This window comes from Bos javanicus, chromosome 10 (assembly GCF_032452875.1).
Source record: "Bos javanicus breed banteng chromosome 10, ARS-OSU_banteng_1.0, whole genome shotgun sequence".
NCBI classification, from domain to species: domain Eukaryota; kingdom Metazoa; phylum Chordata; class Mammalia; order Artiodactyla; family Bovidae; genus Bos; species Bos javanicus.
In genome coordinates, this window is record NC_083877.1 from 50958700 (window position 1) to 51535415 (window position 576716).

The window sequence follows — 576716 nt, forward strand, 5'->3', positions numbered from 1 at the left end:
TTTACTTTCATACAGCTTTCAAAAGGTAAGTGTTAATTGTTTTGGGGACTAGACAGAGGTGGTTGCACCAGGCATGAGTGTATACTGTACACTTTAATACATGAATCACATACTTGCAAATGCTTGATTTTATTTTCATGAATTTTACCTCAATTTTTTAAAAAGTGTGCAATGAATACCTGCTATGTGCAAAGCACATACTCTGTGCCTCTATCTTATTTTATTTATGAAAATATAGCCACAATGTGGGCTTCCCTGGTGGTGCCTCAGATGTAAAGAATCTGCCTGCAATGAGGGAGACCCAGGTTTGATCCCTGGGTCGGGAAGATCCCCTGGAGAAGCTACAAAGAATTTTCTTTTCCTTTCTTGGTCAAGAACATCAAATTAAAGCAGAGGTGGATGATACATGGATGGATGGATAGATAGATGGATAAGTAGAAGATAGACAGACAAGACACAGACAAATGATCAGGGTTTCGTGGTTTAGGGAGTCTATCCCCAAGGAAAGAGCTTAAAGACCTCAATATTTTTTCCCCAGGCAGGACCAAAGGCTCCAGATGTTAGCCACGAGGGATAGTCAAGCATCAAAGTCCAAGAAGGGCACATTTGCAAACAAGGATTTAGATTGATGTTTTGGATAAGAGCTAAAATTCAGGAGGGGATCCTGCAAGGAAAGGAGACTTGGGAGAAGTCTCAAGCAGCACCAGGGAGAGCTCCCAGCCAGTAGGCATTTCTGCCTAAAGAACAAGCTACCCATTTTCCTTCAGAAACTCAGGTCTTCCTCAGCTTGTTCTGCTTTCAGTACAGGGCTATTCTTAAATGGGAAGGAAATCCACAGAAGAGGGAATATGTAAGTATGACTGATTTACTTTGCTGTATAGCAGAAAGTGACACAGCAGTGTAAAACAGCTATACTCCTTTTTTTTTTAAATGGCAATTAAAAAAAAAGAAAAAACTGGGCCATCTAAAACTTAAGGACCTTTCTGACCTCCAATCATAGGGACCACATCTGCTTGCGCACAAGAAACTTCAGTCAAGCTTTCAAGGACCTGCCTCTCCACAGAGACCTAACTCTATTTAGACATGGCTACCCAAAGTGGGTCTGTGCACCAGGAGCACCAGCACCATTTCTGTGTTATAATGGAAATCCACATGCCTATGAAACTGAATCTGCATCTTAACAATATTCCCAGTTGACTCACATGTATCTCAAACACTGAGAAGCATTTGTCTGGCAACATGACTACATCAGAATCAGATTCTTGAAGACCTTTGTTTTTTTCCCTGGATAAGAAACAGTGGTTCAAGAGGCAGGAACCCTGGTCATTGGAACCACTGGAAAAAAATCTAGAATTTTGTGTTCAAAAAGAATCCTACTGATGTCTTAAAATTTGGAATTTATAAGAAATATCTATTTGATTATATAACAACTCATATAAACAACCAGGAAGACATGTGATTAAAAGGAAGAAACAAATGGGAAAATTCTCTCTAGGCTGATATTCAGCAGGCAAATATGCGACAGATATTCAGTACGAAACATGTTTATTTTTCCATTAAACTCAGCTGTACTAATTTAAGAGACTCTCCAAAAATATCAGTTGCTATTTAGCCTCCCTTGGTTAAGAGTTGTTTAGTTTTTCTATAGACAATGGAGTTGATTCTCATCACCACAGAAGGGAGAACAGAGTGTCATAAAGTCACAGAAGGATGTCCCCACTTACACACGGTCACAGTGCTATGACTAGGGGACACTGTGACTAAAGGCATGTTCTGGTCATATAAACTTAGAGGGATATGAAGGGGATTGCCAGAATCAGAATCAGAAGTTGTATAAAGTGATGCGTTTACTGCTTGTGTTTGCTTTTTGCATTTCAGTTTCCCAGCAGGAGCATTTTTGTCCTGTTTCTTAGATGCCAGTCCCCAAGGAGTGATTCTCCATTTTTATCTTGCAATGGATTTTCTAGGTCATCATTTCAGGGAAATTCTCTGTGAATCAATCAAATATGCACCAGGCACTTGCTCTGAGTCCAGTTCCAGGCTGAGGAGTGTGAAGGGGTGAGGGGAAGGGAATTGGGCAGTGAGACCCAAAGTGTATTTAAGTTCCACGATTCCTAGCCTTGACAGGTTTCTTGTCTTGCTGGCCTGAATTAAAATTAAAAAGATACACACACACACACACACACACACACACAATGATACAAACAACAACAACAAAAAAATAGAAACCATTGGGAAGAAATGAAAGAGAGTAAAACAGTGCCTCTATCACCAGTTCCATCCACAACTGGGTGTTGTTTTCACTTTGGCTCCATCCCTTCATTCTTTCTGGAGTTATTTCTCCACTGATCTCCAGTAGCATATTGGGCACCTAACGTGGGGAGTTCTTTTTCAGTATGCTATCATTTTGCCTTTTCATACTGTTCATGGGGTTCTCAAGGCAAGAATACTGACGTAGTTTACCATTCCCTTCTCCAGTGGACCACATTCTGTCAGACCTCTCCACCATGACCTGCCCAACATGGCATGGCTTAGTTTCATTGAATTAGACAAAGCTGTGATAGAAGCAAGGTCCGATGCTATAAAGAGCAATATTGCATAGGAACCTGGAATGTTAGGTCCATGAATCAAGGCAAATTGGAAGTGGTCAAACAGGAGATGGCAAGAGTGAACGTCGACATTCTAGGAATCAGAGAACTCAAATGGACTGGAATGGGTGAATTTAACTCAGATGACCATTATATCTACTACTGTGGGCAGGAATCCCTTAGAAGAAATGGAGTAGCCATCATGGCAAACAAAAGAGTCCAAAATGCAGTACTTGGATGCAATCTCAAAAACGACAGAATGATCTCTGTTCGTTTCCAAGGCAAACCATTCAATATCACAGTAATCCAAGTCTATGCCCCAACCAGTAACGCTGAAGAAGCTGAAGTTGAATGGTTCTATGAAGACCTATAAGGCCTTTTAGAACTAACACCCAAAAAAGATGTCCTTTTCATTATAGGCAACTGGAATGCAAAAGTAGGAAGTCAAGAAACACCTGGAGTAACAGGCAAATTTGGCCTTGGAATATGGAATGAAGCAGGGCAAAGGCTAATAAGAGTTTTGGCAAGAGAATGCACTGGTCATAGCAAACACCCTCTTCCAACAACACAAGAGAAGACTCTACACATGGACATCACCAGATGGTCAACACCAAAATCAGATTGATTATATTCTTTGCAGCCAAAAATGGAGAATCTCTATACAGTCAGCAAAAACAAGACCAGGGGCTGACTCTGGCTCAGATCATGAATTCCTTATTTCCAAATTCAGACTTAAATTGAAGAAAGTAGGGAAAACCACTAGACCATTCAGGTATGACCTAAATCAAATCCCTTATGATTATACAGTGGAAGTGAGAAATAGATTTAAGGGACTAAATCTGATAGATAGAGTGCCTGATGAACTATTGACAGAGGTTCATGACATTGTACAGGAGACAGGGATCAAGACAATCCCCATGGGAAAAAAATGCAAAAAACCAAATGGCTGGCTGAAGAGGCCTTACAAATAGCTGTGGAAAGAAGAGAAGCGAAAGCAAAGGAGAAAAGGAAAGATATAAGCATCTGAATGCAGAGTTCCAAAGAATAGCAAGAAGAGATAAGAAAGCCTTCCTCAGCGATCAATGCAAAGAAATAGAGAAAAACAACAGAATGGGAAAGACGAGAAATCTGTTCGTGACTTCCCTGGTGGCTCAGATGGTAAAGCGTCTACCTACAATGAGGGAGACCCGGGTTCAATCCCTGGGTCAGGAAGATCTCCTGGAGAAGGGAATGGCAACTCACTCCAGTATTCTTGCCTGGAAAATCCCATGGACGGAGGAAACTGGTAGGCTACAGTCCATGGGGTCGCCAAGAGTCGGACATGACTGAGCGGCTTCACTTTCAAGAGATCTCTTCAAGAAAATTAGAGATACGAAGGGAACATTTCATGCAAAGATGGCTCGATAAAAGACAGAAATGTTATGGACCTAACAGAAGCAGAAGATGTTAAGAACAGGTGGCAAGAATACACAGAAGAACTGTACAAAGATCTTCATGACCCAGATAATCATGATGGTGTGATTACTCACCTAGAGTCAGACATCCTGGAATGTGAAGTCAAGTGGGCCTTAGAAAGCATCACTACGAACAAAGCTAGTGGAGGTGATGGAATTCCAGTGGAGCTATTTCAAATCCTGAAAGATGATGTTGTGAAAGTGCTGCACTCAATAGTCCAGCAAATTTGGAAAACTCAGCAGTGGCCACAGGACTGGAAAAGGTCAGTTTTCATTCCAATCCCAAAGAAAGGCAATGCCAAAGAATGCTCAAAGTACCACACAATTGCACTCATCTCACACGCTAGTAAAGTAATGCTCAAATGCTCCAAGCCAGGCTTTAGCAATATGTGAACCGTGAACTTCCAGATGTTCAAGCTGGTTTTAGAAAAGGCAGAAGAACCAGAGATCAAATTGCCAACATCCACTGGATCATCAAAAAAGCAAGAGTTCCAGAAAAAACGTCTATTTCTGCTTTATTGACTATGCCAAAGCCTTTGACTGTGTGGATCACCACAAACTGTGGAAAATTCTGAAAGAGATGGGAATACCAGACCACCTGACCTGCCTCTTGAGAAACCTATATGCAGGTCAGGAAGCAACAGTTAGAACTGGACATGGAACAACAGACTGGTTCCAAATAGGAAAAGGAGTGCGTCAAGGCTGTATATTGTCACCCTGCTTATATAACTTATATGCAGAGTACATCATGAGAAATGCTGGGCTGGAAGAAGGACAAACTGGAATCAAGATTGCCGGGAGAAATATCAATAACTTCAGATATGCAGATGACACCACCCTTATGGCAGAAAGTGAAGAGGAACTCAAAAGCCTCTTGATGAAGGTGAAAGAGGAGAGTGAAAAAGTTGTCTTAAAGCTAACATTCAGGAAATGAAGATCATGGCATCTGGTCCCATCACTTCATGGGAAATAGATGGGGAAACAGTGGAAACAGTGTCAGACTTTATTTTGGGGGGCTTCAAAATCACTGCAGATGGTGATTGCAGCCATGAAATTAAAAGACGCTTACTCCTTGGAAGGAAAGTTATGACCAACCTAGATAGCATATTCAAAAGCAGAGACATTTCTTTGCCAACAACGGTCCGTCTAGTCAAGGCTATGGTTTTTCCAGCGGTCATGTATGGATGTGAGATTTTGACTGTGAAGAAAGCTGAGCACCGAAGAATTGATGTTTTTGAACTGTGGTGTTGGAGAAGACTCTTGAGAGTCCCTTGGACTGCAAGGAGATCCAACCAGTCCATTCTAAAGGAGATCAGTCCTGGATGTTCTTTGGAAGGACTGATGCTAAAGCTGAAACTCCAGTACTTTGGCCACCTCTTGCAAAGAGTTGACTCATTGGAAAAGACTCTGATGTTGGAGGGATTGGGGGCAGGAGGAGAAGGGGACGACAAAGGATGAGATGGCTGGATGGCATCACGGACTGATGGACATGAGTTTGGGTGACCCCCGGGAGTTGGTGATGGATAGGGAGGCCTGGCGTGCTGCAATTCATGGGGTCACAGAGTCGGACACCACTGAGCGACTGAACTGAACTGAACTGAATACAGTGCTAAATTATATGGTTCACCCTTTGAGTGCTAGAGAAGGTCAGAAAAGATGGAGTTCTTTTTCTGAAAAGGGGAAAGGAAAGCTTAAAATGGGCTGCATGAATGCATGGCATTTTAAGTGTATAGAAGTGGGATTAGAGCACTTAGTTTCTAGAGAGAAAAATGGAAAGTAAAAATGAGCTATTTAATATCTCTCCATGCGCCTTTTCACTTCCCTAAATGGGAAAAAAAATTAATAGTATTCGTTTTGATTGATTTGTAGGTTTTTATGTGAATTAAATGAGATTATGCTTATAAATGTTTTACATTCAAATAGTTAATCAAACAGATGAAATGACTTCAGTAACTAAATTGTCAGTAGTGATTTGAAACCAGAATATCAATTTCTCATGACTAACTAGAGAAAAAGTAACCCAAAGACTTGTATCAGTCTTCTACATAAGGTTTTTTCCTGAAGTCAGTCTATCTAGAAATCGAATTACAAATCAAAAGGAGAGTGATGATCCTGATAATACTGACCACCATTTACTGTGTCCCATTGTCCTGGGCTCTTTGTCCTCATGACCTTGCTGATTCTTCACAGCGGTTCTGTGAGGAGGAAGTGTCAGCACTACTCCGCACTGGCCAAGCTTCACAGCTTGTAAGTGATGGTCCAGTGGTTAAGGCTCTGCACTCCCAAGGCAGGGGAACTGGGTTCAATTCCTGGTCATTGAACTAGATTCCACGTGCCACAACTAAGAGTTCATATGCCACAACTAAAGCCTGGCACAGCCAAATAAGTAAATAAACTAATTTTGGGAGGAATCATTGCAAGAAATGGGCTTTCCTGGTAGCTCTGCTGGTGAATCCACCTGCAATGCAGGAGACCCTAGATCAATTCCTGGGTCAGGAAGATCCCCTAGAGAAGGGATAGCTACCCACTCAAGTATTCTTGGGCTTCCCTGGTGGCTCAGCTGGTAAAGAACCTGCCTGCAAGGCAGGAGACGTGGATTTGATCCCAGGGTTGGGAAGATCCCCTGGAGAAGGAAACGGTTACTGACTCCAGCATTCTGACCTGGAGAATTCCATGGACTGTTTATTCCATGGGGTCGCAAAGAGCTGGACATAACTGAGTGACTTTCATCATATTTCATAGAGGAAGAAACATTATTTATTAAAGTTTTCCCTACCTTGCCTCTTATTAGCATAAACAACATTTGGAGGGAAAAATAGCTGAAAAAGTGAAGTGGTCCTTATACCAATCTTGAGAAGCACTTTTACAACTTAAGAGCTATCAATCAGACTACATTCTAACAACCTGTTTCAGCTTTCTTAACTCACTCTTGGCAAGACTAGATTCCAGAGAGATCACAGAACTACTGTGCTTATCCCTGTGAAGTAGAGAATATTGTTTTCTAAGAGAAAACATTAAGCTACAGCTCATGAGTTTGATGGATTGTGAAAATCAGTTTGGGTAAGTTACCAAGCACCTTTTTCCTGCATCAGGTAGGTTTTCTGTTGCCACTGTTCACTGCCTCACCTCTGCAACTAGTCCATCAGCCCAGTCTTAGAACTACCTCCCAGCTCGTATTGTGTCCTCAATGTACCATGAAGCTTATACTAGAATGTTCATGTGGTTCCCTAGAAGAGAAAGGCTCAATGCCTTCCTGGTAAAGCAGAATGAGTTTTTGGCTTTTTTTTTTCCCTATAGCTATGTTGATCCCAGAGTAAATCTAACACTTAGAACTTGAGGAGATGATATTTAGAAAACCAAGTAAATATGAAAGGGGAGATGAGGGAATTCCCTAGTGGTCCATCAGTCGGGACTCCAAGCTTCCACTGCAGCAGGCACAGGTGTGGTTCCTGGGTCGGGGGACTAAGAGCCTGCATGCTGCACTGCTTGGCCAAAAAAAAAGTGGAGAGGGAGAAGACAAGTTGAGATGGCAATGGAGCCACTGACTCGGCATCCACAGACTCTGGGGGGTGGGAAACTACTGAATCAAGAAGCTGGAGATCTCAGCATTCATCCGTTTGGAAATGCAGAGAGCTCCACCTATGTTTTTAACCTATAAAGTCTCCAGTTCTGATTTTTCTTTAAGTTATTTCCCAAGATTCTTCAGGGTAATGACAGAAGCTGCTCTAGCTGCTTCACTACACACTCCCCACCCCACGCCCCATCAACTCTTTCAGTGGTTCTGGGCATATCACTCGGGAAGACACACATGCAGAAGTCTAGGACAGTGGTTTACAGACTCTTCAACTGCTTACAAAGGATTTTGAAAAACTACAAACCCCCACATACATTTTAAAGTTGACATCTCAAAATTTTCACCATAAATTCAAATAGTTGCAAAAGATGTAATTTCTGGCACAATAACATTTTAGAACTGGTATGGACCTAATTAACATGCATTAATTCACAGGCTTATGAGTTAGATGTCGGTACTAATATTATTCCCATTTTAATGTGTGGAAGCTAAGGAACAGTTTTTCCAAGATAGCAAGTGGTAGAACCAAGATTCAAACATAGGCCCGTACTTAAAAGAAGATCAGTTCCAGTTTTTTAAGGAATCTCCACACTGTTCTCCATAGTGGCTGTACTAGTTTGCATTCCCACCAACAGTGTAAGAGGGTTCCCTTTTCTCCACACCCTCTCCAGCATTTATTGCTTGTAGACTTTTGGATCGCAGCCATTCTGACTGGTGTGAAATGGTACCTCACAGTGGTTTTGATTTGCATTTCTCTGATAATGAGTGATGTTGAGCATCTTTTCATGTGTTTGTTAGCCCTCTGTATGTCTTCTTTGGAGAAATGTCTATTTAGTTCTTTGGCCCATTTTTTGATTGGGTCATTTATTTTTCTGGAGTTGAGCTGTAGGAGTTGCTTGTATATTTTTGAGATTAGTTGTTTGTCAGTTGCTTCATTTGCTATTATTTTCTCCCATTCTGAAGGCTGTCTTTTCACTTTGCTAATAGTTTCCTTTGATGTGCAGAAGTTTTTAAGGTTAATTAGGTCCCATTTGTTTATTTTTGCTTTTATTTCCAATATTCCGGGAGGTGGGTCATAGAGGATCCTGCTGTGATAGTACAGCCACTATGGAGAACAGTGTGGAGATTCCTTAAAAAACTGGAAATAGAACTGCCTTATGATCCAGCAATCCCACTGCTGGGCATACACACTGAGGAAACCAGAAGGGAAAGAGACACGTGTACCCCAATGTTCATCGCAGCACTGTTTATAATAGCCAGGACATGGAAGCAACCTAGATGTCCATCAGCAGATGAATGGATAATTAAGCTATGGTACGTATACACAATGGAGTATTACTCAGCCATTAAAAAGAATACATTTGAATCAGTTCTAATGAGGTGGATGAAACTGGAGCCTATTATACAGAGTGAAGTAAGCCAGAAGGAAAAACACCAATTCAGTATACAAACGCATATATATGGAATTTAGAAAGATGGTAACAATAACCCTGTGTACGAGACAGCAAAAGAGACACTGATGTATAGAACAGTCTTATGGACTCTGTGGGAGAGGGAGAAGGTGGGAAGATTTGGGAGAATGGCACTGAAACATGTGAAATGTCATGTATGAAACGAGATGCCAGTCCAGGTTCGATGCACGATGCTGGATGCTTGGGGCTGGTGCACTGGGACGACCCAGAGGGATGGTATGGGGAGGGAGGAGGGAGGAGGGTTCAGGATGGGGAACACACGTATACCTGTGGCGGATTCATTTTGATACTTGGCAAAACTAATACAATTATGTAAAGTTTAAAAAAAAAAAAAAAAAGATCAGTTCATTTCATCCATGTAGGGGAGATAAGACTTAATATGTAATATATATGATACCACAAAGCAAATAATTTCTAAACACTTCCTTCTCTGTATGACAAAATTATTTTCTGTAATAAGCATTTCCTTTATTCTTTCGTTTTTAAAGTGATTAAAAATGAATTTTTAATTTATATTACTACAGTTCAATATTTTTTGCAGTAACTAAAATTTGTACTTAAGAAACAAAAATATTACACTTTACAATTCTCACTCTGTGTAACTAACTTTAAAACTTTAAATGTAAAATCTCAAGGTGGACATGGACAAAGACAGAAATGAGGTAACTCAAGGTTATGTTTTCAGTGAATAGGTCTTATACATATTTTGTCAAATTTATATTTAGTATGTTTGATATATTATAAATGGAATTTTAAAATTTCAATATTCAGTCATTTGTTGCTAGTACATAGAAATAATATTTTAATTTTAAAGTAAAATTTAGAAATAATACTATGCATACATTTTAAGTGTACAGTATAATGAGTTTTGACATATTATACACCCAAGTAACCACTACCATGGTCAAGATGCAGAATATTTTCATCACCAAAGGTCTTCCTTGTGCCCTTTTCTGGTCATCACAAGTCACATCTTCAGCCCTACGCAGTCATTGATCTTCCTGTCACCTGGAGATTTTGCTTCCTAGAGTTTCATATAAGCAATCACACAATAATGTCTAATTTTGTATCTGGCTCCTTTTGTTCAGTGTAATGTTTCTGCTATTCATCCATGTTGTTTTGTAGTTCCTTATTGTTGCTGTATAGTATTGCACTGTATGGATGTACTATAATTTTTTATGCATCCACCTATTGATGAAAATTTGAGTTGAGATTTTGGCTACTATGAATAAAACTGGTATGAATATTTGTGTACAATTCTCTGTGCACGTTTTCATTTCTCTGGAGTAAATATGTAGAAGTGGAATTGGTGGGAACATATATATTTGTTGTTGTTTGGTCACTAAGTTGTGTCCAATTCTTTTGCAACTCCACAGACTGCAGCCCATGAGGTTCCTCTGTGCATGAGATTTTCAAGGCAAGAAAGCTGGAATGGGATGCCAATTCCTTCTCCAGGGATATAATATTTACACTTTTATTACATAAGGCATGCCTCATTTTATCATGCTTCATAGATACTGCTTTTTTACAGGTTAAAGGTTCGTGGCAACTGTGCATTGAGCAAGTCTGTTGCTGCTATTTTTCCAACAGCATTTGCTTACTTTGTCTCCATCACATTTTGGTAATTCTTACAATATTTCAGACTTTTTCATTATTATATTTGTTATGGTTATCTGTGATGAACGATCTTTGATGTTGCTGTTGCTAAGTCACTTCAGTTGTGTCTGACTCTGTGCGACCCCATAGATGGCAGCCCACCAGGCTCCTCTGTCCCTGGGATTCTCCAGGCAAGAACACTGGAGTGGGTTGCCATTTCCTTCTCCAATGCATGAAAGTGAAAAGTGAAATTGATGTTGCTACTACAACTCAATGAAGGCTCAGATGGTGGTTAGGACTTTGCAGCAGTTAAATATTTTTATTTCTTTGTTTAAAAGATCAGCAGGAACTTAATCATTAAGTAAAGTTTGATATTTAACATGATACAAGGCTTTGAAAAAAATGGACTTTATTACTTTAGTACATAAGACAATAAAACGAAAATAACATCATTTATTGAGTTGGACAGAAAGTTCACTTTTTTCCATTAAGATGGCTCCAATAGCACTCAGTTGTCTTTAACTTCATTTGAAACAATTTTGTTAGATTGTATTGTGACAGCTGTCATATCTGTGCATTGTTTAAAAAGCTTATCAAAATTGGTGATTTTTGTGTAGCCATTTTAATATAGAAGATGGAAGGAAAAAGTAACATTTTGGGCATATTATACTTTATTACTTCAAGAAAGGAAAAAACACAACTGAAATGCAAAAAAAGATTTGCGTGGTGTATGGCAAAGGTGCTGTGACTGATTGCATGTGTCAAAAGTGGTTTGCGAAGTTTCATGCTAGAGATTCCTCGCTGGACGATGCTCCACAGCTGGGTAGACAAGTTGAAGTTGATGGTGATCAAACTGAGACATTAATTGAGAACAATCAACATTATACCACACAAGAGATAGCCACCATACTCAAAATATCCCAATCAAGCATTAAAAGTCATTTGTACCAGCTTGGTTATGTGAATCGTTTTGATGTTTGGGTTCCATTTAAGTTAAGCAAAACAAAATAAGCGTTGACTGTATTCCCACATGTAATTCTCCACTGAAATGTTAACAAAAATGTCCCATTTTTAAAACAAACTGTGATAAGTAATGAAGAGTGGATACTGTACAATAATTTGGAACAGAAGACATCATGGGGCAAGTGAAATGAACCAACCACAGCAAAGGCCATTCTTCATCCAAAGAAGGTGATGTGTATATAGAAGGATTGGAATGGAGTCTTCTATTATGAGCTCCTTCTGGAAAACCAAATGATTAATTCCAACAAGTCTTGCTCTCAGTTAGACCAAGTGAAAGCATGAAAAGCATCTGGAATTAGTCAACAGAAAATGCACAGTCTTCCATCAGGGTAACAGGAGACTGCATGTTTCTTTGATGACCTGGCAAAAACTTATAGCTTGGCTGGGAAGTTCTGATTCCTCCATCATCCTCACCAAACACTGCACCTTTGGATTTCCATTTATTTTAGTCTTTACAAAATTCTCTTAATGTAAAAAAATTTCAATTCCCTGGAAGACTATAAAAGACACCTGCAATAGTTCTTTGCTCAATAAGACTACAAATGTTTATAAAAATGTGCAGATGGGGCAACTGGCTGACTAGGGCATTTGGTGCTAACTACCCGCAGTTTGGCCAATTTTGCTGACCCCTGTGTACCATCCTTCATCAAGGACATCTCAGACAAAACAGCAACACTGCCCTGAGCTCCTTCACTTATGATGGTGGCAATGCCATAAACTCTATGAGCTCCCCTACTGCCCAAATGGCTCCTCAGGGGGTCAAGGGATCTGGAGGGGTCGTGACATCTGGCAAGGAACTAAGAGCAAAGGAGGCCAATTCTCTTTGAGGCAGAACATACCCTTCGGCCCAGGTTTGGCTCCACCCTGCATCAAGGAGGCCTCAGTAGCAGTGCCAGGCTTGTGCCATGCTGCTTCCATAGGCTCAAGGCATAATTGGCAGATGGGTACAGACGGTCACAGGCTTGGGGTCTGTGAGAGCCAGTATTTCCAGGATATCCCAGTATGTGACCAGCAATTTCTGCTCTAATGATATATAGCATGGATCTGAGGTTAGTCTGTTGGTAATTTATGGTCATCATAGGTGGTCCAGAGACTCCAGGGTGCATGTAGGGAGCTGTCAAAGCCCCTACAGTAAATGAGTCTCTAAAAGCACTGACGGAAGTGCCCTTGATTTTAGTTTGGACAGATTTTAGGGACTTTTGTTGAAGGGAGCCCCATTTAAGATGGCCTGATTTATAAATAGTGGCATCAGTGAGATTAAGTAAAATTTGTAATTAAGTAATACATTGTCTTTAGAGCTCTCTAAAGGGACTAAAAGATGTTGGACTTGTGTGTCCTTAATGAATCTATCAAGTGAAACTCCTGAAAGGAGGACCTCATCAATGTGTTTAATACTGATGCTCCTGGGGAAAGGTGAATGCAGTTAAGATGTTGTTTGAAAAGATTTTGTATGATGGCAAAGATGTTGAGAGACCTCATGGGTAGCCTAGTAAAGGTGTATTATGTTCCTTCAAAGGTGAAGGTGAATTGTGGTTGAGAAGCTGTGTAAAAAGGCACCAAATAGAACATGCTAGTCAAATCTTTAGTAGCTAAATTACCAGTCTCTGGATGGCTGCTATTGCTACTGCTGCTAAGTCGCTTCAGTCATGTCTGACTGTGCGACCCCATAGACAGCAGCCCATCAGGCTCCCCCGTCCCTGGGACTGTCCAGGCAAGAACACTGGAGTGGGTTGCCATTTCCTTCTCCAAAGCATGAAAGTGAAAAGTGAAAGTGAAGTTGCTCAGTCGTGTCCGACTCTTAGTGACCCCATGGACTGCAGCCTACCAGGCTTCGCCCATGGGATTTTCCAGGCAAGAGTACTGGAGTGTGTTGCCATTGCCTTCTCACTCTGGATGGCATTAGTAATTTAAGTAATATTCAGTACTGGGTATGCAGGCCTTAATGGATGGGATCACAAGAATTAAGACTGCTGTAAGCCACTCTGAGACATCATGATTTTTTCTAGGTTTAAGAACAAGGAAAAACTGGGCTGTCAAATGGAGAATCAGTGGGAATAAAAACTCATTCATCACTTAGGTCTAATAAGACCAAATTAGACTTTTATTTAGCTTTTTTTACTCAGCATACTTAGAGATTCATTCACATTGTTGCATGTATCAATGGTTCATTCCTTTATGGTGATGAGCAGTGCTTCATTGTATGGATGAATGACATTGTTTATGCATTCAGCTGGTAATGGGCATCTGGGTTTTTAATTTTATGCTCTTTCAAATGAAGTTATTCTGAATATCGGTGTACAAATCTTTATGTGCACATATGCTTTCACTTCTCTTTGTTAAGAGTGAAATAGGTAGGTTGCATGGTAGGTATATTTTTAATGTTTTAAGAAACTGCCGAACTTTTTTCCAATGTGATACCGTTTTATATTCATACAAGCAGTCTAAGAGTTCTAATTGTTTCACATCTTTATGAACACTTGGTATTATCAGTCTATTTAATTTGACCCATTCTAGTGGGTGTGTAGTTGTATCTCATTATGATTTAACTTGAAATTTCTTATGACTAAAGATGTTGAGTCTCTTTATGTACTTACTTGCCATCTGTTTATTTTCTTTTGTGAAGTGTCTATTCAAACTTTTGCCAACGTAAAAAATTTTTTTGCCTTCTCTTGAGTTGTAGAAGTTTATGTATTAATCCAAGTCTTTGACAGTATATGCTTTGAAAATATTTTCTTTCAGTATTTCACTTGCTTTTTCTTAAGTAACCCTAGCAAACGTTTTAAATTTTGATGAAGTCTAATTTATTTACAATGATGTCTACAGACTAAGAGATTAAATATTAAGATGTCACTGCTTCAGAAATTATTCTATGGATTCAATACAATACAAATAAAAATTCTATAGAGCTTTTTTTTGTAGAAATTGGCAGATTGATTTTAAATGATTTTTAAAATTATATAAAAATGCAACTATATAGAATCTATAAAGGTCAGAACAACCTGAAAATGGCAGAGAAAAATTCAATTACACCTGCTACCTGATTTCAAGACTTTTTGTATAGCCAAATCAAGATGTTATGATATTTAAATAAAGATAGAATAATAGATTAATGGGATCAATAAAATAAAACTTCAAACATTCATGGTTAATGATTTTGACAAAGGTACCAATACAAGAAAATGGGGAAAGGATAATCTTTTCCACAAGAAAGGCTGAAATAATGGAATGGTTGTATGCAAAAAATAACTTGATTTTTACTTCACATCACATAGAAAAATTAACTTGAGGGAAGTCAGCCTCATGGCAGTGTGAGTTGTTCCCTTTTTCCTTCCCTTTTGAAGTGAAGTTGCTCAGTCGTGTGTGACTTCTACAATCCCATGGACTATAGCTTATCAGGCTCCTCTGTCCATGGAATTTTCCAGGCAAGAGTACTGCAGTGGGTTGCCATTTCCTTCTCCAGGGGATCTTCCTGACTCAAGGATTAAACCCAAGTCTCCCACACAGCAGGCAGACGCTTCACCCTCTAAACCACAAATTGGATATCCATGAAAAAAAACCACTGCATAGCAGGACATCTGAGAGATCCATCCATGTGTGTGCATGAAAGTGAGTGGACTGGAATAGAGGGGAGGCCGCAGAGTGAGGGAAGTGGTGGTGGAGCCAGCAGTGGCAGAGGTGGTTATGGCAGAGAAGGTAGAAGTTGGTTCACTGGGGACCAGAGGAGGAGGAGGTTGAAGGCAGTGAGTGGGTGAGTGGCTCTAGTGACTAGCTGCTCTCACCAAAGAGAGATCACAGCAAAAAAGAAAAAAAAGAGAAATCACAGTGACTAGAGGGAGTGGGTATGGGAGGGAACTGCACTGGTAATTTAATAGGGATTACACTGAATCTATAGATTGTCTTGAGTAGTATATTCATTTGACAATACTGATTCTTCCAATCCAAGAACTTGGTATATCTTTCCATCTCTTTGTGTTATCTTTGATTTCTTTCATCAGTGTCTTACAGTTTTCAGAGTACAGGTCTTTAGCCTCCTTAGGTAGGTTATTTTTACTATTTTTGATGCAATGGAAAATGGGATTGTTGCCTTAATTTCTGTTTCTGATCTTTTATTGTTAGTGAATAGAAATGGAAGGAATTTCTGTGTATTAATTTTGTATCCTGCAACTTTACTGAACTCATTGATGAGCTCTAGTACTTTTCTGGTAGTGTCTTTAAGATTTCCTAAAAACAGTTAGTTTTACTTCTTTTTTCGGTTTGGATTAATTTCTTTTTCTTCTCTGAATGTTGTGGCTAGGACTTCCAAAACTATGTTGGGTAAAAGTAGAGAGAGGACATCCTTGCCTTGTTTCTGATTTTAGAGGAAATGCTTTGAGCTTTTTACCATTGAATATGTTAGCTGTTGGTTTGTCATATATGTCCGTTATTGTGTTAAGGTAGGTTACACTTTCCAGTGAGTTTTTATTATAAATGATAGTGAATTTTATCAAAAGCTTTATCTGTATCTATTGAGCTTGAGCTTTTTCTGGTGAAAAATCAGCTGATAACCTTATCAAGAGTCCCTTTGATGTTATTTGTTGCTTTTCTATTGTTGCTTTTAATATTTTTTTAAAAATTTTGTCAATTTGATTGATATGTATCTCAGCATATAAATAAAATCTCAGAGCTAGAGTGATAATGTAACTATATACTAAGCAACTAAATTATAAATGGCATTAAAATTTACCCTGAAGTTGGAAATTCAGATTATCATTAGCAAATACAGATTATCATTAGCAGAAAAGTTTGACTGCACAGAGACCATAATAAATGAACTGGTTGCAGACTCATATCAAAATCCTATCAGAAAGTGACAAGTGACAATTAAATTATATCTGGTAGGCAGGCTTTATAGTGGCAACTGAGTTGATGTACTTCAACTGTACAGCTGCATCTGGTGACAGGCAGATGATGATCCTGACTTGAAATCAGATCCAACAATTATTTTAGTCCATGCATGGCCCTCCCATTATTCTGTTTGCCACTTCAGTCTGTGCCTCTTTCCTGCACTGCATACTTGTCTCAGCCACAGTACTGCTAAGTCCAAAAGCTGTGCGAGTGTGTTAGTCACTCAGTCGTCTCTGACTCTTTGCAACCCCATGGATTGTAGCCCACCAGGCTCCTCTGTCCATGGAATTCTCCAGGCAACGATACTGGAGTAGGTTGCCATGACCTTCCCAACCCAGGGAGCAAACCCAGGTCCTCTGTACTGCAGGCAGATTCTTTACCATTTGAGCTACCTGGGAAATCGAAGCCCACAAGCTAACCCTAGCCAAAATGAATGAAAAACTAATGTTGCTGAAGAGCTTCTTTGAAAAGGTGGAAAGACCCAATGATGAGACAGCAGAAGACTCTAAGACTGCCAACAAAAAGAAAGCTACATTTAAAAGAAAATACTAAGAGTCCTACTTAAATTATGGGCTCACTGCAACAGGTGATTCACTTCTCCAAGTCTGCTTTGTATAATCTGTGGTGACCAGCTATTGAACAAAGCCATGAAACCTTTAAAACTGCTTCACCACATGGAGACCAAGCACTCTCCATCAAAAGACAAGCCCTTGCAGTTTTCCAAAAGAAAAAAAACTGTGAACACAAAGAATGGAAGCAATTATTGAAGGCCACCACTTCATCAAATGTGTCTGCCAAAAGCATCCTTCTTAGTGGCTAACCGCATTGGTAAAGCTAAGAAGCCCTTTACTATTGAAGAGTTGATCCTGCCTGCTGCTAAGGACATTTGTTATGAATTTTTAGAAGAGGTTGCAGTTGAAACGGTGGCACATGTTCCTCTTTTGGCCAGCACAGTAACTAGACAAACTGATAAAATAGCAGAGGATATTGAGGCACAATAGTTAGAAAGACTAATGAGTCACTGTGGTGTGCAATCCAGGTTGATGAGTGTCTCAATGTTGACAAGGAGGCAACAAGGCTGGTTTTTGTGTGATCTATTTTCAGAAGGATGTGCATGAGAATAGGTGTGTGCACTTCTGTTGCCAACCAACATCACAGTTGTAGAACTATTCTAGTCTTTGAATGATTACATATCAGGAAAATTGAACTGGTCATTTTGTATCGGTATATGCACAGATGGAGCGGCTGCCATGACTGGATGGCTTTCTGGTTTCACTACTTCAGAATGTGAATCTACACACTGTGTCATCCACAGAGAAATGCTAGCAAGCTGAAAAATGTCACCTGAATGTAACAGTGTTTTTCAGGATGTGATTAAAATTGTCAACCATATGAAAGTACATGCCTTTAACCCATGTCTGTTTGCACAGCTCTAAAAGGAGATGGACACATACATCTCTTATACACAGCAGTGAGATGGCTTTCTAAAGGTAGATCACTGGCCAGAGTTTTTGAGTTACGAGAGCCTCTCCAGAGATTTCTTCTAGAAAACCAGTTACCACTGACAGCACATTTCAGTGACATAAAATAGGTCACAAAACCTGCTTACTTGTGTGACATATTCAACCTGCTCAACAAACTCAATCTGTCACTTTAGGGGAGAGCAACAACTTTTTTCAAGGTACATTCAAAGCCAAACTGGAACTGTGGAGGAGACAAATGAACATTGGGATTTTTGACATTTCAAACATTACCAGAGATTTAGAAAGAGACTGAGCCAGGGCCTTCTTTCTCCCAGCTGGTGCATGATCACCCATCTCAGCTTTCAAAAGAGTTTGAGCATTACTTTCCAACTACAAAAGACCCCCAAACTGGGAAAGACTGGATCTGTGGCCCATTTTTTATTAAGCCAGGTGAATCAACTTTGTGCTAGAAGAGGATCCACTGCTTGAGAATGCAAATGACCGTGGCCTTAAAATTACATTTGTGACAACTTCAGCTCTCCATACATTTTGGATTAAAGTCAAGGCGGAATATCCTGATATTGCCACAAAAGCACTGAAAATCCTTCCATTTCCGCACATCCCATCTTTATAAAGCAGGGTTTTCTGTAGTGACAGTGACCAAATGAGATTACAGAGTAGACTGGACATAAGCAATATAATTTAGGTGTCACTGTCTCCCATCACTCCCACAGGGAACTGTCTAGTTGCAGAAAAACAAGCTCAGGGCTCCCACTGATTCTGCATTATGGTGATTTGTATAATTATTTCATTGTATATCACAGTGTAATAATAGAAATAAAGTACACAATAAATGTAATGTGCTTTAATCATCTGGCAACCATCCTCCCCCACACTGGACCATGAAAAGCCTGTACTCCATGAAATTGGTCCCTGGTGCCAAAAAGATTTAGGACCTCTGTAACACATGACACCAATAAAATGAAAGGTAAAAATCACCTGCTCATCTCAATAGATGCAGAAAAAGCATTTGATAAAAGCATTTTATCATTTTATGATACTGCATACTGGATATAGAAGGAACATGCCTCAACATAATAAAGGCCATATACAACAAACCCACAGCTAATTTAAACAGAATGGAGAGAAAGTGAAAATGTTTCCCTAAGATCAGGAATAAGCCAAAGATGCCCAGTTTCATCACACCTTTTCAATACAGTTCTGGAAATCCTCACTAGAGCAACTAGTCAAGATAAAGAAATAAAAGGCATCCAAATCAGAAAGAAAGAAGTTAAAATGTCATATAGAATTATGATCCTATATATAGAAAATCTCAAGAATTCAAAATTCCCAACTAATTCAAAAATCTTGGAATTAGTCAATAATTTCAGTAAAGTGGCAGGATATATAAATCAATATACAGTGCAGCACTGATATATAGTAATGAGCATGGCTGCCTTGCTATGCTAAATATCAACATACAAAATCAATGAAGTATTTGAGGAAGAAATGAACTTATCTCATTTAAAATGGCATCAAAACCAGTAAAGTACTTAGGAATAAATTTAACCAAGTAAGTGAAATATCTGTATAATGAAAACTATAAAACTTCACAGAAAAAAAACCACAAAACTTCACAGAAATTGAAGAAGACAAACAAATGAAATGATAACCCATGCTTACAGATTGGAAGAATTAATACTGTTAAAATGGCCATACTACTCAAAGCCATTCACAGATTCAATGCATTACCCACCAATATGCCAATGACATTCTTCACAGAAACAGGAAAACAATCCTAACACCCTGATTAACCAAAGCAATCCAGAGAAAAAAGAACAAGGTGGAGGTATTCCCCTTCCAGATTTCAAACTATACTACAAAACCATAGTAAGCAACACAGTATGGTACTGGCACAAAAAGAGACACATTGGAAAAGATTTAAAAAAAAAAAGTTTAAAAAAAAAGAGTTGGTCCAAGTATGTTAAGAGGTAACAATCCTAGGTAAATGTGAATTAATGTTAATTCCCCATTTTCCCACTTATTTTAAGTTTATAAGAAGTAGCTTAATGAGATGAATATACATAGCAGAAATACTTTTGGGTCTAAATATCAAAGTTTATTGAAATAAAATATAATCTATAATAAAAAATACTAATAGTGTTACCACTGGTTACAGATTTAAGTGTATTAACAAAAATCTAGCATTTTAATCCAAAAATGACACTATCTTTGTGGTACAATAACAAACATGAAATTAAAAGTTGAATAATACTGAATAATTCCTTCAGAAATATTTTATACTTTCTCATCTTTGTTCAATATGCCCCTTATAGGAGTATCCTCCAAAAGTGAAACTTCTGAAACTTAAGACTTAGTTTTTAAATTCAAATAGTTTAGCATAATTAGCATATAAAACAATAATTTTCTTAAAAATTCAGTTCAACCCTAAGCTGGGGAGATGCTTTTAGGTGTTTTCATTCAAAAACTGTATTTCAATGCTCTTTTCTATCAACCTCTAGGGCTGCTATTATTCTACAAATGGAATTCAAGCTGGTCATAAAGTAAAACTGATAAATTATTTCAGAAGCAGAAAGGGCATTAAGATAGTAAAGGAAAGAAGGAGAAAAAAATAGGCACTCATACACAGTCTATGTATTTAAACTTTTTGAGAACTCTATTTCAGTTGGCCAGTCTTGGCCTGGTACAGAGATCTATCATAGCAACCTCCGGACCCAAATAGCTGGACAATAAAGTGGAAGAAGAAGAAAACCTTTTTTCTTGTTGTATTTCAAGATCACTTTCTCTGTGGTCGTTACACCATTTCACTTGCTAGGCCCCCAAATACGTGCGACATTCCAATTATTCTGCACAATTCAAGGAAAAAAGACACACGCACTAACTTTAGGAAATGACTTTCAGGGTACCTCTGAAGTTTCACAAGTGATGATTATCCCTTTTGCTGATTGTTGGGTAGCAAGCACACATCAATCTCCGATCATATTATCCTATTTGTAATGTGCAGATCTGTGAAAATAATAGTTATCATTTTATTAAGAAAATAGCATTTTAACAAAAACCACTGGAAGCTTTTCAAATTCTCATCTTTAAAAATCTGCAAAGCTCTAGGATATCCTATATACCCTGGGAAAAAATGGCTATTTCATTCAACTACCATGTAAAAAACAACAAAAACAGACAAAATTGAGAAACATATAGGACAGATTAAATGCCAATCTTAGTCTTAAAACGCATTTCATTAGTTAGAACTGTTCTGCAGGGTATTTCAGTTATAATGCTCATTTGGACAGGTCTTTGATTTGAGAATTTAAATAGGTATTTCAGTTTCCTGAATTCTTATTTAAAGCTATAAGTACATTAGCGCTGAAGAAGCCAGGATCACCTTCAGAAAAATTTTGCTTTGTCTACCATCTAATCTAGGAGGTGCCTCTGCCTGTCAGGATATTGCAGTGAGGATAGATACAAAATCCTTAAAGTTAATTGTGACAAATTATTAAGTGGTTTGAAGGAATTCTTAGAATTAATATCAGACTAAGTAGAGACATTGTAACATAGTACTACAACTTTTTGATCTTTAAATCTACAGTGGTTTAAAGCTTAGGTTTTATGTTTCTGCCATGGTATTTTAACACCTTTTCTGGGACAGTCCTATGCTGTAAAAAAATTTTTATAGGTAGACAAGTCTAAATCTCACTCTTTCTCAGGTCAACAGTATAAAGCTAAGCTTGAGGGAACAGTTGAACACTTTTGCCCTGCATTATGAGTTGAATTTTTTTTTTGAGATCAGAAAAGGAAAGTTAGACATTAGAATCCATCATGTAAAATACATATATGCATATCACAATTTACTAAACTCTAATTTCTAACAGTAGAAACAATGGGATTAAGAAAGAGACATGCATGAGCTAAAATTTAGATAAATCTTCAAAATAAATTAACAGGGTCCTGCAATTTGTCCCTTTAGACTGCATTATCTCTGTATTACAGTATATTTTATTCAAGAAGCCTTTGATTATAATTTTAGTTTTAAAGTGTCACTCCAAAAGAGTAACCACAATTTTTCATGTTTTCTCAAGAGTGTCGGACATCTGTAAAAATGACACTCAATAACTAGAGGACCTAAGAACTGAACTCTGGTTCCAGTTAGTTCTTTTACTATTTTTGGTTACTTTCTAATAGAAATTTAACTGTATATTATCAAATAACATTTTATAGTTAAAAAAAAATAAATAATCCTAAAAAGGACAGCACATAAGAGATCTAAATGAATTTCATCCAGCAAAAAAGTTTACATATATGTATCAGTAATCTGATCCCACTGTACTTTATTCCATGAAGGAACAGAATCTAAATATTTAGATATATTAAAGATACTGGAAAAAATAGATTTTCAATCCTTTTATACTCCTAAGTACTCTTGGTTTTGATTCTGTAGCCCTACAGAACACAAAAGCAACTGTAAAATTCTACATTTGTGGAAGAGGGAATTCCCTGGCATCCAGTGGTTAAGATTCAGCACTTCCACTGCAGGGGGCACGGGTGTGATCCCTGGTTTGGGAATTAAGATCCCACATACTGTGCAGTGCAGCAAAACAAAACACACACTTGGGGAGGAGATGATACCATACTTAAACACAAGACGACTCTCCACACTTTAACAGCATTCAGAAAAAGACTGGCTGTAGAAATATTGCCATTGGGGAAAAAAATCTACATATTCAAGAGCAAAAGATGTGTAATATTTATAATTATTTCAATAATACCCTGTGCTTATACTATGCCCTATATTCGAAGGTGCAAAGCACTAAAAACGAGCACTCTTTAGATACTTAAACTGAGGCACAGTAAATTTGCTGAAGGCAGGATAAAAGCCAGGTTTTCAGACAAAATGCTTCAGAATTTCACATTTCCCATTCCTTAAAATACAAATTATATGCTATCTTTAATGCCATCTTATTTTAGTCAAATTTTAGTAAATTTATTATTAGGGTTTAAGTTGTATGTCCAAATATTTTGTGATAGGTAAAAGCCTTTCCATCATGTTTTACTATAACTTCATTTAATAGGAAAGTTAAATGAAATGCCATCAATTTGCTTTTTTAAAAAAAACAAATGATTTGTTTTAGGACAGCTCTAGAAATTCTTGCCTTGATTTTTGTCCAGTAGAATTTTATAAGTATCTGCTTGAAAGGCCAACATTAATATAGTTCTCTTCTTAAATATATATTTGACTTCTAGTCCTCTTTCCTCTTGAGATGTTTTGCTCAGTGAACTGAGCTGGTTATTCATTGAAAACAAAACGTTACGGTTTTGTGAAAGTATAAAATGGTTAATGTTGGATTCAATCAATCTGATAGTAAACTGCTTGTTAATTAAGCTAAGATCAAGAAGTATGGGGAAGAATTCAAAACATAATGTGGGATAAGTAGTCAAATACTAGAGACGTAAGACAGAAAATATATTCCAAAGCCTAATTCTAATACTTAAATCTATGTCTCATTCAACTACTTACTGGACACCTTGAAACATGAAGTAAGTTACTTTACCTATGCACACTGAACTAGCATTTTACAGGAAGCAGCCAAATCCCAGTTTTAACTGTCTCAAATAGCTTGGTATGTGTATGCTTACAATGATGATTCTTAAATTTGAGGAACGTTCCCAGATTCCCTTGAGAATCTATTAGAAGTCATAGATCCTTGCTTCAGAAACACACACACACACACACACACAAAACAATTTTTAAGTGTTGATAACACTGTAAATCACAGCACTGTTGATTCAATGGGATTGGTATGAGAACATTTTCGATTCAATGGGATTGGCATGAGAAAATTTTCATACTGTTAATAAAGACTGATCACTAACATTAAGGAATAGTCTTTGAAAGTACGAGAAAGTTCAATGACCATATCCATTCATTCATCTGCCTCTTTTGCTAGCTCTAATGGTGACTGGTTGATGCAAATGTGCCTCTAATCTAGCCTATAAATCTTAAAAACAAAAATGTTTAAGTTCTAATTTCTGCTAGTCTTATACATGTAACAATTTTCAAGCATTACAAAATACTGTGAAGGAAAGACTAATACACCACTATCAAATTCCAATATACCCCAACCAACAATGAAACGTCTGAATATGTAATTTGTTGACTTGAGCAAAATAAAAACATAATTGCTCTAAATTCTTTTTTACTTTCAAGGATGCAAAACCAGATCTCTAAGAAATTTTTTTAACAGAACATTTAATTTTCCCCCACAGTATTCAAAGTAAACATTTTATCATTATTACTCTTGGTATACCAAACTGAATTCCAGGAATGTAAGAAAGCCCAACTGGGAAATATTACATAGAAAAAGGCTGAATTAACAAACACATTATATTTCTTACTTATTTCTTATAAGTATACATTGACATTTACTTATCTGATAGCAGTACTGCTGGTTTTGAGTAAATTTTTTTTCCTTCAATGGGAATGCAGAATGGCAGTGTTGTCTTTGGAATAAATTAAGAAGACAGTAACAACTAACAGAGGAATAACTTCTACACATATGTTTTTCAAGGGCAATGAATAGTTAAGAATATAATTATGGAAAAGTATGCCTCAAATACATTTTTAAAAATTTCTCAGGATTTATTGTTTTGTTTCCTAATAAAATATAATGCACCGACACTGTGTTTCCTCCTTTAACCAACAGAGTGATATGAAGAATAAACTTGGCCTAAAACTCAACTTGTTTGAGCTAACAGAGAACTGTGTAGCACATCTTATATCTGATTACTTGAGCAATATTTGCATATTTTGGGTAACGGTCAAGAGGCTCACCAAATATTTTGTATGAAAGTTTTATAAGCCAAATAGGTTCTCTGATGACTTATCATGCTAGCATGTGAAATTTGAAGGAATAACAAATGGTATAACATAAAGAAACATGCGATACAGGCAGACACAAAAGATACAGCTTGACCCTGAATATTTCTTAGAATAACTTCATCCATAAATAAGACTTTACTTTTTATATATAGATTTATCCTACAACTGGTCTTGGATCACAGAGAATGTGAAGGACATAGCTTAAGAAATCAAGACGACGGGTTTTTTTGTAGTCTTTCGTCCCCCCAGACCACAAAAAGCATTCTCTAAGTGGATGCTCAGGTTAAATTAAGATGCTCTTGAACAGACAAATTTACTGAGGCTTAGAATGTAAATCATGTAACTACTTACAGCAGCAATAGTCTTTTCAAAAATGACTAAAACAAACTTTTAAATATAAAGCATATAAAAAGGACTATCAAGGATAGTTTTCCAAACTATAGAAATACAGGAAAATATGTGTTGCCTCATAATAAAGTTCAATAAATATTCTTTCTGAATCCTAGAAACACTATAAGATGTTATAGGTTATTTGGTTCTTATAAGTTAGAAAAATCTGATTGTTTCTACACAAATTCCTCCAAATTCTTATCTATCATCAAACAGATTTTTAATAATGCTTTTCTACTAGACTCAGAGATTATCTCTGTCTAACATCCCTTCAGAAATGTGCTTTTTTTTGATTTAATAAGTATACTTAATTTTCTACAAAATAAACATGATTTAAATTTTAAGGTTCAAGGTAATTATAGAAAAAGGTAGACACTGAACTATCTCTTTTTGTACATCCCTATATGTACAAGGGCTAGCATCCACTGTGGTTTCCTCTTTATACTCACTTGTCACACTGAATAAATAGTAACTGTGGTCCAAGTAACCTATATTAAAGATTTTAAAACTCCTCAAAATTTTACAACACTACAAAGTTATTAAGATCTGATTTTGATGAGTATTAGTGTTACATAATTTTGCTACTGGAAAAGAAATACAAATCTTTATTTTTTTTCCTATCTAAATTAAATCCAAGTTCCATTATCAGTTTCTCAAGGTATATCTAAAATGTACATTCCTAAACAAAGGTAAAGCTGTTCAAGGGCTGAACTAGTCCAATATACAACTGAGGGTTATTTATTCTTATTATTTTTGTCTTTTTTTTTCTTTTTAAATCTATATTAAACCCCTGGTTTCTCATGGATCAGATCATAATTTAACATTGTAAAAATTAATTTCAGAAACTATTGTGCTAATATTTAGATTTGAGGAAGGAATCAGACAAAATCAATTATCTCTATTCATTGTTAGAACAGAAGATGAAATAGCTTACTAACTGATATGAGTTATGAATGTCACTATGACACAAAATTTGCTGTTATTTACTTATTTGGCTACAAGTGCATTATTTTTCATGAATAACAACACAGCATTTCCAACTTGTAACATGAAACTCCAGCTCATAAAGAGTGTACTCTGTGATTTTTAAAAGTCTGATTGTAATTAAGTAACAACCTTTCCCCTGATAAACATGAACAAAATCCATTGGTAAATCAGGCACAGACGGTATTTATCGGTTTTTCTTCCTTTCCTCCTATGGTTGTTTTTGAAGACATACAGATGGCTCCAACAGAACCCACACTTGTTATAAAATGACACAACTATTTTTCTCCTTTTCCTTTTCTTTATCTTTTTCTCGTGGTTCCTTTCGTTTACGTTCACTGTTTCCAGATTGTCTGCCACTTGACGGAGAAGCTTGCACTGGCTGGCTTTGCTTTAAGGAAAATAAACAGGAAGAAATTATCACAATTTTTCTAAGATGCTTAAGCAGAGTTACCTAAAAAGAAAAACCATGAGAGTGAAAGGAATCATTAATGGAAAAATGACTGCTGCTGCTAAGTCGCTTCAGTCACGTCCAACTCTGTGCAACCCCATAGACGGCAGCCCACCAGGCTCCCCTGTCCCTGGGATTCTCCACACAAGAATACTGGAGTGGGTTGCCATTTCCTCCTCCAATGTATGAAAGTGAAAAGTGAAAGTGAGGTCACTCAGTTGTGTCCGACTCCTAGCGACCCTATGGACTACAGCCCACCAGGCTCCTCCGTCCATGGGATTTTCCAGGCAAGAGTACTGGAGTGGGGTGCCATTGCCTTCTCCAGGAAAAAAGGCTACTGGTATATAAATTTTTAATGTTATATGGTACCTGCATAATTGCCTCTATCATTCAGAATAGATATAATTAATGTATCCATTATTGTAAGTAAATAAACAATAAATAACATGTAGCATTATACTGCCTGAAGACTCAAATTGAAGACAATTTATGTTAAAGTTTGGGAAAGTTAAAGAAAGTGACACCTTTTAGGCAAACTATAGTAGTTATCCAAGATTTTATTACACATACTATAACAAACAGATTTTAAAAGGAGGGAAAAAGAACCTGAGGACTCGGTGTGAAATGTGTATTCTGTGAAATGAGAGAACTTCAGTGAAAAGCTAACCATAACATGGTAGGTTTCAACTTTTAAGCTTGGAGTTATCAGTATTTGAGCTAGAAATAGAAATGTTATACCTATGTTAATAGAGACCTCTATATTTAAAGTTTCATCATAACTTAAAAGACATCATGCTTCCTAGTACACCTAAATCAAAGGAACAGTTATAACATGGTACTGTTAAACATAAAAGAAGGAGAATATTTTTCTCATTTAATGAGATTTAACTAATAGAAACACCCTAGTCACATTTCCAGTGCTTACAACATTTAACTGGGAAAAGGGAAAAGTGGAAAGGTGCTAATAACCTTTGTTGAATACTCAGCACATGTTAGACACTGGATTAAGTGCTAACATTATTTGCTGTTAACCACAAACCTAAGAGTTAAGTATTATCTTCTACTTTACAAATAGGGAAAACGAGGCTAAGAGAGGTAGAGGACTTTGTCCATGGTGTACCTAGTAAGGGGAGACAGAAGCAGAAAATGCAAATCCACATTTATCTGGCTCCAAAGTCCACATTCTTTCCAGCAGTACCTCATACTGCCTTCTAATTGATAGGAAAGATTTGTTCAAATTGGTTTATATTGTATGAAGCTATTAAGAATTTAATTTAGAAAATCTTGCCATCAAAACCTCAGAAAAAAATTAATTTAACTAAATTAGAAATATATTAAGATAATCACAAACTTAGGACTGTGTCATAAAACCCATGGATGCTAAAATGCTAACAGAGTCAATACCTAACTTAAAAGTTTTAATCTCAGCACACATTTCTTTATTGCTAAAATGATCCGTATATTTAAGAGTCAGAACACTAGTCTTTACCGGGGCCTGTGTAGAAGCAGAAGCAGAAGCAGAAGCAGAAGCAGAAGCAGCAGCTGCTGCAGCTTGTTCCTGTTCCTGGTAATATTGAGAAGCTCGTCGATCCTCTTCTTCTTGGAGTTTCTTTGCTAGTTCCAAATCACTGATTCCTTCAGGTATTTGTTCCCAATTGATCTCTTGGCTCTGCTGTTCTTGTTGTAAAGATAAAGCCATAAGATAGTCCTAAGAAATTAAATGACAACCATCTTTAGCTGTGAGATTTTACCCAAGAACTGATGTGTATAAATACAGAGATTATATCTACAAATCTATGAAAATGGATTTTTAAAAACATACTAGATGTTAAATATAAAAATAAAAGTTTACTATTTCTGTTTGAGAAATAGTGTAATTTCAGCAATACTGCCATTGTTACCAATATTTTAAAAATTCATTCAAAATTCTCTCTAGCAGCAGTATATAAGGCATTCAAGAAAGTTTATAAAAGAGAGAAGCACATGTCTATAGAAAATTGATACAAAATAAAAAAGCATAAATAGGAAAGTTAAGATTACCATATCATCATCACAGAGTCAACTACTGTTAACAATTAATATATAATTCATCTTGGTTTTCTCTATATTCACATACGGATTCAAACACATCTTCCAATTCCTGAAACTATCATAATCTGTTTTCTTTTCTATTTAATGTCATAAGAGTCTTCTGTTTTAAAAAAATCATAAACACAGACCCAAATTATTAAATAGTCTTCCAAAGACAATTTTTAAAGCCAACGTAGCTATCCATCAAACAATCATATTCAATTACTTGATCATGCTCTTCCTCCTCCTATACACATACTCAGATTATTTCCTATGAGATAAAGTGATGCATCTTTGGTCAAAAGTTATCAGATCAGATCAGTCGCTGAGTCATGTCTGACTCTTTGCGACCCCATGAATCGCAGCACGCCAGGCCTCCCCGTCCATCACCAACTCCCAGAGTTCACTGAGACTCACGTCCATCGAGTCAGTGATGCCATCCAGCCATCTCATCCTCTGTCGTCCCCTTCTCCTCTTGCCCCCAATCCCTCCCAGCATCAGAGTCTTTTCCAATGAGTCAACTCTTCGCATGAGGTGGCCAAAGTACTGGAGTTTCAGCTTTAGCATCAGTCCTTCCAAAGAAATCCCAGGGCTGATCTCCTTCAGAATGGACTGGTTGGATCTCCTTGCAGTCCAAGGGACTCTCAAGAGTCTTCTCCAACACCACAGTTCAAAAGCATCAATTCTTCGGCGCTCATCCTTCTTCACAGTCCAACTCTCACATCCATACATGACCACAGGAAAAACATAGCCTTGACTAAACAAACCTTTGTTGGCAAAGTAATGTCTCTGCTTTTGAATATGCTATCTAGGTTGGTCATAACTTTCCTTCCAAGGAGTAAGCGTCTTTTAATTTCAAAAGTTATCCACTTTTATTACAAATTAGTGCTGAATGAAACTTGACTATTCTGTGCACCTCCCCCAGCACACTCTCAAGGTAAGAGAATTATAAATAATCACAGAAGGTATGTAAAAGGTTGTTGCCTGTGAACACCTTATACTATCGATCATCTTAGAGGCATCAAGAAATTGTCCTTCAAATTTTTCTCCTCGATTCTTCAAACTCCACTCTTTGCCAAGTCTTTGATACTTTAAAAATTATTCACTTATTTGGCTGCACTGGGTCCTAGTTGTGGCAAGGGAGATCTTTAGTTGACGCACATGGGATCTTTGATCTGACATGCAGGATCATTTTTCAGTTGTGGCATGTGAACTCTTAGTAGCAGCATGTGTGATCTAGTCCCCTAAGCAGGGATTGAACCTGGGCCCCCTGCCTTGGGACCGTGAAATCTTAGCCACTGGACCATCAGCAAAGACTCCCTTCTTTGTTACTTTGCAAACAATATCATACGTATATTCTCAAGATCTTATGACTAGATTACTGTGGCAATCTACTGCTTTACTACAATCCTTCTGTGCCAATATTTTTTATATACAGTGGTTTAAAAATCTTGTATATTTCTCTTAAATGCCCCTGTATACCTTCTGGAGGAAAATGAGTATGGATTACTATGGCTGTCAAAGCAAAGTTGAGAGTCCTAGAAAGATTAGCATTTGTTTGAATCAAGTATTCTTTTGTCCATTCACAGCTTGCTATTCAAACTGCCATTACAGAACTTATATATTAGTTGGTAAAACACCTGCCTCCCCAACTGACTGCCAAATCTCTGAGAACAGGACAGAATGATTTATCTTTGTGTCCCCAGGACCTAGTTACAGTGTTCAATACAACTGCTCAGTGAATACTGGCTAAATGAACACAGTCTCTATGCACTTAAATTGTTATCAGCAAAACATGTGCCAACTGTTTAACATAATCATATTTCCGCCTAAGTTAAAGAAAATGTCACATCACTCTTAGACTTCTAGTAATAAACACAATTGTGGCTCTAAGCCTACCCACCAACAAGCAAAAATTTCACCTATCTCAGTTCTAAATAAGAATTCTACCAGCAGTGCAGCTCCCGCTGTAAAAGTGTCTGTCCTCCTTACCTTGGATTCTAAGGCTTAGAACAGCCCCTACTCTTTACCCAGCGCATGCAATCTTGAAGACTCCCTCTGTTCTTTTTTCTGACTAACCAAAATAGATCTCAAATATGTACTCATCTCTTCATCTCTACCACTAAAGCTAAGCAAATTGCTACTTTGCTTATACCAGTGTCCTTCCTATGCATTTGCCACATAGCAGGTTTTTAAAAAGGTAAAGCAGTACTTCCTTCGGCAGCATATATACTAAAATTGGAATGACACAGAGAAGAATAACATGGCCCCTATGCAAGGATGACATATAAATTTGTGAAGCATTCCATATTTTTTACAGAAGTAGAAATCTACTGTTGTACATATGAAACATATAATGTTATAAACTAATGTTACCTCACTTTAAAAAAAGATAAAGTAAAAAAAAAAAATAATAAAAAAAGATAAAGTAGATCATTGTCACTTCCATGTTTAATATCTGGCATATCTTCCCTCCTACAATTAGAATAATATTCAAACTCTTTACCATGACCTTCACAGTTAAATATAATCAGACCTTCGAACCAAAGTGTACAATTAATGTAGAATAATCATTTCCCTATTTAGGAAGTAATAGAATTTCACAAGTATTGATATATTAATTAACAAATCTTTAGTTCAAAATTCTGAATAACTAAATTCATATTTGAAAGGAATGAGCATTTATCAATAAAACTATATGAAGATAAAACATATTTACCTGATCTATCTGATCTTGTTGTCCTCTGTATACAGTTTCAGGATCTGAAGGAGGCCGCAGATGAAATTCTGAGTCACAGAAATTTCCATCACCATCAACATTGTGTAGGCTTTCCCAAACAACTTTTTCTTCAGTGAGAAATCCTTGGTCTGTTACCAACAAATATAGTAGACCCTTAATAAGAAATAAGAAAAAGGACTGTTGATTAAAACTAGTTTAAAAAATTTATAATTTAAAAGAAATTCTATAATCTGTTTAAAATATAATTATTCCTACTAATTTCCTGTTATGTCATCCTACTGTATGACATAATAAATAGTAGACGAAGTAGATAACTTTCTCACTGAGTTATATCCACTTGACTTTGAATATAGTTTGTAATTGCTACACCATAGTATAATGAGAATTAGGAGCTCTTGGCGTCTCAACTAATTCATAACTTATAAACAGCCCCTTGGGGTTTTTTAATCTCCTTTCACAAAATACAAAAATACTAGACAATAAGTCCGTAAAAAATACATCAAATAACAAGACATAGTACAAAAAATTATATAATATTGCGTATTTCTTAAAAAATATTAAGCCTATATCATTAATCCAATCCATATCAATTTGCTGCTCTTAATTTATACACCAATGGTATTTTGTACTTTTCTTATTGTAGCACCGAATCATGCTATGCAATGATTATGTTTTCCTCCTTGTTCTCCAGACTATATAGTCTATCTCTTGGCCTACTGTAGGCTGTATCATAAAGCTGGAGTCTAATATTTATTGAATCAATGTATTCATAATGTATTTATAGTCATTATCATAGAATTTAGCATTGATTTCTAACTGTTCATATGCATCAGTTCTAATTCCAATCATATGTAAAGGGTCCCTAGTATAATGCTTGTAAGCAATTTTTTCTTCAGATTTGCCAAGGACAAGACTTTCAATTACTTAGAATTCCCACTGGTTAATATAGTGTTTATAATTGCACAAGAATCATACTTTTCAAGTTTTCACTTATACACAATCTTAATAATTAATAATAAGAAATTCCTTTAAAGACTTGTGGTACAAGTAGCAAAATTACTGAATAAATTCTGAAGCTTTAAAAAAAAACTAAGTAGTTACTCTTGAACATTTACTATGTGTCCAGCACTGTGAGACACAGCTCTTCCTAGAGTACAGTCTTTCCTATTGTCTAGTAGCAGTTACATTCAAGAATCAGCTGTAGACATTGATTAATTTATAAGGTCACTGAAATGTCTACAGCAACATGAAAAGTATTTATAAAGAAAAGCATTTTGGTATAAAGTTTAAAGATACTATTTTAAGCAAAAATTAAGTCCAGGATCATTTTTTTAAAAATCAGGTATGTTCCAATTTATCAAATACTGAGTGCCTGCTATATACTCAGCACTATGCTAAGTGATTGAGGATTCATATCATGGATAGTAATGATCCCACCTTACTCTGGTATTAGCTTCTCCTTTTCTGTGATTCCACAGAATTCTGGACTTAACACTATTACAGCACTTCATACACTGAATTATCATTGTCTGTTTACTTACTTATCTCTACTAATACATTTCAAGCTTGACCTAACATATTTTTAATACCCAGTTGGGGTCTACCTTGTTCTAGGAAAATTTAAGAGCAAAAACTTAATTTTCCACGGAACAAGTCTGACCTTTTGTTTAATACTTATCACAATGCATTTCAACATATTATACAATATATAAGTTTTACAATTTATTCTATGTAGGTCGTATATTATTAGATTGGCTGTTTGTTGGGAAGGAACTATAATCTTATCAATAATTTTTCTCCAAATGACTCTTTAGGAAAGGTAAATTCTAGGAGGGTTTTTATGAAAGCTATTACTATCCATAGCACATGAATATTTAAAAGTTTTAATTAAAAGGGTAGTCATTTCTTGCATATCTAACCTATCTTCTTATGGACACCAGCCTCAATTTATTCCTCTTTTAGATGTTGACATTTATCAAAAAAGTCTATAATTGGTCCACTGACAATAATGCTGGTTATTACTTAACAGTTCCTTGACATAACTGCAGTGTAAAATAGCAAAGCATGTATCCATGCTGTACTGAATACTTTAGGTTCATTTGTTCCTGACAGTCTACAATTAGATCACCACTAAGACTATTTCTTGGGAATTCCCTGGCCGTCCAGTGGTTAGGAAGCAATGTTTCACTATTGTGGCCTGAGTTCAATCCCTGGTTTGGGAACTAAGATCCTGCAAACCATGTGCTGTGGCTAAAAAGGAAAAAAAAATTTCTTGCTTTTGTATTCCAGCACTGCTGTTATATTGTCTAGCCAAAGTTTGCTTCCCTAACCTTAAATCTTTTTCCTAATCTCACTCACCAGTCTCTAAAATATTAAATTCATCAAAAAATACAAAATACATATATTATTAAATTCATAGATTAATATATAAAATGTACATTTTATTATGTGAAAATATATTATTTTTTTTTAATGGGCAATTTTAACTATTAAAGACTCAACAAAAATCTATTCTATGTAAAATACTCTAATAATTTCATACAGAGTATATATTATTTGTATTAACAATATACATAAAGCCATCACATTTTGTAAATTGGCAAAACAGAAGAAAATCTAATAATACTGTAATACAAAAGTTAAGTAATTCCAGCCTTTAAAGTACAGAGGAAAGCACTGCTAGTCCTGGTTAACTAGGTTGGATTTGAATTACTTAAAGCCTGGTCTCTCAGATGTAAAGTGGGAATAATAATATCCACTCCTCACAGGGGAGTTGTGAAAATTAAATGAGATAATGATATGGGTACCAGAAAACATAAAAATCTTTTCTACAAATCACAGTAAAAATAAGCCCCATTAATGGAATAATACACTTACAGATACTTTTGACTGACTACCAATTTATTATAGACTGGTAGTTTATTATTATTATAGGTCCCTAGTTATAGATACCATTTATCTACACAGTGTTGAGAAAATATTCTATCCAGATATTAAATTTATTTTTTGTTGAAAGTATATCTAGAATTCCATGGAGTGAACTGTGTTTCTACTCTAGGTGTTCTAAAGAGTTTACAGAAGCAGGAAGATACAAAATAAAGTGATCATTAAATACAAATGCAAATGGCCCTAAAAATCTCAGGGTCCTTCAAAAGTGAAATGTTAGAAACCTTCCTTTTCCTATTCAGTAAATGATCTTGCCTTCCACGTTATAGAAAGTAGAAGTAACTTTGAAACAGTAACTTTCTCTATTTCCTGCCATCAAATCTATAAACCTACCTATAGCCATTGTTGTTATTTGTTGTTCAGTCGCTCAGTCGTATCTGACTCTTTGCAAACCCATGAACTACAGCACCATAGACTTCCCTGTCCTTCACTATCTCCCAGAGTTCACTCAAACTCAAGTGCATTAAGTTGGTGATGCCATCCAGCCATCTCATCCTCTGTCACCCCCTTCTCTTCCTGCCTTCAATTTTTCCCAGCTTCAGGGTCTTTTCCAGTGCATCAGCTCTTCGCATTCAGGTGGCCAAATATTGGAGCTTCAACTTCAGCATCAGTGCTTCCAATGAATATTCAGGGTTGATTTCCTTTAGGATTGACTGATTTGATCTTGTAGTCTAAGGGACTCTCAAAAGTCTTCTCCAGCACCATAGGATCAATTCTTCAGTGTGCAGCCTTCTTTACAGTTCAACTCTCACATGTATATGTGACTACTTTGACTATATGGACCTTTGTAGGCAAAGCGATGTCACTGCTTTTCTTCCAAGGAGCAAGTCTTTTAATTTCATGGCTGCAGTCATCATCCACAGTGAATCTGGAGCCCAGGAAAATAAAATGTCACTGTTTCCATTGTTTCCCCATCTACTTGCCATGAAGTGATGGGACTGGATGCCATGATCTTAAGTTTTCTGAATGTTGAGTTTTAACCCAGCTTTTTCACTCTCATCTTTCACCCTCATCAAGAGGCTTTTTAGCTCTTCACTTTCTGTCACTAGGGTGGTAACACCTGCATATCTGATGTTGTTGATATTTCTTCCAGCAATCTTGATTCCAGCTTATGAGTCAACCAGCCTGACATTTTGCATGATGTACTTTGTATATAAGTTAAATAAGCAGGGTGACAATATACAACCTTGACATACTTCTTTCCCAGTTTTGGACAGTTGTTCCATGTAAGGTTCTAACTGTTGCTTTCTGTCCTGCATACAGGTTCTCAGGAGACAGGTAAGGTGGTCTGGTATTCCCACCTCTTTAAGAATTTTTCATTTTTTTGTGTGATCCACACAGTCAAAGGCTTTAGTATAGTCAATGAAGCAGAAGTAGATGTATTTTTGGAATTCCTTTGCTTTCTCTATGATCCAATGAATGCTGGCACTTTGATCCCTCAAAGAATGTCCAAACTACCATACAACTGCACTCATGTCATATGCTAGCAAGGCAATGCTCAAAATCCTTCAAGCTAGGCTTTAGCAGTATATGAACCGAGAACTTCCAAATATACAAGCTGGATTTAGAAAAGGCAGAGGAACCTATAGTCATACTCACAGTCTATTCTTTCCCTTCTTTATGATGAAGAGGTCTCTTTTTAAATCAGAAGTCAATCCCTTTCACCTATGAAAATGTCTATCCTTTCTCATCTTCCTTATCTATTTATCTGTTGATGTACACTTACGCTGCTTCATGTCTTGGCTATTATAAATAGTGCTGCTTTGAACACAGGGGTGCATGTACCTTTTTCAACTAGGGTTTTCGTCTTTTCTGGATACACACCCAGGAGTGGAATTGTTGGATCATATGGTAATTCTATTCTTAGTTTTTTGAGGGATCTTCATACTGTTTTCCATAGTAGCTACACCAATTTACTTTCCCACCCACAGTTTACCCTTTTCTCCACACCCTCTCTAGCATTTATTATTTGTAAACTTTTTGATGATGGCCATTCTGACCAGTGTGAGTAATATCTCATTGTGGTTTTCATTTGCACTTCCCTAATAATTAGCAGTTTTGAGCATCTTTTCATATGCCTGTTGGCCATGTCTTTGTGGAGAAATGTCTATTTAGGTCTTCTGCTAATTTTTGATTGGGCTATTTTTTTTTAATTGAGTTGTATGAGTTCTCTGTATATTTTGGAAATTAACCCCTTATATGACACAACATCTGCAAATGTTTTCTCGCATTCAGTGGGTTGCCTTTTAGTTGTTGACTTCCTACACTGTGCAAAAGCTTTTAAATTTGATTAGGTTCCATTTGTTTATCTTTGCTTTTATTTCTTTTGTCTTGGGAGACTGATCTAAGAAAATACTGCTGTGATATATCAAAGAATGTTTTGCCTATGTGTTCTTCTAGGTAATGGCCTCGTAGAATGAATTTGGTAATGTTCCCTCCTCTTCAGTCTTCTGGAATAGTTTGAGAAAGATTAAGTTCTTTGTATGTTTGGTGGAATTCTTCAGTAAAACTATCTAGTCTGGGCTTCTGGGGAGTTTTTTGGTGTTGTCATTGTTTAAAAAAAAATTTTTTTTTTAAACAGATTCTGTTTTACTTCTAGTGATCAGTCTGTTCAAAATATGTTTCTTCTTACTCAGTTTTAGCAAGCAGTAGGTTTATAAAAACTTGTCCATTTTTTCAAGGTTGTCCCAATTTGGTGGCGACATGTCTAACATTTAAGTCTTTAAGTCATTTTGAGTTTATTTTTGTATATGGTATGAGGGAATGTTCTAACTTCATTGATTTACATGCCATCTGTCCGACCTTCCCAACACTGCTTCCTAAAAAAACTGCCTTTTCTCCATTGTCTATTCTTTTTTCCTTTGTTGAAGATTAATTGGCCATAGGTGTGTGAGTTTATTCGTGGGTTCTTTATCTTGTCCATATCTGGATCCATATATCTGTTTTTGTGCCAATTCGATGCTTCCCCCCGCCCCCCATGCTTTTTGATGACTGTAGCTTTGTGGTATTCTAAAGTCTGGGAGGATTATGCCTACAGTTCTTCTTTTTCTTCAGTGTTGCTTTGGCAATTCTGAGTCTTTTGTGGTCCTAAAGAAATTTTAGGAATGTTTGTTCTAATTCTGCAGAAAATGTCATGGGTTATTTGAAAGGGATTGCATTAAATCTGTAGATTGCCTTGGGTAGTATGTCCATTTCAATAATATGAATTCTTCCATCCAAGAGCACAGGATATCTTTCCATTTCTTTGAATTGGCTTCAATTTGCTTTACCAATGTTTTATAGTTCTCAGTATACAGGTCTTTCACTTTCTTGGTTAGGTTTATTTCTAGGTTTGTTTGTTTGGAGGGGTTTCTCCATAAAATTTTGAACAGGACTTTTAAAAAAATATTTCTGATACTTGTTGGTTTAAAGAAATTCAACACATTTCTGTATATTAATATGGTATCCTACTACCTTAGTGAACTTATTTATTAGATCTAATAGTTTTTGTGTGGAGGCTTCAGGGTTTTCTGTATAAAGAATCATGTCATCTGCATAGGATGACAGTTTTACCTCTTTCCTTCCAATTTGGATACCATTTATTTACTTTTCTTATCTGTTTGCTGTGGCTAGAACTTCCAATACTATGTTGAATGGAAGTGATGAGAGCAGGCAGCCTTGCTTTGTTCCTGAATTCAGCAGGAAGGTTTTCAGCTTTTCACCATTGAGTACTATATTGGCTATGGGTTTGTCAAAAATGGCTTTTATCATGTTGAGATATGTTTCCTCTATACTCACTTTGTTGAGATTTAAAAAAAAATAATTTTATTTACTTATTTTTGGCTGTGCTAGATCTTTGTTGCTACGCAGGTTTTTCTCCAGCTGTGGCAAGCAGGGGCTACTGTTTGCTACAGTGCATGGGCTTCTCTTGTGGTGCACAGGCTCTAGCGCACACAGGCTCAGTAGCTGTGGTATGTGGGCTTGGCAGTTGTGGTTCCCAGGTTCTAGAGGACAGGCTCAACAGTTCTGTTGCCTGGGCTTAGCTGTTCCACAGCAAGTGGGATCTTCCCAGATCAGGGATCGAACCTATATTTCCTACATAGGCAGGCAGATTTTTTACCACTGAGCCACCAGGTAAGCTCCTAGTGATAGTTTTTATCATAAATGTGTGTTGAATTTTATCAAATGCTTTCTCTGCACCTATTTAGATGATCAGGTGGCTGTCATCTCGATTGATTTGCATATCTTGAACCATCCTTGCAATTCTGGAATGAATACAACTTGATCATGGTATATGATCCTTTTTATGTATAGTTGGATACAGTTTGCTAATATTTCATTGAGAATTTCTGCAACTATATTCATCAAAAATACTGGCCTGTAATTTTCTTTTTTTGTGGTATCTTCGTCTGGTTTTGCTATCAGGGGTGGTTTCACAATATGACTTTGGTAGTGTTTCTTCCTCTTCAATATTTTGGAATACTTTGAGAGGGATAAGTTTTTCTTTGTATGTTTGGTAGAATTCTCCAGTAAAGCCATCTGGTCCTGGACTTTTGTTTGCCAGTTTTTGGTTTGGGGGTTTGTTTGTTTATTTGATTACAGATTCTATTTCATTTCTAGTGATCATTCTTTTCAAATTACCTGTTTCATTTTGACTCAGTTTTGACAAACTTGTTTACAGAAACTTATCCATTTTTTTTCCTTGGAGAAGGCAATGGCACCCCACTCCAGTACTCTTGCCTGGGAAATCCCACGGACGGAGGAGCCTGGTAGGCTGCAGTCCATGGGGTCATGAAGAGTCAGACACAACTGAGCGACTTCACTTTCACTTTTCACTTTCCTGCATTGGAGAAGGAAATGGCAACCCACTCCAGTGTTCCTGCCTGGAGAACCCCAGGGATGGGGGAGCCTGGTGGCTGCCATCTATGGGGTCACACAGAGTTGGACACGACTGAAGTGACTTAGCAGCAGCAGCAGCATCCATTTTTTTCTAGGTTTGCTGGCATATATTCACAGAATTTATGAGTTTTTAAAATTTCTACAATATTGGATGTTATTTTTCCTCCTTCATTTCTTATTTTATTTTGGTCCTCTCTCTTTTCTTCTTGGTGAGCCTGGCTAGAGGTGTCAATTTTGCTGTTTATACTTTCAAACAATCAGCTCTTGGTTTCACTGATTTTATTTCTATTTTTTAAAATTTCTGTTTTATTTCCTCTTTGATCACTATTATTTTATTCCTTCTGCTGACTTCAGATTTTATTTGTTCTTCTTTTTCTTCTCTTAGGTGGAAGGTTCAATAGTCTGATATTTTTCTTGTTTTTGAGGAAGCCTGTATTACTATAAAATTCCTTCTTAGAACTGCTTTTGCTGCATCGCATAGATTTTGTAAGTTGTTTTCATTGTCATTTGTCTCAAGGTGTTTTGTAATTTCCTTTTTGATTTCATTGTTACTCACTGGTTTTTTAGTAGCGTATTGTTTAGCCTCCATGTAATTTTTTCCCCTCATTTTTCTTCCTTTGGCTGATTTTTAGTTTCACACCATTGTGGTCAGAAAAAATGCTTGAAATAATTTCTATCCATCTTAATCACTAAATCTGGTTGACTATATCTCCTAAATGTCTATGGAATCTGTCTACTCTCTATTTCTTTACAATCTTAGTTTAAGTTATTACAATCTCTTACTTGCCTTCCTACAATAGTCTCCTAACTAAATAACATGTCCACTCTTGCCTTGAAGTCCAAAGTATCTCAACACATTATTGACCAGGGGATTTTTGCAGAAACTAATGCCTATGGCATTAATAGGTTTTCAGTCAATAATGTGTTAATGTTATATAAGGGGCAGGTGTATCACCACTTCTGATATACTGTTCAGCCATGAAATAAGGTTCACTGAGAAAACTTAGAAGTAGAGAAATAGCAGGATGCACACATTCCCTCAGCTACCATTATCTCACAGAAATGCATACTCAATCCAGAAACAGACCTAATGTACAATGAGTTCTAGGAGAGGGACACTTTCTCCAACCACATAGGAAAACTGCAAATACCTAGATGACATTTAAAGGACCTATAGGTCGGGGGTATGGCCTTGATTTAAAAAAAAAAAAAAAAGGTAACATCTAAAGTTCAATTTTGGGAAGTTGTAAAACAATCACCAACAACACCAGAGACCTTGTTTTCTCAACTGAACTATCTCACCCCTGCTAATAAGCAAAAGGAAAAAAGAGAGAGAGAAAAAACAAAAGGAATCATTAGGCCATTAGGAGACCAAGGTCTACTTCTCCTTTTCTTTTTGGATGCCATCACCGACTTGATGGACATGAGTTTGAGCAAGCTCTGGGAGTTGGTGATGGACAAGGAAGCCTAGTGAGCTGCAGTCCATGGCGTCGGCAAAGAGTCAGACATGACTGAGCAACTGAACTGAACTGTGGCTTATAGGATCTTAGTTCCCCAACCAGGGATTGAATCCAGGCCCTGGCAGTGAAAGTGCCAAGTCCCAACCACTGGACCACCAGGGAATTCCCTATTTTTCCTTTTAACTGAGAACTCTATAAGATCTGGTATCTATTTCTTGAGCCTTACATCATGCCTCCTATTTTCTATGCTTTAGTCTTTGGCATAGGCCTTCTTTGAATTCCTTACAAAGTTAGGTTATTTCCCTCCTCAGGGCATTGCACACATGCTCTACCTGCTTAGTTAACTGCAACCCCCCTTTTTCCTGACATTCTCAAATAGGTTATAAGTCTAATAAAAGTACTCACAGCATGTTGTATGCAGCCTTTACAGAGTAAATCTCAGTAGAAATGATAACTACTTGTGCAATTATTTAACGTGCTTCCCTTGCCAAATCAGGAGCTGCCTTGCTCAGGCTGCAGTCCTGGTACTTAGCTGAGCACTCAGTCATAATCATGACCAATAGATATTTGATTAAATGAATTAACAAAATGTGGACTTGAAGAGATAAGGTAAAATAAAGCAAGATGACCTAGCAGTATTTATTATGTAGCAATAATTCTGATTTTGTAGTTCTTTGGCCTTGGATTTCTGAGGAATATGGATAAATCTGGGTCCATACCTATCACATATCTAGCTTAAATAAGACAATAATACAAATAAACCCTTGCTATAACAAACAGCAGAGTAAGAAAGCTAGGACTATACAAGCTATTCCTATATAAGCAAACAAATAATTATTTTATACTGCTTTTTACAGTTCACTGATTAATGTGTTGAAGGAAACATGAAGTCAGATTCTTGACTTCAATAAGCCTGCATGCCTCAACTACTGAGGCTGCATGCCACAACTACTGAGCCCATGCACTACAACTACTGAAGCCTGAGCACCTAGAGCTTATGGTCTGCAACAAGAGAAACCACTGCAATGAGAAGCCCATGACCACAAGGAAGAGTAGCCACCACTCGCTACAACTAAAGAAAGCCCATGGGCAGCAATGAAGACCCAGCACAACCAAAAATAAACTTTTAAAACTTAAAAAAAAATTCACCTGGAAAGCATTTTTAAAAATACTCAACCATCTATGGGGTCGCACAGAGTCGGACATGACTGAAGCGACTTAGCAGCAGCTGCAGCACCAAGTCCCACCTCTACAGATTCTGATTTAATTGAGATCATGCTGAGATCTGGGCATTGGGACTTTTTTTTAAGAGTTCCCTTAAAACTGTATCCTAGGCAGTTCTAGTATACAGTCTGGGTTGAGAACCACTGGTTTAAGGAGAAAAGAAGTAGCTTACCGAAGAGTTAGTATTTGAAATGCTTCTTAAACAATAGGTGAAAACTGGATAGGCAAAAACGGGTGAGAATGGGGGCTTCCTTGGTGGTTCAGTTGTAAAGAATCAACCTGTAAATGCAGGGCCATGGATTTGATCCGTGGTTTGGGAAGATCCTACATGCTGTGGAGCAACTTAAGCCCATGCACCACAACTACTGAGATGGCGCTCTGGAGCCTGTGCTCAGCAGCAAGAGAAGGCACTGCCATGAGAAGCCTGAGCACCACAACCAGAGAGTAGCCCCTGCTCGCTGTAACTAAAGAAGGCCCATGTGCAGCAACAAAGACTCAGGACAGCTAAAATAGAAATAAACAAAGTACTGAATCTTTAAAAAATCAATAAATCTTCTAAAGAAAAGAGGGGTGAGAATGTAAACAAAGGGATTAACGAGTAAGAAATGGCAATAAAAGTGCATAAATGGGAAAACATAAAGTGTATAAGGGGATGAAGGGTTATTAATGAGTAGACAGATCATTATGGCTGAAGCAAAGTGTTGGCACAAGGGGACAGTAGAAAATATCTTGCATTTTTATCCTCTAGGAACTGTGTTCTACTGAACATTTTTGCTATATTATTGACATGATCAGAGCAATATTCGGCACAGAAGTCTAGAGATAAGTTGATAAACTCCTGAATTAAGTGGCAGCTCTAAAAATGGAACAGCTGAAGAGATAACAAGAGGGATGAATCAGTAAGTTTTTTTTGGCAAAGCCATAAATGGCACAATAAAAAGAATTTAAAGTCACACTGATAACTATAATAATAGAAAACACTATCATGCAAACAAATCTTGATTCTTTCCTCTAAAGTCCTTTAGATCTCAAATGTAAATATCCATCATCAGCAGTCATCCTAGTTCTATCTCTAGGGTTTATCTTCTTTTTCCTTAGAAAGAAAATACATACATTTTAATGCAATAATCTGTGCAAAGGGAATTGAGACCTACATAAATACAAAAAACTGATTTCCACTCTAAAGAATTAATAATTACCTTGTAATTTGATGGTTAAAGAATATCATGCTAATTTTTTTTTTTTTATTTTGAAGCAGATCATAAGACACCTCTAAATCAAGCTCCTTTAGTTCAGAATAACAATAGCTATTTCTATATCATACCTTGTATTTGGTCATGGTGCTAAAATGATTATTCCGAAAGAAAACACAAAGTTCTCCTTCCTGAACCGTTGAAGTTAGTTCACATAATCCATGGTATGTCAGTTGATTGGCTGTGTTATTTAGAAACTGCTCAGCTACAAAGCCTAGGAACCAATGCATAATATTAAATGGAAGAATAATTTCAAAATTTAAAAGTTTTTCTATTTACACTGTGTTCCAAGTATGAAGAAAGGCCAATGAAAATAAGACTTTTCTATTATAGCATGATGGTGCCAAACTGGAGATTCTTCTTTCTTATTCTGCTATGGAAGATGTATCTGACATTTCCAGGCTAAAGAAATAATTATCTGAAATTCTTTTTATTAATAAATGCATTTACTTATACCACACCTACTTTTGCAAAGAATTTCAATAAAAGAAAGAGACACAATAAAATTAAAACCCAATATAACAAATGAGAAGGCAAGGGTTAGCAATTTAAAAAGTGGGTAGGAGCAAAAGTTGTGTGTTAACAACCACTTCCCCAAAGGACAGGTGTTTAGAAATTAAAAGCAGCTTCAAGAAATTGAGTTGCTTAAGATTTTGACAAAGATTTCAGATAATTTTCAATTCACAAACTGTTCAATTCTTGCCTTAAAACTAAAAGTAGGCATAAAACCTAACAGAAAACAGTGGGGTAACCAATGACATTTTTATCCTATTCTTCAACATATGCCACTCATTATATAGATATATTAAGATCAGAAATAGAAATAATCTCTTTTCTTTTCAAACATAATGAAATACAAAGAAGCTTTCTGGGGTTTAGTTTAAAAGATATGTATGTACAGTTGATCCTCATTATTCACATGGGTTCATATCTGCAAATTTGTCTATCTAAAATTTATAACTCCAAAAATAAATACTTATTGCATCCCTAAGTATGTACAAAATATCAAAAAAATTGAGTTACCCAATATGCACATTCCCCACTGAAGACAAAATAAGCAACACTATGCCTTCTTGTTTCAGCTCTCATACTGTGAAGAAGTGTCATTTTCATGTTCTATTTAATGCCACACTTTTCACATTTTGTGAAATTTTTGTGCTTTTTGGGGTGATTTTTAATGTGTAAAATGGTTCCTAAGTATAATGTTGAAGTTAGTGTTCCTAAGCACACAAAGGTTGTGATGTGCCTTATGAAGACAATACATATTTTTTACAGCTTCGGTCAGGCAAGAGTTACAAGGCTGTTGGCTATGAGTTTAATGTTTATGAGTCAACAGAGGTGTCTCTAAACAGAAACACACACAAAAAACAAGGTTATCTCTTGACAAGCTGATGAAAATGTGACCAGAAGCTCACAGCTACCTAATCTTCTGTTTTGTTTGAGAGTAGTGGTTTGGTATTGGCTAATTCAGTGTTCACAGCAACTTTACAGGACATAACTTTCAGTAATAATGAAAGTCAATTGTATAAATATTTTAAAAGCCTGTATTTCTCTCTTTCCTTCTTTTTCTTCCTTTCTTCTTTGCTCCCTTTCTTTAAAAAGGAATGGAGAAAAAAAAAATGCTCTAAAAAGTTTTATAAGTGAGCAGGGAAGTGCAGATACTGGGAGTAAAGATGAATCTGTGTTAAGAAACTGACACCTCAACAAAAAATTGAAAAAAAAGTTGGTAGAAACTTGGTAGGGCCAGAGGCAGCTGTATAATATAGGTTTATTCCACTCCCTTATCATCCCTTACTTTTATTTACTTTTTAGAATTTTGAGTTAAGTTTTATTTGGGGCAAAATGAGGACTGCAGCCCAAGAGACAGCACCTCAGATAGCTCTGAGTGACTGGTCCAAAGAGCTAGTGGAGGAAGGTAATAATATTTTGGTGAAGGGGGAGTTCAATGCAATCAAGCACTCATTTTACAAAAGGTTTTCTGCTAGTCACAAGGAGCTGATGTCACCATGAAGGGATTTAGTGCTTTTCTAGATATGAGGAGATGCAAAGATTGGGATCATGAAATCATTCCTGAAAATATCTTACTATCTGAAGACCTGTTACACCAGTTTCCCTGGAGCACAGAGTGCCTCACTCTCCACAATGAATTCCCTTCAGGGAGTGTCAAAGGTCAGCAGCTGCAGCAGCACAGACAGATGGCAAATGCCCTTGTTGTTGTTCTTCACTTGCTGGCAAATGCTCTCAGCAAGTGCCAATTTGTAGTTGACAGGCAAGTGTCAATTTATAGTTGACAGGGCCCGTCCCTCATTTTCAGCGTCAAACCATAGCACTTCCAGCTACAAACCAGTTGTAAAAAGTAATCAATATACCATGCTATTCCAAGGAATTGGTAAGGTAGGAGGGGAAGTGCAAAAAGTTATACAGAAAGCCACAGCCAAAGGAAACTTATAGCACATCTGCAACTTCTTGGGTTTTATACATTTAGAAATAAGATTCCCCTTAATTATTATCATTACTTTGCTAAGTACTAAGTTACTGAGTGAAACGTATTAGTCATATACTAAAGCACTTACTATTATCTAACATTTATAATGCAAGTATATATCTCTGAGAAGTACCATTGCTGTTAGAATATCCATGTAATTAAACACTTCTTTCAGAAAGATGTTTCTAAATGTCCCTTCCATTACCACACTCACACAACATCCTCTCTATAAAACCATTTCAAAAAGATACAAAAATTCAGTGGAGCTATAGCACAACATTACTTTCATATATGAAATTCCAAAATTTAACCCTAGAATAGTCTTTCTCAGCTATTTGTTTCTAGCGATCAGGACATGGATTTAGAGAGAAGAAGCAATTTGCTTAAGGACATAAAACTAGTTATGGCAAGGTGAAGACTGGAACTTAACTGGTATTAAGTTAAAAAATTTACTGCATTATAAATGCAAATTTATTGCATTATAAATGTAAACTGAACTTTATTTCTCCCTGAACCACAGAGCATAGCTTAATTTAGATTTAGATAAATGTTTCCTAATTCTTCTACCAACTTATAAACAGTGACATATTCAAAAGCTTAATCTAGTTTTAACTTTTCATAGCTAAACAAATTATGGAGTTTCAAAGCATAATATCAGCGATTATTTATTAATTACAAATGGCAAAAGGCATCTTTTCAATAAAAAAATCTGGTAAATATCACCTTAATTAAATTTGAACATCACCAACAATGGGATAGTCAGACATGATGTGCCACTCGATTTGAGGCACTAGGAAAGACACAATGTCACCTATGTGGTAACCCCACTGAAAATATTTAACACAAGTCTACTTAGGAGGAAACAATCAAATGAATCAAAATTGAGGACTATTTTATAAAACAATTAGGCTGGATTATAAAGAAAATTAAATACCACAAAAGACCAAAAAGAAAAATAGATAGAGATCTGTTCTAAATTACAGGAGACTAAGTTGGTATGATAATTAAATGATACCTGATTGAAGCCTATATTGAAAAATCTTAAAAGTTATAAGGGGCATTATTGGGATAACTGGGGAATTTTGAAAATAAATAGTAAGTTAGATACTGGTAGTGTATCAATGCTAAATTTCCTGAGATAACTGTATTGTGATTACAGAGGAACATTCTCTGTTCTTAGAAGACAAATACTGGGGAGCTAATGGATAGTTTTATAATATTTGCAATTAATTATTACATGATTTAGGAAAGAAATTGTGTGTGTGTGTGAATACAGAAAGAAAGTAAAACTTGAATATATTAGTAATTTGTGAATTTAGATGAAACATATATATGTATGTACATATGCACATATTCATTGTGCTCTTCCAACTTCATGGGTTGGAGTTTTTTCAAAATGAAAGAGAAAGAAAAACAAAAGGAAATCAATATTATTTAATCAAAAATAATATGAACTCAAACTATAACCTTCAGTGTTTATGGCACATAATAAGGGCTCAATAGGTACTTGGCTAAGTGAATATGCTAGAAAAATTTCCTTTAAGCTTTTTTTTTTTTTTTTTAATCTAGAAACAGTTGTTAAAGAAATTATTCCTGAGAGAGCACCTGGAATTAATGACAAACTCTGTGGAGTTTGGCAGCTAGTACTGAGTTAGTTTTTTCCTTGCTGATTTTTGCTGCCATGCTACAACCCATCATTATAACTTGAATCAAAAAAATATTAACATCCAAAAGAGGCAGCAAATAACAAATATTCTATGTACACGAAAAGTTCTGAACTTTTACTTACGAGATACTGCTATCAGAAGAAAACAAATATTTTCCAAAAGAAGTTGAAAGAATGTCTAATTCTATTTGACCAATCACTAAATAATATTTCTTTTTCATCAAAAAAGAATGATAGTAAAAGCATTTCTTGTATTCTGCATCTTATGGAAATGAAACTTTTGAATTAAAAAAAAATAAGCAGTTACCATCTAAGGCCCAAGTTCACTAATTTTTAATACAGGATTAGAAATAATAAAACATTTTGGGATAATTTATGATTCAGAAGGAAAGTTACAGTTGTAAGGCTAAATAGAAAAAGAAAGCAGACTTCTTCAGCTGAATAACATACCCAAGAAAATATGGTGAAGAAAATGGAAAAAAGCTAACTGCTACATTAAATAAGTAAAAAGGTCCATCGTGGTCTTTCATTTCATTACTGATGTTATAGTGCCTTTATACATGCAGCCATTGGGATTGAATACTTATTTCAATCAGACTACATATTTGTAATTTCTTATAAACAAAAAACTAGTTGAGCTTTTTAATTGTACTGAATTCCATATACAATTTTTCTTTGAAATGGAAATCTGATAAGCACAATTTCACCATTACAAAATTTATATATCAAGGAATTAATCAGGTTGGTATATATTACCTGGAAATTCTGTACTGCTAAAGAGGAAGATTCCTTCTTATTTTTACCAAGATGTTCTTCTCAAGTTATCAATATTATACAAATTAGCTACCTTTTTCAATATCCCAGAAATCAATGCTAGAGAAATAATAATATTGAATAGTTGTAAAACCACTTTAGTGATGAAGGACTGTTTTTCAGTTGCTGTTCATTCTGCAAGTGTAATAAGTGGTACCCATGTTACAGTGCAGCCTCATTTGGTGAAAATGCCATTAATAGTGTTTCCTATAGTTTCTTACCTCATAAATATATTCATCCAAATATTACTTATTGGCTATCATTGTATCTGTTAACACTTTCTAGATCCAATTGTTCTCTCAATTATTATTGAATAACATACTGAAAGTTACTGAGAAAGTAGGAATCCACAGAGAGATAATTTCTTTGTAGCCTGCTTTCTAAGAATATTTACAGAGCATGGATAAAGAATGGAATCTTCTAGTGAGTGGAATTTTGTTAACTAAGGGAAGACATTTTTTGTGACAACTTTTCTTGCTCCTCTCTCCCCTAAAATTTAAACTTTGCTGCCTTAGGCTGTAGTGAAAGAGGTGTCACACAAATCAATCATCAATATCCCTGAATATTTATGCCTAGATAATTTAGCAATAATTAGTTGGGTTCTTATTAACCAATATAGTTTGAGATTCACTTACATATCTTCTTTCATATGTTGTTAGGTACTCTTGTAGTCACTTGGCTTTAATTTTTTAACATGTAGTGATTATAATAGATTTTTATTATACTTCATGTGAAAGAACTGTGTCTGAGACAGAAAGATGAAGCTTATCACCTACTTTTCACTATTTCTCTTTCTTCTGTTAATCCTTCAACCCGAGAATAGGAGACTTAGTATTTGTGTATATTTATGAAAAACTGAAGTGGGTGTTGGGGAAATTATACCAAATGCTATGGTTCCTGACAGCATTTTGGTTTCAAATCTGCTCTTCCCTTCAATGACTGGAACACAGTTTTTAAAAAAGAAAAAAGAAATCACTTCTATATTGATGAATTTAACAATACTTACTTTTAGTTAAGAATTAGGAAAACTGATGATCAAAAGTGTACTCTGATCCAGAACAGAACTTTAACATACTATATTGTACTGAAATATAAGGCAGAGCTCTACCAAAATGAACATGAGTACCATAACACACATCTCACTCAGTCAACTAAAGTGTTCAGGATGAATTATAAAGTTCCCTCAGTACTCCCAAATATTAACCCTTTTTTAAAAGAGCAATTATCAGTAACCCCTGGCAATTGGCCATATCAAAGATAGCCAAGTGATTCCAAAGACTTTTATTAGAATCCAGGCCTGATTTTACAAGGCAAGTAAAAAGCGTTCTAGAAAAAACCTTTCACTGGCACCTTTATGAATAATTACTTCTCTTTTTTAAATAATTACTTCTTTTAATTCCCACAGGTAGCATCACTTTTATTTTTAGAAGTTGTATTTAAGACATTTAAAAGATATTAAATTATAAGACAAGTTATTCTGCCAAGAATAAATCAGGTATTAGCAGCACTCACCCACCTTCACTAACCAGCTCACTATTTTCTGACTGCTTACAAGAGATGATCTTCTCCACTAGCTGGTTGTAGCTGCAGTTACCAACAGCTTTTACAATGTCATCAATCTAGAAAACAAATGACTGTCTCACTAATCATGATAAAGTTATTATAAAAACAGTTACAAAAAAACTTACATCACTCTTGAGAGTTTTATTCTAATACAATACTAAATTAAAAAATATTACTGATGAAAAAAAATCATCACTAAAATCAACACCCAACAGTTTTCAAATTTGTTTATAGCTCACTATAGCATAGTATGAAAAATACTGCTTAGCTATATTTCAATTATGCAAAAAATTATAAAATGGAATTATTATATACAACTTTATTTCTAAAGATTGTAAAGATGTATTTAAGTGATTAAAATTTTAAAAGTAATCTATTTCAGGAAGAGAATTAAGAAAATCTCATTTTTTTTAATTGAAAAAACAAATGTTTTGTATTTAAAGCAAGGCAAATCTAAAAGATGTTAATTTATGGGTTAATAAGGCTTTCCCATTTTATTACTTAGTTCCTAGCAAAGTATACTGGAGATACAAGTAAACATAACTAATGTTACTTCCTTAAAGGAAAGTTAATATACATTCTTAAGGGAAAATATTTGCCTCATGATTCTTATTTTGTCTGTGAAGGTACAGCAGAAAAATAAATTCAAAGTTTTAAAGTACAGAACAATAAAACTGGGCATTGCTACTCTCCTTCCATTATACTTTGCTCTGACTACTGAAGAAAAACAGATTTCTGCTGTCTAAACAACTTACTTTGATTTCACTCCCATTCCTAAAATATATTTGTAAGTTATTTACATGTACTTAATTAATATATTAACATAAATTTATATAATGAAATAAAAAATAACAGGGGCAATATTTTCTTTCCATATCCAAATGATCTTCTTGAATATCACCAAGAACCGACAGATTTGCACAAGTAACAGTAAGAATAGTGGTTTTTAAACAGAGAGTGTTTTAAAAAGTTAAAAGATTACGAGACTCAAGTTGTTTTTCAAGTATCTAAGTTTTCATTCCACTGCTGTATCTAAGTTTTCATTCCTTTGCTGTATAGCAAAGTTTGAGAACAACTTCTTTAGGCTATAATTTATTTCCTCTATTTCTGCAAAATTTAAGGGTGGTAAAAGCCTCTTAATCATGCAAGTGTACTAATGGTTGGCTGAAGATAAGTTAATTGAATAAGTTAAAGCAGAGAACTGTGGAAAATGTTATATACATATCTTAAACATCTCACGTTAACTTAAAACACAACTGTATTCACTTGTCAACCTTCTGACGCAGAGCCAAAATAAGGCTGTTTCTTTGAAAGTGGATCTTTTGGCTATGATTCTATATAAACAACACAAGAATATGCCTTCCAGTTTTAATTTATTTAAAATGAAAACCTAGGCCCTTAAGAAGCAGTTTGAGAGTATAATCTCTTTAGATTTTCATTATTTTTTGGAACATCTTTACTAATTACAGCAAATATCTTTAGTATTCAACTTCATTAAGTCTTTCCAAAGTACTGAATTTTCAATCCTAAGAAATCCACAAAAATACACCTAGAATAATACATGATCAATATATAAAAATCAGTTGTACTTCTATAGACTAGTGATGAACAATACAAAGATTTCAACTTTTCATAGGCAGAATCTCTACATTAATTAGTATTTTATCAATTAACTCATTTGGATGTCTTTTATGTACTACTATGTACCAGGTGCTATTAGAGAAACTGAAGACTAAGCAGTGAATAAAATAGATGGTTTAGCAAATATATAATATACTAAGTAATCGTATATAGTGATAAGAAGCTGTTCTTTGTTTTCATTGTACTATAGCATTCCATAGTATGAATATAACAGTTATTCATTCATCTTTTGATGGATATTCAAGTTGCTTTCAGTTTGGGGTGATGACAAATAACACTGCTATGAACGTTCTTTGTACATTTATCCTGTTTCACAAATCTAGATTTTCTCTAGCAAATTTGCCTTGTCAAATTCCCGAGTCTTATCCTCAACTTTACTAGATAACTCCCAACTGCTTTCCAAAGGAGGTAGTCAGTTTATATTATCATTAGCATGCAATGAAAATTCTCTATATTGCATATCTTCTCCAACATTTAGTATTGTCAGACTTCTAAATGTTAGTCATTCTGATGTGTGTATTTTGATTTTAATTTGCATTTCCCTGATGACTAGTTCATATGTTCACTGGTCATTTGGGTATCCATTTTTTGAAGTGTTTCTTCAAGCCTGTTTTGAAGAATTTTAGCTTTGCTAGTCTTCTTTATTATATATTTTCTATTTTAATACTTTTGCTCTTAAGATAGATATATAGCTCATTAATTTTCAGTCTTTTACTATTCCTTAATATATGACTTTTAGGGCTTTAAAAACTGTTTTAGCTAAATCTCACAAATTTTGATAAAGATTTAGCTGCTGTGTAGTTTAAAATACACTTTGTTTCATTATGAGTTTTTGACTCAAACAGTCTCTACTGATTTTCTCTACTGATTTCTAGATTAATTACATTGTGGTCAGAGACTATTTTACATTTTGTTTATTTTAAATCCTTATAAATTTGTTGAAACTTGGCTTTATAACAGCATTAGGTCAAGTTTTATAAATTTCATTAGTACATAAAAAGAATGGATAGTCAGGTTCATAGAAAACAAGGAAAGGCTGAGAAAGCAGCATAGACAAGGGGAGACTATGAAGATACAATGATTAAAATGCAATATAATACCCTGGATTGGATTCTGGAACATAAAAAAAATTAGTGAAAAAATTAGTGAAATGTGAGAACTGTAATATAGTTAATAGTAATGTATCAACATGAAATCTCTACATTTTGACACATGTATTATGGTCATGTAAGAGTAGGAGAAATTGGGTGAAGAATGTATGGGAATTCTGAATACTATCTTTTCAACTTTCCTGTAAACCTAGAATTAGTCAAAAATAAAAAGTTCATTAATTCTTTGAAAAGAATATATGTTTATTAGGTTATCTTTTCTGCTTTTATCAATTATAGTAAAAAGTATTGTAAAAGCTTCCAGTATGACAAATTTATTTCTTCTTATTAAATTCTGCTTTATGTACTTGGAGCTTATGTTATTAGTTGTATACAAATTCTGTTTTCCATTGTTAAAAACTGACCTTTACTCTCTGTGGCGATTCCCACTGAGTTCAAGGAATAGTCAATCAGAGTATTTATTTTCCAGGTGTCTCCAGACACATACACATTTGAAATGATTATATCTTCTTAGCAAATTAAACATTCTGTCAATAGTAATACTTTTTGACTCAAAAGTCTATTCTTTCTGATATTACTATCGGTACATCAGTTTTCTTTAGATTAGCAATGTATGGCATCTCTTTTATCTCTTTTTTATTTGCAATTATTCTGTGTAACTTCAGACTATTTTATATATGTCTCTTGTAACAGCAAATATATATATTTTAACCTCACCTCAGAATCATTGACTTTTAACTAGAGCATTTAGTCCTATTGATATTACAATTATTCATATATTTGAATATATTAAATCTACCGTTCTCTCTTTCCCATCAGCTCTACATTTCTTTACCTCTCCTTTCTTCTTTTTGGATTAAACTTCCCCCTTTTACTAATGCAGAAGTTACGTACTATGTTTTCTATTCTTTTCATGGTTACTCTAAAGGAGCATTATCCATCAGCACATGCTGTAATAATGGAAATATTCTAAATCTTTGTTGCCCAGTAAGAAATCCACTAGTCACAGGTGGCTACTGAGCAATTTAAAGTGTGTCTAGAGAAACTTAGGAAGTAAATATTTAATTAAATTTAACTAGCCATATTTGGCTACCATATTGGACAGAGAAGTTATAAGAACTATAATATCGACCCTTATCATATCAAACTTAGAACTTAATATTCTCTTCTTGATCAATTAATTCTAGGCCTTTAGAAAACTTTACCCTTCTCCCAGCTTATATTATTATTTTTGCATATGCTAATGTTTTTAAACTGTAAAAGATGATATTATTTAATATAATCAACAATGATTTTAATTTATCATGTTATTTTCTCTCCACTCACTCTTCTATCTGGGATAACTTTCTCTCTTTTCAAAATCCTTGTTCAGAATTTCCATAAATAATGGTCTACTGGCAGGAAACTATCTTAATTCAATTAATCAAAAAATGACTTTAGGGACTTCCCCGGTGGTTCAGTGGCTAAGAATGCAACTCAACACAAGGGAGCCCAGGTTAGATCCCTGGTCAGGGAACTAGATCCCATGTGCTGCAATTAAGAGTTCGCATGATGCAACTAAAGATCCCACATCTAAGACTTGGCACAGACAAATAAATAAATAATTTTTTTTTTAAAAAGATGAAGCCAATCTTAAAAATGATTTTATTTCTCTCCATTCTTGAGAGATAATTTTTCTGGGAACAGGAAATAGGCTAGCATTTGCCTTCTTTCAGCACACTGAATGTATGATTTTCACTATCATCTGGCTTCCAATGTTGCATTTAAAGAATTAATTATCAGTAATGGAGAAATACCTTCTCAGTGGCTGAATTAGTGTCCATCTGGGGCAGTGACCGAGAGCGCCAAGCTGCGACTGCGCAGGAGCGACTGAGACAAGCTACCCCACGCCCAAGGTCAGGGGCAGCGGCTGAGAGGAGATACCCCTTGTCCAAGGTAAGGAGCAGCAGCTGCGCTTTGCTGGAGCAGCCGTGAAGAGATACCCCACATCCAAGGTAAGAAAAACCCAAGTTAAGAGGTTAGGTGTTGCGAGAGGGCATTAGAGGGCAGACACTGAAACCATAATCACAGAAAACTAGCCAATCTGATCACACGGACCACAGCCTGTCTAACTCAATGAAACTAAGCCATGCCGTGTGGGGCCACCCAAGACAGTCGGGTCATGGTGGAGAGGTCTGACATAATGTGGTCCACTGGAGAAGGGAATGGCAAACCACTTCAGTATTCTTGCCTTGAGAACCCCATGAACAGTATGAGAAGGCAGAAAGATAGGACACTGAAAGATGAACTCCCCAGGTTGGCAGGTGTCAATATGCTACTGGAGATCAATGGAGAAATAACTCCAGAAAGAAGGAAGGGATGGAGCCAAAGCAAAAACAATACCCAGCTGTGGCTGTGACTGGTGATAGAAGCAAGGTCCGATGCTGTAAAGAGCAATATTGCATAGGAACCTAGAATGTTAGGTCCATGAACCAAGGCAAATTGCAAGTGGTCAAACAGGAGACAGCAAGAGTGAACATCGACATTCTAGGAATCAGGGGACTAAAATGGACTGGAATGGGTGAATTTAACTCAGATGACCATTATATCTACTACTGTGGGCAGGAATCCCTTAGAAGAAATAGAGTAGCCATCATGGTCAACAAAAGAGTCTGAAATGCAGTACCTGGATGCAATCTCAAAAACAACAGAACGATCTCTTTTCGTTTCCAAGGCAAACCATTAATATCACAGTGATCCAAGCCTATGCCCCAACCAGTAATGCTGAAGAAGCTGCACAGTTCTATGAAGACCTACAAGACCTTTTAGAACTAACACCCAAAAAAGATGTCCTTTTCATTACAAGGGACTGGAATGCAAAAGTAGGAAGTCAAGAAACACCTGGAGTAAAAGGCAAATTTGGCCTTGGAGTACGGAATGAAGCAGGGCAAACAAAGGCTAACAGAGTTTTGCCAAGAGAATGCACTGGTCATAGCAAACACCCTCTTCCAACAACACAAGAGAAGACTCTACACATAGACATCACCAGATGGTCAACACCAAAATCAGACTGATTATATTCTTTGCAGCCAAAGATGGAGAAGCTCTATACAGTCAACAAAAACAAGACCAGGAGCTGACTGTGGCTCAGATCATGAACTCCTTATTGCCAAATTCAGACTGAAATTGAAGAAAATGGAGAAAACCACTAGACCAGTCAGGTATGACCTAAATCAAATCCCTTATGATTATACAGTGGAAGTGAGAAATAGATTTAAGGGCCTAGATCTGATAGACAGAGTGCCTGATGAACTATGGACGAAGGTTCATGACATTGTACAGGAGACAGGGATCAAGACCATCCCCATGGAAAAGAAATGCAAAAAAGCAAAATGGCTGTCTGAGGAGGCCTTGCAAATAGCAGTGAAAAGAAGAGAAGCGAAAAGCAAAGGAGAAAAGGAAAGATATTTCCATTCGAATGCAGAGTTCCAAAGAATAGCAAGGAGAGATAAGAAAGCCTTCCTCAGCGATCAATGCAAAGAAATAGAGGAAAACAACAGAATGGGAAAGACTAGAGATCTCTTCAAGAAAATTAAATATACCAAGGGAACATTTCAGGCAAAGATGGGATCGATAAAGGACAGAAATGGTATGGACCTAACAGAAGCAGAAGATATTAAGAACAGGTGGCAAGAATACACAGAAGAACTATAGAAAATAGAGCTTCATGACCCAGATAATCATGATGGTGTGATCACTCACCTAGAGCCAGACATCCTGGAATGTGAAGTCAAGTGGGCCTTAGGAAGCATCACCACGAACAAAGCTAGTGGAGGTGACGGAATTTCAGTTGAGCTATTTCAAATCCTGAAAGATGATGCTGTGAAAGTGATGCACTCAATATGCCAGCAAATTTGGAAAACTCAGCAGTGGCCACAGGACTGGAAAAGGTCAGTTTTCATTCCAATCCCAAAGAAAGGCAATGCCAAAGAATGCTCAAACTACTGCACAATTGCACTCATCTCACACGCTAGTAAAGTAGTACTCAAAATTCTCCAAGCCAGGCTTCAGCAATACATGAACCGTGAACTTCCAGATGTTCAAGCTGTTTTCAGAAAAGGCAGAGGAACCAGAGATGAAATTGCCAACATCCGCTGGATCATGGAAAAAGCCAGAGAGTTCCAGAAAAACATCTATTTCTGCTTTATTGACTATGCCAAAGCCTTTGACTGTGTGGATCACAAGAAACTGTGGAAAATTCTGAAAGAGATGGGAATACCAGACCACCTGACCTCCTGACAGGAAGCACCAGTTAGAACTGGACATGGAACAACAGACTGGTTCCAAATAGGAAAAGGAGTACATCAAGGCTGTATACTGTCACCCTGCTTATTTAACTTATATGCAGAGTACATCATGAGAAATGCTGGGCTGGAGGAAACATAAGCTGGAATCAAGATTTCCAGGAGAAATATCAATAACCTCAGATATGCAGATGACACCACCCTTATGGCAGAAAGTGAAGAGGAACTAAAAAGCCTCTTGATGCAAGTGAAAGTGGAGAGTGAAAAAGTTGGCTTAAAGCTCAACATTCAGAAAATGAAGATCATGGCATCTGGTCCCAACACTCCATGGGAAATAGACGGGGAAACAGTGAAAGACTTTGTTTTGGGGGGCTTCAAAATCACTGCAGATGGTGATTACAGCCATGAAATTAAAAGACGCTTACTCCTTGGAAGGAGGGTTATGACCAACCAAAAAATAGAGACATTACTTTGCCAACAAAGGTCCACCTAGTCAAGGCTATGGTTTTTCAGTGGTCATGTATGGATGTGAGAATTGGACTGTGAAGAAAGCTGAATGCCGAAGAATTGATGCTTTTGAACTGTGGTGTTGGAAAAGACTCTTGAGAGTCCCTTGGACTGCAAGGAGGTCCAACCAGTCCATCCTAAAGGAGATCAGTCCTGGATGTTCTTTGGAAGGCCTGATGCTAAAGCTGAAACTCCAGTACTTTGGCTACCTCATGCAAAGAGTTGACTCATTGGAAAAGACCCTGATGCTGGGAGGGATTGGGGGCAGGAGGAGAAGGGGACGACAGAGGACGAGTAGGCTGGATGGCATCACCAACTCGATGCAGATGAGTTTGGGTAAACTCCGGGAGCTGGTGATGGACAGGGAAGCCTGGCGTGCTCAATTTATGCGGTCAAAAAGAGTCGGACACGGCTGAGCGACTGAACTGAACCATCCAGAGAATCACATTTATTGCAAGATAATTATTTGCAGTACACATATTCAAAGAATAGAAAGAATCAGCCAGTGCGAAGAGATATTTCACAGAAGCCTATGGATTTTAAGCTTTTACCTTGTTCTTTTTTCTTTCTCAGCATTAGAATCCTTCAGTCATGAAACAAGTAAGTAAAAATAGATAAAAAGCACAGCTTTGTGCAGACCAGAAAAATCTGATGAACAATTTGTATCCTACATTAGAGTATACTTTTCTTTGAGCATATGAATTCAACTGTTTGCCAGACAATATGCAGCTATACAGTCAGAGGGATGATTTGAATCCAGTTGATTAAGTTCCTTAGGCCATAAGTTCATTTTTGTCAAGAATCTAGGCTACCTGGCACTGCCATTTGCCAGGACATGATTTACCTTGGAGGATTCAGATGCTGGACATGTTTAGACTTTTCAGTGATGTTCTCAAGAGTCAGAGTGCCAAAATAAATAAACAGATGTCTACTTACAGCAAGCCTTTCACTGCTCAGAAATACCAGTTATCTTTACCAAAGGACAGGGATGAAGAAACACTACCAAATCTTTGCTATATGATCTCTCTGTCTCTGTAGGTAGTACAAGCATGAATGTTTCATCAGTTAATATTTACTGAGAATCTACTATGTGCCAGGCACTGTTCTTAACAATAAGAGCCTAGCCTTCACAAAACATACACTCTACTGGGAGATGACAGTCAATCAAGTAAATAAACAGTTCTAGATAATGACTTGGGAAAAGGAGGGTGACTAACTTCAACAAGGGAAGGCCTCTCTAACAAGATGATATTTGATCTAAGACCTGGATAATGAGACCAGAAATGGAAAGATCTGGGAGAACAATGTGTTAGGGCAGGAAAACAGTGTTCCACAGTGGGCAATCAGCTAGTACAAAAACCTGAGCTAGAAACGACTCTGTATATCTCAAAAATAGCAAGGCAGCTGGTGTTGTTGGAGGCCAGTAAAGAGGTGAGAGAATTATATAAGAGGCGAAGTTGGACATGAGGCAGAGTTTAGATTATGCAGTGTATCATAAAAATTCTAATAAAGATTTTATATCTTATATAAAGAATGAAATAATGCCATCTGCAGCAACATGGATGAACCCAGAGATTGCCATATTAAGTGAAGTAAGTCAGATAGAGAAAGATATATGATATCACTTATACATGGAATCTAAAAAAAATGGTGCAAATTGACTTATTTACAAAACAGAAAGAGAGTCACAGATGTAGGAAACAAACTCATGATTACCAGGGCTGGAAGGGGAAGGAGGGACAAATTGGGAGACTGAGAGACTGACATATGTACACTACTTTATATAAATAAATTAGTAATAAGGGCCTGCTGTATAGTATAAAGAACTCTATTCAGTACTCTATAATGGCCTATATGGGAAAAGAATCTAACAAGGGGCAGATATACGTATAACTGACTACACGTCCCTGTAAACCTGAAACTAACACAAGACTGTAAATCAACTATACTCTAATAAAAATTGAAAAAAAAAAAAAAGATTTTGTATCTTATTCTAGTTACAATGGAGGCTTCTGATGAAAGGAGTAGGGTGCAGGGATAAAGGGTAGGGTTTATTTCACAAAGATCATTCTGAGTGCCAAGACAATTCACTGTGGGGAAGAATAATCTTTTCAACAAATGAGACTGAGACAACTGAACATCCACATGCAAAAGAATAATGTTGGATTCCTTCCCCAAACCACATACACAAATCAACTCAAAATGTATCAAACTCCTAAATGTAAGCACTAAAAGTATATACTTTATACTTACATACTTTATATATTATAAATACAGAAAAAACTCTTACAACCCAGTAACAAAAAGACAAATAGCCCAATTAAAAATGGCCAAGAGACTTGCAGATATTTCTCTAAAGATATACAAATGGCTAATAAGCACATGGAAAGATAATCAACAACATTAATCATTAGAGAAATGCAAACAAATCCACAAGTGAGATACAATTTACATCTACTAGGATGGCTATAATCAAAAACATAGACAATAACAGGTGTTGCTGAGGATGTGCACTCAGCTCTGTAGCTGGCCTCTAACTCCATGAAATTATAGTCAGAAGTCTTGAGCAGATTTAGCAGTCTAGAGGACTGTGCTCTTAACCTCACAATGTGGCTAATTCCATGTAAAAACACAAAAATAGAAATATCAGAAAATGTAAACCTAGATTCCTTTGCCAAATTAATAAATTTTTACTATATTTGTGTTCATATAATTTAAGATTTTGTACTTACCTGAGGGTCCACTAACCATCCATGATACAAAGGAATATCAAGAAGATCAAATACTATGCATTCTGGTGTATATTCAAACACTCGAACACCAGTGAATTTTACATTTACATCCAAGCCTGTCTGTAGTTTGTGCAACACTGCCATAGCATCACTCATATTCTGAAAATAGAAAGGGGAAGAGAAAAAAATGAGAAAAACAATGACAAAAAAAGATATTTAAATACAGGCACATTTACTATAAATTTTCCACTTTATCCAATTTATTCATCTTTTCCATTTTTATTATGAAGTACCTACTATGTTTAAGGGGCTTCCCTGGTGGCTCAGATGGTAAAGAGTCTGCCCACAGTGTGGGAGACCCAGGTTTGATTGCTGGTTTGACTATGCCAAAGCCTTTGACTGTGGATCACAACAAACTGTGAAAATTTCTTAGAGAGATGAGAATACCAGACCACCTTACCTGCCTCCTGAGAAACCTGTATGCAGGTCAAGAAGAAACAGTTAGACATGGACATGGAATAACAGATTGATTCCAAATTGGCAAAGGAATACGTCAAGGATGTATATTGCCATCCTGTTTAACTCACGTGCAGAGTACATCATGTGAAATGCAGGGCTGGATGAAGCACAAGCTGGAATCAAGATTTCCAGGAGAAATATCAATAACCTCAAATATGCAGATGACACCACCCTCATGGCAGAAAGTGAAGAAGAACTAGCCTCTTGACGAAAGTGAAAGAGGAGAGGGAAAAAGTTGGCTTAAAACTCAACATTCAAAAAACTAAGATTATGAGTTCACAGCAAATAGATGGGAAACAATGTCAACAGTGAGAGACTTTATTTCTTTGGGCTTCAAAATCACTGCAGATGGTGACTGCAGCCATGAAATTAAAAGACGCTTGCTCCTTGGAAGAAAAGCTACGACCAACCCAGACAGCATATTAAAAAGCAGAGACATTGCTTTGCCGACAAAGGTCTGTGTAGCCAAAGCTATGGTTTTTCCAGTAGTCATGTATGGATGTGAGAGTTGGACTATAAAGAAAAGTTGAGAGCTGAAGAATTGATGCTTTTGAACTGTGGTGTTGGAGAAGACTCTTGAGAGTCCCTTGGACTGCAAGGAGATCAAACCTGTCCATCCTAAAGGAAATCAGTCCTGAATATTCATTGGAAGGACGGATGCTGAAGCTGAAACTCCAATACTTTGGTCCCCTGATGTGAAGAGCTGACTCATTTGAAAAGCCCCTAATTCTGGGAAAGATTGAAGGCAGGAGGAGAAGAGGACAACAGAGGAGGAGATGGTTGGATAGTATCACCAACTGGATGGACAAGAGTTTGAGTAAGGTCCGGAAGTTGGTGATGGACAGGGAAGCCTGGCATGCTGCAGTCCGTGGGTTGCAAAGAGTTGGACAGGACTGAGCGATTGCACTGAACTATGTTACAGGCATTAAATATGAGTTCTAAAGATAAAACAGTGGATAAAACAAAGTTCTTAATCTCATGGAACTAACAGTCTACTACTGAGAGAAAAATACATAAATTATAATATAAAGTTAAGTATTAGTAAGAAGAATTGGATAGGATAAAGATATACAGAGTGAGAGGGGAGAGGGATCTATGTTTAGACCAGGAAGTTCAAAGACAAAAGTTTCTAGTCAAAGAGAAAGGCCTCTCCTATTTCCAGGTATATTCCTAAAAGAATCAAAAGCATCATCTTAAAGAGATAGGTGTACACCTATATTCACTGCAGCAGTATTCACAAAAGCCAAGAGGTGCATGTAGCTCAAATGTCCATTAGGCAGAAAAATGGATAAAGGAAACATGTTTTATTTATATATACACACACACACACACACACAATGGAATAAAGAAGCAAATTTTATTACATGTTACAACATGGATGAAACTTGAGGACATTATGCTGAGTGAAATAAGCCACACAGAACAAATATTATGTGACTCCACTTAGATGAGATATCTAGAGTAGTCAAAATTATGGAAATAGAAAGTAAAATGGTAGTTGTCAGGGGCTGGAGGGAGATCTGGGGAATTGTTCAATTATTACAGAATTTTAGTTTTACAAGATGAAACTATTTTAGAGATCTGTTACACAAGAATATAAATACAGTTAACATTACACTTAATGGTTAAGAGAAAAAAAATGGTTAAGAGAGTAAATTTTATGTTTTTTTAACCACAATTTAAACAAAAGAAAGAAAAAGAAATCAGCTATCAAGCCATGAACAGACATGGAAAAAATTTAAATGTACATTACAAAGTGAAAGAAGCCAATATGAAGTGTATTGTATGATTCCACATGACACAAAACAATGGGAAAAGGCAAAACGATGGAGACAGTAAAAAGATCAGTGGAAGAGGGAGGGACGCAGTGGCAAAGCACTGAGGATTTTTAGGGCAGAGAAACTATTCTGTATGATACTATAATGGTGATACACGTCATTATATATTTGTCAAAACCCAAAGAATGTATGGGAAGATCCCCTGGAGAACGGAACAGCTACCCACTCCAGTATTCTGGCCTGGAGAATTCCATGGACTATATAGTCCACTGGGGATGTAAAGAGTCGGACATGATTGAGACACTTTCAAAGAATGTATAAACACCAAGAGTGAACCCTAATGTAAACTATGGACTTTGGGTAATAATTCTGTATCAGTGTAAACAGTGGGAGGTGAAGTCTATGAAAAAAAGGCTCAATCACAAAGGCTTATTGGTCAAATCAGAGTCATTCTGTCCACACCAGGTTTCTCATTAAACATGGTCATGTAAGTGTGTAATGAAGACTATTTTAAAACATGTTTTTCTTTTGAACTGTGGTGTTGGAGAAGACTCTTGATGGTCCCTTGGACTGCAAGGAGATCCAACCAGTCCATTCGGAAGGAGATCAGCCCTGGGATTTCTTTGGAAGGAATGATGCTAAAGCTGAAACTCCAGTACTTTGGCCACTTCATGTGAAGAGTTGCTGCTACTGCTGCTAAGTCGCTTCAGTCGTTTCCGACTCTGTGCGACCCCATAGACGGCAGCCCACAAGGCTCCCCCGTCCCTGGGATTCTCCAGGCAAGAACACTGGAGTGGGTTGCCATTTCCTTCTCCAATGCAGGAAAGTGAAAAGTGAAAGTGAAGTTGCTGAGTCTTGTACGACTCTTAGCGACCCCACGGGCTGCGGCCCACCAGGCTCCTCCATCCATGGGATTTTCCAGGCAAGAGTGCTGGAGTGGGGTGCCATCATTGGAAAAGACTCTGATGCTGGGAGGGATTGGGGGCAGGAGGAGAAGGGGACAACAGAGGATGAGATGGCTGGATGGCATCACTGACTCGATGGACGTGAGTCTGGGTGAACTCCAGGAGCTGGTGATGGACAAGGAGGCCTGGTGTGCTGTGATTCATGGGGTCACAAAGAGTCGGACACGACTGAGCGGCTGAACTGAACTGAACTGAACTGAAACATTTTAATATATTAAATATGGACAGAAGTATAGAGGGTATATTTGATGGAACAAATAAAATTCAATATAGAAAATTTGATAAAATTTTATTAGATCTATACTGTTAATCAGATACTGTGCTACATACTAAAGATATAAAATAGGCTATAGACTATAGCCTACTGGAGGGCTTATAGTAGAATGGCTGAACATGAAATAAACCCTTTTATATTACAATTAGGGACTCTCTGAAATCTGGAAAGGACAAATTTAGGTCATAAGAAAAGTTTTACCAGTTAACTTACAAAATTCTATCATAAGAGACAACACAGACTAAAAACAGAAATTAATCAAATGTTTTAAATTTATGAGTGAGGAATTTACAACAGGATAGCACTATCATAGAGTTTTTGGGTTTTTTCTAACAATTGTAATACCCTGAAACACTTATTTTCTCAGTCTTCCCTAAAGTTGAACCTTTGAAAACAATCAACTCACATTTTTTTCCTTTCTGTGTTTTAAAACTTTGCCTAAAGCCATAACAATGATGAATGTGGGAAAATATGAATGAATATGAGCCACTGTAGGACTGCAGTTTTACTACTACTGATTTTTTCTGCTATTTGTTAAATTCTTGGTTGCCAATCACCCAATTTTCTTCAAGGGGGAGTATAATTTCAAGTTTACACCTATATATATCTTCTACATTTAAAATAGATTATATAATATTAAAATCACTAAATTAATATAACTAATAATCTCCATAAAGAATAAAACTGATATAAATAAATCTATAAACAAAGAGTTTGAAAGAGTATTTTGCCATTTTGTTCCTAAATTCATATTATGATAATTAACATAAAATATAAATTAGGGAAGGGTGCTGATAAAAGGATCACTACTTCTTTAAAGCCAATAGTTCAACTGCTTCTTAGAATTTTTCTTAAACGTACTGTTAATGTGGTGAAATTTTAAATTTAAACATAAGATATATTTAAAAAATATATTTGCAGTCATATAAAAATCTGTCATAAACACACAGTATTTTGTTTATATTGCAACTTCTGGTAAGGATTTTAAATCAGGAAGACTGAAGTTCTGCACTGGTCTTTTAAAATTTAGGCTTGAACATTTCTGCTCACACAAAATTATACAAAAAGATTATTGTTACATCATACCTGTGGAGCATTAAATACCAGCTTAGACTCAATTTTATCAGCTTGGCACTAACCCTGATGCTGGGAAAGATTGAGGGCGGGAGGAAAAGGGGACGACAGAGGATAAGATGGTTGGATGGCATCACTGACTCAATGGACATGGGTTTAGGTGGACTCCGGGAGGTGGCAATGGACAGGGAGGCCTGGTGTGCTGTGGTTCACGGAGTCGCAAAGAGTTGGACACAAATGAGCAACTGAACTGAACTGAACTGAACGTACTATTCTCAAAATGAATGGTAATTCAATCACAATACCTTATAGTTTTAGAACTTATTTTAAACACGGTACTTTTTGTCTGACATGTTGATAAGAAATCCAAGTGGCTGTCAGTGTTTGTTTCAACTTTGAAACAAAACTTCCAGTCATTTTTCAAGAGTCCAGATCATCTCAATGGAAGCACATCCTGAGACTGCAAGACAAGACTTGAAACAAAGTGCTGGTATTATTTGCAAATACTTTGCACTCAAGATTTTCTCAAGTCTGTGCAACAGAAATGAACTAAATTTTGAGGTTGATATGAAACTGCAACTATGATCTGTAATTTCTAATTTCAAGTTTTTGTATTAATTACAATAGCCTTACCGATTTCAATAAGAACTGATACAAACTTGATAAATGATACAAGTTTAACCATATCACTTTACACTTATAAAATATTCACTGGCTTTATAAATTGAAGGTTAACATAAGATTTCATTTGAAAACAAGTTTCTACTGTGAAAAATGTTTGGAAATCCTTGCTTTAAGTAACGAATTCCAATAGAACTGAAATGACTTAGTATACCTATTTGGCTTTAACTACAGATTTCCTGGAGGAGAGCATGGCACCCCACCCCAGTATTCTTGCCTGGAGAATCCCATGGGCAGAGAAGCCTGGCAGGTTATAGTCCATGGGGTTGCACAGAGTAGGATACAACTGAGGCGACTTAACACACACACAGATTTCCTACCTTACACAGTGATTCAATGTAACATACTAGCTTTTCGATCTTATTAGAACTAGATTATCTAACATTCAAATTCAAGAAATTTTGCAATATTGAAATGAGTTTTCTTTTTGCTATCTGGACACTGGTGAAAGTATGTAATAAGGGTTACTTTGAAAGTAAACTTATATAAAGGTTCCAGTGATATGTTTCTTCCCTAGCTGATACGTCTTCCACTGTAAGAACCTGTGTTCTTCTTGCCTTCTACTGTCAAACAAAGGAATCATACTGAAGAAAATGAAGCTCTGCTTGCTTACTTCCAGCTCCAGTAATTTTGAGCCTAGTGGTCCCCTCATGTATTACAGAATAGTATCTCCAAAGAACATGCCAAACAACTTAAACACAGTCAAACAAAAGTTCCAATGATATGTTTCTTCCCTGGCTGATACTTCTTCCACTGCAAGAACCTGTGTTCTTCTTGCCTTCTTTTGTCAAACAAAGGAAGAATACTGAAGAAAATGAAGCTCTTCTTGCTTTCTTCCAGCTCCAATAATTTTGAGCCCAGTGGTCCCCACCTATATTACAGAATAGTATCTCAAAAGAATGTGCCAAACAATGCAAACACACTGAAACTATGAAATAGAAGATTTAGTCCTAATGGCATACTCTAGACATCATTTGCTGAATGATTTCCAAAATATAACTTAATTGTAAAATATAAACAAATGAGGGAAGATGCATCAATAACAAATTCACTTGAAAGTCAATTTTTTCAAGGAAAATACTAGGTCATGATTCTTCATAGGTGTGTAGAATGGTGTCCATATTTCTTTCTTCATGTTATATGGTTTAGTCACCAAGTCGTGTTCAACTTTTGTGACCCCATGGACTGTATATAGGTTCATATAAAAGAGAGATCAGCAAAGTATGGCCTGTGGGTCAAACATGGCTATGGGCTGAAAATGGTTTTTACATTTTTAAAAGTGCGTAAAAAAAAAAGAAAACAAAGAATATGCCTGAAAAGCCATTGATAGTGACCAATGAATATATGCATAAGGGCAAATTACCTATTTTAATATAACAAAAATTGGGTTGTTACCTGCTCATAGTTTAAACGCTGAATTTCAGAAATTTCTTTTGGCTTTGTATCAAGCATGTAATCTCCTGTAAAAAGAAATTGTAAAGTTGCCTTTTAAAAATATCACTTTTTTTCTAATTATAAAGGTAATGTATTTAAATTATAAACTGTAACAATAAGTAACATAAAAAAGAGCCCCCACCCAATTCTATTCAGAGAAAATTATCAGAGAAAATCAATGTTAACTGTTAGCTAAGATCTTACATTTTTCTCAGTGTACATCCTATGTTTTGAATTTATTTTTCTTCCTTCATGAGCATCTTTCCACATCACTACAATAAAACTCTAAAAGGCTTTACAAAGTTTCACGGATATCAGCAATAGAATTGTTACCCCAGTACCTTTCCAAGAATGGGTGTTATCAGTCTTCTGAATGTTGTTTTTCTTAGAAGTAAACAAAAACTTTTTTGCATTTAAGAAATTGATATATTAGTGATTACTAGTAGGGAGAGGGAAAGGAGAAAGGCAAGAAAGTGGTATGGAATTGAGATACAAAGTACTATGTATAAAATAGATAAGCAACAAGGATATATTGTATAGCACAGGGAATTATAGCCACTATTGTATAATTTTAAGTGGAGTATAATCTGTAAAGATACCAAATCACTAGGCTGTACATCTGAAACTGTTGTAAACCAACTATTCACCCCTCCAAATTGATATCTTTTTATATATGTATTTTTATTTGGTATCACCTTTTTAATATATAAATGACTTTTAGTATACGTGACACTTTTTAAATATATGTAGCATCATTTTAATATATGCAGTACCTTTTGATCTATGTTTTGCTTTTTAAAATATATATTAGTTATATATACTTTTCTTCAAATTGCCTGCTTATACGCCAAAATCACTGCAGATGGTGCAGCCATGAAATTAAAAGACGCTTACTCCTTGGAAGGAAAGTTATGACCAACCTAGATAGCATATTCAAAAGCAGAGACATTACTTTGCCAACAAAGGTCTGTCTAGTCAAGGCTATGGTTTTTCCAGTAGTCATGTATGGATGTGAGAGTTGGGCTGTGAAGAAAGCTGAGCGCCAAAAAGTTGATGCTTTTGAACTGTGGTGTTGGAGAAGACTCTTGAGAGTCCCTTGGACTGCAAGGAGATCCAACCAGTCCATGCTGAAGGAGATCAGCCCTGGGATTTCTTTGGAAGGAATGATGCTAAAGCTGAAACTCCAGTACTCTGGCCACCTCATGTGAAGAGTTGACTCATTGGAAAAGACTCTGATGCTGGGAAGGATTGGGGGCAGGAGGAGAAGGGGACAACAGAGGATGAGATGGCTGGATGGCATCAGCAACTCGATGGACGTGAGTCCAGTGAACTCTGGGAGTTGGTGATGGACAGGGAGGCCTGGTGTGTTGCAATTCATGGGGCTGCAAAGAGTCGGACATGACTAAGCGACCGAACTGAACTGAACTGTTGAATTATAAAAGCTCTTTTTCAATTAGAGAAATGAGAACATTTCCTGTTAAATGTGTGGTACATTATTTTTTTCCCCATATTGGCTTCTGACTTTATGATGGTGCTTTTTTGCCTATTTTTCACTGCATAGAAATATTTAATTTTAATATAGTCACAGTCTTCTATTACAGCTTCTGAGCTTGACGTTATGTTTAGAAAGATTTTCACCTCTTCAGAGTATACGAACATTCACATATACTTTCTTCATGTAATTTTATGTGTTTTTTTTTTATGTTTAAGTCTTTATGTTATCTGGAATTAATTTTTATATAAACAGTGATATAACCAGCTTCTCAGCCTCCCAAACCACTAACAAGTTGATAAATTGCTTTTATATAACTTTTATTTTCAAATTCAAAATAAACTTCCAAAGACTGTAGCCAGTACTCTTTCAATCTCTCCAATTTTGATAATCAAAGAATTCCTATAAACATCAATATATTATTATCTGTGGGTTTATTTAAAATTTTAAGACAGCAAAATCTAATAACAATTTTATTGCACCATAGGTAAAGGAACTCCAAAAATACTAAATTCATTCATTCACAGAAATATATAAGCAAGTATATTTAACAAATATTTTTGAAACCTTACTATAACTGGCACACTATATTTACATGTTGAAATTTTAATATAGCACTTAACTGAAAACTACATTGAGTAAATTTTATACATTATTTACGCAAATAATTGAGACCATATTTGCTATACTTTGATCCTATATTTCATGTAAGTTCTGTAATTATCCTGATAAAACACTGTAGTGTGTGTTTTTCTAACATTTTAGCAGGGTCAGGATGCAGAATATTATATAATTCAATACTAAATGACCCTAGGTATGCTATCATAGATTAAAGCTTATGTGTTAAGAGTATAATAATCATTGGGAAAGACTCAGATAAGCAACTTCTCTTTTCCTGAGGTCAGAAAAGATTTTGACAAGAAAAGAATGGCCTCACTAAGGGAGGCAGCCTCTTTGATGGACCCTACTGCCTGGTATTCATACCTCTGTATAATCCCCTTCCCTTGACTGTGGACTGGACTCACTTCCAGTGAATAAAATACAACAGAATTAATAAAATGTCACTTACAAAATTAGAAAAGAAAATACTGTGTCTTTCATTATGGTGCTCTCTCACTTGCTCACTCTGAAAAATGCCACGTGTCATGTTCTGAGCTGCCTTATGGGAGAGGCCATGGCAAGCAACTGAAGGAGGCCTCTGGCCACAGTCAGTGAGAAACTGAGGACCTCAGTCCAACGACCTGTGAGGAACTGAATCCTGTCAACAACCAAGTAAGTAAGCTTAGAAGGAGATCCTCCTCAGCTGGGCCTGGAGATAAGACTGCAGCCCCAACTGACACACTGACTGCAACTGTGTAAGAGACCTTAAACGAGAGTCACTCAGCCAGTCAGATTCCTGACCCACAGGTCAAAATTCCCATTCCCCATGGTTCTTCATCTGGGTACAGGAAAGTCTTCAATGTTTTCTTTTATTATATTTCTACTAGTGCTTGCTTATTTATGCAAAATGTCTCTGGTTCCTCCAGAGAACTTCAGTCATCTCAAGAGAACAAAATCCAAATAGCTTAGACAACTAAACAGTTAGTTCTGGCAGAAATGGCCTTGAATAAATTTTATTTTTGGCAAGGCAGAGTTTCCAGAAGCTCTCGTCTCACATCACTCTTGCTCACTTCTCCCCCACCTCCCATTAGGATCATATTACTTTCATGCTATTCCTAGTAGATGAGTACCCTCATCCAGCCTCACCCAGGACTTCCAAACCTCTTCACCTACCCCAGATCTAAACATTTCTTCATCAATTTTTCTTTTCCCTATAATTTAAAAAAATCTCTATGTCCTGCTTCTTTAGGACTTTTTAAAACATAGCAGTTGGATAAATTTAAAATACCAAGATGTACTAATTATTTTCTTTCCAAGAAAAATACCATGTTAACATTTTCTCAGTGGAGTACATTTGTGCAGTTACACTGACTGTATTGTTGACAACTCCAAACAATGTGTCCATAGTACGTGATCAGTAAATATTTGCTGGGTAAGAAAAAAGAAAAAGGAAGATAGAAACAAGTAGTACAAATTTAAAATACACACCTGAGTGGTAGAAAGGGAGAAGAGATACACTTTTGAGAATACTAGCCTTTCAGCATTTAAAAAATAATACTAGAAGGTACCCAGGTAGAGAGCACGTATTATTTAACCTTTCTGAGCTTTGGTTACCTCATCTATAAAATCCAGAGGTACTATAATTTATGATGCTTTTATTGCTACTTCAGTCTTATCTTTTCCTACGTCCATTCATATGCCTTCTGCTTCTGCTCACGGGTCTCTGCCATTACAACTGCATTCTTTAGCTACGGGAACCAACAGCAAAAGAGCTTATTTTGTCCCAGAAGACAGAATAGAAAAAGGCAAGTAGACTGATGGTAATAACAGCAGGAACAGGTTAGGTAAACAATATCAGTCTACCGTAGCACAGAGAGCAGAGCCAGGATGAAATAAGAAGCTGTGGAGACGTATCACAGTTTAGGTTAGCACTGTCCAATAGAAATATAATGTAAGCCATATGCAACCTCAAATTTTTAGTAGCCATATTTTTAAAAAGTAAAAAGAAATAGGTAAAAAATTTTTTAAAATATTTATTTGGCTGTGCCGGGTTTTAGTTGTAGCACTTGAGATCTTTGATCTTTGTTGTGGCATACAGGATCTTTAGTTGTGGCATGTGGGATCTAATTCCCTGACCAGGAATCGAACCATGGCCCCCTACATTGGGAGTGCAGAGTCTTAGTCAGTGAGCCACCAGGAAGTCCCAGAATTAGGTAAAAGTAATTTTAATAATATATTTAGTGCAGTATATTAAAAATATTATCATTTAAACACATAATCATTATAAAAATTACTGATATGTTATATTCTTTTTTGAGCTAAATCTTTGAAATCCAGTATATATTTTACACTTACAGAAAATCTCAGTTCACTCTGGCAATATTTCAAGTGCTCAAAAGCCACCTGTGGCCAGTGGCTACTATGCCAGGTGGTGTAGGTTTAGGTGATTCTAGTCATGATATGAGAACAAAGAAAGTAGGACGGATAGTGGTTGGATATGGAAGAAATGGATAGGAAACTGGGCTCAAAAATACATGTTTTCTATATATATTAGGCATTCAAAAATCTATTGATATTTGACCACATCTGAGTTGCTATTACTATTTCCTAATCGGTCTCAACCAGACAATCCTAAAAACTACACTTAACATGTTGTTTACTCCTCTTGAACTAAAATACATGAAGCAGCCTACCATAGTAAACTTCTCTGCCTGGCTTCCAAAACTCCTCAGTTTAGCTGTAGCCTACTAATCCAATCTCCAATCCAACTTTCTGTAACATGCAGAGTTACCAGCCACAGTCAAATTGTACTCAAATCACCCTTCTTCCAAATATGTCTTACAGAGGTTTCCCTGGTGGCTCAGTGGTAAAGAATTTGCCTGCCAATGTGGGAGACAGGGGTTCGAGCCCTGATTTGGGAAGTTGCCATGCCTCAAAACTACTAAGCCTGTGCTACTGAGCCCATGTGTCACAACTACTGAAGCCTGCATGCCCCAGAGCTTATGCCCCACAAGGGAAGCCACTGCAATGAGAAGCCCACTCACTACAGCTAGAGAATAGCTTCCACTCACCACAACTAGAGAAAACCCTGCACAGCAACAAAGACACACACAGCCCCACCCCAAAAAATAAATAAAATTAAGGGAAAAAAAATGCCTTCCATTTTTTTACCTTGAGCTTGAGCTTAAAATAGTTTACACCTAGCCCTAAAACGATCTTCCTCCTTTTTCACAAGGGATCTAAGTATACCACCTTCTTTACAAGGATTCTAAGTATACCATAAAACCAAGATAAGTCACATGTTCTCTACTAAACCTTTTCCTACTTTTCACCTACTTCTCATACCGATCCATAGACAAACTTCTCAGAAGTTATCTGCATTTGAGTCTTCACTTACTTATCTCTTAGATGCTCCTCAACTCACTATTTCATTTCCATCCCGTCACTCTATTGACATTGTTTCTGTGAAGGTTACAATAACTTCCATGTTGCCAAATTATGTAGAGAATATTCTCCAGTATTCAATACTCTCTTATTCTCCCTCCTAGCACTCTTCTCTTCTTGGCTTCACTGAATCACCCTCTTCTGGCTTTTCTCCTTTCTTAGTGGCTACTTCTTCCCTTACCATTCTGTCCTCTAACCTATATATTTCAGTAGGGGTGATGCTGCCCCCACAAGAGGGCAAAAACTGATTCTGGGAGGGTAGGGGCAAAAATATCTTAGATATTATAAGCGCTTGTGGCCTTCAAAGGGCCATAGAGCACGAAGAGACACACAGTATGTCTGTGGTATTAAAATTTCCTGGAGTGATTAGGACAAAGATGTCTTCAAAGGCTTATGGGGACAATACTGAAAAAAAAGGTTGAGAAACACTGTTCTACCCAATTTGGGCATGCTGGGAAACTTCAGGAGACAATCCTGCACCCACTTCTCTCTTTATTCTTTCTCTCTTAATGATCTCATGTTTCCACAGATTTAAATATAATCTTTAGACTTGTGTGTGCTCATTCACTCAGTTATGTCCAACACTTTGCGACCCCATGGACTGTAGCCTACTAGGCTCTGTCATGAAATCTTCCAGGCAATAATACTGGAGTGGGTTGCCATTTCCTTCTCCAGGGGATCTTCCCATCCATGACTTCTAAATTCCTATTTTGAATTTCAACGTCTTCTGGAACTCATGGTCTCTCAACAAAGCTACTAAATGTTTTTTCTTAATGTTTCCTTCGCCTTCTGCCTAAATGAAATTTGGCTCTGCCTTGATGACACTGCAGTCCTTTTAAGTGATAGCTCCTTTCTCGCTTATACGTCTTTACCAGTGAGTCTGCTGGTAGCAGATATCTACTTGTTCCTTACGATCATTCTTTCCCCCCATCCTCCCTAAAACTGTTTTAAAATCTATGCCATGATATACTACTACCCATTATTCACCCACCTGGTTATAGTTCTCTACAAACTTTTAGGTCAATCTCTCTCATTCCTAGCTCACTATCTCTCTCTGATACAAATCCTGCTGTAATTTTTGATAATTTTAATGCTCATAGAGATGACCCACCTAATATTCTGGCCTTTCTGTTCCTTGATCTCTTTTCCAACAAAAATCATATATTCCACCTTATGTCAGAAACTCATTCCCTATGATCATACAATTTTGTTACTACCAGGTTCCAAAAATTCTTTGATTGTATTAGGGCCTACAATCCACTAAATCCTGTCACATTTTTCTTCAATGTATTTATATCCGCATCTCCTCTTCATGTAACTTAAATATTATGGCTCATTATTATATCACAGGTATATCTACACATAACTTCAATTCCCTAGACTCTCTTCAACATACTCACTTGGCAGAAACCCAGCTCTGGTTAAACCCTGCTCCTCCACTATTCAGGCCTATACTCATGCAGCAGAATGTGACTACAGAAATCATACCACCAATGCTGGCTGGTCTCACTAACCCCAGGGTAAAACTCAGGAATCATATTGCATCTCCTCATTCACTCTCCCACATATCTAAGCAACTATTTTATTATACCTTCCTTCTCATCTTCAATAACTCCTCCTTCATTCTCACTCTCAGCTGATGACCTGATTACCCATTTATTGAGAAAATAAAAGTACTTAAAAGACCTTCTACAAGCTACCATACCCACATCTACCCATCTACCTATATCTTAAAAAAAATTTTTGTATTTATTTATTTTTGGCTGCGCTGAGTCTTTGCTGCTGCCTGTGGGCTTTCTTTAGTTGCAGTAAGCGAGGGCTACTCTCCAGTTGCAGTGTGTGGGCTTCTCATTGTGATGGCTTTTCTTGTTGTAGAGCTCAGGCCCTAGAGCATTCAGGCTTCAGTAGCTGTGGTGTAGGAAGGTCAATAGTTGTGGCACACATGCTCTGTGGCATGTGGGATCCTCCCAGGCCATGGAACAAACCCATGTCCCCTGCATTGGCAGGCATATTCTTAACCACTAGACCACTAAGGAATTCCAACCTGCACCTATTTTTAACAGTCTATCTTCTCTTCTATTGCTAAGGATGAACTACCTGTATACCTAAGACTAATTCTTCATTTATCTAAAGTGTATTTTTCAATTCCTTTCCTCCAACTTTCTCTTGTTAAAACCAGCTTTATTGAAACATAACTCACATACCATAAAATTAACCCATTTAATGTGTACAGTTCAATGTTTTTGAACTATATTAACAGGATTGTGAAATTATCATCATGATCTAATTTTGGAACATTTTGGCTCCCCCAAAAGAAGTTCTATACCCTTTAGCAGTCAATCTCTATTTCCCCCCTATATTCCCCAGTCCTAAGCAACCATGAAGCCTACTTTCTGTCTCTAAATTTGCCTATTCTGAACATTTCATATAAATGGAATCACATAATAAGTGGTCTTTCATGACTTGGCTTCTTTGACTTAGCACAACATCTTTAAGGTTTATATTTAAGAATACATCAGTACATTTCCTTTTATGGCTGAATAATGTTTCATTATATGGATATACCATAGTTGGTTTATTCATCAGTTGATGGCTATCTGGATTGTTTCCAATTTTTTGGCATATATGAGTAATGCTGCTATGAATGTTCCTATACAAGTTTTTGTATGGACATATGTCTTTATTCCTCTTGGGGGAAGCTATAGGGTTATATGGTAATTCTATATTAGCTATTTAAGGAACTAACAAACTGTTTTCCACAGTGGCTGCATTATGTTCCATTCCTATTGGTTATGTCTTAGGACTTCTGATTTTCTCTTGTGCCTACTCCAGTCAGGTTTTCATCCTGTGGACTTACTGAAGTTACCAAGTACCTCTGTATGGCTTCAATCAGTGGTTAATTTTTAGTCTTAACCCTGCAAGGCCTATTAGCAACATTTGACTCAGATAGTCTCTCATTCTTTACTGAAACTCTTCATTTAGATTCTAGGAAATCAGTCTCCAGTTTTTCTTCTACATAGCTGAGTTTCTATATATTCTTCCTCTTCTCCAGCTTCTAATCACTGGCATGTCCCAGATTCAGTCCACTGATGTCTTCTCTGTCTACGGATATATTATTTGTGACTCAGTGTAATGATCCTTTATATGATAGTTACTGTTCCCAAATGGGTATTTACAGGCTAGATATGCACTGTCCAACACAACAGCCAGTAGTGACATGTGGCTACATTAATTTAAATTAAAATTAAATATTCAATTTTCCTACAATTTAAAATGTAGCTGAATATTCGCTACATCAAGAGCCATATGTGGTTAGTGGCTAAGAAAATGGACAGCACAGATAAAGAACATTTCCATCAACACACAAAAGTTCACTGTACAGTGCTGATCTAGACCTGTCTTCTAGGCTCTAGATTTATATATCCCACTGCCTCCCTGATATCTCCACTGGAAAGTCAATCAGATCAGATCAGATCAGTTGCTCAGTCGTGTCCAACTCTTTGCGACCTCATGAATTGCAGCATGCCAGGCCTCCCTGTCCATCACCAACTCCCAGAGTTCACTGAGACTCACGTCCATCGAGTCAGTGATGCCATCCAGCCATCTCATCCTCTGTCGTCCCCTTCTCCTCCTGCCCCCAATCCCTCCCAGCATCACAGTCTTTTCCAATGAGTCAACTCTTCGCATGAGGTGGCCAAAGTACTGGAGTTTCAGCTTTAGCGTCATTCCTCCCAAAGAAATCCCAGGGCTGATCTCCTTCAGAATGGACTGGTTGGATCTCCTTGCAGTCCAAGGGACTCTCAAGAGTCTTCTCCAACACCACAGTTCAAAAGCATCAGTTCTTCGGCACTCAGCCTTCTTCACAGTCCAACTCTCACATCCATACATGACTACTGGAAAAACCACAGCCTTGACTAGACGAACCTTTGTTGGCAAAGTAATGTCTCTGCTTTTGAATATGCTATCTAGGTTGGTCATAACTTTCCTTCCAAGGAGTAATAAACATCCCCAAACCAAAATCCTGATATTCTTCCGTAAACATATTCCTTCCATTTGTTCCCGTTTCAGTTGATGTTAATGCCATCCTTCCAGTTGTTCAAGCCAAAAATCACTGGGTAACTCCTGACTTCACTCTAACTCCACATTCAACTAATCAGCAAATTCTGTCTGTTCTATACTCAGAATCTGACCATATTTTATAATCTCACTTCTGTTACCCTGTTTGAAGCCAGAGAATTCTTGTTAAAGAATCTTAAAGTCAGATCATGTCAGTCCTCGGTTCAAAATACTTTAATGGCTTCTCAGATCACCCACAGCAAAAGTCAAAGTTGCTATAAAGGCCTAGGATACTCCATATGATATGATTCCATTGTCTCTAACCTCATCTCCTGACACTTTCCCTTTGCAGTCCTGGGCAGTCCTTCTGGCTGTTCCTCAAAAACACTAAGCATATTTCAGCCTTTTTCTATGAAATATAATTTAGAAATCACAAAGTTTAAGAATCACCAAGCTAGAGTAAAAAGAGGTATAAACAGAAACTTTATTTTCAGATATCTAGATAGTGAAGTAATCTACACTTAATGATGAGGTTCCCTAGCCAGTGAATAAGATTAAATTATATTAATTATATAAGTAAAAAGGTCTTCCAAAAGCTGTAATCTCAATTATTTCACTAAACTTACATCTCACAAAAAAATCAGTTAGCTAGTTGTCTGGAAGAGCACAGACAAACTAATCAGCTAATAAGATCTTTTTAATAGAAATTTAATTACTAAAAATAAGAATATGGATTAAGATTTCTCATTTGGTAACAGTGCAAATATATAACTTCTTATTTGTTAAGTTGTAAAAGACCTCAGTGTAATAAATAACTACCTGCTCTGTAAACAAGTTCTACTGAATGCAGCTGATCTGCAAACTGTGTATTACGCTCTGTTTTAAAATAAGAAGCTTGCATAAGAATGCAACTCAATATGCTGCTTCCTTCATCAAGAAAAACTCGCTATAAAAATATTTCAGATGGACTAAACAGTGTGCTTCCTAAAGTAAATGTTTTATATGCTAGTACAACCCTCTATTTCACTGCAGACTGGTCTAACATTTTATTGACTGGCATAGGTTCGTGAACCATATTTTGGGTAGCACTGCTCTAAATCACTTCCTGGATTTTAATTCAAGTCTATTCAATATTTTTAAACACTCTCTACATGCAGTGTTAAGAGTTTCTGTGCCATTTCCCATTCTGTAATTTATTGGAATTAATATATACCTTGTTGTTTTCTAGATGTCACTAGTCTCTTTATTTACATTAAAAAATTTTAACGCTGGTTAGAAAGAAGTCTGTAACATCCAAGAACAGAAACACACTAATAAAATTATTTAGTTACGAGATTAAAAATAGCTTCAAAAAGGTGAAATTTGGTAATAATATTAGCTTTGAAAACTTTGTTTTATCTTGAAAGAGATATAAAAATCATTCACTTTTCAACACTAACCTAAATATTCCATCAGCTGTTCAGCAGTTATGATTTCCATCATCGGTGGAAGTTTCACCTGAAAAACAAAGTATTTTTTCTATAAAATCAAATGTTTTAGGTAATTAAAGTGTTTCTTCAGTCAGAAACACAAGTATGTATCTATATTATATGTATCTACTATATGTATACCATACTCACTTTAACTAATCTTTAATACAACAATAGCTTTGTTGTATTAAAGATTAGTTTAACACAATCCTATCACCATAAAATTCAAGATCTCACAGTCACTGAGAAATCTGTTTTCAAAAACAAGCGCTATGCCTTTCATCACCCATCCTGATTGTCATTAGGCACATGCAACAGTGTCCTGCGTGACAGAAAATGTGGTTAAAGGGCAGGAAGTGGCACCAAACATGTTTTCACAGATCACCCATGAAGCAATTTTTCTGAAGACAGGCTGGAACACAGCTCAATATCCCATCACTTCAGTCTACCTTGACCATTTTTTATTGTTGTCGTTGAATAGCTAAAATGAATACAGTATAAAGGACTGGTCATAAACCGAAGTATTCATACTATATGAGCCCATCTGTAAAATTTTAAAAAACAGGCAAAACAAACTACACTATTTAGAGCTGCACATGTACTAAAAAAAGAAAATGGATACTATAAAAATCAGGACTGTAGTTAACCCTAGGAATAAGGGAAGGGGTTATAGTTAGAATGAGACATACAAGAGGCTTCTGGGGTGCTGGCAATGCTTTATATTTTGACTTGCATGGTAGTTCCACTGTTTGGTTTATAATTAGTCTGTTAAACTGGACATCTCTGTTTTATGTATTTTCTGTGCTACATGTCACGATAAAAAGTTTAAAAGTAGATATATATGTTATAGTCACATCTAAATTTCAAAAGTTAATTCAGCTGCAACAAAGTCTAAATTTTTCAAATGAATTATCAGCTGAGTTATACAGATATTACAGCCAATGATTGTAAATATTTTAGCTGATTTACTAAAAAGGATACTCCTTGGTATATTTATAGAAGAAAAATAAATACTATAGGATGCAAACTCAAAGTAATTAACATATCAATGATAGAATAGCAGCATAATTCAAAAATCTTCAAGAATTAATATTTTAGCAATTATTTTCTGTTCAACCAAGGAAATCATTTAAATCAGCAATTCCTCCAACAAGTGTTGAGGAAAGTGCTCTGAGTATTTATGTTATCAAATGTAGTAACAGTATGTGACACCTCTACCTCTTTGTTTGCTTTTAAGTCTTAAAAAAAATCCTTGTAAAACAGGATGGTTTTAGACCCTCTGAAAGCATACCTGACAGTTGAAACGGATGAGTTAGTCACCCGGGGGCTTTATCACTCAGTGAAAACCAACAGATGTCATGGAGGTTTTGATCATTCTAAATAATTTTTATTTTCTAGGACATTTAGAAAAATTTTAATAAACTTTTTTTTTTTTTTGGCTGCACCATGTGGCATGTGGGATCTTAGTTCTCTGACCAGGGATTGAACCAATGCCCCCTATAGAGGAAGTACAGAGTCTTAACCACTGGACTGCCAAGGAAGTCCCAGAAACTGTAATAGACTTTTTTTGGAGCAGTTTTAGGTTTACAGAAAAGCTGAGCAGAAAGTACTGAGAGTTCCCATAAATATTATTTTTTAAGTTGAAATTCATTGTCAAGTTAAAGTCCCCTGCTTTTCTAAATAAAGTTTTATTGGGTGTCACTCTCATTTGTTTATGTACTGTCTCTGGCTGCTTTGCACTATAATAGCAAAGTTGAATCTTTGCAGCAGAGACCAGGTACAGCCCATAAAGCCTAAAAATATTTACTATTTGGTCCTTTACAGGAGGCCTTCCCAGGTGGCACTAGTGGTAGAGAACTGGCCTGCCAATACAGCAGATGTAAGAGACGTGGTTCCGATCCCTGAGTCAGGAAAATCCCCTGGAGGAGGGCATGGCAGCCCACTCCAGTATTCTTGCTGGAGAATCCCATGGACAGAGGAGCCTGGCAAGCTACAGTCCATAGGGTCGCACAGAAGTTGGACACAACTGAAGCAACTTAGCACGCACGTACCTTTACAGGAAAAGTATGCAGAATACTGCTTTAGATGATTTTAACTGCTTTTAGGTAATATTTCATCAAGGTGTTTCAGTACCACTTTGAAGGTCTGATATTTAAACTAGTAGTTTACATACACTGTGAATATTTACATTCTGAATAATTGTCAGACCAATCTGAAAGTCCCATTTACACCTAACAATGCTTTTTGAAAAAAATAAGACCTATACATTCTTTTATTCCAGACAAATCCAGTACAGAAACAGATTCACTAGAGGGCTTCCCTGGTGGTCCAGTGGTGAAGAGTCTACCTGCCAATGCAAGGGACACGGCGGGTTCAATCCCTGGTCTGGAAAGATCCCATATGCTGTGGAGCACACAGGCCTGTGAGCCACAACTATTGAGCCTGTGCTCCAGAGCCTGCAAGCCACAACTACTGAAGCCCACACACTCCAGAGCCTGTGCTCTGCAGTAAGAGAAGCCACCATAATGAGAAGACTGTGTACCACAACTAGAGAATGCCCCTGCAGAGCAACAAAGACCCAGAATAGCCAAAAGTAAAATAAATATATATATTTTACTAGAAAATCCCATAAACAAACAGCTTATCCTCTTTTGGTCAATGTAGTGATCTTACTATAAAATTGTCAAAATAAAAAAGCAAAGTACTAACAAGTGTATGTATTTGGGAAATACATTCTATAATCCTAGATTTCTGCAAATAGATGATTTCAGGTTTTAGTCTTGCAATTTCCAAATAATAACAACGGCCTACCACATCTTGCTTCAAGTATTTGAAACAGGAAATGACAATCTTTATATAGATTTTAGACGTGCGACAACAAATATGTAAATATTTTAACTGACTATTCCCAGGTATACTCAGTAGTATATTCAGTTCCTGAATCTTAGCCAGCTAAAAATCCTGGATGTTCACTAAAGCTAGAGATTAAAGAGTACAACAGTGAAGAAATACTTGCTTCCCACCAATACTTAGGAACCATCAACAGATTTTAATTTTTTTTAACCACAAAAGGATCTTCCTGCAAGCTCCTTCTCTTTTTGCTTCCCTCTACCACCATCACCACAAAAGCAAATGCCAAAGATTTTGTTAATGATCCTAAGACTTTCTTTCCATTGTCTCTTTAGAGTTTATTAAAGGAAAAAAAACACACACACAAAAACATGTTATGGGAAAGCTAGCCAAGAATACAGGGGGGGAAAAAAAATCAATGAAACTAAGAACTAGTTCTTTGAGAAGATATAACAAAACTGATAAACCTTTAGCCAGACTCATCAAGAAAAAAAGAGAGGAGGCCCAAATCAATAAAAATAAAAATGAAAAAGAAGGTACAATTATCACCACAGAAATACAAATCATAAGAGAGTACCACCAACAATTATGCTTCTGAGGTGGCACTAGCGGTAAAGAACCTGCCTGCCCATGCAGGAGACACAAGAGACACAAGTTCAATCCCTGGGTCAGGAAGATCCCCTGGAGGAGGAAATGGCAACCCACTACAGTATTCTTGCCTGGAAAATTCCATGGACAGAGGAGACTGGTGGGCTGTAGTCCCTAGGGTCACAAACAGTCAGCCACGACTGAAGTGACTAAGCACACACCAACAATTATACTCCAATAAAACAGACAACCTTAGAAGAAATGCACAAATTTCTGGAAATGTATAATGTCTCAAGACTGAACCAGGAAAAAAAATAAAATATGAACAGATTAATTACCTGTAATGAAACTGAATCAGTAATTTAAAAAACTCCCAACAAATAAAAGTCCAAGATCAGGCTCCCTAGTAGCTCAGTGGTCAAGAATCTGCCTGCAAATGCAGGAGACACAGGTTCTGTCCTTGATCCAGGAAGATCCCACATGTCACAGAGCAGTTATGCCCGTGTGCCTCAATTATTGAGCCTAAGCTGTAGAGCCTGGGAGCCACAACTACTGAGCCTACATGACATAACTATTGTGAGCCCAAGCGCTCACAGTTGTGAGCCTGTGCTTCACAAGAAAAGCCACTCCAATGAGAAGCCAGCACACTGCAACTACAAAGTAGCCCTCGCTCTCCAAAACTGGAGAAAAGCCCACACAACAGCGAAGACCCAACAAAACAAAACAAAAAAAACCTATTGATTAGGTAGGACATTGGTCAACCATGCATCGGTAGCAAACAATTGTGTGTGTGTTGTCTGTTGTTTTACAGCTTTGTTTCCAAGCCTATTGATGTTTAGTACAATAATAATTATTAAAAAAATAGGATGAATTCTAACAAACATTTAGAAAAGAGTTAATACCTATTCTTTTCAAACTATTTCAAATATCGCACACAAAAAAATGCTTCTGAACTCATTCTACGAGGCAAGTTATCACTTTGATACCAAAACCAAAGATATCACACAAAAATGAAAATTATAGGTCAATATCACTGATGAACATAGATGCAAAAATCCTTAGCAAAATATCAGCAAACCGAATTCAACAATACATAAAAAGGATTACACACCATGATCAAGTGGAATTTATCCCAGGGATGCAAGGATGGTTCAGTTCAATATCTGCAAATCAATCAATGTGATACATCACATTAACAAACTGATGAATAAAAATTGTATGTTCATCTCAACAGATGCACAAAAAACTTTTGACAAAATTCAGTATTAATTTATGATAAAAGTTCTCAACAAATTGGGTATAGAGAAAACACACCTCAACATAATAAAGACCACTTATGACAAGTCCACAGCTAACATCATCTCAGTGGTGAAAAGCACTTCACCATTTCTTCTCAGATCAGGAAGAAGACAAGGATGCTCCCTCACACATTTTTTTTTGGCTGCACCATGTGGCTCTGGGACCTTAGTTTCCCAGCCAGGGATTGAACCTGTGTCCCCTACAGTGGAAGTACAAAGTTCTAACCTCTGGACCTCCAGGGAATTTCTGTCACTTTTATTCAACATAGTATTGGAGGTCCTAATCATAGCAACCATGCCAGAAAAAGAAATAAAAGGAATCCAAATTGGAAAAGAGGAAGTAAAACTATCAATGTTTGCAGATGACATGCTATACACAGAAAATCCTAAAAACACCAAGAAACCACCAGAACTCATCAATGAGTTTGATAAAATTGCAGGATACAAAATTAATATACAGACTTCCAAAAACAGTAACACTTTCAATGAGGTTTTATATAAAACATCATCTGAAATATATTTTAAATGAAGAATTGACAGAACTTTATGACCAATGAAAAGTGGAGGATAATGGGAAAAGAAAAATTAACTCTAAAGTTGACTCTAAGGTTTAGGAAACTCCAAAAATTAAGATCCCTACACCTATTGAAAACAAAAAATTTGGTAAGTTTGTAGAAGAAATGATATCTGCTTCATAACTGTGAAATTTAGTTTGACATTCAAACAGAAAGTTGAGATGGAACTCAGGAGACAAAGATTTTTTATTTGTCCATGAATTATTTGATTCCTATGCTGCAGTCTATTTTTCATTACTTATGGTAAAATGGATCACTAAATAATACATAAATAATACAATTTCTTGGAAATTCCCTGGTGATCAGTGGTGAGGGCGCCACACTTCCAGGACAGGGAGGCACAGGTCAGATCCCTGGTTGGGAAACTAAGATCCTACAAGCCATGCAGCGTGGCTAAAAAAAAAAATTTTTTTTCTCAGTTCAAGTTTCACTGATTTTGAATATGCAGTAAATCATATAGTATTGATGAGTTTTTAAGTTCAAATTGTAAAATAATTATACTGTAAGTACTGTTAACTGGAATCAAAGAGAAGAATGTAGGTTTTTTTCAAAATAAGAGCTAAAAAACTTAAGGATCCTTTCAACATGCTTTTAATTCTGGTTCCAGCAAATAAACATGTATTACAAGCTACTGTAAATCATGTTTTACATTCTAATTTCTTATAGGTAATATTCATTTATTATTAAAAATAATTACTGTACTTAAAAATACTAAATATTTAACTTTCTACTTGCCATCAGTATTTCAAATCAGGAACTTTTAATAAGAGACAAGCTTCAACTTCTAGCAATTTGCAACACTTTTACCACAGATGTTTATCATAACTCAAACCCCACAACATCAAGGCCTATTTAAAAATGCTTAACATCAGAAATTATAGATGCATCCATATGTATTAGATTTTCAAGAATGTCCTATTTAATATGCAATTCAAAGGATTATAAAACAGTGAAGAATGTTGTTCCAGAGAATTTTCCCAGTAAAAGATTCATGAGTAAAAGAAGACATCTTTAGTTCAAATTTCACTGGACTTATACTTAAGCAGCTCAGCAAGCTTACCAATGCTGAAAAACCTACTAAAGAAAAAGTAACAGTGAAATTTTTATATTAATTGCTTGCAAGATAGATGAGAATAGGATAAGGTAAGAGACCAGTTAGAAGGTACAGAAGATGGAAAGTAGCTTGAATTAGGAGAGTAGCAGGACAGAGAAAACTTACTAATTTTTGAAAATATTAAAGAATACAGTCAATAAACTTTCACGGTTAAGGCAAGCTCACTCACCACAGAACTCAAGAAAGGCTCTGAAATTGGAAGTGACAGAGAATTCACAGGACATGGGATAAAACATATGGGGCTGAAAACAGAACAAATCTGTGCAAAGAGTAGATCCCTAGGATTTGTTCTAAGGAATCATGATTCATGATGTCTGTTTCTGCTTCTCTGACTTTATCACTAGCTCTTCTTCCACCCTGGTTTGTTCCAGGCCTATTGTCCACCAGGTGTTATCTTTAACTTTCCAACCAAATATCTGAACTAAGAGCTCAGGTTCTGGAGTGGGTATCAACTTACCTTGGGTGAGTTATTTGAACTTTATGTACCTCAATTTTCTATGTATGTAAAATAGGAACAATAACTACACAAGGATCTTATGATGTGGTTGAGAAAATTAAAACAGAAAATGCATACAATACATATAAAATACTTAGCAGAGTATCTGGACATAAAAATAATTGCGTACTTAGGGTTATTATGATACTACCTGTGTGCAAATGCTACCTGGGACTCAACATCAACAAGGACGGAAGGAAAATGGGAAAGTTTTCCACTGAAGGACTACTCATAGCAAAGGGACAAGAAAAAATGAGGACATCACTAACAGGACAACCACCACAGGGAGTATTCATAATATCATCTGCCCATTTCCACTTTATTTCACAAATCCAGAGATATTACACCAACCCTAATTTTTAGGACTGACTGGAAATGAAAACTTCAGAAGTGCTGCTTGCATCTTTTGTGTAAACAAACTCCACCACTGTGTGAAGTTTTTATCTTTCCTTAAAGGATCTATATTTAAGAACAAATAGGGTGGGCAGAGGCTAAAATGCAATCTTTGGCTCACCATCTGTTTTTCCATTTTTATAAGTAATAACTTGGCCAAGAGGAGCTACCCCAAGTCCGAGGTCAGGGGCAGCAGCCAGGAGGAGCTACCCACGCCCAAGGTCAGGGGCAGCAGCCGGGAGGAGCTACCCAACATCCAAGGTAAGAGAAACCCAAGTAAGAGGCAGGCACTGAGAGAGGGCATCAGAGGGCAGACAGACTGAAACCACAATCACAGACAACTAGCCAATATGATCACATGGACCATAGCCTTGTCTAACACAATGAAACGAAGCCATACTGTGTGGGGCCACTCAGGACAGACGGGTCATGGTGGAGAGGTCTGACAGAATGTGGTCCACTGAAGAAGGGAATGGTAAACCACTTCAGTATTCTTGCCTTGAGAACCCCATGAACAGTATAAAAGGCAAAAAGATAGGACACTGAAAGATGAACTCCCCAGGTTGGTAGGTGCCCAATATGCCACTGGACATCAGTGGAGAAATAACTCCAGAAAGAAGGAAGGGATGGAGCCAAAGCAAAAACAACACCCAGCTGTGGATGGGACTGGTGATAGAAGCAAGGTTCAGTATTGCATAGGAACCTGGAATGTGAGGTCCATGAATCAAGGCAAATTGGAAGTGGTCAAATAGGAGATGACAAGAGTGAACATCAATATTCTAGGAATCAGCAAACTAAGATGGACTGGAATGGGTGAATTTAACTCAGATGACCATTATATTTACTACTGTGGGCAGGACGGAGAAGGCAATGGCACCCCACTTCAGTACTCTTGCCTGGAAAATCCCATGGACGGAGGAGCCTGGTAGGCTGCAGTCCATGGGGTTGCTAAGAGTCGGACATGACTGAGCGACTTCACTTTCACTTTTCACTTTCCTGCACTGGAGAAGGAAATGGCAACCCACTCCAGTATTCTTGCCTGGAGAATCCCAGGGACAGAGGAGCCTGGTGGGCTGCCGTCTATGGGGTCGCACAGAGTTGGACACGACTGAAGTGACTTAGCAGCAGCAGCACCAGTGGGCAGGAATCCCTTAGAAGAAATGGAGTAGCCATGATAGTCAACAAGAGAGTCCGAAATGCAGTACTTGGATGCAATCTCAAAAAACGACAGAATGATCTCTGTTTGTTTTCAAGGCAAACCATTCAATATAATAGTAATCCAAGTCTATGCCCCAACCAGTAACACTGAAGAAGCTGAAGTTGAACAGTTCTATGAAGACCTACAAGACCTTTTAGAACTAACACCCAAAAAAGATGTCCTTTCATTACAGGGGACTGGAATGCAAAAGTAGGAAGTCAAGAAACACCTGGAGTAACAGGCAAATTTGGCCATGGAGTAAGAATGAAGCAGGGCAAAGGCTAATAGAGTTCTGCCAAGAGAACACACTGATCATAGCAAACACCCTCTTCCAATAACACAAGAGAAGACTCTACATATGGACACCACCAGATAGTCAACACCAAAATCAGATTGACTATATTCTTTGCAGCCAAAGATAGAGAAGCTCTATACAGTCAGCTAAAACAAGACCAGGAGCCGACTGTGGCTCAGATCATGAACTCCTTATTGCCAAATTCAGACTGAAATTGAAGAAAATGGAGAAAACCACTAGACCATTCAGGTATGACCTAAATCAAATCCCTTATGACTATACAGTGGAAGTGAGAAATAGATTTAAGGGACTAGATCTGATAGACAGAGTGCCTGATGAACTATGGACGGAAGTTTGTGACATTGTACAGGAGACAGGAATCAAGACCATCCCCAAGAAAAAGAAATGCAAAAAAGCAAAATGGCTGTCTGAGGAGGCCTTTCAAATAGCTGTGAAAAGAAGGGAAGCGAAAAGCAAAGGGGAAAAGGAAAGATATACCTATTTGAATGTGGAGTTCCAAAGAATAGCAAGGAGAGACAAGAAGGCCTTCCTCAGCGATCAATGCAAAGAAATAGAGGAAAACAATAGAATGGGAAAGACTAGAGATTTCTTCAAGAAAATTAGAGATACCAAGGGAACATTTCATGCAAAGATGGCTCAATAAAGGACAGAAATAGTATGGACTTAACAGAAGCAGAAGATATTAAGAAGAGGTGGCAAGAATACACAGAACTGTCAAAAACATCTTCACGACCCAGATAATCACGATGGTGCGATCACTCACCTAGAGCCAGACATTCTGGAATGTGAAGTCAAGTGGGCCTTAGGAAGCATGACTATGAGAAAAGCTAGTGGAGGTGATGGAATTCTAGATGAGCTATTTCAAATCCTGAAAGATGATGTTGTGAAAGTACTGCACTCAATAAGCCAGCAAATTTGGAAAACTCAGCAGTGGCCATAGGACTGGAAAAGGTCAGTTTTCATTCCAATCCCAAAGAATCCTCAAACTACCGCACAATTGCACTCATCTCACATGCTAGTAATGCTTAAAATTCTCCAAGCCAGGCTTCAGCCATATGTGAACCATGAACTTATAGACGTTCAAGCCAGTTTCAGAAAAGGCAGAGGAACCAGAGATCAAATTGCCAACATCCGCTGGATCATGGAAAAAGCAAGAGAGTTTCAGAAAAACATCTATTTCTGCTTTACTGACTATGCCAAAGTCTTTGACTCTGTGGATCACAATAAACTGTGGAAAATTCTGCAAGAGACTGGAATACCAGACTACCTGACCTGCCTCCTGAGAAATCTGTATGCAGGTCAGAAAGCAAGAGTAAGTACTGGACATGGAACAACAGACTGGTTCCAAATAGGAAAAGGAGTACGTCAAGGCTGTATATTGTCACCCTACTTATTTTACTTATATGCAGAGTACATTATGAGAAACTCTGGGCTGGATGAAGCACAAGCTGGCATCAAGATTGCCAGGAGAAATATCAATAACCTCAGATATGCAGATGACACCACTCTTATGGCAGAAAGTGAAGAACTAAAGAGCCTCTTGATGAAAGTGAAAGAGGAGAGGGGAAAAGTTGGCTTAAAGCTCAACATTCAGAAAACTAAGATTATGGCATCTGGTCCCATCACTTCATGGCAAATAGATGGGGAAAGAGTGGAAACAGTGGCTGACTTCATTTTTCTGGGCTCCAAAATCACTGCAGATGGTTATTGCAGCATGAAATTAAAAGATGCTTACCCCTTGGAAGAAAAGTTATGACCAACCTAGACAGCATATTAAAAAGCAGAGACATTACTTTGCCAACAAAGGTCCGTCTAGTCAAGGCTATGGTTTTTCTTTTTTTTTTTTTTACCAACCTAAATATAAAAACGTGGTAATTATAACAAGAATACTTTGACAGTTTTTACTGGGAGGGTATTTATATCTTTTTTTTTTTTTTTTTTTAGGTAGTCTTTATTTTTTTTATTTTTTTTTTATTTTTTAAAGGCTATGGTTTTTCCAGTAGTCATGTATGGATGTGAGAGTTGGACTATAAAGAAAGCTAAGTCCGAAGAATTGATGCTTTTGAACTGTGGTGTTGGAGAAGACTCTTGAGAGTCCCTTGGACTGCGAGGAACTCCAACCAGTCCTTCCTAAAGGAGATCAGTCCTGGGTGTTCATTTGAAGGACTGATGTTGAAGCTGAAACTCCAATAATTTGGCCACCTGATGCAAAGAGCTGACTCATTGGAAAAGACCCTGATGTTGGGAAAGATTGACAGCATGAAGAGAAGGGGACGACAGAGGATAAGATGACTGGATGGCATCATGGACTCAATGGACATGGGTTTGGGTGGACTCCGGGAATTGGTGATGGACAGGGAGGCCTGGCGTGCTGCAGTTCATGGGGTGGCAAAGAGTTGGACACGACTGAGCGACTCAACTGAACTGAACACTTGGAAATTCTCAAAAGAGCTTTGTACCTTCTTTAGGAAAAGTGGAATATGAGAATATTTGTGTGGCTACAATATTCCTATAAGTCAGGAAGTAATAAAGAGAAAATAAAACCTAGTCAAAAGCAAGAAAAGGGTCCAAGAAAAGAAAAGTCACCAGGAGAGAAGGAGAACTAGAGCAAAAGCTTTCTGGGAAGAAGCACAGCCTCTGCAGGTGATAATGAGACAGAGGATATGTCCATTTGAACTTCACTGAATTTTCTGCCAATGGCCTTCTGCTCATTTTGCTATTGCGTTGCTCATCTTTTTCTTTCTAATTTATTTATTTTTGAATATTTATTTATTTGGCAGATTGTGGGATCTAGTTCCCTGACCAGGGATGTAACCTGTACCCACTGCATTGAAAGCATGGAGTGTTAGTTACTGGGGCACCAAGGAAGTTCCTTTTCTAATTTATGGGTTCTTTGTAAACTGAGAAATTAGCCCTTAGACACATACAGTAGTCTCGCAGATAATTCCCTCAGTTTGTAGTGTGTGTTTTGAATTAGTTCCTGGTGAAGTTTTTTGGGCGAAGGGGTATATTTTTGTCTATTTTTTAACCTTAAGCTCTTTTCTTTTTTTACTGAATCAAATATATCAATTCTTCTTTTACAGTTTTTAGATTTAATGTCTAAACCTAGAAGCAACCCGCCTAATATAAACAAACTTAAGAATCCTGGTGTTCCTCCCTTGATGTGGAGTGGGAGATCACTTCAGCTCCTGCTAAGCAAAAAGAAAAGAATTTTCCACCCAAAAGGGCTAGGCAGGAGAGAATATGTGCACATCTTAAATACAAGATATTGAAGCACATCTTAAATCAGAATAGTGCATTTAGTCTTCCACTAACATGTTACATACCAATTAGGTATTACAATACTATATGTCCTCTACTGCAAGTACAGTATAAGTTACATATACATATATGTCTATATGGACTTCCCTTGTGGCTCAGCTGGTAAAGAATCCACCTGTAATGCAGGAGACCTGGGTTTGATCCCTGGGTTGGGAAGATTCTCTGGAGACGGGAAAGGCTATCCACTCCAGTATTCTGGCATGGAGAATTCCATGGACAGTATAGTCCATGGGGTCGCAAAGAGTCAGACACGACTGAGTGATTTTCACTTCACTTATGTCTATATATATATATATATATACACACACATACATATATATTTGAGTATGTGGGCCTTAAACCTATATTCTTTCTATAAGAAAACAAAAGTGTGACAAAGGAGGGACTCCCTCTGTTATTAAACATGTCTCATGATATAAAAATATTAATGCAGAAGCTTTTAAAAATGTTTTATAATGCAAAAGTTAAATCATATGCAAAAGTAGAAAAAAATAACAGCATAATGACAAATACCCATCACTCAGATTCAACATTTATAGTATAGGCCAGTATCATAAGAAAGTAAATTTTACATTTCTTCTGACTTGTTGATTTTTATAAACATAACTGATTCATTGGGTCATAGTCCTCAAGTAAACCTATAAATGGCATTGTTTTTGATAGATAAAATGAAAGACTAAAGAAAAATTATTTAAAAACAACCAAAACCAGTCTCTTTTAAAGAAGCAAATGAAAATATTTGTTCTAAGACATAAATTTGAGTCAATTTACCTGGTGTCAGTTAAGAGAATTAGAAAATTTGAGCTCAAATTAAATTAATGAACAGATTTCCTTCTTTCCTGATTTACTGGATTATCAAAGCTCAACTATTTTACAGATTATTAATGATCATCTATTTTCCATCAGTCCTAAACCAACACGTCTAATTAAAACTCCAACATTTCCAAATCAGTACTTATCATGTTTGATAATTTTACCTGTCATCTCTCACTCAGAAACATGGTACTTCCTTCCTCTGAATCACTCAAATCCTCCTAATGTATTCAGTTTATTGATTTCTTTCTTTCTTTTTTTTAAAGTTTCCCAACCAGGGACAGAACCTGTGCCCTCTGCAGTGGAAGTGAAGAGCCCTAACCACTGGACTGCTAGAGAATTCCCTAGCAGAAAAATTAAAAAATTGATTTTTCTCATTGCTTCATTCTCCCCCCAAAAAGATGATCAACTCTTTTACTTTCAACCCTTAACTCCACTGACTCACAATGAATCAACCCTTGAAAAACCCAATACTTGATAATCCTAAACAGCCATTCTTCCCCCTCTTGTTTCCAGAGATAAGAGAACTAATGGGGGGAGGAGCAAAACTGACATACTAGAAGTTTTCAGAGTACGCCAATTTAGCCAGGGCCACTTACAACTTTCTACTTATGCCTCAATTCCTAGGCATAATTTCCAATGAGATGAGAACTTCTTTAAAATACAACATAATATTCTCACAAAATCACACTTTGAAGCTTTGCAACCTCTCCTCTTAATTACTGGCAAGTTCAATAGTTACTACTGATGAGATCAACTGTTACTTTGCCAAAACTGAGAATGAGGCCTCAATTTTCACTTTTCTCTCCATTTTAATTAACATAACCTTGCTTTGTATCTTCTTTCCATTACTTCAGGGCAAAAAAAAAAAAAAAAAGATTGTTGTTCTTTTCCTCTGAAGAGAATTTTACCACCTCTGAGGATTCCACAATATCCTAACTTTGTAATGCCCTATTCTCAAACCTGTCCTTTTTGGCAACAATCTTTCCTACTTCACCAGTTCCTTAACGCTGTTGCATTTGACAATAAGTCACTTAAAAAAAAAAAAAAAATTAAGAGTCTCTCTCCCAGACAACTGTTATGACATTGTCCCATTTCTAGTTCTCATCTACATCTCAAATTGGGCCTATACTGGTTTCTTTTATACTCTTTCATCTTTACTGCTTACATTCCCTTCTCCCCACCGCCTTTATTTATTTATTTGTCTGTGCTGGGTCTTCACTGAGGCATGCAGGACCTTTAGTTGCAGCATGCAGTATGTTTAGTTGCGACATTCAAACTCTTAGTTGCAACATGTGGGATCTAATTCTCTGACCGGTGATGGAACTCGGGCTCCTCTGCACTGGGAGTGCAGAGTCTTAGACACTGGACAACCAGGGAAGTCCCTCCCCGAATAGCTGAGAACTACTGTTCACCATTTACTATGGAGAATTAATTTATTCTCATAGATACCATACTTAAATCTATGCAATAATTCTCCAACTCAATTTTTCCCATAATTTTGACCTCTTTTCTGAGGCCCATTCTATTCTTCTGAAGGTATAATAAACATTTATATTTTTATGACTTACTGTTAGTAAGACAATTCCAATCTGACACAACCAAACGTTGCATCAACTTTCCCATCAAAAGCACATTCTCTATCTTTTGAATGATCCAAGCAATTCTCTATTACTCAAATTGGAAAAAGTATCACATCCTTAATTTCCTATATCCAGTTAGTAGTCAATTCATCATTTAGGCTGTGTGGCACTATCCTCTTAAAAGAAAAGGGGTAAAGAATTCCCCATCCAAAAGAGTTAATCTCATCAATTCCTGTTGCTACACTCACTACAGTCTGACTTCTAGTTTAATCTCAAATGAAAAGATCTCTTTCATTATGTCATTCCTTTATCCAATAATTCATAATAGCTTCCTATTATCAACTATATATAAAGTCTAAACAAGCCTAGTGATGGGTCCTCTGAAATCTGACAATTACCTTCATACACTGAAAGAAAGTTAAGTCACTCAGTCATGCCCGACTCTTTGTGACCAAGGACTCTAGCCCACCAGGCTCCTCTGTCCATGGAATTCTCCAGGCAAGAATACTGGAGTGGATTGCCATTTCCTTCTCCAGGGGATCTTCCCAACCCAGGGATGGAACCCAGATCTCCCGCATAGCAGGCAGACTCTTTACTGACTGAGCCACCAGGGAAAACTTTCATACTCTAATTACTATTTTTCTCTACAACTGCATTTCTCAAACTTTTTGGTCTCAAGACCCTCTTCAGTCCTAAAAAATCACTGAGGATCCTAAAAAGCTCTAGTTTAAATGGATTCTATCAACATTTACTATACTAAAAATAAAAATTGAGAAAAATTTTAAACACAAGAATGCAGAGCACACATTCCATTAACCGTCAGGGCAAGGATGTCATCACACATCATACAGCTTGGAAAATTCTATTAACACTGAAAGAATGATAGTGTAAAAGGCAAAAAACAACTAAGTACTATTCTGAACAGTACTGACCTCAGAAACCCTGGATCACTTTTAGGACACTGCTCTATCCAACCTTGCTTCTCTTAATACATCTCCTTATCACTGATGATTACTAAGTAATTTTTGTGTGCATCAATAACCTTAAGGTAGAAAGAAAAAAAAGGTAAGAACCAAAGACTTATAAAATAATCTTAACGCTCTTTAACATGCTTTCTCATTCAGAGTCTGACCTAACATCAATTTTATTTCCTGCTACTGCCATTTCCTTCTCCTCCTCCGCCGCAGTCCAACCAAGGTTAGAATCCCCAAATAGAACAAACCTTTTTCTGCTTCAGCATCTTTGAATATACTACTCCCTTGGCCTGAAAGGAATTTCGTTTACTCACCCATCAGACCCAGTACATAGGTTACCTCTTCTATGAAGCTCTCCCTTGACACATTCCACTCTCACTTACACTTTTCTCTGTAATTCCATAGCATAATTCCACACTGCACTGGGGTTATGGTTTATATGTCTGTCTCTGAATCAATACTAAGCTACATGAGGGCACTCTTGCATCTTACTCATCTCTGTATTCTATTATCTCACACAAAGTGGGAACCCAAACGTTACGGTCATTCACTTGAAGCTGTCTTTCAAAGACCAATCCAATGCTCATCTATCCTCAAATATGTGAGACCACAGCACTTGCTCTTTCCTTTGAGCTTCTGCAGGACTATGCAGAAACTAGGAAGTGAGAAAAGCCTAAAGGAAACAGTTACTCCTTCAGACAGATTGGAGACTTTGGCTTATAGGATGAAATCTAACTTCTTAGTCTAGCATTCAAGGTCCTTCATCAAGTGGCTCTTCACCTTTTCAATCTTATTTTCTATTATCTTGCAATATGAACTTTCCACTCCTGTCATCCAAAACACATACACACATGTATTATTCATTCTGTTTTCATTCGTTTTTGTTTATATCCTTCCCTCTCTCAGGATTCCCATTTTTCTGTTATTTTAAATCCTACTTTTTCCTTAAAAGCTTCCTTCAAGATATAAAAATTTCATGAAGCTCTCTGGAACTACACCAGACTAAAGGAAAATTTCCCCTCTTGGGATGTCTAATGCATTTCAATCTGCTTCCTATAACCTAGTATTTACAGTATATTGTCTTGCATTGTTCTTTAGTAATTTCAAGGAGTCAATGCTGCAGTTCCAAATAGCTCAACAGCTCTTCAAGAGCAAGCAATCTCCACAAAAAACATTTGAGTGCCATTATGCACTTGATAGTGGTAAGATTTCTAATCTTATTTCTTTTGCATTATCCCTTGCTAGACAGGAAGATGAGGGACTTTCATAAACACTATTCCCTTTACTTGATTTTCTTTCTAACTGGTCACAATAATCCAGGTTATTTTTTTCTAGGGAACATTTTATCTATAGATACAGCTCTCAATTTGACAGTAAAATATGTGCTCTAAAATGCATCTTCTCAGCACTCTAAAACTGCAAGCTTAAATAAGACACTTCATGTACAGGTAACTCACTCCTGAGTCCTCAGTACAGTTACTTTTGAAGGGTCCTTTCCTCTTTTGCTCCTTTATCTTGAATATGTCTTTTCTTATTTGTTATTATAATTTTAGCTCTCTTAACACATTCTGTGTGGTTATGGGTAATAATGCTAGACTATTTAACAAGAGTCAAAGAAATGAGGCAAATAAAAACCATCCATAAAATAAAAACAATCTTTGAAAACCAAGAAATTATGGTAATTAGGTCTCAGACCATTACTTTTCCATAAATGGAATTTGTCTAGGGGGCCACATCTTCCCTATTACCACGTCCTTAAGTATCCACACCCAAATGGAGCATAAACATAACCATCAAAACTTGCTCCCTGATATAATGGATTGATGATAACTTCTGAAGATGATTTTGTCCAGTTCTTCACGCTTTTGCATATAGGATAAAGTCAGTAAGAAGGAATAACAGAAAAATATAGTTAAAAAATAATCAAAAGATTTAGGATGCTCTAAGACCTGGCTGTTTTCAAGTGCATCAGGCACAGCTGTTGAAAGCGACAAGAGAGATCTTAGGTTGCCCGCAGTTCTTTCTGACATACACATGAGAATATTCCTTAAACAAGACAATCTCAGAGTGAGTTTCGTGTAGGAAGAAACGGGGATTATTGATGAATGAGGAAAGAAAGGAAGAAGATATCAGCTGACAATGCAGCAACTCTCTCACCCCTCTTTTACCCCTCCCCAAAAGCTGTAGGAAATAGAAGCTGCGGAATGTACCTTCCAGGCCAGAAGCAAAACATTGAGGATGGCCAGTAAAGGGCAGGGGCCATTCTCATTCTGGGTGATGATAGGTGTGTTCTCTTCCTTCCACTGGATCCACTTGATATGATAGACAGACTGTCCCGGGAAGCGTTCCTTGGAGGCCGCCAGCACCTGGGCTTCCTCCTCCTCCACCTCCTCTCCACACAGGGGCACAGCCCCGGGCAACACCGCCGCGCCCTCCTCCTCCTCGGGGACCCTGTTCTCAGCTCCTTCCTCACTATTAAACTCGGAGCTACTGGGGAAAGAATGTAGGTTAGAGAACGACTCCAGGGAGTCCAGGCTCGGCGATTCCCCAGGAGGGCTCGGGTCGCTGCAACTGCTGCTGAGGCCGCCGCCGCTGCTGGGCTCCGAAGAGCCCGCGGCCGCCGACTCTTCCTGGCAGGTGCCGGCGGGATCCGGCCGGGCGCCCCCATCTCCCGCTGGACCCAGCCCATGGTCAGCTCCGGCCTCGGCTGTCTCCGGGGAGGCGGTCACCTTGTGCTGTCCTCTTACAGGCTCCTTCTGGGCAGCAGGACTCTCCAAATCGCTCTCCTTCAAGTCCAACCTCGGAAGCGAGCTGCAGGGTACCAGAACCTGAGGAGAGCGGGCGGGAGAAGCCGAGTCCGAGAGGCTCCTCCCGCCGGCCGCCGCCCCCTGCCCCTTCCCGCCGCTGCTCTCCGCCGCCCATACTCCAGGACCATCCCCAGCGGCGAGCCTGGTCTCTTGTTGCCCTTCCTGCGGAGAACCTGTCCCTGGCGCTGGCCCGGCGGCCACTCCGTGTTCTAGCGGTTGCAGGCTCTCGGGGCCGCTCTCCATACCCAGCCGCCCGCCCCTCGCTCTAAAGAGACCACGGCGGGATCTCCTCAGACAGCGCCTCAGACGCCATGACAGCGGCACTGGCAGCTACAGCGCCCTTGCGCGGCCTCGGCCAGGCACGTCACAGGGGAGGGCTCCGGGAGCGCGCGCGCGCGCCGCCGCGCTGTCCGTGGGCCCTGGGCGTGCCTGCGCGTGCCTGCGCGCCGCCGGGTGAAAGGGACACTCACAGCGACCGCCCACGGGGCTCCGCCTCGCCGGCGCGCCCGCGCGCTCTGGCCAGCGCGGGGCGTGGAGGGCGTGGCTAGGAGGGCGTGGCCAGGAGAAAAACATCCTCTCATTTTGTGGCCGGAAGTTGAACTCTGGGGCAGCTAGACCGCGCGCGGCTTCTTTAAAGGCCAGCGGGGAGGCGGTCAGCTCGGGTGTGACCATTAAGACCTGAGTCGTGTGTGGTTCAGCCTGGGGCTGACAGATGGGGAATTGGCAGCAGCTGTAGTATTTGGAAAAGAACTCGTCCCTGAAAAGCTCAGATTTGTTTCCCCAGCTTGTAATATGGAAAATTGAAGGAATTTCTTACGAAATGTAAGTTTTAAAGGCTGGGATCCACTCAAGGTGCACTACACTGCACAATTTCCAGTCTTTCTCGGTTTTGGCTGAGAAACACCCTCCTCCTCATCAGCTACTGGGGAAAACGTTCGCTCTACATGAGGCGTCAGTGCGGTTGTGGATATTGGCCTGCGCGGCAAAAAAAAAAAAAAAAAGTGGGTGATTTGGGCCAATCATAATAAATTAACTTGTGCTTGCATTAGCCAAGTCTTTGCGGTTTTAACTTGGCCTCATTTTGCATGGAGTGGGAAGTGCCTGTGTCAGAAAAAGTCAATTTTCTATTGAGTCTACTCCTCTTAAGGACATTCAGTTTTCAGAGAGGGGAAAGTAGGCTGGTGCTACTCTGATCTGTGATCTGTTCCTGACAGGGGCTTTTTTCTTTTTTTGCCTTTCAACATTCTTTAGGTAATGGGGATCCGAAAATGTCAAGACATATCTTCCTTCCTAGTCAGATGTATCAGTTCCTGATATCTAACAGAATGTGGTCTTTCTGTATCTCTTGATTAGAGAGGATAGACAAAGTTACTAAGCAGTGCTTCATTCACTCATTTAACATATTTCAGTACCCATTACATTGCTGAATTCTGTGGCACTAGGGATGCCTGGTAAATAAGAAGGGCTCACATCTTCTTGCTGTTTACTATCTACTGTTTTTTCTTATTGCTACGTTTTTGATATTTGCTTGGGAAATACTATTTCCTGCAGAAATGATGTTCCTTCCACCTTTTTTATAGTGGCATAATATTATGATACTTATCCAACTCTTGCCAAAGAGGAAAATTAGAGGAGATAATAGAAAGCCCATTACTTCATGGGAAATAGATGGGGAAACAGTAGAAACAGTGTCAGACTTTATTTTGGGGGGCTCCAAAATCACTGCAGATGGTGATTGCAGCCATGAAATTAAAAGACGCTTACTCCTTGGAAGGAAAGTTATGACCAACCTAGACAGCATATTCAAAAGCAGAGACATTACTTTGCCAACAAAGGTCCGTCTAGTCAAGACTATGGTTTTTCCAGTCATGTATGGATGTGAGAGTTGGATTGTGAAAAAAGCTGAGCACCGAAGAATTGATGCTTTTAAACTGTGGTGTTGGAGAAGACTCCTGAGAGTCCCTTGGACTGCAAGGAGATCCAGCCAGTCCATTCTAAAGGAGATCAGTCCTGGGTGTTCTTTGGAAGGACTGATGCTAAAGCTGAAACTCCAGTACTTTGGCCACCTCATGCGAAGAGTTGACTCATTGGAAAAGACTCTGATGCTGGGAGGGATTGGGGGCAGGAGGAGAAGGGAACGACAGAAGGTGAGATGGCATCACCGACTCGATGGACGTGAGTTTGAGTGAACTCTGGGAGTTGGTAATGGACAGGGAGGCCTGGCGTGCTGCAATTCACGGGGTCGCAAAAAGTCGGACATGACTGAGCGACTGAACTGAACTGAACTGAATAGAAAGCTTCTTTAGAATATTGAATTTAGGAGTTTTGTGTGTTTTTGGTCTCCATGTCAGTCCATAAGCAATAAATACTATCGTTCAAATTAGAATCTTTCCCTGAAAAAGAATTGCAAATGTTAACAGATTAAGATATATGTTGCTGGATTAAGCACTTTACAGTATTTAAGATCATTAAGTACAAGTGAGAATATTACAGATTTCGGGAAATTCAGAAGTTAGCATGCTGCCTTGATTATAAAAAGGATATTTATAAAAGTGTATTACATGAAAAAATTAAATGGATGAATCATTTTTACAGGCCAGAAACCACAGTAGAGCTAAAAATCTTGAAAGTGCATCTCAAATAATGACCATTCACCATTTTTCAAAAATGCTACTTAAACCTTCTTGCTCTTGTAGTTTTTATTAGTATATGTTTCAAATGTTCACATGCATAGTTTAATAGCTTATCTATAATAAAAACAGAATCAGTTTTTATTCATAGCAATTATATAAATCAAGATGACCAAATATATATATTTATTTAAGTTTGTGAAAATGTGCATAGTATTTTCTAAGAGAGGTGGCGAGTAGCATCTAGGGAGAATTGTCAGAAGATACTAAACTGGAAAATATCCCATTCTTTTTTGCTTATTTGCATCTCTAGTTAAAATGGATCATTTAAAAAACAAACTGGTTATTAATCCATAATTTTTTATTTTTTTTTCAGGGTTACAGATGTAATAGCCTTAAAAGTCAAATGTTGTTGTTATTTAGTTATTTTAGTCTTTAAGTCCTGTCCCACATTTTATGACCCCATGGGCTGTTTTATAGCCCACCAGGTTCCTCTGTCCATGGTATTTCCCAGCAAGAATACTGGTGGTGTCATTTCCTTCTCTAGAGGATCCTCCCAACTCCGGGGTGGAACCCACATCTCCTACATTGGTGGGCAGGTTCTTTATCATTGAGCCACCAGGGAAACCCAAAAGTCAGATAGTTTATGTAAAAAATCAGTTACTGCTCTATCCCTCCACACTGATGGAGTCCCGTTCAACTCCTAGATGTCTTTAGCTCCTTATCCCCATATTTCTGAGTAACATGATTACACTCTGATGTCTTCATTTAAAAGTTGTAGATATTGTTTATTGATTTAGTCCTATAAAGATGAGGATTTAGGTTTTTTTTTTCATACCATTTTTTCCTCCTTTTGCTCCAACCTCCCAATTTTTTTCAAAACTTTGATCAAAGTACTCAAAATGTAAAGCATTAGATTTATTCACCGCAAAATCAGGTATTTTACTGTGACTCTACTTTTTTTGCTAAAGTTTTGTTTTCCCTGGAATTAACAATTGCCTTATCATTTTGTTGCTTGGCTTTAAAACTCTTCAGTTCAGTTCAGTTCAGTCAGTCAGTCGTGTCCAACTCTTTGCGACCCCATGAATCGCAGCACACCAGGCCTCCCTGTCCATCACCAACTCCGGAGTTCACTCAGACTCACGTCCATCGAGTCAGTGATGCCATCCAGCCATCTCATCCTCTGTCATCCCCTTCTCCTCCTGCCCCCAATCCCTCCCAGCATCAGAGTCTTTTCCAGTGAGTCAACTCTTATCTCCAGTAGCATATTGGGCACCTAATGTCCTGGGGAGTTCCTCTTTCAGTATCCTATCATTTTGCCTTTTCATACTGTTCATGGGATTCTCAAGGCAAGAATACTGAAATGGTTTGCCATTCCCTCCTCCAGTGGACCACATTCTGTCAGATCTCTCCACCATGACCCGCCCGTCTTGGGTTGCCCCACGGGCATGGCTTAGTTTCATTGAGTTAGACAAAGCTGTGGTCCTAGTGTGATTAGATTGACTAGTTTTCTGTGATTATGGTTTCAGTGTGTCTGCCCTCTGATGCCCTCTTGCAACACCTACCGTCTTACTTGGGCTTACCACTAACTCAGCCAGACTTACCAGTACTGTCAACCATATCATGTTATTTCTCAGACCCATTTTAATCTTGTGTACATCTCTCCTGAACACTCACTTCTGCTCTGATCTGGACTTGTTGTTTTATAGGCCTGCTGAGCAGCTGTCATCCTGGGATTTCTTTTTTCTGTTGTTTTAGGAATTGCTTCTTCCTCTCTTCTATGTTGAGTCCTTTCTTTCTTGGATCTCCTGTCTTCCTGTTTCCTTGATTTGGTGGAATATATTCTCAGTTTCCTGAGAAAGAGTGCATAAGAAGCATATTTTTGTAGGTCATATTTGTCTGAAAATAGCTAGACCTTTATTCTACCTTTATATCATATAGTTTGGCTGGAATATAAAACTCAGCATTGGAGATACTTTTTATTCATTTTAGTTGTTGAGAAACTGTCTTCTAGCTTCCAGGTGATTATAGAGTAGTCTGATACTATTAGATTCTGAAACCTCTGTATATAATCTATTTCTTCTCTCTGACGTTTATTTGATCTCTTTCTTCTTGGTGTTCCACCATTTCAGTATTTGATATACCTCTGGGTGGGTCTTGCTTTATTCATTGCACTGGGTATTTGGTGATCACATTCAATGTAGAGACACATCCTTTAGGTCTGGGAAATGTCTTTTTCCTTTTTTTTATAAATCTTATCTTTTCTCTAATTGTATTTATCTTTTTGTTCTGCTTTCTAAGAGATTTACTCAAATTTATCTTTCAATTCTTTTTGATCCATTACTTATTGACACTATTGTATATTTAATGTCTAAGAGCTCCTTCTAGTTCATGTCTTAGAATACTGATCATAATTTTTAATATATCCTTTATATTTTTCAAAGGATGTTTGAACCATATGCTATAAAATAGTATCATTTAGTTAGTATGGAGTTATTGGTAGTGCCAGAGAGTGTGAGATATAGGGATATAGTGCCAGAGAGTGTGAGATATAGTGTAAAACATTGGTTTTATTCTTTAGGAGAGCAAAATCTACTTTGAGAAGTAAGACATTCACGTGAATTGGTCATTAAGAATACAAGTTAATTAATAGTTAATACTGAAGGAGTGGTATAAGCAGTAACTTAAAAAGATTCAGATAAGAAAAAACATCTTGTAGTGTGAGATAATGAAGGAGTAATTAAACTACACTCTCCTGATTAAAATCACAGGCTGATTATTACTTCAGCCTTAAGAAATCTAAAAAATATATCTCTTACTCTCAAAATAATAGTTTTTTTCTTTTTAAATTAATTTTCATTGGAGTATAATTGCTTTACAATATTGTGTTAATATCTGCTATACAGCAAAGTGAATCAGCTATACATATACATATATCCTGTCTTTTTTGGATTTCCTTCCCTATTAAGTCACCACAGAGCACTGAGTAGAGTTTCCCTGTGCTATGCAGTAGTTTCTTATTATTTATCTATTTTATACATAGTAGTATAAATATATCAATCTCAATCTCCCAATTAATCTCACCTCTCTTCCTTTCCCCCTTGGTATCCATATGTTTGTTCTCCACGTCTGTGTCTTTATTCCTGCTTGGGAAATAAATTCATCTTTATCATCAGAATGATAATTCTTTTAAAATTATCTGTTTTTCATAGTTAGATTATGGCTTTTCTAGCTACCATAACAGAAAAAATTGATGCTATATCTGGCTTTTACCCACATTTATTTACTATTATTTCATCTGTCAAGTCTTGCTGATATTGTATACCCCTTTACTAGTTCATTTATGTATAGCCACTTTCTTACTGAGTCCTTATCATTTTTCTACTAGAATCTAGCAGCATTTTAGTTATTCCCCAGTCTATGATTGTGTCTTCCTCACCTTATCCTGCATAAACCTATCAGAGCTATAGTTTAAACATCTTGGTTTTATTTTGTGGATTCTACTAAAAATAATGCAGTGGTTCTTTATTGTTAGTTGAGTCAAAATTGGCTATGATTACTGCACAGGTACAAGACATGTATACCTTTGCTCCTCTTAGCATTTTACACAAGACAGAGTGATAAAATTCTGAGTTAAATTCAAGGGTTTCCATGTAATTCAAATTGCCCTGGCTCTGGCCCTCAAGTGACTATGCAGAAATTCCAGCCTCCTGTAAAGTACATCCCCTATTTAATTATTTCTGAGAGCCCCCATGAGGAGTCCCACACCTGTTCAGAAACAAATCCAATCCTATGATATTCTACCAGGTGCTGCTTCTACTACATGCTGTTTCACCAGATGCTAGTCTGTTCTGGTGGTGTTAAAGATGCATGATGGTGACCGGAGGGAAGTGACCTTCTTTTCCCTTTTATTGTAGCTCTAATGTGCTACAGCATTAATAAAACTTCTCTCAATTTTACTTATGTAGACTTTTTAAAAAGTGGGACCTAAATATGAGTCCAGATAGGTTTCACCAGGAGTGAATTAAAGGAATATAGTCCATCACCTTCAATTCAGAATCCTTGTTCCCTTGGTATTACACCAGATGTTAAGGTTTGTTTTTGTTTTTTTTTTTTAATTCCCTACACACCAGCTCCTTCTTGGTGTACAATTCTAGCCCACTTCCCTTGCCTAGTGCACCTTGTTCCTCTGTGATCAAAACTCTTCTGTCTCATGAGAAAGGGGCTTTGGAAGTGGCTCTGTTCATCTAGTTCATTTTTTTTTAATTGAATCAAGTCTATCTCCTGGTCTCCCTGATGGCTCAGCAGTAAAGAACCTGTCTGCAATGCAGGAGATACAGAAGACACAGGTTGGATCCCAGGGTTCCAGAGCCCCTGGAAAAGAAATAGGCAACCCACTCCAGTATTCTTGCCTGGGAAATCCCATGAACAGAGGAGTTGGGCAGGTACAGCCCATAGGGTTGCAGAGTCCGACATAACTGAGCGACTGAGCGTGCATGCACACATATCTCATGCCTTAGGACTTCTCTCCTCAAACTTCTACCCTGTCAACCCAACAATTTACCTGATCTCTCTCAATTCTAATATGATTGTTCCCAAAATCTGGTTTGGGGATTAGCAGTATCAACATCACTTGGATTCCTGTTCAGTCCAGTTCAGTCACTCAGTCGTACCCGACTCTTTGCAACCCCATGAATCGCAGCACGCCAGGCCTCCCTACAATCACCAACTCCTGGAGTTCACCCAAACCCATGTCCATCGAGTCAGTGATGCGATCCAACCATCGCATCCTCTCTCGTCCCCTTCTCCTCCTGCCCCTAATCTTTCCCAGCATCAGGGTCTTTTCCAATGAGTCAGCTCTTCACATCAGGTGGCCAAAATATTGGAGTTTCAGCTTCAACATCAGTCCTGCCAATGAACGCCCAGGACTGATCTGCTTTAGGATGGAGTGGTTCGATCTCCTTGCAGTCCAAGGGACTCTCAATAGTCTTCTCCAACACCACAGTTCAAAAGCATCAACTCTTTGGCGCTCAGTTTTCTTTATACTCCAACTATAGTCCAAAAACCATAGCCTTGGCTATGGTCCAAAAACCATAGCCTTTGGCTATAGTTCAAAAACCATAGCCTTGACTAGACAGACATTTGTTGACAAAGTAATGTCTCTGCTTTTCAATAAGCTGTCCAACTTGGTCATAACAGTCCTTCCAAGGAGTGTCTCTTAATTTCATGGCTGCAGTCACCATTTGCAGTGATTTTGGAGCCCGCACAAAAATAAAGTCAGCCACTGTTTCCATTGATTCCCCATCTATTTGCCATGAAGTGATGGGACCAGATGCCATAATCTTAGTTTTCTGAATATTGAGCCTTAAACCAACTTTTTCACTCTCCTCTTTCACTTTCATCAAGAGGCTTTTTAGTTCTTCACTTTCTGCCGTAAGGGTGGTATCATCTGCGTATCTGAGTTTATTGATATTTCTCCCGGCAATCTTGATTCCAGCTTGTGCTTCATCTAGCCCAGCGTTTCTCATGATGTACTCTGAATATAAGTTAAATAATCAGGGTGACAATATACAGCCTTGATGTACTCCTTTTCCTATTTGGAACCAGTCTGTTGTTCCACGTCCAGTTCTAACTGTTGCTTCCTGACCTGCATACAGGTTTCTCAAGAGGCAGGTCAGGTGGTCTGGTATTCCCATCTCTTTCAGAATTTTCCACAGTTTATTGTGATCCACACAGTCAAAGGCTTTGGCATAGTCAATAAAGCTGAAATAGATGTTTTTCTGGAAATTTCTTGCTTTTTCCATGATCCAGCAGATGTTGGCAATTTGATCTCTGTCTAAAAACAGCTTGAACATCTGGAAGTTCACAGTTCACTTATTGCTGAAGCCAGGCTTGGAGAATTTTAAGCATTACTTTACTAGTGTGTGAGATGAGTGCAATTGTGCGGTAGTTTGAGCATTCTTTGGCATTGCCTTTCTTTGGGATTGGAATGAAAACTGACCTTTTCCAGTCCTGTGGCCACTGCTGAGTTTTCCAAATTTGCTGGCATATTGAGTGCAGCACTTTCACAGCATCATCTTTCAGAATTTGAAATAGCTCAACTGGAATTCCGTCACCTCTACTAGCTTTGTTTGTAGTGATGCTTTCTAAGGCCCACTTGACTTCACATTCCAGGATGTCTGGCTCTAGGTCAGTGATCACACCATCATGATTATCTGGGTCGTGAAGATCTTTTTTGTACAGTTCTTCTGTGTATTCTTGCTAACTCTTCTTAATATCTTCTGCTTCTGTTAGGTCCCTACCGTTTCTGTCCTTTATTGTGCCCATCTTTGCATAAAATGTTCCCTTGGTATCTCTAATTTTCTTGAAGAGATCTCTAGTCTTTCCCATTCTATTGTTTTCCTCTATTTCTTTGCATTGATCGCTGAGGAAGACTTTCTTATCTCTGCTTGGTATTCTTTGGAACTCTACATTCAAATGGGTATATCTTTCCTTTTCCCCTTTGCTTTTTGCTTCCCTTCTTTTCACAGCTATTTGTAAGGCCTCCCCAGACAGCCATTTTGCTTTTTTGCATTTCTCTTTCTTGGGGATGGTCTTGATCCCTGTCTCCTGTACAATGTCACGAACTTCCATCCATAGTTCATCAGGCACTCTATCAGATCTAGTCCCTTAAGTCTATTTTTCACTTCCACTGTATAGTCATAAGGGATTTGATTTAGGTCATACCTGAATGGTCTAGTGGTTTTCTCCACTTTCTTCAATTTCAGTTTGAATTTGGCAATAAGGAGTTCATGATCTGAGCTACAGTCAGCTCCTGATCTTGTTTTTGCTGGTATAGAGCTTCTTGTTAAAAATGCAAATTCTCAGACTTCCCTGGTGGTTCAGTGGTTAAGAAGCTACCTGCCAATACAGGGGACATGGTTTCCATCCCTGGTGGTCTGGGAAGAGTCCACATGCCATGGAGCAACTAAGCCCATGTGCTGCGACTGCTGAGCCCTGTTGCTGGAGCCTATGCTCCACAACAGGAGAAGCCACCACAGTGAGAAGCCTGTGCCACTGCAAACTAGAGAGTAGCCCCTGCACTCCGCACCTACAGAAAAGTCTGCATGCAGCAACAAAGACTCAGCACAGCCAAAAATAATAAATAAAAAAATTTTTTAAATAAATTCTCTATTTCCCCCCAGATTATAGAATCAAGGTGTAGACACCAGCAACAAGAGGTCAGTTTTAACAAGATCTCCAGGTGATTCTGGTACATGATAAAGTTTGAGAATTACTGTTGTAGCATTAGTGGGAGCCTCCCCTCCTCCTCCCTACTGCTAATAAATAAATCTCAGCAAGACAAAAATTTTCTAAGTTCATCTTCTACAGCCAGTGTTATTTTTTATTATTCTCCCAGAACTCCACACTGCTCTAAAGTTAATTTTTTGGCCATTTTTCTATATACTCTCCCTTGAGATATGTATGTAATCCCAGTTTCAAAATGCTCTTTTGCTCTTGTCTTTCCTCCATTTTTCATGTTAGTATCAGTCTGTTACCCAGGCTTAAAACATTCAAATAGTTTTTAGTTTTCTCATGATCAAGTCCTATTTTTTTTTAACATAAATGCTTAAAGAAATAATTAACTCTGCCTTTTTTCTTTAGTACAAACCCAAAGCATATTCATTTTCCAAAAATTAGAAAACAAGCAAAAAGAGGAAAATAAAAAACACCCTTCATTGAATTATGTGGAATGAAATGTTAGAAATAACACTAGTGATACTTTATTGTACATCTATTCTTCCCAAACTTTTCTAGGAGTCTGAACACGTACATATTTTTGTAAACAAGAATTAGACTATTCTAGGCCAGGGGTGGCGGCCAGGAGGAGCAACCCCACGCCCGAGGCCAGGAGCAGCAGCCGGGAGGACCAACCCCACGTCCAAGGAGCAGTGGCTGTGCGGGCGCAGGAGGGCCTAGAGGAGCTATCCCACGTTGAAGGTCAGGAAGGGTGGCGGTGAGGAGACACCCCTCGTCCAAGGTAAGGAGCAGGGGCCGCGCTTTGCTGGAGCAGCCGTGAAGAGATATCCCACACCCAAGGTAAGAGAAACCAAAGTAAGACGGTAGGTGTTGCAAGAGGGCATCAGAGGGCAGACATACTGAAACCATACTCACAGAAAACTAGTCAATCTAATCACACTAGGATCACAGCCTTGTCTAATTCAATGAAACTAAGCCATGCCCGTGGGGCAACCCAAGACGGGCAGGTCATGGTGGAGAGATCTGACAGAATGTGGTACATGGGAGAAGAAAATGGCAAACCACTTCAGTATTCTTGCCTTGAGAACCCCATGAACAGTATGAAAAGGCAAAATGATAGGATACTGAATGAGGAACTCCCCAGGTCAGTAGGTGCCCAATATGCTATGGAGATCAGTGGAGAAGTAACTCCAGAGAGAATGAAGGGATGGAGCCAAAGCAAAAAAAATACCAACTGTGGATGTGACTGGTGATAGAAGCAAGGTCCAATGCTGTAAAGAACAATATTGCATAGGAACCTGGAATGTTAGGTCCATGAATCAAGGCAAATTGGTCAAACAAGAGATGGCAAGAGTGAATGTCAACATACTAGGAATCAGCAAACTAAAATGGACTGGAATGGGTGAATTTAACTCAGATGACCATTATATCTACTACTGCGGGCAGGAATCCCTCAGAAGAAATAGAGTAGCCATCATGGTCAACAAAAGAGTCCAAAATGAAGTACTTGGATGCAATCTCAAAAACGACAGAATGATCTCTGTTTGTTTCCAAGGCAAAGCATTCAATATCACGGTAATCCAAGTCTATGCCCCAACCAGTAACGCTGAAGAAGCTGAAGTTGAACGGTTCTACGAAGACCTACAAGACCTTTTAGAACTAACACCCCAAAAAGATGTCCTTTTCATTATAGGGGACTGGAATGCAAAAGTAGGAAGTCAAGAAACACCTGGAGTAACAGGCAAATTTGGCCTTGGAATACGGAATGAAGCAGGGCAAAGACTAATAGAGTTTTGCCAAGAAAATGCACTGGTCATAACAAACACCCTCTTCCAACAACACAAAAGAACACTCTACACATGGACATCACCAGATGGCCAACACCGAAATCAGATTGATTATATTCTTTGCAGCCAAAGATGGAGAAGCTCTATACAGTCAACAAAAACAAGACCAGAGGCTGACTGTGGCTCAGATCATGAACTCCTTATTGCCAAATTCAGACTGAAATTGAAGAAAGTAAGGAAAACCATTAGACCATTCAGGTATGACCTAAATCAAATCCCTTATGACTATACAGTGGACGTGAGAAATAGATTTAAGGGCCTAGATCTGATAGATAGAGTGCCTGATGAACTATGGACTGAGGTTTATGACATTGTACAGGAGACAGGGATTAAGACAATCCCCAAGAAAAAGAAATGCAAAAAAGCTAAATGGCTGTCTGGGGAGGCCTTACAAATAGCTGTGAAAAGAAGAGAAGCGAAAAGCAAAGAAGAAAAGGAAAGATATAAGCATCTGAATGAAGAGTTCCAAAGAATAGCAAGAAGAGATAAGAAAGCCTTCCTCAGGGATCAATGCAAAGAAATAGAGGAAAACAACAGAATGGGAAAGACTAGAGATCTCTTGGAGAAGGCAATGGCACTCCACTCCAGTACTCTTGCCTGGAAAATCCCATGGATGGAGGAGCCTGGTAGGCTGCAGTCCATGGGGTCGCTAAGAGTTGGGCACGACTTCACTTTCACTTTCACTTTTCACTTTTATGCATTGGAGAAGGAAATGGCAACCCACTCCAGTATTCTTGCCTGGAGAATCCCAGGGACAGAGGAGCCTAGTGGGCTGCTATCTATGGGGTCGCACAGAGTCAGACACGACTGAAACGACTTAGCAGCAGCAGCAGCAGAGATCTCACCAAGAAAATTAGAGATACCAAGAGAACATTTCATGCAAAGATGGGCTCGATAAAGGACAGAAATGGTATGGACCTAACAGAAGCAAAAGATATTAAGAACAGGTGGCAAGAAAACACAGAAGAACTGTACAAAAAGATCTTCACAACCCAGATAATCACGATGGTGTGATCACTGACCTAGAGCCAGACATCCTGGAATGTGAAGTCAAGTGGGCCTTAGAAAGCATCACTACAAACAAAGCTAGTGGAGTAGATGGAATTCCAGTTGAGCTATTTCAAATCCTGAAAGATGATGCTGTGAAAGTACTGCACTCAATATGCCAGCCAATTTGGAAACTCAGCAGTGGCCACAGGACTGGAAAAGGTCAGTTTTCATTCCAATCCCAAAGAAAGGCAATGCCAAAGAATGCTCAAACTACCGCACAATTGCACTCATCTCACATGCTAGTAAGGTAATGCTCAAAATTCTCCAAGCCTGGCTTCAGCAATAAGTGAACTGTGAACTTCCAGATGTTCAAGCTGGTTTTAGAAAAGGCAGAGGAACCAGAGATCAAATTGCCAACATCCGCCGGCTCATGGAAAAAGCAAGAGAGTTCCAGAAAAACATCTATTTCTGCTTTACTGACTATGCCAAAGCCTTTGACTGTGTGGATCACAATAAACTGTGGAAAATTCTGAAAGAGATGGGAATACCAGACTACCTTATTGCCTCTTGAGAAATCTGTATGCAGGTCAGGAAGCAAGAGTTAGAACTGGACATGGAACAACAGACTGGTTCCAAATAGGAAAAGGAGTACATCAAGGCTGTATACTGTCACCCTGCTTATCTAACTTATATGCAGAGTACATCATGAGAAATGCTGGACTGGAAGAAACACAAGCTGGAATCAAGATTTCCAGGAGAAATATCAATCACCTCAGATATGCAGATGACACCACTGTTATGGGAGAAAGTGAAGAGGAACTCATAAGCCTCTTGATGAAAGTGAAAGTGGAGAGTGAAAAAGTTGGCTTAAGGCTCAATATTCAGAAAACTAAGATCATGGCATCTGGTCCCATCACTTCATGGGAAATAGATGGGGAAACAGTGGAAACAGTGTCAGACTTTATTTTTTGGGGCTCCAAAATCACTGCAGATGGTGACTACAGCCATGAAATTAAAAGACGCTTACTCCTTGGAAGGAAAGTTATGACCAACCTAGACAGCATATTCAAAAGCAGAGACATTACTTTGCCAACAAAGGTCTGTCTAGTCAAGGCTATGGTTTTTCCAGTGGTCATGTATGGATGTGAGAGATGGACTGTGAAGAAGGCTGAGCGCTGAAGAATTGATTCTTTTGAACTGTGGTGTTGGAGAAGACTCTTGAGAGTCCCTTGGACTGCAAGGAGATCCAACCAGTCCATTCTGAAGGAGATCAGCCCTGGGATTTCTTTGGAAGGAATGATGCTAAAGCTGAAACTCCAGTACTTTGGCCACCTCATGTGAAGAGTTGACTCACTGGAAAAGACCCTGATGCTGGGGGGGATTGGGGGCAGGAGGAGAAGTGGATGACAGAGGATGAGATGGCTGGATGGCATCAGTGACTCGATGGATGTGAGTCTGAATGAACTCTGGGAGTTGGTGATGGACAGGGAGGCCTGGTGTGCTGTGATTCATGGGGTCGCAAAGAGTCAGACATGACTGAGCGACTGAACTGAACTGAACTGAAGTGAAACATTTGTTTCAGTTATCAATATATCATAAACCTCTTTATGCATTAATATCCAGTCATCAGCAACATTCCTAGTGACTTAATAAAATCCTAATATATGGCTGAACAATACCTGTTTCTTAGATATTTAGATCATTTTCATTGTTTATTATGAACTTCACTGCGATCAATGTCCTTGGAATTGAATCTCTATAACTGTACATATAATTAAATCCATCAGATAAATTGCTAGAAGTGGAAGTCAAGTCAGGATATGACTGTTTCTTCAGTGTTTTATTCAAGCTTTGCTTTCCATTCTCTCTGCTGTCCTAGGTTACTGAGTGTGTTGGAATAAACTTGCTAACTGATTTCACTATGATTTCTTTTCCTTTGAGTACATTATGTATATTGCTAGATAAGCAGTGCTTTTGTTATTTCCTCCTACTGCTGAAAAACCTTTAAAGGCACTTCCTTAACTACTAAATATCATGAGTTGGCCTGATAGTAAAAGCTTTCCTTAATCTGTCCTCATTCTTTTTAACCACCATTATCAGGTTTCCAAGAGAACCTCGTATTTTACATTCACCCTATCCCTCATTATATTTATTTGGAACAGTGATTGTCAAAGGTCAGTGTGATTAACTCTTAGGTGAAAAGCCTATTGAAATGTGTGTTTCTGGGCTCCACCCCTAGAAGTTTCATTCAACAGAACTGGAGAAAACTTAGGAATCTGCAATTTTGACAGGCAGTCTAGGTGACTCTAATGCTGTTGTGCCACTGGTCATATATTGAGACATGCTCATCTGAAACAATATCAGATAATAACCATTTGCATTATTGAGATGTATAGTTAATATGTTAACAAACAAATAGTAAGAATTAAGACTCATTTGCTTATAATTACAAACAAAACCTGTGATTATTTATTCAATATTTACAATCTGGCATTGTGGGGCACAGAAGAGATATTAAGCATGAGCACGCAGAAGCAGCCTTATGTGATGAACAGTGTGATGTTCAGAGAAAGTGTGATGAGCAGACTGCAAGAACTGGGACAAGAACCTGATTTTACCGTTGACTAATTTTATAAACTTGGGTAGGTCAATTTACTTCTCCTAACTTCAGTTTTCACCTTTTGTAAAAGAAAAAAATAAAAGCATGTGATAAATAATAGCATGAATGATTTTGCTAGATGCTTTTGTAAACAAAATGGGAACAGAGAGTAAAGCTCTTCAAAGATATTATTGCTGTTATTGCCCTCAAACTGGTTACAATCTGCTTAGGAAGACAAAGCATAAGCATCTACAAAGAGAAATAGAAATGGGACACCTAAGGCAGTGCATAAGGGCTACTATAAGGTATTTCCCAGAAAGATGAGAATTAAAAAACCAAATAAGTATAAAATAAATCAGTTTAGCTATTTGTCATAGTTCCCTTAGAAAAAGGAATACTTTCCAAGTTGTAAAGAAGCAAAAGTAAGCTCTGGAAATTAAATCTGAATAGGTGTAAAAAGTTGTAGCCTAATCAGTTACAACTGAAGAAAGCAACTAGTAATAACAGAAAGGGAGATGGTAGTCTTTATGGAATCTAGAGAAGATCCCAAAACATAAGGGTTTGCCACGATAGGCTTTAATCACCGTCTAAGGAGACGGGGTGGGGAGAGGGCATGGTGTGTGGGGGGGGCACCTGAATAGGTGCATGGCCTGGTACTGGTCTAGTACCTTGATAGATTCTTATGTAGCACAGTCAGTTGGATAGTTGGATGAACAAATCAGTAAAATCATTCTATTAATTTCTTCTGTACTGATACCTTGTTTACTAGGACTTAGCCTCTGAAGCTTTGAAGATTACAAAAGAGAATGTATTATTGATTTAACATGAACATCTATGTTGTAAAAACAATAAGGTGACATTTTGATCAAGATGTAAGTCCCTTGAAGTTTAGTTCCTATGAATTAGTCTTTGTTGGCTGATCAATTCAGAGTGCAGTGAGAAAAATCAAGCTTCTTGAACTTCAAAGCTAAGAAGTAGATCTGGATCATGGCAGTGATAATAAGAATGAATTCATCCAGTAATTCAAAAGACTAGACTACAAGATTTGGAGTCAAACATACTTGATTTAGAACCCTGGTCTGCCCCTGCTTCCTCATTTATAAAATGGGATATTACCTACTTCACAGCATTGTTGGAAAGAGTAAATGGGATCGTGTTTGGGAATTGCTTACCTTGGTGCCTGGCACTACATCAAGAATATTGTCTGGGTGGTCTGGAAATCCCCAAAGCAGGAACAGAACAAATTTTGGTTGCATGAATAACCTATAATTATCATTGTCATCCTGTAAAGTTTTCTGAGTGCCCTCTGCTCCACCCCAAAGCCTCTTCATCAATAAAGTAACACATGATTAATTGCAGATGAAGGATATAAGTAATAGGTGTTTTGTATTAAATGTGATTGAGATCAGGGGCCCCAAGATTCTAGGAAAACACTTCAGAACTATTTGGAACTTGGTCTAATTTTTAAAACAAGTATCAGAAGGTAAAATACTGAAAGGGATAATACAGACTACAGGCACATTAGGCCAGCCCCGTCCAAGGAGGGCTGCCTCTACTCAGTCTCAGCCAACTGATGCTTTGCAGGAACTTCAGTCTGCTTAACCTTTCAGCTTTCACAGAAAATCTGGCGTCTAGGCTTTAACATGAACATTCCTAACTGTTGAAGAATGACATATAATTAAGAAAAAAAGTATTTTCAACTACAAATCAAACTGAACTTGTCTGTGAGTCTAATTTGGTTTATGAGCTACCAGGTTGTCATCAGCACTTTAAAGCCTATGTATGAAATACATGTTAAAATGTGACCTGAGGCATATTAAACATTTTAAGAATTTATTTGAACAAAAATTGATTTGAATCAGGAAGCATTCAATCTAGCAGATAGAAAGGTACTGTAAAAAATGAAAGACTTTTATAGGCAGAAGGGAGTGAAAACAAGGAAGTTATATTAGGCAAAAGAGCATGTTATTATCGCAAAGCTACTTTCCTTTAGGGGACAATAAGAGACAGACCCAATATACAGTTAGGTATATTACCTATCAGGTGCTGATCAGGTGATTCCTGATTGACTGGTTTAAGTTTCTGTGTCTGAGAGAACTGAAACTATTAAATCTTAGTTTGGTGACAAGAGGCCTAGTATAAGTAACTCCATTTTGGGCCCATTGCCTTTCTTTCTTTTTTAAATATACTGTAGGGGCAGGGAGGAAACAAGAGACGGAAAATGTAGAAGGGAGAAGGTTGCCGATATCGTGGCATTCCCACATGCAGCTTGACAGGGTGGAGTAGAAGCTGTATTGTAAGGAGACGAGAGAAAAGTTTGGACAATTGAGTTTTTTGGAGCATCTTGAATGTTAGAATAAGATACCATGATTTTAGACAGTGAGGGGAGTAATCACTCCTAGGTTTTGAACATATTAGTGAAATTGATTCTATTCTGGCATTAAGAGTCAATAAACATTTGTTGGATATATATTTGCTTAACTCTCTGAGGTTCTGTTTTCAAAACCCCTATAACATGTGATTCATTACTATCCTTAGGAATTAAGGAAGATTTAAAATAAATAAACAAATACAGTACCATTTGATACAAATACATTAGAATTATGGACATGGTATACTTAATTTTTTTTTTTTTTTTTTAGCCCCTTGACTCTCCCTGTATGTTTTCTCAGCATGCTGTGCGTGGAGCAGGTTGGGTTTGAATGTCATGGTTATTGAGCAAATGATTTTAAATTTTCTCTAGTGGTAAAGTCAGTGAAAATGTTACAAAGGAGAAACCTGAGCTATATGTTTAACAATATTTACTCCTTTACATTTGAAAGGAAAGTGATATTTATAACACTCTTCTAAATGCCTTAAGTTGTAAATACCATTTTCCACTGTTCTCTTTTCCTCAAAAGCGGATTTTCATTTTTATTTTATTATTTTTATTTGACTTTGCCAGATCTTAGTCAGAGCATGTGGCATCTAGTTCCCCAACCAGGGATCAAACCCGGGCCCTTTGCATTGGGAGCTCAGAGTTTTAGCCACTGGACCACCAAGGAAGTCCCCAAATGGATTTTACAAGTGTTTTTCTTCTCTGACCCATCTTTTATACAGAAAGCAAAATCCTGACCCAAAAAAGTGTCATAAAATGAATTATTGAAATTCCTTATGGAGGAAATAAAATGTGCAAAGATACTGAAGAGGGAAGTGATATGTGTGTCTGAGAAGACAACTGCAGTTGAACAGCAGCGTATTGTAGTGATTAGAGCACATGCTTTGGAGTCAGATTTAACTTTGGGTGCTGACTCTGCCAGGTACCAGCATTGAGATTTTGGTGATTTAAGTTCTTTAAGCTTCCATTTCCTTACTAATAACGAGCTACTGCACTTAGTCGCTCAGTAGTGTCTGATTCTTTGCGACCCCATTACCCGTAGCCTGCCAAGCTCCTCTGTCCATGGGTATTCTCCAGACAAGAATACTGGAGTGGGTTGCCATGCCCTCCTCCAGGGGGTCTTTCCAACCCAGGGATTGCACCCTGGTCTCCCACATTGCAGGCGGATTCTTTACCATCTGAGCCACCAGGGAAGCCCAACAACCAGCTACTACTATTACTCTGATTTTTGTCCTTGCTACTTTTAGAAGATAAAGTAGGAAAAGAGCCATGAAAGATGAATCTGTCACGGAAAGCAATGGCTAGATCATAAAGGCCTTGCATTTTATCCTGGAGATAAAAGGATATATTTTCAAAAAGGTCACTCTGGCAGCAGTGGTGTCAAAAAGTCAGGGAATAGGTGATATGAACTGGGGAGACCAGAGCTTGGGCTGTGGGAGTAGAAATAGGTGGAAGGGGTGGAATTTCATACAGTGGAGAATAGAGATGACTTGATTGTCTGCTGGAATGGGAGAGAAGTTTAGGTAATTGCATGGATGATGTTGCCTTAATCCAAATAGGGAATTTAGAAGGAAAAAAAAAAAACAGTTTGGGTAGGTTGATGTAGGGGTTTGTTCACTTTGGGACATGCTGAATTTGGTGTGGCCATGTAACGTCAGGAAGGAATTGGCTAGTACATGTTAGATATGTAAAAAACACCTAAGATTTTACAATGCTTGCTCTAATGCCTTGCAATATTCTCAATGGCTTACCTCTATTAATTTATTTAACTCCCTACCTTCAAAGGTAGGTATTACTACTCCTACTATTCCTAATGTAAACATTAGGAAATTAGGGTACAGATGCCTCAACTTATTCAAGGTTGCCGTACTGGCGAACGATGCAACTAGGTTACATCGGGCTGGTACATAGGGCTGGTGCTTGGGGCACAGGTGTAGGAAAAGTGCTGACTATGTGCTAGGTTGGAGAAGGCTTGGCACCCCACTCCAGCACTCTTGCCTGGAAAATCCCATGGACAGAGGAGCCTGGTGGGCCGCAGTCCATAGGGTCGCTAAGAGTCGGACACGACTGAAAGACTTCCCTTTCACTTTTCACTTTCATGCATTGGAGAAGGAAATGGCAACCCACTCCAGTGTTTTTGCCTGAAGAATGCCAGGGATGGGAGAGCCTCGTGGGCTGCCGTCTATGGGGTCACACAGAGTCGGACATGACTGAAGCGACTTAGCTTAGCATGTGCTAGGTAGTGGGATAGGATTCAGAACAATACAGATCCAGGCTTTGTTTTCATGGAGTTTACAGCCTAGTGAGTCATAGACATTGGAGGTAGTAAAAAATAGTCATGCACATGAAGAATGAGAAAATATGAAAGCCAAAGATAAAATCCTGAGGAACATCAATATAATATCTAAAGGATAAAGAGAAGAAGAAACCCTAGGGAAGATATGCAGAAAAGTGAAAGGGAAAGTGTTAGTTGCTCAGTTGTGTCCAACTCTTTGCAACCTCATGGACTGTAGCCCACAAGGCTCCTCTGTTCATGGAATTCTCCAGGAAAGAGTACTGGAGTGGGTAGCCATTCCCTTTTCTGGATAGCCATTCTTTTCTCCAAGGGATCTTCCTGACCCAGGGATCAAACCTGGGTCTCCTGCATTGCAGGCAGATTCTTTACTGTCTGAGCCACCAGGGAAGCCAAGAGATGCAGAAGTCACAGTTAAAAGTAAGGAGGAAAATCAGGGGTGAGCACGGCCTTGGGAAACATTGGAAGGGGGAATTTTGAGGAGAGAATGTTAATTGACCAAAAAGCCTAGTTAGATGAGTTAAAGTGTGTAGTGGCATTGGTAACTAACAGATCTTTGATGGCCCCAGCAAGGGTAGCTTCCTGGGGCTGATGGGGATGGAAGCAAACTGTAGTGGATTGAGGTGAAATTTGAAAGCAGGACCAGAAGTGAGAGAGACTGGAGTGAGATGGGTTAAAAGTCCAGTAAACGAGAGAAAATGTGTGAATTGGAGTGACAGTAGTAGGTAGGGAAGGATTTAAGGCACAAGAAAAACATTTTTAGGGACGAATTAATAGTTGAATTAATAGAATTAATAGCCTGGTGGGCTGCCGTCTATGGGGTCACACAGAGTCGGACACAACCGAAGCGACTTAGCAGCAGCAATAGATGGTGACTGGTTATGAGTAGACAAGGGAAGAAGAGTCAGATAATTTCATTCCCCATCCCAGGCTACTGAGAGTGTTGGTGCCATTATCAGAGATAAGTTAAACATACTTAGTTTGTCATGACAGTGAGACATGCAGCATGCATGTCTTTAGTTGGAGTTGGAAAATTTTAAATGTAATTGTTGGGCAAGCCCGCAAGATGGCGGCGGCTGGAGCGGGCCGTCTGAGGCGGGCGGCGTCGGCCCTGTTGCTCCGGGGGCCCCGCGCCTGCCCGCCCGGGAGCTCTCAGCTCCCGCTCGGCTCTGTCACAAAAAGGTTGTTGATCATTATGAAAATCCCCGAAACGTGGGGTCCCTTGACAAGACATCTAAAAATGTTGGGACTGGATTGGTGGGGGCTCCAGCGTGTGGTGATGTCATGAAATTACAGATTCAAGTGGATGAAAAGGGGAAGATCGTGGATGCCAGGTTTAAAACATTTGGCTGTGGTTCTGCCAACGCCTCCAGCTCGTTAGCCACCGAATGGGTAAAGGGGAAGACGGTGGAGGAAGCCTTGACCATCAAAAACACAGACATCGCCAAGGAGCTGTGCCTCCCGCCTGTGAAACTCCACTGCTCCATGCTGGCTGAAGACGCCATCAAGGCCGCCCTGGCTGATTACAAACTGAAACAAGAACCCAAAACAGGAGAGGCCGAGAAGAAATGAGCGCCTGGTGATGGATGCCTCAAAGGGCCCACAGGCTGCCAGCGCCCCCACCCACGCAGTCACATGGGTGTTCAGAAGCCCTCGCACTACAATAAAAGCGCTCTGAGATCACACAACCTTTGCTGCTCACGTTGCGAATCTAACTCAAGCAAAATACACAGCCTAGTTGTTCTGAACCCTGGGGTTTCCTGCAGCTCACTTTCATCGCCTTAACCTCGTGTGTGTCTATACCTCGCGTGTGTCTATTTCGATTTATGTGTATGACCCCAAAACTGAAATTAGCGAAGTCTCAGGTTTGGGTAGTCGTGAAGTGCACAATATCTAATTCTACCTGAATCTTTTGGGGGAAGATTACCAATAGAAAGCCTTGGTAAGATTATTTGGTAGGACCAAATAAAGTACACGTATTGTACATAAAACAGATTTTGCATCTATATAATAAAGCAATGTTGTAAGACGGAAAAAAAAAATGTAATTGTTGAAATGTTTGCTAGGATTGGCTTTAAGTTGTGCAAGCAGCATTTTCCGGCGGTATTACTTATGTAATATACTGTGTACAGCCATGTACTTCCTAGCTGAATTCCTCATTATTAAAATTTGGGATAACTTTCATTTATACTGATAGTATCAAAGCTGGATGTTGTCATTAAGGAAATAATACTGTTAATCACTGCTTTTGAATGGAAGAACCATGATACTTATTTTTATTTAAACACTTACATAGTAATAGCCAGACACTATTATAATCACTTTACAAATGTTAAATAATTTAAACTTAATCATTCTCATAAAAAAAAAGAAAAGTTGAGGTTAGAAAAGGTAGTAAGTTAAATGTCAAATAAAACAGTGGTTCAAACTTGTAACATTGAATCCCTTTCATTATGATACTGATATGTGATCAATTTGTTTTTAAGTGAAAAGAAATACAATCTTAAACATAATTCTTGATGACCACCTTGATAATACAAAACGTATTTTTACCCAGTTGAAATTAAAAAGAAAACACCATTTACCTCTACCACTGAAATTAACTATAAAAGTTGCTGCACAACTAAACATGCCACAAGATAGTATAACAGCTAAAAAATCAAAACATTTGCAGACAGCACCACCAGAAGAAAATACAAGCACAGGTATATGCAATGTAATATTTCCATGTAACTCATCTTTCCTAAGATTGGATCTTTTAAGAAAAAGAAAAAAAAATCATGAGATTCTGCCATAATGGGCACTATTGATGATATTAGAACTTCTGACCGTATTTTTGAGCTTACTGATGTTGGAGCAAAACTAGAGTAATTCATTTTTCAAAATGAGAATTAAAAAAGCACGTGGTAATAAGTCGAAAAAACCTACAGTAAAAAGTAGGAATTCCAAATTATTATTAGTATTAATATCTATCTTTTCTAATTCAGCCTACTGAAGCAGGATGCTAAAGATGAGGACTAATTTGTTGCTTAATCCATAGTCCTGTCTGACTCTTTGTGACCCCACAGACACAGGCTCCTCTGTCCAAGGATTTCTCAGGCAAGTGGGTTGCCATTTCTTCCTCTAGGGGATCTTCCTGACCCAGGATTGAACCCATGTCTCCTGCTTGGCAGGATTCTTTACCACTGAGTCATCCAGGAAGCCTGAAGACTTCAGTTCAGTTCAGATGCTGAGTCATGTCCGATTCTTTGCGACCCCATGGACTGCAGCACGCCAGCATGCTGCTGATGCCATGATGCCATCTAACCATCTTATCCTCTGTCACCCCCTTCTCCTTCCGCCTTCAATCTTTCCCAGCATCAGGTGGCCAAAGTATTGGAGTTTCAGCTTCAGCATCAGTCCTTCCAATGAACATTCAGGACTGATTTCCTTTATGAATGAGTGGCTTGATCTCCTTGCAGTCCAAGGGACTCTCAAGAGTCTTCTCCAACACCACAGTTCAAAAGCATCAATTCTTCAGTGCTCAGCTTTTTTTATAGTCCAACTCTCCAAATATGACTACTGGAAAAACCATAGCTTTGGCTACACAGACCTTTGTTAGCAAAGTAATGTCTCTGCTTTTCAATATGCTGTCTAGGTTGGTCATAATTTTTCTTCCAAGGAGCAAGGGTCTTTTAATTTCATGGTTGCAGTCACCATCTGCAGTGATTTTGGAAGCCCCCCAAAATAAAATTTCTCCCTGTTTCCATTGTTTTCCCATCTATTTGCCATAAAGTGATGGGACCAGATGCCATGATCTTAGTTTTCTGAATGTTGAGTTTTAAGCCAACTTTTTCACTCTCCTCTTTCACTTTCATCAAGAGGCTTTTTAGTTCTTCTTCACTTTCTGCCCTAAGGGTGGGGTCATCTGCATATCTGAGGTGATTGATATTTCTCCCGGAAATCTTGATTCCAGCTTGTGCTTAATCCAGCCCGGCATTTCACATGATGTACTTTCCATATAAGTTAAATTAGCTGGATGACAATATACAGCCTTGACCTACTCCTTTCTCAATTTGCAACCAGTCTGTTGTTCCATGTCCAGTTCTAACTGTTGCCTCTTGACCTGCATACAGATTTCTCAAGAGGCAGGTCAGGTGGTCTGGTATTCCCATATCTTTCAGAATTTTCCAGTTTGTGGTGCTCTACACAGTCAAAGGTTTTGGTGCAGTCAATAAAGCAGAAGTAGATATTTTTCTGGAACTCTCTTACTTTTTCTATGATCCAATAGATTTTGGCAGTTTGATCTCTGGTTCCTCTGCCTTTTCTAAATCCAGCTTGAATATCTGGAAGTTCACGGTTCACGTACTGTTGAAACCTGGCTTGGAGAATTTTGAGCATTACTTTGCTAGCGTGTGAGATGAGTGCAACTGTGTGGTAGTTTGAGCATTCTTTGGCATTGCCTTTCTTTGGGATTGGAATGAAAACTGACTTTTTCCAGTCTTGTGGCCACTGCTGAGTTTTCCAAATTTGCTGGCATATTGAGTGCAGCACTTTTGGAGCATCATCTTTTAAGATTTGAAATAGCTCAACTGGAATTCCATCACCTCCACATGCTTTGTTTGTAGTGATGCTTCCTAAGGCCCATTTGATTACGCATTCCAGGCTGGCTATAGGTGAGTGATCACACCATCGTGATTATCTGGGTTATGAAGATCTTTTTTGTATAGTTCTTCTGTGTATTCTCACCACCTTTTCCTAATATCTTCTGCTTTTGTTAGGTCCAAACCATTTCTGTCCTTTATTGAGCCCATCTTTGCATGAAATGTTCCCTTGGTGTCTCTAACTTTCTTGAACAGATCTCTAGTCTTTCCCATTTTATTGTTTTCCTCTTATTTCTTTGCATTGATAACTGAGGAAGGCTTTCTTATCTCTCCTTGCTATTCTTTGGAACTCTGCATTCAAATGGATATATCTTCGGATAACCAACATACCACATGTAAACTGTATGCATGTTTTTCATGTAATAACACATGATTTGATACACTTAAGTACTGCAAAATGATTACCAGTATTAGATTCCCAGCACTTATTCATCTTATAACTGAAGTTCGTACCCTTTGAACAATATCTCCAGATTTCCCCCACCTCCCAGACCCTGGTAACCACCATTTTACTCTCTGCTTCTTTTAGTTTGGGTTTTTTAGATTCCACATATAAATAAGACCACACCGTATTTGTCTTTCTGTTTGATTTATTTCACTTAGCATAATGCCTTCCAGATTAATCCCCGATGGCAAGATTTCCTTCTTTCTCATTGCTGAATTAATATGCCATTTTATCTATATACCACATTGTGTTTAGCCATTCATCCATACAGGGACACTATTGTGAATAATGTTGTAATGAATATGTGAGTGTAGATTTCTCTTCAAGACCTTGATTTCACTTCCTTTGGTTTTATACCCCAAAGTGGGTGTTGCTGGGCCCTATGGTAGTTCTATTTTTAATTTTTTGAGGAACATCTGTGCTGTTTTCTGTAATACTTACACCAATTTACATTCCAACCAAAAATGCACAAGAGTTTCCCTATTTCCATATCCTTGCCAACAAGTTTGTCTTGTCTTTCTATATATATATATATATGTATATATTTATTTATTTATTTTTGGCTGTGCTGTGTCTTCACTGCTTTCTGCAGGCTTTCTCTTGTAGTGTGCAGGGGCTACTCCTCCTTGCCATGCACTGGCTTCAATAGTTGGAGCACGAGGGCTCAGTAGTTGTGATGTGGGGACTCCATGGGCTTCAGTAGTTGTAGCACACAGGTTCATTAGTTCTAGCTCCTGGGCCCTAGAGTGCTCAGTAGCTGTGGCGCAGGGGTTTAGTTGCTCCAGGGCATGTGGAATCTTCCCAGATGCGGGACTGAACCTGTGACCTCTGCATAGGCAGGCAGATTCTTATCCACCGAAGTCCACATATCTCTTATCTTTTTGAGGATAACCATTCTAACAGTGTGGGCCTTATTTCACCGTGGTTTTGATTTGCATTTCCCTGATGATTAGTGGTATTGAGCATCTTTTCAAGCACCTATTGGTCATTTGGATGTTTTCTTTGAAAAAGCACTAAATTCCTCTGCACATTTTTAAATTGGATTGTCTGCTTTGTAGCCTCTGAGTTGTAAGAGTTCCTTGTATATTTTAATTATTAACCCCTTGTAAGAGAAACAATTTGAAGTGTTTTCTCTCATTCCAAACACTGCCTTTTCATTTTGATTCTTCTGCCAAGGGTTTTTAGTTTGATGTGGGCCCACTTATTTACTTTTGTTTCTGTTGTTTGTGCTTTGGCATCACATCCAAAAAAATCATTTCCAAGACCAACATCAAGTTTTCCCTGTTTCCTTCTAGGTCTTACGGTTTCAGGTTTTATGTTTAAGTCTTTAGTCCATGGAATACAAGTTTAAAAAATCAAAGTGAGTTACTGTGAGCTCAAATAGGAGCTTCAAAGAAGTTGGGGTGAAGGAGACTCCAGAGTTCTCTTCAGAGAATGAACAGAAAGTGGTAACTAGGACATTTTTCAGGCTAGATTCGGTACCTGTGGTTGAGGCTGCACGCTTTTAGAATGGCCAAGGCCTGGTCTGTGACAGTTTTACAGAATTCAGAAAAATAGGACTTAGGCTGTATGTTTCTGCTGCTTGAAGGGCTTTACATTGAGGTTCTGAGCTTTGTCGGCTGTCTCCAAAGTAATAACTGTTTATTGGGACTTTGCTTCTTTTGCAGGGTGGGGGAGGCTTTGCTTTTGTTTACTTGGTAGAAGTTGTGCACCCAGGGAGGCAAAAAAAGAAGTAACGAAAATCCCCATTCCCTGTGAAGTTAAAACGAGGACAGCGGCCCCTTAACATCCCTCACCTTGCCTCTTCTGCTCAAGACACAGGTCTGAGCAGCACCAAGAGTAAACCCTGTACGGTCCACAGAGTTGCGCTCCAGTCCGGGGGCGGAACCCCAGGAAACCCCGCCTCCCAAGCCCAATCCCAGCTCTCCGCCGGCGGACAGGAAGCGGCGGCGGGCCTAGCAGCCCGGGAACCGGCCCCAGTGCGCATGCGCGCGCCCCTGGGGCGCCTGGGGGAGGGGGAGGGGCGGGAGGAAGGGGTGCGGCTCCGCCTGCCCGTTGGGCGCCGGCTGGTCACGTGGTAAGGAAGGAGGCGGAGGTCCCGGGCTCGGGGGAGGGAGGTAGAGAAGAGGGAAGGAGCGAGGGAAGGAAAGCGGGGAAGGGAGGAAGGAAACGAACGAGGGGGAGGGAGGTCCCTGTTTTGGAGGTGCTGGAAGCTTTGCCGGCTCTTGAAGTGGGGCGAGAGGGAGGTGCTTCGCCGTTTCTCCTGCCCGGGGAGGTCCCGGCTTCCCGTGGAGGCTCCGGACCAAGCCCCTTCAGCTTCTCCCTCCGGTTCGATGTGCTGCTGTTAACCCGTGAGGAGGCGGCGGCGGCGGCGGCAGCGGAAGATGGTGTTGCTGAGAGTGTTAATTCTGCTCCTCTCCTGGGTTGCGGGGCTGGGAGGTGAGGCACGACCCCCAGTGCCGGGGGCGCCGTGAGCTCAGCGGACCGCGCGGCGGCAGCGGCGGCCGGGCCGAGCGGAGCCCAGTCGCGCCGTGCGGCGGGTGCGTCAGTCAGCCCGGCCGGCCGGCGGCGCCACTCGGGCGCGCAGTGCTCCCCACTCCCTATTGTCCCCCGCGCCCCGACCGCGTTCCCTTCCGTGGCGGGCCGAGGACGCTCTGAATCTCCGGCGAGGCCTTTCCCGCCCCCTGCCGCCCCAGCAGCAGGGGAGGCTGGGGTCGCCTGCCAGAGAAGCAAAGTCGGGAGATCCGGTGGCCAAGCGAGAGCCGTGGAGCTCAGGCCGGTTGGCACCATCCAGCGGGCTCGCCGGGCGCCGGGGCGGGCAGCTGCCGCGGGGCCGGTGATCACCCTCCTTACCCTTTTGCCCCAGCCCCTTGCCCGTGGCGAATTCCGGAGTCCCCTCCGCAGCGAAGAACCACCGCGGAGGCTCGTGGGAAGTTGCGATTGTATTGTTCCTTTACCGGGCGCGGCGATCCAGACCGACCCGGTTCTGCGGAGAGGCCGCCCGAGGAGGGGTAACAGTGGTCTCCTGCTGGTGTGAGCCGGGCGGCTTTGGCTCTCCAAAGTGCCCCGCCTCTGTCCGACTGTTCCGAGATTAGCAGGAGGGTGTGTTTCTGTTCTGTGAAAACATTCTGTTGCCCTGGGGAAAGGGTTTCGTGGAGAGAAAGCTAAGTCGTTTCGGGATGTTCTTTGATCTGTAGGCTGCTTTGCGTCTTTTAGAGAGACGGTCCCTCGGTGACCTAACTTGAAGAGTTTTCTTAAACTCTCAGGTGGAATAGACATATAGTGTAATTAATGGATTGTCAAAACAGTGGCAATCCTCCACCTCCCCTCCCCACGTTGGAGTTAAAGTGTGCTAAAGCGTATAATTTCTTGATGACTCCGGTTTTGAAGACGTTTTTTGTTTCCAGTTTATCCGAGGACCAACTGCATCATTTTATTCTTGTGTGAAGTGCTTTATTTTTGGTTAACTTTTTCACTTCCCACCGGAGTATACATAAAGACTTTAAAGTATGTTTGAAAGAATTGGATTGAAATTTTTTCCGGAATGTTTTGGATGAGTATAGACTCATTTGATGATTTAGAAAATGTCTGAATGTTTCATGTAGTGGATTGTTTTTGTTCTTTTCTCTGACTTAGGACTGCATAGCCTAGCATATTTTTGTTCCGTCTTCTACTTAGTCTGAAGATACTTTGTAGGTAGATTTCTGTTGCAGTTTGTAGTGTTCATTTGCGAGAGAAACATTTTAGATTAGGAGCTTCTGGTAGATGTTTAGTTTGAAATATCTGTGCTGGATAACCTCTAAAAGGGCCTTTGTTTTTATATTTGTATTTATGTTCTGAATGTGACTTCCAGCAAATTTCTGTTTTCACTTTTTGTTAGATGCTGATTTCTTTGAGGTAGTAAAAAGTAAGGCATCCACGTGAGGCAGATTAAACTACTGATTAGTAGTATGTAAAATGTCCTTTGTTTTTAAAGAGTGAAACAGTAAGAGTAGACACTGGTCTCTTCTGATGGTTGAAGAAGAAGTATAAATTGACAGTGTAATCTTTGCGGGCTAAGACCTTTTTTAAACAAAGATTTTCTAAATTCAGAACTCTGGAGTCATTTTTAAAGTATCATTTTGCATTAAACATTGGTTAAAAGGCTGCTTAATTTTTGATGTTTGTTTTAAGCAGAATTTTTTCAGAAAACCACTAAGAAATCTTTCATTTTAAAATTAACATCAAGATTGTAGTTATGGGGTACCTGGAGATATTTGTAATGTATTTTTATCCACACATCTGCGCTGTTTATGGTCGTTTGTAAGAAGTTTATGTAAGGATGATATGAGAATAGAATGCATTCAGACTCTCCTATGAGAGAATGAATATTTTGTGTAGATTAGGACAAGCTATAGTGGAAATATGAATTTAACTTTAAAGTATAAGTCGTTTTAGATACTTAATAATCGTTTTTAGTTGCTTCCCCTGTGATTTGTCAATCCTGTTTTGCATTAGTTTTTTCCTTGCTCTTAGTGTGATGGTTGGGAAGCTAGAAAAGAGAATGTGTTTAGAATCTTGAAACTAAACTTTCCCAATGCTGTCCATTTCTCACAATGTCCACCTGTGTTCTGTTTGTAGGAAGATACCATGAATTTTCTAGAGCTTAGTATCTATATAGACATGTACTCAAATATATGAATAAAATGCTTTATTATATGCAACCGCATTAGAAATTTATTAGAACTATTCTGATTATATATAGCCCAAAGAACTTTTATGTATATGTGAATTGTACTTTTTAACACAAATATGTTGGTGAGTTGATTTTTTTTTTTTCTCTTTAAAAAAATTGGTGTGTTTGAGAGGTCCAAAGGTATTTCAGCTGTACCAGTAAATTCAATCCCCTGTTTTTGTTTAATGAAATCATACTTTAAATGAACTCTTAGAGTATGACTTTTTTTTTTTTTTTTGACTGTGGTGTCTGGGCTGGTGGGTATTGTAGTTTCCTAACCAGGGATCAAAACCAAGCTGAGAACAAAATTCCCGGCATGTTTCTTATATTAAAAAGTCTGGTGTAAATGCTTTGCTTTGTAGCATGCTTCTTAAAGAAATAAATTTTATGGAAGTTTGGCCAAAAGTATAAAAGTTTAAGCTTAAATTATTTCTCACTTCTACCAGCAAGTCAGGGTCTATGAAGTTAATAAAATGGACAGACTTTTGGTCTTTATCTTTAAGGAGCTGTGACTCTTTATCTTTTTAATGTTGGTATTGATAATCCAGCTAGCTGTACCATCTTGAGAAGACCCATTTCAGGCCATTAGTTAGCAGTATCTTTTCTGTGTGTATAAGGACCTCTTTGAGTAGCAAAGAACTGGGCATGGCAAGCACCCCTCTCTTTTCTGATCTCATTTTTATAACTTGTTTAACATCTTCCAGGGTGTTTATTACCTAGTATCTTTTAAATTATCTTACAGACTTGCAGGGTGGAGCAGGCAGAGTAAGGGACATTTTTGTAATGTCTTCTGTATTTCTGATACTGTGTTAAAAGTTTCACTTTCCAACTTGTATGAGAGAGTGGTGACATTCTACATTTAAAGAAACAGACTTGAAGAAATATTTTTTCTGACATTGTCCACCTGCTCAGTGGTGAATTAGACTGTCAAACCCAAGCCGGTTTGACCTAAACCTGGACTTTTTACCTATTGCCCCCTCATGCCTTTTTGAAAGCAGTTTTCACATGTTAGTTCAAAGGTGTTCTCTGGACTGAATCACCTTAGAGATGTGTTTTGTTTGATTTGCAGTGTCTTCAAGTTTCAACTACTGATGGGCTTTGAAAAATTAGGAAACTTATTAAAAATTTTTTTTCTTGGTTTTGGTTAAAATTTACTGACTGTGCTGGGTCTTAATTGCAGCGTGTGGGATCCATAGTTGCAGCATATGGGATCTAGTTCCCTGAGTAGGGATCAAACCCAGGCCTCCTGCACTGGGACATGGAGTCTTAGCCCCTGGACCATCAGGGAAGTCCCAAATTGGGAAATTTCTGAGTGAAGTTTATGGATTTCTGTATTTTGGGAGGAAGACTTGAAAATCCTGTTAACTGTTCAGAAATATTCCTATTGTCTGGAGCAGAGCAGTAGCCATTCCCCTCTTTAAACTGGACTTGGGAATCAGCGTGGTTCCCCTCAATCTGGCTGGCTGTATGTACGCTTAGCCTGCTGCACTCATTTTTGTTACTTGCGTCAGTCCTTGTAGATATGTTATTTGCGTCTTTGCCTCAGTTTCATCTTGCAAACATGACAGCACCATTTATTTATTTGGTTGTGCTGTGTGAAATGTGGGATCTTAGTTCCCCAACTAGGGATCAAACCCATGCTGCTTGCAGTCCCGACAGCAACCATAAAATTATTTTTTTTGAATTGGGACCTCTTATTCAATTTTTATTATATTGTTTATAATATTAACTTTTCTATGGTCCTAGAAATTTGTTAATAAACACTGTGGCATACATAATACTTTTTATCTGGCATTAGGGTATTAGATATTTTAAAAAATTCTTGTGTGCATAATAGTAACAATTGGAAGGTCTTAAATAATGATAGTTACAATTTTTCCACATCTCTTTATCTCAGTGAGGAAATAAGAAACCACATCTTTTTATGCTGGGATAAGGCTCAGAAAAAAATCGGTTGAGAGTTCTGTAGATAACTTAGATGTTTTTTCTTTTAAGAATTGGTTATAAACATAAACTCTGTTTTTGAAATTGAGAAAATGAAACTGAGTAATAAATTCAAGAATAAACTCCATTTTTTTTTTTTTAAACTTTGTTGAGAGATCACAAGTTTGGCCTTGAGACTATTTCCTGAATGACAAGTTTCTGGGACCAGACTTTTTAAATATTTTGTGCTTTTGATGAAAGTTTTTATAAAATAATAAAGTTTTATAAAGTTGTTATAAAACATATTTACTGTGCCCCTTTTAAAGGGGCTGAATTTAATCTTAAATGATTGAGATTTAGTATAAGAACAGCTTACTGTTTTGGGCTAAACTTAGTTTGGCCGTCAATTATTTTACAAGGGAAAGGGGGCAACGTTAAGACGAAAAATACCATTTAGAGTTGTGAAGGTAGTAACACTGCCATGTAGCTGTGTGAAGGCTTTGCCTTAGGACTAGTTGGGACAGTTCTGTCCTAGCTAGGTTGCAGAAACAGCAGTACTGAGAACAGTTCTCAGGAAGTGTAGACTCCCTTTGATACTGGGTGATTCCATTCTGAAGCTACTATAGTTCCAACTAAACAATGTGAGAACATGTACAGTAAGAACATTGTTGTTTTAGTCATCAGTGTTTATTGTGTGTCTGTGGCTAGTAGGAGTCATGAAGGCACAGTCTTGAGAGAGAAAAGAGGTAAAAAGTATTGAGCTTGCCAGAGTAGACATAAATGTCAAGATATAAAAATAATAGTTCCAATTATGTATTGTAGTTGAAATGAGGATTTATTAAGCTGGAGGGACATCAACCAGTTGAAGAGAGCTTTTTGAGATAGAAGAAAATACCGTAAGGTGTAGTAAGATACATGTAGGTTTACTTGCCTGGAATGGAGAGTTTAGGGTAGGAAATAAGGAGAAATGCTAACTGGGCTATGATGACTAGAACTCTCATTTTTCATATAATAGGCCATGGTAACTATGGGGTATTGTGGAATTTTGGTTGGTTGAGCCAACAAAGGTCCATCTAGTCAAAGCTATGGTTTTTCCAGTAGTCATGTATGGATGTGAGAGTTGGACTATAAAGAATGCTGAGAGCCAGAGAACTGATGGTTTTGAACTGTGGTATTGGAGAAGACTCTTGAGAGTCCCTTGGACTTCAAGGAGATCCAATCAGTCAATTATAAAGGAAATCAGTCCTGAATGTTCATTGGAAGGACTGACGCTGAAGCTGAAACTCCAATACTTTGGCCACCTGATAGGAAAAACTGACTCACTGGAAAAGACCCGAGGCTGGGAAAGATTGAAGGCAGGAGGAGAAGGGGACGATAGAGGATGAGATGGTTGGATGGTATCACTGACTTGATGGACATGAGTTTGTGCAAGCTCTGGGAGTTGGTGATGGACAGAGAAGCCTGGTGTGCTGCAGTCCATGGCGTCGCAAAGAGTCGGACACGACTGAACAACTGAACTGAACTGAGCAGTTGGGATATGATACAGTAAGGAATAAATTAGCTACTTGGTGATTGAGTCCTGGATTGGGGTAGTGATTGTAGAAATAAAGAAGAGTACATGAGAAATCTTATGGAAGAATAACTGGTAAAACTTGGCAGATGTTTAATGTAAAGATACCACAGTTTATTGAGGGCTCACTCTGTGTTGAATTTGGACCTTAGAGGCTATTGTATTGGAGAGTGTAGTTTTATAAAGCTTTGAGGACCTCAGACTTTGTAGTTCAAAGTGTCTAAGATTTTGAATCTAGATTGAAGGTTCAAAGTTGGAATGTGTGTTAGAGTTGAATTTTGTCTGACTTGTATGCTAATACTTTTGTTGCTAAGTCACTTCAGTTGTATCTGACTCTTTGAGACCCCGTGGACTGTAGCCCACCAGCCTCCTCTGTCCACGGGATTCTCCAGGCAAGAATAGTGGCATGTGTTGCCATTTCCTTCTCCAGGGGATCTTCCCAGCCCAAGGATGGAATCTGTGTCTTTTGCTGCTCCTGCATTGCAGGTGGATTCTTTACTACTGAGCTGCCAGGGAAGCAATACTTTTGTTGAATGTTAGCTAAAACTTTGCACAGTCCTTCAACAATTTGTGGCTAGTCACTTAGGAAGCAGGCTTCCCTGGTGGCACCGTGGTAAAGAATCTTCCTGCAGTGTAGGAGATTTGGGCTTGATCCCTGGGTCAGGAAGATCCCCTGGAGAGGGAAATGGCATTCCTTCTCTGCATTCATTGCAGTATTCTGGTCTGAGAAATCCTATGGCCAGAGGAGCCTGGCGGGCTACAGTCCTTGGGGTCACATGAGTAGCACATGACTTAGCAATTAAAAACAAAAACTTAGGAAGCATTGTTCCTGATAGTTGAGAGATAGAAGTTTGGTGAATTTGAGGTAGACGGATAAGTTAGATTTAAAGATACATAAATTGGAATTAGACTCTTCAGTTCAAGAATATGCTTGATACTTTGGATTATATGTGAATTGTGAAATTCCTATTTCAGACACAAATTGGGGAAAATAATGTGATTTCTGTACTTGAGCCAAATGTACAAATATGATTTATGGAGCAGAATTTTCTTTCCATTTATCTTTGTTTGCATTAATGATTGAAAGGGATATACACATACACACACACATATATGTATTTAACAGCTTTGAACTTTGGATTTAGTTTTCAAAAGAATACAGGTAGAACCCTATACTTTTTAATTGGGTGGAATATAATTTGCTTCTTTTCCTAAGAATTGAGTGGGATAAATTTGTAAAATTGCTGAAGAGATTGTAAAGTGCTGTGCAGATATTATTAAAAATATGTTTCCAAGCCTAATTTCATTTGGAGTCTGTTAGTTACAGAATATAGTTAAATAAATGTATTTATAGAAGTTGAAATACTAGAACATCATTACCACACATTAGGAAATAGAATTTAAGAAATCCTTAATTTCCTCTTGAACACAATTCTGTCACTTAATCATTGAATCTTTTAAAATGTCTGTTGTGAATTTACATCATAGTATTTATGTGGTATTGTAGCTTTGAAAAATTAATGTGTAGTTAAAATGTACCTGCAAAGCAGACACCAAAATATCTGTAAGTCTAGAGATAGATAGTTTTGGTTGTTGCAACTTGAGGGATGCTTACTAGTAACTAGTGGGTAGAGGCCAGAGATACTGTGAAACATCTTAACAATTCATAGGACGGCGGCACCCCCCTCCCCCCACCCCGCCCCTGTCCAACACGGAATTATCTGGCCAAAATGTCAGAAGGGCTGAGGTTGAGAAACCCTGCTCTGTCTAGCACAAGTTTTCCACCATTGTCATCATCCTTTTTTGTTGTTATTTCTGATAGCTTGCTATCTTAATTGATTACAAGTCACTTCAGTTCAGTTCAGTCCCTCAGTTGTGTCCGACTCTTTGCGACTCCATGAATAGCAGCACGCCAGGCCTCCCTGTCCATCACCAACTCCCGGAGTTCACTCAGACTCACGTCCATCGAGTCACTGATGCCATCCAGCCATCACATCCTCTGTTGTCCCCTTCTCCTGCCCCCAATCCCTCCCAGCATCAGAGTCTTTTCCAATAAGTCAGCTCTTTGCATGAGGTGGCCAAAGTACCGGAGTTTCAGCTTTAGCATCATTCCTTCCAAAGAAATCCCAGGGCTGATCTCCTTCAGAATGGACTGGTTGGATCTCCTTGCAGTCCAAGGGACTCTCAAGAGTCTTCTCCAACACCACAGTTCAAAAGCATCAATTCTTCAGTGCTCAGCCTTCTTCACAGTCCAACTCTCACATCCATACATGACCACAGGAAAAACCATAGCCTTGACTAGATGGACCTTTGTTGGCAAAGTAATGTCTCTGCTTTTGAATATGCTATCTAGGTTGGTCATAACTTTCCTTCCAAGGAGTAAGCGTCTTTTAATTTTATGGCTGCAGTCACCATCTGCAGTGATTTTGGAGCCCCAAAGAATAAAGTCTGACACTGTTTCCCCATCTATTTCCCATGAAGTGATGGGACCAGATGCCATGATCTTCGTTTTCTGAATGTTGAGCTTTAAGCCAACTTTTTCACTCTCCACTTTCACTTTCATCAAGAGGCTTAATGAGTTCCTCTTCACTTTCTGCCATAAGGGTGGTGTCATCTGCATATCTGAGGTTATTGATCTTTCTCCCGGCAATCTTGATTCCAGCTTGTGTTTCTTCCTGTCCAGTGTTTCTCATGATGTACTCTGCATATAAGTTAAATAAGCAGGGTGACAATATACAGCCTTGACGAACTCCTTTTCCTATTTGGAACCAGTCTGTTGTTCCATGTCCAGTTCTACCTGTTGCTTCCTGACCTGCATACACATTTCTCAAGAGGCAGGTCAGGTGGTCTGGTATTCCCATCTCTTTCAGAATTTTCCACAGTTTATTGTGATCCACACAGTCAAAGGCTTTGGCATAGTCAATAAAGCAGAAATAGATGTTTTTCTGGAACTCTTTTGCTTTTTCCATGATCCAGCGGATGTTGGCAATCACTTAAGCATCCCATATTCTTATCCTATTGAAGCCTTCCTCTTGGAGTGCTCTATGCACTGCAGTTAGAAAAAAAATTTTTCCCAGTATTGCCCATTCTTCCTTCAGCTTTGAGTTTATATTTGATTGTTAATTTATAAGAGTGATTAAATGACTGATACCCCATAAAGATTATCTAAAAACCAAACCAATTTCTTGTTAACCTAGAAAAGCCATGGATTAGCTGGGTTTAGTTTCTGTGGCGAAAGATACTTTGACCAGCAGTTTACTCTGCAAATCTCTCTTCAGAATTAGTTCTACTCAGCTTTAACTTTTCACAATTTATTTTCTTCAGAATTTTAACTCATAGTAAGTCCTCAAAAACCTTTATGTCTTTTTCGTAACTCCATCCTTCCCTACCATTATTGTCATTGGTAACATCTTTGGCTGAATTGTTTTATTTACACATCAGATTTCCTGGAAGGAGGCAGAGGCAGATGGTTTGGGGTATAATATGGGGGAAGAGCGAGGTAATGAGAGTAGGTTTAGGATAACGTGTGAAGTGTGGGGTAGATGTGTATCAACTTAGGGTGGTAGCTGAAGCCATTTTGTGTGTGTGTGGTGGGCTGAAAGTCATTGTGTGTGTGTGTGTGTGTGTGTGTGTGTGGTGGGCCAAAAGTCATAGTCTCTTGTCTGTACTTATGTTTGCATTTACTTAATATGGTGTAAAGGTGTTTCAAATCACCATAGAAATCTAAATTATGTACACATTTCCATTTTTGAAATTTTAAGTTGTATTTCATAAGTGGTTGAAATTTAATACATTTGTTAGGTTTTAGCTATTGATATTTTATATTTTGTGGTTGATTTACTTTAAAATTTATAGTTGATGATTTCACTTTGAGCCATCTAGCTTTACTATTTTTAATTCTTAGAGACTAGCCTATCTGAAAAAGTGGGTATATTGTAATATGCTTACAATTCAGACATACTCTCCTGTCTTGAGCTTTCACTTGTAACTCTTAGGTGTGGATATTTGTAGAAAATGATTTGAGTGGTTTCTAATGAAGATTAAATAGGTACTGTGGCTTAAGTTTGAAGTCACATTGTAGAAGTAATTTTTCTAAGACTGTAGTAAAGAAACTTAAGTATATTTCTGAAATATAGGACCTTATAGTTCTTGAAGTCTACCTTTGTCATACAAGAGAACAGCTTGTTAATGGTATTTAGTGCTTCAAGATGAGAGTGACTGTATATCAAGTGTTAAGAAGCATTGGTCAACATAGTGTGATGCCTAAGACACAGCTGATGACTCAAGTTCCTTAGGAAGGAAGTACACTTGATAGTTGGGGAAAAGTGCTCTTGGTGCCTAATTTTAAAATTACACAAATGAAAAGTCTGTAGAAAACAACTTGATTACAAGTAATTTTTCTGATGAATGGAAGTGTGCCAGCCTTAGCTTATTCTTACACATCCTCTCATTTATTGTAATTGAGTTTTTCTGTAAATAAATAAAGGGAGATGTGTAATGTCAAAAGATTTTTGCAGATTTTCTTCCTCCATTCTTAGCATTGTCAACTTTGTTTGATAAAGGTAGGAAAAAAATTAAAATCTGTTTCCTTATATAATATTGCTATCCCACACAAAGATGATACCCACCATCAGTAAGATATACTCTGATTATTTTTTCCTTCTGACATTATTGAAATTTTCATTCTGTTTTTTTTTCCTCTCTGTTCTCATATTTAATTTGATTAGAACAGAAGATTGTAGGTTTTGGACTCAGGAGTTGGGAAGGAAGCTTTTGTTTGCAACCATTCCTGCCTACCTGTGGAATAAGGAAAATAATCATAGTGGTTAGCATTTATGGCATACTTATTTTATTCCAGGTATGATTTTAGGGAATTTTTTGTATTAACTCAGTCTTCACAACATTGACATAAGATTCTGTTGTTCTTATTTCATAAAAGAGGGAACAGGATCAGGGAGGGTAATTTATTCAAGGTCACAAAGCCCTATAGCTACTAATTGTGGAAGTCAGGACTTGAATATAGTCAGTCTGGCTCCAGAATTCATACTCTTAAAAACTTTACTGCCTCTAAAAAGACACATGCTTTAAAAAGTATAATGAGGTTGTCAGATTTTGCCTTTGTACGAAGATTGGATTATTTTACCATCGGCGTGTAACTTAGGCTCTTTATGTTTAGTATTTGAGTCATTTGACTTTTGGTCAGTCAAGTTCTTTAAAAGTTTTTTTTTTTTTTTTTGCCATTAGAAAATATTTACAATTAAGATGAGAGAAGCACCTCAGAGAACATTTTATGCACAGTACCATTTCAGTTTGTCACAGATAAATTTATATATGTATTCCTGTTTTAAGAGGTTGAGGACAGATATTAAATCTCTGGATGATGAGATATAGGTTATATCTTTTTTTATTTTTAACTTTTTTGGACATGTACAGCCTACTATATTTCTTTTTATTTATTTAGTTTTGGTTGCTCTGGGTCCTTGTTGCTGTATGTGGGCTTTCTCTAGTTACGGGAGCAGGGGACTACTCTGTGGTTGGGTTGGCACTGGCTTATTGTGGCGGCTTCTCTGTTGCAGAGCACATGCTCAAGGTGCCTGGGCTTCAGGAGTTGCAGCATGCAGGCTCAGGAGTTGCGCCTTGCTGGCTCTTGGGTACCCGGGCATCCCTAGTTGTGGGACAGGGGCTCATTAGCCTTGGCTCGTGGGCCCTAGAATGCAGACTTGGTAGTTGTGATGCATGGACTAGTTGCTCTGAGGCATGTGAAATCTCCCTGGACCAGTGATTGAACCTGTGTGCCCTGCATTGGCAGGCAGACTCTTACCTACTGCACCACCAGGGAAGTCCCCATCTTTTACAGAAGTATCTATTACAAAACTTTTCTGATACAGAGAAAAACATTTTTTAAAGTCGAATTACCTTTAGTAAATACCAGAATCCTGGTGACTTTGAGAACACTTATAGGAAATAAAATACTGTTTTCTGTAAAAAGGAAGTGAGGTCCTTGAGCTTTCCAGTGTGGTGAGGAGACCAAGTTACATTTTTTCTACTTTGATCCTGCTGGTCATTTTTTCTGCCATTCGTGTATGTAGGTAGTTTTTTGGTGTTGCTTTTTACTTTTTACCCAGTTTTTCTTAAAACTTAGTTATATGTTTTGTTTGTCTTATAGGTCCAGTCCCATTATTCTTCCACCAGTTTTACACAGAGGCATTTGCTTGATATACTGCTAATTTCCCCCTAACTTTTAGTCTTAAAAACATGTATGTTTTCTGAAGGATTGGAAGTATTTATAGGCCAGCTAACATTAAGATTACTAATGATTATCTTTTGCCACATTGCTGTACCACTCTTAATATATACATTCTTTTTTTTTGTTGTTGTTCTGAACCCCTAAAATAAGTTGGTGCCCTTAAATACTTCAGTATGCATCTAATAAGGTTGAGGACATTACCTTTAAATAACTGAGAAAATTGTTTTCTATTTTTTAAGTGTTCAAATTTTCCATGGAGGTTGTAGGTACTAGGTACCAAGGAAATGTAGTATATGCTTTGTGAAGGCCAGATTTCTGGCAACCACAGCTAAGGACTAGAAAGTAAAACAGTGTTAGTCTGCTTTTCTATTTAGTAAAAAAAAAAGGTTAACAGTAGAGATAGAAGACAGAATAACTGCACTTCAGGATGGGGCTATTATGTAGAAACAATGGTACAATAACATAATAGCCTAGAGGTTATCACATTGTTATGACCTCTTAGGCTGAAGATGTTAATAAGGAGGAACCTGGCTCAAGAACATGTTAGAGGCAGAAAAGAAAAATCAGTACTGATTCAAAAGGAAAGGTATTTGGCACCTAGGTAAACTTCAGTTGTTTAGGAATTTTCCTCAGTGGAACCTTTCATTTTCATTTGATGTTAGATTACAAACATCTTACTGTACTCTAGGTTTGATGTCTGGTAACAGATTTGTTTCTCCATTGTTAAGGACTTTACATGATGAGAACATCTTCAGTGAGTATTCCATTTATCTGAAGGGAGAACAGGAGTTAAAGATTGCCATCTGTTGAGTCCTTCCTTTTACCTTTACTCATTCACGTTGCCCCGCTTGGGTAATATTTCAGAGTGATAAAAGAACGTCTAGTTCCGTATTCATGGACAACTGAACATTAGTATTTTTTTTCATTGTTCATCGTTGTTTTGTTTTTTTTTTTTACTCCTAGACTTTGTAGGCTATGATTCCTTTTGTACAGATCTATTTCATGTGAATAAAGGATTTAAATTAGAGGAAGAATAATAGTCTTTTATGGGCCACAAATCACATATTAATTTAAATGGCAGTAGACCTTTGGAAGAAGTAGTTTCTGTGTTGGTACTTACTGGTTGTGGTTAAATAACCCCTGCAGGAGGGAAATGGCAACCCGGTCCAGTATTGTCTGAAAAACCCCATGGACAGAGAAGCTTGGTGGGCTACAATCCATGGGGTCACAGAGAGTCAGACATGACTGAGCAACTAAGCACAGCAGCACACAGCATGATGGTGACCCCATATTTGTGTCTCTAGCCCAGGACTCTCCCTTGAATTCTGGACTCCATTATCCCAGCTATGTCTCCAGTTAGATGTCTGGTGGGCATCTGGAGTTAAACATGTCTGAAATCAGACCTCTGATTCCTCTTACCCAGTCTTTTTTCCTGTAGAATTTCCCATCTCAGTAGATGGGAGCGCTGTTCTTCAGTTGCTCAAGCCAAAAACTGAGTTATCCTTGATGCATTGTTTTCTGTTATACCCTGCTTGCAAATCCTGTCAGTTCCTCCTTTAAAGAATATGCAGATTTTGACAACTTCTCATTAGCTCCACTGCTGCTGCCCTGATTGATACAAGTAAACATCCATTTCACTTTAATTACTGTAAAACCTGCTAACTCTTCTTCCTGTTCTCTTGTTCTCTCAGCATAGCAGTCATTGTGATCCTGTTCAGAAGCTGCTTTGGCCAAAATCATCCATTGGTACTTTGTATACTTTAAAATGGTTAAAATGGTGAGTTTTATGTTATGTGAATTGTACCTCAACAAAAAAATAGCAAGATGAATAAAAAATAAAAAACTCCATTCAGTGGCTTACTATTTTAAGTAAAAGCCAGTGTCCTTTTAGTGGCTCTTAAGGCCCCACATCGTGTACATGTATGCTTATCCTGCCCGCACCCCACCTCCCCAAGTGCTTCCCCATTGTTTATTTTTGCTCCTACCACACAGAGCTCTTAAAAACAATGCCAAGCTTGCTCCTGTCTCAGGGATTTTGTATTTGCCAGTCCTTTTACATGGACCAGTTTTCCCCCTAGATTGCTATAGTGTCAACCCTGTTTCTTTTTTATTTTTTTAAAAACTTATTTATTTTTAATTGAAGGATAATTACTTTACAACATTGTATTGGTTTCTGCCATATGTCAGCACAAATCAGCTGGAGGTATACATATGTCCCCTTTTTATTTTTTAAGTGAAAAAAAGTTACATGGTGGTGAAATACACATAAAATTTACCAGCTTAACCATTTTTAACTGTTCAGTAGTGTTTAAGTACATTCACATTGTTATGCTTTGCTCTCTTTCTGTTGTGTTTGCTTAGATATTATGAAGTCTTTTGATTATCTCATATTAAAAAAAAACCCTTACTTGGCATTCTCTATCCACTCACCCTGTGGTAACAGTCTTAGAGCCATCTGATGTTACTTACTTGTTCACAGGGAACTCTCTTGATATCCCGTGACAAACCATAATGGAAAATAACATGAAAAGATATATATATATAACTGAGCCATTTTGCTGTACAGAACAAATTAACACAACATTGTAAATCAAATATACTTCAAAAAAATGAGAAAAATTTATAAACCAAAAAATTAAATTATTACTTGTTATACTGTCTGCTGTCCTTCTCTAGAATAAAGATTCATAAGGTCGATAACTTTGTTTTGTTCACTTCTGTTTTCCCAGCATCTAAAAACAATGCCCTTAGAGTATATAGTGCAGATAGTAAGTGCCCTATACATGTGTTGAGTGAATAAATGAATGTTTACTGAACTAAATAATTTCATTTTTTTAATGAACTACATGAGAATTCCAAGTTTTCTAAGAGTATGTCTGGAAAAAAAAAAACCAAACCTTCCAAAGCTTATAATTAATCTTTTTATTTTAATTGACTTTAAAATGGAATGAAAATACCATTTTTGTTATTGTATTGGTTTTGCTCATTATTTTTATATCCCCAGTTAATTAAAGAAATTAGTAGGTTGAATGGGTTATATTTTCCTTCTAAAAACCAAATTGCTTTTTCTCAACTACTTTGTGTTTCTGTTAATATTTAAAAATATTTATTAAAACACTTGGCACTTGTCATTCACTGCAAAAATTATCCTAAAAGGGGAAATGTAGAATCTCTTCATGGTTATCTGATTTTACTCAATAAAACTTGTAAACTTTGTTATGTTACTAAGATGAAACTTTAAAAAAACCCTTTTCATTTTAGGGTAAGTTTAGGAGTCACAGAATATTAGAGCAAGACGGAAGTTTTGTAGTCTTGGGTTGCTTACTTAACCTCTTTGTGCCTCATTTTAAGATTAATTATACTTACCCTACAAAGTTGTTATTAAGGTGAAATGAGGTAATACATGTTCATTAATTTAGCCATTATTTACTGAATTCTTACCTATTACGTACTGTACATTATTCTAAATCTCATTATATATATTAGATAATTGAATCCATATAACAACACTATTAGCTACAGGTATTATTACTATTTCATCTATTTTACAGGCAAGGGAAATGAGGCACAGAGTTAGGTAACTTGTCCAAGATCACTCAACTAATAAGTGGCATAGTTGGGATTTTAACTCATGGTATTTAGTTATAAATAAAGATAATGTTTGCTGAACTGTTGAAATATGAAGTAAGATGTTGACCGTGTACGTCTGTGGTTATTGATAAACTTAGTTGCAAAAAGGAATACTGTGTGAAAGTTTGTAAAGTCATGCAAAATAGAGGTGAAAGCTGCATGGATAGTTGCAGAGACAAATATCTGAAATGTACTCATAGCGTCAATAGAAGATTTGAAAAAAAAACTCTTTGTGACTCCATGGAATTGAACAGGCCAGAATACTGGAGTGGGTAGCCTTTCCCTTCTCCAGGGGATCTTCCCAACCTAGGGATCAAACCCAGGTCTCCCACACTTCAGGTGGATTTTTTACCAGCTGAGCCACAAGGGAAGCCCAAGAATACTGGAGTGGGAAGCCTATCCCTTCTCCAGGGGATCTTCCCGGCAGGAATCGAACCGGGTCTTTTACATTGCAGGCGGATTCTTTACCAACTGAGCTATCGGGAGCCCATGAATAAAGATAATTTTTGCTAAACTGTGCTAAACTTTTGAAACATGGAGTAAGATATGTTGACCACATACTTCTGTGGTTATTGATAAACTTAGTTGCAAAAAGGAATGCTGTGTGACAGTTTATAAAGTCATGCAAAATACTGATGAAAGCTGCATGGATGATTGCAGAAACAAATACATGAAATGCACCCATAGATTTGAAAAAACACTTAACTAATGAATAGATTTATAATAATTTTATTTTTTAACCGATAGCACTTTGCAAATACTCAACCTGTTAGAAATTCTGATACTTCTTGGTTGAGTATCATAGGGTCACATTTTCTGTTGGTTGATTTATGGCGCTCTCAGCAGCAAAATACCGGCTGCTCTTTTGATAAATACAAGTGAAAGTGGAAATTTCTGTGAAACATTGAGTGTATCCATTAATTCTTACAGCAAACATTTACTGAGCGCCTGTTTTCTTCCTTACTCTGATCTAGATAATGAGGGTACATCATTGATGTACTCGGTCAGGTTTCCTGTGTAGTATTTGCAGGGAACACAGAATCTTGGATTCTTATTTGTGTCTGATGTCTCTTGATTCATGATTTCTCTTGGTTCACACTTGGTATTAGAGAAGCAATGATTTTTTTTTTTCTTTTAAATTAATTAATTTTAATTGGAGGCTAATTATAATGGAACTTCTGGTGGTAGAGGGATATGTCAGTACAAAATAATATCAGGAAAGATAGAACAGGATATTAGAATGAGTATGATTGGGACTTATGCTTTTAGATAGGGTAATCAGAGAAAGCTTCTGAAGAAATTGTGTGGATACCTGAATGAAGTGTGGTAGCCAAGATACTGGCTGTGGGGGAAGATATTCCAGGCAGAGGGACGATCAGGAGACGAATGTGACTATAGCTCACAGAGAAAGGGGAGAGTGGTAGAAGATAAGTCTGATACGGAAGTGGAGTAGGGGAATACTGCTCCTTATGAGATCATGGTCAACCTTGTGAGCCATGGTTAGGACTTTTTAAATTTTTAAATTATAAATTGAGATGAAGGCCATGGAGGGGGAACCAAGGGTGAGGCGTGGAAGATTTTGAGCAGAAGTGTGATATGATGCAACTTTACTTGAACATTGTTACTCTGACTGCTGTGTGAAAGATAGACTGTAGTGGGGCAGGAGTGGAAGCTAAGGGGCCAGGTATTTGTTATGATTTCTGTCTAGAACCTTTTGAACCTCGCCACATTTTCAGCCTTACGAGTACCACCTCCCTAATTTAGATTCCCCAGCCTTTCATTTGCAACTAGGACACAGACATGTAAACTAGTCTTCTGAACTAGGCTCTTCTGGTCAGAAGCATCACTGGAGACCTGGATTCTGAACTGAGCAGACAGATATGCCTGCAAAGTTTTGCCAGTAATGTGCATCTCTCAGACGATATGACAGATTTTTCCTTAGTTGTTTTAAGGTTGTGTTTCTGGTACAGACCTGGCATTGGAGTGGCAGGGCAGTATTGGTGTTTTTCACAAGATACTTTTGGAGTAATTATGGTGTGTACTGCTGCTGTTGGGGATACCTGGGTAGTTCTGAGGAAGATAAAAATGGGGAAGGGTTCCAGTATTACTGTCAAGTAGAATATTGCTTCGGGTAATGGAATACTGTATGAGAAGTATGGGAATTGATTAAGATCACAATAGGAAATGTGTTCTTGGTCAGGTTTCCTGTGTAGTATTTGCAGGGAACACAGAATCTTGGATTCTTATTTGTGTCTGATGTCTCTTGATTCATGATTTCTCTTGGTTCACACTTGGTATTAGAGAAGCAATGATTTTTTTTTCTTTTAAATTAATTAATTTTAATTGGAGGCTAATTACAATATTGTGGTTTTTGCCATACATCAACATGAATCAGCCACAGGTTTACATGTATCCCCCCATCTTGAACCCTTCTCCCACCTCCCTCCCCACCTCATCCCTCTGGGTTGTCCCAGAGCCCGGCTTTGAGTGCCCTGCTTCGTGCATCAGACGTGCACTGGTCATTTATTTTACATATGGTAATATACATGTTTCAATGCTCTTCTCTCAAATCATCCTGCCCTTTGCTTCTCTCACAGAGCTCAAAAGTTTGTTCTTTACATCTTGTGTCTCTTTCGCTGTCTTGCATATAGGGTCATCATTGCTGCTGCTAAGTCGCTCATTTCAGAATCCAGGTCTCCAGTGATGCTTCTGACCAGAAGAGCCTAGTTCAGAAGACTAGTTTACATGTCTGTGTCCTAGTTGCAAATGAAAGGCTGGGAATCAGACCCCATAGACGGCAGCCCACTAGGCTCCTCTGTCCCTGGGAGGGTCATCATTATGTCTTTCTAAATTCCATATGTATGTGTTAATATACTGTATGGTGTTTCTCTTTCTGACTTACTTAACTCTGTATAATAGGCTCCAGTTTCATCCACCTCATTGGAACTGAACTCAAATGTGTTCTTTTTTATAGCTGAGTAATATTCCATTGTGTATATGTAGCATAGCTTCCTTATCCATTCATCTGCCAATGGACATCTAGGTTGCTTCCATGTCCTAGCTATTGTGAACAGTGCTGTGATGAACAGTGGGGTACATGTGTCTCTTTCAATTCTGGTTTCCTTGGTGTGTATGCCCAGCAGTGGGATTATTGGGTCTCTCAGCTGAAAGAACCTGCCTGCAATGTGGGAGACCTTGGTTTGATCCCTGGGTTGGGAAGTTCCCCTGGAGAAGGGAAAGACTACCCACTCCAGTATTCTTGACTGGAGAATTCCATGGACTGTATAGTCCATGGGGGTCACAAAGAATCAGACATAACTGAGTGACTTTCACTTCCACTTTTCACTTTTTTATGGCAGTTCTATTTCCAGTTTTTTAACTGTTCTCCATAGTGTTCTCCACACTGTTCTCCATAGTGGCTGTATTAGTTTGCATCCCCATGAACAGTGTAAGAGGGTTCCCTTTTCTCCACACGCTCTCCAGTATTTATTGTTTGTAGACTTTTTGATAGCAGCCATTCTGACTGGGTGTGAGATGGTACCTCATTGTGATTTTGATTTGCATTTCTCTGATAATGAGTGATGTTGAACATCTTTTCATGTGTTTATTAACCATCTGTATGTCTTCTTTGGAGAAATGTCTGTCTGGTTCTTTGGCCCACTTTTTGATTGAGTCATTTATTTTTCTGGTATTGATCTGCATGAGCTGCTTGTGTATTTTGGAGATTAATTATTGTCAGTTGTTTCATTTGCGCTTATTTCCTCCCATTATGAAGGCTGCCTTTTCACCTTGCTTATAGTTTCCTTTGTTGTGCAAAAGCTTTTAAGTTTAATTAGGTCCCATTTGTTTATTTTTATTTCCGTTACTCTGGGAGGTGGGTCACAGAGGATCTTGCTGTGATTTATGTCAGAGAGTGTTCTGCCTGTGTTTTCCTCTAAGAGTTTTATAGTTTCTGGTCTTGAATTTAGTTCTTTAGCCCATTTTGAGTTTAGTTTTGTGTGTGGTATTAGAAAGTGTTCTAGTTTCATTCTTTTACAGGTGGTTGACCAGTTTTCCCAGGATCACTTGTTAAAGAGATTGTCTTTTTTCCATTATATATTTTTGCCTCCTTTTGTCAAAAATAAGATGTCCATAGGTGTGTGGATTTATCTCTGCTCTTTCTGTTTTGTTCCATTGACCTATATTTCTGTCTTTTGCCAGTACCATACTGTCTTGATGACTGTAGCTTTGTAGTATAGTCTGAAGTCAGGCAGGTTGATTCCTCCAGTTCCATTCTTCTTTCTCAAGATTGAAGCAGTGATTTTTAAATATATATTTATTTATTTGGCTGCGTTGAGTCTTAGTTGCAGCCAGCAGGATCTTTTATCTTCATTGCAGGATCTCTGGTTACAGCATGTGGCATCTGGTTCCCTGACCAGGGATTGAACCCGGGCTCCCTGCATTGGGAGCACTGAGTGTTAGCCACTGGACCACCAGGGAAGTCCTTAGAAGCAATGATTTTTAGTATTAGGGCATTTATATTTATAGGTTCCTGGAACCTGGGAGAGTCTAGCATGTAACAAGGATAAGGAATAGAGTAGCTGATTAGGAATTGTAGTAGACAAGTAGGCAGCTTGGAACTAGGGAATCAGGAAAATCTGTAACAAAGGGAAGATGAGATACGATGATGAGTAGGTCAGAAGCCTGGGTCTGTTCAGATACAGTTGAGGAGATGGGTGATTATTTAAGTGCATCAGTAAGATTTAGTGATAGAGTTGCATTCTGTTCCTACTTCTTGAATTTTTTGACTGGTTGTTAAAGTATAAGAACAAATCTCAGTTGAGTAGGTTGAGACTCTGCATGTGGAAACAGGCAATTTTGTGGTGTCTGACTGAGCTAAGTAGTGCAAGGGTAGGAGATTGGCATGGGCTCCTGTGGAGTAAATTGTGCCAATTTCAATCACTAGCTGTGGAAATCAAGGGTATACATACATATATATATATATTTTTTTTTTTTTTGTCTATAAAAAGCACATTCTTTTCTGATATTTCATTACTCATTTTTGTGCATCTTAGAGGTAGGTATCAGTTTAGGTTTTTAAAGTTCCCTGCCATGTACTGTTATTTTGGTAATTTTTTTTCTTTTCAGTTTTTTGTAGTCCCATCAGAAATGTGAATGGTAACTTACCTTGTTTATGATGAGAGTAATACAATTATTGTAGAATGTTATGAAGTCATTGAAACCAAACTGACATTAGATTTGTTACATAGCTCTCAGACCTCTGTTTTCTTTAAAATGGGCTAGTAGGTCCGTGTATAGGTTTGTGTTTAATCTCTCAGTCATGTCTGACTCTTTGCAACCCCATGGACTGTAGTCCGCCAGACTCCTTTGTCTGTTGGGATTCTCTAGGCAAGAATACTGGAGTGGGTTGCCATGCCCTTCTCCAGGGGATCTCTCCAATCCCAGGATCGAACCTAGGCCTTCCGCATTGCAGGCAGATTCTTTACTGTCTGAGCCACCAGGGAAATCCCGTGGGTCTGTTGGGTGTATTAAATGAAAAGCTGTAGAGCAACTACTAGACTTGGCAAGATAGCAAGTGCTTGATAGCAAGATAGGAAGTTTTAGTTATCATTACATCTAATTTATAAACATTGTTTAATCAACTTAAGCTTATCTAGTCAGGATATATGTGAGTGTGTATATATATATATATTTGTACGTAGTAAACTATCAGTGTCCATTTAAAAAATTGAATACTTTCTACAAATAAAATAGATATATGTATGCCCCTTGCTTCCAACTAAAGCATGGTTCCTCTGCACTGCCCGCACCTCTGCCCATCCGTACTGCACACGCCCCGTGCTCACTTAGGAACCAGGCTGTTGCCCCCTTTTGTGCTTGGCTGCCCCCTCAAGCCAGATGCTCCCTGGGTTCTACAACTTCTGTCCAGCTGACCAGCCTTCATGGAGACACTAGGGAGCGGGAGGAGGAGAGGGAGCCCCTGGAGGTGTCCTGGGAGGGACAGATCTGCCCTCACCCTGTCCCCCCAGTTCACCCCACAGGACCAGCCTCATGCCACATCCTCCTGTGCTGGCAGTCCTGGTTACCCAGCAGGAGATTCCCGCACCTGGACAAGGGTGGCCTCCTCTCCCCACGCTGAGCCCCCAACCCTTTGCAGGAGCCATCTCTGTCTGAGGGTTTGTGGGGTGGGTGGGCTCTGGCAGGACCCTCACCATGAGGTGGACCAAGGACACTGCTGCGGGATGGCTGCTGGGAGATGGCCCGAGACTGACCTGGCACAGAGCAGGAGGGTCTACTCAGCAGTGACCACTTCCACTGCTCCAGAGAGTCCCGGCTGTGTGCGGGGCCGTGCACACTCCACCACCTGGGGCTGGGTGTGGCCAGGAAGTGCTGCTCAGAGCCAGGGCACCGGCTGCTCCTCTGGTCCTGCTCTCCCTTCACCTCCAAGCCACCACCTTTCCTCTTCCCTCCAACACGATGGAGACTCCGAAGCATTCTTCTCTCTGCTGTGCCAAAGCTGGTCAGAGAGGGAGAGGAGGGACAGGAGTGAGGGGCAGTACAAGGCCAAGGGGCCAGCTCACCTGACCCGTCACAGGGACAAATCTGATTTATTTATTTTGGTTAAAAAAAGTAACAAGGACAACTTTGCATTGCATTTGGCTTGACCCATAAAAACTGAGTTCTCTTTGGAAAAAAAAAAACAAACAGTTTTTTGGATTTATAAACAAAAGTTTATAGTTTTGGATTTTTTAATTTTTCCATTTAAAACTGAAAATGTGAAGCTTTTTTTTTTTTTTAAAGCAATGTCTTTTAGCCTAGTTTTCATGTGAATTTTAAAATACTGCATTTCTAAAATAGGAATGGGAAGAAACAATCTTAGCATAGTATTATGAATGTATTATATAATGAAAAGTAAAGGCTAAAGTCAGGAACAAAGTAAAAATGCTCTCACTGTTATTCAGTGTGGTTTCATAGTCTTAGCTAGTGTAGTAAGTTTAATAAAAAAGAATTATAAATAGATGAATAAAAAATTTAAATATGAAAAGCAGAAGCAAAGTACCAACTATAAACATACATATATACCATATATATAAACACATGCCTTTATTCATATTTGCATGTAAATATTAACGAGGGGGGGCAGTGCTCATGAATCCCCTAGGGAGGCACATGGATCTCAGGGTTAGAAATCCTATTGTAGAGGAGGGGAAAAGATGATTATAACCAATCACAGTAATAAAGCTGAGTGCTTAAGTAACTTTCTGTAGATTTGGTACCTGTTTTGCAGTGCTCTACTTGTTCAGCTCTGCCATTGAAAAGCAGTGATAGAAAATACATAAATGAATGAACATAGAGCTATTTTGAGAAAACAGGTGACCAGTTCAAATTGACCTTTGGGCTTATAGTTTGTCTACCCCTGTATTATATTATTTGGGAGCTTTTTCTAATCAGTACATTACCTGTCACATCAGGTAAAGTATTTCTTGCTTAAATGATAGAACCGGTTGTACCTGGCCCTAATGATATACTGTCAAAGGCTTAGGTTAAAGCAAGCACATAGAAAAAGAAGGATATAGCTGCTGGTAGAAGTTAGGGTATTTCTGTATAGAGAAAAGCTGCAGAGCTTCTCAAACTTCCATATGCATACAGATCATTCTGGGGATCAGGTACATCTGGGTAGAACCCGAGTCACTTGGGGATCAGTAGATCTGAGACAAGCCCAAGATTTTGTATTGCTAACAGTTCCCTAGGAGATAACCCAGGCAGCTGATTCCTGAATCACAGTATGAATAGCAAGGTATTATGTGTGACAAAAATGCAAAATACTGTACACAGAAGAAGATTTAGTTCTGTAAGGACAAACATTCACAAACACAAATTTCCAATCTCAGTGGTAACAGTCTGATGAGTAGTAGGCTTCCAGGTTTTCTTTTAGCTTGTTAGCTTAAATGTTTAATTGGACCTTTTGTACTGCCAAGAAATTCTTCAAAATGGTCTAGTAGCTACTTCTCGGCTGATACTTTTCCTTGATATTTGGCTTCCCCCAGTGTTCTTTTCGTACTTGGGATCACCGATTGTCATTTAATCTTTTATTTCCCACATCTTTTACTACTTATGTCTGTCATATTAACAAAAATATAGTTACTTGTGAATAATGAGTCATTGTAGGATGCTTCATAGCTTCTTGAAGGTCAGTAGAATGTTCATTGTATTTTTTTCTCAAAGGGGAGGATTAATAAGTTGGACTATTTTGAATTGTTTTAGATTCTGGATTTTTTTTTTTTTTAAAGTTTCTAACCTTGGGAAAAAGTAAAAGGCCAAATACCCAACATGCCTGCCACTTCGACTCACTGTTTTTCTTTTAAAAAATTGTAATTAGCTTGATTTTATATTTTATGAGGTATAATTTCCATAAATAAAATTCAGCAATTAATTTTGAGAAAGGTATATAGTGGTATATAACCACTGCCATAATAATAATTTAGAACTTTTACATCAACCAATAAGGTTCCCTTGTGTTCTTTGCAGTCAATTCAAAATGTTTCTCATTTCCCTTTTGATTTCTTCTTTGATCCATGGGCTATTTAGAAATGTGTTAAGTTCCCAATATTGGGGACTTTTTCCAAATATTATCTGCTACTGATTTAATTGCACCAGGGTAGGTTTTCTAGAAGTTTTACTTTCGTTTTAGGTTTGAAGAGTTCATTAACAAAAGAAACCACTCGTTACACATATAAACAATTTCAGTTTTTTTCTAGAAGATTATTTAACTTAATTTCTACTTTCAGTCATTAAGAGAAAAGAAATGGGCTTCCCTGGTGGCTTAGATGGTAAAGAATCTGGCTGCAATGCAGGAGACCTGGGTTTGATCCCTGGGTTGGGAAGATCCCTTGGAGAAGGGAATGGCTACCCACTCCAGTATTCTTGCCTGAAGAATTCCATGGTCAGAGGCTACAGTCCATGGGGTCACAAAGAGTCAGACATGACTGAGCAAATAACACTTTCACTTTTTCCAAAAGAAAAGGAAAAGAAACAATAGAAGTAATAGTATATACATCACCAAAATGGATCCTCATTCAGACTTGAATAATGCTGGGAAGTCCCTCATTAAAAGCAATGTGGAGTCCCAATTGGGAAGGGGTCCTGGGCTGTATGCTCACCCCATGGGTGAGGCTTCAAATTGCTGTTTCAGTGGCTCCTTATAATCACAAGCCGCAAACTGCTTTCATTAATGGTTTGCGCGCAAAAATCCTTCTCTGGTTTTTACTTTACCCTTTTTACAATGATGTTTACTTCACCTTGTGAGTCATAGGCTTTCTTTAGACCCAAGGGGGTTGGCCAGACCTCCAGGGGCTCAAGAATTCTAAGACCTACTCTTTTTCTTATCTAAAGTGCTACCTGACTTGCTGTGCTTGCAGACTGGGATGGTATCTGGGCAATGTCCAGGCAGGTTAAAAGCAAGTCAGAGGCCTGTTCTCTTGCTTCTGAAGCCTGAACAAGACTTCCTTCATTTTAATTTCACTAACAGAGTCAGAAAACATGATCTATGATCTCAGCCTTTAAAAATTTATGGAAATACACTTCGTGGCCTAGAATTGAGGTCTGTTTTGGTAAATACACCATGTGCCTGTGAAAATACATACTCTATGATTGGGTGGACTATTTTATAAAATGTTAATTGAGTCAAATTGCTTGATAGTGTTCAGTCCTTATTTTTGTCTACTTGTTCAGCGAGGAGTGTTGTGATTTCCAGGTATAATTACAAATTTGTCTTTCAGTTCTGTTAGCTTTTTGTTCACATAGGTTTAAGCTATTATGTGAAGCAGATTTAGAACTGAAATGTCTTTTTTTAATCCGTTTCTCTCCTTTTTTGGGTTTGTTTTGAAGTTTACTTTGACAGTGCTATAGCCACTCTAGCTTTCTTGGATTAGGGTTTGGATGGTATAATTTTCCCATTTTTTAGTTAACTCATCTGTACCTTTCTTGAAAAATAAGAAAGTGACTTTCTATCTTTTAATTTTGTTTAAATCATTAACTTTTAATGTAATTATTGATATGATTGAGTTTAAAACTACCATCTTACTGTTTGTTTTCTGTTCCATTTGTTCATAAGCCCTTTTTTTAGCCCTTCGTTGTCTATGTTTTTTGGGATTAATTTGCTTTAAAAAATGATTTAATCTTAACTCTGTTATTGGCTTATGTAATGTACCTGCTTAGTTATGTATTTTTAGAGGTTGTTCCTAGGGTGTACAGTATACACCTGTAACTTGTCCTTGTGTACCTTTGGATAAAATACCACTTCTTTTACAGTGTTCTTTCATTTTTCCTCTCCTGCATTGTGCTGTATTATCATACATTTTAATTCTATGTGTGTCATAACTGCCATAGCACATTGTGTGTTTTTTAAACACAATCATTTAACTTTGAAAGAGGTTAAAGAATGAGAAAAGAAATCTTTTTTATTTTCTCATATAGTTATTGTTCTTGGCACTCTTCTTTGTGTCAACACAGGTTTCCAGCTGGTATATTCCTTCTGCCTGAAAACTTCTTTGACATATCTTGCAATGCAGGTCTACTGGCAGTAAATTTTCAGCTTTGATGTCTGAAAAAGGGTTCATTTCACCTTTTTCCCCCTTCATCTTCATTTATGAGATATGTTTCACTGGGTATGGAATCTTAGGTTGAGAATTTTATTTTGGTAGTATTTCAAACATGCTGATGAGTTACCTTCTGAGTTATGTAGTCATGCTATCATTTGTACATTCTTTCTTCTATATGTAGTGTGTCTCTTTCTCTAGTTCCTTTTGTCCTAACCCACCAGCTGATTTTAAGGTTTCTTTTGTCTTTAGTTTTTAACTATTAGCCCATGATAACTATTTCAATTTCTTTGTATGTTAATTCTGTCATCTTTATAGTTTCTGTTGCTAATGTCTGACTTCTTCATCCAACAGTATGAGAAAAAGGTGTTTTCCTGAGTCTTACTGGATGCAGTTCATTTTTGATTTTTACTTTTTTTGTGTTTGATTTTGTCTTGCCTTTAAACATGGTCAGATTTTGTTGTTATACAGTTAAACTACTTGGAATCAGTTGAGTTCTTTGGAGGAAGTGCTTTAAAATTTGTTAGGGTGGATCCCAAACAGCCTTTAGTCTATGGCTAATTTTGCCCTGTGAATAAGATGATGTTTTCCTGAGGGCTGTACCCAGTGCTCCGTATATTACAGGTCTTTGTTCTCTGGATGGTGGGAATATGAACACTTCCCAGCCCTAACTATATAAACTTTCAAGATTGTTCTGCTTACTTTTTTTGTGGTTTATTTTTCTGGTCTCGGATAGTTGATTCTCACATGATCAGATACAAATTTGCCAAACATGTTAGGGGAACCCTTCTTTAGATCTCTGAGCTCCCTTTCTGTTAGCTTCCTCTTTGGCACTCTGGCCCACGAATTCTAAATGCCTGGCCTCTCTATCAGCACGTTCTGTTTGGTTCCTGTACTCTGCATATTGACTTTAAACTGCTTCCAGGTAGTTAAGTTGGGCCAATTGTAGATCTTACCTCATTTGTTTATCCTCCCATGTATTTCATCAGGTTTTCTGAATGTTTATGGTGGTAGGTTAGATTTAGTTCTTCTTCATGATAGTCAGAAGTGGAAACTGATAGCAATTTACATCCTTTTTCTGTCTCATTGGGAATCACTTCACTGAAAATTATGCATGTCATTTTACTCCTAAGTACTTCAAAATACATCTCCCCAAATTCAGATTATTTTCCTACTATATAACCACAGTGTTTTTGTACATGAAGAAAATTAACAAGAATTCCTTAATATCATGTAAGTCTGGTTGATTGTGGTTTGTTCCAGATCGTTTCCAGATGTTTTTGTTTCCTTCTCAATTGGGTTTTTTCTCTTTTGCTTTTTCTGTTTTTATTGTTGTTTTTTTTTCATACGTTTTGCCATGTTTGTGGTTGTGAGGCTCTTCTTTGTTCTTTTGTTTTTCCTATGATATAATGTGGGTAAGTTCTTTTTTATTTGTCTCTGAGACCAGTGTATTTTTTTTCTTTAAGTCATAGTTTGAGGGGCTCATTATTTTCTGTTTTACCTACTTTTCTGCAGATCAGGAATCATGATCATATACAATCTGTCTGACAATTCCAGGGTTCTGTTCTCTTGAAAATTTTCAGTATCTTAATAATTGAGATAAAACATAATTTCACAGCGTTTAATTGGGAAAGTTAAAAATGCTACCCAGGTACATACAATTCTGATTTGCAGAAAAGTAGGTAAAACAGAAGAGAGAATTTCTTTAAAAAGTGAATTTTGCAGCTAGGGTCAGCATTAGGAGTTCAGTGTGCTGTGCTTTTCCACTTTCTCATTAAGAGTATTCTGTTTATTTCCTTGGCTGCTTGTTTGAAAGATTATACCATTAGGTTATATACCCTGTGTTCTATTAGTTCACTGACACTCTTGATAATAGGAAAAAAAAACAATAAAGCCTCTGATATGCAGCATTTCTAACTTCAGTAGTATAAGTATGAGCCACCAACATGTCATTGAACAGAGTTGGGAGGAGAATTGAGCCTATATCAGTCAGCTTTAACACACACTTGATTATATCCTTTTCGTATTTGGTTTTAGTTCTTGAGGATTTTCTCTTAGTGTGGGAGGGCTGCTTTATATATATATATATATATATATATATATATATGTATGTATGTATGTATGTATGTTTTCCCTCATGGTTCCCCCATTTTCATTAAGTATTAGAAGGAGAAATAAGATAATACAGTTTCATTCAATACGTTCCTTTGTTAACTATGCCTAAATACCATTATTTATGTGGGATCTTAGTTCTCCAACCAGAGATTGAACCCAGGCCTTGGCAGTGAAAGTGTCAGAGTCCTAACCCCTGGCATGCCAGGGAATTCTCTCATTTAGTACATTGTTTTCAATAACTTAAAGTATTACCATGATCATATCATAAATACTGATAGTTAGGCATAGTTAACAAAGGAACATAGGTCTGATAATGAAGTGGACTTGTTAACTGTATGTACCTGGGTAGCATTTTTAACTTTCCCAATTAAATGCTGTGAAATCATATTTTATCTCAGTTATAAAGATTCTGAAAATCATTACTTAGGTCCTTTTCAAGCGCAAGTAAACATTATGTTGCTTTATAAAATTCCTGTGTGTGTGGGATAGAGAAAAGATGACTTCCTTTAATGTCTCCCTGAAGTATTCTATTCATGCAAATAATTGAGCCTTTATGACATGTGCTTCCCTAGAATAGCCACAGTTACTGTTTTAAGTTATTAAAAGTGGCAAAATACTTTATCTGCACTGTGATCTAAAAAGTCAACTTTTTGGTGCTAAGAAAAGAGTGGGAGAAGTAACTTTACAAAGCTAAGATTGTACTGTGGCTACTCAGTCCACTTAAAAGAAATATAACTTAGTGATCCTACTTTGATTTTTTGAAAAATATAATTTATTTTTTGTTGCACTGGGTCTTCGTTGCTGTACATGGGCTTTTCTCTAGTTGTGGTGAGCAGGTACTACTCTTAGTTGTGGTACACAGGCTACTCGTTGGCAGTGGCTTCTCTTGTAATTGTGGCATATGGGCTTAGTTACTCGGGGGCACGTGGAATCATCCTGGACCAGAGATCGAACCTCTGTCCCCTGCATTGGCAGGCAGATTCTTACTGTACCACCAGGGACGTTCCCCTACTTTGATTTTTAAAATGGAAGAAACTACCCTAAAGTTCTCTTAGTAAAACTTCCCCATTGTCGATTTTTTTTCTTGATGTTTTCTCTTATGTGGGTTGTTTTTAAAAATCCGTGTATAAATGTAAAGATATTTTATAGGAATATGGAACATACATTGATACAATGTATGATTCTGTTATTTAGTCCTGATTTTTAAAAGTTCCATACCAGGAGGCTTATTTTCTCTTATACCTTGGCTTCATTATATTTTCTTTGCTAGTTGTAAGGTAGCTTTGAATTCTAGTTTTGGACTACATTTCGGTCACCTCTCTTGAGAACAGTGCATTCTAAAGTATGGTGAAGTGACTCAGTAGTTTCATGCTACCCTTTCTGCTAAGCAGTTTACTTGCATTTAAGGTATTCACTGTTGCCTTTATTTTACAGATTAAAACAAAACAAAAAAACTCCCTGGGGTTTAAAAAAGTTAAATAGTTACCGGATCATGTAGTCATGGTGAGGAAATGTCAGAATTCAAACCTAGTTCTGTCTTTATTCCTGAATCTGTGGCCTCAATTTGTGTAAATAGGTCTCAAAGACAAGTGTGAAAGGAGGAGGAAATGGAAGGGGAGGAGAGGGAAGAGATGGTGATAACTGTGAATAATTTATTGAGCCTTTATTGTATGGTAGGGACTTTGCTCAGAGAAGGCAATGGCATCCCACTCCAGTACTCTTGCCTGGAAAATCCCATGGATGGAGGAGCCTGGTAGGCTGCAGTCCATGGGGTCGCTAGAGTCGGACATGACTGAGCGACTTCACTGTCACTTTTCACTTTCATGCATTGGAGAAGGAAATGGCAACCCACTCCAGTGTTCTTGCCTGGAGAATCCCAGGGACGGGGGAGCCGGTGGGCTGCCATCTCAGGGGTCGCACAGAGTCGGACACGACTGAAGAGACTTAGCAGGGACTTTGCTAATTGCCACATGTGGCTTAAATCATTTGATCATTGTAACAGCCTTAAAAGCAAGGTATTCTGCTGCTGCTGCTGCTGCTGCTGCTGCTAAGTCGCTTCAGTCGTGTCTGACTCTGTGCAACCCCATAGATGGCAGCCCACCAGGCTCCCCCGTCCCTGGGACTCTCCAGGCAAGAATACTGGAGTTGGTTGCCATTTCCTTCTCCAATGCAGGAAAGTGAAAAGTGAGAGGGAAGTCGTTTAGTCGTGTCCGACTCTTAGCGACCCCATGGACTGCAGCCTACTAGGCTCCTCCGTCCATGGGATTTTCCAAGTAAGAGTACTGGAGTGGGGTGCCATTGCCTTCTCCACAAGGTATTCTACTTCTGTCTATTTTAAGGATGGGAAAATGAAGCTGAGTTTTCCATTTGATCAGGAAAACAAGCTAATAAACGAAAGTAATGGGATTCAAACCCAGGTAATTTTTTTATCCTAACAAAGTATTATGTACCATAAAATTTATAATCTTAAGCATTTCTAGTGTACGGTTCAGTAGTATTAAGTATAGTTACCTTGTTATGCCGTCTCCAGAACTTAAACCCAGATGATTTAAGAGCTTGTATCTTTAACCATGAAGTGACTAGCAGCTGATTGTGTAAGCAGAAAATTTAGTGATGAAACATTTAGGCTTTATGCAATCCATTAGGTGAGAAACAATCATTTTTAAGACACTGATATCCAGGTGGTGAATGACATGATCCCCAAAAGAGGGGAAACAAATGAAGTGAGACCTTTGATTGTTTCAGCTTTCTGCATGGAATGAATTTCCATCTATAAGAGGGAACCTAGGTGGAGACCAGCAAACTTAGAGTTGTGGAGATGGAATTGGACCAAAGCAGCTTGTTTGCAGACAGAATATCACAGTGAAGGGTGCTGCATAGGGAGAGAATCCTTGAGATCTGCAGAGGGTTCCTCTGGAGTGTTTGGTAGAGTATATTTGATCAGTGTATATATGTGGGGAAACTGCCTGAGGCCAGGGAAAGAAACCATGCCCCATGCTCACATGGTGCCGGAAATAGTGCTTGTTCGTACCCGCCAAACTGGAGAAATGCATGATCTGTGGAGCATTGGATAGAGTACTCAAATATGTCTTGCCCCAGTAGTAGGGGAAATTAGCCCTACATTGAACACTGCTGCAGACTCATGTAACAAATCTTAAAGGGAAGACCCAAAAGGATCAAACTGTTTCCAAATACCTTTTAATTTGTCCTATTAACAAAGCCTAAGAATATTTATAAGAATACAAAAAGTGTTCCAGCCACTGCAAGGGGAAATTCACAGCATCTACCATCCATTCAGTGCAAGATTATGAGACATGCAATGAAGCAGGGAAACACATTCTCTAACGAAAAGAATAAGCAATCAATTGGAACCAACCCATAACTGTGGTGGGCATTAAAATTAGCAGACAAGAACATTAAGAGACTTGTTATAACTATTTGATATGTTAAAAAAGTTAAGTAGAGACATAAAAGATATAAAACAGATGCAAATCTAACTTGTACAGATGAAAACTAACAATGTTTTAGATGGAAAGCATACCGGATGGCATTAACAACAGATTAGACATAGAGAATATTACTGAACTGAAAGACAGCATTAGAAGCTGTTCAAAATGAAACAGAAGAATTTTTGATAAATATGAGAATACACATCAGTGGGCTCTGGGAAGAATTTGGTGACCTTAATATACTAATAATTGGATTCCTTGGGTATGTGGGGGTGGGGAGAGTGAAAAAAATTTTGAAGAAATAGTAGTTGAAAAATTATAAACCTACAGGTCCAAGAAGTTTACTGAAACTAAAGCTTAGTAAGTATGAAGAAACCAGAGCACATCATAATTAAATTGTTCAAAACCAACGTTAAAGAGGAACATCTTAAAAGCACTAGGGAGGGAAAAAACATTACCTTCAGAGGAGCAATGGTAAGGATGACAGATTTCTTATCAGAAGGAATACAGGTGAAAAGATAGTGGAGCAACATTCAAAAAATACATTAAAAAAACCCAAACCTGTCAGCCTGAAATTCTATGCCCAGTAAAAATATCTTTCAAAAATAAAGACGAAATAAAGATTTTGAGACATCCAATATCTGGAAAAGCTTCACCAGCAGAAGAAATGTTAGAGGGAGTTATCCAGGTAGAAGAAAAATGATACTAGATGAAAATACGGATTCACACCAAGGAATGAAGAACCCTGGAAATGAGAAGTAGAGATTTTTTTCTTGTTATTTAAATCTCTTCAAAAGATAATTGTCTCTTTAAACCAAAACATTAACAGTGTATTGTGGACTTCATCAGATATAAGTAAATAAAGTATGTGATGACAGTAGGAGGAGAGGAATGAAAATACAGTAATGTCAGGTTTTTATACCTGAAGTGCTATAAGATCATTAGAAGGTATAGTAAGTTAAAGATGTTTGCTTAAAGCAACCACTAAAATAACCAGAGAGTTTTGGTAATAAGCTAGTGAAGAAATAAAAAGAGAATCATAAAAAAATAATTAATCCTGAGAAAGGAGAAGGAAGCAAAGAACAGATGGGACAAACATAAATAGCAATATGATAGACTTAAACTTAACCACATTAGTAACTACTTTAAATGTAAATGATCTAAACACCCTAATTAAAAGATTGGACAAAAAAGCAAGACCCAACTCTATGCTGCCTACAGTGAACTTGCATTAAATACATAGGCACAAATAGGCTAAAAGGAAAAGAATGGAAGAGAAAGAGACCATGCTAATCAAACAACAAAAAATACTGGGAGTGGCTATATTAATACCAGACAAAGTAGATTTTAGAACATAGACTATTACAAAGAATAAAGAAGATCATCTGAAAATGATAAAGGAGTGAATTAATCCAGAAGGCACAAAATCATTAACATTTATGTACATAATAAAGTGAAAGTGATGTTGCTCAGTCGTGTCCGACTCTTTGCGACACCATGGACACCAGGCTCCTCCGTCTGTGGGATTTTTCTAGGCAAGAGTACTGGAGTGGGTTGCCATTTCCTTCTCCAGGGAATCTTCCTGACCCAGGGATCGAACCCAGGTCTCCCGCATTGTAGACAGACACTCTACTGTCTGAGGCACTGGGGAAGTCCTATGCACGTAATAATAGAACTTCAAAAATCAGTTAAGCAAAGAACTGCCAGGAGAAATAGAAAAAGCCGTAATCATAGATTTCAGTGCCTTTCTGTTAGTAATAGAACAGGTAGGTAGAAAATCATTAAGGATATAGAAGATTAAACAACACTGTAAACCAACTGACCTGGTTGTTGTTTATGTAACACTGTACTCAATATGTGCAGAGGTTGACGTTTCTGGAATACTCATCCGTTAACAGTAGAATATACATTCTTTTCAGCTGTGCATGAAACATGTGCAAGGATAGACCCACATTCTTGGTCATAAAATAAATCTCTGTATTTAAAAGGATTGTCATACAAAGTATGTTCTCTGGGTAGAGTAGAATTAAATTAGAGGTCAGTAACAGAAAGATAACTGAAAAATTCCTCATATTTATTAATAGAATCTAAATAACAGGCTTCTAAATAGCATATGAATTGTAGAAGAAATTAAAAAGGAAACAAGAAAGTATATTGAAGAGAATGAAAATGGTAACACAGCATAACAGAATCTGTGGGATGCTGCTAAACAGTATTAAGGGGACACTTACAGCACCTGGGTAGTAAGTAGAATAACTGAATACAGAAGTCTTAAATCATTGTTGTTCAGTTGCTCAGTCATGTCCGGCTCTTTGAGACCCCATGGACTGCAGCACACCAGGCTTCCCTGTCCTTCACTATCTCCTGGAGCTTGCTCAGACTCATGTCCATTGAGTCGGTGATGCCATCCAACCATCTTGTCCTCTGTCGTCCCCTTCTCCTCCTGCATTCAGTCTTTTCAAGCATCAGGGTCTTTTCTCATGAGTCAACTCTTCCCATCAGGTGGCCAAAGAATTGGAGCTTCAGCTTGAGAATCAGTCCTTCCAATGAATGAATATTCAGGACTGATTTCCTTTAAGATGGACTGGTTTGACCTCTTTGCAGTCCAGTGGACTCTCAAGAGTCTTCTCTAACACTACAGCTCAAAAGCATCAATTGTTTGGCACTCAGCCTTCTTTATGGTCCAACTCTCACATCCATACATGACTACTGGAAAAACCATAACTTTGACTCGACAGACCTTTGTTGGCATAGTAATGTCTCTGCCTTTTAATACGCTGTCTAGGTTTGTCATAGCTTTTCTTTCAAAGAGCAAGCGTCTTAATTTCATGGTTGCAGTCATCATCTGCAGTGATTTTGGAGCCCCCAAAAATAAAGTCTGTCACTGTTTGCGTTGTTTCCCCATCTATTTGCCATGACGTGATAGGACCAGATGCCATGATCTTCGTTTTTTGAATGTTGAGTTTTAAGCCAGCTTTTTCACTCTCTCTCACTTTAATCAAGAGGCTCTTTAGTTCCTCTTTGCTTTCTGCCATAAGGGTGGTGTCATCTGCATATCTGAGGTTATTGATGTTTCTCTCTGCAATCTTTATTCCAGCCTGTGCTTCATCCAGCCCGGCATTTCGCATGATGTACTCTGCATGTAAGTTAAATAAGCAGGGTGACAGTATAGGGTCTTGACATATTCCTTTCCCAATTTGGAACCAGTCTGTTGTTCCATGCCCAGTTCTACTGTTGTTACTTCTTGACCTGCATACAGTTTTCGCAGGAGGCAGGTCAGGTGGTGTGGTATTCCCATCTCTTGAAGAATTTTCCACAGTGTTGTGATCCCCACAGTCAAAGGCTTTAGCATAGTCCATGAAACAGAAGTAGATGTTTTTCTGGAATTCTTTTGTGTTTTCAATGATCCAGCGGATGTTAGCAATTTGATCTCTGGTTCCTCTGCCTTTTCGAAATCCAGTTTGAACATCTGGAAGTTCTCGGTTCACAGGCTGTTGAAGACTAGCTTGAAGAATTTTGAGCATTGCTTTGCTAGTGTGTGAGATGAGTGTAACTGTGAAGTAGTTTGAACATTCTTTGGCATTGCCTTTCTTTGGGATGGGAGTGAAAACTTAAATCAATGGTCTTCACTGAAAAAAAATAGAGCGATTTTACTTAAAGTAAGTGGAAGGAAAGAAATAGAGATCAAGTTGAAAATTAAAAAATAGGAAGCAGAAAAATAAGGAAAATAAAAGGAAATAAAAGTTGGTTCTTGAGAAGATCAGTCAAATCAATAATTCTCTAGCTATCTTGATTAGGACCCAAAGAGAGAAGATATAGATTACTGATATCTGGAATGAGGGAGGTAACATTACTATAGATTCAGAAGATATTAAAAAGCATAATAAGGGAATATTATGAACAGCTTTATTTCCATAACTTAAAAACTTAGGTGAAATGGACAAATTCTTAGCAAAGGGTCAGTCAAGGAATGGATAACCAGAATAGCTGTTTATGTATAAAGTTGATGTCATTAATAACCTTTCACAAAGAAAACTCCAGGCTAAGATGGCTTCACTGGTGAATTCTATCAAACATTTAAGGAGGAAATAATACCAGTTCCACATAAATTTGTCCAGAAAATTGAAGAAGAGGTAATACTTTCAAAATGTTTTTTTATATTGATACTAATACTTGACAAAGACAGTCCAAGAAAACTACAGACTAGTGTCTCTCATGAACATACATAATAAAAATTCTAAACAAAATTTATCAAATCTAACAATATTATAAAACACAATATACTGTAGTCAAATTGGATTTATTTTGGTAATGCAAGGGTGGTTTAACATTAGAAAATCAACAGTTTTTTAAAAAATTGAAGTATAACTGATTTACAATGTTTTGTTAATTTTAGCTGTACAGCATAGTGATTCAATTATACGTATATATATGCAGTCTTTTTAAAAAATTCTTTCCCATGTTTATCATAGGATATTGAGTAGAGTTCCTTATACTATACAGCAGGACCTTGTTTATCTCAGTATATAATGGTTGGCCTCTGCTCCCCTCAGCGCCCACTTAATCCTTTCCCTTCCCTCCCCACCCTTGCAGTCTCAAGTCTGTTCTCTGTGTCTGTGAGTTTGTCCACATGTAAGTGGTATCATATGGTATTTGTCTTTCTTTTTCTGACTTAACTTCACCTACTATGATATTCTATAGTTCTATCCATGTTGCTCCAAATGGCATTATTTTACTCTCTTTTATAGCTAAGTCACATTCCATTGTATATACGTACCACAGCTTTATTCATTTATCTGTTGAGGGACGTTTAAGTTGTTTCCATGTCCGTGTTCACTGTTGTGAATAGTGCTGCTGTGAATATAGGTGCACATGTATATTCCTGAATTATAGTTTTGAACAGATACGTGTCCAGGAGTAAGATTGCTGGATCATATGGAAATTCTAGTTTTAGTTTTTGAGGAATCTCCATACTATTCTCCGTATCTGCTGCATCAGCTAACATTCCTACCAACAGTGTAGGCGAGTTCCCTCTTCTTTAGCATTTGTTATTTGTAGACCTTAAAATTTTTTTTATATATTATTTGTTTTTGGTTTCACTTGGTATTCTCTGCCTCATGTGGGTTTTTTCTAGTGGTGGGAAAGTGGGGGCTGCCCTTTGTTGTGATACCAGGGCTTCTCATTGCTGTGACTTGTCTTGTTAGCACAGGCTCAAAGATATGCGGGCTCAGTAGCTGTGTTACACAGGCTCAGGGGCCCTAGACACAGGCTCAGTAGTTGTGTTACACAGGCTTAGTTGCTCTGCAGCATGTGGAGTCTTCCCAGACCGAGGATCAAAGTTGTGTCCCCTGCATTGGCAGGCAGATTCTTTACCTGCTGAGCCATCAGGGAAGTCCCAATAATTAGTGATGTTGAACATCTTTCCATGTGTCTGTTGGCCATCTGTACGTCTTTGGAGCAATGTCTGTTTAGTTCTTCTGCCCATGAGAATAAGTCAGTTTGATTTCACATATTAATAAACTAAAAAGAAAAAAACAGTCATCTTTTAAAAAAATTATTTACTTATTTTTATTGCAATATAGTTGATTTACAAGGTTGTGTTAGTTTCAGGTGTATGTCAAAGTGATTCATTTATTCATAAATATATGTATATATATTTCAAATTCTTTTCCCATATAGGAATAGTTCCTAGTGCTATAGAGTAGGTCTTTATTGATTATCTATTGTAAGCATCTTAATAGATGTAGACAAAGATCAACATCTCTTCCTGAGTATAAAACTTCCTCAGCTTGATTAAGGACATCCTAGACAAACCTATGGCTAACATCAAACCTTGTGTGTGGTTAAAATTCCCATTATAATAAGCTTTTAGGGACTTTTCTGGTGATCCAGTGGTTAAGACTCTGCTTCCACTTGCAGGAAGCACGGGGTTGATCCCTGGTCAGGAAACTAGGATCCCATATGCTGTATAATGTGACCACAAACAAACAAACAAAAATTAACAACTGTTTATGAAAATAAAGTATTAAGATTGGTGAAACAGTTGTTTAACACAGAATAATTGTGAAATCATTTTAGAATTAGAATAAACCATAAGAAGATATTAATTCAAACTGTTTATTTTTTGTAGGTCAGTATGGAAATCCTTTAAATAAATACATTAGACATTATGAAGGATTATCATATGATGTGGATTCATTACACCAAAAACACCAGCGTGCCAAAAGAGCAGTATCACATGAGGACCAGTTTTTACGGCTAGATTTTCATGCTCATGGAAGGTAAGTAAATTTATTGCTGATTATGTCTGAAGTTCCAGTGTATTCAATGTATGTTAAGAGAGGAAATTTATACCTTTCATTTTCCTTCTCTAATGGAAAGGTCCCCATTTGTAAATTCAACCTACACTGGAATTTGGTGTGTACATTAGAAACGGTTTTCTTTTAAAACAGATTGGCCTTTTATATTGTTAAGGAAACAATCACATTTAAATGTTTTTAAGTTCATGAATCAGATCCTCAGTTGTATTATTAGAGGATATGTCTTTAAAGAAGAGTCTGTGTTTGTGATTTCCAACTATTTTTTATGTGTTTTATGGCCTATATGTCTATTCCGTGGTGCCAACAGTGAAGGTAGCTGGTTGTAGGCCATTGAATGTCATTTAATTTCTCATTAACTCAATTTTATCAGCTTTAAAATGACAACTTGTAGACAGATGACCTACTGTACTGCTTAATTCTCAGTATCGTTAAGGAATAAAGAGCAAGGGAGCCAAGGGAGAGAGGTAAAAATCACAATTATTTAGTGCTGTTGTGTTCCACGTACAAGGACATAGATGCTTTATATGTATTTTCTTATTTACTCTCTCAACATCCAAACAAGATAAATCGTTTTATATCCAAGGAAACTTAAGACTCAGAGAAAATAGCTTCTTTAAAGTTATGTAGGACAGGGAGGTCTGTGCTGTGATTCACAGGGTTGCAAAGAGTCGGACATGACTGAGCGACTGAACTGAACTGAACTGAACTGAAAGTTATGTAGCACCGGGACTTCCCTGGTCCAGCAACTACAATCCCGTGTGCTGTATAGTGTGGCCAAAAAACAAGTGAATAGCACAGATTTGACCCAGACCTGGCTGACTCAAAACCCTGTATTTTTTTCTTTGACTGCTCAGTCGTGTCCCACTCTGTGCGATCCCATGAACCGCAGCACGCCAGGCCTCTCTGTCCATCACCAACTCCCGGAGTTTACCCAAACTCGTGTCCATCAAGTCAGTGATGCTATCTAACCATCTCATCCTCTCATCCCTTCTCGTCCTGCCTTCAATCTTTCCCAACATCAGGGTCTTTTAAATGAGTCCACTCTTCGCATCAGGTGGCCAAAATATTGGAGTATCAGTTTCAACATCAGTCCTTCCAATGAACACCCACCACTGATCTCCTTTAGGATGGACTGGTTGGATCTCCTTGCAGTGCAAGGGACTCTCAAGAGTCTTCTCCAACACCACATTTCAAATGCATCAATTCTTCGGTGCTCAGCTTTCCTTATAGTCCAACTCTCACATCCATACATGACCACTGGAAAAACCATAGCCTTGACTAGACGGACCTTTGTTGACAAAGTAATGTCTCTGCTTTTTAATATGCTGTCTATATTGATCATAACTTTCCTTCCAAGGAGTAATCGTCTTTTAATTTCATGGCTGCAGTCACCATCTGTAGTGATTTTGGAGCCCCCCAAAATAGAGTCTGAAACTGTTTGCACTGTTGCCCCATGTATTTGCCATGAAGTGATGGGACCGGATGCCATAATCTCAGTTTTCTGAGTATTGAGCCTTAAGCCAACTTTTTCACTCTCCTCTTTCACTTTCATTAACAGGCTCTTTAGTTCTTCATCACTTTCTGCCATAAGGGTGGTGTTATCTGCATATCTGAGGTGATTGATATTTCTCCTGGCAATCTTGATTGCAGCTTGTGCTTCTTCCAGCCCAGTGTTTCTACTGATGTATTCTGCATATAAGTTAAATAAGCAGGGTGACAGTATACAGCCTTGACAGGAGTACCTAAGTACTTTTTGTATCTAAATACAAAATCTTAAAGTATTCTTTGGCAGACACTCTGCTTTGCCCGCTATAATGAATAAACCTGTCCTTTTGTACTTTTTCTACAGGTGTGACCCTGATTTATTATTCACCTCCTAATAGGTTTCCCAGCTTCCATTTCATTTATCCTTAAAACTATTCTAAGTACTGCTACAAGATGACTTTTCCTTAAATGCTTCCTTTTTCATGTCAACTCACTGCTCTAGAGTCTTTAATTAATGATTGTTAGCCAGATTTCCTAGCTTGATTATCAAGATTCTTTGTTCAGTTCACTTCAGTTTAGTTTAGTCACTCAGTTGTGTCCGACTCTTCGTGACCCCATGGACTACAGCATGCCAGGCTTCCCTGTCCATCACCAACTCCTGGAGTTTAACCAGTCTCATCTCCACTGAGTCAGTGATGGCATCCAGCCATCTCATCCTCTGTTATCCCCTTCTCCTCCTGCCTTCAATCTTTCCCATCATCAGGGTCTTTTCAAATGAGTCTGCTCTTCGCATCAGGTGGCCAAAGTATTGGAGTTTCAGGTGCAACATCAATCCTTCCAATGAGCACTAAGGACTGATCTCCTTCAGAATGGACTGGTTGGATCTCCTTGCAGTCCCAGGAACTCTCAAGAGTCTTTTCCAACACCACAGTTCAAAAGCATCAATTCTTCAGCGTTCAGCTTTCTTTATAGTTCAACTCTCACATCCATACATGACTACTGGAAAAACAACTAATAGCCTTGACGAGACAGACCTTAGTTGGCAAAGTAATGTCTCTACTTTTTAATATGCTGTCTAGGTTGGTCATAACTTTCCTTCCTAAAGGAAGGAAACTAAACTAAACTAAACTGAAGTGAACTGAACAAAGAATCTTGATAACCAAGCTAGGAAATCTGGCTAATAATCATTAATTAAAGACTCTAGAGCAGTGAGCTGACATGAAAAAGGAAGCATTTAAGGAAAAGTCATCTTGTAGTAGTACTTAGAATAGTTTTGAGGATAAATGAAATGGAAGCTGGGAAACCTATTAAGAAGTGAATAATAAATCAGGGTCACACCTGTAGAAGGAGTAAGTGTCTTTGAATTTCATGGCTGCAGTCACCATTGCAGTGATTTTGGAGCCTCCCAAAATAAAGTCTTCACTGTTTTCATGGTTTCCCCCTGCATATGCCATGCAGTGATGGCACTGGATGCCATGATCTTAAGTTTTCTGAATGTTCAGCTTTAAGCCAACTTTTTCACTCTCCTCTTTCACTTTCATTGAGAGGCTCCTTAGTTCTTCTTCACTTTCTGCCATAAGGGTGGTGTCATCTGTATATCTGAGGTGATTGATATTTCTCACGGCAATCTTGATTCCAGCTTGTGCTTCTTCCAGCCCAGCGTTTCTCATGATGTATAATCTGCATATAAGTTAAATAAACAGGGTGACAATATACAGCCTTGACATACTCCTTCTCCTGTTTGAAACCAGTCTGTTGTTCCATGTCCAGTTCTAACTCTTGCTTCCTGACCAGCATACAGGTTCCTCAAGAGGCAGGTCAGGTGGTCTGGTATGCCCATCTCTTTCAGAATTTTCCACAGTTTATTGTGATCCACATAGTCAAAGGCTTTGGCATAGTCAATAAAGCAGAAATAGATGTTTTTCTGGAACTCTCTTGCTTTTTCCATGATCCAGCGAATGTTGGCAATTTGGTCTCTGGTTCCTCTGCCTTTTCTAAACCCAGCTTGAACATCTGGAAATTCATGGTTCATGTATTGCTGAAGCCTGGCTTGGGGAATTTTGAGCATTACTTTACTCGCGTGTGAGATGAGTGCAATTGTGCGATAGTTTGAGCATTCTTTGGCATTGCCCTTCTTTGGGATTGGAATGAAAACTGACCCTTTCCAGTCCTTTGGCCACTGCTGAGTTTTCCAGATTTGCTGGCATATTGAGTGCACACTTTGACAGCACCACCTTTCAGGATTTGAAATAGCTCATTTGGAATTCCATCACCTCCACATGCTTTGTTCGTAGTGATGCTTTCTAAGGCCCACTTGACTTCACATTCCAGGATGTCTGGCTCTAGGTGAGTGATCACACCACCGTGATTATCTGGGTCATTAAGATCTTTTTTGTACAGTTCTGTATATTCTTGCCACCTCTTCTCTTAATATCTTCTGCTTGTGTTCAGTCCATACTATTTCTATCCTTTATTGAGCCCATCTTTGCATGAAATGTTCCCTTGGTATCTCTGATTTTCTTGAAGAGATCTCTGGTCTTTGCCATTTTATTATTTTCCTGTACTTCTTTGCACTGATCACTGAGGAAGGCTTTCTTATCTCTCCTTGCTGTTCTTTGGAACTCTGCATTCAGATGGGTGTATCTTGGTATATCTTTCCTTTTCTCCTTCGCTTTTCGATTCTCTTATTTTTACAGCTATTTGTAAGGCCTCCTCAGACAGCCATTTTGCCTTTTTGCATTTCTTTTTCTTGGGGGTGGTCTTGATCCCTGTCTCCTGTATAACGTCACAAACCTCTGTCCATAGTTTATCAGGCACTGTGTCTATTAGATCTGTTCCCTTAAATCTATTTCTCACTTCCACTGTATAATAGTAAGGGATTTGATTTTGGTCATACCTGAATGGTCTAGTGGTTTTCCCTACTTTCTTCAATTTAAGTCTGAATTTGGCAATAAGAAGTTCATGATCTGAGCCACAGTCAACTCCCGGTCTTGTTTTCACTGACTGTATAGAGCTTCTCCATCTTTGGCTGCAAAGAATATAATCAGTCTGATTTTGGTGTTGACTATCTGATGATATCCACGTGTAGAGTCTTCTCTTGTGTTGTCGGAAGAGGGTGCTTGGTATGACCATTGCGTTCTGTTGGCAAAACTCTATTAGCCTTTGCCCCGCTTCATTCTGTACTCCATGGCCAAATTTGCCTGTTACTCCAGGTGTTTCTTGACTTCCTACTTTTGCATTCCAGTCCCCTGTAATGAAAAGGACTTTTTTGGGGGGTGTTAGTTCTAAAAGGTCTTATAGGTCTTCACAGAACTTTTCAACTTCAGCTTCTTCAGCAGTACTGGTCAGGGCATAGACTTGGATTACCGTAATACTGAATGGTTTGCCTTGAAAACGAACAGAGATCATTCTGTCGTTTCAGAGAGTACATCCAAGTTCTGCATTTTGGACTCTTTTGTTGACTATGATGGCTACTCCATTTCATCGAAGGGATTCTTGCCCACAGTAGTAGATATGATGGTCATCTGAGTTAAATTCACCCATTCCAGTCCATTTTAGTTTGCTGATTCCTAAAATGTTGACGTTCTCTCTTGCCATCTCCTGTTTGACTGCTTCCAATTTGCCTTGATTCATGGACCTGACATTCCAGGTTCCTATGCAATGTTGCTCTTTATAGCATCGGACCTTGTTTTCTATCCCCAGTCACATCCACGACTGGGTGTTGTTTTTGCTTTGGCTCTGTCGCTTCATTCTTTCTGGAGTTATTTCTCCACTGATATCCAGTAGCATATTGGGCACCTACCAACCTGGGGAGTTCATCTTTCAGTGTGCTTTTTCATACTGTTCATGGAGCTCTCAAGGCAAGAATTCTGAAGTGGTTTGCCATTCTCTTCTCCAGTGGACCATATTTGTCAGACCTCTCCACCAAGACCCGTCTGTCTTTGTAAATTAATGCAATGATTCTTTGTAAAGTAATTCAACTCAATTCTAAACTTATTTTGTTCTACTTCCCAAAATCAAGTGTCTGTTTCATTCAGAGTGAGCTTCTCATTGCTGAGTATATCATGTATAGGTTTGTTCCCTGTGTTATTTATCTTAAATAAATTCTGATCATCTTTTAATGCACAATTCCAGTTCTGCTTCTCTCAAGCTTTATTTACACCTTACTCTGAACTTCTAAATTACTTATCTGTTCCATTCACATTTGATTTGGTATCTCTTCATGTGTTTATTTTTCTGTAACTGTTTTCTTCCTCACAGGCAAGATACCTGCTACTATTTAGTATGTCCACTATTTGCCCTTATATTACAGGTACTCAAGAAAGATTTTAATGGATAGAAAAATAAGATTATAAGAAATGCTGTGATACTTAAAGTATTTTACAAATGGTAATAAATGGTTTACTTAATTTCCATATTACAAAGCAATGATCATTATAGAAAAAAGGACTTTCAAGTTACATGTCTACTTTGATTTCAAGGAGAAAAAAGTTCATTTTAGGATCTGAGCTTCGAAATAAAAATTTTGATTATGGCAATTCATATAAATTTTTATGAGCCTTAACCTCGGAGAAAATTTTAATTACCCATTCTTATTGGTATCATGAAATAGTAAGTGGTCATTAATCCTTCCTGTTTTTAGTGGCTATCTCAAAATAAATTTAATGCTATATTCTAGGTGCCTTTGGTTTGGATGTCACAGTTCTGTTACATTGCTAGATTTTTATTAGCTCCATGATATATTTCATATTGATATTTGCAAAACCAAATCTTAGATCCTTCTGTTTTTTTTTTAATTTGTGTTAGAGTAACTGAGAGGGAGCGTGCACGTACATGCTGTTATTTAGTTATCCTAATAGAAGCTGCAAGATGAACGTCAGTCATTGCATAAGAATAAAAGTGACACGGTGCTTTACAGATAGAATGCTGTTAGTGTTCACAGAAGAGGGAACTGACTGAGGCAGTCATAAAGAGCCTGGATCCAAGGAACCTCATTGTGTGTATAAGTGGTTATCTTAGGTGCTTTCAACAGACATCTAGTTGATTATATACATGAACTGTATTTTCTACAATAGATACAAATTGAGAAATTTGATTTTTTTGTCTGAATTATTATACTTGTATAGTCACAGTGTCTCAGAGCTTGTGCCCTTAAACATGGTTATTGCTACTACCTTCTAACATACTTTAGTTAAAAATGTGATGACCTGATAGTTTTCTCTTTTTCCTTGAAATAGACCTGTAAAAATGACCTCGATTAGTATACTTACAGATTTTCTACTAAGTCTCTTCTCCTACCCTACCATATGCAGAATGTTAGTTTGGGGTATAAGCAGAGCTTCTTAGGAGTGTGGGTATGTGAGTATGTGTGCATATGTTTCAGTATTTAAGTTATTTTTTGTTCTGTTTGTTTTCATGCCTAGGCACATGAACATACTTCTTTCAACCTGTCTTCCAAGTTTCCTCAAAAAGAAAGGGTGTACCCATGGCTAATTCATGTCAATGTATGGCAAAAACCACTGCAATATTGTAAAGTAATTAGCCTCCAATTAAAATAAATTAATTAAAAAATAAAAAAGAAACTTGTTCAATGTTAAAAAAAAAAAAAAAAGGGTGTACCAAACCCCAGGTTTACAAATATCACTGAAGAAATGTCAAGGTTCTTTAAGCCTAAAGGCCATTTTTGACATGAAATGAAAAAGCTTTTCCCTTTTCTTCCCCCTTGCAGTTTTATTGAGATTTAATTGACATGGGGGCTTCTCTGGTGGCTCAGTGAGAATTTGCTTGCAGTACAGGAGATGTGGGTTTGATCCCTGGGTCAGGAAGATACCCTGGAGGAAGGCATAGCAATCCACTACAGGATTCTTGCCTGGAGAATCAGAGGAGCTTGGTGGGCTATGGTCCACAGGGTTGCAGAGTTGGACATGACTGAAGTGACTGAGCACACACACATGCACTGTATAAATTTAAGGTGTATAGCATAATAGTTTGACTCATATACATCATGAAATTTCAGTTTTTCTTGTGTGTGTGTGTGTATGTATTTTTTGTACTAGATAGAGAAAGGAGGATTGTGGTAATTTGGAGACTGATTGGTGTTCCCCTGTCACCTGACATGTGTTGTCTAGTGATTTCTTTTGAGCCTTAGTTTGCTCATTAGTAAAACCTTGATGTTTGGATGAGATAATGTTTAAGGCTTCTTCTGCTTTAAAATTCTACAAAATAAAAAAAAATAAAATTCTACAAAATATATTAGTAACACCAAAGTAATGAATTAAAAAAAAAAAAAAAAAAAAAAAAGCTCAAACACTATCTAGTCTGTAATAATTGCACTCATCTCACATGCTAGTAAAGTAATGCTCAAAATTCTCTAAGCCAGGCTTCAGCAATACGTGAACCATGAACTTCCAGATGTTCAAGCTGGGTTTAGAAAAGGCAGAAGAACCAGAGATCAAATTGCCAACATCCAGTGAATCATCAAAAAAGCAAGAGAGTTCCAGAAAAACATCTATTTCTGCTTTATTGACTATGCCAAAGCCTTTGACTGTGTGGATCACAATAAACTGTGGAAAATTCTGAAAGAGATGGGAATACCAGACCACCAGACCTGCCTCTTGAGAAATCTGTATCCTGGTCAGGAGGCAAGAGTTAGAACTGGACATGGAACAACAGACTGGTTCCAAACAGGAAAAGGAGTATGTCCAGGCTGTATATTGTCACCCTGCTTATTTAACTTATATGCAGATTATACATCATGAGAAATGCTGGGCTGGAAGAAGCACAAGCTGGAATCAAGATTACCAGGAAAACTATGAATCACCTCAGATGTGCAGATGACATCTCCCTTATGGCAGAAAGTGAAGAAGAACTAAAGAGCCTCTTGATGAAAGTGAAAGAGGAGAGTGAAAAAGTTGGCTTAAAGCTCAACATTCAGAAAAGTAAGATTATGGCATCCGGTCCCATCACTTCATGGCAAATACTTGGGGAAACTGTGGAAACAGTGTCAGACTTTATTATTTTGGGCTCCAAAATCATTGCAGATAGTGATTGCAGCCATGAAATTAAAAGACGCTTACTCCTTGGAAGGAAAGTTATGACCAACCTAGACAGCATATTAAAAAGCAGAGACATTACTTTGCCAACAAAGGTCTGTCTAGTCAAGGCTATGGTTTTTTCTGGTAGTCATGTATGGATGTGAGAATTGGACTATCAAGAAAGCTGAGCGCTGAAGAATTGATGCTTTTGAACTGTGGTATTGGAGAAGAGTCTTGAGAGTCCTTTGGATTGCAAGGAGATCCACCCAGTCCATCCTAAAGGAGATCAGTCCTTAGTGTTCTTTGGAAGGATTGATGTTGAAGCTGAAAGTCCAAATCTTGGGCCACCTGATGCGAGAACTAACTCGTTTGAAAAGACCCTGGTGTTGGGAAAGATTGAAGGCAGGAGGACAAGGGGACGACAGAGGATGAGATGGCTGGATGGCATCACCTACTCAATGGAGATGAGTCTGGTTAAACTCCAGGAGTTGGTGATGGACAGGGAGGCCTGGTCTGCTGCAGTCCATGGGCTTGCAAAGAGCCAGACACGATTGAGCGACTGAACTGAACTGAGTCTGTAATAAACTATTTTTTGGCTCTTTGTTTAATTTTTTAGGTATGTAATCAATAAATCAAAACTTGTTTCTATCTAATATACGTTTTGCATATAAAAGATATCAAAATTTTATCTAATTGTAGTGAACCGTGAACTTCCTGATGTTCAAGCTGGTTTTAGAAAAGGCAGAGGAACCAGACATCAAATTGCCAAAATCTGCTGGATCATAGAAAAAGCAAGAGAGTTCCAGAAAAACATCTATTTCTGCTTTATTGACTATGCCAAAGCCTTTGACTGTGTGGATCACAATAAACTGTGGAAAATTCTTCAAGAGATGGGAATACCAGACCATCTGATCTGCCTCTTGAGAAATGTGTATGTAGGTCAGGAAGCAACAGGTAGAACTGGACGTGGAACAACAGACTGGTTCCAAATAGGAAAAGGAGTTCGTCAAGGCTGTATATTGTCACCCTGTTTATTTAACTTATATGCAGAGTACATCATGAAAAACGCTGGACTGGAAGAAACACAAGCTGGAATTAAGATTGCTGGGAGAAATATCAATAACCTCAGATATGCAGATGACACCACCGTTATGGCAGAAAGTGAAGAGGAACTCAAAAGCCTCTTGATGAAAGTGAAAGTGGAGAGTGAAAAAGTTGGCTTAAAGCTCAACATTCAGAAAATGAAGATCATGGCATCCGGTCCCACCACTTCATGGGAAATAGATGGGGAAACAGTGTCAGACTCTATTTTGGGGGGCTCCAAAATCACTACAGACGGTGACTGCAGCCATGAAATTAAAAGACACTTACTCCTTGGAAGGAAAGTTATGACCAACCTAGATAGCATATTCAAAAGCAGAGACATTCCTTTGCCAGCAAAGGTTCGTCTAGTCAAGGCTATGGTTTTTCCTGTGGTCATGTATGGATGTGAGAGTTGGACTTTGAAGAAGGCTGAGCGCCGAAGAATTGATGCTTTTGAACTGTGGTGTTGGAGAAGACTCTTGAGAGTCCCTTGGACTGCAAGGAGTCCAGGGGAATCCAACCAGTCCAGTCTGAAGGAGATCAGTCCTGAGTGTTCTTTGGAAGGAATGATGCTAAAGCTGAAACTCCCAATACTTTGGCCACCTCATGCGAAGAGTTGAGTCATTGGAAAAGACGCTGATGCTGGGAAGGATTGGGGGCAGGAGGAGAAGGGGACGACAGAGGATGAGATGGCTGGATGGCATCACTGACTCGATGGACGTGAGTCTGAGTGAACTTCGGGAGTTGGTGATGGACAGGGTGGCCTGGTGTGCTGTGATTCATGGGGTTGCAAAGAGTCGGACACGACTGAACGACTGATCTGATCTGATCTGAGTATAATATTTTAGAGTACTTACATAGTCTAAAACCAATAGTTTAAAAAAATAAAAAATAAAACCAATAGTTTTTTCTGGTTTTGACAATATAATTATTCCTGTAGCCTCAATTGTACATTTCCAAGCTGCTAAAAATAAACGGTCTGATACTTCTTTTGAAATTTTCTTTGGAGTTTGGGACTTAGGTTCTCACAACCTCTGATATATAAGGATGTCAAGAATGTGGTCCAGGTAACTTGTAAAAGGCATAGATATTCTTCATGACTGGAGTTGGGTTAGTCAGGTAGCATCTTAGACTTGATTTTTGACATATCATGAGTAGGGTAATAGAAACCCACCACCCTTTTAACTCTGTAGACAAACCAGCACACTTGAAGAGATAAGAATCTAGACAGTAGAAATGGATGCCAACTCAGGAGAAACAGGATAAATTTGAGTTATGTAAAAATGCTGTTGTTATGGATATGGAAAAACAGAATTTTGAAAGGTTTTAAATTTAATCTATTAAAATCTATTCCACTTAAATCTCTTCCAGCAAAATTTGAGCAAGTTAGAGCAAAAGTTTTGAAGGGAAAGTGGTACTTCTTTGGACCTACTTTACATCAGGTGCAGTGCCTTTTGGCACAGACTTCATTTCATACCACTGTGTCTCCGCAGTGGATTTTCTAAGATATCCTATTCTTTATGCTTACACAGATAGTAAAAGCTTAACAAATATATATTTTTAAAATTGTGAAGGCTACACTGGCTACTTGAGTTACTTACTAAAATAAGAGTAGGAAGAGCTTAGTTGTGTTCATGTAATTTTGTGTTGAAGAAGTTAAATTGAGAGCTGATGATTGCTCTGAACTTAGCTTCTTAGATAAGATTTTAACATGAAGCATTTTTATTTTACATGTTTTTAAGCACTAAGTAGGATTTATATAAAAGAGAAGATGAATTTTTTAAAAAACTTAAACTGAGCTTCCTTTCTTTTTGAAAAAGGAATGGAAATAAGAGTGTAAAAGTGTTTTTCTGACTATTTTCAATTCTTTGGAAAGTTAATCTAAAACAGGCTTGTATCTGATAGCATATTGAATGTCAGAGTTTCTAGAGTAGGTGACCTAGACACGTAAATGTCAGAAATTAAGTATACGCCTAGTAGGAAAGCCCATCCATCATTCTTCAATTACAATCCTCAGTTGTAAGTTATATTTCACACTAGAATTTTGGATTTGCAGTGTGCTCTTTTTGTGAAATAAGCTCCCCAACTCAGACTAAATTCAGATTCATAGGCAGCTTTGTTTTTTTCTGTTCTTTAAGTGACTAAGCCCTCTCTAAGTTGTTGTGCTGTCTCTTAAAAGTATAGCAAGGGTTTTGTATGACTAATGTTTATCCGATTTCACTATACCTGATTAATATAACCGTGTTGAATGGATATGTTTAGTTTATTGGTAATATTATGCCTGCTTGGTTGTTTTATTAAGCATCAGTGAAATCTTGTAAGTAATGTAATATTTTAAAACATTAAATAGGTTTTAAAAATCTTTGATAATCACATATACACTTCCTATTTGAAGTAGCTTCTGGACACCAAGATTCCTCACTTGGTTGTATTATAACCTCTTCAACTTTTTTTCTGCTTTTTAGATGGACATGTATTTCTGATACTTGTTCGTAGGGATAAACTTGAATTGTTGTGTGCATCTCTGAAATTTTCTCAAGTCCTAGTCACTTTGTACTGCTAAGTCACTTCAGTCGTGTCCGAGTCTGTGTGACCCCATAGACGGCAGCCCACCAGGCTCCCCCATCCCTGGGATTCTCCAGGCAAGAACACTGGAGTGGGTTGCCATTTCCTTCTCCAATGCATGAAAGTGAAAAGTGAAAGTGAAGTCGCTCAGTCATATCTGAGTCTTAGTGACCCCTTGAACTGCAGCCTACCAGGCTCCTCCATCCATGGGATATTCCAGGCAAGAGTAGTGGAGTGGGGTGCCATTGCCTTCTCCAGTCACTTTGTACTAGTTAGGTTCTAAAATAGTCTGTACTGGGAGAATAATGCTGAAACAACAAATCAAATATAAACACAAAGTCTAGCATATCAGGAATCTTAAATCTTAGACAAATAATTGTGTTATGTGTAGTAGTACTTGTCTTTTTCTTTTTTTAAAACCTAAATCACAAATTCTGTTAAATAGAATTTTGATTCTTGGATTGAATGAACAAATGTATATTTCCTTTATTTTTATTTAAGCTACAAGAGATGTTTCTCTAGTTTTTGTATGCCATAATTTACTAAGTCCACTTGTATATTTTATTTCAATCCTTGCATTGTTTGACGCATTTATTAAGCATCCAGTGTATTTCAGGTGCTTTTGTTTACTTGTACTTTAGTTTTGGTTGTGCTGCACGGCTTGCAGGAACTTAGTTCCCCAGCCAGAGGTTGAACCTGAGCCCCTGGCAGTGGAATTGTGGAGTTCTCACCACTAGATTGCCAGGGAATTCCCTTTCAGGCACTTTTAGTAGCTGCTAGGAATGGAGAAGCTGAACAAGAGAAGTTCTTACTGTTCAGGATTTTATGGACTCAAGAGAAATAGAGGTATTATATTAGGAATAATAGCTGTGGTAAATGTTAAGAATGTTTTAAAAGATTGCTGTGGGAGCATAGGGGAATACCATCTTGTCTGGGGGTCAGGGAAGGCCACTGGTCTTAGAAAATGACTTTAAATGGATCCGGGAAAGATGACAAAGAAGGAGGTGATTAGACAGAGGAAATAGCATGTGTGAAGATACTGAGATGAAGGAATTTCAGTATGGCTGGTTCCTAAGATGTGAGGGAGAATGGTTTCTAATTAGGCTGACGTAAGCAGGAGCCAGATCTTTGAGAGTGTATGTAAGTCATGGTGATAGTTTTTTTACTTAACCGTGGAACATTTTTAATGGTAAGTAACTTTATGAGGTAAAAAAAGTCTGGTCTGGCTGCAGATGAAGAATAGTTTGGAAAGGAGTAACGTTAAAGGGATTAAGACATCCTCATGAGAAGTGGTCATGTATGGATGTGAGAGTTGGATTGTGAAGAAAGGTGAGTGCTGAAGAATTGATGCTTTTGAACTGTGGTGTTGGAGAAGACTCTTGAGAGTCCCTTGGACTGCAAGGAGATCCAACTAGCCCATCCTAAAAGAGATCAGTCCTGGGTGTTCATTGGAAGGAATGATCTGAAGCTGAAACTCCAATACTTTGGCCACCTCATGTGAAGAGTTGACTTATTGGAAAAGACCCTGATGCTGGGAGGGATTGGGGGCAGGAGGAGAAGGGGACGACAGAGAATGAGATGGCTGGATGGCATCACCGACTCGATGGACATGAGTTTGAGTAAGCTCCGGGAGTTGGTAATGGACAGAGAGTTCATCGTTCATGGGATTGTAAAGAGTCGGACACGACTGAGCGACTGAACTGAACATGAGAAGTGGTATCCTGGATTAGGATGGTACTAGAGATGATGAAGGAGAGTGGATAAATGTGAGAGATATTTTGAAGGTAGAATTTATTGGGCATAATTCATACATAGTGAGGTCCTAAGAGGAGTCGAGGATGACTTTTTCTAGTTTGAGCAAATGAGTGATTGCTGGAGCCATTTACTGAGATAGGATACGGGAACAGCTATAAGTTTTGAGGAGAAGTCAGAAGTTCAGTTTTGAACATGTTATGTGACGTTTATGAAGAGGACCCAGTTGCTGAAGTGCTGCTGAATGCCAGTATTTTAAGTTGTAAGTGGAGGAGGGGGTGCAAAAACTGAAGAGTGGTAAGAAAAGTAGGAAACCTGAGAGCATAATACCTAGAAGCCAGGGAAAAGCGTTCAGAGGAAGGGAGTGGTTAATTGCTGCTTTTTGCTTTTGTCTTGCTAAACATTACCAGTATTCCTAGTCCACGTTAATAATCCTTTGAATTTCTCTAGTTTTGTTTGATCTCGCTGATCTAGTTATACAAAGTAATTCAAATTTGGGGACTTCATAGTCATGTATAAGGGTAAAGAAGTAACATTTTTTTGTTTGAATTTCTAATAATTTATGATAATAACCAGGGTATCTTTGGGCATTTTGGTTAAAAGAGCATATTGGGCCAGTATCTTTGAAAAACCATCTCTACTAATTCTGTGGTGATTGAATGCAAGGACGTGGTTAGTTTTTGAGTATAGCTTGGCCAGTTTTTCCCCAAATGTAAGAAATACAAACACATTTTAATTGTCCATAATAAAATTGTTCTGACACGACTCCTCCAGTTTTTTAATGTTTTGCTTTCAGCAGTAGCTTGCTCATATTTATTATTAAACTCAGTGAGCCTTTCACATTGTTTATCTTAGAGACTTCAGAGGTTGCTCTCTCCAACTTGGATGACATTTTGGAGACATGGTCAGTCATTCAGCTTCATTTGTATATATATTTAAGTCCCCAAATAGGAGATTTTAGTCATACTCTCTGTTAATGTTTAAAAATCTGTTTTTTTAAATCCTTTGCTACAAACATACATCTAGTCAAAGCTATGGTTCTTCCAGTAGTCATGTATGAATGTGAGAGTTGGACTATAGAAAAAGCTGAGCGCCAAAGAATTAATGCTTTTGAACTGTGATGGAGAAGATTCTTGAGAGTCCTTTGGACTGCAAGGAGATCCAACCAGTCCATCCTAAAGGAGATCAGTCCTTAGTGTTCTTTGAAAGGATTGATGTTGAAGCTGAAACTCCAATACTTTGGCCACTGGATGAGAAGAACTGACTCCTTGGAAAAGACCCTGATGTTGGGAAAGATTGAAGGCGGAGGAGAAGGAGATGTCAGAGGATGAGATGGCTGGATGGCATCACTGACTAGATGGACGTGAGTTTCAGCAAGCTCCTGGAGTTGGTGATGGACAGGGAGGCCTGGTGTGCTGCAGTCCATGGGGTCACAGAGTCGGACACGAGCATGAGTGGCTGAACTTAGAACTTACTTTCTCTCTTAGGCTTATTCTTATTTCTTGTTTTAACAAACTCCATGATGATAAGATGATGGTGTTGTCTTCTTAAGTTCTTGCTACTTCATCATCAACCAGTTATTCACAGTATATCAGTATTAAATCTCGAGTAGAAGTTCTCATCATTTTCTTTTGGAGGTTGATACTATCAGTAATGCAAAATCAAAAAGTTGTTAAACAGTTTGCTATTGCAGAATGGCAGTAGCTCTTTTTCATCAGAAACTTTATCTTAAGTGGGAGGAGGCTGAGGATAAGAATTCAGTGTAGAACCCACTTACCCAATAAAAGGAGACCTGAACTGCTTGCATGGTTGCAGTTGAATGAGAAGAGCCCACGAGTGGGGCTTGGAGGAGGGGTTTGAATCTTCAGGCCACCCTGGATGTGGAAAGGTAACAAAGGCAGAAAAATGTGTATGGGAGTAGACTCCTTGAGGAGCATGGGGGAGGAGACGGCAAATTTTATCTTTTAAAAGGAGAGATTTGAGATAATGAGAATGTGCAGCAGGACGACAAGTCCCCTTCCTTCCTCTCACTTCCCACAACGGGCACAGGGAATATTGTAGTTTGAAGAAATATATTCATGGAGATGTTTTAGACAGCGTTTGTCACATAAAGAATTAACTTGCTGGCTGCCCAGGTCTTCATTAATTGAACAAAGATGTTCTGTGTGCTATATTCTATTTTCTTACCATATCTCCTCCCCTCCCCGCTCTATATACCACTTCAGCCCAAGTGATTTTTCTCTAACACGCAGTGTGTGTAGTTCTGCTGCTCACAGCTCTTTCCCACCTCCACTCCATAGCCACATGGCTCTTGAGCCTCCATTTCATTCAAATCTCTGCTCAAATGTCATCCATTCAGAGAAATCTTGCCTAGCACCGTTTGTAAAGTAGCACTTTCTTTCCTTCTTCCATTCTCTCCTTTTATTCTGCTTTGTTTTTCATCATAGCACTTACCACTACAAACTTCAGTTTTAGTTTCACGTTTATCTTCCTTGGTAATTCTTAAGGAATCTTATATGTTTATTTTTGCTTATTTGGGGCAATCTGTCTACCTCAGGACCATTAGTAAAGCCTGGAACTGTGTTTTTCAAACTATAGAGCCCTAGAATTTCTGTGGAGGATGCCTCAGGTTTGGCCCAATGGCGTACACCTGGGCTAACTGTTCTTTCCCTTTCTATCAACCTCTTATGTTTTATGCTTTTTCAGGGGGGTGGCTTCTTTAAGATAATTTGAAAAAGGACTTTTCTGTTTCAAAAAGTGTACTGTTTGACTTATAATAATATTTGCTATTAATACTGGCAGCATGTCTTACAAAAATAATTTGGATGCAGACTCTGTCAAGCATCTTTATGAAGAAGAAGGTGAATGTTACAGGGATAGAATACCTAGAAACGTCTATTTTCTAAGGAAGGCCTGTTAAGTCCTGTTTTATTTCTAGGAGTCATTCTCCAGGCCTGTGACAAACCTGTCCTGTTTAGACACAGTAGACCTCTCTGGGACTGCCAGATCACTCTGGCATACTTGGAAGCAAAGCTTTTGCTCTCAGGTTTCTTTCCCCAGTTAACAAGGTACTTCATTAGCTGAGGCTTTTTTGTCCTGTTAGGTTGGTACAAAAGTAATTGCGGTTTTGGACCATGACTTTTAAATCATTGTAACTAGGTTCAAACACATTTTTATTAATCAAAATAAGAACCATTACAATCAACACATTTTTGCCAACGAGAAGTAAGTTTGTTTATTCCTGTAGCGTGAAAATCCACGTCTTGGGATTTGACAATCTCTTGGAAAGCATTTTCTGCTTTCTGCTGTTTGTGGAAGCGTTTTCCCTGCAAAAGTTGTCAAGATGCTTGAAGAAGTGGTAGTGGATTGGTGAGAGATCAGGTGAATATGGTGGATGAGGCAAAACTTTGTAGCCCAATTTGTTCAACTTTTGAGATGTTGGTTGTGTGACGTGTTGGTCGGGCATTGTGGAGAAGAATTGGGCCCTTTCTGCTGACCAGTGCCGGCTGCAGGTGTTGCAGTTTTTGGTGTATCTCATCGATTTGCTGAGCATATTTCTCAGATGTGATGGTTTCATCAGGATTCAGAAAGCTGTAGTGGATCAGACTGGCAGCAGACCACCAGAGACCATGACCTTTTTTTCGTGCAAGTTTAGCTTTTAGAAGTGCTTTGGAGCTTTTGCTTGGTCCAGCTACTGAGCTGGTCATCACTGGTTGTTGTAAACAGTCTACTTTTTGTTGCACATCACAGTCTAATCAAGAAATGGTTTGTCGTTATTGTGTAGAATAAAAAAAGACAACACTTCAAAACTTTTTTGAGTTGCAGTCAGCTCATGTTGGAGAAGGAAATCGCTACCCACTCCAGTATTCTTGCCTGGAAAATCCCATGGACAGAGGAGCCTGGTAGGCTAGTGGGGTTGCAAAGAGTCGGACACGACTGAGCAACTTCACTTTACTCATGAGGCACCCAGTGACCTAGCCTTTTCACCTTTCCAATTTGCTTCAAATGCCAAATGACCATAGGATGGTTGATGTTGAGTTCTTCGGCAATTTCTCATGTAGCTGTAAGAGGATCACCTTCAGTGATGGCTCTCAGTTGGTGCTTGTCAGTTTCTGATGGCTGGCCACTATGTGCTTCATATTTGAGGCTCTAGTCTTCTTTGCAAAACTTCTTGAATCATCACTGCACTGTACGTTCATTAGCAGTTCCTGGGCCAAACGCTTGCTGATATTGCATGAGTTGTCTCTGCTGTTTTACAACCCATTTTGTACTGGATTTAAAAAATCGCTTGAATTTGCTTTTTGTCTAACATTTCTGTAATCTAAAATAAACATAAACAGCAAACAGTGAGTCATTAGCAGAAAAACATGAAGTGAGAAATGCCATTAAAATGATGTATAACATAACCACATTTATTTAAGAATGTATTCCAATATCAAACAGCAAAGTTTCACAATAATGCAAAATCACAATTTTGCACCAGCCCTAATCCTATGACCAGTTCGAGGGATGCATCTTTAACTATTGCTGGTTTCTTCTGAGAGTCAGAGCCATATACTGTCTATAGCCTATAATCATGTGAGGGAAAAGACAACTTCTTTTTACTCTATAATCTTAACTGTTCTAATCTATAGAATGGTACCTCATTAGTATAGAAGGTATATGATCTAGAAACTAACAGAATCATACACTAACATAATTAATTTTGTTGTCCATACTGAAGGTGGTTCTCCTACTTCTAGTACTACTTAGATTCAGAGTGCTTTTTTAAAGCCTCAGAGGGGAAAACCAGCTTTTATTATCACATGGTACAACTGCATTTTCAAAGCATGAAATTTTCAAAGCCAGAGATTTGGAAAATCCGTTTCATGTATTTTTTCAAATGACTGTCATTTGTTAGCTGATTTTGCCTGCCTATAATTTCACTCCATTCTTTATAACTTTACTATATGGCACTGTAGAAAGAATGATAATAGAACTACTGTAATCAGGATGAGATACAAAATACTATTGATCCATACAGTGAACACAGTGGTTAAATCTAAGAGTAGGAAAACATCCCCAGTGCAAATAGTGTTCCTTACACAGAGCATCTTCCACCTCAAAGGAAATCTAAAATTTATCTTTGGTGGCAGTGCAGTATATTATAATAACAAAAAAAGAACTAAACTTACTGAAAGAAGCATAGTAAAAGGGGACAGAGTTTAGCCTTAGTCTTAAGAGTGTCTCAGGCATTAATAATCAAAGGGTACTTTGTATGGTGGTGTACAGTAAAATTTTCAGTAAAATTCAGATAAGGTTATATCTTACTTGGATTTGTTCAGATTTTAAAAGGTAACTTGTTGGTGAAGATTTCTAATATCACATACATTAAGACCACTACAGCACTCAGCAAATATTAACTTGACTGCTTCTATCACATACTTGAGAGGCATTTGTGATACGGTCAAAAGGAAGATGCAGCAACCAAATACTAGAGCTCTAGTCCTAATTCTAGTCTTGTGACCTGAGTCTCATAAAAACATTCATCATGCTTCCCTTGCAAGGTTACTGTGAGAATGAGGTGCAGTAATATGTGTGAAAGTGCTCTGAAACTACTTTATTTTTGTTGTTTAATCACGAAGTTGTGTCTTATTCTTTGTGACCCCATGGACTGTAGCCTGCCAAACTCTTCTGTCCATGGGATTTTCCAAGGCATGAATACTTGAGTGGGTTGCCATTTCTTTGTCCAGGGAATTTTCCCAACCCAGGAATCGAACCCATGTCTTCTGCATTGACAGTTGGATTCTTTACCATTGAGCCACCAAGGAAACCCTGAAACCTACATCAATTTGAGAACAATGTTATAATCTCATCATTATCACAATACTGCTATCTCAACCAGTAGTATCTCAACCAATATTCTAGGGGCTTTTACTACTGGGATGGGTATCTTTGCCCACACAATTTTATTTTATCCCTTAGTTTTTGGGAATACATGATTTTTGAAATTTTATTTTATGTTGGCAAAATAACATGTAACTTAAACGATTTTAACCATTTTTAATGGTTACAATTCAGTGGCGTTAGGTACATTCAAAGTGTTGTCAAACTATCACTGCTGTTCATTTCCAGAGCTTTTTGATTATACCAAACAGAAACTGTGTACCCATTAAACAATAGCTCTGTATTCTGACCTACCAGCCCTTGGTAACCTCTGTTCTACTTTCTGTCCCTAGGAAGTTGCCTATTCTACGTACCTCATAACTGGGGTCATATGATACATGACCTTCTGCATCTGGCTCATTTCACCTAGCATAGTGTTTCCAAGGTTCATCCGTGTTGTATCATGTATCAGAATTCCATTCCTTTTTAAAGCTAAATAATCCACTATATGTTTATTCTACTCATACATACATCTTGAAATCCATATGTTGGTGGACATTAGGGTTGTTTCCATCTTTTGGCTATTATGAATAATGCCATAAACATTGGTGTACATGAGTCCCTGATTTCCGGTCCTTAGGGTGTATACCTAGAAGTAGAATTTCTGGATAATACAGTAGTTCTCTGTTTAACTTTTTGAGGAACCACCAAACTGTTTTCCCAAAATGCAGTGAATTTTTTTTTTAAGGCAGTGTTCACTGTAATTTCTCTTACCCTTGAGTCAAAAGTTTAAGCTCCTGCTTATAATGGTTTTAAGGTATAACAGTTTTGCTAAATAATAAACAAATCCTGAATGACAAACAGATTAAGCTCATGGACTTTTACTGTTTAGTCTGTTTAACGAAGATGCTCTTTTAGAAGTGCTATTTATATAGTAAATTAAAAGTACATAAATGAATATAAATGAATGATTTTCAAATCATTATGATCCTTTAAAAAACAGTGTGTATATTTATACTTGTATATATGATCAAGGATTTCCTGTCTGTTAGTTGATGAAAGCAACTTTATGAAAAGGATGTGGAATAAGAATTCAGGCAGGATTCCTATTTGTTTAGGATTGTTTTTTTAACTGTGGAATTCCCATTTAGAAGATCTTTGGCTTTGTTGATTGCTTGCTACAATGGATTAGAACCTTAAGGTTCTAAGGATATCTTTCCTAGCCTACAGTCATTGTCACAGTACTTGGGAAGCCCTAGGAGATATTTTGTGAGAGTTTTAGGCAAATAGAAGTGAGTGCAGCCTCAAAATAAAAGATTGCCAATATTGACGGGAAATTAAGGAAAAAGGATTATAGTGTTCAAAAACGGTGACATTATTATGAAGCTAATGGATAAAACCCAACTGTTGACCCCTATTCACTTGAAAAATGATTTGATTTTTTTCTTTAAAATCGTCTTTATTGAAGTATAATTTATATTATGTTCATTTCAAGTGTATAGTTTCAGTTCAGTTCAGTCGATCAGTTGTGTGTGACTCTTTGCGACCACATGGACTGCAGCACACTAGGTTCCCTGTCCAGCACCAACTCCCGGAGCTTGCTCAGACTCATGTCCATGGAGTTGGTGATGCCATCCAACCATCTCATCCTGTGTCTTCCCCTTCTCCTCCTGCTTGCAGTCTTTCCCAGCATCAGGGCCTTTTCCAGTGAGTCAGTTCTTCCCATCAGGTGGCCAAAGTATTGGAGTTTCAGCTTCAGCATCAGTCCTTCCAGTGAATATTCAGGACTGATTTCCTTTAGGATGGACTGGTTGGATATCCTTGCAGTCCAAGGGGTCTCAAGAGTCTTCTCCAAAAACCACAACTCAAAAGCATCAATTCTTCAGCGCTCAGCTGTCTTTATCGTTCAATCCTCGCATCCATACATGACTAGACTGACCTTTGTCGGCAAAGTAATGTCACTGCTTTTCAATATGCTGTCTAGGTTGGTCATAGCTTTTTTTCCAAGGAGAAAGTGTCTTTTAATTTCACGACGGCAGTCACCATGGCTGCAGTGATTTTGGAGCGCCCCCCAAAAGAAGTCTCTCACTGTTTTCACCGTTTCCCCATCTGTTTGCCATGAGTGATGTGACCGGATGCCATAATCTTTGTTTTTTGAATGTTGAGTTTTATGCCAGCTTTTTCACTCTCCTCATTCACTTTCATCAAGAGGCTCTTTAGTTCCTCTTTGCTTTCTGCCATTAGGGTTGTGTCATCTGCATATCTGAGGTATTGATATTTCTCCTGGCAATCTTGATTCCAGCTTGTGCTTCATCCAGCCCAGCGTTTCACATGATGTACTCTGCATATAAGTTAAATAAGCAGGGTGAAAATATACAGCCTTGACATACTCCTTTCCCAATTTTGAACCAGTCCGATGTTCCATGTCTGGTTCTATTGTTGCTTCTTGACCTGCATACAGAATTCTCAGGAGGCAGGTAAGATGGTCTGGTATTCCCATTTCTTTAAGAATTTTCCACAGTTTGTTGTGATCTACACAGTCAAAAGCTTTAGCGTAGTCTGTGAAGCAGATGTTTTTCTGGAATTCTCTTGCTTTTTCTGTGATCCAGTGGATATTGGCAATTTGATCTTGGGTTCCCCTGCCTTTTCTGAATCCAGCTTGAACATTTGGAAGTTTTCGGTTCACATACTGTTGAAGCCTAGCTTGGAGAATTTTGAGCATTACTTTGCTAGAGTGTGAGATGAGTGTAATTGTGCGGTAGTTTGAGCATTCTTTGGCATTGCCTTTCTTTGGGATTGGAATGAAAACTGACCTTTTCCAGTCCTGTGGCCACTGCTGAGTTTTCCAAATAGGCTGGCATATTGAGTGCAGCACTTTCACAGCATCATCTTTTAGGATTTGAAACAGCTCAACTGGAATTCCATCACCTCCACTAGCTTTGTTTGTAGTGATGCTTCCTAAGGCCCACTTGACTTAGCATTCCAGGATGTCTGGCCTTAGGTGAATGATCACACCATTGTGATTATCTGGGTCATTAAGATCGTTTTTGTATAGTTGCTCTGTGTATTCTTGCCACCTCTTAATATCTTCTGCTTCTGTTAGGCCCATGCTGTCTCTGTCCTTTATTGTATAGTTTTATCATTTCAAGTATATAGTTTAAGTTTTGATTAATGTATGTACTTGTGAACCACCATTCAAACCAAGGTGTAGAACATTTCCATCAGAGCAAAAAAGTTCCTTCATTCCCATTTGCTCTTAGTCTCTTTCCATCCCAGGTAATCACTGATCTGCTTTCTGACACTATAGATTTTCCCTGTTAAATTACATGTATATGGAATTATACTATGTGCAGTCTTTTGTGTTATAAAAGTACCTATTTTTAGGAATTTAATCATTTTATTAAATATATAATGCTGATATGCAGGTGACACAACCTTGTATATCTCAGATATGCAGATGACGCCAGCCTTATGGCAGAAAGTAAATAAGAATTAAAGAACCTGTTGATGAAAGTGAAAGATGAGAGTGAAAAAGTTGGCTTAAAGCTCAACATTCAAGAAATGAAGATCATGGCATCCGGTCCCGTCACTTCATGGCAAATAGATGGGGACACAATGGAAACAGTGACAGACTTTATTTTTGGGGGCTCCAAAATGACTGCAGATGGTGACTGCAGCCATGAAATTAAAAGACGCTTCCTCCTTGGAAGCAAATCTATCACCAACCTAGACAGCATATTAAAAAGCAGAGACATTGCTGACAAAGGTCTGTATAGTTCAAAGCTATGGTTTTTCCAGCAGTCGTGTTTGGATGTGAGAGTTTGGACCATAAAGAAAGCTGAGTGCTGAAGAATTGATGCTTTTGAAATGTGTTGTTGGAGAAGACTCTTGAGAGTCCCTTGGACCGCAAGGAGATCCAACCAGTTTCTTCGTAAAGGGAATCAGTCTTGAATATTCATTGGAAGGACTGATGCTGAAGCTGAAACTCCAATACTTTGGCCACCTGATGGGAAGAACTGACTCACTGGAAAAAGACCTGATGCTAGGAAAGATTGAAGGCAGGAGGAGAAGGGAATGACAGAGGATGAGATGGTTGGATGGCATCACCAACTCGATGGACATGGGTCTGAGGAAGCTCCAGGAGTTGATGATGGACAGGGAAGCCTGGTGTGCTGCAGTCCATGGGGTTGCAGAGAGTCAGACATGACTAAACAACTGAACTGAACTGACTCATTTTATTGTTGAATAGTTTGCTACTATATGAATAAGCCACAACCTTTTCTCTCTCTACTTGCTGATTGACATTAAGGTTATTTCCAGGTTTTGGCAATTTTGAATAAAACTGCTTTGGACATTTGTGTCCAGTTGTTTGTGTGGACATATATTTTATATTTTCATTTCTCTTGGTGTAGAATTCTGGGTCATAGGGTTTTTGCATGTTTAACTTTATAAATAACAGCCAATTTTCCAAATTGTTCCATTTTTTACCTTCAGCAGCAGTGTGTCACAGTTCAAATTATTTCTTGTCCTATAACATTTGGAGGTTGGCTAATTAAAAACTTTGGTTCATATTCATTAAGTAGAAATTATGTTATATGCACACTTTTATGGCAGTTGTGAAAATTGATTAGTTAGTTGATTATGAAAGTTATGGCAGTTGATTTAGTTCTAAGAGTTTACTAGTGATAGCTAATATGTTATCCTTTACATCTCCTTTGTGCCAAGTACCGTGTTAATGAGTTTATTTTTTCATAGATTATAATCCCTAGTCCTTAAAATGGTTCCAGAGAACAGAATGTGTTATCTTTATTTAGTGGATAGAAATACTGGACTAGTAAATTTAGGCTTAAGATTTTGATTCTGAATTTGATTCTAAAACCTGAGATTTCTTTACTTAATTTTATTTTAGTATTTTGGTCTTTTCTTTTATAGAGGACAGTTAGAATGAGTATGATTTCAGCTATCATGGTTCTTTGTGTTGGAGTCTCCAAACTGAACTGAGAAAGGTCTAAAAAGAACTAAAAGAAGTTGCCCCAGGGAAAAATAAAGGATTTGAAACGTTTTCTGTGTGTGTGTGTATGTATGTATGTATGTATGTGTGTGTGTGTGTCTCTTTCTGTATGTGTCTGTAGGAAAGAGCATGCATAGTTAACTTTTCTGAGAGGAGATGTTAAATATCTAATTAGATGACACTTTCGTATGTATTATCTGAATTGTGGATAAGAGGAGAAAATGGCAAAGCTGTGGAATTACTAGAGAGGAAAGACAGGTAGTGGTGAATAACAGTAATTGAGTCAAGAAGCTTCTTTTTATCTTCAATCATCTTAGCTGCCCTCAGAATGATCTTGTTTCACTATGTAGGAATCAGCCTATAGGCATTTATTTTTTAATATATTCCTAGATGATTACTGATTATTTATTTGTATGTGAGTTTTATCAGTGTTAGGTTAATTTTAGATCAGAATTTTAATAAGAAAATTGGTCAGTTATTTCCCAAATAGACAAGTTTTGTGGAACAGTCCATTTTGCAGATTTTCTTTATTTAAAAAAATAATTGTTTAAATTTGGATCCTTTTAATTTCATTTTTTTCCTTTTCCACCCTCTCTGCAGACATTTCAACCTTCGAATGAAGAGGGATACTTCCCTTTTCAGTGAGGAGTTTAGGGTGGAAACATCAAATGCAGTACTGGATTATGATACTTCTCATATTTACACTGGACATATTTATGGTAAGTTGAACCTTAAAAGAACTCTGATTTTTTTCTACACAAGGAAATTCATGTTGTTTGAAGTGTAGGCAAATATTTCAGAAAGATGGTATAAATCCTGGGCAGATTTGACTGTATCATGAAGAACAGTGGTCTTTGAAGGATGAAGTAATTCTTGGATCAATTTTTACATATGTTTAGTATCGAATTATGTAGTATCTGGCTTTTATTTTATTTTTATTGACAGCAGACATAGTGTATTTATTTTTTTATTTTTATTTTGGTTTTTTTTTGTAATAAATTTTATTTATTATTTTTTTTAATTTTATTTTTTTTTTAACTTTACAATATTGTATTAGTTTTGCCAAATATCGAAATGAATCTGCCACAGGTATACCTGTATTCCCCATCCTGAACCCTCCTCCCTCCTCCCTCCCCATACCCTCCCTCTGGGTTGTCCCAGTGCACCAGCCCCAAGCATCCAGTATCGTGAACCTGGACGTGTCTGGCTTTTAAAAGGTATGAAGTTTTGATTCTCTCATTACTTCCAAACTGCTACATATTTTTAAAAATTTTAATGATTTATATAATTTTTCTGATTTTCCAAGAAAGAAATTAACAGTAACTTAACTGTGTTTTATAAGAGAAGAAGTCTACAATGAAACTGTAAAATGATCTTAACAGCCAAAAATAATGTGCAAAGTCTTTTATAGGAAAGTCCTCTGAAGGCCTTCTGTCCTCAGAATCTATTTGCTTTTTGTTCACAATTCTAACAACTTTCTCTTACTACACCAGATTTAAAAAGATATTAGGGAGATGAGGGCACAGTTACTAGTTCAATGGAAAACTACATTTATCAGCTTAGTAATGAAGGAAGAACAGAACAATTTATGGAAGTTGTAAAAAAGCTAAAAAATCAATGTCTTCTGGGGGAATTATGGACAAAATATCATGGAATTATAACTCTGTACGTTAGTAAATACTCAAGATGATCCTCATTATTAAGAATTATTAAAGTTAACTGAAAGTTAAATTTCATTTCTACACAGTAGAGAGATTTTCCCTCAAATCTTAACTTGAAAAATTAAACACTTTGAGAAAGGTTTCTTTCTTTTTTTTTTTTTATAAGGGTAAATGAGGTTTTTTTGTACTTAAAATTTCTCATTTGTAGATTGGGCACAGTTAATAACTTTAAAGGTTTTTTTACTGTTATAATTGTGTAATAGAAAAGTAAAGTGTTTTTCCATTGATCAAGATTTCTAATGTTACAGTGTTTTAAATTATTTTCTTGATAGTTTATCTTGCAGGATAAGTAACTTAGTAGTCCCCCCCCCCCTCCGCCCACCACCTTTATTTTGCTAGGTGATAGTTGAGAAGCGTATGACAAAATGAGTTTATAGATAAACATCGTATCATTTCAAATGCAAATGTCTTGGACTCAGCTTCAGTCTATGATCAAAGTCAACTAATTAGTGCTAATCTACAGCTTAGAAATTGGGGGGGAAAAAAAAACCCTGATGTTGAGAATTTTTTTTTTTTTAGTTGTGTTTGTGTATATTCATAATAACTTTTAATTGTTAGTATCTGAGAAAGTTATAATACATTATGGTGAATAAAAGAGAAAGTCATACAAAGTCAGAAAATAAAAGCTAGACCTCAGCTTTTAGTAAGAAAATTTTAAATGGTAAATTAAACTTTATAGATCCCTCCTACTTCCCACCTCTTATCATTTGATGTTTTGTGACTGTATTAAAAACCAAAACTACTTTCTTTTTTATTATTTTCTTTCCCTAAAGAAGTATCATTGATGAGACACTCACAAACTTCCAGTATCTTAAAAAGAATTAGTGGTATACTTCTAAAATATTTAACACTCTTCTATTTTGAAAATGTATTTCTAAAACCCAGTTACGCTAAGGAAGCCAAGACGCATGCAGAATACATTAAGTGGGAAAGGACTTTTTTTTTTAATGACAATTAGAGCAGAAATTCAAAATATACTTTAATGTCTTTATTTTGAAAGTATGTATTTTATACTTGTAGTTTAAACAAAGAGCTGTTAAATGTATGAATTTTAACAAAGAGCTGCTTGTCTCTTTCAGAGTTTATTTAGCAGCCATTTATTCGATGACTATTGCATACATGCCAGGCTCTGAGCTAGGTGCTGGGAATTTGATTGTCGGCAAGACAGATGTTCCATATTTCATTGTTTATATATATGTATAAAATATATATTTACTAAGTTCTAGTTGTTCACATTTAGGTTGATATATTTCATGTGAAAATTAATTTCTCTGGTAAATTTATATTTAGGTTTTTTTCAATACATAAGAATGGCTTTTTAAAGGAGAATAAACTTAACATTCATGTGCAATTTGAGTTTGTTAAGAGTTTGTTGCTTTCATTAATAGGTGAAGAAGGAAGTTTTAGCCATGGGTCTGTTATTGATGGAAGATTTGAAGGATTCATTCAGACTCATGGTGGCACATTTTATGTTGAACCAGCAGAGAGATATATTAAAGACCGAACTCTGCCATTTCACTCTGTCATTTATCATGAAGATGATATTAGTAAGTACTTAATTTTGCAAAAGCATATAAATAGTTGAAACTATGTGGAGACAAATGAAATCTGAGCTGTTTTCTTTCCTAAGCTATTAATCAGGATAGAAAATAGGTTCACAACCAAAATCTCAATTAAATGATAGATTTATATAGTGAGACAATATCATTGTCAGTCTGTGCCTCTACTTTGTTGACATGATACAACCAATTGTATTTGAACTATGAGTCAACCAACTCTGATTGAACTGGAAATTCTATATTCTGATGTTATCTAGTCATTTAATGCTGTAACACCTGTATGCGTGTGCGTGTGTATGGCCTACCGAAGCACCATCTTCTTATGTAAATTTCAGTGTGGATATTTGCATAACATTTAAAGAATTAGATGTTTTTGTAATTTCTAAGCCTTTTGAATATTTTTAAGATCTTGAAATGATAACTTGACTTCCACTGGGTAAGACTTCAGATTTATTGTTACAGATTTTATTCTTGACCATAGTCTTTATATGATAGTAATTTGTTGGTAGAGTTCTTTTTCTGTGTTTTAAGAGAGTAGAAAATGTATTTAGACTTGACTTTTTCATTCTAATATTGTCTGTATATCCATAATCATTAAATCATAAGAATGCTGAAATGAAATGACCCAGAAATACATTCCTCTAATTCACATGCCTCTGGAATACTCATATTTTATTTTTGACTGTAATAAGACTAGTATCTCAGTTTTTGCCTATTTCCCTTATTTGTCAGATTCCAAGCTTCATTTTCCTTTATGCATATAGAAATTTGTTGTCAGTAATTTTGTTCTCACCCCTGGTAATGTACGGGAAAGTCTTAATCATGTTGACTTTTTGCTCTATCAGCTTTGACAGTTTCTATACTGAAGTCTGTCATCTCTAATGCTCGATTACTATAGAAATTAAGCACAATTGCTCTAGATGGAACATATTCATGGTTTTACTACTACCTGATAAATCATAAATTTGTTGTTAATGCTGCTTATCCACTTTTTTGCTCATCCCTATTTGATTTCTGTTCCAATTTCCCTTCTTGATATTTCAGATTCTCCTTAAACTCCAGTCTACAGTCTTCCTTCACAAGCTGGAGTATGGATTCCTTTACCTTCCTTTCTTTTTGCCAAAAGGATCATCATCTACGTGATTTATATGATACTTTGTAATTCCTTAGTAATTTAATTGTTTTGCAGGTTTACTTCCCCTGTCAGGGTATGTAAGTTCTTCAGCTATACTTTCTGTTTTTTTTTTCCTCCTTTAACATTTCACATGTCGTTTATATCTGGAGCACTTTTCTTCACTGATACTTAATAAAGTCCTGCAACATTTTCCCTGGAAAGTTTTCTCAAAATCAAACAAGACCTTTGGGGAAATAAAGGAGAGGGAGAGAGTGATTGACACATTTTGAATTCATGGTTTCCTTCTTATCATATTGTAATCAAGCAGTTCTTTGCCTTCTGTTTCCTGTAAGTATCCTCTACCGTGTTTGTTTTGCCGTTTATGTGTGTACTGCTTGTATGTAGCTTAAGCATGTCCTGCTCTTTTTTCAGAATTCTGTTTCTTCTTTATCATATAATTGCATTTTTTCCACTTTGCATCTTTTAGTAATTTTCAGGTATCTCCCTTTATTTCAACCTTTCTTTTTCCCCAAAGGTTATGAGTCAGCTTGGAGAATTGGTGGCAGTGGATGCAACTTAGTGTTCAGTTCCTTTTGGCATTTAACTTTACCATTGATTTCAGTGCTTAATTCTCAATTGTCTTAGTAAATATATATCATGGTAAGGCGATCTTTTCACATTCTGGTTATTATTATATACCAGTAGTGGTATTAGAGCTTAAAAATAGTAATATTTAGAGTGATTTTGTTTGTAACTTTCTCTGGTAAATAGAAATGTTGTGATGTGAAGATGACAATATGGGAAGCATTGCCTTAAACAGAATTTTTAATGCTTGCAGATTTAAACTGTTACTTTCAAAAAACTACTTGAAAATCTGTCAAGTTAGCTATGAAAGGAAAGCATACACTTGCTAACTTTTTAGTTAAATAGTTGCTCTAAGTCTAGATTCTAGACCAAGGTCGATAGACTGTAAAAGGTTCAGATATTAAATATTTTGTCTTTATTGGCCATGTTAGTTCTATTCCAATGAATTCTGCCATTGTAGTATGAAAGCAGAGTAGAAAATATGTGAATGAATGAGAATGACTGTGTTCCAATAAAACTTTAGTTATTGACACTTAAATTTGAATTTCATGAAATTTTACATGACACAAAATATTATTCTTTTAATTTTTCCCCACCGTTTGGAAATGTAAACTCTATCTTTAGCTTTCATGCCAAACAAAAGAGCTCATTTATCTAGTAGGCTTTTGTTTGCCTACCCCTGTTCTAGAGGATGGCTAGATAAATTTACTTTTTCTTTAAGTTAAAATATAGTTGACATACAGCATTATATTAGCTTTAGGTATACAACATAATGATTTGATATTTAAATATATTATGAAATGATCACCATGATAAGCTAGTAACATCGGTCACTATACACAATTATTACAGTATTATTGACTATATTCTCTATGCTATGTATTACTTCCTTATGACTTCCTTATTTTATGACTGGACGTTTGAGCCTCTTAATCTCCTTGATCTATTCACCCAGTCTGCTACTCCTCTTCCCTCTGACAACCACTAGCTTGTTCTCTGTGTCTGTGAGTCTGTTTTTGTTTTGTTTTTTTTCATTCATTTGTTTTGTTTTTTTTTTAGTTTCCATGTGTAAGTGAAATCACATGATATTTGTCTAGATTAAATTTACTTTTACTTGGCCCTTTAACCTCTCAGTGTAGAATACTTAAGGTTCTAATAGTAGTAGAAGTACAAGTAGTTACTGTTCTTTAATGTATACCCAGCACCATATGAAGTTCTTTGCCTGCTTTATTTTAAATCTTCACAATAACCCGATGAGGTATATAGGACACATGTTATCTCTACTTTACAGATGAGGAAACCGAGCATAGAAAATTTTATGTTGCTTGATTGTGGATGTTGTGTTCTTATCCCTGTGTCTTCTGCTTCATTCTTGTAAATGAAGCTGTAAATTCTCACTGTCCTTACGCCAAGGATTTCTGGGTCTTTTCTGAAATCTGTAAGCCTCCTTGAAATCACATATTTGCATTTATTGCTGTTTAGAGCCAAATTCAGAGAAGGTGATGGCACCCTACTCCAGTACTCTTGCCTAGAAAATCCCATGGACAGAGGAGCCTGGTGGGCTGCAGTCCATGGGGTCGCTAAGAGTCGGACACGACTGAGCAACTTGACTTTCACTTTTCATTTTCATGCATTGGAGAAGGAAATGGCAACCCACTCCAGTGTTCTTGCCTGGAGAATCCCAGGGACGGGGAGCCTGGTGGGCTGCCGTCTATGGGGTCATACAGAGTCGGACACGACTGAAGTGACTTAGCAGCAGCAGCAGCAGAGCCAAATTCTTTCCTTATCGTATTTAGCAGTGGATGTTTTATTTCACAACTAATTAAAAGGGAGACCATGTCCCTTTATTATTTAATAATAATGTTATTTTCATATAATTTACTTAAGAGCTAGTAGTTTATTTTTACGACTAAAGTACTATGTGATCGTATAGGTCATTGTCTATAGGCTTGAGTGAATTTGGTGTCCTTATATGTGTTACTTTCAGCAGAAGCAAATTACAGGGGAGGCATGCCAGCTTTGGATAGGAATCCTGACGAGAATTTGGCTACCTTCCTCTTAACACTGTTCTTGCAGCTCTAGGCCTGAATGTATGAAACTACCATGGAATATAATACTGCTGTTCTGGAGAACCTTAGGGAATGGCTTCTGAGGCCATTCCTGTATATAGGAACACTGAGCCAGTTTTCAGTGAAAGTACTTAATAACTTGTAGATGCTTTGATATAATTTACTTAAGTGCCAATAATTTGACATGAAGGTGATAACTACATATAGTTACCAGCTTAAAATTAGCACTTGTTCAATTCTGTGCTTAGGTGGTTAAAAAGCACTCTTCTAGGACATAGAAGTGTGAACAGTTATGACAGGGTAAGAATACAATTTAGTTCTCTACCTCTTGGACCAGTTTATTTCAAAGAAACTGGAAAAAACATTGTCCCATAAACTATACTATCAGATCAGATCAGATCAGTCACTCAGTCGTGTCTGACTCATTGTGACCCCATGAATCGCAGCACGCCAGGCCTCCCTGTCCATCACCAACTCCCAGAGTTCACTCAGACTCACGTTCATCGAGTCAGTGATGCCATCCAGCCATCTCATCTTCTGTCGTCCCCTTCTCCTCCTGCCCCCAATCCCTCCCAGCATCAGAGTCTTTTCCAATGAGTCAACTCTTCACATGAGGTGGCCAAAGTACTGGAGTTTCAGCTTTAGCATCAGTCCTTCCAAAGAACACCCAGGACTGATCTCCTTCAGAATGAACTGGTTGGATCTCCTTGCAGTCCAAGGGACTCTCAAGAGTCTTCTCCAACACCACAGTTCAAAAGCATCAATACTATACCATAAACTATACTGCTAATCTTAATATGAATACTTTTAGGAATGTCTGTATAATTGCTTGGAATTATTTTAAATAATGGTAAATAGTGGATCTTTGTACCCTTTCATGTACTACCTTTCTGGGAGGCAAAGTTCTAAGTAATTTTTCCATGCTGTACTTATAAAGAACTATTTTGCCTCTGAATTAAAGGTATTTTAAGTAAATATTTGACACTGCAGAGTAAGAGTCAAATTCTTTCACTTCAGATTATTGTCATTTGGGTGGAATAGAGAAGCCCAGAGAGCCTGCATTTGCTGTGCCTCATATAGAAGCAGGATGCTTTTACTCTCAGCCTGTGTGCTAGCTGGAACTGTACTAGTAGCTTCATTATCTTGGGTTTCAATGAGAAGACTCCTTATTTCATGTTCTGAATAATTGAGACTGATAAATTTTACTTAGTCATTTCAAGATGAATGACTCCTTCACGTAGAAGTCTCTATTTGTGAAATGTAAGGATACTGGTTTTAATTAACCTTAAAAAAGCAATTTGTTCCATACTGTGCTTTGGAAGTTGTGGACATAAATGAGTTTTCTCATAGGCATTAAGACTTTCAACTCTTTTTGTGTTACTGTTAGTGAGAAGAAGGGACAAGGACTAGAAGAAAAAGAGGGAAGGAAGAATTGAATTGGAAAGTATTGATAATGACTAGCATTTTTCAAATCTGACATTATATATTGATTGATTGTGTTCATCTAGAAGTCACTGGAAATTCTGAGGATTTATCTTGAAATGTTTCGGTCTGTGCTTAAGGTCCAATCTGGAGCTTAGAAATATGCTATGTGTATTGAAGTTGTGACAGAAAGTGGTAGACACTTAGAAAGATTAAGGAATGAAGTGTTCTGATTGATAATTCAGTCGCAGAGTGGCTCAACTGTGATTGGAAGTGCCCATGACTTCAGAACTTCCATAGTCTATACAGGTTTATTGTCAGTCTGTAAACTTGTTTTACTTAGCATTGATCTTAAATATTTAGTTTTATTAAGCACAGTGATAATATTTGAAACAAATATAAAAACTTAGAAGCATTGTTGACTCTTTTTGTTTTTTTCCTGAGTTAATCTCTATGGAAATATAATTTCTTCAAAAAATCCACAGGCACAAATGAAGAAAAGTTGAGAAGGCTGTGAGAAATGATAGCTTTTTGAAAAATATTTAATTAGAAATGTGAGATATTTAATCAGGAACACATTTAAGGGGTTTGATTCTCTTTGCAGAATTTGGAGAAAATAAGCCCAGCACTTTCATATTATTCAATCAGTTTATTTTATGTATGTAAATAAGATTCAAGTTAAAGACATTTTAAATCAAGACATTTTATGATTGGTTAGCATGTATATTTGTATATATATTTATTTAAAAACATAAATAGAAAATATGTTAGCTGCATAATGATCATTTCAGAAACATGGATTATTTAAAAATAAAAAAGCTCTTATATTATAAAACAGCTTTAAAACTCACCTTAGAAAGTAAAATTATATTTGGAAATTTTGTTCTTTTTCTTCTGAGAAATATTACCTCATGATTTTGTTTTGCAGTGTTTTGTTATAGTTTTACAAAAAGATTGAATAAAAAATTTAATTCATTGTACACCTGAATATTACGTTAAGGATGCAGTTTGAATATGTTCTCACTATACTGTTAAGTTACAGCTTTTGAGAGTTTGGAAAAAGTTTGTAGATATTTGATAGTAAGAAGAATAAAAGTTTTAAATTAAGACTTCATAAGCATGTGTGTTTAAAAAATCAGGATTTTCTTTTGGGGGACATTGTTTCTTCTTCATACCTCAATCAGCAAGCTGTTCATGAAAAAGAGTTTTTTGGAATAGACTGGAAGATTGATGTATTGATAGTTCTGAATTTAATGGAATTCTGTAATTTTAGTACTGTTGCAAAAGGCACGAGAATTACTTCTAAACTGTTAAGTTTGAAGATGATGGAAACTGAAGTCTGTGTGCATGTAGGTGCATGCTCCGGAGAAGGCGATGGCACCCGACTCCAGTACTCTTGCCTGGAAAATCCCATGGACGGAGGAGCCTGGTAGGCTGCAGTCCATGGGGTTGCGAAGAGTCAGACACGACTGAGCGACTTGACTTTCACTTTTCATTTTCATGCATTGGAGAAGGAAATGGCAACCCACTCCAGTGTTCTTGCCTGGAGAATCCCAGGGACGGGGGAGCCTGGTGGGCTGCTGTCTATGGGGTCGCACAGAGTCGGACACGACTGAAGTGACTTAGCAGTAACGGCACTAGGTGCATGCTCAGGTGTGTTTAATCCTTTGTGACCCTGTGGACTGTAGCCCACCAGGCTCCTCTGTTCATGGAATTTTCCAGGCAAGAATATTGGAGTAGGTTGCCATTTCCTTCTCCAGGGGTTCTTCCCAACCCAGGGATCAAACCCACATCTCTTGCATCTCCTGCATTGGCAGGTGGGTTCTTTACCACTGTGTCACCTTGGAAGCCCAAAACTGAAGCCTAAAGAGTCTTATTAAACAGCTTGGGCAAGATATTTTCATGGCAAGGATCCATGTATCCTGACTTCCTCCAGTACATTATTAGTTACATTGTAAGTTAGGAGAGACTTGTTTAAAGGGGCTAAAGTCAAAGGACTTTGACAGTAAAGACAATTATTGTGAGGATTAAAAAGATTTCAAAAGCAGAGACATTACTTTGCCAACAAAGGTCCATCTAGTCAAGGCTATGGTTTTTCCATTAGTCATGTATGGATGTGAGAGTTGGACTGTGAAGAAAACTGAATGCTGAAGAATTGATGCTTTTGAACTGTGGTGTTGGAGAAGACTCTTGAGAGTCTCTTGGACTGCAAGGAGATCCAACCAGTCCATTCTGAAGGAGATCAGCCCTGGGATTTCTTTGGAAGGAATGATGCTAAAGCTGAAACTCCAGTACTTTGGCCACCTCATGTGAAGAGTTGACTTATTGGAAAAGACTCTGATGCTGGGAGGGATTGAGGGCAGGAGGAGAAGGGAATGACAGAGAGTGAGATGGCTGGATGGCGTCACCAACTCGATGGACGTGAGTTTGAGTGAACTCCAGGAGTTGGTAATGGACAGGGAGGCCTGGTGTACTGCAGTTCATGGGGTCACAAAGAGTCGGACATGACTGAGTGACTGAACTGAACTGAAGGCTTTATTTTTGGTATCATTGATTTTGCAGAATTGTTGCTATGTTTGCTACTGGAAAATAGAGTAAATTTACATTTCAGGTTCAACTTTTATGAGTGATGATTTATAGAAAAACTAATTGAAGTATCATTAAAAGTGTGTATATGTTTATATTTCACATCTCTTCTAGCACAATTCACTGCTTGATGTTTATGTTTAGTGACCTTGTAAGTGTGTCTAAAGACATTGGTCTAAGACTTGGGCCCTGTAAAGAACTTCTTTACATTGTGATATCATATTCATTATAAAATGTAAAAATTCTGTTCATGGTTTATAAATTTGGAGATTAGATATCTTGGTAAGCAATCTTGTATCTTATATTTATATTCAAATATTAGACTAGGAATTCATTAATGTGGATTTTACTGCTTTCAGCAACTGTAGAGTCTTGGATTTTGTTGGGGAAGAAAAAAATTTCCCTGTGCTCTGTTTATGTTCTTCTAGCTGATGTAAGAATTTTAAAAGAAGAAGAAGAATATCAAATTTAATTATGTACATACAAGGTCTTCATCAGGAAAATGAGACCCCAGAACAACTTAGGCAGTTGAGATTTATATGGCATTTCAGAGGTGGAGAGGCTAAGGGTTTGGTACTTAAAAGGGGAGCAAAAAAAATTACAGGAAGATGGGAGAGCAAATGTTAGGTAAACGGGTGTTTGCTGTGCCACGCAGGGACAGTGGGATCCAGAGAGGACTTTGATCTCTAGGCCCTGCTGAGTTCCTCCTGCCATACCTACTCCATATATTCTGTATATCTCTGTGTTGATAGTGCTCTTCCTAGACCAGGCCCTTTATCTAAATTCTTTCAGGCCATTAAAGGGGAGGTAAAAAGAAAGACTTCTTGAGTATTCCTCTTTCTTAAAAATAATTGGTCTAAAATAATCTGTATGCCAAAGAAAGACATTTTGTAGTATGTTGTAAAACAAATGAACAGGAAATTAACAAGTGATACAGTATGAATAACTAAGTACAGATTTTCTTCAAATTTCACAAAATTTTATGCCAGTGTCCATTATTTGTTTTCATACTTTCTTCAAGACTCTGCATGGTATTTAATTGCATTGATTGGCTTCAGCTGCATGCAACAGATTCTGGTAAATTCTCTTTTCATTTTTATTCTATAAAAATGCCATATGAACCAGCAATCCCATTGCTGGGCATACACACTGAGGAAATCAGAATTGAAAGAGACACGTGTACCTCTGTTCATCGCAGCCCTGTTTATAATAGCCAGGACATGGAAGCAACCTAGATGTCCAGCAGCAGACGAATGGATAAGAAAGCTGTGGTACATATACACAATGGAGTATTACTCAGCCATTAAAAAGAATACATTTGAATCAGTTCTAATGAGGTGGATGAAACTGGAGCCTATTATACAGACTGAAGTAAGCCAGAAAGAAAAACACCAATACAGTATACTAATGCATATATATGGAATTTAGAAAGATGGAATGATAACCCTTTATGGGAGACAACAAAAGAGACACAGATGTATAGAACAGTCTTTTGGACTCTATGGGAGAGGGAGAGGGTGGGATGATTTGGGAGAATGGCATTGAAACATGTATAATATCATATAAGAAACGAATCGCCAGTCCAGGTTCGATGAGGATACAGGATTCTTGGGGCTGGTGCATTGGGGTGACCCAGAGGGATGGTACGGGGAGGGAGGCGGGAAGGGGGGTTCAAGATGGGGAACACGTGTACTTCCGTGGCGGATTCATGTCAATGTATGGCAAAACCAATACAATATTGTAAGGTAATTAGCCTCCAATTAAAATAAATAAATTTATATTAGGATAAAAAAGACAAAAACAAGTATTTTCTAATTTTTCTTGTTATGGCTTCTTAAATACACCCATCATTTAATAGTAGAAATTTAATTTTCAAATACATGGGATTTTGTTTAAAGTATCTTGAATATTAATTTCTCATTTTGGTACTAATTTCTCATTTAGATGCTTTCATCTCTGTAGTCACCCTCTGTGTTTTTTTCAGTCTAACTTTATTGAGGCTTTTGATGGCCAAGTTGGAGTGCTTTCTTCGTAAATGTCACATGCACTTGAAAATATGTGGGTTATTTTCATATCTTTTGATACTGATTTATAACATAATTCCATAGTGATAAGAGAAAGACTGTGTATGATTTCAATACCTTTAGACCATGAAATTTTTGCACCTTGTTTTATGTCCCTCTGTATGTTCCAGTGTCTCCTAGTTTAAAATTAATGGGAACTTGAATATAATTTGTATCCTACTGTTGTGTGAAAATTGTACAAATCTTAATTACATTGAATCGGTTGACAGAGCTTTTCAGGTTTACTATATCCTTCTACTTCTCTATATTCATTCTTTTAATTTTTTAGAGTTTGGTATTGAAATTCCAAATGAAAATCTTAGTTTCTGCACTTAAAAAATAATTGTAATATATAGTGAAACTATATGTAACTTTGTTCTGTATTTTCCAAGTCTCCTATAAATATGTTATCATACTTTCATAACTTAAGCAAATAAAAATTAGAGCTAAAAAATACCAATGAAAGACATTTTTGGGTGTCAAATTTTGCTCCCTTACAGAATCATAGATTTAAAGATGACCTTGTAGATCAACAGTTACAATTGTTTTTGAGTTTAATTCATTTACTTTAAATCACAGAAGTTAGTGAGAGACATGGGAGAAAGCACACAAGTCACTGCGTTAGAGCACCGAGGCATGGCGCGTGTGTGAGAAGGCAGTTTGAGGGGAAAGCAGGACGATGTTGTAGAATAGCTTTGTGACCTTAGGCAGGGAAGGAACCTTCTTTTCCTGGGTCTCATTTTCTTCATGTTATAAAATGAAGGTGTTACATTGTTAACATTCCTTATTTCTTCCAAAATTTGATAATTCCAAACTACTGTTTCTCCAAAGCTGGAAATATTCTTAGCTTTTCTTATTATGCTTCTGCTGCTGCTAAGTCACTTCAGTCATGTCCAACTCTGTGCGACCCCATAAACAGCAGCCCACCAGGCTCCCCTGTCCCTGGGATTCTCCAGGCAAGAACACTGGAGTGGGTTGCCATTTCCTTCTCCGATGTATGAAAGTGAAAAGTGAAGGTGAAGTCTCTTAGTTGTGTCCGACTCTTAGTGACCCCATGGACTGCAGCCTGCAAGGCTCCTCTGCCTGTGGGATTCTCCAGGTGAGAGTACTGGAGTGGGTGCCATCGCCCTCTCTGTTCTGATTATGAAATGACTATATAAAATAGACATTTTTGCTTGTGAATTAATTAGAAGATGAAGTGTGTCAATCACCATTAGCATTTTAGTGAATAGCCTTAACCATTTAAAATTTCATTTATATATCTTATATTTGTTTCTATACCAATAAATACAGCCCTATTTTTTTTGAAGGTGAGGGTAGCCCTACCTTTTTAATGCCTTAATGCCTGCGTAGTATTTAGTTGTTTCATTGATGAATATATTATTTATCAACTCATCAACTAAATGGACAACTAGATTGTTTACTCTTTTTTTATTATTGCAGTGCACATTTTTGTGCATAATTTTTGCCCTCAGCATATTGTATATTGCCAGATGACTTTCTAAGAAAGTTGTACAGATTTATACTTTTCTACCTAGAAACTTAACATTGATGTAATAATGTGCTAATATAGTCTGTAGGCCTATTTCTCTAATTGCTCCACAAAAGTGACATTAAAAAAAACATATATATAGGATGCAGTTGAAGCTTATACGTTGTCTTTGGTTGTCTCGTCTTTCTTTAAACAATTTTATTGAGGAAAAATTGACATAAAATAAACTGTTACTATGTAAAATATACAGTTTGGTAATTTTAAACATATGTATATATCTGTGAAACTGTCACCATAATCAAGAATAGTATACATATTCATTGCCCCCAGTTGCTTCCTTCTCCTCAGCGTAGTCCTTCTTTTCTTCCCATCTCTCTTTCCTCAGGCACCAATCTGTAGGTGAGTTTGCATTATCTAGAATTTTATGTCGGAGAAGGCAATGGCGCCCCACTCCAGTACTCTTGCCTGGAAAATCCCATGGGCAGAGGAGCCTGGTGGGCTGCAGTCCATGGGGTCGCTAGGAGTCGGACATGACTGAGCGACTTCACTTTCACTTTTCACTTTGATGTATTGGAGAAGGAAATGGCAACCCACTCCAATGTTCTTGCCTGGAGAATCCCAGGGATGGGGGAGCCTGGGGGGCTGCCGTCTATGGGGTCGCACAGTCGGATACGACTGAAGCGACTTAGCAGCAGCAGCAGCAGAATTTTATGCAATGCAATTATATACTCCTTAAAACTGGCTTAACTTAACTCTAAAGAGGGGACATTTTGGAAATTTAAGACAAGCCTTGTAGAAACAAAAGAGCAGAACAAATGCTCATGTTACTTATGTATAAATTCTCTCTTGGCCAAACCCACACTCATCCTTCAAAATATAATCCAAGTATAATGTCCTGGAAACCCTTTCTGGCCCCTTAATTCTGGGTATCCTCTCTTTACTTCAATGGATATATTGGTGAGTCCTCTGTATGTTTTGAATTCAGATCATTGGTCATATGATGACCTTTGAGAAGAGGCATGGAAGGAAAATTGCTGTTGGCTGGATGAGTAAATTAAATTCAACCATTATTTAATAAACTGTGGATGATTGCGGAGAGACTTAATGTTTAGCAAGCAGATAATTAAATGGAATTCTTGTTTACATATCTGACACCCCAGCTAGACTGTAAGCTCTTTGATGGTATATATTCTTGTGTCATTTATTCTTGTGTTGCTTATGTTTGATAATAATAGTTTTTCCCTCCCATTATTAGTTTTGTAAATGAATTAATAAAATTAGGAATAACACTTACATTTAATTAGGAAATTTATGTGCATACAGGCCCTAATTTTGAATGTGCCCTATTTTATAGTCAATCTGTAAAGTAGTTAGAGATATAGAACATAATGATAGACAGTGCAGGTAGAATGAAGGTTAAAAGGATGTTGTTGGAGCCAACAATTTACGGATCTTTAGTTAATTGATGACCTTTGAAAAGAGGCATGAAAATCAGCTGCTGACTGAAAAATTAAATTTAACAAGTGTTTATTGATTTGGGAATATACAGGAATGATTGAGACTTCTTTTTAAACCTTCAGGAATAGTCTCAGTTTATAATTGAGAGTCACAATGTGATAAATTTTGTATCAGAAATGTCCTCAAAGCACTGGTATGCACTGGGGGACCCATAGGAATATGTAGGAAGATTCCCAGTGGAGGTGGCATTTAACTTGAACCTTGAAGATAGGGGTAGACTTTTGACTGCTGGAGATAAGAATCTGTGATAATAGGAGAAAGATAAATATTATTCTGGCTAGGACCATATTTATTTTTAGCTGCTGCAGCTCAGGAACTTCAGAAAAGAAACTAGCGTCTTTGGCCTGGAGTGACCTGTTTTCTGTGTGTAGGTTTATAGTGCCAAATCAAATAAATCGAGTTAATGGTCACTTTAAATCAGTATGATACAAGTTTTCATTCCATTTCAGTTTTAAGATTTATAGGTTTAATGATAGATTAGTTTAATAGTTAATATTGTTTGAGTGTCTAATCTGTACAAGACACTTCTAGATATGTTGGATACAGTGATGAACAAGGCAGAGTTTTTGTCCTAATGCCCTCTAGAGTCTGCTGATCAGAATAGTAGAGCAGCACATTTCCTATTGACCTGATTCCCATGACTCCCTTGGCCCCCAGCACCAGCCCATCTTAAAAACTATAGGTGGGAAGGGACATGCCTGGACCAGCTCCAAGTTTCTATTTCCTTGGAGATCAGTGTTGTGAGAGCATGTGGAAAAGGGGACTTTAGCTTACTCTCCTTCCCAGGGACATTCATACTATACCTTTCTTTTCCTGGTCTCGCCACCCTCCCCAAACAGAGACTGGTTGTGAGGGATGGGGAAAGAGGGAAAGGACCTCTGTCCACTAGAATTAGAAGGGGGAAGGATATTTGGGGGCTGCCTGACCCATTCTTCCATTCCTTCAAACTCACCATCTCTCCTTGAAAAGGGGGGGAAAAAAAAGCCTCCTCTTCTTTTTACTGTTTCAGTGAATCCTTGCTGGTTTTTGGCAGCTTTGGGAATAAATGGCATTTTCATGGGAAAGGACCTCACCAATCTACCTTTCAGATACTAGCAAAGCAAGTTTTTGTACAGTAACTGTCTGTGGAGCCACTCTCTTTTAAATTCACTGACTAGCATATAAGTTGGGTTATTTGATTAATTTAGTGATTCATAGTGTATTATTGATAGAGACAGAGTAAAAGGACAAATGATTAGATAGTTGATCCTGCCTAGAGGATTTTAAGTAGAAAAAAGTGAGAGAACCCTATAATTTAATGATTACTCAAGAAAGCAGGTTTGCTTAACGACAAAACCAAGCCAGCTTTCTTAGCAACAAAACCATGCAACAGAAGCATGGGACATGCCCCCAAACAGTAAAACAGTGGTAGGATGAGACCCACATATTGATTGCCCAGTGAGCTCAGTAAGTTAATGGTCCCTGGGACATGCTCTTTGTACACATAAAAAACAATTTGTGGACTTAGCTTGACCATGGAGGGATAAGAAAATTCCCCTGCCCAACCTGGAGGAGAAACTAATGATGGAAAGATGATGTTTACTCAAGAAAGACAAAGTTTTCCACCCCCCTCCACTTTTCCTGACTATGAAACTAGCCCAGTAAGTACTCGGGACGTGGCATTTCTCCCTGCCTGCTTGTAAGCCTCACAAGGGTCCTATTCTAATAAATCACTTCTTATCTATCACTTTGCTCTTACTGAATTCTTCTCTGCACTGAGACATAAAGGACTATGGTATACCAGAGCTCTTCTGAGGCCCTCGAAATGACACTGAACTGTTTCATTATTAGAGAAATTATACCAAGTTTTGATGGTTAGAGTTATCTATAGCTAAGCCTTTGGATTCTGCAGTAAAATTCCTAACCTGGCAGTCACATTGAGGGAGGGATGGCTTGCTGGGAGTAGCGAGGACGTTAAGTCTACTGTAGTTAGTATCTAGGGAGAAGTGGGTGTTTTATGTGTGACTCTGTTGGGGCAGATGATCTGAACTGTAAATATTTCCCCTTCCTGGAGTGGATGATTGAGAGTTAATTAGAGCTATTTCCTGCTTGAGGTGGTATCACAATATATGTATTATTTATATCTGTGCCTCCTACAGCAAAGCAAAAGCAAGAGGTTGGCATGCAAAGGAACTGGAAGAAAGGCCTTAGATTTAAAGCTGATCTTTGTTTTAAATAGGCTGAATATTCTACACCAATGACTCATTCTTTGTGAAAGAATATGCTGTTTGGCCTTTTCAGGGGAACTACAGTGCATCCTATGATTTAGCATCTCAATGAGGGCTTATTCATTAGTCGAACAAAGGCTTTTTCTAGAAATGGGGATTATATTGTCAGTAATTTTAGAGGGAAATGTCATTGTCCATTTTCATAGTTTATGTGGTGACCAGGGAAAATAGGCTCTTTTAGAAGTTTTTAAAGTATATGGGAAACATTTTATACTTGTTTCTTGTTTTTTCTATTGAGAGAGTATTGTGCTGACAGATTTTGAAGCATATATAATACTGTTTTGTGACTTTGGAAACTTTTTTTTTAATCCTAAATATCAGGCTTTCCAAAAGAATGTATATTTAAAATTCATGATAAAATACAATTTACAAAGAAATAAAACACTCTAGTTCTTTTAACACTCAAGTTCTAGTTCTAGTTCTTTCCCCATCACTTCATGGGAAATAGATGGGGAAACAGTGGAAACAGTGTCAGACTTTATTTTTTTGGCCTCCAAAATCACTGCAGATTGTGACTGCAGCCATGAAATTAAAAGACGCTTACTCCTTGGAAGGAAAGTTATGACCAACCTAGATAGCATATTCAAAAGCAGAGACATTCCTTTGCCAACAAAGGTTCGTCTAGTCAAGGCTATGGTTTTTCCAGTGGTCATGTATGGATGTAAGGGTTGACTGTGAAGAAAGCTGAGCACCGAAGAATTGATGCTTTTGAACTGTGGTGTTGGAGAAGACTCTTGAGAGTCCCTTGGACTGCAAGGAGATCCAACCAGTCCATTCTGAAGGAGATCAGCCCTGGGATTTCTTTGGAAGGAATGATGCTAAAGCTGAAACTCCAGGACTTTGGCCACCTCATGTGAAGAGTTGACTCATTGGAAAAGACTCTGATGCTGGGAGGGATTGGGGGCAGGAGGAGAAGGGAACGACAGAGGATGAGATGGCTGGATGGCATCACTGACTCGATGGACGTGAGTCTCGGTGAACTCTGGGAGTTGGTGATGGACAGGGAGGCCTGGCGTGCTGCGGTTCATGGGGTTGCAAAGAGTCGGACACAACTCAGAGACTGAACTGAACTGAAGTTCTTTTAAATGTACTAACTCTTGATGTTTCTAATGTTTTATATTACGGTGTACTAAATATAAATAGTCTTATTTTTTTTCCCTACACATTTATAAATAATAGAGTTTCAATATTTTGACAAAAATTTTTGAAGGTCATGGAACAGTTGTAATTTCCTCCATTGATTATTAAGATCACTTTGCATAGTTTCAGCTTGCTTGGTCAATTTTATTGCCTGTACTGATGTGGTAAGAGCCAACTCATTGGAAAAGACCGTGTTGCTGGGAAAGATTGAGGGCAGGAGGAGAAGGGGGTGGCAGAGGATGAGATGGTTGGATGGCATCACTGACTGAATGGACATGAGTTTGAGCAAACTCAAGGAGATAGTGAAGGACTGGGAAGCCTGTTGTGCCGCAGTCCATGGTGTCACAAAGAGTCGGACACGACTTAGGGACTGAACAACTAATGTGGTAAAGTTAAACAGTGAAATAGGATTGAGAAGGGTCTCTGGAAATGCCATATGATTGCCAGGTGGCATAAAGGAACTGCTTGAAGTTACAGATTATAATTTTTGAATGAGAATAGGTATAGTTACCATTTTCTTCTCCAGCTTCATTCAACTGGAGGGGTACAGGTAGAGAGTTGATTTTTTTTTTTTTTTTTAAAGTAGAGAGTTGAATTTTAACAGGTTTTGTTTGAGAGTTGGGAAGAGGAGGTGGCAAGGGAGTTTAAGGTAAATGAATGGAGTAATTATAATAATGATTGACTCTGGGATTTAAGCTGAATAAAGAGAAAGAGAATATCCAGTAGTGGACAGGATAGTAGCATTGGTGGATTGAAGGGTTTTCGAGATGTTGAAGGATTGCCTAAGTCTAAGGGGGAATGTTCTGAAAAGATGAGTGGTGGAAAGAAAGTAGGATGAGGAAATTGAGATTAAGAAGAGGTTTCGGTAATTAGTGTTGACAGGTTCACAAGTATGACCATGTAAGTGAGAAATCGAGGTAGGAGAAGACCATTGGAGAAAAGGTAGTGTATTTAAGGATCATCAACCTGAATGTTGAAATCACTAAGAATTATGATGGAGTGGTGTCTGAGAGAGTGATGGTGAATTAGGAGCTAAAAATAAGATAATAGAGGGAAGTAGTGATTTGGAGGCTGCAAATACTTACAGTAAATTGAAGTATTTGGTGGTATAGTCTCATGACCATAAAAGCTGAGCCCCAGTGAAAATAGTTCTAATGGGCCCAAGGCAGAAAATGATAGACAGTTGTGAGTCTTTAAGGAAGTGGGGCCAGGGGAATGTCTTCCTATGAACAGGGACAGTTCTGGGGTTTCCCTTGGTATTTGCTGGAATCCTCCTGATAGAGGTGAGGAGTGCTGCAGACTGATTCTCTTGACCCCTGTCATGATGGACCAGAGGAAGTGATTTTGTGCAACATTAAGGACTCCCTTGATTCCAGCCAAATGCAGCCTATTAGGGGTGAGATAGGGGCAGAGCAATCTTACTTTTGAATCCAGGCTATCTTTTTACTGGGGAGTGATAGCCTGCTAGATGGATGGTTGTTCTACTGGCTTCCTGTCAACTCCTGCTGATATATTAGCCTATTGATGGTATGGTATTATACCAGTATTTGCCTGACTTCTGATCATGTGGAGGAGTGGTAGGGAAGAGATTGACTCCAATATCACCTGTATTTACAATGTCACAAATACATATGTGTGTATATTTGTATATGTTTACATATGTAAGTCAACTGTGTATTTTATCAAGTACATGAGATACCCATTAGACAGTAGTTACTCGATTACCTTAATCCTAACAGTCACATGCCTAGCACCAGTACCGGTATATTGATGATGCAGAGTGCCGATGTGCTTAGTATTCAACATTATTAATATCCGGAAGATATATTTTCTTGGGATACTATATATCCTAATAATAGAGAATGCTGACTATATGTAAATCAGACATAAATATTGTTTGTTGACTTCCCTTATCATTGCGTTAAAAATGATGTTACAGTTGTTTAAGATAGGGATATTTTTGTTCCGTTCCTCAGTTTTGTAAGATGTTTAGTTAAATGCTGCTGCTGCTAAGTCACTTCAGTCGTGTCCGACTCTGTGTGACCCCATAGATGGCAGCCACCAGGCTCCCCCATCCCTGGGATTCTCCAGGCAAGAACACTGAAGTGGGTTGCCATTTCCTTCTCCAATACAGGAAAGTGAAAAGTGAAAGTGAAGTCGCTCAGTCATGTCTGACTCTTCGCAACCCCATGGACTGCAGCCTACCAGGCTCCTCCATCCATGAGATTTTCCAGGCAAGAGTACTGGAGTGGGGTGCCATTGCCTTCTCCAAGTTAAATGCTATACACATATAATTTGTTCAAGTGTTGGCGAGGAAATTGTCTCTTCCAAAAGTACTTTGTAGCAGCTCTTTTGTGCCTATGTAGGAAGAGGTTCAAAATGCATTTTATGGTATGCTTTGAATGAAAGGTAAATCCTAATATCTGTCATGATTATGTTATGATATTTGGTATTTCTTAAATTTGAATAAAATCAGGCATATCAACTGATTTCACTATATTTTGAAGTGTGTTAGTTAAACTGAATTATATATGAAAACAAAAAATGTTGTTTTGACATATTTGTTATGTGGGGGACTTATAACTAGATTCCTAATGAACCTCACAGCTTTTTGGTTTCTAAAACTGAAAATCTTGATTGAGTAAATTCTCTCAAAAAACTGTTTGAAAAGTGATAATAGCACTTATTTCTCTAGACATGCAAAATGTTTATTCTGAGTGTTGTAGAGTCTATGTAGGTATCAGTCTTCAACTTAACCATATGACTGATTTTTTTCGGGGGCAAAAGTTGTATCTTGGGATAAGTGAAAACTAGTTTAAGATGAAAATATTCAGGAAATAGTGGTAAATACGAATACTGCTAAACATTTTCTGATATGCTGGGCCAAGAGTATTTTGATATTGACTGTGACAGGAAAACTTTGCTAAATGCCAGTGCAGCTCAGATACAGAATGAGTTCTTCTATTCTGCTTAACAAAACTTTTTACTGTGTATAAGGTAATGCTGCCTGCAGTACCAGACAGTCCCAAATTAAATGACAAAATGCGCTGAAACCTCTTCTCACTATTGTAACAGTTTAATGTGAATATTCATCATCAGTCAGCTTTTTTTCAAGAAATGACTCAGGAATCTAGGCTACTTTAGTTGGTGCCAATTTTACTCTTGCCGTTCTCAGTTTGTCTGTTTCCAGCCATTCAGATTCGCCTGCAGTGCAGGAGACACAGGTTCGATCCCTGGGTTGGGAATGTCCCCTCGAAAAAGAAATGGCTACCCACTCCAGTATTCTTGTCTGGGAAATCCCAGGGATGGAGGAGCCAAGGGGGCTACAGTCTGGGGTCACAAGAGTCAGACACAACTTAATGACTAAACCACCACCTATGGGGTGATACTTTCAGGAACTGTGAATATCCTGTTATTGTACATTTTGACCTAATGGCTTTAGTACCCCTTAATGCTAAGTTGCTTCAGTCATGTCCAACTCTTTGCAACCCCGTGGACTGTAGCCCACCAGGCTCCTCTGTCCATGGGATTTCCCAGGCAAGAATATGGAGTGGGTTGCCATGCCCTCCTCCAGGGATCAAATCCAGGTCTCCTTCATCTCCTGTATTGGCAGGCAGATTCTTTACCACCGGTGCCACCTGGGAATGGGTGATCCTTGCGTATATCAAGGATCTGATAATGCGTATATCAGCTTATGCATATGGAGTTGTAAAATGGTAAATTTTTAAGTCTGTCATTTCTTCCACATTTATTGGTGGGAATTTTACAGCTGTTGCAGTCTTGACCTCTAGTAAAAACTAAAGTTTAAATCAGAGCTACTATATCAGTGTAGATAGGTTGACCATAACCCCTGCCTCCTACCAGCTAGTTTAGATTTATATTGTAATATTTAATTAGTATTTCTTATGGAATAGGTCACTAGTGTCCACTTTAGGTTCTAGATTTACTCAAGAAAGTGTTTTTAATTATAATTTTGTGTATTATAACTATAGCTACTTATAGATGTTTTAGTGCTTCCCCTCTCACCCATGTCTTGGTATTTTATTTTGACAATTCTCTTAATTATGGGTACTAGATTGAGTTATAAAATATGTTCATGAACTAAGGCGAACCTTATAAGGTTCTCTTAATTATGGGTACTAGATTAATTATGGGTACTATAAAATATGTTCATGAACTAAGGCGAACCTTACAAGGTTCTCTTAATTATGGGTAGTAGATAAATTATGGGTACTATAAAACATGTTCATGAACTAAGGCAAACCTTATAAGGTTCTCTTAATTATGGGTACTAGATTGAGTTATAAAATATGTTCATGAACTAAGACGAACCTAACAAGGGAGAAGTATGTGAACTGAGAGAGTGGAATAAACTTTTAAATGACTACACTAAATTGAACAGCTGTCTGTAAATAGAAACAATTCAGTTAAAGCAAAATTAATCACTTTAATTAGAAAGGGAAAACAAATGATGATAAAATAGTTACTGCTCTGTAAAGCATTCACTTGAATTATACATTGAAGAAGTTTAAACTCAGTCTACTTTTACCACGCCATGGAGCACGTTTCTAGATTACTTTCCTTTAAGGCTAGTTGGTATTCATTGAAGGAATTCAAACAGATAAATATTGTATTAGCCTAACTAGTTCAGATTGAAGTAGTTTTATATATTTGCAGAATAAGAAATTTAATGTGTTTGAAGGGAAAGTTATAAATTACAAAATGAAGTAAATTGCAGTCTTAAAATGCTCTATATATCTGAAGTGGGCAAGGTTTGGAAATTTAAACGCAGAATAAAGAACAGTTATTGTTCTTTTTTAGACCTCACAAATCACTCATATGAAAAAAGCCTAGAGACCAGTGATGTTGAAGGAGAACTTTGGAATCTGCCAGACTTTTTAAAAAAGGAAGTTCATTTATTTGGCTGTGCCAGGTCTTAGGTGTGGCATGTGGGATCTTTGGTTGCAGCATGTGAACTCTTAGTTGTGGGTTCTAATTCCCTGACCAGGAATCGAACCTGGACCTCCTGCATTGGGAGCATGGTTTCTTAACCAGTGGACCACCAGGGAAGTCCTCACTTGTCATATTTTAAAATTAGAATACCTAGCATAATGCCTTTCCCATTGGTGCTCAGTAAGCATTTGTGGCTTTCATGAATTATGACGGTTACATTTTTGTTTATAAGATAATTGGTGATATCTTAACATGTGAGAGTAATAGCATTTCTTCTTTGTGTTTTAGAGTATCCCCATAAATATGGTCCACAGGGGGGTTGTGCAGATCATTCAGTGTTTGAAAGAATGAGGAAGTACCAGATGACTGGTGTAGAAGAAGTAACACAGGTAAGATTTTAATACAAGTTTGTGTTTAATAAATGAAAGTGAAGTTGTGCGTGTGTTTCTGCATTTAACATGTATGTTCTAGGATTTCTAAAATATTTATATTATCAGAAAATATTTATATTTCTTAATGCTCAAAGAGGCCAAATAACTTGCTTATAATAAAAAATGTGATGCTGAGGTTTGAATACAGTCTGCATGACCCCCAAATCATAACATGTCCAAAATATTCTCTTACATGATTTATGATAAAATTAAAAATAGTCAATCTGAATATGTGTTTAATATAAATGTCAGTGTTCATATTAGTATGAAAATTAGAGTGACCAACTTCCTCAGGTTTGCCTGGGACATCATTTTACCATTGAAAATCATGGGTCTAAGCAAACTCAGATGGTTAGTTACCCTAATAAAAATCACAGTGCTTTTAACATTTTAATTGTAAGTTTTTCTGCTGTTGACTATTGACCTTTGATTCTTTTTTGATTTTATTTTATTCATAGGTGATAGTTTTGTAGTTATTTAAAACACAAGTTTAAACTTTTTAAAGTTTTGTTTTTATAGTAAAAACATTTATCATGTATTTTAAACATCCTTTCTAAAAGTAGTAGGGTAGATTAACATTTCTTGAGTCACAAATGCAAATTTGTATGTTTTTTAATCTGCAGCATGGCATGAGATTATACCATTTCAAATGGGTCTTTCAAGTCTAAGTGAGATTTTATTCTTATATTCATTGAACAATTTTCTGTTGATCTCCCATATATTAGAATATCTGTGGCAGGTTCTGGAAATATGTGGAAATTAAGATGAAGCAAATTATCCTCACAAAGTTTATGGTTTAACTGGAGACAAAGAAAAATTGAAGGTAGTAAGAAATAAAGAATTAAGTGAAGAGTTAATGCTTGTGGGTGGTATTCTACCCACAAAAAGACTAGTTAACCTAGCCCCGAAAGTGTTTGAGGACAATAATCAGAAACTGAAAGAATAAGGAGAAGTTAGATTGACCATGAAGAGATGGAAAGAGAAGGAACAGTGTATACAAGGCCAGAGAGATAGCCGTACCAGTAAAGAATTCTTAGCTTCAGGCTAGGGGTGAAAAACTAGAGACTGGGAGACTAATTAGAAGTTGTTGCAATTATTCAGTTGAGAAATGATAGTCACTTGTATGGAGGTGTTGGCAATGTTGATAGATAGGCTGAAACCATAGATTGCTAGGTATAATAGAGTTTATCAGTGGCTAGATATAACATTAATATACAAAAGAAGTTTATGTATTTTTTTATATTAGCAGTAGACCATCAAAAATGTAATTCAAGAATGGACATCATTAAAAATAGTGTCAAGAATATCATGTATCAAAGAGTAAATGTAGCAAAGAAAGACCTATATAAGGAAAATTATGAAACTTTGTAAGAAATGTTACAGGTGACTGATTTTATTATGGAGAGATACACTGTATTAATGGAACTGATAGCTAATAGAAAAACATTAATTTTCCTCATATTGCTTTATTCATTCAATGCAGTTCCATGTAAATTACAGCATGATTATTCATAGCACTTGATGGATCATAGCACTTGATGGATCTAAAATGTTTCAAGAAAAAGTGAAGGCTAAGAAGAAATAAGGCCCATCTAAAGATGGTGAACAAGAAAAAGATTTACCCTGGAAGATATTAAGACTTACTAAAATAACAGAGAGAGTACTTTTAGCATAGGAATGAACAGATTGACCAGAGGGATAAAATTAATTGTCCAGATCCATACAGATATGAAACTTTGTTATGTGGTAGAGATAAAATCTCAAAGGAAAAATAGAGACTGTTGAATACATGGAGCCCCCCAAAAATGTTTATCCATTTGGAGAAAAAATGAAGTTGTATCTTTACCTCATACTATAGTTAAAACAAAACTCGGTAAGTACCACATGTCTGAAACAAAAACTTTGAAACTCTTAGTAGCACAAGTGGGTGGAAATTTCCCTTTCCAGTTATGCTAAAGTGACTGGCATCCAACTAGCCATTCTGCAAAAAACAACTGGAAAACCAAAACCAAAAAAAAAAAAAAAAGCCCCAATTATTTTCAAATATTGGCCAACAGTCAATGCAGGATTGACATCCCTGAGAAAGGAGAAATAAATATCTCTGATTTCTATGACTTTTTGACTGGAGGCAAAATTTCAGGAATGGCACAATGAAGGGCGCCTCAAGAAGAGTTCGAAATGCATAGCACTCTTGCAGAGTTGAAGAGATAGGTTAAGGTTCAGAAAGGCTAAGGTATCTGGATTTATGGACATAGTACCTGGGAGGAAGAGGGAGCTAAGCTGATAAGCTCTAGATATCTGCACAGTGGTCACCTTGAATCTTAGCTGGATTCCAACCTATGCACACACACGGTGAGATTCTATGAGAAAACTACCCGAGAAAGAAAAACTCCTGAGAAATCTATAAACTAAACAACTATCAAAAATTGTACTTGGTAGAAGTCCCAGCCCATGCTTGGAATAAGCTAATCTCACCCCAGTCTAAAGGAGTACTCCAGACCTGTACTGACTAAGCTGAAAAACCAAGCTTCAGAAAGATCAAAGTTCTTTTCAAGTAAATTAGCTGCCTGTCTTCTCACTGGAGAAGGGAATGGCAAACCACTTCAGTATTCTTCCCTTGAAAACCACATGAGCAGTATGAAAAGGCAAAAAGATAAGACACTGAAAGATGAACTCCCCAGGTCAGTAGGTGCCCAATATGCTACTGGAGATCAGTGGAGAAATAACTCCAGAAAGAATGAAGCGATGGAGCCAAAGCAAAAACAACACCTAGTTGTGGATGTGACCGGTGATAGAAGCAAAGTCTGATGCTGTAAAGAGCAGTATTGCATAGGAACCTGGAATGTTAGGTCCATGAATCAAGGCAAATTGGAAGTGGTCAAATAGGAGATGGCAAGAGTGAACATCGACATTTTAGGAATCAGCAAACTCAAATGAACTGGAATGGGTGAATTTAACTCAGATGACCATTATATCTACTACTGTGGGCAAGAATCCCTTCGAAGAAATGGAGAAGCCATAATAGTCAACAAGAGAGTCTGAAATGCAGTACTTAGATCCAGTGTCAAAAATGACAGAATGATCTCTTCATTTCCAAGGCAAACCATTCAGTATCATGGTAATCCAAGTCTGTGCCTCGACCAGTAATGCTGAAGAAGCTGAAGTTGAACGGTTCTATGAAGACCTACAAGACCTTCTAGAACTAACAGCCAAAAAAGATGTCCTTTTCATTATAGGGGACTGGAATGCAAAAGTAGGAAGTCAAGAAACACCTGGAATAACAGGCAAATTTGGCCTTGGAATACGGAATGAAGCAGGGCAAAGGCTAATAGAGTTTTGCCAAGAGAACACACTGGTCATAGCAAACACCCTCTTCCAATAACACAAGAGAAGACTCTACACATGGACATCACCAGATGGTCAATACCAAAATCAGATTGATTGTATTCTTTGCAGTCAAAGATGGAGAAATTCTATACAGTCAGCAGAAACAAGACCAAGAGCTGACTGTGGCTCAGATCATGAACACCTTGTTGCCAAATTCAGAGTTAAATTGAAGAAAGTAGAGAAAACCACGAGACCATTCAAGTATGACATAAATCAAATCCCTTACTATTATTCAGTAGAAGTGAGAAATAGATTCAAGGGGTCAGATCTGATAGACAGAGTGGATAGATCTGATAGACAGGTTAGACCTGATAGATAGAAGAACTATGGACAGAGGTTTGTGACATTATACAGGAGACAAGGGAGCAAGACCATCCCCAAGAAAAAGACATGCAAAAAAGTGAAATGGCTGTCTGAGGAGGCCTTAAAAATAGCTGTGAAAAGAAGAGAAGTGAAAAGCAAAGGAGAAAAGGAAAGATATACCCATTTGAATGTGGAGTTCCAAAGAATAGCAAGGAGAGATAAGAAAGCCTTCCTCAGTTATCAGTGCAAAGAAATAGAGGAAAATAATAGAATGGGAAAGACTAGAGATCTCTTCAAGAAAATTAGAGATACCAAGGGAACATTTCATGCAAAGATGGGCTCAATAAAGGACAGAAATGGTATGGACCTAACAGAAGCAGAAGATATTAAGAAGAGGTGGCAAGAATACACAGAAGAACTGTACAAAAAAGAGCCTCACAATAATAAGATCTTCAGATAATCATGATGGTGTGATCACTCAGCTATGGCCAGACATCATGGAATGTGAAGTCAAGTGGGGCTTAGGATGCATCACTATGAACAAAGCTAGTGGAGGTGATGGAATTCCAGTTGAGCTATTTCAAATCCTAGAAGATGATGCTGTGAAAGTGCTGCACTATATATGCCAGCAAATCTGGAAAACTCAGCAGTGGCCACAGGACTGGAAAAGGTCAGTTTTCATTCCAATCCCAAAGAAAGGCAATGTCACAGAATGCTCAGACTACCACACAATTGCACTCATCTCACTCGCTAGTAAAGTAATGCTCAAAATTCTCCAAGCCAGACTTCAGCAGTACGTGAAGCGTGAACTTCCAGATGTTCAAGCTGGTTTTAGAAAAGGCAGAGGAACCAGAGATCAAATTGCCAACATCTGCTGGATCATGGAAGAAGCAAGAGAGTTCCAGAAAAACATCTATTTCTGCTTTATTGACTGTGCCAAATTCTTTGACTGTGTGGATCACCACAAACTGTGGAAAATTCTGAAAGAGATGGGAATATCAGACCACCTGACCTGCCTCTTGAGAAATGTGTATGCAGGTCAGGAAGCAACAGTTAGAACTGGGTGGTCATGGAACAACAAACTAGTTCCAAATCGGGAAAGGAGTATGTTAAGGCTGTATGTTGTCACCCTGCTTATTTAACTTATATTGCAGATTACATCATGAGAAATACTGGGCTAGATGAAGCACAAGCTGGAATCAAGATTGTCAGGAGAAATATATATAACTTCAGATATGCAGATGACACCACCCTTTTGGCAGAAAGTGAAGAAGAACTAAAGAGCCTCTTGATGAAAGTGAAAGAGGAGAGTTAGCTCAACATTCAAAAAATGGCATCTGGTCCCATTGGAGACAGTGAGAGACTTCATTTTTTGGGTTCCAAAATCACTGCAGATGGTGACTGCAGCCATGAAATTAAAAGATTCTTACTCCTTGGAAGCAAAGCTGTGACCACCCTAGACAGCATATTAAAAAGCAGAGACATTACTTTGCCAACAGAGGTCTGTGTAGCCAAAGCTATGGTTTTTCCAGTAGTCATATATGGATGTGAGAGTTGGACTATAAAGAAAGCTGAGTGCCAGAGAATTGATGCTTTTGAACTGTGGTGTTGGAGAAGACACTTGAGGGTCCCTTTGATTGCAGGGAGATCGAACCAATCAATCGTAAAGGAAATCAGTCCTGAATGTTCATTGGAAGGACTGATGTTGAAGCTGAAACTCCAATACTTTGGGCATCTGATGCGAAGATTTAACTCATTGGAGAAAACCTAGATGCAGGGAAAGATTGAAGGTGGAAGGAGAAGGGGAATGCAGAGGATGAGATGGTTGGATGGTACCACAGACTCAATGGACATGACTTTGAGTAAACTCTGGGAGTTGGTGATGGACAGGGAGGCGTGGCGTGCTGCAGTCCATGGTGTTGCAAAGCTTCAGACACAACTGAGAGACTGAACTGAATAGAACGATGCCCAATAGTGCTTGTTAAAAAAGGACGCTGAATGTAGATACTTAGTGATGTAACATTTAGAATGTAAGACGTTCAGAAAACATTGCTGGATGACAAGAAGCTCAAGAAGTTGAAATATGTGATCCATGATCAGGACAAAAAAAACAACCAGGTAGAAACAGACTAGAAATTACAGGCATTACCATACAAGGACTTTAAAATAACTGTTACTAATATATTCAAAAATTACTGAAAACAAAGAGAAGAGAATAGTGATTATAATGAAGGAATCAGGTATAATCCTCCCGTGAGGATTTAGCTAGTAATGAACAAATAGATTTTCAAAGTTATGTGGAAATGTAAAGGACCTAGAACAGGCAAAACAATTTTCAAGAAAGAACAAAAGCCAGAGGACTTATACTACCTGAATTTGAGACTTAACTATAAAGCTGCAGTCATCAAGATGGTATCATCCTGACCTCGGCATAGATTTATTACAGGTTATGGAATGGAATAGAGAGTCCATATCCGAATGGTCTGTTAAATTTCACAAAAGTCCCAAAGTAATTTAAAGGACAGAAGAGTGGTCTCACAAATGAAAGTAAAAGTGAAAGTCACTCAGTTGTATGTGACTCTTTGCAACCCCATGGACTATACAGTCCATGGAATTCTCCAGACAAGAATACTGGAGTGGTAGCCTTTCCCTTCTCCAGGGGATCTTCCCAACCCAGGGATCGAACCCAGGTCCCTGTATTTGCAGGTAGATTTTTTTACCAACTGAGCCACAAAGGAAGCCCAATAATCCTGGAGTGGGTAACCTTTCCCTTCTCCAGCAGATCTTCCTGATCCAGGAATCAAATCGGCGTCCTCTGCATTGCAGGCGGATTCTTTATCTACTGAGCTATCAGGGAAGGTCTGATAAATAGTACTGTAAAAAAAAACAAACAACAACCTCAATTTATACTCTTATGTGCTGTGTGCTCAGGCGCTTCAGTTGCGTCTGACTCTTTGTGACCCTATGGACTGTAGGCCACCAGGCTCCTCTGTCCATGGGATTCTCCAGGCAAGAATACTAGAGTTGGTTGCCGTGCCCTTCTTTAGGGGATCTTACCGACCCGGGGATTGAACTCAAATCTGCCTGTGTCTCCTGCATTGCAGGTGGATTCTTTACCCACTGAGCCACCTGGGAAGCCTGTTTATACCATTATACCTTATACAAAATTGATGATAAATCTGCATAAAGGTAAAACATAAACTTCTAGATTAAAGCGTAGAAATTTTTCCAACTTTGGAATAGAAAACAGTTTCTTAGGACAGAAAAATAGCCTGCCCCCCCAGCCCAAAATTACAAGTTTGACTCTGTTAAATTAAGAACTTCTCAAAAGATATAGTTAAGAAAATGTAAAAAGAAGCCACAGACTGTGAGCAAAATGTCAACAGTACGTGTATCTAACAGAAGGCCTCTCCAGAATATAATAAGAACTCTTAAAGTGAAAGTGAAAGTCATGTCTGATTCTTTGCAACCACATGGACTATACAATCCATGGAATTCTCCAGGCCAGAATACTGGAGTGGGTCCTTTCCCTTCTCCAAGGGATCTTCCCAACCTAGGGATCCAACCCAGGTCTTTTGCATTGCAGGTGGATTCTTTACCATCTGAGCCTCAGAGGAAGCCCAAGAACTCAATTAAAAAGAAATACATAAACCTCAATTAAAAAATGGGCAAAAGCGTTTGAAAAGACACTTGACAAAAGAAGATATTAAAAAATATTTTGTATTTTGAGATAGAGAAACTCTTTAATAAGGAATGAAATCGTTGACTACTAAAAAATTGGTATATTTCACTATATGAAAATTAAGAGTGAAGGACACCTTACAGTGAAGACTATGAACTCTGAGACTATGTTAACAATACATGACATTGACAAAGAATTGTTTTCAAAAATAGAGAAGTAGTCCTCCTGCTTAGAAAAGCTAATAGAAACCAACCTGACTTCAAAATATGAATATTACAAAAATGTGTTTATATATATTTGTATTTGCATATGTGTGTATTTGTTTCAAGGCATTAGAGAATTAACAGGGCTCTGAAAAAGTGTGGGGACAGATCTTTGGGGGAGAAAAAGGACACTTAGGAAAGTGACCCTGACACTTTGGGCTACTTTTTCTCTAGCTATATCTTCCAGTTCCTGAGTAGAAGTCTCCAGGTTCTTGAGGCTAAAGATAAAAATACTGTTTAGGGACTTTATGTTGAGATCGTGAATGAAGGAAGGGCTGCTCTCTAGAAGTGAAAGTGAATCAGAAAGTGTTCTACCTCCCCTCACAGGGGTTAGAGTTTCTCACCACATCTTAATCTCTGACTGAATTAAGGTAATGGAGGATTACTAACACACCGAGCCTCATTGCTTGCCGGAAGTGAAAATATTAATAGATCTTGAAAAAGATATCATTACTTGAAGCCTCAGATTATGTCTATGATTTTCCATGTACATTGTCCAGCCCTGAGTTCAGAATAATCAGCATATTAACAAATGAGACAACATGGTAGAAGAGAGGGAAAAAATTACTTAACTAAACGTTAGTCATTCAGGATTAAATGACAGGGTCTCTCTTGGTGGTCCAGTGGTTAAGACACTAGAAGGAGGATGGTTTTGATCCCTGGTCAAAGATCCCACATGCCTCATGGTATGGCACGACCGAAAAATAAGAAATAGAAATTTAAAAAGAAAGATAAATGACAGGTGTACACCCTCAAAAAGGTATAGCTGAGGTGTCAGACATGTTAACAACCTAAAGGTATCTGAATAATGAAATGATCAGACATAGATAGACTTTAATATATTCAAGTACATAAAGACAAAATTAAAAATTTCAGCAGAAAATTGGAAGTGAACAGAAGAACCTAATGGAAATTCTAGAACTGAAAAATATAATAACAGAAACTAAGAATTTGGTGAACTTAGACCTGGATAGTATGTCATAAGAAAAAAGAGTAAACCATGGAAACAAATGGGTAGAAAACACAGAAATGAGTTTAAGAGACATAGTGATACATCAGAGAGTTCTAAAGTATGTATAATTGATATCTCAGAAGGAGAAAAAATGAGAGTGAAGTAGAGACAGATAGTGGCTGAGAATTTTCCACATATGACAGAGAAAATCAAACAACAAATTTAGTAAACCCTGTTATTAGTTCAGGAAAAATCTTTCATGAAGAAAATAATACTTTACACAGTATTAGAAAAGTCTAAAGACCAAAAGATACACTCTTAAAAACAACCAGTAAAAAGTCCAGTCACCTTCAAAGAAGCAGCAGTAAAAATGACAGCTCGTTTCTCCTTGGAAACAGTTGAAACCAGAAGACAATGGAATGTGCTGAAACAGTAACTGCCATCCTAGAATGATGTACTGAGTGAAAATAGATAAAAGTACAATGAAGACAGTAACTAAGAGAACAAACATGGAGTTGTCAAGGGAGAAGGAAATTATAAAATGTGAGTGTAAATTTGGAATTGTGGCTTAAAATTTGAGTTGAACTCTCAATTACTGTCATTACAGTTCACTTAGCATGGTGCTTTTAGATGTCAGCAAATACTTAAATCTTTAGATTCAACAGCAGTGTTATTTCTTTAAACAAATACTTATTGAGTGTCTGCCATTTGCCTGTGAAGTGTGTGTTGCCAGCTAGCAGTATAGTAAGAAGCAAACACAGAGATAATTTCTTCTTTCCAGAACTCATATTCTAGTGGTTGAAGTCATGGTGGTGGACTGGGGACAGAAGATGAATAACCACATGATTAACTGTGATGGACATGGGTCCAGGGTTCTATGAGGTGTAGTATGGGTGATTTAACCTTTGCTAAGTCTGAAGAAAGAAGTGGACTAGATCAGGGAAGGCAGTATCCCCATGTGCAAAATACTGTGAAGGGATACAGATGACGTGTTGCAGGATTGGAAAGAAGTTCTGTTTAGCTGTAGCAGAGAGAGCTAGAGTTGGGTAGTGTTGTAAGGTCTCTCTGTGAAGTACTGTGGAATGGGACAAAACTGAACAGGTAAACAAAGTCTGTAGTGTTGACTAGGTGGTGCATCTAAAGGGTTTATGATTTTATTCTTAGAGTGATAGGAAGTCATTTGAAATACAGGTGCAGATGGGTAATATTTTCAAAATCGTGTTTTGAAGAGATTGCAGTTTGAAGATCAGATTGAAGATCAGCCATGGACAGAGATGGATTCCCATCACTCTTAGTGCAGTATTCTAGGTAGTAAGTGATGGTGGCTTGGGCTAATGTGATGGACTAGAGGTAATGTGGGCAGATGCCCTAAGTACTTAGATGCTAAATTTGACACAGCTGGGTGATAGATTGGTAGAGGAAGATGTCAAAGTATTATAGACTACTGTAAGACTTGCTTTATGTGTATACACACACACACACACATGATTACATATTAAATGGTATGTTTTGAAAATGTTTCAAAGTTAAAGAATTGTTTGAATAAATAAATCATCTATAAAGTAGAACGTTACGAGACTGAAAGTGCTGTTTAGGAATTTTTAACAGTGAGGAAATAACCTATGGTCTTACATATGAAGTAGAAAATGAAGTTGTTTAAAATGTATATCATTGATTATATAAATTATGATAGTGAAACATGCTAATGATCAGAAATAACTCTTTTGACATATAGACACCTCAAGAAAAACATGCTATTAATGGTCCAGAACTCCTGAGGAAAAAACGTACAACTGTAGCTGAAAAAAATACTTGTCAACTTTATATTCAGACTGATCATCTGTTCTTTAAATATTACGGAACACGAGAAGCTGTGATTGCCCAGGTATCTATAATTTTGCTACTATTTTAGTTTTGATATTCTCATATTGTTTCATTGTACCTGTGTTTTCCTCTAAAAGTTAAAGTTAGTGCATATCTCATTTTGGAAAAGTAAAGAGTATGTATTTTCAGTTGTGATGTGATAAAATATGTAAGATAAGAACACAAATAACTGAAAGACCAGTTAGAATATTTTAGTGTCGTTCAAAAGAGAGATTTAAGACAATGATTTCATGAAGAAGATGATGGCACTGGAGCTTAGCTTTGAAAAGAGGGTCAGATTATCATTTGTGGTCTTAAAGGAGAGAAAGGTAGAAGAATCCTAATAAGAGTATTTAATTTCTATTCTGTATTCTCATTATACTTAACACTCTGTGTGCTGTGTGCTTAGTTGCTCAGTTGTGTCTGAATTTTTACAACCCTGTGGACTGTAGCCCACTAGGCTGCTCTGTCCATGGGGATTCTCCAGGCAAGTATACAGGAGTGGGTTGCCATGCCCTCCTCTGAGGGATCTTCCCCACCCAAGGATAGAACCCAGGTCCTCCCACATTGCAGACAGATTCTTTACTGTCTGAGCCACCAGAGAAGCCCACTCTATAGTTACACTATTATCTGCATTTGTATCTTTTCAACCCTTCAGTTTAGTTCAGTTCAGTCACTCAGTCGTGTCCGACTCTTTGCGACCCCATGGACTGCATGCAGCATGCCAGGCTTCCCTGTCCATCACTAACTCCTGGAATTTACTCAAACTCATGTCCATTGAGTTGTGATGCCATCCAACCATCTCATCCTTTCTCGTCCCCTTCTCCTGCCTTCAATCTTTCCCAGCACCAGGGTCTTTTCAAATGAATCAGCTCTTCACATCAGGTGGCCAAAGTATTGGAGTTTCAGCTTCAGCATCAGTCATTCCAATGAACACCCAGGACTGATTTCCTTTAGGATGGACTGACTGGATCTCCTTGCAGTCCAAGGGACTCTCAACACCACAGTTCAAAAGCATCAATTCTTCGGTGCTCAGCTTTCTTTATAGTCCAACTCTCACATCCATACATGACTACTGGAAAAAGCCTTATTAAAGTATAAATTTTTTGGAGATACTCTTCAAAATACCCTTCATTTTGAAGGTATCCATTGAATTTGATGAATGCATTTTGAGTCTAAGGATTTGAGACTGAGATGGTGGAGGTGTCATTAGTACAAATGGTGAACTTGTTTTGTTGGTGGTAATGAACTTACTTTTAGACATATTTTAAAAACCCATGTACCTGATTGTCCCTTTAGGGTATTGAAAATATAGAATTGGAGCATGGGAGAGGTTAGCCTTGAGCTTTCTGCATGGAATTTAAGGGTTTAAGAGAGAGTTAAAACAAGGAAAGAGAATGAAAGGGAGAGAATGAAATCAAAAGGGAAGGAACTGGGAGATAAAATCTCTTTATAGTGAATAGGATGAGGAGGAGAAACTATGGGCTAAAATGTAATAGTTAAAGAGGTGGGAGATAAAGTAGGATCAATCAAGGAATAAGAAAAGTTTCAAATTAAACACATAGCCAGTAGTGTCATATTTGGAGATATCGAAGAGAATGACTTCAGTGTGTTAATTAACTTGATGGGAGGGATCCTTTCCCAATGTGTATGTTTGTCAAATTGTCATGATGTACACTTTAAATATCTTACGTTTAATTTGTCGATTATACCTCAGTGAAAAAGACCCTGATGCTGGGAAAGTTTGAAGGCAGGAAGAGAAGGGGACGACAGAAGATGAGATGGTTGGATGGCATCACTGATTAAATGGACATGAGTTTGAGCAAGCTTCAGGAGATAGTGAAGGGCAGGGAAGCCTGGCATTGGATGGTTGGATGGCATCACCAACTCAATGGACATGAGTTTGAGCAATATCTGGGAGTTGGTAATGGACAGGGAAGCCTGGTGTGCTGTAGTCCATGGGGTAATAAAGAGTTGGATATGCCTGAGCGACTGAACTGCCTGACTGAACTGAATGCTGAAAAAAAGAAAGAATGATTATAAATATTAGTTGACTTAGTTATCAGAAGATTGTTGACGTGCTTTAAGCAAGCTTTCAGTAAAGTTATGTGGGTGAAAACATTGTGAACAATAAGGAATTGGTTGGCAGGAACAGTTAGGGTTTCAAGAGATGTGAAAAACCAGAAATATGGTGGCTTAAGAATAAGGAAATGGCAACCCACTCCAGTACTCTTGCCTGGAAAATCCCATGGATGGAGAAGCCTGGTAGGCTACAGTCCATGGGGCGCAAAGAGTCAGACATGACTGAGCGACTTCACTTCACAAGAATAATATGGAATATTTGAGTGAAAGGGGGACACACGAGAAGTTGGTCAGAAGAGGAACATGATCCAGTGGAGAAGCAGTGTAAGAAATGAAAAAGAAAAATTGATGTAAGACAATGTTCTTGAAGATCCAGTAAGGATTGGGGTTAAGAATAAAAGAAAGTTACTCCATAAGGAAGAATTACCATTTGAGGAAGATAGAAATGGATAAAGATAGAAAAGTTTGAAGGTTAAAAGAGCAGGAACTCAAGATGAACTCTCAGTAAACTAAGAAATCTAATTAGTCATCTGTGGAGAAGTGTTTGAACCGCCAATGTTTGGGGTGGAGAAAGAACAGAGAGTTGGATAAGGGATCACTAAACCAAGCTGAGTGTAGGTAGCACAGATTTCTAATGGACTTTACCAACAGTGTTATGCTGTTCTTTATCAATGTGTGGCAAACTGGGCTACTTTTTAAATTGGTAATGCTTCTACTTGGCTGTTCTATGTTTATATAATTTCTTTGAAAATAGTTTTGAAACTATATGTGCATGCATATTTTCACATAAGTGGTAGCAGGAGTGCTTTTTGTAAATGAAGATGGGAAGGTTCATATATAGTGATTTAGAAGCCAGAGAGTTAAGTTGGGAGTCAGCTAGGTAAAAAGAGGATCTTTCTGTGTTCTGTCACTCTGCTTGTCTCTCTCAGTTTTAGCAAAATCTGAATGTATATTGTTTATATTTGTATTACTTCTTTCCCTTTCTCCTCCCTCTAAAGTAAATCTCTATAAATTTATAGGGATCTTCTCAGTTTTGTTTACCACTATACCTCCAGCACCTAATACGGTGTCTTTGTTGTTATTTAGTTGCTAAGTCATTTTCCATGCTTTTTCGACCCCATGGGCTATATCCTGCCTGGCTTCTCCATCCATGGGATTTCCCAGGCAAGAATACTGGAATGGGTTGCCATTTCCTTCTCCAGGGCATCTTCCCAACCTAGGGACCAAATCTGTGTCTCCTGTATTGGCAAGTGGGTTCTTTACCACTGAGTCACCAGGGAAGCCCAGTGCCTACTACATAGTAAGTGGTGGACAAAACTTAACAGAATGTGTACCAGTGCAGCAGTGGTAAGACTGAGTCAGAGGATGACTGAGTGCTCTGATACTAACAGGGAGATATTCACAGAATATGTTTGAATTGAGTCTAAGGAGTAAAACCCTAGGTATAAGGCAGCAGCATGTGAAAAGGCATGGAAGTATGACATTGCAGGATGAATTGAGGAAACAAAGTTTTATATGACCGAGGCAAGAGTGCATGTTTGGTTTTGGCCAGAGAAAAGTCGGGAGAGTCATTCAATTTCTCTTCTCAGTTCCAGCTCACTAATCTTTTTCATCCTTTCATCTAGTATATCATATTGACATTTTAAAATTTGAATGTGGTAGAATATGAATAATTCTTGATTTGGAAAATGGAAATTCACAGTTTTTTTCACATTTCAACATTGCCCCTAAAATGTTTTTCTTTTTTAAAAAAAATCAATAGATATCCAGTCATGTTAAAGCAATTGACACAATTTACCAGACAACAGACTTCTCTGGAATCCGTAACATCAGTTTCATGGTGAAACGCATAAGAGTAAGTAAGGAATTTTAATAGTTAACATTAAAAAAGAGAAACAGTAAGGATCATGTTTACGAAATGAAAATGCTTGCTTTTTATTTCATCTTTATGCATTAAATAATTTAAATTGTATTTACTAATACAGGTTATCTTTACTCTTGGGTTGTACATGATCACAGAGGGGATACCCGGACTTATGATTTAAGAATGAAATCTATAGAGCTTTAATCTGGACTGTAGAAGAAGTATGGTATAAAGTACTGTTTTCTGTTTGTCTGATTAACATACTACTTATAAAGTGCTCTAGTAACTAGAGATTCGGTACTTGACATTTTCCCCAGTTTCTGTAGTTCTGTAGATTTTCCTTATAAAGTATATTTTAGAATGTGTCCCATTTGATGCTCCAGTGGAGGGAAGGATAGATACAGTGGTTAAGTAAAATTGGAAGTTGGAGAAACACTTAATTCTATTTCCTCTTGAAATTTAACAGTGCACACTAATGTATTCCAGGTTTTGAAAAATCCTTTGGGAAAGAAATCCATACATTTCTAAGCTCATTTAGGCTTTTTTGTATTAACATCATCTGAGACGCCAAAGAATTGCAGTACACATTTTGAGAAATGCTGATTCTTAGTTTTAATGTTATAAATTGTTAATAAGTAAATACTCAATTATTAACAAAATTGGACTGTTTCAAACATTTTCTAAATATGAATTCTTTCAAAGTATATAGCTTTTAGGAATCTGAGTTTATAAGCTAGATAACCCATGTTTTAAAAGTCATCATTTTACAAAAGTACTTTCCACAGAACTTCTTTATTTTTAATAAAAATTTTAATGGTTTTAAATTTTTTTAAATTATGTATTTATTTATTTTTGGCCTCACTATGCAGCTTGGAGGATTTTAGTTCCCCAACCAGGGATTGAACTCTAGCCCTCTCAGTGAAAGCACTGAGTTTTGACAACTAGATCTCCAGGGAATTTCCCATAGAGAATTCTTTATATTTCTTAAAATATGGTTGACTAGATTATAGTTTTAGAATACATGTGTAATATATTTTTTAAAATAGCTGAAAGTGGTCTTTACTTTTAAAAGTGACATGATTAAATACTACATTGAGTTGTCTTAAGGTGGAATATGGTTTATAGATAGAACTGTAATCAGTTGCTTTCATGTATTTTGAGAGTGATATAAACATTTAAATGAGCAAATAAAAGTGATAAGTGATATAAATATTGCTGTTCAGTAGACAGAGGAATAAAATGCAAAGTAGTGAAAAATAGAGAACACCTTAAGAAGTTTTAGTAAGGTACATTTTTTTGAGTAAAATAATTTGCATTATGAAGAAACACATGTAATATAAAAGGGTAATGTGGCAGTTGGTTGTTTTTCCAGCCTTTAATCAAGATTAAAACTTTAGTTTAAAATCTCATCAGTTGAAGTTTGTGACCCATTAAATAATTTGAAATTTATATTTTATAAGCACATATTTAAATATTCATCATTCCATTTTTAATATAGGTAACTAAAATTTAGATGTAGTTTTTATTTATAGCCGATATTATAGAAATATCAGAATTTCATTTCTGTGTTTTGTGGGGAAAAGCAATATGTAGCATGTCTCTAAGCATGGGCTACTTAACAATACATAGTATTCTTATTTTGGGATTTGTGCGTGTGTGTGTTATATGACCATAACTGATTGTTTTGATTAATTGTTAATGGATAAACCAGATGTTCTCATATCTGTCCTTGGGCAGTTACCCTCAAGGGATTTCTGCCACCCTGTTTGAAAACCCCTTGGTTTTACTGAAAGATGTGGATCATAAAAAGACCTGTAGTTTTCATTTTATTGACTGTAATAGCCTTACCTTATCACTGATATTTTCAGTAGACTGAGATTTGCCTTCTAAGTAATGTTTATTCTCATATATATTCCTTTTTATTCTCTATCAAAAGTCTTATATGTAGTTCTCTTACTTGGAGAAAATCAAATCGTTCTAGGACTTCAAAAGATAGGCAGAGGTCTCTGAAAAGAAATGACTCATAAATAAAAGCTTTTGTTTGGTGAAGTTTGGTATCAGAATTGATTATTCTTCACATTGTATAAGAGAAACCTGCCCCAAGAGTGTAGTAGATAAAGTGTTGAAGTAAACATTCTGGAGGAACTCAGCTTGAAATAGAGACACAAATGGGCAAAGAAAAAAAATTCTTAAACAGGGAAAAAAATTGAACTTGAAGCTAGTTGGGCTTGACTCATGATTTCCTAGGCAAGTAGAACCAGGAATATGATTTGTCTGCTGAATTGACAGTCTTGGATTTAATATCTATTTTATGTTCTGCTAATTAGGTGAAATATAGGGTTTTATATCCTTTACTTATCACCATATGTAGATCAACTGATCAAATGATTAAATTTGAGAAACTGTACTTCCTTATTAGAAATTTTGAAAGCAGAACTTGTTTTTTCATCCCAAGTGTTCAGGAAAGGGGTAAAAATTTGCTCAGAAATGTAAGATACTCAGTTTTAATTCCCCTGCCTTGTCTTTCCATTTTTTTTTTTTCCTTTTTGGTGTCTATGATCAGCTATGGGGTGGAGGAAGTGGGAATAATTGTAGAAGCATTAATTTAGCCCCAACTTCTTTGGGCTATTGTCCAGCTTGGTCAAATTTTTCTAAATCTTCAGATATCCTCATGGCTACTTAAAAAAAAAAATTGATTAAGTAGTGGATACTACTTTTGCTAAAACTCTGCTAACATTAGCTGCTTATTAAAATCATTGTTTTGTGGGTTTTAGATCAACACAACTGCTGATGAGAAGGACCCTACAAATCCATTCCGTTTTCCAAATATTGGTGTGGAGAAGTTTCTGGAGCTGAATTCTGAGCAGAATCATGATGACTACTGTTTGGCCTACGTTTTCACAGATCGAGATTTTGATGATGGTGTCCTTGGTCTGGCGTGGGTTGGAGCACCTTCAGGTAGTCTATCTAAATATGTCTTGATTTACTACTTGGAATGAAAAGCAGTTTCATGATGGATTGAATTTTACAAAGTATAGGAGAAAGTGATGCCCGTATAGTATTTTCATTTGTACAGGTCAAGTTAGGTAGAATTCATAAGCATAAATGTAAATGGAAAAATAGATGAAGCAGCTTTTTATTTTGAAATGAATTACATGAGTACTGACAGGGAGATAGCCTGACATTTGGTATTGTACCTTCAGTGGCTGAAATAAATATTTTTATGGGGAAAAGTGGTACTTATCTCTGAAACTAAAAAGCAGAATGCTAATTGTTCCACAAAAGTTAATGTAATTAATTAATGGGATGGGGGTTGGGGAGAGGTTCTTAGAGTCAACAAGGGAAAATTATGTTCTTGCTTTTGTTCTGCAGTGAGATAAAATGCAGAGAAATCCTGCTCAAGAACAGCAGGTGGGAAGAAAAAGAAAGACTACCTTTACTATCATTATTTTATTTCTAGCCTTTATTTTAACAAAAGTCAAAGAGACTGCCTGAAAAGAGATGAGAGTAGGAGACCCCAGGACCCATAGCTCCATTGGTTGACTGCATGGACCCACATTCTGCTGGTGTCTACCTTAGCCATGAAAGCCACTATCATTGAGAAAGCTGGAATAGGATAATCTCCTTTCTACTGCGGTCCAGTGGGGATCTGTCATTTACGGTATAATAGGTTCAGTAGCCTAGTTTAGAGAAATGCAAATTTATTAAGTAGAAAGAATCCCCGACTCTTTGAATATAAATTTGCCATATAGGATTTGATGAGTAGTCCATCATCTTCTGAGCTGTAAACAGCAGTTTCTCCTTTTGATATATCTTTTTAAAAGAATCAACTTCAGCTTTATATGGGGTAAGACAGGCTCTTCTATTCTTAATTTACTCTTTGATTTTTTATGCATATTTTAACATCTTTAGTACTATAGTTTTCCTCTTATATATTTTGCTCTTTTTTTAAAACCAGCAGTGAATATCCTTTTTACAGGTTCCAAAGCTTTTGTTTCTCTGCCACATTTTGAAGTGTACCCAATCCCTGCTGTCATTAAAATACATGTTTATGTCATAGGCTGCATGTATTATATACTACGGCATTTTTGGATATTTGTCCCTTAAAGTGATCTGTGTTGGTTTTGTGTTACTTGCATTGTCAGCAGATTGTAGGTCTCGCTCTTTCCTGTGATAATTCACGTATTTTATAACTTGTATATGCTGAAATTTCTTTTTCCCTGCTTGGGAAAAAGATTAGTTGGATAATTTTATCACAATGTTTTTAATCCCTTCTCCTTATTCATCAGTAAGTACTATAGAAACTCAAGGATTCATTTGGTTTGTCTTTATATATTGTGGTTAATATGGTGGTTCTTTAACTGTGCTCCATGGACTAGCAGCATCCATATTACCTGGGAACTTGTTAGGAATGTAAATTTATGGGCCTCACTCAGGTCTACTGTATCAGAAATTCCGGGTGGTGTGGAGCCCATCAGTCTTTGTCTGAAGAAGCCCTCCAGGTGATTCTGATGCATTCTAAAGTTTGAAAACCAGCATATTAATATGTTTGCTCACAAAATCTCTCCTGGGCAAATGATTAGAATGGTCTCAGACTAAAAACTTGATGCCATTTTGTATTTTCAACTCCAGACTGTTGTTCATTAAGAATGTAGTGGTTCTGAGAGAGCTTGGTTAAGTTTTTCTGAATATTCAGATATCTGCATGTCTACTTAAAAAAAAAGACTATGTATTTAGAACAGTTTTAAATTTATACAAAAATTGAGCAGATAGTATAGAGTGTTATCTCCCCTACCTTTCTGTTTTATAACAGCTTACATTAGTATGATACATTTGTTACACTTAATGAACCAGTATTACATGGTACATTATTGTTAACATTAATTATTACATTAATGTAATAATAGGTACATTATTGTTAACTAAAATCATCCCATAGTTTATTCAGATTTCTTACTCAGATCAGGTCCTTTTCCCATTCCAGGATCTTGTCCAGGATACAACCATACATCTAATTGTCATTTCTCTTTAGTCTCCTCCTAGCTGTGATGATTTTTCAGACTTTTCTTATTTTTTATAACCTTGACAGTTTTGAGGCGTATTGGTCAGGGATATTGTTGGATGCCCCTCTGTTGTAGTGTGTTTGATGTTTTTCTCATGATTGAACTAGGGTTTGGGGGACAGTTAGTTTTTCTGTCTAGTTTGTGATATCTAGACCACTTAATTTATGAAGTACTGTTTATTTTATTGAAGTGACAGTAGATAGTTCTGGTTTGAGAATGCTAGGCCACATTACTTGTATTTTTGTTGTTGTTTTTCATCTGATGCCTTCTTCCTTTAATCTGTGTTTAAATCCCAACTCCAGCTCTCACAAGCCTTTTTCTAGGAGCTTCTGGGGGAACAGCTAGGCAGAGACGGAAGAATGGCGCCAGAGTGGGAAAGAGAAGGGGTCTTTGTTCCTTTGACACAACTTTTTCTAAAATAGGATACCTGCCCTGATAGCTTTCTTCTTCATTTCCCTTTGTCCTTAGACTACCTGAACTGAGTTTATTTGGTTTGCATTTTGTTTTTATAAGCAACTTTATGTATTTGCTCTTACTAATTAATTCAGTTCCCTTGTGATGTATAGGTGTTATTTCCTCCATTATACAGACGAGGAAAGTTGGATTACAACCCAGTACCACAAAGAACCTAGAATCTGGACCTTTTGGTTCCACGTTTTGTGCATTTGGTAGTTATTTTTCTCGGTATTATTATAATGTAACATCCTACCTTTATCTCTCTAAGACATTTCCAAGAAGCAGTTGAAATGTTTCCTGAATCTAAGTAGAGATAGAATCTGTTTCCTTCTTTCTTAAAAGAGAGGAGTCATGCTCTCATGTATGCCAAGTCGCTTCAGTCGTGTCTGACTAGAATTTAGGCATCGTTTTGGGTAATTGTCATGAGATAAAGAGAAGAGCTCTGCATTGGGAGCTAGTGTACTGGGTCCTTGTCTCTTCTGTCTCTGTAAATTCAGGTATATCATGTTGTTTCAGCTTGTTTACTTTTCATTGTAATTTCTTCTGTCTTTGCCTTTCCTTTGTGACTTAATATTTCTGTATGCAAATCTTAGTAATGCTAGTTTTAGCCTAATTTTTTGCAATAGTATTTTATAGCTGATCTGTTCAGCTTGTGGTCTGTTGCTTTTCTTAACCTTTTTCATTTTTATTTGACCTAATTAATTTCTATGGTATTATTTATTGTATTATTTATTTATTATTGTATTAATTTCATTTAATTCTGCAGCTGTTTTCACTATTCAAATATATAGTAGTGAAAAGAATTTTGTTGTGATACTGTTGTGTTAATTTTCACAGGATAGTTACTCAAATTACTAGCTGTAGTCCTCTTTATTGACTGAGTTAAGGTGGAAAAAACAATGAGGGTTGAAACATTCCAATAATGTTTCTTGTGTTTTAGTCTTTTTTTATGCTACTTTTTATTTGTTTTCTTAAAATTTCTTAATGTGGTTGGGTTCTGCCTTCAGTTTCCTTTTAGTAAGAAAAACAGTTCCTCCTGCCCTAACTCCATAATAAGTAGAAACAGCTCGTAAACTGGGCTAACTTGGAGGCTTCCATGTGAAATCATACAGGACCTAGAAGGGAGTGCTAAAAAGGGAGGAGTCTGGTCTCCAAAACAAAGTTAGTCTTGAATAAGAAACTGCAAAGATTAAACTTCTCTTTTTATAAGCAAAGTTTTGTGTTAAGCAGGTAGTAGCCTTTTATTTAGGAAAAGGCAATGGCACCCCACTCCAGTACTCTTGCCTGGAAAATCCCATGGACGGAGGAGCCTGGTGGGCTGTAGTCCATGGGGTCGCAAAGAGTCGGACACAACTGAGCGACTTCACTTTCACTTTTCACTTTCATGCATTGGAGAAGGAAATGGCAACCCACTCCAGTGTTCTTGCCTGGAGAATCCCAGGGATGGGGGAGCCTGGTGGGCTGCCGTCTATGGGGTTGCACAGAGTCAGACACGACTGAAGCAACTTAGCAGCAGCAGCAGCAGCAGCAGCCTTTTATTTAGAGACTGAAATGTCAGTTCCTTCACAAAGTAAATTCTTTATATTAGATAGCCCTTTGTTGTACTTAATTTGCTACACCCTTCTAACATGATTTTTGAGGGGGTCTTTGTTTTATTAAGGCCATATTCTGCTCATCTGTTACCCACCTTACTGTTATCAATTAACCCAGTGAATATAGTCTCAATTTGCCAGGTCACTGAAGAAGGCGGACTGTGAAATTCATCTGCAGAGCCAATCCTGAACCTTTGAGTATTCCTCTGACCATTTATGAAGAACATTTTGGGGGACATTTCATTTGGTAGAGATCTTCTTTTCTGTTTTTCTAGTTTAGAACCTGTCTGGCAGTATACTAATTTTTGCTTCAGAATTACTGCTCAGATTAATGTTGAATGGTCAGCATGCTACTATTGTTGTAGATGTTTAGGCCTGCTCACATCAAAACTGTATTTATGGATTCTTTCAAGGTATTAAATTTACCCTTGTACGTTTTATAATTTTTTTCTTTTGGGGAATTGTTTTAACAAGTTTAGGACTGATATTCTGTGACTAGCCCTCAGACTATCTTGTAGATAGAAAAATGTTTCTGTTTCTTTGTTGGTCTTTAAGTTATCCATCCATCACTTTTATTCATAATTTGTATTTTTCAGTGATGACTGTATGTAGTAAACTTTTAAATTTACAATGTAAAGCAGTTACTGAACTTGAGTTATGACTTAGCTGTAGGTATTTATAACATCATTAATTGAGTTTCGGGCATATCAAAAATTGTTGCAGTATTTAAAAAGTTAAATCACAACTAATAAAGTTAGACATAGTATTGTATTTCTTTCTGTATAACTGAATTATTCTGACATATGCTGTTAGTCTATAAAAATAGCAAACTTTCCAGATAAGCAATAGTTATTGAAACCAAAAGCAGTTAAATATATTAAACTAGATATGAATTAAAAAGACTATATTTCAGAAGACTATACTCAAATTTATGCATTATCTTTCCTTAAATTAGATAGACCTTAAAAATATAGGAATTGCATTATTGGAGTTTTTAATATGTGCTGTTTACTTTTTTTTTTAACTGATAAAGATTTGCAGTGTGGAATCTTCTGTGCTTAATTCAAGTCTGACAGTACAGCACTGGACCAATTTGCATATGACACATCTTCGATAAGGCAGGATATTAATTTGCTACTTACTTAAAACTATAATATATAGACTGTAATTATTACATACAGAATGCTTATTTATATATTTTCTAGTTTCTAGAATAGTGATACAGTCCTTCGGATTCCAAAAGTAAAAGTAGATTAAGAGAATATATTAAATATTTGTAAGTCATTTGCTGTTATCTTTCTATTCAGTTTCTGTGTAGAAAACATAGTAAATATTAAATATAAAGGTTCTCAATCCTTTGCCCTTTAAAATCTGCATATATGACTTAGTCTTTAAGTTTAGTTTTCTGTGAAAGCACATTATCATTTCAGTTTCTTGAATTGTATCATAACAGTCATTAAATTTATGATATGTTTTCCTGTACTTTCTAATATTAAAAGGAACAAGGCAACAGTTGTAGCGTCTTGCTATTCTTGGATATCTTTTTTTTTTTGAACTTTTGTATTTAGGTATAATCGATTAACAATGTTGTGATAGTTTCAGGTGGACAGCGAAGGGACTCAGCCGTACATATACATGTATCCATTCTCTCCCAAACCCCCCTTCCCATCCAGGCTGCCACATTCAGCCTTCTTATTGGTTATGCATTTGAAATATAGCATATCTTGCACATCTTTTTTTAATTGCTTTCCTATTATATACTTTATCAGAGATTATAAATGTTAGACTTTTAAAAATGTAATTTGTTTGTAACTTTGTGTGTAGAAAGTTAATTTGAAATAATTAGATCATTTATCAGAATATCCTAATCCATTTGATTGCATTTTAATGAAAAAATGCAAATAATCTCTTAAAATGTGAATGTAAACCAAAGTACTTCTCCCTGAAAGTCTTTATTAGTTATTTAAAATACTGTGATTGTCTCAGTGCAGTGTATGTAAAAACAAGGATTTTCTAATTTGCTGATGTTCTTTTTTTTAATTTCTAAAATTAACTGCATTTAGATGTGAAAACACTTTCATGTTGGTATTAAGCTCTGAAGTTTAGGAACTGTAAATGAACAGATGAACTACAAAATGGTTTCATATGTATCATACAAGTGAAAAATGAAGACTAAAATTTGAAAATATCTTCAAGACATGTTGGGAAATCATAATTGAGTTTTTTGAACCTATTTTGGAAAAAAAGTCAAACTTGCCTGAAAGTTGCAAGAGTAGTGTAGTGAACGCCTGATAAATTAATCAGTTAACATGTTGGACACGACTGAGCGACTTCCCTTTGACTTTTCACTTTGACACATTGGAGAAGGAAATGGCAGCCCACTCCAGTGTTCTTGCCTGGAGAATCCCAGGGATGGGGGAGCCTGGTGGGCTGCCGTCTATGGGGTCGCACAGAGTCAGACACGACTGAAGCGACTTAGCAGCAGCAGCAGCATGTTACCACATTTGCTTTTTCTCCCTTCCCACTTTCTGTCCTTCGTTCCTTTTTTCTTTTACCTACTTGACATTTTTTGAGTGTTATTGAGATATAATTGACAAAATTGTAAGATATTTAAAGTGTACAATGTGGTTTGATATTTGTATGCATTGTGAATGCATGATTCCCCCCACCAAGTTTAATACATCCATCACCTCACATATTTACATTTGTGTGTGTGTGTATGGTGTGTGTGTGTGTGTGTGTGAGAATGTTTAACTTCTGTTCTCTTAGCAAATTTAATTTATATAATACCACATTTTCAGCTATAGTCATCATGTGTTACACATTAGATCCTCAGACTTTATTCATCTTACAACTTGAAGTTTGTACCTCTATCAGCCTATTTCCTCCACACCCTAGCCTCCACTACTTTTTTCTTTTTAAAGAGTGTATAGTATGTTGTCTTTTAGGACATGAATCACATACTCCTGTCCATCACTATTATTATTTATAGAAGTTACTTTCTTAGCATCTCCTTGAGAATATTTTGTCAGCTTTCATTTAACTTAAATATAAGTTTTCTTCTTGAAAAATGAAAAAGACCCAGTGTAAATGCTGAAATATTTAAATTTACCAGAATCTTAAATATTTGTTTTGCTAAATTAAGAGGAGTAAAAATTTGGAGACATTTTGGTTATGAAGAGGAACATTTTATAAGGGCTTTGTATTCAATCCTGAGAATTTATTTGTGCCATTAAAATTTTTATTTGCTTGACTTTCTAATCATGGACCAAAGAAACTTTTTAGAACTTGATATATCTATGTACCAAGTTTGGACTCAAAATACATATAAAATGTTTCAAGTTAATATGGCATATATTAGAGAATTATTTGGAGGGGGGAAGATGCTAATTTTAGCCATTTTTTGTTTTGACTTAGGAAGCTCTGGAGGAATATGTGAAAAAAGTAAGCTCTATTCAGATGGTAAGAAGAAGTCTTTAAACACTGGAATTATTACTGTTCAGAACTATGGGTCTCACGTACCCCCCAAAGTCTCTCACATTACGTTTGCTCATGAAGTTGGACATAACTTTGGATCTCCGGTAAGTATTGCCTAATTATTAGGGTTTTTTTTAAGTTGCTGGTCTTTCATGTTGTGTAATTTTTGTTGATACTGTTTACAGTGAAAACAAGTCCACATGAATGCTTAGTTTTTATATGTCAAAACATAGTAATGTACTTGACCATAGTACTGAAAAGGAGGAAAATAGAATGCTTGTAATTAAAATAAGAAAATAAGCACAACAGTGCCAGAAGTATACAAAGGCAGGAATTTTGTCTCTTTCATTCACTCCTGACCTTGGAACAGTGCCTGGTACCAGATTCATTCAAATATTTATTGAGTGAGAATCACTTTTAATTGTTTAAAATTTTCATTGTTTGAATGTTAGCAAATTGTGGATTTTTTGCTTGGTTTCTATTAAAGCATTATTGGGGTTTACTAGATTTGTCTTTCTCTACTTACACTGTTATTTAAAAATCTTTCAGTATTAAAACTTGATAACATGCGTAAAAGTAGAGAAAAGTAGTACAGCAATCTTACGCTCATCATACAGGACAGAGGTCAACAAACATTTACTGTAAAGGGTCTACTAATAAACTAGGTTTATGGGGCAACATTTGCATATTTTTGTGCAATATTTTGCATTTTGCATATTGTGGGGCAACATTGGCATATTTTTCTTTGTTTTGTTATTTTTTACAATCTTTTAAACATGGAAAAACCATTCTTAACTTAGGCCTTATGAAAACAGGCTGTGGGCTGCTATTTGCTGACCTCTGATTCAAATTCAGCGATCATCAAGAGTTTGCCACATTTTTCTGTATTTCCTTTTCTTTCTGAGGTGTTAGAAACAAAGTCATTCACCCTTCCATATTTCAGTGTGCATTTCTTAAAAAAATGAGACATTTTCTTCCATAACCACCATGTGGTTATGATACCTGACAAAATGAATAATTTTTTGGTATTATTTAATACCCTGGGGCTTCCCTGGTGGTTCAGATGGTAAAGAATCTGCCTGCAATGGGAGAGACCTGGGTTTGATCCCTGGGTCAGGAAGATTCCCTGGAGAAGGGAATGTCTACCCTCTTCAGTATTCTTGCTTGGAGAATTCCATGAGCAGAGGAGCCTGGCGGGCTACAAAGAGTTGGACACGACTGAGAGACTAACACTTTTACTTTCACTTTTTCAATATGTAGTCTACTGTATTGATTTTAAAGTGAACTGAAGATTAATATACATGGAACTACAGAATACTGAAAGGTATTCTGTCTTTGTGATTTTGGTGGGGCTTATTAAAATTATAAGTTTGGGAAATTTTCATTTGAAAACTGTATAAATTCACTTTTACTTTATAACTTGTAAAAATGGGAATTTTTGAGTTTAGAAAAAAATTGAATTCTAATAGCTTAAAATTCTCAAGCTCTTACTTAATGTTTCCACAGTTCGTAAAATGTAAGTGTCCTCTCTCTAAGTTGCAAGTCTTTCTTCTTCTAATTCCAATCAGGAATGGATGGATAAAGTATTTAAAATGTGTCTAATCTCTCTACCTCTTGGCTGCTTTTGTGATGTGTTCTTAAAAAAGAGTAATTGAAGTTTTAAAGATGAGCAGGGAACTCTTGCTCATTGTTAACTTGTATTTTCAAGGTCAGTTAAATGTCGTCTACTCTCCTAGTCAACTTCATCCAGGGGAATTTTATTATCTTTCCAACTACTCTTCGGTTTGTTAGTCTAGGACCTCTCAACCTCTCAAAGTCTAATGTGCATACAGATTACTGAGGATCTTACAGTATAGGTTCCGTTTTAGTGGGCCTTTGATGGGGCCTTAGTGTCTGTGTTTCTAAGACTCCCATGTGACGCTGCTGCTGCTGATCTATGGATCACACTTGGAGTAGGATATATAGTATATTCTCTTTGCACTTCCCATCTAATTTGTCTTCTAATTGGTTGCCAGAGAGGTGTTTTTTAACACATTGATGTAATATTACTTATTGTTGAATGTATAAATTGGCTCACATTTTTTTTGCTTCCCTTGTTATCTTTTCCTGTCATACTAGACTACTTCTAGTGATTCTGTCATCCTCAAATACACCTCATTCCTTTGTGTATATTGTTCATGATACTATACATAGAGTACACATAATACTATACTGTAGATAGCAGGTGCTTAGTAAATTTGTTTTCAGTAATTTAATATTGAAATCAGCCAGACAATGAACTCCTGAGCCTGTCTTCTTTGACATTTTTGTCTAAAATTGTCTTTATGTCTTCTGTCATATATCTGTACTATGTCAATGTTATTTTCTGTCTGAGTGGTTCACTGTGTTGCATATATTTATTTATGTGAAAGTCGCTTAGTCCTGTCTCTTTGTGACCCCATGGACTGTAACCCTGCAGGCTCCTTTGTCCATGGAATTCTCCAGGTCAGAATACTGTAGTGGGTAGCCGTTGCCTTCTCCAGGAGATCTTTCCAACCTAGGGATTGAACCCAGGTCTTGCTCATTGCAGGCATATTCTTTACGATCTGAACCACCAGGGAAGCTATCCTAAATGTTCACACACCTGTTGTTAACCAGTTTATAAACATTGTTGGTAATGCAGTCAAGAGGCGAGTTCCTGTCGCCCAGTATGAAAGTCTTAATGTATTTACTCTCAGCAGATTAATCTTTGTCTAGGTATGTGCGTGTTAAGTCACTTCAGTTGTGTCTGACTCTTTGCGACCCTATGGACTGTAGCCCACCAGACTTCTCTGTCTATGGGATTTTCCAGGGAAGAATACTGAAGTGAGTTGCCATTTCCTCCTCCAGGGGATCTTCCCAACCCAGGGATCAAACCCATGTCTCTTATGTCTTCTGCATTGGGCACGCAGGTTCTTTACCACTAGCCTACCTGGAAAGCCCTTGTCTAGATATAGTTCTAGTCATTCTGATCATGTCACTTCTGCTTACAACCCTACATCCAATACCTGTTGATATTGCTAATACAGTTTCCTTAACTTAGTATTTATAGGGTTTTCCATAATTTGGGGCTAAGTATGTTTCCTGTGTTATTTCCTCTTCCCTGTCAAATTAAGTCATTTAAAAAAGTCTACTTCTGCCAGGAAGCCAATTCCTTCCCATCTCTGCCTGTTGAAATCTAGATCCATGTTGCTATATAATGTGAATTAATATGGCCCTTCTGTCAGGCAGTTTGGCAGTATGTATCAACATCTTTAAAGCATTTGACCTTTTAATGCAGTAACTCTACCTTTGGGAACCCAACTAAAAGAAGTAATTGAAGAATGTGTCAAAGATTCCTGTGAATTAAAAATAATAAAGGTATCCATTGCAATTAGACCTTCACTGATTTTTTTCTTCTTTATAAGACAGTGGCCCCTAAAATAGCAAATTGTCTTTCCTTTTCACAGGCTAAAATAACGGTAAGGTCTAGTCTAAAGGAGAGTCCTCAAGCTTCCATTGTTCTTCTGACGAGAAAATTACATCTAATCAGATGACCTGAAAACCTTATTTAACTTCCTGTTTATGTAACTTTATATTCTTTTTGACAGCATGATTCTGGAACAGAGTGCACTCCAGGAGAATCTAAGAATTTAGGACAAAAAGAAAATGGCAACTACATCATGTATGCAAGAGCAACATCTGGGGACAAACTTAACAACAATAAATTCTCACTCTGTAGTATTAGAAATATAAGTCAAGTTCTTGAGAAGAAGAGAAACAACTGTTTTGTTGGTATGTATATTTTCCCAGCATTTTAATATGGGTATTTTCAAACATTCAGAAAACTGGAAAGAATTAAATAGCAAACACCTGTATATCCACCACTACCACCTTTATATTTTACAGTTGTTAGCACTTTAATACATTTGCTTTATCACATAGGGGGCTTCCCTGGTGGCTCAGATGGTAAAGAATCTGTCTGCAATGCAGGAGACCAGGTTTGATCCCTGGGTCGGGAAGATCCCCTAGAGAAGGGAATGGCTACCCACTCCAGTATTCTTGCCTGGAGAATTCCATGTTCAGAGGAGGAGCCAGGCAGGCTATGTAGTCCATGGGGTCGCAAAGAGTTGGACACAACCGAACAACTAGTACTTATCACATATGTATCAATCTATTCATCTCTCAATCCATGTTTTATTGTTATTGTAATTTAAAGTGGATTTGGGATATCAGGATACTTCACTCTAAGCCCTTTAGCCTATATTTTTTACATAAGTGAAATACACAAATCAACTCTACCATTTGATGAGCTTTGACAAATACGTCTGTCTGTGTAACCTAAGCACCTGTCAAGATGTACAACATTTCTGTCACCTGAAAAGGTTCTCTCATATCCTTTCCCCACCAATCTCTGCACCTGTCCCATAATAAATAGATTTATTTCTCCATAGATAAATTTTGCTTGTTTTCATATAAGTGGAATCATAACAGTTTGCATTCTTTTGTGGAAGGCTGCTTTCACCCATCATACTATTTTGAAGTTCATTATTAGTGTTTTGTACCTTTTTTTTTTTTTTTTTGGCTGGGTAGAAGTACATTATATGAATTTATCACAGTTTACTTATCCTCTCTCCTGTTGAATGAACCCCTGGGCTTTTCAGGTTTGGGCTATTATGAATAAAGTTGCTATGAATTTTTTTCTTATTGTGGTAAAATATATATAATATAGAGTTTATATTTAAACTAGTTTTAAGTGTACCATTCATTGGCATTAAGTACATTTACCATTTGTACAACCATCACTGCTTTTCCATTTTCAAACTTTTAAAATCACCCCAAATAGAAATTCTGTAACCGTTAAGCAATTAACTCCTATTTCTCTCTCTCCTCAGTTCCTAGTAACCTCTATTCTATTTCGTGTCTCTGCGACTTTCCCTATTCTAGGAACCTCATATTAGTGGGATTATGCTTTTTTATCTGATGTATTTCACTTAGCATAGTATTTCCAAGATTCACGCAAGCTATAGCATGTATCATAATGACATTCTAATTTTTATGGCAGAATAATACTCTGTTTTAGGGATATACTACATTTTGTCTATCCATTGATCTGTTTTGCCTCTCTTGGGGCATTTAATATGTTCTAAATACCCCTCCTTGTATTACATTTTTGGGGATCCTTCTCCTATTTCATAAGATTTTAAGTTACTTGAGGGTAAACACTGAGGCCTGCTCACATTGCACATAAACGGCACTCTCACAGATATGGCACCAAAGGAGAAAGAACTGAAGAAGTTTTCCAGATAAGCACGGCTTTTTGTTTTTTTAGCTGTATTTTTTGTTTTGACATAAAATTGATATAACACTATGCCCTTTTGTTCTTAATTGAAATTTATATGGAGATAATTTAAGTTCCCATGCAGTTGTAAGAAATAATGGAGATTCCATATTCCTTCACTCAGTTTCCTTCAATGGTAACATCTTGCAAAACTGTGTAGTACAGTGTTGCATACAACAAGGATATTGACATTGATAAACAGTCCACAGATCTTGTTTGGATTTCCCCAGTTTTTCATATTGTCATCTCTGTGTTTAGTTCTATACAGTTTTACCATGTGTAGGTTTATGTGTCCATCACCATAGCCATGATTAAGAACAGTTCCATTGGAACTCCCCTGGTGGCTCAGACAGTAAAAAATCTGCCTGCAATGTAGGCGAGCTGGGTTCAATCCCTGGGTCAGGAACATCCCCTGGAGAAGGGAATGGCTACCCACCCCAGTAATCTTGCCTGGAGAATTCCATGTTCAGAGGAGCCTGGCAGGCTACAGTCCATGGGGTTACGAAGAGTCAGACATGACTGAGTGACTAACACTTTCACTTTGGCCATCTAGTGATTGGGACCACATGCTTCTAATGCAGGGGGCATGGGTTTGATCCCTGGTCGGGGAACTAGGATCCCATATGCCACATGGTGTGGCATTTAAAAAAAAAAAAAAAAGAAAGCAACCTCCTCCTTCCTGCCTCTTTCACCTGCCCCACTAAATCATTCCCTATTTCTAAAATTTTGTCACTTCAAAAATGTTCGATAAATGGAATCATACAATATGTAACTTTTGGGGATTTTTCACTTGATATGATTGCTTAGAAATTAATCCAAATTTTTACCTGTGTCATTAGTTCGTTCCTTTTTATTGCAGGTAGTATGTGTGTACCTCAATTCATTCAACCATTTTTCTGTTAAAGAATATTTGGGTTAACTTCAGCTTTGGGATGTTATGAATAAAGCAGCTATAAACAGGCTTTTCATATGAATATAGGTTTCAGATGCCTCCAAATTGAACTGATGGATCAATATAGCAGTTGTTTGTTTTTATTTACGTTTTTATGTTTTGGCAGAAACTGCCAAACTGTTCAGAAGGCTGTACTATTTTACATTCCCACCAGCAGTGTATGAGTTGTCTAAGTTCTCTCTATCCTTGTCAGCTTTTGGTATTTCTTATTTTATCCACTGTGACATGTGTATAGTGTTAATTCATTGTGGCTTTACTTTGTATTTTTATGATGACTAATGACATTGAATATCATGTGGTTTTTTGCCATCTGTATATCTTCTTTGGTCAAATGTCCATGTTTCTTGGCCACTGAGGGTTTTTTTTTTCTGTTGAGTTTTGAGGGTTCTTATTTAGTTCAGCTGCTAGTCACTTGTCACATATCGGTCTGCATGTATTTTCTTCCTTTCTGTAGCTTGTCTTTTCATCCTCTTCACAGTCTTTCCCAGAGCAAAGCTTAAATTTTAAGAAGATTCAAAGTCAGTTTTTACTTTTATTGATTGACTTTTTCTTATAAAACCTTCATTTTCTTTTGAAAGGGCAGATTAAAATTACATTGATATTATCATTTTTGTTATTTTTATTCTCAGTGGTAGAAGTGACATCTAGATTCTTCATTTGTAAACTAGAGTCTTACAATAACCTTTCTGATTGAAAATGACTTTAAAAATTATGAACATATTTGTCTTTCTCTGTCTGGCTTGACTTAATAAATATGATGATTTCTAGGTCTATCCATGTTGCTGCAAATGGCATTATTTCATTCTTTTTTTATGTCTGAGTAATATTCCTCTGTGTGTGTGTGTGTGTGTGTGTGTGTGTGTGTGTGTACACCACACATTTTCTTTATCCATTCATCTATTCATGAACATTTAGGTTGCTTCTATGTCTTGGCTGTTGTAAATAGTGCTTCTTTGAACATTGGGGTTGCATATATTTTTTCAAATGAGCGTTTTCTCCAGATAGATGCCCAGCAGTGGGATCGCAAGATTATGTGGTTTTAGTTTTTTAAGGAAACTACATACTGTTCTCCAGAGTGGCTGCACCAGTTTACATTTCATCAACAGTGTAGTAAGTTTCTTTTTTCTCCACATCTTCTCCAACATTTAGTATTTGTAGACTTTTAAATAATGACCATTCTGACTGGTGTGAGGTGATACCTCATTGTAATTTTGATTTGCATTTCTCTAATAATTAGAAATGTGTGTGCATGCTCAGTTTCTTTAATCACGTCTGACTCTTTGTGACCTTAAGAAATGTAAGCCACCAGCCTCCTCTGTCCCTGGGATTCTCCAGGCAAGAATACTGGATTGGGTTGCCATGCTTCCTCCAGGGGATCTTCCCCACTCAGGGATCGAACACAAGTCTCCTGCATTTCCCGAATTGAAGGTGGATTCTTTACCCACTGAGCCACCTGGGAAGCCCAATAATTAGCAATATTGAGCATCTTTTCATGTACCTGTTGGCCATCTATATGTCTTCGCTGGAGAAATGTCTATTTAGGTCTTCTGCTTAGTTTTTGATTTGGTTGTTTGTTTGATATTGAGCTGCATGACCTGTTTGTATATTTTAGAAATTAAACCCTTGTTGGTACCATCATTTGCAAATATTTTCTCCCAGTCTGCAGGTTGTCTTTTCATTTTGTTTATGGTTCCCTTTGCTATGCAAAAGATTTTAAAGTTTAATTAGGTCCATTTGTTTGTTTTTGTTTTTATTTCCATTGCTCCAGGAGATGGATCCAAAAAAAAATGCTGCTGTAGTTTATGTCAGAGTGTTCTGCCAATGTTTTCCTTTAGGAGTTTTATAGTATCTGGTCTTATATTTAGATCTTTAATCCATTTTATTTTTGTATATGTGTTATAGAATCTTCTAATTTCTTTCTTTTACATGTAGATGTCCAGTTTTCCCAGCACCACTTATTGAAGAGACCATCTTTTCTCCATTGTATATTCTTGCCTCCTTTGTCATAGATTAATTGACCATAAGTGCATAGGTTTATTTTTGGGCTTTCTATACTGTTCCATTGATCTGTGTGTCTATTTTTGTGCCAGCACCCTCCTATTTTGATTCCTGTACCTTCCTAGTATGGACAAATGTCAGAGAAAGACCAGTATCATATGATACTACTTATATGTGGAATCTAAAAAAAGAATACAAATGAACTTATTTATAAGGTTGAAATAGACTTACAGACATAGAAAACAAACTTAGAGTTACCAAAAGGGATAGCAAGAACAAGTGGTGAGGGGGAGACAAATTAGAGGCTTGAGATTACCATGTATGTACTATATATAAAATAGGTAAACAGCAAGGATCTCCTGTGTAGCACAGGAAGCTGTACTTAATATCTTGTGTTAACATATAATGGAAAAGATTCTGAAAAATAAATACATACACACACACACAGACACACACATATGATCTTCCCTGGTGACTCAGTTGGTAAAGAATCTGCCTGCAACGCAGGAGACTCCAGTACTCTTGCCTGGAGAATTCCATGGACAGAGGAGCCTGGCAGGCTGCAGTCTATGCGGTTACAAAGAGTCCAGCGTGACTGAGCAACTAACACTGTCACTTTTTTTTTTTTTAACACTGTCACTTTTATACCTATATGTATAACTGAATCATTTTGTTGTACACTTGAAACTAACACAATATTGTAAAATAACTACTTCAATTAAAAAAATACCTGAATAAATAAATAATATTTACCATAAGATAGAAAAAATGAGCATATTGCTTTTTAGTATTATGGGAAAGAAATTTGTTTCTTAAATTACAATGAAATATGTACCTGTTACAATTTTTGCATTTTGAGCAACATCTTTTCCCCTGTATTTAAGCCATTAGCAAATAGCTGATTTGATGTATCGTTTCTGTATGAGACACAAATGAATATGTAATGAATATTGCATGTGTGGTTTTCTGACTTTTTCAATTTTTCCTTTTCTCCTAAATTACATGTCACATGAATTGTAAGATGATTATTGCTGAACTTTAGAAAAATCATTACTATTTACTTAATATATATGTGCATGTGCATGCTTCTAGTTTTAGAGAACAAAAGAGATAGTATAAAGTGAAGGAAAGGAGAAATTCCCTGGCGGTCCAATGGTTAAGACTCAGCGCTTTCACTGCTGTGACCCAGGTTTAGTCCCTGGTTGGGGAGCTAAGATCCCCACATGGCCAAAAAAAAAGAGAGAGAGAGGGATGGAGCTTCAGTTAGCCCTAAAATTTCCTTTAATGTTTGATGGGGCCAAGGATAAGAATGAAATTTCTGAATATAAAGCTAAGGTCTCTATAGTAACCTTGTTTTGGGTTCCTGTGCTTGAGGTATGTTCCCTCCCACTTACTCAGCTTTCAGTTTGAAGTCTGTGCTACAACTGTTTCCCACACTGATTTGGTGTAGCAGAAAGAGCACCAGACTTTAGATCTAGGAGACCTTGATTTAGTCTTGTGTTTTGCCCATACTGGGGCATATGGTTTCCAGCAAGTCCCAAACTCTCTAAAAGTTAGTTTTCTTGTCTCTAAAACGAAGACATTTGATTCTTTTCATTTCACTGCAGATGCTGAAGTTCTGTGATTTTTATGTTCTTATTAAGAGTAGCATTCTTGTTCCAATTTTAAACTTCACTAACAAAATCAAAGAACTATAAAAAAAAGACCCGGAAAGTCTTTCTGAAATTACTCACTATGCTTAGACCAGACAGTCTAACCTTAATGAACCAAGATTTGACCCATTAATGTTAGACTCTGTGGAAATACAAAAGATATAAATAATACATGGTTCTTCCCTTAAGGAATTTTGGTCTAGCTGACAATCAAAACTAATGTACATTAAAAAAATTACTAGTTGACTAGGATACAGTCAGCCAAATAGAATGTAGAAAATTCCATAGGACACAATGACCCAATTTCTTTAACAACTAGTAGTGTAAAAACAAGAGAGGAGGGAATCTGTTATCTATTAAAAGAACTTAAGATGCATAAAAAGCAACTATGAGGAGAGGGGTTGGGGAAAGCGTATGTGAAACTTGGTTCAAATGAACTGATGTAAAGGGGTAGTTGAAGCAAATTGAAAATAGATCGGCTATTAGATACTATTAGTTAGTATCTGTTAGTTTTTTTAGAAGTGATAATGGTATTATGGTTAGATTTAAAAAAGAAAAAAACTCTTTATCTGTTAGATTCATCCTGGTAGATGAATTTGTAAGAGCAGATGAATAGGTTAGATGCAGTTGTTTACAGCATATCATTGATAGTTGTTAAAGCTAAGTGATTGGTTCATCGGAGTTCATTGTACTTACTTTTTTCCTACTTCTCTGTATGTTTGAAATTTTCTAACAGAAAAGGTTTACTTTTTTTCTGGTTGATGAAGCACTGACTTACTTTGTAGTTATGTACTATAAATAGTACAGTCATTGTTCAATAAAGCTCAGTGTGGCATGGCCTAAACAGAGTACTGTCACTTCTGGAAGGGACTTTAGAAGGGAGCATTAGGTCAAATTCCCTCACTGCACAAATTGAGAAACTGAAGTGCCCGAATGGGAAGTGACTTTCCTAAGGCCACACTGCTAGTTAGTGACTGAGCCACTGTTGCAATTAGATCTCCTAATTTCCAGATTCTTAGTTTATTCTACTTTTCTTAATCTTCAAAGTTTTCCTTTCTCTTTTTTAAAATGAGGCTTTAAAGAGTTTGTGAATTTGAAATAAAATAAGTGTTGCATACAGTGCTAACTTTGTCTTATTCATTTTCTTCAGAATCTGGCCAACCTATTTGTGGAAATGGGATGGTAGAACAAGGTGAAGAATGTGATTGTGGTTATAGTGACCAGTGTAAAGACGAGTGCTGCTACGATGCAAATCAGCCGGAGGGGAAAAAATGCAAGCTGAAACCTGGAAAGCAGTGCAGGTACCTTGTTAATTCCAGTAATGTTAATGCTCCTATGAAGTCACTTGAATGTAGTTCATGAAAGTTGCTCAGTCATGTCTGGCTCTTTGCGACCCCATGGACTAAACAGTCCATTCTCTAGGCTAGAATACTGGAGTAGGTAGCTGTTCCCCTTCTCCAGTGGGTCTCCCAACCCAGGGATTGAACCCAGGTCTCCCAAATTGCAGGCGGATTCTTCATCAGCTGAGCCACCAGGGAAACCCAAGAATACTGGAGTGGGTAGCCTATCCCTTCTCCAGGGAATCTTCCTGACCCAGGAATTGAAATGGGGTTGCCTACATTGCCAGCTTATTTTTTACCAGCTGAGCTACCAGGGATGCCTGAAAGTAGTTATGTCATATTTAAAACCAGATTAAAAAAGAAGAAACTCTATTAAGAGATGTATGTGGTTTTGGAACTTTGTTATTTGCTTTATTTTTCTGGAATAGGATTATTTAGTGCACCTTTGCTGGCAGATTGAGCTACTTATAATTACAATTTTTGTGGTGGGTGTTAAAGACATGCAAAGGATGCTCAGTTCAGTTCAGTCACTCAGTCGTGTCCGACTCTTTGCCACCCCATGAACTACAGCACACCAGGCCTCCCTGTCCATCACCAACTCCCAGAGTCCACCCAAACCCATGTCCATTGAGTTGGTGATGCCATCCAGGTATCTCACCCTCTGTTGTCCCCCTCTCCTCTGGCCCTCAATCTTTGCCAGCATCAGGGTCTTTTCAAATGAGTCAGCTCTTTGCATCAGGTGCCCAAAGTATTGGAGTTTCAACTTCAACATCAGTTGAATGATGTTTCATTTCCTTCCAAATAAAACCTAGGACTGATCTCCTTTAGGATGGACTGTTTGGACCTCCTTGCAGTCCAAGGGACTCTCAAGAGCCTTCTCCAACACCACAGTTCAAAAGCATCAATTCTTCAGTGCTCAGCTTTCTTTATAGTCCAACTCTCACATCCATACATGATCACTGGAAAAACCATAGCCTTGACTAGATGGATCTTTGTTGACAAAGTAATGTCTCTGCTTTTTATTATGCTGTTTAGGTTGGTCATAACTTTCCTTCCAAGGAGTAAGTGTCTTTTAATTTCGTGGCTGCAGTCACCATCTGCAGGGATTTTAGAGCCCCCCAAATAAAATCTTTCACTGTTTCCATGGTTTCCCCATCTATTTGCCATGAAGTGATGGGATCGGATGCCATGATCTTAGTTTTCTGAATGTTGAGCTTTTAAGCCAACTTTTTCACTCTCCTCTTTCACTTTCATCAAGAGGCTTTTTAGTTCTTCACTTTCTGCCATAAGGATGGTATCATCTGCATATCTGAGGTTATTAGTATTTCTCCCAGCAATCTTGATTCCAGCTTGTGCTTCCTCCAGCCCAGCATTTCTCATGATGTACTCTGCATATAAGTTAAATAAGCAGCTCAGTAAAATACATATTATTTAGTTTATAACATTAAAAATGTGACTTTCATAAGTATTTTTAGTTTTAAATATTTAGGTAATATGGATTCCACACATTCTTGTAACTTAGTGTCATACAATTTATTTCACTCCTCAAATTATTCTGGTAGTGATAAATATAAGCAATAGAATATTATTTGTGCAGTACTTTTAAAATGGATGTTCTGTGTATCCTAATTTGATTTTAATGTGTAAATGTGAGAAAAAATGATAAATTGACTAATGTGTGATGTATCTATGAAAAACTGATGACTTGCCTAGTATTTAACCCATTTTCCATTGTAACCTTTTACTAAAGGCAAATAGAATAAGAATGCTGAATATAGTATGCCTTCATTATAAAAACAAGATTCTTCATCATTTTTCTGTGACTATTAGAATGTTAAAATTTAGTAACCTCTTGTTCCAATAAGAGTTGTATAACAGTAACATACTTAACATTTAAAAGATAATATTTATTATTTAAAAATTAAGACTGTATCTATTGTATAGGAAATGTCCTAGTGAGATTTTCTTTACTCAACTCAGTACTTCTTTTAGTCCAAGTCAAGGTCCCTGTTGTACAGCACATTGTGCATTCAAGTCAAAAACTGAAAAGTGTCGGGATGATTCAGACTGTGCAAAAGAAGGAATATGTAATGGCATCACAGCTCTCTGCCCAGCCTCTGATCCTAAACCGAACTTCACAGACTGTAATAGGCATACGCAAGTGTGCATTAATGGGGTAAGCATTTGATTTGTTTTTCATTTAATTTTATGAAATCTTTTTCAGAATACTTAAAACCTCACAGTTAAAGTAATTCATCTCAGTCCCAGTTTCAGCGTCCGTATCTATTTCCCCACAAAGCTGTGACTGCATTATGTGGCATAAGTGCCTGGTGGCATTCGATTTGTTATTGACTTGTCTTTCAACTTTCTACTGCGTGTGTTTGATACTCTAGAGAAAAATAGTTATGTAACTAGGCATGTAACTTTGTACTGCTTTTAAGTTTTATAAATTAATATTTTAGTACCCTAAATAAAAGGACTCTTGATTATTTCCTCTGCCTTTGAGGCCTTTAAAGCTTTCTTGGCTAAACAATCACTTTCCTCTACATGAGGAGCTTTTGATTTTTCTCTTCTTATAAAGGAGCCATAATAACCAACATAAAGTGGATGTTCATCTAATCACCTCTGTTTGTGTTTTGTCTAGATTTTTGTTACCATTTTTTTAAGATTTACTATCTTATTTGCACTTGCTCTTTTTAAGATGTGTTTATATGGTCCATTTCTGATTCTAATCTGTGCTCCCACCACCTCTTGTATTTTTACTTAATTATTTTAGCATTGGAGGCATCTGTCTGTACTGTGAACAAGAGGTTTGACTGTATAGGGATTAAATAATTGGTCTTTTATTTTTCTTTCAGCAATGTGCAGGTTCTATCTGTGAGAAACATGGCTTGGAGGAGTGTACCTGTGCCAGTTCTGATGGCAAAGATGATAAGGAATTATGCCATGTCTGCTGTATGAAGAAGAGTAAGGCTTTGAAAATGCACGAGTATAAAATCTGTTTGAAAAACCTTATTTTCTCCTAAATGTTAAGTGTTAAACTTTGATATACAGTTGGGACAGATAATTTCCAGCTGAACTGATTCTCTTGAGAAATATTTAAATGTAGTATAGCATTGTGTTTCCAGTTTTGTGGTCCCTACAGTGTTTTTAACATGATGAACTAGACGAAACCTGCCAATGTTTTTGCAATAATTAATATATACACTGTTAGAAGGATTTTAAGCCATTGTAGGCTCTAAGTCAAAAGAGTTGCTGGTTGTTTATGTTGTGATATTTAAGTAAGGGTATTATCCAGTCTAACTAATGAAAGCCTATGTAGCATGTCACAATGATGATTTTAGGCAGTTTCTCCCTTTTTCCCAGCTAGCCCAATAGAGAATCTGATCTTCAGCTTATATTGGGCACTTCTTTTACAGTGGAGCCATCAACTTGTGCCAGTACAGGGTCTGTGCAGTGGAACAAGTACTTCCTTGGTCGAACTATCACCCTGCAACCTGGATCCCCATGCAATGATTTTAGAGGCTACTGTGATGTTTTCATGCGGTGCAGATTAGTAGATGCTGATGGTCCTCTAGCAAGGCTTAAAAAAGCAATTTTCAGTCCAGAGCTCTATGAAAACATAGCTGAATGGATTGTGGTAAGTATAGTTTTTATTTCTAAAGAAACCTTATCTTAAAATGATTTGATCATAATTTTACTTGGTTAGAGGTCACCAGTGTTATTAGAAAATACTTATTTCCTGTTTATACTGGAATTATAGTTGACCCTTGAACAACATGGGTTTGAACTGCATGGGTCCACTGACAAGTGGCTATTTTTCACTAGTAAATAGGATGCTAGTACACAATCTGAAGCTGGTTAAATCTGCAGATATGGAGGAACCATGGATATAAAGAAACTATGGATGTGGTGGACCAACTGTGATTAACCTGTCTCCTTCAAGGGTCAGCTGTACTTTATCTGAAGAATGAGTTTTAAAGTTCAAATAGCCCTGAGCTTTATTGTCTTCTAAAGCAGTGAGAAACACACTTACATGTGTATCATTCATAGATTTGGTTGGGAGGTGATGGGAGTCATTCTGTTGTGCTCTGCTTCCTGGTTCATGTCTTGGATGCGTTACCTCCACCTTTGGGCCATTTGATTAGAGTGTTGTCGTAAAATTTCTTGAAGTTGATTTTGGAAAGCCCTACTTGCATTTTATACTTCTCCCTTGTCTCAGTATGACAGATAGCCAGCTTTGGGTTCTGCCTTGCTGAACAGGAGAGATGAAAAATTTTCTGAAGATGTTTTCTGATGTTTCAGTGTAATTTCTGGATCTTCATCTTGTCCATAATAGGAAATGTTGAACAGGGCAAGATCAGATACAGAGCCTTTTGCAGATTTATTAATGACTATGGATGTTCATTCAACTTAAATCTAGTGAACTATGTTATTTTTAAGCCACATTTCCCCCAGTTGTATAAATGTTGAATTACCTGAAATTTTTGAAAAAGATCACTGAGAATGACTATCTTAAGTCGTTTAAGTATTTCTAAGTGTTTACATTTAGGGAACAGTAGGAAATTTGCAAGTGATGTGTTTGAGAGTGTGCTATGCCTGAACTGAATAAGTCTGCTTTGGAAATTGACTCCTCCCCCTTCCCAAATTATTTTTTACATTTTTAAAAATGAGGATGGCTTAAAAGCACACGCAACAATAGCCCTCTGTCTGGGTTGTCAGTCCTTTTGGGTACTATTGTAGTAAAACTCTACAATAAGACTTTTGGAATTATCTCTAGGATTAAAATGGTGTTTATTATATATAGGAAGAATAATACTTTGCATGTTAGAATATGCGATTTTTAGATGTGTAATGAATGAATAGTGGGAGGACTGTTGAAGTTGGATTTAGGAGACCTAGGTTTTAATCCAGATAATTGGGTCTCCTTAAAACATTGTATGTGACTCATTATTGTACCCCTGTGTTGGGTGTATAGTGTATTCAGAAAGTATCTGTTAAACTAAAGATGCCTTCTGGCTCTGTGCTAAAGTGAACTGAGTATAGGCTTGGGAATTACACAGGATTCAGGTCACCCATCTTACATTTGACAGTTCTGTGATTTCAACTAACTTACATTTCTTGGCTCCCTTACTTATTTCCCTGTTTTCAAATCAAATCCAGTTCCTATTTTCTTTTTTTCTGATTATCTCTAATAAGAAAAAGTTGAGATCTGGTATACTTGTCTACAATGGGAAACAGTATGTTCAAAGAAAAAAAAAAATCTGATAATTGGAATCTCAGGGTTATGTTCTGCTGAGTTTATGTTGTGCCATAAACTCAGGCATATTTTAGGGTTTCTAGACGGTAAATCATATCACCTAGAAATATTTTTTTCATTTTTCTCCATTGTATCTAATTTTGACTCATTTAGAATTTCAAAAACTCATTTATTCCTATTTTAAAATGTTTACTAGAAATGATCTTTTTAGTTGAAGTGTTTTTAAGATCTTTTTTTCATATTTTAGTTTTGAGGATTTTGTGAAATGCTTCTTGCAATGGATTCTAGCAATGTGAAGTCTTTTCTTATGCTGTGGAGCTGATTAATCAGGCACTTTTAGGTTTATGCAAGTTTGCCTTAAGTAAGTATAGAATAGCAATGTTGATATCCACATGCCACCCTTTTGAAGAGCGTGGTCCGTAATACCCGAGCACCATTAGGCTGTTGGTGCATTTGTGGGCATTAATCAGGTCAAACAGTAAGATAAACAACAGCCAGTTTCTTATGAATTATTTGCCATATTTGTGTTATTTGTAGAGTTCAGTTGCATGGCAGAGTTTGTTTTGTTATATTAATAGCTGTGCTTTGGTCTTGCATCATGTATAAGGTATGTCCGTCTAGTTAGTAATGTAGGTTATTAGTTTGCTGTGGTGTAAGAAGCAATGAAAGGAATGATGAGTTAGTTTCACTGACTTTCCTTTCCACTGATACCTGGTGGCTTTTTTGTCTCCTTTCCATGGTATCCTGTGGTGGCATTTTCCCTCTTGAAGGTAGAGTGGGAAGAACCATAACAGTTTAATAGTTTAGGGTATGAGTTACCGCCTGCTACTAGCACCAAAGAAATTATGTTAAAAAGACATTTTCTTTTCTGGGGAAAAGTTGTTCTTGATAGTAACGTTTGAATAAAGTAGGCTGAGTGTCTACTGTGTGTCTGGCCAGGAGATAATGATAAACATCCTTTAGATTTATCAGAGAGTTACCTAGTTCATGAAAAGTTGGAGAAAATTCACCAGGAAATCTGTTAAGACCCTGTATCACTGTCTCTTTTTCTTTAAATAGGTGCATTGGTAATTCTTTTTTGTTTTCTTCCATAATTCACATTTTCTGCACCTTTTGTGTTAGATCTGACATAGAAAACCATCTTTGACCTTGATTTTTTTAGTTTTATTGGTGTGTTTCCCCCACACTTTAAGATAATTGCCTGTTGGTGGCTTTTTTCTTTTTAATTTGTTCAGATTTATCAGAAGTTTATCTTTTCATTATTATTTTTGACAAACATCAAATGTGTTTCTCATTTTTGAATTAATTTCTTATTTTTCTGTAATTTTATGAACCTGAGTATTAAGTATATGGTATTCTTTATGAAAGATTTAGAGCAGTGTTTCCATGTGTTTCACGAAACATTATGCGGTTGGTTGTCAAATGAACCTGGAAAATATTGCATATTATGGTTCCCATCTTGGAGATTTGTGATAATATTGTGAGACATCCTGCAGTAAGAAATCTTTTTAACTTCGTTTTCCACACTTACCTGACTTTTATTCATGTTGTACATGAGAATCATCTAACAACGTAGACCAGTTACATCAGAATCTCTTGGAACAGAGCCTAAGTGTTTGGGTCATTTCAAAGCTCCCAGCACTCAATTTTGATGAGTAGCTGGAATTGAGAACCAATCATTCATGTAGAGCAGAGGTTGGCAAACTATGGCTCATGAGCCAAATTCAGCCCACGGCCTATTTTTATATGGCTCACAAAGTAAGAATGGTTTCACATTTTTAAGTAGTTGAAAAAAATGAGAATAATATTCGTTTGAAAATTACATGAAATTCATATTTCAGTGTCCATAAATAATGATTTATCAGAACATGGCCACACTGATTCAGTTACATATTGCTTATGGCAGCTTTTGCACTTAGAGACTGCATGGCATCACAAAGCCTAAAATATTTGTCTGGTCTTTGATAGGAAATGTTTGCTAAGCCTGATCTAGACTAATGGATGTCAAAAGTGTAGTCCCCTGACCAGCAGCATCAGCATCACCTGGGAACTAGATAAAAATGCAAATATGATCAGGTCCCACCTGGACCCGCTGAGTCAGTAGGTGATGATGCATGCTAAAGTTTGGGAACCATTTTTACAGTCTCTGCAATATAATGACTCCTTTTAAAGAGACTTGTAACAGAAATTTTCTACTTTTCAACACAGCAAATCCTGCTGTGTTGAAAGTGGCAGGTGATTGTGGACCTTTAGAGTCTTTCATTGCCTGATAGAACAGGCCTCAGGGACATCACTATTGAAACCTTAACAACAAAGATGCATTGTTGTCACAGGGCTTATTTAGCATTTGATAAGCAGTCAGTATGCATTTGCTAGATGAATGAATGTCATGATTTATATGGAATAGAAAAATTGTACATATTATTGTAATTTTAAGTTATAAAATTTTCGGATTTTACTCAGTGGTATTTTAACTGCTTGCCCAGGCTGAGTTTAAAATAACAGGAAGATCAGTAGCCAGTTCCCTTCCGCTTGGCAGATTGGTGTGAGGAGTGGTGCATGGGGTTGAAGGATAAAAGAACATTTAGTCAGAGTCTGGACAGTGGCATCTTCTGAAGGATAGAAGGGAAGCTTTCTGCTCATGCAGGATGGCATAATCAGTATCATGACAAGGAACTGTGGGCCCCACATGGTCTTATGACCCACAGGAGGTCTAGAGTGAGTTTGCTGTGAGTGAGCATTGTTAACACTGGAAATGCACTGAGAGGATTCTGTGATTGACTTTTTCTAGAGATCTTAAAAATCAGTTCAGATTATCTTATGTCTGAAGATACTTAATTGTTTGTCTTGCTCTTTCCCCCTCACAGTTTTTTGGATGAAGCCTGTTTTTTTAATTATTATCCTAGAGGTCCTTTTTGTTTATTTAGATTATTAAATACAAAACTATCCTAATTAGAATATAATAAATTAGACTGGTAAATTTTGGCCTCTCATTTTGTCATTTTGACTCCATTTTTCTACTTTGTTTTCTTTTGGCCATATAAGTAGATGTATTGAACATCATCTGTCTGTTTCTTTTATAGGATTATTTTCTCAGACTTGATTTAGTACTTTGTTAGCCTCTAAGCTTTTTTTTTTTTTTTTAACTTTTGGATGTCTTCTCTTTGTCTCTTAAGTTTCACTTAACACCCTTATATCTAGGAAAGACAAGAGCTTGGCTTATAATTTACGCTCATTAAATGCTTATTTAATGAATGACAGTTCTCTTTTATTTTAAACTCCTAACAAGTGGGCAAATCACGATCCCTTTTTTGAAATGAAACACATATTTTGCATTTATTAGCCTTGTTGGTATTCTTTTCCCAGGTTTTATAATACCTATAAAATAGAAAACATGTAATTTAACATTTACTACTTTCTGTGAAAGTGCTGCACTCAATATGCCAGCAAATTTGGAAAACTCAGCAGTGGCCACAGGACTGGAAAAGGTCAGTTTTCATTCCAACCCCAAAGAAAGGCAATGCCAAAGAATGCTCAAACTACCGCACAATTGCACTCATCTCACACGCTAGTAAAGTAATGCTCAAAATTCTCCAAGCCAGGCTTCAGCAATATGTGAACCATGAACTTCCAGATGTTCAAGCTGGTTTTAGAAAAGGCAGAGGAACCAGAGATCAAATTGCCAACATCCGCTGGATCATTTAAAAAGCAAGAGAGTTCCAGAAAAACATCTATTTCTGCTTTATTGACTATGCCAAAGCCTTTGACTGTGTGGATCACAAGAAACTGTGGAAAATTCTGAAAGAGATGGGAATCCCAGACCACCTGACCTGCCTCTTGAGAAACCGACATGCAGGTCAGGAAGCAACAGTTAGAACTGGACATGGAACAACAGACTGGTTCCAAATAGGAAAAGGAGTACATCAAGGCTGTATATTGTCACCCTGTTTATTTAACTTATATGCAGAGTACATCATGAGAAACTCTGGGCTGGAAGAAGCACAAGCTGGAATCAAGATTGCCAGGAGAAATATCAGTAACTTCCGATATGCAGATGACACCACCCTTATGGCAGAGAGTGAAGAGGAACTCAAAAGCCTCTTGATGAAAGTGAAAGTGGAGAGTGAAAAAGTTGGCTTAAAGCTCAACATTCAGAAAACAAAGATCATGGCATCTGGTCCCATCACTTCATGGGAAATAGATGGGGAAACAGTGGAAACAGTGTCAGACTTTATTTTGGGGGGCTCCAAAATCACTGCAGATGGTGACTGCAGCCATGAAATTAAAAGACACTTACTCCTTGGAAGGAAAGTTATGACCAACCTAGATAGCATATTCAAAAGCAGAGACATTACTTTGCCAACAAAGGTTTGTCTAGTCAAGGCTATGGTTTTTCCAGTGGTCATGTATGGATGTGAGAGTTGGACTGTGAAGAAAGCTGAGCGCCGAAGAATTGATGCTTCTGAACTGTGGTGTTGGAGAAGACTCTTGAGAGTCCCTTGGACTGCAAGGAGATCCAACCAGTCCATTCTGAAGGAGATCAGCCCTGGGATTTCTTTGGAAGGAATGATGCTAAAGCTGAAACTCCAGTACTTTGGCCACCTCATGCGAAGAGTTGACTCATTGGAAAAGACTCTGATGCTGGGAGGGGTTGGGGGCAGGAAGAGAAGGGGACGACAGAGGATGAGATGGCTAGATGGCATCACTGACTCGATGGATGTGAGTCTGAGTGAACTCTGGGAGTTGGTGATGGACAGGGAGGCCTGGTGTGCTGCAATTCATGGGGTCGCAAAGAGTTGGACACGACTGAGTGACTAAACTGAACTGAACTGCTTTCTGATAATTCTGTTTTAAAGGAAGCATTTAAAAAATTCACTTTACCAGACGTGGCTATATTTATTAACATTCTCAAATGCACTATTGCTTTGTTTTTTTCTTACTATCTTCTATCCATTGCAATATTCAGTTTCTGAAAAGCTACTATTATTTTCATGAAAACATCTCAAGCTTTGGGCTTTGAAGTATGTAGTTACCTGGAAGATTTTAGAGGAAGACCAGGAACAATGCTAGAGGGGACTGCAAATACTCAGAGACCTAGGTGCCATATTTTTGCAAATGTCTCAAAAATCTCAGCTGGGACTTGGTCCTTTTGACCTTTTTTTCTGTCAAGTTATAACCAGTATTAAATTCAAGCTTCCTCTTTCTACTCTGCTTTTCTTACTGCCATACCACTTGCATTTCTATGTAAGACTATGTAGGTACTGAAAAACTGGTATCAGAAGAGGTACTGAACCACAATTTTTTATGTTCTGTGTTGTAAGAGCCTTTTACATTATTTGTATATGTGGGAAATCTAGATACAATAAATGAGCTGGTAGAAGTGTTCTGAAAAGTCAGTATTTGGAGTAATGATTATTAACACTAACACTAACTAGTGTTAATACCTAGTCCAATGGATACTTTTTGGTAGAGTAGGTACTGAGTTTATAGAATATAAATTCAAAAAGCTCTCAGTCCAGTTTGGGATAGAGAAGGTAAGCACATAGAAACATATTTTCAGTTCTGCATCATTTTCATAGGAAATAAGAGAACCTATTTGGGGAAGGCTTCTTTATGGAGATGATGCCAAAGCTAAGTTCTAAAGGGCTAGTAGAAGTAGAGGGACAGGTAGATGGTTTATGAAGAAGGAGCACCTGAAATAATAACCAGAGTATGAACTATTTTAAATAATTTTTTTTCACTTTTTACCTTTTGAAAAGTCTGATTATCCTTTTTTTTTTAATTGATAGAGTAATACATTGAAAAGTAAGCCTTCTTTTTACCCTTGTGCCTGGTTTTCTCAAGATGAGTTTCTTATATATTTTTCAGAAGCTTTATTTTTATAGGAAAATATAGTTTTAAAAAACAAGCCGCATTATATGTATATTGGGCTGCAGTTCATTGTATGCATAGGTTTTGTTTTTTTCTGTCTCCCACTTATTTATCTTGGAGATCTTTGGTGGGAAGCTTTTGAAGAAAAGTTTTACATAGAGGAGTGACTTAATTCCATGTTTTAAGTAACTGTAACACTGATGACCATGTGGAATGGTTTTCAGCAGTGAAGACTAGAAGGAAGGAAATGTGTTAGAGAATATAATGAATAGCAGGAATGGAAGTTGCGTCTCCTGAAACAGACCTAGCCCACCAGCCTGGAAGTAGTAGGAAGATCCTTGCCTCTTTGTGCTTTGGATTGGATCACATTTAGAAGTGATACTGCCTTTCCAGAGGATATTTGGAAATACACAGTAGTTGTCAGAGCAGCTGGGGGACTCTGATGGCATTTGATGGACGAGAGCCATGTATGCTAGACTTCCTGCATTGCTCAAAATGGTCCTTCCCACAGTGCCCGCATGTCTACACTAAGAAGCACTCATCTGCATGCTGGTCACGGGCATGTTCATTTAAAATGCAGTTGCCTGGGCCCTACACCAGCACATTGAATTGTAAATAATGTTTTCCTGGAACACAACCACACTCACCTGTTTGTTTCTTATCTATGATTGATTTTGTACTACAGTGGCAGATATGAATAGTTTTGACCGAATCATATGGCCCACAAAGCCTAAATATTTATTGTTTGGCCCTTTATAGAAAAAGTTTGCTGACCCTTGGTAGAGACAGGTAGTTCCCAGTCTTGGCCACATAATGGAATCATGTGGGCAGCTTTAACAAAATTGCTGATGTCAGGATCTACCCCCACCCTATCAGAATCTGGGATTTAGTCTGGGTAACTGAGTTTAAAAGCTTTCCAGGTAATTTAATGGGTAGCCAAGGTTGCGGATCTCTGTTATACCATAGGAAGAGTGCTTATAGCAGTACAAGCTGGTGATTTTGGTTCCTAATGTTTTTTACTAGGTCAGAGTGTCAGAGTTGCAGACAGGAAGGGTCGAAGAATGTCTTACTGCATTAAATGCCACATTTCAAAAGCCTCTGGATGCTTGGAATAGGACAAAAGCTATGTGTATAGTTCTGCATGTGACAGTAGGCAGAAATGAAAAGAGGAATGAGCCTGCACTCGAGTTGAAAGACTTAACAACAGGACTTAAACCCTGCCTTTTGATAAATAGCAGGGCCATTATTTGAGGATGAATAAAACAGGAAGAACAACTGGATCCAATGGGAGATTTATTTAACAAGGGAAAGGGTATATTATCCTATAGACTCACAGGGAGGAGCAGTCCTCTGAAAATTATTTTCTATAGAAACCAAAAGAAAAATTTAGGAAACTATGTGGCACTCTCAGGAGGATATTAAAAATGGCTTCTGAAAAGTAGATTGTAAACTCTGGTTCCCAAGCCACATTCGACCCAGCACATGTGTCTTGTATGGTCTACTTGTTGTTTTTAGAAATCTGAATGACTCGTCAGCATTTAAAAACAAATTTCATATAAAAATTCAGATTTGTAGCATCTCTTGAAAGATCAAATCTCTCAGCAGTAAGGCTGAATCTCATCACCCCTTACTCTCTCCTTTTTTGAACACTTCATTCCTAATGACAATTAGGTGATGCCAAGCAGGCAAGGCATACTTGCCTGGTGAGGGGAGCTATCCTGGCACAGGGCAGGGTGCCCTGTGTGCCCTGTGGAGGGGTGACTGGCTTGGGATGTCAGAGTGTAAGTGTTGAGAGGAAATTTGTCTGCTTAGGAAGGGCAGTTCTAAGAGAAACTGGGGCTCCTTGGAGAAATGGCTGATTCCAGGGCTGGGGCAGGGAAAGAACAAGATGGATCTGGAACTGCTCATGCCAGCTTCAGTGCTCAGAGAATGGTCAGGACAGGCCTAAAAGATATAATAATGATAGTAATGGATTATAACCCATTCAGGAAAATAGGAAACCGAGAGGGAATAAACAAATGAACAAATGAATAAATTGTAAGTTTTATAAGGAATAGAATATTTACATAGTTCTAAATTATGTCTATATGAAATACTCATTGACTGCAAAAGAGTAGAGTATCTTTTTGGTAAAGGTTGGCAGTTTACACCTTGATGAAGTGGTCAAGTAAACCATCTTCAGTAATGAGATCAAAGTCATGTGTCACATGATCATAAAGCATCATTTCTGAGATACTCTAACTAAAAGATGTGTGACCTGAATCTAATAATGGAGAAACATCTGAGAAACCCAAATTGAGGGACATTCCAATGCAAAATAACTGATCTGTAATCCTCAAAAGTGTCCAAGTTATATAAACTGGAAAGACTGTGGATTATTTCCAGATTGCAGGAGGCTAAAGAAACACAACTGCTAAAGGCAACATGGGTCTGAATTGGATGGTATTGGGACAAATGGCAAAACTTGAATGAGTCAGTCTGAGGATTTAATGGTACTAATGTAACAATACCAGTTTCCTGATTTTGATGATTATATTGTGATTATCTAGGAAAAACACCCATAGATTGTAGAAACTATGTGTTGAATTGTTCAAGTGTAATAGGACATCATGGAAGCAGCTTACTCTTAGATGGTTCTAGATTTTAAAAACTTCCTTGTATTGTACTTGGAACTTTTCTGTAAGTTTGGGGGTCTTTCAAAATTAATCACATTTATATATATGTATAAATTTATACACATGGCTTTACACACATGGGGAAAGTGGGTGGCTTGGGGTGTTTCGCCACAGCATTCATTTTTCTTTTAGCTTTTATTTCTTTAATTGTGTTGTCACTACTGGATAAAGAAAACAGTCTGGAAGTAGTAGCCTGTTTGTTGTAAGGCCCTAGATCATAGAAACTCTTCTTAAATGTGAGTTTTATTGGCAAAATGAGCAATAACTATGTATGCGTTTTAATAATATAAGGTTCATAGTTTTCTGTTAAACTATTTTGTATGGTGTTTATTATATGCTATCTTAAGACAAAATTTGAATATTTTGAATTGCAAAATAGATTTAGGATTTATTAAGAATGGCAGCATAATTTTTCTATAAATTATGCCAGTAATTTTTGAAGTTTTTTTGTTTGGCAAATTGATCTAATACGATTTAAGTTGGAAGTGAAATTTTAGTACCTTCTCAGAGAGAAACTTTGCCTGCCTCAAGCATGTGTATATACTTCCAGTTTTCATGTTAAAGAAGGCAGTTAACCTTTAAATAAATGAATATATACGTTATATATATATATATATATATATATATATATATATATATAAAATGAAAACTAAGATAGATTGTATAAAAATAATTTAATAATGGTAGTCTGAGACTAGAGTTCCTTATGAAATAGAGAAACAGGAAAGAGGGGCCTCAAAAAAGATAGAATTTCAGTCTTAGCTTTGATGATTAGAAAAATTTATAGGTTAAAGAATATTTTTAAAGTCTAGTAGAATTTAAAGCAAGCTATATATATTCTAAGTCACTGGAGAGTAACTGGAATGAAAATAAGACTGAGTGGTTTCCTCTAGGAAGTGAAATTATGGGTGATTTTTCTTTCCTCCTTTGTACTTTTTTATATTTAAAGAAATTTTTATATATGTGCTTTTATGTGGTAGCTATCAACTCCCAATGAACAAATGTGGTTTAAAAATTAAAATGTAATATATCCTATTATATATTTTATATAATACAAAATATTCTAAAATATTTTATAGTTTTTTCATTGGAAAAATCTTTTTATTTCTAGGCTTACTGGTGGGCAGTATTACTTATGGGAATTGCCCTGATCATGTTAATGGCTGGTTTTATTAAGATATGCAGTGTACACACTCCAAGTAGTAATCCAAAGTTGCCTCCTCCTAAACCTCTTCCAGGTAAGACAGTTTGAACAAGGTATATGTTTTTATTACTCAGAACCATTCAGCAAGTAGAACTGAATTTTAAAGGAGTCTTTAGTAGTTGATTTATAGTACTTTCTCCTTGAGAATGGGATTACTAGATGGATTATTTAGTTGATTTTTAAGTGTTCCCCCCCGCCCCCCCAATCAATGCAGGCTAGCTTATGGCTGCTGATTTAATGCTAATATATCCTTTTTAAAAAAAAAAAAAATAGTAAAATCTTCCCTTTTTGGTTTTATTACGATAGACCACTTTTAAATGATTGGTCTTTCTAATAGCTATGCTTCAGTTATGGGTTTTGTGTTCATGCTCCTGAAATATATTCTGGCATATAAACTTATTTTCCCAAGGGAAAAATACGGATTTCTCTTGTGGGGACGTACAGATTCCAGTCTGTGGGAGAGTCTTAGGGTAGAGGCTTCAGTTACCAAACAACTGTAGTTATTCTCCATCTCTGAAAACAACTCCTAAGGTTTTGTCTCCATCCTTTAGCTCTCAGGGAGCCAGGGCTGGGAGGAGATGAGAGATGGGAAAGACCTTTATATGAGAGACCCTGGAGAAGGGAAAGGCTACCCACTCCAGTATTCTGGCCTGGAGAATTCCATGGACTGTATATAGTCCATGGGGTCACAAAGAGTTGAACATGACTGAGTGACTTTTCATTTCATTTCATGGATTTGGAGAAGGGTAAGAAATCCACTTACCAGATTATTTAGGCCCTGTCTATTTCTCCCTCCCCCTCCCCAGGCTGGGTGTCCCTTCCACCCTTTCTTCAGGACCCTTGGACTCTGTTCTTGTATGTTCAAGGGCAGGCACCGTCCCAGGATTCCCTCTCCTGCCTCCCACTCACTTCGCCTCTTGAAGCCTCTTGCCTCAGGCCAAATCCACTGCCCTACATAAAAGTTGTTTAAAACTAGGGCTTTCTTATAATTTTCCCTCAGTTGTTCTCCTGTATTTCCCTATCTTAAGGTAAGAGACTTCAGTAGTCATGCTGGGACAGTATCTTGGAGGGAAGCAGAAATTTGATTTTGATGTCATTGCTTTTCAAATTACTGCTTTAGCAGTCAGGAACTTTTGTCAATTTCTTAGGGATTTCCAAGGGCCACGTGACACTTTTTAACTACACTACCAGTTCATTTTATTGAATGAGACTACATTATTCTCATTCAATGAAAATTCTTTTACTTAATTTCATTTCAAGAAAATGCCAGCTCTTAACTGCTATTTATTGAACCCTCACAAAAGATGTTGAGCACTTTTACATGAATTATCATATAATCCTCACAACAGACTATATGAGTTAGTTAATTGTCTCTGTTGTACAGACTAATCATCTGAGCTTCAGAGAGGTTAAGTCATTTGCTCAAAGATACCCAGCAGTTTGTTCCTCATGCAGTCTGTCCTCAGAATCCATATTAATCTGATAGTTGTAGCTTTTTAGCAATTGTAATGTGGCTAGTCTCAGTTGAGATGTATTGTAAATATTAAATGCCTACCAAACTCTGGCTTCCCTGGTGGCTCAGACGGTTAAGTGTCAAACTCTGAAGAATTAGTATTTTTAAGATGAAATATTTTATTAATAATTATTAATATTTTGGCTATATTGGGTTAATGAAATGAAAATATTATTGAAATTATTTTACCTGTCTCTTTTATTTTTTACATTATGGCTACCAGAAAATAGAAAATGATGTATGCGGCTCATACTGTATTTGTTTTGGACAGAGCTGGTCTAGAACCTCTTTTTTTATTGAAATGGCAGCTTTGTCTTTAAAAGATTGAAAAGCTCATGATAAACCTCTTTTGCTTTGTTTGTGACCCACAGGCACTTTAAAGAGGAGAAGACCTCCCCAGCCCATTCAACAGCCCCAGCGTCAGAGGCCCCGGGAGAGTTATCAGATGGGACACATGAGACGTTAACTCAGCTTTTGCCTTGGTTCTTCCTAGTGCCTACAATGGGAAAACTTCACTCCAAAGAGAAACCTATTAAATCATCATCCCCAAATGAAACCCTCACAAATAACAGTAGAAGAAAAAAAATGGCAAGAGATCATTTCCTCAGATCAGGTGGAATTACTTAAATTTTAAAGCCTGAAAATTCCAATTTGGGGGTGGGATGTGAAAAAAAAAGAAACCCCATTTTCTTATAGACAGATATTTTTAACCTAATGGCACAAAGTCTTAGAATATTATTATGTGCCCCGTGTTCCCTGTTCTTCGTTGCTGCATTTTCTTCACTTGCAGGCAAACTTGGCTCTCGATAAACTTTTATCACAAATTTAAATATATATATATTTTTTTCAACTGCCAATCAAGGCTAGGAGGCTCGACCACCTCAACATTGGAGACATCACTTGCCAATGTACATACCTTGTTATATGCAGACATGTTATTTCTTACGTACACTGTACTTCTGTGTGCAATTGTAAACAGAAATTGCAATATGGATGTTTCTTTGTATTATAAAATTTTTTCCGCTCTTAATGAAAAATTACTGTTAATTGACATACTCAGGATAACAGAGAATGGTGGTATTCAGTGGTCCAGGATTCTGTCATGCTTTACATGGGCAGTTATGAGAAGAGAATCAGTTTACCTTTTCCTCATGATGGAGTTGGTTCTGATATTCATTTTGTTTTATCAAACGGCTGCTAAGAGCACAGGATTGACGACGCTGAAGAACACAGTTAAGTGTTGTGAAAACTGGACATATGCAGCATACTACTACTTCAGACTTAGTTCTTTATGTAAATGTCTGATTTCTGCTTACTTATTTTAAACTTTCTAATTCAATTCCATTTTTGAATTGATAGGTGAAATTTTTATTCATGTTGGTAGCTGTTAGGTCAATGAAATGATTCTTTTTATTTGCAGCCTCTTATTTGTATGTTAATTATGTTTTGGGTTTTGTCCGATATGGAAAAGAAAAGCTGTGTGTCTGTTTTATCAAGATATTTGAACAGAGTTTTCAGCATATCATGATCATTGGTAACCACTAAAGAGGAGTGATTTGCTCAACTAGTAGTTAAAATTGTAGATAGGCCTTCCGACACTTTTTTTCCCTAAGATATTTTATCAGCAATGAAGGTGAAACAGCACAATGTCCCATTCCAAATTTATTTTTTAAACAGGTGTAAATAATTGGCTTTTTAAAGAAAGAAGTCAAAAGCGTTTAATGTATTAACAGGCTTATTGCTATGCAGGAATGGAAGGGGGCATTACAAAAAAAACTTTAAGCTTGTGACATATTTATTGCTTGTTTTCCAACTACATCATGTTAAATTAGAAGTAAACAGCTATGATTTTCCTGGCTTCACATAGGAGGCAAATTTAGGCAAAGTTGAAATGATTTGTGTTTGGCTTTTTTTTTTTCCTTTTTTTCTTAAGAGTATAAGGTTTACACAATCATTCTCATAATGTGACGCAAGCCAGCAAGGCCAAAAATGCTAGAGAAAATAATGGGATCTCTTCCTTGTAAACTTGTACAGTATGTGGTGACTTTTTTCAAAATACAGCTTTTTGTACATGATTTAGAGACAAATTTTGTACATGAAACCCCAGATAGACTATAAATAATTCTAAACAAACAAGTAGGTAGATATGTATGTAATTGCTTTTAAATCATTTAAATGCCTTTGTTTTTGGACTGTGCAAAGGTTGGAAGTGGGTTTGCATTTCTAAAATGGTGACTTTTACTCCGCCAGAGTTCTTAGTAACTTCTTGAGTGTGCTAGACTTTGAACATGTACATTTTTTGCTTGAAATGTTATCCTGTGGTAGGGTTTTGGCAGGTGTATAACTGCCCTATTTTATTTTGAGTCTAAGTTAAATGTTTTCTGAAAAGAGATACGTGCACTGAACTCTCTCCACTCCAAATCAAGATGTGGTAAAACAAGAGGATCGAGACAAGTGAGATCTAATACTACTGTCAGTTTAATGTCCACTGTGTTTTATACAGTATCTTTTTGTTCACTTTGGAAATTTTTACTAAAAATTGCAAAAAATAAAGTATTGTGCAAAGATGTAAGGTTTTTTGAAACTTGAAATGCATTAATAAATAGACTTGATGAAATCAACTTGAAGGTTTCATACTCTTTGAACTTTGAGAACTATCAAAAGAAGCATCCCGCAAGGCAGCCTTTCCTTCCTAAATGAAAGAGATGGTTAAGCAGAAAGGGAATTGCCTCTTCCCACACAAGTATAGATATCTTTATTCTTAGTTAGGACTCCATGTAAAAATTTTTGTGATTAGATCTCTTTCTATACACAGTGAACATTTGAAAAACATTTAACTAATCTCAACTGCTTTGCATTATTTCTAATCAGTATTCAGAGTGCCTAAACGTGTCTTAGTGGAAGAGCTGAGTCATTTTGGAAACTGTGGTCTTATATATTTTTTCCAAAGTTTTGAATGCTAAATACTTCATTTATTTTAAAAGTTGAGTTTGATGTTAAGTGTATTTTAAAAATTTGAGCCATGTTTTCCTGCTTTGTCAAATTCATAGCACGTAAGAAGACTTGACATTTCAGCCTTCCTAGAAAAAGAATTGTAAGCCTGGAATAGTGCCCTGCACAGAATAATCTACCCCAAACACAACTTATTTTTTTAATATATTGAGGCCAGTTTAAATAAGTAGTATTTGTTAAGTGGGTAAAAACATGCAATACTTTTTACTTTAATTCAGAAACCTCAAAATATGTATTATGTTTAATTATGTTTATTAAACTATCAATATTAACTCGGATGATTACAAGTTTACTGTTTTTACTTACAACTGCATATTTAAATTTTGTTTAGATTAAATCAGCAATGGAATAAATTATTACACTTTCTGGACTAGTGCCCTTTATAGTGTCAGAAAATATACAGTTTGGGGAGGGACTTCTTTATGGGAATGGCAGCTTTATCTGATCAGTCTTGTTTTCTGAGGTGTTTTCAGCAGTTTTTGCTTTGGGTACTTTGTTTTTGTTATATTACAGACTAGTGAAAACTGAAGATTTCTCCAAACCGAGCAAACCACTCTCAAGTTCTTATATTTGTCCCTGTGGTCTGTACATTTTAAGACCTAAGGATTATTATTTCTCCAAAGGTGGGATTAGTGTCCATGGCAGCTGTGCAATTATGGGTTCTTGTTCTTGGAAAGGGTTTTAATTTCCTAAGTATTTATAATCGAAAGTATAAGAGGGTCAATTTAGTAAGTCCATTATAAAACTGGACAGCCCGTCTTCAGGGGTTTAGGAAATGATGTTCCTTATCCAGATGGGGAGGGAGCAGGGAGGAGGGTTCAGGATGGGGAGCACACGTATACCTGTGATGGATTCATTTTGATGTTTGGCAAAACTAATACAATTATGTAAAGTTTAAAAATAAAATAAAATTAAAAACAAAAATAAATAAAGAGTCAAGGTCTCCCAAAACTAGAGAGCGAGTTGGATTTAGCTTTAAAGCAGCTGCCAAGGACAGTTATTCTTCAGAGAAGTCACTAAAGTTGCAAGAAATTGTAGTTTCCTGAAAAGCACTTTTGACTTCTAAGTAGCAAAAAGGATAATCAGTTTGCCTCACAGAACTCAGCTTCAGTTTCAGCATTTCTGGTTTTATGTTCTCATTTAAAAACAGCTTCCATTCAAATCTTTTTCTGTTTATTACCCGTTTAGTTTTTCCACTCTCATTTCTGTATACAAACCTTTATATTTAGGATACAAGTGAACCTTTGTATTCTGCACTACTGTCTTATTTGTGTATGTTAAATGCAAACATGTATGCACTATTTTCAGTAGAAATTTATGTTTTGTAATTGATAAGCTTTTCAGAGTATTTGATCTCTCCTATGAAAAACAATGCAATGCTAGGTAAAAATGGAGGGTAGAGCAAAATACTTATCAGCCTCTGTTTTTTCCTAAAATTTCTGCTAAAATCACAGTGATTGGGGGAAGAAAAGATCATATCCAACAAGGATAAGGAATACTGGAGATAACAAGAACAGCATTTTATAGACTCTGGAAAGCATCTGGAGAAGTAGTGTCTGACTTGGCAGATCCTGGGAAGCCAAATCCTAAACCAGCATCGGAAACATGAGAATAGCCCAGTTTCTATTGTTAACATTTTGGGATACAGTCTTCAACACTTTTCTATGTAGCTTTCTTATTTAACAATAGATTGATATTGTATCTACATAATTTAAATGACTGTAAATATTTCATTCTATGGATGTATTGTACATTTTAAAAAACCTATTGTTTGGACATTGAAGTTTTTAGATTGTTCATTATTTTAAGTAATCCTTTAAGGAAAATTCTAAGGCAAATAATGAAATAAATTCCTAAAAGTGGAATTAAATGTGAGTTAAAGACTTTCTAAAGATTGTTGATAAAAATTATGATGCTGTCTTCCAGATAATATGTACCAAGTTATACTTCTTCCATTAATGTATATTAATTAGCATATTATATAGATAATTTATGAAAATCTGAGAGCCCTCTGGTTAAAAATTCACATGCATGTAGCCATGTGGACTTATTAGAAACAATAGTAGAATACTCCTGCTTAGTTGACTTTGTTAGCTTTGGACAAAACCCAAATGAAAGTCAAAAGTAGTGCCCTGATGTGGTCTCTAAATATCACTTTCTTCAAAGAAACCTGACTTCTTGGATAACTGGCTAATTCCAGGTATAGGGAAAGAAATGTGTATGTAGAGCCGAGAAAAAGCACTGTCATACCAGAAAGCAAGGAAGCTACTAGAGATCTATCAGAAAAGATTCAGGAAGCATCTTGAGGAAATTTTCATTGGCCAAAACTTTTACTCTATGAATTAATAATGATAGTTTACAAAACTATAGTTACCTTTGGAACTTAACTATTCTAGCTAATAAAGAGGAGTGATACAGTATCACCATTTTTATCCCACAATGATTAAGGGACCCAGACAATGATCAGTAGTGACCACTAACCTCACAAAAAAGCAGTCAAATAATTTGTGCCTCCTAATGGAAACACACATACCACTTATGAAGCAGTCCAGCCAAAAGTCAGATCTGATCTTGATCAAGCCTCTGGATCTAACCACCTCTTTACTAGAAATGACACCCATGGCTCAGCAGGTAAAGAATCCACCTACAATGCAGGAAACACAGGAGACTCGGGTTCGATCCCTGGATTGGGAAGCTACCCTGGAGAAGGGCATGGCAACCCACTCCAGTATTCTTGCCTGAAGAATCCCATGGTCAGAGGAGCCTGGCGGGCTGTAGTCCACTGGATCTCAGAGACATGACTGAAGGGACTTAGCATGCATTCATGCAAAGGAACATGTCAAATGATACCACAAAAGATTTAATCAGCAAATCCCGACTGGAAAACTACAAGACAAATGACCCTGTTTCTTCGCCAACTGAATTGCAAGGAAAAAAAGATGGATTAAGAGAGACTGAAGATATTATACCTGCCAGATAGTGTATCTGCCAGTACAATTTGTGGATTTATTTGGATCCTGATTGAAATAATGAAAAATAACACCATTGGGAAAATAGGAAAACTTAACTGGATATTTGATGATTTTAAGGATTTTTGCAGTGATTTTTAGGTGTGAAAATGGTATCACGGTTACATTTTTAAAAGGAGCCCTTTTAGAGATGCATATTGAATACCTAAAAGAGATGATAACGGTGTTTGCTTAAAAAGAGTTGTGAGCTGCAATTGGGTACTATCTGGGAGTAAAGTTGAAAACAATTTTGACTGTGAGTTGATAATTGTTGAACCTGGGTAATGGCTGCTTGGGGATTCATTATAGTGTCTTCTCTACCTGTGTTCCTATTCAAAATTTTCTGTAAAAATTAAAAAAAAAATTTAATGTGGATTATTCTTACAGAAGCTCATTCATTACTGTTTTAGCAACAATTCACGACAATGGCCTATATTCATAATGATTTTTTAAATAATGATTTTAGTGGAATTAAACTTGAACCAGTCAAGCAAGCATAATTAATTATATTCTGCTCCAGTTATGATGAATGATTAATTGATTTCAACTGCTAGGGTGAGTGCTTGAAGCTATCAGTCACTCAGTAATCATAGCAAGCAGGCCATTAGATCCCTCCTTGCTCGCTAGATTTTGTGGGGCTTAATAGCTATTTAAGGAAAATATTTTCTATTAAAACATGTCAAGGAATATGATCAGATTATCCACATTTAACCTGTGTGTCCCATATTAGAATGTGTTAAGTAGTTCAGTACAGTAAGCTGGATTCTAGTCTTTCTCCTTAAAATGATAATCATCCCTGGAGGTGGAAATATATCTTTAAAAAGCTATCTTGAAATTGTTTTCTGTGTAAAGAAATTAGAATAATTTGATCTAGTGTAAGTTGTCTTTATATAAAATGTGTTTCTATTGTATGTGTTCTAGACATCATTTTGAAAAGTGAAACCTATTTGGTAATACTGAACTAATTAAGCAATTTTATTTTTCATTCTCATGTGTATTTTATTCCCTCCCTCCCCGCCTTTTAGACAGTTTTTATTTCTAAACCTCAAAAGGCCTGCTTTTATAAAGTGTCAATGTTATGATTAACTTTTCATTACTTTGGATTTGCGATCGTAGTTTTTATTTTTTGCAGTGCCTATTAGTAGCAACTCTGATTAACTGAATTGACCTATTAACCATTTTTTCTTCTTCTCCCTTGAAACCTTATCAGAAGATGTTTGGAATTCTTTGGCTTATGTGGTCTGCACGTGTTGATTTGTGTGGACTGGTTGCCTCGGTTATTCACTGGATGGATGGATCTGTGTTAAGCTCTTGGTTGCTCCAGCACCTCTGCTGGATGATAGGAAATCAGTAGTGAACTTAACAGTCCCTGCCCTCGAGAAACTTAAGGCTGGTGGGTGAGACAGACACGAATCCTATATCATATGCTCAGTGCTCAGTCGTATCTGACTCTTTGGGACCCCGTGGACTGTAGCCCACCAGCCTCCTCTGTCCATGGGATTTCCCAGGCAAGAATACTGCAGTGGGTAGCTCTTTCCTTCTCCAGGGGATCTTCCTGATCCAGGGATTGAACCCAGGTCTCCTGCATTGCAGATGGATTCTTTACTGTCTGAACCACCGTTTGAGCAATACTCATGTGAATACCTGTCAATATCAACCATGATAAATGCTGTGAGGGGAGGCCTTGCTGGTCCAAGAGCTGGTCATGCAGAGATGGGATTGAGGAAGGAGGTGGGCCTAGTCAGGGAGGACATGGCATGCATCCCCACAAAGTGATGCTCGAGTCCAAATCTGAAGAATGAAGAGGGATTAAATAGGTCAAATAGCGTTTTTATTAATAGTGAATGGTTATATATTGGGCACTGAGAGCTAGTTTTTCTTTCGGGAAAGGTAATATTTTTTGCTCTTGATTGTATCATATGTGAACCCAGCTATTTGGATTCCTTTGTGCATTTTTTTTAAATGATTTTTCATTTTTGTGGAACATATTCATTTACTGAAGAGCTGGCTTGTACTTTGGCAGATGTCTTACTTGGTTACTGTTCTTAAGGATGTTGGCAAAAGTTTGAGAGTTGTAAAAGGCCCTTGGCTTTGCAGACCTTGGTATCTGTATCCTGGCTACCATAAACTGAGAATCAGGACCTCTAACCTCCTGCCATGCTGGGTGAGGTGTCCTTCTTATTTGCTGCATTGTGGCATTCTGTTTGGGGCTTCCCAGGTGGCACAGTGGTAAAGAACTTGCCAGCCAACGCAGGACACGCGGGTTCCATCCCTGGGTTGGGAAGATCCCCTGGAGTAGGAAATGGCAACCCACTCCAGTATTGTTGCTGAGAGAATTCCGTGGACAGAGGAGCCTGGTGGGCTACAGTCCACGGAGTTATGAGTCAGACACGACTGAGCGAGCACACATGCAGGCGCAGCATTCTGTGCATTCTCTGTCATAGCACATATCACATCATGGTATAATCCTGCCCTACCCAAGCCAAGCTCTTAAAAGAATTGTCCATTCCCAGTGGCTACTTCAGTTCCCATTCGCTTATCAACCTGCTGTGTTTTGTCCTCAGCCTCCCAGGGACTGTAATCCAAGTTCTCAGGGAGCTCATAATCTGGTGGAAAGGAAAAATGCCAACAATCATAATGCAATGGTATTTGTGCATAAACTATGAATACAGTGTAGCTAGAAACTCAGAGGAGACGCCTGTGTGAGCCAAGATGATTTCCCAAAGGATATATGCTTGGGCTGAATTTTGAAGTTTTGGTAAAAGTTAGCCCAAACTTACTTTTACTTGTAGATATAATTAAATGCAAGGCAGTTTCTTGACTGTTTCATGCTGTTATACTTTGATGCCAGTGGGAAGCCAGTTTCCTCTGTCTGGATTGCCCTTCTCTCTTGGTTCTTCTATAGTGCTGAATTTTATTGATCGCCATTTTCTTGAACTTGTGTATGGTAAGTATTCAAGAAACATTTGTATTTTAATCAAGGGTGTGTGCTTTGCACAGTAGGCAGTGTGGCTAATTTCATGAAATAATACACAAAAGTTAGTGTCATCACGTTACCCACACCCATACGTGCCTCTGATTCTAAGTCCCTTGGCAGCATGTCTTCCTCCTCTCACCCCCAGAGAGGTTTGCTTTCAAAATCTAATATGCATTTGTATTTTTAGAATATAAAATATACCCACCATGTTTTGCACAAGTGGGAAAAGCACAGCTTAGCTTTGGAGTGTATAAGCAACACATTATAACTCCTGGCACAAGAAATAGATTCCTAAAGCTCAATTTAGAAATTAAATGGGAAGGCCCTAGCTTCTTTGTATGTGTGGACAAGTGTTTTCTTTAGCTAATCATCAATAGTATTTTTTTGTCTGATTATTTCATAATAAAAGGTAGAAGTTAAACATTTTCTTTTCCTGCAGCAAATGTCCAGATCAACATTTTTCTATAAATTTCACAAAATACTAGTTCCATAGGTTTTAAAATAACTATTCAAAAAAATAAGTTGGGAGGGGATGTGGATTCCAGGATCAAATGAAAATGCTGAGCAAAAGTCAAGTGGATTTTTGTTTATTGACTGAGTTTTTAAAAAGTTAGGTTCTTCTAAGTTCATCTAATACTGTATATTAACTCTGATTGTGCTCTCTAAAAGGGTCTTACAGAGTGCTCCCAAACCAGGAAACTCCTGTTCTCCTCTGTCCCCTCCATCCGAGGGTCTAGATTCTGTAGAAGCATTGTGTATTGCTGTGTAGAAGGTGTATGCCTTTGTAAGATCCCCAGCCAGGGACAGGTTCTCTTACCTAAGGAATTCTTACAGGTTTGGAGCTTCACAGCTACTACACTTGTCACCTATGAAGCATGGGTCATAGAGGTTCAGAGGTCAGGCTTTCAGCCTGCTTTTTCAGTCTTACATGCATCTCTGCTTTCTGTGAATGTGGTTACCAACTTTGTTGATCTTGTATCCCAAACTGAAAAATCTTGAGTAAACATTCATAATATGGAAATATTTATAAATAATGCAAATGTTATACTTATGTTTCTATGTTTTAAAATAAGCAAAAATTTAAAGGGATGAGTAAAAGATTAATGGAAGCTACGGTATTTCTTCCCACATTCCAATAGGTCTTTTCGCACACACCTTGGTGTGTACCCAGCCCGCTTTGTAAACCTCTGGCTTTAGAGACAGAATCTACATATCTTCCCAGTCAAGTAGCTTTCATCCTCCCCACATTCCTGGGTTAAGTATGCTTTCCGATGGAACACCAGAGCTGTTGAGGAATGCAGGGCACTCTTGGGTACTCACTTCTGAAAGCCTCCAAGATAAAGTAAACAGTAAATGGAAAAAGCAAGTATTAATAAATATGTGTAGCATGATTTCTTCTGTGTGAAATTTTTGAAGTTTGTAAAGATACATAATTTATGTATAGAAAATGTCTACTTGATACATTGGAAACTGTTAAATTATTTCTGAGCTCTGGAATTAAGGGTCTTGGGAGAGGAAGAGGTTTTATTTTTAACTTTTTTCTTCCATATTATTTGAACTTTTATGAAATATTCTTTTTATAATAAATAATTTAAAAATGACTGCGTATAGTGTGATGTCAAATATAGTGCAATACACTGTCATTGTTGATGGTTGAAGTTGGGTGATTGGAACATTGGCTTCCTTACTATGTTTCTACTTTTATGTATCTTTGAATATTACCATAAATGAAAATTTAAAATTAAAAATAAATGCACTACAGAAAGAGTCTATAGAAATACACCACATAGTAATTGATTGTTCTGGGAATAGGAAGAGAGCTGAGGAATGGAACTTCAGATACCTTCTCCCCATAAGTTCTTATGTTCCATGAGCGTGTGTTGCTTTTAAGGGGTATAAAATACTTGTTTGACTTCCCACATACTTAAGGAATATACAAAATGAATGCACAAGCCATGAGTGTTTAATGGGTAGGGCTCAGCTGTATCATAATAAGATCTTGAGGCTTGTTTTATATTAGGATTCTTGAGCTCGATAGACAATAAACAAAGGTGAAACTCCAAGGCATGGCCAGGCAGCTCTGCACTTCCCCAGCTGCATCAGGGGCGCACAGCTAAGGGTTTGCTGTGAACGATTTGCACTGTGAGCCAGTTCCCAGGCTCTGTAACGTGAAAGACATAGAGTACCTAGTGAGCTCTCATGGTAGGGTCCAAGGGAATTAATACATAAAGGATATTTTCTGTTGCCAGCTGCAATGCTGGGCTGTGTTCATAAACATAGAATCTGTAAGGAGGAAAATGATGGTTCATTAACTGTGTGACTTTAGTTAAAGTTAGTTAAGCTTTAAGTACCTCATCTGTGAAACAAGGATGATAATATTAGCTACCTCGGGGACTGTGATGAGGATTAAATGAGAATGTAAGGCACCTTGCATATGGTGAGCACTCAAATGCCAGCTATCCTTGTTTTCATGTGAAAACCTGCTTACTGAGCTGAGAACATTTAGCTTGTGAGCAAGTGTTCACTGATTAAGTATTTTCTCAAACAGCCACGTGGTTAGGGATGGTTGGTCTTTGGTTGATGCTGTCAACTCTAGCAAGTTTAAGTATGGGCACATAACCCAGTCTGGCCAGGAAGATATGCGGGGATTCTGACTTTCTCTGGTTGTTGTTAAGTCTTAGTGTGCTGCCTGAGGCTGCAGCATCCGACTTGCTATCAGCCTGAGGATGAAGCCAACATCAAGGTTGGTAGAGAGAGGGGGAAAAAAAAACCACTTTATCTTAATGATATTAAAGAGCTGCTGAATCAACCTTCCCCAAAGCCCACGCTATCTTGAGACTTCCTGTTTGTTGAGATTTTTTTTTTAATGTTTTTTATTTAAGCCAGTTTGAGTTAGCTTCTAAAAGCATAATGATAGAAACTGTACCAGAAAATATTTGTGGTAGGAGTGGTGGCATTTATTCAGTGATAGTCATTGAGCCCTTTGAAACGAGAAACAACAAGAGAGGAAGTTCTGACACATGAGGAATGAGGAACAGGAGGTTCTAGAAAGATTAGCAGCCTGAGCGCATTGTGCATTTTTTCTACTTGCAGCTTAACCCACCTGCCTCTCCTGAGCAGAGCAGCTGCTGGGGCCTCCAGGAGGCAGACAGTGCCTGGAATGTTGGTGAGGTGTTACCATCCTGACAGAGGATGTTGGGGGTGGGGGGAGGTCCTTAGGAGTGTACCTGGTCTCCCTGGTTCCTGAGGAGCTGAGCAGGTGAGTGGAGTTGCTTCCAACCCTGAGTTGAAGAGGTGAGAAGACCAGGAAAGGCTTCCTTCTCATGCTTCCCTGGAGGACTGGCAACCTGTCTGCTGCTAAGCTGTGGCCAGGGGAAGTTGAGACTGCTGTTCCTTCCACTACTTTGGGAATGCTCCCACTTAAGATACCCAATACATGGGACAGAGCCCGAAGGAACAAACAAGGGAAAAGAAGCTCCCTTGTGGGGCCCAGCAGCCAGGGAGAAGGATTACAACAGAACCCTCAGAGCAGAAATGGCTATTGGCATAGATACCTTGAACCAAAAGAATAAGAAAACTTGAGACTTAAGTGCAACGCGCACACACGTGCACACACACATGCACACTCTGATTTTCTGAGACCAAAAAAGATTTTGATGTAAAAGTTTCAAGAGATGAAGGAGAAAGTGGTCACGGTTGATGCCTGAATTAGTATCGTGGAAGATAAGAGAAAGACACCTCAAAGCACGGTGCAAAATCACAGATATAAATCAGGAGATGGATAGACACCGAGAAGGGGGTGGAGGATACACTAGAAGAGGCAATCAGTAATATAAGGAGTTTCTTAGCTGATAAGAGATTTGCATCTCACAGAGTTCCAAGAACGATTGATGATAAAAAATACTCCTAGGCATATTATATCTCTGAGCTACAAGAATAGAAAAAAATCTTATGAGTTTCCATAGCAAAGAACAAGTTACTCCTAAAGGAGGAAGAGCCATCCTAGTACTGAACTGCTTATCTACAACATGGAATCTGCCACCAATGAGAGAAAAGGACTCTATGGAAATTGAGTGAACTTTTAGTTCACTCAGTCTTCCAAAATAACTCAAGAAATAAATTACCAGTTTCTTTTACTTAGTGACCAAATAAACTCGGAGTCAAAGTCTCCATAAGAATGATGAAGGGCCAGGAGAATGTAAAATGGTAGAAGTGATTACCGCCCAAATCAAGGTGTATTACTAGCACCTGGATGGACACAGCACCTGCAGAAGCTCAACTCTGACTGAGGCGTGCTGCTGGGCTCTCCTCTCTGTGAAAGCCTGTTCTTTTCCTGAACTGATCACATCACCATCTGCCTTGACAACTCCTCTAAAAACAGTCTGGAACTAAACATAGAGAAGCTCAGCAAGTCTGGGCATTGCAGGTGGGTGGGAAGCAGGGAAATGTTCCAAAGGTCTCCTTTGGGGCGTTGGCTGTGGGACTGGCAGGGGAAGTGGATGTATTCTAAGATTTGGAGTGAAAACGCTGAAAGAATATTTTCATGGGAGAAATTTATGTCTGGTTTTCATATAATGGCAAAGTAAAGTCATTGCTATCTGATTATGAGCAACAGGAAAGGGACCCTAGCAGGAAATATAAGGAAAATTCACAAGACAAGTCTTGTTAACAAGATGGAAAGGGGAAATAATATCAACTTGATCAGTCTGCAAAAATAAATACAATGAAAAGTAGGAAATAAGTAAGCCAATAACTAAAATAAGATAGAGGGGTACAATTATTATGCTAAATTTGAAGGGACTGGTTTTTTCCCACTAAAAGAGACACCTAGATTGAGCTGGAAATATAAATGAACCAGCTATACAACATCTAGAAGGAAAATGTCTAAAACTTTTAAAGAAAAAATTATAAAGAAAGGGATGGACAAAGATACTAAGCAAATATATATATTTTTTTAAAAATAGCAAATTTAAGAGTAGACAAGGAGAAATTTAACATTAAAAGCAACATAAGAGGAATTTTATCTAACCATGTAAAGCACATATGCAGAATTGGCATTAGTTAAGACTATGTGTACCAAACAATATAAATGTAAAGACAACTTGATATAAATTTTGTAGATTTCAAAACATGTTTGTCCTTGACGGGGGACGAGGAGCCATTAAACAAAGAGACCCACACATTGTCAGGGCCAGGATGGGGGGACTGAGGCCCTTGCCTTTGGTGTGCAGTTTAAGGTGGCTCCAAAAACTCAGCTATCAAGAGAAACAATATTTTAGTGCAGTATTTTAAAAAATCAAAATTAATGCAAAAACCTATGATGAATGAAATACCATATTTTATATGAAGACAGGATCACTGATTTTTTGTTGTTGTTGTTCCAAAATGGCATGGTCACGTATAATTTTTCCAGAATTAAAAGATGTTAAGAGTGGGTGGGAATAGGGGGGTGGGGGCCAAAATATTCATTCGAATTTTCCCATAAGATGTTACAGAAAAACCCGGACAAACTTTTTGGCAGCCCAATACATTTGTGTAGGGTGGGATAATCTTTGTTAAATTACTTCTGGGGCAGTACCACCTCAATTGGGACTTCAAGCATGGGAAGAAGCTGGGAGAATAGAAGGGGAAGGCGGAGAAGCAATAGAGAGCTTTGCACCTTTCAGGGAACTGAAAGACGGTCCACGTGCCTAGACCCAGGTTCTCAAAATTAGCGCATATTAGAATCACCAGGAAAGCATTCAGATCTCGCGATACCCAGGCTTTACCCAGACCAAGTTAATAAAAGTCCCTAGCATTGGGGCTGAGAAGTAGGCTCTTTTGGAAGCTTCCGAGGCAGTTCTAACGTGCAGGCTGAGTTGGGACCAGGTGGACCATGATGTACGGAGTGAGGGCGACAAGACTGGAGGGAAAGGGGGAAGCTACCATATTGGTAATTTATTTTGGGCTTTTTTCCGAAGAGCATTGGGAAGTCATTTTAAAGGCTCAGAGCAGGAAAACACACCCTGGTGCTGTAATGAGAATGGATTGAAAAAGGATTGGGTACAGCGAGAAGAGGCAGAAAGTTGTCGCCAACATCAGGTAAGAGTGTCAGCTTGGGTTAGAATGATGGCGGCGGAATCAGGGAGATGTAAACGCAAGAAGTATGGGTAGGGGACTTCCCTGGTGGCCCAGTGGCTAATACTCATGCTCCCAGTGCAGGGGACCCTGGTTCAATGCCTGGTCAGGGAACTAGATCCCACATGCTGCAACTAAGACCTGGCATAGCCAAATAAATATTTAAATTTTTTTTTTTTTAAAGAAGTATGGCAGAATCCATAGGATTTGGTGATTGCTCCATTGTGAAGGGCAAAAGGGGAGGAAGTATTACAGTTGCTCCACTCCCCACCCCCATGTCTGGAATCAGCAACTAGTGGTGTAGTAAATGATACACACTGAGCCATAGGACAGACAGCTTGAGGAGAAGCAGGATTGGGGGGTGCAGGGAGGACACCATGGGCTCAGTTCTGAACCTTTGCAGCTTGTGAGACAGCAGAGGGGGAACCGTTGAGAGTGGCAATTGCATATGCAGGAGTGCCCTCCACTCAGGGGGCACCCCACACTGCAACTCTAATGTGGGAGTGGTTGGCCTGCATGGGTCAAAAATGAAGGCATAGAAGTGGGAAAATGGCCTAAAGAGGGAGAAGCAAGTGAGCAGAGAAGGAGGCCTCGACCCGGAGGAGTGCCAACCTTGCCAGGCTGAATAGAGGGCAAGGACCAGAGAGGAGATGGAGAAGTGGCGGGAAACCAACAGGGCACCAATTCCTGAGGCCCCAGAGAGAGCATCACTCACAGAACGGCTGAGCATTCAGAGGACAGAGACCCCTGTCAGCTGGGCTGAGCTAGGAAGTGACTGGTGAAGTGACTGCCTGGGTGGATAAATAAGACCCAGTTAGGCAGGGAGGAGGACATTCTGGAGGAAAGAAGAGGAAGGAGCCACAAGACAAGGCAGACATGATAAGTGTCGGGAGGGGGAGGTTCCCCCCTCTACTCCTCTTGAGTTCTTACAGCCATGCATGCTAAGTCGTTTCAGACGTGTCTGACTCTGTGCGACCCCATGGACTGTACCCCGCCAGGCTCCTCTGTCCTTAGGATTCTCCAGGCGAGAATACTGGAGTGGGTTGCCATTTTCTTCTCCAGAGGATCTTCCCAATCCAGGGATTGAACTTGCGTCTCTTATATCTCCTGAATTGGCAGGCAAGTTCTTTACCACTATCTACCTGGGAAACCCTTGTGGCTGGACTAATAATGAAGTTGACACAAGACAGATTAACAGGAGAAAAAGAAACATTGAATTCATGCACACGGCAGTCTCATAAAATGGGACCTAAGACGTGGCCAAAGCAGGCAACTTTTATACTTATTAGACAAAGAGACAATGCATTTGTGAGGAATTGACAGGACGAAGAAACTTAGGTTTTGGGTGGTCCATTAGTAAAGAATATAAGCAGAGTTTGGTCTTGGGGTAGTAAATTAAAGAAGTGACAAGCTTTGTTTATACAGGCTTCTCAGACCCAGTTCTTTGTCTCTGGTGATAAGAGTGTCCGTCCTACCTTCAGATCAGAAAGGGCACCTTCACAGGAGAGATTTATTCCCTGCTTTTAGGGAGGTACAAAAGGGTGTCCCTCTTGCACTGGCCATTTCCTAAGTAACTTTAATCCAAAATAACCAGTATGCCATTGTGGCATTTTGGAGGGCAGCCTATCCTGAGCCCCAGTGGAAGGAATGAGGTTTGCTGGGGGCCATTCATCACACAGAGATCACTGGAATTCAAAAAGTTTGTAGTATGAGATAAGGTAAGCAGGTAGCTGGTGACTCTGTGGGTTGACTTTAGTATCCCTCTTTTTTAACATATATTTTCAATGTGGACCATTTTTAAAGTCTTTATTGAATTTGTTACAATACTAATTCAGTTTTATGTTTTGTTTTTTTGGCGGCGAGGCATGTGAGATCTTAGCGCCCCAACCAGGGATCAAACCCAAACCCCCTGCATTGGAAGTTTCAATCTTAACCACTGGACCGCCAGGGAAGTCCCCTCAGGCTTCTTCTTGCCCATCTATTTACCATCCATCTGACCTCCCTCTCATCCAGGCTCTGTGGGAAAGCTGGCCTTGCCCTGGGAAGTCTGACTTCTTGCTTTGCCACCCCAGAGATGTGTAACGACCACCAAAATTTCAGTGTTTGTGGCAACATTATCAAGGTGAATGCTGAGGACAGGCAGCTTTGCTCTGGAGGGCAGCACATGCATTTTAGTGTTGAATGGAATGCTTGTTTCCCTCTCTCTGACTTGGGGCACCTCAAAGAGCCCAGCTGCAGTGTTATTGACGCCCCATTTCTTTCCTTGTGCTTTCTTACAAGTAAAGCACAAACAGGCTTTTGCCTGAAAGGCAAGATGCCAGTGTTATCTTTCCTGAGTGGGCTGATAAATACAGATTCTTTGGAGGAGAGGTGAGTATAATCAGCGAACCAGCCAGCATTTTGCATGTGCAATGAACAGATGTGGCTGCATTATTCAGTTTCCCTATTTGACTTCCCTCCTAAGATGTTCTTCAGAAAATGTGATGTTGATGAACACATCTTCCCGAGTGAAAAGTAATCCATGCCAAGAGGAGTCTCAAATGTTCTTGTGAGCCATTTGTCATGTTGGTTGCTTATTGATTTCTCTGCCCAAAATGTTATGACGTCCTGTGTCACTTCAAGTTTTCCTACAGAAGGTGAAATAATTTCTAATTATATTTTGTGTGAAACTAATTAGTATTGGAAAGTATGCTAGAGAAATGGTTTTAACTCTGCCCTTTATTTTTTCTTTGTATTACGAAATGTGACATTCATACTGATAGTGCATGAAGAAATTCACTAAAGAATGGTGATAAAAATGAACACCTGTGCAACCACCATCCGGAGTGACATGTGCAATGTTGCTGGCACCGGGAACTCCAATGCGCACTTCCTCTTTCCAGATTACTACAATCTTATTCTTGGGCCAGGGGTGTTATTGATTTCACTTAGTATTTTACCACCTATCTTTTTTTTTTTTAAATAAAATTGGTTTTATTTTTTAACTTAATTTAATTAGAAAAACTTATTATTTATTTTTAAATTCTTGGCTGAGCTGGGTCTTTGTTGCTGTGCATGGGCTTTCTCTAGTTGTGGCAAGTGGTGGCTGCTCTCTCTCGTTGCGGTGCTTGGGCTTCTCATGGCAGTGGCTTCCCTTGGCCACTTCCCTCTGGCACAGCACAGGCTCTGGGGTGCATGGGCTCAGCAGTTTCAGCGCGTGGGCTTAGCTGTCCCGCGGCATTTGGGATCTTACTGGACACGGGATCAAATCTCTGTCTCCTGCACTGGCAGGTGGATTCTTAACCACTGAGTCCTTTACCACCTATTTTATCTATCATTATTGGTACACTTTAGCTCTCCTTGTGACATACTACATATATATTTTGTGTGTTTGTGTAAATGCATAAGCCCACAGTGCTTCCTTAAATTCTGCTGCCTCGATGCTTCTCTGGTCTCACTCTAGACTCAGCCTTATCTTGTTATGTGTGTAGCTTTGGGTCATCTTTTTTGCTGCTGTTTAACAACCATTAGTAAGTATATACCACAGTTCATTGCATTGCATGGGTGAATATGTGTACTGTTTCTGGTTGTGATGTTTTCAAGGCTGATAGGAGTATCCTTTGACTTGTACATAGATTCTACAGGGTATATAGCAAAAGAATATATATAAAAAGTGGTGTTTAAATTTTTTTAATTTAATTATTATATTTTTGACTGTGCTGGATCTTCGTTGTTGTGAGCGGGCTTTCTCTAGCTGTGGTGACCAGGATTCTCATTCTGGTGGCTTCTCTTATTGTGGAACATGGGCTTTAGGGTGTGCGGGCTTTAGTAGTTGTGGTTTGTGGGCTCCAGAGCATAGACTCAGTTGTAGTGCATGGACTTAGTTGCTCCAAGGCAACGTCGGGTCTTCCCAGAGCAAGGAAGGCATTGGCAGATGGGTTCTTAACCACTGGACCACCAGGGAAGTCCCAAAAAGGGATATTTAAAGTTTTCTCTGGATAGTCAATGATAAAACATGCTAATCTAATGCAAAGGTTATCTTATTGTAAATTTTAGTATTTCTGACATAATGGAAAACATTGTTCATTTTAGTATCTAATATTTCTAGACACACACAATAGCCTAAAGGGCAGTCAGATGCTTTTGCAGTCAAGAGTAGCATTCGGGACACAGTATACAGCCTTGACCCAGCTGTCCTTCTTGCCCCACATCCTTTAGTTCTGTGGGTCCTTCCAAGAAAAATAAAAGTGAATCATGCAATTGATTTCATCAGAGGCAGACATCTCTTCAGGACTTTTGTCTGCAGGAGTCCTGCTCTGGGGAAGAGCATGCGAATGATGAGCTGTGTAGAGCTGGGGCTATGCCAAGGTCAGGTGAGGCTTTGACGTGCATAGTGAGATTCTCCTCTCTGAATTACGTGAAACACAGATCCAAGTAATTGCCAGATCTAGTATTTCCTTCTCATGCTCTGTGGTGGAATTTGCTGGTCAAAGCATCATTATTTCATTTATTGGGCAGTGTGAGATTTGATATCTAAGTCTTTGAGATAGTCCAAGTTTTCCATTAGCTTTTGTAGCAAGCATTAGTAAAAGAGGAAAATGGTACTTAAATAGTAATTTAATCATTACAGTGACCAACTGCCCAGCTTTTATGGTTATCAGTAGTTTTAGGAGAATTCTACTACTCTCAGTTTGGTTCAGGGAAATAATTGTATGATTTGTTTGATGGAAACTCTTAGTTTAAGTAGAATTTTTTTTCTTTGGGTGAGCTGAATGGTCTTAAAGGGTATGTGCTTTGGGACACACAGCTGTGATTAACTGGAATTTCACTTTATGGAAGTGCTAGTTATATTGTAAAGAAGTACCTTTCCAGCATGCTTCAAAAAACTCATCAGAACAAACTAGCAGGAAATATGGGAAATTTGACTTAATTGTAAAAGACATTTTAAATTAGAACAGTGGATCTCAGATGGCTCTTGAATTTGTACTTATTTGCATATATTACCAATTAGTCAGAAAATTGGGAAATTTCTGGTTACACTAATATTTGAATATAGTTACATAACAGTTTGGAAAATCTCAGTTAATAACAGTGAAATGAGCTCCCTTTTAAATCTAAACCCTATTAAAGCTTTATGCAAGATTCTTTATGTAACTTTGGTTTCCAAACAAAGCAACCATTCCAGATAAGGTATAAAATCATTTATTCTTCACACTGGGTCTTCATTAAAGCTCATCTGATCTTTCGTTTCAGTGTTTCAGAGTTTGCTTCACATCTCACAAAGGTTTTCTCCCGGGCTGGGTGAAGTAGTAGATCATTCATGTTTTCTGAGCAAAATGTCATTCTGCATAGGAAACATCAAACAAACATAGCACTAAGCTTTGGGTGGAGCTTATTGAAATGTTTCATCCTTTGTTAAATACTCAATTCATGTAACATGAACTTTATGCTATTTTTTTAAAAGAAAAAAAAACAAAAACAAAAAAACTAGGTCTTTAAGACCGCAAATATTTTTATAACTTCAGAGAAAAACAAAAGCCAAATCAGTTAAAGCAATCTGTGTAAGGCTTCCAGGAGCTCTTCATGGTGTGATATTTCACTTCTGTAAAGAACTCAAAGTCCTAGGGCAGTCCTGCTTTGTTCTGCCTTATACAGCTCATCAAAGATTTGAGAGTAACAATTGTTTCTTTCACTACATGACCCTGTCTCCAAGGCAAACATTCGCACTTTCTTCAACTGTTCCTCACAGGCAGGCTTCGCTCCCAGCCTTCCTTCTTTGGACACACTCCAGTTTGTCAACAGCCTTCTTAAAGGTACCTGGGCATGAGGCCACTGTCACCAGCATCTGCCTGGCTCAGCAGTGTAAGCCTGCCCTTCCCTTTTATTTGATCTTCCAGCCACAAAGGACATCACCATGGGTTCTGGGTCTCTCTTGGAGACCAACAGCTGATGACTTTGACCATTGGTTTGGCCTGAGATGCTATTTTGTGTTACTGACTTCAATTGAATCTATTTGGGGGGGAAAAATAGCAATAGTCACAGAGAATTGTAGTTTTAGCTTCTTTAAAAAAAAAAATGTATCTAAGGTCAAGTATTTACTAAATCAAACATCTAAAATTAAAAAGTATTGTAATTATGGATGCATTTGAAAAATTCAAATAGTAAAGAAATATATAAAGTTGAGTATTAAAGGTCTTCTCCATCACCTTTCACTAATATGACTCCTCTCCCTGTTTTCATGGTTTGGTTTCTGTCTTTCCAGACCTCTTTCTATGCATTTACACTTATATGGATGTTCATATACAAATATAAAATTTGTTGTATGAATTTTTCTGAAAAAATTTCCTCATTATCAAATAACATACTTGGAGACCTGTTTGTATAAGTATATACACATCTATTTCATTCTCAGATGGGCCTAAAGATGATCATACTAAGTGAAGTAAGTCAGACAGAAAGATAAATACCATATGATATCACTTATATGTGGAATCTAAAATATCATACAAATGAACTTGTTTACAAAACAGAAATAGACTCACAGACATAGAAAACAAACTTATGCTTACCAAAGGGAGAAGTGAAAGGGAAGAATAATTTGGGAATTTGGAATTAACAGATACACACTACTCTACATAAAGTAGATGGACATCAAGGACCTTAGCACAAAGAACTATATTCAATATCTTGTAATAACCCATAATGAAAAAGAATCTGGATAGGTGAATCACTTTGCTGTATACCCGAAATACTATAAATCGACTATATTTCAAAAAAAAAAATCTATTTGATTCTTTCTCACCTGCTATATAACATTCCAGTGTATGGATGTACCACAGTGCATTTAGCCATTTTCCTATTAATGCAGATTTGGATTTTCCCCAATGGGTTAGTATTTACAAATAGTACTGCAACAAACATTTTAGTGCATAGATATCCTTAGTGGATATGTTGAATATTTCCCCAGGGTAGACACCTAGCATAAAATTCTGGGTCAAGATTCTGCATATGTCAAATTTTGATAATATAAGCTCCATGAGACCAGGGGCTTTATCTACTCTGTTTACTACTGTATATCCGGTGCCCATAGCAGTGTCTAGCATAAGATATATGTTCACTAAATGTTAGTTGTTGAATGAAATTCCCCTACAGAAGCTCTGTAATTTATACTTCCACGAATAGTATATGAGAATGCCCGTTTCTCCACCCCTCTACTAACTCTGGATGTTATCTGTGTTTTGACTCCTGCAAAACTAATGGGTCACCAGTGATAATTTCATTGATTTTTGGTCTGCGTTTGTATGATTACTGAGGCAATCAAATATCTTCTCATTTTGTTTAGCCAATCACTTTTCATGTCTTGCTATAGAACCAATCTTCTCTGCTCTCAGTCTTCACCCTACAACAGTCCTCTCACCCCTGACTTTGTGCTTTGGGGGAAGAAAGTCACCTCTCATTCAACTCCTTCCACAGAGGTAAAGAGCAAGTCACTTAACCATTTTTTTTCTCTCTCTTATTGTTAGCAAAGAGATTAAGATAGTGAGGTTTGTTTGCATCCCAGCTCTGGGATTTTAGTTTGTAAAAGGTACTCAGAAATTGGTAGTTGTTATTAGCTGCATGAGGCACATATTATAATTCCCATTCGTTCCTAAAGAACTGAGTCTCAGAGAGGAACAGTTATTGTCTGAGCCGACATAGGTGGAAGCAGTGAAATCAAGATTTGACTTTAGGTCCAGCTGATGCAGAGGTCATTGGATTCTGTCTGCGTATTGTTCTTCTCACTGCCTGTCTCTCTGGGAATCCCTCTTAGCCTCCCTGAAGCCTGCTGCAACATTGACCCACAGAACCAACCTGAACCGTTGTCTTTCTTAGACTTCTAGACCCTGCAATACTAGACTCTCACTATTCAGAGTGTGATCCATGGGCCAGCAGCATCAGCAGCACCTGGGAGCTTGTTAGAAATGTAGACTCTCAGGCTCCATCTCTACCTACTGAAGCAGAGCCTACATTTTAACATGATTCCCAGATGATTCATGTGCACATTAAAGTTTGAGAAACCCTGGGATGAAGCAGATCATTAGTAAAATTAACGCATCTTATTTTCCTAATTAGGTCCTGGAGTTTCTTAATGCCCAAAGCCACAACTCTGACTTTTTTTGGCATTCTTCCCAATGGCATTGGGTACTCCAAAGACCTATAGGAAGCACTGAGTTAAAAACTTAAAAAACTATAGGCCCCAGATCCCTTCCTTCCTTTTCATGATGTACCTCTTATAGCCCTGAGGAAAGCTGTGATGTGCATATATATTCATTTCCAGCTCTACAACACTGCTAGATTAAAGAAAGTCAGATCAATGGGACCATGACTAATGGAGGCGGAGCTGTTAGAAACTGCAGAGGCAACAAATGGGCAATGGATCAGATGAACTAAGTCAGACCTGGGCTCAGACAATTATTAGCAATGTCCCCAAGGTGTGTAACTCCTGTGAGCCTCAGGCTCCTAAAATACTACCTGTTTCAGAGGGTCACTGGGAAGCTTCTGTGAGGTGAATGCTCTGGAGCCCCTAGTTCAAGCCCATGGTGCAGCAAGGCTCTGGAACACTGCTCTCATTCCTCCCTTCTTTCCTTCTGCAGAGCTGTGTGGGTAAGCACCAGGGGAGAAGGCAGCCCTGTGTTTTATACTATCGTTCGGGTCGAGGCACCTAGAACTGTCATGGCGAGCTGCCTCTAAAACTGAGGATTTACTCTCTAGCTGAGAGAATCCGGGGAGGGTTGATGCTCAGAAGCTGAGCTGCTCTAAAGGGCCAACAAGTCATGCAAGAATAGCTAAGCGCTGAAGAGAGAAGCAGTTTAATTTTCTCAAATTGATCATGTGGAGAAATCTGTTGGCTGACTGCAGAGTATGCTTTTAGTAATTGCCAGGATTTTGTATCCCAGGGAGATAAAATCTCGCAGTGCAGTTGTGTGAGGGACTCAGGGGGCATAAATCTGCCATGGGCGGCTGCTAGTAGCGACACCCCAGGGGTAAGGGAGGAGAGCAGTTCAGAGGTGACGGGCGTGCTGCTCTTCAGCTCCACTGGCCACACTCCAGAGAGAAAGCGGGCTGCTCAACAGAGGGCAGTAGGAAAGGAGAGACACATTTCCTGAATAGAGTGGGGAGGAGACAGAAGAGGGTCTGCGGAACTGCAGAACCACAGAAAAGCACGGCAGCCCTGGGAAAATATACCGAGCATCCCTTTGCTCTGCTGAGAGGACTGAGGGAGCCGCTGGACATCCTTTCTTGCCTTAACTCCCTGCCCTCAACCCACCCCTGCCCTCAACCCCCACCGTGGGCCAAGGGAGATATTCAGTCACACAGAACCATACCTCCTGAGGGTAACCCGCTGGTCCACACCAGAATTTCCTAGGGCTCTTATTACCAAATGTGTGGTCCTCCATAGACCACAGCCAGTCAGAAGCTCTTCAGGTGGGTCTGGGAATTCTGCATGTATCATAAGCTTCCCAGCGATCCCTTGGCATTCTAAGATTTGAAAGGTGCCACTTCAGGGTGAGATTTTGAGATTGTGATCTGCTAAAAGCATTTCTCTGGGTAAACAACAAAGAAGAAATGTCAATTCTAGGTCCTTGCTGTTCAAAATGTGGTCCTTGGGCCAGCACATGGTGAAATCTGAAGAGCACTGGGCCAGGGAGTGGTTCTCAGACTCTAGAGGCAGGTAGCTGTTAACTGGGGGCTGGGGGGCACAGAGGAAAGAGGCTAGATGGGAATCAGAGACCTGGGTGTAAATCTTGGTCCTTCCACCTGTGGCTTTGGGAACTCAGGATGGTCATTGCACCTTTTTGAGCATCTGTATGCCATCGTTGGAACATAACAAGGCCCACTTCATAAGATAAATGCAAGTATTAAATTGTGAGAGTACTGACGTAGGTAGATGCTCAACAGATGTTAGGAGGAGGTTGAAAAAGCACTCACCTTTGCTGTGTTTCTCCCACTTTGACTCTGATGCTCTTCAGAGCAAGGCCTGAGTGAAGGGACCCTCTTCCCCAGGGGATGATGGTTTGGACCGTATTCCAGACATTGGACCACACCATGCGGTTTTCCCACTTGAACTTGATCATGATCAGTTCCCCAATATCCACATCCAATGTTATTAGAAAGGAATAGGTTTCATTACTAGTAATTCCTTTGCTCCTTGAAGATACAAAGGAAACCAGACATAGTCAGTTGATTCGTAACGGCAAAGTGATGCTTTCAGGATGGGATTTTCAGGATGTGTTAGATTTGCCTGAATGACTCGTGATGGTCTTTTCTGCTGCATTTCCCAAAGTGGTGGTGGACAGACTATTAATAGAGATAGCAATAGATGTGCCAGGATAAAAAAGGGTTTTCCAGAGCAGTAATACTGGGAAAACCATCTTATTTTCTGTGATAGCATGTTTAAAAGGTTGCAAGTGTTCTGCAGTGATGAATCTAGTTAACTTTGTTTAGCTCAGGCTTCCTAATCTCTAGCTTAATACATCAGGAGAACTGCCTCCAAAAAAGGCAGGTGTCTCTGGGCAATACAGCTCTCTGTAGGTTCTGTAGGTTCATGATCAATACATGAGCACCACACTACAGTCTTCTCTCCAGATCAGTGCTTTTCTTCCTCCCCAACATAAATAGAAACTTCCATTAAGACAACAAGTATAGCAGTAATAGAAAACCATATATAAAAGGGATGTACCAGTTTGGAGCAAAATTTAAACGCAGATCCTTAGGTTTCATTATCAGCTTTACTCACTAATCTCCAAGACATTAAAATGTCCCAATATTGACAGAGCAGTCAGGCACTCTTTCCACTACTTAGAACAATCCCTGCTCCCCCAGGGAGAGATTTGGGATGGTGCAGAGTTAACACTGGATTTAGGGTGAGACAGGTGGCTGGAGGATTCCCTGGCTCAGCTCATCTTAGCTCTTCCTGCAGGAATGTGCAAAGCACCATTTAGGAATCCACCCACCCCACTAGGCTGGGAGCACCCTAAGGATAGGGTCCTCTCTACCTCTAGTGCAGAGCACTGACACATCCTTGCTGAGTGACTGAACCCGTGGGATGATTGGAGGTTCAAAACCAGGGGTGATTTTCAGGAGGCTGAGAACCGTCCCTGGAGCAGATGAAGGCTGATGTCACTTCCCAAGGAGAGCCCATGCTAAGGGTGGAGATGCTGAAATAAAGCGGCCGGTGAAGCTGGCCAGCCTGTGCAGGAGGCGTGAAGCCACTGCCTGTGTTGTGAGCAGGTGTGTAGCAGGGCAAAGGACAGGTGGGGAGGGCTGGCAGTGCAGGCTGACTGAGTGGAAAATTTGCCAAGTTGCATGAGACCAGTTTTATTTCTGGGTTATGGTTTTCGGAACTCACTGGAAAGGTGCTCAGGGCCTTCCTGGGGACAGGAATGTGTCCTGCGCCTGCTCTCAGCATTCCTCCTAGACTGGCCACCTCTGGTTCCCCTTTACATTCGGCCCCTGTCGCTTCGGGCCCATCACAAACACAGGTGGCAGCGACATAAAGTAATGGCTGGGACTGGGCGAGGCCGAGGAGGCGTGACAAGGTGCCGAGCGTGGGCGGATGTCCCGTCAGACAGGGTGTCTGGGACACTCATACTGGGCTGAGAAGGGTGAGCTGTGCCTGGCCTGACCCTTGGAAAGCAGAGTCCATCCAGAGCCTGTGAGAAAACTAAGCCTGTCCTCACCACGGACGGGGCTGTATCTCATACTCACAGAGTGATGGGGATCTTCTGCCTCTCCCCTCTTGTTCCGAGGAATGACACGGTGAAAGTTGGTTCTACAGGGTTCTCAGTTTGGTTGATGAACCGAATCTTGAACTGGTAATGATAAACTGGAGGGGGGTGGGATGGCAACGGAGAGAGAAAGACAACATAAGCAGAAATTTTTAAAATAAAAAATCTTGTATTTTTTAAAATTTAAGAAAGCAGAGAGAAAAGTATGGATGAATAGATAACCCAATTTTGTTTTCTGGGTGGTGGAATTCTGAAAGTTTTTTTATTTTCCTTTTTTTCCTTCTCTGAATTTCTTTAATGTCTAAGAGGACTTATGTTTGTAATATAATAAGTATTATCCAGAAAAAAATAGAAAAAAAGGCAGAATAGGAGTATAGTTGGTATTCTCACTAATTTCTAGATGAAGTTCTGTTATACCATTCCACGTACTTAGCAGGGGTCCCCGTTTATAAATGAAAGGATAGACTGCCTTTGAGGCCGCTGACAAAAGCAAGAGAACACATTGTTGTTTTCACTTTTGCTTGTATTTGATGGTATTAGTTTTAGGGTGGGACAGAGCAACAACCAAGAAATATGCCGTGATGACCACATCTCTGCCTTCTGGGGCTTGGAAACTGGTTTTGTGGGGTTCAACAGCACATTTCCTGATAGAAACAAGACAACCAGTTCTAGTACCTGGGCCTAAAATTGTCCTATCTTTTAAAGTGTCCAGAATGTCCTTCTTCTGTGTTGTTTGGAATAGGGAAATTAATTTTATTCTTCTTTACCTAAACATAGCCTATATTTAGCTAATAAAAGCAAATGACTTACTATCAGACAGGTGTTGTTAAACATTTTGCATGGCATCATCTCAGTTATTCATCATAATGACCCTAGGAGGAGGGTATTGCGATTATCAGCCTCATTTAAAACATTTTATTTATTTTATTTTTGGCTGCACTGGGTCTTTGTTGCTGCACGTGGATGTTCTCTAGTTGCGGGGGTGGGGCCACTCTTTGCTGCAGTGAACGGTTTCTCATTTCGCTGGCTTCTCGTTGAGGAGCACAGTCTAGGTGTACAGGCTCAGGAGTTGTGGGGCATGGGTTTAGTTGCTCTGAGGAATGTGGAATCTTCCTGGAGCAGGGATCAAACCCATGTCCCCTGCATTGCAGGCGGGTGCTTTACCACTGAATATCAGGGAAGTACTATCAGCCTCATTTTATAAAGAACAAAACCAGGGCTAGAGAGGTGAAGTGACCTGCTCAGGGTCCCATAGCAGAGTCTGTGCTCACGGCCTGGAGCAATTGCCTTGCTCAGCCTGCACTGTTACATCAACCAGCTGTGGGGCTGTTTTCAAAATTATCCCACCTCATTTCCAAATAACTGATGGCTGCTTGGACTTCTTTATCTTGCTGTCTCCATATTCTCTAAGTACTTGTGGCTCTTTAGCTTAAACAGGCTTAATGTGGCATGTCAACTTGATTGGTAGGACTGCCTGGGGCCCCATGTTGAGATGGGCTGTGAGACCATGTCTAGGCTCTTAGGAGGACTGCTGTCTGCCCTGGGCAAAGGATAGGGGACATATGATTACTTGTTGTTATTTGCTTTTTCCGTTCTAGATAATGATTAATCTACTAATCCTGATACAGTGCTTGCACATAGTAGTTGCTTAATAAACATGTGTGGGATGCATGAACTGACAATTTGGGAATATCAGGATGTGTATGAACATTAGGAAGATGGAAATCACCCCAGAGAATTCAAAATTGGAGTTCTCAGCTTTGTTGTAGAATTCCTTCTGGAAAGCATAGATCATGGAACTAACCACTTGATTATCCATTCCATGCACCCAGCATGTGGAAATTCACCATCCTCAGGAATCAATCTACTTACTCCCAAATGGTACATTTCCACTGGAGGTTGGTAGCTACACAGACCTGGCAGCAGCGGTGGCTAATGGCACATTGCCAACACATCAGCTGCAGGGTTCTGTGTGCCTGTATTGCTGGGTTTCTGGGTTATTTACACAACTCTAACCTTTGGCATAAGCCCATTTTCCCGTTTGGGTTTTGCAGTGGATTGGCTGCAGTCCTCTGCATAATAGGTGCTCAAATATTCCAGCCTGGAATAAAATAGTTAGATGCTCTCAAGACTGTGAGGCTGTGGGTGAGAAATAAGAGAAGGACTGAGGGACCCCAGGAAGGATCCCTAAACCCTTGAATGACAGTGGTGGAGACAGAGATTCTGGTCTATCATCCCAGAAGCCTCTGGAGAGATCTTATGCTATTTGGGGTCTGCCTAGGGAACTTTGTAACAAGTAAATAGTTGAAGTTGAACAAGTTGAAGTTGAACTTGTAAGTTCAACTTGTAAGTTGAACTGAGACAAAAAGATATGAGACAAGGCCTTGGGGGTGTGGGGTAGACTGTGGACAGGATGACACGAGAGAACTGGTCTCTAGTTAATTCCCAAACAAGGAGGCAGAGAATCTTCCAGAGTATGTAAGGAACTCATAACAACCAGTTTAATATGTATTCATTAGAAATCTACTACCCAGCCCAGTGAATAAAATAGTGTAATTGGCTGTATCCATGGTAATACATTGACTAACATTTATTTTGTTTACCTGCGCCTGGCACTTTGTATTTTTATCTCATTTAATCCTTATGACAGGTGATACTATTATTATTTCATTTAAGAGAAGAGGAAACTGAAGCACAGAGAGGTTAAGTGATTTTTCCAGTATCACACAGCTAGTAAGTAGCATAGCTATGACATAAGTCCAGGCCACCTGACTCCAGAACTCGAACTTTTAAATGTTTATACCCAGGACCAATAGCTTTATATACCCTAAGGAAAATGTTCATGTGTGGAAAGAGGTTGAAGTTCAAAGACATCATAAAGAATTTTTAATTAAAAATAAATTAAAAACACCCTAAATATTCACCAATAGAGAAATGACTATGGGCTAATAATGACAATTATTAGAATTACCATTTAGCTCTTTGTTTTGTTCCAGACACTTAACTATTGTTTCTCAAAATTATTTCATTTCTCTTTTCTACAACTTTGTAAGATGCCTACTTTAACCTCCCTTTGCATCATTTTACAAATGAAGAAGCTGAAGCTCAGGAAATTTGAGTAACTTGTCCATTGTCGTGAACCTATGAACTAGTGAAGCTGCAATTAGACTTTAGTCTGCTGATTTCAAGTTCATATTCCCAAACGTGATTTACTCTTATGAAGTGATTACAAGATATTTTTGGAATGGTTTCAATGCTTATGAAAGAAGTGGGGAAAAAACCCCAACCAGCCATCAGGATACACATGGTACATCTAACATGAGACTAATTCTAATAAAACAGAATGCACAGAAGGAGGGAGATTTGCAAAAATATTAAGTGATTATCTCTGGGGAGGGGAGACAAGTAACTTTTATTACCTTTTTTGTGATTTTCTGCAAGTTCCACATTTTCTGCCATGAGTATGTATTCTAATTAGACTCTTCTTGGAAAAAGAAAAGTTTTTAAAAGTATTAAGAAAGATAACAGAACCAGAAGCTGTGGTCCTGGCCTTAGAGGTGCTTTGCAGCTGGGAAGCAGATCACTTCTGTGACCCTTGTCACCTCCTATCCAGTCTCATGGGCATCAGTGTCCAGGATCTTCTCCCCTTGAGGGCAGTGTTGGGGTCGTGTTAACACTTGAACCTCAGCGATTCACAGCACACATTGGGAATCTAAGGAGTGCTTCTGGGGCTTTTTGTGTGAAAACAAGGCGAACACATGTTACATTAAAGAGCCTAATTGTGAATAGGACTAATCAGAATATTGCTTCCACTTGTTGAGATCCTGCTAAAACATCAGGCTACATACTAAGTGCTTGTTGTTGTTGTTTAGTCGCTAAGTCGTGTCAGACTCTTTGCAACACCCTGGACTGTAACCCACCAGGCTCCTCTGTCCATGGGATTTCCCAGGCAAGAATACTGGAGTGGGTTGCCATTTCCTTCTCCAGGGGATCTTCCCTACCCAGAGATCGAAGCCACATCTCCTGCATTGGCAGGTGGATTCTTTACCGCTGAGCCACCAGGGAAGCCCTATACTAAGTGCTTTGCATACATTATTTTTGTCCTCCAGACTAAATGAGGATAACACGGTAAGACTGCATTTTCTACACCTACCCCTGCTGTCCTGGTCCACTCTCTACCCAGTTCTGGACCCCAGGATGTGACCCCCAGAGCCTCATCTCCTGGCTTCCTTATTGGATGGCTTCTGGTTCACACTGACCCACTGAGGACGCACCAGCAGGAGATCAGGGCAGAGCAGAGAGAGGTCAGGGTATTTCTCTGCTCCCTCCTGCTTTGAAGCCTGACTGTAGTAACTGCTGTCCCTGATGAGCTGCTGTCAGTAGCTTCTCCTCCACAGCTTACATTCTCTTTGGCTATTCCTTCTCTTCGCTTCTCCGAGTACCCTGTTTGTTAGATTTGAGGTGCATAAACATCCCATGTTGCTTTCCTTATTATCACCCACCCTGTCGAAGGAGCTCTGCCTGCTCTCTACTCAGGTGAGTAGAGTCCTGTTTACTGCTGAGACCCAGAGAGGTAGGGTGTCAGTGATCCCGATGAATTACAAATAAGGAAGCAGAGATTTGCGATTCACTGGTGTCTCACTCGGTAAAGAAGCCTCCTGCCAACGCAGGAGATACAGGTTCGATCCTTGTGTCAAGAAGATCCCCTGGAGAAGGAAATGACAACCCACTTTAGTATTCTTGCCTGGGAAATCCCATGGACAGAGGAGCCTGGCTAGTTACAGTCCAGGGCATTGCAGAGAGATGGACATGACTTAGCGACTAATCAACAAGAAAGCAGAGATTTGGAGAGGAGTCCAAGGTGACTCAGATAGTTAGAAGTGGAGCTGACTCTGAACCCAGGTGTCTGTCTGATTCCAAAAGGTCCTTCCCACTGTGTCCTGGGATTCTGGTTCTGGCAAGCTGAATCTTCCCTTTGAAAGCAAACAGCAAACAGCCCTGAAGAAAAGCTGCAGTCTATACCTGCCTCCTGTGAAGCCACCAAAACCAAGTGCCTGCAGGGTCTGATCCACTGACATCCATCCTGGGCTATCACTGTTGCTGCTGCTTCGCAGTTGCTGGTCTGCTAAATGTCCAGCCCCCAGGGCAGGGATAAATGTTTCATGTCCCTGCACTGGAGATGGGTTTTTGTCTTCCTTTGGTCTTAAAATGTGAGTAGGAAGAGACCAATTTCCATATCTGAGATGTCATGGTTCCCACGATTCTGAAGGAAGGGATTGGCTTTGATAATTCCAAAGGTTCTGTTAGCGCTCACATCCTATGGATGAGAATTATCTGTGCCCTGCAGTGTCTCCCTGTGCCCTGCAGATGGTTCAGGCGGTCAGAACCATCAAGGGTGTGTAAATCGTGGAGGTCACAGACGTGCAGAAACACGGGCACCCACGTCTGCAGAAGCATGATGCCCAAACCCATCACACAGTGATAGCACAAGGAATTCCTTTTGCCCTGCACTAGGAAAGCCACTTCTGGGGAGAAATATTGAAATTATTTTTTGTAATATGTAAGATATTTTCATGTTTAGAACTATTTATTTGTTCTTATTTTGGATTTTGTGTTTTTCCTTTAAAAATAAAAAAGACCATTTGCCTTTTATTTCCCACCACACCCCAGGACAATGATGCTGTTCCAACGATTAAGGAAAAAAACATGAATAATTTTTGCTCACTTTACCTTATGGCATGTTTAATAAGGATTTTAAAAAATGATTTCGGGGAAATGCTTTTGATCCTGTGACTGCAGGGAGCACAACGTGTTCCTCAGTGCAGGCAGGAGAAGTTATTTCAGGTCTTAATGGTGCAAAGCATGAAATAGCCCGTTAACCTTGGATGAGATCAGGCAAAGTCCACCTGGGGCAGAGGTATGAGGCCTCTGGAGAGTCTCCTCACCAGATCGCCCCCCTGGGGCTCAGACACCCTAGAAACCCTGGATCCTAGTTTCGTGTGGACCCCACTGATGCCACTTAACAAAAAAATAAGTTCCTTTTTACAAGGTAGCTACTATGGGCACCAGGTCATGGAAATTTATAAAAAAGGAATTTTTTTTTTTTTTTTTTTAATCTCGTGGAAAATATTCTGAATCATTAGATAGTGGCTTTGGGAGATATTATGACTCTCTTTGCAAACATCAGAGAGGTCTTTTTTTTTTTTGGAATGTATAGATTTTTCTCTCATGGAGATGGTAAGAATGAGATCTTGTGTTCTCTTGCAGCACTATGGTCTTGTTCCTAGATCTTATATGCCTCTAACCGGAGAGGGACGCTGAAGAGCATGGAATTGAGATGATGGTCTTAAGCAGGGGATTAATGTAGGAATAGCCAGCACTAGCAGGGGCTGGCTGAATGAACTCAGAACAGGATCAAGGGAAGAAGAGAAATGGGCTTTTTTGTTTTTCTGATTTTAGTTTAAGATAGCATTTTTTTTTTCAATTCATCCATTTTTAATTGAAGAATAATTGCTTTACTATATTGTGTTAGTTTCTGCCATCCATCAACATGAATCAGCCATAGGTATACATATGTCCAGAAGACAAGAGTGCTCTCATCAGCTGGTGCGAATTCTCACTGGCTGGCTGGGCCCAGAGAGCAGGGAGAAAGTACAGGCAGGAGGAGGACGAGGAGGAGAGGCAGGATGATGGACTACTGTGTCTCAGGAATGAGCTGGTAATAATACTGAGTGAACTGGTCTCCGTCCTAATGCTTAGGCCATGTGTGGTGAAAGGAGCGAAGCCCATGGAATGGGGGAGACCTGGGGTCAAACATTATGTTTGACACTGTGCAGGGCTCTGTGGGGCTCCTGGGCACAAGGTCTTTCTGTGTCCCCCATTTCTTTGATTATAGGAAACAGCCTTCATTCAGCCTCCATGAACTTCCCTGAGTTCCAACGGGCAGATTCCAGCAGTTGCTAATTAGGGGAGGGAGGGGATTCGAGACCAGGGAGAAACTAACAGTCAGGGGAAACAACAGTGCAGCCTTGGGGGCAAGGTCCTGTTTCCTCATCAAGGGATACACACCACAGTGTCCTTTACCCATCTTGCAGATACTGGAAACCCACTCCAGGTGGAAGAAGGTATAACAATGGTGTGCTGCCCACAAGCATGTAGACCCCAGAGCAACTGGTTGATGATGCTGACTCCCACTTACGTCACCAGCAGCCCAGCAGAAGAATGTCCACGAGCTGATCATACCCTTTTTGAACAATTACTATAAAACTTCTCACTATCTTGCCCCAGTTGGGACACACAGTTTTGAGGGCATTAGCCAGCTGTGGCCCCCTTTCCCTGGCAAAGCAATAAAGCTCTTCTTTTCTACTTCACCCAAAACTCTGTCTGAGATTCGATTCAGCACCAGTGTACAAGTTTTCAGCATAACATTTGCTCCTTATAAGCTGGGTGGCTTTGGGGAGGTGATTTAGCCTCACTGAATCTCAATTTATCTGTTGGAAAATTAGGCAACATCAGTCTCCCCCCTTCCATCTCCGTCTCTCTCTGTCTGTAAGTTGTTGTGAGGATTAAATGATAAATGAAATAATTGATGCAACACATCCAGCATAGTGCCTGAACCTAGTAAGCTCCCCTGAGTGCTGCTTTCTTCTCTTCCACCCTATTACCACCTCCAGTTGCTGTGAGGATTAAATTAGATAAGGTGCTTGCTAGCAGAACTACATACAGGTTTGTTTCCCGCCTCCTTCTCGTAAAAAAAAAAAAAAGGCTCCCAAACTAGCAAAATTTCCTTCCAAGAGGGTGAGACTGGAAGTGGGCGATAAATTGCCTCGTTTCCCTCGGCGACTGTTTCCCAATTCTCTTTCTGCTCCTGCTGTCCTCTTCCATGTTTACCCGAATTCTGGCTTATGGTTGTAGAAAATAGATCCTTTGATGGTTTTGTCAAAATATCTTGGGAGCCAGAGGAATGAGGACCAAGTTAGTCATCCTTTCTGCAACTACAATCAGGAGGCGATGTTTATCTTGCCCAGCCAGACCCTGCACTGAAATATATAGTACAATTAGATGTCCTTGAAAAATGTGGCTTGTGGATGCTCTGTAACCAGGGATGGGCAAGTTTGTTCCTTTATGAATCTATAAGTACTCATCAAAGGCTGGAGGTGGTCACTGAAATATACTTTGGGAGCCCAAGTCACAATGATCGTGGCATGGTGGCTGAGGAGGGGAGCAGTTATGGGGCCTAGATTAAAGACTTGATGTCAGCACTATCAATAGAACTTTCTAGATGATGGAAACCGTCTATTTCTGTACTCTCTGATATGGCAGCCACATAGTTGAGCATTTGAAAGGCGGCTAGTATGACTGAGGTTTCAAGGTTTTAATTTTAAGTAATTTAAATAGCCACATATGGTTAGTGTAGCATTATATACGGCTTCCCAGGTGGAACAGTGGTAAAGAATCCACCTGTCAATGCAGGAGACATGGGTTCAATCCCTGGGTCGGGAAGATAGCCTCTGGAAATGGGCTACCCGCTCCAATATTCTTGCCTGAGAAATCCCTTGGACAGAGGAGCCTGGTGGGCTACAGACCGTGGGGTCGCACAGAGTTGGACACGACTAAGCATGCACGAGTGCAAGCAATATACAGGCTGCACACCCCAGGAGCAGCGGCTTTCACATGGGTGGGAGTCTCATCTGGGCATAATTTCCAGCTGTACCCAGGGTACCCGATGTGGCCGAAGGGCTCTGCTCCCTGCCAGCAAGTGAAATTAGGCTGAGCAGATTAGGACTGGAAAGGCTGAGGTGGATCTGGGGAGAATTTGGAGGGCCCAGGGGAGGGAAGGGTGTGGTGCAGGCTGCAGCTCATCCCTGGAATCTCTCTGGGGCTGGGGGTTTGGTTCAGGCAGTCTTATCTCACAGTCCCAACACCGTATTTTCACTGGCTATCCCTGGAGCAAGATGAGCGGCTGGTGAGAAAGAGACTCAAGTGCTGCCTCCAGGGGACTCCTCTTCTGTCTTCTTGGGATAGATAGCACCCTGTGCACAGTGTGTGGGAGGGTGTTGGTCTCCTCTGAGCCCCCCTGAAGGAGGGCCTCTGCCTACCCTGGCTCATATTATGCTTGAAGAAGGAGTGATGGCCTGGCACAGTGGTTTTGGCAACTGCTGCGTGAGATAGTGCTGCCCTAATGCGATTCCTTGGTTCTCCTTCATAAGAAAAGGGTTCCTTTGAGTTCATACCAGCCATGTGTGGTGATCAGGCATCTGAACTCCTTGGCAAGGGAAAAGCTCAGCCCGGCTTGTGGCAGCTACTCTTCCCTCCCCTCTTCCTTCTCTTGACTCTCTCACCTCCCGACCCCATATCCATACCCCGAGTAGAAGTCCTCCAGCAGGACCCAGTCCCTCACTTCAGATGCACAGCCCTTCCAGGAAGGTAAAAAATGACCCTGTCTCTTTCCAGCTGATCTCAAGGAGAAAGCAAGACCCTTCCCCACCTCTCCTCCTTCCCTCAACCCCATAGACAGACCATGGGCAGGTTACTGAGATTAAAAACCACTTGACTAATTGTTGGGAGTGCTTAGTCCCTCAGTCGTGTCTGACTCTTTGCGACCCCATGGACTGTAGCCCACCAGGATCTTCTGTCCTTGGGATTTTCCAGGCAAGAATACTGGAGTGGGTTGCCATAGCCTCCTCCAGGGGATGGCCTGGGTCTAAATCCTGTCTCTGCTAAGACTTCCTTTTGTGTCCCTGGGCAAATGATTTTCTCTTATCTGGGCCTTTGTTTCCTTGTCTGGGAAATGTGGAATTGAACAGTTTCTTGAAATGCTAACATTCCGGGATTAGAGTAGATCCAGTGAAATGTGATTATCTGAGAGGCTTAATCACTCCAGGCTGCACTGCCATTTGAAAGAGGAGCTGGTTAACTGAAATGAGTGTCTAATTGGCAGTCTGGAGTGGGGGATCTCCCTGAAGCAGGAGGCCTTCCAAATTCCCTCACCTGCTCCGGGGGTCTCAGGCTCCTCCACCCCTCCAGGAAGGACAGCTGAAGGGACCCTCTGTCCCTCAGGCAAGAAAGATCCTGCCCTCACTCCACGTGCTCTCAGAAGCTATCCACTGCTCAAACGGATTTCTGTCATTCCTGGGCTGCACAGAAGGGCAATCTAGCTGGAGAACTAAAGTTCAGATAAACAAAAGAATCCTGTGCATGGGAGCTTGAACTTTGGAGTGTGGTAATGAAAGGAATGCCAGCCTGGGAGTCAGAGGGACCTGGGTTCTACGCCTCCTTCCAGGCTAACCGAACCTGCGGACCTCACCTGGCTGTTGTGGGCACCATGAGAAGTCTGTGGCTGCACCAAATGTTTTTGTGTAAAACGCTGTGCAAATGCAAAGCGGTGTTGAGGGCGTTCACCTTCTGTAGCTACAGATATGTGCAGAGTAACAATCAAACGGCACTGGGCTCCTCCCAGGGCCGTGAGCCAGTGCTGTGAAAAGTAAGATGCTAAATCACTCCCGAGCTGTTTTAAGGATTAGGCAGAAATGTTAATGGCAACAGATGTCGGCTTGTTCCCTCCAGGAGGATTTAGGTTTCAGTGGAGTATTTCTCTGCTGGCTTCAGCCCAAATCACGGCCACAGCCCTTTTTCTGACCTCCAGTTCAACCTGGCAAGCAGAAGGGGCTCACTTTCTCCCTTGAGGCTGAGAAGCAGAACTTCTTCTAGGGAGGGCCTCAATAAGACAATGATCTCTTGTAAGATAAGCTGATTCAAATTTAGGAAGAAATGGGGAACCACAAATGTAGTCTGGAGCCCAGGTTTTTCCTGGCAGCCATGAGGAGAGATGAAAGCACTGGGTTCTAGCCTGGGTTTGGAGAAGCTTCCAAGGCCCTGTACAATGAGACCTGGTGATCCAGGCCTTCCGGATCTAACATTCTGTTAGCGGAAACACACTGGCTGAAACCACCCATCCTGGTCAGGCACCATAGTCATCACTTGCAAGGGTTATTCTACCACAGGAGGTCCTGGTAAGGAATGTGGAACTAACAAGCCACCACCGACTGGAAGAGTTCTGGAAAGGTCATAAGGAGATACCCCATGTCCTACCACTTTCCAGAATCTTCCTTGCTGGAATTCATTTTGGCTGAGCAATGTGTTAGGTAGGTAGAATAGGGAAAAGGAGTCCAAAATGGCGGTGGCTAAAAGACAAGGAAGGTCCGAGGACCAGAGTGAAGACTTCAGGCAGAACAAACAGAACAAACAGCACTCCTGGCTAAGCCCAATTTGCATAGGGCAGGCCCAGGTGGAGGAAAAAACATGTAAAAGGAGGAGCCAAAGCGCTTTCTCTCGGTCTCTCTCTCTCTCTCTCTCTCTCCGCCCCCCCCACCCCCGCCCCCACTCCCCATGCACTCCTCCACTCTCTTCTCTTCGAGTCTTGGATTCTCCTGCTATCTTCTAAATAAAATAGAGCTGTAACACTGATTTGCCCAAGAGCTGTAGCATGGTTTGTCCAAGACCTAAGAGCTGTGACGCGCCGAGGGCTTTAATGTCCGTCGCTCCACATCTTTGTTGTGACGAGACAAAGAACCGAGGAACATACACTCGCATGACAAATGCATGTGCCACCAGGAAGGACCCTAAGTCAGAGTGATTGGCCAGAGAACCTGGAAACTAATCCCGTCACCTTTAAACCTGAGATGTCGAGCCACATGGAAGAGCAGTCCTCCTGGGTTCCCTTACTCTCCTGCTCTCTGCCCGAGTGCCCCTTCCCAATAAAGTCTCTTGCTTTATCAGCTCAGACAATTCATTTCTGAGTGTTAGAAAAGAGACCATTCTCTGGTCCTGGAAGGGATCCCCCTTCCTGCAACAATGCTAGGGGACCATGAAAATAGATGAAGAGAGCAGCCAACCAAAGGAGTGTTTCAGAAAGTATCAGGCTTTCTCCTCCAGCACTCGTCAGCGAGGAGGCCACATTCTTGGGGAAAGAGAGGCATGTGTCATCATCCCGGTCTGGAATCTGTGCAAACAGCAGATCTGGCAGTAGCTCCAGGAAAAGACTCCAGGGAACTCGTGAACCTTCAGACAAGCGGCTGCATTCTGCCCTTCTGAAGGCCCCCCTGCACTCACCTTTGAATGGGGACTGGGCTCGAGTCACCAGGAAGAGGCTCTTGCTCTTCTTGCTTTGCCGCTCCTGGCGGGTGTGGTAGCCCAGTGTGTTGCAACGACCCTTCTTGCAGCTCAGACACAGGCCTTGGCTGAAGCGGTCCATGTCTCTGCACAGGTAGGCCATGCTCTGCATGTCAGCGTGCAGCAAGGAGTCGATGAAGAGGTGCACTGACCGCTCATGGGCACATTTGACAGTCCGGGTGATGGCTGGAACACAGGGCAAGAAGAACGTTATCATCCCTTAATCTGGAAGATCACCTTGCTTCTCAGTGCAGAGTAGCACCATCTCAGGAAGGAGGATGGGGGTGCTGAGATCAGAGGTCAGCCCACTGACTACAGTGGGTGGCATAGCTGATGGAAAACTGCACAAAAAGTAGACCCTTTGCAGGCACTTACTGTAGGAGCATAATCCCAGGCTCTGAAGGCCTGCTGAGGGCACTCTGTATGTTACAATAGGTGTTTTAATAGGAGCCCTGAGTCACTAAGAAAATACTGAGTTCTTTAAGCAAGTTGTGTGTGTGTGTGTGTGTGTGTGTGTGTGTGTGTGTGTGTGTGTGAATTGCTCAGTCATGCCTGAGTCTTTGGGATCCCATGGACTGTAGCCTGCCAGGCTTCTCTGTCCATGGAATTCTCCAGGCAAGAATACTGGACTGGGTTGCCATTCCCTCCTCCAAGAGTTCTTCCTGACCCAGTGATCCAACCCAGGTCTCCTGCGTTGCAGACAGGTTCTTCACCATCTGAGCTGCCAGGAAAGTTCTCTTTAAGCAATTCTTTTGGAAATGAATTGTAATTCATTTTGGAAATATTTTAGTCGCAAACAGTTAAAAATGCACAACTGCTGATGCTCTAAGGGTGAGTTGGCAGAACAGGCTTGTGTGGAATGCCTCTTTGTATTTATTTAATTAAAAATTATTTTATTTTTGGCCGTGCTGGATCTGCGTTGCTGCACGTAGCCTTTCTCTGGTTTCAGAGAGCGGGGTCTACTTTCTCTTCGTGGCACGCAGGCTTCTCATTGTGGTGGCTTCTCTGACCATGGAGCACAGGATCTAGGGTGTGCTGGTTTCTTCAGCAGTTGTGGTGCACAGGCTCAGTTGCCCCACAGCATGTGGGGTCTTAGTTCCTGGACCAGGGATGGAACTCCTTCTCCCTGCAGCGGAAGCGGGGAATCTTAACCACTGGACTTCCAGGGAAGTCCCTGGAATGCCTCTTTTCTTAATAAAGCTGGCTAAGCCAGTGCCCAAGCACTCTTGGGACTTGGCTACTGGTCTGGTGAGAGCTGAGGCCTCCCCGACCATGTATCAAAGCAGCCACAGCCTGCTCAATGTAACTGAACTGGATGACCAGCATGGGGATTTGGTTTGAGAAGGATGTGCTCCAGTGACCAGGTCTGAATGGACCTAAGCCAAAACAAGTTTAGGAGGTTTCTGTACCAAGGATTTTGACTTTTTTGGGGAGGGGAGGTTGTTTGGGGGTCTCCAAATCTTAATCTTTAGTGTTCTCTAGGAGTGTTGAACCACCACAAGGTATGACAAGAACTTCCTGTGAAAGTGGACCCCAGGTAGCTTAGCCAAATAATTTTCCCCAGGATTAGTCATCTCCGTTCCTGGTCACAAGCGGCTCTATTTGTTGAGCACCCACTATGAGGCAGGTACTACTGAGTACTTTCCCTGAATATTCACCACAGCTCCTCAAGGCAGCTCTTACAAGTGAGAAAACCAAGCTTCAAAGACAGTCTCCAACTCATGCAAGCTCACCTAGCCAGGAGGTGGTGAGGATGGTAAAGCAGTTATCAACTGACCATGTCAACATGTTCACCCCAGAATGGGATCACTTTCAAACATAAGGGTAAAGGAAATGGAGAAAAACCACCCTAAGGTGGGCAAGCTAAATAAATATACTTGGTCCCATCATTCTGAAGTTTAGCACAAAATAGAAAATGGTAGTAATTGGGCAGAGGCGTTCACCAGGTGATCAGCTAATGAACAGCATCTAGGGGTCTGTGTTGACCTTAGGGAGGGCATAGATCTGGGAAGAGGGCTGGCTGATCACCAGGGACTGCTGGTGACCAGAGGGCAGTGATCGGAGAGAGATGTTAAGGAATGATAAGGGGAAATTCCCAGAAAGTTTTTAGGCATGGGCTGGTGAAAGGCTGGGAGTCCAGCCAAGATGAGATAATGTCGAATGCGAAGGTCATTCTGGTACAGGAGACATGAAGGTGGATAAGGAAACACAAGATAGTGTGTGCTTAGCTCAGTTTTCAAATGATTGGGAGAAGGTGGTAAGTGGGGGTGGTCTGGGGGTCTCCAGTTGGCTTAGAGTGAGTTGGCAGGTCTTAATCAGGATATTATTTTATAATAGAGAGAAACTTGGAATACTTATTAAATGTATGGTTTTTGCTCACATTTTTGTTCTTTAATCCAGGGCCTGTTATCAAGGTTCATGTTAATGTTTTGGTTTTAGAGTTTGAGAGAGAAGGGGGAAAACACAACCCAGATAATGCCACAGTCAGTTTCAGCACTGAAACAAAGTCCCAAGGAAGTCACAAGGACCTATTTAGAGCTGAACTTTGAAATAGAAGAATCTTAGTAAAGAATGTCCCCTGGGGTCAGCTGATTAAACCTCATACTTGGGAGACCAAGAAGCCATGGTCTATTAAGTGGGTTAGCATGGGGCCAGAATAGAGGCAGCCCCTTGAATGAGGAAACTTCCAGAGAAAGAGGAATGACCACAGGCAGCAGGGCTCAATTTTCAGACGGGCTGATACCCCAGGAGAGACTTGGCTGGGTATGATGAGTGGAGATGAGAAGTGGGAATTCCTGGATGTGCCCTTAGCTCATCCTCCATGTCTGAGCTCCAGCAACCACTGCCTGTGAAGACTTGGTCTTGCCTGGGGAACAGCACCCTTTCCCACTCACACAAGCCCTCTCTCTGCATGGACTAGGTGACCATTCACTTTGAGCCCCATCCTTGCCAAACTCTTCCCCAAATCTCACAGAATGGATTCCCCTGGATCCAGAGGCCACACCAACTGTGGGGAGTGTAAGCCATCGTAGGCTAGTGCCTCTTTCTCACCATTTAAGCCATGCTTGGCGAAATGTTTGTAGAGCTCTAGGAAGTGGCATCCAGGCTGGTAGGAACCCCCATTGGGGTAGAAGTCATAGTGTGCTATGGGCTGTTTCATGCCCACACTCAGGCCCATGTGCTCCCAGGTAAAGGTGTGAATGGCGTCCACAAAATTGGCATCATCTGGTGAAAGCCGGTCACTGAGGGAGGCTTTTTCAAACAAAGGGCCTGCGGCGTCCAGCCCTAAGAGGAAAGCAATGGGAAGGATCAGATTGGAGCAAGAGGAGGCAGGGAGAAAGGCTCTTTTTAGCTTTCTGATGTTATTGCACATTCATGAGCTAGCAGGAAGAGGAAAATCCTAGGGCATAATCTTTCTCTAGAAAATCTTGTCATGACTTTTTTTGCAGTAAAATTAAAGTAATTCATGGTGCTTAAAATCGGACACAGACTGGTTATTATCTATGGGGAAAAGAGGTTTGCAGGAACTATGCAGTGGTAGAAATGAGGTTATAAGGGAATGCTTGATTTATTTAAGCAAATCAGTTTTAAGTACCTTTCAAGCTACTTTCGAGAGCATCTGTTTGCATACAAAAAACCACTGTGTTATTGCAAGTAGTTCTAACCTACCCATCAAAGAAAGAATTTATTTGCCTGCTTGTTGTCAATAATTTTCCTAAACAAGCTGGCTTTCTCTCTACACTAATGTCATTTCATTGGAATGTTCAGAACAGCCTTGGGACATTACTGTTCTCTGGGGAAAATGTCATGAGCAAACAGGACTGTTCACAGCTCTGTCCTTAAGTGACAGATATGTTTGCACGAGACAAGTGGCAGTCTCTGGCAGACTATAGTTGGGGAGTATTTATGCACTCAAGGAGTTTTGTCTGTCTGTCTTCTTTACCTTTTCTGGAGGACCCTTTGTTGACCTGTATGAGGCCTGGCTTCTATCCTTGGTGGGGATGAAGGAATAGACTGGGGCCATGCCAGTCCCTGCTCTCCAGCCCTCACCTGTAGTCACACATGAAGGCTGTGGTTTATATTTCTTTCTTCATCAGGCTGACTATGAGATGACAACAGAGTAGTTAGCTGTCCTGTCACTTCTGATGTGTGTGGGCCTGGCTAATAATGCCTGATGTGGCCTGTGACACCAGCCAGCGTGGAGAGGGTCCTGGGCCCAGTGCTGCCTCTCTGCAGTTCTGACTTATCCTTCTAGGCCTGGTTTGTCTGTGAAGGGCCTCACTGGCCTTCTGTGATAAGTTCTTATGTCTGTTCACTCCCAGCCTATTGAGGGTTAAATCATGGAGGGCACCACGTACTGATCTATGATCAGGCCTCCCCAGTCACCAATGAGATGGAAAAAAAAAGAAAGGAAAATGAATTCTCATCATGACAGACTGGCTTCATTTAAATGTCTGCCATCATCCTTATCTTTTCTCAATGCTAAAATAAATCTCCTCTTTTATGAAGGAATGGTCACAGTAGATAGCAGTTGCCAAAAGTGTTCTTTCTTGATAAAGTAAAAGGTCACAGCAACTGTATTCATCTTCAATTTCGTTCAGACTGTTTTAAATTGTGAAATATTATTTTAGGCTGCTGGGTCTTGAAGGATGAGTAGGCATTTGGTAGGTAGACTAGGGTTTGGTATTCCAGGCCAAGGGAATAGTGATTGCAAAGGCCCAAAAGGACAAGAGGCCAAGGCGTGTTTGCAGTAGAGTGGAGAAAAATCTAGTGTCCCGAAAGCCTGGAGCCACAACAAGGGACCAGGGTGAGGAGACGTTGGAGAGCCTTGGGGACACTACACCGGGAAGGGCCTTGTCTAGGCCTCCTAAGTTTCACCCTGTAGGAACCAGTGGGCCTCCGAGACTGGGCTGAGGAGTCAGCTCATCAGGCCTGTTCTTCTGAATGTGACTCTGGGTCAGCAGCGGGGAGGGGTGAGGATGGGTGGGGAGGATGAGGTGGGTATCTGGGCAGCCCGCTAGGAAAGGCCTTCTTGTGCGTCATTAGCTCTTCCTAGGTATCTTGCGGTATTTCCAAGCTGGCATAGAGCTTGGGGTTTTTGGTGCTGGGATCCCTCCCCTAATCCAGATGGGCCCCAGCGTAGGATCCACGTGTTTCATTAAAGTAGAAACAGAGGTACAAACTTGGCTGTCACAGGAAATGTAAGGCTGTCATTCATTTTTTTTTTTCTAAATTTATTTTTATGGAGGATAATTGCTTTACAATGTTGTGTTGGTTTCTGTTGTACAGTGAAGTGAATCGGCTATGTGTATACATATATCCCCTCCCTCTTAAGATTCCCTCCCACCCTCACCCCACCCCTCTAGGTCAGCACAGCGCCGAGCTGAGCTCACTGTGCTCCACCGCAGCTTCCCGCTAGCTCTCTATTTCACACGTGGCAGTGTGTGCATGTCAGTGCTACTCTCAGTTCGGCCCACCTTACTCTCCCACTGTGTCCACAAGTCCGTCCATTCTCTATGTCTGCGCCTTTCCTCCTGCCCTGCAAATAGGTTCGTCAGTGCCATTTTTCTAGGTTCCATGTATATGCATTAATATACATATTATTATAGCTGTCATTCTTTAATCGCATTGGGCTTTTAAAACTATAGGTTGGAAAATAAACTCTTTCCTTTACAAAAGTGTACAGAAAGTGTACCTTTTAGGTCCTATTTAGCATGACTGTGAGATGCATTTGTTTGAGGAAAGGCGGTGATTTGCTCTAAATTCTTGGGGAACAGCAGCCTATGACAGCGGTCATGTTTGAAATAAATAGTGCTACAAGTCCTCCTGTGAACTCTAATACAGCTTGAAGGAAGCCGGGGGTGTGTTAATTATGAGCCTGTTGGAAAAGCAGGTCCCTGCTCCACGCCCCGTGCAGTCGTGGAGATTATAGTTGTTAGTTATCAGGCATGGTTACCTGTAATTCTTCCAATCTTGTGCTTTCTGCTCATGTAACTGCCAGCGAATCCTGAGACATGTGCACCCAGGCTGTACCCAATTAGATGAACATGGCTTGGAGAAAATTGAACAGATTCCTGGAAGACAGTGGTGAGATGGTTACAGGAGGGGGAGAGCTGCCTAGATAAAAGCCTTTCGTGGGTCCAGACTGCTCTGGCTCTCTGTTCTTTGTACCACAAGTGAGATGCTTAATTCCTACTCAGGACCCAAACTGTTTTCTCATCTTGCTGACTCTGTCCTGCTTCCACTCAGGCTCAGCTACTTGGGCCCCTGCCTGGTGATGCTACCTCTTGTCTGCCCAGCTTTGTTGTTGTTGTTGAGTCGCTCAGTTGTGTCTGACTCTCTGAGACCCCATGGACTGTAACCCGCCAGGCTCTTCTGTCCATGGGATTCTCCAGGCAAGAATACTGGGGTGGGTTGCCATTTCTTTCTCCAGGGGATCTTTCTGACCCAGGGATGGAGCCTGTGTCTCCTACATTGCACGTGGGTTCTTTACCACTGAGCTACTAGGGAAGCCCCCTGCACGCCTTTACCTGGACATGAATTCCTTGCAGGAGTGATCTCATCCATGCATATGGGAGTTTTATAGTTTACAGGATGTGTTTAGATCCCCTAGCACATACAAAGAGGTGAGCATAAGAGGAATAGATGATTCTACAAGACAGGGCTTCAGGGAGGCATCCGAGAGAGCCCTGGGGTCTGGTCTCTGTCTTGTGCCTTCCTATTCCTGTGAGCTTAGCAGAAGTGGTTGTCCTGTCTCGGCTGCTGTAGGAGACCAGCCTAATTCACTCAGTCTTGGAGGAAGGGAAGGGAAGGGAGAGGAGAGAAGAGAGGTCAGGGCAGGTCTCACCTGCAGCCACTGGAGAAGAGCTGCGATCTCCTGGCCGACGAGGCGAGTGTTGCGGACGGCAGTGGTGTAGTGGTTGTGAGCCAGGGTGACCCATTCTGCCAGCCCCACATTCACTGACTGGGCCAGCTGAGACTTCAGTGCGGCTACCATCTCCCAGACCCAGTCTTCCAGTATGCCGTCCACCTGAGGGGGGGCCCACAGTATCATCAGCCTCCCAGGGAGAGAGGAGGGAGCCCTGGACAAGCTCCCTCTTTTTTCTTGCCCACCTCTTCCCTTCTCCAACTCTGGGCTCATTCTGGGTCTTTCTCTCCAAGAGAAAGGGCTTAGCCTGGGGTTTCTCAGCACCGCTGTCATTTGGCGTCAGATATTTCTTTGTTGTGGGGGCTGTCCTATGCATGGTAGGACATTGAGCAGCATCTCTGCCTCCACCCACGAGATGCCAGCGGTGCCCCATCACTCCTCCACCCCCAAACCCTAGGCTGTGAAAACCAGAAATATCTCTGGACGTTCCAAATGTCCCATGCCTCAAATGAGAACCATTGTCTTAACATTCTCTATTTTAGGACTTTCCAAGCCTTAAAGCAGCGTACATCTTTGTAGATGGGGTACTGAAAGATGGCCTGTGCTTTGAGGGTCGGTGCCAGCCGTACCTCCTCTGGGAGGCCTGTGCAGCTGCAGCTCTGAGTCGCACCTCAATCACTTACTCTGTCTCCACCCACCGTGTTCTGCTTGCTCTGGAGGGACTAGCACCATGAGTGGGAACATAGTAGGAACTCATAACGATCAAGTTGATTGATTCTGGAGAATCATTCTGTGCGTGTACCTGGTTGAGAGCCAGTTTGCAGGACATGCCTGAAGGGTTCACAGAGCAAAGATGTTTGTGTTGGGTCTTGAAGGATAAATAGGAATTCCAGGGAAGAATCAGGTGGGCAGGTAAGTATGGAGGTGGTTGGGGGCAGAGGGGGTGTCTAAGGGTTTCCAGGTAGAGGAAATCATGTGCACAGGTGCACAATCTCAAGGGCAGTGCGGTCTCTTTGGAAAGAGGGGAAAGTCAGGTGTAATCAAGATAAGAAAACAGGGGTGAAGCTGGACAGCAGCACTGATGGTCTGGCTCGTGAGTAAGATGCATTCATTTAATAAATGTCCACCTAGGACTTTCTGTGTGGATGTAGCATCTTGGGTTCAAATCTAGACTCTCCTAGTTACTAGCAGGGTGACCTTGGGCAAGTCATATAACTGGGCAGTGGCCCCATTTCCTTGTCGGGAAAATGGGGATAATAATAGTGTCCTCCTTCCAGGATTGTTGTGAAGATGAGATGAATGAATAGACATCAAGCACCTAGAACAGTGCCCGGAACACAGTGAGGACTCAGTGCGTGGCAGGGACAACAGCTGTTGCTGGTATTATTATTACCAGCAACAGTAGATGTACTTCAGTTTGCACAAGATTTTGAAAACAGAGAACTCATTCTAGTAAAAGGATCACAGTGAGAGGACCCTGCTGTCTTCATGTTTGTAAACAAAATGTTTAGTCAGCCATTAATTCAGTTAACAAAGATTTTTAGAGCACCTAATATATTCAACAGTATGGATCCTGTCCAGCAGCAGATAAGAGAAAGGACACACTTGGCAGAAGGTGCAGCCTATGTTAAGGCCTGAAGGAGAGAAATCACATGGTCTGTGAAGGAGCTGCAAGCAGAGGTGAGGGGGAGGTGGGGAGCGGGTGGTAGGGGCGGGGTCAGAGGGGGCATGCCTGTTCTGCTGCGTGCAACCTGCCTTACTCTGAGGCTCTCAACTCAAGTTCCCACCTCAAGTCAGGCATCAAGTCCACAGCTCTGTTCTGTCCAAAGCTTTGCTCTGCCTGTATTCCCTCCTTCCCAGTTTCGTTTCTTTTCTTCTCTTGTAAGGGAAGGTCCCTTACAACAGGAAAGATAGCATGTTCTTCCCTTACAATGGCTGACCTTCTAATCCCCCCTCATCTACTCTGTTCCCATGGGAAAGCTTTCCATGCCTGATCTTTTCTGTTTGGCTGGGCCACATGGCTTGGGAGATCTCAGTTCCCCGACCAGGGATTGAACCTGGGCCATCACAGTGAAAGTGCCAAGTCCTAACCACTGAACTGTCAGTGAATTCCCTCCATGTCTGATCTTTAGTTCCCTTTAAGATGAGTTTCATCTCAGGGTGCTACCCTCTGGCTCCAATTCCATGCTTTCCTTAAAGGAATAGGGATGGAGCTCTTGGCTCAGCTGGAGAGAGGTTGCTGTGAGCAGGTTGCAGTGTGATGGGGCCCCAGTCAAGCCCATCCGTGACAAAGGTTTGTGGGCTTTGGAGCATGAGGGTTCTGGTTTTGGATTTCTGTCCACTGAGGGCTGTGTGACCATGGTTGCTGCTTGACCCCTCTGTGCTGCAGTTTCCTCATCTAAGCAATGAGACTAACTCAAGTGGTCATGTAGGGAGGTGTGAGGATTAAATGAGCTGACGACTAATGTAAAGGGCCGAGTTCCTATAGGGCATCTGTATTAGGTCTCTTCTCTAGGGGCAGGCAAGCCTTTACCACCCTCACTGCCATCCCTGTGCTGTGGTGGAACCCCTGCCCTTTTCCCCTAGGATGAGTGCTTGTGTGCTAAGTCACTTCAGTCGTGTCTGACTCTTTGTGATCCAAAGGACTGTAGCCCACCAGGCTCCTCCATCCATGGGATTCTCCAGGCAAGAATACTGGAGTGGGTTGCCATGCCCTCCTCCAGGGGATCTTCCCGACCCAGAAATTGAACCCACGTTTCTTATGTCTCCTGCGTTGGCAGGTGTGTTCTTTACCACTAGTGCCACCTGGGAAGCCCTAGGATGGGTCTCCTTTAAATCCTAGGAGGAAGGTGCTGGCAGCCTACAAGAGCCCCTGTGCTTTTCTGGGATGGCAATAGCAGACACCCCACCTTGTGGCTACACCCACATGGCATCATGTGGTTCCCACTACCCCCTGAGGCCAGGTGTAGGGTCTGTTTTGTTCGTGTGGAGGGTATGAGTGAATACATGTTGAAAGACTGGTGGTGGGCAGATGGGCTCATTTTTCTCTCTAAATAGGATGGATGGGGGTCTCAAAAGTAGTTCTCAAAGAGATGGTAGGGAAAGGCTTTCAAGTCATGAAATAGACCCCAAATCTCTGCAGGTTTCACAGTGTGAACCAAGCTTCAAATTGTGGGTGGCCTAGAAACCAGTTAGGCAGAATTTCTTCCTGGAAACATTTGTTTGACTTCAATCATTGCCCACAATATTCTTTTCCCCCTTCTTCCACAGTAATAGAATTTTAGCATCACTGAAAAGCTACACTTTCTCTAAGAGGATACATATCTCAGCCACCTTTCCATCTAGGTATGGCCAATGGATGTAATTGGAAGCATTTCGGAGATGCTTCTGGTAAGCTAACCTTAAAAAACACACTTGTATACCAAAAGCCAGTGGATGAATTGTATGGTTTCAAATAATACCTCAATATAGTTGTTTTTAAACAATCCTACTTTTTGACTTTTTTTGGTGTATACCTTTTACTACCTCGTGCTACCTGGGATGCAGATGTGATAGCTAGTGCTCTAGCTGCTATCTTGGATTATGAGGATGAGGACCAGATGGCACTATAGTGAGCAGGGAATGAGCTGGGTACTTGAGAACTTCATTGACTAAAGCTCTTTATTAGTTTTGGATGACATACATCTGGACTGTTGTATGAAATGGAAAAAAAAAAAACAAAAAACTTCTGTTTTATCTGAACTACTGCCAATTTGGGTTTCTGTTATCTGCAGCTGAATTTAACCCTTACAGATAGAACATCTCATTGGGAGACTGTGTCTTCTGGCTTCCTCTCAACTCTTGGGAAACATGCAGATTCACCTTCATGAACTGTAGTCTCTTATGGGTGCTTGTGTGCTGTGTGACCTCTTTGAGCCACATTTTATTATATGAAATGTGGAGATAATTATACTTCCCTTGCCCTGCTTACTCATGAAATGGAGATAATCAATGAGATAATGCGTGGGGAAGCACTTGGAAAATTAGAATGTACTTTACAAATATTATGCATGGAGTTGTTATCACCAGCTCCCTATCTCTTTATTAAAATTGAACACACTAGGGAGGGGGAAAAAAAAAAAAGTAAAAGCAGAGAGAAGAAAGGCGTGTCAGCAATTCCTACCAACCACCCGTGGACTATCATCACCAGCGGCAGCGAGGAGTTGAAGCCACATTGCTGTAACGTGTCTGAGTGATTGAGCAGAATCTGACAGCCCTTATCGGTTTCTCCTCTAAAGAGCAGAAATTTGGTTCTTGTCTCCTGCGGTGTTTTGTTTGTTTCAGCAGCTCGAGATCTCCTTCCAAATGACTCTGGAAGATAAAATTGGGGACAGTGCTTCACCTGGCATCTGTTCCACCTCTGCCAGTTCTGGGACAGCCCCAGAGTTTCTAAGAGCACTAGGCAACAAGGTTACTCCAAGGTGCTGGAGGTAGGCACGGGCTGCGGCTTTGGGGGCCCCAAGGAGCATTTTATTTCCAGCACAATGGCCATTCCTTTCCTGGGAGATGATGGACAGTGACCTAGGAGGACCCCACACACAGATGGAGAGGTCGGAATCCTCCATCCTGCCATCCCAGTGACCATAAGATCAGCCAGTCAGACCCCAGACTAACTCTAGGTCAGTGGGAAGATGGGAGAAGCAACTGGGACTGAGTTCAGAGAGGATAAGTGTTTCACCCCAAGTCGTGATGCCGATAAGTGGTAGGATTTTGGACCCAGTGTCTCTGACTCCAATTCCCCACATCCCTATGCCAAGGAGACAGCACACAGAGCATCTTAGTTAGATGGCTCTATGCATTCTCTTGTGTGGCTCAACCTGTTCTCACATGTAGTCTTGCATGGACCAGGTAGGGTGGGGGTGGGGAGGACTACGAAGGGAGTGATGAATTGTGCTGAGGGGGAGTGGCATTCAGGGAGGGCTTTTCAGGGGGAGTGATGCTGATGCTGGCCTGGAGAGTTGAATGAGGGCTTGTGTATCTGTATGGGTGGGTGAAAGGAGCTTTCTGAGAGGGAAGAGCTGAGGAAGGGCTCAGAGCCAGGAGACCTTGTGGGTATAAGGAGGCAGAAGAATGGGCAGCCAGAGTTTATTGGGCCCTTGGGACGCTGAGCTTTATGCTCTAATGATAAGATGCTGCTAAAGATTTTTTCAGTAGAAAAGGGTAAATGAATATCCATTTGGAATCTTTCAAAGATTGTGGGAGGGTGAGGTAGGGAGAAAAAGACTGTTTTTAAGATTATACCTTCTGTTGTTTTCCTGAAAGGCCTTCTAGCTTCTCTTTTGGGGGAGCCTCACCCTGACTCTGAGCCACTCTGAGGAGGGTGAGCAGTCTCCCAACATCTGTCAAGACCATGGTGTTGGTCAGAGACACGACCCTGTGATCAGGAGCGGAGTGGGGCCTGAGGGAGGGGCCGTGGTCCCAAGGTGTGGCACCCCAGGAAGGGTGACATCTCTTCTGCCAAGATCAGGAATCAGACCAAGAGCCGGGGAGGATGCTCCCACAGCCCCTACCAGCCGAGGGGCCCTCCCCTGTGGCTGAGGGGTGAACACAAGGCCATACCAGCAGTTTTGGTCAGTGAACTCAGTTCAGCCCGGTTACTGAGAACCCTGATCATTCCTTCTGAGCACAAAGTCATTCAGGCTTCTCAAACAGTAAGTCTTGGGCTTTTGGTTTCCGGGGACAGCAGGACAGAAAGATGATGAGGAGAGGTATTAATGAAACCAATTTTCCTACCCAAAGGTTATTAATTTGAAAGGTTATTAATTCCCAGCAAAGGGCAATGATTTTTCACAATGATGACAGAATGAAATGCATCATATTTTATTAAAAGGAGAAGTGAGGGAGAATCTGCATAACTTCTCTGAGATAATGAAGAAAATTTCTGGCACCGAGAGTGGCTTTCCCAAGCTCACAGACTGTCTGAGCTTGTCCTCATTCATGCAAGCGTAATCCCAGATGGTGCTCCCATCTCTTTGCATGCACTACTCCCCTGGCCTCCACGTCAGAAGCCAGGGTGTCATCTTACACTATTTTAGCAGATATTTAATCAGTCCAAAGCTTCAGGTTCCCAAATATTCCTAGAATCCAGTGCCTTAGCTCAGGCGCACACATGTTTCTTGCTTGGTTTATTGCCACAGCTTCCTAAATGGTCTCTCTCTGGTTAATCTCACCTCCCTCCCTCACACTGCTGCTCAAAGACTCTTTCTAGAACAGAAATGACTATTATACCCGTCAGTGACTTTAAGGTTCTTGGTATTGCAGCCAAGGCCATCACCTGAATGACCACCCTGATCCCTCAAATTCTCCCCTCTCTATGCTCTCCTGCTGCCCCAGACTGCCTGCAGTTCCCCCCTCGCTGTTTCACTTCCCTGCACCTTTGCACTCTCACTTCCCTCTCTGCTATTCCTCTGTGAACTCTGGTCCATCTGTTACAATGGTACTCAAACGTCACCCCCTCCAGGAAGCCTTCTCCTCTAGCCAGAGGTAATTACTGCCTCTTCTGCCAGCACCTTACTGGGCCCCTGATCCTAAGGTCAATTGTTGCGATGCATGCTGTTTTCTCCACCAGGCTGTGAACTCACGGAGGACAAACCTGAGGTGCTCAGTAACTGCTTAGCGTGTGATGTAGTGTTCTGTGGGGTCCAGGTCTCAGATCAAAGGCTATCTCATTCGATTTGTCAGCCATTTATACATTGGGACTCAAGGTAACTAATTTTCTTCTATCCAGTGATTGAATAGCTTTATCTTCCTTCATTTCAGGATAGGTGACTTGAATGCTAAAAGACTATAAAAATAAAATGGGGATAGATATAATACCCATCTAGTGAAGTCATTGCAAGGGTTAAAAAAGGTGGTATTTGTAAAGACCTTAGAATAATGCCTGGCACATGATTAGCACCCATGTAAGGGTATGTTGCTAAAATAAATGTGGCTCAGAGCCTCCAGCATCTTGTATTTTTGATCCATGAAATTCTTTCTATGAAAATTTATCCCAATTGCCCTCGTAGGACCAATTCTGTCTTATGTGTATTTACTCTGGATTTAGCTGGGAGAATCAGCTCTGGCCTCAGTGCCTGGGACTTTAAAGCTATTCAGGAGAGTCCCAGGGAAAAGGAATTGTTAGATGGAAAGGCTCATAAACACCTGGACTGGGCTGGGCTTTCCCTTTCTTCCTTGGGGTTTGGCTCTCTTTCAGCAGGTGTGTGAGTGAGGAAGTTGTATATATATTCATTCATTTAGTTTCTCAGCAAATACTTATTAAGCATATATTATATTCTGCCCTGGGCCCTCTCTAGGTACTAGTTTTTGGCAAGCAGGGCCTGACGTCTTTGTTTCAGGAGTCCCCAGTCCAGTGGGAAAAGCAAGAGTGAGCATCAGCCATCGCTTGTGGTTGCTGTGAGTACGGCAGTGGAAGGACACCTGTGTAGGGGCTCTAGGGAAGATGCCAAGAGAAAATGAGGCATCAGTTGAGTCTGGAAGGATGAAAGATTCTTTTTTCTTTTTTGCTATTCGTTTTTTAAAATTTACTTTTAATTGGAGGATGATTGCTTTACAATGTTGTATTGGCTTCTGCCTTACAACAACTTGAATCAGCTGTAAGTATACATATGTCCCCTTCCCTCTAGGTCATCCCCCACTTCCATCCCATTCCTCTAGGTCATCACAGAGCACTGGGTTGAGCTCCATGTGTCATACAGCAGGTTATCACTGGTTATCTGTTTTACATATGGTAATGCACACACTTCAGCGCTACTCTCTCAATTGGCCGCACCCTTACCTTTCCCCGCATGTCCACAAGCCTGTTCTCTATGTATATTCCTGTCTTATGTGTATTTACTGTATTCCTGCTCTGCAAATAGGTTGGATGAAAGATTCTGTAGGCACTCACATCTAGGAGAAATTGTTGAAGAAAGAGGGGCTCTGTGACCTGAGTATTGAAGGGCTGCTGTGGGGCAGAGTGCCTAGAATTCTTTTGTGCAACTTCAGGAGACAGAAACAGAGTCACTGGGTGGGCATGACATGGAAGGAAAATTCTGCCTTTAAGTGGTTTGTAAAAATTCATAGTTGAAGAAATTAGGACAAAGAGAAAGGTGGCAAAACAACTAACAGAAATGTTAATAGATTAGCAAGCTAAACTGCACACTCTGAGATTGTATAAGACTGCAGAAGACAGGCCACAGATTTTGTTCTGAGCTTCCTATTGGCCAAATCAAAGAGGGAAATAGCAGTTACAGAATTCGTGCTGTCCAGTTGCTCACACTTTCTTGGTCCTGAAGCCTGAGATGGTTTTCCTGCAGGTTGTTGTATAAAGAGGCCACTGCATGAGGCAGGGTCATTGTCTTGAATACCGTTCCTGTGAAATATACAGGAGCAAGCTTTATGTGGTTGACTCTGAGGTGCATAACAATCTTCAATGGAAGCAGCACCCACAGTATGAAAAATAGCATAAGTCACAGTGAGTCTCTGTAAGGCTCTTTGCTCTAACCCAGCAGCAGTCCTGTGACTGAAGGAGGCAAGGGCTACTTCAGGTCACATTTTGGGTGGAAGGAGTAGAGCTTCAGTGCCTGAGCGTCTGAGCTGCCTTGAAAGCAGAATCTGATCAACCCCTTCATAGAACACACAGAATACTGGAGCAACCTCAGGCAAGCCACAGCTTCAAGGATGCATTCAGTTCAGTTCAGTTCAATTGTGTCTGACTCTTTGAGACTTCATGGACTGCAGGATGACAGGCTTACCTGTCCATCACCAACTCCCAGAGCTTGCTCAAACTCATGTCCATCTTGTCGGTGATACCATCCAACCATCTCATCCTCTGTCATCCCCTTCTCCTCCTGCTTTCAATCTTTCCCAGCATCAGGGTCTTTTCTAATGAGTCAGTTCTTCCCATCAGTTGGCCAAAGTATTGGAGTTTCAGCTTCAGCATCAGTCCTTCCAATGAATATTCAGGAATGATTTCCTTTAGGATTGACTGGTTTGATCTCCTTGCAGTCCAAGGGACTCTCAAGAGTCTTCTCCAACACCACAGTTCAAAAGCATCAGTTCTTTGGTGCTCAGCTTTCTTTATAGTCTAACTCTCACATCCATACATACCTACTGGAAAAACCATGGCTTTGACTAGACGGACCTTTGTTGGTCAAGTAATGTCTCTGCTTTTTAATATGCTGTCTAGGTTGGTCATAGCATTTCTTCCAAGAAGCAAGTGTCTTTTAATTTCATGGCTGCAGTCACCATCTGCATGAACTTCCAGATGTTCAAGCTGGTTTTAGAAAAGGCAGAGGAACCAGAGATCAAATTGCCAACATCTGCTGGATCATTGAAAAAGCAAGAGGGGTCCGGAAAAACATCTATTTCTGCTTTATTGACTATGCCAAAGCCTTTGACTGTGTGGATCATAATAAACTGTGGAAAATTCTTCAAGAGATGGGAATACCAGACCACCTGACCTGCCTCTTGAGAAACCTATATGCAGGTCAGGAAGCAACAGTTAGAACTGGACATGGAACAACAGACTGGTTCCAAATAGGAAAAGGAGTACATCAAGGCTGTATATTGTCACCCTGGTTATTTAACTTATGTGCAGAGTACATCATGAGAAATGCTGGGCTGGAAGAAGCACAAGCTGGAATCAAGATTGCTGGGATAAATATCAATAACCTCAGATATGCAGATGACACCACCCTTATGGCAGAAAGTGAAGAGGAACTAAAAAGCCTCTTGATGAAAGTGAAAGAGGAGAGTGAAAAAGTTGGCTTAAAGCTCAACATTCAGAAAACTAAGATCATGGCATCTGGTCCCATCACTTCATGGGAAATAGATGGGGAAACAGTGGAAACAGTGTCAGACTTTATTTTTGGGGCTCCAAAATCACTGAAGATGGTGACTGCAGCCATGAAATTAAAAGACGCTTACTCCTGGGAAGGAGGGTTATGACCAACCTAGATAGCATATTCAAAAGCAGAGACATTCCTTTGCCAACAAAGGTCCATCTAGTCAAGGCTATGGTTTTTCCAGTGGTCATGTATGGATGTGAGAGTTGGACTGTGAAGAAAGCTGAGCACCGAAGAATTGATGCTTTTGAACTGTGGTGTTGGAGAAGACTCTTGAGAGTCCCTTGGACTGCAAGGAGATCCAACCAGTCCATTCTAAAGGAGATCAGTCCAGGGTGTTCTTTGGGAAGAATGATGCTAAAGCTGAAACTCCAGTACTTTGGCCACCTCATGCAAAGAGCTGACTCATTGGAAAAACTCTGATGCTGGGAGGGATTGGGCGCAGGAGGAGAAGGGGATGACAGAGGATGAGATGGCTGGATGGCATAACCGACTCGATAGACGTGAGTCTAAGTGAACTCCGGGAGTTGGTGATGGACAGGGAGGCCTGGCGTTCTGCGATTCATGGGGTCGCAAAGAGTCGGACATGACTGAGTGACTGAACTGAACTGAAAATAAAGTCTGTCACTGTTTCCACTGTTTCCATTGTTTGCCATGAAGTGATGGGACCGGATGCCATGAACTTAGTACTCTGAATGTTGAATTTTAAGCCAACTTTTTCACTCTCCTCTTTCACTTTCATCAAGAGGCTCTTTAATTCTTATTCGCTTTCTGCCATAAGGGTGGTGTCATCTGCATATCTGAGGTTATTGATATTTCTCCTGGCGATCTTGATTCCAGCTTGTGCTTCTCCAGCCCTGCATTTCACGTGATGTAATCCGCTTATAACTAAAATAAGCAGGATGACCATATACAGCCTTGATGTACTCCTTTCCCAATTTGGAACCAGTCTGTTGTTCCATGTCCAGTTCTAACTGTTGCTTCTTGACCTGCATACAGATTTCTCAGGAGGCAGGTTAGGTGGTCTGGTATTACCATCTCTTGAAGAATTTTCCACAGCTTGTGATCCACACAGTCAAATGCTTTGGCATAGTCAATAAAGTAAAATTAGATGTTTTTTCTGGAACTCTCTTGCTTTTTCGATGATCCAGCAGATGTTGGCAATTTGATTTCCGGTTCCTCTGGCTTTTCTAAATCCAGCTTGAACATCTGGAAGTCCATGGTTCATGTACTGCTGAAGCCTGGCTTAGAGAATTTTGAGCATTACTTTGCTAGTGTGTGAGATGAGTGCAATTGTGAGGTAGTTTGAGCATTCTTTGGCATTGCCTTTCTTTGGGATTGGAGTGAAAACTGACCTTTTCCAGTCCTTTGGCCACTGCTGAGTTTTCCAAATTTGCTGGCATATTGAGTGAAGCACTTTCACAGCATCATCTTTCAGGATTTGAAATAACTCAACTGGAATTTCGTCACCTCCACTAGCTTTGTTCATAGTGATGCTTTCCTAAGACCCACTTGACTTGGCATTCCAGGATGTCTGGCTCTAGGTGAGTGATCATGGTTATCTGGGTCATGAAGATCTTTTTTGTATAGTTCTTCTGTGTATTCTTGCCACCTCTTCTTAATAACTTCTGCTTCTTCTAGGTCCATACCATTTCTGTCCTTTACTGTGCTCATCTTTGCATGAAATGTTCCCTTGGTATCTCTGATTTTCTTGAAGAGATCTCTAGTCTTTCCCATTCTATTGTTTTCCTCTATTTCTTTTCATTAATCACTGAGGAAGGCTTTCTTATTTCTCCTTGCCATTCTTGGGAACTCTGCATTCAAATGGGTATATCTTTTCTTTTCTCCTTTGTCTTAACTTCTCTTTTTTTTCTCAGAAAAAGAAATGCAAAAAGGCAAAATGGTTGTCTGATGAGGCCTTACAAATAGCTAAGAAAGGATGCACTACTATGACTCAAACTCAGAAGTATATACCAAAAATCTCTCTCCTGGGCATTGACCTGGAATATAACCAGCTCTTGACTGGGCTTCTTTGCTGAAGACCTTTTGACACTACAGACTGAGTGAGGCCAAACTGGATTTATTTTCGTTCCTTCCAACTCGTTCTTCTTCCTTCCTTTCTACATTTTGTGGTTCATGACACCATCAGTTGTCCATGCTTCTGCTCAAACTAGAAAGTTTAAGAGCTGTTCTGGAATACCTCCTCTGTCCCCTTAGTGATCCATTAGGGTCACCAAATTCAGAGGACACAGTCTCAGGATTATTTTGTCAGGGTTGCTTCCTGACAACCCTCACAGTAGTTTTTGTATTAGTTGTGATATTTTAATAGACTCTTAACGGTTTTTTGTTTTTTTTTTAGTGGAATTAATACATGTTCATTTAGATGAACAATCTGAAAAATGCTGAAATGAATAATCTCCTTACTCAGAAAAACACACAAGTAATATTTGGAGTATTATATTTCCTTTCAACCTTTTCTTATAGAGGTGTTTGTTCCATAGATTTTATTTGGAGTGTCTATAGCTGAGATCATATGATGTGAAAGGTTTTTAAAAATTAATGAATTAATGTTTTGCCTGCACTGGGTCTTCATTGTGGTATGTGGGCTTCTCATTGCAGCAGCCTCTCTTGTTGCAGACTGTGGGCTCTAGGGCAAGAGGGCTTCAGTAGTTGTGGCTACTGGGCCCTGTGTGTGTGGGGTTCAGTCGTCATGGCACACAGGCTTAGTTGCCCTGTGGCATGTGGGATCTTCCCCTACCAGGGATTGAACCCATGCCCCTTGCATTGGCAGGTGGGCCCTTAACCACTGGACTACCAGTGAAGTCCTGTGAATCGTTTTATATCCCTTTTTACACATCATGATAATCTTCTTACAGCACTAAAAATTCTTTAGAAATATGCTTGGCAAGTAGCATTGTTTGTTTCATTATCGTGGGACATTTAGGTTGTTTCCAGTTTACTTTTTTTGTTCCTGTTGCTAACAATGTTCTGATGACCATCTTTATACATAAATCTTTGTCTGAATTTATGAGTATTGTTTTAGTAAAGATTCCCCAATGGAGGGACTTCCCTGTCCTCCCAATGCTGAGATTCTGCACTTACAATGCTGGAGGCTCAGATTCAACCTCTGGTCAGGGACCTAGAGCCCACATGCTACAATTAAGAGTTCGTATGCTGCAGCTGAAGATCCCACATGCTACAACTAAAGATCCAGCATGCTGCAACTAAAACCCGGAGCAGCCGGATAAATTTTAAAAAGGAAAAAAAAAAAAGATTCCCCAGAGTAGAATCATTGGCTTCTTAGGTGTGATCTGATTTATATCTCTTTATATAGGCATATGCATCCAAATTGATATTCAGCACTTTTCAAAGCTAGTATTTATTAAGTGCCTTCTCTGTGCCAGGCACTTTTCCAACAGTCTTATTTGTATGAACTCATTTCAGCCTCACAACTCATCAGTAAATGGTTAGGAAGTTCAGTGATTTCATTATGTTTGAGGAAATTTGTCCTCATTATATTGTATAGGAACTTTTCCTTCTTCAGGCATGTCTTCTGAAATCGTTATTTTCTCGTGTCTTTAGAACAGATAAAGACATACTGGTGATAAGCTGGGGATGAGGTTGTGGTTTTGAGGGGAAGAATGCTAAGGAAGGCAGATAGTCAAAGCCTTCTGAGGGAGTCAGCCCCTGTAACCTGGAAAGCAAGCTGAGGGGCTGGAGAGGCTTGGGGTTGTCTCCCTTGAACAGTGGGTTCCTGGAGCAGCAAAACAGCTTCAGAATCAGTCAGAAGGAGAAGCTGGGTGCAGCCACTACAGTTCTAATATTATTTGTCTTACAGCAAGTGATTTCTCTGTTCCTAAGTCAGCCCCCAGGTTCGAGTGTTCCTAAAATTTCATGTAAGAGTTAATTATTATTATTATTATTTTTTTGGTGGGGGGAAGGACATCATTAGGTGGATGACTGCAGGCAACTGAGCTGGCTTAGGGCAGAACCTACGCTTCTACAGTAAAAAGCCCTGATAGGAGTCAGGATCTGTCTTCTGCTGTGATGCCTGGGCTGGGTGCTTCTGCTCCTTTCCATGTTTGTCGAGCACCTCGTGTATATTGGCTGGTGTTGAGGACACATGTGCATAAGATGGGAGCTGCAAGGATGAATGTGCCCCTCCCCCACCAGAGTTGTTTGTGAAATTTCTTCACATTCATTATTTAAATGGCTAACTCTGTATCTGTGTGTTGTATGTGTGTGTGTGCGTGCGCGCACACGAGATTTCACTTGGTTAACATACTGAATATATTCCCAGGCCTGGGGCTAGTGGGAGGGTTCTCTGGAAGACCTCGACTTCATGATTACCCTGAACATCCTCTGGGCCATATCCTCTGCTTAGGATGGAACAAACCTATGAGATGAACGTAGCCACAGCTCTGTCCGTGGATGCTGTGGTCAGACCTGTGATCTGTACAGGGGCAACACTGACTTCAGAATTTCTAGAACAGCAGCAGGATGGAAAAACCTGAATGAGAATGTTTTCATTGCTGCGCCTTTCCAGATTCAGCTGCTGTTGCTGACCTTTGATGATAAGGAGATTCTGCCCAAGGCTTCTGCTTCTGCCCAGGTGTGAGCAGTGCTTCTCTCATGCCTGCCATCTTGAATTTTGCAATGACCTAAATATCCCACGTTCCCATTTACTTAATATCTTAAAAATATTTCTGTGCCTGGATTTCTCAGTTACTGATATAGTAGTTATAGAGCACAGTACAATTACTAATCTTTGTGGCATCCCTCGGCTAATGTGACACCCTAGCATTACTGCACTGTAATATTGAACCCAAAGGACCCCACATATAAATTGCTCCTATGAGGTACTTGAAATGGCTGGGGTAACTTTCTAGGTCATTAGAATATTGTTTTTTATTTTTTAATTTACTTTTTAAAATTTTATTTTTTTATTGAAGTACAGTTAAATTACAGTGTTGTGTTAATTACTGCTGTACAGCAAAGTGACTCAGTTATACATATATTTTTTTTCATATTCTTTTCCATTATGGTTTATCACAGGATATTGACTCTATTTCCCTGTAGAATATTGTTTTGAACTCAGCAGACATTCCTAAGTTTGTCTCAAATGAATTTATTTTATACTGGGCAGGCCAAAAAGGTTGTTAGAGGTTTTCTGTTACATCATATGGAAAAATCTGAACAAACTTTTGGCCAACTCTATAGCAGGTCTTCAAAAAAGCTTTGAGATCTAGAGCTGCTGAGGTTAAGTTATACCTTTTAGAGGTTGCCATCTTCCCATCCTCTTTTGCATTCCTGTTTCACCTGTTCTTTTTGGCTCTTTGTTTTTGCTTTCTAGTCTTCACCATTCTGTTGTCATGTAAGATGATGAGATGAGGTATGGAAGGAAGACCGTTTTCACAAGTCTGGTGTTTTCTGTTTTCTTTGTCTACTCTGCCTGATCTTGCTGGCTATCCTGTAGTTTCAGACTACAGCTTCTCCTTTTGTGGATTCCAGCAAAGAAAGCAAATAGAGGCTGTGTTTTCTTGCTGAAAAAAATTTTTTTTTTTTTTTTCCCCTTCCAAACTTTCTTCTTAGCCTGTACTTCCTTGGAACTCTGGCTTGAATCAGATTTTTTTTTTTTCTTTCAAGAAATCTGATTATGAAAGAGTATGGCATTCAGAAAATCTGTCCATTTGTACTGGAATCCTCTGGGGGTAATGGGGCTTACTTCCCTAAAGTGGTTCCAAAGTCACGGGTATTTCCCACTCCAGATTGGTTTGAGGTAGGGTAGCCAATTATTCTGTCAAACCAGGATGAGTTGGCCACCTTATTTAGCTCAAGGGCAATTGACTGAAGAGAGAAAAGGCAATAAAAATTACTCTCCCTATTGATGATCATTCTGAGAGTTTCTGTGTAACAGCCTGATCTTTGCTTTTGGGTAACTGGTTCCAAATAGGAAAAGGAGTTCGTTAAGGCTGTATATTGTCACCCAGCTTATTTAACTTATATGCAGAGTACATCACGAGAAACGCTGGGCTGGAAGAAGTACAAGCTGGAATCAAGATTGCTGGAGAAATATCAATAATCTCAGATATGCAGATGACACCACCCTTATGGCAGAAAGTAAAGAGGAACTAAAATGCCTCTTGATGCAAGTGAAAGAGGAGAGTGAAAAAGTTGGCTTAAAGCTCAACATTCAGAAAACTAAGATCATGACATCTGGTGTCATCACTTCATGGGAAATAGATGGGGAAACAGTGGAAACAGTGTCAGACTTTATATTTTTGGGCTCCAAAATCACTGCAGATGGTGACTGCAGTCATGAAATTAAAAGACGCTTACTCCTTGGAAGGAAAGTTATGACCAACCTAGACAGCATATTCAAAAGCCGAGACATTACTTTGCCAACAAAGGTCTGCTTAGTCAAGGCTATGGTTTTTCCGGTGGTCATGCGTGGATGTGAGAGTTGGACTGTGAAGAAGGCTGAGCGCCGAAGAATTGATGCTTCTGAACTGTGGTGTTGGAGAAGACTTTAAAGAGTCCCTTGGACTGCAAGGAGATCCAACCAGTCCATTCTAAAGGAGATCAGCCCTGGGTATTCTTTGGAAGGAATGATGCTAAAGCTGAAACTCCAGTACTTTGGCCACCTCATGTGAAGAGTTGACTCATTGGAAAAGACTCTGATGCTGGAAGGGATTGGGGGCAAGAGGAGAAGGGGACAACAGAGGATGAGATGGCTGGATGGCATCACTGACTCGATGGACATGAGTTTGAGTGAACTCCGGGAGATGGTGATGGACAGGGAGGCCTGGCATGCTGCGATTCATGGGGTCGCAAAGAGTTGGACATGACTGAGTGACTGAACTGAACTGAACTGAACTTATATCCAGGTGAGAAAAGAAGAGAGATTGCTGGCTCATTTCTAATCTGGCCCCATGGATGGAAGAGACCCAAGATGAACCCCATCCTGTACGTGGCTTGTGACTGCACAGAGAGACCTCGTGTTGTGGAGAGATTATGAAGAGTTTAGCAGTCTGGGCTCTGGGCTCAGATGACCCAGCTCTGCTGTTTGCTAGCTGCATGGCCTTGGGTTATTTACTTAACCTTTTTGTACCTCCCTTATAAAATGGGACTAGCAGTAGTCAGTCCTATCTCACGACAGAGGAGCCTGGTGGGCTATAGTCCATGGGGTCACAAGAGTTGGACTCAACTTTTTCAACTTAATGACTAAACCACCACCACCACCACAGAAGTAATCTCCTAGTCCTAATCTCACCCTTAAGGTTATTGTGAGTTATGGATTAAAATATATTGTTTTAAAACAATTTGAAGGAAAGATTTATAGATTTCCTCTCAGTAACCCTAAGGGTTGATGCATGGTCTGTTCTCAGTCACAAGACCACATAAGCAAAGGAAGGATAGATACAGCTTGGAAAATTTACATTGGCTTATTGACAAAGGGGTCAGCTCATTTTTGTGGAGGGGTGTTTTTCAAAGGTAGGAGTATCAACACTTCTACTAGGCCATATTTCAACATAAATAAAATCAGCAGATTATACTTGTTAAAGGTGAATGGCTTTCACCATTATGAATTAGCCTCAAACTTTTGTCCTGGAATGAATCCTAATGCTGAGAAAGGTCTTTGAGAACTTTCTAGACATAGAAAGCTCATAATGTGTGAATTGCCGTGGTGTGTTGATGCCAGTTGTGTGCACCTCTTCTCAACTCTCCATGTTCAGGGACTTAATGTTGGTAGTTTGAAATTGGTCATATGGGAATATTTACACCATGGAAGTTGGCTACTTTTCAAGGTGTGTGTGTGTGTTTGTTTTTGAGAGAACATCAGTTAAAAAACAAGCTCACCACTGGGTGAGATCTTAGTCCACAAAGCTTGAGTGGCAAGCAGCACATTCCTGTATTTTCTTTTGGTCAGCTTAAATGAGGCATTGAATCCCTATCCTGTGTGGTTTGGGTGGAGTCCATTTATCCCAATTTTGGGCAAAGGACCCTCTGAACTAGTAATTTTTTATATCCGGTCCAGCTGCTAAGAAGTCCAGTCCCATTTCACACAGTCCCTTCAGAAATTTCACTTTTGGGGGTTGTACTTTAGGGATAGGAAGCCCTGTGAGGCAGGGGGCACCATGCCACCTCCTCCCTTAAGAGTGTCATGGAATCTCTGGGTGGGTTCTTGCTACCTGGGGACACACCAGCCCTTATCCTCTCCCAGTCAGGGAGTTAAGCATCCTTTCGCTTTCTCATCTTTTGGGGATACTTAGAGTTATCTTTTTGATGAGCTTAGGTTTTTACAAAAGATAAGAACATATATTAGACTCAAGTGGCTCATGTTCTCAGTCCCGAAAATACCTCTAGGAACTTCCCTGACTGTCCAGTGGTTAAGACTCTGAGCTTTCTCTGTAGGGAGCATGGGTTTGATCCCTAATCAGGGATCTAGGATCCCACATACCTCGAGGTATGCCCCCTCCAAAAACGTTAAAAACCTCTAAACTAAGTAATGGTGGTGGTAGGAAAATAAATTCAAAATAATAATATCTCAATAAATTCTAGTATATAAAGATGAGGAAGTTGAGACTCAGAGAGGCAAACTGACCTATTTGAGATTATAAAGCTAGTTAAGGACAAAGAGGAGATTAAATACAGGGCTTCTGCCCCCAGTCCAGCTTCTTCCCACAATAACACTCGTCTTCAGAGGAGACCCAGGTAATCTCTGATAGATTGCCTCTGCTCTGTCTGCTGCTGATGGTCATGCAGGCGATCAAGGTTTGCTGAGTGTTTGTTATGTATCTGGTACTTTCCTAGCCTCCCGCATACTTGCTCTTCCTTTGTACCTGCTCAGGTGTGCCAGTGCTGCATCTACCCTTGTATTCTCAGCTCCACAGGAAGAGTAGACCCGGAATAGCTTTTCCAAACAGACCTTGGGCCAGTAGCTTGAATAGAAAAAGAGAACACAAATCCTTCTCCCTGATTTGGCTTCCCAATGGCATGGCTTTGGTGTTCTATTCATTCATTTCTTCACTTTACTCATTCATTCTATCTACCAACACTTCCGTAGTACCTATTCTGTGCCAGGCATTTTCCCACAAATGAAACTTGCCTTCAGCTAAATTGTTTCTGGAGCAAGTATTGGGTTTTCTTTCCTATTCTTTAAAGATGGTATTTGTTGCACAAAAGTGGTGTAACAGTAGAAAACAAATTTTAAATAATAGACTCACATTCTCACCACCCTAATCGACTGACTTTTTATTTATTTATTTATTTTGACTGACTTTTTATTTTCCCATGTTTGTATTCTATAATCAGAAGCAAATAACATTTTTAATGTAACTGTGCAGATATAACTGCTTTTTGCTTTTTAAAATTTCACGTTATGTAATAAACATCTTTCCATATCCCTACAGTATTCATACTCATTATTTTTAAAGGCTGAGTAATATTTCACCAAGGAAATGCTTTGTAATTTATGTATCCATTTCCCAATCTGAGATGAGCACTGTGTTTTCAGCTTTTCACTTTTGTAACAGAGCTGCAATGAATTTCACACAGAGAGCTTTTCTTTTCAAATAGTTATTCCTATGAGGATGAATTACCTGGTATAGGATTACTTGGCTAAATGGTGGGATCATTTTGCTGACTTGGGAGCTGAAGCAATCTTATAAGTCCCCCACAGGTGTAACTGTAATTATTACCCACCCAGAGAATCCATAAAACCCAGAAGTTCTCATTAAGGTGTGATGGGGTGCTGGAGGAATTGGTAAGGCTGGTAAAAGGTCTATGTATGTGTCTATCACTTACTTTTTGCCAATAACTTGGGATTCTATATTTTATCCCATCCTCATAGCACCTCTGTGAGTAGATGCTATCTCCAATGAAACTTACCTTCTCAGAGAAGATAAGTATCTTGACCAAGGTCACACAGGAAGTAGTTGAGTTGAGCCTCCTTCTGAGAGGGGCCCCTTTATTTATTTGGCTGTGATGGGTCTTAGTTGTATCATGTGGGATCTTTTTCTGTGGTACACAGGCTCTCTGGTCGCAGCACCTGGGCTGTCTATGCGGCACATAGGCTTGGTTGCTCTGCAGCATGTGGGATCTTAGTTCCCTGACCAGGAATTGAACCCATGCATTGCAAGGTGGACTCTAACCACTGGCCCACCAGGGAAGTCCCTGGAGAGTGGCTCTCTTGCACACTAGGAAGTTAAATTACCCACTGGGACAGACCCATTTTGCGAGGGACTCCTTTGCAAGGCCTTTCAGCACCCCATGGGAAGCTTGCCAGCCACGAGGTCCCTGAAATCAGTCTTCACAGTTGCATTCCTATGGTCTAGAGTGTGGCTGTGTTGAATTGTGTTTATGGTGACTCAGAAGAGAGCTCAGAGTCTGACATGAAGCTATTGCACATGAGATAAGCAATTGAACATGTTCTTATTTGGACCTCTCCACCTGTTGTACAGACAGTGTGACTTTAGACACAGAACTACCTCACTTACATTTAACTCCTGTGGACTGTGTATGTTAGCAGATCTCCATAGGTCCTGGTTTCTCATTAACTCATCCTGCTTGACCTTGAGCAAGTCATTTAATTTTCTAGACCTTGGTTTCCTCATCTAGAAAATGAGGACATAGGACCAGCCAGCTCTGAGGTCTCCATGGTGGTACAGTGAGATGTCCTTGGCATTTTGAGTTCAGCTGGACCAGGGTTCTAGACCTGGCTTTTCCCTAAAACCAGTTGGGCCTCAGTTTCCACCTCTGGAAAACCAGAAGGTTGGGAGAAGCTTTCAGGGTCCCTCTGGTTCTGAGTTTGTGACTCCTAAGACTGCCTTACCTCTGACTTTCAGTAAATAAAAGATGCCAGAGTTTTTGAGACCAGAGCTAATCAGGCAAAAAGAAAAGATAAAGTCAGAACAGGGGTGACCTGGGGACACCTGGATCTGTTCTCACAGGAATGCTGGCCTCTCCTGCCCTGGAATCTGAGCCTGACACTTTGCAAAGATAAACACTTGCAGCATGAGGAAAGCATTAAGCATTAACTTGGTCAAACAGCCCCAGAGTTACTCTGTAAGGCAAAAGTAAACCATGGGTGGGGGAATGTGAACTGAAACACATGGGATAGAAAATCCTAAAGACTCCATTAATACTAATAAATGAATTCAGTAGAGTTTCAAGGTACAAAATCATCATACAAAAATCAGTTGCATTTGTACACACTAACAATGAACTATCTGAAAACAAAAGCAAACCAATCTTGTTGTTCAATACAATCCCTATCAAAATACCAAAGGCATTTTTCACAGAAATAAAAAAGGTTCTAGAGCTTATGTTATTGTTGTTCAGTCACTAAGTTGTGTCCAGCTCTTTGCAACCCCATGGACTGCAGCACGCCAGGCTCCTGTCTTCCTCTATCTCCTGGAGTTTGCTCAGATTCATGTCCATTGAGTCACTCATGCGATCTAACCATGTCATCCTCTGTTGCCCCCTTCTCCTTTTGCCTTCAGTATTTCCCAGCATCAGGGTCTTTTCCAGTGAGTCAGCTCTTAGCATCTAAAACTCATATAGAACCACAAAAGAACCTGAATAGCCAAAGCAATCTTGAGAAGGAATAAAGCTTGAGGCGTCATGCATCCTGATTTCAAACTGTATTATAAAACAATGGTAATCAAAACAGTATGGTGTTGGCATAAAGGTAGATACACAGACCAATGAACAGAATTAAAAACCCAGAGATAAACCGACATATATATGCCTTTACTGTTCTCGGGTTCAGGGGCCCTTGACTTCCGCTATTGAACAAGTCAGGCTTTAGGCTCCTTCCCATGAGATCTTCAGTGGTCTGAAAGAGTAAAGGTGGTGCCACAGGGAGCTTCCCAAGTGGGCAGCTTCCTCTCTGTGGTGACTGGGCTCAGCAAATTTCAAACTGCTTGGCATCGTGGGGAGCCCAAATTTGAGGAATTCTATGGAAAAAAGCCTACCTGGAGCATGAAAGCCAGGCAGAGAAGGAAGTTCTGGTACCCAGAGGACTCAGCTGGCTCAGCTTTGGAAGGGGTGGGTGGAGGGGGTTCAAGAGGAAAGCAGTTGCGTCTCAGTCAGGAAGCTTCTTCCAGGGACTCTCCGAGGCCTTTCAGAGAATGACACATCCCCAGCAGCCAGGCCATCTGGGCTGGTGCTCTTGGAGTGCTGGGAGCAAGGATATTTTAGATGTGTCAAAAGTGACGAATGTTGGAAAGTGCCATCGGCATCTCTGGGAACTCGCACTTCACACTGGCAGCTGAGATATGCCAGGCTTTTTGGAAGCAATTGAACTCTGGAGGAAATTGGGAAGTTTTTAAAGCAGGCAGCTTCCGCTTGCCATCTCGGATGTGGGTGGCAAATGAGGTGGGCTCCTCAAGTGGACAGAGAACCATGAAATCAGTGCGGATGGGGCTGGCATGTGTGAGTGCCTGAGGTCTTGGTAGAAAGCAGTGGCATTCAGAGAGGCCAGCAGGAAGGAGCAGAAGCATAAAGAAACAGAAGGGCACAAGCAGAGGCCCGGGGTTGGAGTTGGTAGGGCTCTCTGCCCACAGCACTGGGGCTGCAAGACTGGCCTATGAAGTGCCATCCACCAGGACTGAGCAGGGGCAGCAGCCAGAGCCTGTTGGAGGCTGGAGGTGAGCTTGGGGCCTTTGCCCAGCTCAAGGCTGAAACAAGGCTCCAGTGTGTCTGGATTTGAAAACTTCCCAGGGAATGTGTTACTAGAATTCCGCATCTTCCCTGGAGATAATGCATTCTCAGAGGAGGGTATCTTGCTATTCTGTTTTCAATATGACCTTGTTTTGTATGTAGTGTTACTGGTTCTCTGCATCTGCAGGGAGATGGCTTATCCCAGGCTTTTTGGGGAGCTGAGGGGTGGAGGAAGCTGAGGTGGTGACCACTCAGGACCTTTTCCTGCCAGAAGAAGGAGGGTGGGATCACCCCATAAGGGGCTGCCATCAGGCCTGTAGGGCTAGGCTTAGGCAGGTCCTGAGGAGGAAGGAGAGTAGGGAGGAGATGTCTTGGATGTGCACCACTGGGGTCCTGGGAGTGGTGATGCAGGAAGGGCCCGGCCTATCTATCTTCTGCAGAAGGACAACTGGGGGGTGTGGAAGCAACAGGGATGGACGGGGAAGCTTGTTTCAGCTCTACCTATCCCCAGGTGTTCTCCAGAGAAGACCCAACAACTCTCTTTTCTGATTATTGTCTTCTGCTTTCCCCCACGACTCCCACAACCAGGAGAGAAGGGAGATAGAGTTCACGGTCATCTTTGTCGTCATCATCACCATTATCATCACCATCAATGCTTCAGATCAGATCAGTCACTCAGTCGTGTCCGACTCTTTGCGACCCCATGAATCCCAGCACACCAGGCCTCCCTGTCCATCACCAACTCCCGGAATTCACTGAGACTCACGTCCATTGAGTCGGTGATGCCATCCAGCCATCTCATCCTCTGTCGTCCCCTTCTCCTCCTGCCCCCAATCCCTCCCAGCATCAGAGTCTTTTCCAATGAGTCAACTCTTTGCATGAGGTGGCCAAAGTACTGGAGTTTCAGCTTTAGTATCATTCTTTCCAAAGAAATCCCAGGGCTCATCTTCAGAATGGACTGGTTGGATCTCCTTGCAGTCCAAGGGACTCTCAAGAGTCTTCTCCAACACCACAGTTCAAAAGCATCAATTCTTCGGCGCTCAGCCTTCTTCACAGTCCAATTCTCACATCCATACATGACCACGGGAAAAACCATAGCCTTGACTAGATGAACCTTTGTTGGCAAAGTAATGTCTCGGCTTTTGAATATGCTATCTAGGTTGGTCATAACTTTCCTTCCAAGGAGTAAGTGTCTTTTAATTTCATGGCTGCAGTCACCATCTGTAGTGATTTTGGAGCCCAGAAAAATGAAGTCTGACACTGTTTCCACTGTTTCCCCATCTATTTCCCATGAAGTGGTGGGACCAGATGCCATGATCTTTGTTTTCTGAATGTTGAGCTTTAAGCCAACTTTTTCACTCTCCACTTTCACCTTCATCAAGAGGCTTTTGAGTTCCTCTTCACTTTCTGCCATAAGGGTGGTGTCATCTGCATATCTGAGGTGATTGATATTTCTCCTGGTAATCTTGATTCCAGCTTGTGTTTCTTCCAGTCCAGCGTTTCTCATGATGTACTCTGCATATAAGTTAAATAAACAGGGTGACAATATACAGCCTTAACAAACTCCTTTTCCTATTTGGAACCAGTCTGTTGTTCCATGTCCAGTTCTAACTGTTGCTTCCTGACCTGCATACAAATTTCTCAAGAGGCAGATCAGGTGTTCTGGTATTCCCATCTCTTTTAGAATTTTCCACAGTTTCTTGTGATCCACACAGTCAAAGGCTTTGGCATAGTCAATAAAGCAGAAATAGATGTTTTTCTGGAACTCTCTTGCTTTTTCGATGATCCAGTGGATGTTGGCAATTTGATCTCTGGTTCCTCTGCCTTTTCTAAAACCAGCTTGAACATCAGGAAGTTCACGGTTCACATATTGCTGAAGCCTGGCTTGGAGAATTTTGAGCATTACTTTACTAGCGTGTGACATGAGTGCAATTGTGTGGTAGTTTGAGCATTCTTTGGCATTGCCTTTCTTTGGGGTTGGAATGAAAACTGACCTTTTCCAGTCCTGTGGCCACTGCTTAGACTTCTTATATAACCTGCTCAAGTTGTCGAGGACTGAACTTGACTTTCCACCTCCTACCTCCAACCAGCTTTTGCTCACATCTTCATCCTGCTCCCGTGTGCCCCTTGTTCCAGGCACCTGCTTACCCCCTGAGTCATCTCCCCCTTCTCCCTCCTCTTTTTTCTCCTCCTGTCATCAGTGACTGCAGCTCAGTGCAGCAGTAATCCATGGGCTTCTACCTGGCACTTCCATCCTTCTCTGTCCACACTGTGCTGCCCCAGCTGCTCAGGAGCCCCCAGCAACCCTGCCAGCTCCTACCTCCATGACTTCACTCTCACTGTTCCCTCTGCTGGGAGTTCTCTCTCCCCTTCTTACACTTCAACCCTCACCTTGGAAGGAATGAGAAATGTGGGCCCTTTCTTTGTGCTACCCAGGCCCCTGTGCAGACCTTGAGGAAGGGATTTTTTGTTTTCTTGCTGACTTTTTGACTCGCTTTGAGTAGTACATGCCTTGGGCTTCCCAGGTGGCTCAGTGGAAAAGAACCCACCTGCCAAGCTGGAGATGTGAGTTCCATCCCTGGGTCAGGAAGCTCCCCTAGAGAAAAAAATGGCCACCTACTCCAGTATTCATGTCTGGGAAATCCCATGGACAGAGGAGGCTGATGGGCTACAGTCCCTAGGGTCTTGACAGAGATGGACATGACTTAGCAGCTAAACAACGACAACAGTGCACGCCTTAAGCATCTGTATGCTCTAAGCACCTGTGTTCACAAGGCTGCTACAGAGCTGGGTATTTGCTGAACTGAATTATCTGGATAATTTCAATTTTCTGCTCTTCCTAGGGAAAGATGTGTCACAATCAGCCAACAGTGGGAGAAAGAGGGAGGTAAAGGCAGCGACTCTACACCGTGTCCCTCTAATACTAGTAGTGCCCTTCTGGTGGTTAAGAGCTGTTCAGCTACTAAGACAGTCATCTTCACCTCTGTCTACTCTCTAGGAATGAGCTGGGGAAAAAGGCACTAGTAGAATGACTCACTGGAAAAGACTCTGATGCTGGGAGGGATTGGGGCAGGAGGAGAAGGGGACGACAGAGGATGAGATGGCTGGATGGCATCACCGACTCGATGGACATGGGTTTGGGTGGACTCCAGGAGTTGGTGATGGACAGGGAGGCCTGGCGTGCTGCAATTCATGGGGTCGCAAAGAGTTGGACATGACTGAGCGACTGAACTGAACTGAACTGAGATAAGAAGAAAGTTCCAGACATTCTTTGGCATCATAAATAGTCCTTTGTTCTGTCTTCAACTCAAAGTTCTCCAGATCCCAAATCATCTCTTTCTCTCTCCTCTCCTCTTTTGCCATTCCTCATTTATTTCAAGCCTCACAATTCAGTTTTTAAAAACTGCCTTTGTGAAGCCTGTTCTCATATGGAAATTTGTTGAGATATTAATAGGGGTTGTGGGGGAAAGAGTTCTGTAGTCAAATAAATTTGGGAGATGTGGTATTGAGCAACATCAATCAGGCTTCCTGCTGGCCAGAGACGTTAAGATGCTACTTCCTGTGCATTTAACCTCCAGAAGGGACAAATGGTATGCTGTGATTGACCTCTGAACAGTGTGGGGACTGGGGTGCCAGCACCCTGTGCAGTGAAAACTCTGTCCTGCTATCTCTACCTCAAAAACAAAGGGGGAGATAAATGACTCACCCAGGGGCAGGAAGCTGAAGCAGTTTAGATAGAATCAGGACTCAAATCCTAGATCTTTTGAGTCCATATTGTGATCTCTAATTGAATACAAACTTTCCCCCATACTTAGTTAATTTAAAGATCTGTAAAATAAGTACAGGTACTATATTAATGGGAAAAAATTCACATGTAAGTGGACTTGCACAGTTCAAGCCCATTTAATGCAGATCGGCATTGTTTAAGCATCAACTGTGCTTTGGAGTAGGGGTAAGTCGCTCCTGTCCCCTGCCCCCATACCTTTTTGTTGTGAACGTTTCTGGGACTGATATCTCATGGGACACACCAGAGGAAATTCCATTTGAGAAGTGTTTTCCGTTGTGCCTGTATCCTGTAGAGCCGCACGCACGCTCATCTGTGTCTGGAAGCTGCTCTGGCTTCCCTTGTGGCTCAGCAGTAAAGAATCTGCCTGCAATGCAGGAGACCCAGGTTTGATCCCTGAGTCAGGAAGATCCCTTGGAGAAGGAAATGGCAACCCACTGCAGTATTCTTGCCTGGAAATCCCACGGACAGAGGAATCTGGTGGGCTATAGTCCATGGGGTTGCAAAAGAGTTAGACAGGCTACTCTAGTGAAGGCAAGGGAAATACCTGCCTTGTGATGGTTGTTAACCTGAGGCGCTATGAGGGACATGGCCACGTTCTGGTATCCCTGGTAACTGATGAGCCAACCTGAAGTCAACTCCCCTACAGACGGTAACCTCCTTTTCTTGTGGCTGTTGAGTTGCTAAGTCCTATCTGTCTCTTTTGTAACCCCATGGACTGTAGCCCGCCAGGCTCCTCTATCCATGGGATTTTCCAGGCAGGAGTACTGGAGTGGGTTGCTATTTCCTTCTCCAGGGGATCTTCCTGACCCAGGGATTGAACCCACGTCTCCTGCTTAGCAGGAGGATGGTTTACTGCTGAGTCACCAGGGAAGCCCAGCCTCCTCCTCTCCTGAGTAGCAAACATTGCTGCCTTGTCTTGTCTGTTGTGGGCTGTACACAGTGTAGGTATTGTTCCAGGACCTGCAGGCCTGCGGGGCACAGCCCACAGAAAGATATAACGGTCTTCTCAGACATTGCTTATGGGTTGTGATGCTACAGCGTGAGAACCACACAGCATCTGTTGTAATCATTGCTATGATATTCTCATCACTTAGAGATGACCTCAGAGAAGGCAATGGCACCCCACTCCAGTACTCTTGCCTGGGAAATCCCATGGACGGAGGAGCCTGGTAGGCTACAGTCCATGGGGTTGCGAAGAGTCAGACATGACTGAGCGACTTCACTTTCACTTTCCTGCATTGGAGAAGGAAATGGCAACCCACTCCAGTGTTCTTGACTGGAGAATCCCGGGGGACGGAGGAGCCTGGTGGGCTGCCGTCTATGGGGTCCCACAGAGTCGGACGCGACTGAAGCGACTTAGCAGCAGCAGAGATGAATGCTGTCCTTAATTTTATGGTGTATTCCCTTCCAGCTTTTTCCATGCAGATATGTCATATAGGATTTTACTTATGTGTTTTCTTAAAGTCCAGAGGGTCTGTGAATTAAAATTGTGGAATAAATAGAGAGGAGGACCCTTTAGAAAACCCAGTATTTTACCTGGCTGAGAAATGATTTTAAGAAAAGACCAAATGTAATGGTTTTTAAATTGTGTTCCTAGGATCCTAAGTCCAAGGGCCCTGTGGAGGTACTTTGGGGGCTGCTGTGGGTGGGTGGGAAGGGGATGCAGAATTTGAGGGTAGGTTCCTGATGTCCACCTCTGTTTTAACCCAAACAACACTGCTTTCAGGGTTGTTGTTGTTTTTTTTTTTTTTTGGAAGTCTTGTTTTTAGGAGGACTTCCATGGCTAACATATGTTCATAAACCACAATCACTCACCTAACAGGTTAAAACAAAACAAAAACTGTGGTGCAGAAAGGTTAAAACACATATAAACCACTCATGCATCTGGATAATGGATCCAGCGTCCAAGTTTCCCGACACACCATTTAATGTTCTTTCTACATAGTCTTGTGTTTGTTTTCTATGGACTGAACCACTTTTCAAAGAGAAGAATAAAAGATAGCAAGAGCACATAGTGACAAGGATATTGGGGTAAATCTACCAAGAAACAGCTGGGGGAAAGGTACAGAACAATCCCATCTGCTCCTCATTTCATCTGTTTCATAGCTGTTCTTCTAATGCAAGCCCTTAAAACGTAAAGAAATGGATGATAAGAGCCAGGGCTGCTTCTGCCAAGAATAACTCATAAGGGGACACAGTACAATACCCTTGTCTCCAGCGGAATGAAGTATTTGATCAGAAATGCTGTGTTCTGTAAATATTCAGTCTATTGATGAAGATCTCTGTAGACGGGGGCAGAGCCTAACTACGCCTCCTGAGAGAATTTGGGAGGAGTGAAACAAGACAGAATCATGGCAGATGTGTCTGTCTGTCTTGAAGACCAGGGTGGGGGTACCTACAAAGGAAAGGGATTAATTGAGTTGTCCTGCCTCAACCACATGGACCACTCTGTGTTCAGTGCAGTGATAGGGTGGAAGGAGGTGACAACAGAGGGGCCTAGAAGCACCTCTCCTATTTTTTTCAGTTTATTAGATTTTTTTTAAATTTTGTATTGGAGTATAACCAATTAACATTGTTATGATTTTTTTCAAGTGAACAGCAAAGGGACTCAGACATATGTGTACAACCACTCTCTTCCAAACTCCCCTCCCATCCAGGCTGCAACGTGACATTGAGTGGAGTTAGTTCCATGCAGAAGCACCTCTCCTAATGCTTAGCTTTAGCTGCTGGTTAGAAGTGTGGTCCCTTTAATTATAACGATGCTGATACTCACTGCATACTTCTCGTACCCCACACAGTTTACTGACCTCTCACAAAACCCTCTGAGGTAGGAGAGTCCTCTTCAAACCCGGGCAGTCTGGCTCCAGAGTGGACATTCTTTATGGAGGTGATAAAGCTTGTCTATTTATCTGAAGTATAATTCATGCACAGTTGGGTGCACAAATTTTAAATGTAGACCTGAGTTTCCACCTCTGTTTGCAATCTTGTAGCCACCACCTAGAGCAAGACAGAACATTTCCATTTCCAGATGGTCCTCTGAAATCTGTCTCCAGGTAATAAACACTGCAGACTTAGTCAATCTTCTGACTTCAGTCACCAGAGATTAGTGTTGCCTGTTCTTGTACTTCATGTAAGTGGGTTCATACAGCATGTGCTTTTTTTATGCCTAACTTCACTCACTTAATAATATGTGTTGTTCATCCATGGTGTTGCCTGAACAGAGCCTGCATCATAACTATAATACTATGTCACACTGCCTCTGGTCAGGTTAACTAATTCTGTGTTGCCTCCTGGAAACGTCTCCTTGGAAAGTAGTTTGGGCCACTCAGAATTAGCTGAGCCTCAAGGGGTGGGGAATGAGAACACAAGAGCTTAACTTTAGGGTATGGCCAAGAAAAACTATTAATAACTTTCTGTAAAAGGAAAAAGTATCAGAAACTTTTTGAATAACATTACCCCTAAAGTTTAAAAATGCTTGAATATCATTCAACTGCGCCAAAGTTAATAAACATGAGATGATAAAAAAAAAAAAGAAGAGAACCTTTTAGCTAACTCCCAGGTGCTGAACAATTCTCAGGACCTCACTGCTGGATTCCAGGTCCCAGACTCATTGGATAAGCACAAGTTCCTCTTTTGCTTTTCTGTCTCTCCTTTTACAGAACAAACTTTGTCCCCGACACCCCGTCAGTCAGGTGCACAGCATCCTTAGGCTTCATTTAAGACAGTGCTTTTTGACTGAAGGGTACTATTTTTGGTCTCCCTTTCCCCTCTCCCCTAATGGGGACACTAGATGGTATGGTAGCGTTTAGAGATGTTGTGGGTTGTCAGGAGCAGGAGTGGAGGTGCTACTGCATCTAGTGAGTGGGGGCCAGCAGTGCTGCTAAATATCCTACAGCGCACAGGATCGTGCCCTCCACCCTCACATCTGGAAAGAATTCTCCAGCCCCAAATGTCAGTGGAGCTGCAGTGGAGAAACCCTGGTCTAGGATCCACTCGGAATCTGGAGGTTGCTTCCTAATACAGGGAGAGAGGAAGCAGGGCGTGATGGGAAGAGTTTTTGACCTAGACTTAGAAGACCCTAGAAGTTCAGGGTCTTACTCTGCCGCCAAGTAGCCGCCTGACCTCATTCACCATTGAGCCTCACTTTCCTCATCTTTTGCTGGGAACTGTGCTGCCAGCCTCTCTTGCTTACAGACTTTTTGCAGGATCAGGTGAGAATGTCAATGAAACCACTTTGAAATGCTTACACATTATTATTTTCTTGGACTGTGACAGCAGATCCAGCCTATGGGTGTTTTTGTATCTAAGGTCAGTGCAAGAATATGTTCAGCAGGGTTTCTGTCTTCCTGTGTTCCGTTTCCAGGGTCATAGCCTCATTCTCACATCTGTGTGGGAAAGGAGCTCACACACAAAGGGTGTTTCCTGGAACTGTGGGCAGGGCTTCAAACATCCCTGCTATTCTCTAAGGCTGCAGTTCTCAAACTGGAACATACAGTCTGAAAATTCTCTCTTAAAATCTTGTGAGACTTCCAAAGGGGTTTGCTTCAGAAAAGAAAGGTATTTTTAGGGTTGAATCTTGGATTTGATTTTGTCGTGTGAGAGGCTGAGGGCTATAGGCCCTTCTGGGTGAGGATGTGGAATGTTATGACAATACTGGTTTGATGAAATATTGTTCAGCTGAGTGTGCTATGTCATGTAATGCAGAGAGGGGTACAACTCTCAGAGAGTTAGAGGCAAGAGGCCTGGGGCTTGTGCCAAAGAAATGTTAGGTCTTTATTAAAACATCAGGGAACTTTCCTTTTTTAAGAGGATGAGGTGAGGTAGGGAACGACTCTACTTAAATATGGTGCTGAAGAGAGACTTTAGTGTGGTAATGGATAGTGTGGGGCATGGTATTTTGTAATTGTTAATAACATCAGCAGTCTTGTTAAGAATCTTAATACAGGGTTGAGATTGGTTGAATGGTTTTAAGAGAGCCAGCCCAAATTCTAGTATTCCTAAGTGTATACCAAAGGACTTCTGCTGTCAGCCAAGATGGAATAAGAATTCAGGTCTCAAATCTAGAGCTATAAATATGTATAAATATACAAAACAACGTGTAAGTACAAAGCTCAAATGCATGGCTACGGTGACTGCTCTGGAACATTTCTGCTTGTTTTCAAAAGTTGAGAACTTGACCTGCAGGTTTTCAGGGCAATTTGTACTTTTACATAAAGGTGAGACTGTTCGTGAATTTTCATCTTTGGTTGTTTTCAGTGATATGGGTTAGTGTGTATGACAGGGATATCGTGTTTCTGAAGGAATATAAATTAAAAACTGGTTGACATTCACCAACATTAATATTTTATGCCTATAATATATTTTGGACTCTTAAATATAAAATGACTAAAAACACAGCAATATTGTCACATATGGGTTATATGCTAACTCTGACACATACTTGAGAAAAACAGCTAAATTGTCTTGATTATTAACATGTGTGAAGTGAAAGCCACTCAGTTGTGTCTGACTCTTTGCAACCCCATGGATGGTAGCCTGCCAGACCCCTCTGTCCATGAAATTCTCCAGGCAAGAATGCTGGAGTGGGTTGCCATTCCCTTCTTCAGGGGATCTTCCCAACCCAGGGATCAAACCTGGGTTTCCCTGGATTCTTTACTGTCTGAGCCACCATGGAAACCCAGCATTAATGTATGGTGTGCATTAAAAAGAAAAAGAAAAAAGGATTCAGATTGATTTTCTCACCTTATAACAACTGGGCCAAGTATAATTGAGCAGTTTTCAAATACTTGGTTGTAAGCATGTGACAGAGAGGGGAGATGAATGCAGAGAGCTCAACCATTTTGTAAGATAAAGAGTTTCCATCTCACAGGCCCCTCCCAGTGGAGGGGGAGAGAAAGCTGGGAGGCAATTCCGAGGCAGTTTGAGTTTCAGGAGAAGAGTTCTAGGAGGGGAGAGCTCTAGAGAGCTGCAGAGGGCCTCCCTTTAGTCTTCCGCTGACAGAGATTAGCACAGGCACGTGAGGAATCTATGTGAGGCTGGAAAAGAATGAGCAGAGAGGATCAAGGGGAACGGTCCCCTGGCACTCACAGAGGCTGGGAGGAGTTGTGTTCCACCAGCAGAGGTGAAAAAAACATGTAAACATAAGGCATTGACTAATTATTCACTTCCCAGGTATCACTTCCCGGGATTCCCCTGGTGGCTCAGTGGTTAAGAACTCGCCTTTCAATGCAGGGGACATGGGTTCAATCCCTGGTTGGGGAATTAGGATCCCAAGCTCACAGCTAAGCCTGTGCCACAGTGAAAGATCCCACATGAGGCAATAAAGACCCTGCATGCTGCAACTAAGACCTGACCCAACTCAACCAAATACATAAACAGATAGTAAAATAAATAAATGAATAAAAGGCTACCACTTCCAGAGTAAGGTTAATATGCCCTAGAGGTTCCTCTGGTCCTATCCAATAAAGTTTTAAAGCACTCCCAAAAAGATTACTGTAAAGTAGTTTAACTGCATCCCAGAACAAAGCTAGAGAATATTTAATACAAGAATATCTAGCACTAACAAGGTGAAATTCATATTGTCTTCTCTAAGCTAAAAGTACCAGACATGCAAAGAAGTAGGGAAATACAACCTATAATGAGAAAAACCCAACATTAAAACAGTTGTTGTAACTATGTTTTATATATTCAAGAAGGTGGAAGACGTGTAAACATGGTAAAAAGTGTGGAAGATTTAAAAAAATACAGATTGAACTTCTAGAGATTGAAAATAATGTCTGAAATGAACAATACACTGGGTGGGATTAATAACAGAATAGACATTGCAGAAGGGGAGGTCAGTGGACTTGAGGGCCTAGCTGTAGAAGCTATCCAAAGTGAAAGAGAGAAAACAAGACTGAAAATAAGTGAACAGCACAGTAGGGAGCTCTGAACAGTTTAAGGTGGTCTCACGTTCATGTAGCTGGAGATTCCAATGAAGAAAGAGGGGACAGAAAAAAACGCTTGAAGAAATAATGGCAGAAAAATGCCCAAATTTGATGAAAACTTTAAGCACATAGATGTTAAGAAACAAAACAGAAAAAACCAAACCCACAAAATTGTGCTGAAGCACAGCATAATCAAATTGCTTAAAATCAGGGGTTAAGAGAAAAATCTTGTAATCAGCCAGAGGCCTAACTCAGTGTCAGCAGGAAAGAAAAAGCACTGCCTGCAAATCTATAGACTCGGTAAAAACATAATCGGTAACCAGGACTGGGGACAGGGGGAGGGAGGGGTGAACAGGTGGTGCAAAGAGGATTTAGGGTAGTGAAACTGCTCTGTATGGTACAACAATGGTAGATACATGTCATTAACCTTTTGTTGAAACTCAGAGGACGTAACACACCGAGAATGAACCTTAATGTAGACTGTGGCTCTGGGCGATGGTGTGTCACGTGGGTTCACCAGATGTGATGAGCGTGCTCTTCAGGTGCCGGCTGTTGACCGTGGGGGAAGTTGGGTGTGGGAAAAGGAGGTATGTTGGAACTCTGTACTTCCTGCTCAATTTTGTTGTAACTTGAAAGTGCTCTAAAAAATAAAGTATATCACTTAAAAAAAAAAAAGGCACTGCTCAGTGATTATCAGATGAAGGTTACAGTTTCATGCCCATAGTTGTCAGAGTACATGACGTGATGAAACGGTAACCCGCTCCAGTATTCTTGCCTGGGAAATTTCACAGTGCTGCTTAGCTGGTCCTACAAAAAGAGGTCCAAGTTCCAGAACACATTAAATACATTATTTTCCCTAGAAAACATGTTTCCTCTGCTATATATCCTGAGCTCATGACACTCCCATGCTATGGACTTCAGGCACCCCTGATTCCTACACCTCTTTAACTTCATTTCTAGCCAGTTGATATTTGTTTCCAAGATGTCTCTTCGTTTGCTTTTATTCCTCCAGTTCTAATTTAGGGTCTCAAAACATCTCATAAATTCACTCTTTGACATTGGGGACATCATATTACCTCTCTGGGTCTGAGTTTGCCCCAGTACAAAATATGAGTTTTGGCTAATGATCTCTCAAAGTTCTTTTCACATTTAAAGTCTGGATTTCAGTGCTGTTTTAGGTTATGTATGTACAGACCTCTTCTATTTCACACTAATGAAGCTTGATTCTCATGTGGTTATGCCTAGAGAGGAACAGGTTATAAATTATAAATATGCCCTGCACAGAATATTTGCTAAATAAATAGTTTTAAGCAAAACAAAAACAAAAACAGAAATAAACAAATCCTAATTAGTTATGTTCTGCAGAACAGGACTCGGTCTGTGGTAGGCTAATGACCCTTTCCCAGAGTTGCCCACATCCTGATCTCTGGAACCCGAGTATGTTAACTTATATAGCAAAAGGGGCTTTGCTGATGTGATTAAGTTAAGGATCTTGAGATGAGGATGTGACCCTGGATTATCTAGATGGGCACAAGGTAGCCACGTGGTTTCTTAGGCTGCTGGCTTTGAACATATTGGAAGAGGCCATGAACCAAGGAATGCAGGCAGCCTCTAGAAACTGAAAAAGACAAGGGAATGGATTCTCTTCAGAGCATTTAGAAGCAACACAGCCCCACTGACACCATCATTTTAGGACTTTCAACTTGTCTAGCTGTCAGGTAATAACTTGTGCTAAATATCTTAGGGCATCCCTCGTGGCTCAGATGGTAAAGAATCTGCCTGTCAATGCAGGAGACATGGATTTAGTCTCTGGGTTGGGAAGATCCCCTGGAAAAGGAAACGGCAACCCGCTCCAGTATTCTTGCCCAGGAAATCCCACGGACAGAGGAGTCTGGCAGGCTATAGTCCATCGGATCACAAAAGAATCGGACATGATTTAGTGACAACAGCAAAATATCCTAAGCCATTAAATTTGTAGCAATTTGTTGCAAACACAAAAGGAAAGTAACACACAGTCCTTTCTTCCCCCTTAACTACTCATCTTTATAAGGAGAGACATTTAACTTTTCTGGGTCTCTATTTTACTTTCAGCCAAATTGTGTTAAAACTTTCTCTCCTGTGTGAGGTTAAGGGCAAAATGAAACAACACTTCAGACTACTTGAAATAATAAAAATACTACTTATAATACCAACATTTCTACAACTAGGATACTTGTAATGTTGTATAAATGCTTTATAGACATTATTTCATTCAAACCTCCAAACAGCCTTACGAAACAGAGATCAATATCCTCTTAAAGATGGAAAACTGAGGCTCAGAAAGGTCAAGAAAGCAGCTCCGGGCCACAGCACAGGCCTTCTGTGTCCGGTCTGTTTGACAGCAAACGGGTGCTCTTGCGCATTTGGTTATCCTGGCAATTAAAAATGTTATGTAAATGAGGACCATTACAATGATGATTATTACTATAGCATTCTGTTATTATTCTGTCCACATGCCTCGTTCCTGTAACAACAGCTGATTGCTCCACTCATCATACCCCAGCCTGTCGCCAACTTGTCACAGATGTGATTGAAATGCTACTAATTTAGCATTAGGACTTTCCAGCTGGGCGGAGCTGGCAGAGGCAGAGGAGATGTTTGTTTATCTGAGAGCAAATGGCTTTGAGGTTTGGAAATGGAAATACCCCTCTTTCCACACCCTAGAGAAAGGCGGTTGCATATGGTGAGGCCAGTGCTTGGCCATTTGCGAATGGAGACAGGACACAGGTACTGGCTGCCTCCAGCATCCTTAGACTTCTTGGTTGCACAGGCATGAACTCAAGCGGTTTCCTTGAGGGGGCTGTGGGATTTGAGCCCTCCCTTTTGTAATAAAACGAGTCACAGGCTAATTGCAGTCTGTTTTCCAATCCTCCTGCCCCTTCTTTCATGTACCTATTTCCTCTTCCCTTTTCCTCCTCTTACCTTCGACTTCCTGCCATTGTTCTCAGGTCTGTTTGTTTTTTAAGGGGTTGGCTTGGCTAATGGGAATTAGGGCCAAAGGGGCCAGCTTTTCTTGAGCTGTGCTTCCCAGAATAAAGAAGAACGGTTTGCTTTGAAGGCTGTTGAGAATATTTGGATTAATCACATTCGTTCTAGTGTTTTCCCTTTCTTTTCTGATCATCAAAGAGCTCTGAAAGGTTTGAGCTGGTGCAGAGTTTGTTCTAGTTTGTCCTTGGGAATAAATGTCTGGAACAGGGTTGGTCTAAAAATGTTTTCTGAGGGAAGTCTCCTTAATGGGGCAGGTGGAAAATTCACATCAAGGGAGTATCATCTTTCAAAATGGCTCCTTGTCAGAAAGGGATGTGGAGTTGCAGAGAAACCTGAATCTGCCAAGCTTCCAGTAGATGTACTCCTTGATTCCTGGTGGTGCTGGGTGGAATCTGGGGCTCTGGACTGTGAAAACTGGACTTCTTCAGGGGCAGGAGGCCAAGAAATGTGGAGTGTCCTTTGGGATGAAATGGTCATCAGTTTGGACAAGATGAGTCTTTTGTTTCCGTGTGCTTCTCTGTGTCACCTTTGTTAAGTACGTTTCTCTGGTGACCTTTTTTGGGTTAGTGTATTTTGTTTTGCCTAGTTTAACAGAGGTGGAAGAACTTTGGCCCTGAGGTCTGGAGAATGTTTGCCGAGTGAGCCCCATTGTGGTGGTGGTGGTGGTTTAGTCACTCAGTCGTATGTGACTCTTTGCAGCCCCACCGGCTATAGCATGCCAGGCTTCCCTGTCCTTCACCATCTCCCAGAGTTTTCTCAAACTCAGGTCCATTGAGTCAGTGATGCCATCCAAACATCACATCCTCTGTCGTCCCCTTCTCCTGCCTTCAGTCTTTTCCAGCATCAGGGTCTTTTCCAATGAGTCAGATCTTTGCATCAGGTGGCTGAAGTATTGGAGCTTCAGCTTTAGCATCAGTCCTTCCAGTGAATATTCAGGACTGATCTCCTTTTGGATGGACTGGTTGGATCTCCTTGCAGTCCAAGGGACTTTCAAGAGTCTTCTCCTAGAAAATCTCAGCTGGAAACATGCTAGAATTACATATGAATGTGGATGGTTATTTAATTCATCTTTTGTATCTTTTTCTGTAGTGCAGAGGAAAAAACCCAGGATGGGGAGTCAGGAGTCTTGGATTCTAGTTTTGATTCTTCCAGGCATTAGTTGAGTGACTCTGGGGAGTCTCTTAACTGAGCCCCAGTGGCCTCATCTCTAAAAGACGCATAATAATGATGCCTTCCAGGCATGGTTATTGAGAAGCTGCAGTGAGACGCTGTGTGCCAGCACTTTGTGGGCTAGAGTGTGTCCACTAGGTGACAGCCAGAGGAAGCACCGTCGTCCTCATTGACTTGTCGACAACATCATTGGCAGTGTGGGTTTCAGGACAGCTGCCTGTGGGCCCTCGGACCAGCCTGGTGCAGGTCATCAGAAACTAGACTAAAGGGTGTACATGAGGAAACCCATTTGTCCAACAGGTGCTCTTGGCACAGTCATTTCTGAAGACATTGAGGCTTCTAGTGAGGGGGACATAGTCCCAGGCCTGGCCACAAGACAAGTGGCCTTGTGGCCTTCCCAAATCTGAGCCATCTCCTCAGAACCTCAACTCCCTCATCCATGAAGTGAGTGAGAGTGACAAAGTGTACAGGAGCCTCAATTCGGTAGGATGTGTCTAGATGTCCTGCTGGATCAAGTACGAAGACAGTAGAACAGTGAGAAAGCTATTATTTCTTGAGTGCCAACAATGTACAGGCATTTTATTAGTATCATCTCCCTCCATTCATGATCCATTCACTCACACACACATACACACATACATCCTTTTTCTTCCTCCCTCTCTCCTTTCCTCCTTCTTTTCTTAATTAATTATGTGCTAGGTTAGATACCAGGAATAAACCAGTAAATAAGATGGACACAGTGCTCATGGCCTTACAATAGTTGTTTAGTCACGAAGCTGTGTTTGACTTTTTTGCAACCCCACAAGTTGCACCTGCCATGCTCCTCTGTCCATAGGATTTCCCAGACAAGAATATTGGAGTGTGTTTCCATTTCCTTCTCCAGAGGAGCTTCCCGACCCAGAGATTGAACCCACATCTCCTGCACTGGCAGGTGGATCTCTTACTTCTGAGCCACCAGGGAATCCCATTACAATAGTACTTTATATTAAATAATAACTTTGTAAAGTCTTTAGCACATTGCCTGGCATATGGAGGGTTCAGTTTTTGATTATTTGTATAGTGGTGGTTTAGTGGCTAAGTCATGTCCCATTCTTGCGATCCCATGGACTGTAGCCTGCCAGGCTCCTCTGTCCATAGAATTCTCCAGGCAAGAATACTGGAGTGGGTTGCCATTTCCTTCTCCAGAGGATCTTCCCAACCCAGGAATCAAATCTGGGTCTCCTGCATTGCAGGCAAATTCTTTACTGATTGAGCTATGAGGGAAGCCCAAAAGCCTACAGCACCTGGTATTCCCAGGTGGTCTCCCATCCAAGTACTAACCATGCCTGACCCTGCTTAGCTTCCGAGATCAGCCAAGATCAGACGTGTGCAGGGTGGTATACTTGTAGATTAAATAAGCTAGTAGGAGTTTTTGTACAAGTTGGGACAGTGAGATCCAGGAGAATGTATGGGGCATATATCATTCTCTGTGACAATGCAGCTTGGAAAAAAATGATTTTTCTTAAGAAAGCTGTTCTCTCCCTTTGGAAAAGGCTGCCTGGGGCGCAGGTAAGGTGGGGGTGGGGGACATCCATGGTTCAGAGAGAGGCTCTGGCTCTGCTCCCCACATTATCTCTCACAGCTTGGGTTGGTACTCACACTCTATGGGCACTTGTTTATTCTGCTTTGCTTGTGGGTTACTTGGCTGGGACAAAAACTAGAGATGCCAGCAAGGCCTCTGGTTAGGAAGCTGCAGAAGGTTGTAAGCCAACAGGAGAGTGCCTGTCCTCTGTATGGCAGGTCTGTGCTGTCTGATGAGTGGGGTTGGGTTGGAAGAAAGAGATGATGAAGCGCCCATTCAATAAGGGCTACTGAGAACCAGGTGCTTGGGAAGATAATTCCATTCGGTCCCCGAGAGCCTTGCACAGGCAGCATCAGCACCTAACTCGAGCAGGTGGAGGAGTGGAAGCTCAGAGACTTGTGTGATGTCCCAGTGGCCAGTCTGTGGGAGAAGAGGCCTGTTTGATTCCAGCAGAAGTCTGAGGAGCCAGCTTTCAAGGTGTGGTGCCCCTTGGTCTGAGGGGATGCTATTCCTTGGAATATAGCAGAGTCAGTCTGTTTGGGGATGATGACTGATTTGGTGAATTAGCTGGAAATTAGTTCCTTATTCTTCCCTACACTTTTTTGGGCATTGCACTATTAGTTATCACCAACCACAGAGGCTGGGTCCCTTTATATAAGACATGCCAGTAAGAAGAGTACATGGGGTGGATGGCCCAGTGCAAGCTGTGCATCGGTGAAAACAGTAAACATATAGCTCTGGGCTAATGCTTGGGGAAGAAAAGCCAGTGCACAAACTGAAAAGAGGGTGGAACAGCCAGAATCCTTTAAGGCAGCCGTCGCAGCCTTTTTGGCACCAGGGACCGGTTTCATGGGAGACTGTTTTTTAATGGATGAAGTGGTGGGGAGGATGGTTCAGACGATAAGACGAGCTCTAGGGAGTGGCAGATGAACCTTTGTTGCTTGCCCACTGCTCGTCTCCTACTGTGCAGCCTGATTCCTAACAGGCTGAGGACTGGTACCGGTCCATGGCCTAGGGGTTGGGGTCCCCTGTTTGATGGTGAGATATGATTGAGACTGACACAGTAGGACACAGTCCTTCCTTCCCTCCCTCCCTCTTCCTCTTCCCATAAGGACACATGGCATGCCTACACTGTGCTTGGCACTGGTGGGGCAGCAGAGATGATCTGTCCTGTCGTGGCCATGGTCCTGTCCTCTGGGGCTGATGGTCAGTGGAGAAGGCAGAGAAGGCAGCAGGCCAGCAGCATGAGAAGTGCTCAGTGGAGGGCGTGCAGCGAGGTCTGCGTCCAGGTTCAGCACAGGCAGAGAATGGGGTGGGGGTGGGGTGGGTATAGGTGGAAGCGAGGAAAAGGTGGAAACACATATAGAGGCCTGAAAGTAAGAGAAAAATTTGGAGACAGTGATGGAGAAGAAAATAACCTTCTCTGGCCTCTTCCAGCCTCAATGGGTTTGAGGTGTTGGACTGAAGAGGTGTGTTTTGGGCATATGTGACTGTGGTAACTGGTGCTGTGATGGGCTAGAGAAAGGGGAGGAGAAGGAGTTTGGAGAAATAACAGCTAAGAGGTTCTTAACCATTTTGTTCTGTGAATTCCTTTGGCAGCCTGAAGAAGCCTAGGAACTGATTTCAAATGTAGGACATAAAATACCATGATACACATAGAGTTCCTTTATCTAAGTGGTCATGGCAATGCACCATCCAGATGCTCTTCTGGGAAGGACATGCTGCCCTGGATGCTGGCAGTGTGGTCAGCAACTGGCCTTCAGCTACAGGTCCTTCAGGGTCTGCTTTAGTTGCAGAGAAGAGCCTCACCCAGGTCATCCACATAGCCAGTGATGCAAAGGTGAGAGCAAAAGGCAGGCCTTCTTGGTTACTGGGGGTGATTCTGACAGCCCACTTGACACCCAGAGCTGACTGTGCTGTTGACCAAAGCTTCTGGGTCTCTACTGAGGCTCGACTGCTCCCCTACCTGCTTCTGCTTCTTTCTCTTCCCTTAGTAAGCATGGATCCCAAAGGCCCTCCCTAATAAACCTCTGAACACTGAATTCTGTCTCTTTATCTGCTTCCTGGGGAATACAAATTGCATCATGCATTAAATAAGATCCAGCAGCCAATCTAATAACAACTGTAATTTTGAAGTTGTTGTGAGCATAAATTATATTGGGAAGTATTTGCAACAACCATAATGTGATCTGTTTTGCTTGGTTGCCTATGTTGATAATCAAAAGAAATGTTAAATTCTCCTTAAAGGTTAGTGAAGAGATCATTTTTCCCACTCAATTTCATGAACTTTCCTGAATTCTATCCACAGGTCCCCAGAGAGTTTATGGACTCTATAAAGAATTCCTTATTTAGGGCTTCTCTGGTGCTTCAGTAGTTAAGAATCTGCCTGCTAATGCAGGAGTCATGGGTTCAATCCCTGGTTGGGGAAGATCCCACGTGCTTAGAGCAACTAAGCCCAAGTGCCACAACTACTGAGCCTGTGCTCTAGAACTCTCAAGTCGTAACTACTGAGCCTGTGTGCCCTGGAGCCTGGGCTCTGCAATCAGAGAAGCCACCACGATGAGAAGCCCATGCACTGCAGATAGAGAGTGGCCCCACTCACTGCGACTAGACAAATCCTACACGCAGCAATGAAGACAGTGTCTTTTTTTCCCTTATGGACAAAACAAACAAACAAACCAAATTTCTTATTTGGTTGGAAAAGAAAGAAATGGTAACTATACAGACTGGTCCAAAGGTGCCCACATCCATTTGACTGGAAGGATTTAGCAAATCCAAGCATAGGACTCCCAGTTAGACATGAACTTCAGATAAGTAGTGAACAGTTTTTAGTATAAGTGTGCACCATGCAATATTTGGGACATATTTATACTAAAAATTGTTCATTATCTGAATTTAAATTTATTGGATGTCTCGTATTTTATCTGGCAACCCCAGTTTAACATCTATTTTGGCTCCTTGTGAGGTCTTGTGACGTACTTAAGGATGTGAAAGAGCCTTGAGTTGGGCTTTCGTCTTTGCTCTGAAAGTCACTTGTCCTGGTCCCAGCTTCAGTTTCCTTGTCTGTCAATGGAACTTAGTACCTGCATCATAGAGAGGGTGTGAAGATGATGGAGGACAATGTGTATGAAACTTACTTCAGAAGCTGTAGCGCCTCAGGTGGATGGTGGTTTTTATTGCCGTCTGGAAAAGGATTCTAAGCTCTTGAAAAAGGAACAGCTCTTAAAAGGGAATCCTGGAGGATCAGTCTAAATGTCTAAAAGTAAGCAAACCAATAGAGCAGGCCAATTTGCTATGGGAAATTAGTTTATTTATCAGCATTCTGGTGAATTTGAGGTTTATTTGCTTCTAAATTCTTGTAGGTCTCCTGAACTAAGCCATCTATTGGTTTGAAGGAATTTATGGCATTTCTGCAAAGTGTAGCGTTGTGAAGGACACCAAGAGAAGTGGATAGGAGAATAAAGCACTCAAGCTAAAGAGGCAGAGAAGTGAGATTTGCCTTATCTGAACTGGTTTTTCATTTTTTCCCCTTATGGTTATTTGCTACTGAATTTCTTTGTGGGTGTTTATGCCAATGGGCATTGCCTTTACCAGAAGAATTAGACTATTAGACTCCACATATTTATCAGGGTGAAGTACAATAAATATTTATAGAAGTTCCAAATTATTAGTAGTCCCCCACCCCTTATCCATGAGGGATGCATTCCAAGACCCCAGGGAATGCCTGAAACTGGATAGTTCCAAATCCTATATGTACTGTTTTTTCCCATACTAATGGGCATATATAGTATGGATGTGCTTGACAAAGGGACTATTCATATTGTGGATGGCATGGGGTGGGAGATTTCAACATGCTACTCAAAACAATGTGCACTTTAGAACATATGAACTGTTTCTGGAATTTCCCTTTAATATTTACAGATGATGACTGACCGAAGTTAACTGAAACTGAGGAAAGTGAAACCACAGATAAGTGCGGACCACTGTGGAATGCTTGCTATGTGTTGGGCTGGTTTGTGGCCTTATGATGTTGTCACGGGCTTCTGAGCGGGCCAGAGCTTTGTGTCCAGTGATAAAATTCTCCCAGAACATACAACCTCTTTCCCACCGCAGGGCCTTTGCACTGCTGGTTCCCTTCGCTTAGAATATTCTGCTGGCTCTCTGCACGGCTGGCTTCTCTCGGACTTCAGCTCCTCAGGGAGGCCTTTCCTGCCTGTCTATACAGATTAAGTTGTACTGGTATTCCCTATGGCAGCATCTGGCTTATTGTTTCATAACATTTTCAAGACCTGGAAAAATTTTGTTCTGATTACTTGTTTTTGTTTGCTTTTAATTTTTATTTTCGACTGGACAACAGTTGATTTACCATGTTGTGCCAATCTCTGCTGTACAGCAAAGTGACTCAGGTATATACATATAGACATTCTTTTTTTATATCCTTTTCCATTATGGTTTCTTATAGGATATTGAATACAGTTCCCTGTGCTGTACAGTAGGACTTTGTTATTTATCCATCCTATATATAATAGTTTGCATCTACCAGCCCCAAACTCCCGGTCCATCCCTTTCCTGCCTCCCTCCCCCTTTTGGCAGTGTCACACCTGTTCTCCAGGTCTACAGGTCTGTCTCTGTTTTATACATAGGGTCATTTGTGCCATATTTCAGATTCCAAATGTAAATGCTATTCACATGGTATCTGTCGTTCTGACTTACTTCACTTAGTATGATCATCTCTAGTTATACCCATGTTGCTGAAAATGGCGTTATTTTGTTCTTTTTAATGTCTGAGTAGTATTCCATTGTGTGTGTACCACATCGTCTTTATCCATTCCTCTGTTGATGGACATGCAGGCTGCTTCCATGTCTTGGCTTTAGAAACAGTGCTGCAAGGAACATGGGGGTGCATGAATCCTTTCAGATCATGGTTTTCTACAGATACACGCCCAGGAGTGGAATTGCTGGATCATACACTAGTTCTATTTTTAGTTTTCTAAGGAACTTTCATACCTTTCTCCATACCAGCTATACCAATTTACATTCCCACCAACAGTGTAGGAGGGTTCCTTTTTCTTCATACCCTCTCCAGCTTTTATTATTTGTAGACTTTTCGATGACCATTCTGACTGGTGTGAAATGATATCTCATTGTAGTTTTGATTTGCATTTCTCTAATAATTAGCAATATTAAGCCTCTTTTCATGTGCCTGTTGGCCATCTGTATGTCTTCTTTGGAGAAATATCTATTTAGGTCTTAGGCCCATTTTTTAAAATTGAGTTATTTGAGGTTTTTTTTTTTTATGTTAAGCTGCATGAGCTGTTTGTAAATTTTGGAGATTAATCCCTTGTTGGCATATTGTTTGCAAATATTTTCTCCTGTCCTGTGGGTTGTCTTTTCATTTTGTTTATGACTTACTTTGCTGTGCAAAAGCTTTTAAGTTTATTGCAGTATTTCATTAGGGCTTCCCTGATAGCTCAGTTGGTAAAGAATCTGCCTGCAATGCAGGAGACCCCGGTTTGATTCCTGGGTCGGGAAGATCCACTGCAGAAGGGACAAGCTACCCACTCCAGTATTCTTGGGCTTCCCTTGTGGCTCAGCTGGTAAAGAATCTGCCTGCAATGCGGAGACTTGGGTTCCTTGAATATAACATGCCATGGATAGTATGATTGTTTTATATACCACTAAAAAGGGATAAAGGAAAGCTACAAATTAAACTGTGACATGAATGCCTTAATCACAGTCCTGCCTGGGCCATGCATGACTTGTTCACAGCAGCCTCTTATTGCTTTGAGAGTTCTTTCATCTATTTTGAGGATTTGGCAGTTTCTCCTACTGTCCGTTGCTTTGCTTAGAGTGTGGAGAATCCCCATGTATCAGTACAGCATGACTTCATGTATTGTCATTATAAAACATCTGTTTGTTACCTTATAAGAAATTAGGGGATGGCAGTCATTTCTCCCGTAATAAATATAAAATTTATGCCTTACCACCATCTTGATGCATTTTTGCCTGAAAAATCAAAGCTTAGTCATTTTGAAAACATTTTAACCAGAAATTAAGCTTGGCGCAGGCAGTCTCAACAGTGCACTTAACTCAACTGAAGTGATGATAATACGGGTACATCTGATCAATCTCACAACCATGGCCTGGCCCGTGGCATTTATAAGATAGATTCCAATTTCACAAGTATGTTAAACGTGCAAGAAAGGTGTGCCTTCTTATTGATGAGGTATCTCTTTCCTCTTCCAGGGAACTGAGTTCTTGTCAGTTGTGTCTACCATCCAGTGCCCAGCAGCTAGCACAATGTTGGCATACAGAAGGAATCCAATAAATATGTGTCAAATGAATGGAGGAAGTAATAGGATTCTGTACTTGAACATTTTTGTTAACTGTGAAACTAATTGAAGTCTTATGGAAATAAAATAACATATAAATAGCATTGCTATTTTAAAAAGCTCTTTTATTCTGAATTCATTTAATTACTGATGTCAATTATGAGAAGTGAAATTTTAACTCATGGATGTAAGGGTAGACTCCCATTGATAGAATTCCATTCAATTCAATTTTCGTATTATGAGGTACTTTTGCTTAACACTGTTCAGTTTTCAAACACAGACATGCTAACACTGGGAATAGTGACAGAAGTAATTCTTGATCACTGAGAAGTGTAAGTTGGAGAGGAGAAGAGATTGAGTTGCATTCCTGTAAATGATGTAGCAGAGCACTCAGAATGCATGGAGGGGGCCTGGCTTGTTGAGGACTGGCAAGCCATAGTTTGGCTGTTATGCTTTAGAAAGTTGTAAAAAAAGAACTAGGCCTGTGCCAGTGATGGTGGGAAAATGAATCTTGAAGGATAATGCAGATTTACCTGACACTTGTAGGCTAGCATGCAATCCTTACAGAAACCCTTGGATTAGCTGATATTGCTTCATTTGCAAATGGGGAAACTGAAACTCTAGGAGCAGAACCTGCCCATAACTAGTGGGCAGCTTCTCTAGGATTCTAATCTAAGTCTTCTTGATTCTGCAGTCACTGCTTTCCCAACTACTCTGTGCCAACTCAGAAAGCCTGGGATTTGTGGAATGTCTAATAAGAGTTAATGAACCTTCAGGAATATTTGGGCCAGCATTGGAATTAGAATAGAGAATGTGGCCCATCCTATGGAGACAAGTCAAGGCATTGAATTTGATGGATTCTATTTCATCTGAAGCATTGGAAGTAGACTGGTGTATCTCGCCGATGACACTGGGGAGAACTTGTGGGTTTGGATATAGTAACAAAGAAAACAGTGGCTGAGTTTATTTTTTTGGGCTCCAAAATCACTGCAGATGGTGACTGCAGCCATGAGATTAAAAGATGCTTACTCCTTGGAAGGAAAGTTATGACCAACCTAGACAGCATATTAAAAAGCAGAGACATTACTTTGTCAACAAAGGTCCGTCTAGTCAAGGCTATGGGTTTTCCAGTAGTCATGTCTGGATGTGAGAGTTGGAATATAAAGAAGGTTGACCACTGAAGAATTGATGCTTTTGAACTGTGGTGTTGGAGAAGACTCTTGAGAGTCCCTTGGACTGCAAGGAGATGCAACCAGTCCATCCTAAAGGAGATCAGTCCTGGTGTTTATTGGAAGGACTGATGTTGAAGCTGAAACTCTAGTACTTTGGCCACCTGATGTGAAGAGCTGACTCATTTGAAAAGACCTTGATGCTGGGAAAGATAGAGGGCAGGAGGAGAAGATAGAGAATGAGACAAAGAATGAGATGGTTGGATGGCATCACCGACTCAGTGGACATGAGTTTTGGTGAACTCCGGGAGTTGGTGATGGACAGGGAGGCCTGGCATGCTGCAGTTCATGGGGTTGCAAAGAGTCGGGCATGACTGAGTGACTGAAATGAACTGAACTGAACTGAACAAAGAAAAGATTCCAGTAACGTGTCCCTCACCTTCCCCCATACATCTGCTTTATTGTACTTCAGGTGGCTTGTTTTGTCCTCTAGTCCTCGTCGCATTAGCCTAGAAGAGTTACTGTACCAGGTACGCTCTGATATAGGACTGGAGACAAATGCCCCGGACTGTTGTGCATGAAGGAGCACTGGCTACAACTTGCACCAAGAGAGAGGAAAGAAAGAAGCATAGAATTATGGCGAGAGAAAGTAGCAAGAGCAGAGGGTAAAAATCCCATGTTTTTTTCACCAAGGTCAGGACATGTTGATTGGTTCTTCACACATGGGATTAGACAGGGTGCAAGAAAGAATGGAGAGAAAAAGGCGTCCCAGGAGCTGGGCTAATGAGAACTTCATCAGAAACAGCTTCAGCCTAAGGAACCCCCCTCAGTCCTCAGTTTTGTATTTGGGGATGAAAACAGTTTTGGTCCAGAACAAAGGTGATATGCTCAAACTTTCCCATGTCAACGAATTCGCTAATATAGAGAGTGCCTTTACGACAGGCACAGAGCTAGGAAAAGCATTTTCTATTTCACCAAAGCGTGAGGGTTCAGGATCACCTCACCCCCTTAGTGACCACAGCACAACAGGAAAGCTCTATGAGGCCTGTGTTCAGGTCACTTGCCATTTTGCTCAAGCAGCATATATATATATCAGTACTGACTTTTTGTTTCTTAGATAGTTTTTAAAACCCCAATCAGAGTGAGGAAACTATGGATTTGGTCTTGATATCTCCCATTTGAAAAAAAAAAAAAGAAAGGGATCAATTTTTCCCCTAAATCTTCTGAAAGTCAGTGTCTTTATCCATGAAAAAATAGTAAATAGTAATTTGTAACCTATGTGATGCAAAAGCCAGCCTTAAAAATAGTCCATCTGACTAAGGATTGAAACAGTGGGTACTAGGATAATTGCTTGGGCTGCTTTTCGTTTCTCTTAATCAAAATTACTAGATGATTGAATTCAAGAACATGTTACTGCTTTATGTACTGATATTATATGTGCTAAGTCTCTCAGTCGTGTCTGACTCTTTGTGACTCTATGAACTGTAGCCCACCAGGCTCCTCCGTCCATGGGATTCTCCAGGCAAGAATACTGGAGTGGGTTGCCATACCCTCCTCCAGGGGATCTTCCCAACCCAGGGATCGAACCCAGGTCTCCCTCATTGAAGGTGGATTCTTTACTGTCTGAGCCACCGGGGAAACCCAAGAATACTGGAGTGGTTAGCCTATCCCTTCTCCAGGGGAACTTCCCAACTCAGGAATCGAACCAGGATCTCCTGCATTGCAGGCGGTTTCTTTACCAGCTGAGCTATCTGGGAAGCCAAGGTAAAGACTGTCAGGCAAAGGGGAAAAAAAAAAAAAAAAACAGGAAAGGAACTGGGCTGGACTAATTGCTTTGGGGATGATTGGCTTAATTTTTGGAAATACCTGGTAGAGTCTGGATTTTAAAATTACTAGCAAGTTGCTCTTCCTGCCTTCTAGAATTCCAAAGGCTGAAATTTGTACTAGGGTCTACTCTCTGTTTTAGGGATGACCACTTTAGTGAACTCTTTTGTTTATCCAAGTAAGGTAAGTACTCATACTTTTTGAGGGGAGCAAGGCACCCCTCAAGGTAGATGTGTCACATGACCTGTAGGAAGGTGAAAGATTACATTCCAAGAAAAAGACACTCTCATATTTGTATGTTTTTTAAAATAATTTTATCTATTTATGTATTTTTCACTGTGTTGTATGGGCACGTCGCTGTATGGGCTTTTCTCTTGTTAGGGCGACCTGGGGCAACTCTTTGTTGTGGTGTGTGGGTCTCTCATTGTCATGGCTTCTCTTGTTGCGAAGCATGGGCTCTAGGGTGGGTGCATGAGCTTTAGGAGTTGGCAATTTCCCAGTTCTAGAGCACAGGCTCAATCGTTGTGTCCCACAGGCTTAGTTGCTCTGTGGTGTGTGGGATCTTCCTGGACCAGGGATTAAACTTGTGTCTCCTGCGTTGGCGGGCAGATTCTTTACCCCTGAGTCACCAGGGAAGCTCCCCGTTTGTATGTTTAGTAATGAGCTAAGTCAAATCACTTTGGCTTATTATTGGTTTCCTTTTTGTTAAAAAGAGAGGAAAAAAGAAAATATGTATTTTTCTCTTTTGGTTAGACATCTGAGTGGATAAGAGAAACAGAATTTCAGGTGGCGAATTTCAGATGGCCTAGCCATTGTAAAAACAGTTTTCATTTTTGAACCAGTAAGTACACGTAAATATGCTGATGTGTAGCTGGTTGCCCCTATGCGCCTGTAGTGTCTTCTCTGGGCAGGGTGGAGGCTGGGGGAAGCCAGCAGGGCTTAGGAATCAGGGAACAGAGCCAGATTTGAGCAGAGCACAATTGCAGCCTGTGTTTCCAGGGAGAACACTAGCGCTTTATCGGAGGGGGCCCCTTGGCAGTTGGCATCATCTGGAGAAAGAAAATATTGCCGTCTGCCCACAAGGGTTTCTCAGAAGCTGGGGGTCTGGGTTTGGACTTGTGGGCAGAATTGCCTGGGAATGGAGGGGGACAGGCGGGGGGCCTGGGGCCCCTCTGCGGTACCTTCTCCTCAGCCCCTTCCCTGGGGCTGTCACTCACACAGCTGGCTGAGTGTCTCTTGTGGAAGCGTGCCCTTTTGGTCCTGGCAGGAGAACAGATACCAGGCTGGGTATGCCTTCTATTTCTGGCCTTGAGTGTAGCTGTGGTTTTAAAGATCTACATGGGCAGCAAAACAATGCCCTTGTCTCCAGCGATGCCGCAGGCAGTAGAACCATATCCTTCCTGGATGGTCTGTCCTCTCCTGGGCTAAAGAGAGCCCAGTTGTAAGGCACGGGTGCTGGGGGAAGGAGCCCATCATAGGTGTTTTTGTGAGACTGGAGCAGACAGGTGGTGCAGAGTGGTCCAAGCACAGCCGAGGTAGGGCACACCCCACAAGGGCAGGGGTGGCAGAGGCTGCTGCCCTCCCCTCTGAGGGAGCCCCTCCAGGTTGGCTGGGTAAAGAGGACACTCCAAGCACTTAGATTCCTCTATCAGAGGCACGAGAGAGCCAGGCATCTCCTGCAAGTAGGGAGTTCAGGAGGCCATGTGTGCTGGCTCCGCAGACCTGAAAGTGCATCTGAAGTCCCAGAAATGCAAGTAGATAGTCAATGGTGGAGGTGATTCATTTTGTCCTTGGAATGTATGTTTGAGTGCAAACTGGCTTTAGAAATGGACATTTGAATTGCAACTTGAACTTGTTCCAAGGAGAACCTAAGAGAAAAGGGACTGGAAACCATGTCCCCTGAAGACCAGTTGAAGGGATATTTAGCCAAAGAAGGCGGCTAGGGTAAGGCAGGGTGGAACAGGAAGGAAACAGATCTTGGTATAATAAATGGAGGCACATTCTCACAGCAATTGATTAGATCATTGGAACAGCATATCTTAATACTCATGAACCTCATATGGTTCACTACCCACTGGCCTGACTGTCCAACAAGAATAACTGTTGAGCACTTTCTATGTGCTGAGCCTTGTTCTAAATGCTTTTTTGGTATTAGATCATTTAATCCTCATAATGGACTTCTCAAATGGCTCAATAGTAAAGAATTCATCTGCCAATTCAGAAGACATGGATTTGATCCCTGGCGCAGGAAGTTTCCATGGAGAAGGGAATGGCTACCCACTCCAGTATTCTTCCCTGAGAAATCCCATGGACAGAGGAGCCTGGCAGGCTACAGTCCATGGGGTCACAAAGAGTTGAACATGACTTAGCAACCAAACAACAACAATCCTCACAACAACCCAATGATGTGTATTTACCTTTAAAGATGAGGACACTGAGGCTCACGGATCATTTATAACTTGCCTGGGACCACATGGGCTAGTGAGTGGTGGGGCTGGGACCATGTGTAGCAGAGCCTCCAGTCATTACGTGGGCCTGAATCTGCTCCCACCACCCCTACCCCTGGCCTGGCTCCCAGGTAGCTTGCCAGTAGCATCCCTACCCCTTTGGTTCCTGCCTGTTCATGGATGCTTGGCCTCTTCCAGTGCTGTCACATCAAGTTTCCAATGCCCCCCCAAATTGGAGACCCCTTCCCCGATGGCTCAGTTGGTAAAGAATCTGCCTGCAATGAGGGAGACATTGGGTTCGATCCCTGGATAGGGAAGATCCCCTGGAGAAGGGAATGGCAACCCACTCCAGTATTCTGGCCTGGAGAATCCCACGGACTAGTCCATGGGGTCACAAAGAGTCAGACATGACTGAGTGACTTTCACTTTCACTTTATGATGCCCAGTGTCAGAGAAATTTTCATCCTCTTTGCCTCAGTGGTTACTCCAATTTCTTTGTGACCCAGGTTTTGAAGCCTGACGTGAATGAAAATATTTGACCACATGAGTTTTACTCTTTCTAGGGCTGTGGTTCTTGATGTCCCCAAAGCCACTTAAGAACCAGGAGATTGTTTTTTTTTTTTTTTTTTTTGCCATCAGAAGCACAACAGTCCTTATAAAGCAGAGTACAGCTTGCCCCGCTCTCCTAGGGTGGAGATAATTGGGCGTTTGGGCTTCTGCGCACCAGGTGGTACTTAACGATCTGTTGCCCTTGGAGCGCTGCTCTCTGGTGAAAAGAACACTGGTGTTTGATGGGGGCAAGTTATTTGCATCTCGTTTCTGACAACAGTGGTAGAAATGTTATTTCTTTTGACACATTTGAGATTGCAGGGAGAAGGAAAAAAAGAGAAAGAGAGATCCAAATTTGTCCTTAACGATCAAAAATCTAGAAAAAAAGAGTTGTTGAAAGTGCCAAGGAGACCAGGCTGGCCTGGAGACTCAGGCTGTGCGACAGGACAGTGCAGTCCTTAGACCACGCTCGGCTCTTCCTGAGCCTGTTGAATCCACCCTGACCACCTCAGAGTCCTTTCTACGTGTGTGTGTTGTGATGTTGACCTCCAGAGACAGATTTGTCTAAAACAGGAATTTCTTTGTAGCTTTGGCTTGAAGCATTGCCTGCTTGAAACTCAGAACCCATCTCTTTTCTGAAAGGTCTAAAGGTGGCCACAAGGTAAAAAGAATGTTGTAGAATGGACAGCTGCCCTCACTTCTGCTGCGGGGTTCCTGACAATGGCACATTTATGCTCCTCTGCTTGGAAAGCTCAGTGCGCTGGGTGGGGCAGGAATTACCCAGCTATAGTGGGCACGTTTATGTTGCAGGCCTGGGGTTTCACTGGAGCCAGGATAGAGCTCGTTTATTCCAGTTAGGACACCACAGGGCCCTGCACTCTGACCTGGTATGACAGAAAAAGACTTCAAGCTAGGTTTTGGAGCTCTGTCGTACACAGGGTTTTCTGAGCATTTCTTTTCTTTTTTCCATCTGAAAGTTATGTCCTGTCAGCTCTTAAAACAGATCATGAACTCAGAAGTGTTCCTCTCTGGTTTCCTTATGAAAACGCCCACCTGGTGAGCATGTGTGTGTGTGTGTGTGTGCGTGTATGTGTGCATGTGTGTGCGCATGTGTGTGTGCGTGTGTATGTGTGCATGTGTGTGTGCATGTGTGTATGTGCATGTGTGTGTGTGTGTGTGCATGTGTGTGTGTGTGTGCATGTGTGTGTGTGTGCATGTGTGTGTGTTTGCCCTGGGAGCTGAGTGCTGTGGGCCCCAATGCTTGGAAATCCACAGGCTGAGGAGACCCCCCTCTCTGTAGCTTCTGAAGTATTCTTTCTGCTCAAATGTTCTTGTCGTTCAGTTGATAAGTCCTGTCCAACTCTTTGTGACCCCATGGACTGCAGCACGCCAGGCTCCCATGTCTGTCCTTCACTATCTCCCAGAGTTTGCTCAGATTTGTGTCCACTGAGTTGTTGATGCTATCTAACCCTCTCTCTGCTGCCCGCTTCTTCTGTTGCCTGCTCAGGCGACTTGCTCTCAGATACTTGTTTTGTGGCTTGGTCCCTGACAGGTGTGGGGTCTCATGGAGACACGTGTCAATAGCAGCTCATATGCACTCTGCCCTTGGTTGACACCCAGGGGCTGAGCCCTGCTCTGAAATGAGCAGGTGAATTTGAAACCTGACTTGCTGGTAACAAGACCCGAATGGGGTGCTGTGTGTCTGAATGGCAGGTAAAATAATGGTGAGTGCCTGGACTAGATGCAAAGTTCTGCACATGCAAACTAAGCCCTCACCTCCTGGGCTCCTGACAAAGATACCTACTGGTGTCCCCATATCCCAGTCACCCCAGGGCCATGATATCCCTAAAGTCATATCATAAACCGCTCTGTGATTCCAACTGGCCTCTAACCTTGCCCTCTGCCCTCTTCCTCCAGCCTCTGTATCGACAGCAGGGAAACCCAGTGATGGATTCTGACCAGCGTTTAAGGAACACACTGAGTTCTCTTAGGAAAAAAAAAGTCCTGATTCTATCACTTAACAGGCCATGTGACTCTGGGAAAATTATTAATAGTTAACTTTCTGAGTTTCAGTTCCTTCATTTTTGTTACAGGACTAGCAATGTTGTCCTTATTTAATTGTAAGGATTAAAAGAGATGATCTGTGTATAATATAGGCAATTAATTGTACAAACCTCATAGAGTTGTTATAAAGATAATAGTTAATGTTTACAAAGTGCCTGTGTAAATTATTTATGTTAATATACCATCTTCAATGATGCTTAGCACATATGATGGAAGTGTTTGCTTAAAAAAGAAAAAAGGCCAAGAGAAGTATCTGAGTACCTTTCAGGCTCATTAAATGCTTGCTGAAGGAGGGATTTCCCTGGTGGTCCAGTGGCTAAGGCTCCAGACTCCCAATGCAGGGGGCCTGGGTTCGATCCCTAGTCAGGGAACTAGAGCTTGCATGCTGCAACTGAGAATTCGCATGCTGCAGCTAAAGATCCCATGTGCTACAACCAAGACCTGGCTCAGCCAAATAAATGAATAACTAAATAAATAAATATTAAAAACAATGCTTGCTGAAGGGTTAGGGAAGGTCTCTAGCCTGAGAGTTTCTTGGGGTGGTGGTAACAATATGTTACTAATCTTTAGCCCCCTAAGTCCAATGTGATTGTCTGGCACACTGGGAACACACCAGGAGTTGTTTATGGAGAACATAAATGAATGGATATGCCCTACTCATTTTAAACCTTTTCTTCAGCATTGAAAGTCTTAGTTTTAAAAAAACTTACTTCTGATTTTGGAACATTACACCCTGATGTCCAAACATTCCTTGAAGCTAACTATGTTGACATTTGTGACCCTAAAGCAAGAGTGATGGCAAACTAAAGTTTAATGTGTTTTTTAAAAAGGGAGAAATTTACATGGGATTGAAAACAGAATGTAACTTCAGTGAAGGAGCTAAGTAATGATGCACTACAAACATTTCTTTCTTTGAATGTAATGTATACTACACAAGAGAAACGGGTTCAATCCCTGGAGTAGGGAATGGCAACCCACTCCAGTATTCTTGCCTGGAAAATTCCATGGACAAAGAAACCTGGCAGGCTATAGTCCATGGGGCCGCAAAGAGTCAGACATGACTGAGCGACTGAACACGCACACACAGTGTATATTCAGCACTTACTATGTGCCAGGTAGTGTTCACGTATGCAGATGAGTAAGTCACAAGCCTGTTGTCTAGATGCAAACTGTCTTGTGGGGAGCGTGGTCCTGCATATAAAGAGCGGTGTAGGAGTGCTTTGGAAGAGGTGCAGACAGTACTGTGGACCTTAAGAGGAGGGAAGGGGCCTCCAGTGGGTTCCTCAAGGGGCAGGGGGCATCAGAGGAACAGCAAAGAAAGAGGAAGAAAAGATGTCTTGGTGTGTCAGCCGCTTCTCACTGCAGTCCATGGGCTGTGGTATCATTAAGTCCCATGTAAGCCTCCAACTTACCACCCTTTATTTAATTAGCCAGGCCTTGGGTCTAGCCTCGATCATCTTCAGCTACTGCTTCTCTCTCAGCCCAGACATCCCAAGAATCCTGTTAAATTCTGGCCTGCCTAGGAGTGTGGCCAAGCTGGGATTTTACACCCACCTTCCAACACCAAGATGCATGGCAGATATCTAGTTATTCTTTCCATCCTACCTAAATTCAGGCTGCAGAAAATTTCTGCAGGGTAGAGAGCCAGAGGCGCTAAGATTGCACCATTGTCTGTTCTCAGAATCATAGTGTTAGAACCAGATGACTAAGTTATGTTAAGAAAGAAGTTTGAAAGAGAAAGTGAAAGTGAAAGTTGCTCAGTCGTGATTCTTTGCGACTCCATGGACTGTGCAGTTCGTGGAATTCTCCAGGCCAGAATACTGGAGTGGGTAGCCTTTTCCTTCTTTAGGGGATCTTCCCAACCCAGGGATCAAACCCAGGTCTCCCGCATTGCAGGCAGATTCTTTTCTAGCTGAGCCACAAGGGAAGCCCAAGAAAGAAGTTTGGGGTTTGCTTTTTCTAAAAAATCATGGTAGGGTAATTTCCTCATGAGGAAATTGACTTCTGCAGAGAGGTTACAAAATGGTATGATAAAAACTGGTAGATATATTCAGGACAATTTAATGTACCCCTTCTTCTCGTGCTAGACCTAATCTAACATCACGTACCAGTGTAACCAGCACTGATGCAAGTTTCTGTAAGAGCTAAAGCTATTTAAGTTCCCTTTTCCCTCCTTCCCCTCTCTGTCACCAACTATGATTCCTTTGTTCCCTGACATAGATGTTAAAAATAAATTGAAAAATGTTTCTAAATTCTTTGTCACTTTGGGAGCAGATCTGCCATTACCCCCCAAAAGTACTGGAGTGTAGAATTGGAAAGAAAAACAAACCTTAAGGAATGCAAAATAGTACGAGTGCCTTCCAGGTAATGATTATACTCTGACAGAGTGGAGGCATTGGAATACACGTATGCTGAGCTGCCTCAAGTCTTTTCCAGAAAGTGTAGTTGTAAAGGTGAGAAGACCAGTGAGGGAGCTACTGCAGTGATCCAGGGGGAGATGGTAAAGGTCCTGATGAGGTGTGTTGACTGTAGAGATGTAGGAGAGGAAGATCTATGAGAGACATTTTGAAGTGGAATTAATAGGACTCAGAGACTTACTAAATGAGAGGGTGAAGGATGAAAAAAAAGACTTGAGCAGCATGTTTGATAAGGTTTCTCAATATCCTTGTGCAAAGATGGGAGAAATAAGGACTGGCTGCAAGAACGGTTAGATTGATGGATAACTAACTGGACCAATGTACCCACAGTACCAATGTAGAGATTCATGTGCCTTTGAAGGAAGGGCTCCTGTACTGTGACTCAGGGTTTGATCCTTGCCTTTGTCTTAGCAATTTGTCATTGATTTGGATAATAATATAGAATCTGAGTACATCAAATTTCTGAGGTCAAGAAGCTGGACATGACACCAGAAAAAAATCCAAACATTTTACAAGGTAAGAAAGAGAAAGAGAGAGAGAGGAAAAACTGAAAAGATAAAAGTTAATAGGGTTGCATCTCAAGACTGTATATTGTCACCCTGCTTATACAACTTCTATGCAGAGTACATCATGCAAAATGCCAGGCTGGATGAAGCACAAGCTGGACTCAAGATTGCCGGGAAAAATATCAATAACCTCAGATGCACAGATGACACCACCCTTATGGCACAAGGTACAGAGGAACTAAAGAGCCTCTTGATGAAAGTGAAAGAGGAAAGTTGGCTTAAAACTCAACATTCAGAAAACGAAGATCATGGCATCCAGTCCCATCACTTCATGGCAAATAGATGGGGAAACAATGGAAACAGTAAAAGACTTTTTTTTTTTTTTGGCTCCAAAATTATTGCAGATGGTGATTGCAGCCATGAAATTAAAAGATGCTTACTCCTTGGAAGAAAAGCTATGACCAACCTTGACAGCATATTAAAAAGCAGAGAAATTACTTTACCAACAAAGGTCCGTCTAGTCAAAGCTATAGTTTTCCCAGTGGTCATGTATGGATGTGCGAGTTGGACTATAAACAAAGCTGAATACTGAAGAATTGATGCTTTTGAACTGTGGTGTTGGAGAAGGCTCTTGAGAGTTCCTTGGACTGCAAGGAGATCAAATCCGTCCATCCTGAAGGAGATCAATCCTGAATGTTCATTGGAAGGACTGATGTTGAAGCTGAAACTCCAATACTTTGGCTACCTGATGTGAAAAGGTAGCCATTTGAAAAGACCCTGATGCTGGGAAAGATTGAAGGCAGGAGGAGAAGGGGACGACAGAGGATGAGATGGTTGGATGGCATCACCCACTTGATGGACATGGGTTTGAGCAAGCTCTGGGAGTTGGTGAGGTTCAGGGAAGCCTGGTGTGCTGCAGTCCATGGGGTCGCAAAGAGTCGGATATGACTGAGCGACTGAACTGAACTGAACTTGGATGCTAAACCCAAGCAGGCTAGGATAAGACAGTGAGCAGTGGCCTAGTAATAGCATTTGTGGGAAGATCCATGGGTTTATTTGATTCTGATTTTTTTTTTTTTAATATAGAAAACCTAAATTTATTTGTTAAGCTATCACAAAGACAAAACAATTTTCTGAAATACTTTGAGAACTTCATCCCAATTCTGCTTGTTCTTTTACAGAAACTGACCTGAGAGGCTGGCAATGAAAGGATACAACCTACACAGTTAGAACAGAACAGACTAGATGAAACATGGTGAAAGGAGCAAAGGCTAGGCAGGAGCACTTGTGTTAGTGGTAATACGTGTGGCTGGGCTGTTTCTGAAGAGGCTCCCTAGAGTTAACTGATCTGGGTCCCCAGTTAGTAAAAAGACCTTTATCCCTGTGGAAAGTGCAGAGATTAGGATTTCTCTGAGACCTCTGTTTTTCTTTTTTAAGGAGTTAAGGGTATCCTTAGACCCTAAGGAGTATAGCTTAGATTCAGCCTCTCTTTCCCACACAGTCTACCTACACCTTCAAATGCCAGCGCATTTCCACCACGTAGTCCTGCTAGGTTTTGAGGATGCATATAGTGAAGGTGGGACTCACAGGCCTACTCAGAGGGTACACCTAGACACAATGGTGTGGGGTAAATCATAAACTACAAATACCTTTCTGGTTAAGTTAATTCACCTTTGTTAATAATGGTCATAGTTTCTTGTGCGGGTGACAGCTTCTTGTCTCAGTATACTCTGTCTCAAGAAAGAACTGGTTCAGGTAAGTTTTGGAGAAAGAAAAAGACTTTCATCAACACCCACTCCACAGTGGAAGAGGCACCAAGTTCTCTCCTACAGTTATGAGCAGAATCCTAAAGCAGCATCCATCATTTTCAGTGATCAACATCTGCACCCTCAAACTGTCCAGCAACTGTTGGTGTAGTATCTACCTCCATCCCATCTTCATAATCTCTTATTGAATCTTCTGTCCAGACTCCAGCCATGTTATACTGGCTGCTCACAGACTGAGAAAGCATTCCTTCCAATCTCTCCAGTGTGGCTTGGCCTTCTGCTTTTAAATGGGATAATCCTTCTTCATAGGTATAAAATGTAGGGATGTCCCCCTGCCCTTGTTCATGGGCTTCCACATCATATTCGTCTCCATCGTAATCATCTGAATCTTCATCCTCAGGATCTGGATGCAAAGCCTGGCATTTACACATTGCAATGAACATTGCCTCCAACGCTGATTTATGCCTAGGCACAAATCTAAATTCAGAAATTGGTTCAATGTCATCATCACTATCTTCCTCTTCTTCATTAGCAACCGATTCTTTTGATTCTTCTCCAAATTTGGCATTCACCATAACATACAGATGCTCTCGTGGATAGGCGTTTAGGTCCCTGGATACTGCATGCAAACTAATGGCGGGGTGTTCCAGGGAGAATCCCAATCCAGAGCCATCTAACCAAGACAGGCGGCTTTCAGCGATGTAAAGGGTGCCGGTGCCGAGGCCCTTCCCGTTCAGCACAGCCTCGGTGTCTGGTTGCTGCTGCCGTAGGCCCTCAGCCGACCCAGGTGGCGGGAAACTTCTGAGGAAGCTCATTACTGCGAGGAGCGCTGAGACACTGGCCAGGAGCTGGCTGAGGCACTGCAAACCCTTTGCCGCGTCCCTGATTCTGATTTTTATTTTCAACAGGAGTAAATACTGTACAGAGTCCCCCCACCCCACCCCCAGACCTCACGTGATTGTAGACTGCATTGTTAGACACATGTTTTGGTAAAGGGACACGACAGTGCTTTTGATTCTGTGCTGGTTAGGTGACAAGGAAGCATTGTGTTTGGAGCCACTGGAGCATGTTCAGAGGAAAACCAGCACGATGCTGAAGGGACTAGAGATCTCCCCCTCAACCCACCGCAGCCACTCCGCATTCCCATCATCAACACCACCATCTGCTAGTTCTTACAGCTCATTCTTCATCACACTCTACACAGCAGACATTATCATTCCCATTTACACAGGAGGAACCCGAGGCTCAGGGATTCATGCTATTTGTCCCTGGTTCTACAGTTTGCATGAGGGAAAATTGATACCCAAAATCCATGCTCTTTTTACTCCTCACTGCCTCCCAAACCTCCCATCTAAGGGACTGCTGGGGGATCTGGGGACCCCTAAGTTTTGGTCGGCCCCCTATCCTCACCAAGGATCTGGTCACTTTGTTCCTGTTATACTCTCCTGTCTCTGTTCCAGCTAGATCCTACTTCTGTGTCTTTGTGCCAAATCAGATGTCCCTGATGGATGACTCTGACCTTTCCCTTAGTTGGTAATGGCTGCTGCCTAGAAGACTTTTGGTCAAGTCCTATCTGCAACTTAACTTTATCTCCCAGGACAGTGTTGGCTTGGACAACTTCTGTTACACTTCCTCACTTTGGGCCAGGGCTGTGCAGCTACTGACAGTCCAATCTGTACAACAGGAAGACCACTCTGGGGCCAGGGTGGCTTCTGGGCTGGGCAGCCAGGGCTTGGGCCCAGATGAGAAGTTTCCAGAAGCTCCCTGGAGAGACACAGAGGATCAGGTCCCAGGCCATCAGAGACCCTGGAGCAGAAGAGCAGTTCTGCCTGGGGCAGATCCACAGGGTTTGGCAGCTGGTTGGACATTGGGACTGAAGGAGAAGTAGAAGTTGATGACAACACCCAGTGTGGGGCTCGGGAGACTGGGCAGATGATAACAAAACTAAGAAGTGTGACTTAGGGGTGTGATGGGTCCTACATGCGAGTCTTCGTTTTTGAGCCAACACAACATGAATGTATTCTCAACCCCTTTGGACTCTACCCCCAAATAACCACCTGGTCTCCAGATCATTATTTAGTGACAGGAAACTTAGTTCAGAACTCAGGGGGTGATGAAGAAAGAGTTTATTTAGATGCCACTCAGGAGACTGCCCATATCAAGATCAGTTTGTGTATTTTAATAGTTAGAACTCTCCTTGGAGAAGGCAATGGCACCCCACTCCAGTACTCTTGCCTGGAAAATCCAACGGGCAGAGGAGCCTGGTAGGCTGCAGTCCATGGGGTCACTAAGAGTCGGACACGACTGAGCCACTTCACTTTCACTTTTCACTTTCATGCATTGGAGAAGGAAATGGCAACCCACTCCAGTGTTCTTGCCTGGAGAATCCCAGGGACGGGGAGCCTGGTGGGCTGCCGTCTATAGGGTCACACAGAGTCGGACACGACTGAAGTGACTTAGCAGCAGCAGCAGAACTCTCCTAGGCTGCCCCCAGCACCATCCCTCTCCATCCTTCCCGATGCATCCAGGAGGATGGAGGAGTCCTGTCCTGTGTCCTGCCCTGAAATTTGCATTCCCACACTCCTATTGCTCAGCAAAGCAAGGTGGTGGACAGGCCCTACTCCTGGGAAGACGCTGCTCTTGTTACTCAGCTTTGTACTGTGGGGGCTCGCTAACCCCATCCCTGTAATAACTTACTGAAGTTTCTGTCCCATCCATACAGCACTCCCTTCCAGGGTAGGATAGTGTATACTGTTTCAGTGTAGAAGCTAAAGTAGAGTTTGGGGGGATAGATCTCACCATTGCTCCTGGGCAGAGCTAGTTGGATTTGACTACAAGCCCAGCGCTCCTTCCACAGCATCAGGTGTGCTGTGTGGTCTGGGTCACCAGACGGTGGGGCTCAGCACCAAGTAGGAAGCTGGGTCAGATGAATGATTCTCATCCATGAGATTTCAATGCATGGATATTCTGTGGATTTGTTTTTATACTGTATGCGTATCTGCTTTGTTATAAAAAGGCATAAGCTTTTGTCTCCCTCAAGACCCACTTTTCACTTCTTTAAGGGCAACGTCCTCCCTGTTGAAAATGTACAGATTCAAGTGGTTCTTAAGGTCTAGTCCTCCACCAAGGGGCAGGAGCAGCAGCAGCGCCTGGGAACTTGTGAGAAATGCAGATTCTTGGTCCTACCTGAGACCTACTAAACCAGGTACTCTGGGGTGAGCCCAGCCTCCAGGGGATTCTGCCACACGCTGGAGTTGGAGAACCACTGGGGTAGCTGATAGAGGACACCATCGGTTCTTTTTTGGCTTGATGACAGAGTGATTAAAGCTTACTTGAGGGAAGCACACATCTTCCTTATTTTGTTACATACTGATTCCTAATCAATTGTGATCCTAGGCAGGATCCATTCTTTTCATTCCTCTAGGGCTTCCCAGGTAGCTCAGTTGGTAAAGAATTTGCCTGGAGTGCAGGTGACCTCGGTTCGATCCCTGGGTTGGGAAGATCCCCTGGAGAAAAAATGGCAAACACCCCAGTATTCTTGCCTGGAGAATCCCATGGACAGAGGAGCCTGGTGGGCCACAGTCCATGGGGTCGCAAGAGTCAGACATGCCTGAGTGACTAAACTACCACCAGCCCTTTTTAAACACTGATTATGTGTAAGGCATGCAGGGTTCTGGAGATCACTGTGGGCAGGAAAGAGATTCTATAGGCTCTGAATTGTGGATACCATCTGGGGGGACTCTTTAAGAAAAGGAGCACAAAATCTTTGAAAGGGTCTTGGGCAAGTGAGGGATCTTGAAACCCAAGCTCCGTGGACACCAGGAGTAGAGGACGCAGCAGGTGGTGATAGAGTCACTGGCAGCCAGGCAGGTCTGAGCTACTGCCAGCTGGGGGTGTGTAGGGGGTGAAGTGTGCCAAGCACCTTTGATGGAGTTGGTGTATGTGCAGTTGGGGCAGGGAGTGTGGAGAGCGTCATCCTGATGTGAAACCTGGGGAAAGCCTCCTGTGGTGGTTGGAACCTCATAGGGGTTCCGGAAGAGGTGCATCTATGGACAATAAGGGGAGAATCATAGAGAGAGAGAGGACCACACAAGGACTTTTGATCTGATGGTTTCTGGGTTTTCTCTGGGTTGCTCAGCACCCCTTGATGAGAACACAGAGAAGCACTGTTCTCCCCTGGTTGCCCACGGAGTTTTACTGGCTGCAAAGGGCAGGAGCTGCATTTTGCAAGAAGGTGTCAGAGACCCCTTCCCCTTGCCCAGTAGCCACAGGCTGACATCCCTTCTCTTCCCCACCCATCCTGAGAATTAGTGGCTGCTAACCAATTATCCCACCACAGTGGGTAGGCTGGGGGGAGTGGTGTGTCACTTGCCAGCTCTGACAGGGGAGCCATTTGTCACTTGGTTAGGGGCTGAAGCATTAACTGCGCTTGGATATGTGGATTTACAGCCCACTGGCCTTGGAGGCTTGGCTGTCTTGGAATGAGAGCTGTCTATTCTGTCTTCCTCAGCAGCGTCTGTGACTACTGCAACTTTTCCAGTGGACACCTCTAAGGAACGAGTTATTTTTCAAAAGGGCAGTGCATTTGCACCTCACTGTCTCCATCATACGCATCAATCAGGGCTTTCTTTCACAGAAGGACTATTTCTGGAGCAGGAGTTGCTTCTCCCTTTAATTTACTTTGTTAGTATTAGCCTAAATGATGCTGAAGCATAATTATGAAGGTGTTCAGATTTAGTCCCCTCTGTGGAAAGACATGCAAGAATTGATTTCAAAGAATCAATAATCTTCTGTTTTATGAATAGAGGTCTTGATTTACAGAGTTTGACTTTCTTGCCACCAGAAAAGCCTGATATCTTTTTATGATGTTCTTTCTCATTCTTCCTTTTTCTCTCTCTTCTTCCCTTGTCCTTTCCCCGCTTCTCCTATTCAGTGAGTTTTTACTCCACACCAAGTACTTCATTGGGCTGGAACCAAAGATGACTAAGACAGGATGTCCAACTGTAGGTGGCTGTGTGTAATAAACACAAGTAAAGAGCCTTATGTGGAACTGCTGAGTCCCAGAGAGTGGGTTCTCGGTCTCAGAACTTCAGGCATTTGGACCAGATAGTTCTTTGTTGGGGGGACTGTGCTGTGCCCTGTAGGATGTTGAGCAGCAACCCTGGGCTCTCCTCACTAGATGCCAGTAGCATCTTCTTCCCCAGCTGGGACAACCAGGAATGTCCCCAGACAACGCCAGATGTCCTGGGGTGCAAAGTCACACTAGCTGAGAACCACCATCCTAGCCTGAGCTCCTGATAGGACAGAGCTTGTGTCCTGGCTCTGCTTCAGGGAGCTGTGTGGTCAGAAGACACTCACCTAACCTCTTCAGACTCTTTTCCTTATTTGTAAGATGAGGGCTGGGAAAACATTTCTTCTAAATCCTCTGAGTCTATGAAAAGCTTGAATTTGGCTATTATCACATATTAGATCATATGTTCTGGAAAGCAGCAGAGTTTATGCTTCACCCTATGCTTCAGGTGAGACTAGTGATAAAGAACCCACCTGCTAGTGCAGGAGATGTGAGAGAGACGTGGGTTCGATCCCTGGGTCGGGAAGATCCCCTGGAGGAGGGCATGGCAACCCACTCCAGTATTCTGGCCTGGAGAATCCCATGGACAGAGGAACCTGGCGGGCTACAGTTCACTGGGTTGTGAAGAGTCGGACACAGCTGAAATGACCTAGCACGCACACACTATGGTGTAAGTACCTGGTCTGGAAGCTTGTGATCAATCAACAAATAGTTATGAATTCTGACTGTGTATAGAATAAATAGGGCCGGTGATCAAGAAGTTCAGACTCTTTGTGATGGAAGAAGTCAGCCTTAAGAGAGCCCACCCTTGTCCCCAACAGCCTGTGTTTGTATCCTGGTTCTGCCCCACGCAAGCTGGGTGACTTCAAATAGGTTGCTTGCCTTCTCTGAATCTCAGCTCCTCATCTGTAAAATGGAAATGATGATAGTTACAACCTCAGGGCTGTTGTGAAGCTCAGTGTTGTAGAACAGTGCCTGGCACATAGTGAATGTTCAGTAGGGTTCAGCTATGCTTGTGAAAATGAGGTTGAATTACCAGGTCAGTGCTATAAAGGTTCCATGCCCAGTGCCTGACACTCACAGGTTTTCACAAGAAAAGCCCCCAGAGAGAGAAACAGAACTAGGGGGAATACCTTAGAAGGTTGCATATACTTTGTTTTCAGCGAGGTGCTGTAGGGCAGCTGAGGGATGGGGCCGTTGGAAAAGGCTCAGAAGTGCACAGTGAATACCGTAAGTGGTGGTATCAGCGCTTTGATAAGCAGATCTAAATCACTCAGAGCAGTGAAGTGACCTGCTCAAGGCCACACTTGGACAAGGATCAGAGCCAGGATCAGCACTCTAGCTTCTTGACACCTATCCAGTGTTCTGACCAGCACTGTGGGAGTTGTAGAAAGAGGCATTTCCTAGTGAGGAAGTTCTTAGGGTCCTAAGCCCAGAGTTAAACCAGATCTTGTCTTGAGAGCCCTTGTAACAGAGCAAGGGATTCGGGAGGGGAGGACAGTCAGGTGGGTTTCAGTTGGAACTGTTGACATCAGAGCTGGCTGATTCGGAGCCTGTAATACTCAGAGAGGGCTGGGCTGATGCTTTCTTTCGAACTGCTTATTAAATAGGAAAGCCAGGGTTGCTAAGTAAATGGGACAAAGGGATGACATTTAAATGAAGAGAACAGATCATTTCCAAGCAGGAACCAGCAAGAACCTGGGCGCCTTATTTGAATTCAGGTGAAAGGCTAATTATAAATCAGCTCTAACAGATCATTAAAGGGGTCATGCCCACGCTGTATTTTGTAACACTTCATTATCTGGCGTAGGGTATTGGCAATTTGAAATGCACTGTTTCATACAGGTGAGTCAGGCCTGAGAGCACAACAGAGAAGGGAGCCCCAGAACGGCGTGTCCTTGCTCTTGCTGGTAACAATCACAATACTGTTTGCCTTCTGTTCATGCTACGCTTTAGTCAATGCCCTTTTCTAGCCATTGTTGATGCCTGACAGCTCTATTACCTGCATCTTACAGAAGTGTAAGCCGATGCTGAGTGGGTGCACCTGCTCAGGGCCTGCCATGTGGATTCTTCCAACTGTGGGCCTCACAGTGCCTGGTGCCCTCCTGGGGCAGCCAGCCTCTGAGATGGCCCCAGAGGCCCCTGCCCCCATCCCCACACCTTTGTGTGGCCTCTTCCCACATGCTGCCAGGGTTCATCTGTGTGACGGGAACACAGAGCAGATGTGATGGTGTGTCATTCTCTGGGATTAGATTGTAGAGGACCAAGCCTGCTGTCTTAGAGTTTCTCTTCCTCTCTGTGATCTCTGACTTTGGAGAAAGCCTCCATCCAGTCAGGAGTATGGGAGTTCCCCATGGCAAGGAGCTGCAATCTCTGCTCGACAGCCAGCGGGGAACTGAAGGGCTTGGTGGTGCTTTTCAAACTCCAGTGGAACTTTGAGGTGTCTGCAATTCTTGCTGACTTGCAGCCTCATGAAAGACCCCGAGCCTGAACCCCTCAACTAAGCTGTTCCCAGGTGTCTGATTTGTGATAACGGTGAGATTATAGATTTTGTTTTTATAGATTTATTTATTTTTAATTGAAGGATAATTACTTTACAGAATTGTGTTGGGTTCTGCCAAACATCAACATGAATCAGCCATAGGTATATATATGTTCCCTCCCTCTTGAACCTTCCTCCCACCTTCGTCCCCATTTGTTTTAAGCTGCTAGGCTTGGAAATCATTTGCTACATGGCAGTGGGTAACTTTTACACCTGCTGTGCTAGAAGGTAAGATGATCTCTGCCAGAGCCCCTACCCTCATCTCTCAAAGCCTCCTCTACCCTGGGCTGTTCCAGGGAACAGAATTCCACCATGGATGACAAACCTCCCTTTCAGTTAACCATGGCCATCTTCACAGGCCTTTTACAAGGAAAATACCCCTGGGAGATGAAGTCTCTACTTAAGGAGCATCCTTTTAAAAAATGTTCTATTTTTATAGGGAGTGTAGCCTTATTTTTTTTTTTTTTAATTGAGAAGTACAGGGCCTAATATATGTGTATTGGGCAAGACTCAAATATGGGTCTAGTGTCCATGGAGACTGGAGAAGGCAATGGCACCCCACTCCAGTACTCTTGCCTGGAAAATCTCATGGATGGAGGAACCTGGTAGGCTGCAGTCCATGGGGTCGCTGAGGGTCGGACACGACTGAGTGACTTCACTTTCACTTTTCACTTTCATGCATTGGAGAAGGAAATGGCAACCCACTTCAGTGTTCTTGCCTGGAGAATCCCAGGGATGGGGGAGCCTGGAGGGCTGCCGTCTATGGGGTCGCACAGAGTTGGACACGACTGAAGTGACTCAGCAGCAGCAGCAGCAGTACATGGAGACTTTATTGATTCTCTCTTTCCTTAGTTGATGCCTCCAATTTTATGACATGATTCTAGTGGAAATAAAGCTGAACTTCAAAACAGTTTAACTCCAGGCATTTAGGGCACTGAGAACTTTCTCACTAGGAAATGCTTCTTTCTAGAACTCCCACAGTTGGAGTTCTGGATAGGTGTCAAGAAGCTAGAGTGCTGATCCTGGCTCTGATGACTTGCTATTCACCTGAACTTCCTAATCACATGGGATTCATTTTCCTAAAAAAATCTCTGATGAGTCTGGGGTATGCTTTGGGTCTGATGAGGATGTGGGGTGTCATTGAGGTGAGTAGACATGGATAGAACTTCTCAGCATGAGTTCATTTATGAAATCAGTTTTTGATAACATGAAGTTTCTAGGTGATGGGGAGAATGGAAATACATGAGAAATAAAAGACATTTGGGGGAAAAATAAACTTTGATGTGATGTTTCAGGTCTGCTCAGGGCCTCTCTCCTGCTCTTAGTGAGCTGCTTGGAGGAGAGGCCTTACTCATTAGTCTGACTTAGACATCTGATGGTGGATTTTGATCCTGTCTAAAAGGAATCTTTGGGGATTTCCCTGGTGGTCTGGTGACCAAGGCACTGTGCTCCCAATGCAGGGGTCCTGGGTTTGATCCCTGGTCAGGGAAATAGATCTCTCATGCCATGGCTAGGAGTTCACATGCTGCAACGAGAAAGATGCTGTGTGCCGCAACTAAGACTCATCACAGCCAAGTGAATAAATAAGTATTTCTAAAAAACCCCAAAGGAATATTTGGGTTTAAGAAGAAGATGAAGCTTTAAAACAAAGGAACACAAATAGGGCAATTTCAGGTACTAGGTGAAGGTGGAGCAAGTGACGTTCGTGTGGCTGAGCGATTTCCCAGGTGCTTAGATTGGTCTGGAGAAGTCGGCCACCAGCGGGACCAGCCTGCAGGTTTGGGCGCCCACGTTTATGGAGTTTCGTCTGTCTGAGTGAGAATTCGGACTCTTATGGACTGTGTGGTCTTGGCAAATAGTATAGCCTCTCTGGATTGTCCCTATCTCTAAAATGGGATGGAATGATAGTTCCTACCTTGTATGTGGGGAGTTTAGGCTAAAATAATGTTTGGCACAAACTTGCCACCCTTACTCTTATCTGTAAGAGTAAATGTTAGCTATTATAGCTACATTATATGTTTATATTATAATTGAATATATGATAGTGACACTAATTCTAGTTGTATTAGTTAATTAGAGGAATATTATTATATTATAACTATTTAATAATAATGCCTATAACATCTCCATGGCCATGAGCAGAGAGTAAGCTTAAGTTTCAGTTGTGTCCAATTCTTCGCGACCCCGTGGACTGTAGCCCACCAGGCTCCTCTGTCCATGGGATTCCCCAGGCAAGAATACTGGAGTGGATAGCTATTCCCTTCTCCAGGGATTCTTCCCAACCAACCCATGGATCAAACCCAGGTTTCCTGCATTGCAGGTGGATTCTTTACTGTCTGAGCCAAATGGGGAGCCAGTATTAGTTAGTTATATTACCATATTACAGCTATATAATAATAATAATGCCTCTAACATCTCCATGGCCATGAGCAGAGAGTAAGTTCAAGTTTCATCTGCTTGCCCAACCCTGCCTCCCTGCCCTTCACAAATAGCAGAGCAGATGGACTTGAGCTTCTTGCCAGCACTGAGGGCCAAGTGGGCCACCGGCCATGTGGGTGAGGGTAGCTGTGCTTCCGGGTGGAAGGTTGGGGAGTCTCTCTCTGCTGCTAGAATCTGGGTGGGTCCTCTGGACTTGGCAGGAAGAGTGCCTCTGTGGGGCTGGGAGGGCTGAACAATGGGCGCTCTGTTGCTTGCTGGGACCGTGTCAAGGTATCCAGCTTGGGCAGAGAAGCAGCTACAGAGCTTGGGCTCCAGGCCCCAGGTCGTGGGTGACAGTGTGGGCAGAGAGGGCCCCAGTTTTCAGGCCTGTTGGCACCACCAGCTCTCACTGGGATAAACAGTCCGTGGTGCTCCAACCGTCTTATTAGGACAGTCTGTGGTCAGTCCCAGGATGAGGGGAGGGACAGTGCTGCATGCCTCTGGTCAGGCAAGGGTCAGTTCCCACTCGAGCCTGGTTCTCTGCTTCTGGTCCCTGACGCTGTGCCAGGTGCTGAAAGATGCAGCAGGGCGGGCAGGGCTGTGGAGTCACTGCTGCCTGACGGCGGGTTGCAAAACTGTGATCAGTATTTAGCAGAGATATCCCTTAGTAATTCATCAGGAATTTGTTTTCTGGTGTATGGGGGTGGGGTTGAGAGGGACAGATTAAACATATCCTGGCATTTCATATATTCCAGATAGTCTGCTGGGCACTTCATGTTCATTTTGTCTCTTAAACTTCACAACCAAGGTAATAATGTAATTATTCCCATTTTACAGTCTGGGAAATGGAGGCTCAAAATAGTTGAGAGACTTGCCTAAAGTGAGACTGTTTACTGCCCTGGTCATGTCTGACTCTTTGCAACCCTATGGACTGTAGTCCGCCAGGCTCTTCTGTCCATGAGATTTCCCAGGCAAGAATATTAGAGTGGGTTGCCATTTCCTTCTTCAAGTAGGAAGTGGGTTCAGGATTAGAACCTGAGGCTGTCTGGCTAAACCCCTAGGCAACAACCGCTCTATCGCATTGCTTTGCTGCATTAAGCCACTGTTATTTCTCTTGTTTTGGGGTGGACACTGGCATCTCTTGAAATGCTAGCTTCTGAGCTTCCGCCTTTGGGGTTTTCTTGGGCCATCAGGGTGGGGTTGGGTAGACAAGACGTCTGTCCCCCTGAGGCCTCAGTTGTCAGGAGCTAAGGATTGGGCAGCTCTCTCTTTGGACAGGGCTCCCTTTACCTGTTCTTAAAGGACATTTTTTTCCTTTACCTCCAGATTCTAGGATAAGTTTGAGAAATGACTTCGAGGCTGCTGTGTAGAAATCCAATCCCCTATGAACACCATTCCTTCCTGGATATTTAACGGGGTCACCCTTTGCTTGGCAGGTGAGCTGCGGTCAGGCTTCCACCGGGTATAATTATAATCCTCTATGCTTCCCAGCTCCCGACTCCTGGAGACATGAAGTTTTAACAAGGGCTTCTGCCCTCCCTAATAGCTGTTTGGCAGCCATTTATCAGAGCTAGAAGGCCCTGGGTGATGCCTGTCTTCACTGCCTTCCTCTCCCCATAACTTTGGAGGCAAGTCAGGGCTCCACCCACTCCTGGCTCTGGGGTTCAGAGACTGGAGATTATGATCGGAGAAAGTATTTCTACATATTTCATTGTTGTGTTTTCATTTATATTCATCTAGAGAGTGGCAGATTAGAGGCTGTGAAACTATTGGGGAAAAACAGCTTCTAAAAATACAAGTGCCGCTGGCATGATGGACCAGATTTGGAAAGAGGGCGTCTTGCATTTTCTCCTGAGGTGAGAAGACAACAGGGTAATTATCCAATGAATGGTGCTGGCTCTTAGAGGAGCAGCAGTGCCAAATATCCGTGATGCCCATCCACCCCCTCGGTGACAAAGGGGCATTCAAGAGCCCTGTAAATAATATTTCCAGATTAGCCAGAGGGGATATGCTGTTTCAGAAAATGAACGGCATCAACATCCTTTATTTCTTTTTGGCAGAAATGCTGGTCGTCTTTGTGGATGCGGCCTGGGTGTTTGGGGGCATGGGGCTGGAGGAAGTTGTACAGTGGCTGGGCATCACTGGTGCTGGTGTGTGCCTCTCCTGCGCAGCTCCCTCCCCAGGCAGCTGCCCTGCGTGTTCCCCTGGGCCTGCCGACCTCCCAACCCCACCCAAACTTAAGTCCTGACTGTCACTCACATAGGCCTTAAAGCAAGTTTCCTAAATTCTCTGAGGATCAGTTTCCCAAGTTTTAAAGTGTATTAAGTAATAGCCCTGTCTCACCTATTGGTGTGGGGTAAAAAAAGAATTAAGTATCACAAAGGGCCTGGACATGGTGAGGTTCCAATTCATATAAATTTTCTTCATAGGATGAGTAGGTAGGTCAGAGCTGGCAAAGCTATCTGATAGGGTGCTTGAGTGGATCGCCAGTCATTGAATTTCAGGACATGGGGAAGATATTTTTGGACAGGTGGAAATTTCTGATGTCATTCAAACTCTGGAGATGTTCATCTCTTCATCTTATTTGTAGGGTCAGGTCTGTATTGTCATAAAGTAAAGAAGGCCGGTGGGGATCACAGTTAATGTTTCAGTGGTTTACAGTAAACTTTGAAATGCACACTTTGCTTTGTCAAGTTGCCATTAATACCATGTGCATTTTGCAGATGAGAAAAATAGAAGTCAAGATGAATGCCTTTCTCAAGTGGTAAAACTAAGACTGCTAAATCCCGTTTTTCCTCCCCACAGTAAGATGTGATAGGGAATTCATCCTTGGATTGTCAGAGGATGCTGGGGTGTGGCCTTCCCAGAGAGGGTCCTGGGTATTGCCCAAAGGAATACTTAAGGAGAAGAAGTTTGCTCATCTATATAGTCATTTTGCTCTAAGCTTGGAAAATGAGAGGCCAAAAAAGAAAAAACACCCAGGATTTTTTTCTGTCCTGAAGCTTCTTCCTCCCCTAAGACCTGGTTCCTTTGTGCTGAAGGCCTCAAGCCTGAGCGTCACTGCTCTGACATATTTCAGAGGATGGATCAGATCGAGAGACAGTTTCTAAAGTTGGGAAGGAAATGGGATTAAGTGTTCCCCTCTCCAAGGAGCCCTTGGTGGCTTAGATAGTAAAGAATCTGCCTGCAATGCAGGAGACTTGGGTTTGATCCTTGGGTTGAGAAGATCCCTTTGGAGGAGGGCATGGCAACCCACTTCGATATTCTGTTTAAAAAAAAAAATTTTTTTTTAATTTACTTTTAATTGAAAGATAATTGCTTTGCAGAATTTTATTGTTTTCTGTCAAACATCAATATGAATCAGCTATAGGTATACATATATATATGGCTTCCCTGGTGGCTCAGCTGGTAAAGAATCCACCAACAATGTGGGAGACTTGAGTTCAATCCCTGGGTTGGGAAGATCCCCTGGAGAAGGGAAAGGCTACCCACTCCAGTAATCTGGCCTGGAGAATTCCATGGACTGTATAGTCCATGGGGTTGCAAAGAGTTGGACACGACTGAGTGACTTTCAATTTCTTATATGTATATACCTTATATATGTTGTATACCTTATATATGTTATATACCTTATATATGTTGTATACCTTATATATGTTGTATACCTTATATATCATATATATATATGTACACACCACTCCAATATTCTTGCCTGGAGAATCCCATGGACAGAGGAGCCTGGTGGGCTGCAGTCCATGGGGTCACAAAGAGTTGCACACAACTAAAGTGATTAACACGTTCACTTCCAAGGAGCCTAACTCTGGAAGCAACGCATTCCTACAGGTGGTAAAGATAGGATGGACATGAGAGTGATTACTAGGAACACCTAGTACAGTGCCTGGCACATAGTAGGAGCTTAATAAATAGCTGTAGGATGCATGGCATAGATAAGAAGATGGATACATTTGATCGCAACATGTACTTCATTGGCCAATCAGAGTGTTCCCTCTGAGAACCATCTGATTACTGAGTTGGAGGGAGCCTTAGAAATTAAGACTAAATTAAGTAAGACTATTTTCTTACGTTACTGATGAGGAAACAGACTCTGGGTTTCCTCAGGCAGAGTAACCTGTCCCAGGCCCCAGGCTATTTGAGGATGGAGCGTGGCTTTCCTGACCTCCAGCCTCCCTGCCACACTCTCACGATGCTCTGGACAACAGGATTCATGATGAATCCAGGGTGCACACAAGATTGCCTCAAACCCCATGAATACTTCAGCTGAATTTCCTTAAAATAACTGTTGGGATCAACTTAATGTGTTAAGGGTTCTGGGGGTAGGGTGGGGGAAGAAAATTCTGTTAAACCTGCTGATTGCCCATTTATTTCCATCCCAGCTCTTGAGAAAGTTGCTTCTGAATGATCGTATGTGCTCTGGAAATGCTATAATTAGTCAGCCTGTTTGGGCCACACTGTTCTGAAGCAAGAACCATCAGGTGGGAAATAATTTGACTGATAGTTGAGAAACAAAAGTGTTTTGTTTTAAATGACGATTTTGTTGTTTAGTTGGTGAGCTGTGTCCAACTCTTTGCGACTTCATGGACTGTAGCTCACCAGGCTCTTCTGTCCATGGGATTTCCTAGGCAAGAATACTGGAGTGGGTTGCCATTTCCTTCTCTAGGGGTCTTCCTGACCCAGGGATCGAACCTGAGTCTCCTGCATTGGCAGGCAGATTCTTTACCACTGAGACACAGTTTTAAATAACAGATTTTCCAGAAGTTATTTATTAAGAGACTGTCTTTTGCTTCAGCAACATGGTGGAATACTCAGATTGACTAACCAGTTTTTTAATTTTTAAAAGTTTTAAATGCCCAATAAAAGCAATGCTATCGATCTTACCCTTATTAAAAATAATAGCTATTGCTTACTATTTACTGTCTACTGAGTATTACTATGTCCTAGGCACTCTGCTGAGCATTGCACATGCATTCTTTTCATTTAATCCTCACAGCAAGCCTCGGGGGTACAGGTATTAGGTTTAGCCCCATTTACACAACAGGGTATTGGAATTCTGCGAGATTAAGTCATTCACAACACTCACTCTGAGTCTGTGCTCACATTGTACACTCATTCCACAAACACTGACTGCACACGTCAAGAATAAACAAGGGCTTCCCTGATGACTCAGTGGTAAAGAATCTGCTTGCCAATTCAGGACACACGGGTTTGATCCCTGGTCCAGGAAGATCCTACATGCCACAGAGCAGCAAAGCCCATGTGCCGCAACTGTTGAGCCTGTGCTCTAGAGCCTGGCAGCTGGAACTGTTGAGCCCACAGGCCATAACTAGTGAAGCCCACACACCCGTGATCTGCAACAAAAAAAGCCACTGCAATGAGAGCCTCTGCAACTAGAGAGTAGCCCCTATTCACTGCAACTAGAGAAAAGCCACTCAGCACAGCCAAAAAAATAAAATCAATCAATCAATAATTTTTTAAAAAGCCTGAGCAAGGCACAGAACCTTATCTTGAGAAGTCACGTCTACTTTAAAGGAGGAGACATAACCAATGGATACAAGACAGCTTGGACATTAGTTAGGCTTGCAATAAGCTGACACAATCCAAGCAACCAAGCACGTAACCACCCTGGTTTGCATAGGACTGCCCTGATTTAGTACCAGATGTCCAACAACCTAGGAAATCCCTTAGTCCTGGAGAACCAGGACAGCTGGTTACCCTATGCTCAGCAGAAAAGTAGAAAGGATGCTCTGTGAGACCCAGCCAGAATAGGACCGAGCCCGGCTTCCCTGGTGCCTCAGATGGTAAAGAATGTGCCTGCAACGTGGGAGACCTGAGTTCAATCCCTGGGTCAAGAAGATCCCCTAGAGAAGGGATGGCTACTCGCTCCAGTATTCTTGCCTAGAGAATACTGTGGACAGAGGAGCCTGGGGGCTACAGTCCATGGGGTCACAAAGAGTCAGACAAAACTTAGCGATTAACACTTTCACTCAGGCACATGAAGGGGAGAGAGAGGAGAGGCCAGGCAGAGGGATGGATGCGAGCAAAGCCACAGTGGCCAGAGAAAGCAACATGGATGCAGCAGAGGGTCGGTGTTGAGGGAGCAGGAGAGAAGACACATCTGTGCTTTGTTATGCTGTGGGTTGTCTGTTTATTGGAATTTATTTCTAGGAAGAACAGAAACCCTGGGTATCTGATGCTTGGGAGGCACTTTGCTAGAATTCCGGGGATGGAGAGAAGCGTGATGTTTGGTGCATACCTGCTTTGGGCCCAGTGGTTCTCATCTGGGTTCCTTGCTGTCGCCTCCCCTCACAGCCCTCAGCATGGGGTTCAGAACTTCTCATTGTTCCTCAGGCTCACACCTCTAATCTGTGTGGTGAGAAACCTCAGGGCCCTTGGGAAGAAGAGGCCCCAGGCCCAGCTCACCCTCCCCGCAGTGTCACTGGGAAGGCAGCGCTGGGTGTCTGTGGGATATCCCACCTGCTGCCTGATTAAGCAGCTGACCTGGGGCCTTCTGCAACCCTCAGGAATCTGGAAAATGAGAATGGCAGTGCTTCCTCGCAGGGAGGCTGTGAGGTGCAAGAAGGAGAATGACTGTGTCAGCACCTGGCACAGCGCTCAGCGCCTGTAGGTGTGAGGAGGAGGTGACATTCAAGCCGACTCTCAGCGGGGGAGTTCTCCAGGTGAAGAAGGAGGGAGAGGAGACTCAGAAAACTTGGTTCCTCATGTATGAAGGCATGGAGCCCCGATGCAGCCTGTGGCCTAGGGGAGCGGGGGACAGTGCATGTTGTTGTTGGGTGGGGCCTTCTCCCCAAACTCTACCCTCAGCCTGCCCGTCCCTAGTGCTCCCCGACCCCATGAATACCTAGAATCTTTAAAGCCACCATGGACACTTTCCTCTCTTCATCCCTCATAATCAGTCACCATTTCCTGTTGATGTCACCTCCTAAGTCTCCCTTGAATCCACTTTCACTCACTCCCGTCCCATGGATATCAGCTCTCTCCTCGTCACTGACTCCCCATGGATGTCCTGGCTTCCACTTTTGCTTCCTTCCAGTCCAGTCTACACACCAGCAGATCATGAAAACTGATGCTGGTATTTCCCTGTGTGTGCTTAGTTGCTCAGTCATGTCCGACTCTTTGCCTATACAGTCCATGGAATTCTCCAGTCCAGAATACAGGAGTGGGTAGCCTTTCCATTCCCCAGAGGATCTTCCCAACCCAGGGATTGAACCCAGGTCTCCTGTATTGCAGGTGGACTTTTACCAGCTGAGTCACAAGGGAAGCCCAAGAATACTGGAGTGGATAGCCTATCCCTTCTCCAGCGGATCTTCCCGACCCAGAGAACCGAACTGGGGTCTCCTGAATTGTAGGTGGATTCTTTACCAACTGAGTTATCTGGGAAGCCCAACCAACACTCTTTGATAGGCTCCTAGAATTCTTGGGGAACCCACCATAGACAACCCTTGGCGTGTAGCAAAAGTGCCAGATGGTGTGGTCTGCCCACTTTCTAGCTGCCCCTTGAGCTCCTCTCCTCCTTCCTCTACACTCTCCTGCCATGGTGGGTGGCTCTGCACAGTTCCTAGAACATGTCTTACTCCTTCCCCACGCAGAACCTTGACTTTCAACCCACTTCCTCCCCATTAGCCTAGTTCACTCCTGCTCATCATTCAAGTTTTTGCATATATGTTGCTTCCTCACTGTGCTCTGTAGCATTCTCAGCCGGAGTGTTCCATTTGCATCTGATTTTAGTTAAGAATCTGCATTTGGAGGAGGTGTTTTGAGAGGCAGTGTAACCAAGTGGTAGACTCATGGGCTTGGGAAGCCAGGGAGTGTGGGCTCAGAACCACTGATGCTCACTGGTGTGACCTTGGGCAAATTATTTACCCACCTTAGTTTCCCCATCAGTACAAAGGGATAATAATAGTACCCATCTCAGTGGGTTGTGAGGATTAAACAAGTTAATATTAGAAAAGTCCTTACTAGTGCTATACCTCACCCATATTAGGTCACTGTATAAGTATTTGTTACATAAATAAAATGATTTGCTCCCAGGCATTTTGTTCACACCCCAGGAGTGGCATCTATCGTGTTGTGTTTGGTCAGACCTGCTTCCCTCAGCTGTAAGGTCCTTTTGAGGGCAGGGACTATGGCTTAGGCATTTTCTGTATGCTGATGCCCAGAAAAGTGCTCAGTGCACAGTAGGTTAGCAAGAAATGGTGCAGGAAAGGAATAACATGTGATGAAGGAGGTGAAATGCTAAGAATAGAATCAGATTCCAGAGGCAGGCCAGCATGCTTAACTCTGCCCATGCCCACTAGCATGACGAACCAAAAGGCAGGGTCCAAGGTGAGATGCTCCTAGTTTTAGTGTCCTGCCCTCTAGGGTAGACTCAACACCACCAGTAGATTAACTCAAAATTTCCATAGAGATTTTCTCACTCAGCTCAGTACTAAAGGACAAAGAACACACTGGGCATACATTTTAAAAGACAGACACTAAAACTCAAGGAGTGATCTGGAATGGCTGGGAATGTCACTTTAAAATGCCCTTTTTAAGTATGGAGGGAATTAAGATATTAGATTAACAGATAAATGTCCCAGAGAATAAATTAGAAAATTAGTCAGTTTTTTTGCTTCAATAGCCTCTTTTGCTGAGCTTTAAATTACCAGTACTAAGTAGGGAAAAAAAAAGAGGACTCATTAAAAAAATTGATTTAGGACAACTTGCTAAGAGATATTTTTACCCAATGAGCATGGTATTATCGGAGACAGCTGTGCTCTTTAACTCTCCAAATTTACTTAAAGAATAGATGGAAAACCATCTTTCTACTTTATATGTGTGATTTATTTTGGGGAATGAAATCTGTATGCTGAATGGCGGTACAGCAGTGAGAGAGGCATGGCTGGGGTACCCAGGCTCCCCTCCCACCCCCACTGTGTCTCTAGTAGTGTGTGTGTGTGTGTGTGTGCACGCGCGTGTGTTTTTGTGTTTCTGGGAAACTTCTGCCAGGTGCAATATCTCCTTTTATCCCCAATATCATCAGAGTTACTAAATCACAGCACTAGCCTGTCACCTGCCTATTTGTCAGGTATCACATCAGAGGCCCCTAGAGTTGGGATTTTAGATTAGCTCTTTCTAACTGCTATTTTGAGCCAGTGTGCTCACTCAGTCCCGTCCGACTCTTCACAGTCTGGATTGTAGCCCACCAGGCTCCCCTGGCTATGGAATTTTCCAGGCAAGAATACTGGAGTGGGTTGCCATTTTCTACTCCAGGGGTTCTTTCTGATCCAGGGGTCCCAGGACATCTCTTGCATTGGCAGGTAGATTCTGTACCATGTGGCCGCTGGGCTGTAGAACATCTGTTACACATGGTCCCTTTTTAATCTTTAGTAACCTAGCATTTGAACAAAGCAGTGTGAGATGGTCTAAGCAGTTCATATGCTTTGCAATTCATTTCAGTAATGATAAAAATGAGTTAAAGTTAAAATGTTTACACATATTTAACCCCTTTTTGAAGAAGGTATTTGGTTAGTTAGCTTTGAAACATTTAGTAAATGCTTGTTCTATACCCACATCGTTTGATTTGTAAGTAGGGACATCATAGTTGAGGTTGCAAATCATGCTTACTGCCGGGAGACTCCACCTCAGCCACCGTCTTTCTGAGTGAAGGGCTCCCTTAATACATTCCCTACTTGAGAGTCTAAGGCTGTCCATAGTCTAAGAAAATACCCACCCACTCTGTGCAAGGCTTGGGGTGAGAAGTTATTTGTTGAAGGAGGACCAGTTTGTGGTAGAGTCAGGTCTCAGAAATAGGTTTCCTGACTTCCCTAAACCCTTTCAGAAGTCCCCACACCCCAGGTGAAAAACTGGTGTTGATCATTTGTGTAACATCACACCACAAAGTTTCTAATTCACTGCAGATGTTTGCCACAGAATGTTATCCCAGAGACACAGGATGTATTGGGTTGGCCAAAAAGTTCATTCAGGTTTTCAGTACCATCTTGCAATAAAACCTGAACGAACTTTTTGGCCAACCCAGAACGTGGGGTTTGGTGGGGACAGCCATCGTGCTGTGTTCTCCTGCTGTCCCCAGGGACACTGCCCAGTGTGCGTGGGCCCAAGCAGAGGAGGGGCCGGTGCCCAGAGCTCTAGTGACCACAGTAGCCCCACACACCTGCTTTTCTTGAACTCTTTCTTACTCTTACAAACTAGGAGATAGGTAGGTATTCCTTGTCCACTTTATAGATGAAGCAACGTGGCCAGAGAGGTTTACTGTTGTTGCTTAGTTGCAAAGTCATGTCCAACTCTTTTGTTAGCTCCATGGACTGTAGCCCACCAGGCTCCTCTGTCCTTGGGATTCTCCAGGCAAGAATACTGGAGTGAGTTGCCATTAATTTCTCTAGGGGATCTTCCCAACCCAAGGACTGAATCCAGGTCTCCTGCTTGGCAGGCAGATTCTTTACCATTGAGCCATCTGGGAAGCCCTCTAGAGAGGTTAGGTTAGGTAACTATTGAAGACTCAGGTCTGCATGACTCTGAAGCCTGAGGAAGCTCTTCCCATATAAATAGACACCATACAAATGGACAACACTGTCCAGAAGTTGAGTTGGCTGTGTAGAGAAGAGAGGCACAGAGCCTTAGCTGGAGAGAGAAGATGAGGTTGATGGAAGCTTTCCCCCGTGCATTTTATTACGATTATTTTTAAAGAGAATACCTGTGGCAGATTCATTTTGATATATGGCAAAACCAATACAATATTGTAAAGTTAAATAAAATAAAATAAAAAAAAATAAAGAGAATACCTGCAGTGCATGGGCTACCTCTAAAAGCGGACAAATGAAAAGGTTCCCATTAGGTGCTTCTGAAGTAGAAACCAGGAGGCTAGGTCTAGGATAGGAGGGACATTTTTTTTTTTTACCATATACTTATTTTGTACCTTTTAAAATTTTGTACATGCTAATGTGTTACCTTATTAAAGGTAAATAAAATTTAAATTTAAAAGAGGAGAGAAGAGAAAGATAATGCATGTATTTGCTGAAGAATTTAGCCTGTACAAATGGAATGTGGGACACGGCCATGAATGTACTTCTGCTACTGAGCCCAGTCCTTCTTGCTACCCCTTCTCCCCACCACCATGGCCCCCATCAGCCATTGCTGTCGTTTTGAAGACCCTTTGTGCACACATGCACACATGTCCTCTTTAGCATAAGTTAGATTCTGCTTCTGCTAAGTCGCTTGGTCATGTCCAACTCTGTGCGACCCCAGAGATGGCAGCCCACCAGGCTCCCCCATCCCTGGGATTCTCCAGGCAAGAACACTGGAGTGGGTTGCCATTTCCTTCTCCAATGCATGAAAGAGAAAAGTGAAAGTGAAGCCGCTCAGTCGTGTCTGACTCTTAGCGACCCCATGGACTACAGCCCACCAGGCTCCTCCGTCCATGGGATTTTCCAGGCAAGAGTAGATTGTACATATTGGGTGGTAGTTTGTTTTTTTCACTGACTACTCCACATCATTACATACAGGTTTATTTCATTCATTTCAAAGGCTGCCTGATTCCTCTATGTGGATGTACTAAAATGTATTTATCCAGTTCTCTCTTGATAGATATTTAAATTGTTTCCAGTCTTTGCTCCTATAAGAAACCTAACAGTGAATATTCTTATTATGTCTTTCCACACTTGTGCAGGTCAGTCTGTAAGATAAACATTTAGCGGTGTATGTCAAAAGATCAAAGGATATTTGTGTCTTTGATTTTTTTTTAAGATTTTTTTTTTTTGTGATGTGGACCATTTTAAAGTCCTTATTGAATTCAGTACAATAGTACTCTGTTCCATGCCCTGGTTTTTCCTGATCCTAACTCTCTGACGAGGAATTGAACCTGCACCCGCTGCATTGGAAGGTAAAGTCTTAGCCACTGGACCACCAGGGAAGTCCCATGTCTTTGATTTTTAAAAATGATATGTGCAGCTTAAAATTTGAGAGATACTGTCATATTGTCTTCTGAAAAGGTTGTACAATTACCCTTCCATCACAAGGCATGAGGATGTTGGTTCTTCACACACAGGGAAGGTTTTTGCAAAGAGGAGCAAACTTTCTATGGAAGAGAAGTCTTTAGAGACACAGTGCAAAGGCTGTAAGGGCTGGTTCCACGGCCTCTCCACGGCAGGGGCAGAACCATATCCACAGGGCCTTTGCCCACCTCCATGGGGACGGGCTTTCCCTCCTCAGTCAGTCTATGGATATTTATGGAATATCCACTGTGTGCCATGTACTTGACTAGGACCTGGAGGGATCACCAGAAGTCAGACTCTGGACCTGCCCCTAAGAAACCTGTAATCTAATTGGGCAGCTAAGAAATCCCTTATGAGAAGAGAAGCAGCAGTACAAAAGACTGAAAGCCCAGGTTCTAAGTGAGGCTTATGAACAATAAACGTCTCTGGAGGTGGGGGGAAGTCGGATCACTTTTGGCCTTGGGAAGTCCTCTCAGAGGAAGCAAAATTTATCCTAACCTTGAAGAATGGGTAAGATTTTGCTAGGCCAAAGGGAGAACGTGAGTGTTAGAGGTGGGAAACAGATTCTTAGTTATTACGCAACAGTTAATTGGTGCTGATCACAATGCATGAGATGTAAGAGATGTGGGTTCAATCCCTGGATCAGGAAGATCCCCTGGAGTAGCAAATGGCAACCCACTCCAGTATTCTTGCTTGGAAAGTTCCCACGAACAGAGAAGCCTGGAGGGCTACAATTCACAGGGTCACAGAGAATTGGACACGACTGAGTAACCGAATGCACACACACACACACACATACATGCCAGATACTGTGCAAGACATTAATTAATTTGCTCAAGTAACAAGTCCTGCATGCCTACTGGGAGCCTGGGGAACTTAGATTCTAGGCATTTTCACACTTGTATGCCTCATTTTACAAAGAAGCAAACTGAGGCCCAGGGAGGTTAGATAACTTGCCCAAGGTCACCCAGTTAGTGAGCGGCCAAGCTGGGAGCTTAAAGTTGGTTTCCTGATCCTTATTGTCTGGTCCTTATTATCCCTTGCTAACTGCTAGAAAGCAAAGGTACAGAAGGAAAAATGCACAAAACCCATTTGGGAGATAAAATATAGGTCAGTTTATGAAGGATAATTTAGGTACCAGACCTGAGGTCTATTCCAGTTGCCCAAGCTGCATACCCTTATAACAAAACAATCTGTAAGAAAAGATGACATTTTTGTGGTCTGAAATTTCACAGCTCATGCAAGTGGTGTTTATTTTTTCCTGCAAATTACAATCTGCATTGACATTATTAAGGAAATCACATGGACCCAGCAGAAAATGAAGAATCCAATTGATTATTTTTATTGCTGTAGAAGTCTTTTGTAGGCGGGCTGGGCAGAGACCCAATTTCATTTGCTTGTAATATTGCAAACGCTGCTAATTGCCTGTCTTTAGTAAAGGATAGAGACAAAGGAACAATCAAAGGTATTTATTCGAATTTGGATAAATTAGCTTCCCATTTCAGTGGGCTTCATCTCAGTGCAGAACACCCAAACTCCACGTGTTAATAAATGACAGTCACGACATCACCTTTTGCACTGTTTGTACAGTTGTTTCTGGCAATGCTGTAAAGTACCATTGAATTGATTATTTTCAGGCTGACTTTTTTTCTGCAGAACTTGAACTATTAGTGCATTGCCATTCAATCCAATTTAGTAGTTATGACAGTTGGAATAACTACATTGCATCTTAATGTGTGTGTCTCATGCATAAATCACATTGTTTGCCAAGCAATAATGAACAGAGAAGCTGCTGCTGCTGCTGCTGCTGCTAAGTCACTTCAGTCGTGTTCGACTCTGTGTGACCCCATAGATGGCAGCCCACCAGGGTCCTCCATCCGTGGGATTTTCCAGGCAAGATTACTGGAGTAGGGTGCCAATGCCTTCTCTGGAGAAGCTGCTAGGAGACTGGAAATCAGTGCTAAACAGATAACTGGGTCTTATAGATTGGAAGGTGGAGATTCACTGAACATCTGAGAGTCCAGTAAACTCTGGCTTCATCTCTGGGACACAGAGCCCATCAGAATGTAGGTTATTTTGGTGCTTAATAGATCTTCATTGACATGACATCCTTTCAATGTTTATAAAAGTTGCTTTAGTTTTCCAGTTTGATGCACATTTTCTTATTCATTCATTCATTTTTGCTCAGTACTGTTGGGGGTCTGAAGAATCATGCATTGTCTTTGCCCACTGAGCAATAACCCTGTAAAGGCTACCAAACAAATGCATACTAATTTTAGTAGTGCAAGGTAGAAGTGGTCTGTGGTCTGAAAGCTTTGTTCTTGGGACAGATGGCAGGCAATAGGTTTAGAACCATACTCTGAGGTCAGTTCTTACCAACTATATGATCTTCGGCAGTTTGCATAACCTCTCTAGGTCCTAGTTTTCTCATCTATGAAATGGAGATAAACCACAGCCATGATGGAGTTATTAGAGGAGTCAACTACCTGATGCTTAGCTCAGGAAATGGAAGCTTTTATAATTAGTGTTTATTCTTAGATTTCAGGCATCAATCACCCAAACTTGACAGCAAGGCAGGTGGTGGGGGGGGTTATCAGGGAGGACTTTGTGATGGGTAAGCCTTGGGTCAGCTGAGCTGTTTGGAGGAGATGGGCCTTTTGCAGGCAGGAGCTGAAAACCAGAGCTGGGGCAGGTGGATAGAGTTTGGGTACAGGGTGTGGGTCCCTCTGACATGAGTGGGAGAAGTAAGAGGAGATTGGAGAAGTAGGTGGCTTGTCATGGAGGAATTTATGGACCCCTGCAAACTGGCAGGTTGTTCAAGCTTTCCCCAAGAACCAGGCCAGTCCTCATAAGCTAAGGGGAAGTGAAAATCTGTTGCTTGAGGCCTGGCTTCCCTGGAGATCTAGTATTTTATTCCCAAAATGAAATTCAATCACTGCTTCCCTGGGAAAATCCATAAATTAAGGCAAGGCAGAAAACACAGGCATTTTCTAACTTCTACATCATCCATCTCTGAGACTCTGTGGGAACTTCCAACAGGGGTGGTCAGGGTAGACATAAGTCTTCTACAGGCTTAAAGGGGACGCATTACCAATGATCTTCAAACCTTTTATTTTCCTCATTGTGGAGTTTTGTGCCCTTTAAGATGACATAGAGAATATTTTCCCCCAAATTAATAGATTTCAAAAGCCTGTAAAATGGCTGTGGGCCCCACTCACATCTCCTTTCTCCCAGCCCTTTCCAGCTCTGTCCCCAAGGGCTGGTCCATGTAGATGAACTGCTAAGTGGGATTCTTGGAAACTGGGGGCCCAGCCCCTGAATTAAGGTGGTTGTCTCAGCCCTGCCTCCTTCTTTCACTTCTTTCTTCAGCTATCATGGGCTCATGGGGCCTCAGAAGCACCTTACCCCATTCTAAGATATATCTGGGGAGAGGAAATCCAAGGCAGGTTTTGTTTTAGAAGGTCAGAGATGGCAGATTTCCCTTTCTTCCCTGGAAGAAACTGTACAGACAACCTTCTGGATTCCTTATCCAATGCCTGTGACTTCCGTTGAACGGAAAATATCTTTAAAGGGAAAATGGGACCTCCTTGGTGGTACAGTGGATGGAAGTCTGTCTGCCAATACAGGGGATATGGGTTCGATCCCCAGTCTGGAAAGATTCCACATGTCAAGGAGCAACTAAAGCCCATGCACCACAACTACTGAGCCCACACACTGCAACGACTGAAGCCTGTGCACCTAGAGCTCATGCTCTGCAACAAAAGAAGCCACCACAGTGAGAAGCATGTGCCCCACGATGAAGAGTAGCCCCCATTGGCTCCAATTAGAGAAAGCCCGTGTCATGTGTAGCAACAAAGACCCAGTGCAACCAAAAGAATAACTAAATAAATAAATTGATGATAATAATAATTAAAATGGAAAACCCAAAGGAGCTTGGTGGGGATGCTCTCAGTCAGAGCTTGACGAACACTGGCTGATGCGGAACCCAGCCACCCTGGTGCAGGACTGATTATACTGAGACATCGCTGCTCTTGATCAACACGAGTCAGAATGAGCCCGAAGGCAGTGGCACCCCACTCCAGTGGCACTCCACTCTTGCCTGGAAAATCCCATGGATGGAGGAGCCTGGAAGGCTGCAGTCCATGGGGTCGCTGAGGGTTGGACACAACTGAGCGGCTTCACTTTCACTTTTCACTTTCATGCATTGGAGAAGGAAATGGCAACCCACTCCAGTGTTCTTGCCTGGAGAATCCCAGGGACGGGGGAGCCTGGAGGGCTGCCGTCTATGGGGTCGCACAGAGTCTGACACGACTGAAGTGACTTAGCAGCAGCAGCAGGCAGAACCCTGGGCGCGATGCAAGCCAACAGAAACAGAGAGGCTATGGAGTTCAAGGCCAAATGAACTTTGAGCCAACTGTTACCAGGCAGCAATTATAGAACATTTTACAGCCTCCCAAACTGGGGACACGTGCCATCCATTTGATTCTGACCCAGCCCTGTGAGAAAGGCGGTCTTAGCCTTGTTTCATAGGTGAGGAAGTGAGGCTCAGAGAGGCTTGTTCAAAATGTCACAGAGCTAGCAGCTGGCAGAACTGGTGCTTCAGAGGGTCTAACCCCATGCTCCTCTCCTGGCACCACGCCACCGTCATTTGTTATGCAGCCAGCAGAATGGGGTCCAGACCAGCTGATGGACTGACCCCTGTGTATTCTATTCTTAGTGTGAATCACTGTAATGGCTGGGGCCTCAGTTTACCCAGCTGCCTGAAGGAGGGGACTGATTCCAACTTATTGCCAGCCCAGAAGGAAGGCATAACTACTTGGCACACAAAGAAGAAATCAAGAGGAACCAGTCTACATCGCTTCCTGGGGCTGTGTCTCTTGGAGGATGATATGCAAAATGCGAGATTAGAATAAATAGGATGAAAAAGGGAGCCTCCCAGTACCCCGTGTCTCCCCGGACAGTTCATAGGCTCTGCTCCGAGGGAACCTGTCCTGCTATCTTCCCAAATGAGCCCTAGGGGCTGCCTGGCTCTCAGCTGTACCAGAGACTCGGAGAACCTGGGTGCCAGAGCAGATGGACCTGGGCTGGAAGCCCAAGTTCATCATTTCTGTACTGATCACTTAGCCCAGCTGAGACTCAGGGTCTTCATCTGTGAAATGGGGACATATAAGAATACTATCCTGCTAGGGTTGTTGTGAGAGGTGAGACAACGCATGGACCATGCTTGGCACTCCGTCTGGCATAAGGAGTGTCCCCTGGACTTCCCTGGTGGTCCAGTGGTTAAGAATCTGCCTGCCAAAGCAGTGGACATGGGCTCAATCCCTGGTCTGGGAAGCTTTCACCTGCTGAGGGGCAACTAAGCCCGTATGCCACAACTACTGAGCCCACACTCTAGAGCCCACGAGCCGCGACTACTGAGCCCATATGCCCTAGAGCCTGTGCTCCTCAACAAGAGAAGCCACTGCAGTGAGAAGCCTTGGAACCACAACAAAGAGTAGCCCCCCACTCACCGCAACTAGAGAAAGCCTGTGCATAGCAACAAAGACCCAGACAGCAAACAAACAAACAAACAAAAAACACATAAATAATTTTTAACAATTAAAAGAACTGTCCACTAAATGATATGTCACTTTTATTGCTAACATTTGGTAAGTGCTCACTCTGTGTCAGGCACTGTGCTAACCACTTTCTATAAATTAAGTCACTCCATCCTATTAAACAACATAATACTGGTAAAGAGCTTCACCTAGTTCCTGGCATAAGGAAAGTGCTGACAGTGGTGCCTGTTGTTAACCTAAGGTTTCTTGCAGTTAAACCTGCCCGGGTCTGGGCCTCTGCCCAGGTCCTGGGCTATCTGTTTCATGGGGAGGGAATGTCATGACCTAGCTCATGTGTCCTTCAGTGTCTCCCTTTGTTGTAAATTCATTTATTGCTCATGGCCGAGCACAGAGGCCACCTCCTCACAGGTTTGCGGTTTCCTGATGGAGACAGACAAGTAAATCAGCAGTTGCAGGGTAGTTCCAGGGTGCCTCAGTGGGGGTGAGGGCGAAGCTGTGGTCGTGGGGAACAGGAAGGGGACAGTCACCTCTGATATGAGGTCAGAAAGGGCAGGGAGGAGGTGATAGAGAAAAGACATTGGAATTGGTCTTGAAGGAAGAGCAAGAGTACTCTGGGCAGAGCAAAGGAAAGAGGACGTATTCAGGAAGCTGTGGGCCACTGGAGAGGGGCGGTGAGCAGGCAGGGGAGCGGGTGGAGGGCCGTGGTGACCAGGCTCAGTTGCATTTTCTCTGGAGGCTGTGAGGAGCTGGGAAGAAAATGTGATTAAATCTGCCTGTTTGAAACATCACTGGGATTGCAGAGAAAGGTTGGATGGGAGAGTGGGTGCTGCTGGGGGCCTAGAGCAGGAGTGCAGGGCAGGGGGGTCAGGGTGTGGAGAGCACAGGAATCAGGGAGTGCAGGGCAGGCAGGCTGTGAGACCTGTGGGGAAATGAGGGTTGGTGGACTTTGTGACTGGCTGGATGTGCGGGGAGGGAGAGAGCCACCCAGGGTGACTTCAGAGCTCTGACTTGGGAAGATCTGACAAGGGAGGGTTTAGAAGGGGCTGCGTGAAGGGGCATCTGAGAAACCATTTGTTCCTTCATCAAGGGCAGTTTGGTGGACAGATGGGAGCCTCTCTGCTTTGGCCACTGGGCGGAGGTCCTGAGTCCATGGGGACCTGGACACCCAGCAGCCGGCTCCAGCTGCCCCAGCCTGGGAGTGGTTCGTGTCCTTGACAGGATGAGGACTGTGACACGGAGGGGAGTGGAGGGGCCTCAGGATATTTAGCTTGGGTTGAGGGACTGAAGAAGCCGTTACCCTCACCCTGACCCTTCATGTCTTCACGAAGATGTAGCTCTTTGTGCTCCCGAATGCCAAGCTTCGACATGTGAGAGAGAGCCCAGAGATGCTCAATCTGGGCTCAGCATAAAGGAGACTTGTTTTTTTCACTACAAGATGGTGACAGATCGCCTGTGTCAAGAGAAATACGTGTAGAGTGCTCTTTTCTGCTCCTAGCACAGAGGGTGTGCTCCCTAGTGGTCAGGAGGTGCCTGGAAGAACTGTCCTCACCTCTCCCACCTGAGGTTCCCATGCTCCCCGCCCTGGTGCCTGGAGCTCTCAGTGGAGGAGGGACGGTTGCCTCACCCTGGGCTTCAGGTGAGGGTTGCCCTCCCACTCCAAGACTACACCGCTTTTGGGTGAGTAGATGAATCTGGCGTGGCTACAACACGGTTTTAGCTGACAGTGAGTCAAAAAGGGGACAGCTTTCCTTTTACCCAGATTTGCTTCAATGTGAAACAAGATGCATGCATGCGTGTTCAGTCACTTCAGTCATGTCTGACTCTTTGTGACCCCATGGACTGTAGCCCGTCAGGCTCCTCTGTCCATGGGATTCTCCAGACAAGAATACTAGAGTGGATTGTCATGCCTTCCTCCAGGGGATCTTTCTGACCCAGGGATCGAACCCATGTCTCCTGCATCTCCTGCCTTGCAGGCAGATTCCTTACTGCTGAGACAGTGGGGAAGCCGGTGAGACAAGATAGAGACTGTCAAATGGCCATAGTCAGGCCAACCTGACTTGTCCAGGTTGGAGATAATCAAGACCCTTGATCCTTTGGGAGGCAGCATGGTACACTGGAATGAGCAAGAGATTTGGGGTCAGGGAACCTAGCATGAAAGCCCGTCTTTGTCCCTTATGAGCTCTGTGACCTCAGACAAGTCACCTAACCTCTAAGACTCACATTCCTCCTCCTCTGTGTTCTTTTAAGGAAGGCAAGAGATGATGCAGGCAAAGCCCCTCACTGCACCTGGCATAGAGTAAGGACACAGGAAACTATCACCACATCCATAGCTGAACCAGCTACTGTGAGAAAAATATTAACTGGAACAGTTTCTTCTCCTCCTACCTCCCGGCTGCATCTTCACATGCTGTCCCCAGACATTTCCCCTGGAGTTTTGTCTGTGGGTTGTCATTTTGTCTGCTTGCCTTTCATCCTCCTGAAGCCTTGCTAATCGCACAGGAAGTGGGTGGGTAATGTGCTTCTCTGTTGTTCCACTGGCCTCCCAGTGAGTCGTACTGTTTTGCTTTCCTCACCACGGGGGCTTCTCACACCCTCTAATGACTGTTTTCCCTTCAGAAATGGCATATTTTTAGACAAAAGCATTTCCTGTGGTTCATCTCTGACTGTCTGGCAGATCTCTGATTTCTCATCAGTTTTCTCTGCCTCTCTCTGGTCACATAAAACCCACTCCAGCAGCATGTGTGCAGGAAATGCAGGAACCGCACGCTCCCAGCAGCCTTCTCTGCTCTGAGCTGACACCCAGCATTCAGGGGCTGGGGCCCTAGGCCAGGGCTGGGTTGTCCTTGGTTGAGGCCTTGGGTCTGAGTAGTTGGGACTTTGGTGGATACTTTTTTTAGCTGCTGCCCTGCCCCTCCAGTGGGTTGTCCAGCTCCCCTGTGCCAGTGTTGGAGAGTTGGAGGGTGGTGGTGGTTTCAAAATTACCAGAAACACTCACCCTTATTTGTTGTTGTTTGTTGTTCAATCACTTAGTCATGTCCAACCCTTTGTGACCCCATGGACTGCAGCATGCCAGGCTTCCCTGTCCTTCATCATCTCCTAGAGTTTGCTCAAGCTCATGTCTGTTGAGTCGATGATGCCATCCAACCATCTCACCCTCTGTTGCCCCCTTCTCCTCCTGCCCTCAGTCTTTCCCAGTATCAGGGCCTTTTCCAATGAGTCAGCTCTTCACATCAGGTGGCCAAAGTGTTGGAGCTTCAGCATCAGTCCTTCTGATGAATATTCAGAGTTGATTTCCTTTAGGATTGACTGGTTTGATATCCTTGCAGTCCAAGGGACTCTCAAGAGTCTTCTCTAGCACCACAGTTCAAAAGCATCAATTCTTGGCTCTCAGCCTTCTTTATGGTCCAACTCTCATATCTGTACATGACTACTGGAAAAACCATAGCTTTGACTATACTGACCTTTATCAGCAAAGTGATGTCTCTGCTTTTTAATATGCTGTCTAGGTTTGCCATAGCTTTCCTTCCAAGGAGCAAGTGTCTTTTAATTTCATGGCTGTGGTCACCATCCACACTGATTTTGCAGCCCAAGAAAATAAAATCTGTCACTGCTTCCACTTTTTCCCTATTTGCCATGAAGTGATAAGACTGGATACCATGATCTTAGTTTTTTAAATGCTGAGCTTCAAGCCAGCTTTTTCATTCTCATCAAGAGGCTCTTTAGTTCCTCTTCACTTTCTGTCATTAGAGTGGTATAATCTGCATACCTGAGGTTATTGATATTTCTCCTGGCAATCTTGATTCCAGTTTGTAATTCATCCAGCCTGGCATTTTACATGATGTACTCTACATATAAGTTAAATAAGCAGGGTGACAATATACAGCCTTGTCGTACTCCTTTCCCAATTTTGAATCGATCCACTGTTCAATGTAAGGTTCTAACTGTTGCTTCTTTACCTGCGTACAGGTTTCTCGGGAGGCAGGTAATTTGGTCTGGTATTCCCAACTCTTTAAGAATTTCCCACTGTTGTGATTCACACTGTCAAAGGCTTTAGTGTAGTCAGTGAAGCAGAAATAGATCTTTTCTGGAATTCTCTTGCTTTCTCCATGAAAAAGAGCTTAAGTGCATTGGGCAAATATGGAAAGTTCATAGTCCGTCAGGGATGCTGTGCAAGGCATAAAGGAAGCTAATGAAATGTACACAGCTGGGCCCCTGCCACCAGGGAGCTTCAGCGGGGAGATGGGCAAGAGCAGGAGAAGGGGAGCCCGCAGAGACAGAGGAGGGAAAGGGCTACAGGGAGAGAGCTACCAAGGACATATAGGATTGGGTGAGGTTATGGGGAGGCTGGAGGCCCACCCTTAGGCAACCTGCCTTTCCTAAGCCTCTCTACACAATGAGGATTGGGTAGTCTTCATCTCTGTTTGGTTTAATTCATTCATTTAGTTGAACTTTTGGAGGACTGACTCTAAATACTTCTTTAGTCACTGTTTAACCCACCCCTACATCACTATGACATATGTGCGGCATTCAGATCATTTCTTTGCCCTTCTGTGACCATGACTGATATGGCTAATGGACTGTTAGTCATTCTTCTATACCACGCCTAGTATCATCTTACAATCCTCCATACAGCAGTCATCTCTGATGGAATGGAATTGGTACTTGAACTGAAAGCCATTTGTATCTTTGGCCTAGACTCCTAGACACTGGATATGTGCTGAGGCCTCTGTACATTTCAAAAGTTTATTATTTTCCCCACAAAATGCTGCCATGCTTCAATTCTTTCTGCCTTTCTTTATGGAAGCCCATTTCTCCCCGTTGCTTAGAAGACTAGAGAGTGTTCAGTTCAGTTCAGTTGCTCAGTCGTGTCTGACTCTTTGCGACCCCATGAATCGCAGCACGCCAGGCCTCCCTGTCCATCACCAACTCCCAGAGTTCACTCAGACTCACGTCCATCGAGTCAGTGATGCCACCCAGCCATCTCATCCTCTGTCATCCCCTTCTCCTCCTGCCCCAATCCCTCCCAGCATCAGAGTCTTTTCCAATGAGTCAACTCTTTGAATGAGGTGGCCAAAGTACTGGAGTTTCAGCTTTAGCATCATTCTTCCCAAAGAACACCCTGGACTGATCTCCTTTAGAATGGACTGGTTGGATCTCCTTGCAGTCCAAGGGACTCTCAAGAGTCTTCTCCAACACCACAGTTCAAAAGCATCAATTCTTCGGCACTCAGCCTTCTTCACAGCCCAACTCTCACATCCATATATGACCACAGGAAAAACCATAGCCTTGACTAGATGGGCCTTTGTTGGCAAAGTAATGTCTCTGCTTTTCAATATGCTATCTAGGTTGGTCATAACTTTCCTTCCAAGGAGTAAGCATCTTTTAATTTCATGGCTGCAGTCACCATCTGCAGTGATTTTGGAGCCCCCAAAAATAAAGTCTGACACTGTTTCCACTGTTTCCCCATCTATTTCCCATGAAGTGGTGGGACCGGATGCCATGATCTTTGTTTTCTGAATGTTGAGCTTTAAGCCAACTTTTTCACTCTCCACTTTCACTTTCATCAAGAGGCTTTTGAGTTCCTCTTCACTTTCTGCCATAAGGGTGGTGTCATCTTCATATCTGAGGTTATTGATATTTCTCCCAGCAATCTTGATTCCAGCTTGTGTTTCTTCCAGTCCAGTGTTTCTCATGATGTACTCTGCATATAAGTTAAATAAGCAGGGTGACGATATACAACCTTGATATACTCCTTTTCCTGTTTGGAACCAGTCTGTTGTTCCATGTCCAGTTCTAACTGTTGCTTCCTGACCTGCATACACATTTCTCAAGAGGCAGGTCAGGTGGTCTGGTATTCCCATCTCTTTCAGAATTGTCCACAGTTTATTGTGATCCACACAGTCAAAGAATTTGGCACAGTCAATAAAGCAGAAATAGATGTTTTTCTGGAACTCTCTTCCTTTTTCCATATCCAGAAGATGTTGGCAATTTGATCTCTGGTTCCTTTGCCTTTTCTAAAACCAGCTTGAACATCTGGAAGTTCATGGTTCACATATTGCTGAAGCCTGGCTTGGAGAATTTTGAGCATTACTTTACTAGCGTGTGAGATGAGTGCAATTGTGCGGTAGTTTGAGCAAGTTTGAGCATTCTTTGGCATTGCCTTTCTTTGGGATTGGAATGAAAACTGACCTTTTCCAGTCCTGTGGCCACTGCCGAGTTTTCCAAATTTGCTGGCATATTGAGTGCAGCACTTTCACAGCATTATCTTTCAGGATTTGGAATAGCTCAACTGGAATTCCATCACCTCCACTAGCTTTGTTCGTAGTGATGCTTTCTAAGGCCCACTTGACTTCACATTCCAGGATGTCTGGCTCTAGGTCAGTGATCACACCATTTGTACCTGTGAATACCCTTTATTCTTAAAATCAAAGAACATATTCCTTGAAGATACTGAGGAGGTGGAAAGTCATCTAGCATTTGGGAAAGGTGTTTACTGAGAGGTGATCAAGATATGGGGTCTTTGATATATGCAGGATCCCTCTGTGTAACTGGCATAAACTCCATTATTTGAGTGCTCTCAATCACTTTTGTGATTTAAAAAAGTCCAGAGCAATTTAAAAAATAAAGTCTAGGTAGAAGTGAAGTGAAGTGAAGTCGGTCCGACTCTTTGTGACCCCATGGACTGTAGCTTACAAGGCTCCTCTGTCCATGGGATTTTCCAGGCAAGAGTGCTGGAGTGGATTGCCATTTCTTTCTCCAGGGGATCTTCCTGACCCAGGGATCGAACCCGGGTCTCCAGCATTGCAGGCAGATGCTTTACCGTCTGAGCCACCAGGGAAGCCAGTCTAGGTAGAGGTGAATTTATTCTGCAGCAAATGAAACTTAAAAGAAAAAAAAATTATTTGGCTGTGCTCGGTCTTAGTTGTGGCACGTGGGATCTTTTTTTAGTTGTGACATGCAGGATCTTTAGTTGCCGCAGGTGAATTCTGAATTGCGGCATGTGGGATCTAGTTCCCTGACCAGGCACTGAACCTGGGCCTCCTGCATTGGACACTTCGAGTCTTAGCCATTGGGAAGCCACTCCCCTCCAGGGAAGTCCCAGCAAATGAAGTTCAAGCTTAGGCCCTCACTTACAAGGTGTCTTTTGTACTTTCATGTCTAATTTTATATTTGTAATTTTGTTTTCTTTTTCTTAAAGTGAGCCTCTTCTCCCTATCTCCAACAGTCTGGGGCTTTGTCCTCACACAGCCTGGCTCTGCAATGGGTAGAGAGAAGCTCTTCTCGTTGGTCTGTACCGTGTTCAGTGTCACCAGCTCCTTGATTCTCCTTGGAATGTGCTGGGAACGGAGTATCTGCCTTTTTCCCTATTCTTTGTTTGTTTGTTTGTTTGTTTCTTCTCCAGAAGCCTTATTCATTAATAACTAGAATCCACTTCTATGACAATCACTAGAATTTCACTAGTGGGTGGGTCACTTCTATGGAGGGACTACTGTAAAGACTAGCATCTTTCTCTGCTCTGGGCTGTAAAGATGGTGGCCAGGCCTCCTGCAGTGAGTGATGCAACCCCAAGCTGCTCAGCCTCCCTATCTGAGCCAGGTGGGCAATAGGGCTGGCCCTCTTAGAAAGCAACTGATTTTCAATCCATAGAGTTTTAGAAGAGAAGGCTTTACTATAGCCTTGGGCCCAAGCCAGATGCTCCCGTCCAATGAGAGGGTCAAGATACTGTGCTCTTAGTAACCATGACTGTGTATATGGTTGTGACTCTGGTTGGCCTGGAAATGAGCTTAGAATCCTTAGTACTCCAACATGATCATAAAACAATTTTCTCTGATCCTTTCTAAGTTATTAGAAGAAAAATAGGAACAATGGTGAGTCAATGCTTAATGTTTATCATACCTTGTCATGACCTTTTAGATCAAGCAGGACAGCCCTGGGTGTGGACACGGGCAGCACAGCTGAGATGTACTAAGTCAACACCTCTGTGAATTCTAGCAGCTGTGCAAACAAGTGGGTGCAAGGTGGAGAGCTTGACCAGGCAGAGGAGCCAAGGTTCACAGGAAGGAAAGAAGCCAATTTAATGAAAGTGGATTGTAAAGCACACAAGCCTTAATGTGGCTTTAATGTCCCAAGCCCAGAACAGTTCCATGGAGTCTGTACAGGGCAGCTCTTCTGGGGGTTTTCAATCTAGGCTGAACTCTAACTGCTCTGCAGTGGGCCCTTGTCTCATTTGAAAAGTTCCCTACGTGATGCTAATGTTTGTCCAGATGTGAGAACAACAACACAGTTGAACATCGTCAGTAGGTATCAACCACAAATTCCTGGCGAGCATAATATCACAGAGCTGGGAAGGGTAACTCAGGTTGGGAATCACATTTGGATTTATGGACCACCCATCTCAGGAGTTAGATCAAGAGAGACATTATTATTCCAAAGCAGTGGTTCTCAAATGTGAGTGTGTGTGAGTCCCCTGGAGGCCTTGCTAAAGCTTCTATTACTGAGCCTCATCCTGAGAGTTTCTGGTTCATTAGGTCTGGGACCCCCAAACCAACACATCTGACATGTTCCCAGGTGATGCTGATGCGATGGGTCTGGGGACCACACTTTGGGAATCACTGCTGTAGAGGACACAGGTCTTGGCCCTGAGAGGTGTTGCTGGTGAAGTGGAAAGAGAGTGAGTCTAGGAAGTAGAGGACCTGGATTCAGGTCCTGGCTTTGCTATGACTCGTGCACAGACTGTGTGGCCTAGGGTGAGCATGTGCCCTCTCTGAGCTCAGTGTTTTTGTCCATTATCTGGGGGTATGATGAACTATTTACCTGTTTCCAAGGTTTGAGTGGGATAATCAGGAATACATTTCATTTGGAATTTACCAGGTACTGAATGTTCTCCATGCATGATTTTGATTATTTTTCTCGACATTTCTATGTAGTAGGTCCTCTTATTCTTATAGGCTCAGAGACTGAAGTTTAGGCAGCTTCAGTACCTTGTTAGGAGCGTTGAGTCAGAGGCTGTTCTGGCCAACCTCAGAGTTCAAGCTCTCAACCACTGAGCTATCCTTGACCCTCAGTTGGAAACCCTGTGAGCACTAAGACCTGCCAAGTAGTATCTCGCTGTGGTTTTTCTGAGTGGTGAGCAGGGCTTGATGTAAGGGATACCTGGTGGGCGAATCACTCTGCAACAGTGAGCAAACCCCAATTAATTCAAGTCTGGGCAGATCGGGAGGGGTTCCAAGAGAAAACAACAAAACGCATCAATCACTCAGTAACTCTGTTTGAGAACAGGCCACTCAGTTAAGACATAGGCATTAATTAGGAGGAAAAAAGGAGCAGAACAAACAGCCAGCAGGAAGACCAGAGGCCTCTGTAACAGGCTGACTGAAGCCCAGGAAAGCTGCCTCCTGGAAACCTGGCAGCAGATCACAAAGCCTGACACCAATTCATTAAGTCAAAGCAGCCATCTTGGGGAAAGGGCTCTTTGAAGCAAGAAAAAAATGCTTACGAGAGACATCAGGAAAAGTCATCCAGTGGGACCCAATATGTGCAAATCAGAAACCATGAGCTGAGGTGGCACTCAGGGGAGCTTGCAGAGATAAGGAGCCGTAATCGAAGATTCTGCACCTCGAACCAGGAAGCTCTGGAGAGATGGGTGTCATTGGGTCACTGGGAACAAGACACCATGTTCAGGGCTGGGTGAGTGGGACAGGTGATCCCTGAAGATCATTGCAGCTCTTAGATCCAGGGGTGACCTGGAAGCTGGATCCATGCTTCAAGGGTCTACCAGATTTCTTTCCCCAGGTAAGTTGTTTGGGTAGGAGTACAATGAATGAAAAAAAAAAAAATTGATTATCAGGAAGAATTTGATAAAGTTTCATGCTAAAGTTTATTAGAAGAAAATTTGTTATAACTTTTACACATGGGTAGGAATGTTGTGTCATTTACACATGGAGATTTCCATGGACAGAGTAACCTGGTGGGCTACAATCCCTGGGGTTGCAGAGTAGGGCACGACTGAGCGACTAACACTCTGACTTTTCACAGGAATGTTGTGTAACAAACTTGTTGTTTAGTCACCAAGTCGTGTCCAACTCTTTGTGAAACCCTGGAGTGTAGCCCACCAGGCTCCTCTGTCCATGGGATTTCCCAGGCAAGAATACTGGAATGGGTTGCCGTGTCCTTCTCCAGGGGGTCTTCCTGACCCAGGGATCGGATCTATGTCTCCTTCCTTGCAGGCAGATTCTTTACCTTGGAACGACCAGGGAAACCTAAACTACTTTATGATAAAAAGGAGGTGGGATTATGTGAGGGGTCTGATAAGGCAACAGATGCCTAAAAAGTGCTTTGAAATCTGTAACTGTTATTCATTGGAATAAAGGCATCACAAAAACTCAGATCATTTTCTGAACAAAAAGCTATGAAAAATGACCTTTCTCAGTAATTACAGCAATTATGAGTTTTATTTGATCTGGTAAGAGAAGCAAGAATCCATATGCATCTTAGGAGTTAAGATACTCAGCCTCTGGTAATGATGAAATCGGACCATGTGAATGGGCAGAAAAATAGAAGATGACCTTTGATGTGGACAAGATCATGATGTGTTTAGCAGCAAGTAACCCAAACAACAGAACTGGTTGGCTCTGACCTAATGGGTATTGTAGGGGAGCAAAATTTTCCACCCCCGAAAGTCTGGCAGGCAGATTATTTTGAGCTGAAAACAATCAATGCCCAAAGACTCAGGAAAAAACTTGAACTTTCTCCCTAACTGCCTAAAAGAATGTAGATAGAGGCCTATTCCTGAAACAGAGCTAACTCCAGAGACCTGGCTAAGTGTGATGGGAGAGACTCAGCAGGGCTTACAGACCAGAGTCCGCTCCACCCATTGTCTCTGTGGTGGCCCGGCAAACATGTATTTACCAGACATTTGCTTTTCCATTTTCAAGTGAATTGCCTTCTTGTCCTTTGAAGTCCCAAACCACTAAACCCAACATACATTTTTGTCTTTGATTAAAGACAGTTTTTAAAGTGAGGACTTTAGCTATTTTGGTGAGTTACTGTGTTTTCTTGGGTCTCTATCATGTTCACATTATTAAACTTTCATGTGATTTTCTTCTGTTAATGTTTCTCCTGTCAATTCAATTCTTAGACTAGCCAGAAGAACCTAAAAGGATAGGAAAATTTCTTTCTCCCTGACAGTATAAACCAAAGAAGAATTTTGGTCTTTGCAGCCTATTTGTCTCCTGTGATGAGAGTTTGGTCAAGACAGCTAACACAGTACTTAAAATAACTAGATCCTTAGAACTTAGGAGCCATGGCAAGGATGTAGTTTATTGATTAATTTTATATGTGAGAAACTGAGGTCCAGAGAGCTAAGAGGCTAACCCCATAACTAATGAGAGAATGCATTGTATTTAAGATGGAAAACATTAGTCTTACCTTTCATGAAACTAAGGTATCTGATTAAGGCCACCTTTAAAAGTGTGGGAGATTTCTAGAACATTTTTAGTTTGATGAGATGGAAAGTTGACCAAATGCTCCTACAGAATGCCAGATTGCATTGCTGTAAAAAGACAAATCATTGAGACAGATAGATACCTCATGACTAGTATGATTTTCCAAATAATCTTATATAAATGATTTCTAATAAATCATACAGATAGGACTTCACAGTGAAATCGCAAATGACTTTAAAAAACAAGCATAATGATGACAGCCCAAACATCTGTTGGTTTTGAGAGTAAATCTCCCTATTTTGGAACTGGCATTTAAGCATCAGGAGATGGGGCTTGCTGGAACTTCAGAGGATTACTAGATAAACAACAGAACATCTAACTCCTTGGCCCCTGTGTTAATTAGAAGCAACTGACATCAGGGCTGTGGTTCTCTCTCTAGTTTCACGTGTACTTATATGTACCTGGTTTGACCACAATCACACACAGAGTAGATGCCAGAGGACAGACAGCTTGGCACTCTAGGATGTGTTCTTGGTGATCATTGCCCTCTGTGACTTAACTTCCCGCTTTTGACTCTCGACACTTGTCTGAACCTTCCTGCTGTGGCTGATTTCCCAGGCACATGAATGTCTGACTCAAGCTCTTCATTGGCTCCCTCCAGCTCACTGTATCATCTTTGAACTCCACCATTAGAGATCTGGACTCATACCTAGCTCTGCTCTCAGTTGGACATTTGGTCTTTGACTCCTCTGTCAAACCAGCCCTGCATTCAGTAATTTCCTATTATCTTTATTCAGTCACTTTAATTTCACATTTAAAACTTTTCCCATTTTCTTGTGGAATTTCACAGAATTCTTTCCAAATGTGGTTTTTAAAACCTGAACTCTTCATTAGTACTATGTAAGAGCAGGCTATGTGAGAAGCCAGTGTGAAAACCGTTGGAACAAATAAGTACCAATTGTGCACGTGTGCTAAGTTGTGTCAGTCATGTCCAATTCTTTACAACCCTATAGACTGTAGTCTGCCAAACTCCTCTGTCCATGGGATTCTCCAGGCAAGAATACTAGAGTGGAGGAGCTATGTCCTCCTCCTGGAAATCCACCTGGCCCAGGGATCGAACCTGTGTCTCTTATACCTTTTGCATTGGAGTTGAGTTCTTTACTACTGGTGGCACCTAGTCAATCAGTAAGCATATCCTGCTCCACAGGGCAAAGGGTCGAAGTTAGGGAGGCAGTGAAGTGAGGCAAGTTGACCTCTTCTGACGGGAAGGACAGGAGTGACATGGGCACATGGGGGGCCTATGTGACCAAGAATCTTCCGGTCTCTGAAGTGATGAGATATAGAAACTCCAAAGGTCCAGAGATGTGATAGGGCTGAAATGATAGGGCTTTTATTTACTCTAGAGCAAACCAGTAACAGTACTATTCTTTTATTTGCACTTTAAAGGTAAAGTACAAGAAAGACCCCACTGTTTTGATGCCTGGTGATGTCACTGAAAGTTCTAGGACCAACTCCAAGAAGATTGAAGGTAAGTTAGGAAATTGCATTCTGGGACTTCCTTTGTGGTTCACTGGTTACATGTATTTTCAAGATGGTGGAGAAGAAGGACGTGCACTCATCTTCTGCTATAACACCAAAATTGCAACTAGCTGCTGAACATCCATTGACAGGAGAATGTTGGAACCTACCAAAAAAAGATTCCCCATGTCCAAGGACAGAGGCGAAACAGCAATGAGAGAGTAGGAGGGGTGCAGTCACATTAAAATCAAACCCCATACCCGCCAGAGACCCTGGGAGGGCACAAACACACCCCTGTGTGCACCAGGACCTGGGGCAAAAGAGCAATGCCCCCACAGGAGCCTGAGCCAGACCTGCCTGTGAGTGTCTGAGGGTCTCCTGTGGACACATGGGTTAGTAATGGTCTGCTGTGAGGACAGGGGCATTGGCAGCAGCAGTCCTGAGAGGTGTGGCATATTGGCATAAGTCCTCTTGGAGAAGGTCATCATTAGCCCTACCATAGAGCCTGGAGTGTCACCGACTCAATGGACATGAGTTTGAGCAAAATCCCAGGAGACAGTGAAGGCCAAGGAAGCCTGGCCTGCTAAAACCCATGGGGTCACAAAGAGTCAAATATGACTTAGAAACTGAGCAACAACCGGTGGTTAAGAATCCACCTTCCAGTGCAGAGGAAGTAGTTTGATGCCTGGTCGAGGAACTAAGATCCCATATGCCATGGGGCAACTAAGCCCATGCACCTCAACTACTGAGCCTGAGCTCTAGAGCCCTTGAGCTGCAACTAGAGAAAAGCCCATGGGCTGCAATGAAGATCCCACATAGTGCAACTAAGACCTAATATAGCCAAATAAATAAACAGATAAATGAATAAACATTAAAAAAGAAAGAAAGAAAATTGCATTACTGCTCAAACCTGAGAAGCTCAAAGACTGGCTTAGGCTGTGATAAATAGCAATGAAAGAACAGTGGTTCAGAGGCTTTATGCTCATATGTCTTTAAATCTTAGGCTAAATAAAATGCTTTATTTGTACTGGTTAAGTATTTGCCACTATGTGCTCTTTTACTGAAAGCCATGTTGAGCTCTCGGTGTAGGGGAGAGCAGGCTGGTATTTGGCTCGCTAACCCTATGGATGGGAAGCTGGGGTCTGATGAGCCTGGCTCTGTCACTCAGGTGGCACTGCCCAACCACAGGTGCCCACAGTACTTACACTGCCAGCATCACAGTCCAGGAAATAATTACAACAAAGGACACGGTACTTAAAGACAGAAAGGGACATGTATGCTGCTGCTGCTGCTAAGTTGATTCAGTCATGTCCGACTCTGTGCGACCCACCAGAGTCGGCAGCTCACCAGGCTCCCCCGTCCCTGGGATTCTCTAGGCAAGAACACTAGAGTGGGTTGCCGTTTCCTTCTCCAATGCATAAAAGTGAAAAGTCAAAGTGAAGTCGCTCAGTCGTGTCTGACTCTTAGCGACCTCATGGACTGCAGCCTACCAGGCTCCTCCATCCATGGGATTTTCCAGGCAAGAGTCCTGGAGTGGGGTGCCATTGCCTTCTCTGGGGGACAAGTATATTGGGGGATAAAAGCTTGAGAATGTGGCAACTGTGTGTTCCTCTCATCATGATCTATTTAACACAAAATAGTGCTTTTGGCAATATTTTCCCCCAAAATGAAAGCTTTGGATTTCAAATGGGGTTATTTGCCTTTCATCTGTTTTCTCTACTGTTCTATTTTCTGATCCATTACTTTCATCTTGGAAACCTGTCATTGTATCTCTTGTATCAGTGTAACTTATCATTCAAGAAGCTTTTTCCTCTCTGGGTCAGAGTGTTTAATATCAGGCAATTTAAATGATTTTTTGTGTATTGACCTCAATATTTGAGAGTCATGTAAGAGGTACTGTGAAGTCAAATGTTCAAAAATAATGAGTACTTTTATTTGATGTTTTCTTCCCTCAGATGAGCACAACAATTGAGAATCCTAAGGGGCTGGATGGGAAATTGGAAAAGGTGGTAAGTACTCAAGGCTGGGCTGCTGAGGAAGAGAGCAGGAGAGAGGCTGGAAAGACAGGACTGGATAAGACAAATACATGCTCAATCTCACAGAGAGGAGACCTGAAGCATTTTTCTCTCTTTCCTGTTAAGAGGAGCCTGGCTGGCCCGGGCTGGTTGCAGGGGTTCAGATGGAGGAGACAAGTTGGGACAAGAGGGTTGGTGCTATAGCTGGAAGGTGAGCAGTGGGCAGGACACCGGAGTCAGCCTGGGCTGGCACGTTGTGGATACATCACAGCAAGAAGGGGCTGCAGGGGAGGGGGAGAGCACACAGGAGAGAGCAGAGCAGGTTCTGAAAGCTTGACTTGGTCTGGGTTATAGACTCCTACGGAGGCAAAAATGTTTTTGATGAAGCATCCTTCTAAAGACTTCGATTAACCAATTTAAACATTTATGTAACTTTCCCTTGGAGTAGTAGGAACCCAGAGCATAAATCTTGGTGTCCCACTGAAGGAACTGATCTCCCTGCCATCCAAGTGCTAACCAGACCTGACCCTGCTTAGCTTCCGAGATCAGATCAGATTGGGCACGTTCAGGGTGTTGTGGCTGTAGACAGGACTGATCGCCCAGTCTGCCTGTGAGATGATTGGTCAGAGTGAACAAGACATTAGAAGGAGTGTTATAGCAATGTGAGAGACCAGGAAAGGGGCGTGGCCTTTACTGGGAGAGCTCCTTGCAGGCTAACCACAGCTGGTGCAGTTACATGAAGAGACCCATTCTCAGAGAGTGTTGAGACTTCCCCAAGGTTGTCAGTATTGGAGCTTGAGTTCAAACTCTGGTCTGTGGACTGGAGAGCCACTGTCTTTGCACATGGCCACACTGGCTTAGAGTTACGACCATTGGTCTTGAATCCTGGCTCTGCCAGTTACTATGTGTGAACCTGAGTGAGTTATGTAATCTTTTGAGCCTTGGCTACGTCATCTGATGAATGAAGATCATAGCATTATAGGGAAGATGAAATAAGAATTCATTCATAGGGTTTAGCACAATGAATGCCTGGCATGGTTAAGTGTTCAAAACACATAGCTGACTGTTGATTCTGTGTATAAAATAGATAACTATAAGAACCTACTATAAAGCACAGGGAACTCTACTCAGTGCTCTGTGGTGACCTAAAGGGGAAGGAAATCAAAAAAAGAGAGGATGTATGTATGCATATAGCTGATTCACTTTGCTGTGTAGTGGAAACTAACACAGCATTGTAGAGCATCTATACTCCAATAAAAGTTAATTTAAAAAACAACAGGTTAGCTGCAAGTAGCCCAGTATTCAGAGAAGAGAGAGTGTCAGAAGCCTCCATGGGGGAGGGGAGGCTTGAATCAGACCTGAGCAAGGGGATGAGGCCTGACAGAAATAAGCTCAAAGGAGCAAAATGGGGTGAGCCTACCATGAGTGTGTCATGAAGGAGTAAGGGCAGAAGCGATGGACAGAGGAAACAGTAAGGGAGAAAAAGGTTAGTGTTTGCAGGTTGGTTGGTTGCTTGCTTGCTTGCCTGCTTGCCTGCTTGCCTGCTTTAAACTAACCTTCAGGTCAAATAGTGTAATGAGGCTAGCGGGGATCTGCCTGCCTCCCTAGGAAGACCAGGGAGCCATTGCAAGCCTGATACAAGCCTCTGTGCATCCTGAAAGAAAGGGCAAAGGACGCTGGGAGGTGTGTTCATGTGTATAATAATCAAAGCTGTAAAGGAGTATGGTGTGGGTGGGGGGTGATGTTTCTAGATGAGTTTCTGCCATGCTCTCGGCGGGTTAGAAACTGTAATTATCAACTTCCCTTACTTTTCTGTCTTCTCTCACACACACAGAACAGACTAGCACAGGGCCTGCTTAGACATATATTTAAAAACCAGGTGTCTCAGGGTTGCATGCTCTCGATCTTCCGGCTTTGCTTGTTTGGCTTGTGAGGAGGTGTTGACCCAACATACTTGACACTTTCTGTCCTGACCCAGTGGTGACACCTGCTCAGGCCCCTGGGGGACCTCAGTCTGGAAGTCTGTCCTTTGCTGTCTTCCCTGGTTACCTTGTTGGCAAGCAGTAGAGAGGAACCAGCTCTTTGGAGCCAGGGTCTGGCTTCTGTCCCTCTCCCTGAACTATCTGGTTTTAGGGAGAGCACAGACAGGTTTCTGTGACCCACCGAGTCCCACTGACATGCCCCTTAATACTTCAGAGCCCACTCACGTATATGATTAGTCCTCACCACTCAGGAGGCAGGACAGGGACTAGAGCCCAGTGTTCGGATGGACTAAGCCCCTTTTCCCAGTCATGGAGCACACTGACTCTGGCACTCAAACTCGGGCTCCACCAGCCTTCTTTGCACTGAGCTAGCGGCTGGAGGACCTGGAGTAAATGATGTGGGATTTCCCTCCCATCTCAGTCATCCACAGAAGATGAAAACAAAACAGGCAGACAGGGAGGCCCTTTGCCACAGTGGGTCTCATCTATCCCTGGGGGACAAATGGTCCCTGGTTTCCATCCTCCATAACCCGGGGCTGCTCCAGTGGAGTCCCTGCTGGGAGGGTGGGCTTGGATCAGCTTTGTGGATTCTCTGCAGTGTTCTGGGGGCTACTGAGTGACACAGGAATAACTGAAGAGCTGCACAGGTGCTAGTGAGTACCACGAAGGACTCCACGGACCTGTCTTGGCAGGCAGGACCTGGCAGAGGAGCAAAACTTGGTCCTTGAAGTGGTTCTGTAGGCCCGGTCCCTCTGCCTGGGCCTGCAGAGGCCAGAGCTTAGCCAGTGGGCTCCCTTCAGCCTGCCTGGGAGGGGAGAATAATGTGGGAGACCTCTGAGCCAGGTTGTGCCCCTCTCGCCTAGGAGGGGAAGCCAAGAGCTGCCAGGCAGGTGAGAAAACCCAATTTGCAATTACCGTGCTCCACAGAGCCTTACTTCTAAGGCATGGGCTTGGGTTCATCTGGCCCATTCCTGCACAGCCTGGGCTGTCTCCTCTTGTGCTTAGAATTGATTTGTCTGAGTGGGGACAGAACAGGGAGGGATATTTCTTTCTTTGGGATCTACTCAGGGAAGAAATGTGTACATGTGTGTGTGTGTGTGATTGTGAATGTATATGTATGTGTATATGCATATGTGTGTACGAACCAATAGAATGGATTATAGATGATGTAGAAAGTGGACCAGTGATAACAATTCTTTAAGAGTTTAGGATAAGCTCTTATCCTAACTCAAAAAACCTTTAGGATAAACACGAAATGTCATCTTGTTTTGTGGGATGGGTTGGAGCCAGAAGGACCCCTCTCTTGGACCTAGATGTTTATCTACTTATTCAATCAATTGTGTTAAAACACTCATCAGCATTTATCTAGCACCTACTATATACCATGCACTATGCACAGATGGAGGAGGAAATGGCAAGCCACTCCACAATTCTTGCCTGAAAAACCCCAGGGACAGAGGAGCCTGGCAGGCTACAGTTCATGGGGTCACAAAGAGTCAGACACGACTGAGCAACTGAGCACATACACAGATTAGGGCCTCCCAGGGGGCGCTAGTGATATAGAACCTGTCTGCCAATGCAGGAGACGTACGAGATGCAGTTCAGCCCCTGGGTGGGGAAGATCCCCTGGAGGAGGGCATAGCAACCCGCTCCACAATTCTTGCCTGGAAAATTGCGGGGACAGAGGAGCCTGGCGGGCCACAGTCCATGGGGTCACAAAGAGCTGGACATGACTGAAGCGACTTAGCACAGCACGCATGCACAGATTGGACCAAGATCCAGCCTCTTCCTGTCTTCAAAGTGCTCACACTGTTATAGGGAAGGTGGAAACATTAGCAAATAGGCAAAAAAATAAATAAAATACAGTGTGATACATGCAAGAAATAGGTAAAGAGATGATAGAAGCAAAGAGGAGGAGGAATCTAACTCTAGGGGCAGAAGGATGAGGCTTGGCATGCAGCTTGGATGAGGTGTGGATGTCAGCTGGGTACGAGAGGGGATGCAAGGCCAGCATAGTACTTTCTGGGACTTCCAGGAGCAGGCCTGGGTACTAAGTGGGAGACAGTGGCAGGTAGGTGTGGATGGATGGACAGAGCAGGTGTGAAAGTTTTAAGGAGAAGCAGAATCTGGAATTTAAAGGGAATTTGGACTATGGAGAGGAGGAGGCATCCTAAGAAGGTCAGTCAATGTGAGTGAAGTGCGGAGGCTAAGTTTGAGCGTGGAGGTCTTCGCTTCAGCACACAGGGAGCAGCAGTAACCTCTCTTTTGCAGCAGGGACCACCTCCTTCTCTGCACCTGAGTGTTGCCCCCTTCACTCACATCTGGGTGTCTGCACATCTGTGAAGCAAGTCTTGCTGGCTTGCTTTCTTCCCCTGAAACCAGCCTGTGCACCAGCCCCAAACACAGCTCCCTTACGCATTATGCTGCAGTCACTCCTTTGTTTAAGAGCTTTGATGCTCCCTGTTTCAGAGAAGCACCCATCTGGCCCATTGCCCTTTTACAGATGAGAAAAGCAAGGCCCAAGAGGCTAAATGAGACGGCTGTTCTCCAAGCCTTTTATATAATAGGAGGTGCTCGGTCCTCCTATTCTTTGACTCCTTCCCTCTCTCAGATGGTCCTGTTTCCCCCAGCTCCCTAGTCTGGGACCCTATTATTTCTCAGCTCCGCAGCTTCTCCAGACCCTCCCTGGGAGACACAGAGACAAGATAGAAAATAAATCTGATGTACTCAGCTGTCGGTCACTTTGAGTTTGCAGTTTTCAGTGTCCTTAGAGACAGAAGCCAGGTGTTTGTGGGCCAAGGTCCTGGGAGCTGAATGTCTTCAGCTATTTAGAGCCAGTTAAGTGGTGCTCATTAGGAGTTGGGAAGACTTCCAGAGCAGACTTCTGGGCTTCCCTGGTAGATAAGATGGTAAAGAAACTGCCTGCCATGCAGGAGATGCAAGTTTGATCGCTGGGTCAGGAAGATCCCCTGGAGAAGGGAATGGCAACCCATTCTAGTATTCTTGCCTGGAGAATTCCATGGAGAGAGGATCTTGGGGGGCTACAGAACATGGGGTTGCAAAGAACCAGATATGACTGAGCGACTAACACTTTACTTGAAGTGGTGCTCATTAGGAGTTGGAAAGACTTCTGGGAGCAGGCCTCAAGGGGCTGCACTCAGATATCTATGGGTGAGCTTGGAAGCAGAGAGGCAGGACCTACACGGCTTTGCAGGGGAGTCCTCAGGACGAAACTCTTCTTAGGAAAAAGGGAGAGGCTATGCCTGGCTGTTGTTCTGGTCTTAGAGGAACCTGTCCAGGGCTGCTGGGGACCTATAAAGCAAGGAGAAAGTGTGCTGCTTGCACGGGACCTGTGAGGCCCCACAATAACTCTTTCCCTCACCAGTGAGTAAATGGAGAAGAAATTCAGCCAGTTCAGGCATCCTTGGGAAACGGGTGGGTTTTCCAGTTCCTTCCTGTGACGTCTGTAGACACAGCCAGAACTCAGTGTGCAGAACGCAGGCTGGTTTCCTACCTCGAAATGGGCCAAGCCCAATTTGGGGGAATGTTTATTTGTTTTGTCATAAATACAAAATCTATTTATCTGACTTGAGGGTATATGAAACACCTGTTTGCTGGTGGACTCTCCATGTTTATTTTTTCCATTTTTTAGGAATGGGTGGGACTTCCTGCAGAAACTGCTTTTTTTCCTGAAAACGTGGACCATGCCTGGGACTTGTTATGTCTTTTTATCTTTTATTTGGTTTGATGTGTGCATGTATTTATTGTTAAATCTCTAAAAGAGGCCCTCAAAGGGGAAAAAACAATGAAGCCAGTTCTCTAAAAGCTTTGAGAAGGTGGCTTTACTGAAACTTAGTGAAGGACTGAAATACAACCTCACCAGGAAATACTTGCCTCCTCAGTGGGCATCATCCAAATCTGGGTCCAGGAAGACACTTTCTGTGTCACTTCCTGCTCACTAGGATAGGTCAAAGGTCGGCCTCTAGAGTGTGACAAAGCTTGCCAGTAGTCTTCTTGTGCTAAGAGGGACCTGCCCCACCTCATGTCTACTAGGCCATTAGCTTTTAGTTATCAAAAGCTGTTTTTTTGGGTCAACAAAACAAGAAAATACATATCTCACTTGAAAAATATGAAGCAGTTCCCCCATCCCTCCTTTTAGAACATTTTGCATTCATAGCCAAAGGGAGATTTATAGCCTTTTCAACATTCTATAACCAATTACCTTTCCTCTTAAAAATAATATAGCATGGATGTAAGGATCTGAGTGATGTTACTGATAGCAGGTGTTGGGGTTGAGCAAATGCATAACTTAATCCATCTCCTAAAGTCCAGGCAGATGGTTGACATGGGGCCCCTTTCAGAAGGTGCTGGAACCTCCTTTGTTCCTCATTCTCCTGAGTCACCGGGGTGAAGGACAAGGGACAGGATGGTCCTTTGTGTGTAATTCCTGGGACATCGGTGTGACCCAGATTCTACTGGGAAGAGCTTGGAAACAGGGAATCTTTGGTTTCTGAGTTTTCGCTCTGATGGAAAACTAGTCTAAAAGCTGAAAGCATCTAAAACAGAGGGTTTAAACTAGGTGGAAAAACCTCACATTTGACTTAGTCTTTGGAAGATGTCATCCCAGATGTTGCGACTTGGAGGAAAGAGCCCGGGATGAAGACAACCTCTCTGCTATATGATAACAGCAGCATACACATGGATTAGTGGGTATACTAATACAAAGGACAGTCGGAGTGGTTCTCGTTGTTTTCCTTCATTAGCCTGGGTTATGCTTTAATCGCATCAAGTGGAGGATGTGGTGGTGAGCTTCAGCTGTTGTTTTAACGATAGCAAACATCTGTCTTGCCCAGAGAAGTCCATTTCCAAACTTCAAAGGTCAGTGTTTGAACTTCACATTGACTTAGTTCTTCCTGACAACCCCATTTAAAATTTTATTCTTCTTTTAAGAGGCATGGCATGAGATATACAGGCACAAGTTTTTCTCCAGAATTTTCCCTGTCTCTGTAGTATTAAAAATCTGAAATAGGTGATTATTATTTTTTTTAAAGCTCTCCAGCTACTGGGAACAGCAAGGACTTCTGCCATTTAATTTTTGTTATTATCTAGCTCATGAAAATGTATTTCTTAATCCTCTAGCTATAGATGCTTCTGATCAGAAAAAGCATAAGCTTATAAGTTCCCTGTGCTCTAGTAGCGTATAATTTAAGAGTAACAACATGGCATGTACACAGAGAGATGTGAAGATAATACCCAAAGAACCAGCATCAGTGGAAAGAGGGAGAAATGGGCTTTGGTCCAGGAAGAAGAGGAAAAGGAATTGTGTGAGTTATGGAGGCAGATAGGTGTTTAGGTGCAAGATAAAATCCCCATCTTATGTGCAGTTTGGCAAAATTTATGTGGAAAAAATGACCAAGCCAGTGTGTTAAGACCTTTTGATTACCAAACAAAATTATCTGGCTAGTTTGGTAAGTAAAGATAACAACAATAAGGTGACTGATATCAAAATAACAAGGCCTTAGTCAAAGAAAGGCATTGTGGAGAAGACAGGTCTGATGGTCTTGTCTACCATGTGTAGGGAGGGGATAGTCCAGTGCATTGAGGGGCTCCTCTAGGTTGCGTTGTGTTCAAATATCCTGTGATATTGCTTGTATGTGGAGAAAAATGGTCCATGCGAGCTTATTTGCAAAGCAGAAATAGAGACACATAGAGAACAAATTTTTGGATACCAAGAGAGGAAAGGGAGTGGGATAAATTGGGAGATTGGGATTGACATATGTACACTATTGATACCATGCATAAAATAACTGAGAACCTGAGGACCTACTGTGTAACACAGGGAACTCTACTCAATGCTCTCTGGTGACCTAAATGGGAAGGAAATCTTAAAAAAGAGGGGATATACGTATATGCATAACTGATTTACTTTGAGTACAGCAGAAAGTAACACAGTGTTGTGAAGCAGCTATATTCCAATAAAAATTCAAACAAAACAACACAAAAAACTCTGGGTGCCTTGTAGGCATTCCTGCTATCCATGGATAAGCTTGAGAAAGGATTAGCATTGGCCATGCTCTGAAGCCCATGGCTGCTCAGTGTCTGGTGATGAGCCTCTGGGCTCCTTTGATAGGACTCAGATGCTGAGGAAAGAGGTGTCACGCCTGGGTGTCACCTCTGCTGGAGACTAGTTTCCACCTAGCTCTGTGCCCTTGGGTATGCCACCTGACCTCCTTAGTTTCTGTTTCCTTATTAGTAACGAGAGTTGAACTAGATATTCTTCAGGATCCCTTCTAATTTTCCAATTTTATGAATCTGGTGTACTTAAAAAAAATTTTATCCTTCTTCAGCTGGGAAAACTGTAATGGTGAAGCCCTAAAAAAACAGAGGATCTCTTGTTTTTTTCAATTTGTTCTGCTTTTGTGAGCATGGAGGAGAAAACTTTGCAAACTAGTGCTTGGGGGAGAAAGAGAAAGAAGACATTCCCCTGAGGCTAAGAGGTAGGGGCGGATCCCCTGCGTGGACAGCAGTACTTCAGGCCCAGGGGCCGGGGTGGGGCGGGGTGGGGCGGGGTGGGTGTGGGGGAAGGGGGTAGGGGGAATCCATGGTTGTGATGTTTGTGCTCCTGCGATCTTCCCAGGAGAGGGGGATTGTTCCAGGGCTCTACTGCACCCCTCCCCAGCACCTCCCTCCAGGGACCTCTGGGCTGCCTCAGGGCAAATGTGCCCTCTCCATGCTATGGCTGCAGGTTTATCTCAGTGCTGGAGGGCTGCCTGCTTCTTGTGCTTCATACCTGGAAACCTCATTTTTTCCCCGTGATTATCAAAGCAATACACACCACTTCAGAAGAGTAGGAAGGTACAGAAAAGTGTTAAGAAGCATGAGAACAAAATCAGCTATAATCCTGTCACCCAGAGCTATTTGCATTAAGTGTCTTTTCTTCAAAATTTTTTTCCCCCCTTTACACAAGTGCACAGATTTTGTAGCCTGCTTTTTTTCTGCTCAACCTCATGGCATGTTTCCATGTCATTAAGTGTATTGGGGCCTACTTCATCTCCCAGTGCTGACCCCTCTTCTCTTGGTTGTCCTGACCAGGTCAGGGCATTCCAATCTCTGATCTTTCGCTCATGCAACAGAATGAAACATAGCCACCCTCCATTCATTTTCAGTCCTGTTGTTCTTTGGACTTCCCTGGTGGCTCAGATGGTAAAGCGCCTCTCTACAATGCGGGAGACCCGAGTTCGATCCCTCGGTCGGGAAGATGCCCTGGAGAAGGAAATGGCAATCCACTCCAGTACTATTGCCTGGAAAATCCCTACGGTGCTACATTCTCCATGAAGCCTTCCAGGACACCCTGGAGGGCCCTGAATGTTCCTCCATCCCTGACACCCCCCACCTTCCCTGGGCTCTGGACTGCGCCTCTGGTCCTTCACATTACTCTGGACAGTAACGTCTCTTTTTATGTAAATGCCCCTTAGGCAGTATTGTGATGGGAAATATCTAACAACTGACTCACTGGAAAAAAATTATGCATATATATGTATAATTTGTTATATAATTTATTATCATCAAAGATACTCATTACACAATTTGAAAATAATATAAGATAAAACATCCAATACTCTTTATTGTAAACTTCATATAGTCAATTGATTCTTACAGAACGTTCTTGTCAATTTTTGCTGAGCTTTTGTATTGCTAGCCAACCCATGGTTGCAAATGATGAACATGGATAATTCAGATAGGAGTGTTAGTTGATATTGTCATATACATGGAGTAGGACAAAAATTAAACAATGAAGACCTGTTTCAAACTTCAGGTATTCAACAATGACATAGGCTACTTCTTTGCTATATCAGATACTGTATCAGATAGTTGTTTTAAAATCCTGGAAGAACATTTCCTCAATTTTCAGTGCTATTTACAATTTGAACAATGACAGATACAATATACTTTTAAGTTTAATCTACATAGTTAACATTTTCTCCATGCCTTTCTTAAGTCTAGACCAGGGGCCTGCAATTTATGGCCTGTCAAATCCAGCTCACCACCTGTTTTTATAAATAAAGTTTTATTGGAACACAACCACATTCATTCATTTATTGTCTAAAGCTGTGTTCAAGCTACAATAGCAGAATTGTGTAGTTGAAATAGAGATTGCATTACCTACAAAGGGGAAAATATTTACTACCTGGCCCTAACAGAAAAGGTCTGCTGGCCTTTGCTCTACATAGTCAGCAAAACAATTAACCAAACCCTGATTATGTTCATCTTATTTTTATGTATTTATTTACGTAAAATACATATGTAGTATTTGCCGGTTTTCATGTGTGAATCAGCCATCAAGGCTTCTATTTAGCTACCAGTGCAATGTTACTTGGAGAAGGCAATGGCACCCCACTCCAGTACTCTTGCCTGGAAAATCCCATGGACAGAGGAGCCTGGTAGGCTGCAGTCCATGGGGTTGCTAAGAGTCAGGCATTACAGAGCGACTTCACTTTCACTTTTCACTTTCATGCATTGGAGAAAGAAATGGCAACCCACTCCAGTGTCCTTGCCTGGAGAATCCCAGGGACGGGGGAGCCTGGTGGGCTGCCGTCTATGGGGTCGCACAGAGTCAGACACGACTGAAGCGAGTTAGCAGCAGCAGCAGCAGCAGCAGCAGCAGCAGCAATGTTACTAATGAGTTGAGAAGACGTGCAGTTTAGCACGTCATTATATAATATTTCCATCATAAATGTCAATAACCTTAAGAATGGAGATAATATTAAAATGCAGTAAAATAATTAGGAGTGGAAGAATTTGAGTATTTACTATTGTTCTTTTTTTAGAAAAAATTATTTTCTTGCAGCATAGTTGATATATAATGTTGTGTTTATCTTTACTGTACATCAAAGTGATTCAGCACTACTGTTGTTCTTAACATAATTTAAGGTTTTATGATTTAATATTAAAATAATGGCTGTGCTTAGCAATAATCTCACAGAATTCTTGAAAATAAAATAACTGCTTCTATCGAGGGTAAGGGCTTTGATCTTTGGTGGGGAAATATGATCTGGGTGGCTCCTCACTGAACCTCAGCCCTGGGGGAAGTTGTGCGCAAGACGAGGGCATGTGAGGGTCTCATGTGCACCATGAGTCCTTACTTACGTAAACTGGAATGAAAGGAGCCTCTTGTGTGTGTAGCAGGGGCTCCAACACCATCTGTTGATTAGAAAATTGCCATTCACTCTGCCATTGCAAGGAGTTTAACCGTGAACCTCCACCTACCATGTGAGGAGATGAGTCATTTGGGACAGGGCCATCCAGAAGGACAGATGGTACCCTGACCCTGTATGACCTGGGCTGGGTGTTTGATGAGGCCAGAGCATAGGGTCAGTGCTGTCAGCTCTGCCTAGCTTTTCACTTTAGAAGTACCAGCTTACATCCCCTTCCCCGCCCCCTCCCTAACCCCAGAAACGCTGGAGGGGCTGGCTGACTAAAGCCAGCTAGAGGTTCCCTGGGGTCATGCGGCCTTGCCTGGGAAGACAACGGTTAGGACTCACTGATGTGAAACACTTGTGTTTTTTCTAAGGACGCAGCATGCCCTAAACCCTCCACTGTCAGCTGCTCAGTGGCTTTGAAAGCAAGCTTTTTTCTGCTTAGTTGCTTTGAGTTTGTTTAGAGCTGAAAAACAAGTGTTGCTGAGGCATTTGCGTGAAATAGTAGGGAGACGACAGGTGCCCAGGAGCTGCAGGCCTGGCTCCTCTTCCACTGTTATGACCAGGCATGTGTCACTGGGCCTGTGACTTAACCCCTCAAGCCGGCTTCTTTTAGGTTAAATGCCTCACAGGATCACTGTGTGGTCAACTCAGATAATACCTGTGATCTGTAGCCTGCTAGGCTCCTCTGTCCTTGGAATTCTCCAGGCAAGAATACTGGAATGGGCAGCCATTTCCTTCTCCAGATCTTCCCTACCCAGGGATGGAACACAGGTCTCCTGCATTGCAGGTGGATTCTTTACCATTTGAGCCACCAGGGAAGCCCAATACTTGTGCAAACACGTGGCAAATAGCAAAGAGGACAGTGAACAGGACTTGCACTGCAGCCTTGCTGGAAACACCAGGTGCTAAGTAACTCATATTCTCTAAAGAGAGTCAGCAATTAAGGCCAGATTTCCCCTAACTCTGGGGCTCCCAAGAAGTGGCCCAACTAGCATTCCTGCCCTCCCCTGGCTCCATGTAGGGAGATAGGTGGGAGAAGGGAGGTAGGAGTTTGTGGGAGGATAATTTACTTCTTCCCCTTGCACTGTGACTCTCACCTTAAGATCAAATTGGGGGCATCTATCAGAATCATGTATGGAGGTGACAGCGTGCAGGGCCTTTAGGAGGCAGCAGTAGTCACACTGCTCAGACCAGATGCTTGCTGCGGTGTTGAGACCCTTGGCTCCATTGGTGGTGGACATACAGTGATGGAGAGAGTTTTGGGGTCTCTGTGGGAACACAGAGATCATGCCTGCTTCAGCTATCTGAAGACAGGCAGTTCAGCCAAGGGAGGGAAGCACCTGGAACGTGGTGTGTCTGAGGGGGATCCTCAGCTCGGTTCTTTTCGGCCCTCAGAGGGTAAGTAAGAAGATGCTGGCAGTTTCTGAGGCTCTGTATGGGAGGACAGAGTGGAAGGGGCATGGACCACTGGAGCAGCCAAAGGGGGTCATAGCTGTCCTTGGTGACAGGCCAGCTGGGCTCACACTGTCAGGACCCTCAGAGCCACACACACATCCTCAAAGCCAAGGCCACCAGCAGCAGATGGGCCCAGACTGGACCTGAGTGAGGCCAGAGAGCCAATGAGCACTTAGAATCTCTGTGTCCCCCACTGGTACCTCATTAAGCTTCCCCAGAGAGGGGAAGCCCTGCAAAGGGAGGGGGAGCAACTTCAGCACCAGGCCTGCTCCACCACCCCACCCCATGTTGCCCCAGTGAGAAAAGGAGAGAAAGAATACAACTATCCCCTCCCCAGTGCAAATCCCACTTCCTTGGTGAATCTAGCTCCTAAAGGAAAAAAGGAAGAATGTCAAAAAATTAGATGATGAGATTGAGGCTTTAGAATAAAGTGAGACAAAGGAAAAAAAAAAAAAGACTTAATAATAGAACTGACCAAATGTTAGGAAATCTCAAGATGCTATTAAGGGATGAAAAAGTATGACTTTACATGGTCAAAGGCATGGATGGGAGCAATATAAAACTGTTTCACATTTGTATTCCTCTAAATTCAGACTGAACAATAAATCTGTAACATAAAGCCTTAGTTTTTATTGTAGGTGGTCCCTTTGAACTTGGTGAATTGAATCAAACACATGTATAGAGCATTGATTCTCAAACTTTAGCACACATCAGGATCACCCGACGGCTTGATAAAATAGACAGTTGGCTCCACACCAGTTTCTGACTTAGTAGGTCTGGGGTGAGATTGAGAATTTGCATTTCTAGCAAGGTCCTGGGTGATGTTAATGTTACTACTCTGGGGACTATAATCTGAGAATCACTGTGGTACGGATTAGAGCATCACTTAAGTGTATATTTAACACAGCCTTGAAAATAGGCTCCTGAACTTCTGAAGAAGCCAATACAAATGTTAATTTTATTTATTTCACCCATTTACTTTCCCTGGAGGAAGCAAGGCTTGAAAGTTGCATTAGGGCTCCATTGTATGAAAGAATGAATTGAAAATCCATCGCTCTACAAACAGCTGAGTCTGTGAGGTCATCCAGGATATTCCCCATGTTCACACACCAGCTCTGCCATGGAGATGAGCTGCTACAGCACAACTTTGAGCAGGGGCCCAATGTGCATAGTCAAGGGTGTGTGAGGAACAGAGAAGTTGTTCTGCTTGCCCCTGAGGAAGCAGGAGTCATCTTTGCCTCCCCGAGCATCCTTGTGATTCACAGCCAGTCCTCTGTGGTAAGGCTGACATCTCCCCATCAGAGGACACACCCTCTCATGTGAATGCTGCTCAGTCAGGTTTGAGTAGAGCTGCGGATGTGCATGCTAACTGCTTCAGTCATGTCTGACTCTTTGCAACCCCATGGACTGTAGCCCTCCAGGCTCCTCTGTCCATGGGATCCTCTAGGCAAGAATACTGGAGTGGGCTGCCATGTCCTCCTCCAGGGGAATGTTTCTGACTCAGTGATAGACCCCATGTCTCTTGTGTCTCCTGCATTGGCAGGGGGTTCTTTACCACTACTGCCACCTGGGAAGACGAAGTTATGGGTAGAGCTGATCCCACCCAAAGGGTGGGCATGCTTTCTAAACCACGCCAATTGGCAAGCCCATCCTCCTGGCCATGGTTGTTTATTCAGAGGTGAGTCCCTAGACAAGCAGAGTCCTTTCTGGAATGTCTGCCAGAGGCATGTGATAAATAGTATAATCTCTCTGGAATTTTAAGCTCTAAGGAGTGATGGGGGTTTCCCTGGTGGCTCAGACATAAAGAATCTGCCTGCAAGGCAGGAGACCCAGGTTTGCTCCCTGGGTCAGGAAGATCCCATGGAGAAGGAATGGCAACCCACTCCACTATTCTTGCTTGGAGAATCTCATGGACAGAGGAGCTGGGGGGTGGGGGGGCTACAGTCACATAGAGTCAGACACAACTGAGTGACTAACACTATATGACTAAGGAGTGATGGAACTCTTAAGGGCCATCATGGAGTGGGGGAAAGTGAGGAAAAGAGAGTGAGAAAGAGACAGAATTGATAGATACTGTATTTTTATTATAGGCATAGATCCAACTGTGCTTGAAACTTGTATTTTGGTCATTTCTGTTATGTGAGTAAATAAATTCCCCTTTTTGAGTTAATTTGAGTTGGATCTGTGTTCTTATGACCAAAAGTCCAAACTAATATAGTCAAGAGCTTCTCCATCTTTGTCTGCAAAGGGTATAATCAATCTGATTTCAGTGTTGGCCATCTGTTGATGTCCATGTATAGTCTTCTTTTGTGTTGTTGGAAGAGGGTGTTTGCTATGACCAGTGCATTCTCTTGGCAAAACTCTATTAGCCTTTGCCCTGCTTCGTTCTGTACTCCATGGCCAAATTTGCATTTTACTCCAGGTGTTTCTTGACTTCCTACTTTTGCATACCAATCCCCTATAATGAAAAGGACATCTTTTTTTGGTGTTAGTTCTAAAAGGTCTTGTAGGTCTTCATAGGACCGTTCAACTTCAGCTTTTCAGCATTACTGGTTGGGGCATAGACTTGGATTACTGTGATATTGAATGGTTTGCTTTGGAAACCAACAGAGATCATTCTGTCGTTTTTGAGATTGCATCCAAGTACTGCATTTCGGACTCTTTTGTTGACCATGATGGCTACTCCATTTCTTCTAAAGGATTCTTGCCCACAGTAGTAGATATAATTGTCATCTGAGTTAAATTTACCCATTCCAGTCCATTTTAGTTTGCTGATTCCTAGAATGTCGACGTTCACTCTTGCCATCTCTTCTTTGACCACTTCCGATTTGCCTTGATTCATGGACCTCACATTCCAGGTTCCTATGCAATATTGCTCTTTACAGCATCGGACCTTGCTTCTATCATCAGTCACATCCACAAGTGAGTGGTGTTTTTGCTTTGGCTCCATCCCTTAATTCTTTCTGGAGTTATTTCTCCCTGATCTCCAGTAGTATATTGGGCACCTACTGACCTGGGGAGTTCATCTTTCAGTGTTCTATCTTTTTGCCTTTTCATACTGTTCATGGGGTTCTCAAGGCAATAATACTGAAGTGGTTTGCCATTCCCTTCTCCAGTGGACCATATTGTGTCAGACGTCTCCACCATGACCCATTTGTCTTGGGTGGCCATACATGGCATGGCTTAGTTTCATTGAGTTAGAAAATTGGTATGGACCTACCAGAAGCAGAAGATATTAAGAAGAGGTGGCAAGAATATATAGAACTGTGCAAAAAAGATTTTCACGACCCAGATAATCACGATGGTGTGATCACTCACCTAGAGCCAGACATCCTGGAAAGCGAAGTCAAGTGGGCCTTAGGAAGCATCACTACGAACAAAGCTAGTGGAAGTGATGGAATTCCAGTTGAGCTCTTTCAAATCCTAAAAGATGATGCTGTGAAAGTGCTGCACTCAATATGTCAGCAAATTTGGAAAACTCAGCATGGCCACAGGACTGGAAAAGGTCAGTTTTCATTCCAATCCCAAAGAAAGGCAATGCCAAAGGAATGCTCAAACTACCGCACAATTGCACTCATCTCACACTGTAGTAAAGTAATGCTCAAAATTCTTCAAGCCAGGCTTCAGCAATATGTGAACCATGAACTTCCAGATGTTCAAGCTGGTTTTAGAAAAGGCAGAGGAACCAGAGATCAAATTGCCAACATCTACTGGATCATGGGAAAAGCAAGAGAGTTCCAGAAAAACATCTATTTCTGCTTTATTGACTATGCCAAAACCTTTGACTGTGTGGATCACAATAAACTGTGGAAAATTCTTCAAGAGATGGGAATACCAGACCACCTGACCTGCCTCTTGAGAAATCATATGCAGATCAGGAAGCAAGAGTTAGAACTGGACATGGAACCACAGACGTGTTCCAAATAGGAAAAGGAGTACATCAAGGCTGTATATTGTCACCCTGCTTATTTAACTTATATGCGTAGTACATCATGAGAAACTCTGGGCTGGAAGAAGCACAAGCTGGAATCAAGATTTCTGGGAGAAATATCAATAATCTCAGATATGCAGATGACACCAGCCTTATGGCAGAAAGTGAAGAAGAACTAAAGAGCCTCTTGATGAAAATGAAAGAGGAGAGTGAAAAAGTTGGCTTAAAGCTCAACATTCAGAAAACTAAGATCATGGCATCCGGTCCCATCACTTCATGGGAAATAGATGGGGAAACAATGGAAACAGTGTCAAACTTTATTTCTGGGGGCTCCAAAATCACTGCAGATGGTGACTGCAGCCATGAGATTAAAAGACGCTTACTGATTCATTTTGATATTTGGCAAAACTAATACAATTATGTAAATTTAAAAATAAAAAATATTATAAAAAAAAATAAAATAAAATAAAAGACGCTTACTCCTTGGAAGCAAAGCTGTGACCAACCTAGACAGCCTATTAAAAAGCAGAGACATTACTTTGTCAACAAAGGTTCGTCTAGTCAAGGCTATGGTTTTTCCAGTAGTCATGTATGTATGTGAGAGTTGGACTATAAAGAAAGCTGAGCACAGAGGAATTTATGCTTTTGAAATGTGGTGTTGGAGAAGACTCTTGAGAGTCCCTTGGACTGCAAGGAGATCCAACCAGTCCATCCTAAAGGAGATCAGTCCTGGGTGTTCATTGGAAGGACTGATGTTGAAGCTGAAACTCCAATCCTTTGGCCGCCTGATGTGAAGAGCTGACTCATTGGAAAATGATGCTGGGAAAGATTGAAGGCAGGAGGAGAAGGTGATGACAGGGGATGAGTTGGTTGGATGACATCACCAACTTGATGGACATAAGTTTGAGTAAGGTCCGGGAGTTGGTGATGGACAGGGAAGCCTGGCGTGTTGCAGTCTATGGGGTCTCAAAGAGTTGGATTCGAGTGAGCAACTGAACTGAACTGCAATCTCATTAGAAATGCAAAGTCCTGGGCCCTACCCTTCACCTTCTGAAGCAAGAAGTCTGGAGTGGGGCCCAGAAATCTCTGTTAACAAACCTTCCTGGCATTTCTGATGTTGGCTCATGTTTGAGAACCAATGTCAATATCACTGATCTAAGTGACTCAGTCCTGTATCAGTATCCACACCCTTCCCAGCCACACCAAAGGCCAGAAGTGTTAATGAGGGGACCCCACCTATTGCCCCTCAAGCAGCTCATCGGTAACCTCAGATTGTGTCTAGTGGCTTCAGTCCATAAAATAGGAGCACTTTGTTACTAAGGTGCCTTCTCCCTGTTGTTACACCGGCCTCTGGACTGAAGATGAGTGGGCCCCTCTTGTGTCTGTCCCAGAGCCTCGAATACATTAGAGTATCCATGGGGTTGAGGGTGTGGGGAATGGGGCTTATGCCACCGAGCAAAACATCATGAAGTGGAATAAAAAAGTCTCCAAGGGAAGAAACGAATGCAGCAACCTGAGTGGATTATAAAGCCACAGTCATCTTTCAAAGTGAATAGCAATCAGTCCCGAGGACCTAGGAGGCTTTCAAATAATGGTCAACATGTGTTGATATTGACAGTGACCCATAAATCTCAATTTCTTTGGGAGAAACTGTTGGGCGGCATTTTAACTCCAAGTCATTGAATGAAAAGGAGCAAGATTTACCTCTGCCGTGAATTTGAGTGGAGCATCCTTGGAAATACGACCCAACAGACACGGAGTTAAGCGCTAATTGATGGCCTCCAACATGCTTCATAACACTCCATTACCCAGATGGGGAGTGTGACAGCTGAAATGTGGACCAGCTGAGCCTGGGGTGAGCGGCCGTCTAAGAAGGACAGAGGGCCGTGGGGCTGCCACTGCTGTCTGAGCCGCCTGCAGAGTGACTTATCTCTGCCACCCCTCCATCAGAGCTCACACTGCCCTCACCGGTGTGCTGGGGCACTTTGGACCCTGCCAAGCCCTTTCTCGATGGCCCTTTTACTTTGCTCCTCAGCAGTTTTCTCATTATGTGTGGCCAGTCCAAAGCCTGGTGTTTGTCCTCCAGGGGAGTCAAGAGGCCTTTTTTCAACTCTCCAGTTTCTTGTGACTGAGGGCAAGGCTAATTGGCTCCTATTCTCTGTTCTGCTGTTTAAAGAAGGCATTTTATTTTTTATTATTATTTAAAAATATTTTTTTACATTGGAGTATAGCCAGTTAAAAATATTGTAGTAGTTTCAGGCGCACAAGGAAGGGACTCAGCCATACATATATATGTTTCCATTCTCCATCAAACTCCTCTCCCATCCAGCCTGCCACATAACATTGAGCAGAGTTTCCTGGGCAGTAATACAGTAGGCACTGGTTGGTTATCCATTTCAAATACAGCAGTGTGTACATGTTGATTTCAAACTCCCTAAATGTCTCCTCCCCTAATTCTTCCCCCTAAAGAAGGCAGTGTAGGTACCATTTATTTCCTATTTGTTGGACACTCTGCTAAGTGATTTTGCATATATTATTTCATTTGATCCTTAATAATTGTGATGACTTTTGTAAGCCTCAGTTTCTTCATCTTTAAAATGGGGATGATTTTACATGCGCGCTCACCTCATAGGGTTGCTGGGGAGTGAAGCCCTGGCAGGTGGGGAAGCTGCCCACTCAGTGCTGCCTGTCCCCACCCATGCTGAGTCAGTTACTCTCCTGCACATCCCTGGGCCACACTGCTGTGTGTGGGGGGTGGTCATCTCATCGCCTTGACATCCCCAGCACTCAGCACAGAATCTGGCACAGCTGTGCTCATAAACACGGTAAAATTAGGAAGGAAAGAAGGAAGACTGCAGAGTGAGCTCCAGAAACTCCCAGTCCTGAGCTAAGAAGTTGGGGTTGGGGGACCCCAAGTGGGGACATACCAAGGAGACATTCACCCTGACTTGAGGGTGAAGGGAAGACCGGAAGACCTTTTGTCAGAGAGAAAAGAAATTAAACAGCTTCCAATTTTGAGTCCAGGTGAGGGCAGTGATTTATCCAAAGTTCGGGCCATAAATCATGGCTGAAGTTTACTAGTGTAGGCTGCATTTGATCCACTGCATGAGGAAATATATTACCTGAAACAGTCAGAGACCCAAGGCAAGGCACCCTCGAGGCACCCGCTGGGTCCTAACTCCCCTCTCTGGTGGTCACTTAGTGTCTCTTGCCTGCTGCCACCACACTTTCTTTCCCCAGGGGCTACCAAGGTGTGCTTTAAGGGTAATCCCTGCCCTTCTATCTGAGCACTTAGTGAGAAGTGCATGAAGACCGGATGTGAGAGAGGTGCATGGAAAACACAGGTCTCGTAGTCAGGGAGACCTCAGCTCAGATCTCACAGTATCCTTTCACTGGCTTGGATAAGACAGACTGAACGAACCCCAGTCTCTTCACAAGCAAAATGAGAACAAAAAATATACACTGTATAGATTATAGCTTGTAAGAATTATGGCCTAAACGTAGTAATGAGGCAGATACAGCTGAATTTGAGGCTGCTGCTGCTGCTAAGTCACTTCAGTCATGTCTGACTCTGTGTGACCCCATAGACGGCAGCCCCCGCATCCCTGGGATTCTCCAGGCATGAACATTGGAGTGGGTTGCCATTTCCTTCTCCAATGCATGAAAGTGAAAAGTGAAAGTGAAGTCACTTAGTTGTGTCCGACTCTTTTCGACCCCATGGACTGCAGCCTACCAGGCTCCTCCGTCCATGGGATTTTCCAGGCGAGAGTACTGGAGTGGGGTGCCATCACCTTCTCCAGAATTTGAGGCAAAGAACTGCATTTTGTCTATCTTTGCATTTCTTCCCATTTTCTGGTACAACCAGCGCTGGCACACTGCCTTGTATCTAGTTGTTGTTGTTTAGTCACTAAGTCGTGTCCAACTCTTTGTGACCTCATGGACTGTAGCCCACCAGGCTCCTCTGTCCATGGGATTTCCCAGGCAAGAATACTGGAGTGGGTTGCCATTTCCTTCTCCAGGGGATCTTCCCAACCCAGGGATCGAATCCATGTCTCCAGCTTGGCAGGCAGATTCTTTACCTCTGAACCACCAGGGAAGCTCTTATATCTGAAAGTAGGTGCTGATTTCTAGTTCACCAAGTAACAGAGGAGCTATTTTGTGTTCTTCAGAACGTTGCTTCTCAAAGTGTGTTTTGGGGACCAACCACATTGGAACGACCCAAACACTTGGTAGAAACATAAGATCTTAGAGCCCATCCCAGATGCACTGAAACAGAACATTCATTTTATCAGGCTCCTCAGGTGATTCATATGCACATTAAAGTTTGAGGAACTCTGTTTTAAAGAGAGCCATCTGAAGTTGCCTGCGTGCAAAGTCGCTTCGTTCATGTCTTACTTTTTGCAACCCGATGGACTATAGCTCGCCAGGCTCCTCTGTCCATGGGATTCTCCAGGCAAGAATACTGGCATGGGTTGCCATTTCCTCTTCCAGGGGGTCTTCCCAACCCAGGGATCAAACCCATGCTTCTTACACATCCTGCCTTGGCAGGCAGGTTCTTTACCACTAGTGCCATTTTGGAAGCCCCATCTGAGGCTGAGGGAAGCTTAAAACTCCTGTGAAGTTCGTGAGCATTGTAGGGAATTTATAGGCCAGACAACAACACACCCTCTTCCCACCCTTACTGGCCTGAAAGTGGGTTGCTGGCTCCCTGAAAACCTAAAGGACTTACATCACTTCTGTGAGGTCCATTGTGGGGACACAGTCAGCTTCTCTGTGCATGTGTGTTTTCCAGAGTAGATTGTGGTCTGGAGAGTATTTCCGTATTGCAAATAGATAGCTGCATCATAGCTGTAGAGTACAGCCTCTCCCCACGAGTCCCAAGTGATTTCAGAGTCCCCATGCTTTTAGAGGGGGAAGTAGAGCAAGACCTGAACATCCTGCACCTCTGGGTGTTTTTTCCATTATCACCAGCAGGGATCTGGAATTTGCCAGATGAAATGACTTAAAACTCATTTACTTAAAAAAAAAAAGTGTATGTTGGTTAGTTCTTTGTTGAAGAGGGATTTACTCAATGGTCACTTGTCACATGCCTACTCCATGCCAGCTTCTGTGAGTCCTGGGGATACAATGGTGACTACCTTGTCCCTGCTTTTGAGGCGTTCCTAGTCCAGTAGGCAGAGAGAGATGCGGCAGGTAATGTAAGAACAAGAGAGGTCCACTGGAGGCCTGAGAGACTGGGCTCAAATATACATGTAGGAAAGAAAGAGAACAGAGACTTATAGACGTTCATTTTCATATATATACATACAGCAAGAGATAGAGATAGAAATCAAATGGTTCTGTGTCACACACACATATAAATATGCATAGAGAGAGAATAAATATGCTAACGTGTTAACAGTTATTGAATCTATCTGGAGGGAATACAGTAATTCTTTGTGCTCTCCTTTCAATTTTTTCTATACTGGGATACTTTGGTAATAAAAAGTTGGGGAAGCAATGGGAGTGTTCAGTGAATCAGATGAGTGTTGTAATGGAGGACGACTTAGTAAAGAGTACGTTCTTACAAATGTTGTTTTATGTCCAGTCATGCAGAGTTGCATTACATGGTTTCACATACATAAATGACCCATTTCATCCTCAGAACAGCCCTGTTGGGTCTCTAATACCAACCCCACTCCCTACTGAAAAGCAGAGGCCTAGAGAGACTTCGGTGATTTGCTCGAAGCCACCTGCAGTGAGTGACATAGCCAGGACGGAGATGAGGTTTTTAGACTCCAGATCCACGATCTGTGGTTCACTTCCCCGAAGAGGAGCTTCGGTGTTTATCTTCCCAATCCTGCTCTGTCTTCCGGCTGGGGATCATCCTCTCCTCCTTTGGAGTCTGTGGGGCCTGAAGGGAGAAAGCAGACACCTGGAGAGGATGGCAGCCATCTCTGACTGAGGCCAGTGTGAGTCTAGGCAGTGGCCTGGCTGGGGACAGCTTGCCTGTGTGGGGAAAATCACCTCCCCAAGCCAGAGAGAGGCCAGGGGTCTCACAGAGAGCACCTCCCTTGAGGATGACCCTGCCTCAGTCATGACGACCGAGCCGGAGGGTGAGTTTTATCACTCACCCCCACCAGGAGCCAGATAAACGGCTCCTTCTTGGTCTCCAGCCAGTTATTGCTCCTGTTGCCAGAAACTCTTAATCATGCTGTTGGAAAGGGCCGAGCCCCCTCCCCACAAGCTGCCAGCTGGCTCCTGTACACCTCAGCTAGCCATAGCTTTCTGCACCACCAGTAGCAAAAGCCCCCTGTTTGGGCCTGGTTTGGAGGGTATAGACTTACACTTAATTTTCAGTCTCAGGTATATTTATAAGCTTCTTTTTCTATCCCTGAAGTGCCACCACCCCCCGGGAATTGCTGAAGCTCAAACAGAACAATGATAGCCCCAGGGTTCCCCATGCCTGACCACCATCTGCAAGCCAAAAGATGCCTCAGGAGAAACTAGCCCTGCTGATACCTTGACCTCTGACTTCTAACATCCAGGACCACAAGAAAATAAATTTCTGTTGTTTGAACCACCAGTCTGTGGTCTTGTGTTATGGCAAAGGAACATACTGATGAATTTTGGGGGTGGTAGAGTCCTAACACGAGACCCGCACAGAGCTGGGGTGTGGGTACATCTGTGAGTAGATACAGGCCCAGGGACCACGGGTGGACTTCACTGCTTGGATTGATCATCTGGATGTCTCCAGGGGTGAGTGGATAGGTGGAGCCCCACCCTCCCTTCTGGGTCTTCTCTCCAGCTCTTCCTGCTTTTGAAACAGGAGGGAAGGAGGCAGGGTACACACTTTAAAAGAATGACAGCCCCAGGACAGGACATAAACTGCTTAGAACAAAATAGGTCCAAGATGGTGGACAAGTTAACTTTCACTAGAGTTTGAGTCTCAGTGTTTTCTTGGACTCCAAAATCACTGTGGATGGTGAGTGCACCAGTGAAATTAAGATGCTTGCTCCTTGGAAAAAAAGCTATAACAAACCTAGACAGCATATGAACAGAGACATCACTTTGCCAACAAAGGTCTGTATAGTCAGAGCTATGGTTTTCTCAGTAGTCTTGTACAGATGTGAGAGTTGAACCATAAAGAAGGCTGAGTGCCAAAGAATTGATGCTTTCAAACTGTGGTGCTGGAAAAGACTCTTGAGAGTCCCTTGGACAGCAAGGAGATCCAACCTGTCAATCCTAAAGGAAATAAACACTGAATGTTCATTGAAAGGACTGATGTTGAAGCTGAAGCTCCAGTACTTTGGCCACCTGATGTGAAGAGCCAACTCACTGGAAAAGACGCTGATGCTGGGAAAGATTGAAGGCAGGAGGAGAAGCGGATGACAGAGGATGAGATGGTTGGATGGCATCACCGACTCAATGGACATGAGTTTGAGCAAACTCCAGGAGACAGTGAAGGACGGGGCAGCCTGGAGTGCTGCAGTCCATGGGGTGGCAAAGTGTCAGACACAACTTACCAAGTGAACAACAAAAATATGATCACTGAAACACATCTGCAAGCTAAGTGGCATACTCACCATTGCCCTGACAGTTCTGAGGCCAGTCATCAAAGGTCAAAATGTGGGTGGTGGCCCGATTCCTCGAATCCTTGCCCCTTCCCTGAAATATTAATAGTTGGAATACTCCTCCCACTCATTAGCCTATGAAACTCAGCCTGTAAAAACTAAACATGCCATATTCCAAGGCTGCTCTCATTTTCTGAGACAGTCAAAACTCTGTGGAGTGTGTTTCTCTTCAAATAAATCAACTTCTTATCTATCACTTTGTCACAGAATTCTTTCTGTGATGAGACATCAAGAACCCGAGTTTCATTAATTCCTGAGACCAGGTGTGAGGCTGAGTTCAAGTCCAAATGTGAGTTACATGGTTTCACTTTGAGATCACTTATTGTGATCATAAATCTCAGGGACAGGAGCCCCTCTGTGTGGCTGAAGGAGGTGGCCAGGCCATGGCAACAACATGCCAAGAGGACCTTGTCATGGAACAGTGGCAAGACCTCACAAAAGGAGGCTTCTCAGGTGCTGTTTTGCTGATGTCACCAAGCTCTCTGTGGAGGGTCTGGCTCAGCTTGTGAAAATAACTCTGTTCCTAGAGCATTCTTGGGTGAAGAAAAAAATATTTTAACCTTTTCACAGCATCTTTGGTTGCCTTAAATGGGCCCAGAATTTTCAGGCTTGATGTCATGAGGCCTCTTCTTTTTTTTTTGTCTGCCTGGATTTGGGCTTACCCCTTGTTTCTGAGCTTGACTTTGGGGAACCAGTGGCTGTGATGGAAGCTGAGACACAAGAGGACCAGGACTTTGTCCAGGGGTTGATTTTCTCCTGGGCCTTTGAGAGGTAGACATCACTCACAATGGGTAAGATGAGTGCAAACTTCTAGTTAGAAGGGGCCAGGCCCAGAGAGGCTCAGAGTATCAAAGTGGGAAACCTCTGAAAGCAAATGTACCCCTGTGGGCTCTGAAGGGAGCCAGCATCACCAGAAATAAGCACCAGTGAGAATCCCAGGGATCCTGAAGCTGCGCTTGCTGCTTCGTCCCCCTAAACCACAGTTTCCCCTGTAAAGTAGTGACAGTGATACTTATCTCCAGGAAGGTTGCATGGATAAAGGAAAACAAATAGACAAAGCATTTGGCACATTTAAAAGTTCTCAAAATTAGTAGTTACTATTATTTCATATCGGAGAAGGCAATGGCAACCCATTCCAGTACTCTTGCCTGGAGAATCCCATGGATGGAGGAGCATGGTAGGCTGCAGTCCGTGGGGTCGCTAAGAGTTGGACATGACTGAGCGACTTGACTTTCATGCGTTGGAGAAGGAAATGGCAACTCACTCTAGTATTCTTGCCTGGAGAGGCTTTACCTGGTGGCTCAGAGATAAAGAAATCTGCCTGCAATGTAGGAGACCAGGGTTCGATCCCTGAGTCAGGAAGATCCCCTGGAGAAGGGAATGGCAACCCAGTCCAGTATTTTTGCCTGGAGAATCCCATGGACAGAGGATCCTGGAAGGGTGTGGTCCATAGGGTTGCAAAGAGTCTTTCATGACTGAGCAACTAAGTACATTATTTCATACACCTCGTTTCTACTCAAAACAATGTAAACATCAAATGTATATTTTTTATTGTTGTTACTCAAACCAAAAACAAATGCATGTCTGGACCAGTATAAAACAGCCTTGGGAAAGGAAAGGTCTAATGGTTATTTACTGCTTGGCTTGCTCTTACAGAACTGCACCTTCGTCCCCCTGGTGTTTGGGAATCTTTGAATGGCTCAAGGCAACTGCGTTGCACTAGGGTTAAGGCAGGGTCAGTGTTTCATGTTTAAAGTGGGTAGAACTTTGTGTTCATATTTCTTTCTCTCGTTAATGGTTAAATAGCTGACAGCTGATAAGGTAGGTGTTGAAGGTCTCAGGACACCACGATGGCTCTTGATGAGCCCTGGTGACACTCAGGCTGTCAGTGCTGGAAGGGCCAACACTGGTGAGAGATTGTGGGCTCAGGAGGTGGAGGCAGCCACCCAAGGCTGTTTGGCTAGGGCAGAGGTATCAAGAGATGTCAATGACATTACCTGGGTTACTGGGTAAGTGAGAAAAGAAAACAAACACAACAGCAACAAAAACGAGCCTTGCTGGCAGCCAGACCATGATATTCCCAACTGAACATAGACAGTGCCCTCAACACAGAAGCAACATGCTACAAAAACCCTCTGCATCTGTGTTTGCAGCAGGACAGAAAGGAGGCCACTCGGACTCCAAAAACGTGACCAGACAGTGCCTGCTTCTAGCTAACAAGGAGGGACTGCTGCTCCTGTAGCAATGCCAGTTTTAGCCTCGCCTGCTGGAACGTTGTTACTTAAATTAAGCACTAATGATTTCACAACAATTAATTAGATTAAGATACCGGATAGCTGAATGATCCCCTCCCCTTTGGACAGAGTCCCACTGAGAACGGCTACTACCGTGCCGCACTGGTGGTGCAGTGGTGAGCACAGCTGCCTTCTGGAATTCCCCAGCTTCCCCAGCCTTTCTGTAGTCTCACCCAGCACAAGCCCAGATTTTCTAAGAAGCCCCTCTCAACTCCTCATGTAGGGATGCTCTCGAGTTTTCTGGAGTATGTCTTCCCTAGCTGCAGTAAACCAGATAATCCTAACTTTAATCTGATTCCAAGTGTGTTCCCTGTAGCCTTTGGCTGGTGAATCTTTACATCTGTAAAATGGGCATAATGATACCTGCCCAGGATATTGTGTGAATCAAGTGATACCATGTAGGTAGGAAGAAGATTTTTTTTTAATGAGTATTTCCTTATTTATTTGGCTGCACTGGGTCTTAGTTGAGGCTTGTGGGATCTAGTTTGCTGACCGGGGATTGAACCTGGGTCTCCTGAGTTGGGAGTGTGGAGTCTTAGCCATTGGATCACAAGGGAAGTCCCAGGAGTGAATTTTTAACGTTGAAATTGCTATAGGTCTAAAAACTAGTGTGATGTGGAATTTGCAGATGGTTCTCTTTTGAGACTCAGAAGAAGGTATTATACTTTTTAAATTGTAGGTTCCTATTCAAGGTTCTATGATGTGTACCCGCCTCGGTTTCATTGGTGTAAATCTCTCCTACCATTTAGTGCTTAGGAATAGCAATTAACATGTAAACTTCAGACAGACTTGCCCATGGGTAAGTCTGAGTGTAGGTCGGCCTCAGTCAGGTGAGGTTGCAGAGCCTGTAACTTCTGAGCCCCACCCCTGTCTTTTCCTGCTGATAACATGGCTTTCCATCAGCGAGTGGCTAGAATTTTAGCCAGGCTGTGAAACAGAGCCATCCACCCAGCAGGAAAGGCAGCCAGTGACCGAGTCCCTCCCCTTTCCAAATACCAACTTCAGTGGCAGCCCCACTGCCTCCAGAGCGAGGGCCAAACTCATTAGCGTGCCCTCTGAGGCCCTCACCTCCGACCACTTCATTTGTGCCCTACCCTGAGCTATAGCAACTGTCTGTGTGCACGTACTCAATTTATATTTAAGAATGTGTGTATGCTCAGTCACTTTAGTCACTTCAGTTGTGCTGGACTCTTTATGACCCTATAGACTGTAGCCCGCCAGGCTCCTCTGTCCATGGGATTCTCCAGGCAAGAATACTGGAGTGGGTTGTCATGCCCTTCTCCAGGGGATCTTCCTGACCCAAGGATTGAACCTGCATCTCCTGCCATTACAGGCGGATTCTTTACCTCTGAGCCACCGGGGAAGCCCAGCAAACATCTCAGGGATCCCCAATTTCATTTTATGTTTTCAAGTCTCCAAGACTGGCTAATGCTTTTCCTTCTGCTTGCTATATCCTTCTACTTCTCCTTCAAGGCTCAACTCAAATATCACTTCCTCTATAAAGCCTCCTCTGCTAACCTTTCCTGCCTTGTGATGTTTCCTATCTAATTGTGCACTTATCACACCATGTTGAAATTATACCTCTTCCAATCTCTAATACACACAGTTGTAGGGGACTTCAGATTTCATCAGCTGGGAAGCTCCTTGATGAATGGAAGTGTGCTTTTTCATTTTTGTATCCTCAGGAACACCTTTTTATACAGACCATGGGGCCTGGTACACAGTAGGGGGTTAATAAATGCTGTAGTTTGTTGTTGATCTTGCTATATTTCAGAAGAAGTATGTTGTTTTCACTCTTTTGGTCTCTCTTGGGACAAGGAGGCTGGAACATTTGTCACTGGAAAGTTTTTCGCAGTCACGGAAAGGCCAGTCCTAGTCAACTAGGATTATCACAGACTCTGCCCAACTCATGGTAATGCCCAGCTCATAGGAAAAGAATTTTCTTGATCCTATTTTCAGGCCTGCCAAGGCATGCTTTACTATGTATGGTTAATTCATTATTGCTACTAGTATTTTTCTACCAATTACAACTAAATCTCAACTTGGGAATTTCTTTTTTCAATTAAGAACCACTGCCTTTTCAGCATGATGATATTTTATTCTGGAGGACTAAATTGTCACGAATATTTAATGGTTTTATATTATTTGGAATATGGCTACTCTTGGGCTTCCCTGGTGGCTCAGATGATAAAGAATCTGCCCAGAAGGCGGGAGACTGGGGTTCCATCCCTGGATCGGGAAGATTCCCTGGAGAAGGGAATGGGTATCCACTCCAGTATTCTTGCCGGGAGAATTCCATGGAGAGAGGAGCCTGGCAGGCCACAGTCCATGAGGTCACAAAGAGTTAGACACAGCTGAGCAGCTAACACTCATACTCTCCCTTGAGGAAGGTCAATATTCGGGATCATGAACACTGATAACCCTCCATTTACCCGCCGCAGGATACTGAGAAATGAAAACCAGTTTTGCCCCAGGGTTTGCATTGTTTCTGAGGGAAGAACTTTAAGCCAGGAAGTCAGGAGACCTGGGTTCAAGTCAAGTTACTGTTTTGCCATTAACTGTCTATTTTTGTTTTTCAGTGGTTCTCAATGTGTAGTCCCCAGACCTGAAGCAACACCTGGGACCTTTAGAAATGCAAATTCCTGGATCCACCCCAGGCTCACTGAGTCAGGAACTTGCCAACAAATTTAACAGAATTCATTTATTTTATAAATAAATGAGATTTAATAAAATCATATTTTAATAGACTTCTAGTGCACACTAAAGTTTGCGTCTGACTAGTCAAATCACTTTGCTTTATCATTTTGATATAAATTTTTAAATTATTCAAATAATTCAAGCAAAATAGTAGATACAAACTACAACATTACATAAAATTTGGAAGACAGAAATTTAGGTGTAAACTCAACTGAAGTGTGAACATGTTTGTTCCTTTTCTTTAGTAATTTGTTTTCCTCAAATACACGTGTTTCCATGGAATTGTAATCAGAAGACACACACAATTAGGTATGGTACTTTTGTCCCACTTAGTCTTGGAATGAAAATATTCAGTGTGCCACTTCTGTATCATCATAAGCAGGGGTCCTCAACCTCTGGGCCGCAGACTGGTACCTCCTGTCTGATCAGCGGCGACATTAGATTAGAACAGTGTGCAATAAATGTCTATGCTTGAATCATCCCGAAACCATCTCCTCCCACCCCAGTCCGTGAAAAGCTGTCTTCCACGAAGCTGGTCCCTGGTGACATAAAAGGTTGGGGACCGCTGGTTATAAGAACTATTTTTAGTAGTTCCACAATACGTTTTCTAAAAGCTGTGCCAAAGCGTACCTCGCCAGGACCTGAAGGTGAACTGGCACACATGGAGGAGAAAGTGCTGGGGCAGACAAGGAGGCCTCCCCTTCTCTGTACTTCCTCCCCCCTCCCCCCAGATCCCGCAGAAACATCGAAACTATGAGTGTTTCTGGAAATAGTCATAAGCAGAGAGGAAAGCGACGTCAGTCAGTAGCCTTGAGTTTTCCAGAGGTATCCAGAAACACAGGTTTTCTCTTACCTAAATCCTTTCCTGAAACCCTGAGGCTGCCAAGACGTCGCCACGCTACCTTGTGGCAGCATCCAAGAATGATACCTTCTCTTGAGAAGTACGGCTGCCCCCGGACCTGAATCCAGGTCCTAAGCCAAGTGCCTGAGTGTCAGCAGCTGGGGCACCTGCTGTCTACCTTAACAGAGACACCCCACTCTCTGCAGGACTAGCTGGGCTCTGACCCTGGGGCTAGAGTCTGGCCAGGATCCTCAGCATGTCTGGCAGGGGTTCAGATGTTTTACTTGCTCCTGGCCAGCCCCCTGCCCTAGTGGGCTGGACTGCAATCCCTGGCTGACAGAGCCTCACTCTAAAACGAACACTCTTCTAAGAACCAGCGTACAGCTATGAGAAATGCTGTGCCTCATGTCCTACGTGGACCTGAGGGATGTCAGAGACACCCCAGGCTGAGGTCAAGGTGGTCACGTGCCCTTGGAGAATGTAAGTGGAACTGCTCAGCCGTGTCTTGTGCACCAGGCCTAAAATCGGGCAAGCCTCTGCCCCAGCCCTGCTTCTCCTTCCCCTCCCCCTGCTGAATCATCTGCAGGGACACAGCATGCCTCATAGCAGTGTGGCAGCTGGTATGGAAAATAGGGCAGTGGTGGGAATCTTGTTCACCTGGCCCAGAATTAAATGTGGCTTCAAGTCCTGAGCCCCTTGTGAAAGGCGAGCAGGGTAGGAGATGGCTTGTGGTCCTGTCTACCCAAACTTCTCCTCTCTGGGTACCATGCCCTCAGGAGGGCTCCAGACTGGCTCAGCCACAGGGCAGGAAGTCTGGCAGTGTGGTGGGAGGGGCTCTCGCAGACGGCAGGCAAGATTTCACAAGAGTTCTATGGACTGACTTTCTGCTGATTCTACTTTTCATGCACTCGCCTGGGTGACTTCCATCTCTGGATCCCACCTCGGATGTTACTCGTGAATGACCTCTCCTGCAGTTGTGGAGGCCTGTTAGGAGTTTGCAGGCCCCACTGGGGATGTAATTCTGGGCTTCTCGAGCTTGTGGGGATGGGTGGACGTGGTCTCTCGAGGGACAGCAAATCCAGGACAGATCTAATTGCTGCTAATCAGGTTGTTTTTCAATTTTTTTCTTTTACGTATAAATACTTAAAACACACACGCATACAGATTCCATGGCCTTAAAAGTCTTTATCGATCTTTACATACACTTTTAATCCCTAGTGATATACAAGTATAAGAATTTTTTTTATCGTAGTTGTGATTCAATATATAATTTATTTAGTCCTGTTTTCTCCCCCACTTTATCGCATATAAAATTTCCTCATACTTGTTTTTAAAAGCTACAAGACCAATTGTTATGTAACCTTTTGGAGGTCACCGATCTCTTTGATAATGTGCCACTGTAAGTGCCTAAGTGTTAGCAGTAAGGCTTTTATTTCAGATTCCCATCATTACTGCTCCACAAATTTCCTGGCACTTCCAGTAGTAGGTATTCAACACAATGCTTGTTTAAAGGAGGACTTAGTAATAGCTGGCTGCTCCCTCCTTGATGGTTTATTGTTGGGCATTCAAATTGTTTCTAGTTTTTGACAGTTGTGATGCACTGCTGCTGTCAACTCCTTCCTATAGTTTTTTTCTCCTTCCCAGAAGGCCTGTTTTTGGAAGATGTTTGGGCTTGGAAAACATGTATGCTTTATTGTCTCTGTGCCTTTGCTTATGCACAAGGAAAGCCTCCTCCTTGTTTGTCCAGATTCTATCCTGCAAGACTCTGCTCACACGATGACTCCTCCCAGAAGCCTTTCGTCTACCTGTACTTGGAAGTGAGCGCTGCTTCATCGCTACCTGTGCCTTGACTTAGTTAATTCAGGCTGTTGTAACAAATTACCATAGAGTGGGTGGCTTGTAACCAATAGAAACTTATTTCTCACATTTCTGGAGACCAGAAGTCTGAGATCAGGGTTCCAGCATGTTGGGGTTCTGGTAAAAACCCTTTTCCAGGTTTCCTCATATGGTAGAGAGCCAGTGGGTTCTCTGAGGTCTCTTTTAGAAGGAGCCCATTTACAAGGGCTCCACCCTCACGACTGAATCACCTCCCAAAGTCCCTACCCCCTAAGATGCCATCCTGTTGGGGGTTAGGATCTCAACATATGAATTTTGTGGGGGACACAAACACTCACCCCTTTGTACTCCTCTCCAGTGGTACTCATCACATTTTATGATCCAATTGAAAAAAATTTTATATATACATCTTATCTCCTTTATTAGACTATGTTATACCTTATATATGTGAAACCCAGAACGGATCATTTTAATACCATTTGTTCTATAAGAACTATTTTCAGTTATATGCATGCAAAAATCAGTAATAATCACTATTTTCTTGACTTGTTATTTAGTTTTAAAACAACAATTAAAAAAAAATACATTTCCACTTTAAAGATGCACAAATCCATTACAGATATTTCCTGGAAGAACCCAAATTTTTACTTCCCAAACAAAATATTACACCTCACAGTTCACTGTAAAACCTGTTTTACGTTTTAAACCCAAAAGTCTAAGTGGTCACACAGGATAACAGAATTGAAGTCAGATTCTATTTCTTTGTTTTTGTAATTAGTATGATATCATTTTTAATTTTAAACCTACCATTTCTATTTAAAGGCAAGAACAAGCAATAAATACCATGGAATTTGGGACGTAAGATGACAAAGTTGGGAGGTTACTGAACAATTAGTTGTAATGAGCATACGTCGTGGTCAATGATCATCAGGGATCAACTATGTAACCGGGAGGTCTCTAAATTGACATTAGCAGAGAACATATATTCAAGGAGAAGTGATATAGAACTGTGATCATTTGAAGTTTTTGTATACATTAAGAAAACCCAATAGTAACCATAGCAGTTGTTTACAACTCTGACCAAAAGAACTATTTTGGAGGGGGTGTTAATTTTTACCACCGGCATTATTTAGAATCATGATGATGAGAAGAAGTTTTTATTACTGTCACATTCTCTATGGATGATGGCCCCCTTATTGCCCTCTGGCAGTGCAGGCAGCTCCTGTCTTCCTCAGGAAGGTCCACCTGATTCGTCAGCAAGCTTGTGGGGAGCAGGGGTGGCTGTGCAGTCCACGTTGTACAGTGTCTGCTGCACAAACAAAGCAGTTCTGAGTGAGGGCCTTGGCGGGACCTCTAAGGTTGAACTCCCTTTCTCTATACGTGAGGCCAGTTTTCTTTGTGTAGTCCAGACAAAGTAACATTTCACAACAAATTCAATACAGAAACAGATGAAAAAAGCCCAGCCTTTTCTATCAAGCCAAACATGAAAAAAGTAGCAAAATTTCTTTGTGACCCAGTGTCACTCTTCTGACTCATTTTTCGTTGTTCTTTGGCAAATACCAGATATTCCTCACAGTATCGTGTTTCATATGCTAAATGGGATGAGTTTGTTGTTATTCAAAACATTAAAAAGTATTCTCCATTTTAGTCTCTAATATGGTAAATACTGATAGCTGTGTTTCACATAAAAGAGATCTCTTTGGAATTGTGACTAATTGTTGAGAGTGTAATGGGACCTTTTGGGAAGTTGAGAATTGCTGTACTACAGCACTGTCTTCAATATGGCAGATGCCTATGTACACTTGTTAAATGAGTGAGGGACTGATGGATGGGATGTGCAGGCTGCAGTGGGAATTGCAGGGAGGGGCCAGGCTCCTGAGGCAGTGCTGGTGGATATCACTGGGCGGTGGAGGCTGCCACGGTCTAGGAGCACTGGCTACCATTTAAGCAGTGTTGGCCTCAGGAGTGGGGTCTGGGGATGAGGGTAATGGAGGCTCTGTGTCCTAGGGTCTTCGGGATGCTCACTGTATCTTCTTTCCCTTGGTGTTGGTGGACAGGAATTACCCAATATTCCTCTCCTGGGAGAGGAACTGAGCAGAATGGATTTCTAGGGATCTATGGCTGCTAAACCATGAGGTGAGAGCACAGTGGCCAGAAGCCTATAGCGTTAAGCAGACAGATCCAGTCTAGGGACCTCTTGCTCCTCTTGTGGGATCTCCGGCAAGTTGTTTTTCTGCTGTCTGACTCCACCACAAGGGGAAGGTGGGGTGAAATATTTGTGCAGTGTCTGGCATACACTGGGTGTACAAGACATTAGTGGGTCCATTAGCAATGCCATCAATAAGAAGAAGAAGAAGTAAGCTGGGAGGTCTGGGGTTAAGGAGGAAGGATCCCACGGGAGTTCTTCCTGGTATATCGAAACTTGGTCCTGAATAATTCATTGCCATGGGGGCTGTCCTGTCCACTGTAGCATGATTAGCAACATCCCTGGCTTCTAAGCCCTACTTGCCAATAGCACTGTCTCCGTGGTTCTGACAGCCAAAAACATCACCTGGGGGGCAGTTTGGAAACTATCCTACAAGGCATAGATACTCAACCTTCTAGGGCTCCGTTGTGGGGTGCCTGCTTGCCTGCAGTGCCCCAAGAAGAGAAAGACGTCACACCAGCCTAGTGCACACAGATCTGACTCACTCCCTGCAGAAAAAAATTCTGCCAAGATGTTCTGCTCTCAAGGAAACAAAAGGCTTCCTGTCTCTGATCCTTTTCTCTGAAGAACCTTCCTGCTAATGGAAACTTCCCTCAGCGTTTGGCACGCCGGGACCCTGGGGAAGCAGTAGCTGACCAGCACAGGTTTTGCTGAGGGAAATGTGGCTAATACCCAGCAACCCGGGGGGAGGCTGTCCTGCCTTGCATCCTTAGCCTTGACTCTAATGGCGTCCAACCCCCAAGTCTCTACTGAAACATCTGGTCCGATCAGAAGCAGAACAAATAAACCAAAGGCGGTATATTCATACAGCAGGATGCTACAGTGACCCGAGTGAATGTGTCATACCACATGCAACTGCACGGATGGCTCACCAACATAATGTTGAGTGAAAGAAGCCCGGAACAAAAAGAGCACATATTATATGCAACCATGACCAAAAAGCTCCAGAAAGTCAAAATAATCTGTGTTAAGGTTCCAGGGATGCGTGTGCAAGGGAGGCTTCTGGGATGCTGGCTTAGGTTGTGAAAATTCATTGAGCACTTTATGATATAGGTATTTTTTGAGATATATATTATGCTTTGATAAGAAAAACATTCTGGGCCAAGGGGCAGGAAAGGCCCTTCACCAATATCCTTGTGAACACAGGGAGGAAAAATCATGAACAATTCTGCCTGCACGGCTCTAAGTTATTATTAATATTTTTGGACTCAGTTTTGTAAGTGAGACGATGTATGCCAAATAACTAACCTGGTAGTTGACATATAAAATGCTCAATGAATGGTAATAATTACTACTGCTAATAAGTTGTTAACTGACCTAATATACAAAATAATAATTAAATACAAAGAATAGCCTTTTTTTTCTTAAAGGAGAAAAAAAATGTTCTGGAGTTTTCAGGTATGTCTTTGGGTTTGGAGCTCTCTCCAAGCAGAGTCTTAGAGGAAAGAAAAACCAGTAACCAACACAAAAATAAAGTCCCAAAGCCCTGTCTCATTTGGCCAAAGTGTTCAGTTCACTTCAGATCCATCATTTATTGATCCAATGCACTCTTTAGCCAGGAACCTGTGATCCACCTGCCTAATCAAGTATTTGGATCACCTTGACCATCAACCTATGAATTTCCAGAACAAACAGGTGTGACTGCTTAGTCTCAGAGTAAAACTTTGGCAGAAAAAGTGAGGTTTAGAAAATGTGCAATGATAGCTCCATGTTCAACCTGACTGGAAAGAAGATTCTATAAATTCCTCTCTTCTGAGAAAGCCAGCAATTAGACAACCTCAGCAAGATAGAAGGTTTCATTACAAGCTGTTCTCTTCAACTGCAAATTAGACACCAAATTAACTCTCAGGAAGATCTGAGACTCTTTCAGATTATTTGCCACCAAAGAAGTCTTAGCCTGACTATTTCTTAATCAGATATGAGAGACACTTCATCGCTTTGAGAAGACTTCTACCTAGAGCGGTTTCCTAAAATTTAAATTTCAGAATTTTAGGAAACACCTACAGCTACACGTCCCTATGACCTGTGATGCCGATCATAGAATCACCTAATACACTGTGAAGCAAACTCTATCTGACATAGTCAAAAGGCTTGGATTCACTGCAACGTCCATTTAAAGAAGAAAGTCCATGCCCATCTCTGGAGAAAAGGCAGGCTCTTACCTGGTCCCAGGCTTTGTCCATGGGCACTTGATTGGATCAAGATGCAGTAAAACAAGAAGATAGAGACACACAGGGGATTTTCCATTTCTGTTTCACCTGGGGTCCGAGGTCCTCTTGCTAATTTCTGAAGCTAAAGAGACCAGATTGCCTATTGATACTTTGTTAGGGAAGACTGTCCATTAATAATTAACCTTTTAAACATGTTCTCTAGTGTTCAGACTCTTTTCTTCCTACACCCAACCCCCAAATCTAAATCTGCCTCATACAAAAAAAGAGAATAAGGTTGATTTACAGAAGTATTTTTTATCCTGGTACATTTTGAAAATAAAATATCTTGTCATGTATTCTTGCCTTCCAGGGCCAAGGTCACAGTTCTAAATGCATCGGTTTGAAGTTAATATGTTTGGAAATTCTGTCAAAGGTCAGGGATAGGTGGCTTCCACAGAGTTGCCTAAGTCTCTCTCTGACAGCACTGCAAAGGGGATACAGGCAGTGGTATTTCAAATGCAGACTAAACTCAAAGAGAAAGGAAAGGACTCTGCTATGAGGAGAGCCCCCATGGGGTCTGTTTTCTGTTGAGTTTAGCGAAACTACTGGTCCTGTGGTTAAAGAGTGATGGGCAAAATTTCTATAACTGAAAGGGGCAGAAAACCTCTAATGTCAGTGTAAAAAGGAGTTGGTAAAGAAGCAAAGATGCAGAACTGGATGCTTTTGCTGGGGGCTGCTTTGAAAAATGAGTAAGCACACTCTTTCCTCCTTTGTATTAATGGATGCTCTAACAGTGTAGAGGACTAGGAAGTAAAGCCACTTGGTGAAACCAGACAGGGGAAATGCTACCATGTGATTCTCGTGTAATATTCCTTGGTAAACTTTATTCACTTTTTTCAACTTTAAAAAAAATACCTATCAATGCCAGGCACTGTTCTAGTACTTGGGATAAACAAGTGAACAAAACAGACCAAGATTCCAGTCCTTGTGGTATTTATATACCATTGGAGATGGGAGAAGTCAGATAAGAGACAATAGATATAATACATAAGAGATTTATGTAGATTGGTAGAATACGATCTGAGTGACAGGAGAAGGAAAAGTATGGCTGAGTTAAGGGGGCTGGGGAAGGTAGTGATTTTAAATAGAATGGTTAGGGTGAGCCTTGTTGGAAAGTTGAGTTCTGAGCAAGATTTTGAGGGAGTTGCCCCTGTGGACATGTTGAGGAGGAGAGCGTCAGGTAGTTAGAATAGCCAGTGCAGCCAGTGCAAGGGCCCTGAAGTAGGAGCATGCCTGGAATGTTCCAGGAACAGCAAGGAGGCCGGTGACTAGGGAAACATCATTAAAAGGACTTTGGCTTTTATACTGTGAGACATGGGGACTCACTCTGAGCAGAAGAGTGATATAATTTGTATAATATTTGTAAAAGATCATTCTAGTTTATAAGACTAGGAACAGATTACTAGCAAACTAGGATGCAAGTGGTGAGATCTGCTAGGAGGCTATTACAGTGATCCAGCGAGAGTGATGGCGCCTTAGTTCAGCATGGTCAAAGTGGAATTGGGGAGTGATGGACGGATGGTAGATGTGTTTTGAAGGTAGATGCAACAGGATTTCCTGACTACTGGGGTGAAGAGAAAGAAGAGTTGAAGATGACTTCAAGGGTTTTGGTCTGAGCTGGTGGAACAGTGGTGTTGATATTAGCTGAGATGGGAAAGGCTGTGAGTGGAGCAGAGTTGGTGGTAGAAGATAAAAAATTCAGTTTTGGCTAGGTGGAGTCTGAGATGCCTCTTAGACATCCAAGTTGAAATGTTGGGTAGGTATTTAGCTAACTTGATGATCACTGCCTGGATGAAACAAACTGAGCAGGACTTTCATTTGGTCCTATTAGTTTGGACAGACTGACCCCAGGGCAAAGCTTAAGACTGTGCTGTCTGGTGGCTGCACTTCCTTCTGGAGGTCTATGGCATGGAGACCTTCTAGTTGGATGCATGATTCCTGAGCAGAGGCTTCTGTGCTGGCTTTTTGGCTGGCTCCGTCCTACCTGCACTGTTAAGCAGAATCTGAAGGTTCCACTTTACTAATTTCCCAGAAAGCTGGAACCTAGAACAGCTGACTATCTCCTTGGCTCCTCTCCCCTAGGCCCACCTCATCTCTTGTCTTCTGGGTACTGCTAGGAACCAACTCCACTCCCGACCTCACTCTGCAGATTAACTTACCAAGACACTGGTGAATCCACGTGCCTCCAAGATCCTGGGTCTTCTACCAACTAGCTGTGCACAGTGTTACTTAACCTTCTTGAGTTCCATCTCTTCGTCTGTAAAATAAGAGAACATGAGCCAGAGATAATATTTTGAGATATCAATAATATATTTCTTCCAAACTCTCCCTCACACCCTCCCTCTCACCTAAGAAGAGTAAAGTAGACAGAAGTCTATAATCTTAGTCTTCCTAAAGCTTCAGTTCAGTTCAGTAGCTCAGTTGTGTCTGACTATTTGTGACCCCATGAACCGTAGCACACCAGGCCTCCCTGTCCATCACCAACTCCCAGAGTTTAGCCAAACTCATGTCCATTGAGTTGGTGATGCCATCCCATCATCTCATCCTCTGTCGTCCCCTTCTCCTCCCGCCCTCAATATTTCCCAGCATTAGGGTCTTTTCCAATGAGTCAGCTCTTCACATCAAGTGGCCAAAGTGTTGGAGTTTCAGCTTCAACATCAATCCTTCCAATGAACACCCAGGACTGATCTCTTTTAGGATGGACTGGTTGGATCTCCTTGCAGTCCAAGGGACTTTCAAGAGTCTTCTCCAACACCACAGTTCAAAAGCATCAATTCTTTGGTGCTCAGCTTTCTTTATAGTCCAATTCTCACATACATACATGACTACTGGAAAAACCATAGCTTTGACTAGATGGACCTTTGCTGACAAAGTAATGTCTCTGCTTTTTAATAGGCTGTCTAGGTTTATCATAGTTTTTCTTCCAAGGAGCAAGGGTCTTTTAATTTCATGGCTGCAGTCACCATCTGAAGTGATTTTGGAGCCCCCCAAAATAAAGTCAGCCACTGTTTCCACCGTTTCCCCGTCTATTTGCCATGAAGTGATGGGACCGGATGCCATGATCTTAGTATCCTGAATGTTGAACTTTAAGCCAACTTTTTCACTCTCCTCTTTCACTTTCATCAAGAGGCTCTTTAGTTCTTCTTCACTTTCTGCCATAAGGGTGGTGTCATCTGCATATCTGAGGTTATTGATATTTCTCCCGGCAATCTTGATTCCAGCTTGTGCTTCATACAGCCCAGCATTTCTCGTGATGTGTTCTGCATATAAGTTAAATAAGCCGGGTGACAATATACAGCCTTGACGTACTCCTTTTCCTATTTGGAACCAGTCTGTTCCATGTCTAGTCCTAAAGCTTAGGACCTAGCCTAAGTGAATTCTAAGCAACAAAGGCAAGCAAAAGGCTAAGAATGTTTTAAAGGGATGTGAAGGGAGAAAGAATATTCCTACCTTCCTATCACTAGAGAGAGAGTCTCTTGGACTTTGTAAGTAGATTGGGGAAAGGGAGATTTGTCTAGGGTGCAGAGGGGACAGTACATTGCTTCCAGAAGGTGGTAAGAACTCAAAGAGGAAATGGTGTGAGTTTGTCAGCTGGGGGGCAAAATATACCCCTGTGCCTGGTATAGGTTGGGAGTAGCAGTGAGCTACCAGTGACAACAGGTCATGAAGATGGGGAGGATGGGGGTCATCTGTGTGGACTGATGGGATAGGACCAGGTGCTCACCCCAACTCCAGGCCTTGGTATTGTGTCTGACCTAGAACTGGTGGTAGGTGGGATTGGGGTGAGAAAGAATCCAGGAGGGCTGGAAAAATAGGAGCTTGAAATTACAATTCGGGTGGGTTACAGAAAGCAAAGCTATTTCTTCTACATCAGAATCTGTGGACTGAGAGTCACACCTCTGCAAGCACAGGTATGTCATGAGTATTAGAGATTTATATGTGAAGTGCCCAGCCAAGTGCTGAGTTTATAGTAGTGTGTGTGCTCAGCCGCTCAGCTGTGTCTGACTCTTTGTGACCCCAGGGACTGTAACCTGCCAGGCTCCTCTCTCCATGGGATTTCCCAGACAAGAATACTGGAGTGGGTTGCCATTTCCTTTTCCAGGGAACCTTCTTGACCCAGGGATTGAACCACTGTCTCCTGCCTTGGCGGGCAGATTTTTACTATTGAGCCACCTGGGAAGCCTCAGTTCATAGTAGAGGTTCAATAAATTACAGTGGCTTGTTTGGGAAGCAGTCAAGGCATTGGAATCAGACAGATCTAGGTTCAGGTCCCTGGCCTATTGCTTACTAACTGGGTAACCTGGGGCAAGACATTAGCATTCCAAGATTTCGATTTTTTCATCTGTGTAGTGGGACTAAGCATATTTACTTGATCAGATTAAAGGAGAGGTAAACCCTAGGACTTCCCTGGTGGCTAGACTTCCCTGGATGGTAGAGTGTCTGTCTACAATGCGGGAGACCTGGGTTCGATCCCTGGGTTGGGAAGATCCCCTGGAGAAGGAAATGCAATCCACTCCAGTACTCTTGCCTGGGAAATCCCATGGACAGAGGAGCCTGGTAGGCTACAGTCCATGGGGTCACAAAGAGTCGGACACGACTGAGCGACTTTACTTTCACTTTCAAACCCTAGGCAGTCTTTGCCAAGCAGGAAATAATACATAGCAGCTATTGTTATTTTTATTGTTTTAATAAAGAACATGGGGTGTTCTTTAAACAGTCATGAGGGTGTCCAGGAGGTAGGTACCAGCAAGATCACAGGATTAAAATTTTAGCAGAAAATTAAAAGGGGAGGAAAACAGAAGGGTCTGGATCAGTGGTTCCAAAATATGATTGAGGGTTGGAATCAGAGTTAGCCTGAGAGCTTAGGAAATGGAAAAACTTCAGGCCCCTCCCATGAAAAAGTAAAGAAGAACATCCAGGGCTGGGGCCTGGACCATCTTAATTTTAAACAAGTTCTTCAGATTGTTCTTGCTCACCCAAAGTTTGAGAACCATTGCCTCAGAGTGGTGCTTAAGAGATCTGTTGGGTAGGAAGAAGAAAGTAATAGATCTTTCTAATTTTTCTCATATCACTTATTATAGGCTGAATGCTTTTGTCCCCCACAAATTAGTACATGAAACCTGGCCCCAGGGTGATGGTAGATATACAGGACCTTTGGTAGGTGATGGTCTTGATGGCAGAGCCCTCAGGAATGGGATCACCGCTCACATGAAAGGCATGCCAGGCAGATCCCATGAGCCTTCCTCCGTGTGAGGTTACAGTGTGAAAATATGGCTATCTATGAGGCCCTCATCAGACATCACATCTGCTAGTGCCTTGATCTTGGACTTCCCAGCCTCCAAAGCTGTGAGAAATACATTTCTGTTTTTTATAAACCACCCAGCCTATGGTATTCTATTATAGCAGTCAAATGGACCAACATATCACCTTTGAACATTTTGTTTGTGTAAATATAATGCTTATTATATATTTACACTATATCATTTGTATATAGCACTATGTAATATATTGTTATTGTTTAGTTGCTAAGTTCTGTCCGACTTTTTGTGACCCCATGGACTGTAGCCCTCGACTTCTTTGTCCATGGGATTTCCCAGACAAGAATACTGGAGTGGATTGCCATCTCCTTCTCCAGGGGAATCTTCTTGACCCAGGGATCGAGCCTGGGTTTCCTGCATTGGCAGGTAGATTCTTAATCACTCAGTCACAAGGGAAGCTCATGTAATACATTAGTGCTATATAATTTATAAGCAGATAAATATTCATATACTTGGGAGAGCACCCCAGAAAGCCCAGCAGTCCATGGGAGACCCTTCACTTCCCAAGAGCTGAAAAGGGGAGCAGGCTAGATCCCATGGAGCCTGAAGCCTCCAGAGAGTTATCAGCATTGTGCATAGTGGTAGAGCCCAGCGCTTACTTTGTTTTGCAAGCCTCAGTCTAAAATAATAATGATCTTACAGTTAGATCCCTAAAAGTTGCTCAGTATTTGCTTTCTTTTAATTTGAAGAGCTTCTTGAAGAAATGGAGATTTCAAGAGGATGGGTATTAATGACCTGAATGTAACTTTCCTTTTAGTGTAATGGTGATAAGAAAGTTATTCAGAAGGAAAAATATTTTACATAGATAAAGAGAGCTAGAGGAGGGAGAAACCATGGTATCAGGTAAAAATCTCTAATGAGAGAAGCAGGGTTTTCTATTCTGAATCAGATTTTCTTGCTTTTATCATCAGACACTGGGATACCTGAGAATGGTAGTCTCTTTGTAGAATTAGAGGGAAAAATAATCAAAACAGTAAGTTTTGGATTGGTGCTATTATTTCCCTCACTTCATAGTTGAGATTTAAGAGGTTAAGAACTAGGACAAAACCATACTTTATCAGTGAAAGGCTGACAGCAGGGAAATCAAGACCACCCGAATCCAGGATCACTTTTCTCAACCACAAGCCCTTAATCCCTGGACTTTCTTAGCCCCACACTGAACTTTCTTTCTTCAGCATTATTCCACTTCCAAGATTAAATTTATGAAATCTGTAGGATCATGTCATTGGAAAATGACCACCTCTGTTACACCTGCTCAAGCTTTTATTGATCCAGCTTGATCTGTATGGACATTTTTGTACCATTAGGGATCGAAACTGAGCAGGACCCTGTGGGGCTTCTGGGCATGGAAGACTTTCTGCGTCCCCCATTCCTTATTTGTAGGAAACAGACTTCAGCCTCCATGACCTTCCCTGAGTTCTGAAAGGCAGATTTGAACAGTAATAAAGGAAGGGACTCTTGCCTGGAAAATCCCATTGGCGGAGGAGCCTGGTAGGCTGCAGTCCATGGGGTCACTAAGAGTCGGACACGACTGAGTGTCTTCACTTTCACTTTTCACTTTCATGCATTGGAGAAGGAAATGGCAACCCACTCCAGTGTTCTTGCCTGGAGAATCCCAGGGAGAGGGAGCCTGGTGGGCTGCCGTCTATGGGGTCGCACAGAGTCGGACACGACTGAAGTGACTTGGCAGCAGCAGCAGCAGCAAAGGGAGGGGATGCAAAGACAAGAGAGGGAGCAGCCAGGAAACAATAGTGCAGCCTTGGAGTAGGGTCCTGGTTGCACCTCAGTGGATACATACAACAGTAGCTTTAAGCTCTTTATAGAATTAAAACCTCCAGTGGAAGATTTAGCATTCTTCTTCAGAGAAGATCATCAGGGAAGTCAGATTAAAGGAACCAGAGCAGCTCATCAAGAGATTATCTGAGAGCAGTTTAAAGGAGTGCAGGCTTTACCCACATTCTAATCTTATCAACAGAATCATCCTTGAACTGTGGCTATAAAACTCCTCACCAAAACCTCCAGGGTTGGGGACACACAGTTTTTGAGTGCAGGAGCCCTCTGTGTCCACATTTGCCAGGCAAAACAATAAAGCTATTCTTTCCTACTTCACCCAAAACCCTGTCTCTGAGATTCAATTCAGCAACACAGAGGCCAAGGTTTTGGCATCGGAAATATGACCAAAGCAAGTAGGGGCGGTTCTTTGAATTGGCTTGGAACATGTCCTTGTTTGAAGAGGTTGAACTGGAATCTAACCTTTTCCTTATCTATTTTTTTTTTTTTAAGGCAGGCAAACAAATGAAAGATGAACACAAGATTGCAGATGCTGTTTTAGACTGTTTGAAGTATTTCAAGCATTTCAAGCAGGTGTTTATGCATTCAAGACAATCCTGTTTGCATTGATTAACATTTGAAGATTCACCTCTGCGTGAGGTCTGCCTCTGGCCAGCTCTGTGACCTTGTGCAAATAACGCAACCCCTCTGTACCTCAGTTTTCTCAGTTGTGAAATGAAAGTGTGAGGGTGGATTGTTATCACATGGAATGTGCTTGGTACAATCAGCTCTCATTTGTAACAAATGAGACAAAAAGTACTTCCTCCATTTTACAAGTGAGGAAGCTGAGACCCTGAGAGTCCTTGTCTGAGGTCACACGTCTCTATGTAGATTGGGTCTGAGGACTTCTGGGTCCCTATAAACTCTGATCCTCTCTCATTCCAGAACCTGAACTGAAGAGCTGGGAACAAAGAACTGAGATCTCCTTTTACACTTACTTTTATGTTTCCCACTCTGGGCTGACCCACTTACTCTCTCTATCAGAATTACAGTTACTGGTTTATGGAACAATTAAAGAAAGAAGCACAACAACAAATGAAACCAAAGCTGTCTTTCTTTGTGACTGGATATTCTGGAACCAAGAGTGCACTTTATGATTTTGGTAGTTCCAGTAGAATGGAAAACCCCCCTTTCCTCTGTTTGCATTGTGCTTGGAAGCAAAAGGAAGTAAAGATTTAAGTTGGTTTTGAGCAACTAGGTAGACACGGACCACTGCTGGCTCCTTCAAGTTTGACAAGGGTTTTCTCCCCGTGGGAAAGAGGGTGAGCGTAGAATGAACTCTGTGCCTGCGTCCTGCAGCTGCTTCGGGTGTTGATTGGGCTTGGTGAAGGGTGTCACACTGGGCTCCTAAGGGAGACCAACTGCGAGCTATGAACTGAATTGGCCGATTGCTGTAAACTAAGGGCATAAGTTGGGAAGTTGGGCCATCAGCACAGCAGCTCCCTTTCCCCGGGGTCCCAGTGAAACCATTTATCTTAGATAGGGACTTGAACCCACGTGGCTGGGACTCAGACCAGCCAAAACCCCACTTGGGACTCGAACCCATGTGGCTGGGACACAAACCCAGCCAAAACCTATGGTATTTGGTTTCAGGACTTAATGAAGCTCAGGTTCTTGATGCCTCATCACAGAAAGAATTCAGTGAGAGACAAAGTGATAGGTAAGAAAGGATTTATTCAGATTCAGAGAGAAGCACACTCCACAGACAGAGTGTGGGCCATCACAGAGGGTGAATACAGTCGTGAAATATGGCGTGGTTAGTTTTTATAAGCTGGGTAATTTCATATGCTAATGAGTGGGAGGATTATTCCAACTATTTTGGGGAGGGGGTGGAGATTTCCAGGATTTGGGCTGCTGCCCAGTCCTTGGTCTTTTAACAGTGCCTTGGAACTGTCATGGCGCCTCTGGGTGTGTCATTTCACTTGCTGCTTGAGGATCAAGGGATAGTCTTGTCTGCCATCCTGGGCCCCATTTGATTCTAATCAATTAATGTTGTGTCCTTGGGCTATGTCATTCTTTCAAAAGTTGTGCCCTGCCCCTGGGGTATCTCTTAGGTCCAAATGGCCCAAGCCTCTCTACAGCAGCTCGTACTTGCCCCATGTCACACAACCATTTCACAGAAGTTTTCTGAGCTTAGCAAATGAAGTTCTTGGCTGCAAGAAGTCAGGAACAGTGTTCTGATTCAAGGGCTGCCAATGACTCATCATTTTTCCACATGGTGTCTTACTGTCAAGGTTAGTAATCAATTCCTTGGTAGGTCTAGAAGTCAGGGGTTAATAGTTCAGGGGCCTGGTTCCGCATGCCAGAGTCTCTATGTGATTTCACTGAAACCTCAAAATAACCCTATGATGATGCATGTATGATTATGCCCTTTATACAGAGAGGAAAACTGAGACTTAGGGAGGTTACTCAGTCACCCATATCCACACTCTAGTAAGTTGTGGGATGAAAACTGAATTGTGTTTGTTTAACTTCAAAATACACACAACAAAAAGTAGTTTTGCCAAGAGTAGTAGGAATTGGCTATCAGCTCTGTATGAATCTAAGACTTAAAAAATGGGATTGTGTTGTGCTCTTGCACTTCAGATAAAGACAGATTTATTTATGTCTTTTTGGGGAGGGGGTGGAGATAGTTTATTATCATTATTTTAAAAACAAATGTTTTCAAGCCCTTTCTAAGTGGAGGTAGCCTGAAACAGTCCATGAAACATAGCAGAAGATAGAAATAATGGAGACATTATGGTGGACTTATATAATTTACACAGAGATTAATTTTCCCCAATTGGCAGTAGAGAAAGACCAGCCAAGATGAAGGGACTGGAACCTTTACTCATAAACTTTGGCAAGCACAGAACAAAGTGTTTGACAGGCAATTGTTAGGGTGAGACTATGCTACAAAAGACCTAATTTACACATCATCAATGGTCATCCAGTTATTTTTGAAACCATCTGGGCCAGGTCACGCCTAAGGGTCCTCCAGTACGAAACGATGAGGTGCTTTGACATGCTTTGATAATTCTGTTACGACAAAATTTTTTTAAAAGGTAAAAGCATGACTTTCAGATATAAAATTGAACATATGATAAGTATTTTATTCAACTTATTAATGAGGAAGCTGGTAAGGGTGTTATAACTAGTTCAAAGGAAAAGCTCAGTTCAGTTCAGTTCAGTCACTCAGTCGTGTCCGACTCTTGGCGACCCCATGAATCGCAGCACGCCAGGCTTCCCTGTCCATCACCAACTCCCGGAGTTCATCCAAACCCATGTCCATCGAGTTGGTGATGCCATCCAGCCATCTCATCCTCTGTCTTCCCCTTTTCCTCCCGCCCCCAATCCCTCCCAGCATCAGAGCCTTTATATCTTAAAATTTATGTGGGCAAATAGAAATGCAGCTAGCTTCCAAAGTCAGTTAAACTTCTACAGGACAGCGTTTTGTACTTCTGTTAGTAATGGCACCCCACTCCAGTTCTCTTGCCTGGAAAATCCCACGGACGGAGGAGCCTGGTGGGCTGCAGTCCATGGGGTCACAAAGAGTCGGACACGCCTGAGCGACTTCCCTTTCACTTAGTTTCCTACAATGTACACAGTTGCAGAATGCCTCAAGGGCAATGGATGCTAGAATCAGATAACATAGGAAGGTTGCGCTGGGTGTGGACAATGCATAGTTTTCTACTGAAGCACAGTTTTCTCTTACAATTCCTATGTTAAGAAATGATAGAAGAAATATTTAGCTGCAGAATTTTAAGATAATAGGTTAGTACTCCTTCTGGAGGAAAGGCTATCTCTTATCTCTTTTGATATTTATCTTTTGAGTATCTTTTCTGGACTTCCCTGGTAGCTCTTTTATCTTTTCTGGACTTCCCTGGTGGCTCAGACGGTAAAGCGCCTGTCTACAATGTGGGAGACCCGGGTTCGATCCCTGAGCCAGGAAGATCCCCTGGAGAAGGAAATGGCAATCTACTCCAGTACTATTGTCTGGAAATCCCATGGACAGAGGAGCCTGGTAGGCTACAGTCCATGGGGTCGCAAAGAGTCGGACACGACTGAGCGACTTCACTTTCACTTTCACTTTTCTCTGGTGTCTCAGACAGTAAAGAATCTGCCTGCAATGAAGGAGACCTAGGTTTGATCCCTGGGTGGGGAAGATCCCTTGGAGAAGGAAATGGCGACCAACTCCAGTATCCTTGCCTGGAGAATCCCATGCACAGAGGAGCCTGGCAGGCTACAGTCCATGGAGTTGCAAAGAGTCAGACATGACTGAGCATATTTTGTTATAATAGAGAACTGGATTTCCTTGCTGGCATCTCTACTTTTTTAGTCTCAGTAGCAAGCAAATTATTTAAAATCTTTGTGCCTCAGTTTCCCTACTCTAAAATAGGGACAGTATTGGGGATGAATAAATGGAAATAGTCTGTGAACAGTGCTTAGCACAGTTCCCACCATCCTTATTATTACAGTCTTTCATCATGCTTTTTATTTCTCCTACACTTATATGTTCTTTCCTTTTCTCTTTTTCTGCCCATTTAACTATGATAAAGAATAGGAAAACTATTTATAGTGGTTTTGAAAAACTGTATAGATAGGGTTTATGCTTCTTGGTCTCGATTTTGAAAATTAACTACATAAGTTGTTATGTATGCCTTTAAAAAAACAAAAAACAAAAAGCATTCTCCAAAAAAGTGTTTCCTGAGTGATTTCCACAATCAGTCTTAGAACAGCTAACCCTGAATTTAAATTGAAAAACTCCTTTTCATTTGGCTCCTTTTCTCAGGTTAATGGCCAGAGAAAGCAGGTTCTAGAGTGGGAAAGGCCCCCAGAGGGGTCCTTGCAGGGGTGCCGAGGACAGGACCCACCCCCTGGAGGTTGACTCGTGGGAGTCAGGACTCGGAGCTCTGTGGTTGAGTCTCTCCCTGTCTGACTCTTCAGACCCCAGGGGTCATTTCTGAGGGCCAGAGAGCATAGCATGTCGCAGGCAAAGGAGAAAATCGACCACACAGCTCTGCCCAGAACAGGTGGTGCAAACCTGCCTTTGGGAAGTTTATTTTTTCCCTTGGGTTGGGTAGAGGAGGGACTCTTTTCAAAGCCCTGGATGTCTCTGGGTCAGAATACCTATGTGGATTTGACCCCATTGTCACCAGCAAAGCCATTAACAAGTCCCGAGAAATAAAAACAGAATCTGGGTAACAAAGTCTACTCTTTCTTTTTTTTTTTTTTCTTTTCCTCTGTGCTTAGTCTAGCTTTACTTGCTCAAAGGGGGTCATGTGCAGAGGCCTGGAACCCAGCCCTTCAGACCAGAATCCTTAGTGTGAAATGGCTGTAGTGCCTGACACCTCAGCTCTGGGGTGCGTGCAGAGGTGCTGCACACAGCACTGCAATTCAAGATGGTGGCAGTGGTAGGCCGTGTGCAGAGATGCTGCACCTGGGGAGGTGCGCTGCACACCCTGGGCCAGCCTCGCGAGATCCTTGCTCTCGTGAGCTCCTTGCCCCGCCATTGCTGAGGAGATTCCTAGAAAGCAGCCCCCGCTCAGGCTTGTCTGGGACAGCACGGACTCTGCAGCAGGAGCTCTTACTCCTCTGCCTTTCTTAGCTTCTGAACCAAAGTCAATCTCCTTCCACTGGCTTGAATGACACCTGGCAGGAGAACAATTATGGGCCCAACAGGAAAGTTCCAATGCCATCAGCCCCAATTTCAGCTCTCATGCCCTGAGAAACTGCCAGTTTATTCAGGTGAGGCCCACAGGCGTCCCCCCCTTTCCTTAGCAGCTTGAGATTTGCAGAAAACAAGACTCTCCAGTAAGCGCTTGATATGAGTGAACCAGGTTGGGTTAGGATTTTACCTCTAGGTTAATTTCAAGGAAAGGAGAAGGAAAATACTTCTGGGTCTAAGCTTCCTTTGAATGCATGGCTACTGGAGTGATATCCCCAAGAGAGCCATTTTTCAGTCTACAATTCCACTCCTCTATCATTTAATCTGACTGTCAGGCTGAGTGGAGGGCGGGGATTTTGGGAGAGTGAACCATCATATCGATGCCTTAGGAAACAGTGAAGATTAGATCTCCGAGGTCAGCCGGTGTGTAATTGGAATCTCGGGGCTAGGAGAACACAGTCAGATTTACACAGGGCTTCTTGTCTCTAGGGATTCTTTTATTTTTTTTGCTATCATATCATCTCTGATAGAGCAAAACTGCTTGTTTTAGCTCTTGATAGAAAAGTAACTTCCCTTGTCCATTTTTTTACAGGCGATGTATAAACAGGAAGAAAGTGGAAAGCCTGTCATTATGTGTAGCAGTACCCACTTTTGGTTATATGCCACAGAGAGGGATGTGGATTTGAGGGTAGAAGATCTGGGTTTGAGTCCAGTTCTGCCTTGGGTAAGTTATGACTTTACTACAATGAGAATAATGAAAGCTGTGATTCCAACCTCACAAGGTCGTGAAAATGAAGGATGGTAAATATCTAAACATTCTTAAGCAATAAAAGAACCCACATGAAGTAGAGACCCCAGGCTGGGATGTTGAGAAGGTGAGTGTGTTTGTGGAACATAGAAATTTTAGCAGACTTGGGGGTCCAAGCGGTTCTGCTTCCTGACCTCAGAGCAGGATACTTATGGTTACCACAGGGCAGCTAGCAGCCACCAGCAGAGGGAAAGGTCTGGTTCCTAGCAGGTCAGGACTCTCTTAGAAGGCAAAGAGGGAATGCTGAAATGCCCACTCTAAGTGGTTTATGAGTATTGAAGAGGAAGAACTTTTCCTCTACCCTTCTAGGTTCTTCTGGCTGGTCTAAGAATTAAAATGACATGAAGCAGATTAATAGGAGAAAAATGAAACAAAAGTTTAATAACACTGGAGAGATCCAGGAAAACTGAGTAACTTGCCAAAATGGCCAAAGCTCTTACCTTAAATACCATCTTCAGCTAAAGACATATTAGGATGTTGGGATAGTGGTTTGGGGCTTCAAAGCAGAGGAATGCAATTCACGTGAAGGTTAAAAAAGCAACATTTGTTAAACAGTCATTTACTGGACCATAGAGACAATGGGCACAGAATGGACTCTGATCTCTAGTTCCTGCTGAGCTTTCCCACTAGTGCTAACCCATATTCTTTGCAGAGGTCTCTGGTGTTAGCTCTATTCTGGAAACAGGGCACCTATCTAAATTCTTTTAGGTAGTTAGGGATAAGGTCACAATTTCTTCCTGAGTCTTTTGGGCTTTGATTGTTTTGAGCTCAAAATAATCTGCCTGCCAAAGAGATGTTTTGGAATGGCAAATTTTGCTCCCCAACATGGGCTTCAGAGAGGAAGGCAAAACATGAATGGGCTACCTTGTAAAAATAATTCCTGCAGACTTAGGAGGTGGGGGTCAAGGGCAGCTGAGATCTAGTGGACTGCAGGAGAACTGAGGGCTACTGCAATGCGGGAAGTACTGGGGACCTCACCCCTACTCCTTGGTGAATAAAGCCTGACACACTTAGTTATTAACCAGGTGCGTGCATGCTAAATCGCTTCAGTTGTGACTGACTCTTTGTGGCCCTATGGACTGTAGCCAACCAGGCTCCTCTGTCCATGGGATTTCCCAGGCAAGAATACCGGAGTGGGTTACCATGCCCTCCTCCAGTTATTAACATGGTTCAGTTCAGTTCAGTTCAGTCACTCAGTCATGTCCGACTCTTTGCGACCCCAAGAATCTCAGCACGCTAGGCCTCCCTGTCCATCACCAACTCCCAGAGTCTACTCAGACTCATGTCCATCAAGTTGGTGACGCCATCTAGCCATCTCACCTTCTGTCATCCCCTTCGCCTCCTGCCCCCAATCCCTCCCAGCATCAGGATCTTTTCCAATGAGTCAACTCTTCGCATGAGGTAAGGAATTAATATTGCAATGAAGCTTGCGTTAGTTGTCTCTCTGACTCTCTTTGCTGGCCCCTCCTGTCTTCACTGCCCCTTCCTTAACTGAGTTCTGAGACCCTGAACTGCCTTTATCTACCCCGCCCCCCAACCCATTCCCCAGGAAAATTACTGCTTGGGTCTGCTTTCTCCCTGGAGACCCATGAGGAGAGAGGTTGGGTATACAGGTGAGATCCTCTGAGCAATGCATGTGGATGGAAAAGAGAAGATGTCAAGGGGATAAGGTCTGGGAATTTCAGCATTTAGAAGTCAGGACAGTGAGGAGGGATCTTTCTGCTTTTGCAGAATTATTTCTTAAGAACAAGTTCTTAGTGGTAACATTTCTTGCTAAAGAGTGGGAACAAGAGTCTGTAAATGACTATATGAATTGATTTCTGGACAACTTCACCATCATTGTATATTAGCATTCAACATTTTTTGTTGTTGTTCTTTTAGAATATGTAAATTGTAATCTTCAGAATGCTTTCATTTACATTTCTTTGATTTCTAGTGAGCTCTAACACATTCCCACTGTTTGTCTACTACTTGTATTTCCCTTATGAGAATGGCCCTGTCTTTTACCTATTTGCCTTTTGGAATCTTGACATTTATCTTACAAATTTGAATCAGCTGGCTTTGATAGATCTTAATTCTTTGTAATGTTTGATAAAAATATTTTCCATTTAAAAAAATCTTCAGTAATGCTAATTCTTATAGTGCAATTATTTAAATAGCCTCAAAGCTGAGAAAGTTAAAATTCCCCCAGAGAGGCGGTGGGTGTGTTAGCTGCTTAGTCGTGTCCAAATCTTTGCGACCCCGTGGACCTTAGCCCACCAGGCTCCTCCATCCATGGGATTTCCCAGGCAAGAATACTGAAGTGGGTTGCCATTTCCTTCTCCAAAGAGAGGTGATAAACATTTTTTTTTTTCAATTTTCTGCAAGTTCTATAATTAGATTTTATATTTAAATCTTCAATCAACCAAAGCTTATTTTGGTGAATGTTTTACTTTTAATTACTTTTTCTGTTCTAAAAACCAATAAATGTTGATTATTGAAAAATAAGGACAGTAAGAGCAAAAATAAAAACATGGTGAAAAGGATCCATAATTTCACCATCCAGAGATGGCCACTTTAGACAAATACTGAATGTTTGTGAGTAGCACCTTGAAAATCCTAATATTTTGCTGTGTATGCTTCTTATTTTTATTAAAAAATAGAATACATGTATACCTCTCTACTGCTACTGCTACTGCTAAGTCGCTTCAGTCGTGTCCGACTCTGTGCGACCCCACAGACGGCAGCTCACCAGGCTCGCCCGTCCCTGGGATTCTCCAGGCAAGAACACTGGAGTGGGTTGCCATTTCCTTCTCCAATTCATGAAAGTGAAAAGTGAAAGTGAAGTTGCTCAGTCATGTCCGACTCTTAGCGACCCCATGGACTACAGCTTACCAGGCTCCTCCGTCCATGGGATTTTCCAGGCAAGAGTACTGGAGTGGGGTGCCATTACCTCTCTACCCTAACCTAATTTCATTTTCTCCTGAAAGGCAACTCCATCCTGAATTGGTACCTATAATTCTCATCTTTATTTGTATATGTTTGCAGCATAAGTATATGGTTATAAATATATAACATTATTTTATATGTTTAGAAATTATTATACTATCTATAATTTGTTTTTTCATTTTATTTTTGGGATTTACCTCTACTGATAAAATTGGTGTAAATAGTCTCAATGTATATCACAATTTGTTCATTCTGTTGATGGATATTTGTGTGGTTTAATTTGCGCTTATTTTTTGCTGTTACAAGCAATGTTGCAATGGGCTTTCATCTTCTACAAGTGAACTTCCAGGGTTTACTCTTAGAAGAGTGAAATTGAGGTCTTGTGAGACATGTGTGTCTTCAGTGTTGCTAGATGTTGACCATTTATTCTCCAAAATGGTTGTTCCAATGAATACATCATGAACAAAATTGAATATTTCTCCCAGTTTTCCACATCATCACCAGTACTTGATAGTACTGGATTATTTAATCTCTACCAGTTTGATGGATATAAAATGGTATCTCATTGTTTTAATTTTCATCTTTCTGATTACTGCTAAGGTTGAGCATAGTTTTATATGTGCCGTTGGTCATTCAAATTTCCTCTGCTATACATTGCTTGTTCATATCTTTTATCCATCTTTCTATTAGTTCATTAGTGTTTTTCAGTAAGAAAAATATCTTCTCCCCATTTGCATTATCTTTTCATATTGCTTATGATGCCTTTTGTTGAATAGAATTTTCAACATGAGTTGAATTTTTACATGAGTAAAATTTTCATGTAATCAGATTCATCAGGGTTTTCCTTCAGGAACATTCTGTAGAAGAGGTAAATTCTTACCTTTATACTCTTAGGGTATTTTGGCAAGGCCTAATAATTAAACTGATATAAGATCAAGATTGGTGGGAGAAATATCAATAACCTCAGATATGCAGATGACACCACCCTTATGGCAGAAAGTGAAGAAGAACTAAAGAGCCTCTTGATGAAAGTGAAAGAGGAGAGTGAAAAAGTTGGCTTAAAGCTCAACATTCAGAAAACTAAGATCATAGCATCCAACCCCATCACTTCATGGCAAATAGATGGGGAAACAGTGGAAACAGTGGCTGACTTTATTTTTCTGGGCTCCAAAATCACTACAGATGGTGATTGCAGCCATGAAATTAAAAGACACTTACTCCTTGGAAGGACACTTATGATCAGCCTAGACAGCATATTGAAAAGCAGAGACATTACTTTGTCAACAAAGGTCCGTCTAGTCAAGGCTATGGTTTTTCCAGTGGTCATATATGTATGTGAGAGTTGGACTATAAAAAAAGCTGAGCGCCAAAGAATTGATGCTTTTGAACTGTGGTGTTGGAGAAGACTCTTGAGAGTCCCTTGGACTGCAAGGAGATCCAAGCAGTCCATCCTAAAGGAGATCAGTCTTGGGTGTTTGTTGGAGGGACTGATGTTGAAGCTGAAACTCCAATCCTTTGGCCACCTGATGCGAACAGCTGATTCATTTGAAAAGACCCTGATGCTGGGAAAGATTGAAGGCAGGAGGAGAAGAGGATGACAGAGGATGAGATGGTTGGATGGCATCATGACACAATGGACATGGGTTTGGGTGGACTCCGGGAGTTGGTGATAGACAGGAAGGCATGGCATGCTGTGGTTCATGGGGTCTCAAAGAGTCGTACATGACTGAGCAACTGAACTGAACTGAAGATAGACTAATAAGAGAAAAGTATACAAATTTATCCAAGTATTATGTGACAATGGGAGCCCTTATAAGACCCAAAGAAATTCTGAAACTTACAAGCTTTTATACTGGCTTGAACAAAGAGAGGCAATTGTGGAAAAGTAAATCATATAGAGAGGCTAAAGGCAGATAAAAATTATTTTAACAGGGTCTGTTAGTACAGGATTCTCTTGGTTTTGATTCCCCATTGAAAAATGTTTCTTTTCTCCTGTTACTGGGAAGCCATCTTCCACATGGGGATTTTTATCTCCTATTTTAGGAGGAAAGGGAGTGATAAGAATGCCCTTCTCACAGGATGCTTTCCTAGTGCCTGTAACTTAAAACAATACAAAGGTATTCTGTGATTTGTCACAATTTTTGCATTCCTAGAATTTACTTATTGGTCAGCAAGGGTTCTTGCTACAGCTACAGTCTCTAAATTCAGCTAAAAATGATTTTTCTGCCTATGCTCATTGGGCCTGATGTGATGTTCAGTAAAAGCAGATAAGTGATATGCACAAGACATTCCTGCCTTGCATGCCCTTATTCAGTCAGTTCAGTTCAGTCACTCAGTCGTGTCCGACTCTTTGCGACCCCATGAATTGCAACACACCAGGCCTACCTGTCCATCACCAACTCCTGGAGTTCACTCAGACTCACGTCCATCGAGTCGGTGATGCCATCCAGCCATCTCATCCTCTGTCGTCCCCTTCTCCTCCTGCCCCCAATCCCTCCCAGCATCAGAGTCTCTTCCAACGAGTCAACTCTTTGCATGAGGTGGCCAAAGTACTGGAGTTTCAGCTTTAGCATCATTCCTTCCAAAGAAATCCCAGGGCTGATCTTCTTCAGAATGGACTGGTTGGATCTCCTTGCAGTCCAAGGGACTCTCAAGAGTCTTCTCCAACACCACAGTTCAAAAGCATCAATTCTTCGGCCCTCAGCTTTCTTCACAGTCCAATTCTCACATCCATACATGACCACTGGAAAGACCATAGCCTTGACTAGATGGACCTTTGTTGGCAAAATAATGTCTCTGCTTTTGAATATACTACCTAGGTTGGTCATAATTTTCCTTCAAGGAGTAAGCGTCTTTTAATTTCATGGCTGCAGTCACCATCTGCAGTGATTTTGGAGCCCCCAAAAATAAAGTCTGACACTGCATGCCCTTATTAGACCTAATTTATAATGGTAAATCAGTTCAGTTCAGTCGATCAGTTGAGTCTGACTCTTTGTGACCCCATAGACTGCAGCACTCCCTGTCCATCACCAACTCCCAGAGCTTGCTCAAACCCATGTCCATTGAATCAGTGATGCCATCCAACCATCTCATCCTCTGTCGTCCCCTTCTCCTCCCATCTCTAATCTTTCCCAGCATCAGGGTCTTTTCCAATGAGTCAGTTCTTTGCATCAGGTAGCCAAAGTATTGGAGCTTTAGCTTCAGCGTCAGTCCTTCCAATAAATATTCAGGATTGATTTGCTTTAGGATGGACTGGCTCAAGAGCCCAAGGGACTCTCAGAGGTCTTCTCCAACACCACAGTTCTAAAGTATCAATTCTTTGGTGCTCAGCTTTCTTTATGGTTCAACTCTCACATCCATACATGACTACTGGAAAAACCATAGCTTTGACTAGACAGACCTTTGTCGACAAAGTAATGTCTCTGCTTTTTCATATGCTGTTTAGGTTCATTGCAGCTTTTCTTCCAAGGAGAAATCATCTTTTAATTTCATGGCTGCAGTCACCACCTGCAGTGATTTTGGGCCCTAGAAAATAAAGTCTGTCACGGTTTCCATTGTTTCTCCATCTATTGGTTATGAAGTGATGGGACTGAATGCCACGATCTTAGTTTTTTGTATGTTGAGTTTTAAGCCTGCTTTTTCACTTTCCTCTTTCATTTTCATCAAGAGGCTCTTTAGTTCCTCTTTGCTTTCTGCCTTAAGGGTAGTATCATCTGCGTATCTGAGGTTATTGATATTACTGAGGTAATGCTAAATGACTACATTAATTTCTTCATTCAGTGTGTTCCCATGCATTCATTTATTCACTTATTCAACAACTATTTTTAAAAAATCTGCTATGTGCCTGCTATCCTCCTGAGTCTGCTCCTAATTTTTTCAAACTAGTTGTATTGGAATTGATACTGTGCATATTTACAATCCTAAGCCTGATTTATGTGTGAGTGTGCTTGTGTGATATTTTTCACAAATCCGTGGATGAGGATGATACTTATCTCTTAGAATGAACTAAGTATCAGGTCTTGTTTCTCTGTGATTTGGAAAATCTGTTTGTTGACTCATAGAAATATTATTCAGAATATTTGTTTAGGCCATACTTCTTTTGGTGAATGACATAATTCTTAACAACTTTCTCAATTTCCTTCTCCATCAGTATTTTCATGTTTTTTGTATTGCTAACTTTTTATTTTGTATTTGTATTGTCCATTTAGCTAAACAATTCAAATTGATTATCCTAAGTTGTGACTTCAATGATTTATATTTTTAAATCCATTGTATCAGTTTTTAAATCACCAGTCTTTTAATTTTATTGACTAATACCTTTTATTTATTATATTTACAAGGGTTTTAATATATCTTATACTCTTTTCAGAGAATGAACATTTAAATTTACTTCTACCAATTTTCTATTTTTTAGTTTATAACTGTCATTTTTTTATATTTCCTCTTACGTTGACATTCTTCATAAGATTTTAAATCAAGTGCTTAGTTCATTTATTTCTTATTTCTAAAATAAAATCACATAGATCTATACCGTTCCCTCTGCCTTGGTTTATCCACACTCTTACTTTTAATAGGTGGTGTTTTCAGTTTTTATAGTACTTCAGAAATTATGATCATGTTTTTAATTTTCAAGTTGACCCTGTTGCTCGGGAGAATTTTTGTTTTTGTTGTTAGAAGCTGTCAGCCATGTATTTGTTTATTGTTATTATAAATTTTTGCTTGTATATAATTTTAAACTTACAGAAATGTTGAAAACCAGATTAACTTTTAGCTAGATTCACCATTTGTTTTGATGGAAAGAATTGATGCTTTTGAACTGTGGTGTTGGAGAAGACTCTTGAGAGTCCCTTGGACTGCAAGAAGATCCAACCAGTCTATCCTAAAGGAAATCAGTCCTGAATATTCATTGGAAGGATTGATGCTGAAGCTGAAGCTCCCATACTTTGGCCACCTGATGGGAAGAACTGACTCATTGGAAAAGACTCTGATGCTGGGAAAGATTGAAGGCAGGAGGAGAAGGGGACGACAGAGGATGAGATGGTTGGATGGCATCACTGACTCGACTAATATGAGTTTGAGTAAACTCTGGGAATTGGTGATGACCAGGGAGGCCTGACGTGCTGCAGTCTGTGGGGTCTGCAGAGTCAGACATGACTGAGCAACTGAACTGAGCTGACCGTTTGTTTATATTTTGCTTGTTTCTATTTTGTTCTGATCCCTTTATAATTCTTTCTCTATATATGAATTCTTTTTCTGAACCACTTGAGAATAAGTTGGAGATGTAATATATATACCTAAATACTTCAATGTCTATTTCCTGGGGCAGACATTTTCTCTTATAAAACCAAGGAAATTTAGTGGTTAAGAAAATTGGAAAATTTCATATTGATACAATATGATTTTCTAATTCTGTAGTCCATAATTGTCAGTTATCACAATGTTGTATTTTATATATAGTTATAATAAATAGAATACTATATATAATATAAAATATGAATAATAAATAGAAATAAATGTATATCATCTATATTTGAATTTATAATTTATTTTATTTGCTATATATAATATATATTTTATATATATATATATAGAGAGAGAAGTTGAGAGCTAATAATGAAGATGACAGTGGCAATGACTGAAGTGGCTGTGTACTTACAGAAACTACTCCAGATAGGGCACTTAATATATGAGTATTTATTTTCTTCTTGCAGTATGATCTAAAGAAGTTCGTATTTATTGCTGTCTTATTATGAAGTTAGTAGTTATTCAGGGTAGAAAAATAATGCAAAATAACAACAATCACTCAAATTTCAGAGCCTAGAGATAACCATCATTAGTATTTAGATGTATATATTCGAGACGTGTGCTTTCAATCAACAAAATTTCTGGATTTTTTTCTTGTTAAATAAAATATAAGTACATTAAGATACGGTATCATATTGTGTGATGTATAGTTTTAGTCTTCATGTAAGTCTTAGTATTTTATTATTTTACATCCGTTCCGTTCAGTTCAGTTGCTCAGTCGTGTCCGACTCTTTGCGACCCCATGAATCGCAGCACGCCAGGCCTCCCTGTCCATCACCAACTCCCAGAGTTCACTCAGACTCACGTCCATTTATAGCTAATGTTCATAACAAGTTTGCAAAGTAGAGCCACATTTTCAGATGAAGAGTCCAAAGTTCAGAGAGGTTCAATAAATTGCTTAGGTCACACAGCCGTAAGGGATGGAGTTGTAATCCAAATCCTGCACTCTCTGCCCCCAAGGCTATAGAGTAGATCACTATTTTGCCCAAAACTCCTTTCGTTGATTTTACTTATATCATTAACATTGAGTTTTATTGCATTGTGGGGAGAAAATATATTGATATAATTTTCCTTGTGGCTTCCGTGGTGGCTCAGGGATAAAGAATCTGCCTGCCAATGCAGGAGATGTAGGTTCGATCCCTGATTCAGGAAGATCCCCTGGAGGAGGAAATGCAACCCACTCTAGTATTCTTGCCTGGGGAAATCCCATGGGCAGAGGAGCCCAGCCGGCTACAGTCCATGAGGTTGTAAAAGATTCAGGTGTGACTTAGTGACTAAACAACAATAACAAAAATGTTCTTTATAAATTTTCTCTTGATTTAGTTTTGGGGCCTTATTTGAGAGTTAGTATATATCTACTAATGCCCAATACATTGAAAAAATGTATAGTCTATGTTGTTATTGAGTTTAATATAAGTCTACTTGTTCTGACACATTAATTGTGTAGTATTTATCCGTTCTCTTTGCATTTCTAGCTTTGGTAATCCATGTCTTCACTGTGGGTTTTATATTTTTCATTATAATCAGAAACCTCCTAGCATCCTCCCTCTACCTTTTTGGCATCAGAATCTCTTTTGTATGATATCAACTTTATCAATTGTTTTCTTTTAGTTATATCATTTCCTTGATAATACTTTTTTATTTTTAGTATTCTGCATCTTTTTTGTTATATATCCTCTTTAAACAACGAGTATATTGTTGGGTCTTGTGTTTTAATCCATAGGAATTCTTTTTTTTTTTTTGAGAAATGAATGGTCTAGTTATATAGAGTCCTCTGGGATTCAGGTAACAGTGATATGAGATGGGCTTGCAGCTATGAGCTATGGACTTTTGCTAGTTACTTAATGATTCTGGGAGGAGGCTACCTGTTTCCTTATCTGTAAAACTGTGTTAATTAAGAGTACTAACTTCACAGAGTTGTTGTGAAGAGTAAATAAGATCAAGAAAATTCAGGAATAGAAATATATTAAAGCATATTAAATTATTATATGTAGAATGTAGTTGTCATCATGTCTGGAAATATCATTCAAAGCAAGTTTCTTGGCAATAGCACATAAAGCAAGTTCTTAAAACAAAGATCTCTGTTCAAAATGGGGGTAATCAGCTCCATCCTTTTCTCTAACCATGTCTCAAACTTCTCTCTGAGATAATAGGAATAACTTACAATAAAGTGGCTGAGAAGCAGTGGTCCAGCGCCCCTGACGTGTTCCCAGTTTTCAGTTCAATTGTCCGTCTCTGCTTCTGGCTGCACTGTGGAGTTTCACAACTTGACTTAAGTTCAGCCCTGTCAGGAATCACTGCCTTGCTTTGCATTTAATTAAGCAAATGTTTAGGCTGTACAAATACGTTATTTGCTCCCATAATGGGTATTGAAGCTGCGGGCTTAGCTGGCCTGGCTGTTTTCATCAGGCTTTGAAAAACTGAAACTAAGGAAAACAAACGAACCAAGTCAGGCTGGGTTTTCTACTTCCTGGATCATGTAACTTACACTGCGCCCAGTGAAAGCCATCTGGTGGGCACCCAGGCATGAGGACTGATTCTCAGCCTGCGGTTCTCCTAGCTGTGCTCCAACCCCTGCACAGCTGAAACCTCTGCTTCAGTTACAGTTGTTAGAAACTGCAACTGAATTCTTATTTACTTTAGCTCCTAAGGATAAAAGAAGGACAAGGGACAAAACTGAAGAAAGTCCGAGGTTTAAACTACAGTCCATTTTTAACTTTCCAAAATGGTCTTGGTATTTTCAGGTCCAGATAACCTTAAATCAGACAATGCAGTATTACCAAACTGAGAAATAAATATCCTGTAATATTATAAACTGATAAACTCCAGAAAACCTCAATCTATTTTTAGTTTCAGTAGCTTCAAGTCTCTGCTGGCTTCTATTTGATCAGTCAGAGGGAGATATGGGTCCATTTCCTACCTGATACAATAGAGCAATTTTCTTAACCTCCTCTGATGATAATCATCATCTCATCTCTTTTAAACACAGTTCCCAAGTCCCTTCTGGGAGATTCTGATTCAGTCCTTCTGGGTTGGTGCATCAGATTTGTGTTCTTAACATGAGAAAAGCTTGGGAAAAATCAGAGTAGAGGGAATAGTCTGTTTTTAGAATCAGACAGCTCTGAGCTGAAATCCTAGATCTTTCACTTCCTAGTTACGTGGCCTTGCACAAATTACTTAACCTTCCTTAATCTCATCTGAAAAAAAAAAAAGTGGAAATAAAAACATCTACCTCAGGAGTTGTTGAGAGGATTAAAGGAACTTAAGCCCTTTATAGTATCCACTTTTCTGCATTCTGTTTAATCATTTCTTCTTGGGTTAGTTTGCAGATTGTGAACTTATTTAGCCCACAGGCACCGTGGTTTGATATATATGCATATATATGTGTGTGTATATATAGTATGTGTGTGTGTACATATATATAGTGTGTGTGTACATATATTTATATATAGTGTGTATATATATACATATTTTACTTATCTTTTCAATTTGTTCATCAGATATGTGTAAAGCTTTTGTTTATTTATTGGCTGCACTGCATGGCTTGCAGGATCTCAGTTCCCTGACCAGGGATTGAACCTGGGCCACATCAGTGAAAGCCTTGAATCCTAACCACTAGACCACCAGGGAACTCTGTGTAAAGCTTTTATTGTGCTCATAAGCTGGGGTTCCCGGTACCCACTAAATACCTTCTTGATAGTCTGATGTGTCAACATAGCCCACCCCCTGCTTTTGAAGGGACTGCCAAATTTCTTTGTGTGTGAGTCTTCTGTGGCAGGCTCCTAATTATTCAGGGGTCCCCTGTGTTTAGGAATGTCATGATCTTATCCCTCCATTGTATCAGAAATTCCAATTTTCTTGAATCCAATCATATATGTGTGTATATACATACATGTATGTATATATATACACATGTATATGTGTGTATATATATATATACACAAATGTGTATGTGTATATATATTTCTTTCTGTAGTTGAGGCAATTTCCCCCAGCTTTACTGAAATATTATTGATATAAGTATGTCTAATGTGTACAGTGTCATGATTAGAGACATGTATACATTGTAAACCCTGGTGACTCAGAGGGTAAAGAATCTGCCTGCAATAAAGTATACCCTGGTTTGATTTCTGGGTTGGAAAAATCCCCTGGAATAGGGAATGGCAACCCACTCCAGTATTCTTGCTGGGAGAATTCCATGGACAGAGGAGCCTGGTGGGCTACAGTCCATGGGGTGGCAAAGAGCTGGATATGACTGAGCGAGTAACACACACACACTGCAAAACAATGACAACAATAAGTTTCGAGTCCACGCATGCATGCTCAGTTGCTTAGTTGTGTCCAACTCTTTCCACCCAGGGGACTGTTTCCTTGTGTGGTGATAACATTAAGATCTACTTTCTTAAAAACTTTCAATATAGTCACCATGCTATACATTAGATCCCCAGACCTTATTTATCCTTTAGCCAGGATTTTTGTACCCTTTGACCAACATCTAAAATATGAATGCTTCACAAATCTGCATATCATCCTTGAGCAGGGGCCATGCTAATCTTCTCTGTATCATTCCAATTTTAGTATGTGTGCATACGTACATATATTTTTCCTTCAACAGAAAATATACATTTAAATTATTCCTTTTGATTTTTACACAGAATATGTTTTAGGTGCTTCGCATTGGCAATTTCCTCTTCCTGGCCAGAAAAACCTTTGTACTTTTTTCTCCCATCCTAATAGCAAGAAATCCAATGGATTTCTGGAGAATACATTTATACTTCCTTTATATTTAGCATTGTTCAAAAGAATTAAGACACAAGGTGGGAAAAATAAGATAAGCTCATGATTGAAATTACACATCAAATACATGTTGTACTGTTCTTTTCCCTTCCTGGTCATGGGCCAGGTATTTGTGCTAAACTCTTAAGCAGTCATTGTAAACCCTCTGCAGACAGAAAATGAAATGGATGATCCTCAAGCCAGTTATTAGGATGATCGTCTATATAAGCTTTGAACACTGTTTTAAGTTTTCCACTAACTTAAGACTTTATGTCCTAATTAACATCAGGATCATTAAGAACCTACAGAAGAGTCATGAAGTATTACAGAAATCTAGTGCTTTCCAAAATCCCAGCCAAATATAAAATGAATCAGGGGATAAGGAAATCTCCTGCTGTAGAATTGATGTTAGCTAGATGGAAGAGTTGGGCCAAGGATCAGCCAGTCCCCTGGTCCAAAAGTCATCACCAGAGCAATGCTAGTGATGGCTGGCTCTACTCCTATCAGCAATGACCCCCTTAAGAGGCATCAGTAAAGAGAGGAACCTGTTATATTTCTGGGCTAGGCTTCTGGTAAGGGAAGTTCATGTCATTTTTATGCCAAATCACTAGGAAAAATAAACAGCCTCTTTCATGTTAACCTTTTAAACCGAAATCTACAAAGTAAAGGCAAATGTCCAGACGCAGAGCCTGGCTGAGGCCAGGTGAGTGTCTCTTGTGTAGGAAACCTGTAGCTTTCTTAGATTTGCCTTTTAGTCTTGTTTCTTCCTAGTAATAGTGCTGTACAGAACCTTCAACAAGAAAAACCCAGAAGAGGATAGTTGCTTTTGAAGCCACTACTCTTGTCTGCCTCATTCATTTCAAACAGAGGTACTTCTCAAAGAGATGAAGGCTGGTGTACAAACAACAATGCCCATTGCATTCTCTTGCCACCAGCTGTGATGTGGTGGCTTTTGATTCTACAAAGAAGCTGCCTTGTTTCGAAAACTGATTGATGGTTCTTCCGAATGAAGGAGGCGATGAGAACAAACGAGCAGGGCCCTTAGTAAGGCAAGGTACTTCAAGAGAATGGGCTTGAAAGCACTTAAAATAAAAGGTAAACACAAGCGTCTATGAAAGTAAAGTGTTCTATAAGGCATTGAGCTGTTCCGAGTTGATAATTGGCAGTTCTTAATGATCTCCTTGTGTTTGTCCATATAACCTCTCTGTGGAGACATCTGACTTGGGGTTTTATGCTTTTTGGTGGAGGAAAAAAATTAAATCCAAATAGATGTCATAAAACAGAGAAAACTAATTGAAATAAAAAACATAGGCGGCCTGAGTTGGATTTAAGGCAATGAAACAGAAAAAAATGCATTGAAAAAGCTTGTAATGAAGCATTTCTGTAGAAGAGAGGGCAAGCAATTTCTCTTTAGAAGGACATGGAAAGGTCTTCACAGGCTCATTACAAACACCATGGGCAGTGTTGGAACCTGCTCTATGTGAATTCTGAGAGATGGGCCTCCTCGTTCCATCAACCCTTGTCTTTCTCTTTTTCCTAATAGAAACAAACCAGTTAAAAAGAGACATTAGAGACATGTAGGCACACTCCTTTTATCATAAGAAACTCTATCAAACTCCCTGTTGGTCAGCATTCTTCAGAGTCCATGTTGGGGGCACAGTGCTGGCTGAGGAGCAGGTGGTGGGAGGTTGTGAGCATTGGAGAGGTGGGAGAAATTAAAGCAGGAATCCTTGTCCTGGTCAGTGGTTCTTACACACCATGTTCTCATAAAAAGAAAAAAAAATGTCCATAAGCTAGATAGTATTCCACTATGTAACTAAATCAGGATATCTCAGGTTCACAGAGAAAAAGTTAATCGAATCAGACACTCTTGGTTGTAAACTCAGAAGCCATTCTCTTCTTCCATTTTGTAAGAAATATTTAGTTATGTATTTGTTTGGCTGTACCGGGTCTTAGTTACGGCAGCTCAGATCTTTAGTTGTGGACTGTGAACTCTCAGTTGTACCATGTGAGATCTAGTTCCCTGACCAGGGATTGAACCTGCACACCATTGAACTGCATTGGGAGTGCTGAGTCTTAGCCACTGGACCACCAGAGAAGTCCCTATTTTCTTTAATTTTTTTTTGCCTGTAGAGCCCTAGTTTTGATTGGGAGTCCTTTTGCCTTTATCATGATTCAGGGAAGGGTGAACCTACCCCAAATCCCAAGAATAAATCCTGATTTTTGTTTTTTCAATGGTGACCAAGCTAGGCAGAATTTTGAGATGGTTCCCATGATCTTCACCCTCTGGTGTTACTTCAGTGATCATGACAAAAGGCAGATTGCCTGCATGGGCCTAATCTAACATAGAAGCCCTTTAAAAGCACAGAATTGTCTTCAGCAGCTGGTAGAAGGAAGCATCAGAGAGACTAGAAGCATGAGAAGGGTTCAGTGCACTGTTACTGGTGTTGGAGGTGGAGAGGGCCATGTGTAAGGATGGAGAGCTGCCTTTGGAGTTGAGAGCTATCCCTGGTGGATAGCCAGCAAGGCCATGGAGACAATCCTACAGCTGCAAGGAACTGAATTCTGCCAACAATCTGAATGCATTGGAAGTGAATTCTTCCCAGTAACTCTAGATGAGAGCTCAGCCCAGGTAACACCTTGATTTTAGCCAAGTCCCTAGCAGAGAACACTCTCAGAGAACACTTCCCAGACTTCTGACCTATAGAGCTGTGAGACAATAAATGGGTATTGTTTTAAACTCTAAGTTTAGTCGCTCAGTCATGTCTGACTCTTTGCAACCCCATGGACTGCAGCCTACCAGGCTCCTCTGTCCATGGGATTTTCCAGGCAAGAGTACTGGAGTGGGTTGCCATTGCCTTCTCCAGAGGATCTTCCCAACCCAGACATTGAACCTGGGTCTCCCACATTGTAGGCAGACACTTTACTGTCTGAGCCACCAGGGAAGTCCTTTTAAATTCTAAGCCCATGGTTATTTATAATGGAGCGACAGAAAACTAATAAAGCAACCAACAGTGTCAAGAAATTCACATTTCTGCTCATGAGGCAGTAGTTTTCAGCTCTGACCCTAATTAGAAATCATAAAGTGACCTGTGGCAGAGACTGGTGATTATTCAATAGCCACTGCCAGCTTTTGTCTTTGTGCCCACACCTCCCTGATACCCCCATGAAAGTCACAAATACCAGATTCTTCCGTTCCCCCTACCCATCCTGCTGGATAGTCATGTGACCTGGCTCCGCCTTCAGATACAGTCCTATGAGAATATGAGGTTAGAGCTGTAGCAGCCATTTTGTAGCCATGAGGTGAGAAGCCCACGGATGGTAGAGTGGAAAGAAGGAAAGATCTTGATTCTTTCCATGCAATTTTATTTATTTATTTTGTGAAAATTTTGAGCTAAGGTGTCAACTCTGGAATTGTGTCCTTTCAGATCTGTGGTTATATAAGATAATTTTCTTTTATTGATTAAGTCACTCTTATTTTGGTTTTCCGTTGCTTGAAGCTGAGCATATCATTACATATGCTTCCTATTCTAAAAAGAGTGCAGAGACCTCTGAGGTACAGTGCATGTAGAGGTCGAGGATCAGGCTTTTGGCTCAGATAGGAAAGGGTACATAGTATCCCAGGGCATGAAGGAAAAGTAAATATTCCCTGGGAATTTTCCCCAGTGCAGAAAAGTGGCACTTCCCCAGTGACACTGGTCATATGGACTTGGGCCTCATCTAATCTTGGCAAACCTTAGTTTACTCGTCTTCAAAGTGAGGATAATAATGCCTATGTCACTTGGTTTTATGAAGATCAGATTTGACTGTGTATGTGAACTTGAAATTTAAAAGGAAGCTCTGGTGTAATGTCAAAGCCTCACTTGGTGCCTGGCACGTAGTATTGGTATGTGTGCTCAGCAAATATTTGTTGGGTGGATATGCTGTGCCTGTTTGTCCACATCAGGTTTGTTTGCCCCAGACTATGAACTTGGGGGTTGCACTGCTGTCTAATTGCTCCTAATAGTGCCTTTTCCAGGGGAAGCTTAAAGGAATATTTTACTAAATGTTTTCTTCTTAGCATTGATGTATTAGGTACTACAGCCTGGATGGAGAATTCAGCTTTTGTTTTCTATGTATTTTCCACTAAATATGCTATGACGAGGTGTCTGTTTTGATCAGAGATGCTGTCAATTATTCCTCTCCCTCTCCGACTTTCTCTATGATTTAGGGTGTGAAGACATCTGTTGGCTTTAACCTATCACTGTTGTGTGAGATGCTTTGGCTCTAATCAACAGAGCTGTGTCCAAGGCAGGCCGGCCCCCTGTGAACTCCCAGGCTGCTGAATCAGTCATCCGCCAGGTGACAGCTGGTGCCTTTAAGACATTGTGGAGCCAAAGAAGACAGTTACACCTGGCCCTTTAAGAGCTTCCCTATGCCAGACAAACCAGGAACCTATTTGTTTCCTTCAAGCTTGCCCGCTGTAACATCAGCCACTTTTCCAGGTCCTCATCCATAGTTCATTTTCATGCATCCACTTGTGGATCTCATTGACCCTTGGCCTCCCTGAGATGGACTCTTGGGACCATGGCTTGCTGCTGATTCTCTGACACATTGTTGTTCAGTCACTGAGTTGTGTCTGACGCTTTGCGACCCCATGGACTGCAGCATGCCAGGCTTTCCCATCCTTCGTTATCTCCCAGAGTTTGCTCGAGTTCATGTCCATTGAGTCGGTAATGCTATCGAACCGTCTCGTTGTCTGCCACCGTGCTTTTGCTTTGCTGTGCTCTGTGCTACACACTGCATGTGAAACACACAGAAAAATGCTGAGGGCAGACAGGCTGGCATCTGAGAAAGGCTTCTTTCAGGTTGCTCCCCAAAAGGGACTATATTGCAGTAAGGCAGCAGAGAAGATGCTCCACAGAGTCTAGAGACTCCGAAGTCTAGATGACTTAACAATGACAGAGAGAAGTTGAACATAATATTTATGTACCAAGACATAGATGGTGTAGCACTGATGATACAGGATGTGTGTGGGGGGGAGGGGAGGGGACGGGTCAATGACAGGATTGTGCAGCCAAGATCGGGGGAGGTAAAGAAGAGCACGTTGATCTTGAGGAGCAAAACCACAAGCTGGAAGCAGTGGGGCTGAGAGTGAAGAGTGGATGCCAGGGTCAGAAGATGGCCACTCCGTCTCTTACTCCTCCTATGAACCAGGAACCTTGTGTGCCTCAGTCTCCTCACCTGTCAAGGGAGACCCTGGCCTTCCTGGCCTCACTGGGTTGCTGTACATTTTTGATGATCTAAAGCAAATATGATCATAGTATAGACAGTATTATTGAAACATGGTGCCCATTGTGTTCTTTGTTTTATTCTGTGTGCTTGATATGAAATAGGAGCAAGGTGTTTCCTAGGCTCTCCATTGTCACTTCTAAAGTGGTCACCTCTCCTCCCCCAAGGCCATGGTGAGTGTGATGGGCGTGGTCTCGAGGGGGACATTCCTTAGGCGCCTACAGGAATGGTGACAGCTCCTTGCAGGGCATCACAAGGCATCCTCACATCAAGGGGCGGCTCAGAAGTTCAGTCGTGAAATGTATTCAGCTTCTGAGCAACTGGGTTACAGAAAGATGGTCTTAATCTACAGGCACAGGTCATTTTGGGAAAATGTGAGTGGTGAGACAAATTGGTTTGAAAATAGGTCAACATCTCCTACATTCTTAGAGTTGGGAGGAAACCTAGAAGGTGCCTGATGAACGGCTGCTTGGGGCCTGAAGGAACAGGGGATCCCTGCCCCCAGTGCTTACACACGCTTATGCACTACATGTCTATGGAATGTCTGTCTCTCACTGTCTCTCTCTCTCCTCCTTTTAGAAACAATGTTTCTGGATCTCCTCATTTTCTTTCTTGTTAGCCACTCTTTTTTAATTCTTCTTATTATTTTGTTAAAAAATTTTAAATTGAATTATAGCTTTTTTTTAATGTTTATTTGACCTTGCTGAGTCCTAGTTGTGGCATGTGGGATCTTCAATTTTTTTACAGCCGGATCTTTAGTTGTAACATGTGAACTGTTATTTGCGGCATTCAGGATCGAGTTCCCTGACCAGGAATTGAACCTAGGCCCTGTGCATCAGGAGCAAGAGTCTTAGCCACTGAACCACCAGGGAAGTCCCTAGCCACTCTCTTTTTAGATGGATACAAGTTTTCTGAATTTAACTTTTAATTAAAACTTTTATTTTGAGATAACCATAGATCCGTGTGCAATTTTAAGAAATAATACAAAGAAATCTCATGTGCCCTTTACCTGGTTTCCCCTAGTGCCCTACAGCTAGTCAATATTTGCTGAATAAGTGTATTGACTTCCAAAAACACAAACATGACAAATTTGGGCTGTGCTGTGCTGGGCACTGTGGGGTAATGAGAAGGAGCTATGGCAGGAAATGCTCCCTCCCCCATGCTCCGTGCCCGACTTAAGCACGGCTTGGTTCACCTTCTTTTCTCTCTGGCCTTACCCTCTGGGGTGCCCAGGTCCTATGGGCATCAGCCCCAGTGGGACACTTGCAGCTTTTCCATCACAAGTCTCTTCTAGAGGGAAGATAGAGTGTGTGAACCCTCTCTACCCATCCCCTATCCACTCATACACACATGTCATTTCCTAAAGGAAAGTCATTTCTGTAACGGTCAGAATTGGACTAGAATTGTTGAAGTATTCAAAACCACCTCTAGTCAGTCACAGTTCTATTTTTCCAGGGTTGGTATAAAAATATCATTACGTTTTCATCAAAATTGAAAATAACAACAAAAGAGAACCTGAGAACTAGGTGAGCTTGGGCAAAAGGCAGCAATGACTGAGAGATAACAAGCAACATATTTTAATACTGTGGACAGCGGCTCATGTGGGCACACACCCTACTTCCTACTTCCCCCACCCAATCTCCACCCCCACCCCCACGCTTCGTTCTCATCCCTGCTGTACAAAGCTCAGTTGGGTTTCTCCCATGGACACTGTGCAAAAGGCTGTCCCCCACGAGCCCAGATGGCGGCCTTTATGATGGCTCCGTGACGCCTCATTACCCATATTATGTAGTAGTATGTGCATCTCATGTTAAATTAACGGTATTGACTGTGCTGGGGTAATGGATTGGCTAGTTACTCTCTTTCTGAGAGGTTACTCAAGCTTGCCATCTGGCGAATCTAATAACCAGGTGGTGAACCTAAATAACCTCACTTTGGTGGGGGTAGAAGGGACCCCAGTTGCTTCTGTTCTTGCCATCTGCAGCCTCCTTCTTTTGGATCGAGATGTCCAGAGAATCAGTCATGCTATTTCTTAGTGGAGTAGCCATTTGTTATCAGAGACCCTCCCACTTCACTTATGCAGAACTCCACTCTCCAGTTTCTTCACCAGTTTAGAATACACGCAGGAAACAGGAGTCAAGCCAGAAAAGGCTTTGTGCAGCTGAGAGGACAAGGAACCTCACATACTAAGGCTCATAGGCCTCCCTCATAAGAACGCTTCCTTGAGCCTTTACTCTTATTTACTCTCAGTGATACGTATGGGAGTTCATCTCATTTCCAAGGATTCATTTTATTGGGGGCTGCAGAGGTGAGGATAGGAGAGGGTGTGGAACAGACACATACTTTGAAGGATAATGAAGAATACTGAAAAAGCGGAAAGGATTAAAAGCAGATATAACAAGTAAAAACACAGCAAACCGGGGTTGTTTGGTAAGCCTCAAAGTATGCTACAGCTCTGCATGGCTCAGATGGTAAAGAAACTGCCTGGAATGCAGGAGTCCTGGGTTTGATCCCTGGGTCGGGAAGACCCCCTGGAGAAAGAGTGGCTACCCACCCATGTTCTTGCCTGGAGAATCCCATGGACAGAGACTATAGTCCATGGGGTCACAAAATGACAGACATGACTGATCAACTAACACTTTCACTTCACAAATTATGCTTCAGCCCTGGAATACTACCCAAGAATACTACAGTACAATAATGCAGTCTGGAATAATAAACTCGTGTTGACAGCACTGTTAGTTATGATTGGTAGATAGCATTTTAGGGGCTGGGACCCATGTCATACATATGGAAATGTCCTCTCTAAATGGTTAACATTAAAAGGTTGCACACACAGAAGATTATAAACTCAGCTCTGAGAAAAATCATGTGTCTATGAGTTAAGTGAATTAAAATATTACATCAGTTTTTTAAAAGACCAGTATTTTTAATCATAAAATAATTTATTGAAGAAAAATAATTTCATTTAGAAAACTACAAAACCAAAAAGAAGGAAATAAGTTATAGCTATAATCTCTACTTCCAAGATATAATTAGTGTTAATTTTTGTTTGCTCTTGTTTTCTGTCTACATATATTTATATATTTGTATCCATTTATCTTTCTGTCGTTGCCTGCCTATCTATTAACTAGTTGAAGTTAATACATAAGAAAATATAAGTTAATACATAAGAAATCAAATTACACCATTTCGTAACTAGTATTTACCCCTGCTTAATTCACAAGTAAGAAGCTTTTCATGTTAATGAGTAAATTTCTTTAGTATCATTTCTTCTTTAAAAAAAAAAAATTCATTTATCTGACTGCACCAGGTCTTAATTGTGGCATGTGGGATCTTTAGTTGAGGCAGGCAAACTCTTAGTTGCAGCATGTGGGATCTAGTTCTCTAACCAGGGATGGAACCTGGGCCCCCTGGGAGTTTGAATTCTTAGCCGCTAGACCTCCAGGGAAGTCCCTTCAGCATAATTTCTGTGGTTTTGTAGTCCATGCGATGATAGCTATCCAAGGGGTTTCAATAATTCAATGGTTATTTATAAAAGCATATTGCACAGCAATATCTGGAAAACAAAACAAAGTTCGATCAGCAAGAGCAGATAGGGCATAGAGACTTCCTTTCTAACCCCCAACGCCAGTTCACTATGGTGGTGGCAGAGCTTAAAGCTTCAAAGCTGGACCTTTATGTCTTCGTGAGTCACGCTGGGTGCTGGCTTCTTGTTGGATACTTAGAACCCTGTATCTGTTAGGATGCCTTTCGAGGAAACAGAAAACCCAACTCAAAGCAGCTAAGTAATAAAAAATATTATTTCACATTAGAGAAGTCCTGGGGAGAAAGGCAGATCCAGGACTGTTAACACGGTGACTCAAAGGCAGCACCAAGGGTTTGTGTTTTTCCCATCTTTTTTCTCTCCTTAGAAGGAGGTCCCAAAATTTGGGCAGCTATTCCAGGTACCACACAAAGACATGATAATATGCAGAGGCAGAACCAGGGATGGTCTCTCTTTAAAAATTTTTTTTATTTTTAATTGCAAAATACACATCTCATAAAATTTACCATTTTGACCATTTTTAGGTACAGAGTTCGGCACTGTTATGTACGTTCACATTTCCTTGTAATCACCCTTTTAGTATCTTTCTATGTGAGTCTGACTACCTATGTGCCTTACATGTCTATTTCTTTCAATGACTGGCTTATTTCATTTCTGATAATGCCCTCAAGGTTCATCCATGTTGTAGCATAAGTCAGAATTTCCTTCCTTTTTAAGACTAAATAATATTCTCTTGTCTTTATAAACCACATTTTATTTATCCATTCATCTGTTTATCCATTCATCAGCCCACCGGACACTTGGGATGCTTCTATCTTTTAGCTATTATGAATAATGCTGCTGCGAACATGGGTGTACAAATATCTCTTCAACAGTCTGCTGTCAGTTCTTTTTGAGTATATACCCAGAAGTGGAATTACTAGATCATGTGGTAATTCTACTTTTAATTTTTGAGGAACTGCCAACCTGTTTTCCATAGTGATTGTACCATTTTACATTCCCACCAACAGTGCAAAAATGTTCCAATCTTTCTCTACATCCCTTCCTCCCTCCTTTTTTTGGGATAATTGCCATTCTAATGAGTGTGAGATGGTCCATATGTTTCTTTTAAAAACTGAGGAAACATTTATTCTCACTTCTCTGGTCCCATTGTTTAGGATTATGCTCACACATCTACTCTTAAGTCAATCACTGGTGATAAGAAAAATGGAACTGTGATTCATTTTCTTTTTTTTAGTATTTATGTTTTTATTTGGCTGCGTTGGGTCTTGGTTGTGGGATGCAGGATTTCATTGTGGCATGCAGGCTTCTCTAGCTGGATCTCTAGATCTCTAGCTGGATGGCTTCTCTAGTGCGCATGGGATCCAGAGCATGTGGGCTCAGGAGGTGTGGCACGTGGGCTTAGTTACCCACAGCACATGGGATCTTAGTTCCCTGACCAGGGTTCAAACCCACATCCCCTGCATTCCAAGGTGGATTGTTAACCGCTGGACACCAGGGAAGTCCCTGACTCATTTCTGTAGACCGAGCAGTGCATACTCTGGGTCTGGGAGCAATGAGCCACTCCGAAGCATGGCTGCACCGAGTAGGGTAGAGGGCAGGTTCTGTTAGGAAGGAGGAAGCATGCATGAGTGAATGTCCCTTTCTGATTTCCCTTGACCCCATCAGGGTTTGGAGGAGCCCCTGTTTGCATCCATGTAAGTATGGCCCCAGCTTAATAAAAAAGAGTGCTTCAAAATAAAATCACTTTGAGCATCTCGAGAAAGGGATTTTCACGTGAGTATAAAAAACAAACGAGATGTCACACTAAATTACCTCCTTACATAATGAAGTAAAAGAGAGAAAAGAGGTATCACCCATGCACCAAGGAACCTTTAACAATCTCATCATCTTCCCTCCCAGAGTAGTCTCCCCCATCTCTACTCATTTTCTGGACTTCAAACAGGATTGAAATGACATGGTAGCAAATGGTAACTGCTTGCTCCTTAAGTCTTCAGCTCCAATGTGTGTCACTGGAGATGTTAAAATGAAGACTCCCACTCACTGGATCTGGGGTAGGGCCTGAGAGTCGGCATGTCTGATGAGCTGATGTGGCTATGTTGCAGGAAGGGGCACCCTTTCCAGAGCCCAACAGTGGGGTCTTCTAACGTTTGGAAATGAATTGTCCGAAGAGACACACATGTTGACAAAGCAAGAGACTTTATTGGGAAGGATGCCTGGGTGGAGAGCAGCAGGGTAAGAGAACCCAGGAGGACTGCTCTGCCACGTGGCTCACAGCCTCAGGTTTCATGGTGATGGGATTAGTTTCCAGGTTGTCTTTGATCAATCATTCTGACTCAAGATTCTTCTTGGTAGCCTGCACATCACTCAGCCAAGATGGATTCCAGTGAGTAGGATTCTGGGAGGTTGGCAGGACATATGGACTGGCATTTCCTCTTTCTTTTGCACTTTCCCGAATTCTTCCAGTTGGTGGTAGCTTGTTAATTCCCTGTTCCTTACCAGCACCTTCTGTTGTAAGAGAACTCATGCATGTGGTTACAACAGCCTGGCCAGGGTGGGTGGTTTCAGTCAGTGGTACCTGTCACAGCTGCGCTGAGACCCACATTAAATCAGGGTGATTTAGAGCACAGAAGAATCCTGTGGAGGGCTTGTTAACACCCAGCTTGCTGGGCCCTGACACCAGACTGTTTGATTTAGGACTAAGGCCCAAGAATCTACCTTTCTAACCAGTTCCTTCTAAGTGATGCTGATGCTGCTGGTCTGGGGAACATTCTGATTACCACTGCCTTAGACGGATGCTTCTAAACTGTGGTGTTGGAAAAGACTCTTGAGAGTCCCTTGGACTGCAAGGAGATCTAACCAGTTCATCCTAAAGGAAATCAGTCCTGAATATTCATTGGAAGAACTGATGCTGAAGCTGAAACTCCTATACTCTGGCCACCTGATGTGAAGAACTGACTCATTGGAAAAGACCCTGATGCTGGAAAAGTTTGAAGACAGGAGGAGAAGGGGACGACAGAGAGTGAGGTGGTTGAATGGCATCACTGACTCAATGGACATGAGTTTGAGTAAACTCCGGGAGTTGGTGATGGACAGGGAGGCCTGGTGTGCTGCAGTCCATGGGGTCGCAGAGTCAAACACGACTGAATGTCTTAACTGAACTGAACTAGATGGTCGTCACTGGGACCAGGTGACTAGCTTTGCACCCAGAGGCCCACTTGGTCTCTGCGTAAGCTCAGCAAGTTACTTAACCTCTGAACCTCAGTTTCCTTGTCTGTAAATCAGGGATGATAATGCCTCCTACCTTAGCCGACTTTTCTGGTGCACTGTGCCTGTACTGTATAATGTCTATGATCATGACTTGCCCTTCATTTCAACTAGGCAGAATTGAAATGTGCACATTTGCTGCTCTTCAGAAAATCTTTTGGGAAGCAAGTTATTCCTCTCCCCTGGCATTTTCAGAGAAGCTCTCTTCTTTCACTTGTTGTTCCCTGGAATGCAGAAACCTCCCCAGATACATATTTTTCACCATGCTGTTGATTCCTCATTAATCGTGGGGATGCTGGGCACTGCCAGCCTTTAACCTGGATGCCCAGGAAGTCCTTATAAATAAAGGATGCAGCAAAATCTAATGAAAACAGCATCATCTCAGGCTGCAGCAACAAGAGCTGTCTCCCTCCACTTCCCAGGAGGGCCTGCTCTCTGAAATCTCAGTCTGTTCTGGCTAGCGTGATCAGAAAGAGCAGTGCCTAGCATCCCAGGCAGCACTCAGCGTGAGTGCTTTAATCATATGCAAGGCTGAAGAAAGGCAGGAAGCAAGCAGACCCCTGCAGACAGCTTTTTACCTGCTTACTCCTGCAGGCTAGGGATGCAGCTCAGTGACTGGAAGACATTTTTCAGGCAGAGCAGCCAGCAAGGCCCAGAGATCACAGGCAGTGAGGTGTTGGGCAGTATCAGCTGAGGCCCCCTGTGGCCAGGGTGTGTGCGGGCTACAAAGCTGGGGCTCTCTGCAGCACCAGGTTACACAGGGACTAATATGACTTGCTGGGAGGGTCCCACAGATAAACGGAGGGAGGGCAACTGTATTAGGACAATTTTCATTACAAGTTATAGAAACCAACTGCCTTGCTTAAGGATCCCAAGGGCAAGTTGCAGCATCCTTGAGGAAGGGACTGAAGCAAAATGGCATATAAACTCAATCTCTCCCCACTGGCATTTTATTCCCTTTATGAGCTTCCTCTGCTTTTACAATCTACTTGGGTGAACAAAAATGTTTACTATAATAAATACTTACCCTACATATGAATGAGTTCCATTTTGAGAGTGTGTTTATACATCCAAATTGTTCTTAAGTCCAACAAAGTAAGCCTACATACCCAACTAACGCAATCAGCTATATAGTACTATACTGTAATACTTGTCACACAAATAACACATAAACAAAACCTAAAGGTATAGAAAACATTTTTAATCTTACAGTACAGCACCTTGAAAAGTACAGTAGTACAGTAAAACCGCTGGCATTTAGGGGCTGGCATTGAATGCACAGTCAAGAAGAGTTAACTAACTGGAGGAGGGAGAGGAGGCAAGGGTGGTAGAGTTGGAGGATCATCAGCTATAGGAGATGGAGGGCAAGCTGCAGTTTCACTTAGGCCTGACATTGATGGAACACACGTGCACATCTTTGAAAGTTCACAATTTGAAGGTTCACATGTAGGACTTACTGTATTCCAAAACACCCAAGCTGACATGTTGACAGGTTTTGGTTTTAGCCATCTCAAGAGATACTATTTCTTAGTCCCAGTTTCAGGTGTCTGGCAAAGAGGCTCTGATTGGCCATCATGGATCAGGTGCTCAGCACTGGTCCAATCAGATGCTGCCATGGTGGGGAGCAGAGATATATTGTTCAAAGTGACTACTGGGGCCCTTGGTTGTGGATCAAGGATGGGCAGTGAACGGCTTCTTTGTGAACAAGGTAGACACTCCAAATGGACTACCTCAGAGGAAGGGCAGAGCAAACTGCACAGTCTGCTTCCATCTGTGGTGCTCTGATTGAGGGGCTTCCCTGATGGCTCATATGATAAAGAATCTGCCTGCAATGCAAAAGTCATAGGAGACTCAGGTTTGATCCCTGGATTGGGAAGGGTCCCTGGAGGAGGAAATGGCAACCCACTCCAGTATTATTGCCTGGAGAATTCCATGGACAGGGGAACCTACCGGGTTACAGTCCATGGGGTTGCACAGAGTTGGACATGACTGAAGCAGCTGAGCACTGCTCTGATGAACCCTTATGTGCAAAACCTGTCCTCTCTCAGCCAGCAGTGGAGGTGAACGCAAGCACAGGACTTGTTTGTAGGTTTGGGCTGAGAAGATGGGGATCTACCCATGGCAGCACAGGTGTGTGACCACTTTGGAAACAATATTGAGCTCTAAAAAGTGACACAATCCATAGATAACAAAGAGATCAACTGGGCTAATATCCCCTTAGAAGCTGAGAAAATAAATGAAAATAAACTACCAAGTAGTTTTTCCATAGAATATGAAGTGTGGTTTTTTAACATCAAACAGCAAGTTAATGCATATCAAAATACAAAGAAATTTCACCCACCCATGATCTCATTCTGTTCTTTTTGTTCCCTCTTTCCTTCCAGCTTCTGTTCACATGCACACAGAATCTTATATAGCTTTAAAGAGTATAAACAACATTTTGTATTCCGTATTATGTAATGACTAGTTTCCACACTGCCTTGTCATCTTTTTAACTATCTTTGTCGGTGTGCCATCCTTCAAATTAAGTGTGATACACTTTACTTAGCACATAATTAAGGTCTGATTTAAAATCTGAGACTGTGAAGCTGAAAGGAGTCTTAGGAAAGCATTGAGGCCCTCCCCAAAAAATGAACCTGGAGAGGAGACTGAGTTCCCCAAGGTCACAGGGCTGGATAATTTCCAGACCCAAGGCTAGATTTCATTCATTTTTCCAAACATATGTTTATAATTACTCACTTCATATCAGGTGGCAATGCATGGGTTTCATCTTCAGATCCTTTATCGTCACCTTGCATGATCTAATTAACATGTGCTGGCCAGGAGCCATTTCTTATTTTTCTTAACAGAGGAAAGAGTGCTTTTTAAACTCACTGTCAGGAAAATAGAGGTTGTGGAGCTGAAAGGAGTAACAGAAATTTTAAATTGGACTGGTTTCGTGACTGGTAGATAAGTCAGTGTGCAAAGACACTTCTGTTTCCCAGGTTTGGCTTGCTTTCTCAACGCCCCTTACAAACTCCACAGGGATTTTAAGATTTAAGTCTGGGTATAAGTTTATGCAAGCTTTTAGTCACCTTTCTAGATGAAAAGCACCACAGGATTATGCTTGAAAATGTTCCCTGCTTCAGTACAGATTCCTTTGGAGTAATTCAGCTATAGTATGATTTTGAGGGAGAAATGATTGAACAGATATATTTCAAAACACATTTGCATTTAAAAATAGGGGTTTATCAGCTAAAAGAACTATTCTTGAAAGGTATACATGCAGGGCAAATTTAGAACAAGCAGAACAATTTAGACATGATAGCTATGAATTGCCCAAAAGCTTAAAATACAGGGGGCTCTGATCATACAGAATCCTGGGCATGGATTGAATCATGAATATCTGGTGTTTTTCTTTGGAAAATGTATTGGAACAGGAAATCTTGTCACTGCTGTGACTCCACAGACCAATCCAAAATATTCTAGGCATGCATCAGTGCAACTGTAAACACTCATTTGACCAGAAAAAAAACACTGAAGAAGCCTAAGTTTCTGATACAGAGAAGAGGGTGGGCTCTGGAGTCAGATTACTTGAGTTGGTGTCTTGGTTCTGCCACTTGGTGCATATATGATCTTGACTGGGTCTCAGTTTGCTCATCTGCAAAATGGAGAGAATACTCTTTAATTCATAGAATTGTTGATTTGATTGTGTTAAATCATGTTTAGTGGTACCTCTCAAACTCACATGTCAACACAGATCAGTTGGGATCATGCTCAGATGCAGTAGGGACAGAGAAGCACAAATATTGTCTGATCTCATTTATACGTAGAGTCTGTAAAAGCCAAACTCATAGAAGCAGAGTAGGCAGTGGTTGCCAGGTGCTAGAGGGCAGGGGAGTTGGGGAAAAGAAGATGGGCAAATAGTACAAACTTCCAGTAGTTATAAGAGGAGTAAGTTTGGGGAGCTAATTTCAGCATAGCGACTATAGTTAATGATTCTATATTGTGTACTTGAAACTTACTAAGAGAATTAATCTTAAATGTTCTCATGATAACAATAACAAAATTGTAATTATGGGACATGAAGGATATGTTAACTAACCTATTGTGGTAAACATATATATGAATATGTATATGGTAAACAATACATGCATCAAATCATCACACTGGATGCCTTAAACTTATACAGTATATATGTCTATTTATCTCAATAAAGCTGGAAAGAAAAAGGAAACATAGAGGTGCAGTAGAGCTGCTAACTGGATTTCTAACAGGCTCCATTGACAGCTGCATTGCTTGTCTCCTGGCGATGCTTGGAGCAGTGAGCATGCAAAGAGCCTATTCCATGGGCAGCATTCAGCAGTGCTAGCTGTTATCCTTCAGGTGGATCTCTCCTTCTTATTCTTTCCTGCCATTGCTCCTGCATACCCAGTCCTTTCATTTCTTTCCCTCTGTTCTTGAGAAGTCTTCCAGACCTTTGTTCTAGCTAATCTTGTCAGGTTTGAGTTATTGACTGTGTATGTGTATGTGTGAGCATATGTATGTGTGTGTGTATATGTATGAGGGAGGTGGCAGAGATGCTGAAATAGTCAAGCTCAGGTTTGGAAAAAGCAGTTCCATCTTGACCTCGTCTTCCACAATGACTTACACTTGCTAATGCAAGGGAACTCAGTCTTTCCTGAGTTATAAGGACCTTTGGAGCAATTAGTCAGTTTAAAGTTTAGGCTCACTTAGCAGAGCTTTAAGCCGGTGTCCCCTCCCTTCCCCAGCCCCTGATGCCTCTGAGCAAGGGAAGCATCCCATCCTCACGTCCTGTAGGGAAAGGCTCCTGGCCGGAACACTGCTTTTCTACCAGCTTCCTCTCACCTCTGTCTGGAGTCCACCTGGCTTCTGTCCTTGTGTATCTGTGTAGACACAACCACAGTGGTGTAACTTGGGCTCTGCTGTCTTGGCACCCTCAGGGCTTGGTGGCATCCCCTGTTTCTTTGACCCTGTTTCAAACCTTACTGGTCTTATAGATCCTCTGAGCATCAGCCACACTCTCCATCTGGTCACTTGGCCTCTCACAATGGCCACTCAAGGTGGGCCCCTTGCTCTCAACTTTGCATCCTTCTTTAACCCTTGTGAGGTGGGAACTTCCAGACACTCTGTGTGAACAGAGATGTTCAGGGCACCGAGTCCAGACCTCTGTCTTTCTGCACATCCCACATTGTCATCTCTGCATATTGTGGCTGCCCCATGGTGACCCAGTGCAGGACAAGGTGCTCTCCCCAGGAATTCTAAATGGGAAGGGCACTGGATCTGCTCTGGATTCAGCTTTTCCTTCTTTCCCCTCAGAGTTTCTGTCTGTCCCCACTCCCTGCCCTGAGTTAAGGCTCAGAAGTAGGGGGTGTCTCAGGCAGCTACTTCTTCCCAGGTTTATCCTTTCCAGTACCTTCCACTTTCTCCCAGAAAGGTCTCTACTTTCTCTTTTGTCTGTTGGGAATTGTTCTACGTTGTAACTTTCTTCTTTCCTACTTAAGGATTCTCTGGTCTAGGTGGGTCCAGCATACTGCCCTTTCTCCGAGGCAGTAAACCACATGCCCTAACCCACATAATGGGGAGAAAAGATGGGAAGGGAATATTTTTGCTCATTGAGAATTAGATTAAAAATAGTTTAAAAATAGTGTCCTTATTATATATTATAGCTGCTGCATATACAATAAGAATGAAAAATGAAACTTCTTTGCTTTTTCTTTTGTTCTTAGCAGATGTTACCAACCTATCACATCACACAGTGTTCTAGGCAGCCAGGAACAACCAAAAAGAGCTGAATCTGGAAATAGAACTCTTTTCTATCACTAGTATAGAATTAAGTTTAAGGAAGGTAAAGAAAATAAGAAAAATCTAAACCTCACATCCAAATAGGCAATGTAAGTTTTAAATTTGGGAACTCTATAATTAGAAATCACTTTAAAGTATGAAATCACTACCCTGTAATGATTATCCTCAAATGATTATTCATCCTCTTCCTGTATCACTCTAATGACAGGGAACTCTCTACCCATTGATAGTGAATTGCATTTTTGTACTATTCTAAGTAGTAGGAAGATAGTATTTGTACCTGCTCATTGCAACTGGATTCTACACATGGCATATTTAATTCCCATCCATACCATTGCCCGTCAGCTGTTTGAAGGCAGCCATCATGGCTCCCATCAGTGTCTGTTTTCGAGGTTCAGTCTGCCCAGTTCTTTTCATTGGCATGACTTCCCGCCTCCTCAGTAGCTTAGGACCACCCTGTGGATCTTTCCCTATTTGATGAGCCTTTGAAAAAGCCATGGAGTTAACTTTGATGGCGAGTCCCCCCTCTTCCCTACACACTGTGGGGGTTTTTGTTGTTGTTGCTATTTGTTTGTTTTGAAAATTGGACACAGAACTTACATTAAAGGTGCCAATCGCTGGGGATGGGTGAGAGTCTCTGCCACCTGCAGCCGGATGCTTTGTGCTCAGAAACCCCAACTTGTCTGGCACACATCCTCCTTTTCTCCCCCTCTCCATATCTGTGTTTCTGTCTGTCTGTCTCTCTGTAACACACACACACACACCTCTGGGCGGCATCACTTCTCAGCTGGCTACTCAGAGCAGCAGCTTGTACATGCTTGTTTTACTGTTTGCTTGTCTGAACTACAAGCTTAATATGGAGGCTGCAGGAGAAAATGTTTTAAACTCAAGCAGTGCAGTTGAAATCACTTCATTTTGAGATATCTGTGAAAGTAGTCTATTGAAATCAGTTAGGAAAGTCCTGCAAAGGACTTGCTAAAGCCTTCTCAGTTTTGCCACCAGACGATTTGACGTTTATTAAATGGGCAGGAATCCGGCAGAACCTTATTGCTGGGGCTAAGGACTGGGATTAAAATGAATGATGATAATATGAACAGTCAACATGACTGAGCATTTTCTATGTGCCTGTCTGGCCCTGTTCTGCCTGCTTTATATTTATGAACTTGTTTAATATTCACAAGTTTGGCCTCTTGCCCAAAGTTGTGATCTACTAAGTGGTGGAGCCAGTCTGAGCCCACATGCCCTGGCTCCAGAGCCCATGCATTAATGGTATTGTCTCTAGTAACATACAACTCATGTCAGCAGTCAGAAGTAAACACATTTACCACACTTGTAAAGCAAAAATCCCCAAACTGTGTGGTTAATGTCTTGCTGTCTCAGTGCCTTCATGTGTAAAATGTGCTGATATAATTATGTGGGGTGTGTGTGTGTGTGTGTGCTCAGTTACTAAGTCCTGTCTGACTCTGCAACCCCATGGACTGTAGTCTGCCAGGTTCCCTTGTCCATGGGATTTCCCAGGCAAGAATACTGGAATGGGTCGCCATTTCCTCCTCCAGTGGATCTTCCCAACCCAAGGACCGAACCTGCATCCCCTGTACTGGCAGGTGGGTTCTTTACCATTGAGCCACCTGGGAAGCCCCATAAATTGGCAGCACTATTTATATAAATATAAATGGTGCTCAGGATGCATTTTCTTCTACTCTCCTCCCCCAAAACACATAATTTCAATTGGTTTAAAAACAAGACCACATCATTCATTCAAATTTCATGTTGAATTCTATTCTAAGATCCCAGAGCATTTCTTTAGGGTTTTAGCTGATGGGATTTAGTCCTCCTGGCTTCTTGCATGCACCATGCTCATATGGTTTCTCCCATTTCTGAAATGTACCTCCCTGTCCACCCAACTTCCATCCATATTTACAAGTTTCTACCTGGCCCATCTCCTCCACGAATCCCCAGAGCACCATACCCCACTTTGAGCCATTGTTTGTCTTAACATGAACACAAGACAGTTGTATTCCACCAACAAACATTTTTGAGCATTGTTACATGCCTAGAATGATTCTGGATCAAAATTTCTCAACCACAGCACTATTGACATTTTCAGTGGTTTGATGGTTACTCTTTTATGTGTCTATTTAATTGGGTATAAGGGTACCCAGATATTTGGTCAAATACTACTCTGGGTGTTTCTGTTAGGGTGTTTTGGGATAAGATTAATGTTTAAATTGGTGAACTTTGAGTTAAGCAGGTTGTCTTCCCTAATGCTGGGTAAGCTTTATCCAACCAGTTGAAGGTTTGAATAGCACAAAAGGCTTACTCTTCTCTGAATAAAAGAGAATCAATCTGAATGATGGCCTTTGAACTGGGATATCAATCAGCTCTTCCAGGTTCAATAGCAGCCTGCCAGCTTTCAGACTTGGACTGGGACATCTGCTCTGTAGATTTTGGATTTGCCAGCCTCCATAAGAGTGCGAGCCATTTCCTTATAACAATTACAGTATTTTATAATAAGAATATTATTATAATATTATATTATAATTATACTATATTACAAATATGCTATATTATACTAGAAATACACTATATTAGAAATAATACATTATACTATAAGTATTAAATTTTTATTATATTATATCTTATAATTGATATAATATATAATGAATTTATATTTTACTATATGATTAATATATAATGTGATCATATGATAAATTATAAATGTGCTATATATTAATATTATTATAATATAAGCATAATAAATGTTATCATGTTATAACTAAGATGAAACATAATAAAATGTAAATAAATATGAATTCAGTATTTACTCATCCTGTTCCTTCAGCAATATGTGAACCGTGAACTTCCTGATGTTCAAGCTGGTTTTAGAAAAGGCAGGGGAACCAGAGATCAAATTGCCAACATCCACTGGATCATCGAAAAAGCAAGAGAGTTCCAGAAAAACATCTATTTCTGCTTTATTGACTATGCCAAAGCCTTTGACCGTGTGGATCACAATAAACTGTGGAAAATTCTGAAAGAGATGGGAATACCAGACCACCTGACCTGCCTCTTGAGAAATGTGTATGCAGGTCAGGAAGCAACAGTTAGAACTGGACATGGAACAAGAGACTGGTTCCAAATAGGAAAAGGAGTTCATCAAGGCTGTATATTGTCACCCTGTTTATTTAACTTATATGCAGAGTACATCATGAGAAACGCTGGGCTGGAAGAAACACAAGCTGGAATCAAGATTGCCGGGAGAAATATCAATAACCTCAGATATGCAGATGACACCACCCTTATGGCAGAAAGTGAAGAGGAACTCAAAAGCCTCTTGATGAAAGTGAAAGAGGAGAGTGAAAAAGTTGGCTTAAAGCTCAACATTCAGAAAACGAAGATCATGGCATCCAGTCCCACCACTTCATGGGAAATAGATGGGGAAACAGTGGAAACAGTATCAGACTTTATTTTTCTGGGCTCCAAAATCACTGAAGATGGTGACTGCAGCCATGAAATTAAAAGATGCTTACTCCTTGGAAGAAAAGTTATGACCAACCTAGATAGCATATTCAAAAGCAGAGACATTACTTTGCCAACAAAGGTCTGTCTAGTCAAGGCTATGGTTTTTCCTGTGGTCATGTATGGATGTGAGAGTTGGACTGTGAAGAAGGCTGAGCGCCAAAGAATTGATGCTTTTGAAGTGTGGTGTTGGAGAAGACTCTTGAGAGTCCCTTGGACTGCAAGGAGATCCAACCAGTCCATTCTGAAGGAGATCAGCCCTGGGATTTCTTTGGAAGGACTGATGCGAAAGCTGAAACTCGAGTACTTTGGCCACCTCATGTGAAGAGTTGACTCATTGGAAAAGACTCTGATGCTGGGAGGGATTGGGGGCAGGAGGAGAAGGGGACGACAGAGGATGAGATGGCTGGATGGCATCACTGACTCGATGGACGTGAGTCTGAGTGAACTCTGGGAGTTGGTGATGGACGGGGAGGCCTGGCATGCTGCGATTCATGGGGTCGCAAAGAGTCGGACACGACTGAGCGACTGATCTGATCTGATCTGTTCCTCTGGAGACCACTGATTCAGGCAGGATAATTCTTTGTTGAGGGAGCTGTCCTATGCATTGGATGTTTAGCAGCATCTTGACCTCTACCCATCTGATGCCAAGAAGCCCCCACCACAGTCCAGTTGTGACCATCAAAATGTGTCCACAAACTGCGATCTGTCCCCTGGGGTGCAGAATTGCTGTGGTTGAGAACCACTGCTCTAGGCATGCTTAGGAGTCAGCACTAAAAGTCAGGAGTGAATACAAGACAATTAACTATTAACTTGTGAAACATTTTGCTATCTCAATTTTAGATAAACTTGTGACTTTCTTTTTTGGAGGGAGGAATTGAGAGAAATGACAGCAACCTTTACAGAAAAATATGGAAGATTTCTTTCACTGGGGAAAGAAAATCTTGTGGAATATGAAGTAAGAAAAGCTTGTAGGCTGTTTGTCCCAGATAAGTGCAATTACTTTTCAAGTATTGAAAGATTCGTTAATGAGAGAAAAATTACCCATATGCTTCAGCCCTGCTGACTAACTCTAGTGAGCACAAAATCTGTGCAGTTCCACTTATAAATTCCTCTTGAGTCCTGATATTTTTGAGGGATTATGTGATTCTTCAAATGAATCCATAACCCATTGTCGGTCCTGGACACATTTAATAACAGAATTCTGGGAGAGTAAGATTAAGAGACACAATCCTTCAGTCTTTCTCCAAACAGTTTTATTACAGAAATGATTCATGCACTGGGAGTCACTGAAATTGATCATTCGTAATTTATATTCTTCGCAGACAGAGCTTTTGAGGTTCCTTTCCTTAGTTGTTCAATGTCAGTTATCCAATGAAAGTTGCCAGTTGTTCAATGAAAATTTGGTTCAATTCTCTAAGAAATTCACAGTCTTAAAAACATTCATAAGCCTGTAGGGAACTGAGAGGTGACTCTGGGCTGGTTTTAGCTAGCTGTGCATGGCTGAATATATACAAAGCATTAAAGCTAATCTGAGACACAATGTGACAATCAATAGCAATACAGTATGTGCTGAACAGTAAAACTTAATATTAGTTTTACAACAAGAGGCAGGATACAAGTCAAGTTGGGGAGGGCAGAGCCAGGGATGGAAAGCTTTCAGCTGGATTTAGGAACAACATCGTACCGAACTGGATGCTGGAGCTGGCCTGGGCACTTTGGGCAGAGTTCAGAGTTGGGCTCCAGTACCTCTGCTCCCCTTGTCAGTGACTGTCATTTATGAAGTGGAGTTGATGTAAAAAGAGTCAGTTTCTGCCCTACCATGTGGCAGAGCTGTAGGACTTGAAGGGGGTTATATGATATAACTTCCTGTTGTGTAGGTGAAGAATTGCAAGTCCAGAGTGGTGATATGAGAATTATAACAGTGACATTAACTTCTGCTGCTGCAGCTGCTGCTGCTGCTATTAAGTTGCTTCAGTCATGTCCGACTCTGTGCGATCCCATAGACGGCAGCCCACCAGTCTCCCCTGTCCCTGGGATTCTCCAGGCAAGAACACTGGAGTGGGTTGCCATTTCCTTCTCCAATGCATGAAAGTGAAAAGTGAAAGTGAAGTCGCTCAGTCGTGTCCGACTCTTAGCAACCCCATGGACTGCAGCCTACCAGGCTCCTCTGCCCATGGGATTTTCCAGGCAAGAGTACTGGAGTGGGGTGCCATTGCGGGCATGTTAATTGTCTGTCAGACACTTGGCTGAGTGCTCTACATACATCACATCTTAATCTTAATGAGGCAGACACTGTTATGATCCCATAGTCACAGACCAGGAAACTGGAGTCAGGAAATTTTGATCACACTGGAAGTGAAATGCTGACATTACTCAAGTCTAGTACCTTCAGCAATCTGGTGTGTTTCTTATTTTGCTGCTGAATTTCCTCATCTGTAAAAGTCTTTCATTCTTTTGCTCCCTTCTTCCCTTTCTCCCTTCAGCACAGGCCACTGAGCACTTAGCCTAGACCGGGCACCACCCCAGACTCTGGGAAAGCAGCTAGCAGCTTCCGTAATTCAGAGCTATTAGTTAGTGTGGGAGGCCAGTCTACAAGACATAAAAGTAGGGGCTAATGTTTCTTAGTCTTGTTGTTGTTCAGTTGCTCAGTCATGTCTGACTCTGTGACCCCATGGACTGCAGCATGCCAGGCTTCACTGTCCTTCACTGTCTCCTGGAGTTTGCTCAAACTCAAGTCCACTGAGTCTGTGATGCTTTCCAACCACCTCCTCCTATGCTGCCCTCTTCTCCTTTTGCCTTCAATCTTTCCCATCATCAGCGTCTTTTCCCATGTGTCAGCTCTTCACATTAGGTGGCCAAAGTATTGGAGCTTCAGCTTCAGCATCAGTCCTTCCAATGAATATTCAGGGTTGATTTCCTTTAGGATTGACTGGTTGATCTCCTTGCAGACCAAGGGACTCTCAGTAGTCTAGTCTTTCTCAAAAACCAATGTGTAAAGAAAGGGGTTTTGGCCCCAGAGGCCTGGGATAACCCTTGGTGACCATGAGGCTGGCCTGAGCAGGTCAAAGGGCCAGGCTGACAGTGGATGGCTTATCACTGGGGTGGGCCTTGTCCCCTGATTTCTTCTCAGGTGATCAAGAGCTGTGGACGTGGACAGCTGAAATGACGGGCCTGCGGAGCGATGAATTTAGTTTTGTTGTACACCACAGTTAGCCTTTGTTGAGTTTACAAAGAGGTGAAGTGGCACAGAAGGGAGGCCTTGCTGTGGGGGCCTTGAGGGTGGGATTGTACGGTCTTGGGCAGTACCTGGGGTTTGGCTTTGTCAGGACACCAGGATACCTGTTTTGTAATCACCTCCTAACTTGCCCATCTGCTCAGCAGGCTCTGAGCTGTTGATGACTAGGAATGCTATCTTGTTCTTTTTATCTCAAATGTCAAGATGGTTTCTGGCCTGCTTCATATTCATTGAGTATTTGTTAAACAATTGGGAGATCCTTAGTCTTGCAGTGTCTAGCAGCTGGCCTTTGTGAGGTACATTTAGAGTTTATGTGGACCAGGGGAACTGACTGAGGTCAAACCTGAATGATATGTACATACAGTGAGTGTATGTCCCAGATTTTTTGTAACAGACCCCATTTCAAATATTCTCTCCAATTTTTCCTCTAAGTACATTTTTATCTGTCAGGCTTAGTGCTCTGAAATTTTGGTTTGGAAAATATGCACAGTGCAGCAAAGTCGCTGACTTGTTATCTCACTGTGGGTGGACTATTGAGGTCTGTGTTCTCCTAGGTGTCAGAGACTTGAGACCCTGAATAAGTAATAAGAGGGCCGTATGGTGAGCACGGATGTAGCAGAGCTGTGGGTTTATTTAATTACTGTCTTTTCTGACCTATTTCTGTATGTGGGTATATCAGTCAGTCTTCTCCAGAGAAACAGAACCAGTAGGATGTATTTCAAAGAATTTGCTCACTCGACTGTGGGGGCTGGTAAGTCTGAAACGTGTAGGAAAGGCCAGCAGGCTCAAACTCCTTGGCAGGAGCTAATGTTGCAGTCTGGAGAGAGAATTTCTTCTTCCTCAGGGAAAACTCAGTTTTGCTCTTAAGGTTTCAACTCAATGGATAAGGCTCACTCACATTATCAGGGGCCATTTCCTTTACTTAAGGTCAACTGATTGTGGATGTTAACTTCATCGACAAAATGCCTTCACAGCAACACCTAGATTAGTGTTGGGTTAAGTAACTGTGTGCTATAGCCTAGCCAGGTTAACAAAAAACTAAGCTGAAACTCCAATATTTTGGCCACCTGATGTGAAGAACTGATTCACCGGAAAAGATCCTGATGCTTGGAAAGATTGAAGGCAGAAGAAGGGGACGACAGAGGATGAGACGGTTGGATGGCATCACCGACTCAATGGGCATGAGTTTGAGCAAGCTCTGGGAGTTGGTGATGGACAGGGAAGCCTGGCGTGCTGCAGTCCATGGAGTTGCAAAGAGTCAGACACCACTGGTAACTGAACTGAACTGAACCATCATTGCAGGTGAAATATGAATTGCTCACAGTCTGTCCCAGAAGGATAATATAAAGGAACAATCGTGAGTTTGGGCAAATTCTGGCAAATGTGGGGACAGGATTATCTGATAAACTGCTGTTCTCCTCCCCGAAGAGGGGCAGCCACAGCCTGTTGACCTGCTTATTAATCCCAGTGGGTTGTTAGCAAAATCTTTGAAGTATCCCTACAAGGAGACTGCTGCTCTAGCCCCAGGAGGGAGAAATGTTGGAATAATACTCACCTTCCTTTCCCCCTTTCATGGGGAAGTGAAGTGAAGTGAAAGTCACTCAGTCGTGTCTGACTCTTTGCGACACCACGGACTGAGCTCTTCAGTCCACAGAATTCTCCAGGCCAGAATACTGGAGTGGATAACCATTCCCTTCTCCAGGGGATCTTCCCAACCAGGAATCGAACTGGGGTCTCCCGCATTGCAGTTGGTTTAAAGAATCCAGTTTGATTCCTGGGTCGGGAAGATCCTTTGGAGAAGAGATAGGTTACCCACTCTAGTGTTCTTGGGCTTCCCTTGGGGCTCATTTGGTAAAGTATCCACCTGCAATTCAGGAGACCTGGGTTTGATCTCTGGGTTAGAAAGGTCCCCTGGAGAAGGGAAAGGCTACGCACTCCAGTATTTTGGCCTAGAGAATTCCATGGACTATATAGTCCATGGGGTCACAAAGAGTTGGAAACCACTTTCACTTTCATGGGGAAAGGGGCCTGATTTGATTGGTATTGGAAGAAGCATTTTGTTATGGGCCCTGAGCATCTCTAGGTGTTCTTTCTGTGTAAGCCATGAATGCAAGAGCCTGATTGCTCTTCATTCAGGCCATTACTCAGGATTGCTTTGGCAATGAGCAACCTTGAGAAAGGAGGTAATGACTTTCCTAGGACAAAGAGGAGACTTGCCTCTACTTGCTATAAAAATGGTGAAACATCCAAGCTCTAACTTCCTCTCCTATAATAATCCTCTGCATATTCAGGGTCCATCTAGAAATACCTGCATTGTTCCCTTAGGATCTGGGGGGCAAGTAGTGTGAACATCATGCTGACACTCTGGCTATTGCATGTACTGTGAGTAATAAAGTCCTTTGTCTCTGATCTAGTCTTGTCTCGTATCTTCTTGCCAGCCTCCATGAAACTGTTGCAGGGGAGTTTGTTAGCTTGTTAGGATAAAAATCTCAGACCCTCTACAATTTTTTACAGTAAGAGGCCTTGATTCCCTGTAGGCAACATGTATTTGTTTCACGTTCCTAGCCTTTCCTTCCTCCTCCATGCAAAGAGGGTCTATTCTGGAGACCAAACTCTCCCTACTCCACAGTCTCATTGCAAGAGTATATATAGTAAGAACAGTTTTGGCTTTCCAGCTCTGTCATTAAGAAAGCTGCTGTGTTGATTCCTGGTTGGGCTTTTCCCAAGTGGTTTAGAATGTGGAGGGACAATAGTGGAACATCTAGGTTCTTCTAGAAATCCCAACTTGTACTGAGTACCAGGCTCTATACTAGACGCTGAGAGTGCCACTGTGAAAAAGAAAGGTCCCTGCTGTATTGTAGCTGATAGTGTTAATGGGGGAAGGGAGCCTGAACAGATGTAAGAAGATAATGTGCAGTTTCAAGAGCAGCACAACATGACTGCCTGCAGATCACATCACTTTGTCTAACATTTTCTTCCTTTTGAGTTTGATTTCTCTGAAGCCACATTTAAATCATCCTAGTTGGATTTAGGTTATTCTTAGGTTTGTAAGTAATACATTTACAAACTATCTCTCGGGAAGTTATTTCTGCAATGGTTAAGCTCATCATTATATATGTTGATTTGTATCAAATTCATTCACAGAGGGTGACATCGCTATAATTTTGGAGTAAATTATATTCTAACCATGCCTTGTAAAATAACTCAATCAACCATACAGAATTCAGTATTAAAACTTAAATTATAATGTGGATATTGAAATTATTTTAGATAAATACTGCATATACCAGATCATTTAATATAACCCTAAATTCTACCTTCATTATGTTTTTCAGCAAATAGACTCAGAGTGGAAATTGAGGAATCTATCTGTAAATCTACCCGTCTACTGTCAGTCACTGTGCTAGGTACCAGGAATATAGAGGTGGCTAAGAATAGATATTTCAAATACTCCAGTCTCCTAAAAGGACAAATGCAGTTCAGTCAGGCATATAGTAAAAATGACCAAATATTGCAGAAGTTTGACTGGTACTTATTAAGGCAAAAGCCCTCAGAGCTACAGCCAATCTTGGAGAATATAAGTTTTCTTCTTGTCTGTTTAAATGCAGGAATGAGCCTCTACATCCCTGTGTATGAGCTGATAATCTAAAAATAACACGTCCCAATGTTATCCGTGATTTTTCCATAATATGTGTACATTTCTGAAATGAAATTTATAAAAGACAACATAATTCAATTTATAAACATTTACTGAGTTTCTACCATACACAAGGACCTAGAGTAGATTCCACGGGGGACATAAGACAAGATACACGCCCTTGAAGAATTTGCAATCAAGTGAGGACATTCATTATTATCATAGACTTATGAATCTACTTGTCAGGCAAGGGTCTCCCCTTTCAACATCGTGACTCCTTTATGACTTTTTGTGATGCTTCTATCAACAGTATGTTGGCTTTAGTGTCTTTGTATTAACCCAAATAACCGGTCAACATGTCTATATTGTAGGAAATGAATGAAAGGCTATAAGGGAGGATGAGGAGGAGATAGAGGAACTCACAGTAACACCTATTCTATAGTGGGCACTTTATGATTAATACATTCCCAGAAGAATCCAGGAAGTAGGTATTATTGTTCCTTCCCTTTTTTTTTTTTGTTAGCAGATGACAACATTAAAGCTCAAGCATTTCCTTAAACCCAGACAGCAAGCGGCAGACCTGGGATTTTTAGGTCTGTTTGATATCAAAGCCCAAGCTTTGTCTGCTATAGTTAACTCACAACCTTCCAAAAATGTATGTGTGTTTTCAGAAGCAAGCTAGCAAATAAACAAGCAAGCAAAAACGTACCTAACAAAAGAAAGAAAGCAGTGAATTTTGTGGCACTGGAGGTATTTACAGCAAACTGAATAAATATTGGCAGAGATACAGAGGGGGTTAAAGCATTGAGTCAGGGGTGAACAGAGTGATACCAAAATTCCTTTCAACTCTGGATTCAGCTTCTATGAAAGCGTGAGCAGAATGTGCACCTATTTCCCTTTTCGTGAGATCCTCCACTACATGTGCTCTACCATGAATGCAAAGAGTCATTAGAGTAGATATTGGGGAAAACAAGGACCATGGCCCATATCACTACAGAGCTTATCAAGATGCGCAGCAGTTCATCCTGCTGAAAGTTTCGCTTGTGTTATGTGTATGTTTCCCATTTGTTCCATGGAAGAAGTTCCTACAAGTCAATCATGCCAGCTTTGGAGGAAAAAAATCTTTTAGCTTTGAAGAAGCTCCTTTCCCAAGAGGAAGGAGACAACTAGACCTTTTTTGATTTCAGATCCTGTTTTGGACTGAATGTTTGTCTCTTTGCAAATTCATATATTGAAACCCTAACTCACAGTGTGATGGTATTTGGAAGTGAGGCCTTTGGGAGGTAAATTAGATCAGGTCATGGAGGTGGGGGCAGGGGGCACAATGGGATTAGTGCTGTTGGAAGAAGAGGAGGAGAGAATAGAGACCCTTCTCTCTTTCTTTCTCTGTGAGCATACCACAAGAAGGTGACCATCTGCAAGCCAGGGCTTGGGCCCTCACCAAGAACTGAATCTGCTGGCATCTTGACCTTGGACTTCCCAGCCTCCAGAGCTGTGAGATGTAAATTTCCATGATTTAAGTCACCCGGTTTATGGTGCATTGTGTCACAGGCCACGTTGACTGAGACAGACCCCTTAAGGCTATTGTTCCAATCATTTTTAAGAGTTGGGCTGGTGGTCCTATTTGGGGAAACCTGTTTGGGGAGAGAGCTTGTGATAACATCCTTTGAGTTTCACAGATTGAAAGGTAGTGTGATTTTGGGGGATAGAGAGTGAAGTGAAGGTAGGGGAGTGGTGAGAATCTCTGGCACAGTGGCTGGGCAGCTGAGTCCTTGGAACATGGGTGTGCAGGACCAGAAATCACAGAGCATTGGGAGCTGCAACCTGGGAACCTGAGCTGCAGCCCCACTGGCTGAACTGAACTCTGCAGGAGTGTGGGATCTTTCTCCACGTTCTGAAGACCACGTTCAGTAGTACCACCAAATGGCAGTAAGCAACAGTGACAAGGTGGACTGATTGGACACCAGAGACTCACTGTCCCAGTCTCTCTTTGGACTGTGAAAATCTCTAGTGTTTCTGCATTTTGTTTGTTTGCTTTTTGCTTGTTTGCTAAACTATTCATAGGAAGGAGGAGGCCCAGAAAGCAGGGCCAGAGCAGGGTAAATTTGAGTGAAAAAATCATTGCTGAGATTTGCAGCAGGAAATGGTGGAGCAGTCAGTCCCCCAGGGCCACCGGGTACCTCTCTTCTAAGTGGAGGAGACAAGCTGGGGCTGAGGGGAGCAGATACTTCCAGCCATACTCTGCTTCTTTGCAGTGGCTGGGCAGCCATAGTCTTAACAAAAAACTTGGCATCGTTATTACTCTTGGTCTCATAACTCCCAGACTTGACATCTCAATAACATAAGAAAGTTTTAGAGAGTGAAAGTGAAAGTGATAGTCACTCAGTCATGTCTAACTCTTTGCGACCTCATGGACATGGGATTCTTCAGGGAAGAATACTGGAGTGGGTTGCCATTTCCTTCTCCAGGGGATCTTCTTGACCTGGGGATAGAACCCAGGTCTCCTGCATTGCAGGCAAATTCTTTACCATCTGAGCCACCAGGGAAAGGTCTAGATGGAAGCCTTATTTAGATTCTGAAGGGTAGTTATACATGGAGGCATAGTGTTCAGATATTGGAGACTGGGGTATTTGGTACTTATAAACAGCAACAGCAATGACAACAAGAGAGAAATATAGATCTACGGGTTTAATATTTAACATTTGGGTGTTTTGTCATGACACAGATTTACAAAAAACAAATAACAACAATAACCCTGGCATGTGTGATGTGGTTGAGTGATGGATCTTTGAGAGCACCCCTAGACATTTCCCTGGAGTTTCAGGCAACAGAATGTCTCTGGGTACCTTGGGTATTTGTGTCCTGCAGTCCTATATTTTGAGGAGCTGAGAGCAAATGCCAAGGGATAGGACTGGAGGAGACCTGTCTTTTTCCTTTACAGTTTATTAGTTACTCACTTCCTCTGGGTCAACCTGTGAGATTCACTCACGTCTGATAAGTGCTTACCAAACCTGAACAAGTATCCAGAGAAAGACTCTGGCACGGCAGCCCAGTCCAGTCTTCTGGCCTGGAGAATCCCATGGACAGAGGAGCCTGGTGAGCTTCAGTTCATGGGACCGCAAAGAATCATGCAGAACTGAAGCAACAGAGCACACATGTACTTTTATCGTCATATCTAGGGGTGCTATCTCTGCTTTCCCAGAACTTTCCTTTACTTCCTCCCTGTGTTTGACTTTGTTTGCTTCCTTAGCACCAGGAATTACTTTCAGAGACCTGGGGAATCTGATCATGTGCTCTGAAAGTCCCCTCATTTAGAGAAGGGTCTGGTGTTTATTTAATCTTTACCAGCCAAGGGTCTGATGGCTACTTGGTGAAATCCTGGCCAGCTTTGGAGAAGGAGGCCTGAAAGGGACTTTGAAGATTCTGAAGATAAACACTTTCCTTCTGTTCTGGTCCTCCCCTTACCTTCATCATATATGTCACCAACTCTTACTCCAAAGCCATCGCTGCCTCTTCTTCCCTCTGCCTCCTTCCATGCTTCTCTCATTTCTCCCCTGAGTGACTGACAGCATTGTAAATAATTTTCCTGTATTCAAATTCTTACTGTTCTTGTCCATTCTCTGAACAGCTACCCAGGAACTTCTAAAGTACACATCTGTTCATGACATTCTCTCATTTGAGAACGCTCACTGGTTCCCTATCACTCATAGAGTACTTTGGATTTCACTCCTTCTCCCTGAAGTACCCATCCTCTTTTTCCTTTCTGGAAAAGAATTAATCATTTATCACCTCCTCTGTGAAGCTGTCCAAGATTCCTTTGGGTGGGGTCACTGCCTTTTTTGCTGTTGCTGTTCAGTCACTAAATCATGTCTGACTCTGCAACCCCATGGATTGCAGCATGTCAGGCTTCCCTGTCCTCCACTATCTCCCAGAGTTTCCCCAAATTCATGTCCACTGAGTCAGTGATGGTAACCATCTCATCCTCATCCTCTCCCTCTGTGCTTCTCCTCCTGCCTTCCATCTTCCCAGCATCAGGGTCTTTTCCAATGAGTTGGCTCTTCACATAGGGGGCCAAAATATTGGAGCTTCAGCCTTAGCAACAGTCCTTCAAATGATTATTTAGGATTGATTTCCTTTAGGATTGACTGGTTTGGCCTCCTTGCAGTCCAAGGGACTCTCAAGGGTCTTCTCCAGCACCACAATTCAAAAGCATCAATTCTTTGGCACTCAGCCTTCTTTATGGTCCAACTCTCACACCTGTACAAGACTACTGGAAAAACCATAGCTTTGACTATACAGACCTTTGTCAGCAAAGTAATATCTCTGGTTTTTTCTATGTTTTAATATTTCTGGTGTTTAATATCTTATCTACCTAGACAAGAAGTTTTTCTTCCAAGGAGCAAGTGTCTTTTAGTTTCATGGATGCAGTCACCATCTGCAGTGATTTTGGAGCCCAAGAAAATAAAATCTGTCACTGCTTCCACTTATTCCTCTTCTATTTGCCATGATGTAATGGGACTGGATGCCATGATCTTAGACATTTATTCTTTAAAAAAAATGAGAAGAAATAATTTCACTTGTTCATTGATTTTTCAATTAACTCATGGGCACAGTTTAAAATTAGTCCCATTTACAAACTTAGTTAATTACATTCCCTTAAACGTCTTCAACCATGTTTATCAATTTAATATGTTTTCTTTTTAAACACTTCAAATGCCTGGCAGGGTACACTTACAATATTAATAAGCAAAACCCTCTTAAGCATTTAAATTACTCTTGTATCCAATAAATGAATAATTATAGTAAATCAAGTTCTACTAGACATGACACAGCTATTTATAGACTTAAAATTCTCTTGTACATTTCTGCTAAAAATTAAAAGTGTCAGATTCTCTCAGATATGACAAACACTTTCAGGGTTGTTTTTAATTGTCCAGTGTGGAAGTGATACTTGCATTCCATGCTTAACTTGCAAGGATGTTGTGAAGACATAGCACTCGGATGATACAAACAAGCTGTGAAAAAAATTAAGATGCAGTTTTCATACCAGGAGAAAGCTAACCTCTGTCAAGGACACACTTGAACCATGTCTTAAAAGGTGAGGATGAGTTTTCTTGTTTTCTTTTCCTTCCCCACATGAAAACTCACTTTGAAAAAGAGCAGATAATTTAGATGAAGTTCAAATGACTAGTAGAGACCTTCTGTGCCTTCTCTTTCAGAGGCATGATACTGATATCATAGCTAAATCTCTTTTTAAAAAAGTATAGTTGGTTTACAATGTTTCAGGTGTACATTGAAGTTATTTAGCCATATATACCTTGTTTATCTATTTTGTATATAGTAGTGAGTATCTGTTAATTCCAATTTTCCTACCCCCACTTTCCCATTTGGTAACTGTAAGTTTGTTTTCTATGTCTGTGAGTCTATTTCTGTTTTGTAAACAAGTTAATTTGTATAGATTCCACATATAAGTGATGTCATATGATATTTTTCTTTATCTGATTTACTTCACTTAATATGGTATCTCTAGCTCCATCCATGTTGTTGTGAATGGCATTATTTCTTTTTTATGGCTGAATAATATTCCAATGTGGATGCATGTGGGTGTGTGCATAGACACAGATACATATATGTATATATACCACTACTTTTTAAAAATTAATTAATTTATTTTAATTGGAGGCTAATTGCTTTACAATATTGTAGTGGATTTTGCCATACATTGACATGAATCAGCCATGGGTGTACATATGTTTCCCATCCTGAACCCCTCTCCCACCTCCCTCCCCATCTCATCCCTCAGGGTTGTCCCAGTGCACCGGCTTTGAGTGCCCTGTTTCATTCATTGAACTTGGACTGGTGATCTATTTCACATATGGTAATATACATGTTTCAATGCTATTCTCTCAAATCATCCCACCCTCACCTTCTTTCACAGAGAGTTTTCCCAGCACCACTTGTTAAAGACATTGTCTTTTCTCCGTTGTATATTCTTGCCTCCTTTGTCAAAGATAAGGTGTCCATAGGTGCGTGGATTTATCCTTGGACTTTCTATTTTGTTCCATTGATCTATATTTCTGTCTTTGTGCCAGTACCATACTGTCTTGATGACTGTAGCTTTGTAGTATAGTCTGAAGTCAGGCAGGTTGATTCCTCCAGTTCCATTCTTCTTCCTCAAGATTGCTTTGGCTATTTGAGGTTTTTTGTATTTCCATAAAAATTGTGAAATTATTTGTTTTAGTTCTGTGAAAAATACCATTGGTAGCTTGATAGGGATTGCATTGAAACTATAGATTGCTTTGGGTAGTATACTCATTTTCACTTCATGATTCTTCTGATTCATGAACATGGTATACTTCTCCATCTATTTGTGTAATCTTTGATTTCTTTCATCAGTGTTTTATAGTTTTCTATATATAGGTCTTTTGTTTCTTTAAGTAGATTTATTCCTAAGTATTTTATTCTTTTCATTACAATGATGACTGGAATTGTTTCCTTAATTTCTCTTTTTGTTTTCTCATTGTTAGTGTATAGGAATGGAAGGGATTTCTGTGTGTTAATTTTATATTCTACAGCTTTTCTATATTCACTGATTAGCTCTAGTAATTTTCTGGTGGTGTCTTTAAGGTTTTCTATGTGGAGGATCATGTCATCTGCAAATAGTTAGAGTTTTGCTTCTTCTTTTCCAATCTGGATTCCTTTTATTTCTTTTTCTTCTCTGATTGTTGTGGCTAAAACTTCCAAAACTGTGACTAGTAGTGGTGAGAGTGGGTGCCCTTGTTCCTGACTTTAGGGGAAATGCTTTCAATTTTTCACCATTGAGGATAGTGTTTGCTGTGGGTTTATCATATACGGCTTTTATTATGTTGAGGTACATTCCTTCTATGCCTGCTTTCTGAAACAATGGACCAGTTAGACCTAATTGATATCTATAGGACATTTCACCCCAAAACAATGAATTTCACCTTTTTCTCTAGTGCACATGGGACATCCTGGGTCATAAATCTAGTCTTGGTAAATTCAAAAAATTGAAATCATTTCAAGCATCTTTTCTGATCACAATGTGGTAAGATTATGGGAATACCAGACCACCTGACCTGCCTCTTGAGAAATCTGTATGCAGGTCAGGTAGCAACAGTTAGCACTGGACATGGAACAACAAACTGGTTCCAAATAGGAAAAGGAGTACGTCAAGGCTGTATATTGTGACCCTGCTTATTTAACTTATGTGCAGAGTACATCATGAGAAATGCTGGGCTGGAAGAAGCACAAGCTGTAATCAAGATTGCTGGGAGAAATATCAATAACCTCAGATATGCAGATGACACCACCCTTATGGCAGAAAGTGAAGAGGAACTCAAAAGCCTCTTGATGAAAGTGAAAGTGGAGAGTGAAAAAGTTGGCTTAAAGCTCAACATTCAGAAAACAAAGATCATGGCATCCGGTCCCATCACTTCATGGGAAATAGATGGGGAAACAGTGGAAACAGTGTCAGACTTTATTTTTCTGGGCTCCAAAATCACTGCAGATGGTGACTGCATCCATGAAATTACAAGATGCTTACTCCTTGGAAGGAAAATTATGTCCAACCTACATAGCATATTGAAAAGCAGAGACATTACTTTGCCAACAAATGTCCGTCTAGTCAAGGCTATGGTTTTTCCTGTGGTCATGTATGGATGTGAGAATTGGACTGTGAAGAAGGCTGAGCACCGAAGAATTGATGCTTTTGAAGTGTGGTGTTGGAGAAGACTCTTGAGAGTCCCTTGGACTGCAAGGAGATCCAACCAGTCCATTCTGAAGGAGATCAGCCCTGGGATTTCTTTGGAAGGAATGATGCTAAAGCTGAAACTCCAGTACTTTGGCCACCTCATGTGAAGAGTTGACTCATTGGAAAAGACTCTGATGCTGGGAGTGATTGGGGGCAGGAGGAGAAGGGGATGACAGAGGATGAGATGGCTGGATGGTATCACTGACTCAATGGATGTGAGTCTGGGTGAACTCCGGGAGTTGGTGATGGACAGGGAGGCCTGGTGTGCTGCGATTCATGGGGTCGCAAAGAGTTGGACACGACTGAGCAACTGAACTGAACTGAACAGGAAAAAAACTATTAAAAATACAAACATATGGAGGCTAAACAACATGCTTCTGAATAACCAACAAATCACAGAAGAAGTCAAAAAATAAATCAAAGTATGCATAGAAACAAATGAAAATGAAAACTTAACAACCCAAAACCTATGGGATTCAACAAAAGCAGTGCTAAGGGGAAGGTTCATAGCAATACAAGCTTACATCAAGAAACAAGAGAAAAATCAAATAAATAACCTAACTTTACACCTAAAGCAACTAGAAAAAGAAGAAATGAAGACCCCCAGGGTTAGTAAAAGGAAAGAAATAATAAAAATTAGGGCAGAAATAAATGAAAAAGAAACAAAGGAGACCATAGCAAAAATAAACAAAACTAAAAGCTGGTTCTTTGTGAAGATAAATAAAATAGACAAACCATTAGCCAGACTCACCAAGAAAAAAAGGAAGAAAAATCAAATTAAAAAAATTAGAAATGAAAATGGAGAAATGACAACAGACAATACAGAAATACAAAGGATCATAAGAGATTACTATCCGCAACTATATGCCAATAAAATGGACAACTTAGAAGAAATGAACAAATTCTTAGAAAAGTATAACCTTCCAAAACTGAACCAGGAAGAAATAGAAAATCTTAACAGACATATCACAGGCACAGAAATTAAAACTGTAACCAAAAATCTTCCAATAAGTAAAATCCCAGGACCAGATGGCTTCACAGGTGAATTCTACCAAAAATTTAGAGAAGAGAAGAGTTGAAATCTATCCTATTCAAACTTTTCCAGAAAATTGCAGAGGAAGGTAAACTGCTGAACTCATTCTATGACGCCACCATCACTCTAATACCAAAAAACAGACAAAGATGCCACAAAAAAAGAAAACTACAGGCCAATGTCACTGATGAACATAGATGCAAAAATCCTCAACAAAATTCTAGCAAACAGAATCTAACAGCATATTAAAAAGATCATACATCATCACCAAGTGGGCTTTATCCCAGGGATGCAAGGATTCTTCAGTATTCACAAATCAATCAATGTAACACACCACATTAACAAATTTAAAGTTAAAAACCATATGATTGTCTCAATAGATGCAGAGAAAGCCTTTGACAAAATTCAACATCCATTTATGATAAAACCCACTACTACTTCTTTATCCATTCATGTGTTGATGGATATTTAGGTTGCTTCTGTGTCTCGGCTGTTGTCAGTAGTGCTGCCGTGAACTTTGGGGTACATGTATCTTTTTGAATTAAAGTTTTCTTTGGATATATGCCCGGGGGGGGGATGGTAATTCTATGTTTGGCTTTTTAAGGAACCCCAGATCTCTCCTAATCAGGACGTTCATCTATCTTTGGCAGAGGAGAGTCAGTGAGCTTTCCAGTCCTGGGAGGCTGGCACAGCTATTATATGTTTGCAGGACCAGTGAATGAAATCATAGCAAACAGGTAGTTGCATACATTGCCAACTCCACTCTGTCAGCTTTTCTCCCACAGTCCATATATAAGGTAGAAGAAGGATAAGGAGGGTTAGCAGGAGCAGCAGCAATGGATGAACACTGTACACGTCTTGGGAAAGCTGTGGGGTCTGGATGTTTAGCAAAGCCCCCAGTGTACTTACCTTTTGCTCCAGAGGGCGAAGAGCAGGGGCATCCTCTCAGGTCCTGGTAGGAGTGTATAGGGAGCCTCCTTCAGACAGTCTTGCTTTCTGAGAGATGGGTATCAACCTCCCTTCTGCAGTCTGGGCAGAGTTGGTTCATCTCAGTGTCTGTTCCTAGTGTCTGCTAGGCATCAGTTTCCACCGGGCAGTTCAGCCAGCAGTTCCGTCTCCTGGAAGCACTGACGCCTTCCTACTGTATATGATGTGGTGAACACCTCGATCCCTGGGCTGTGAGGGTGGAGACGGACCTGCACTGTGCACTGCCTCTTAGCTGGAAGTTTGTTGGCTGGGCCAGCGATGCACTGGACTCAGATCTGGCTTCAGGAGGATGACTTGGATGCCTCAACCAATATTTGGCTGAACAGAAGAGCTGGTGGGCCGTGGATTTGGGGATGGCAATCCTTTGGCATGACTGAGACTCCCTGCCTAGAGGGTGACCAGCTTTGATTTCAGCCCCTGATGCTGGTCTGCTGGCCAAGTGGGAAGTCCTGCCTCTTCCCTTCCCTTGTCTTTTTCCCCCTTTGCTCTGGGGTCTGGGGTGGTTATACTGCCCATGGGATGGGCCACTGTGGCTAGGCACTTCTAACTCAGTGCCCCTCTGCACCAGCTGACTTGGGAGCTAGAGCTCATCAGAGATCCAAGGACGTTCCCTCAGCCTAACTCACCTACTTCCCAGGAGGAGGCCAAGAGCCATGAGTTAAAATCACTCAGTAAATTCACTGTCCAGATATGAGGCCAGAACTGGAATCAGGTCTTCTACATTCTGAGTTCTCCCCTTTATACCACCCTGTGTCTTTACCAACCAGTCATCCACAAACAGCATCAGGGACCTACTGGATGCAAGCATGGTGGTAGACAAAGGGAAGGACAGAAAAGACAAGGTCCAGTTCACAGCAGCGTGGGGAAGTTCCCAGCAACAGGTCTGGGCCAGTGCTGAGAGTTCAGGGTGGTCAGAGTGGAGGGGGAAGGGGAAGAGAGAAAAGAGAGGGGAGCAGGGGTTGGTGGGAAGAGAGAGAGGGTGGGAGGGAGAGGAGGGCGGAGGGGCAGAGAGAGGGATTGAGAGAAACATATACACACACACAGAAAGAGAAAGAGACAAGAGACAGACACAGAGAAAGAGAAGGGAGAGAGGAAGCTTGCCTACCAGGTGGTCATGGAGAGAGGATGCAGTTTACCATTCAGGCAGGCAGCAAGGATGGGATGAGCAGGACCTGGGCTGGGTGCAGGAAAGAAATATACATGCTCCCCATGTTCACACAGTCTGACTGGAGAGACAGAGCAGTGAACAGTGATCACAGTGAGTTTGGCAGTCCTACTGTAGAGCAGAACATGGGTGCTGTAGGGGAGAGAGTGTGCTCTAGAGGGAGAGTGACGGACCCACTGTGGGGGTGCGAGATGGAAGTGGTAGTGGAGCACAAGGTGGAGCACAAGGGCTGGTGGGCCTGAGGGGAGGATACCATGAGGTCCCCAGTGTCTCCAACTCAGGTTCACTCACGCTCACTTACCAGCCTTTAGGAACTGCTGGTTTAAACCAAATCTAAAGGTTATCGCTCTTTATAGTCACTGACTTTTCTTCTGGGGCTTCCCTGGTGGCTCAGAGAGTAAAGCGTCTGCCTGCAATGCGGGAGGCCTGGGTCCGATCCCTGGGTCAGGCAGATCCCCTGGAGGAGGAAATGGCACCCCACTCCAGTACTCTTGCCTGGAAAATCCCATGGACAGAGAAGCCTGGTAGGCTGCAGTCCATGGGGTCGCAAAGAGTCGAACATGACTGAGCAACTTCACTTTCACTTTTCTTCTGTTTGGGCATTTATAGAAGTTTTGTGATGAGGCTTGTTTGTGGTGGTTGGTCTCTACATTTTCACATCAAGAGATGCTGGTCATTTCTTTTTTTTTTTTTTTGAAGGGGACAAACCAGAACCAGAAACATTGTCCCTCTGAGGCCTGAGACAAGGAAGACAGAGCCCATTGGTCTGTTAACCACTGGAGGTGAATCCCATGGGGAAAACTCTGTAATTTTGGATAGTAAAAATGAATGGTGTTATGGAGCAACTGTTAACATACGCTGCAAGATGTATATGATTCCCTGGGGCCAGATAAGTAAACATTCTTCCAACTTAAGCTGCAGAAGATAGGCAATTTCACAAAGAGAGAAATTCTCTGTTTATATGAGATGACTATGTGAAAGCAGGAAATAGCGGGTGCAGGATGCGGTAGCCTCTACCGAAGGCTTGTGCACCATATCTGTGGGACAGGTAACTGGAGTTGCAGACCTGGGAAAGGGGACTGGGCAATGAATGAGCCCCTGCTGGAGGGAAAGGTCAAAGTCTTACCTTTCTGAGAGCAGAGAGGAGAGAGACAGAAATAGTTCTTGGAGATAAGCTTCAAGAGCACTGAACATGCTGGGCACACTCAATTCTAGGAGATTAAGCTGAATTAGAAGGAGGCCTGTGCTGGATCAACTACTCAAAAGTCAAATGAGACTGAGTGAGTGGATGAAATGAGGCACTCTTATGGGTTGAATTGTGTTCCTCCAGAAAAAGATAATATTGAAATTCTTACCCCCAGTACCTCAGAATGCAACCTTATTTGGAAAGTAGAGTCTTTTTGGAGGTAATTAGGTTAAAAAGAGGTCTTGAGTGTGGACCTATGGTCTTGGACCATAATCCAAAATATCAGACATCACCAGGAGCTGGGGGAGAGGCATGGAACAGCCTCAGAAAGAATCAACCCCGATGACACTTTGATCCTGGACTTCTGGCCTCCAGGACTGTGAGACAATACATTTTCATTGTTTAAGCCAGCTAGTTTGTGGTACTTTGTCACAGCTGTCTTAGTAAACTAATACAACTAATATAGTCCCTTATCTTTTTTATTCTGGAGCAAAGTTCTGTGAGGACAGGGGCCTTGTCCTGTTCATTGTGCATTTCCACTGCCTGGCACAGAGTAGGTGCTCAACAAATATTGGCTGGCTGAGCAGTCCCTTGTGGGACTGAGGTCATTTGTCCGAGGGCACACAGAGTGATGGCGATGGTGATGGACTCGTTTGCCAAGAACCTGCTGTGCAGATGTGGTGCTTAGTGTTTATGAAGATTATCTCAAGTCCACAGCATAACAACCTGAGAGGTAGGTAGTTCAGTTCAGTTCAGTCGCTCAGTTGTGTCTGACTCTTTGTGAACCCATGGACTGTAGCACAGCAGGCTTCCCTGTCCATCACCAACTCCCGAAGCTTGCTCAAAGTCATGTCCATTGAGTCGCTGATGCCATCTGACCATCTCATCCTCTGTCATCCCCTTCTCCTCCCGCCTTCAATCTTTCCCAGCATCAGAGTCTTTTCCAATGAGTCAGTTCTTCCCATCAGGCGGCCAAAGTATGGGAGCTTCAGCTTCAGCATCAGTCCTTCCAATGAATATTCAGGACTGATTTCCTTTAGGATGGACTGGTTGGATCTTCTTGCAGTTCAAGGGACCCTCAAGAGTCTTCTCCAACACCACAGTTCTCAAATTGTGAACTCAATTCTTCAGTGCTCAGCTTTCTTTATAGTCCAACTCACATCTGTACATGACTATTGGAAAAACCATAGCTTTGACTAGACAGATCTTTGTTGGCAAAGTAATGTCTCTGCTTTTTAATATGCTGTCTAAGTTTGTCATAGTTTTTCTTCCAAGGAGCAAGGGTCTTTTAATTTCATGACTGTAGTCACCATCTGCAGTGATTTTGGAGCCCAAGAAAATAAAGTCTGTCACTGTTTCCACTGATTCTCCATCTATTTGCCATGAAGTGATGGGACTGGATGCCATGATCTTAGTTTTCTGAATGTTGAGTTTTAAGCCAGATTTTTCTCTGAGAGGTAGGTAGAGGGAGGTCTTATTTTTCCTTATGTGACACATGTGAAAATGGAGGCTGAGGGAGCTTAAGAAAAGTGTCCAAAGTAACAGCTAGGAGGAGGTGGACTTGGGATTGTAGATCAGGCCTGCCTGACTCCCAAGTCCTTGATCTCATCACTAGCCAGGGCATAAGTGGGGACCAGGTAGGGAGTTGGACCAGAGTCACCTGGGGACCTACATGTGGTCATGATGATATTGCTGTTACCTAGCACAGTGCCTGGCACATAACTTCTGCAATGGGTGTTTGTGGAAACAGTGTAATGATAGGCCTGTTAGGGCCAGGACGGTACATTCCAGGGAAAGGGCGTCAGTAGAATGACCTTGCCTCCTTATACAGACAGAACATCAGGGAACATGTGGGGAGTGGGCTTCCTAGCTGAGATAGTAGCCTTATTAGAATGGGGTAACCTTGTAGATTCTGTGGCTGGGGTTTGCTTGGAATCTTTTGGTTTGCTTGGAACTGCTGATCTTGCTCTTGCTGAGCTCCTAAGTGGGGTCGTTGGAGCTATCCAGATTTACATCCCTTAATCTTGTGGTTGTTATTACTATTATTGTTATGGTCTCCAGCTGTACTTCTAGAATATTCTCAGGTGCATAATGCTCTGGGGAGTCTGTTTAAAATGCACTTTCCTAGGCTTTCCATTGCAAATCTTGATTCAGCACATCTGGGGAAGGACTCAGAAATCTACCCATAGGAGACTCTGGTGCAGCTGATCAGAGGGTCACACATGAAAAACAGTTTCCTGAATTTCCTTGTCTGTGGCATGTGGAAGTTAGATGAGCTCTGGGGTATCCTTCAGTTAGAAAGCTCTAGAATTCTTTCCAATGCTGTGAAATACAAGCACAAGGTACTTGCATTTCTTCTTCTTCTTCTTTTTTTTTTCTAAATACTTATTTATGTATTTATTTGGGGCTTCCCAGGTAGCTCAGTGGTAAAGAATCCATCTGCCAATGCAGGAGATGAAGGAGACACAGAAGAACTCAGGTTTGATCCCCGGGTTGGGAAGATCCCCTGGAGGAGGGAATGGCAACCAACTCCAGAATTCCTGCCTGGGAAATCCCATGGACAGAGGAGCCTGGTGGGTTACAATCCATGGGGTCATAACGAGTTGGACACAACTGAGCTACTGAGCACGCACGTGTACATGTATTTATTTGGCTGTGCTGGGTTGTAGTTGTGGCATGTGGGATCTTCGATCTTTATTGTGGCATGTGAGACTTTTTTTTTTTTAAGTTGCAGCACGTGGGATCTAGTTCTCAGGCCCCCTACATTGGGAGTGAGGAGTCTTACCCACTGGACCATCAGGGAAGCCCTGGATGCTTGTATTTCTGATGTTAAACCTTCAGTTCTGATCCTGACCTTGACTGTTCGCCTGCTTCAGGAAGTTGTACATTGCACTTGCTCCCGTGTTTACCTGGTTCCAGGCACACACGAGCATCACTGCTCCCAAAGCAGGAGGGAAGCTGATGAACAGGAAAGGACGAAGGCCCCCAGTCTAGCTCAGTGTGTCTCCCTCCAGCTGCACCTACAGATCAAAGGGATGCTAATACGGGGAACGTGCATAGTTTTCAGACTCTGGCTCCCTGGGTGGGTGCTTTCTTTTATGTCATGAAATAACATGAAAAGAGGAAGCCCATGCCTTTGCATTGGCGTCCTGTGGGGGAAAGTCCCAGAGATGTGAGATCTTGTACAGCGCCCTCCCACGTGATGTGAGATGAGGGAAAGAGGGGATGCAGTGTTGGCCCTTCCTGGGAGGACAAGTGACACGGAAGGTGATGCAGGCACCTCGGGTCCCGCAGCCCACAAAAGGCCTCTGTGCCGTGCGTGTGCCCATAGGCTAAGTGGTGCCATAAAGAGCAGGCCTCTTGATGCTTTGGGCAGCCTGAGGCTTCAGTTTCCTGTCACAAAGAAATACTGGGGTGGTGTGAACTCTCCATGAATAACAAGATCATCACCAGTTGTCCTGGGGCTGACATCTGTGGAACAAGCCTCCAGCTTACTCTGGTTAAGTTAACAAGCTTGGCTCTGCTCTGCCAGTGTTCTCAGAACAACAGAGTCACATACAGATGACTGTCAGAGGCTTTCTGCAGAGTGTGCGGTGTGGGGTATGTGTGTGTGTGTGTGTGTGTGTGTTTGCATGTACTGTATGTGTGGTGTGTGTGTGTATGGTATGTGTAGTATGCATGTGTGATATGTGTGTGGTGTGTGGTAGGTGTGTGTGGAGAATGTGTGGTGTGTGTGTGTGTGAGATGTGTGTGTGTGTGTGTGTATGTGTAGTTGATGTGTCTGTGGTATACTTGTGAGTGTGTGTGCAGTGTCCTGGTGTTCTAGGCAAGAGAAAATCTTGGCCCTGGATTCTGGGACTTCAGAGAGCTCCTAGAACCTCACTGGTGACTCATTTTTTTTTTAAAGAACAAATCCCTTATTATAACCCATAAAATATCATTCAGAATGTACCCTTCCATCCTCATTTCCAGCATAACTCCCCACCGCCTTGCTATAGACCTGCCTTCACGTGTAGGATCTGGGGGCTGTGCTTACAATTTTGCTTATGTAATTTCTCCTGTCTGAGAGCTCCATGAGGGTGCATTGCCGTTTTGTTTTTTGTTCCAGGTTAAAGAGAACTCATGGAGAAGGCAATGGCCCCCACTCTAGTACTCTTGCCTGGAAAATCCCATGGGCGGAGGAGCCTGGTAGGCTGCAGTCCATGGAGTCGCAAAGAGTCGGACACGACTGAGCGACTTCACTTTCACTTTTCACTTTCATGCATTGGAGAAGGAAATGGCAACCCACTCCAGTGTTCTTGCCTGGAGAATCCCAGGAACAGGGGAGCCTGGTGGTCTGCTGTCTATGGGGTCACACAGAGTCGGACACCACTGAAGCGACTTAGCAAAGAGAACTCAAGAGCTTCTATACTTGTCATTACTGCCCAAGAAAGATCTCCAATGCTTATGGAGAATAGAAGGCAGATGCAACAGCACTGGCCTTTCTAGTGGTCTGTGCATCACCATTTATTCCTGTTAAGGACTGACACTGATACCAGTATCAACATGGACACCAATATGAGAATGGATACTAATGTGAATACAAATATAAATACCAGTGTTAATGTGAATGTGAATACAAATAGCGATACGAATAGCAGTAGTAATTCCAGTACAAATACCAATAAGAACATTGATATGAATACTAATACTAGTGTTAGTCCATTTATTCCTCAGGGCTCTCTAAGGCTTAGACGAGCCATTGTTCACAAAAGCCATATTTGGATTTTTGTATTGTAATATTTGGGTCTCCTTAACATCTCAGGGGTTTTCCGGGTGGCTCAGTGGTAAAAATCCATCTGCAATGCAGGAGATGCAGCTTCAATCTCTGGGTCACGAAGATCCCCTGGAGAAGGAAATGGCAAGCCACTCCAGTATTCTTGCCTGGGAAATCCCATGGACAGAGGAGCCTGGTGGGCTACAGTCCATGCAGTCCCAAAAAAGTTGGACATGACTTAGCTACTCAACAATGATGACATCTCAGAATCATCTTCTTTGATGAGCACCCTGTGTAAATCCTTAAGTGCCCACCTTTCTCTTCCCAGTAGGATAAGCCAGTACTCACAAGAGGGAACCACTTTGGAGCTAGGAAGGGCAGGAGAAAAGAACAAGATGACTCTGCAGCTGGAACCCCTGGCTCCTGTGGGGTGAAGAGCAAGTCCCCTCCTTGCCCACATGAGGTTGGGGAGGTCTCAGAGCCCCCGATCCCTACCTCCATCATCCTGGGGTGGGGGAGGTGGTGAAGGTGTTACCAGGCCAGAGGTGAGGAGCTGGAGGGGACATCTCTACCTCCCCAGATCCTACAGAAGAGGGTCTGGAGCAAGGCCCTAGCCACAGATGTGGCTCTTGTGTTACATCTGCTCCTGGCAGGCAGGGCCTTCCAGATCAGGTTCTTCCCATTTGTCAGAGAAAAGGACAAACCACACATGACAGAACTCGCTTCTCAGGCTGGCAGGGAGAAGCAGTGGGGAGTGCAGAGCAGGCGGAGGGGTGGAATCTGTGGCTGAACTTGTCAGTGTGTTACGCCCAGTCCGGTGGGTTTGGAGTGTGGTTTTCCTACTTCACATGAGGGTGGAGGTTTATAGCTCTTCAAACATTGCCTTTACAGTCTGTTGTCAGCAGCAGACATCGTTTACCTGATAAGAAGCTCTGCTCAGGACTGCCGCTGCCCCTCACCTTCTTCTCGGGGCATGGCATTCTCTTGCAGGTCTTGTACTCTGTGGGTTTGCTCATGGAGTAAGCTCTGCTGGGCAAGGTGTCCTGGTGCATGGCCAGAGACCAGAGGGGGCAGGGTTCACTTTCCATTGTAAGAAGCTGAAGCGGCCTCCACTATCTCCAACCCCCAGTTTTGGCTTCTGCTCTAACCACTTACTCAACTTCTCTCAGCTTCATTCATATTCTTTGTCTGTAAAGCAGAGCCAGTACACCTGCTTATCTTCCTCAGTGAGTGGTGCTGAGGAGTCCAGGAGATGATGCAGGTAAATAGGAAAGTGTCTCTGAAAATTATAGCTCTTCCTCTTATGATTATGATCTTCCATCTAAGCAAGGGTTTCTGTTCAGTGGACCCATCTTTTTGGCTCTGTCTGACCCTCCCCATTCTGCAATCCCTCTAAAAATACCACCTCTCCTGGGTGGAGAGTGAAGGCAAGGCTCCACATGTTTCTGACCGGGGCTGAGGATTCACAGAACAGAAACTGGGTTATACTTAGGGTGTCCTGAGAATTTCTCAGGTTCTCTTTCAAGCACAGGCAGGTGTGAGGATCTCAAAGCAGAAAGTAGAAAGAGGATCCTTAGGGAACAGTGATGAGATGAAAGCTGAAGGGGAGAGCAAAGCTGGGCTAACACTGCCAGGTAGCTGGTGGGGGTCAGTGGAGACATCAGGCAGAAGGAGCGTCTAAAGAGGCGGGTGGCTTGGGATGCGGCAGAGAGCGGGGGAAGGTTCTTGAAGGCAGCAGGCAGGGAGACCAGGTGGGCGAACAGCAAGGGAAGCGGCCCCCGGGAAGCACCTAACCTGGCACAGCGCCTGTCTGCCCAGGATTGAGACTTGGTGGTGGGTGGTAAGGGATGCCTCAGCCTTGCTCTCTAGGGGCTGTTCCATGGTTGGTTGGTGAGAGGGTGGGTGGATATACTGGGGAGTGGGTCTAGTCACCTCTCTCTTCTCTAAGCATCTCTGAATGAAGGTGTAGCCTCTTCTAGCTGGCCTCCACCTGAGCCTAAATCACCCGGAACAGGGCTTCCTTCTTTTTTGGTTAAGCTCTTGAAGGAGCAATATGTTTTCTCCATGCAACAAAAGGCTGAGAAACAGCAATTCTGCAAGTTTCTTCATACACTCACTGGAGTAGACGCACTTCTCTGAAAGTCTCTGCTAGAACACTTGCAAGCTTCATTTGTCCAGGAGCTTGGCTGAATTTCCCCCCATCAAGTTAGAAGTTGCTTTCCAAGCAAATCTGCCCAAGCAAATCTTCTTTGTAGATGATTGAGTAGAAGGTAATTCTTTTTTAAAAATAAACTTTTTATTTTATATTGGAGTACAGCTGATTAACAATGCTGTGATACTTTCAGGTGGACAGCAAAGGGACTCAGCATACATACACGTGGATCCATTCTCCCCTACACCCCCTTCCCGTCCAGTCTGCCACATAGCATTGAGCAGAGCTCCCTGTGATATACAGTAGGTCCTTGTTGGTTATATATTTTAAATATAGCAGCGTATACATGTTGATCTCAAATTCCTTAACTATCCCTCCCCTCTCCTTCCCTCTAGCAGCCGTAAGTTCCTTCTCTACGTCTGTGAGTCTGTTTCTGTTTTGTAAACAAGTAGAAGGGAATTCTTGAGGGCTCAGATGTCTGCAGGGTTATAGGGTAGAGCCTGGTAACAACTTGTAAATCTTACAGAAACTTTCCTACCTAGTCTTCCACAGCCATATCTTGGAGATATTTTGGAGTTGGTTCCAGACAACTGGATTAAGGCAAATATCACAATAAAGTGAGTCACACAAATTTTCCAGTTTCCCAGTGCCTATAAATATTATGTTTATACTATGTTATAGTCTATTAAGCAATCACATTATATCTAAAAAATATACATACTTTAATTAAAAATATTTTATTGCTAAAGAATGCTAATATCTGACAATGCATGATTGCCACAAAACCCCAATTTATAAAACACACAATGAGGTGAGGCACAATCAAATGAGGTACATCTGTACAAAACTCTCCTCTTAACTTTCAGAATCTTAGGCACACAGAACAATGGGTTCTTAGCTAGTCGGAGTTTGCCTCTCTAGTGATGTAACAAAGAAAATAGCTCTTCTGTCACTTTGCTTTAAGATACAACTTTTAAAAAACAAGGAATAAATTAATGCATTATCACCCTTCTCTTCCCATTCCCATGAACATAAAAGTTTGTTCAGAGAAGAGGGACTGGAAAATCTTTCCTTTAGATTTCTTCAAACATAATAAAATGCGGATATTTCAAAGACAATTTCCTTCTTTTAATTCTATTTTGTCTTCTCATGATCACTCTTGGTCCTCTTTTATAGTTGGGAAAGAAAGGTGAGAGATTGAAATAGATTGTCCAGGTTCAATGACTGGTCAGTGGGGAAAGCATGGGTCACAATCAAAAATTCTGACTCGAGAGCAATCCCAGCATTCTTCCGTTAGGTGATTTGGGTTGAGTCATGGGGTTTAGGGTCTCTTCAGCTTCTGAGCAGTGGATAGGCATGCTCTGCTGGAAGCCAGCCTGGCAGGTCTCCTTCCACTCACCAGAGACCACTGATGTGAGCAGTGTATCCCAAACTATGGAGTAATACAGCCTTTGCCTTGAAGACACAATGCAGTCTTCAAAGCCACAATACAGAGTGGACCACCACCAGATAAAACTCTTCAGGAAAAAGGCAGGGGCTGCATGCCAGGGACCTTATATCAAGGAACCTGAAGCATGACCAACAGTAGATCATAAAAGCAAAGCTGTGAAAACCATAAACCTATGTAATTATGGAAAATCCTAAAACCAAGTCTCAAATCCCAGACTGGGTGTTCATAACTTCCAGTATTGACTATATGAAGAGTCCCGGTGCCTTCTAGGGTGTTTATGAAACTAAAATCTAACAACTTATCTTCCTGGCTGTGTCATTTCACCACTTCCCCCCAACACGTGCTGACTTAGCATTTTGTTGAAGATTTATTTCACTCTTTCTCCTGTAATGGTTAATCAATCATTGTTCCTCTTTTTCTCAGGCCTTTGCTCTTTGACAGCAGGATCCTGGTCAATGTTATCCACAGCCCTCTAATGTCTAAAATAAGCCATAGGTGTAAGACATGTTTGCTTAATTGATGTGAGACCTCAAGACATTGGCTGGAACCACCAATGCTTAGACTAAGTTTGGGTGTGATATTTTCACTGTGGTAATTCTCTTCAGATATAAAACATTAGTTTACAGATGAGTCCTCAAAAACAAACAGATCTATAACAAAAATCTTTAAATGTTCTTCTTTTAACTCAGTTCCATTCTTGAGAATGTATTTAAGGAAATCTGAAATACAAACCAATTCTACTCTTGAGAATGTATTTAAGGAAATCTGAAATATAAACATATCTCTGCCTAGGAAGCACATCATAGTTGTAGTAGTGAGAAATTGGAAATGATCCACATGTCTGCTACTTCTGAAGGAATTACATCAAATGATGGTTTATCCATTTGATGCTATTAGATAGTCATTTAAATGCTATTTATGAAGACTTGATGATTTGAGAAAATACTTAGGGTATAATATTATATGAAAAAACTAGAATTCAAAACTATATATTGACTGATATAAGATTATTCTGGAAAACTGGGCATGGAAAAATGGCAAGGAAAAGTGAAAAGTTTTAGTGATTTCTCTAAGTGGAGAAATTTTAAGTGATTGTTACTGTTATAGACTGAATGTTTATGCTCTCCCTGCTCAAATCTGAATGTTGGAACCTGATCCTCAGTGCGATGGTATTTGGAGATGGGGCCTTTGGGAGCTGCTTAGGTCATGAGAGTGAAGCCCTCATGAATGAGATTAATGCTTTTATCCAAAGGACCCCTGAGCATTCTCTTGCCTCTCGCTGTGTGAGGACAAGGCAAAAAGATAGCCGTCTTGAACCAGGAAGACTTGAGGTTGCCTAGACCTTGGATTTCCCAGCTTCCAGAATTGTGAAAAATTAACTTGTGCTCTTTGTAACTCACCCAATGTAAGGTATTTTTGTTACAGCATTCCAAATAGACTAAGACAGCTACTTTCTTCTTTATATCCTTAATATACACGGATTTTTAAAAAACCAAACAATTTCATAATCCTCCAAAAACCTACCATAAAATGTTCTTTAAAAGTGTTGAAAAACATATATTCAAAAAAACCAGTTATTATGGAAAAGGAGAAACAAAAAGGCAAAGGTATAGGAATAGACAGTCCACAGAAGAGGAATTCATCTGCTTAATAAGCACCTTCGAACATTCTCAACCTCACTAGCTGGGGAGATGCCAGTCAAAAGGACAAGTGACAACCCTAATGACTGGCAAGGTCTAAGAAGAGTTCTGGCAGATGATCCCTGGCTCTCAGGTTTCTCTTACAGTAATGATGAGCAACGCAGGACTTGGGAAGGTGTAATTATTGTCTAGGAAGTACGTATACGTCTCCATAAATACAGAGGTATAAAGCAGCCTCAGCTGCTTCATCTGTGGGCGGCATCACAGGGAATCAGCCCACCCAAATCAAAAGAACTTTATGTCATAAATTCTGTAAGTTAGAAACGGATTGAAGACTTGTATGACTTCCTTTCTCTATTTCTGGGTTCTCTAGACAGCAGACTCAGACGAGATGAGCATGTGGGGAGTTTATCAGAACTGTCCTTGGGAAGGGAGCAGGATTTGGCGGAGGGAGAAGCCCAGCTGTGACGGAATCTCAAGGGAAGCTGTGACAGTGACCCTGCAGGCAGTTCTAAAGATAGATGGCCCTTCAGAGTTGAGATAAGGAAACCCGGTATTTATATCCCTCTATCCATCAGGAATGCGACATGACGTTGGGGAAGTAACTCTTCATTCAGCTGAGGCAATTCCAGAGTGGCTGACTCCTGAGGATTGTCCCCTGTGCCACTTCCAGCAGCTTAAGAAGGAGGCGTTTCATTCTCAGGATCTGGGTGTGTATCACAGCATCCACCATAAAATGTATACTTGTTTGCTTAAAAAAAAAAGTAATTTTTTAAAGCAGTTCCAGGTTCACAGCAGAATTGAGAAGAAGGTACAGAGATTTCCCACATGTTCCCTGACCTGGCACGTGGGTAGCCTCTCCCATTTTCAAGTTCCCTTACCCAGGTGGCACATTTGTTACAAGTGACGAACCAGCACTGACACATCATTATCACCCATAGTCCATCATTTACATTAGGCTTTGTTCTTGGTGCTGTACATCCTATGGGATGGACAAATGTCTGACGCCATGGGAATCTGATGTGACAAGGGCTGCGGTAGGGAGGTAAGCTGCTGTCTTATTTTCCCCTGAATGTATAATCTTTAGAAAAACAGCAAAAGTCACAATATAATGAGGGTACTAGTGAATATGTGGGAAGACTGACATTTTTAAATTTTGCATTTGGGTGGGTAGATTTCTAATTTTGCAAAGTAATTTGGTAATACCTATTTTAAAAAGAACACATCCCCATTTCCAAGCAATTCCATTTTTTGTACATGTTTTCTTCAGAAATATGAGATCCATTTGTATGACTGTATCTATGAAGATGGTTAAGGCAGTAATGTGTGTAGTGGCCCAAACAAAAATCAATAAACCAAAAAATAAATAATTTGAAATAGTTAGGAAATATTTTAAATATTCATTAAGTTGGAGCAATGGAATTAACTATGCCCATTGATACTGTGGAAAATTCTTGAAGAGATGGGAATACTAGATCACCTAACTTTCCTCCTGGGGAATCTGTATACAGATCAAGAAGCAAAAGTTAGAACCAGACATGGAACACCAGACTGGTTCCAAATTGAGAAAGGAGTATGTCAAGGAGGTATATTGTCACCCTTCTTATTTAACTTATATGCAGAGCACATCATGCAAAATGCTGGGCTGGATGAAGCACAGACTGGAATCAAGATTGCCGGGAGAAATATCAATAACCTCAGATATGCAGGTGACACCACCCTCATGGAGAAAGCAAAGAACTAAAGAGCCTCTTGATGAAAGTGAGAGGGGAGAGTGAAAAAGTTGGCTTAAAACTCAACATTCAGAAAACTAAGGTCATGGCATCCGGTCCCGTCACTTCATGGCAAATAGATGGGGAAACAATGGGAACAGTGAGAGACTTTATTTTCTTGGGCTCCAAAATCACTACAGATGGTGACTGCAGCCATGAAATTAAAAGATGCTTGCTCCTTAAAGAAAGGCTATGACAAACCTAGACAGCATATTAAAAAGCAGAGACATTGATTTGCTGACAAAGGTCCATCTAGTCAAAGCTATGGTTTTCCCAGTAGTCATGTATGGATGTGAGAGTTGAACTATAAAGAAACCTGAGCGCCAATGAATCATTTGTTTTGAATTGTGGTGTTGGAAAAGACTCTTGAGAGTCCCTTGGACTGCAAGGAGATAAAACCAGTCCACCCTAAAGGAAATCAGTCCTGAATATTCATTGGAAGGACTGATGCTGAAGCTGAAGCTCCCATACTTTGGTCACCTGATACAAAGAACGGACTCATTGGAAAAGACCCTGATGCTGGGAAAGATTGAAGGCAGGAGGAGAAGGGGACGACAGAGGATGAGATGGTTGGATGGCATCACTGACTCGATGGATATGAGTTTGAGCAAGCTCTGAAAGTTGGTAATGGACAGGGAAGCCTGGTGTGCTGCAGTCTGTGGGGTTGCAAAGAGACACGATTGGGTGACTGAACCGAACTCATTCATACTGTGGACAATGATGCAGCTATTTAAAAAAATTAGATCTGTATGTATTGACTTGGAGGAATGCTCATAATATATTGTTAAGTGGAAAAAGATGCCAAAGTCATATGTGTAGATAATCCTGTTTTTAACAAAACAAACAAACTCACCTCCCATTTATGTTTAAGGAAAGATATATATCAACCTGTGCTTCAGTTGTTACAATGAAGATAAATTACTTTAGGAATTAAAAATTGATAAGGACAACTTAGAAGAGCTAAAATATTTTTCTTTCTCCACCAAAAACAAAGGATCAATCGATCCCCAAACTTTGGCCCTGGAGTTGTAGGTAGCACTGGGCCTGAGTGTCAGGCAGGCTGTCAGAGCAGAGACCAGGTTGGGCAGTGTAACATTGCTGTGGCCAGAGCCTGGGGCCCACTCTGCTGGAGCTTTGTTTTCTCGAGTTTGATGAGAAAGTCCTCATCCTTCTGAAAAGCCCAGTTCATCAACATTAGAAAGTTATCCCTGACTGAAGTTGTAGCACTTGCACAGAAAGGAAAAAAATGCTTGGCACAATGCATGTGTCCTAAGTCACTTCAGTCATGTCCAACTCTTTGTGACCCAATGGACTGTAGCCTGTCAGGATCCTCTGTCCATGCAATTCTTCAGGCAAGAATACTGGAGTGAGTCGCCATTTCCTTCTCCAGGGGATCTTTCTGATCTGGGGATTGAACCTGTATCTCTTTTGTCTCCTGCATTTGTGGTCAGATTCTTTACCACTAGCGCCACCTAGGAAGCCTCCTTGGAACTGTTGCTTTCTCTTTAGCACCTGTTACGTTATCCTGTGGAGAAGGCAATGGCACCCCACTCCAGTACTCTTGAATCACCTAGCAAATTTGGTCTCATTTGAAAACAACTCAATCACCTTCTTCTTGCCTCATCCTAGTCCATCATCTCGCTTCTGTTTTAGAGCCTGGAGCAGACAGGGGCCTTGGCTTGGTTTAAAAAATATATGACAGGGATCTTGAGTGTCATCCCTTCAAATAGGGAATGGCTTCCCTATCAACTCGAAGTCAGAACTAGCTTCCTGGGTAGCACTAGTGGTAAAGAATCTGTCTGCCAATGCAGGAGATGTAAGAGACTTGGTTTGATCCCTGGGTTGGGAAGATCCCCTGGAGGAGGACATGGCAACCCACTCCAGTATTCTTGCCTGGAGAATCCCATAGACAGAGGAGCCTGGTGGGCTACATTCCATGGGGTCGAAAAGAGTCGGACACAACTGAAGCAACTTAGCATACATGCAGTACAAAGTATTCTTCCTACCACTGAATCTGTGGAATATACAGAAGCTGCATGCAGGGCTCCTTCAAGAACTCTGGTCTTTTTTAGACCATATTCTCCAGCATAAAGTTGATCACACAGAGTTTAATATACAAGATAGCAGTCTTTCTGTGGTTGTTTTCCTCAGAAATACTTTGCGTTATCACTGCTGTCTTCTATCAGCTGGTGAGGACCAGAGCCAGGGAACTCCTCCTTGAAGCACAAAGCAGAGGAAGGGTGGGTGATGTGCCCACTGCTCTCCTCTGCCTTCGTCTCTCCACTGAAAACATAGCTCAAGGAGTGGCAGGAAGCTGTAGGTATTCAATAGGTAGCAACAGGAAATGTGAATTTAGAGAGTATGAGAGGCCTGAATTAGAAGAAGCTACAATGCAGAAATCTAAAAGCTACAATGCTGGAGTGAAAGAAGCTCTAAGACCGTGAAGGATCCTGATTACTCAGTGGGGGCAGGTTAGACAGGACCCTGTATTGTCTTGAGATCAAGTTAGCATGATACCTCCAAGGATGCAGCCTGGCCCACTCCTGCATTGCAGCATTTTAGGTAACAGGAAACAGCAGCAACAGCTCTACAGACACTGGTGGGTGGCTGAGCCCTCAGCCCAAGCAGCTGCCTCTCTGCCCCCAGCTTGCTATGCACAGAGGAAGGCTCCCTCCTCACATAGTGTCTTTTGGGTGTCTGCAATTCTGAGGCCCTAATCCACCCATTCGCCTCTTTGTTCCTGTGTCTGACCCTTTGCAGAAGACATGGCTTCTAGGTCCCCTTCCGTTACCTCCCACTGCTGAGGGCCAGCTCACACTTGCCTGTGTTTGACTTTGGCTCCTGAGACCCCAGACCTACCCGGGAGTATAAGCCCTTCAAGCACTCAAAGTCCTACTTTGAGTATTTCCCCACATTAATTAATTCACTGACTCAAAACCATTCAGGGCACCTACTCTGTGACTAGTACCGAAGGCTGAGGATATACAGAAGGCAAAGCGCTGTTCTAAATGCTTTACCCATATTAACTCATTTAATAATTATAATGGCTCCTTAGGTACTTTCTGCTATTATCCCTATTTTACAGATGAGGCAACTGAGGCACTTAGTGATTAAGAACATTTCCCAAGGTCACAAAGCCGGAGTGTGGATTTGGGATTTAAATACACTCAGTTGTGTTCCAGGGCACATTCATTTAACTACTTAGTAACTCCTGCTAAGTGGGAGGTACTGCTATACCTCTTACACACAGGCATGAAGCTTCTGCCACAGTGACAGTCCTCTCGGGGCTCCGTCAGGCAGAGCAGCGGCAGAGTGGGAAGGAAGTGCTGGGGCGGCCACTCAGAATCCAGGAGCTGCACACAGGTCACAGCTGCCCAGAGCAAGTGCTGGGGGCCGCGTCCCCTGATGTGTGTGATTATTTCTAAAATGCAGGCGTCAGCTGTGGTTTCACTATGGGTTAGTTCCTCATTAAGATGCTGTTGGGGGTGTGTATATGTGTATGTACGATTCAGAAGGAGAGGACAACACAAGGCTGAAAAGACTGTGTATCCCACTGTTTTTTAAACTTCAGTGTGCATGAATCACCTGGGGCAGGGCCTGAGAATCTGCATTTCCATACAGTTCCAGGTTGGGGAGGGGTGCCTACGCTAGAGCAGCCACGTTCAGAAGCAAGGAAACAGGACCAAAGCTTTCAAACCTTACAGAAAAACACACTGGGATACTTTCTTCCAACCAAATTTTAATAAGTAAAGCAGATAAAAGTGGAGACACCTTGGTTGCTGTGAAAGGGGAGGTAGGAGCCCGGCCACAAATGCTTTTTCTCCCCTCCAAACTCCTGGAACCTCAGAGAAATGCCAGACAACTCTAAAGAAGCCCAGTAATCTGGACCCTGTCCTTGTCTAACAGGGCTTCACTGTAATATTGATACTACTCATGTGTGACTACTAAGTACCTGAACTGTGCCTGGGGTGACTGAGGAATGGAATTATTAATTTAATATAAATTAACCTAATTTAACTGAAAGGCATTAGCAGTATAAAATATTTTTCTGTGAAATACAACTTTGTTATTTTGGTAAGACACTTCATGAAATCAAATTTTACGGTGATCTACACCAAAACACTTTACCCATCTACTGTGTGTTAGGTTTGAATGATTGTTTTCTTTGCATCTAATGTAACTTGTGTTTATTTGAATATTTTCTGCAGACAACATGAATTATACTGATACTAATGTAAATTATAATTGGTGATTACCCATTAAAATGTTTACATTGCATTTGTTTTCATGTCTTGCCTGGAAAATCCCATGGACAGAGGAGCCTGGTAGACTGCTATCTATAGGGTCGCATAGAGTCGGACAGGACTGAGTGACTTCACTTTCACTTTTCATTTTCCTTGCATTGGAGAAGGAAATGGCAACCCACTCCAGTGTTCTTGCCTGGAGAATCCCAGGGAGGGCAGAGCCTGGTGGTCTGCCGTCTATGGGGTCGCACAGAGTCGGACACGACTGAAACGCCTTAGCAGCAGCAGCAATATAATTAAATTATTTTTCTAGTTAAAAATTAAGTGTGGACAAATATTTAAAATTTTCTTTTTTACTTTTTATTTTGTATTGAGGTATAGCCTATTAACAATATTGTGATAGTTTCAGGTGGACAGCAAAGGGACTTATACACACATATACATGTATCGATTCTGCTCCAAACTGCCTTCCCATCCAGGGGAGTTCCACGTGCTACACAGTAGATCCTTGTTAGTTATCCATTATAAATATAGCAGTGTGTATGTGTCCATCCCAAACTCCCTAACTATCCCGTCCCCTATTCTTCCCTCTTGGCAACCATAAGTTCATTCTCTAAGTCTGTGAGTCTCTTTCTGTTTTGTAAATGCAATTTCATTAGTATCATTTCTTTTTAGATTCCACATATAAGGGATGTTATGATATTTTTCCTTCTCTGACTTACTTCACTCAGTATGACAGTCTCTAGGTCCATCCATGTTGATGTAAATGGCATTATTTCATTCTTTTGATGGCTGAGTAATGTTCCACCATAGATACACCTTCTTTATCATTCTTATGTTGATGGACATTTAGGTTCTTTCCATGTTTGGCTACTGTAAACAGTGCTGCAGTGAACACTGGGGTTCATGTATCCCTTTGGATCAAAAACATTTAAATTTAAAACAAAGGCATACTACTGCTTTAAAATTGAGTGGAGAGGCAGAAGCTAGTTCTGTAACTGAAACAGTAACACTTAGATTTTATTTTTCTCAAAGCACTTCCATATTTACAAAGAAATGTCAATTTATGCCCTAAAAAGTTGAACACAAGGCATGAATTTTTTTAATCTTTTCTATTTATCAGAGAACATCAGCTAGATATGAAAAAATTAGTCTTATCATGATGTGCTGAGATCTAGCTATATCTGTTTAAAAATTCAAATTTAATGAAATTTTGATATGAGAGACTGATGTTTCCCTTACTGCTTCATTTCACTCTGACACATACTGAAAATATTTAGGCTGGGTTTTCTGAAAGAGATGCTGTGAAAAGTGTAATGGATGAAATTGTTAAGATGTTCATTATAGATGTACTAATGCTATGAACCATTCCTCAGTTTCTAGAACTGTTGAAAGAGATAGAATACAATGGATTTAATGAATCTAATGTTCTTTGCTAAGACTCTTTGTTTGAGTGGTGGAAGAGTTTTAAAGAGATTTTTTTTCTTGGAACAAAAGGAATATTTGCCAAATGGTCAATAATCAAAGACACAAAATGTCAGTGTGATTTATATTTTCTCATTCACATTACACTGCACATGGGCGTGCTGAATTTGAAGTTCAAAATAAAGGAGAAGTTTATTTTTGATCTAGCTGGATAGGCACAGTTGAAATCAAAACTGTGACTAAAACCAGGATTTACATCAACTATAATGATTTTATATCTTTTTTCCTAATATGAGTCAATTACAGAAGATTTTAATTGTAGTCAACAGTGTTGTATAAGTTGACTGGGAAAAACTATAAGAAAAACTTGGATATTTTGCTGATATTAATAAATTCAGAGTTGCTTTTCAGTTAATGTAATATTCTTTTGAATGTGTGTCAGTAAGACTGAGATGACCCAAAATTAGTGAATTTATCTAACTTGAACAAAAATATTTTGAAACTGGTATGATTTTGCTCCAAAGTCAAATCACTTCTCCTAAAAAAAATATAAGCAATAATTTGCTCAATGTGGATACAAATATTGAAAGCAAATTATTTTTAATATTTAGTTAACTTATTGGGAAACCATTAAGTTTGTTTGGAACACCTTTGTTATATGATTACTTTTAATGGTAAATTTTATGAAATCTCAATACAGACCTAGTATTTCTGATGAAAATATAGTGTCGAATTGAGATGTGCTGCTGCTGCTGCTGCTGCTGCTAAGTCGCTTCAGTCGTGTCCAACTCTGTGTGACCCCATAGGCGGCAGCCCACCAGGCTCCCCCATCCCTGGGATTCTCCAGGCAAGAACACTGGAGTGGGTTGCCATTTCCTTCTCCAACGCATGAAAGTGAAGTCGCTCAGTTGTGTCCTACCCTTAGGGACCCCATGGACTGCAGCCCACCAGGCTCCTCCATCCATGGGATTTTCCAGGCAGGAGTACTGGAGTGGGGTGCCATGAGATGTGCTATAAATGTAAAATACAAACTGGATTTTTAAGACAATATGAAAAATAATGTAAAGTGTCTTAGTTTCTTTTGTTTATTACATGTTGAAATAATTACATGTAATAAACATATGAATGTTTATTACATGTTATAGGTATATTGGGTTAAATAGAATATATTATCAAGAGTAATTTCTCTCCTTTTTACCTTTTAAATGTGGGCACTGTACAACTTAAAATTATGTATTTGGCTTACATTATCCATTTTTCTTTTTTATTCCCAGGATATTTGTGTATGAAACTTCTCCATGAAAGCAGGGATCATCTTTGCCCGTTTATTTCTTTTCCACTGCTGAACCTTGGTATTAGAACTGTGCTTTACCACACAGAAGGTATTCAGGTAAATGTTTGCTAAATGAGTGAAAAATTCTGGGTATATAAATTTTTTTCCTGTAACAGATTTTTTTTGTCATAAACATCTTACACAAGTTGATGTGTCCGTGTGTGCATGTGTATTTTATTTATATCCTTAGAATCAATTCCAAGGTCATTGTGTAAAAGGGCATGGACCATTTTATAACTTGTTAAACATTTCCAGGTTAATCTCAGAAAATACTGAACCAATTTACAATGCCATCAACCTTGTAAATTTGTTCAGGGTATCGGTTTCTCAATGCCAACTCTTAAAGGCATTTAGAATGATTAACAATTGGGCTAGTTACTTATGTCTCTGAAGCTCAGTTTCTTTAAACTGTAAAATGGAGATAATGATATAAGTTTGAAAATTGAGTGAGTGAATTTAATACCAACGTGTGAAGTTGGTATTAAATGTATGATTCCCATATAAAAAAATTGGAGTATCATAGTGCTCTCTTATAGTAGTAATGCATCTCTGCTGGGGATGTAAACTGCCAGGTGAGGTGGGAGCTAGCTCCTTCGGGTAACGGATAGAAGACCTCAGCATCACATGAGTGGTAACTGCTGCAAGCTGGTAGAATTAGATGTTTGGGAGAAGGAAATAATCTCATATTTTTGTACACTTGATTCTCTAGCTGCAAAGGTTTATTTAAAATCATGTTGAAAGCTGACATCTCATATATACCTCACTTCCCTGATAGCTCAGTTAGTAAAGAATCCACTTGTAATGCAGGAGACCTCCAGTTAGATTCCTGGGTTGGGAAGATCCGCTGGAGAAGGGATAGGTTACCCACTCCAGTATTCTTGGGCTTCCCTTGTGGCTCAGCTGGTAAAGAATCCGCCTGCAATGCAGGAGACCTAGGTTTGATCCCTGGGTTGGGACGATCCCCTGGAGAAGGGAAAGGCTACTCCCTCCAGTGTTCTGGCCTGGAGAATTCCATGGACTGTAGATCACACAGAATCAGACATGACTGAATGACTTTCACTTTCATATATGCCTAAGCACTCCATCCCAGGAATATTATAATTTCAAAATGAATATTTCATTTTATTTATTATTAATTTTTTATTACCTAGCAAACAAAGTTCTAAATAAGAACCCCTTTGGGTGATGATTTGACAAATTCCAAAATGGGGTGGGGGGTGAGTGAGGATCCATAATGAGTTTAGAGGAACACTAAGAGAAACAGCTTGTCAGCTGCCCCACATCTGGGTTCTATTCCTCAGACTCAGGAGCACCTAGATCTCCTATGTCCAGTAGAGTAGTCACTGGCTACATGTGCCTGTTGAGCACTTGAAATGTGACTTTATAAATAACCAGTGTGAAGAAAATGTAAAATGTCTCATGAGTGGTGTTTAAATATGATTACATGTTGATACGATATTTTGGATGTCTTCAATTAAATAAAACATATCATTAAGATTAAGTTAACCTGTTTCTTTTTCTTTCTCCAATGTGGCTATTTGTCAGAAAACTGACAAATACATATGTGGCTCACGTTATATGTCTGTTAGAGAGTGCAGGTTCAGAACCCTACGTCTGCCTACAGCACTCTCAGCAACCTGCTAGAACCATTTACATGCTTTCAGAGACACATGGACAGCTTTGATTAGCGCTAAGCTTGGAATTCACAGCCTGCAGATGAAGCAGCAAGTGTTTGCCCTAGACAAGGATCTGTGAAGCGGACTGGAAACTGTTAAAAGGCCAGAAAGTTAGACCAGAACCTCACCTCAGTTAACACCAGTAAAATTCCAGAATTTTCCCGTACATTTTTATTAAAATGGACTATTAATGAGCCCAGAAGTCTGACACTGACACCTGAGAAAAAAACTTTTTGTATTGTTTTTCAAGTCCAGAAACACAAAGCTATAATAAGCTAATAATGTAGTTCTTCTATGAAGAAATAAAATGAAACTATTTAGATTAGAAATCATGTCCGTGTGAATCCTCTAGGAAGCAGGGGCCAAGATGAACTCGAACTTGCAAGAGATTTCTTGAGACAAATGCCTGTGAAGGAGAAAGAAGGGAGATGGCAGGAGATGGCAGGGAGAGTCTTCAGATCATAATGCAAGTCTGACACCGGTGAAAGGAGCGAGGGAAAAAGAATTGGGCAGAAAGAGCCTCAGACAGCAGTGCAGTTCAGCCAGGCCAGGAGGAATCCCAGAGCTCAGAGGCTGCCTATTGGAGACAGCTTGTGTCAAGCAGGATGGGCCAGAATTGTACCTCCACTGCTGCACTCAGCCACTGGCTGGGAGCAGCCTGGGGGACATCAGTGGGGAGGTGTGTCTAAAGGGAACTAACTGGGGTTACCAGGCAACTTTGCTCCCCTTGGCAGGTCCACCTGAGGAACAGCTGAGAGGTACACTGATCTTCAACATCAGATACTGTGCTGATTCAAAGTTAAAATTACAAGCTTGCTGCTGCTGCTGCTAAGTCACTTCAGTCATGCCCGACTCTGTGCAACCCCATAGACGGCAGCCCACCAGACTCCCCCGTCCCTGGGATTCTCCAGGCAAGAACACTGGAATGGGTTGCCATTTCCTTCTCCAATGCATGAAAGTGAAAAGTGAAAGTGAAGTCACTCAGTCCTGTCCGACTCTATGCGACCCCATAGATAGCAGTCTACCAGGCTCCTCCATCCATGGGATTTTCCAGGCAAGAGTACTGGAGCGGGGTGCCATTGCCTTCTGCAAAATTACAAGCTTAGATGTTCTTGTACTCTATCCCATGTTTCAGTGAAGAAAAGTCCTGATAACTTCCTTTAGAAAGAGGGCACGTCTGCATACTGATGCCTTGGGTGAGGACCAGAGTCAGGATACCAGATACTATTGGTTTTAGCTCTGCATACTCAAGATATTAATTTCTTGCAACCTCAGTTTCCCCATCTGTAACACTGTCGTGAATTATAATGTGTACCTTGTGGGGTTGTTGTGACTATTTAAAAAGGATACCATGTTAGGGAGATTTTTACAAAAGTTGTTTGGCCACTTCATATACCGTTGGTCCCACTTACTGGAAATCAAGTTACAAGGGCTAAAGACATAAAAACAAGTAATACCATGTTGAATATTTTTGGCAATACTTGCCTCAAAAATGATTGTTATCTATGAAAAGTCAGTTGAAACATTCTCACTGATCCAAGTGGCACACCCATCAGGAATTTCTTACAACTCTTTCATCTTAGAACACTTCTTGAATGTTACCTCCCAGGCCTTCCCTCACCCCTCACCCAAAATAGCAGCTCCATCACCATTTGTCCTTTTCATTGCTCTGTTCTTTTCAGTGCATGCCAGTTCCTGACATGATACTGTATTGTTAGTTTATTATTGTCTTCTCCTCTAGAACATGAGCTTCATGGGATCAAGAACTTTGTTTCATTTGCTGTTATATCCCTGGAATGTTGCCTGGCATATAGTAAGTAAGTGATTTTCTTGATTGGATGAAATTCACATGTGGTTTCCTAAAGGAATGAGAAGGCAAATGAATTTGAAATGATGATAATATCTTTCATGAAAATCCAGGTCTACTTAAATGGTGATGGGAAGAGAAAGAGGCTAATTGCAGAGCACAGCTGTCCATGCAAATCACCTTGGACAGGTTCAACCTCCTCTTTGGTCAGACCTTTTACCAGAGTTGCTAGTAAGGAGCAAATGGGCAGGCTCACCACTTATTTTTCTTATTCAATTTCTCTAGAGAAGGTGAGCAAGCTTTTTTTTTTTTCTTTTCCTCCTCAAACTCACTGAAATCAGATGGGAAAAGAAAACTGAACAAGAGTTCTTCCTGGTCTACCAAATGGACGCTCAGTCTTTTGGAACCATCAAGAATGGTTCTGCCTGGTGTGACCTGTTCCTATAAGTCATGAGTCATAACTGCAGTCTAGAGAAGGCAACTGGCAATTGAAGTCTAGAAAGCAATTGTTCTGCATCAGCCTAAAGGGCAAAGCTGGCATCGCAGATTAGCTGACACCAGGAAGGTCTAGGCAGTTATCTCTGTTTGTTGGGTCTGTCCAGCAGCAGAGGGGCCGTGAGGAGGGAGGCAGGGAGAAGCGTTCATCCTGAGAAGTGTTCCAGCCCTGGTGGTGTCCCTCTGGGCCGTGGTGGCGGGGGTCCCTGGACTGAGTGTGGCAGGTTCAGATTGAAGGAACTGCATGGCCCTTTTTGATTTACAGACTCCATGAGTTTGAGTCTCTCAAACTGATAACAAACTGTTTACTCAGATGATCAACAGAGAGAAAAAGAGAAATGGGTCATTTAGCAGCTAGACAGAAGGCAATAAATGTTTGAAGGTCAACTTGCTTTGGACTAATCCAAGAAATAGTATGTTGATCACCCTTAGTTTTCACCTTCCTATGATTAACATATCATTCCTGGGAGAGCCCCCAGAATTCCAGGGATTCCCACAAGCAAGGAAAAGACTGCCAAATAGAGAGTCCCATCTGAGAGGAACGAAGGGCAGAGCTGAAATTCCAGCAGTCTGTGCCTTAAAGGTTAGTGTCTCCTGCTCCTGTTCATGGAGAAAGAAGTCAGTCTCCACTCATTCATGAGCTCAGGTTTAATTTTCATAATATTGTGGTCAATAGCCTGGTGGGCTGCAGTCCATGGGGTCACTGAGGGTCGGACACGACTGAGTGACTTCACTTTCACTTTTCCCTTTCATGCATTGGAGAAGGAAATGGCAACCCACTCCAGTGTTCTTGCCTGGAGAATCCCAGGGACAGGGAAGCCTGGTGGGCTGCTGTCTATGGGGTCGCACAGAGTAGGACACGACTGAAGTGACTTAGCAGCAGCAGCAGCAGCAGACAGAGCACAGAGCGGGGAGACATAAGACACAGGTTCTAGTCCCAGCTTCACCTCTAACTCTCTTTGTGACCTTGGTCAAGTTGACCTCTCTGGGCCTTAAACTATTTCCCATAAAATATGAAAATAGAGTTAAATTGTTTGTAAGGATTAAAAAAAAATTTTTTTTTCTTCCAGGGCTTATGTTTTGTGAACATGTGATGGGTGGATTCAAACAGGGCTGGGTTGTAACTTCCTTTTAGAGCTCTCTCTGAAAGGCAGCTTAGCATTTGGCACTGGGAGTCGGGAAAAACACCAGAAGCATCCTCGAGATGTGACAGACCTAGAAGCTGCCTGCCCTGTCCCCATCCCAGGGCTCGGGAGTGGCCCTTCCATTTCCAGGAGGAGAGCCCTCGTAGAAGAGGGCAGGTGGCCTGGTGGTGATGGAGTGCGACTGTTGTCAGCTGGTCTCCTGTCTCCCACCCCCACTGACCTGGGAGTGATGAGTCACACTTTATTACCGCGAGTGCCTGGCAGTGGCCCCGAACAACTTCTTGAGCTTGTCAACACCCAGGATAGAATAATTCATCAGAGTCCCATTTTTAGCCGAGAGTGAAAAATGAAGTCACCAGAAGATGCCAATTAGGGATGCAGATGGGAGGCGAGAGTTTGTTGAAGGACAGGGCTGTCTTCCTGGGGCAGCCAATCCTGACAAGTCCTCAGGGCCCTAGATCTACAGTCCTCAGCCTCACAGTGCCTGGGGAGGAGGGCTGAAGGGAAAGGCTGCAGCTGGAGGGAGGGACCACTCTCTGCGTCACCCACTTTCAAGATCATATCCACCAGCAGAGGGATTTTAGCTTCTCTTTGCTCCAAGAAATAGGCACTTCTTGCTATCTTGAATAATACAATCTCAGGGAGTTAGGAGGAACACACTGAATTCTCTAAATCCAGAGACTTTCTAGTCACTTGTTCTGTTTTATTTTAGTAGCAGAGGGACAAAGAAGGAAAGGATTTATGTCCTGTACGCTCAGCTTTTTTCCTGCTTTCCTATAGCTCTGGCCTGGACTAACTCATCTCAGAGGCTCTTCCACCTCTAGAATTCTGCAGTTCATTGCTAGGTTTGAAAATAACACATTTCAGCCAAGCTGAGCATGTGGGCAAATTGCTAATATTTTAAAGATGAAGCAGCACAGTTTCAGTTTAAAAAAAAAAAGCAACTCAGTTTTGTTACTTTTATGAGCTGTGGGATCCTGCTCAAGTCACTTAACCCCCTGCCTCTATTTCTTAAGGACATGGCAATCCACTCCAGCACTCCAGTATTCTTGCCTGGAGAATTACGTGGACAGAGGAGCCTGGCAGGCTACAGTCCATGCGATTGCAAAGACATGACTGAGTGACTAACACTTTCATTTCACTTTTCACAAAATGGAGAAAATAATTTAACCTACCTCACTTCTTTGGGAGGAGTACACAGGATAATACAGTTCAGGGCTTGTTTAACACGGTGCCTGCCTGTAAACTCAGGTAAGAATGTGGCTAAGTAGAAAACAAAAGCCCGTGGCCCAGTCCTACAGAGAGGGGGCTAGGTCTGTGGGGGAGGATCAAGTGGCCCCAGCTTGGGGAAGAATAGGTCTGGCAGGGACTGCAAACTAGGCTAATGGTTTCCAGAGAAAAACAAGAGGAAGTGAATCTGAGTGGAACTGATTAACAGGATGGCTGGTCTAGAATCACAGGAAGATAATGACCTCTGCCTTTAAGATTATCGAAGGCCAATCGTGCAGAGGATCTTCCCTCATTCAGAGACCAGTGCACAGAGGCTGTAGTTCCATCAAACAGTATTTCACAGTTGACAGTCATCTGTATCTGTGATTCACCTGGCCTTCGCCACAGCCTTGTGCACTAAGAGAGGTCACATTTCCATTTTGCCAGTGAGGAAACTGAGTCTCAGCAAAGGGGACTTGCCCTAGGAGGCAGCTGGCAGTGAGGAGCCAGGAGAGGCAGCCAGGGCCAATCCAAGCTACAGTTTCCTGAGCCTTCTCCTGCCTTGTTTTTGTTGTTGGTGGTGGTGGTGGTGGTGGTGGGAGGAAGATAGTGGGAGGGTAGATTTCAGGTCCAATTCTGGTCCTTCCCCTTAATGACTTGTGTGGTCTTTCTTGGGCAAGATGCTTAACCTCTGCTTTTCCTCATTTATAAAGTGGGACAGTTATGCTGACTTTCCTATTCTTGACATCAGTTTGCCAGAAATGACTCAGGGCTCAGTTCTGGCTTTCTTTTCTCAAAACAACCAGCTTCTCCAGCTTCTCATTCACACCTACCACACCTTATTACTCAAGCACAGACTGAAAGTCTATGCTTGCATTCATTTCCTGCTTGAAAGACTCTTATTAGCTCTAGATCTATACTGTCAACTGCCAGTGCAACTTTCACACTTGGATCTCTCAGGCATCAAAATGGAATTTCATCCCTTCCCCCAACCCAACCTCCTTTCTCCCCAGATGCCCCTTCTCTGATGTCCCCAAGTCAGTAAATGGCACCACCACCCACTCAGTTATTCATGTTGAAATCGCTCACTTCCAATTTATATTTTTCTTTTCCTTGATTTCCACATTTCCTCACTTTCCAAGTTCTGTGGATTTGAACTCCTAAATATTGCTCGAATCCACCCATTTCTATCTCCTCTCCTTTCTAACCACCTCACTTTTAGTCAAATCTGGTCAAGTCACCTTCATACTTAACCTACACTTCTGAAACATCCTCCAGGAGATTTCCCTGGATTACTCCTGCACACTTAACATATTACACACAATTAACCATCTTAACCATTTCTCAGTATACAGTTTAGTAATAAGTCTATTCACATTGTTGTACAATCTCTAGAACTTGATCATCTTGCAAAACCAAAACTCTGTATCATTAAACAATTCCACTTTCTCCTTAGCCCCTGGCAACCACTCTTCTACTTTTTGTACCTATGAGTTTGACTATTCTATGTACCTCATAGAAGCAGAATTAAACAATATTTATCTTTTTATTTTTATTTATCTTTGTGAACGGCGTATTTCACCTGGCATAATGCCCTCAAGGTTAATCCATGTCATAGCATGTGTCAGAATTTCCTTCCTTTTTGAGGCAGAAAAACATTCCATTGTGTGAATGCACCATATATTTTTTTTCCAGGCCATTCATCTGATGGCTATTTGGGTTGTCTTCATCTTTTGGCTATTTTGAATAATGCTGCTATGAACATGAGTGTCCAAATATTTCCTTGAGATGCTGTTTTAAATTCTTTGGGGTGTTTACCTGGAATAGGAATTGCTTAATCATATGGTAGTTCTATTTTTAATTTTTGAGGAACCATTGTACTGTTTTAAAATAGCAGCTATACCACTTTACACGCCCACCAACAGTGCACAAAGGTCACAATTTCTCCACATCCTCCCGACACTTATTTTTTGATAGCAGTCATGCTAATGGGTGAGAATTTGTATTTCATTGTGGTTTTGGTTGCATTTCTCTACTAATTAAAGATGTTGAGTATCTTTTCATATACTTATTGGCCATTTGTATATTTTTTGGTTGGGAAGTATCTATTCAAGTCCTTGGCCCATTTTTAGGTTGGGATTTCCTTTGCTGTTGAGTTGGCATTGTAGAAGTCGAGATCTAGCCTTAACACAATTCAACCTGGGTTGCCCATAGTTCTTAAAAACTGAACCTGCACACCAGAGACGTCCTGGGACTAAGGTAGTGTTTTCTTTTTCTTTGTTTGGTTTTTAAAATCTTTTAGACATTAATTTTTAAAAAAAGTTTTATTGAGGTATTATTGTCATACAATAAACTGCATGTATGTATATCCACCCTGAAACCATTACCACAATGAAAAAATGAACATGCTTATCACCTCCAAAAGTTTCCTTTGTGATCCCTCCTCCCTATCTGCCCAGCTCAGGTCTCTATTCTCAAGCAACTACTGATCCAATTTCTATCACTATATATTAGTTTATATTTCTAGAATTTTATATAAATGGAATATACAGTGAGTACTCTTTAGTCTGTCTTAGTTCTTTCAGAATACTTATTTTGAGACATCCATATTGTTGCATCAATACTTTGTTCATTTTTATTGTTGGGCAGTATTTCATTGTGTTAATGAACACATTTGTTTATGATGAACATTTGAATTTCTATTTTTTGGCTACTACAAAAACTCCTATGAACATTGTTATATAAGCCATTGTATAGACACATATTTCCTTTTTTCTAAGGTAAATTTCTAGGAGTATAATGGCTGGATTATATGGCAGGTATATGTTAAACTTTTTAAGACACTGTCAAAGTGTTTGTCAAAGTGGTTGCACCATTTTGCATTTCCACCAGGGGTGTGTGGAGGGCTCTAGTTTCTTCATGTTCTTGCGAAACTTGGTATAGCTAGTCTTCTTAAATTCGAACCATTCCAATTGGTGTATGTAGTAGTATCTGATGGTGATTTTAATTTGTATATCCCCAATGACTAATGATATTGGGCATTTTTATGTGTTTATTTGCCATTTGTATATCTTCTCTGATGAAATATCTGTTTAACTCTTTTGCCCATTTAAAGAATTGGGTTGTTTGTTTCCTTATTGCTGAATTTTGAGAGTTCTCTATATATTCTACATACAAGTCCTTTACCAGTTACATGCTTTGCAAAGGCTCCTCCCATGTTTTTGGCCTCTCTTTTCATTCTCTTAAATGTCTTTTAAAGAGCAGAAGGTTTTTTTTTTTAAATGTTGATTGGCTTGCTTTGCTTATGTATAGTGCTTCTGGCATTGTATGAAATCCTTTGAAATCTTTTCCTCTAACCCCAGGTATGCTTTCTTCTACAAGTTTTATTGTTTTAAGTTTTACATTTAGGTCTATGATCCATTTTGTTTAATTTTTGTATATGGTATGAACTATGGACTCAAATTTATTTTATTTATATCTAGTTAATTTCCCTGGTGGCTCAGACAGTAAAGCATCTGCCTGCCATGCAGGAGACCTTGGTTTGATCCCTGGATTGGGGAGATCCCCTGGAGAAGGCAATGGCACCCCACTCCAGTACTCTTGCCTGGAAAATCCCATGGATGGAGGAGCCTGGTAGGCTACAGTCCATGAGGTCGCGAAGAGTAAGACACGACTGAGTGACTTCACTAATTAATTTTCTCAGCATAGTTTGTTGAAAAGGCTATCATTTCTTCACTGTATTGCCTTGAGCCTTTGTTAAAATCACTTGTCCATACATGTGTGGTTGATCTCTGAACTCTATTCCATCCCAGTGATCTAATCTGTCTATCTTTATGATAATGCTACACTGTCTTGACTGCTAGAACTTTGTAATAATTTTTCAAATCAGGTAGTGTTAGCCACTTAATTTTGTTCTTCAGATTTGTTTTGATTATTCTATGTCCTTTAGAACCAGTTTGTTACTTTATTTGAAGTAGCCATCTGGAATTTTGATTATAATAGATTTGAATCTATAGATCAATTTGAAGAAAATTGACATCATATACATATGGGCTTCCCAGGTGGCATTAGTGGTAAAGAACTGCCTGCCAATGCAGGAGATGTAAGAGATGTGGTTTTGATGTCTGGGTTGGGAAGATCCCCTGGAGGAGAGCTTGGCAACCCACTCCAGTATTCTTTCCTGGAGAATTCTGTGGACAGAGGAGCCTGTTGGGCTACAGTCCTTGGGATCGCAAAGAGTTGGACACAGCTGAAGTGACTTAGTACACAGCACATATATACATATATATAGATCAGCACGGAAATTCGGACACAACGATGAGGCTAATACTTTCACTTTTTTTCACTTTTTCATAGCACTATATATATTGTTAAGATATCTATTTTCTTCAAATTGATGTGTCTATATATATCTTTAGTCCCTCTTTTTCAGCCTTATTAATGCTCTCCAGATTCCAGGTGTAGCTTACATGGTGGCTCCACCTAGAATATGCTACCCTGAGTCACCAGGAACTCTGACAAAGGAAAGGAAACTAGGAACAAGTTAAAAAAAAAAAAAAAACCCTAAAATTAAAAGCCAACTAGGAATAAATATGTGTCACAAATGTGGTGGAGAGGTTGATAGCCTCAAACTTTAAACTGTTTCTATTTGATTAAAAAAAAAAAAAAACTACAATGTCAATATAGGAAAATGGGTATGGGACATGCACAGACAGTTCACGGATAAGGAAATAAAAATGGCTTATAAATGTATGGGGAAATGTTCGGCTTTACCAGTAATCACAGAAATGCAATCACGACAATAAAATACTTTCTGCCCCCTGCTGCACTGCAAGATTACCACTGGAGCAGCACTCAAGGCTGGTGAGGCTGTGGGGGAAAGCACTGCGCCCACACTCTTCAGGAAGGCAATTTGGCAACAGGCTTTGCAAAGCCTTGAAATATTCATACTCTTCACCTAGTAATTCCTCTACCAGAAATCTTTTAGCGAAATAATCAGAAATGCAGACAAAGATGTATGGGCACAGATGTTAATCATGGCATTATTTATTATTAACAAAGCAACCTAAATTCCCAGTGCTGTGGGATGGTGTTCAGATTATAGTACATCCAAACAATACAGTTCTAGGCAGTTACTTAAAAATGATGTTAACTAAGCAGTTTTAACGATCAAGGAAGATTTTTTTTTAACATAAACTTTAAAAAATTCAAAATTGTATATTCAGTATGATCTCAACTATATTACCTTTGCAAGGAAAAATAAGTCCATAAGATAATTTTAAAAGTTTTAATAGATTATCTTTGGCTGGTGTGATTTGGGATGGTGGTTATTATCTTTATACATTTTTGAAGTACATACACTGAAAGGCACACATATTAACCTCACAAATTGGACAGTGACCTCTTCCAGTCCTGTGGCCACTGCTGAGTTCTCCAAATTTGCTGGTATATTGAGTGCAGCACTTTCACAGCTTCATCTTTTAGGATTTGAAATAGCTCAACTGGAATTCCATCACCTCCAGTAGCTTTGTTCGCAGTGATGCTTTCTAAAGCCCACTTGACTTCACATATACATATACATATACATATACATATACATATACATATACATATACATACGCTGTTGGTGCTGCTAAGTCGCTTCAGTCATGTCCAACTCTGTGTGACTCCATAGACGGCAGCCCACCAGGCTCCCCCATCCCTGGGATTCTCCAGGCAAGAACACTGGAGTGGGTTGCCATTTCCTTCTCCAATGCATGAAAGTGAAAAGTAAGAGTGAAGTCACTCGGTCATGTCCGACCCTCAGTGATCCCATGGACTGCAGCCCACCAGGATCCTCTGTCCATGGGATTCTCCAGGCAAGAGTACTGGAGTGGGGTGCCATTGCCTTCTCCTGTGGGCTTCAAGACTTCTAGACACCACAATCATGGTGTCGGCAGGATTGATTCCCTCTAACAGCTGTGAGGAAGAATTTGTTCCAGGCTCCTCTCCTTGGCTTGTGGTTGGCTACCTTCTCCCTGGGTCTCTACATGATGTTCTTTCTGTGTACCTGTCTGCATCCAAATTAATCCTTTCTGTAAAGACACCTGTAATGTCATTTAGGGCCCATGTTAATGACCTCATCTTAGATAATTACACCTGTTGCAACCCTGTTTCTGAAAAAGGTCACATTCTGAATACTGGGGGTGAGACTTCAACTTATGAATTTAAAGGGGATACAATTCAACCTGTAACAATGTCTTTGTCCCCAATTAGACTGCAGATCCTGGCCAGGAGGGTCTCAGTAAGTACTTGGCAACGTTATAGAAGAAAGTGAACTAAATAAGGAGTCATCAGGAGGTGCCTGCAGGAGGACCCAGGTGGTATCACCCCAGTGATATTCCTTCAGCCTTGTCAGTGACCTTGGACTGGCCAGAGTGGAGAAGAGATGAAGGTTGTGAACCAGATAACAACCTTACTTCTTTCCAGCAGGGACAGGAAAGGCGTTTTCCTTGCCATGGCATTCATTGCCTTCTCAGGGAAGCTACATTAGTTATCCCAGGATTCTGAGAGCCCCAGTGAGGGCCAGGGTGGCCCCTCGAGTGACAGTTCACACAGGTCCTGGGGAATCCTGAGATGGAACTCAGAAAAGATATGACCATTCTCCATTGTTACAGGTGAGGAAGCCAAGGTTGAGAAGCTAAGCAGGTTGTCTGTCTTGGGGCTAGGGTGACAAAGCTGAGCAGAACCCAGGTGTCCCGACTTCCTGTGAAGTGCTTTTACCCCTCATGAAGCTTTCAGTCAGCCATTTGTCTTCTTTTGGGCTCACCATCCTCAGTGTAATGTAGCAAGCACCTGTGTGCCCCATCACAGATGGTGCTGCCTTGAATCCATGGATACCCACAGCCTGGGAGGAGGGCAGTCTCCAGGAGCTGATCAAAGAGAGTACCCCACACTCCTGGTTCTTCAGCAGACTGTCCCGCCCCGGACCTGGGAGGACTCCCTGAGTTCATGTTCAGTCACAGAATTTGCTTCTGTCTCTTCACACCTCATGCCAGATTCTAGTCTAGCAGCCAAAACAGGATACTTTCCTATTCCACACTGCCCTATGCTTTGTTGAAGGTTTTTAAAAAGTAAAATCAATGTGCATGTCTATAAATCGAGTGTAAATCCTTTGAGAACCTCATTCTTCATCTTTAGCGCCTGGCTGTAGTTCTAGTACAAAGGGAAATAAACAACCAACTAAATTTATGGAAGAGCCCCTCCCGGCAGTGATGGTTGGATGGGAGTGAGAGGAACCAGATTTGATGAATCTGTTTCTTTTCCCTTCTACCAAAGTCTACTCTTAGGTTTGCTTCTAGAATAAATTCCTCCCTCCCCCTGCCTGACCTCCCTTCAGCTTCCAGACAGTGGACCTGGAATGAGGACTTTTCTTTAGGGAAGAACATCCAGTGACTCCAAACCAAAGGGTTGTCAGGTTTTCTCCCCTCAAGGCCTCTGTTTAGGAATATCAAGGGTTTCCTTTAAATTTTTATTTTATTTTAAATGTCCATTCCAAAGCAGCCCAGAAAAAGAAGCAGCGGGAGATGAAGAAGTGAAACCCTACCAAATCTTCAGTGTGAGTCTTCAATGTAAACCCAGTTTTCCTTACTGGAACACCAAAGCAAACATGATAAACATGATCAGAAATGATGCCATTTGAAAAACTCATTAGTACATCTGGGAATCTCCAAGGGAAATTTCAGGGAATCAGAGGCTTCTGGGAAATACATGATTCATAGAAAAGGAATTTACCATTTTCTCCCTGAAGACCAATTGTTTAATGTCATGACATAATTTCCAAGCCATATCTTACTTAGCCTGACACTTTTCAAGACCCAGCAGATATTAGCAGGCCAGCCTTTTGGATCTCAGTGATGCATAAGGAGTCTCCAACCCTTGGTTTAAGCCTTTAAAAAGTATCCATGCTCGATCCAGATCCGCTCCTAGTGTGTGTTTTCACTGTCTTTTACATAAGTTAAAGACAGAGTTGGAATCACCTGTACTTGTCTCTCTGTAATATCATTTCAGATACTGCCTCCCCATGAGGTCCTTCCTAACCTGGCAGCCAACTAATTACTCCCTGCTCTGAGCTCCCACGACACTTGCACAGGCGTTGGCTACAACTTTTCCCAGAGTGCATTGTAATTATTTGTTTGCATGTCTGTCTCCTGGGTTGTAGGCTCCTGGGAGCCAACATTGTGTCTTACTCAGGCTTGCATTTCACCCTTGATCCCAGCAGAGTCCCTGGCAAATAGTAACTGCTCAACCGATGTTTGTTAAATGAATAAACAAGGGTCCTACTTTGAGATGGTTGGATGGCATCACCGACTCATAAGTGGATATAAGTTTGAGCAAACTCTAGGAGATAGTGAAGGACAGGGAAGCCTGGCGTGCTGCAGTCCATGGGTTCACATAGAGTCAGACATGACTGAGCAACTGAACAGCAACTTTCTACACACAATAAATCTGGGGATGGATAGAGAGATGAGGTGCCCCAAATAAGATAAAGACCTTTATCGCTACTTGTATTTTTCTGCAGTTAATTATGAAAGAGGATGTGTTCAGTAACTCAGCCATGTCCAATTCTTTGCCACTCTGTGGCCCACCAGGCTCCTCTGTCCGTGGGATTTTCCTGGCAAGAACAATGAAGTGGGTTGCCATTTCCTTCTCTAGGGGATCTTCCTGATACAGGAATCAAACCCATGTTTTCCGAGCATCTCCTGCATTGCAGGCAGATTCTTTACCACTGAGCCACAAATCTAGCAGTAAAATATATTGTTTTCATTTTCTCTATTTACTATCTCTGACCAGATTTGCAGAGGCCAGATGCTGCCAGTGTGTTTTGTGTTGCCTGATTGTCCCATTTAATGTGGTTTACTCTGGTTAATGATGGAAAACTGCTCTCCTGCCCTCTGCACCAAAGAGGACAGGAATTTCTTGCTCAAATCTCAGATATGTTTGGCCTACTCATCATCTTATAGGAAAATGTAATTGGTTGGGAAATAGGAGATGATTTCTTGTTTCTTTTTTATTTCTTAATATCTCTAATTCTCTGGACAACTCAAGGAGTTGACATGGATATAGACTTGGTACATTTGTGAACAAAACCTCAAAATCTGGAGCTGTCTCTTGCAAGACCTGAGCAAAGGTTCCAATTTGCTATGGACATTTCCAGTGAGTGTCAGCATGTGAACAGGTAGGGTTGAGGTTCTCAGCTTTGTGTAACATGTCAGGAAAGCTGTTTGCTTGGAATTGTCTGTCTGACATTGCCCACATGTATTAAGGTACTATGAAAGGAAAGTGGGCCTTGAAACTGCCAGGAGTGATTGTCAAGATATTTAACAAAATTTCTGGCCTGGGCAGAGCCAGTCAGAGGTTTTCTTCTAGCTCTGTGGGAGAGGGACAAGTGAGGCAGGGTGAGGAGGAGAGACCTAGGAGAGGACAGGGGTTTGAGTCAGCAGCTAGATACCAACTGATATGAAACCAGCTCAAAGTTTATACAGCTGGGGTGACCACACAGCTGTGTCCCAGTAGAATAACTGCCTAAGAGTAAGAAAGAACTGCTGCTGCTAAGTCGCTTCAGTCGTGTCCGACTCTGTGTGACCCCACAGACGGCAGCCCACCAGGCTCCCCCATCCCTGGGACTCTCCAGGCAAGAACACTGGAGTGGGTTCCATTTCCTTCTCCAGTGCATGAAAGTGAAAAGTGAAAGTGAAGTCACTCAGTCGTGTCCGACTGTTAGCGACCCCATGGACTGCAGCCCACCAGGCTCCTCCGTCCATGGGATTTTCCAGGCAACTAGACCAATTAAATTTCCACTACCCACCCTCTGGCAATGGTCCTCAAACTGTCCGCACAGTAGAATCCCCAGAGGACCTTTTGAAACTGCCAAAGGCCATAATTTCTGGGTTGGAACCCAGTGTCTTTGAAGCTCCAATGTGCAGGCAAGTTGAGACTCCTGCTCTCAGACATTAAGTGAGTTAGTATGTCTTTTGGGCACAGGAGTCCTTCTCAGTAAAAAGTGACAATGCCCAGCTCATCAGCTGAGAAAATCAAATGGATACATGCAGCGCCTGACATGTGGCAGGTGCTCACTAATGATTTTCCTTTCTCTTTTCCCTCTCGAATGATTTCTTTTCCTTTGTCACTTGTTTTGAAATGTCACCATTTGGATAAACAGTTAACCACTTTTTGAAATGGAAATGGTCCTGGAAGGGCTTGGGGCTCTTAGTCATTTATATCTTTGTGTGGGTTATTGAAGGTGATGCCTCTTCAAAGCCAGCTGACATGAGATGAGCTAGGAGGTGGGGATTCTAACTGCAGGAATTAGTTGAGCCTGAGGAGTCGTGAAGATTCCCCTGTGTTTCTGACACTGTAGAGTAGCAGCTGCTTCAGCCTCCTGTGGAGAATATAACCTCAAACTCAAGGCTGCCTTCTTCTTCTCCAAAGCCCAGTTGAAAAGAGGGTGTACTTGTGAAGGATGGCCCATTCCTCTGGTAAGGCACTCACCTTTAGGTTCCACCAGTTTTAACAGGTCTGTGACTGGGGTTCAGGGCTCTGGAAACAGGAGTCCCAGGCAGCATTTTGTGTATTTGTGTAAACTGTCCATTTCCTCCCAGCTTTCTTCAGACTCTTGAAGGGAATTTCCACACCCCACCCAACCTCCAAATGTAAGAATTATTATTTTAACATCTTCCTGGAAGAAGCTCCATCACCCGCCCCCCGCCCTCCATGGGCATGCTCTTGCTGAATGGTCCTCTGTGGAATTGTTCTGCTGAATTGCACTTTGGCATGATATGCAAACTTATATTGGTGAACAACTGAAGAAATAACCCTTGAAACTCTTGTAATAAGGCTGTTGTTGATTTGTGGATTATATTACGCTTGTGCATTCCTAAAGGAGCAAGAGAGAGACTTCTTCCCAGCCACTGGGCCATTGTTTAAATCTTATGGACACTTTCCTCTCGTCTTTGGCTTCCAGAAAACGTGAAGCATAAAGGAGGTTAGAAATAATTTTTCTCTGGTGAGATGAGTGAAGTTCAAGATGTGAGGGTAGCCAGAACAACCTAGGGGGCACCTCTGACCGGGGTGAGCCAGGCACAAGGATTGGTGAGGGTCCCATCTAGGGAAAAGTGCCCTTATTCAAGCACAGGGATTGGTCCTCACTGAATGCTCAATGCTGGCACAAAGTAGGTGCTGAGTAAATGCTTTGCTGAATGAAGGTGGTGCTCCACAGAGCTCTTGAAGCTGTGTTTCCTGCCAAAGTGGGGCGATTTTCTGGCCTACCTTTGTGTTTCACTGTTATTTGGATCTCAAGGCAGGCTGTCTTGTGAACCCACCTCTGCCCAGATATTCCTGAAGAAAAAGCTCTCTCACTGTTCACTCCCATCCTCCTCTCCCCGACTCCTCTTTCCCTGGTCTTCAGGCCTGGGGTGTGGTCTGAGTGACAGGCCAGCGCTGAGCTGGTAGACTTCCCACTTACAGCAAAACCACCATTCCTGCATCCAGCTCCGTATTTTCTCTGCCTGGAGGCCTTTTCTCATGCAGATCACTCCGGAGGCCTGGGCTCTGCGGTTGAGCCACTGGACTCAGGTCTCAGCTCTGGCTCTGTATGGCAGCTGCAAGACTTGGGGCAGATGACTAACCTTCAATCCTCAGTTTCCTCATCTGTGATACACAGGTAGTGACAGTACTTTCCATATAGATGTGGTATGAGACCCTATTAGATGGAGTGAAGCAGCCCAAACCTGAGCAAAACCCACTGCAGTCTGGCGTTTGGACTAGGTGTTCGTTCAGGGTTTCTCGAGGACACTGAAGAAGGAGGAAATGTGGCCTACACACAGTGAAACTTCCTTAAAGCTCTTGAGACGTTTCTTCCTCTCATCTAAGTTCCAGCCTCACAGCAGCTACTTTTTCTCTCTCCCCAGATGTCACCCAGTATTGGGATCATTTTACGTAGAAGGAGTTCCCTTTTGACCACTAGCTTCTGCATTTTTACCATTTTTTTCAACAAACGAAACACTCTTCCCCAAGATCCACTCTCTGCAGAGAAATTATATATACCTTTAACATTTTTTGTTTCTGTTATAAGTTTAAAGCATTGAACTTTGCCAAAATCCTGAAGCTGGTATCCCTTTAAAATCACTTTTCGTTTTTGATTATTTGCAGTTCTTAACTCTGGCTGCACCTAAGAATAGCCTGGGGAGCTTTTCAAACAGTCCCAGTGTACCCCAGGCTCTACTCCAGACCAACTGAATCAGAATTTCCCAGACATCACGGCTTCCCTGGTGGCTCAGTGGTAAAGAATCTGCCTGTCAAGCAGGAGGTTCGTGTTTGATTTCTGGGTTGTGAAGATCCCTTGGCGAAAGAAATGGCAACCCACTCTGGCATTCTTGCCTGGGAAATCCCATGGACAGAGGAGCCTGACAGGGGCTACAGTCCATGGGATTGCAAGAGTCAGACGTTACTTAGCGACTTAACAGCAGCACCTGGCTATTATCCTTAAAATGTGGTCCACAGACAAGTGGCTTGGGCATCAGGTGGGAGCTAGTTAAAATGCAGAATTTCAGTCCTCTTCCATATTGATCAGAATCTGTATTTAACAAGATCCTTGGGTAATGTGAATGCACAATGAGAAGCACTGCTTTTGGCCTTAATCTGTGGGTGAGATCAGAGTGGCCAGCAGTGGATGTAAGTACTTTCTTGGCGGCATTAGTACCAGGACAAATCAAGGGCTTCCTGAGAAACTACCAGAAGTTCTGAACAGAGGGTCTGAGGTGGGTCCCCACATCTGTATGTTCACCATGCTTCTGGGGGGATTTAGAGTAGGGGTCCCCAACCTCTGTGATGTAATGCCTGATGATTCGAGGTGAGCTGATGTAATAATAATAGAAATGAAGTGCACAATAAATGCAGTGCATTTGAATCATCCCCAAACCATCCCCTGTCCTCTGTCAGGTCTGTGGGAAAATTATCTTCCACAAAACAGGTCCCCAGTGCCAAAAAGTTTGGAAATTCTGATTTAGGGGGTTATCAGCCAGATGTGTATACATTGCCCAGGGAGAAGGTTCTCAGCCTTGACTGGGCATTGGGGTCACCTGGGGGACTTAAAAATAATCCCTATGCCCTAGACTGCAGCCCAGACCAACTAAATAAGAATCTGTGGAGATGAGATCCAGGTATCAGTGATGCAGGTATCAGATAATCAGGTCATTTTCAATGGGTAGATAATCCTGAGAACCACTGCTAGGGCTTTCTGATCCTTATCAAGCCTATCTGAAAACAGAAATGTTATCTGAACATTATATTCCTAGAAGAATTTACTTTGTATGAAAGTCAAAACCTTTAAGTCTAAGAATTAATCATTAACTGCTGTTCAATGAACTCAATGTGGGCAGAATAGCCTTCTCTTGACCATCCCTGCCTAGACTTCCCATCACCTTGCAAATGTCCTATGTCATCTCTTCTCTGTTGTTCAGTTGCTCAGTCGTGTCTGACTCTCTGCAACCCAGGCAGTGCAGCATGCCAGTTCTCCCTGTCCTTCATTATCTCCCGGAGCTTGCTCATGTCTATTGAGTCAGTGATGCCTTCTAACCATCTCATCCTCTGTAGTCCCGTTCTCCTCCTGCCTTCAATCTTTCCCAGCATCAGGGTCTTTTCTAACGAGTCAGCTCTTTGCACCAGGTAGCCAAAGTATTGGAGTTTCAGCTTCAGCATCAGTCCTTCCAATGAATATTCAGGACTGATTTCCTTTAGGATGGACTGGTTTGATCTCCTTGCAGTCAAAGGGACTCTCAAGAGTTTTCTCCAACACCACAGTTAAAAAGCCTATTATACAGAGTGAAGTAAGCCAGAAAGAAAAACACCAATACAGTATACTAACATATATATATGGAATTTAGAAAGATGGTAATGATAACCTTGTGTGTGAGACAGCAAAAGAGACACAGATGTATAGAACAGTCTTTTGGACTCTGTGGGAGAGGGAGAGGGTGGGATGATTTGGGAGAATGGCATTGAAACATGTATAATATCATATATGAAATCAATCGCCAGTCCAGGTTCAATGCATGATACTGGATGCTTGGGGCTGGTGCACTGGGACGACCCAGAGGGATGGTACAGGGAGGGAGGAGGGTGGCGGGGTTCAGGATGGGGAACACGTGTATACCCGTGGCAGATTCATGTTGATGTATGGAAAAACCAATACAATATTGTAGAGTAATTAACCTCCAATTAAAATAAATAAATTTATATTTTTAAAAAAAGCATCAATTCTTCGGTGCTCAGCTTTCTTTATAGTTCAACTCTCACATCCATACATGACTACTGGAAAAACCATAGTTTTGACTAGACAGACCTTTGTTAGCAAAGTAATGTCTCTGCTTTTTAATATGCTATCTAGGTTTGGTCATAACTTTTCTTCCAAGGAGCAAATGACTTTTAATTTCATGGCTGCAGTCACCATCTGCAATGATTTTGGAGCTCAGGAAAATAAAATCTGTCATTGTTTCTCCATCTATTTGCCATGAATGATGGTACTGGATGCCATGATCTTCTTTTTTTTTGAATGTCGAGTTTTAAGCCAACTTTCTCACTCTCCTCTCTCACTTTCATCAAGAGGCTTTTTAGTTCCTCTTGGCTTTCTGCCTTAAATGTGGTGTCATCTGCATATCTGAGGTTATTGATATTTCTCCCAGCAATCTTGACTCCAGCTTGTGCTTCATCCAGCCTGGCATTTGCATGATGTACTCTGCATATAAGTTAAATAAGCAGAGTGACAATATACAGCCTTGATGTACTCCTTTCCCAATTTTACCAATCTATTGTTACATGTCTGGTTCTAACTGTTGCTTCTTGACCTGCATACAGGTTTCTCAGGAGGCAGGTAAGTGGTCTGGTATTCCTATCTCTGTTTAAGAATTTTTCATAGTTTATTGTGATCCATGCAGTCAAAGGCTTTAGCGTAGTCAATGAAGCAGAAGTAGATTTCTTCTCTATTAAGCCTGAAATAGTCTATCTGTTTAGAGATCTCTGTGCTGGGTAAAAATGACTTTCAGTAAAATCTGTCCTGGGTTTGGCTTCCCAGCATGTGCCTTGCAGCCAGACATCAGGACAAGGGGGCAGATGCTAGGAGACAGGGGTCCGTACCAGTCATTGGAGTATAGTTGATTTACAATGCTGTGTTAGTTTCAGGTGTACAGGAAAGTGAATCAGTTATACATAAATCCATTCTTTTTTAGATTCTTTTCCCATATAGACCATTACAAAGTACTCAGTAGAGATCCCTGCGCTACATGGTAGGTCCTTATTAGTTATCTATTCTATATATAGTAGTGTGTATATGACAACTTCAGTCTCCCAATTTCTCTCTCTCCTACTTACCCGCTGAAAACCATAAGCTTATTTTCTACGTCTATAACTCTTTGTTTTGTACATCAGTTCATTTGTACCATTTGTTTCAGATTCTGCATTTGTGATCATATGAAATTTGTCTGGCTTTCTTCACTCAGTATGACAGTCTCCAGGTCCATCTATGTTGCTGAAAATTGCATTATTTTGCTATTTTTTATGGCTGAGTAATATTCCATTGTGTATATATACCACATCTTCTTAATCCACTCCTATGTTGATGGCTGTTTTTAGGTTACTTCCATGTCCTGGCTATTATAAATAGTGCTACAGAGACTTTTCTGTCTTCTATCTCAAACTCCACTCAGGCCCTGCTAACACTCCCCTACACCCCCTCACCCTGCCCCCATCTGTTTATTCCCCTAAGGAATATGCTGACAGCCTGATCTTTGGTGCTGAATTACCAGAAAAAGACAAGCTGAGCATTTGGGTGAGAAATTTCAGAGGTGGGCAGTGGCCCATTCTACCCCCACCTGCTAGGTCACAGCTGGGTTCCTGCCAGGAACAAATGTTCTTCCAGAGTCCCCATCCTCCTTTTCTCCCTCATGACTGCCAGAGGTGGTGGTGAGGTCTTGGCCCTAGGTCAACTCCAACTGGAAATAGCTCAGTACTAGAGATGGTCCCTCAGAAAGTTTCTAGAAATGAAGGAACATACAGGGAAATGACCTTCTAGAATCAGTATATTTTTATAGTTTTGTTAAGGTATAATTGATACATAATAAACTGTACACATTTATAAGTGTGTAATTTGATGTTTTGACATATATATACCTGTAAAACAATAATTGCAATTAAGGTAATGAAAAGAATTTTTTTCTTTATTTTCTGAGTAAATGAACACAAATTTCTAAAATCTACTAAAGCAGTATGTGTATGTATGGGTGTGTGTATATTTATGTGAGTTTAACTGCTTTGAATTTTGGCAAATATATCTTTAAAAAACTCAGATGTAGAGGATTTTTTAAACTTCAAACAAAATTATAAATCACAAATCACATATTCTACAAACTATTCTTTTTTATTATTTCTATGTTAGCTCATAAGGAGTTTTTAATTTTACTATTATTTTATGGTTTATAAAAACTTTGGCACACATTACCATATTTCTTATGGTGTGATTTTATTCTCACAAAAGCCCTTGAAGGTTAATTATTATAATTTCTATTTTAAAGCTAAAGAGTGTGAAAGGACTTGGTGAGGATCACACAATTAGTGCAGCCAAAGATTTCTGACCACTGATCCCCAGCTCTGTGTTTTCTGTAGCATACCATGTAATCACACATGGGTAAGAACGAGGGGCATAAAACCCAAACAATTAATTAAAAAAAAATCTTCAAACAGCTTTGACACTTATTTTTAAGGTGAAGATTTATTTTGCCATAGAACATCATCATTTTTGTACCATGTGTGAATAAATGAACTTTGGTATTAATGAATTCTGTTAGAACCTTGTGATACTTTTGATGCATTGGCAATTAGCCTAGAAGGTATAAGGCCCCAGTAATAGCCAGACAGTGTCAACTGGCTTTCTTTTTCTTTTGGGGAGATTTAAGATTTCTGAAACTGAATTCCACCCTTCCTTTCTTTTCTTCTTTTTGAAAATATAAGTTGTGAATAATACAGTGGGACCGATGACCACTGGGAGGCTTTTCACATGCTACTCTTACATTCTAGACAGTTAGTTTAGAGAGAAAGCCTTTGCTTTAGGGGAAGTGAGAAAATATCTATCTTTGGTGTCTAAAATAAAGGCCAACTAAGAAGAGCAAGAATGTTTAACCCTGAAAGTAATCAGATCTTAGGATTTTAGAATCCCAAGATGCCAGTGAATTAGTAGAAAATGTTGCAAGCTGGAAGGACCTTGGTGACTTTTCTAGTCCAATCTGCTGATCTTACAGTGTGTACAACAGCAGTCCAGAGAGGGGAGGTAGTTTCTCTAGAGTTGTGCAGCAGGTTAGCTAGCTGCAGAGCCAGGCTTAGCACAGAAGTGTCCTGACTCCTGGTCATCTCCCCACTGGATCAGCGAGGCTTCATCTTTCTTCAGTTGTGAGGAATCCTTTTTTGGGAAGTCAAAACCATTTCAGGGATACTCGTGTAACTCTTGCTTGGTAATGATTGGTTGAGAAAATAGGTGATGAGAGAAAGCCACTGTGAATTCATTAACAATTTTAACTTCTTTTATATGATGCCATCTTTTCCCACAGGCAGGGGGAAGAGCCATGAATCCCCAGGTGGAGATGGGGATGTTGCTTATGCTCACACCTGACAGCACAGTCTCACCTTGCAGCTGGACTCTGCTGGCCTGCAAGTTTCCCTAGCCAGTGGAGAGATACTTCCACTGAGAGACACAATAAAATCCTACAGACCAAGAACTGCCACTGGAGAACTGGACATGTGCTAACTGCCGAGGCTACAGGGTGTTGGCAAAGGAACTTGATGCTGACTACCAGGGGAGGTCCAGCTATTGAACTGGAGGCAGATTATAGGGATTAGCAGGTGTGCCAGTGATCCATTTCCCACCTTTCATGCTCATCTTGACTAAAGGAAGGTAATCTGCCATGACCCAGCTAAAGAATCACATTTGCTTTAACTCGGTTATGACCCTCCTCTGCCCCCTTGCTAGATATTTGATTTTGCAGTCTTCAGTGTATTAGAAGTGATCCTGTGTTGTGGTTCTGGCCAAGAAGATGGAAAAAACATTGCTGGAAGCTCAAAGGAAAGCTTTGGCTTTGCTAATGAAAATTCCAGTTGTAGCTGGTCTCAATCCCTCTCTAGATTTCCTGCCGTGAACGTGGCCAGGATGTCCATGGTGACATCTTCTGATCATGAGGCAAAGAGCAAGAGTGGAGTGGAGGTGTGACCCAGAGATCCGACCCTGAAGCTAAACTAACCCCAGAAATTGCTTTCAATTTCTTGTTATGTGAGAAAAATGAATCCCTGTTTATTTAAGCCACTGTTAGCTGGATTTTCTATTATTTGCAGCCAAAAGATCTCCTGATAGCAAAAGCTAGAGTCACCCCATTGGGAAAAAACTGAAAGAAACTTAGAAGAGGGAAGAAATAGATGTTAGTTACAGCCTCAGGATCAATTGTAGAATTAAAGGCATGGTCCCTACCTCTTTTTCAGGTATACATTCCCCTCTTTAATAACATATCTGAAAATTGAGAGATTTTACCCCATTTTCCTCCAACATTTTTTTAAAACAAGATGGATGTTATTATTTTAGCTATTGTTAACAGTGTTCTGTTTTCCCTCCCACCATATTTATCAGGTGTGTTGGTGGTGATTACATTCATTATTTGCCCTGAGTTTGCAAAATGATGAGGAGTAATCCCTAGAAAGGATAGCAGAGGGAACACAAGAGGATTGAGTATTGTCAGGAAATCATGAGTTTAACACTGAAAAATAGCTTAATAAGTGAATGTATGACCTGGTCATACCTGCAGGGTGCATGCCTTTGGTGGTCTCCTTGCTGGGAGCAGATGAGTTGTGTGCAGCTGTGTGTGTGTGATGAGTCAGATACATGGGGCTGGAACTGTGAAGACAGAAGGGTGTGTTGCACATGTACAGTCAGGGGCTTGCCATGTTCCACATTCTCTGGAGCAGAAACTCCATGGCCCACAGCCACCTGCTCTGAAATGGAGCTTTTAGCTGGTCTTTCACAGGAGAAACCATTGCCTCAGTCATGGGAGGTTGCCTGACTCCAGGACAACCAGTCTTCACATAGCCTGCTACTGCTGCTAAGTCGCTTCAGTCGTGTCCGACTCTGTGCGACCCCAGAGACGGCAGCCCACCAGGCTCCCCTGTCCCTGGGATTCTCCAGGCAAGAACACTGGAGTGGGGTGCCATTTCCTTCTCCAATGCATGAAAGTAAAAAGTGAAAGTGAAGTCGCTCAGTCGTGTCCAACTCCTAGCGACCCCATGGACTGCAGCCTACCAGGCTCCTCCATCCATGGGATTTTCCAGGCAAGAGTACTGGAGTGGGGTACCATTGCCTTCTCCATCACATAGCCTGCTATGGCCTTAATGTAGCCTGCTATGTAAAAGTGGCCTCAATAAACAGATTTTCTCTCTTGGAAATCTTAACCAAATGTTCAAAATAATTTGCTACCTGGGGATAGAAGAGTTACGATGAGGTGGCTGAATCACATTGATGTCTGGGTGCAAGTAGATCTAGACAGTCCTTCCTTCTTGGCTCCATGAGTCATGATGGCCCCTGTTCCTGAGTATGCATGTATGAAGGTTGGTTTATGCCAACTTGGCTAGGCTATACTACCTGGGTATTTAATCAATTTCTGATCCAGGTTTTGCTGTGAAGATATTTTGTAAATGTGGTTAACATTTAAAATCAGCTGAATTTAAGTTAAGGGGGTTCTGTCTCAATAGTGTGGTTAAGTTTCAGTCAACCAGTTGAAGACCTTAAGAGCACAAGTTGAGGTTTCTTCGAGAAGAAATTCTGCTGTAAGATGGCAGTATCAACTCTTGCGTCTCTTTCTCTAGAGAGCCCTGACTGATACCCCTTGAAACTCTACCTTCTGTATCACTCCATGGTACTGCTACCAAAGAGCATTTCTCCCTTTGTTCCGTAAAATCAAAAGAACCGACACAAAAGCTCAGTAGTATCCACTACCTTTGTGAAATGGTGCTGATAATAGTGGGAGACCTAGTGATTCAGTCTACAGTAAATGCTTGGTGCACGTGTGAATTCTCAGAATACCTTCAGTCTCCAGGAATTGGGAAGAATGAACTGACCTGCTCCATCATAGTAATAGGATTTCGTTAGCTGCCTTTGCTCCACACACCAGAATAGTAGGAAATAGACACATGTTCAGGGAAGAAGTTCTGTTCTTCCAGGATTACTTAGTGAAAGTTGCTTAACCTTGTACTTCCTTGTTAAGAGAATGAGCAGCCCAATCCATGGTAGAGCAGTCAGGGACTCTAGGGTACAATATGTAGGGTCCCCAAAGATATTTCCACTCTGAATTATCCCTTACACCCCTGCCACCCAGGGGAGATGCTCCCTGCACTGGAGACATGCCTACTACCCTATGCCTACGGCCCTTCCTGTCTGAAGCTCAAATTTGTCCCTTCATTGGTGTCTGCCCTGTAATTACCTGTGCTCCAAGATCAGTTCTTTGCTGCCTGTGACTTATTCTCTGACTTTTATGCTCACATAGAATGAAGGAGAAAATGATCACAGATGTCCGGCAGGCTGTAGGGACAAGGGATGAAAAATGACATGGGATGCTGCTCTGGGTGGTGATCAAGAACTGTATACTAGAATTCTTCTGCAAAAAGGATAAAGGTAGATGTTGGGGTTGTGAGAGCAAGAATCATCAGAAAAGGAGGGCCCAGGAAGACAAACTTCACCTATTTTATTTCCCTCTTTGAGTTTCCAAGAGGCCAGAGCAGTTTTAAGCTCAAACACAATAACCACATTGATTGTAATGATTGGCATTTGGACCCCCCCCCCGCCCCCCGCCCATGTAGCTCTTATTAGTTCTTTAAAAAATGCTTTATTAGTCATTTTAAGAAACAAATGTGTTGATAAATTTGCCATTGTATAAGGGAGATATGACAGACTAGAAGTAGGAAAGAGCCCAGTTTTGGAGCTGGACTCATTTGTATTTGAACTCAGACTCTGTCATAGGCTGTGTGATATTGGTCAAGTTACTTAACCTCTCTGAATTTCTAATTTAATACCTGCCCTGCAGGAACTTGATTAGGACTCATGGAGAGTCTATGTAGAGTGTCTGGGAGATCTGTCACACTGCCTAGCAGTCTGCAGTAACAGCAGAGAGGTAATGAGCGCTCACAATGCTGCAGGTAATGCCCTGAGCGCATTAGCTCACTTAACACAGAACCAGGTCTTCATGGCCTCATTCCCTCTGCCACTTTCCCCTCCAACCTCCCATCCAGAGGCCTTTCTAAGGAAACACCCAGCACAGCAGAACTTGGGCCTTACCCAAGTAAGAGCAGAACACCCAGCAGAGCAGAACCAGCTCCTTAAGAACTGATACCTGTCTGAGGCCTCACCTGGGCTCTACAGCTGCAGCCACAGGAAGCATAAGTGGCCAAGGGATATGGCCAGGCCTCGTTGCTGATCCTGACACAGACTCAGGGCTAGCAGGTGAGCCCAGTCACCTCTCAGGGGAGTCCTGCCTGAAGTGGATGAAGTTGCATTATGAACCAGGGCCTGTGGCTGGTCAACACTCCTCAGAAAGCCCAGCCCATCCCCCTGGCACCTTTCTATTTGCACATGGAGTGGCTTTTGCCCATCACCTCTGAGTGCTGGGAAGACTGTGAGTGCAGGGCAGAGCCGTGAAGCCCTACAAAGCACACAGCAGGGAGCACTGAGTAGGGTCTCCAGGCTCGGCCCTGCGGTGAAGTATTCACTTACCTCCTGGGAGGGACCCAGTACAGCTGGAAGGGCTCAGGCCGGAAGTGCTGAATGGAAGGACTAAGTTGGTGATGCAGACCTGGGCCTAGAACCAGCTAGGGAGTGAGGATTGTTGCCATGTTGTCCCAGAGAAGCCAGGTGCCTGGTTGCCAAGGAACATCTGTGTTGGAATTGTATATGCAGGCCCAACAGAGCCAAATTCCTTAAAAGCAGTTTCTTTCTGCCCAGATGGCTTCAGAAGCCTTGACAGAAGGGTGCTGTGTGTGTGTGTGGAGGTGGGTGGCATTCTCAATCTGAGCCTCTCCTTCTTTTTTAGGACTTTGTCCCTTAGTGACTCTTCCCAAGTTAAATTGTACTTCTCACGTTTCTCAAGCACTTAACTAGGAAGGAGAGAAGATGGACTGTCATCGAGGGAAATGTGTTGGAGATCATCCAGGATCATTTAGGTGTAGCATTCCACAGTGACTCTCACTCCCAAATATCCACAGGCAAGGAGGGATAGATACATGAAATACATAAATAATCCCCGTGCCTGGGTTTAAGCCAGAGCTGCCCCTCCCCCAGGCCTGATCCATTGCTACACAGTGCTAACCCCAAAGAGACAGGGTTTATTCAATGCCCACTCAGAAATCTGAGTCTTGACTGCCTAAGGACATACAGATGGTGACTAGTAAGATGACAACTCTCTTTGCTGCCAAAGGCCCATTTTTTTCTGGGAAGTTGAGACCTAGTAAAGTGTTCTTACATGTGAACAAAGGGAGAAAAGAGGCTATCCAGGGTGGTGGCCCTGGTTGAGTCCCACAGGTTTGGTTCTAATCAAAGGTGTTCACCAGAACTGTCTGCGGAGACTTGACAAAATAAAGAGGTCGAGGCCCCACCCCATACCAACCAGATTAGAATGTCTAAACATTCCCTGAGTATTTCTGATGGGCTGCTCAATTAAGGACCGTGTTGTAAAGGAATCAGATTAGATTATTCAATCCCCCTGAATAATATTAGATTATTCAGTCCTCCTGAATAATCTGATATGGGCTGTATTTTTTAGGAAGCTAGTTTTTCACTGATTGTTTATCTTCTAACAGAGCTGGTAAGGCTAGGGGCATGTGTTCCGGAACCCAAGCACCTCCCACTTCCACCACATTCTTTGGGCAAATTACTTAACCATTCCGCTCTTCAGTTTCCTTATCTGTAAAATGGAACTAACGATAATGTCTCCTGCAGATGGTTATTGTGAAGGCTGAGGTAATACATATCATTACCTAGAGTTCTGCAAATGATAATCAGCCTACCCTGAAGGACACTAGCTATTGTAATTATTAACACATTTGACATGATAGTTTCAGGTGTAGGATAGCATTGTTATTTCTGGGAGCCTCTTCGAGAGGTAGTTCAGTTCAGTTCAGTCACTCAGTCGTCTGACTCTTTGCGACCCCATGAACCGCAGCATGCCAGGCCTCCCTGTCCATCACCAACTCCTGGAGTCCACCCAAACCCATGTCCATCGAGTCGGTGATGCCATCCAACCATCTCATCCTCTGTCGTCCCCTTCTCCTCCTGCCTTCAATCATGCCCAGCATCAGGGTCTTTTCCAATGAGTCAGCTCTTCACATCAGGTGGCCAAAGTATTGGAGTTTCAGCTTCAACATCAGTCCAGACTGGCATGCTATTTGTTTTTCTCCAACAAAAGTCCATTGGTTATCATCTTTGGAAATTCTTTTTAGCTGGAAAAGGAAGGCACATTCATGCAAATTGGTTCAGGTTCACAGGTGCAGACTGATCTGTAAATTAGCCTTGGCTAAAAATAAACCAGCTTGATCATTTCTGTTTCCAGCAATAGAGTAAATTAGATAGCCAGAATAATTCCGCCCCCCCCCCAACAACTGAAGTATTGAATAAAGTATATTTTTAAAAAATCTTTAAAAATGCCTCTCTGAGCTGACATGGAGGTAAGAAATCCTCTTAGCTCCCAAACAAACTGAAACCAAGAACTCAGAGAGGTAAATGAATTCCAAAGCTTGCCTCCACCCTGGAAGTTTCTGCCAGATGCTGGCACCTTGGTCTTCTGCTTTGGAGGTTGATGGGGATGGGATGGAGAGTTTTAAGTCCAGAGCTTGATCAAAGTAGGGTGCATCATAAGAGATCCTTAAATAAAGCTGAAATCCCTAAAGATTAGAAATGTTTTATGGTGAACACAGAAAGAGAAGCAAGAAAAGTTGTTGGTCTCAACCACGATAATCACTTGGACCAGGCATAAACTGACTCTCTCTTGAATTTGCAGTTCAAATTCATTCCACATGTGCAGCCCTAAATATCTAGGTGTGAACATTTAACATGTTCTCAGTTTGGTAATATCTGACATGACCAGCTGCATAAACACAAATATATTCCTGAGGAATCCTGCTGCAACTCAGTTCTCTCAGAATTTCCATAGACGATATCCAAGGAGAATGAGCAGCTTATAGTTAAAACAAACAAACTAACAAACTCAAAAACACAAGGAAACAAAGTATTATGATTGAGAGAACTAGCAAAAAATAGAAATAATAATAAACAAACATATACTAGAAGTAGATCAGCCAGAGCATTAGATGTTAGATGTATTGAACACAAGTAAAATAACTATGCAAAATATGAACAAGCCTTGAAAATTTGAACAAGAAGCAAATAGACTTGAAAAAGAATCAAACATAACTTCTAACCCTTAACTTAAATCTAAATAAATCTTAACATATAACATGATTAAAATGTCCTATTTTCAGGGAAAAAAATATTAGGAGTAAAATACCACATGACATAAGCACTGGATTAGGTGGGCAGATAATTGGAAGTAAGGGAAAAAATTAAGGACCTTGACTTTTTCAGGAAGGGGTTAAACTATTAATTATAGAATTATTAAATTGTTAGAAATACATTTTATAATTTTTAGGGCAAACCACAAAAAGGATATGGATATGATAAATTGTAAATGAATAAAAGACAAATGAAATACAGACAGCAATCTTGCTTAATTCAGAAGATGTGGGGTATGGGAGAAGAATAAAGAGAGACAAATATATACATATAGTAGGATGATAGAAATAAACTCAAATATATCAGTAATTACTATGAATACAACAGGACTTATGTCCTGAGTTAACAGACAAAAATCAATAACTCGGACAAAGAAATACAACCTAGCATATGCTATTTACATGAGATGCTTTTTAAACCTAAGGATATAGAAATATTGAAAGTTAAAGGATGAAAAGAGACACAATAAGCAAGTACTAATCAAAAGAAAAATGGAAAAATAATATCAGAAAAAAACAGACACTTCCCTGGTGGTCCAATGGCTAAGAATCCACCTTCTAATGCAGATGACACAGGTTCAATCCCTGGTTGGGGAACTAAAGATCCCATATGACACACACATGCCACAACTATGCAGCCAAAATATTTTTAAAAAAAAGAAAAAAAAGCAGACTTTAAGCCAAACAGTTTTATGAGCAATGTCACCATATAATGGTAAAAGGCTTAATTTTGCCCAAATACATAGTAATTCTAAACTTGTAAGACATAGGTATATGTCTTATATATATATATCATACATAGCTATATGTAGATGTATATAACATATGAAATACCATCTCATATATATTAGTAATAAGATATATATTTAAAATGTATATAATATATATTACATATATACACATGGAGTCTCAAAATACATAAAGCAAACAAATGACAATGCAAATGGAAGCCAGACAGATCTATTGCACTAGAAGGAGATCTTAACACATTTGTATCAGAGATTAACAGACTAAACAGTAAGAGAGAAAGAAAGAAAGAAAGTGAAGTCGCTCAGTCGTGTGCAACTCTTTGCGACCCCATGGACTGTAGCCTACCAGGCCCCTCCATTCATGGGATTCTCCTGGCGAGAATACTGGAGTGGGTTGCCATTTCCTTCTCCAGGGGATCTTTCCAACCCAGGGATCGAACCTGGGTCTCCCACATTGCAGGCAGATGGTTTAACCTCTGAGCCACCAGGGAAGCTAAACAGTAAGAACTAAACTAAAAAATCAGTAAAGATACAGAGGATTTAAAATACACATTAATAAACTTGATAAAACGGGCAAATGGAGAACATTGGACTCTGCAGTTGGAGATTATTTCTTCTTTTTAAGCACTCATGGAAATTCCTATGAATAAATTTCAAATGTAATTAAGTTAGAAATAATAACAAAACATAATGAGAAACATCCTTATATTTAGCAATGAAAAGCACACTTTAAACAACTCATAGATCAAAGAAAATGTCTAATGGAAATTTACATACATAGAACTGAATATGATGTTTTAAAAATTCTGGAATGCAGTTAAAGCAAACTAAAAATGGAAGAGGTATTTGTTAATCTGGAAAAGAACCTCTTAAAAACCTACAGCAAACATCATTATTAATCGTCAAAAATTTAAATTCAAGGGATAAGGCAGAGATACCCCTTCTAATACTCCTCTTCAACAATGTATAGGAGTTCATAGCTAGGGTAGTAAAACAAGAAAAAGAAATGAAAAGTCTAAAAATTGGAAAGGAAGAAACAAATGTCACTATTTGTAGAAATTCCAAAATATATATGAATTATTAGGGCTAATAAGAGTTCAACAAGATATCTGCAAATAAAATTAATGTAAAAATTAATTGTATTTCAATATACCAGCAGTAATTAGAAACTACAAATTTAAGACACCACTTACATTAGCAATAAAAAATTAAGTGCTTAGTAAATACATTTATAAAAGAGACGGAAGTAGAGATAAAGCTCTAAAACTTTACTGAAATATTTTAGTCCTAAAACCATGCAGATATACACCATGTGTACCATTGGAATTTCACTAAATCTATAGATCAAAAAATGAAAGAGTTTACAATCTCATTTTTTGATCTATATATTTAGTGAAATTCCAGTAGGAGTTTTTATTTGCTTATTTTTTGGTAGAACTTGGCTAGAAGATTCTTAACTTTACACAGAAATTTAAAGGCCAAGGATAGTCAAACAATCCTGAAGAAGCTGCAGAAGTTGATAGGCCCTATTACGGATCAAAACTTCTATAAATTGTTGCAAATTCAACTATGTTCAGCTTAAGAACTTTGTTATCAGAAGATACATTTAAGATAGTGAACAAATGATACAACAGATAGAGATTTGCAATATATAGCTTCAAGTGTATATGACTACAGAATATATAACAATTCTTATGAAGCAATAAAAACAAAACAAATGACAATATAGTAGGCAAATGCATTTTACAGAAGAACACACATATGACTCCCAATCATATGGAAAGATGCCCAATCTCATTATTTACCAGAGAATTACAAATTCAAACTACAATGATAAGCCATTTTATACTAATAAATTAGCAACAACAAAGTTGATAATTTAGAGTGTTGAGGTTGTTTGCAAGGAGCTCATTAACTGCTAGTGGGAATATAAATTGGTACAATCACTTTGACTAACAGGATAGCATTACTTAGTATTACCTGGTAAACCTGAACATCCACACACTCTATGTCCAGCAATTCCACTCCTAGCTGAAGAAACTCTTACACGTGTGTGCCAGGAGACATGCAAGAGTGTTCATAGCTGCACTGATAGTGATTCCAAGCTGGAAACAACTCAAATGCCCATCAACAGAAGAATGAATACATACATTCTGATTTATTTGATTCAATATATGAAGAAATAGGAGACAGCAGTGAAAATGAATGCCCTACTCAAGAGCTGCCCTCAAAAGCATGAAGGAATCTTAAAAACATAAAATTGAGCACAAGATGCAAGTCACAGATCAACTCCTAACAGTATGACTGGATTGATATAAATGTCAAAAAGCAAATTTAGTCTATTTTTTTAGAGACACATTCATGGGTGACAAGAAAAGAGAGAACCATTAACACAAAATCAGCCTATTAAGGTTAGCAGGGGAAGAAGGAGGAAGTGATGTGGAGGAGTCGAGTGGGGATTTTAAGGTATGTAAGATTCTATACCTGCTTCTGTGCATGCTCAGTCTCTCAGTTGTGTCTAGCTTTTTGTGACCCCATGGACAGTAGCCTGAAAGGCTCCTCTGTCCGTGGGATTTCCCAGGCAAGAATACTGGAGTGGGTTGCCATTTCCTACTCCAGGGGACCTTCCCGACCCAGGGATAGAACCTGTATCTCTCCTGCCTTGGCAGGCGGATTCTTTACCACTGAGCCACCTGGGAAGATTCTATTTCTATTCCCGAATGGTGGGCTGCCGTCTCTGGGGTCGCACAGAGTCGGACACGACTGAAGCGACATAGCAGCAGCAGCAGCAGCAATGGTGAATATGTTACTGAGCCTTTCAAGTTGGGTCCCAGCTATGATTCTCCTGCCTGGTGTCATTCGCGCCAACAGAATGACATCCAGTTCAGTTCAGAAGCAGAATAAAGGTTTACGCTTTGATCCAAGAATCGAGGGGTGCAAGCTCATGCTCTACATCAGGGGTCCCAAACATTTTTGGCACCAGGGACTGGTTTGTGGAAGATAATTTTTTCCACAGCTTGTGTGTGGGGGAAGGGAATGGTTTGGGGATGATTCTAGCTCACTGTATTTATTATGCACTTTATTTCTATTACTATTACATCATCTCCACCTCAGATCATCAGGCATTATTACATCCTGGAGGTTGGGGACCCCCTGCTGTATAGCACAAGTCCCACCTGAAAGACCAGGTGTCTCTGAGGTGGGTGAAGATAGGCGAGGGTGGAGTTCTCTGGGCTGGGCGCAGCTGTGCTGCTCAGGGCTCAGATTGCGACTGTTCGCAGCGTTGCTGTCCCGGATGCTGCGGCCATCTTGAATTGAGGCACCGTGCTTGGCGCTTCCGCACAGAGCTGGGGAGCTTGGGTGTCCGCTGGGCCATTTCCTAGAAGGATCTCTGGTCTGAAGGGCCAGGTGCGGGGCTTGTGTATGAGCAAGTGAAACCAGACTAAGCACCAAAGAAGAAGGAAGGTTAGATTTTGTTCTACCACTCTGATTTTATTTTTATTTCCTGGGAATTGTTAATGGACTTTGCCAAAGACAAATACACAGGTGTTCGTGTTGTTAGTGGTTTCTAAACGTTGTATATATACCCTTCTGCACAGATCTTATCTGTGCAGTGGGATAGGTTGTATGGTATGAGCAGCCTGGAGTAGACTGGACAGATTTCCAGGATTGTAGACTTACTCATTCCATCCTCAAAGTTTGTCCTGTTTTTTGACACCAGCCTCTGACCTGCAGAGCAGAGCTGTAGGTAAGCTTCTTATACCCTTCTGTGTGTATAACATAGTTCATAGTTAAAGCAAGGCAAAAAAAACCCCAACTTCAGCAGATAAAATTGAGATTGTCAGCTGAACAAAAATTGTAGGGCGTACATAAAGAATAGCCAGGCGCTGTGTCTCCCACAAGGCAGCGGCCTCTCCCGGGTCCACTTTGAAACTCCCTGGCTCTACCTGACCCTTCTCACCCTGGAAAGGGAAAGGAAACGGCCTCTCCCCTCTCTCTCCTGTGTTAATGAGATTGCAAGTCTGGGTCAACTGCTTTGTCCAAGGTCACACAATTACTGAAGGTTCCAGGTCCACCATTCATTTCATATATTATTATGTAGTGTTTTATTTTATCCTTCCCGGGAGGGCTTCAGAGGAGAGCATATTAAAAGGCTACAATAATTAGCCTCACATTGTAACACCCTTGACTCCAGGCAAGCTCCTGTAGCAGAGGGGGAGACGTTTGGTTCAGCTTTTCTGGGATGGGTCTGAGACTCTGGCTGGAAAGCAGGAGAGAAGTTCCCGAAGATGCCCACTGTCTGTGTGGGGGCTGCTTTGGGTCATTGTCATTCCCAGTGGTATTTGAGCAATCACTGTGGACCTCAAGGAGGGCAAAGCATTAGATCTTATCTGTGCAGTGGGATAGGTTGTATGGTATGAGCAACCTGGAGTAGACTGGATTTCTAGGATTGTAGAATTACTCATTCTGTCCTCAGAGTTTGTCATGGTTTTTGATGTCAGCCTCTGACCTGCAGAGCAGAGCTGTAGGTGAGCAGGTGAGAGTTGTAGGGGAGTGGATGATAGCTGTAGGTATGTTGCGGTTGAACAGGTGATAGCTATAGGTGAATGGAGGCTCCTTTCACTGAAGTAGAGTGGGCCCCTAGTCCAAGGAGCCTCTTTTCAATACCCCAAGACTCTATCCTCCTGTCTCTGCAGCTGTTTAAGGGAAACAGTCTTGTAATCCCTTCTAAAAAGTAGTTCCTTTCTGTCAAAACGTGTAAAGTAGTGAAAGGTACAAAATGTGACATTGGTAGGCCTTGGACATTGCTGGGGGCTACCAGGCTGGTTAATGATGAAGCTTCGGGACAGTAAGTTCTATGTTGCCTGCAGTGGATAGGGTGGTGGGGATTGCTTTTCCTTAACTACCATTCTGGTGATCCACACCCAGCCGAAGATTGTTCTCTCTTTCGGTTGATTATCAAGATTCTCACTTGAGAACTTGACAGTAATTTAAAGATCGGGAAGGCAGGAAGAGAAAGTTGTACAGTACCTATGTTTTCCCTCAGCAAAATCTTGTAGAGGTTTGCTTAGGCCCTGTTGGCTTCTTGACCTCTGCTACCCCAAGCCGAGAGCTGCCATCTGGATGTTCCCGCAGTGGAGGCACAAGCCTGGGAACCCTGACCACCTGGTGCACTTACCTTGCAAGGCCTATTGCCTTGGCTTATGAACATTTATTTCAGGTTTTTCCTTTCTGCTGATTAGCAAGGGAAGGTGTCATCATAGCCTTAATAATAAACCAGTCAACATTAGAGGAGCATTTGGGCTTTGTAGAAGACTTGTTTAACTTCAAAAGACAAAGGGAGAACTGTACACTTAAACATGGTTAAGGGAGTAAGTTTTATGTTTAGGAATCTAAATGTATTACAAGGTATGTACAGTTTAATGTGTCAGGCTAGGCTACAGTCGCTGGTTATTCAGTCAAACACTAATGTAGATATGGTTGTGAAGGTATTCTGCAGATGTGATTAAAGTCCATAATCAGTTTTCTTTAAATGAGTAAGATTATCCTAGATAATCTGGGTGAGCTTGATTGAATCAGTTGAAAAGCCTTAAGATCAAAGGATGCTCTGAAGCAGAAGAAATTCTGCCTGTAGACAGCAGCTCAGGCCCTTCCTAAGAGTCTCTCTAGTCTGCCCTTCCTGGTGGCTGCCCTGTTGACTTCAGGTGTACCTAGTTATGAGCTGAATTGTGGTGGTGGTGGTTTAGTCGTTAAGTTGTGTCCGACTCTTGAGATCCCACGGACTGTAGCCTGGTTCCTCTGTCCATAGTATTCTCCAGGCAAGAATACTGGAGTGGGTTGCCATTTCCTTCTCCAATTGTGACTACCTCCAAAATGCCGTTCTCACCCTCCATACCTGTTAATGTGCACTTTTCGGAAATAGGATCTTTGTAGATGATCAACTTAAGACAAGGTTGTTAGGGTGGGCCCTAATCCAATATTATTGTGTCTTTATCAGGGGTGAAATTTGGACACAAAGACATACATAGAGGAAAGATGACCTGCAGAATCAGGGAGAGGGAAGGACCGATATATACGTGTCCATCTCCACAGCCTAGTGTGACTGTTTCTCTGTTAAAACACTGATGCACCAAATCAGGAGGTGTATGGCAATATCCCCTGCAGGAGGAAATGGAAAACCCACTCCAGTATTCTTGCCTGGAGAGTCCCATGGACAGAGGAGCCTGGCGGGCTGCAGTCCATAGGGTTGCAAAGAGTCGGACATGACTGAAGTGACTTAGCGTGCATACTTCTTTTGGATTGATCCTGGAACAGAAAGAGGATAATAGTGGGAAAACTGGTGAAACCCAAGTAAAGCCTGGAATTGAGTTAATGTACAACTGTTGATTTCTTAGTTTTGCTGAATGTATCCTGATTATATAGGATTTTAGCAATGGAGGAAGCTGTGCAATGTTACAAGGGAACTCTGCACTATCTTTGCAACTTTCCTGTTAATTAAACATTATTCCAAAATAAAACATTTACTTTTTAAAAAGTAGCCCAGATCCAATACTTACCAGCTGTATGACCTCAGGAAACTTATTTAGTCTTTCGGTTTATCTTTTTTTTTGGTAAAATGGGGGTTAATAATACAACTGCTCGTAAGATTGTCTTAAGGATTAAATGAGCTAAAACAAAACCACATAGATTGCTTAGAACAGAGCCTGGTACAAGTAAGTGCTTAATAAGGGTTAGCTCTAATTATAATATTTTTGTTTTATTTCATACACAACTTGCTCATTGTGTGGTAATCACATAGATACGTGTTCTTCTAAATTGAAGGTAGGCTTGTAAAAGACTACCCATTGGAGGATAAGAAGAAAAAGTAGAACTTCTGTTTGCTTGCTGGATTTACTTCATTCTTTTAAGGAGTTTTGATCTGTATATGTACTATAATGCATATCTTAATTCAATATCAGTATAACATGTCTTTTTTATTGATAGAGTAGATGATCAAAAGGGCCTAGGGACCAGTACTGTGCTCTTAAGGCAGTATGCACGCTCGCATCCTTGTGACCTTCTTTGGGCTCAAAGACATAGCCACTTAGGCAAATTAATTTTGTGTTAAGCCCTAATCCCTAAACCATTTAAATCTGCTTGAAAATAATACTTAACTCAGAAGGCTGAAAATATTGAGATTGACTCAATATGTATTTACGACTCAGTGTTTCTTCTGCCTGTATTACTTCAATTTGTTCTAATACTGGGCAAAATCTCTTCACTTGCCTTTTTTTCCCTTATAATTTGGTCTTTTAAAAAAAGATTTATTTATTTATTTATTTACTCATTTTTGTCTGTGCTTCGTTGCTGCACACGAGCTTTCTGTAGTGGTGGTGAGCTGGGGCTACTCTTCGTTGCTGTGCCGAGCTTCTCGTGGTGGCTTCTCTTCTTGCTGAGCGTGGGCTCTAGGCGCGTGGGCTTCAGTAGTTGTGGCTTGTGGGCTCTAGATCATGGGCTCCATAGTTGTGGCACACGGATTTTAGTTGCTCCATGGTATGTGTGACCAGGACCAAACTTGTGTCCCTGGCGTTGGCAGACGGATTCTTTTTTTTTTTTTCATAGGTACTGTCAATCCGCTTTATTTTCTCCAACAGTAGGTGTTTGGTGTCAATGTACTTGTTTTTTTTTTTTTTAACTTTCTTTCTTTGCTCAGCCCCTTTTTTAAAAAAAAATTGTTTATTTTAATTGGAGGCTAATTACTTTACAATATTGTAGTGGATTTTGCCATACATTGACATGAATCAGCCATGGGTGTACATATGTTTCCCATCCTGAACCACCCTCCCACCTCCCTCCCCATCCCATCCCTCTGGGTCATCCCAGTGCACCAGCCCTGAGTACCTTCTCTCATGCGTCAAACCTGGACTGGTGATATGTTTCACATATGATAATATACATGTTTCAGTGCTATTCTCTCAAATATTCCCACCCTTGCCTTCTCCCACAAAGTCCAAAAGACTGTTCTATACCTCTGTGTCTCTTTCGCTGTCTCACATATAGGGTCATCATTACCATCTTTCTCAATTCCGTATACATACGTTATTATTACTGTATTGGTGTTTTTCATTCTGACTTACTTCACTCTGTATAATAGGCTCCAATTTCATCCACCTCATTAGAACTGATTCAAATGTATTATTTTTAATGGCTGAGTAATACTCCATTGTGTATCTGTACCACAGTTTTGTTATCCATTCATCTGCTGATGGACATCTAGGTTGCTTCCATGTCCTGGCTGTTATAAACAGTGTTGAGATGAACACTGGGGTACACGTGTCTCTTTCAATTCTGGTTTCCTTGGTGTGTATGCCCAGCAGTGGGGTTGCTGGGTCATATGGCAGTTCTATTTCCAGTTTTTTAGGAATCTCCACTGTTCTGCATAGTGGCTGTACTAGTTTGCATTCCCACCAGCAGTGTAAGAGGGTTCCCTTTTCTCCACACCCTCTCCAGCATTTATTGTTTGTAGACTTTTTGGATAGTAGCCATTCTGACTGGTGTGAAATGGTACCTCATAGTGGTTTTGATTTGCATTTCTCTGATAATGAGTGATGTTGAGCATCTTTTCATGTGTTTGTTAGCCATCTGTATGTCTTCTTTGGAAAAATGTCTGTTTAGTTCTTTGGCCCATTTTTTGACTGGGTCATTTATTTTTCTGGAATTGAGCTGCAGGAGTTGCTTGTATATTTTTGAGATTAATTCTTTGTCAGTTGCTTCATTTGCTATTATTTTCTCCCATTCTGAAGGCTGGGCAGGCAGATTTTTAACCACTAGACCACCAGAGAAGCCCTCTAGTTACTTCTGAGAATTTAAATTTTCCCTCTGGCTTCCACCACACTTTATTTGTTGCCTCACATAATAGCCCTTTCAAGTTATTTCAGGAACAGGAGATTTATAAATCTAGAGTGTTTTGGTTCTAGGTGGTGATTCGTGTAGCAAGATAGAATGATTTTTTTTTTAGGCATGGGGCAATGTAATTGACATTAATTTTTAGTTTTGTATGCATTCACTTATTCACATTCATTCACAATAGTTTCTTCAAATTTTGTTTAAAAGTTCTTAGAGACAGTCAGTTTTTTAGATTCAAATCCTGTTGGTTTTCAGAACCTGGGTTCAAATTCCACCACTAACCAGATATGTGTCCTTGGACAGTTTTTTTCTTTTAACTGCTTTATATCCATTTCTTTATTTGAAAGACGGAATATTTACCTTGCAGGGTTATGTAAGGAATAGTGATATATATGTGAAGCACTTGCACATGTTTGGGTTATGGTAGGTGCTTAACAAATAGATACTTCTACTGTTATTGTTGTTATTTTATTACTATTGTGCCAACCACTAGGATAGACCTAGGACAACAAAGACAGCTAAGGAAAATAAAATTCCTTTGCCTGTAAGGAAAATATACATACACACACCTAGAAATATTATTAATACAATTGATGCACTCAGTATAAAAGTAAAATGCTAATACCAAAAGCAAGCATACAATGAAAAGCAACATCTCCTGGCCTACTTCACCCGAGCCCTAGTCCTTTTCTTCTAAGACAAACATTATTAGCTGTTTCTTGTTCATTCTTCTGTGATTCAGTCTGAAATTCAAAACAATAAGCTTATATTGCTCTTGCCTAGTTTTATCAGCTTTATAACATTCTATTGACTCCTTGTTATAATAGATGAGGATTTAAGTCATGTCCCTGTACTTCCTAACCTCTTCCCTTCCTGATGTTTGATAATTATATTATTTTCTAAAATTCTTCTATAGCTAATATTTTAAACTTTATGGTTAAATCTCTATTTCATATTCTATCACCTTCAGTGAGTATTTTAGTCCCCTTAAGGTTATCACTCTCTCTCTTTAATCTCTTATCTCCTGTAAGAAGCAGCCCAATTCTCTAAAGCGCAAATTAATGAATAACAAATTTGCTGAATCGACCAAATTTAGGATTTTGGCATTTCAAAGTGATGTGATTCATCTGGATTCCTCCCCAGCAATTTCATTTGAATTAATCTGGAACCTTTTTTGTCAGCTGTACATTGCTCTTATGTTATCAACATTCGTAAGATTTGCATTCTGTTCTGCAATTGTAATAAGGGCTTCCCTGCTTTCTCTATGGTTGACCTTAAAAGTTATAATTCACAAAGAAGGCCTTCACATTATTATGATTACCTAATTATTGCCCACTGCAGGGAGGGGGAGTATCCTTGGGTTATATATTCCAATCTAAGGGTCCTTTGTCAGGTTACTTGAAAGGAAGGAGTCACAATAACATCAAAGTCAAATGGCTTTTCTTTTCTTTCACTCTGTTGGTTACTTAAAATCATGTAACTTTACTTTGCTCTGTATGTGGATCACTACCTTCTTGTACAGGCTTTGTTCTTCCTGCCATTTCTCATCTTTTATCTTTCTTTTTTCTTCCTCTCACCCTCTCTTCTTTTCTTTCTGACCAAAAGAAGAGTGTGACTTTCCCAGAGCCTCAAGTTTAGTAAGCCTATCAGATATAGTAACTCTTAAAGAGCCCCTGTCTTTCTCCAGGTCTTAGGCTCCCTGACTTGAGTTAGGACCTGTCGCTGTCTTCTGTACAGCTGTCCTGGGACTTTTCTATACAACCTTCCGGATCCACATCTTTCTCTTTCTGGAGTATGTCCTTTAGTAACTGCTTAAAGTCAGAAGTAGTTTTTGAGGTCTTGTTTGTCCAAAAATGTTTTTGTTTAGGTAAGTCACATTTGATTGATAGCTTGGCTGAGTATAAAACTCTACCTTCAAAATTCATTTCCCTCCAGTTTTATTCTGACATCCAGTATTGCTCATAAGATACCAATGTCAGAGTGTTTCTTGTTTTTTGTAGCTACTCTGTCCCCCTACCCCCCACAAAACACCATGGAGGCTTTTTATATTTCTTTAGTCTTGATTTCGTATGTCTGGTTGTAGATCTTTCAGAAGTTTTATTGAGCTAGGAAAAGTCATTGTCTGATGACTTAAAACTTTCATTTGGGGGAAATTTTTTCTATTATTTTTGATAAAATCCTTCTTTCCATTTTCTTTAGACTTTTTTTTTTTATAACACCAATTAGTTGGATAGTAAGCCTACTAGATTTTTAAATACTCTTTCTGTGTCTCATATTTTCTGTCATATTTGTTATCTGTTTGGGTTTTGGCTTTCTAATGTAAAAGACTTACTTTTAGTTTATTTTTAGCCCTACTATTAAATTTTTAAACTTTTTATAATTTCAAACCTTGTTTTTTGACTCTTGCTAAATGGTAACAAACTTTTATATACATAACAATAACATAGAACAAAACCCTGAGTTTATATATGTACATATAATTCATATATTTGCATTAAAATTTTATGTATATAAAATTTATATATAATAAATATATTTTAATATTTCCCTTTAGGTATTAAACGGTTTGTCTTAATATTAACTTTCTTAATTGCTCATGATTTGATATTTTCTGTTCCTTGAATTATTTCTAATTCCTAAAATCAAGTTTTTTTAGTTCTATACTAGTTTTTCTTTCCTTCAAACTGTTGGTTTTTTTATACATATTCTGTTAATTCTTTATGCTCTCTGATGTGTGTTCAATATAGTCCCTTTCTGCCTGAGTTCTTGAGTCTACATTAGTTCTTTGCAAGGAAGAACTCTGATTCTCTCACATTTATCCCACTTCATGAAGTAATTATGATGAAGGGGAAGACCTGAATGGTTTGAAAGTAACTGCAAGGCTGCTTTCAAAATTTTTCTTGATGCCAATATATAAAACTTCACATGTTCAGACTACTCAAGAAAGTCTAGCTTGAATTATGCAGAGATGTTTTAAAATATGGTTTTATTATTTTCAATTTTTATTAAAAAACTTCATCTGAGCTAAGAAAATGCCACAGGTAAAGCCCACTGAAGATTGAACAGATAAGAATATGTTCTATTTAAATGGTGGGTTTAAC

The 576716-nt window shown here is 40.8% G+C and overlaps 4 protein-coding genes, 2 long non-coding RNA genes, 1 other non-coding gene and 3 pseudogenes across 12 annotated transcripts; 5 read left to right on the forward strand and 5 right to left on the reverse strand.

The window, feature by feature from the left end:
- Positions 1-11123: 11123 nt before the first annotated feature.
- Positions 11124-96692, reverse strand: MINDY2 (MINDY lysine 48 deubiquitinase 2). 2 transcript variants are annotated; one of them, XM_061431154.1, is made up of 9 exons: positions 95660-96692; positions 77901-77958; positions 66831-66895; positions 60145-60303; positions 49826-49928; positions 43417-43559; positions 31564-31737; positions 28264-28482; positions 11124-26714 (listed from the first exon to the last, which is right to left on the reverse strand). In XM_061431154.1, the coding sequence occupies exons 1-9, from the start codon at positions 96497-96499 to the stop codon at positions 26586-26588; spliced, it is 1890 nt and encodes a 629-aa protein (XP_061287138.1). In that variant the 5' UTR covers positions 96500-96692; the 3' UTR covers positions 11124-26585. The 2 variants fall into 2 exon arrangements, with proteins under 2 accessions (XP_061287138.1, XP_061287139.1); XM_061431155.1 differs by lacking the exons at positions 43417-43559; positions 49826-49928 and having other exon boundaries at positions 95660-96606.
- Positions 31053-31159, forward strand: LOC133256346 (U6 spliceosomal RNA). The gene has a single exon (XR_009739209.1). It is a non-coding gene; the product is annotated as a U6 spliceosomal RNA (small nuclear RNA).
- A 20599-nt stretch (positions 96693-117291) lies between the features above and the next one.
- LOC133256235 (iron-sulfur cluster assembly enzyme ISCU-like) lies at positions 117292-118260 on the forward strand (annotated as a pseudogene).
- Positions 118261-123408: 5148 nt separating this feature from the next.
- Positions 123409-267008, forward strand: ADAM10 (ADAM metallopeptidase domain 10). 3 transcript variants are annotated; one of them, XM_061431157.1, is made up of 16 exons: positions 123409-123758; positions 161696-161846; positions 187281-187399; positions 189790-189948; positions 211458-211558; positions 221923-222072; positions 225895-225987; positions 228771-228954; positions 236525-236688; positions 240193-240376; positions 247675-247825; positions 249857-250040; positions 250723-250831; positions 251284-251504; positions 262782-262908; positions 264759-267008. In XM_061431157.1, the coding sequence occupies exons 1-16, from the start codon at positions 123704-123706 to the stop codon at positions 264851-264853; spliced, it is 2247 nt and encodes a 748-aa protein (XP_061287141.1). In that variant the 5' UTR covers positions 123409-123703; the 3' UTR covers positions 264854-267008. The 3 variants fall into 3 exon arrangements, with proteins under 3 accessions (XP_061287141.1, XP_061287142.1, XP_061287143.1); XM_061431158.1 differs by lacking the exon at positions 123409-123758 and adding an exon at positions 123947-124155; XM_061431159.1 differs by lacking the exon at positions 123409-123758 and adding an exon at positions 124335-124421.
- Positions 267009-284666: 17658 nt separating this feature from the next.
- LIPC (lipase C, hepatic type) lies at positions 284667-471490 on the reverse strand. 2 transcript variants are annotated; one of them, XM_061431160.1, is made up of 11 exons: positions 471221-471489; positions 449381-449478; positions 447174-447303; positions 314450-314637; positions 310267-310449; positions 309376-309493; positions 306471-306704; positions 303360-303605; positions 291229-291346; positions 289450-289668; positions 284667-284824 (listed from the first exon to the last, which is right to left on the reverse strand). In XM_061431160.1, exons 3-11 carry the CDS (start codon positions 447256-447258, stop codon positions 284713-284715), a joined length of 1503 nt encoding a protein of 500 aa, XP_061287144.1. In that variant the 5' UTR covers positions 447259-447303; positions 449381-449478; positions 471221-471489; the 3' UTR covers positions 284667-284712. The 2 variants fall into 2 exon arrangements, with proteins under 2 accessions (XP_061287144.1, XP_061287145.1); XM_061431161.1 differs by lacking the exon at positions 289450-289668 and having other exon boundaries at positions 471221-471490.
- LOC133256238 (uncharacterized) lies at positions 309419-457487 on the forward strand. 2 transcript variants are annotated; one of them, XR_009739143.1, is made up of 6 exons: positions 314635-314756; positions 316895-317030; positions 317622-317721; positions 408870-408951; positions 410897-410950; positions 454823-457487. It is a non-coding gene; the product is annotated as an uncharacterized LOC133256238 (long non-coding RNA). The 2 variants fall into 2 exon arrangements; XR_009739142.1 differs by lacking the exons at positions 314635-314756; positions 316895-317030; positions 317622-317721 and adding exons at positions 309419-309506; positions 311853-311967.
- On the forward strand, positions 329434-355726 carry LOC133256239 (uncharacterized). Its single transcript, XR_009739144.1, has 2 exons — positions 329434-336409; positions 355537-355726. It is a non-coding gene; the product is annotated as an uncharacterized LOC133256239 (long non-coding RNA).
- On the reverse strand, positions 349001-349119 carry LOC133256272 (5S ribosomal RNA; annotated as a pseudogene).
- On the reverse strand, positions 367682-369246 carry LOC133256233 (methylosome subunit pICln-like). Its single transcript, XM_061431156.1, has one exon. The coding sequence runs from the start codon at positions 369177-369179 to the stop codon at positions 368466-368468; it is 714 nt and encodes a 237-aa protein (XP_061287140.1). The 5' UTR covers positions 369180-369246; the 3' UTR covers positions 367682-368465.
- A 2061-nt stretch (positions 471491-473551) lies between the features above and the next one.
- Positions 473552-473651, reverse strand: LOC133256345 (U6 spliceosomal RNA; annotated as a pseudogene).
- Between the last annotated feature and the right edge of the window lie 103065 nt (positions 473652-576716).

Excerpts from the sequence above, each read along its gene's own strand:
- MINDY2 (XM_061431154.1), bottom strand. The coding sequence starts at position 96,499 with ATGGAGAGCGGCCCCGAGAGCCTGCAACCGCTAGAACACGGAGTGGCC. Across the intron at positions 66,896-77,900 it reads ACAGCTGATGGAATATTTAG|GAGATTACATGCTTGATACA; the intron begins GTTAGTGTTGAA and ends TTCTTTTTACAG. Across the intron at positions 28,483-31,563 it reads AACAAGATCAGATAGATCAG|GACTATCTTATGGCTTTATC; the intron begins GTAAATATGTTT and ends TTAATTTCTTAG.
- ADAM10 (XM_061431157.1), top strand. The coding sequence starts at position 123,704 with ATGGTGTTGCTGAGAGTGTTAATTCTGCTCCTCTCCTGGGTTGCGGGG. Across the intron at positions 189,949-211,457 it reads TTATCATGAAGATGATATTA|AGTATCCCCATAAATATGGT; the intron begins GTAAGTACTTAA and ends TTTGTGTTTTAG. Across the intron at positions 240,377-247,674 it reads GAGAAACAACTGTTTTGTTG|AATCTGGCCAACCTATTTGT; the intron begins GTATGTATATTT and ends CATTTTCTTCAG.
- LOC133256233 (XM_061431156.1), bottom strand. The coding sequence starts at position 369,179 with ATGAGCTTCCTCAGAAGTTTCCCGCCACCTGGGTCGGCTGAGGGCCTA.
- LIPC (XM_061431160.1), bottom strand. The coding sequence starts at position 447,258 with ATGGAAAATCCCCTGTGTGTCTCTATCTTCTTGTTTTACTGCATCTTG. Across the intron at positions 314,638-447,173 it reads TGGACAAAGCCTGGGACCAG|AGTCATTTGGAAGGAGATCT; the intron begins GTAAGAGCCTGC and ends TTTATCTTCCAG. Across the intron at positions 303,606-306,470 it reads CGCCAAGCATGGCTTAAATG|CCATCACCCGGACTGTCAAA; the intron begins GTGAGAAAGAGG and ends CCTGTGTTCCAG.